The sequence below is a fragment of the Rhinatrema bivittatum genome, chromosome 11, assembly GCF_901001135.1.
Source record: "Rhinatrema bivittatum chromosome 11, aRhiBiv1.1, whole genome shotgun sequence".
Lineage (NCBI taxonomy): Eukaryota > Metazoa > Chordata > Amphibia > Gymnophiona > Rhinatrematidae > Rhinatrema > Rhinatrema bivittatum.
Window position 1 is genome coordinate 41,835,129 of NC_042625.1, and position 576,716 is coordinate 42,411,844.

The 576,716-nt window shown below is 43.3% G+C and overlaps 1 protein-coding gene and 2 long non-coding RNA genes across 4 annotated transcripts; 2 read left to right on the forward strand and 1 right to left on the reverse strand.

Annotated features, from left to right (window-relative positions):
* The first annotated feature begins 496 nt into the window (after window positions 1–496).
* ADGRD1 (adhesion G protein-coupled receptor D1) lies at window positions 497–269,025 on the forward strand. Of its 2 annotated transcripts, XM_029571131.1 has the most exons (26): window positions 497–1,107; window positions 1,200–1,236; window positions 12,696–12,812; window positions 15,970–16,065; window positions 18,890–19,012; window positions 35,141–35,338; window positions 36,011–36,265; window positions 46,120–46,187; window positions 46,843–46,998; window positions 50,867–50,926; window positions 55,229–55,349; window positions 57,397–57,504; window positions 59,005–59,080; window positions 63,953–64,094; window positions 142,382–142,455; window positions 146,175–146,298; window positions 174,693–174,796; window positions 179,325–179,436; window positions 186,648–186,801; window positions 195,945–196,011; window positions 200,743–200,809; window positions 214,432–214,523; window positions 253,365–253,491; window positions 256,007–256,048; window positions 258,227–258,319; window positions 265,712–269,025. In XM_029571131.1, exons 1-26 carry the CDS (start codon window positions 1,042–1,044, stop codon window positions 265,805–265,807), a joined length of 2,775 nt encoding a protein of 924 aa, XP_029426991.1. In that variant the 5' UTR covers window positions 497–1,041; the 3' UTR covers window positions 265,808–269,025. The 2 variants fall into 2 exon arrangements, with proteins under 2 accessions (XP_029426991.1, XP_029426992.1); XM_029571132.1 differs by lacking the exon at window positions 15,970–16,065 and having other exon boundaries at window positions 12,696–12,788.
* Window positions 269,026–299,507: 30,482 nt separating this feature from the next.
* LOC115073498 lies at window positions 299,508–330,141 on the reverse strand. The gene is made up of 4 exons (XR_003852032.1): window positions 330,025–330,141; window positions 329,369–329,458; window positions 324,287–324,509; window positions 299,508–299,588 (listed from the first exon to the last, which is right to left on the reverse strand). It is a non-coding gene; the product is annotated as an uncharacterized LOC115073498 (long non-coding RNA).
* Window positions 330,142–472,055: 141,914 nt separating this feature from the next.
* Window positions 472,056–472,486, forward strand: LOC115073403. Its single transcript, XR_003852005.1, has 3 exons — window positions 472,056–472,102; window positions 472,217–472,260; window positions 472,349–472,486. It is a non-coding gene; the product is annotated as an uncharacterized LOC115073403 (long non-coding RNA).
* The last annotated feature ends 104,230 nt before the right edge of the window (window positions 472,487–576,716 follow it).

Below are 576,716 nucleotides of genomic sequence, written 5' to 3' on the forward strand. Positions count from 1 at the left end.
TCCGTGGCATGCAGACTTCATGAGAGCTTCCACAGGGAAAGAACAATCTTATTCTTGTTATTATTACCTAACAACAGTCGGGTAAACAGACACAGAGAAATATAATGGTTTGCCCAAGGTCAGAGTGAGAGAATTAGTAGTAAGGGGAGGCTAGTATATTCTTTTATTGATGGTTGTTCTACTCTTTCCAGAGTAATCAATCACTTCTCTACCTATGGGCGAACAAAAGTCTTTGCAGCAATGGTTGTTTTTTTTTTTTTCTTTCTTTCTTCATTTTGTTCCTGAGCTGTTAATCTTGACTGCACCCCTGCTGCTGTGTGCTCCCTGGGGGCTGCCTGGCCCCTCCTGGCTATTCCCCTATTGTAATTAAACAGACTTTTAAAAAAACTTTCTGTGGCCCACAGCAGGCTGGTGTTAGGACCCAGGACGGAGACAGCCCTGGTGGGATATAAATAGACTGCTAGAAAGGGGTAAAGTTTGAGCAGAAAACATGACTTCACTCTAACCTCTTCTCCCCGCCCAAAAGTGAGCTGGGATGGATGGAGGTGTAAACTTGAGCCAGACTAGCAAGGCGTTGCAAACACGCTCCTCATAGCCTGCCCAAGGAGCTTCCTTTTATTAATGATTCCCCAAAGAAGAACTGGGTGTAGTAACGGGGAGCTGAAGCGCTACAACGCCGCGAAAGGAAGGGGAAAATTGAGGGGTAGGAGAGGAACGACTCTTTGGCAGCCTCATCTGGGACGTTTCTTCGGGAGGGTCACATTGTGGAACTGCTGAATTTCTCTGCATCGGTTTTCTTTTTTTTTTGTTTTCCAGCCAGCCTAGTCATGGCAACTTGTCTCATGGAAAGGGAGAAGGCAGGTTTCTAAAGGGGAGAGGGTCACTTCTCAAATCTGCTCCAGCCCCTGATGCCCATTTGGAGGGCAGGGAAGAAAGCGCCGAGAAAGAGAACTTGTGGTTGGCTTTATTGTGTTTGTTCTTTCTTATTATTATTATTTTGGATCGAGTTGGTTTTTTTTTTTAACCTGGACCGAGGACACCATGGGGAAATTAGTGGCCGTGTGCTGGGGGATTGCTCTGCTGCAGTTGCTTCCTTGCAGAAACAAGGTAAGGTGGGAGGATGTGCCAGCGCCTGCTTGCATGGATCTGCCTTGTGCGGCCTGAGAGTTTCTGACCTCTGTCCTGTCTTTTTGCTGCAGGTGTGCGGGGACGCGACCTGGTTTCGGGATCACCCAAGTAAGGAGCCCTCTTTGTTTGTTTGTTTGTTTTCCCAGCTGAAACCTCTGCTGCAGGCAGGCAGTGCGCCTGCCAGATGTTTCTGGGCGCTAACGGTTCTGGCCAGGGCCAGTAGTGCTGCCGCTTTCGGAGGCGATGCCGGGCCGTCCCGAGTCACTTGGCAGAGTTGTTAGAGCCTTTTCAGAAGGCGCTGCTCAGCGGGAGGCAGGAGCATCACTCGCCCGCCGGCGGACTACGGGGGCTGGGGGGGGGGGGGGGGGGGGGGAGGTGAAACTACCTGTTGACAGCGATCTTGATCCAGTAACGCTGAGCTGGTTAATGGGGTAAAAAGTTGCAAAGGGCTCCCGATCCGTGCATGTGCAACGCATGGTTTGCTTTCCAGCTGCGTCTTGCAGCAGCTCCCTCCAAAAAGGTTTGAATTATGCTGGGATAGACCCTTTCTTTGCCCCCCCCCCCAGCCCGGGCATCGTTGCTTCTTCCTTGTGTTGTATTTTTAGACAAAGTTTTCGAAGCTCTGTAATTAACACCGGGGGCCACCGGTTTTCCAAACTTGCAGAGGATTTGGCCAAGGCGGGTAACATGAGACCTTATGATTAAGCCAATGCCGTTTGTAGGACAGAAAATTCGGATCTGGACACCATCTGTTTCCCGTGCAAAATCCCTCTGGCCGGGTTTTTGGTTTTTTTTTTTTAGGGGAAACGGAGGGGCTGCATAACTCTTCATTTGCACAGAAACCGTTTAAGCTCAGGTCTCAGGGTGGTGGCCTCGCCGCACCCGGTGCTCTGCCCTTTTACAATGAGAAGAGCCTTACCAAAGGGTGGGAATAAAGACCTTTTATACGTGAGACCTTTTTAGTGCATTCCCGAAATGCTTTTGTGAGCGCTGCTGCTTAACGCAGCCCCCCCCCCCCCCGTGAGAATAGCGGAGAGCGCTGTTGAAGGGTAATGCCTGCCTCCCCGGATCCACCGTCCTCTCACCTCGGCTAAACGGGCTATATCGGGCCACGTGCAGAGGAAAGAGAGGGCTTGGCTGGCGCCTGTCACCTGGGCCCTTAATCCGGGCAGGCCCGAGCACACAGGGTACCCCCAAGTCCGGACCCTGCGGGTTGCCGCTCCCCGGTCTTTCTTTCTGTGCGGATGCAGCGCTGGGCTGGTTGCCGGGCAGGCGGAGCTCCCTACGGCTTCAGGCTGCTCACGGGCTCCAGGCTGAACGCCCAGAGCAAGTCAAGCAGAGACCACATCAGCCCGGTCCCGATGGTTTCACTCGGGCACCAGGAAAGCAATAACAACGACAATTAGTGCCAGCCCCTTACTCTTCACCTCGGCTGAAAGGCTTCCAGGGGAAATGCCCGTCCTGGGCAGGTCAAGTGGCTGCCCGACCTGTAACATGTTGTGACCCCCTGGCCATGAACTAATGGCACTGGTAGGGTGGGCCGTCTGGATATCACAGGGAGCCTAACTTTCAAACCTATAAGGGGGCACCCTGAGATCTGAGATTTAGCCTAGTATTTTATAGACTCTGCAGCAGGTTTCCTGCCACGGTTCATAAAGGTATGGGGGTATGTTTCAGCACTTGTAAATATTTGTCATACAGTGAAAGCGTTTACTTTTGCTACCTAGTTTATAAACATATGTGTGTATATTTTACCTGTGAATAAAAATATGTATGTGTAAAAAAAAACCAACAAACAACTGATTTATATGTGAAGGCAGGTATATTTTAAAGTATGCATTATTATACCATTTTGAAAATACTTGCGTGCGTGCTTTAAATCGCTAGTTTACTGAGCCTCTCTGCCAGTTCATGCAGTCCATCTCCAGTTCTCCTCAGCCCTCTGGCACTTCACCCTGAGCCCCCTCCAGTTCCCCCAGACCTCCCACCCAAAAACTGCAGGCAACAGATAAGTCTGATTTCACTTGCGTCAGTCAAGTAGCAGGTGTAAGAGTAAACGACTAATAAGGGCATTTATCATTTTGCCGTAAGGGCTTAACGCCTGCGTTAGGGCCTCAGGGATGAGAGAGAGAGACTGTCAATCAGGCTAGGTAAAGAGTACAGTGAACACATCTACTTTTTTTTTCAACTCTCAGTGCTCCAAATGAGACCCAATCTTCACAGATGCTGTTTGTACCTGTGATGGTGTCTCTAAAACTGCCCTCCCCAAAGCCTTCCCCACCCCGACCCCTCACCCCAAGTTTTAAGTCCACCCTATTGTAGTGCTATACATGGCAAAGTGACCCCACTTTGCTACATTGAGGCTCACTCTCAGGCTCTCTCATTGCAAAATGCAGTCAAGTTTTTCGGCTGGTACTGTAATATAACTATGCATTGAAGTAAATGGAAAATTTGCCTGACCACACCCCCTTTTCTAATGAGGGCATTAGGCTGGCTATAAATATTATTTATTTATTTATTTATAACTTTTTTAATACCGAAGCTGAGAAATCTAGGCCTGTTTGATGGTTTCTATGTGACTCTCTCTTATAAAATAGCAACTTCTGTGCATACCTCTTCACCCCGGCATGTATCCAGACTTCCCTTTTTTTTCTGTGCTGGTAAATGTGGGTGCAAAACTGAAAATACACGTGTACCTTCAAGGTTTATAAAATAGCATATATGCAATGACATGCTTCTTACATGTTTATATGCTCTTTTTTTCTGTGCACAATCCCTTTAAAATGTTACTCAGGAATACATTTTCAAAGGGGTTTTGCATGTAAAAATAGCATACATGCATGTAAGTAGCATGTACTAGCAGATAGATATGGTTATTTTTTTAAATGTTGAGAGTTCACGTATTTCTCATTCCGTGTGTACATTTACTGGCTTTGACAGCAGGGGTCCAGGGATGTTCTGGGGTGAGGGTCAAGAGGTATGTGTGGAAGTTACTATTTTATAAGATATATATATATAAATTAGAAAACTTAGGGGGGGTCATTCTTTAAAACGTGATAGGCCGATAACGCCCTAAAGCACATGATAACCACCGCAGCACAACGTTCAGATTTAAATGAGGGGAAGGAGCGGGGGTTAGGGCAGGGTTTGGGCAGGGGGAAAACAAATTTTATTGCGGTATTGCTGTGGCCAATAGTGTTTTACATATTATCGCTGGCATTAGCACCTTGGGAAATAACACCACCTTTTGCTGTGGTGCTATGGGGGCGATAGTGTGTGGCGCGGCTGCAGCCTCGGTGGGTAAAAACGCACCTCCGCGATGCGGCTGGCTGCACGCTATTGTCCCCGCCCCTTTTTTTTCCACGCCTCATCATGCCGCTATAATTATAATTATAGCGGCATGATGAATCCAGGGGTTAGTCGTACACTTTTACACCTGCTACTTGGCTCACCCATTGGACTTGTCTGAGGTCTACAGTTTGTGGGAGGGAGGTCTAGGTGAATTGGTGGGGGCTGAGAATGAAGTGCTATGTGCAGCCTCCTTGCATTATTCTTACATTGGCCTGATAAAAGTTTACCACAGCCTGCAAAGGATGTGCATTTCCTTCCTTACTTATGGTTTTGCATTTTCTAATTTTCAAGAAAGAGAAAGTTGCTTCTCCCACTCACTGCAATGGGCAGCTTTCCATTCTCTTGCACCAGAGCACCTTGCAGATAGAATACAAGAGTTCAGAATTTTCAGTCATTTCACGTGATCTGATTGGCCGAATGTTTCTGTTGTGGTTTTGTTTTTTTTTTAATGTACGCAGTATATACCTCAGTTGAAAAGAAGACGTCATTCCATTAAGTTCAACTCTTTCCAGGCTGGTGCAACCTGCATGCTCGCCTTGCTTTTCTCAAATTCATTGATCATTCATTGACAATTTAGAAAGCAGTAGGGGCATATCTGGATGAACATTTAGTTTTGTGCCATAAGGTCACTTTGATTTGGTTTTATATCGTGGTTCTTTTATTTTCCCATATATACTGTATCAGTGGTTTTGCTTTAGCATGTGTTATATTTTTATAGAGTGCTGCCTTTTTCTTTTTTTAACAATGTGTGTACTTTAATGATTTGGGCATGGCATGAGCTACATTTTGTGTGTGTGTGTGCGTGGGTGCCATTTTGGACAGGGAACACAAAATGTTACAACAAATATCGATGTCTTCATGTCATTTTTAAAAACAGATCACAAATAAAAAAGTCCAAAAAATGCTGCAACCGAAAACAGTTTCAAAAAAACAAAAACTTATTGCTAAGCTGAATAAATCATACCATGAATGTAATAAATGGTTGTTATAAACGGACCTTCATACCACCCCAGGTCCCTTTATAACAACCATTTATTGCATTCATGGCATGATTTATTCAGCTTAGCAACACGTTTGTTTTTTTTGTTTTGAAATTTTTCAAAACAGCACATCCCTAGAAAGCAGCTGCGATAAGGGGAGAGGAGCACACGCTGGGTGCAGCAGTCATATTTTAATCATCATTTTTAAAAGCTAGCATGTCATGTTTTATAACTGGACAAACAAATGTTTTTCTGCAATGATTTTCCCACTCTGAGGCCAAACTACCATTCTATCAGCGGTGTGACAGTTTATTCCCTTTTGCAGCAATTAAAACAAAAATTAATTTGTTGGCTGGCAAAGCCAGATTGCGAGAAATGCCTGGTTTTCAGCCGGGTCCCAGAGGCGCTGAGTGGCAAAGAGGTTGTCTAATGCGGCGACTCTTAAAACACACGATACCAGACTTTTTCTGGCCACAGTCCAAGACGCTACCCAGTGAACCACTTCTTCATTAGGCTTGAATCGTGCAATTTGGATTTTATTCTATGAGGATATTTCTAACCTCCCATTTTACTGACATCTAGTGAATAATTAGACGTATATTACAACAAAAGATGTAGATTTCTGCTGCTCATTGGGCCTCATTTTCTAAAGTATCGCAGGCCTTCGATACTTTAGGAAATGAGGGGCGGGGGGCGGGCCTGCGCTAGCCGGCAGCGATCGCACCGTCGCGGTGCGATCGCTGCCGGTTTCGCACCCAATAGCGCCACCATAGGAGGTGTAGCTATTGGGAGCGAAATAGGACGCGAAAAAGTCCTTACCTTTCCGTCGTCCGCGGCGGCTTCGCGGAGTCGGCCCCGGTGACGCCCCAACTTCTCCTCTTCTGGGGCCGTCTCCGCCCCCATTTTGGTATCGCACGCGAAAAGGGACATTTCGCGTGCAAAACGTCCCTTACCGCGTGCGATACGTGTAGAAAATAAGGCCCAAGGTCACCTTGGGCAATTCAGTTCACCCTCCCTTGCCTCAGGTACAAACTCAGGGCCTCATTTACCAAGCATTTTTCCCATAGACACAGAATGGGAGGAAATCAAGCCCTTAGAGTATAAGCCCTTTGGGCGTAGGGAAATACCTGAATGTAATCTGCCTTCAAGTGCCGAAGGAGGGAAAATTAAACATTTTTTTTTTTTTTTACAAAAGCTGTAACTTCTGTTGGTGCACATCATTACAGCGCTAGTTGCTCCAGCTGTACGGTCCAAGGGGGTGACCTTTTATTGACGAAGAAAAACAAATCGGCTGTCATAGATCTGCTGCAGTAAAGAAAATGAATAAACCTATTTAATTGGCCAGCATTTCAAAATCAAGACCTAAAAGAGTTAGGGTCAACCAACCCTAAAGCGCTTCTGAGACCGAGCACACCTCATAATCATTTTATAAGAGGGAATCCGGAATGGAAGTGTGGACTTTGACAGCCGACAACAATGGCCACTCTGCCCATTGTCCCCTTCTGTTGCAATACTGTAGATACCAGCTGCTCGCCAGCTTTCTTTCCTTCCCCACTAATCACAGGCTTTCTCCCATCTAGGGATAGCCTTTCCCTCCCACGCCTGCGTTGGGAGATTTACTGTGAATGTGAGCTTTATTAACACTTCAGTACCAGCGTTTCAGTTTCCAATCTGAAACCTTCTTCTGTGCAATGAGTGAGCGGGGTATCCATGGAAAACAGAACTTTAATAACGAGCTGGTGTAACACACACCTAAATGCCACATACTGCTTGAACGCACATGAAATGTCACCTGCTGCCCATGAGGACAAGAGACTGCAGTTGTAAAATTTCGTTTTCAAAATACATTTTGACCATAGTAAAAATGGAGCTCTAGTTAGCATACACTGTCATAGTATATTTAATGGCACTGGTGCTAAAATCTGAAGGCTTCATTTATCAAGGGCTGTCTCCCATTCTGCACTTGTGCCTTTTCTACTGACCCGATGAAGTAAGGTATAGCTCTTGAAAGTGGGTCACAAATATAATAGGTTGGTCCAGTAGAAAGGTCTCGCCTACAGCTTATTGGTGGTAGACCTTTATTTTTGCATGGCTATGGAAAACAAATGTAGAATTGGTTTGGAGAGCTTGCACATGCCAGAGGCAAGCCTTCAGAGTTTGAATGCATTGGAAAAGCTGTATTTGAGCTATACGGAATACGTTTATTTTGCTATCCAAATCTTGAAGAGATTCATCTCCTGACACTTAGGGAGGAATTTGCAGAGTTCCACACATAAAAATGAGCATAGAAATGCGTAAGTAGCATCTACTCACATGCATGCTATTATATAAATATCAAAGAAGCGCACACATTTTTGCTTTTGTTCACGCATATACGAGTGAAAAAAAGGGAGCGGTCTAGGGGCATTCTGGGGGTGAGGCCAACATTTACATGTGTAAGTTCTATTTTTAAAATCGTGCAATAGATTTGCCAATATACTTGTGTAATTTTACATCTGCTCACTATCTTGCATAAGCAATATTAAACGTGAGTTTAGGTTAAAGAGCCAGGGAGGTCCCTATGACCTGAAGAAGGACTGGGTGAACAGGTGGAGTACGTGGTAAAACTGGTAATGCCAATTAAGTGCACGTGTTTTAAAATGTACAGACTTAAGTGTGTAAATTGGGATTTAAAAGAGTAAGTTCTGCTTTTTATTGTATGTAAAATATATGCATGTATAATTTTTAAAATAGGTAGGAAAAGTATGGGGCTTCAATGCCTTGAACTGCTTGCTTTCAATGAATTGCATGTATTTGCATTCCCAGAGTAAAGCTACGTGTATTTTATAAAATACTATCGTAAATCTACGTGCGGCCGTGTACGCACGTAAGTGCTGCTGCGCTCGGTTGTATGAGTTGTCCTCCCTGTATCTTAGGGATCCTCCTGGGAGTTCTTACAATGCAAACTCCCTCTTTATTTTCACAAAGTATCCCTTAGGGTGAAGAAGGATAAAGCGGGTTCAGACGGTGGCGGTTAAGGCTAACATGATGCCTCTTGGTGCACACTTACTCAAGTAAAGTGCATTTACTCGAGTAAAACAGGGTTTTACTCGAGTAAATGCACTTTACTTGAGTAAGTGGGCTTTTGAAAATTGCTATAATATATGCCATTGAATTGTCCATAGGATTTACTTGTGTAAGTGCACTTTACTCCAGTAAATGGCTTTTGAAAATTGCTACAATAGTAGTTACATTTACATGTGTAACTCCTTTTGAAAATTACCCCCTAAGTGTAAATAGGTGGCATTCTTCAATTGCTGAATCCTTTCTTTTTCCTGTGGTAGCGTCATTGCTGCTCCTCAGCACGGATTCTTTTGTAGCCCGTTTGCTAAGAGCCTCGTGCTGGGCTAGTGCTGCTCGAGTCTGGTGTTTTACCAGGCCTCTTCCATTTGCCATTCCTCTTTGATAGGTTTGAAGGCTTTAGTGCGTGTGGCACAAACTCTTCTTTGATCCATGCAGTGCAATCATTGTGAACTGATTAATGTCTGCAGTACAAAATTTTACAGTCGAGGGACGGCTGAGCCATTTCAAACACATTGATCGTGGCATCACTGAATGCATCAGATAGTGAGAAGTAAACGGGACTAGTTACAAGAACTTAGTTTAGCGATAGTTGATAGGAAACAGAAAAAAAGGTTTTCTTAGGGTGCTAAAATATGTGTTGGGAAGTCTGTGGTTCCTTTCTTGGGTTTTGTATGAGAATCATGTACCAATGTCTTTCTATAACATGATCCTTATTAACTTTGGGCAGCTTTCCTCAGCTGCATCTTGCAATTTCATGTCTTACTCTGGTGCCTGCTCGCTAACATCAATTAAAATTTGATGATGAATCTGCCAGGATGAAATGGAAGCTGTCAGAGGTTCTGCTCCTGCCAACTTGTCTGCATGGATCTCAGCATAATTGTCTGGAACTGAAAAACATGTCAGGGGAATATGACTTCTGAGACGCTTGGCAGAGTACACAAGGGCTCTGGAGGCGAACCTGCTGCTCTCCTTAGAGCAAACATTAGCTCCCAGTCCATTCCGCGCAGCTAGAACAGATCAAAAGCAGCAAGGAACTGTCCTCCTTCCCCTCTGTTTCTAATTCATTCTAGCAGAGAAATATGCATGGGGAGGGAGACCACACGCTATACCCTGGTCTGGCTTAGAGGCAGAGCTGTGCACTGCCAGGCAGAGGGTCCCTGGCTTGATCCCTTCTTCTGCCCGCTGGGTTGAGGATGCTTGCGGAGATAGTGTTTATAGCTGCCAGGAACAGACAGACGGCAAGGTTATGCCTGGAAGGATCCCTGGCCGAGGGCTATCACTACATGGCATGACTAAGTATGTATGGGTGGAGGATGTACAATGGAATTAACATTTACTTACTTAAATTTGGCTCACACCTTTTTTTTGGTAGCTCAGATCGTGTTATATTCTGGTATAGCAAGCAATTCCCTGTCCCCAGAGGGCTTGCAGTTTAAGGGGGTTATTTGCCAAGCTGCATTAAGGTTTCCCTGTGCAGGAAATGTTTTAATGAAGGGATAATGCATGTAATGTGACAAATTTTACTCGTTATCTGAAACAGAAAAATAAGGTGCACCGCAGGTATTAAAATGACCTGATTTGAATGCAAATGCATGCAAAGGAATGAAAATCAGGTCATAAACATGGTAATCAAATGTCGCGGCTCGCAGTGAAGTCTGTAAGCCGTGATATTGGAGGGAAAAGTTAGTTACATCTCAAAAGGTGTAGCATCGGGACACTGACACACAATTTGGTGCTCCCGGGGTGCTCTTTTAAAAGGGCCAGCCTCCCCATGTGGCAGCGTCAAAAAATGCCCGGGGGTGGTTTGTGAAACCCACAAATGCCTACCACCTGCTGAGGAAGCCAAAGCTGTGACATTTAAAAAAAAAGTTAAAATGTTTCATGCTCGCTGCCTCCCCCAGTCCCAAGTGTCCTAAAAGTTGTCATCCCAAACCTCCGTTCCCCCCCCCCCCGAGCATCCCTAAGCAGTTTTATTAAGGTCAAAGCAACCCCCCCCCTGCAATGTTCTCGCCACCTAGCTTGATGGACTCTCTACCTGGGTAACATCAAGCTAGGTGGAGAGAACATTGCACCAATCTCATCTTTGGATGAGATTCCTCTCTCCGAAGGTCATCAGATCTTCACAAGAGACCACTGTTCTGTTTGTATGTCTCACGTTGAATGTCAAAGTGGCCCCTAACCCCCTACACTAATATCTAAACCTCACCTCGAATTACTAGGTGGGCCTCCCATAGGAATACAAATACCTACCTAGGGAGAGTGCATCATGGCTAGTCTCTCTCTCTCTCTCTCTTTCTTTCTTTCTTTCTTTCTTTCTTTCTTTCTTTCTTTCTCTCTCTCTCTCTCTCTCTCTCTCTCTCTCTCTCTCTCTCTCTCTCTCTCTCTCTCTCTCTCTCATCCTTATCATATTTTGATAAAGGCCGAAGTTAGGCAGGCACTGAGTGCTAATTTTCAGCACGGGGTCCCTAACTTAGGAAAAGGCCATAGATGGCTTAATATTAGGTGCCTCATTTTAAGACATGTAAAGTTAGGTGCCTAACTAGGTTCAGACCAAAATGGAGGTGCTCTAGATCAGCTGAAAATAGGGGTGTAACTTAGGAAGTTATATTGAGGAGCTCAGCATTCTTTTAATATCTGGCTCAAAATATTTAGCATAAAATAGAAATCTTGATGCTTTCTAAGTTGTGATACCCTTTATGGGACCAATGTCAGAATTGTCCAGAGATGATCTTAAGGAAGAATGGTAAGTGGTCTCAAAAGATTGTGTATATCTTTGAATAACTCTTAGGGATGTGCCTTCGCTTTAAGTAAGACAGAAAACACTAATAAAATTATTTGTTTCAAAACAAAATGACACAAACATACTCACCCCCTCACCAAAATGTTCATGTTCTTTCATTTTTGCATTTTAGTGTCTGCTGTGATCATTTAGTGCTCGCTAAAACTAATTTGCAAATGCTAAACAGGTTTTGCACATAATAATGAACTAGTGTGTGCTAATTTGACGTAGTGTATTCACTAAAATATGGAAATAAAAAACAAAAAAGGAAAATCCAAACAAAACAAATATTTTGACTGTTTAACTCTAATAATTTCTGTGTTGACCTAATAAAGGGCATTATTGATAAAGGGAGTTTTCCCTTCTGAGCCAGTGGGAAACATATTTAAAGGTGAAATTTAAAAGGCGTGCATGCACCAAAAGTGGGATTTTATAAGGCGCCCAGAGGTGCACACAAGTGCTGATGCGCAGATATTTCACATTGGAGGGAAAAGGGGCGAGGTGTGGGCGGGGCCAAGATTAACTTTATTTCTGCTATGGAGGAAATGTAAGTAAAAAAAATAAATCAAAAGTTACAGGTATCTGTGAGGGGGTTTAAAGGATCTGGGTTAACTGGAGGAGTGCAGACTAAAGAATCAGGGGGGTTTGGAGGATCTAGCTGTAGACTGGGCAAACTTGCCAGTTTTAAAATTCCCTCACTTTCGCTGGGCGCGTACAGGCTTAAAATTGGTTTCACACATACGTGCACCTAGGCTATTTTAGAACCTACGCATGTATGTGCACACATGTTATAAAATGACCGCGTATCTGGGTGCGCGCCGACACACCCGCGTACATGTGCACCCTTTTGAAAGTTACCATCTTATTGATGACCTAAGAATCTACTTTTCTCAGACTACTATTACCGCTGCTACTAAAACTCTGCACTGCATAAAAGGAAGAACAACTAGGAAGCAGACCAACAGTGGGAAGACAAAAATTAGGAAACAAAATAGTTTCTTTTCGGAGGAAGGATGTAGTAACATAGCTAATGATGGCAGAGAAAGACCAAAATGGTCCATCCACTCTGCCCAGGAAGTTTAAAAAAAATGTTATAGGGTAGAAACAGCTGCTGCATACCAGTTACCCCCAAAACATTTGTTAAGAGTAGCAGAAACTGCAGCTTCGTGCAGGTTACCCCCAAGGCTTTTGTTAATACTTACCCTAAAATAAAATCAATCAAGTAAACAACCTTATTTAAAAAAAAATATGTATTTGTATCATTGCTATGGAGTACATTTAGGGAGAAGATAAATTGCACTGAACTTTGTCCTCTGTTGATGATATTTTGACCAGTCAGTGTGAAGACTTCGAAGAGAGTAAACTTTCCTTTCTGTCTTGCATTTTCTTCCCAGGGTTCCAGGTTCTATCTTCAGCCTCTCATTACTGGCCGCTGGAAGTGGTGAACGGGATTCGTGAATTTCGCGACCTATTTCAAGACAGCCCAGGTCATGACAATGAAAGTAATATAAGTATGTGCGTCAGATTGTGCAGCACTCATCGGGCCTCATATTGCAGGGTTTGTGGGAAAGTGAAGGCTTGATCCATTAGGTCTTTAGTGCGTTGAAGCTCTTGCTGCTCTCACAGAAACAATAGGTTTGACAGATGTTAGATATCCAGATTACTTTGTATTTGGGACATTGGTTCATATCATTCTGAGACAAATCCTGGGAGCAACTTCTACTAGAACAAAGATTCAATCGTTTTGCACTCTTCAGTTCATCTTAAAAACCCATCATGCTATATATATATATATATATATATATAGATATAAGCTGGATGCAGGCTCATTTGCATCTAGAGTACCTGCATCTGGTCACATGAATACAAAGCACAAAATGTATCCCTGAAAGAGTCTTCAGTGAGTCCAACATCATCTTTAGAAAATTCACCCTTTGGGGTTCCGATTTAAGTTAAGGGGGCAAGACCCAGCTTGTGACCAGTACCTATTTTTAGTGGTCAAACATCAATGAAAACATTGTTGGAAAGTTTCTGCAGGCTTCCATCTCTAGACTTCAGGTCTCAATTTCCTGTGCAAGTACTTTGCAACTTCCTTTTTCTTGAGTCAATCTGAGGCTGCAGGAGGTGGTGAAGCAGCTCTGCAGGAAGTTTATAAGCTCTGGGGCAGTAGGAGAATGGCCATCCCCAGTAGATCGCCACTGGGTTCTATTTATTTATTTATTGGTCTTGGTAGTTCCAACTTGGTTGGACCCAGCGCTGGGATTCTGGTGCAATGAGACTTCATTCACAGCCACCTAATGGATTGCTGTTTCCACTCCCATTGTCTCTAGTCTGCTCATTGCAGCAACAGGCCTGAGGCTGGGAGCCTTGTGCCAGGGCTCTGTCCAAAACCCAATATCATGGGCTTTACCCATGGCCACTAGGCGTCACTCTTATTGATTACAACTCTCTCTCCAGGGGCTGTGATCGCAGCCTACCCTGATGACCTGGGGTGTGGAAGACCCAACCAGAGATCTTCTGCATGGTAGCCACTGAGCCTCGGGCCAGCTATGGGTTAATTAATTTATTTTTTGAAGGTGAGACAAAGGGCAATGATGACCCTGATCTCTGCTGAAATTAGCTTCAAGCAAACAGTGAGCATGGGTTGCTGTGCAAAACATTTATCAGATGTACTTCATTGTCAGCAAAGGTTATTTTTGCTAGAATATGCATGGCGGGCGGGCATTGCTGCTTCTCAGTCTATTCTCAAAAGCAAATCGCTGGTAAATTAGATCCATCTTTTTATTGTAGACCACAATTACCTGTGTGCAGTTAATGAAAGGAAGTAATGAATTAAATCTGACAGCATTATGATAACATGCAGAATGTACACATGGTATAATTGGACCAGGGAGTGTTAGTGCTGGACCAGGAGCCAGCAGAATTGCCCTTGTTTACACAGATCAGGGTTCAGAATGCCATTTAACAAGCAGTGTAAAAATTTCAGGTTGTGCTCTGACTCCAGTCTCAGTTCCCTTTCTTCTTTAGGGAAGTGTTGCGGACTTGTAAGTCTGTTTATTGTGTAGAAAAGATTTTAATCGTTATATCTGAATTAAAAAAAACAAAACATAAACAAACCCTATGTTTCTACTGCACACTGTGTGATATACCCTGCATAGAATTCTTCATTTTACCATTAAGTTGTGAAATAATGGTAGTCACATTCCTATTATTCCCTGCGGCTTGCTTTGCCCTGGGAGCAACCTTTATTTAGAAGTTACAGAACACTTCACATCCAGTGGATGCCACTGGGCCATATTTATCTGTGGTGTACTGCAAGAACCAATCAGATAACAGTATGCAGTATAATTTGACACGTGCAAACATGACATAGAAATTTGCATAAAGGGAGCTTAAAGAATTTAAAATAATGCAAAAGCTTTTAATATATAGTTTTGAATTGTTACATGGTAAGTGAGGCGTGGTTTCTTTTAAGTCCTTTTTCTTTGTTGTTGTCTAATTTTTGTGTTTTCATGTGTCATGCTCATGCAATTGTTTTCATCACATTTTTCTTGTCATAAATCTTCAAAGCCTCATCTGGCTAATCATTATTTGAATCACTATGTCACTATTGTTTGAGTCTCATGTCTCTCAATGGGTGGTGATGGTGAGAGACAGCGGTCACAAGAAACTGCAGCAGAATCTTTTTTCTAGGCGGGCAGCGTTCCTCTTTCAGCTGTGGATCTGTAGAACCTTCTGGGCCCAGCTGAACTGAGGAACTGAAGCTAGTGTGAGACCTTAGCTAAGCATAACCACAATGTCCCTTGAGAATGAGGGGGAGACACAGGCCAGAAGGGGGAGGCAGAGAGCAGCGCAGTCCAGGGCTCAGCTCACAAAGCTATGAAGCCATGGGGACCCAGTTTTGAACCATATTCTACCATTTCTCTGCACCAGAGTTAGTAATTTGGGCTGTCTAAATCAAGCCTACTTGGGTGCATTTCCTCCACAGTGTCTCATATTTTAATCTCGGCTTCAGGTCACTGAACAGAATTTGCTGTATTGTCTAGTAAAGCACTTTGATTTAAAAAACAAAACAAAACAAAAAAAAAAAAAACAACCCTTATAAAAATGTTAATGTGAACAATAATAATAATGACAGCAATTCACTGGATGTCTTCACCAGAGAACGGCAGCCCACCACAGCCTACGAGCCTGATTTTAACTAGTGTTTCCCATAGACATCAAATGGGGCAAAGCCTTACATAAATCAAGTTCAATGAATTTGTGAATCACAATTTGCTAACAGATCTCTCATATTTTATGCCTGTGGGGAGAAGACCTAGCACCATGGGCCCATGGCACTGTTTTGTTAACTCCCTGGCGGTGAACTTGTTACCAGCTTCCTAGGTTGTGCCATGCGCATGGAGGCGTTGAATAACCAGCGCAATAAATAGCTGCTTAATTATGTGCTCATCACTTATTTTCCCAGTGTACTTGCAGCTCTGTTTGCAGTGTATACACGGTGCACTATTGAGACAGAACACCGAAATATGCATTGCACCCAGATCTCTGTCTTCCATCCATCCTGCTTTGAGAGAGATGATCTATTTTGATGTTCTTCTGTGTTTGTTTTTATCTTGATTCATTGTTTCTGCTTTTTGTTCTTTTTTTTTTTTTTGTTCCATCCAGCTGTAAGAATCCACAACTTCACTGTGCTTCCTTACCATAGCTCTGCCTTTATATATACCAATGATTCTGCCTACTCTAACTCCTCTGCAACCGTAGGTGAGGATTTAGCACATTTTCATCTATCTTTCTGAAGCTCAGGTTTGTTTCCCAGCAGTTGCATGTCAAGGAAACAAGCAGTTTCAGCAGGTCATATGGGCTTTCTGGACAATTACATGATGGTTGGAGGTCTCCGAGTACGAGTGGAGATGGCCTTTGGAGATCACATAAGCATGCCAAGACTATTGGGAAAGGGCACTGGTCTACTCTGTAAATATTATACTTTCTATCTGAGGTATTCATGACATTGATAAGACACATCAGGGCAGGGCATATGTTTCACTTTATTGCTTTTTAGGTGGTAAAGCATTTGACTGGAATCCTGGTACTTTGCAGCTTCTTACAAAGTATGTGTTACATTCCTATTAATACGCAATTGTATTCTTTTCTTGTTACGTATACTTGCAACAAAGCATGCCAAGTGAGGTTTTAATCATATTAATAGTGGATTTAATGAATCTGAGAAATAAAGGCTGGGCAGCACTGAATCAGTACTTCACAATTTGTGCTTTGAAAAATGGTATGTGCTGCTATTTTTGACATTTCTAATAGGACCTCTTGTACCACAGATTTGAAGTTGGAAAACAGCCATACTATCTGTTTCTATTGCTTAGAAACTTACCTGTTTTGTGTACATGTTGTTTGCTTTCAGATATTGTTTTAAAATCTTCTGTAATTATAAAGTGTTCTACCGAATGAACTAGTACAACGTGTACCACAGGTTTGGAGGCTTTGTCTCGCTCAACACAACCAGGATTTTTAATTCATTGTCACCTTTGTTATTCTATAGCAGTTTTCCTTGAAGCCAAAGAGGAGCCAATAAAGGGAGTCTTTAAATACCTTCTCAGTCAACCCCATTTTTTGACTCTATAAAAGAAATTCATAGGGGGGTCAATCCATCCAGTACTTAAGCTATTTCCTGCAAAAAAAATTTCTGTCAACTTCAGCAATATTAATGTCCTATTTTAAAAACATGGCTTAGATGCTCTGCATATCTTAGGAAACTAAAATAAACCCCTTTAATATTGGCCAGTTAATCCTTATTTTCCATCATCTACCAGGTTATATTACTTTGCTTTCATTTTAATTATGTAAATTAAAAAAAAAGTGTTATGTTTACAGTTCTAGTGTGTGTTAAGTTGTGTGTTATGGTGTGCGCATTCTGAGACCTGAATATTGATTTGTAAGTGGAGATATGGCTTTTCAGTGAGAGAGGGGTGTGAGTGAAATGTGTGTAGTAAGCTATGTGCTTGAGATATCACTTCTTGTAGTAGAGTTACCTAGTATTATGAGTAGTCAATGTGGGGGAGTCCTACTTGATAAGTGAGCTCTATGACAGTGCTGTACATATCTTCTGAGACCCCTGAAGGCTTAGAAACATGTAGTCACATGAATATGCGTTTCAGTAGATAAGAGATGGAAATAAAATAGAGTTTGATTGCATTCAGAAAGTGCATGGAGTACAAATGTCTGTGTGTGAAGTATGATAGTGTGAATGAGACAGGAGGAGTAAAGACATGAAGGTGAGGGAAAGCAGGTTTATAATAGGATACAATAGATAATTTGCATTTTGTAGATGAGCTTGTCGATGTTAGGATATACCAAAGTGATTTATAAAAGATGAATATTGCAATCCCTACTGGAAAAAGCAGTACTGGCCCTTTAAAAGCAGTTTTTGCATGGGAAACTTTAGCCATGGTTTAAAATTAGGGAAAGGCTGCATTTTCTCCAGGAATGTAATGTGCCAGCTAGATTTTTTATTATTCTGAATATACAAAGTAATTTACTACTACTATTACTACTACTACTACTGCTACTACTACTCCTCAATCTACATAGCACCTTATAGAAAAACAGTCCCTGTTCAGTAGCGCTTGCAATCTAATCAAGACAAACTTACAGCGAAAAACAAACTTTGGGAATTTCATTTATTAAAGAAATGGTTAAAATTAATAAAGATGTAAGAGGGATAATCCTGGGTTAAAATTTAAAAGAAGCCTCAAAAAATTGGGTTTAGATTGGATTTGAATAAGGTGAGGGAGCATGATGCACCAACTCAGGAAGACATTTCCACACATACAGTCAGCCAGGTGGAGACAGGAGCTGGCAGTAGAAGGCATAGATACGAATGACTTGCCTGATGATAGGAGTTCAGGAGGAGGGTGTAGGGAGAGATGAGAGAGGAGAGATAGTGAGGAGCTGCAGAATGAAAGCTCTTGTTGGCAGGTAAGGGGAGCTTGAACTGCATGCCAAAATGGATTGGGATCCAACATAGTGACTTGAGATGAAGGGTTATATGGGTGCAGCAGCTTTGCTGAGAGGTAAGTTGCGCAACTGAATTTTGGATAAATTGTCATGGATAGAGATGGTTCACCAGGAAATGTGTGAAGAACAGGTTGCAGTAGTCTGAGCAAGAGGTGACAAGAAAGTGGATAAAGATTGTGTCTTCAGAAAGAAAGGAAAAGATGTTTGTGATGTTATAGAGAAATAAACACATTTTGGGCAGTCTTGCGCGCACCGACCCCAGATCTTAACAGATATGCGCGGCTACGCGCATATCTATTGAAATCTGGCATACTTTTGTTTGCGCCTGGTGCGCAAACAAAAGTACGCGTGCGCATAGTTTTATAAAATCTGCCCCCTAATGTCTACACCTTTTAGAGCTAGATAAGAGTTGTATTGCCTTCATGGGTGGTAGAGCTTCCACTTGACCTAGTTTCTGATGGAAGTCTTTCACCTCGTGGCTTTTTCCCCCCACATCTTTACGCATTCTGGTACCTGCTGGGCTGATTTAGATGGTTATGTTTTAATTTCTATTCCTTAGACCTAATAGAAGGCATGGTCAACACGGGAATTTACCTGAAGGGAGGCAATGGAATTTCTTACCTCTACTTTGGAAGGTACAAGAACTCATGTATCAGTAACCCAGCGCTCTGTGGACCTGAAGGTAAGCAACATGACCAGGCGCTACAGGGAGAGAGGGACAGGTGCCACAGGCTAATGCATTTTCTAATTAAGACAGGCTTCTTGGATAAATGGTGGAAGGCAATAGAGCAATCTGTGTCAGAGGTGCAAAGAGAGTGAAAACCAAACCTGGTTTGGGGGAAACAAAGTACCAGTGACAGAGAGTTTGATTCAGCCTTAAATAGCCCTGCATAGAGCTTTCTGGAGTGCACTATGTTACTGGGAGCTTCAGGCCTGCATAGCTGATGTCATTTTTCAGGATGCTCAGGATGTGTACTTTCTTCTTAATTGTTCCTTGTGTGCCTGGGGACTCACAGGATCACAAAGGGTTACAGTCATACTGCTGTGATGCTGTTTAAAAATGGTGTAGACAAGATCCTGGAGGAAAATCCATAAACCATTATCAGCCATACAGATTTTGGAAAGCCACTACTTATCTCTGGTTATGAGCAAGAAGGATTCTTTGTGATCCTGCCAGGTACTTGTGATCTGGATTGACTACTGTCAGAGACAGGATGCTGGGCTTGATGGACCTTTGTTCTGACCCAATATGGTGTTTCTTATGTTCTTATGTTACCAGTAAGTTGGCCCTGGTGTACATTGCAATGAGAGCTTTTTCCATAGCTTCCTTTCTCACAACATTCTCGGTGTACATGCTCGTAATTGTTTCCAGCAAAAATTTATCAGGTGTGCAGCTCCTATCTAATGAATGTGAAAACTGGTTTCAACCTGGTTTTAAGCTACAAAATAGACTACCTTCAACTATTGTGGGATGCCTTCAAAACCTGGTTTGGAACTGATTTCAAATGCATGGCTCAGAAGTTAAGTCAAGACTCTACGATAGGCAAAGTTCGGTTTCACTAAAGTGAAGTTGGAATGAGAGAGCAATTCACCCCTTTGGCAAACAAGAAGTTGGTTTCCTTTGTCTTTATTTAAAAACTAACTTCCGACTGCCACACTGCCAACTGTCAAACATGGTGAGTACCTGTGGTTCTCATGGGCTGCTGATTTTGCATTTCTCAGTTCCTTAGCAGATCCTTCTCTATAGAGCTTCATACCGAGGAATGAATTTTATTTGGCCTGATTTGAATGAGCTGACCGAATGACTAGGGAGGTGTTGTGGCTATCAACCTCTGCCCTATGCGGGTGAACAAGTTTTTATCAGCAAAGTTCCGAACAAATGTTTTGGGATCAATACATATTAGTAAATGAATCATATGTCCAATATTGTTGTATATACCAAAATTATGGAACCCAAAAGTGAAATATAACATATTTCAAGAAAAACAAAAATTTCACTTGGAATATCTAAAGATACTTCCTAATTACTTAAAAAGTATAACAACAATGTTTGATTAACCTTCATATAGACACCTTTGAAGGCATCCATTTGTTTAGATGGCTGATGTTCAAGATAGCTTCAACTGTGTAATCATTGGTCAAATGGGTGCATGTGGAATCACCTAAGAAATGTTCTTTTGTTATGCCTTTTTTTTTTTTATTATACAAGTTAAAAAAAAATCACAGAGGCGAATATCAACACTTATCTAGAAAGTCTTTGTAGTGATCGCTGATGATTACTCAGTGCTTCGGGGGAATGGAGTAGACGCAGCTGAACTCAATTTGTTTTCTTTTTTCTTTTTAAAATTAAGATCATTACAAAGACTTTCCAGATAAGTGTTGCTATTTGCCTCTATGTGCTTTTTTTTTTTACTTGCATAATTAAAAAAATCAAAACAAAGGCATAACAATAGGACAGTTCTCCTGTTTGACCAATGATTACCCTGTTGACGCTATCTTGAACATCTGCCATCGAAAGAAATGGATGTGTTCGAAGGTGTCACGGTGATGGTCAATCAAACATTGCTGTTATACTTTTTAAGTGATTAGGATGCGTCTTTAGATGTTCAAGTGAAACTTTTGTTTTTTTCAATATTTTGGTTTAGCACTTTGCTGGTAAAAATGAATTAATCCGTCTAGCATAGTGATTCCCAAATTCAGTCCTCAAGTTGTTCCACTTTCCCTACCACGTAACTAGGTTTAGTATTCAGGACATTCGCCCATGAATATTCCTGTGATCTTTTTGCAATGCTACTACTTATTAGGGGTTTGCATCGATCAAACCTTTGTTTCATTTTTCACTCCTTTTATATTTATTTTGGGTTTATTAGATTTTCTTTTTTTTATTATTTTTCATTTAGTGCACACTATTTGAGTTGGTATGCACTATGGGCCTGATTTTAAAAAGTATTTACAAGAGTAAAACTGGGTTTTACTCAAGTAAATGCACTTTACTTGAGTAAAAGATTTTTTAAGAGTTTACATTTATGTGCATAACTCCTTTGAAAAGGACCCCCTATAGTAATTTTAAAAGGAGTTACACATGTAAATATAATATACTATCATAGCAATTTAAAAAAGCAATTTACGTGCATAAAGTGCACTTACACATGAATGTCCTATGGAGCATTCAATGGCAATTTTCAAAAGCCCACTTACACGGGTAAAGTGCATTTACATATGTAAAACCCAATTTAAGCTCATAAATGCTTTTTAAAATCAGGTCCTATTTGATTTGTAATAATGTGCACTAACTCAAATAGTGCCCACTAAACAAACAAACAAACAAACAAAACCCCCCCCCCCCCCCCCCCCCCAAAATTTCATGAATTTTTTTTTATCATTTCAGTTTAACAATGAAAGCACATTTCTTCTATTTCTCTACTGCTGGATTCTCACAGTGCTGTACAGATAAGAGATGGTCCCTGCTCAGAGAAGCTTACAATCCAGTCAAGACACTCAGAGAAGACAAATAAAACAGTTCAGGAAATGTATTTACAATATGGTTAAAAAAATCACGAAGGCTATGACCTGGAAGGACCAGGGTTTATTATTTGACCATATTTGTTCGAAACAGAAGGGTTTTCTCTGGGGCCTCACAGTTAGTAATGGAGTCAGTATGAGTACCTAAGAGTTCTGAGTGCCAGATTCCCACTCTAATCATGCTGCCTGTCAAATTTCATTGCTCTCTCTAAATGTTTTACCATAATAGTTACCCAGGTAAAACTGTAGCCTGAAAATTGCTCTCCCACTCTGCAGATAAAAGGACAGCATGGGTACTTATGTCTCTGTCCATGAGGGGGTGGGGGCAGGGGGGGGGGGCGGAGCCAGCAGACCAGGCCCAGGGATCCATTTTGAAATTCCTGTTCATGGTTTATGGCACAGACTTGGCATCTGCTCCTAAATGAGTGCCAGTTCCGAAGTGGACTGAAATACCTGTGGCACTAGCTGATTCCAGGTTTTCAGAGGGAAATTTCCTGGTGAGTTTCCCTTTGAAAATTCGCTGGCAGAGGCTCCTGTTGGTAAGTCAGCATCCGTGTGCTGTGCACCTGTTTTAGAGCAAGCACCATGTACATTTTTAACAATTGCCTCTTAAATTAGCACATACTGAATTTTGCATCATATCCTCTTGCACATTAATTGACTCTGTTATGTCTCCTTTGGAATTATTCCTACATTTCCTTTATTTAATACTTGCCTCGTCTAATATGGCATTCTCTCTTCCTAAAAGTCTTCTGACTTGCATCTGTTTAAGCTCTTCATTGTTGTGCTCGGGGGTGGACCCTTGTCCTGGAGCAGTGGAGAATGGCTTCCTGGTAGGGACCAGGAATCAACTGCCCCAGGGGGTGGAGCACTGGAGGAGGAGACAGAGGCTAGGATGAGCTTCGCCACTGGAAGCCTGAGGTCCCCCCCCCAGGAGGAGCCCCTAGGGATCCAGGCCACTTGGACTTAGGTGGGCCTCACAGGGTCTCCTGGAAGAATGGAAGTCCAGTGTGCCCACAGACAGAAGGGGAGCACAGTCAGGTTGGAGACTGGAGTTCAGATGGAACAAGGAGGACCAGAATAGCATAGGTGATGACAAGGCTAGGAACAGAACCAGAACCTAGAGATGCTGAGGTCAGAAGGCAGACTGGAGTCAAGAGGCAGGTTGAGGAACAGACTGGAGTCAGAAGGCAGGCAAAGGAGCAAGCCAAGGTCAGTACCAGTGAGAGTCCAGAGGTACTACCTGGGGAGATGGACAGACAAACAGGAACATGAGGACACTGGAGTACTAGGAAGCAGGAACAGAAGGATCCTGGAACAAGCTTCAGACACAGTGACAATCTAGCAAGACACTAACCCAAAGCAGTGCTCAATCTTCATCCTGCTGGGCTACATTTCCAGTCATCGGCAGGAACACAGATGACCAGTTGGAACCAATGTCTAGGGCAAGCAGCTGAACAAGGCAGACATGTTCCTGTACCAGTCTAGTTAGATGTTCTTGGAATTCTTGAAGTGGGAGCTCAAACCCACAAGCTTGGAAATGAGTGTTCTTGGATTCAGGGATGTGTGGGCTGGGACCCACAAACTAGGAATCAATTCTTGGAAGTGCCAAGAGTGGGACTTGAACCCACGACCTTTGGATTAAGGTCTCTTCACCACATGCCAAGGCACGGAAGTACAAGCAGGGACTTCCTTATATCCGGGAATCAATCAGGGCGCGCCAGGGAGCTAGGACCCGCCCTTGGTCCTACAAGAGGCCGGGCGGTCCGTGCGCGCGTAGGGATGTGGACAACACAGCTGAGGACGCCGAGCTCCGGCGTGAGGCCTGGTGCGCAATGGAAGGTGGGACGCCGAGGCCTGGAAGCGCTTGCAGCTGCTGCTAGGGAGGCCGACCTGGAACCTGCTGTGGATCTATGGAGGTGAGCAGGCCCGTGCGCGGATGGGGTGCGTAACATTCATAGCATTGTTCATTTCTATTTAGGTTTATTCCCAAACTATCTAGTACAGCAAAGACTGTCCAGAGCTGCTTATAAGAAATCCAAAAATACAGTCTCATATCAATACAGAATCATTTTCCATTTCAAGTAAAATATATACAAAACATAAGCCTAAAACATATCCCCGAGCTCCACCCCTACTCTCCTGGCCTACTTAGGTTCATAAGTGTAGGAAAGGCCAATTGGGAAGAGCTTTCGAAACCATGAAGCACTAATGATCTCCCCAGCAGTGAAATAAAAATCAGAACCATGCCATGGAAGATTTAGATTCGATTGTTTTAACGTCCGACGGAATGAGCTAGAGAAGGTCCTGGCAGGCCTGCTGCTTTCTTATGCCTGCAGGCTGCTGTCTCCCTGCTTCTGCTGGAAATCACTTTCCGTGCTTTCACCAGGAGGTGTGCAGTCTCCCAAGTCCCCTTCGCTGCAGTGCCACTATCCTTGTGGGGCCTGCGGCCTTGGGCGAGCAGACAGCTCCGGGTCCTTGGAAACAAGCTGAGCCATTCCTGGTTTTGCTCTCCATTGCCTCCGTGCACTTACAACCCCCGTTACAAAAATATTCCGGTAACCAAAGCTAGCTGTAAGCAAAGCAATTATTTGATTTATGAAGTCATAATGTTCCACTCTATATGATGCTGAGCTTTTTTACAGCAACATCTGGCAAGGAGTTTTGGCCATTTGCTGACCGTGTTTGTGCTGAATAATGAGATACAAAGAAGAAGAAAAAAAGAGTTTATCACAGTCAATAAAGAGGTTTATGAGGATGGGTTACAGCTGCAGCAAAACTTAATAAGCCATCCTTTCCAGGGGTCACTCTCTGTGGCCTGAGCAATGGCCAGCTCTGCTGTAGAATGAGGTAAGACTGCATGGGTGCAGTGTGAGTGTGCAATATTCTCTTTCTCAGAGGCTGTAATCTTCCAGTTCCGGGCATTATAACGATTATTAATTATACGACTGCAGCTCTGTGACAGGTATCGTTCTGGCCAAGCTCCAGGAGTGTTAGGGAATTCTGTGACTCATAAAGAATTGCACGGTGCTCGGGAGAGTACAGCAGCTGCTAGGAAACGTCTGTAACTTTTGCAGTGTTCTGTGCTGTAAAGAAAGGGTCTTCAACATTCAGAAGGAGTCTGAGACTTTCAGAGAACACGGCAAGTTTTAGGGGATTGCTCAGTCTTAATAAAGCCAGTGACGGGGCTGTGAACTTATAAGGACCCTTTTGAGGCTTTTAGTAGTTATTTCCAGGGCTTAATTCATAGACAGAAAGGAAATGGAGCTGTGGAGAAGGGGAGCAGATGGGTGGGGCCAGGGTCAAGTTTGACCTGAGCAAAGGGGCGGAACCAGGGCCAGGTGTGAACACACACACACGCGTGCGCGCACACACACACACACACACCGGAATCAAAGTCATGTGGCTGTCCTTGTCTTAGGGTAAACGGCCCCAACACACTGTTCTTCTCGTCTTCCTCCTAGGGCCAGGGGAGGCCTGCAACTGCTGTCTCTCTTCGGTTTCCTCAGGGGAGCCAAAAATCATATACACTGCTGGCTCTGCTCCGCTTTCTTGGGTCCCAGAAAAAAAAAGTGGCAGAACGTCATCCTAGGTTGTTCTGCCAGAAATTAAGGCCTCAAGCATGGACACAAATTAGCATACGTTTGAAAGCTGTGAGCACTAGTGTCATTCATCAAGGCCAGGGTCAAAGCTTTGACAATTGGCATTACTGCTCACAACTTTCAAACTTTGCTAATGCAAACTTTTTTTGTGTGTGTTTCTGTTCTTTGCTCTGAGAAGTGAGGTGGGGAGGGGCTGGATTAGGAAGCAGAGTGAATCTTCTCCTCTCTGAGTACTTCAGGCTCATCCTTGCTCGTTTTCTTCCCTGCAGGCTGCTTGGAGAGGAAGGGCTGGAGCAGAACACCCCTGCCGCTATGTCTCTTAAACCTGAAAAGAAGGGCCGGAACTGCCTTCCAACCCGTCCCGTCCCCCCAAATCAAGCCCTGGTTATTGCAGCTTTATAATCAGTGAAATAATAATGGTTCACTCCAGATCGGAGTGAATGTTCAGCAATGGGGTGAACCACAGAGAGTAGAAAGGCACCCAGAGGTTTCAGGGGTAGAAGGTCTCTAGGCTGGGAAGAGGTGGAGATCCATTGCCGTGGGGAGGAGGGGATTTCTCTCAGAGACAGCCGAGGTTGCTAAGAATGATCTCCAAAGTCTTCCCATGACTAGCAGATGTAGGAGACAAGATCTGACCTGGCAAGTCTAAACAGTAAAGTGGCCAACCTGGTACAGTAATGAAAGGAGTCTTCCCTAGAGCTGCAGCAGAGTAAACTGAGTACGTAAGAAGATCATAGCAAAGGCAGGAATTAACTCCACGTGAAAGTGGAAACCCAAGCTTCATACTGAGTCCCCCATGTGAAGTGACTGACTTTTCATCCAGCTGCGTCATGTCAGCTGCAGTGACAGATACTGTTAAGTGAGGAGCCACAGTTGCACCAGCTGTCTCAGTTTGAACTTGGCTCTTTCCTCTCCTGTGTATGAGGAGAAACTGATTTGAATACCACAAGAGATAAATGCACGCTACCAGATTATCCCTATTGAGTTTGCTTTTATTTTGGAGTAAAGACTTTGCTTGCAACCTGGTGGGGTGTATTTCATGTCGAAGCTCGCACCGCGGAGCAGTAGTTTCTCTTACTATAGAAAGAAATTCAGGTACCCGTATCATACCCAGGAGAGCCAGAGGTTTACGTAAATGTCAAGGAACATTCATGGAAAGTGGGCAAAATGTTTTGATGGTGGATAAAAAGACAAATGGAGCCTGTTACAAAGGAACTTGAGGAATTATTTAATCATAAAAATAAAAAATACTGTGCAAGGGCCTTTAAAGCTAGCAGGCCAAGAGCCAGGCCGTGGGTCCCTGGGATGTGCTTATGGGACAGACCTTTGACAGATCAGGCCCATATGTTGTGACTCCGAAAAGGCTGCAACTGATTTAGATCCCACTAGAGGTCTTCATGCTTCTTTCTTAGAGGCCAATATACTGAAGTGCCCTGAATTTCACGCAGACTGTAGTAAATCGCACGCGCACTGTTTCCCCCACCCCCCCCCCCTGGGACTTCTATGCAAATAAGCCTGGTAACAAAATAGCACACGCAGTTTTTCTATGGAACTTATCTCAAAAACTTAACTCATTGAGTAAGAACATAAGAAGTTGCCATGCTGGGTCAGACCGAGGGTCCATCAAGCCCAGCATCCTGTTTCCAACAGTGGCCAATCCAGGCTACAAGTACCTGGCAAGTCCCCAAATATTAAGTAGATCCCATGCTACTAATGTCGGTAATAAGTTATAGTAAAAGTTTTTGCAAAATTACATTTATAAAGCTATTTATGCATTAATGACCTGCTTTGTATAATTTTGCATCACTCTCCTTCCTTAACTATAAATCTAAATAAAATTGTGCACACGTAAAACTCTGTACTCAATTCTGTTATTTGCCGTTTAAGCATGAAAAGTGGTCTTTGTGCAGTTTTGCACTGCTTAGGTCATTGGCTTTCTATGCTTGCAGGAGAAGCAAGGATGCTGCTCTTGCTCCTAGATTCAGCTCAGAGAGGTAGTGGGGTAGGTGAAAAAAGGATATTAGAGAAGTAAGAGAAAGTTTACTATATGCACACTTCAGTACCAGGATTGGATCTCTCATAGAAGGGCAGAATCCTAGCTATGGGCCTGATTTTCAAAAGCATTTACACTCTTAAAATGGGATTTACACATCTAAATGCACTTCATCCATGTAAGTAGGATTTAAAAAATTTACTACAATATATGCCATTGAATTGTCCATAGGATATTAATCTGTAAGTGTACTTTACGCATGTAAATGGATTTTTAAAATTGCTATGATAGTATGTAACATTTTAAAATGTACTTCCTAAGTGTGGCAAACGAACCTCTATTTATAATTACCTATTTTCTCTGCAAAGCAGTGTCTTACTAGCCAATTAGGCATGGAGAATATTTTTTCATACTTGGTTCAGACTTAGTTTAGCACTTCTGATCACCCACTTTCCATCTGTCATCAGCTCAGCCACCGTGCCTTCTGTGATTATTTTCCCGATTAGCATGATTTTTACAAAACACAATTCTTTGTTCTTATTGCTGCGAGAAGCAACATTTCCTGCTACCATTGCTCAGTGCCAGCGTAGTTTATCTTGTAGAGTGTCGTATGAACACTTCTCATGAATAATCTCTGAGCCACTGTTCAGGCCTGACTGCTGCTCAGGCTGACATAGGCCTACTTAGGAAAACATCTGGCTAAGACTGCCTTCTGGGGTACCATCTGGGTTGTCTGCTTCTTGTGACCCAGATCACAAAGGTGGTTAGTGGTGATAGAGCTCTTGTCTCTTCATTTTAGTATTTATCTCTGGCAGTCAAATGAATCTATGAGGCCGAAGTAGTAAGCTGCGAATATCTTCACAAAAATCGGCAAATAGAATGCACTCTTGCATTTGAGAATTTTAGAGTATGCAATTTGCCAGTTTTGCAAGCACTATTGTTTACTTCTAAAGCTGTTCGCGGAACTTATGTAAAATCGCTAATGAGTTGGAAAATCAAGCAAATCAGCTCATTAGTAATTTCGCAATAACTAATTTACATGCAAAAAAAAATACGTGATTGCCAGATTTCCTACAAAACGTAACTGCATCTTGGACTGATAGATGTGGGCTGTTTTCTTACTCCTGTGAGCATCAGATCAGGATCTGGAATACCTCTTGGTAGCTAAGTAGGTAACCGCACCTTCTCCCTTTACCTCTGCATTGTGTGTGTATGTATTTATATGTATGTAACAGCACCTCGGTTCCCAGTGAGCAGACTCCTGTCCCGAACCATTCCCAGCAGGCAAGCAATACTCTGCTGTGTTTAGAATATATTTATTTTTGAAATCCAGATAAGATACGAATACAGACAGAGAATCTGCTCACTAACTACTGCATGTAAAGCAATAAGGGGTAGATTTTAAAAGGTGCACGCATCGGCATGCGCATGTCATAAAATCCGCGGGCCGCACGCACACGTGCGCTGGGTTATATAATCCGCGTGTGCATGTGTGGGCAGCGCGCGCAGGGGTCCTAATTTTAGAAAAGTACAGGCAGCGACGAGATCGGGCCTCTCCCAGTTCCCAACCCCCCTACCCATACTCCCTCCCTCTTCTCTCCTCTCCTCTCCTCTCCTCCCCTTCCCACCCCCTAAACCCTGTCTCTTACCTTTTTTTGCTTTGTTTTGTCGCTTGCTGCTCCGTTGGTGCAGAAGCAACTTGTGCGCGCTGGCCGACTGCTGCTGTGCCGGCATGCGCTTCTCCGGCACAGCGGCAAATGGCCGCTGTATGGGCTACCTCCAGCTCCACCCCTCTCTGCCCTCCTCTCTGCCCCTTTCCTTGGGCCCGGCACTTCTGCGCATAACAGGAGTTGCGTGCGTGGCCAGGAGTTATGCACGTGGAGGGTGCAAGGCCCGTTCACGTGCGTAACCCCCGTTTTTACGTGCGTGGCCATTTAAAAATTTGGCCGTTATTGCCCTTTACTGCCCTTTTCACCATCAGGGATTTTGATCTTCTTTCCCCTCTTCCATCTTGTTCAGTCTCCAAGATGGCAACTACACAAGACTAATTAGTTGCTTAGTTCTCATCAAGTTTCCCACGAATCAAGATAAGTCTTCTCCTTCATCTGCTACAAACGGCGACTGTCTTATGACTTAAACTCACAAACACAGCAACTGTGTTAACTGAACAAACATGAACACACAATTTAAAACTTACTTTCATGTCAGAGTGACCCAATACATCTCAGAGCCAAGACAAATCAGTTTGTACTTTACTGAGCGTGTTTGGCCCACAGCATAATCTAGGCTGGGTATTCCAGCTCTGCATTATAATCTCACTTATTTTTCACTTGACATTGCGGTTAACCCTCTCGGACCTCTGCAAGGATTCCTACTCTCCTCAGGGAGGTGTAGTTAGTTTTTATGCAAAAGAATTGGCAATTTCTCGGCAACTTTTTCACTAGAATATCGCCCTGGGAATCATTTGTATGTTATGCAAATGGCCCAGGACCAGGAGAAAAACATCTTGCAGCATTGGGCCTTCTCTGTGGAGACTTTCTTTATTTAGCGCACTGTATATTTGTCTGTATAAAGCTCCCTGTCTCTATGCATATAGTATCTGTCTTTTTGCCTGGCTATATCTCTTTTTTATATATCTCCAGCTGTCTCTGTCTCTATCGTGTGCTGTTCTTGATATATATGGAATATGTAATCTTCTCAGGACCGTTTGCTGTATAAGCCACAGTTATTGGTATAATTTACTTTAGATTACATTTTGATCGGGGTCAAAACAGATGAGCAGAATTTTGCCCCAGAGGAACTGCTGAGCGTTTAGGTCTGGCCAGAAAATTTTTTTTTCTCACTTTTATGAAAGGAACTGGCTCCAGCAGAATAAAGATTTGTAGAAAGTTTGCCAGCTTCTGTAATCACTAGGGCCTGCTCTTATCCCCCTGTGAGTGTGGCTCAAGAGATCTGTGTTTCAATTTGGATCTCAGCAGGGAAGTCTGTGGAAAAGTATTGGAAATAAAATCATGCCTACAGCTTAATTCTCTTCCCGTGCAGATAAAGAAAGAGAAGCAGGGTTTAAGTCTGCTGGATTTCATGGAGATATGGATCAGGAGGCTCTGTCCATCTAGAGGCTTGCTGAATTCATGGCCTAGCAGGAGCTGGGGGTGGGTTGCAGGCGCGTGAAGGAAATATATTTTTAGAAGAGCAGATCTAGCGTGGGAGGGGCCATGTCCAAGCCTCGGGAGGGAGGTAGCTCCCTTCCTTCCATGCTCCTGATTTTACGCTCTGCGTCTTTTCCCCTCCATCCCTGTCTCTTTCTGGAGAACTATTCTTTATTCTGACCTAGGAGGTCTCCTTCTTCACCTGAGGCATACTTTCTAGAAGCTGAGTCAGATTTGTGGCGTTGTTGAATTATATTTGTTACGGGTGTTATTTTAGGGCTTAGCTATTTTACCTTCAGTCCCAACCACTGGTTTCTTAACTCATGCCGGGACTCTGCATTCCTTCTGTGTACCCAGATGGAATGTACTTTGTATATCTCTTTGGACGATTTCTTACATCAGTAAATCAATTAATGAATATTAGGGTAGGTATTCAAAAACCATTTAAATGGATAACTAAAAGGTTATCCGCCTAAAGGGCTTAGCTGTGATATTTGGCGACTTATCTGGGTACATTCTAGCCGGATATCTCTTAATCCGGCTAGAATTTAGCTAGATATGTCAGGGGCATTTCTGGGCAGGCGGAAGGCATTCTGGAGAGGAGCAGAGTTAGCAGTGAACCTAACCAGCTACCTCTGACCTCGCTGTAGGCAGGTCTGAAGTTAGTTACCTATCCAACTAACTTGTAAAATAGCCGGGTGTATTCAGTGGTGCTGCTGCACTGCTGAATATCCCATTTAAGTTACCTGGATTGGTGCATTTGGTTAACTCAGCAGCTGAATATGGACCCCCATTGTTAAATAAATATCCCTGCCATAGAAATGCCCCAGCCAGGTAAAGGCACAAACCTAGCAATGAAGATGACCATTTTTGCTGGCTTGGGCTTCCCTCCCTGTCTCTGTCGTTTTATTCCCTGCAATGTACATTTTGCTGGAGCTTCAGCACTTTTGATGGTCCATGTAGTGTATCCAAATCTCCAGTGACGTCCAGCATCTCCCCAGGGAAAAAAAAATAACATTGAAATATCCACAGAAGGCAAACCTCTGCAGAGGACTCGAGGCCCATTAATCATTTGAAATTTGAGGGGGTGTGCACAGACAATTTTGTTTCATGTCGTTGTGTTGTTTCATTTTGGATATATGTCTTGTAGATCATTTTTATTTTCCCATCCAGATCATTGGTTTTGTTCGTTTTGTTTTTAGCTTACACTGTTATTTTTTTACAATGTGCACATTTTACTTAATTTTGCATATAGTGCGCACTGAAACACTTTGTTGCATGCTAAAATGACATAAACCACATAAATGTGGTTTATGTTATAAAATTGGGCGTACATGTGTGTGTGTCGCGCGTGCTCCTTTTAAAATCTACCCCATAGTTAGTGTCATCTCGGCATTGAATTTTATGGAGGGAATTTTGAAAAGCACAGACACATCTGTAGTCTTTTTTTTAAAAATCACCCTGGGAGTTGTCCGAGTAAATATATGCACAGAAGCAATTTCACACGCATTTTTATGCGTACTTAAAAGAAGCGTTTCCAGGGGCAGCGTTAACGTTGAGAAAGCATTTACACCTGCACTTTTGACAGACGAAAGCAAGCACGTAAACGTTTGTGTACATATTTACACCTGTCCCGAAGCAGGATGCCGCACAAGGGTTCGTGCGGACCTGGTAATCTTATGCGCATGAGTCTGCTTTGAAAATTCGGGCTGCTATAAATGTAGACTCCCTGAGCAGGGATCCTCTGGGAACCTCACCAGTTTTCCCTATGAATCAAGAACGTTAACGTGTTTGATTCAGAACTTTGTAATGCAGGTTTGCCTTTGGCAGTCGCATAGAGTCCTGAATTCAGGGGCCCATTGCAGTCAGTTTGCCTCTGCCTCCCCAGGAACTCGGATTGCTTCCCCTCAAATGTCAACGTCCCCTACACCCAAACAAACAACCTCTAAGCAAGAAAAAAGCTTCTCAGCCTTTCAGATTCCCTGGGCAGCTGCATTCAGCCCAGATAAATCCAACGTCGGCTGTCATGTTGACTTGCTTACACAAGAGGTACAATATTTAAAACCTGGCATGGGATGTTTTGAGGGCAGCCACCAGTACTCCTATGTTGTGCTGCTTTGCATGTGTGCAGTTCTTATTTATTTAAAAGTTCTTTTATTCCACTTAATTCAATAAAATCAATTCTAGACATATCGCAATAAATAAATAACGTAAAACAATGAAGTTGCAAACCAACATAAAAACATGCATTTAAAACCCATCAATACTCATGGTTCATAAAAATGCAAAAAAAAAAAAAGTCAATATGGACTTGTATATTCATGGCATGGCAGTTCTTCAGTATCTTTGAGGTTTAGCTTTCTTCCTTGCCACAATGAGTGTGTCAGGAAGCATTTCTCTGGCTGATTCTTACAATCTTTTTTTTTTTTTGGACTCTGAAGAGCTGCAGTGCCTGTGTAGCCCTGGGCTTGTCACATGAAATCCCTTGAGGGACTCTGCTTTCTCTGCCTTCTCTGGCAACTGGTTCACACTCTGAGCACCTCTTCCAATAGAGAGCATTCCTCGAATGAGTATAACATAAAGACTTGAAAAAGAAAAATGGCACTGGTTAAAACCAGCATGCCAAAGCAAACTCTCTGCCGCTGGCGGTCACGCAACCCTTTCGTAGGTTGTCTTTGAGAACTATCACGATCTGCGCACTGAAAGGCAGAAAGAAAACAGCAGAAAACCAGCAAACCCGCCCAATTCTGGGCCTTCTCTGGCCAGAAATATCCTTGGGGGGAGGGTCGAATAGGGGTGACTGCTCCGGGCCGTGCACTTTCAGGGCCCCACTCCTCCATGGGAGTCCCAGCTTTCCAGGGCCTTGCTGCAGTTGATTCGCCCTGTGCCCCGAATCCTCCCTATCTCTAGCTTTACCCTCCTCTGTACTTATTTTAGACCTTCTGGGTTGCTTGTAGACAAGGTGATTATAAACATGAATAAACATATAAATAACAATTTGTTATTGCTCGATTTCCTGTTGGTTGAGGAAGACCGACGTGTGTAGTTGCCATACTAATCACAAAAACGCACAATTCTGTATAGCAAGATGCGCAATAATCGGAGGGGGCAAACATAACACTAGCCAACAGTGGTTTCTCTGTTTTTCTTATTTTAATGGATAACTTCTAATTTCATTTTTTTTTTTTTTACTTCTTAAATAACTATCATTTTCTGATTAAGATATCATGTTTTGAGATGACAATTAAAAAAAAAAAAATTCAATCAATAAATAAATAATCCTAAAAAAGGGCTCTCCATCTATAATCGTGTATCTGTTATGTGCCGCCCTCTTTGTGCAGGCAGACTTTTTGTAAATCAAATGTATGCAGGCTGTTTTCCTCCTCTTACCTAGACAGGCTCCCCATCGGGTAAAAAAGTACAAAAAAAGGTACTTGGTGCATCTGCTGTCCTGTTGGCTTCGTTTGAGCCCATTTTACCTGGGTAAATACCCGTTCACTTGGGTGCATGCCTTCGAAAGTTGCCCTTCCCCCAATTGATTGATTAAGATGGACGCACCGAACAAACTCACAGTAATGTTAATTTTGTACTGTTGATAAAATGTCATACCAAACTGATTAGATTACTTAAACATATGGGGGCGGATTTTCAGAGCCCTGCTCGCGTAAATCCGCCCAAAAACGGGCGGATTTATGCGAGCAGGGCCCTGCGCGCCGGGAAGCCTATTTTACATAGGCCTCCCGGCGCGCGCAGAGCCCCGGGACTCGCGTAAGTCCCGGGGTTCTCCGAGGGGGGCGTGTCGGGGGGGCGGGGCCCGGTCGTCGCGGCGTTTCGGGGGCATGTCGGCAGCGTTTTGGGGGCGGGTACGGGGGCGTGGCTACGGCCCGGGGCGGTCCGGGGGCGTGGCCGCGCCCTCCGTACCCGCCCCCAGGTCGCGGCCCGGCGCGCAGGAGGCCCGCTGGCGCGCGGGGATTTACGCCTCCCTCTGGGAGGCGTAAATCCCCCGACAAAGGTAAGGGGGGGGGTTTAGACAGGGCCGGGCGGGTGGGTTAGGTAGGGGAAGGGAGGGGAAGGTGAGGGGAGGGCAAAGGAAAGTTCCCTCCGAGGCCGCTCCGATTTCGGAGCGGCCTTGGAGGGAACGTGGGTAGGCTGTGCGGCTCGGCGCGCGCCGGCTATACGTAATTGATAGCCTTGCGCGCGCCGATCCAGGATTTTAGCAGATACGCGCGGCTCTGCGCGTATCTACTAAAATCCAGCGTACTTTTGTTTGCGCCTGGAGCGCAAACAAAAGTAGGCTATTCGCGCGCCTTTTAAAATCCGCCCCATAGCTTATTGCACTTTATTGTTACCGAACTATGATGGCACATTTTCAAGTTGTAACCTATACCACTCATAGTTGTTATCGTGCCTATATGTAAACCATTGTGATGGTTCTCCAACTTAACGACGGTATAGAAGAGTTTTTAAATAAATAAACAAACAAACAAACAAATAAATAAATAAATTTCATGACTCATTCTCTCTCCCTTGTATGTTTCCATCAGGAGTAACATTTTCCTTCTTCTGGAAGACTCAGGATCAGCAGCAGCCACAGCCACAGCCACAGGCCAAGCATCCACTCGCGTCCGGAGAAAGGGTAATGTCCACTGGCTTTTCCGTCTACTCGATGGAGCATGAGAGCTATGTGGAAATCTACACTCAGGGGAATTCAATGATCTGGAAGGCAAGCATCAGCCCTCCAGGTATGTCTTCCATTTTACTCGGCAAGGGTTTTATTTTTAAGTTTTTACACAAGGACCAGGAAAGAAAAAAGGAAACAGCCTTATATAAATTGAATTGCTTAGAAGCATGTTGGTTACCTATTGCCAATAAATAGAAACTCCACCTGAAAATTCATAAACCACATACAAATACCAAATAGAGACCTCATGCAATTATGACCTCATAACTACGTGTTGCACTGATATTGCGCTACTCACACATATTATTTTAGTCTGCAGTTAGTCCAAAGATGGGTGCTGTGCTTGTTTTATAGTTAAATCATTTTTATATTTTAAATATGCACACAAAAACTGAGTACTTGTCTCAAATAAGAGGTTTATCGCATGTCCCACGCATCAAAAACTAAACACCAGTCAATGATAGGTTAGCAAAATGACTCCGTATCCAAGACCCAGACTATTGCCAATGTCAACCTGATGCTTTGGAAAACACAGGCACTGTTTGCCTGTGGTGCACAGAGCTTTAATGCTTTATAGCATTTTTTCAACCCTTTTAGCATTATGCAAACTGCAGTCATATGTAGCTTTCATGCCATGTGTTTGCCCCACTGAGATTTGATATCTTTTTTCTGGAACCAAAGCAAATGCAAGTAAATATGTTTTCATGTGCAAGTGGCTGCTTTTCCATTGCAGGTCTGCACTGGACCCATGTTTTGTTTACATGGAAATCACTCGAAGGTCTGAAGGTCTACGTCAATGGGACCTTAACCACCAGTGACCCAAGCGGAAAAATGTCTCCTAACTATGGGGACTCCAACTTAAACCTGGTGACGAAAACAGATACTGACCAGTCCGGACGTTATGTGATTAGAGCATTTGATGAGTTTATTTTCTGGGAACGGGCTCTCACACCTAAAGAAATCACACTGTACTTTAAAGCTGCTATTGGTGAGTTGGAAGGATTTTTACTGAGTACATTGCATTCTGCCTTCAAACACAACAGATTTTCTTTTGAATGTATGAAATGATAAATTAAAAAAAAAAATCTATTTGTGAAGCTTGGCAAAGAGGCTTACTACCTGTTTGGGTGCTGAGCTTTTTATCTCCATGCACACAAGTTAAAAATGTTATTTTGTAGACATGTGTCACTTAAAAAAAAAAAAAGGGATTGGAACATGGTGTGAGATTCAATGTAACACAAAGGAGTTCTGTTGGACTCTTAGGTGCACACTTTAAACATTCATTGAAGCTTAAGTGCAAATCACATAAAGTTACCCACCTATGGGCCTCATTTTCCAGAGAGAGAGAGAGAGAGAGAGAGAGAGAGAGAGAGAGAGAGAGAGAGAGAGAGAGAGAGAGAGAGAGAGAGTTCCTATAATGCCTATGCCCTAGACAGGTATTTGACTCCCTATGGGAGGGCCACCTACTAACTCGGGGTGGGGATTAGGTATGAGCGTCGGGGGTTGGGGGCCACTTTCGCATTCCACATGAGACGTACGGAAAGAACAGTGGTCTCTAGTGAAGATTTGCTGGCCGTCGGAGTGAGGAAACTCACTCCAAGAGGAGATTTGGGCAACGTTCTCTCCACCTAGCTTGATGGACACTCTACCTGGGCAACAACAAGCTAGGTGGAGAGAACGTAGCCCAAATCTCTTCTTGGAGTGAGTTTCCTCACTCCGACGGCCAGCAAATCTTCACTAGAGACCACTGTTCTTTCCGTACGTCTCATGTGGAATGCGAAAGTGGCCCCCAACCCCCGACGTTCATACCTAATCCCCACCCCGAGTTAGTAGGTGGCCCTCCCATAGGGAGTCAAATACCTGTCTAGGGCATAGGCATTATAGGCTCTCTCTCTGTCTGTGATACTCCGGGCTGGACACTTTCGCGAAAACATCGTGCACCGCAATAAAACAACCAATGAATCATCATGTGCACAATGTTTTCGCAATTTGCACCTCCAGTTCCATGAATGGCAAAAACATCGCGTGCAGTGGTTTCCCCACTGCACGAAAACTTCCTTATTTGCATAGGACACACCCCCTCATGCGTTACTGCTGCGATATTGGAAAATGAGGCCCTATATTTGGAAAGGCAGACATTTGCCTGCAAGTGCAAAACTCCTCCCTAGTGCTGCCCCACGCTGGGGGTAAGATTCCTTGCATAGCCGCACTGTGCAGATAGCTTCACCCGCTGATAGGGTGGACAGTTCTCAAAGATCCCAGTTACATAATAGAAATGGCTGCAGAAATATCTTTTCAAATTTGTCCTCCCTATGACGGTAGGCTTTCAAAGAGGCGTGCAGGTGCACATGTGCATGCATTTGTCTATCCCTTGCCCAGGGCTGCAACTGTTTTATAACATGCGTGCATGTTCTGAAATCGCCTGACCCACGCGCACATGTACACTGAATTTTAAGTGGGTATGCACCTTTGTGCACAAATGTCGCTTCTACCATGTAAGTAGTGGGATTTTAAGACACCGCTGACGCCACTGCCAGTTTTCCCAGTTCGCCCAGGTAAGGGAATAGGACTTCCAAACCGCCCCCCCCCTGGTTTAATAGCCTTTTTCCTTCCCTGTTTAAAACCCGCTGATCTGCCTAGATTTTTTTATTTTATCATTTACACGTCATCCATAGCAGAAGTACACTCATGCGGCAAGGGACCCCAGCAGGCGCCAATGTGCGTAAGTATTTGCACCCAAATTTCAGGTTAAAGTCCCAGAATACCCGTGGAAGCACCAGGTGAGCTAGGCCTGGGCCTAGGGTGCCGACCACTAGGGAGCGCGAGCGGTGGCAGCAAAGAGGAGTGGGGATTCGAATCTCCACTCCTCTTTGCTGCTGCCGCCGCTGCCACTCGAGAGATAGGAGGCGGGGCTGCGACTGAGGTGGAGGGAGCGGCACAAGGCAGAAGGTGCCTAATCCCCTTGCACCGGCCCTGCGTCCCTGCCCCCTCCCTTTTTTGAAAGCTTTTCATTTGAGCCTGCAGCGGCATTTATACGTGAATCCAGGCAACTTCTAAAAATCTGCTCGGCGCGCACTGGCCAGGCATATTTGTGCATCCCCTAATTGATGCCGTGTTGGGCTTTTAAAATTCACCTTTATGGTTTTAATCGATTTTTGCTGATCCAAGGATTCAGCTCATCTTCTTGGAGAAGAGAATTTTTCTTTTTAATTATTGTTTTTTGCCTTTGAGAATATAATAGTTGTAAGTTCTTTCGGTCCATTAAATCGCTTCGTATTGGACTGCCACTAGCAACTAAGGGCCTCATTTTCTAAAGTATTGCAGGCCTGCGATACTTTAGAAAAATGCAGTAATGAGGGGCGGGGGCGGTCCTGCGCTAGCCGGCAGCGATCGCACCTCTGCGGTGCGATCGCTGCCGGCATTGCGCCCAATAACTCCACCATAGAAGGTGTAGTTTTTGGGCGCGAAATAGGCAGCGAAAAGGCTCCTTACCTTTTCGCTGTCCGCGCCGTCGTCGCAGAGTCGGCCCCGGTGATGTCCCAACTCCTCTTCCAGGGCCGACTCCGCCCCGATGTAGGTAGCGCAGGCGTGCGCTACTTTCGCTAGCTATCGCAGGCTTGCGCTGTTAGCGCAAGCCTGCGATAGCCTTGGAAAATAAGGTCCTAAGTGCCATAATACTAAAAATGTTGAATTAGATCAGGGGTGGCCAACTCCGGTTCTCAGGAGCCACAAGCAATCCCATTTTTCAGGATACCCACAATGAATATACATGAGCTAGATTTGCATGCACTGCCTCCATTGAATGCAAATCTATCGCATACATATTAATTTGGATATCCTGAAAAATGGGACTGTTTGTAGCTCTGGAGGACTGATGTTGGTCACTCCTAAAATGAACCAAAGCTTTTTCTTCAACCAAATGAGCCAAGTTACTTGTGAATTCCAGACCAAGTTGTTTTCTAAAATGCTAATCATGTCATTAATACGTCCTATACACTGGCATGGCTTGTTAAAAAAAAAAAAAAAAAAAAGTCTGTGGCCTTTCTCTGTTAGAAGGTGATGGCCCTCCTAAGCTTGTTCCTATGTCTAGAGGCCTCAAGTCTTTAATTCAGTACTGTGCAGTTTTGCTCTGTCTTTCAAATGAGCTTCTTTGAGATATTTAAAAGACATTACACTAATTTTACAACTTGCCGTAATCTTAGTTATCCCATCACCTTTGCACATTCAAATCTAATTTTTCTGCATTGCACAATACAGGGAAAGATTTACAAATTATCAGGCGAGGAGGAGTCCTACTGGTGTCCAAGACAGGCAGAAAACCTTCCGACATGCCTTGCCTTGGTCAAGACAGAACTTACATTCCCTTCTGCCCCTGCAGATGACATTCCATGAAATTTCTTTAGCCCATCATGGTAGCCATCAACGCGTACATTTTTGGGAGCTTTTGATTAAAAAAAAAAAAAAAAATTCCCATGAATATTTTCCAGAGCCCTGACTCAGGCATTCAACACCCAAAAAGTCATCAATATTTCTGAACTCTTTCTAAAAATTGTCAAGTATGCATTTTTAAGAGCATTTGCCCCTTCTTGCATGTGTTCAAAAGGTTTCTTTTGAATCTGGTGAGCTGTTGCTATCACAACCAACTGCAGTTAATATAGCAGCACAGAACCCAAGGCTGTTATAAATCATGTTCCTGGGTTTATTGGAAGCTCCCAGGAACGTTCCAGCATGTTACTCCCTGCACAAGTTTCATCTCCTCCTTCTCTGCTGCCAGCGCTCTTTTCTTGTCATCTTCTGTACCACTGGAGAAGATAATGGCACAATAGTAAATAACTTGTGGGCCTGCAGATATGCATGAGACATGAGTGACGTCCATGTTCTTAAAATCTGACACATTCTGTGACCTTTTTTATGCATAGTGTTACAGCAGTCCACCAAATCATGCTATCTTTTATTTTGCACATTCTCTTGTCTCCAGGTTGTATTATCGGGCATTTACCATGCAGACAGTACCCATGTATGAGGGGAAAGGCTATCAACAATTACTTGAGCAGGGCTCAAAAATAGCTGAAAATATGTATAATTTGCAGTGCCCCAGGAATTGCCACAGGCTCAGAAGGAGAATGGCCCTCCAAACCACATCGTTGACATCCGCAGACTTCAGTGCCAACACCCTCCTCTTAATTATCTGAATTACAGCATTTTATTTATTGCAAGGCACAAAAACACCCCTTCATCCATCAGTGACTCATCAGATGTGGACTGTTGCCACAGCATAAATATCCGCAGCTGTTTTCTTACTGAAAACAAACACGAGGGAATGTACAAATGTACGCAACGAGCCTGCTTTTAACCAGAACATTCTCAGGTCAGATGAAAACTCCGAAGGGCTCCGTGATGTCTGTTTATCCGTGTCGTGCTAGCTTTTCATATTTATATTCTTTCAGGTGAATTTTCAAAAATTTACCCATGTAAAAGTTATCCAGTACATTCGCCAGAAGTCTCTACTTGCGTATTCCATATTTTATAAAAGTAGAAAACCTGCGTGTATATTTACGTTAGTTGTGCACATATACGTGCGTAAGAAAGGTGCAGTTTAGGGGAATTGTGGGATGGGGCCAGCAATTATGTGAGTAAGCTGCGATTTTAAAAGACACGTGAACATTTGCCAACTGACATATTTTTACACTTGCTATGTATCTGGTGGAAGTAATATTGTTTATTTATCGTGTACTGTTGGCAGGGTGCGAGGTCTGGGTGAACTGGGGGTAGTGCAGGCTATAGAACCAGGAGGGTCTTGATGATCTGGAGAAGGACGGGGCAAACTGGTGGACTAATTGGTAAAACTGGTAATTTCCTTGACGCATGCATGCTTTAAAATTGGCCAACTTATGCGTGTAAATCTTGATATATGGAAGTGAGTCCTACTTTACTTTTGCATGTAAAATATATGTGCATACATTTTTAAAATAGGTAGGAAAAGTATGTGTGTTCACTGCTTTGATATATGTTCTTTCAATGCATTGCATGTATTCGCACGTAAGCCTACGATTTTTTTTTATAACACATGCATATATCATTCTCACGGGTTATAAAATACCATGGTTAAACTACGCATGGCCATATAGATGGGTATATGTCGCGGTGTGCATTTGTTTGAAAGTTATCCTCTTTAGTTCTCACTAGTGTGCACCCACCACAAAAGCAAGCATGTGGTGGTGGTGGCTAATATACAACACTATTGCATGTGCCTGCATGGAAGGCACTTACTTAAGACCTGAATGCGCACTGAAAGGAAATGGGACAGCAGGGTTTCACTGCAAAAGATAGTTTGCTACCTCTTCTCGTTCATTGCGATTCCAGTTTTTGGGGGCTAAATATGTATTTCCAAAATAGGATAACAGGTGCAAGTGAATCTTTTACTGCATCTGGTAGGGGGTGGTTGAATTTGAATTTTCATCGTCTTTTGAAATTAAAATCATCTTTTTATGTAAGAGCAGCACAAGCACGTCCTTTTGTACGTGGACCTTACGTATTGTAAAACCGGTTTTCAAGAATTTTTTCATAAGCATAGAGGGAGGGGGAAACCATCTTGTATGTACAATATGTTGAAGTTGAATAAACCTCTAATTGTTGTGATACCTGGTGACCTGGTCATTGTTGTTCAAATGAATGAGCAGGTGTGAAGTATTATTTATTTTTTCCATTGCCACCTGTATTCCACTCTTTCCAAAAGATCTAATAATACAAACCAAGTGCACACATTCTAAATAGCAAGAAAGCTTATAATAATGCAATCACAAAGACTCTATATTCAATCATCAAAACAAACATTATCTAATTTATATATTCAAAAGGCCTTCCAGGAGGTATAATAAGATTAGGAGAAGATGCTTCCTGACATGGATATTGGGAAACAGTGATCGGAGCACATCACATTTCTTTTTCGTTGATTTAATGTGCTAAAGGTTGCAAAGCAAATAGCCACTGTGCAAATTAAAAGTAAATATTTGCTCTGAAATTGAAAGAAAAAAAAAGAGATAGATGCTTTGGTAGAGTATCGAGCCCAGGTGCTGAAGTGTAGCATGAATATTTTCCTTGGACAGAGGATCTTGCTGTTGAGTTGTCCCCTAGCAGATAAGCTCAACAATGTTGTTCATAACATAGAACAGCAGAAAAATAAATCCTCCGATTGTCTCCCATTAAAAGGAACTAGGGTATTATACATGACTATGGCTGCCCTCCCCAGCAAACAGAGAAAGTTATTATTTATTTATTTCAAGTCTCTTATATTCCACTGACTCACGTTTTATATTCTTAGCAGAACCCAAGCTTAATAAGTGTAAAAACATAACACAGAGGGATACCTGTGCATGGTGGAACATAAAAAAACAACAGACAATGATGTACGGTAAAACGAGCTATCTCGCTAAAAATATTGGGAGCAATTTAACTCTCAAACTGTCCATTGTGGGACAAAGTCTTGCCTGCTTTTTTACCCAGAAGCTCTGCACCAGTTTTCAAAGGGAGCTGATGCCCCTTTGAAATTTCCGCAGGGACAAATTAGGCATGGCTACTTCCAATGGCTTTTTCTGCCAGTATATATATATATATATATATATATATATATATATATATATTTTTTTTTTTTTGCTGGAAAAGTGCATGGGAAGATTTGAAAATCCCATCAACACTCGAGCTTTGCCTTTCTCGACCTGAACGTGCCTCCTCTAAATGGAGTTAAGAGTCTGCGTGATTTGGAACAACGCCTGTGCTTTTAGCCATATTCAGAGAGGATTGTTTTTAGACAGTTTATGCATGTAAATTAATATTTACCAGTATAAAGGGATTTTGATGATTGTCCTCCTCATATCATATAAAACAGGTACTTCCTCTCCTAAAGGCGAATTTTAAAAGTGCTATGTGCGCCGAAGCCAGGAGATTCACGAAGCTGGGCCGGTGCACACCACGCGAATTTTAAAAAGCATACGTGTATGCACCTATCTCCTGGTAGGCACACAAAAATGTTTTGCTAAAAAAGGGACGTAGGGATGGTTTGGGTGGGGCATAAGCATTCCAGGATTTCTCAATGAATCCAACGCATAAGTTCTTACGCGCATAAGAGCACACCAGGGTCCCATACTGCATAACATTACTTCTGCTATAGATGGTGTATAAGTCAGAAAATGAAAAAAAGAGATGAGCGGGGTTTTATGGGTCAGGGCTAACAGGGTAAAAGAGAGTCTAATTAACGGGGGGGGGTTAGGAAGTCTGATCCCTAAACTGGGAACGGACTGGGAAAACTGGATATTGCGTCAGCACACATGTCTACTGAAATCCCCCCTCTTATGCGGTAGAGTCGGCATTTGCGTGCACATGTACGGCCTATTTTATATGTACGGCCTATTTTATATCATGTGCGCATATATGCACGTATGTTATAAAATGGCCATATCCATTGGTGTGAGCCAGCATACATACATATGTTCATATGCACCTGCGCACCAGTATGAGAGTTATCCTCCCATAGCAGAAAATGTTATACCTGGATATGAAATGAACATGCCATGGGATATTACAGCATTTTTGTGATGCAGTTGTAATATTTTGAAGCAACATAAAACATTAAGGGACGGATTTTAAAAGCCCTGCTCGCGTAAATCCGCCCGGATTTACGCGAGCAGGGCCTTGTGCGCCGGCGCGCCTAGTTTCCATAGGCCTGCCGGCGCGCGCAGAGCCCCGGGACTCGCGTAAGTCCCGGGGTTTTTTGTCGGGGGCGTGGCGGGGCCGTGTCGGGGGCGGGGCCGATCGCAGCGTTTTGGGGGCGGGATGCAGCGTTTCGGGGGCGGGCCCGGGGGCATGGTTTCGGCCCGGGGAGGTCCGGGGGCGTGGCCGCGCCCTCCGGAACCGCCCCCGGGTTGCGTCTCGGCGCGCCAGCGGCCCGCTGGTGCGCGTGGATTTAAGTCTCCCTCCGGGAGGCGTAAATCCCTGGACAAAGGTAGGGGGGGGTTTAGATAGGGCCGGGGGGGTGGGTTAGGTAGAGGAAGGGAGGAGAAGGTGAGGGGAGGGTGAAAGAGAGTTCCCTCCGAGGCCGCTCCGATTTCGGAGCGGCCTCGGAGGGAACGGAGGCAGGCTGCGCGGCTTGGCGCGCGCCGGCTGCCCAAAATCGGCAGCCTTGCGCGCGCCGATCCTGGATTTTAGCAGATACGCGCGGCTACACGCGTATCTACTAAATCCAGCGTACTTTGTTTGCGACTGGTGCGCCAACAAAAGTACGCGAACGCGCATTTTTTAAAAATCTACCCCTAAGAGTCTGAAGCATATTAAACTGTCACGTGTGGGTCTGGTGAATGTATAAGCTCGAGCAGCACGGGTTTCGTTCCCTTTTACAGTGCAAGATGTGGAATGTAACACTTTTATGGTGCATAGCAGTCTTCTCAAACTGCATTGTACTTAAAGAGGGAGGTCAAAATATTTCCATTTCATCTGTGGGGACAGGGCTAAATGAATTTTAAAAAATAAAAACCTTCATTCCTTTGCAGGTCTCTGTTGCTGGAGTTTCTACGCAGGGTTTTTTTTTTCTAGATTCTTCTGTGCCGTTGGTCAGGAGTGGTGTCAGTGCCGAAATCAGACCTCAGGGTTTCCAAACTATACGGCTGCTACATGATAATGTCTCCATACCATGATTTACACATTTGCAAAAAAATAAATTAAATTTCCTCTAGAGTATGCTAGCATTTATTCTCATCTTTCAGCCTTTCCCCTTTTGAGATTCTGTATTGATAATCAATGTATAATATGCGCTGGTTAATTAAGCAAGAAAGATTTTTTTTTTTTTAAATCTCAGGATGATTGCAAATTAATAAACAGCTCCCACATTGATTGTAGTGCCTGAGTTAAAATGAGAGATATAACTTTTGAAAAATTTACTGCAAATGATGTCCTCCAAGATACAGCCCTTACCGTTACTGCATTCAAGAATGTTTTTGTTTAATATAAATTAAACATTTTATTGAAAAGTATGCAATGGGACTATGAATTTGTACTATAAGAAAACAGCACGTTATTCTGTTGTGATAGTCAGAGGAGCAAGCTACTGGCTTTCAGTCGAGCAGAAGCCTATATTAGATTGATACCTGATTGGGAAGAAGGACAAAAAGAATAACAGAGAGGAAGAATTTCTGTGGAAAACCGTGTGATTGATTAGACTGTCCTTCCCCGTTTCACTGCTTTTTGTGGGAGCAGGATGCCACATCTGATGCCTCAATTTTTCTGCCCTTCCGATTGGCCAGAACTCTTGGTTTCTGGTGGAGAGGACATGCTTCAATGTAATCTGGGAGCGTTAGAAATGGATTAGGAAACCTAAATTGTCCTGGCTGAAGATGGCTGACCTCGGTCAAAAGAACGTAAGGGCTTCCTCAGGGTGCACTACGTTTTTAGCCAGGCTGCGAGGAGGCATTCCTGGGGGGGGGGGGGGGGGTTTGCACTTACATCAAGGGAGGAAAATGGCCTGCCTGCCACTTTCAAAAGTACATGCCCTATTTTACCCTCCTGGGCCGCCCTCACAAAAGAGGAGCTACAAAGTACGAGGCCGTTTTAAGCACATGTAGTTCATGCTAATGTTCAAAAAGAAATGACCTGAGTACTTGTGCTTTGAAAATTAGCATGAAATACATACAAATGCCCATGCACTTTGCAATTTCTTGGATCATTTGCACCCATAATGTTTCCATAATGACTGGAAAGTTTACCTGATTGTTGTTGACTTTGGCCATCATTTCCCTTTCTGTATTAAGAGTTTTCTTGGCATAAGCTTATTAACTAACCATGATGTTTTCTCAGGTGAACAAGTGACAGTTTCTACGACATCTGAATGGATGAACTCGATAACGACTACTACAAACCCCATGGTAAGAGAGAGAAAATCACACGCTTGGTACTTGAAAAAGTATACAAGGCACAGATGAATAAACAGAAGTTGGCTTGATATTGAGAACATTAGTGAAACTCAGAGGAGAATATTCTAAGGATGTCCCAGGACCTCTGGTAACAGAGACAAAGGTTACTGATGAAGGGAATGGGAAAGGTAGGAGGATGGAATTGGCCTTGGTTTCATATCTAAACAATTAATACAATGAAGACCTACAGTTCAATGATATTTTGAGGTTTGGGAGTTGCCCAATGCCCATGGGAAAGAAAGGGATCGAAGTGGAAGGGGGCCAAAAGCAAATTCTTTACAAATGGGCTTCTATCCTGCATATATTTAAGTGAAAGAGAAATCCATGCTAAGAAGAAGAGAGGATATGTAGGAATTAATGGCTTTTGTTTCAGTTTTTCTGTTTCACAGACAAATGGATTTTACATCCTTATTCTGATGGGATTTTCTTCAAGGTGCACGCTTGCTGGGATACCTCACCCCCAAAATTTCTTATTTAGTGAGATATAAGCTAAAAATGATTATAGATAAAAGCAATCTTTCCAATGTGGTAGGAGATATACGGGCTTGATCATCCAATCGTGGTTATTTTATAATGTCATGTAAAACACTCTGTCGATTTTCTCCAGGTGTCTACAGATGTTTACCATCCCATCATAACCAACCTGACAGAGGACAGAAGGAGTTTCCAGTACCCAGAACACATGCTTGACTTCCTCAAGAATGTCTCACTGAGCTTACCCAACAAATCAATGTTAGAAGACACAGCCTACAACTTAACAGAGGTAATGTAATGTCTTCTGATCTTTGGAATGACCTGAGGTTTATTTATGTCCATGAAATAAATGTGGCCTGAGGTTTGTTTACGAGAAAGGCAGCAGATTCCCTCTCTCCAGGAGATCAGTCAAGTTCCTCATTGGCGTTCCTCGAATGTCAGCTGAGTTTTATCTTCTTTCCCAGGAAGCAATGTCCTCTATCATTTAAAATAAATGAACTCCTGGGTTCCTGCAATACGGTCTCTTAAATTGTGCTGAGGGACTTGACAGTGACTTCCACCATTCAGAAATTAGAAGCCTAAGGCAGCATTGCCAAATGAATCCATTTCATTATGAGATTTCGATTGCATTCTCCTTTTCTAATTTACTTCCCAATGAACATCCTACTTTCTTAATTACAAATCAAGAATGCAGGTCCTAAGACAGTTTGGGATGAAAGTAATAAAATTGTAAGAATGGAACAAGCTGTTGCAGTGTCATTCATGGTTATAGTTGTTTTTTTTTTTTTCTGCATCCAAACTGGTTATGTTGTCCTTAGTTGATTTAAAGTGGGAAATTAAAAAAAGAAAAAATAGAGTTAAAAATATATTTCTGGGCCAGGCCAGTGACTCCATAGCAGTGCTATGTGCTGCCAGACAGAGGAGCTAGGTGTGATTCCTGGGTCTTGAAGAGGCAGTGTTGGAGTGAACAGAGAGCGTCCCATTTCTTGTGCACTAGTGACACCTAGTGCCCACAATTGCAGTGCTCCCAAAGAAGCTCTGATGCATTTGTCCCCTTGCCATGGTCTGTCGCTGCGATGAGGAGACTGCGTGAGTTGAGAGAGGAGTCTGAAATAGGGGAAAGTCCCTGGGGAGTTGTGAGCCCAACAGAAGCCTGCTGCCTTGGCTATCAGTGCTTCGGTTTTCTAAGAAAACATTTCAGTTTTTAGGAATCATGCACTTTAGTACTAATTATGTTGCAGGGTCTCAAAGAATTCTTAGAATTAAAATGCTTGTAAAGTGAGGTTACGAGTCCCCTGCCCGAAGGATGAAGGCTTTCAAATCTATTTTGAAATCAGAGTTGGGCAGCCCTGGACCAATAAAGCTATTTTCCTGTAAAACAGCTGCATAAAAGCTAGACCCCCCCCCCCCCCTCCCTATCTCTACTCATGAAAGAGATTAGGGAACAAGAAAGAACAAAGATGTAAGGTAACATTAATAAAGTAAAAGGTCTGCCCCCATACCTCAAGCACGGCTATAGATTTTAGTGAGGTGCATTCTTTTTTTAATAATGTTAATTAATGCAACGAAAAGCCTTGTTTCGTTTCATTGGAAAAGAAAAGAAAAATTCAGTGAAATTCATTGGGTGTTTATTTTTTGTTCCAGAATACTAATACAGCAAATACCCTCTCCCCCACCCCACCCCACCCCACCCCCACAATATGCAGAAATTGAAAAAAAAAAAAAAAAAAAGCAAAACTCCTTCTGCCGCAGACTTACACCCTGATGTAGCCTCCCCCGTCTGTGGGGTTCCTGTAGTCCAAATGTGGCAGGAGTAATCCCCGGCTGCTCCTGCTTCCTTCACGACCTCCTGACTTAAAAAGCGTGTTGGCTGATGTATGCTGCATGGCCAGAGCCAGCAAGTGCCCTGTTCAGGCCATGTGGACTACTGGAGCCCCCGCAGCTGGGGCGAGCGGTGTTGCTAGGGGTGAAGTCACTGTTTCTATTTATGCACACTGGGTGCTAGAGGGGAGGGGAGATTCATTTCTGCATTGGGGATTGTTTGGTGGGGGGATGGGAATCGGACCCATTTTTGTCTAGTTTTGCTTTTGGTTTGTATTATTTGCTGGGTTTTCTTTTTCCTTTGCTTATTTTGTTTAAAAAAACAAACCAAAACAAAAATAAACATCAAATGAAATGTAATAAAACAAGTGTGCAGTACATCTGGAAATTAAACTGTATATATGTGTCTTTATTATTTATGTGCGTAAGCGTATGTGTACATATATAAATATTACTGTATACACACACATACAGGTGAATTTTTAAAGGAGTTGCCCATGTAAATGTAACATACTATTGTAGCAGTTTTCAAAAGCCATTTATCCATGTTAAAGGGTAGATTTTCAAAGGATTGCGCGCGTAACCCCGAAAACCTGCTCCTGCACATGCCAAGCCTATTTTGCATAGGCTCGGCGGCACGCGCAAGCCCCGGGACACGCGTATGTCCTGGGGCTTTGAAAAAAGGGCGGGAAGGGGGCGTGGCCCCGGTCGGTCCGGGGGCAGGAAGGGGGTGGGAACGAGGCCTCCGGCTCAGCCGCTGTGACGGGGGATGGTTCGTCGGCATCTGGCTGGCGTGCGCAAGATACGCCTGCCAGAGGCAGGTGTAAATAGCAAAAAAAAGGTAGGGGGGATTTTGTTAGGGCTGGGGGGTGGGTTAGATAGGGGAAGGTGGGGGGAGTAGAAGAAAAGTTCCCTCCAAGGTCGCTCCGATTTCGGAGCGGCCTTGGAGGGACCGGGGAAAGCCATCGGGGCTCCCCTAGGGCTCGTCACGCGCAAGGTGCACAAGTGTGCACCCCCTTGCACGCGCCAACCTCGGATTTTATAACATGCTCGCGGCAGCGCACGCATGTTATAAAATCAGGTGTACATTTGTGAGCGCCGGGTAGCGCGCACAAATGTACCCCGCACACGCAGGTTAGAAAATCTGCCCCTAAGTGTACTTAATGCATGTAAAACCTATGGCAATTCAATGGCATGTATTGTAGCATTTTTTGAAAAGTCCACTTACACGGGTACAGTGCATTTACACATGTTTTAAGCATGTAAATGCTTTGGAAAATCAGGCCCTTGATTTTTATTCATATGTATATATTAAAATTAGAAAAAAAACCCATACCTAGTGAGCCACCTTAAACACATCGAATAACCCCAAACATGAAGTACAGAGGTGGCACAAGAGATGGAAGGTGTATTTCCCTTGGTCAAGGAGCAGACAGGATCAGAGCAATACTAATGCAAAAATAAAATAACTGTTAAAAAAAAAAAAAAATGCACACATAGGAAAAGTCTTTTTTAGACATTTACAAATAGTGATTTTGTAGCATATTGTCAGTCTTATTTCAGTACCGTAAGATCACTGACTTTTCTAAAGCTCATCAAGCATAAAATAGGAAGGGAAATAGAAATTGTCTATCATTGAAAACACATATTTGTTTGATACTTTTGGGGTAGATTTTCAAAGGGTTACGCGTGTAACCCCAAAAAACTGCCCCATGCGTGCGCCTATTTTGCATAGGCTTGGCGGCGCACGCAAGCCTCGGGACGTGCGTATGTCCCGGGGCTTAGAAAAAAGGGTGGGAAGGAGGCGTGGGCGTGGCACCGGTCCAGGGGCAGTCCGGGGGTGGGAACGAGGCCTCCGGCACAGCCGCTGTGCTGGGGGATGGTGCGCCGGCAGCTGGCTGGCGCGCGCAAGATATGCCTGCCAGAGGCAGGCGTAAATAGTGAAAAAAAGGTAGGGGGGTTTTAGGTAGGGCTGGGGGGTGGGTTAGATAGGGTAAGGGAGGGGAAGGTGAGGTGTAGTGGAAGGAAAGTTCCCTCCGCGGCCTCAGAAGGAAAGTGGAAAGCCATCGGGGCTCCCCTAGGGCTCGGCGCGCGCAAGGTGCACAAGTTTGCACCCCCTTGCGCGCGCCGATCTCGGATTTTATATCATACACGCGGCAGCGCACGCATGTTATAAAATCGGGTGTACATTTGTGCGCACTGGGTAGCGCGCACAAATGTACCCTGCGCGTGCCGATTCGAAAATCTGCCCCTTTGTTTTTAACTCATTCTTCAATGTTTAAATGAATAAGGAGACTTTTTGTTTTTTCTTTTAACAATACATCATTTATCACCAGGCATTCTTGAAAATCGTGGAAGAAATTCTTTCATTACCCAGCTGGGTGGACGTCTCTCAGGTAAGGCGAGTAGGTTAAGTTTGAAAATGCAAATCCACATATCGTATGTGTCAGAGGATGAGATAAACTGTTACGTCTATTGCAGTTAAATAACATTGAAGCCAATGCTAAGCTAGGACTTGGTGCACATACGCATGTTAAAAAAGGGCGTTCCAAGGAGGGGCCAGCATTTACATTAATAAGTGACTATTTTAAAAGACACCTGCGTAGATTTACTCGTGTACATCTGCTGATTATCTTGTGTAAGTGATATTCCACATGTTTACTGTGTACTGTTGGTCAGGATGGGTGGGAGGTCTGGGTGAACTGTGGGGAGTTCAGGCTGAACCAGGAGGGTCTTGATGACCTGGAGAAAGGACTGGATGAACTGGTGGAGTATTTGGTAAAAACTGGTAATTTCAATTATGCACCCATGGTTTAAAATATGCCGACTTATTACGTAAGTCCTACTTTATTTTCGCATGTAAAATATTCACGCATTCAATGCATTGCAATCTCTGTTCAGTACATTTGAATGTATTTGCGTATAAGTATACAGACATGCGTATGTTGCAGGGAAAAGATAAGTGTATTTTATAATAAACATGTGTCAAAAATCTGCGTTCGGCCATATATAACATATATGCCATTGCGTGCGGTTGTTTGAAAGTTATCCAACGTGCACTTACATGATAAAACCTATTGACAATTAATTGGAATATATTGTAGGAATTTTCAAAAAGGCCTATTTAAACATTTAAAGTGCATCTACACGCATGAAACTGAGTTTAGGGACAGGAGCTTTGATATCGGTGCGCAAGCGCACATGTATGCATATATGCAGGCTCGCGCCACAGGACATGGCCATTTTATAACACACACATCTACGGACACATGATATAAAATAGGATGTACGCACATACATGTGCGCACAAGTTTGTATGGACATGCGCATGTGTGCGCAAATGCCCCTTCTACCGTGTAAGTGGTGGATTTTAATAGACGCTCGCCAACACAATTTCCAGTTTCCCTAGTTCGTTCACAGTTTGCCCAGGTAAGGGATAGGACTTCCTAATCCCCTTAGTTAAATACACTCCCTTTTATCCTGTTAGCATTAACCCTTAAAACCCCGCTGACTAACCTCCACTTTTTTATTTTATTACTTATACGCCATCCCCAGGAGTTATAAAGTTACATGGCAGGGAACCCCGGCTCACACTTGTGCGTGTAAATACTTATGTGCGCATTTCATGTTTCCCTGAATGCGCCTGTCCTGCCAAGACCATGCTCACGCCCTGCTCCTTTTTTTTGCAACTCATTTGTGCGCCTATTTGTGCGCCTACTGGGAGATGCGCGCACACTTGGGCACACGGTGTGTGCCAGCCGGATATACTTGCGTATCTCCCAGTTTTGGCAGGTGCCAGGATTTTTAAAATTCAGCCCAAAGTGCGTAAATCCTTTTGAAAATTACCCCCATAGATTGTGAACCCTCTGGGGATAGGAAAATGCCTACAGTACTTGAATGTGCCTGAAAAATGCAATGTAAATAACTAACAAGAACGATTTTCAGTTTATTTGATACAAATTAATTCTAGTCATCCTGGTAGGTATGTCATGATTAATATCCCATGCAGTTTAGCCTTATCGATTCACATACAGGTGAATTTTCAAAAGGTTGTGCATGGAAAAAATAGCCATATGCGTGTAAATAGTCCGTGTTTGCATACGCTATTTTATAAACCTCAAACGCGCACGCGTAAGTAAGAGTTGGTGTGTAAATATATGCATGTTAAAAAGGGGCGATCTAAGGGCATTCTGCGGCGGGGCCAACATTTATGCAGGTAATTTGCTATTTTATAAGAGACATCCACTTGTAGATTTGGCAACTTACGCATTTATGTTTACACCTGCTCATCACCTGGCATAAGTGATATTAAACCTGATTATTGTGTAGTACTGACTGACCTTATAAGTGATGAAAAGGAGTAGATTTGCACAAAAATACGTACTATTTTATAACCTATGGGGTAGATTTTCAGACCGCGCGAATAGGCGTACTTTTGCTGGCGCATCAGGCGCAAGCAAAAGTACGCGGGATTTTAGTAGATACGCGCGTAGCCGCTAAAATCCTGGATCGGCGCGCGCAAGGCTATCAATTCCGTATAGCCGGCGCGCGCCGAGCTGCGCAGCTTACCCCCGTTCCCTCCGAGGCCGCTCCGAAATCGGAGCGGCCTCGGAGGGAACTTTCTTTTGCCCTCCCCTCACCTTCCCCTCACCTTCCCCTCCCTTCCCCTACCTAACCCACCCGCCCGGCCCTGTCTAAACCCCCCCCTTACCTTTGTCGGGGGATTTACACCTCCCGGAGGGAGATGTAAATCCCCGCGGGCCGCTAGTGCGCCGGGACGTGACCTGGGGGCGGGTCCGGAGGGCACGGCCATGCCCCCGGACCGCCCCGGGCCATAGCCACGCCCCCGGGCCCGCCCCCAGAACGCTCCCGACACGCCCCGAAAACGCCGCGCGGTTCGGGCCCGCCCCCGACACGCCCCCCTCAGAAAACCCCGGGACTTACGCGAGTCCCGGGGCTCTGCGCGCGCCGGTAGGCCTATGTAAAATAGGCTCACCGGCGCGCAGGGCCCTGCTCGCCTAAATCCGCCCGGATTTGGGCGGATTTAGGCGAGCAGGGCTCTTAAAATCCGCCCCTATGTGTGTAGTTTATAAAATACTCTTTGGGGTAGATTTTTAAAAAAAGCGCGTTCGCGTACTTTTGTTTGCGCACCAGGCGCAAACAAAAGTACGCTGGATTTTACAAGATACGCGCGTAGCCGCGCGTATCTTCTAAAATCCTGGATCAGCGCGCGCAAGGCTGCCGATTTTGGGCAGCCAGCGTATGCCGAGCCGCGCAGCCTGTCACCATTCCCTCCGAGGTCGCTCCGAAATCGGAGCGGCCTCAGAGGGAACTTTCTTTCGCCCTCTCCTCACCTTCCCCTCCCTTCCCCTACTTAACCCACCCCCCCGGCCCTATCTAAACCCCCCCCACCTTTATCCACGGATTTACGCCTCCCGGAGGGAGACGTAAATCCACGCACGCCAGCGGGCTGCGGGCGCGCCGAGACTCGACCGCCCCCGAAACGCCGCGTCCCGCCCCCAAAACGCTGCGTTCGGCCCCGCCCCTGACACGCCCCCTTCAGAAAACCCCGGGACCTACACACATCCCGGGGCTCTGTGCGCGCAGGCGGCCTATGCAAAATAGGCGCGCCGGCACGCAAGGCCCTGCTCGCGGCAATCCGGGCGGATTTACGCGAGCAGGGCTTTTAAAATCCGCCCGTTTATGTGCGCATGTCTGCACTTATCTTACATGTGCACACCTCTTTATATGGCTCAGTCTGATACTCTATACATGGACCATTGTAAGGGGACACTTTGATTTGGGGTGAGTTGTTGGGAGGTGGGTTGGGGTTGGGGGGGGGGGGGGTGTTACAGACACATTCAGAGGTATCCATTGTAAAATTAATATCATTAAAGATTTTTTGACCTTATAAATGATGAAAATTCTAAAGAGAGGAGTTCATTTGTACACTGCGGTCTCTGCTAACTACACTGTACAAATCTACTCCTTTTCATCACTTATAAGGTCAAAAATTCTTTAATGATGTCAGTTTTACAATGGATACCTCTGAAAGTGTCTGTAACCCCCAACCCTACCGTTAAATGAAGTAGACTATTTCCTTGTGGTGTTCATGTAGTTTCAAAATGAATGCACACCCCTAATGCATATATCACGGCAGTTTGCAATTTAGATATTAGTTTCCTCCCATATGTAGAGACATAAGGATGTTTTGTGCCCTCGCTGCTCTCATGGGCCCACCTTATGTTTCACTTGCCCATACTTCTTATGTAAAGTCTGTTTCCTCTTATCCTTAATATGACTCTGAATGGGTTCCCTTTCATCTTGGACCCTGCGAGATTACTCCATCTGCACCCTCTTAATCTGTCACTGTCCATATGCATACAAGAAAAAAATTACATATATCAGCAACTGACATCGCTATTTCAGTCTTTGTGTCATTGAAAGCATTTTGCTATAATAGCACTGAAGATGCATAAGGTCTGCCAGTGATGACAGCTGAGCTTTTTTAAAATCATTAAATATGATTGGCTACTGGTGGCCAGAATAACTTAGATATGACATTGTCAGCTCTACTGATCCCATTATGCAACTCCTTTACCAAACCTAACCATAATCAGTGGCCTTAACTCGTCACTGTATATCAAAGTGCTTACTTCTGACTGAATTGCTCCTACTCTTTATTTTGATTTTCCCAGACAGATCCTCTTGTTGGTGGTTTAATCGAAACAGTGGACACAGTCTTGATGCACATAGCATCCAATCTACCAGAAAAGGCAACGTCTGTAAGTGGCATTGAGGGCCAGTCATCTGTGGCCAGTGAGTTTTAATATTACCACTCTCTAATGTACAGTTTGTCTGTAACCACCCACCATTTCTGTAATTCACTTTTAGATTTCAGTTGAGACTCATAAAGCTTATAGAAGTCAATATTCAATGGGTTTGTCTGGGTAACTTTGCAGCTCATTGGCTTTTTGAATATGGATGTTATATATATATATATATATATATATATGTATATATATATATATGTATATATATATATATATGTATGTATATTTGTGTATATGTATTTATTTATTTATTTATTTATTTGATGAGTTTTATATACCGTTATTCGGTAGAGCCATCATAACTGTTTACAAAGTGAACATTTTTCTTAACAGTATTGAAACATAATAGCAGAATAAGCATATATAGAGATAAACAAGACAGGTCAAATAATTATTCTTAGGTTGGATGAGGAGGGAAGCAAGTTTGGTTGGAGATTAGAATTGAGAATTCATTTGATGGTTGATATATATATATATATATATATATAATGTGTATATATGTATATATAATATGTATGTATATATATATATTTTTTTTTTATATATATATATATATATATATATATATATTTATTTATTTATTTTAATTTTTATATACAGAGGTTCTTGTATGAAATACAAATCACTCTGGTTTACATAAAACAGTGAAATGCCCAAAAAAGGGGGGGGGGGAGGGGCTTTACATAGAACAATAGAACAAAGTACAAATTGAATGTAGTATAGTTACAGGGAACATTCGAACTCGGTATAATGGTACAGTTACAGAGAACATTTTGACTCGGTAATGAGAACGCCCAAGAAAGGAGGGGGGCTTTACATTGAACAATATAACAAAGTACAAAATTGAACATCGCATAGTTACAGGGAACATTTGAACTCTGTGTAATAGTAAAGATTGCAAAGAGCATATGAACTCAGGATAATGGTACAGATTACAAAAAACAATTGAGCAAAGTAACTTAAAAAGTTACTTTGCTCAATTAGATATGGTACAATTAGATATGTACCCACTCCACAGGGTACATATCTAATTGTATTTTATAGTTATAACCACTTTGGGCTTCCAGTTTGGATGGGAGAGATGGTAGAGACATTTTTTAAACTAAATAAACATGCATGGACAGCTAAGGTCTAAAAGAATTACAGAATCATGCTGTTATCCAGCAATCCATTCGCCATGCACTTTCCTCCCACAGTCTTCTGCCATGGTCTGTGGATGTTCAAGCACCCCCAGAATTGAGTAAACTCCTTCGCTGTGACCAGGGAGGGGGAATTGGTAATTGCAACCTGAAATCGTTTTGAAATGTTGGGTGCAATAATAGCACTGATTTATGATATGAAGGTAAACAGGATTGATTGTGGTTTTGTTTGGTTGAATGTTTGGGACAAGCAGAGGGGATCTCTAGGGGAGTGGGTAGGGATTGTAGAGCTGAGCAGTTGGTGTGGATGGGCAGACTAGACTGGCCATGTGGTCTTTTTCTGCCATCATGTTTCTATATTTCTGCTGTCCCACCGATATGTATAATACTTGGAAAGCAAGATCTTATGTTTAATCAAATGTCCTGAGTCTAAGACCATTGACTGTTGTCTGCAGGCTTGGGTCGATTGTGTGAACTTAAAGCTGGGTGCAGTGTGCTTGATTAACTGGTTTTATCTTCCTTTTTATTTATTCTGATTTTTCATCTGCCTTTCTGCACATGCTCAAGGTGACTTAAAAAAAAATATGGTCCAACTATTTGTAGACTGTAAATTTTATACCTGATTATTAAACAGTAACCTGAGGGCTTCAAGCATTGCAGGCGTGATTATGTGATTGGAACTGGAATCCGGATATCCTGGGATTTCACCTGTTTTCTGCAGCTAAATTCTGTTTTATAGCAAAGAGACTTTGCCACATTTTCAGCCCCTTTATAAGGAAAATAGAAATGCATTTGAAGCGACCGATGAAAAATGACTTCATCTGTGAGGTTATGGTTAACCTAATAGGAATGATACTGAGTTTTTCATTCTATTTGCTTATGCTTGCACTGCAGATTACTCCATGATCAAAGTGCCTCGGGCAGCAAATTTACCCCATTATCGGTTTCCTTCGCAAGGACAAAGTTATATTTCTGTTCCGGGGGAAGCTTTTCAAAGCAAAAGTAAGTGCAAGCTGCCTTTTGAAAATATTCTTCTCTAGAGCATGTTCTGCACCAGGCCTTCCCAAACCTTTCCTGGGGACCCCACAGCCAGTTGAGTTTTAATATGCATGAGATACATTTGCATATACTGAGCCTCCATTATATGCACATTTATCTCCTGCATATTCATTGTGGATATCCTGAAAATCCAACTGGCTGTGGGGTCTCCAGGACTGGTTTGGGAAGCCCTGATCTACACTGATCCCACATTTGTTGCTCACGAAGTTTTCCTAAGGATCTGTGATCTCTAGATATGTAGATATTTATTTATTTTTGTATTATATAATGCACATCTTTTTTTCAATGAAGTTGCCGAATTACTTTCTGCCACCAATTGTTCAAAGCCCTGAATTCTGTGTGAATTGAGCTCTGGCAGCTTTTCATTACAGTGGAAGGTCGATTATCCAGTTGCCCGATAACCATAGCAGTGTGCGTTTCCAAGATCTAGATTTATTATGACAGAACTTTGCTACCTCAGACTTCCAATGCTCAAGCTTGTGACTGAGAGACGAAAGTCTACAATGGCCAAGATCATAAGACAAGGCAGCCAGAAATAGCATGAGTGTGAGCTGTTTATGCTAACCGTTTGTTCCTTTCTTCATGTGGCATTGTGCTAAAGAGGCTTGCTATGCACACTGGTAGGGGAGCGAAACCCAGCATAACTACCACAGTCTGGATGGAAGCCAGACTATATCCCATTACTCAAAAGCTTTCCTAGCTACTTCAACATTTTCGGTATTTGAATTCAAGTTGTGGACTAGGAGGATAAACAGATGGCTTGAGAAACACTCGGGTATTTTCATGCAGTTCTGCTTATTTCCCCAATTTATAAGCATTTCTGTGAACTGCTTTCTTTATATTGTAATACAAGATGTGCCTAATTTCTCCATATTAATCAAAAAGCCACCTTTGAGCCAACTAATGATCTTTTTTGAAAGTAGTAGATCATCCTTTGTCCTCAGCACCGTGATCCGGAATACAAAACATACATTTAAGGAATCATTTAAACTATATAAAATGTTGTCTCCGATATACTTGTGACACAGAGAGCCACAAGACCAAAGATAATTCAAACACAATTTAATGGCTCCCTTTAAAACCAAGATATTCTTATATTCAATTGCTAGCGCTGTAATTCTGATTTTCTATACCAGACAAGTGATTTATTTAGTTTTGCTCTGCACACCCTATTTACTCTCATTGTGTGTCAAGGTGAAAAAAAGATTATTAGCAAGCAAGACCCTATTTTCATAGCTGATAAATTCAAGATTTGAGTCCTAGTGTTCTCTTTAGCTGGCAGCAGCCTTTTGTTTGCCTTGTGTGAGCAACCAAAAGACTCATTAGAGGCAAGGCATGAAACTTCTCAGGAATGAGGTTTCTTAATTAACATGTCCTCTCCTGGATAGGTGAGAAATGTATGGTCTGCCTGAAGAGTAACAACCTCTCTTAACTCTTTCATAGCTCGGACTACAATTGTGGGATTACTCTATCACACCATGCACATGTACTACAGAAATATCAACCCTAGCAACACCAGGTACGTGTCCTAAAAATGTAGAACGGATTGCTTTCTCCGGCTGCCTCAATTACATAGCAAGCAAATACAGAAGAACATGTTATAGAAAGAGTTCACTGGAGGTTCCTAGGAGTTTAGTTAGTTAATGAAAATATCCAAAATGATTTCAATTTTAGCTAAATCATGTTCTCCTTCTTTCATGTTTGAAATAACACAATGAATCCTAAATGTGGAATAACTTTCAAATGTTTTCATTGCATGGAACATAGCAACTCTAGTGCAGCAAATTCTACAGATCCACCTCTAATCAAGAGCATCACACAGGGCTGGCCTGGTGGCTGAGAGGCGAGTGCAATGCCCTCTGCCAGATGGAAAAACCTGGGTTCAGTTTCCAGGCCCAGGCTTCTGTTTCCCAAGCTGGCGAGTGCAGGGATTGCTGTGCAGGACTGGGGACGAGGGACGGGGGACGGGGAATCTCAGTCCTCTACTCAACGATGACACCTAGTGGCCAGGCAAAGTCCATGTTGGCCCAGCTCTGTGTCTGGCTCCTGGCTGAGGACTGTAGCTGCGATGCCTGGACTGAGTTTGGAAGGGGGGGGGGGGGGGGGGGGGGAGAATGAATGCGTACGAGGCTGTTGAAAAATGACAAGGGATGGGTTGAAGAAATCACAAGCCAAATCCTCAATCCAAAACCGTGCTCATAATCTGGGATAATTGAGGACTTTATTTTATCCCCAGTTTTTAAAAGATTTTTTGAAAAATCAAATTGTGCATTATAATTCAGAAAACCCCCATGCATCGCTAAAAATTTTTTAAATTTTTTTTTTAAATATACCTTTATAATCTTGTCAGAAGCTTTAGTAGAAGTACTGGGCTGATAATATTATTTGTGCTTTCATTTACAAATCTAAATCATTTTTTGTCTGATATGCTTGCTTTTTTTTTATCTTAATACTTCTAGCTGCATATTACATCCTCTTTACTTCCAGCTCAATTTGAAATCAGAGCTGGGATCTAGTGCCATGACTTTTCATTTGCAATAGCGGGGGATTTTTTCTTCTATTTTTTTATCTCCTCCCCCCCCCCCCCCCCAAAAAAAAATAAATTAGTATGGTCATTGCAGTAATGGTTCAGGTCCAGGGGTAAGGGCCATGCACTGAGGATCCTTCTGAAAGCCTGCAATTATGGACCCTCAATGTGACCACTAGGTGTCGCCCTTAAGCAACTCCCTCCACCACAGGGGCTGAGAACACAGTAGCATTCCCAGCCTCAGCTAACCCAAGGAATGGAAGACCCAACTTGGGGATTGGACTGGGAATCTTTTGCCCAGTAGTGCACAGCACTTGCCCCCTGAACCACTGGGCCAGTCCCATTCTTTCTACTTCTGATACAAAATCAGGCCCAGCTTCTACTCCTTGAGCCAGTTGGGAATGGGGAAGTTGCAGAAGCAGCCATAGGTCAACATCTATACCTGGTAGCCAGACTTAGGGTTCACGTTAACTGGGCTTCAGAGGGAAACCCGGTGCGTGGCCCCTGGATAAGGACCGGCACTGCAGCAGCTGGGCCAAGGGGAAAAAGTCTGGGCAGTTGCAAATGAAGGTTTCTGGCACCATGGCCAGAGAGAAGTCGGTACCAGTTGAGCTGAAGGTCCAAAGGAGCAGTACAGAACTTTCAGGACTTAATGCTGCCCTCTGACTTTATAATCCCACGAGATAACTGAAAATTGAGATTGTCATTACAAAATTTTACAGAAGTTCTGACTCCAAGGATCGCCAGACTTGACGTCACTTGAAAGAGAGCATTCTCGGTTACAGGACCACAGTTGTGCAATTCAGTCCCTGATGCCCTTTGTAATACTACTTGTACCAAAATGTTCAAAAAGGCATTGAAAACCTTCTTGTTGTCCAAGGCGTGTAATCCAGTTAATTAGTTGTATTAGTTTCAGGCGTTGAGCATCAGAGAGTGATGTTATGCAGCTCCGCCCAAATTGTTTGTCATAAAACTGCTGTTTTATTCTGTATATTTTAAATCTTTTTCCTTATTTGTAAGCTGCCTTGTGCAAAAATCAATAAGTGCGGGTTGGAAATATTTTAAAATAAAATAATGATAATTATAGGCAATTTGAAATTTCATATTTTAGCCAATTGTATAGAACAATTGAACTTTAAAACTGCCCATAGATTAATGAATGACTATCAGGTGACAGCCCCACTCAGTGGCATGCAATATTTATTTCTGAGATAAACAAAGTGAGTGATTTATATTCATTGGCACTCAGAATGATTTATTAAGGGATGTAGAAAACTATATTGTTAACTTTCTCTGTGGAGATTGCCTAGCTGGCCTTCAGCCTCATGCGTATAGCTATCAGGAATTGGGCAATCACGGCCTCACAGTAGCATTTTCCCAGGCCCATATCGCTAGATGCACAGTCATGGATGAATGTCAACTTTGAACTGGAAACCGGATTAAAAAAAAAAAAAATGACCATGTAGGGTCCTATGATTAAATGCCACTTGAGTGACATCAGTTTACTTGTTTGGACTCTTGTCTTCAGCGAATCAGAGGAATCTACATGGCTAGAGTCAGATCTTCAAAGTTTCTGATTTAAAATCTGATGCTCTCACCACATAGCAGGATGGCAGGCCTGCTTTTCTAGGAACTTTTCCTAGTGTGCAAGTGGATAGAATTTTTTTTTTTTAAAACCAGGATTGTTTTTGTCTGTCCTATGCAATCATAAATTTTCTGCCAACTCAACCACTCTGTCAGACTATCTGAACACATACCACGTATCACTTGTGCTGGCATCGCTTCTATGTAAGGCATAATTTAAGGAACTAACGTGCAGTTTTAAGGTTCCCATCACCCAACAGTTTGGACAGGGCCAGCTTTAGACTGGTGGCAGCCTGTGTGAGCCCTGGGAAGGGCCCCTTCCTCTGCCCATCATGGATACCCTCTTAGAACTCTACAGGTGGCAGAAGACCTTCAGACCCAAGATGGCACCATGGATGGTGGTTGGACTCCCTTCCCCCCCCCCACCCTTTCAAAACCACCGCCACCCATGCCCCTGAAGTGGTGGCCTCCCTGTACGACCACGCAGGTTGCACATCCCAAGAGCTGGCCCTGAATTTGGACAATGCCACTTCTTACTATCCAGGGGGCTGAAGTACTCATTTTAGCTCACGTGTTCAGGTGCGAAGTCCAGTGAGTCCCAAAGTAAGTTAATCGCGCGGGAGTGACCGAAGCACCTACACAACAGGAATGTAAACATTTTCCCTGCTTAAGAAACTCCACTTTCTGTGGCCAACCTTTTGAAGATGACAAGCCCTGGGTGAGAAATCTTGAGTTCTCTACTTTTCTTTGCACCAATGTGTGGGAATGGATGAGCGGGGACGGGGGAGGCATTTGAACCCAGAATGTTCCACTTCCTTCCCCTGACCTTAACCCCCTGGGAACGCCTCTTTTTAACCCAGCTGAACACACCGAGGAAGTCCACGTGGACCTCTAACTAGGCAGAGGAGAGCAACCTTCAGACAGCCCATGGTAAATGGGCTGATAGCTATACGCATGAGGCTGAGAACAAAGAAGAAGCATTAGTTTGTTTCTCTGTGAATCGAGTTTGCACTGTTGGATAGAGGCCGACAGCATGCCGTATTGTCTCCGTTCAGTTCTTGCCACTGGGGCTTTGCCTCTCCTTTTTTTTTTTTTTTGAAGAAAAAATAACCCTTTGGAGAATTTGTTTTTCCAAGAATAGCCACCATCTGCTTTGTCATTCTGGTTTCAGGGCTCTCTAATTTAAAGCTGTCTCTGATGTATGATTTCTCCTCTGTTATTTTCGTTGCAGAGCTCTTTGATACCCTGTGACCTACCTTCTGTAACTGGCTCATTGTAGATTTTGCAAATTGCATTTCATGGTGACCACAATTTACTTTTTGAGAGTTAGCCAAGTTTTCAGAAAGCTCTGATAAGGGTTCAAATAAAAAAATGTAACCTAAAATAAATTACCATCATGTATTTAAATGCCTTTCAATGTTTGACCTTGTAGGTAAAGACTAGAAAAATGTTTGTACTAAAAAATGAAAAAGAAGGAAACCCAGTTTGCAAAGTTTGCATTAAAATCACCCTGTTTGTGGCAGACCTAGTCTGACTGTGAGACTTCGATCTGTCAGGGCTGGCAGGGGTCGGGTGAAGATGGCATACTCCAGCTTCCCACCCCCCCCCCCCCCCCCCACCAGCCATACAGGGCCACCCTGAGGGACTGAATCAGAGAAGACAGCCTTCCAACCCTCTGTGCCAGCGAGGGCTCCCAGGGCCACGTGGCCATGGCATCTGGATTAGGGAGAGCCTATAGAGGCACAGTATGAACGACCAATCTTTTTGAAAATTCGATGCTAGTCTTAGTTTTGCTATTTCCGTAGCAGGTTCTCATATTTTCATAAAAAGGTTCCCCAGATTCCTCCCTGTCTGCTTGAAATATTTTGCATTAAATCCCCATGCGCCAATTGTATTCAAGCTAAGAGCGCACAATACCAACTTCTTGCAAAACGACTTGTGAAACAAGAAAGATATTTTCCCCCCACAAGGTCTGTCAGAGATATGCTTTCTCTCTTTCTGCAAGATAATTATCAGTCTGATCCCTTCACTAATTATTTGAATCAGAGTGGACAGTCAACACAATGATGTCCCCCCCTTCTTTCCCCACCCTGTACTGGGACTGCTCCTTTCAGACCTCTCTATTTTTGCAATCTTTGCAGGTAAACCTGTATCACAAGACATGACCCTGTGAACACCAAACAGGTCAATGTGAAAGGAGCTGCCTGTTTTTCCCAGGCGTAGTAACCGAACCACGACCATTGCCAGTCTAGTCATTCCGTGTCATTTGTGTGTTGGCAGGATTGCTGGAGCTGCTGCTTACAAAGACCACATGATCACGGCCGCCAGTTACATCATCTCCCTGAGGCTGGAGCCACCGCCCACGTTGTCCCAGAACCTGTCTGGGTCACCCTTGATCACCATCCACCTGAAGCATATATTGGTAAGTGAAGTGTCGACGCCATGCTGCTTTACGGGCAAGGGCTGGACCGAAAAGCTTCTTAGAAAGGAAAAAGAACCTTCCTGCTCAGTTCACAGTAGGTGGCTGTTTCCATTCATGCTTTTTGCTGGTGAAAATGAAGAAAACAAATCTTTTGTCTCTGCCCTTATAGTAAGCAGCATAAAGGTTTATTGATTCCAGGAAAAGTAGACTGTGGCCATTGCCTAAACCAGAGTATCAAATCAGACAGCTTGATTATTTGATCCTAACGTTCTTCGCTGTTGGCTGCTGTTTGTTCCCGATGGGAAACGTCCTCTGTTTTCTGATATTCTGATAAAACACAGGGAGCAACGTGCTAATTGTCCTGATGCCTCGCATTTTGGCTTCCTCAGTGGCTATGTTTTTAAATGGATTTGATTGTACAATTAAAAAAAAAAAAAGACCAAGTCTAGTCCTCAGTCTTGCACAAAATAAATTGAATCCTTGCCTATGTATTTCAGTGAGGTGTTAGGTCGCATCCTTCTTTAGACCCATAGAATAATCATGGATAAACAGGGCTGGAAGGGACCTCGGTTTCTCACCATACGCTACAGACTTGTCCCTGAAAACAGTTTCCTGTTCTTCGTGGCTAATGGGAAGCAATGGAGGAGTGAGGCAAGGAGGGAGAGAAGATAAATTGCCAGGGCAGGCGAGGAGGTTTTCGCTGGCCCGGAGCTGGGCTGAATGGTTCAGACTCTTGGAGAAGAATTCCCTTCCAGCCCTTGGGCTATCAAAGTAGACTGTAATCATCAAAGCAATTATCCTAGGGAGGGGGGAAATGAGAGGAAAAAGGAAAGACCTGGCATTAGAACTTGTCCAGCCTAACGTGTGCGTGAACGCCCTTAGAGTGACTTCTTTTGGGCCTGGTTTTCAAAAACATTTACACGAATGCACTTTACCCATGTGAGTGGGCTTTTGAAAATTGCTACAATCTATGCCATTGAATTGTCCATAGGATTTACTCATGTTACTCCTTTGGGAGTTACCTCCTTCGTGTGTACATTAGGTAGTCTCCTGGCTTTAGTTTCCTTTGTTTTATTTTTGTTGTTGTTGATGACATCTTTAAGGCACAGAGGTTCATAGAAAGTCATTGGTCAGCCTTTTGTGTGAACATGTGGACATCTTCACCATGGCCTGAGTAAAAGTTTTGTTTTGGATTTTATTTTCTGTCCTCCCTCCCCCCACCCCCTCGCACCTACTCTTGTACTGCACGTTGTTGCTTTTCTGCCTTATCCATGTTCTCAAACAGCTCCCGACATGATGCCATCCCGTGATGGCGTCTAATGACAAGACAATGCAAATGTGAGGGATAAAAACAGAAGGTGCAGGAGAATCGAAGGAAGACTAGGAAACATGCAAATATGCATTTGTTGTGAACTGATGTTGTTCTGACCTGTAGCCTAATTTTCTATTTAATTGTAGGCAGCATTATTTTTCTTTTGCTCTGCAATCAAATGTGTATTTTAAATCCATTCTTGCCTTTCTGTTGAATCATAAAGGATAAGATTAGCGCAAGTCTTTTACTTCCGTGATTTAAGCCCTGCTCTAGCTAGTCAATTGCTTTTACGAGAAATGACATCAGTACTTTTTATCTGTGTGTTGACGTTGGCTTCCAAACCAAATTCCTTATTACAGATTTCAGTCTGATCTCAGGGTAGGGCTGGAAAGGACAAGATGGTTTGGGTGCGGTTCAGGCTTGATGTTCCCCATGTTCCAGAATTATTCAGAACATGCCAGACAGAGCAGTCATTATAACCGTCATTTTTCATTTCCCAGGGTACGAGATGGGATATTTTAGTGCTCCAGAAACTATGCGAATAGCAAATCCTCATCCCATGCATGCACTGCTCCCTCTACGTGTACCCGAGCGTGGTTATTTCTGATGAAAGCATTTTGTGTTCGGGGCTGCCTTTCAGGGATCACAGCGTTATGGTATTTACGTTCGGGATCTAGTATTTATTTTAAGTGCTATCCTAGCAGCGAGGCAAATTTCCTGTTTCCTGTTCGGTGTCACGACTGTGGTGTGCCTGCCTTTGAAACTTCATGCATCCTGGCTGCCTGCTGGCAATGTTCGGCGCACATTCCAGGCTCGTGCTGTGTTATTTATTTTATTTATTTTTATTTATTTATTTTTAATTTTTATATACCGAAATTCCTGTATAAGATACAAATCAGTCCGGTTTACATAGAACGGCAAATTGCCCTGGTCTTACAAACCCGACCAGGGCTTATTACATGGAACAGTAACAGTGAGTCTCCATAAACTATACAAATAATGTGTTAAACAGTGTGTCAGAATATAACAACTTGATAATAAATACAGATTAATAATAATTAATAATAATTCAAGATAATCAGAGGCTAATGTGTTGCTAATGTTGTGCTATTTCACCGCGTCATGAGCGTGCGAATTAACAGGGGCAAATTTGTGTGGCACTCTGGAGTAACATGCAATGATGACTATTGGTGTTGTTGGCTCCTAGATCAGTTCAGTCCGAGATAAGTGGAAAAAAAAAATACTGGAACCCAGAAACAAGAAATCTCAAGAAAAATGAGATCCTGCCTTTCTGGGGTTGCCAGCAGGCCTGGATTTGTCCATAGGCACACTAGACCTTTGCCTAGGGTGGCAAGAATCCGGGGGCAGCAGACTGGCTGAATATTTGCTGCCTTCCAGCTGTGTTGAATCTCACTCAGCAGCTCTCTGCTTCCTGATCCAGCCCCTCCCCTTCCAGGCAGCTGCAGGGAACAGGCAGGGCCGGTGCAAGAGTGGCGCCCTAGGCGAACCTTCGGTCATGCACATCCCACCTCCAACTTACCTACGGGTGGCAGCTCCGGCACAGCGCTCCCTTCTTTGGGGAGTTCTGGCGTTCCCTCCTGGGCCTCGCGCTGGTGGGATTTTGCAGCCCCCCAAATTTTGGTGCTCACGGCAACTGTCTAGTTTTCCTAATGGAAGCACCGGCCCTGGGAACAGGATGGGAGGGGATGAGCCTGGATCAGACAGAGCAAAGGGGGAGGTTAAGAGAGACTGAGTGGGGGATCACTGGAGGATGAGAAGGGGATCAGCTGGGGGGCATACATCTATGTGAGAGGGGAATGGTGGAGAGAGGCGGTATTTAATTTATGCAAGAGAGGACTGGTGCTGTGTGTGCGCCCCAGACTGGGAGGGATGCAAGGGAGAGCAGGACCAGAGCATGTTAAGGACACCTCCTACCTACTCCTCGTACCCCCTTCTCCCACCTCCCCATTGCAATTCGCATCTTTTCTTTTTTCATTTTAGATTCTATTACCCAGATTCAGGAGCCGCTGATCCTTTCTACCTCTCCCTTCTCACCAGATCCTGGCTTCTCCCATCCCAGATTCCTATCTCCCCCCACTTGATCTTCCCCATCTTTCATCTTTCGTTCTCTCTCCTTCTGCTCACCCCATTCCTGGCCTCCTTATTTATTTTATTTATTTATTTATTTAGAATTTTTCTATACCGACATTCTCGATACAAAATATCAAATCAAATCAGTTTCCATAATAACAAAACAGTCGCCGTTGAGGCGTTACATAAAACAAGTGACTAAACATTAGAACATAAGTATTGCATAGAAATAAAACAAAACAGGCGTTACATAAAACAAGTGTCTAAACACTTGGCATTGCTGGCACAGCCTTACTATGGTTCCAATCATACCTTAGCGACAGAAGCTACAGTGTAAAAATTGGTTGTAACAAATCCAACCCTGTCAAACTATCTCAAGGAGTACCACAGGGATCATCCCTCTCTTCAACACTCTTTAATATATACCTCCTCCCCCTCTGCCATCTCCTCTCTAAACTGGGTATCCAGCACTTTATATATGCTGACGACGTGCAGATACTCATTCCCATTAGTGATTCCATTACAAATGCAATGAAGATTTGGAACGCTGCACTATCTGAGATAAATAAACTACTTTCCGAAAATTTCCTTGCCCTCAACACTAACAAAACAGAACTACTCATTCTTTCTCCTCCTAACAACCCCTCACGCAATCTCTCCCCCACCCCCCCACCCCCCAGCTGCCCTCCTACCCTACAAGTCCGTAACCTTGGAATTATGATAGATAACCAATTTAACCTCAAAAAATTCATTTCGGCCACCATAAAAAGCGGATTCTTCAAACTCCACACCTTGAAGAGAATCAAACCTCTTCTTCATTCCTCTGACTTCCGCACAGTACTGCAAGCTATGATCCTGTCCAAAATTGATTATTGCAACGCTATTCTCCTAGGCTTACCAAAAAGTACTCTACAACCACTACAGTTATTACAAAATGCTGCTGCACGCATCCTTACCAATACTCACCGTCACGAACACATCACTCCCGTCCTCCAATCACTACACTGGCTCCCTGTAACCTCCAGGATAGTATATAAAGTACTCACGCTCATACACAAAGCCATTCATAACCATGACATGCAATGGTTCCCAGAACATCTCCTGCTTCACACTCCGACCAGACCCACAAGAACGCATCACCAGGCCAAACTTCAGACTCCCTCTCCTAAGCTCATGAAACACACCACCTTCAGAGAGCGATCATTCATCTTTACAGGCACTGCCCACTGGAATAAAATGCCTTCCCAACTACGCCAGGAACCTTGCCACAAAAAATTCAAGCACAATCTTAAAACATGGCTGTTCAAACTAGCGTACCCGGACTAACGAATTGACTCCTCCCAAAGATGCGACATGACCCCCCGACTGACTCTTGCCCTTTCTACCTACTCTTCCCCCTCCCACCCACTGTGAATATACTCCCCCTCCCCTCCCTTATTACTTTCCCCTGCTAATTACCCTTATTACATTGATGAACGCCCTTGTAAAAACTAACATGTATATTTGTATATAATTCTCATATCATCTACTCCTGTCCATGTTTACCCCCTCCCTGTTAAAAAAACGTTATTATTGTAAAGCCTGTTGCTCAGTTATGTTACATTGTGAACCGAGGTGATGTTTTGCAAACGTGCCTCGGTATATAAAAAACCCGTAAATAAATAAATAAATAAATTAGAGCAAAAGTAATGCATATAAATAAAACAGGTGTCTGAACATTAGAACAAAAGTATTGCGTGGAGGTAAGTGAATCCTTAACAACGTTGAAAAGAACCAAAAGAGGAGGATAAGTAAGTGGGATGCAATGGGGAGAAACATGAGGTTCGTTAAAGTTAATTAAGATTGAAATTAAGTGGAGAATAAAATTAAAATTGAAAATTTTTGTACATGGAACAGCGACCAGTGTAAATGGGTATAGCATAATCTAGTATATTTGCTAGCGTAACTTTCAAGGTATATGTGCTGTCTTGATATAGCGTCAGTAAATTCTAAGGGGAAATAGGTCCTAGGGGGAAAGAGGATGAATGAAGGTCCCTTAGTGTACTATTATGTCCTTTGACCGGTGTCCGAGTGATATTGAGCTTCTGGGAAGGCTTGTCGGAAGAGCCAAGTTTTCAGTTGTTTCTTAAAGGTTTGAAGGCATGTTTCTTGGCGAAGCTCTGGAGGCAGTGCGTTCCAGAGAGTGGGCCCGGCTGTTGAAATAGCTCGTTTTCTTAATACAGTTTTAATTGGAGGAGCGTAAAGAGTTCCTTTGTAAGCATATCTGATGGGTCTTTGAGATGTGTGCGGGTGAAGTTGCGAGCTTAAGTTGAGGTGAGCAGTGCCGAAAATGTCCTTGTGGATCATTGTCAATGTTTTGAAGGTGATCCTGGATTTTATAGGGAGCCAGTGAAGGCCGCATAGGATTGGTGAGATGTGAGCTCTTTTGTTTGAGTTAGTGAGTAACCTTGCTGCTGCGTTCTGGACCACCTCTCACCTTTCCCCCATTCCTAAGATCTCCCCCCTCTACTGATACTTGAGGTCCTTTTCCTTCACCAAACACATAGGCTGATACGGAAAGAAGCGCAGGAGAGCCGGCGAGCGCCAGCTCTCCTGCAGCCTGCATGCAAACTATGTCACAGGGGCTACCGGTGCCATTGGTCGGCCCCTGTCACATGGTAGGAGCACAAGATGACGCCGGCCGTCCATTGCTCCTACCATGTGACAGGGGCCGACCAATGGCACCAATAGCCCCTGTGACATAGTAAGGTCAAAGGCTATTGGCGCCATTTTGAATCCCAGCAGCCGACGGCGTGAGTGCAGGAAATGGCTCCCGGACCCCCCGCTGGACCACCAGGGAGTTTTGGTAAGTCTTGGGGGGGTTCAGGAGGATGGGGTGTTTGTTTAAATTCGGTCCTTTAGGCGGCCGAATAATTCGGTGAAGATTCGTTGTATTTGTGGGGAATTGTGTTACGTTTCATTTCCCCCCAAATACAACAAATATGGCCCTATACGTTGCGGATTACCAATACTTTGCAAACAAATGCACACCCCTAGTCCCTAGCGCCTCCTTTTTGTCAGAAGCGGCGCCTGTCAGCGGGTTTGACAGCCGTCGCTCAATTTTACCGGCGTCGGTTCTCAAACCCGCTGACAGCCACGGGTTCGGAAAATGGACGCCGGCAAAATTGAGTGTCCGTCTTCCAATCCATGGGCCACGGGCAGATTTTTAAATTTTTTTAAATTTTTGAATTTTTTAAACTTTTGGGGCCTCCGACTTAATATCGCCACACTTCCCGGTCCCTTGTTGACTCAGCTGCTCCCCCTGCCCCAGTGAAATGTGGAGCAAAAAAGGAGCAATGTCAGCCCCTGCGGCCGATGGGACTCCTTTCTTGAAGCCACGAGGCCTGGAAATGGAGGAGCCTGCTGCTGTGGCTAGTTCGGTGGGGGGAAGAGAGAAAAATGAGTGAATGAGCAAGCATATATGTTTGAGATCCTGTGTGTGTGTATGTGTGTGTGTGTGTGAGAGACAGCATGTATGTAAGTGAGTGACTGAAAGCCTGTATGTGTAAGTGTGTGATTGAAAACCTGTTGGTGTGAAAGAGAGTATGTGTGTGTAATTGAGAGCCTGTGTGTGATTGAGATCCTTTGTGTGTGAGAGAGATAACATAAATGTAAGTGTATGATTGATTTCCTGTATGTGTAAGTGAGAGAGAGATCATGTGTATGTATGATTAAGAGCCTGTTTGTATAAGTAAAAGAGAGAGCATATGTGTTTGTGATTGAGAGCCGGTGTGTGAGAGAGAGAGTATGTATGTAAGTGTTTGAATGAAAATCTATGTGTGTGAGAGAAAGAGACAGCATTATTTAAGTGTGTGAGTGTAAGTGTGAAAAGTGTGCATGTGTGTAAATGTGTGATTAAGAGCCTATATAAGTGAGAGAGAAAAAGCTGTGTATATGTGAGTGAGTGAGAGCCAGTGTGAGAGAGAGAGAGGAGAAAGTTGCAAGCAAACAATTCCTCTTCCTGTGAATTCAAAACAATCTCAGGGCACCTGGATATCAAACATTCCCAAGTATGCAGAGCAAAGCATTTTTTTATCCTTATTTTTCATTATTGGGTCTTTGAATCTGCTATTTTGAAATATTTTATTGGTATCTAGAAATTTTTGATATTAGTTTTTATTGGATATTCCATTCATCAGCTATTTTGAAATCTGTTTTTTTTGTTAGTATGGTTTTGCTGCTGTTGATTTTATATTTTTTGATTTGTTTTATGAGGATTGGTGATGTGTCTCTTTTTCCTTTATTGCGGTTTCCAATTCAGTTTTGGTCTACATGTTTCTAGTTATGCTTTATGGTCTCTTTATTCTTTGTTTGGTGAGGGTCTGCACATGTGACTGAGGTGAGGTTTTCTGCTGGTGTGTAGTTTCTCTATAGCAGTCTGGCGTGGTCCTTTTTCCTAATAGGAGGTGTATTGGTGTTTTAAGGCCTGGTGTAATATTTTTAGTGTTGCCTTTTCTTAGGTAAGGTGGTTACTGTTTGAGTGCTGGAAGTTGGTGTAGTTCTGGGAAGGGGAGGTTTACTATTTATGCAATTTCTGTTCAGACAGAGTACTCGTAACTTTCCCTTGTGACATTCTTAACAATAAAAATAATACCGGACCTTTATTTTGTATTTCCACCGTGAATTGTAATGAGCAGTGTGTCACACGTGTGAGCGTGGTCTGTCAGGTGTGCCACGATGGGAAAAAGGTTGAGAACCACTGGTATAATGCGTGTCCATGAAAAAGTTAGGTTGTCCGTTAAAATCCGGAAGAATGTCGCTCTAAAATATTTTCATGGGTCGGCGACCCTGCTTTTTTCTTCGTATGAATCTTAAACTTCTTGGCCCATATAATTATAATGCTACTCATACGTGGGGTCTGTACCAGCTGAGGTTCTGGTCCTGAGCTGCAAAGTTTGGGCTTGGTCTCTGCTTTTTATTAACACCCACAGACGAGTGATCTGACTCTTCCTTTCACTGTGCCTGCTGTCTGTCTGCCTGTGAGTTCAAAGATAAATACCAGTGAAGAGGCAGTCTTTCAGAACCCCAGTCGGGATCTCTCAATAGACTCTTGCATGAAAATGGTTGGAAAACCATTCTGCGCTGAAAATCTGTTACCAGTGAGAGTTAGGACACTGTTTTTGCAGGGGGACCAGGGTAAAATAACATGTAAGCCTCCGAGACTGGAACAGACAGGGAAAGTAAGATGTCCCAAGCCGTGCTTTTTCTGACAGTCCAAAACTACATTCTGCCTAATCATGATTTTTCATTCTGGGATATTCCACACAAGCCATGCCAGCCAGGCACCAAAGGATGTAAAAATGGCGTTCTCTTTCTTACGTTTGGTTTTACATTCTGCGGTGGTTTAAATTAATCTGAACGAAGTGATTAATGCACTGCAAGCCTACATCAACAGTACTGGGAAGGTGAGCTCAGGCCTGGCGCTACCCGTTTTGCCACCCCATGTGAACGATTACTTTGCTGCTGCCTCCAGCATCAGCGGTGATGGCGGTGGTGCAGCTGCCAGTGGCACCTACCAGAATTTGGCTCTCTGCAAATGCTCGGCTTGCACCATCACTCTCTCCCCTCTCCCTTCCCCAGCCCCCCCCCCCCCCCCATCGATCATGCCAGCCTTGGCTGAGCCTATCTATAAGTAAAGTGCCTCTTTTGGGCTCCCCGCTGACTCCTTGAATCAACTTGTTCATCATTTGCTACAGCAAATTTGCTTAACTTCCATCTTTTATCTCCTTTTGAACTCTGAAGTAGCTGCTGAAGGGAACTGCAAACTGTTTTACAGAAGGCTGTGGTCACGTGCATCCTCAGGTTGATGTATGAGGAGAACAACATGATAAAAACACTGGAGGCTGTGCAAGATGCCTCCTCAAAGAGATCCATATGGCAAGGAATGCAGGCAAGACTTTGCAAGGGGAGAGTCAAGGAGAAAAAAATGGCACCTGTCACTGCAGAAGCTAGTCAAAATTTGTAACTGGCTGACAGTCCTTGCAGCAGTCCTCTGTGCTGTGTACATGTAATGAAAGGCTGGGCACCTCCGGTCCTCGAGTGCTGCAAACAGGTCTGCACTCGGGGCTCACTGTTGCAGGGGGAAGGGGGCTAAAATCAAACAAGTCAATTTTAAAAGGAGGGCGCATGCACCTATAAATATGCGTATTGGGCACGTGATCAAAAATACGCTTGATTTTATATTGTGCATGCAAGTACACCCATACCATTTAAAACATCCCTACTGTGCATATGTGTTAGAGCTTTTATGTGTGCATGAGAGACAAAGAAAGAGAGAGCAAGCCTCTTTTAAAGGGCCAGTCTGACACTCTCTATATATAATTCCACTGTAAGAGGGGCATTTTCAACTCAGGGTGGGTTTGGGGAGGTGGTCTACAGACCCTTGCGCCCTAGGCAGGCCGATGTAACTCCGCTTCCCCGAAACCCACCCTGATTGAAAGTGCCTCTATTAAAATGGGATAGATTGCCCCTTTAAAACAGTCTCTCTCTCTCTCTTTCTCCTTGTACTTGCGCAAATAACGTTTCTGATTATTCTCTGCCCTGTACCCGGGTAACAGCATCCACGTATATCAGTAGCACAGATACGTTTTACCTGCGCATCTTCCAAAGTGATCCCAGGGCTGGGTTGGGTCAGGGAAGGCAATTGCATGGATAGTTTTGAATAATCAAAGTTACCCAAATAAGTTTTCCTACAAAAAAAAAGCAAAATACCGGCATATAAAACAGATAGGTAGGTTTTCTTGGGGGGGATGGAGGCAATAATGAAAGCCAAACTACCTACACACTTTAGCATTGATTATTTTGGCAAAAGCTAGCCATGGGGTTTGCCAGAATGCGGGAGGTTTGATTGCTGTCTCCAGCACACTTGCGCACATGCATTTCTGTGGAATTCGAGACCTACCGAGTGTCACTCCTTCGGAATGGATTTCAGTGGAGGATTTAATGCTAGGTTGGCCACCTCAACCAGGTCAACCCAAACGGGTTGATCTAGTCCAGGTTTTTGCCTCGCTACGCACATGGAGATCAAGCCTTGCCTTTCTTAGGGGCATTGAAACTGCAAATCCATGTCCGCAATGGGTCAGCCTGCTCTGGGTGAAATGGCAGCCCCACCGGCCAGCACTTTATGAATTACCATAGCTACAGGCAGGGGTGGCCTTGACGCCTACATGAGGAGTCTATCAAGCTAGGCAATCTATATAACATCTTCTTCCCCCAGCGCTCTTCAAGAAGTTTTGCTATTTTGTTAACTTTGTGAAGAATCTCCGACAGATATAAATCTCAGTTCAATCATCAGCACTTTAGCTATCAGAAAGAGAGGCTGCTGAGATTTGATCAGTCTGGCAGAAATCCTCAATGTACCTGTCTGCAATACTTGTATATACCTCGTTGACCCTTCAGAGAATTGGATGCCAAACGTAAGGCATTCATTTCTGTTGCCATTTCTACAGAAATGTCAGCCTGCCCAAGCTGCAGAGAGCCCTGTAGAAATGCCAACACTTCATTCAAATAACTTTTTTTTTTTTTTTTGCTACTTTTCCAGGTGAAAGTAAAATTAGAATTTAAAGCCACAGTTCTGGTAGATAAGCAAAGTTGTTTTTCAAGGAGATAAGAATAAGGAAGCCACGTTCCACATGCAAATTAATACCAGTGCAATACAGAGCCCACTGTTTCTGGTTCTTCTGTGAGGCGCAGTCATATCCATGGTAGCCAGCAATTCATCAGGAGGCTTATCATCGATTCGTTCAGCCATTTTACAGAATGGTACATTCCTGGCAAGTCTTGTAGTTGTGGTGCTCAATAGACGTTCACTTTCTGTAGTTTTCAGTAATGTCAATCTCTCCCTAAGTTCTCTAGGCTTTGCCACCACTGATGAGTAATATTGCTGCTGCAGTTTTCATTATTTTTTTTAACTGGCTCTCATTATTTATTTATTTATTTATTTATTAATTAAATGGCTGCCAGAGCACATTACTGGAGATTCCTGGTCAGTTTTGCGAGCATGGGCATTTTCTATGCCACTATTAACCCCTGCAGTATCCAGTCAGGAAGTTGCATTCCTGTTGGAGGCTTTCTCCGAGATTATAGTTCGATATTTGTAGTGGTGATAATATATGGCACTTACGTTTCAACTGATAGCTTAACATGATGTGCTATGCAGTGTCACATTAAGCTGAATCAGATGGAAAATATTCTTCTCATGACAACTTTAAGACAGCAAATATTTAACATATCTCAATCTGCTATCAAAGCTGGTTCTTATTGTAGCTTTCGTATGACAGAAAAGTGGTTCTACTCCGATTCATTTAGATCTGTTATAGGTGAAGCAGGATGAGCCTTAAATACTGATTTTTGCCTCAGGAAATGAAATGTAAAACGCAGAGAAGAAAGGAGTAGGATGGCAGGTACGTAATGAGGTTTTTATTTCTTTTTTAATTAATTATTTATTGAATTTTAATATACATTCCAAGAATACACTTGAATTATTTATTTATTTATTTATTTATTAACTTTTATTTACCGACATTCGTGAAGCACATCATGCCGGTTTACAAAGAACTCAGATGAGATACAGTAAAACAATATAGCAATATAACAATATAACATTATAAACAATATAATATAATATTACTAACCAAAAGAATAAAAGACAAAATGAACAAAATAAAAACAGTACAAAAGCATTACAAAAAGAACCAATGGAGCAGAGATTTAAGGGGGAGAAAGAGGAGGGGGAGGGCGAGGGGAGGGAGGGTGGGTAAGGGTTTAGGAGGGGTGTGGGAAAGGGGGGAAGAGGAGAGGGAGGGGAGAGAAGCATAGTTAAAAGGAATTAAAAGGGAGAAAATACATAAGACTTAATACATAAGGCTTAAGAAAGGTATCACTTAAATAAGTAGAGTTGTGGAAGAATCGAAAATTAGTAAAATTAGTAAAAGAATTAGTAAAACTTTGAGACAAATGGGAAAAATAACATAAACAATGGATATGATAATTTTGCAAAAAGAAAAGAAGTATTAGTCGCATCTATCTTAGCCCTCAAACTAAGGAAATCCAAGGAGAACACAACCTCAGGGAAAAAAAAATCAAAATAGATTTCAAAAGGTAAATACCGGTATATATGGGAGACCTAATAATATATAGAGCGGTCTAATCACTGAACAATAAAGGCTCAACCGCCTACAACAGGAGAAGATGTTAATTGTACAGGAGAAAAGAAAATATATGTAGCATTTTGATATTTAATAAGACATTTGCAGGGGAACTTTAACAAAAAGAAAGCACCCAGTTCAAATACCTTGGACCTTAGTAGCAAAAATTGCCTCCTCTTCTTTTGGGTAGATCTGGCAATATCAGGATATACATGAACTTTTAAATTAAGGAAGGTTTCCTGACAATGTCGGAAAAGCATTCTTAGTATCCAGTCTCGATCGGACTTCATAAGACAGGTTTCTATAGGAGTAGCAGGGGTAACCAAATCAGTCTCTGAGGATTCAATAATAGCAATGAGATTCAATCCAGCTTGCTCAGTCGGAGAGAGAATTTGCATATTCCCATTACTTAAGGTGTCTTTTTTAACGGATGGAAGATAATAAACTTTAGTAGCCAATAGTAGTGTTAGCTCGGGAATTTTTAAGACTTCCAGCAAATATTTTTTCCACATCTTTAGGAGAAATAAGAGGATTCTTGGGAAAGTTTATGAAATGTAAATTTCTTCCTCGTAGTTGATTCTCCATTTCTTCCAGTCTGGAGATACACACTTTAATAAGAATCTGTTGCAATAATGTAGCACTTTGGAACTCCATTGCAATATTCTCCAAAGATTTTCTATGGTTAGCAACTTCACTTTTTAATGTGTGCACATGAGACTCTAGAGCATTAACCCAGTTGACCACTGGATTAAGTTTCACTGAAATATTATTTAAGGTCTGGATAGCTTCCCAAATGGATTCAAGAGTAATATTATCAGGTCTTACCAACTCAGAAAAGGAAAATTCTTCTAGTGGCTTAACAGTTTCTACAGTATGGCGCTGAGCCTCTGTTACAGCGTTTCCCCTCTACTGCACCGAGAGTGCCATCCGATACTGAGGCAGTTCCCACGTGTGCAGCTGCCTCAGGATGAGAACCAACATGGCCGACATCATCAGTTGACGTCATGTCACGTTCCTCAGCTGGGATTAGCAGGAGGGGTCCGCTTTCCGGGGAAAAGAATGTTAAATGGCTCAGGGAGAGGGTTGGGTCCTTCTTCTTCCCAGCACGACTCCAGCAAGCCTTCACCTGGATTAAATTTCTTCCACACAAGATGAGCATCCATCGGCCCTACAACGGGAATTGAAAGAGATGTGGCTGAAGCATCCCTTTCTCTAGCCCATCGTTTGCGGCCAGAATGAGGCATTATACAAAATGAAACAAGTACCAGGAAAGAAACAAACTCAATCGTGCACTGCTGGTGCAGCTATCTTGGATCTCTCTTCAACTTCATGAGGTTTTTATTTCATCATTGCTAATTGGATTATTTTAAACATTTTGTTTTGTTTTACATACGATTGGCCGATTTCAAATTTCATGATTTAAAATGTTGCAATCTAAGAGCTGGTTGTGGTTCACAGTCAAGCTGAAAGGAACTGAGAGAGAATGAACGCTACTTACGTTATTATAATGTGTCTCAATTGGTGTATAGATCTCCCAGTTTAGAGTTTTCTTTAGGTCACTTCAGCACCTGCCTTAGGATGGTTGGCACCATTATTATAAGGAATCAATCAAGGCAGGAATGAATAGGCATTGCACCCGCTCCTTTCTTGGACAATTATCGCTTGGAAGGGGTAGGAGGGGGCCAAGGAGGTCTTTGGCCCCAGCAAACTTTATGGAGAGTTGGATGTGCCCAGAAAGGCCCTGGCTGGGCTCGATACAGGTCTCAAGGCTTTCTTGGGGAGCAGGAGAGATGTTGGATGCCTCGGCAAGGCCATTTTTCTTTTAAACAACCAACATGAATAGGGGAACCAACCAAGAAAAATAGCTCCTTCTCCAAGAACTTCTAACCCAAAATAGCCCTCAGATACCTAACCCTTCCTGCACTCATTAAACAGGATGATATCACTACAGCCATCATGCAGGAATGCTGTAGCAAGTGGTGTGCTCCACTCCTTCATTCCTCTACCCCGGGTCTTTGACTAGGATCAACTAATGGAGATCCTATGGGGGTGTCTACATATGGAAAGTGTTCTCAAACATGAATTACCATAAATACTTGGTTAGTTGTTTCGAACATCATATAGACAGTGCATTACCTTGTCTTCAGTAACACAGGGAAGCTGTTGAAGAACTGAAGACAAGTGAACTAGAAAATGAAGCCACGATGGCAGGGTTCCAGAAGGAGCTCTGGTGCATGGCCTGCAGCCCAGGACAGCCACTGCAGTGACTGAACTACATGCGATGAGGAGAAGAAAAATCTCCGGGGTAGTTTTTGAATGTTCTGATAGTAGATAGGAGGAAAGTCCCGGGTCGAGAAATGAAGAAAGGGGACAATGTAAATACTGTACATTTAGCATACACATTAAAAATTGTTTTATTTTTAAAAAGAAAAAAGGGAACCTCTGTCATGCTAAGTACTAAATGATAACTGAAGGCTTCCTTGGCCAAAAGGTTTTCCTGGTGTTAGAAGTCAATATATTTTTTTTATTTACTCAACCACATTAGATTTGTCTTTTTTTAAATTAGAAAATGAATATTTTCTCATGCTACATGTAAACCTTCCAACCCTTGAAAAATAATTATAGATGAGCTGCAAAACATAGACATGGGAACCATTAATGAAATCCAATTTGTAAAACAGTTTTTCTCAGAAAATGTAAAGGGTAAAGGCCCTTTTAGTTCTTTCTGTTACATTTCCGTTTCTATTTACAATATGTTTAAACTCTGCCTTTCCAGTCTCAAAGCAGTTTACAAGTCAAAAAATATAATTTTGAAATTCAAAACATAATTACAATAAAGTATATAAAATGCAACATAAGCATATAACATACAATAGCAATAAAACAACTAATAAATATTCAAATTTCATAGCTGCTACCCATGTTTTGTTATTCTAACTGCAGGCCCCCAGATCAATCTAACCTCCCAAATAGAAGAACTGACAAATGGTATCAAATCTTCAGATTCATCTGGACCCACAAAGGGGTGAACCCCTTTGACTCTCCCCTTCAACAGCGATCCACCAGTGGCGACGCACCACCCGTAGCAGGGCTGCTTTCTGGTTCTCCCAGCTGTGCTGTGACATAATCAGGAGGCAGGGCAAGTCATCGTGAGAAGCAGCAGCAATTCAGGCAATCAAAGAAAATGGAGAATTTGGGGGGGGGGGGGGGGTGTGAACACTTGCTAGCAGCAATGGATGGAAACAATCTTCCTTTTCCTCCTGTGGCCAGATGGAAAGCGAGACTGTCAGGCACCAATCAGCAGCAAAAGCTTTAGGGAGTTAAGAATGTTAGATTTAAAGCTCTCAAAATACAACTACATAGTGTTAAAACATTACGAACGATTGCCACCCAATTATGCAAGATTTATGATTTCTATTTAACTTTGATTATCTTTTATTGTTACTGTATTCCTGGGATAGGTCTGTCATGCCTGGAAGATTTAGGGCCTGAATCAGTAAAATAGTATTCTCCCATTCGCTGCCAATGAGGAGAATCCTGGCTGTAAAGTGCCTCTGCCCTCAGTGCTTCCTTTTTAGGTTATGTTGTACCTGAAATCCCCTCTTCTGTAATGGATTTTCCCCACAGGTTTACAATGGGGTCAAACATAACTAGGAATACAGGGCTATGGGATTCTGTGATCCCAGGGTAAGCTTTATCTTCAGAACTGTAAAGCTCATGCCATATGTGAGAGTCCTGCCCTAGTGTCACGTGAGAGAGAGAAAAGATTCCCTTTGTGTTACCATGTGTGGGAGATGTAAGAATTGCTAAGAATATATTAAAAAGAGCCTTAAATCCCAGAAAATAACACAAATGTAATCAGGGAAAACACAATGCCAATAGTTATATGCAAGAACAGACTTTGGTGAGATGAAATTAATGCTAATTAGTAACCTGTTTCCACATCAGCAAGCTGGATAGTGTGCCCTGCATCGCACGGGCCACTCAAATGTTGAAAACGGCGGCAAGCTCTTGCTCAAAATAATTTGTTAAATTTTTTATGTGTGCAATTTAAAACTAGACTCAAGCCTTTCAAAAACACTAGTCCTGCAACTTTAAATATCAAAGCCCAGCAGTGACCAATGGTTCAAGGTGAGCTTCATCAGGAGCTGTGCATAACTCTATGTAAATCCACCCTTTTTTAAGGCGGACTAATGTCGTTCACATGTGTTTTCCCTGATTACATTTGTGATAGATGTAAGAATCCCATCCCGGTACCATATGTCAGAGATGTCATAATGGAGAGCTATGAAAGTTGTTGCCTAGACAAACCACCCATTTTCTATTAAGCAGTAAGTTTTAAATCTATTGTCAATCAATTTCTCACCAGAATAATTGTCCTTGTACTCGCTAGATGCTACAGACATTTTCCTAACCTTAGGCTGTGAACAGGTTAGGAAAATGGACGCCCGTTTTCCTAATATGACCACTAGTGACTTAAAAAAAAAAAATCTTTTTCTGTTCCTCCGACTTAATATCGCCAAGATATTAAGTCAGAGGAACGAAAAAAAGGAACAGAAAAGCAGTATTTTTTGCTTTTCTGTTAACTTTAGGGGCTCCTCAAGCAATGACGCCTGCTCCGGGGCAGGCATTAATTTTCGAGAGTAAAAATGTGCGCGTTGGGAGCACTTTTTTTTTTTTGGCATCGGGGTAATAGCTAATAGTCTCATCAACCTGAATTTACTTACGATGAGCGCTATTAGCTACATGCTGATTAGGACGCGCATTTTGGACGTGCTAATCCCCTTATTGCATAAAAAGGTTTGGATGCGCATCCAAACCGCGCGTCCAAGCCCGTCTTAAGCAGTGTGCTTGGCCAAGCGCACTATATTGCATCGGCAATAGCGGTAACAGCTATTCAAAATTCAGTGCTATGCATCATAACCTTTCTGCACCCAAAATTTTAATTTTAATGCCGAGTCCATTTTTTTTTTTAAACATTTTTTTGAATTTTGAATTTTTTTGAGTTGTAAATAAAGTACCTTTAAAAGGTTGCGCCAACCAATCGTGCAAAGCTTTTGAAATCTTATAAAATAATTCAAAACACTGTATGGCCACATGGACTAAAAATAAACCCCCAATAATTCAAGATGCTGCACATCTTCATGAAATCAGAAACATAAGCACATAAAAGAAGTGCCATGCTGTGCCAGACCAAGGTCCATCGAGCCCAGGGTCCTGTCTCCTACAGTGGCCAGTCAGGTAACAAATACCCAGCAGAGCCCACAATGCAGATCTAATTCTTGTTACTCATCCCAGTCATAGCCGTTGCTTTCTTTAGCCAACCTGGCTAATATTAATAAGGCATTACAGATGGTTAGTTCTCGTTTCTGATGTATGACTTAGACACAGGGACACAATCCAAACAATCCGGCGTTGGTCCTGTTTGAGTGGACTGCCTGTGCTTGCTTCAGGGGGATGTTCAGTGTCACATGGTAGATGGCAGATATGGATATGGAGAATGAAACCATTCTGATGATATCTTTGTGCTTCGGTTGAAGCAGTCTCGGGTCAAAGCTGGGGAGGTTTGCAAACAACAATACAGGCTAATTGAATACATGCTTCTCGTGGTGGGGATGGGGAAGGAATAAATGAGAGAAAGTAGACCATTTCATTTGCCTGGGCAGATGAATTTTAACAGATGTGTTGGAACTGAGAAGGTACAAAAGCAAGGATTAAAAGCACCTGCGTTGTATCCCACAAAGGGCAAATGTAAAACCAACCCCAGAACCCGGCGTGCGCAAAAACCAGGGGATATACGTGTTGCCGGGCTGTGCACGCACCAAGTGCTTTTTCTCAACAGCCCGGTCATGGGCGTATCTCTCAATATGTACGGAAGTGCCGGCCTTTGTGAAAGGGGTGGGCTGGCCGGGACAGGGGCCATTAAGCCCTGTCCCGGGGAAGCGTGTACCGGCAGCCGGCTGGTGCGCGGAACTTACTTCATCTATTCAGATGAATAGGAGCGGACTGGGAGGGAACTGGGAATGGCCAGATTGCGTCGCCGCGTGTTTTTAAAAAAAAATCCCCCCCTTGCACGCACGAGATGCCACCCGCCGCACATGCATGCGGGTATCGTATTTTATTACATGTGCATGGTGACGTATGCATGTCTCTTAAAATCTACCCTTTAGTTTCCCAGGAACACTGAGTTTCACCTTGGAGCTCTCTCATTCTAAGAAAGTAAATGACTGTTCTGATTATACTAAACCTACGGTAGCTCTGAAGAAACTATGAATAAGTGACTTCCCACACACTGGAACAAGCAGTACACTAGAGTAAGCCATTACTTAGAGCTGATTTTGTGTTTAGTGATCTAAGAAAATGTAATGCAAAAACATATTGAGTTATGCATTTGTGTTGCAGGATCCAAAAGTGTTTGGATGATGGGGGATAAAGAACTGGAGAAGGTACAGAGAAGGGTGACCAAAATGATAAAGGGCATATAACAGCTCTCCTGTGAGGAAAGGCTAAAGAGGTTAGGGCTGTTCATCTTGGAGAAGAGATGGCTGAGGGGGGATATGACAGATGTCATTAAAATCATGAGAGGTTTAGAATGGGTAACTGTGAATCGGTTATTTACTATTTCGGGTAATAGAAGGACTAGGGGGCATTCCATGAAGTTAGCAAGTAGCACATTTAAAATTAATCGAAAAAAAATTATTTTTCACTCAATGCACAATTAAGCTCTGGAATTTGTTGCCAGAAGTTGTGGTTAGGACAGTTAGTGTAGTTGAGTTTAAAAAAGGTTTGGATAAGTTCTGGAGAAGAAGTCTATAAACTGCTATTAATCAAGTTGATTTATGGATTAGCCTCTGCTATTATTATTGGCATAAGTAGCATGGGATCTACTTACTGTTTGGGTACTTGCCAGGGACTTGTAGCCTGGATTGGCCACTGTTGGAAACAGGATGCTGGGATTGATGGACCCTCGGTCTGACCCAGTATGGCAACTTTTTATGTTCTTACTGATGTGCACCATACAGGAGAGAAATTGTGAGAGTGATCACATTTGATGATCCCAAGGGTGCAAAAACAGAGCAACAAGACAATGACCAGAACCAGAGGAAGGCAGAAGTGCATAAGGAGAGGTATTAGCCTAAAAAATATGAGGTGATAATGCCAAACTTTAGTGATATTCATCTGGAGTATTCTGTCCAGTTCTGGAGGCCATATCTCCAAAAAGTTATAGACAGTTTAGTGGGAGGGCGATGCTTGAAACGTATTTTAGACCAGGAAGATTTCAGAGTGGTGATTCAGGCATTTGTTTTTCCCACCCTGGACTATTGCAGTGCCTGCTATATAGACATACCTAAATGCCATTAGAGGGCATTGCAGTTAGTTTTGAATGTGGCTGCTTGTTTGCTTCCGGCAACCCTGGTGTTGAAATCCCTGCATTGGCTCCTTGTCAATCAAAGAATTAAATTGAAAGTATTAGCCTTGGCGTGTCCTGCGATTCATGGGGAGGGGCTGGAATATCCCCTATCCGGACGTTACCAAAGCCAGAGTGCAGGAGACGAGGAGCAGGGCCTTTTCTGGGTTGCCCCTTCCTTGTGGAAAGGTCTCCCTGTGGAGATTCGGCCATTACAGGTTTATAGAGCTTTCCATTTCTTTTCTGAGGCTTTTGGGTGGGTTCATTGTGGGTTATCATTTCTTTTATCCTGTAGGTCTTTTTTTTTTTTTTTATAATCTGCATATTATATAGTGAACCGCCCAGAACAGATGTCTGGTAATTGGGCAGATCAGAAATTACTGAAATAAATAAATAAAGAAGTACTGCGGAGAGTCTGTAGCATAAGCCCTATGAAATGCGATATAAGGACCTAAATATGTATGCATTGGGAGAGAGACGTTCAAAGATATTCAAAGACCTCAGAACTATAATTAGATGCACAAGAGGCTTTTTTTTTTTTCCATCGAAAGAAATCAAGATATGAGAGTTGGGGGGAGAGGGAGGAATGGGCCGAGGAGTGACATAAAGAAATATTTCTCCCCAGAAAGGGTGGTGAGTACATGGAATAACCTCTCGATGGAGGTAGTGGAAGGCCAAGCTGTAACAAAATTCAAGAAAGCCCAGGATATGCACAGAGGATCCTTAGATGGGAGGATGTGAGCGGGGATTGTGCACTAGCGCTGCTTTAGCGCTAGATCCCAAGGTGACCAGCACTGCGGTCACATCACTCAAAACAAGCAGCTAACAAATGGAGAAAACTGAAAGGGCAGTAACTTAATGAGAACAATTTGATTCGGCCTGAAAATGTAGAAAAAATGCTAAATGTATCTGTTTCAGTATATCTGATCGCTCTCCTTGGGTGGTTGGAACATTGCGATTTGCAGTGCAAACAAAGTGATGGCAGGCAGAGAAAACCAAGAAGGTGCTGTTTTTTTGTACACATGCTTGTGGGAGGCGACAAGTGGCTGCAAAGCAATCCAATGCGGATCCAATTTATTCTAACAGTGATTTTAAGTGCGCACTAACTAATGTATTGATTGGAAAGGAGAGGTGCCTTTAACCACATCTGTAGAGCAGCAGGCTTTTTCAGAAAAGCAGATAGCATTTAAAAAAAAAAAAAAAAGATATCGTTAAGCGTGTGACCCCTGCTGTGCATCACAATTAAGCCAAGAAAGATTTGCAATTTGGAAGCTCAGTGCTTTGCTAGAAAAGTTACATTTTTATCCTTAAGTACATGGAAAAACTCATTGAGATCAAGTGAAAACATGGCGTAGTTGCTACTAATACTCTTGCTCCAGGGTTACTTTAAATGGTTTGAAGTCAGTACCGTGATATACAATGTCTGTTAACTGCACAGCAATTTTGCTTCGTGGTTAACAGATATAGCCTGGGGCTGGACTTCCATGTTAGAGAAAATAAAAGAGAAAAATATATTTTGCTTATGTTATGTAAAGGTTTTCATTAAGTGCTTTCAAAATGGCAATAAATGGACACAGAGTGGGTAGAAAGGAGGACCATAAATTATTTCTTATTCTGTGTTTCTATTTTTCTCCTCTTAATTTAAATATGCCACTTTAAATGGCCCTCGGGTCTAGAAAAGAACTTGCAATTGAAAGCAAAACTCAGTGTAATTTTTTTAAGCATGCCATCTGGTAAGAAAAAATCATTCTCTAATGATGTCTGGTCCAAAATAAAAATCAGTGAAACTCATAATGCAATTTTTTCTGAACGTGTAAAGAGTGAGTTCGGCAGGTGTGGCCTGAACATTACTGAAGAGCCTTTTGTAGGCAACACAAAGGTCTAAGTTTTACAAAGGGATTTTTGCAGTCATGTTAATATGTATAGATCAAAATCAGAGAAGCCTGAAGATTTCGAGTGTACTTTTCATTCATTTAGGGTCTTAAGAAAGCTCGAGGAGTGATCAAAGGTTGGCAGCTGGGATTCAATGCCAAGAAGTGCAGTCATGCATCTGGGGTGCGGAAATCCAAAGGACTGGATGGGGGTGAAAGGTTGATATACACGGATCAGGAAAGAGACCTCGGGGAGACTGTGTCTGACGATCTGAAGGTGACAAAGGTGTTACGGTCCCAGGCCGTGCCCCGGTCCCTCCACCTACCTCGGGGACGGCCTATGCCGTTTCGAGGCCTCCTCGGGCCTGCACGGCCTCCAGCACATCTCTCCTTCCCCGGGAGAGACGCCAACGATCCGCTGTGGCTGGCCCTGCCTCCTAGACACGCACGTGCGCGGGGAGGAGTCCCTCTTAAAGGGGCCAGCGCGGGAAACTCAAGCCCTGCCTCGGATGATGTCAGACGCTATCAGGGTATTTAAACCCTGCTTCTGGACATCTTCAGTGCCTTGCAACGAGGTTCACTCAGTCCCCTGAGATACTAGTTGCAGCGTTTGGATCTTGGATCATCTCTTCGTCTTCTGGCTTCTGACCCGGCTTCGTCTTCTAACTTCGTCTTCAGCTTCTGCCCCTGGTTTTGGTTTTGACTTCTGACTTCTGGCTTCCAACCGGCTCCGTCCCACAACTCTGATTCCAGCTTCTGCCCCTTGCTCTGGCTTTGGACCTCTGACTTCTGGCTTCTGACCCGGCTTCGTTCTTGGACTTCGACTTCAGCCTTTTCCACCACCTCAGGTATCCGGTACTTGCTGGCCAAGAGGATTCTCCTAAGTCCCAGTGGCTCGGGCTCTCACAGGCTCCTCCCGGGGGAGCCATGGGCTTCCGAGGGTGAAGATTCTTCCAGCCTCCTGGGCCCCAGCCGTCCTCTTCGTCCATCTCTTCGGCCGCTGCCCAGATCCTTGGTCGCATAGGGTCCCGCCTAAGTCCAAGAGGTCCGGGTTCCTATGGGCTCCTCCTGGGGGGACCTCGGATTTCCTGTGGTGAAGTCTTCTCCGGAGTCTCTTCAGCATCGCCTCCCGGCTGTGACGCTCCCTGTGGGTTCCCACAGGATAACATCCGCAGTCTCAGCCGGCCCAAGGGTCCACGAACATAACAAAAGGAATGTGACACGGCCAAGGCTAGAAGGATGCTGGGCTGCATAGAGAGAGGCATGACCAGAGGAAAAAGGAGGAGTCCAATGCCCTTGTACAGACCCTTGGTGAGCCCTCACCCGGAGTACTGTGTTCAGTTCTGGAGCCCAAATCTCAAAAAGGACAGAGAAGATGGAGGCGATGCAGAGAAGGGCAACCAAAATGGTGTGGGGTCTGCAGTGGAAGACATAAGATGAGAATGAAGGACTTAAATGTGTATATCTTGGAGAGAGGAGAGACAGGGAGAAATGATACAGACTTTTAAATACCTGAAGAGTATTAATGATGTACAAGAACCTTTTCCGATGGAAAGAAAGCTGTAGAACTAGGGGACATAATATGAAGCTCCAAGGGGGTAGACTCAGGAACACCATCAGAAAATATTTCTTTAACAGAAAGGGAGATGGATGCATGGTCTGCCCTCCCAGAAGAGATACTGAAGACAAGAATAGTCATAGAATTCAAAAGGGATAATCACAAAGGATACCTAATGGCTAAGGCATAGAAATGAAGAAAAGGGATAACCCTTGTTAACTGGGGGTAACCTGCATGGAGCAGCAGTTACTGCCCTAAACAACTTGCTGGGCAGACTGGATGGCCCACTTGGGTCTTTTTCTGCCATCATTTACCATTTTATTATGTTACCATGTTATTATTTATAAACTGATAGAAAAACTTCAAAACTATTTGTTCTATCATTGTGCAGCATTTCTCATGCGAAAAACCACATAACCCCCCCAGAATATTGTTTTTTTGTTTCTGTAGTTTTAGCGCACTATCTGGGACATTAGCACGTTGTAAAGAAAAAAAAAGCACATGCTAAAAATGAAACAAAATAACAAAAAACAAAATAGATGAAAAAACCAAAACAACAAAAAACAAAATAGATGAAAAAAACAAAACAAAATAAATTTTAAAAACCCATAAAACAAAACAAAATGACATTTTTTCCCTATGCACAGCCCTATCAGAAGCTACCTTTTGGAGAAACATGGGAAAAACTCATAAAGGGGTTAATTTTCAAAAGACTACAGCGTGTAAAATTGGAAGTATAGTGTACGTGTATATGTGTAAGTAATATTCTGCAACAGCCAGAAGTATGCACATACTAGCAGCATCGCATGAACTGTAAATGTTAAAGGGGCAAGTTGAGGGCCATTCCAGGATGGGCTTAGGAATTTTGCGTACAAGTTAGTATTTTGCAAGTGATATATGCGCACACATTACCGAATTTGTATGCATACTTTTATCCCTGCTAATTGAGTCACACTTGCATCTTGTTTGCAGTTTTTGGGTTGGAGATCTGGGAGGGTAGGGTGAAGAGCTGGAGGGTCTGGGTAAACTGGTGGAGGTGTTGACAAACTGGTATTTAAAGATACACATGCAATTATTTTTACAAGCGGAGTATGCAAATACTTGCCTATATGTACTTAGGAATATAAAATACTTGCTTCCTGCACAAACTTTGGTAAATACACGCACATGTTCCAGTTATTTTATGCGTAAAATATATATGCGTGTTTTCGTAAAACACATATAGAAAATGTGCGGCTCCCTGCATTAAAAAATGCTGCATACTGAAACATTCGTGTACTTTCAGGGCAGAGATGCGTGGTGCTTTATACACTTTGCGGCTTACACCACACTCTGCATAAAGTACAGGCATACATTTGTGCACACTCTCCTATGAAGTAAACTTCAAGACCATCGTGCGCGTATGGACGTGCCGATTTTATAACACAATGGACATATATGCAAACGTGTTTATAAAATCGGCTTCCCATATGTACATGCATGCACGATTTTATATTGATGTGCGCATGTGCATGCGAATGCCGTCTCGAGTGTGTAAGTGGGGGGAATTTTAGTAGATATGCACGACAACGCATTAGGCCCTTTTCCCAGTTCGCCCCAGTAAAGGAGAGGACTTCCTAGACCCCCCTACCTAACTTGCCTCCCTTTTACCCTATTAGCTCAGAGTCTTATAATCCCTGCTGATTAGCTTCATTTTTATTGTTACCCGTCGTCCGTAGGAGTAGTGAATTTACGCAGTAGGGGATCCCTGTGCGCGCTTGTGCGCATAACTGACTTAATGGTGCAGTCCCAGGCCACCAATGCCCTGGGACCAGACCACACCCACGCCCCGCCCCTTTTCACAAAACTTGTTTAATGTGCATCCCGGGAGATAAGCATGTGGCCGCAGCCCTTTTAAAATCTGCACAGCCAGAGTCCGTCTGACTCACGCACGTATCTCCCGGTTTTGCCGCGATCAAGCCTTTGAAAATCGACCGATATGTGCATAGATGCGGACTTATGCCAAATGTTGCATTATTCATTTAGTTTAAAAACATATGCACACCCCTGGTCATTATCAAATATTTTGGAGACTAATTCTTCTCTTACTAGAACACTGGAAACCGCACACGTTAACACCAGAATAATTTTGTGCAATTAACATGTGCTCTCAAGTCTGAAATTCGCAGAACATGCCTAATGTGGCTCTGCCCAGTTAAATCCCCATATTCAGATGCGGAAACGAGAAGAGCTGCAGTGGTGTTCAAATAGACGCTTTCCCAGAATTAACCTCCTTCGTCACTTATAACAGCTGTCCACATTTACAAAGCCACCAGCTACACCACAAGCACATCATATAATTTTTGCAATATGCGACCTTGGTACCTTTCCAGATTACTAGGAATATTTTGCTCCTTGAAGATTTCAGTCCTGGTTCACCAAGGTCTTTTGCTGAATACACGGAATGGGAGAAAAGACAGTGAATTGGGCCATTAGGGGCAGATATTAAAGAAAAAACTGTACTCTTAAATTTAGACTCATAAATTAGGTGCTAATGGAGCAATGCATTAAGCATCGATAAGGCATTATTGTATGATGCTTAGTGTTAGTATTAAAATGTGCAAATGAGATTGTAAATAATGGGAAATTATGCAAATGAGGAACTCCTACAGCAATTCGCGACAAACTATCGCATGTTCCCTGTACGTACGTGGGTTATGTCCCCCTTCCAGCAGATGGAGTCAGAACAAAAACTGAGAGGGCGGTCCCTCATAACTGGTGGACCCTCTGTAAACCTTCAGTATTTCTCTGACTCCAGCAGAAAATTGGACCATTTCTCTTAGCTGATGGAGTGAGCATATAGACAAACTTTTGAGTTGTTTATTTTCTTCTCTCTCTCGTTATCTCTTTAGCAAGGGACTATTGCCTTTTTCAGAGAATATAATATAATGATGCCAGATTTTTAAAAATACTCCTGTTTTTAAATAAAAATGTCCTCCTCTGCTCAGTGACTTTTCTAGTTTCCCATTGTCCTTCATATCTGTTATAATTCGATTAGGTCATCAAACCCTGCTCTATCATGTGCCACCCTTAAGCTGCATTACGAACATATGAAGTGCCATGCTGGATCAGACCAAAGATCTATTGAGCCCAGCATCCTGTCTCCCACAGTAGCCAATCTGGGTCACAAGTACCCAGCAGATCTATTCCTTATGGCTCACTCTGAGGGATAAGCAGTAGCTTTCCCAAGTCTCTTGAATACTTGTTATGAACTGCCCCTCCAAAAAAGTGTTCAAATCCCTTTTATACCAGCTATACTAGTTTCCTTCACCATACACTTCAGCAACAATTTCCACAGCTCAGTTGTACATAGAGTAAAAATACTGAGCAAGAACTGAGGGGCTACAACTTGCATGATCAACTCAAGGGCCACAACAGAGTTATATTCAGAAATCTACTTGTGCGCACTTGCTGACAAAAGATAGAGATAGGATGGAAGTGGTCCAGAGAGAAGCAACCAAAATGATGTGGGGACTGCATCGAAAGACTTACGAGATGAAACTGTAGGACCTAAATACGTATACTCTGGAGGAGAGAGGAGTCAGATGTGATGTGATGCAGACCTTTAAATATCTGAAAGGTATTAATGATGCAGAAGAATTAAATCTTTTCAGATGGAAAGAAAGCTGTAGAACTAGGGACCATGATATGAAAGTCCCAGAACACGGACTTAAGAACAACATCAGGAAATATTTCTTCATGGGAAAGGTGGTGGATGCATGGAATTCCCTCCCGGAAGAGGTGGTAAAGACCAGAATAGTCATGGAATTCAAAAGGGCATGAAGAGGATCTCTAGTGGCTGAAGGATAGGAATGAAGAAACAGGGTAACCCGTGTTATTTATTTGAAAGGTTTTTTTTTTTAATATACCAACATTAGTAGGAGAACATCACATCAGTTCACATATAAAAATAGCAACATCACATCGGTTCACTTAAAAATAGCAACCAGGCTTTACAGAGAACATATAACTACATTAATAACAACGTAAAAAAAACAACAACAAACAAACTATGATACAATAACGGAACTGGGAGAACGAACTTAGGCTTAACTTCTAGAGAATACTAGTGGGGGATAACCAAATATTACAACATCAGGGGTCTCAATATGTATACAGTAAAGCATAGTACAGTGTAGAATCATCATTTCAGTCAAATAGTGGTGAAGGGCAATGAGTGTCATCTGGGAGCAGGCGTGGAGAGAGGTATGCCTGGTTAGAGGCTGTCTAACAAGCGGCATTAGTGGAGAGTATTGCAAGGGCGGAGGAGGGAGTTGGGGGGGGGGGGGTTAGGGAGTCTAGTGGTGCTTTGTGAGAGAGGGACAGTTCAAGTGTAGGCCTGCTTGAATAGCCAGGTCTATAGGTTTTGCTTGAATTTTTTCGGGCAGGGCTCTTGGCGTAGGTGGGAGGGCATGGAGTTCCATATTGTAGGGCCTGCAATTGAGAGAGCATGGCCTTTGGTGGAGGAGAGGTTGGTGAGTTTAGGTGATGGTGTGTGGAGGGTTGCCAAGTATTGGTTTCTGGTGGGTTTTGTAGAAGTGCAAAATAGTAGAGAGTCATTGAACCAGTGCATGTTTCGATTGTGTAGGGATTTATGTATGAGTGTGAGGGACTTGTAGAGGATCCGGGCGGTGATAGGGAGCCAGTGCAATTCTTTGAGAACAGGGGTAATGTGGTCATTTCTGTGGGTGTTGGTGAGAATGTGTGCGGCCGTGTTTTGAAGTATTTGGAGGGGTTGTATGGTATTTTTGGGAAGACCTAGCAGGATGGCATTACAGTAATCGAGTTTTGACAGTATAGTGGATTGCAGAACTGTACGAAAGTCATTAAAGTGTAGTAGAGGTGTCAGTTTTTTTAGAGTAGAGTTTAAAGAAGCCGTTTTTTAGTATGGAGGTGATGAATTTTTTAAGGATGAATTGGTTGTCCAAAGGGACACCCAGGTTGCGTACATGCTGCGAGAATGAAAAATTGGGGGGCGGAGTAGAGAGTGAGAAGGAGTTCGAGTTGATGATTTGGGGCGATAGTAATAGGAGTTCGGTTTTAGAGGTGTTGAGAGCGAGGTTAATGTTGGAGAGGAGGTTGCTGATTTCCTGGAGGGCAGACTCCCAGGTCTTGATGGCACTTGAGAAAGTGTCGGTCACGGGTATGAGGATCTGCAATTCGTCCGCGTATATAAAGTGTGGAAGATTGAGTTCAGAGAGGAGATGGCAGAGGGGGAGTAGGTAAATGTTGAATAAGGTGGAGGACAGTGAGGATCCTTGCGGAACACCTTGTATTAGATTGATAGGTTTGGACTCGTTTCCGATTTTAACTTTGTAATTTCGGTTGCTTAAGTAGGAAGTAAACCGGTGAAGCGGAATTCCAGATATACCAATTTCTTTGAGGCGTTCAAGAAAAATGTCGTGATTAACAGTGTCGAAGGTGGATGAGATGTCAAGGAGGGCCAGGATAAATGATTGCCCTTTGTCAAGGCCTTTCAGGATGTAGTCATTTAGTGAGAGAAGGAGGGTTTCGGTGCTGTGGTGTTTCCGGAATCCGAATTGGGATGTTCATCTAAAAATTCTGTTAATTGCTGATTTACTGTTTTTTCAAGAATTTTTGCTATGAATGGGAGGTTTGAGATGGGGCGGTAGTTAGCAGGGTCGGAAGGGTCTATGGTGGTTTTTTTTAGAATGGGTTTTACAATAGCTTGCTTAAGTGGATTTGGAACCAAGCCAGTTGTAATAGAGCTGTTGACTATTTTGGATATGGGAAGGGCTTTCGTGGGTATGTTATCTAATGGGTGTGATGATGGTCTCATATTCCTGAGTATGGATTCAATTTCTATTGTTGCAGTGGTATGAAAGATATTGAGAGTGACTGTTGGGCCAGTTGCTCGTGTTTTATGGTGCACAGGGGTTGTTGAGAAGCGGGACATAATTTTGGAAATTTTGTCGTGAAAATATGTTGCCAGGTCTTCACATTTGGCCTTGTCATCAGAGTCTAGCGTGGGGAGGGGAGGGGAAACATTTTGGTGAGGGTAGTCACGAATTCATATAGTGCACGGACATTAAATTGGAATTGGTGGATTCTTTGGGCAAAGAAGTCTCGTTTGGTTTTGTTTATGGCTTGTCTGTAGGTGAGAAGAAGGGATATGAATTTACCTTGCTGTGAAGGGGGATGGTTTTTTCCGCCAAGTCTTTTCTTGCTTTCTTAAGTTGTGCTTCATGGCTTTGAGTTCAGGGGTGTACCAGGGTTTCTTTGTGATGTTGAGAGTGTCGATTTCTCTGTATAGTAAGGGGCAAATATTATTGGTGACAGAGAGGTTGAGGTGGTTCCATGAAGACAGGGCAGAGTCAGAGTCTGTCAGGTCTAATTTGTCAAGTTCATTAGAAAGGGCTGTGATCAGGTCATCACTTTTGCACGGTTTCCTGAATTGGAAGGTTTTTTTGGTGGGTGCAGGGGTGTGGAGCAGTTAGTTTTTATGAGAAAATAGTCAGACCAGGGGATGGGAGTACATTTGGGAGGGATAGATTGGATCAGTGAATTAGTAAAGATGAGATCTAGTGAGTGGCCAGCTTTGTTTGTTGGGTCAGTTATTATTTGCCTGAATCCTAGGGCTTTAAATGACTTAAGGAGGGCGTGGCAGGAGGGTGATAAAGGTACTGCATCAACATGGAGATTAAAGTCTCTGAATATAATCGTAGGAGAATCAGTGTTGATATTTTTTGTAATGAATTTGATAAGAGGTGATGGGTTGTTGTTCAGTAGCCCAGGCGGAGAGTATATTAAACAGATTTGGAGGTGGGGGCTTTGAAGAGACCAATTTCGAGTTTGTGTGATGGAGTGATAGTTTGGAGGGATATCTTAAGATGCTTTTTTGTAGCAAGTAGGAGTCCTCCTCCTCTTTTCTTGCTTCTTGGTATAGAGAAAATGTCGTATAAATTGATTGGGAGTTGGTTCAGTAATACTGAGTCAGTATCTTTCAACCATGTCTCGGTTATGGCGCATATGTCGGGGCTATCATCGAGGAGGATATCGTGGAGAATGTGGTTTTTTTTAACGATTGCGCGTTGCAGAGAAGAATAGTAAAGGTAGTGAGGCCTATTAGCTGTGTAAGAGGGGAAAGCATAATGGGGAGAAGGTTTCTGTGGTGAGCATAGTGCAGTTAGGATTGGGGAGCAGGGGAATAGTGCTTGAGTATGGGTATTGGATGCATCAGCATGTTTATGGTTGGAATGTGATGGGTGTTGATAAAATCTAAATGGAGAATAGGGTAGCTGTCTCACTACTTGATGTATGATAGGGAAGTGGAAGTTGTTTGGGAGTGGAGGCTGTTTGGGGATGGAAAAAGGTATAGTCACCAAAATGGCGGGGGAGAATGAGCTTAGTGTGAGGGGTTTTTTTGGAGAGGAAGTATAGGGAATGCGTTGCGAAAAGGGACAATGTGGGGGGGGGGGGGGGGAGTGAGTAAAGGGGTAGAGGAGACTGGATTGTAGTAGCAAGCTTTGAAATAACTTCTAAGTGTTAGGTGTCACATTTCTACCTGGGGGTAACCTGCACGGAATAGCAATTACTACCAGAAACAGAATGCAAGGGGGTAACCTTCACTGTGTGGCAGTGAAGGTTACCCGTAAACAACTACCCGTAAACAACTACTGTAAACAACTGGCTGGGCAGAGTGGATGGCACATTTAGGTCTTTATCTGCCATTATTATGTAAATCTGCTTGTTTTGGTCTTAAAACCAGACCTGTGTGCCTTCAGAGATTAGAGTTGACCACTGCTAGTGTACAGTCAGCTTAGTATATATTTAACTCCCTTTCTTTTGTATTAAATAAGCAATTTTGTCTTCAACATTTTTTTTTATTATTATCAATAAGCTTCCTTTCAAAAAATAAACACAAAAATATAGAATGATACATTATCAACCAAAGAGCAACAACAAACATTGTTTGGATACATTAAGGGGCAGATTTTTAATCTTACACGCGCGGGGTACATTTGTGCGCGCTACTCGGCGCGCACAAATGTACACCTGATTTTATAACATGCGCGCGGCAGTGTGCGCAAGGGGGTGCACTCTTGTGCACCTTGCGCGCGCCGAGCCCTAGGGGGGGCCCGATGGCTTTCCCTGTTCCCTCCGAGGTCGCTCAGAAAGCGGAGTGGCCTCGGAGGGAACGCTCCCCCCACCTTCCCCTCCCTTTCCCTATCTAACCCACCCCCCTGCCCTATCTAAATCCCCCCCCTACCTTTATTGAAAGAGTTACGCCTGCCTCTGAAACAAGTGGCAGGCGTAACGCACACACCGGCCGGCTGCCGGCACGCCAACCCCTGGCACAGCTGCTGTGCCAGTGCCCAGACCGCCCCCGGACCTCCTCTTTTTCAAAGCCCCGGGACATACGCGCTTCCCGGAGCTTGCATGCACCGCCGAGCCTATGCAAAATAGGCTCAGCGCGTGCAGGGGTAGGTTTTAAAAGGGTTACGCGCGTATCCCTTTGAAAATCTACCCCTAATTGTGCAACTAGGAATTGCTATCAAGGAGCATTGATAGAAGACAGTTTCACATTAAGTTGCAGGCACATACATAAGATCAAGGAAAAAGAACCCCAAAACCCAAACTACCCTGTTAAGGTCTGAGTAGGCACCCATTAGAACAAATGCATCAAGTTCATATGTGAGGCTTGCTGAACCTGTTCACGTTTGTTTGGCATTCTTGATCCACCCCTCAGGATCAGGATGCTTTAAAGCTTTTGGAAGTCATAATATTCTATGTATCCAAATTTAGGATTATTCTCAGGTTCTTGGAAGTCAATGTAGGAATAAGAGTGGAAAATAAATGTTACAAGTCAATTATTTCCACCTTCTCATATGCTTTTGGAAGAAAATGCCAGTTGAACTGAGTTAAGAGTAAAGAATTCATTCCAAATGTTTATCTGAGCTTTCTGTATCCTAAGAGAGTTAGAACTTACTGGTTAGATCGAGTCTCTTCTCAAAGCATGGCCAGCAGCAATTGTACTGCAATGGCTAATACGTCTGGTGGCCACACACCTTCTCTATGCTACCACATTTTTTCATACCTCAGATTTCCATTGATTATCATTCATGGCAAATGTGCTTCTGAAGTGTTTAGAGCAGTTTATTATGTAAATATTATTGTATGGCATCCATGTGAGCTTCCCATATCTTGAAGATGCAGCTTTGGGTCTCTTCTTCCCGATCGTTCTAGATGTTCCCAGGGCCTGGATTCTTTTCCTAGGCTGCAGGTGGTCAGCAATGGATACAGAAAAGTAATGCTACTGGCAGATCACGGAGGTCACATTAAGGTCTGTTTACATTTGGAGCGATTTTACAGCAAGAACAGAGAAGGAACAGAAGCAAAGATAGAGAATACTCATGTGTAGAGCAGGAAAAAAAAGGGGTGTAGAACGAAGTAAGGGAAGTAACAAAATGTTAACGCTGTGGCTACCTTGTCTTCCGGAAAAAAGTAAAAGCCAGGCCTTCCCATAGACTCCACAACTTATGTTCTCAAGCACCTGCCCAACAGAAGTCTTTGACTGTGAAATCCATATGTTTTGCCCACTTCCAGGCTACCTCTGACTGGTTCTGAATATCTCTCAGACTGCTGGTGTTTAACTTACAGCTTATTCCCTATACACCCACTTCCTTATTCCTACCTAATGTACCCTACTTTCTATTTACCTCATGTCTATATGTTTCCATTACTTATCTACTCAATACTTTGTTGTTTTATGTAACCCGCCTTGGGCCTACCTTTAGGGAAAGGCGGAATATGAAAAGCTTACAAATTAATAAAACTAAAATTGAGCATGCGTGCACGAGTTGGATATAATGGGTATAGCTGAGATGAGCCTAAGAGACTATGAGAAATGACAGACATAAATATTATGAGAGAAGAGGTTGTTATGATAGGGGAAAGTGATTGCATTCTGTCCAAAGGAGGAAAAAATTACTTTTATAGCTTGACCCCCTCCAGCGAAAGCAAAACTGATCAAAGTAAAAACTGGAAAAAAAAAATTGAAAAAGCAAGGACGGAAAGAGTTACAGGCCTCCTAGGGCATGGTAGGAAGAAAACTGATAAAACCCTTAGAAGATAAGGGAAAAATCGGTTTAAAAAAAATGCCAAAATAGGAAGTAAAACTGAAAATAATAGTAGAAAGAAATGCTTCCAAATAGACCTCCATGAAGGCCATGCACAGCAATAATCTGATTAGTGGTACAACTTGATGGAAAGACACCTGCTGGAAAATTACCTTGGATCTGATTCCGCTGAGCAGCTAAGAGGACTTGGATCTTGTCTATACTTGTTGCAAATAACCAGAGTGGATAAGTTGATTAGCCTAGCCATGCCTGCCTTTTGTGACTGAGATTCGTGTTTGCTTGTTGGCTGCATAAATAGTATGAACGGACTCCAGGATGATTGTCCTAGTGATTACAGAGAGAGCCTTAGCAGAACAATCTTTGTGCTCCAGGTTCTTGGAAAGTAGCTGGACTTGACCATTTCAATCCTTTGCATACATGGCAGATGGATAATGCAGGGTCTTTGCCCAGGGCACTTTACTACAAAGCTTCCACCGAGTTCAAAAGATGTAGTGTTGCTACCAGAGTTTATCTGGGAACTTGAAACAAGAAAAGCCACCATTGTTTTGATTTTCCAGTTCATTATTTGTGGTTTTCAAATCGTTTACTTTGGCTACTCAGAGCTTAGGAGATTGCTTAGCTGTTCACCAAGATTGGGCATCACCTTGTTCACTTCAAAGTGCCACTGAAGGACAATCTCAGAGAGGGGCAGCCATAAAAGCAATAAGGTGAATTTTAAAGCTGGATGCGCACCAGTCCCGATGTGCGAATATCTCTCAATGGGAAAGAATGGGCGGAATGTGGGCGGGGCATGGGTGTTCCGGGGCGGGACCAAGAGATATGCGTGCATGTACATACGTGTCTAGGCGCACATCCAGGTATATTGCAGCGCAAAGGTACTTCTGCTATGGATGACGTATAAGTGTAAATAAATCTATTTCCAAGCATCTATGAAGTAAGGGGTCTGGAATTACTGAGGCGAGTGCAGGCTAAAGAACTAGGGGGGGGGGGGGTCTTGAGAATCTAGTTATAGACTGGACAAACTGGTGAAACTGGTCATGGCATCTGTTATGAAATTCACTCACTTGCATGCCTGAGAGCTAACATTGCGCTGCTGCGTTTGTTCAACCTTAAAATTAGGAGCACACATTCAGGGCCACCGTATCTATTAGGCGAACTAGGAGGTCGCCTATGGCACTGACTCTTAGGGGGCGCTGAAGAGCAGCCATGTGGTGCTGTGAGCGGAGCCTATCGCGCTTGCGGCAAAGAGGAGCAAAGATTGGTCGGGCCTGCTCGCGGTCCTGAGAAGCACGCAATCGGCGGCGCGAACGAGGTAGGAGTCAGGGCTGAGACTGGCGGGGGCAGCGGGATCAGGGGCGGGGTGGCGTGGTGCGGCCTGACTGGGGGGGGGGGTGAGCACAAGGCAGAAGACGCCCTGGGTGTCTGCTATCCTTGCACTTTCCCTGCGCACATTAACACACCAGGGTTATTTTATAACAGGCGCGCATGATATAAAATCGCAGCGCATCTGGCAGGTCGATACAGTAAGGCCGCGGTAGAAACAGTGCGGCAGTGTCAGGCGCACCCTTCCTCCCCGCACGCACAGTTCTCTTCACTTAGTCCCCGATACTCTCTTCTAATTGCATGCAAATGCATGCCGCGGCTTTAAAGCGTTAGGGAAGGGTTATGCCCGCGTAACCCATTTTACTGTATAGGCGCTTAATACAGCGCCTATACAGTAACCTGAGTGCGCTGGTGCCTGTCATTTCAAATGTCATTTGAAATGACAGGCACCAGGAAGTGTAAAAAAAAAAAAAACCAAAAATATGTAAAAACCTGAGTGTTAAAAAAAAAATAATTTTAAATACCTGTCACTTTCATGCGGTCATCCAGGCAGCGGCGTGGGTCCAGGCAGCCGGCGGGCGGCGGCGGGAGCCGGGTGTTCGATCGAGGCCGCGGGCGGGTAGGCGCGTGTTCAATTGGGCAGGCGCGGCAGCGGGATCCGGGGGGCGGGTGGGCGCGTGTTCAAACGAGGTCGGGTCGCACAGGCGCGCATTAATTCAGGCGGAGGGAGCCGGCGGCGAAAGCGGCCTCCGGCAACCCCCACCGGCAGGCACGCATTCACTGCCGGTGGGGGTTGAAAAAGAAAAACTTAAGGTTTTTGAATTTTCCTTGTATTAGGTTGTTATCTGCTCAAGAACTTTTTAACAAATATGTAAAAGAAATTTTGGGAATAACAAAGGAGTTGGTGGTGTCAAAAATGTATTATTTACCTGTAAAAAAAAGAGACGTATCGAACCCTGAAGGAGGGATCGATACTTTAGTACCTATTAGCCCTAACTTGACAGCTTTTCTTGAATCATCTAATGATGATATACAAACAAGAGCCACTTTGTTAGTAATGTTTAGTTTGGAGAGCGAGAAAAATCTGGTTCTCCAAAATTACTTTAGAAATAAAGAAACTATGTTTTGCGGTCAGAGAATCCAAGTATTCCCGGACGTTTCCAAAGATACCCAACTGAGGCGGAAACAGTTTTTGAATCTGAGACAGAGAGTGATATCCCTAGGGGCATCCTTTCATCTTAAATTCCCATGTAAGTGCTTAATTATCTTTCAAAAAAATAAGTTTGTGTTTCTGGAACCACCTCACTTGGAATCCTTTCTGTTAGATAAAGGTGGCTAAGCATGGTAGCTCACTCTCCTAAAAGGTGGGAATAACTGGCAGTATAATAGGCTCTCTCCTAGAATTTCATGTTAGATATGAAAATCTTTCCTTTGAATTTTCCTTTTTGTAACTCCCCGTTAAGTGGGCTGGATATTGTTTGCGCATGATATTTTGATGGTAGAGTGGTTATGGTTATGTTCTTGATGATGTGAATCAATATTTTCTTTTTTCTTTTTTGCATTGTAAAATGATGAAGAAATCTTAATAAAGTATAAATTGAAAAAAAAAAAAAAAAAAAAGAAATGACAGGCACCAGGAAGTGTAAAAAAAAAACAAACCAAAAATATGTAAAAACCTGAGTGTTAAAAAAAAATAAATTTTAAATACCTGTCACTTTCATGCGGTCATCCAGGCAGCGGCGTGGGTCCAGGCAGCCGGCGGGCGGCGGCGGGAGCCGGGTGTTCGATCGAGGCCGCGGGCGGGTAGGCGCGTGTTCAATTGGGCGGGCGCGGCAGCGGGATCCGGGGGGCGGGTGGGCGCGTGTTCAAACGAGGTCGGGTCGCACAGGCGCGCATTAATTCAGGCGGAGGGAGCTGGCGGCGAAAGCGGCCTCCGGCAACCCCCACCGGCAGGCACGCATTCACTGCCGGTGGGGGTTGCCGGAGGCCGCTTTCGCCGCCGGCTCCCTCCGCCTGAATTAATGCGTGCCTGTGCGACCCGGCCGGGTCGCACAGGCACGCATTAATTCAGGCGGAGGGAGCCGGGTGGTCGTGCATTCATCCAGGCAGAGGGAACCGTGGGCCGTTTTCGCCACCGGTTCCCTCTGCCTGGATGAATGGCCGTGCGATTTCAGCGCTGAAGGCAGTCACATGCCGTGGTCACGGCATGTGACTGCCTTCAGCACTGAAATCGCACGGCCATTCCTTCACTGCCGGTGGCCGTGCATTCATCCAGGCAGAGGGAACCGTGGGCCGTTTTCGCCACCGGTTCCCTCTGCCTGGATGAATGGCCGTGCGAAATCGGGAGGAAGGGAGAAGGGACTGCCGTAGCAGGCCCGAGCCTTGCTACTTTTTCGTTTTTTGGTTTTTTTTGCTTCGGGAGAAGGGGACCGGACGGGCTGCAGGAAACCGGACGGGCTGGACCGGAGACCGGACGGGACCAGGGCGGGTAAGCAATGTTTTTTACACTACACTACACTACACTAACTCCTACTAGGGGGAGGCGGTAAACTAACACGTTAAGGCCGCGGCAAAACAGCGGGTTACTGAGGAGATAGTATCAGCGCCCATTACAGTATCGGAGGGGAATAGCTAATTCCTTCATTATACAGCTTTTTCGTTCATTTACATGCTGGGTGCGGAAAGGGTTATGAGTCTATTTTAGGAAGCGCTAAGGATGCGTGAAACTGGAGACTGTATCGCTGGATGGCCTTACTCGTCTGTATTGTGCGCTCCCAGCAGGTTACAGACGGGCAATCTTTAACTGCACGTTACTGTATCGACCTGACAGTGGGGCAGTGTAATGGTTTGCACCGGCTACGGAAATCACACTTGCGGGACAAGAAGAAAACTATGATTTCAGAAGGGCCTGGGGGTCTTTTTAGGTCAAATGGATTTAAGTTTCATTGGGTCGCATAATAATAAGATCCTGAAATAGGACGTTGCTCCTTGAAGAGAAGGGGGACAAGAAACCTGCAATTCGGGATCGTTCATGATCGCAGTCCCGACCACCCAAAATCTCTCTCATGCACATACACACAGGCATCTAACACTCTCTCACACACACATATACCGGGGAGGAGGGGAGGATGTCTCCACCTTCCACTCTGGCTACAGCAGGGAACGGGAAGTCATTTGCTGCCGGTCCAGAAGGGTCTGGGTTGGTGACCTGGCACGATCTGGCAGAAAATCAGTGGTGCACATATGCACACGCCCTCCTTCTTTCTCTCTCCCGCTCTCTGCATCCTCTCCTCTGCACCTGATTCAGAGACTGCTCGGGCCTACACATATTCCCTGCGTTCGGGTTGGGGGTGAGTGGGGAGGGGTAGGGGCTTATACATTGGATGAACCTGAATCCAGGTTGGTGGAGGAGTAACCTAATGGTTAGGAGCAGTGGACCCCGAACCAGGGTTCAAATCCCACTGCCACTGCTTGTGACCTTGGGCAAGTCACTTTACCCTCCATTGCCTCAGGAAACAAACTTACTGCGTCATTCATCAAGCCATGTTAGGGCACTGTCACATGAGATATGCAACATTTTGCATCTCCCTGCCCAGATACCCTCTCTTACTACAAGAATCTTCTCTGCATGCGATTTGCGCACATGAGTAATGCAAACGCACGCAAAGAAGGTCATCACTAGTCAATTTGTTGCAAATATTTTATCATGGCTGACCAAGAAGGTGGTCAGCCATGATAAAATAACACCTCCTTGTTAAGCGTTAGATGTGCAGTGGGAGGCTCAGGCCCCTAACGCGTGTCCCGAGGCTCCTGCCACACATTTAAAGCGGCCATGGGAAAAAAAACAAAAAACCCACGGACAAATGGGGAGGTTGAGCGGGGGTCAGTCCTGACCACCGTTTCAAACCCAGGCTGTCAGTTGAAGCGACCCTGGCTCCCCAAAATAAAAAAAAATAAAAGTTTAAATTATGCGTGCAGCAGTGGCAGCTCCCCCTGATGTCCAAGCTGCCCACTCCCGGTCCCCTGACGTACATTAACATAAACCCCCCGACCTCCGCCCCCCAACCACAAGATCCCCCTCGGCTCCAGCCCGTCCGACAGCAGATCCCTCCGCCTCCTGAGTCCCCTGAAGTGAAAACCCAGGGGGTGGGAGGCCCGGCAGCCCTTTAAGACGATGGCGGTCTCGTGAGGTAGGGGCCGCCATCGTGTTAAAGGGCCGCGCGTCACGTTCTTTTGTGCTGAGGTGTTTGACCACGACAGAAAAGAACGGGCCATTGGAGCACGATGTGTTTTTAGGGGGTCGGGGCCCCACATCGCAGCGACAACCCCTCCCCATGATAGTGGGGGTCCTTTCCTGCGAAAACACATAGCGGCCTGATGAATCTAGGCCTTAGATTGTGAGCCCTCTGTGAAAGGGGAAATTCCTTCAGTACCTGAACGTAATCCGCTTTGAAGGGCCGAAAAGCAGAATATAGATCCAGATAAACCAATAAATAGAATAAATCCCTCATTCGGTTTGGCAGAGCCAGCCTGTGTAATCCCTCTCGGGATTTGCCCCAGAAGCAGCCATTGGCCGGTACTTTCTCAGGTGCTTTCTCCTTCCCCGGGTACTTCAGTTTTCTACCAGGGCAACTGTTTCTAACAACAAATCTCCACACCTGTCAGAGTAAGTCCCCGTGTATCCTTGGTTCTTTCATCTGCAGTCCGCAACTGCTTAATTATGGACATAAAAGTAAATTATAAAGCAAAACGCGTATCATGTGAAATTACAGCCATGCTAAATTGCCAACACCCTTCAGATCTGTTTTCCACAAACGCAAATTGTACACAGTTGGCGATGTCTTCCTATTGATGCGGCGTTTTCCACCTGCCTTTCGTCAGCAGAATTAAAATTTAAATTTTTGTGTGTGTGTGTGTGTGTGTGTGTGTGTGTGCAACTTTTCAGAAGGGGCTGCAGCAGAAGGAAGACCCTCTCCCCCCCCCAAGCCCCCATGGGGTTTCTTGTTTTCAGCGCCTCGGTTTTTGTGTCTAGCCACCACCCCAGCCCGTTCGTAGCTGAAATGCAGATCAGTCATTTCTGCCACAATAATAACAGGTTGCAATGCCAGTACCTTTTTATAGCTGCTAACCCTCCCTGCTCCTGTGGGAATGCATGCTTTCACTGCGGGCAATGTAATGATGACTTTCAGATGTCAATCTGGAGCCTCTCTCCACGCTGCTGGCCAGCATGCATGCATAAATAACCTCAACTTCCCCACACAGTTCAGTGGATCTGGAAATGCTATTGTTTTGTTTTGTTTTTTTTTTTAATTTCACCGAGTTAGATTGCCTTTTACAAATCCAATTACACACGCTTTAAATATTAATCAATGCTTTACATTCCCATGTAGCTGCCCTCTTCTCATTAACTTTAAATTTCAATAATTAACAGGATTCTCTGTTATCACGCTTGCTAGTTATTTTTGGAGAGGCATTATGAACCAAAATTGACTTGTGTGTGTTTGTTTTGTTTTGTTTTTTTAACTGGCTCCGCTGCGGCTTTCGGCTTTATCTTTGCAAGCTATATAAAACTGCCGGTGCTTTTGGCGAGCACTGCGGAGCGGCCCAGCCTCATCCAGTCTGAACGGTGGTAGTGCCAGGCTGTGGCTGGACTGCGTTCATGGGATGCCTTTGATAAACGGGGAATGTGGAGCACTGACAGCTGACCCGCTTCCCTGACACGCTCATCTCCTGGTGTCCTGAATGCAAAAACCAACATAGCTGGAAATTTTAAAGCGATGTGAGTTAAAGAACTTAAATCGGCTGATGATTTATATTTACAGTCTCCTGATAAAGTATTACCATGGATACTCCTGCCTACCATGATAGGGAGTGCTTTCTAAACTCTTCTTGACTTTTTTGCCTGCGTGAAGTTAAGCTTCCTCCACTCATGGGTTTCTTCTCCAAGGACTCGATGCCTCCAGAAATCTTTTGGGCTGCTGCAGGGTGAAGAATGGGAACAACCCAAATGCTAACTGTTGGAAAACAAAAAAAATACAATTCTCATCCTGGCCTGCAAAAATGCTATTTTGAGCATGCAGAAGGAGGAAACCCACTCCATTAGCATTTTCCACTCCACTCTACCCACAGACGCTTGCAGGCACCTGTCCCCCTCAAATATAGATTTGCCTTTTACTCCCCTTTCGCAACTTTCAGACTTCCATACATTTAGTCTGGGTTGGGGCTGGATTTAAACTGCATGTGCTCATACGAAATTGGAGGGGGGTGGAAGGTGGAGAGGTGGTGCCTCTCCCAGGCATCATTAGAACTACAGAGGGGAGGAGGGGGACCAAGCGACCCCCCTCCAACCACCCCTGCTTAAATTATCCCCTCTCAGAGCATCTCATCTCACCTCCCTGCTGCTTGTCCCGTGTAGTAGCCCAGGCCCCGGATCTGCAGCAACTCAAGAGAGAAAATGCAGTGCTGGGCCTCCGGCATGCTGATCGCCCGCTCGCAGCTCCCATGAGAGCCATTTTTTTGCATTTTTTTAGAACATTTTTTCTACACTTGGTGATAGCTGCCCCACAGCAGGAAGAGAGTTACTGAAGGAACCACATGTCTCTTTGAAAAAAAAAAAGATTTTAGATAACATGATCAGACCTATTTCTACATCCGTGCAGCACCTTATTTATAAACTCAATCAAAATCTTGCACAGATAGGGACACATCAACTAAATGGTGAGCCTGTACAAGTAGCTGAAACTTAAGTAAGGAATACAGCAAAGTAATATTGTTACCAGAGTCCGGAGACGGACCCAGCAGTGCAAGTCCTGAGTGTCTCATTACTGGTCCGGGAGGTTCTCAAATTCTCATCTGGCACGCCAATGGAATGCAACGTTGTTGACGTTCTTTTCCTTGGGACCAAAGGTGCAACTTTTTTTTTTTTAAGGGGCAGTTTTTGCACCCATTTAACTTCTAGTCCCTCCTCGGATTTAGGTCAGTTGTGCAGCTCGGGATTTCTTCTATGAGTAATGTGCTTGGCAGAACATAAATCCTTCCACTTGCAGCCAGTTTGGCCATTCTGGGGATGTCAAGAGATCAGCTCATTTTTGTGTTTTTGGTTTTCTGGCTTAGGAGGCCTTGAATGTAAATGTGGGATGCCAAAAGAGAAACGTGGTTTTTTTTTTTTTTGTTTGTTTAGACAGGAGGACAGAGTGGAGGAAAGTGGAAATTTAAACTGAGAAGCTGACAGGAAGGATGCAGCTGACATTGCGGCTGCTGCACTTGCAGACCGAGACGCTGAACCTTGTTTTTCATTTCCCTGTGGAGTGGCGTTTTTCTGCAGTTCTGCACTAATTTGTTTCAGTTTTTTAGCAGAGCGACGGGAGATTGGAAATCTAAACCAAGCCATTTGTTACCCACCAGAAAGCCCAGCTTCATCTTCCTGTCACGCCCCCCACCCAAACAATCCAAATCTAAAATTACAAGCCCGGTGTTCATTTACCCTTCTTTCCCTTGAGGAATGCAAACTAATTCTAACAAATAACGTGAACAGAATTTGGGCACGGTGATGTGCTGTTTGAAAGCTGGTTTGAAACCAGTTTCACCGCTGTTGCAAAGAAAGTGAAACTGTATTTAATCCTTAGCTAGAAAATGTAATGCCCTGCCCTGAAAGATTGGGAAGCACTCTTCCCGCCCCCCACCGCCATCTGAAAGATGTGCAGTCCTCTCACCTTCCCCACATACACACCCTCTCTAGCTGGGATCCTTAAGTTAAATGAAATCTTTTATTTCTGCTGGCTGGGGCTCTCTTCTGATCTTGCTGCACAGAGGAGCAAAGAACAACAGTTCGGTTCTGCAATCCATGATCCAACTCCCAGCTGTGGGTATCTCCTTCAATGTCCTGATTCCGCGCATAGCTCAAGCTTCTGCCTCGAATCAGTTTAAAGGGCTCATGTGGATAAAACTAGATGGTTGCCATATGTAGTCTAGGTAGGTCCTATATGGATAAGTCTTTAGCAGCAGATGAGCACAGTGAAAATAATTGACACTCCTCTCCCTTTTTTAGTGCGTTCCAACATGCGTAAAAAAGAGCTCCAATCAGGGGGATAACGTGCACTGATTGGGTCCAGATTTCGGGGTGTCATGGAGTTTGAGCCCTTGGGCTATAGCGTGGTTGACGCAGCCCTAGCAGGCGACCCCCATTAGGCCCATGCCAACAGCAGGTGAGCACGCTCTACCGGGACGAGGTCTGAGCTTCACCTCTACCAGCCCCATTCCCTACAGGTTGAACCCTTGAGGAACACGATGAGGCAGGAACTGGAACCCGAGCAACACGTACTAGGGATGTGAATCATTTTTTGACAATTTAAAATATCGTCCGATATATTTTAAATCATCAAAAATTGTTAGAGGCGATATTTAATAGGAATTCCCCCAATTTATTGTCAAAATCGTAAATCGGGGGAAGGGGGAGGGCGGGAAAACCAGCACACTAAAACAACCCTAAAACCCACCCCGACCCTTTAAAATAAATCCCCCACCCTCCCGAACCCCCCCTCAAATGCCTTAAATTACCTGGGGTCCAATGGGGGGGTCCCGGTGTGATCTTTTACTCTCGGGCCTCCGACTTGCCAAAAGTCCAGCGGGGGTCCGGGAGCGACCTCCTGCACTCGAATCGTTTTGCCGTACAAAATGGCGCCGGCCATACGCTGTATGGCCGGCGCCATTTTGTTTTTTGTCCCCCGACGTCAGGAGCATAGGAGATCGCTCCCGGACCCCCGCTGGACCCCCAGGGACTTTTGGCCAGCTTGGGGGGGCCTCCTGACCCCCCCAAGCTGGCCAGAAGTCCCTGGCGGTCCAGCGGGGGTCCGGGAGCGATCTCCTACGCTCCTGACGTCGTTTTGCCGTACAAAATGGTGCTGGCCATACGCCGTATGGCCCGCGCCATTTTGTACGGCAAAACGATTCGAGTGCAGGAGGTCGCTCCCGGACCCCCACTGGATTTTTGGCAAGTCTTGTGGGGGTCAGGAGGCCCCCCCAAGCTGGCCAAAAGTCCCTGGGGGTCCAGCGGGGGTCCGGGAGCGATCTCTTACGCTCCTGACCTCGGGGGACAAAAAACAAAATGGCGCCGGTGCTACCTTTGCCCTGTCATATGACAGGGCAAAGGTAGCGCCGGCGCCATTTCTACAACGCACCGGAGGCCCGAGAGTAAAAGATCACACCGGGACCCCCCCTCTGGACCCCAGGTAATTTAAGGCATTTTGGGGGGGTTTCAGGAGGGTGGGGGATTTATTTTAAAGGGTCGGGGTGGGTTTTAGGGATGTTTTAGTGTGCCGGTTTTCCCGCCCTCCCCCGATTTACGATTTTCACAATATTTAAAAAAAACAAAACCGCGACGATCCGATTCCCTCCCCCCCCAGCCGAAATCGATTGTTAAGACGATCGATCACACGATTCACATCTCTAACACGTACTGCAGGAGCCAAAGGAGGATCTGTTGCTGAGGCATATGCAGTGGTGTGGCTGGGGTTTAAATATTCGTGTGATTTTATCAGTGGGCGCCTGCCTACCGAGAGTTTCCCCGCCATGGGGCCTTTATCCTTTGGCACACCAGGTGGAGGGGTCCGGAGGAAGCAGAAACAGGGCGGATAGCAAATCTTCTGTTCCTATTGACAGTTGAAGGGGCCCAAGAAATCCATCTGCACTCTCAGCTCCGGATGTCTGACAAGCAACAATGCTGAAATTCTTTCAGCTCTGCTTACTTGTATGGGACTTTCTCTAACACTGCTTTGAGCAAGGGTGAGTCCCCCCTCCCTCTCATTCTTCTTATCACAGTTCAGCACATCTGCTTGGTACTGTTTGATGTTTGTCTCCCAGGGCCCTGCAACTCCCAATTTCTTCTAGGACCTTGACTAACAATTCTCATGGGATCAGCGCATAAGCATTTTTTTTAGTGTAAACATCTACATAGCCTTTAGTAAAAATAGCTATAGTTCCCAGAGACATCTAGAGAGAGCGCTCTAATAATATAACAGCATCTGCAGCAGGTGTCATAGACAGCTTCCTTCTCTGTGGCCTTTCCTTTACCTGACAGTTGGAGAAGAGACGACTGAGGGGGGATATGATAGAGGTGTTTAAAATCATGAGAGGTCTAGAACGGGTAGATGTGAATCGGTTATTTAGTCTTTCGGATAATAGAAAGACTAGGGGACACTCCATGAAGTTAGCATGGGGCACATTTAAAACTAATCTGAGAAAGTTCTTTTTTACTCAACGCACAATTAAACTCTGGAATTTGTTGCCAGAGGATGTGGTTAGTGCAGTTAGTATAGCTGTGTTTAAAAAAGGATTGGATAAGTTCTTGGAGGAGAAGTCCATTACCTGCTATTAAGTTCACTTAGAGAATAGCCACTGCCATTAGCAATGGTTACATGGAATAGACTTAGTTTTTGGGTAATTGCCAGGTTCTTATGGCCTGGATTGGCCACTGTTGGAAACAGGATGCTGGGCTTGATGGACCCTTGGTCTGACCCAGTATGGCATTTTCTTATGTTCTTATGTTTACTAACTGAAGTTGGCTAATTGTGGCCAGCAATTAGACAAACCCCCATCACTGGTCACAGGAATGTCCCGCAGCCAGTCAAAGGTTACAGGGGGAGTGGCTGGGGAGAAGTTCCACTGTGGTCCCTCCTGATATGCTATTGAAAATAAGCTGGATGCCTTGTTTTATGCTGCACTGTGTATGTTGATCTGTAAGCTGCTTCGAGCTAAGGCATTAGCGGCCTATAAGTGCCAATAAACAAAGAAGTAGATCTTGCTGAGATTCAAGTCGTTTTCCACAGGGTAATGTTGAAACATGCTGGAAAATCCTTGCAGGTTGCTGGGTTTTCCGCGTCCTTCCAGGCCTCTTGGTCTGAATCTTTAAGTGCAGACAGTTCTGGCCAGGCTGCCTTAGGATAAAGGCAGGCGTTTTGCCTGACATACAGAAGGGCAAGGTTCAGGTAGACCATCTGGTTACAAAGCTCATTTTCAAATAGTACAAGGTACCCATGCTAATGGTGCTCACATACTTTTCACCTTTTGAGCATGTCGCACACTACACTTCTGTTTTTTTTTTCGCCCCCCTCCAAACCTAAACACACACCCGGGTACACGTTCTTGCAATTGAGATTAAAGTGGGTGCGCTACGGAAGCCTGTCTGTATTTTTAGCTAGCCTGAGGAGGTCCAAGTTTCAGACAAATCTGTCTAGGCCCGGTAATCTGTCTTAATGTGATTACCCTCCCTGTGCATTTGGTGAGTCAGTCGGCATCGCTACCCTTTTTCTTTGCTGTTATGAGCATGAAGTAGGATCAGGGTTGTGCCACGGCTGCTTCAGCGCTATCCTTGCCATGAAGATGCTTGGGGGCCTTGTAAAGGGAAAGCATTGAAAGCACGAGGTACGGAAAGATGTCAGTTATTCAGTCAGCCATACTGCATGTGCTCGTACAGCACTCAATCTGTTTCGTGTATTAAAGTACCCGTTCCCAAGGCACCTCGTTCATTTGTTTATATCACAGAGCACATCTGTGGAACTAACCCTGGCCCTTGTACAGCATGACTTCATCAAGACGAATGGACGGAGGCCAATCGGGGCTCTCTCATTTATTAACAAGGCTCGGGGACATTGTCTTGCTGTTCCTACAGATCTCCCAAGTAGGACATCGTTGGAGGGTTTGTTCTTCAATGTTCCCCATATTTAATTCAGCCCTATTTTATGGGAATGGATGACTTTTAATTGCACCAGGGCATCCCACACACACGCACACACATACGCCATCAAAACAAATCCAAGCAGATTCTAATAGGAGAAATCAGTATTTAAAGAGACAATTGTTCACCATGTTTAAAGTATCTTTCATTTTTCTGTGCTCTGAAATTAGCCTTTTTTGACCCCTCACATGATAAGAATATGCTTAGTAGAAACACTTATTTTTCCCTTAGAAACACTCCCTTGGGTGTGTTGGATGTCTCCGTTACCATGAAGTATAGAGATAGGAGTGCTTTCATTGAATCTCTTCCCACATAAATATGTGCACAATTATTTTGCCAAAGATTCAGAATAAACATGCAGCATCCCACTAACGAATAACATTGGGAAATCCCTGTCAGTAATACCTAATTTTTCTACCAGACAGATTTCATTAGAATTTTAGAAGTAGGTGTGATATCTTTTAGGTGTGGACCAAGATTTTGAATGTTCGCTATTATAAGTGTATTATCCTGTATAAATGCCTCTAGAACTAGAGCATTCTTCAACTAATGATGAAGCACCCTCTGGGATGAATGCAGCATTTGATTATGCAGCAAGCCAAAAACTGTAGAAACCTCATCTTGAGTCAAATAGAGCCAGCCTGGTGGCTCAGTGACAGTGCTATGCAGTGCTGTACAGAAAACCTGGGTTTGACGCCCAGTTTACGTCTTCTGGTCTCCAGGTTGGCTGGGGATGCCACAGAGGCAGTTTTCACAGCCCCTCAGGATGGGAATCCTCATGCAACGGACACGCCAAGTGGCCCATGATTTTAAGGTTCCAGAAGGAACCCTGAGGTGTGGCCCCCTCCTGGCCACAAGCAATCACTGCAATGACCAAACTAAGTTAATTTTGGAGTGGTGTGACACCGTGAGCAGCCTTAGGCTAACCGGAGAACAGCTTCAGCCTGGATTCTGGCTATTTTCTCAAAAACTTTTTATTAGAGGCAAGAAAACAAAACAGAAGCAGCTCTGCTTAGCCTTATCAGTTCTCAAAACAAAAAAGCAATATAATTCATAGTTCAGCAGTATTGGCCTTTCCTAGGCTTCCTTCTTGTCCCTGGGCCACCTCTTCTCTCCAGGGTCTGGCTCGTTATTCCCCCTCCCTAGGGAACTGCTCCTGGACCAGGATTCCCTGCTGCTATAGGGAATAAGGTAGACAAGGCCAGAACTGGAACCGGTCCTTTAAAGTATTTTGGGGTTTCTCCTGTATACCCCTTCACATAGGGATATAAAATGGGAAAATTCCATGGGAAGTCATAAATGAAAGCTCATGGTGCCAGATTTAAGCTGGAAGCCCAGTGGAGCAACAGGAAGCCTGCTGAATCAAAAAAAAATTGTCTAATGCTAAAGGTTCTTATAAGTCTTTCTCATACTTGTTTTAGGCATAGAAACATTAGGAGTCTCCTTTTCTTGATTGACTTTGAACAGAAAATTTGTTGAAAAGTACCTGTTTACATTTCCCACTGCTGATGTGAAATAAAAATTCATGCCAATCTAAAGTTCTTTTTGGGATGAATCCGTGTCAGAACCTGCACCAGCTCAGAGCTATGAGCCTGAAATGGAAGCGTACACTCAACAAATTTGCCTCAAACTCATAAAGGGTTTGAGTGGTCTGACTCCTACTGCAGTCAGAATTTGATGGAGGTGATGGTGATCTGCTTTGTAGACCTAAATATTGGAGTTAAAGATGCCGGGCCAGCATTTTCATTTTGAGAACCAAGTGGTATCCTAGAGCACCAACCCTTAGCAGCGGCAAAACCACTAGTACGAGCCCCTGGCCGCCAATAAAGCCCTTCCTGACAATGGCCAAAGAAGACAGAAAGTCCCGGAGAAACTGCCAGAGAGCCCATTCTACTGGTGGCCAAAGATGAGAAGAAGAGAGACCCAGCAGGGCCAGCAGCAGAGCACATCTTATTAGTGGCCACACGAGAGAATGAGAGAGGCCCAGTAGAACCACTGACAGAGCCCATCCCGCAGAAAACAGAGAGAAGCCTGTGCCAATAGAGCCCACCCCGCTGGCAACAGAAAAGGAAAAAGGTCTGAAGGCTGTGGGTGGAGCCTATCCCGCTGGCAGGTGAAGAAAAGGAGAGGGATGTAACAGGGCTAACAGCAGAGCCCATCCTGTTGGCATCCAAAGAAGACAGGAAGAGGCCTGGAGTAAGAGATAGAAAGGAGTGTGTGTGAGATAGAGAGAGAGAGAAAGAGGAAGTATGTATGGGTGAGAGAGAGAGAGAGAGAGAGAGCCTATGCGAATAAGTGAAAGAGTGTGCATGTGTGGGTGAGTGAGTGTGTGTGTGTGTGAGAGAGAGAGAGGGAGCTTGTGTTAATGAGTGAGGGGTGTGTGTGTGTATGTGAGAGAGAAAGGGAAACTGTGTGTGTTTGAGTAAGAAAGGGAGGGAATGTGAGTGAGAATATGTGTGACACCACAGCAATGCATGTGAATGTAATATGTACGTTGTAAGAGATATTTTTACCTCAGAAGATTGTACTTTGAATGTCTTTATTCATGTAAAATCAGTTTTGTGTGTGGAGAAGGGGTAGGGGGAGGGCAGGACTGAGGGAAGGGTGCAAGGCTTTGGCTTAGGCACCTAATACCCTGGCCCCGGCCCTGTAAGGATGGAGTTCATCCCTGGGTAACAGAGCTATACATCAGGTCCACTTGACTGTAACCCGTATTTAAAAAGAAGTAACTTAACTTGGGGGCGAGCCAAGAAATCCTGACTGAAGGACATGAATTAATTGTTAGAGAAAGGCATCACTGAAAAGATAAACAAGGAAAGAATGAACAGACTTATCTACGCTCTTCCAATCCCAAAAGGTTTTTTGTTTCCAAATCGTGTAATTGAAATTGGATTAGAAATTCTGTAGGCCAGCAGATGTTTGCATTTCTATCATGACTTTGACCTTTTTTTTTTTTTTTTTTTTTTTAAAGGGAAAGCCTCCCAGATAGCTCCTGACAGTGACAGCTGTGAATCTGACTCTTGGCAGCTCCAAGCTAATGACAGGATACCACATTTTTTCTAGGCTTTTTTTTTTTTTTTTTTTAACTCCTTCCTAAAATTAACAAACTCTTCTAAGTGTCTCCCTATCTGTTCCACATACTGATATGAAAACACCCCAAGAAAAAAAGGAAGCTACTGCAAAGGCCAGAATTAAACATTTCAGCCTCCTGCAAAATGAATTAGCAGAGTCTGTCCGGTGTTAGGTGCATGGTGAGCTGGCACAGCCTCTGCAATGACATCAAACCAGCCCACTCAAAAGCAAACAGAATAGAGTCAATGATATTTGGCTTCATTATCAGTTTCCCTGATAACAGGCCGCACCTTTACAATCTGGAGGAAGAGGAAGCAGCAGGGCACTGATAACATTTCTCCTCCTTCATTGCTTTTGGATGCACCTTCTCCTTGGATGTGTCAATGTTGCTGGTTGTTGACTTCTCCTTATCTGTGCAGTCCCCCTGTGCTGCAGCTGAGGGGGGGGGGGATATGATAGAGGTTTTATAAAATCCTTAGTGGGGTCGAACACATGAACAGGGAATGGTTCTTTACCCTTTCAAACAGTACTAGAACTTGGGGACACTCAGTGAAAGTGGCAGGTAGCAGATAGAGTATTTCTTTTTTCAGTCTGTATTTATTTGATTTAAATTCCGCCTTTCAGACACTTCAGAGCAGATTACATTCAGGCACCGTGGGTATTTTTTTTCCCTGTCCCCAATCTAAGTTTGTATCTGAGGCAATGGAGGTTGACGTGAGTTGCCCAAGATCACAAGGAACGGCAGCACAATTAAGCAGTGAGATTTGTTGGAGGATGTGATCTAGGCATCAAGCATAGCAGGATTTAAAAAAAAAAAAAGGGGGGGGGGGGGGGGGGGGTTTGAACAAATTCTCGAAGGAAAAGTCTGTATAAACCTCCCAGTAAAGGATGGGGACATTTTTCTCCTTCCAATCACAACATTCCCTAAGTCAGGGACAGTCCCAGCAGCTCCTTATTAGCTGCAATAGGATAGATCGTTCATATATTTTACGTGTTATCCCACCTTTCCCAGCTAGTCACAAGATCATATACAATACAATACAATATGGGGGGGGGAGAACCCAACCCACAGCTTATCCCTGGGAGTGAGTAACAAGAAATGGATCCTACTGTTCAGGCACTTCTTCGAGGTCCAGATTGGCCACTGTCGGAGATGGGATGCCGAGCTCAGTGGACATTTGGTCTGAGTCAGCTTGGCATATCTTACGCTCTTATGTGATGTTGCCCTTGAAGTCAGTGAGATCAGTTTCCAAAAACAGGGCTGCCTTTGCTCCCCTCCAAAATATAACGAGCACCAGAGAGATCAGAAGATATAAGGATTTCCTTTTTTTAGGGTTTCCGATAAATCACCAAAATATCTGAGAACAGATTGCTTAGTAAATAAGGTGCCAGGTTTAGCATGACTTTACTGGTTATGCTTGTCCAGAGTGGACAGAGATTAAGTCACTGGGTTATCCCAGTGGGTGAGGGACAAATATATCTGAAGTGCCTGGGGATGTGCCAGAGGGTGACATGAAGGGGCATCTGGCTGAGGGATGTTTTGTTTCTGTCTGAGCTGGTCAGAGCAGGTATTGCATAGACTCCGTTTTACTGAACTTTTTCAATGGGATTGGGATGGAGGGTGGAGGGTGGTCAGATTGTGGGATTGGGTATGTTGTGCTTTATTATGATTTTTTTTTTGTAGGGATTGTATTGTGTATGATCTTGTGACTAGCTGGGAAAGGTGGGATAACACGTAAAATATATGAACGATCTATCCTATTGCAGCTAATAAGGAGCTGCTGGGACTGTCCCTGACTTAGGGAATGTTGTGATTGGAAGGAGAAAAACGTCCCCATCCTTTAGCTGGCTGAAATTTAGGTGTGGGTGTGTGTTTAGCCACAGTAGGAGGAGGCATTCCCGAGGGGGGTGGGGAAGAACACATGGAGATTGCATGAAAAAAAAAATAAAGACACAGGCACGAATGTCTGTGGCCAACTCTTAACGTGAGCATGGGCGCAACGCCCACGGGTAAACCTAGCCACCGAATTTGCACCAGTTTTGGAAGTCTGATCATTGTCCCCCATGTGTTCTTCTTTTCTGATAACTCGCCGCGTCCGCTTTACTGGGTCTTTTATTTCTCTATTCTTTTGCAATACTGGCAGTGCCATACCGGGGAGGAGATACCAGACAGGTCTGGTGTGTGCAGTTCCCTGCCTCGATGTGGCTCACAAATCTTTCAATCGGAGACCCACCCCGGTGTGATTGCGAACAGTGTCACATGAAAAGTCCCTAGTTTTTAGGTGACATGGTTAGAGTTTGCAGTTTCTTTTTCATTCAAATTTTATACTTCTCCAGAATAATTTATGGTAACTTTATTTCCAGTTTTTCGTGTGATGTGACAGAGTGTAATCCACAGACTGAGACCACTCCCACCTCCCACTCTCATCAGAGACACCTTAAAAATATTTTAAAAAGTACAAAAATGGTGTCTATCCTGCCATATCAACTTTTTCTTCTCTGTGGTTTTTCCCTTCCCTCTCTTTCCTCTTACCTTCATGAACAGGTGCACTACTGCGATCCCTAAAGAAAATATATCCCTCCCTAGACTAATACTTTATTTTCCCCTTTGCTCCCCTTGAGCCCTCAGTGGTCTCTGCCATCTTGCTGCTGAGATGATGTGCTGGTGCCAATGGGTTGTTCACTCTAGTGTCCAAAACATTCCCTCACTCTCGGGCTCTCCGCATGCCGGGGTGGCAGGCTAAGCCTGGGCTTGCCAACCGCATCGGATCCAAACATGGATACCCTGTGCCATGGGTCAGAGGACTTCTACCTCGGCCATGGGGTCAGCCCCCACAAGTTTGCATTATTTAGAAACAGCATGCACTATATCTACATCCCAGGATGCCTTCTAAAAACAGTGCATAAGATATTGTAAGCTGGCAATGCATTCAGAATTCTTATCTTGTTGCACTGGTATTGGGGATTTCTGTCTTTGCCGCAGACCTTAACATGCACGTGAAATGCCTCTTTAAAAAAAACAAAAACCAGAACTAAGACATTGCCTCTAACATCTCAGAAAGTGAACTATTCATCATCATGTCTTTGAAAAGAATTGATGAAACTAACTATATTGGAAATCAGGGTCGGTGCTTCCATTAGGCAAACTAGGTGGTTGCCTAGAATGCAAGATTTTGGGGGCGGCAAAATCACATTAGTGTGAGGGCTAGAAGTGTGCTGCACCAGAGCCAATACTGCCAAGGAAGAGTGAAGTCTTGGAGCCACTGCTGTGGCTAAGGAGGGAGCGTTGTGCTGGATCTGCGGCCAATAGATAAATTGGGGGAGGGGGGGAGGGGCGTGAATAACCTAAGGTTTGCCTAGGCCCTGTTGGAAATGCATACCTCAATACCTTCTTCAGCAGACCTTTCAGTGTTTAATCCAGAATAATTTATGGTAACTTTATTTCCAGTTTTTCGTTTGAACTCTTTGGCCAACCTGTTACCGTTTTGTGACTTGGGGAGAGGAAAAAAGATCTGCGTCGTTTCTGTTTGATCTGATGCAACCTTAGCCGTAAGGTACAGGCTGAGATTAGAGAATGACAGAACATGAGGGCTGGAAGCACAATCCCCAGATGGTTAATTCAGCAAGGATCATTAGGCATCCCGCGACAGTTCTGTTTAAGCAATTCATTTAGCTCAGGCTTTGTTCTCTCTGCGTGGATGGGAGCCAATGCTATCCATCTACATGAAGGAGGTGACAGAATTAATCTAGTTAATTGCCATCTCTGCTTCACTCCTTCCTACCTGTTCCGAGACCTTCAAGCAAATTGTGCATGGTCAGTCGTATAAGTGCAACAAGCCTCAGAAAACCTTGATCAGAAGTCAAAAGCGGGCCATTCAACCTTTCCACTTTACAGCCTCTGCACTTTGAAAGGTCATGAAGATACTGTGTCCTGCAACCTCTGTACTTTTCACACCCATTGCATTTGCAAAATGGAGGCAATACTGAGCAGTCATCAAAATCTTTTCTTATTAGGGGAGTGCACATACCTGATAGGTTATTCTGTTCATTAGTATTCCAAGAACTGCTCTAATGAATGAGTCTGTGAGTTTATTATGATAAATTTAAGGAGGTCAGCATTCAAAGCGCGTTCAGCACTATTTAGCTGGATAAGTGGGACTTATATGCGCCTACATTCAGCGGCCGCCACTTAGCCGTTCAAGTCCTTTATGTTCCTAAGATGTATGCACAAAAATAGTGGGCATGCACTGGTTGGTTTGGGAGCAGAGTGAGTTAGACGCCGATAGACGAATAAGAGTACATCTAAGTTTAGATGCTCCATAGAGCAGTTCTAAGCTTAGCCGGATGAACTTATTTGGTGAAGTGCGCACATATACGCGTATATTCAGCAGCTTCGCCATGTCGCTGAATATACATCATGACTTGGATAAGTTACTTAAATGGCCAGCTTGGATAAGTTACTTAAATGGCCAGTTTTTCTGGTATTTTAAAATGTTACATGTAAAGCTTGTTGCTAATTTATTGTTACATTGTAAACCGAGGTGATGTATTCCTATACGTACCGCGGTATAAAAGAATCTATAAATAAATAAATAAATAAAAAATCTACCCCCAGGTGAATACCCAACAATCATCAATGAAGCACTTAATTCAGCAAAGGAAGGTGTTGTGTCCGTCACTGCCCGACGTCTTCGCTCCACCCACCTTACTTCGTTGGCGACTCCCCTCGGGGTTGATGGAAGGCTAGCTGCTGCGGCATCTCCTTGCCGTCCTCCTCCGGCATCCCCGGACCGGCTTGACGCTGCAAGCCACCATGCTGACCAGATCCCTAAGGGCGCGCGCCCGCGGCCCGACTGATATACCAGCGTTGGTGCGATCCTCAGGGGCGTTCCCCTGAGATGACGTCACCAGCTCCAGATATTTAAGGTCTCAGTTTTCGCAAACAAGATGAGTTAGCAAGGGGATTCGTTACCACTGGCGGCTCCGATTCGCTTCTCTGGAGAAATACAGAAGACTCGGGGCTTTTTAAACCAGTGCTGCATGCACTTTACCTTACAACCATCTTTATTTCCTTCTGCTGTCTCCAAGACTACCTACATCCTTTCTTACTTGGATGGTAGGGCCTTGTCTTGGGCATCTACCTTGTAGGAGCACAAGGACCCTATTTTGCAGGACATAGAAGGATATATGGACTTATTTAAATCCATTTTTGATGACCCTGCTCGAAATTCTGTAGCTGGTTTTGCTTTGGTGGATTTGAAGCAAGGCAACAGATCATTGGCTGAATTTGCCATAGAGTTTAAAACTCTTGCAGCAGAACTTTGCTGGGACCCCAAATATCTCAAGACTCTCTTTTGCAGAGGCCTGGATACCCGGTTAAAAGATAAGCTGACTGCTCGTGAAACACCTGACTCGCTGGACGAATTAGTAGCCTTAGCTACTCGGATTGATTATCGGCTCCGGGACAAGGTGAAGGAACTCTAGCCTAGGATGTTATCTGGGTTGAATCAGACTAGCTCTATACCTGTACCTTGAAAGGTTCCAGTGATTTCTGCTGCTGATAAAGATGAACCGATGCAACTTGGTTGTGGACATTTGACTTCTAAAGAGAGAAGATTTCGGAAGAAGCGCGGCCTCTGCATGTACTGCGGTCAGCCGGACCATGATGTCACTACATGCTCCATTCATCTGGATCAGACGGGCCTAAGTCCTGCAGGAGGATTGTTTTTAGGCCTTACAGGCTAGATGGTCTTTATTTTTCAATCGTTTCGATTTTGTGCTTAAATTCCGTCCTGGAGATCGAAACACCAGAGCAGATGCTCTGTCAAGCTCCTTCCATTCGGAGGATGTGCCGGATGAGCCACAGCACATAATAGACCCAAAGAAGATACTCTTGACTACTACCCAGTCCGTATCAGCTGGCAATGCCATCAATTCTCATCCAGATTCATGCACTGGATTGTCACCATCCATACTCAGCGGATTGTCTTCCAAATCTCAAGATTCACCTAGCATCAATGCAGAAGATGATTTAGAGATTAAAATCAAAGAGATACTGGATGTTCGTAAAAGAGTCAAGACTTTTGAATACCTTCTAAGATGGGAAAGGTTTGGCCCCAAAGTAAACACTTGGGAGCCTCAGACCAATATCTTATATAAAGAGATGCTTTGTCGATTCCATCTTGCACATCCTTCAAAATCTAAACCTGGTACCCGAAGAGGAGATTGCCCTTTGAAGGGGGGTACTGTTGTGTCCGTCAGTGCCCGATGTCTTCGCTCCGCCCACCTTACTTCGTTGGCGACTCCCCTCGGGGTTGATGGAAGGCTAGCTGCTGTGGCGTCTCCTTGCCGTCCTCCTCCGGCGTCTCCGGACAGGCTCAACGCTGCAAGCCGCCATGTTGACCAGATGCCTAAGGGCGCGTGCGCGCGGCCCAACTGATGTACCACCGCTGGCGCGATCCTCAGGGGCGTTCCCCTGAGATGACGTCACCAGCTCCAGATATTTAAGGTCTCAGTTTTTGCTAACAAGATGAGTTAGCAAGGGGATTCGTTACCTAGCTTCCTCCTGGTCGCTGCGGATGGGATTCGCTCTCCGCAACCTAGCTACTCTGCCTCCTCGGATTTCACTAGAGGTACCCATTCCTCGGGGGCCTCGCTCTCTCTTTTCCCTTTCAGGTCGCAATCCAGAACCGGTACTCGCTCCTCGAGGGCCCACGTCCTGGACTTGCTCCTGAATACCTCTTCTGCTAAGAAGTCATTGCTGCTTACATCAGTGAGTTTTCCATCTATCTCTCAGAGCGTTCCCTGGAACCAGGTACTCGCTCCTCGAGGGCCTAATGCATACCAGCTCCTGGGCTGCCTTAAGAGACTATTGTGGGAGTGTTACCATCTAGGACTTGTTCCTGAACGCTGCATGCTTTGCCTTCTCACTCTCTTAGTTTCTCTACAGCTCAGCCATACTGGGATCGCTGTTCCAATACCCGAGGGATTACAGCCCAGCTGGGTGCTTCCAGCTCACTACTGCCACCTCTGGTGGTTTACTATATTGTCTAATAAAAGAACTAGTGTGTGTCTGTCTCTACTCTAAGCCTGACCAGTGGTCCCTCTCGGGATTTCCCCCGAGGGCGTGGTCATCTGGCACTGGTCCAAGGATCCACCACAACTATTCATAACAACAGCTTTAACACCAGAGCTTTCTAACAGAAAGAAGGGTACTTCCGCAGACTTTTCCCCTTTTTGAACTGTCACAAATCTTTCTCCTCTGCTGTGCCTGTTCCCACAGAACTCGGGCATTTCACTTCTGCATTACATATTGGGGCCACACAATCTTGGTGCTGCTCAGACATTCAGATTTTAAGTATTCAGACTGGGTTTCTAAACTAATGTCCATGGAAGCTTTCTTAAGACAGGAAGGATGAATCCCCCTCCCCCCTCTAATTCATTCCCAGTGATATGTAAAGCTATTAAGGTGCTTCCTTTTCGCCAGGCATGGCCTGGAATATTCCTGGTTTTTGTCCCACGGCATATAGAATCATTCTGATTCCCTATTAGTATTAACAGTGAGATGCCGCAGATAACCCGTATTAATTTTTTTCAGGGTTAAAAAGCCCTTAAAGCTCTATGTGAATCCTCTAGCAAGGATTGACTGACTGCATCTAATTAAGATTTCTTTTTAAAAAGCAGGAGGCAGGGGGCCCTCAGCTTGATAGAAAGCAAAGCTATGGTAGTATTGTCAATTCAGCTTCAGAAGGTTCCTTTGAAGCTGACATAGCATTCTTACAAGTGTAGGTTCCTTGTAGTTTTTTTCCGATGCGACACTGGTAGGCAGGACAGTTGCACTACACTGCAGGGCGGCCTTGAATTAGGCACTTCTAAGCATTTTTCCATCATTAGTGTTGCCCCCTGAAACGTTTGTAATTACTCAGTTTGCTAACTTTGGCTATGCCTGTAGTTCTTTATCAGATCTCAGTGCCACATTTGACTATAATCCTGTTAAGCTATGAATGTTTGCATATTGTATAGGTGAGATAATATGTAGTATTAACAAAAGCTAGAGTAGAGATGCTTTCCCTCTATAATTAGCGCTCTCTTGATTCTTTTGTATTTTTTCCAGCTGTAGCCTGTTGAATAAATATAGAAAAGGGTGAGATAATATTTACAACTTTGTGAGCTGCAAGTGCTGCAGACAGGCTCAGTAGGGAGCAACATTGGGTAATGAAAAAGTCATTTAGGATAGAGCTTAAAGAATACATGAAGAGAAATGATTATTTTTTAGCTTATCAAGCCACTGTCACATACCCATTTTTTTTTTCTGCTGTGATATTTTGGTGAAACCGTAATGTTACAAAATGGCACCAGACCATTAAGACAGGTCCTTGTCAAAATGGGGCGTGTTCTGCTTCTGACTTCCCTCAGAAAGGCTGACCTATAGCCAAGCCATTTTAGCCAGGCGAGTGGCTTCAAAAATTGTCCTTGGAGCATTTTATCTCCAGGTGTCGCCAGCAATACACCTGACCGGATACCATTAAAATGCTTTCTTGGATGAGAAGCACAATCATGTCCATTCTGGGACATTAAGGGGAGAATGACGACATAAAAAATCTCAAGCCAATGAATGACACAATCCAGGTACATCATTACAGAAGGATCAGGTCATAAAAAAGTCATTTACGGAAGTACACACACAAAAAAATGCAAGCATGCCAAAATCAGTCAACATCACAATACATTTTCTTTTATATTTTATATTGAGCCATACGGTCTCTTTTTTTTCTTTGTTTTTTTTTTTGTTGTTGTTGTTTTTAGCGATGCAGCTGAGTTTACACTTCATATGCATTCTTAATTAGAGATGGGGAAAAACATGCAATTTTTTTTTTTTTTTTTTTTAATAAGGATCCTAAAACATTTACAAAATCCACGTATGCGCTTGTGGTTGGAGTTTAGCCGCTCATGATCCAGAACAGAGGTTTTCAACCCACTCCTCGAGTATCCCCTAGCCAGTTGGATTTTCAGGATATCCACAATGAATATGAATGAGATAGAGCTGCATGCACTGCCTCCCCTGTATGCAAACCTATCTCTTGAATATTCGATATGGATATCCTGAAAACGCAACGAGCGGGGGAACTCGAGGAGAAGGTTAAAACCCCCATAATCTAGCATCATCAAAAGTGAACTGGTGAAATCGCAGAGAAAGCAACAAGGTTCCCCTCAATAAAGTTGATGACATCCTTATTTTTAGATTGTAACTGACTAAACCCTGGCAGCACTTTTTGTGTTATCATGGATGGTGGTGTAATAATTTTGTTTCTCCAGCTCTACTTTTAGCTAATGAGATAAAATACCTTTAAAAAACAAAGCAGAGGAGTTTTTTTGGCCCTCCAAAATAGAGCTCAGAACCACTGCTTTTAATGTGGGGGCATCAGCAAAGGTAAAGGAGATTTTTTTTTCATTGATTTTTTTTTTTTTTTTTTTTAGCTTTCTTTCTTTCATAGAACCTCATATGGCGTTGGCTTGGTTCCACTTAAACGCTGTGCAGAATTTTCAGAGTCAGATGCTCCACACTAACAGCTGGCCCTGAGGATCTCTAGAAAGCTTATAGCACAGTTGAATAATTACTAGGCTTGTCTTCTGTCTCTACATACTGCTCAGAGGCTAAATGACAACTCTGCATTATGTGCTGTGCTACATTAAAGGCTACGGTCCTGTTTGCTGCGGCAGGAATGCACGTGCACGAGGTAATTTTGTGCTAGAGGAAGCCCCACAGCCTGAACCTAGTGTACGCAGTAACCCATAATACCAGTGCGCCACAGAGCTATGCTACAATTTGTGAAACATATATATAGTGTGCTAATTATATTGCCTCAGAGGCATCGCAGTGTGTGCTTTAATGTACCCTTTGAGCTATGTTTTTCAAAGGTCTGTCATTTAGCACTAATGTGCGCAGGATGACTATGGATAAACATAGGAAAGAGCAACCCAGTTCCCCCTCTGCAGATTTATCAAAGAGCCTTCATCAGGTGCTGGTGAGGGGGAACAGGTCATCTCTGCCACAATGGCAAGCAAGGAAGTTCAAATGACATTTTTTTGACAGTTTTTTTTTTTTCAAAGCTCAGTTGCTGATAGTCTTGCTGCTATGATGATTGTGAGGAACAAGCATGCCCTTCTTAAAGACAAAAGCAGAATCTACGAAATAAAGCAAAGCATTGCCAGGTTTAAATAACTATTCTTAAATGTATTATTTGCCTCTGAAAATACTTCCAGAAATAAACCCTTCAAAACTTTCATGGAGGGAAGCATAAGATCAGCAAAATAATTGTTACAAAAGAAACTTCTGGTGTATGAATTAGGAATTGACTTCAGAATCTTAAAATCACAGTCAAGAAAATAGTATTCGAACAACCGAGGTGCTAACTGGACAATTAACTAAATGGGTGCGTCTATCTTACCCTGTTACTACTCCGTTATTCATGAACACTACTAAAATTGCACGGCGCTATACAGGAAGGTGTAAGAAGCAGTCCCTGCATGGTGGAGCTTACAATTTAATCAAGACAGACAGACAAGAGTGTATGGGGAGAGCCAGGGTTTAAGATTTAAATCAGTAAAGTTAAAATAACAAAACTGTGAATGACAGCCACAGGTTCATAATATGTTATCAAATGAGTGGCGAGGATTTCTAATCTCACTGCACTGTTCTTCATTAGATCTTCTTGTAAATGTATTTGAACCAACAGTAATGGGTGCCACAAGGTCCTTCCAACCAGGGGGAGCGGGGAGGGGGGTTAAAACTTCCAAAATTTAGATAAGTGATCTTAATAGCATCAAACACACTCTAGACTCCGGGATCATACTTGACACTTGCAGGGGTATGAAAGGACCTTTCAGGATCTTTTTATTTTATTTATTATTTATTTATTAAAAAATTGTTTCTGTACTGCCTGTTCCAAAAGAGGTCTCGGCGGTTTATAAAATCAACATTAACAAAAAAACCTTGGTTGCATGTTGCCGATGTTCAGGCCAATCTAAATTCCTGCAGATTGGTTGCCCCTGTGTGTCCCAAGAAACATCATGGAAAATCCACATTGCTTTATTCAGATATCCCGGTGGTTTTAATTCCAGCTTAATTTTCTGCCAAGATAGGTTCTAAACCCAATTCATATCTGTCTCGGCCTCCAACAGAACACAGAAAAGAACCGAAGTTCCAAAGTTCACCTTTGGAGAAAGAAGGGCAGACGCTGACTTTGGAAAAATGATATCCGTGTTTGATTTTCTCTTTGGGCTGGATTTATCAAGCTCTTTTCTCATAGACACAGCTAATCAGTCTCTTGGTCCAATTTGAAATCTGGCGAACACATTGCGTTTTTCAAAGTACTTCAGTAGGAGAAACTTCACTCATTTTTCTGAAGCTAGCACTCTGATTTTGAAATTTCTACGAGTTTTCAATATTTTCTTCTTTTCTACTAAAGGTCACTTGGTCACGTCTCAGCACAGAATTTTGCATTTGTAATGATTTAACTTTTTGCTCTATATCACTTGTACATTGGCAATGAGTGAATAGTCTTTTCTCTAGGGGTATGCACAGACATGCTTTTTCTTTTTTTTTTCATCATGTTCATGTTTCTTTTAATTTATTTATTTTTTGATTGATTGGTTTTTAATTTTACTTTATTATTATGTATGTTTGTTGTAAACCGTTTTGATTAATTCTTTGAATTGTAAAGGCGGTATATAAACATTTTTAAATAAAAAAAAATAAATAAAAACAAACATAAAAACCCCCCACCTTAAAATAAAAATAATGTTGGGTCTGCAGCTAAATAACATGAGCCCTATGCAACACCCTCACTCCCTAGAAACCTCTTGTTGAAAATGTCTTCACGGTACAGGAGGTGATCCCCGGTCACCCTTGCTCTGCAGCTCCCGGTAGACCGAGGCTGGCGCCATTGTAAATTTTTACCGTACAAAATGGCACTGACCCGGGCTGTCGCTCACCATTTGGTACAGGAAAAATTTACAGTGGCTGCATGCTCAGTGTGCCTAGTCAGAGTTCTAGAAACTTTGACATAAGTTTTTCACATCGGGGCACTCTCTGATGATGTCACCCATGTGCGAGGACCAATATCCTGCTGTTCTCAAAGAACACCTATTACAGGTAAGCAACTCTGCTTTCCTGAAGGGTTTATAGGGTCTGGGGTAACTGGCGGGGAGTGCAGGCTATTAAACCAGGGGGTTTGGAGGACCTAGCTCTACTCTGGATAAACTGGTGGAAATGGTCTTGATGCAGATGCACATCGGTTATAAATTCCTTGACTTATGTGGCCGAAACCTGATTTGCTCAATTGACCACGCCTACTTGCATAATTAGGCTCACGCATACGTACACCACGGCTATTTTATAACGTGTGCGCGTATGTTATAAAATTGCTGCATCCCTGGGTCGTGCCGACGCACAGGTGTCAATTTGCACCCGCATACCCTTTTGAAAGTTACCATCCCTGCGTGTAAGTCCCAAATTTGGCCCAATTCTGATCCCTGGAGAGTCCATTGCCAGTTCATGTAAAAGTATGTGGGAAATGGAGTTATGAACTACTTTTATATCAGCTGAGCCCCGGGCTACTTTGTAACAGCCAATTACAAGTGCAAAACTGGGTATTATGCACATAAACGGCTCTGAAAATTAGGCCTCCAAATGCATTTTGAAGCAGAATACCTGGGATCGGAACCCTTCTGCATTGGGGGGAATGTGGGTGACAGCAGGGCACGGTTAACTTGCAGTACATTGAAGTTATCTCCTATGAGGGTTCCACACCCACTGCAATATGGCGGACTCTCTCCTCCCCCACCGCCAAAAACATACGAAAAAGGCCTGTAAACTAGAAAGTAGTTCAGATCTGAAACCGGTGGGCACTTGTGGGTGTGTGAGTTTATTATAAAACTGCACCTCCATTCTGGGGTATTACCGAACTCAGTTACAGCTCCTGCCTCTGCTTCTATCGCGTTCGATTTCCTCGCGGCGTACGCCATTGCGTGATTGCGCAAACCTGACATACTTAGCCGTTCTCTTATCTGGAGGGCAAAAGCAATAAATAAAATGCCAATAAGCCTGAAGTGTAAGTAGGGTCAGAACTTCTGAAAAATTCAAGATGACTAATTTATGAAAAGCAAAGGGGATTTTTAGAAGAATCCTGTTAATTCCTAGTGGTGCTTTTTTTTACTTGTTACAACTTTATTTAGCAGGAAAACCTTTGGCTTGTGATTAGTTAGTGACTGCAGGCTGTAATCATACCAGGCTCACGCTGGCAAGGCTGCAGCACTTTGTTTTAATTAAAAACAAGAATACTGGATTTTTTTTTTTAATGGCATTTCTTTTCATATCTCCAGGCTTTAAACACAGCTATATTCGGTGTTTGTGGTTTTTTTTAGGGCTTTTAGTATTTAACTTTTAGGACTCTTAAGAGAAGAATTTTCAAAGACATTGCCCCAGGGTATGATGGCCGCTGCCTGAAATTTGCCCCCGCTCAGTCTGGCAAAAAAAAGCACATGGGGGCTTCCACAGGGCGCGGGCTTGAGGCTGGGCTCAGAAGGAGCGTTCCTAGGGGGGCAGTATTTAGGTCGGGGGGAGTAAATGGCATGCATGCATTTTTATTGCCAGATTTCTGAGCGCAAGTTTTTACCCCTATCCCTACCCTGCTCAACCACCTGCACAAGTAGCGGGTGATTTTACCCTGCACATTTTACACGAATCGATTTTACAAAAAAAAAGCCAGCTTGGTACTTTCCCTTTGAAAAGTTCCTGCGAACTGAGATGGGCTTGAGCCATAATTTTCAAAGTGCATGTGCAGGGGTACAGTCTGCCTTGGAAAGCAGCAGGCCCGCGGGAACCCTTGGGCGGCCCACAGGGGCACATTTGCTTCTACACGGGAACGGGTTTAAATGTTTCGAAAGCACGTGTGCAGATGGCTTCCATGCCTTAACTCTGTCCCCCTCCCCCACCCTGGAAAGCCTCTTTCAAGTACGCCTGAAATTACTGCTTCACATACATTTACACATATCACCCCCGGATACATTTCAACAGGACTACAGCGGCATGTATACGATGTTTTTCATGCATATTTTGCTTTTTTTTTTGCTGGACTTAAAGTAGATATGGTATTTTGAGCCCTGGAGGCTAGGGGGAGAAACTCCCAAAATCCAAAGACCCTAAAAATTAAGCCCATGATATTGATATTCTTGGCCTCTGTTCAAGAGGTTTCCCAGTACTGGTTGAATCCCTGAGGCTCCTGGGGGGTGCTTGCCCAGCTTTCTCATTCACATCTCAGTTCATTCGCCATTCTCTTTCTCTTTAAATGAAAGGAGGCAGGTGGCACCTTGGAGAATAACCAATTTATTGAAGCATGAGCTTTCGAGGACAGAGTCCACCTCGTCAGATGCATGACAAAGTAAGTGAATGCTGTCCTCGAAAGCTCATGTTTCAATTGGTTAGTTTATAAGGTGCTACCTGACTCCTGTAATTTTTGCTACACCAGACTAACACTGGTTAGTCTGGTGTAGCTATCCCTCTGAAGACCTTTGTCTTTAAGTCATATTTCATTATCATTCCTAACAATGGGAAATTTGTATCAGGATGATCTGCTGGCTTCATTTTTTCAGGACAGGATGATCCAGTCCTGGTTTTCTCCCCCCCCCCCCCCCCCCACCTTCCTAAGGCATGCATGGGGATATAGGTCCAGCTTTTCTTAAAGAAATCAGAACCAGAAAGTCCATGCATGTTGTGGGTAAAACCTGAACTAGAACAGCCCATCCTGAGAACATGGCGCCAGCTGGACACACCAACCATGTGCTTTAAATCAGGGCTTCCCAAACCTGTGCTGGGGACTCTACTCAGGTCTTCAGGATATCCACAATGAATATGCACGAGAGAAATTTGCATGCACTGGGTTTCCATGTGCATGCAGATTTGTCCTATGCATATTCATTGAGGATAACCTGACAGGCTGTGGGGAAGCCCTCCACAAATCAACCATAATGAAAAATGAGCGCGCGGAGTGTTTCATTTGCTACATCTTTACCTCTGCCTCTTCAGCCCTCCTGGCAATAAGCAGTATTGTAGGTACGTTTCTTGAAATCTCCAGTAAGCAGTTTGAATGTGCATGCCCTCCATCTCAGAATTAACAGAATATCATCCTTGCATCATGAGACATCTAGTGCCAGTTGCTTTGTGGATCAATCACTTTCAATATTGCTACGAAAATCCCCTCCGCCATGACATAATTTGCCAAGTGTACTTATCGCGACACATTCTGGAATGGGGCTTTGTTGTTTAAATATGAACTGTGGCACCTTGTAGAGCTATTCTAACAACCCAGCTCTTTAATCCCGGCTGTTATTTTAGGGCACTGGCATGAAAGAGGTAAGCATAACATTAAAACCTCTCGGGCTTTGCCTATGTGAAATTGTTGTGTGCTCGATAATCAAACCAAAGAGCCTGGAGGTTTCATAGAGAACCCAGCCAAGTCGTAATTACCCTTGCTGCATTCCTCAAAGCATTAGATCAGTTTCCAGAGGGACCCAATGCAGATTTCAGGAATCACATGGAAAAACTGAGTTACTTCATGATCAGACCGAGTAGTTTTAAGTAAGATGGATGCCTGGGAGAGGAGGGGAGCTTTTGTCTAATATTGCTCAAGTTACTGCATTTGTATTTTAAAAGGCGTTTCTCCAGCAGGGGCTCTCTGACATCCATGTGAGAATGAAGATGTAGCCATGCATGCCAGCCCAGACATGCCTTGTGCTATGGGATTCAAGGAGCTCGTGGCTGTATAGCACTCTGCATGAGGCTAGTTTTCTCTGGGACCTTTGCTTATAACAGGACTTCATGCAATATAAAAACATGACTTTGCTGTTTGCTTGGCCAATGCAAGCTCTTCCAGTGGCTTACATTCCAACACTTGGTCTGTATGTTACCCTTAGAACAGATTTGAATCAGGTCCTTGGTCAATAAGTTTAGTTTAGTTTATTGGTTTTTCTATACCGTCACATCAGCAATGCCATCACAACAGTTTACAATTACATTAAAATAGAGAACTACAATAATATCATAAAAGAGATACCAGCTAAAATGAATAAAAAGAGACATATATAAATTAGCTGCTAAAATATATCATAAAACTGCGACTGTTCCAACTCATTGTAAGCACATTCAAACAACCATGCTTTAAAATTTCTTTTGTCTGCTTGTAATCTCAAATAAGTAGGTAAAGAATTCCATACTTTAGTTCCTGCTATTGATATTACGCGCTCCCTTACGATCTGAAGCAGGCCTTGGTGGATGCAGCCCTCACTGTCTGCAACCAGGCATCACTAAGACTCCCTGCATTACGCACAGTCGGTCACATGCTGTGAACAAACATATCTGTACAGATGTTTGTTACAGCTATTGCTTTGGGGTTTTTTTGTGCTAACACGACAGTAACAGAGGCCATAGCACTGTAATCCTCCTGAGTTTAGGAGACAATCTAGGTTTAAAATGTTTTATTCCTTTGCAGTCATTAAAGCTGAAATAATTCACATGGCACCACTTTCTGTTCTTGTTCAATCTGCTGGCATGAGAAGTATGCTTTTCATACATGACAAAGTCTCCCATGAGAGGCTTCTAAGGAAATTACAAAGTCATGGGATAGGAGGTGATGTCCTTTTGTGGATTGCAAACTGGTTAAGAGACAGGAAACAGAGAGTAGGATTAAATGGTCAGTTTTCTCGGTGGACAGAAGTGGGTAGTGGAGTACCTCAGGAATCTGTACTTGGACCGGTGCCTTTTAATATATTTATAAATGATCTGGAAAGCGGAATGATGAGTGAGGTGATCAAAACTGCAGATGACAAAATTATTCAGAGAGTTAAATCACAAGCAGATTGTGATAAATTGTAAGACTGGAAATTGAGTATTCATATGGCAGATGAAATTTAATGTGGACAAGTGCAAGGTGATGCATATAGGGAAAAACAACCCATGCAGTAGGTTCCATATTAGGAGCTACCACCCAGGAAAGAGATCTAGGCATCATAGTGGATAATACTTTAAAATGATCGGCTCAGTGTGCTGCAGCAGTCAAACAAGCAAGCAGAATGTTAGGAATTATTAGGAAGGGAATGGTAAATAAAATGGAGGATGTTGTAATGCTTCTGTATTGCTCAATGGTTAGACCACACCTTGAATACTGTGTGCAATTCTGGTCGCCGCATCTTAAAAAAGATATTGATGCACTAGAGAAGGTACAGAGAAAGGTGACCAAAATTATAAAGGGGATGGAACAGCTCCCCATGAGGTATATGCATATACCTCTATTGGACGGAAGTCCTCAGGTTCTCCCGATGTACAGATGAGACTGAACATGGGAAATCTGCAGATGGGGCGGGGGGTGTCACTAGATAAACTATGAACACATTCATGGAATGTGAATGCTGAAAAGAACCCCTCTCTGAGGTCTGCATTGTTGTTTTGGCAAAATGTGTAGCACATTGACTTTGCATGCTAATATTGCTCCTTAAACTGAGGGCATGACAGAGATATAAATGGTAGCTCGCTGCTCTGCAGATAAAGCTTTGTCATGAGTCCCCTTTAAGGAGGCATAGAGAGAGAGAACTGCTCTTCCAACTCTCAAGGAATGGAGTCACTGATTGGGCCATGGATGTGCAAAGCCTTAGATCTTCATCGGAATTTCTCGTCAATGTGATGTCATGCTGGGGACTCTCATTTTCCAGGAAGGTTAAGGCAAAAAATGGCAGTGCAGAGCTGCTTATATAAGTCAATTAATTAGAATTTAGAGGAAACGAAGCTATGGAAATGATTAACGGTAACCCACTGCTAAAGACCAAGTGCCATTTCATTGATGGCGGTTCAGTGGCCCTGTTTATTTTTAATGTATTTCAATCCAGTATCTAGTGAACAAGTGTCCACACTGCTAATCCACCAGCAAAACTGGTACCCTACAACTGTGCTTCTCAAGCCAGTCCTCGAGGCACACCTCGCCAGTCAGGTTTTCAGGAAATGCAAAATGGATATGCATGAGAGAGATTTGCATGCAATGGAAGCAGTGACTGAATAGCTGTGCTTCAAGGACTGCCCCTACGTCACAGTAGCAGAAGACAGCGAGAAGCTGAAGAGTGAATGTGCAAGGAGACTAAATGACCCACTCAAACCACAGTGATGTGCTTTCCATTTGTTACCAAGGAGGCTCTCTTCAGCTTTGTTACACATTGCGAGGAGATGCTCTGTTTTCGGGAAATCATTAAGCAAGGTGCCCCCTTCCATCACATAATTACATTAGAATGGTAGGGTTTTATGTTAGTTGGCTTGTACCTGTGTAACTTCGGGAGCTAGGTAGGTAAGAGCTGACAAACTCAAAATTTACCCTCACTAGTCAGGTACAAAGTATGCATGTATTTCACAACAGTAGAAATATAATACTCTTGTAGAAGCCAAAAATCCCCAACAAACGGACAAACGATGATTTGGCTGAAAGAAGAACTCTATATATGTTCTCTAGCAACCGTCATACATGGCCACAGTAAGCTAGGAGGCTTATATATGCAAGCTCGTATGGCTACTGGGCTTGAATAATCATAGGTTGCAGAGAATTTTGAAAGTGCTGACACTGGGTGCTAAACAACTACTGTGCGAGCACTTATCTGATTCCACATGTGCGAGCACTTATCTGATTCCATTCCACTTATCTGATTTCCATTCCACGAGCGTACATAATGACTGCAACTAAAAGGCTCCAACCATAAGCACAATCCTACCTGAAGGATCCCTGAGGAAGGAGTCCAATACTCCGAAACACCGCAGTGTTGGAGCAGCCCTTCAGGAGTATACTGGCCTGTCATTCTGCAGCACAGTCGCCGTGAGGCTGCACTATTCAAGTGCACTGAAACTCCACGAGCGTACATAATGACTGCAACTAAAAGGCTCCAACCATAAGCACAATCCTACCTGAAGGATCCCTGAGGAAGGAGTCCAATACTCCGAAACACCGCAGTGTTGGAGCAGCCCTTCAGGAGTATACACATCAATTTGCTACATGTGGAATCAGTTAAGTGCTCGCACAGTAGTTGTTTAGCACCCAGTGTCAGCACTTTCAAAATTCTCTGCAACCTATGATTATTCAAGCCCAGTAGCCATACGAGCTTGCATATATAAGCCACCTAGCTTACTGTGGCCATGTATGACGGTTGCTAGAGAACATATATAGAGTTCTTCTTTCAGCCAAATCATCGTTTGTCTGTATTTCACAACATGCATACATGTGCATAAAATACAGGTCTTCCTGGAGACATGTTTAGGACATGCGTAATGGACGTGTGCACTTTCAACCCACCTACAGAAATAGCAGCTGCAAATATACACAGGCACTGTGTGCCCAGGTAACTGTGGTGAATTTTCAAGCACGCACTGCCTAGGTATTTTGTAATCTACGCCCGATTTTATAACATGCACTCGCAGCTGCGCACATGTTATAAAATCCGGGGTCGGCGCACACAAGGGAGTGCACACTTGTGCACCTTGCGTGCGCCGAGCCCTAGGGGAGCCCCGATGGCTTTCCCCGTTCCCTCCGAGGCCGCTCTGAAATCGGAGCGGCCTCGGAGGGAACTTTCCTTCCGCCCCCCCACCTTCCTCTCCCTTCCCCTATCTAACCCGACCCAGCCCTATCTAAATCCCTCCCCCCTACCTTTGTCTCTTTATTTACGCCTGCCTCTTAGCAGGCGTAGGTTGTGTGCACCGGCATGACCGCTGTGCCGGAGGCCTCAGTCTCGCCCCCTGCCCGCCCACTCTCCGGCCATTTTTTCAAGCCCCGGGACATATGCGCGTCCTGCGTGCGTTGCCAAGCCTATGCAAAATAGGCTCGGCGCGCGCAGGAGGGTTTTAAAAGGGTTACGTGTGAATATTACATGCGTAACCCTTCTAAAATCCGCCCCTTTATGTTTTGAAAATCTTCCTAAAGTTATGAAGGTAAAAATACCTGTGTACTTCGCAGACAGAGTTGATTTTTGGAAATTGTCCTCACTGCTATCATGTGTAGCCTGGAGAAGTATATGGAACAAAAGAAGGGAAAATCTAACTTAGTAATTGGGCCTCTGGATCTCATTCAAATCTGTCATGAAGTGGATGTGTTATACTCGTAATCCTTTCTATACTGGTTAAGTTCACCACTGTTGCTTTCTTCTACTCGCCGTCTGGTTTCTCCACCCAGTCCCCCTAGAATTGTGAAACTATGAGGACATGGGGAAGTCCTGATGGGCAGACAAACAAGAGATGTCATTTTTTTGAAAAGGTCAAAGGAACCCCTCCCTCCTCTCTCCCCCCCCCCCCCCAGCTTGCAGTTTTCAATATTTCTGCTGCAAATCTACTTTTGACATTGTCGGGGGGGGGGACTGATGATGCATCATTCTAGGTGGCGTGATGCTCTCCCAGATGCAGTCCAGTGGGGGTCATTTCACATCCTGCTTCGCTAAGCCCGCTAGCAGTGACGTTTGAAAAGGATGACAACCTGAAAAACAAGCTGTAACCCTGCACCCGTAAAACGGCACTCAGAGTGGAAAAAAATGGATTTCAGAACTGCCAAACTCCAGATTATGCTAAAGAAGCCTTCTTTATGCCTGGGATTTCCTGTTTTGTGTCTCTGGTAGTAATCCTCTGTGTACTGGGCTAGAATGTTTTTGATTTTGATGAAATCAAAACAACATGAAAACATTTATGCTATTTGTATCATTTATGTCATTTCCCATCATCTGAAATGACCCAATAAAATGAACGGAATATCATTTTGTTGTTGGTTGTGTTAATGCTCGTTTTTCCCAAAATTTAGTTAGTACACATGTTGTAATAAAATTTACTAAAATATACACATTGTAAAATTGTAGTATGAGATAACGTGAACCCCTCCACCCCCCCCCCCCCCACACACACACACAATATTTAGGAAAACAAAAAAATAGAAATATCATAAAACTGAACCGAAATGGCATAACAACACAAAACAATTTTTTTTTCCATGCATGCTCCCATTGATTAGTGGACCAGAAAGTCTCTAGATTCAGAAATTCTTGCATATTTCCTTATCTTCTAGTGTTGCTGCTTCGTAGAATCGTTACAATATTTTACCGATGATTTCTTTTCGAGGGTAGCATTATTAAATGCAGGGCGTGGCCTGTGGACTGAAGGAAGGTGCCCCGTAGCATTGAATGAGGTAGACTTGACTAGGGTTACCAGATGGCTAAACCAAGAGACTTGCGGTCCCCGTTGCACTGAAGTAAACCAGAGTATAAAGAACCTGCATGCAATTAGACAAAACCAGGATGGTCTGTGAATCCGTCTGGGGCCTTGCTTATTAGAATGTTTTATTTTCTTTCACTTCCTAGACAAATGTATGTCACATGCACTTGCATTGTCCTCATCGTTTCCAGGGTTTCTGTGCAGTTATAGAAATAATTTATGTACGTTTCCAGAAGTTATAGGGGGAGGTGATGGAGATTAAGCACAATCAACTTAAATAGCATGGTTAGAATCCATAACTTCAAATGTTTTAAATCTAAGTTACAATATAGGGGTATTGTAGAAAAATGACATTAGCAAAGCTGAATGAAGCATCCAAATTTCAGGCAATTCATACATGATTATGTGACCGAATAATGGGCAGGGAGGGGAAGCAATGTCCCAGGGACCTAGGTTTCCAGGAACCCTTTGGCTATTGAATGCACATTTACAAATGAGTTTTACCAATTGAATTTAGCATTGCTTCATTTTTAATCATGTTATGAATTGATTCAGTATATTCTCGTCTTTTGCTCTGAGCCTCCAGATGTTGCACCCCAGTAGCATATAGCAATGAAGTGCAATATTGAGATGGAAGTGGAAGAGAAGGAGATAGGGCACTCCAGCATGAAATTATCATGGGGTCTTTGTAGCTTTAATTCAACTCTGTATAATCATTGGTTAAGAGTTGAGTGAAGAGAAGGGGATGGTAGACTTGAAACATTTCCAAGGAAATAGCTGTCAAAGAAAGAAGACGCTTGTGCGTATGCAACAATCCCAGTACTGGCAGAGCTTAAGACGGTGAACGTCCATAGCATGCAGCAAGCTCACTCACTCAGAAAGTGTGACTGCTTATTTACTTTCGAAACCCAAATCATCAGCATTGCCTTATGCTGCTCACAAAAGCTTCCTTTGGTGAGAAATAAGAATAAACAGACTGCTCTAGTAGAGCGTTACACAAAATTGAGGATTATTGATGTTGTTAGTGCTGTATGCAATGACTCCAAGATGAACCTTCATGCTCAGTTAAACCTAAGAAACATTTTAATCAGAAGCCAATTTGATTTTCATGGATCAGTGGCTATTTGTGACTTGTACGAGGAAACTATTGAAGATCAATGTGTGTAAATGAGAACTTTCTTTCAGGTTGTAACTGATCTTGCTTTGCTTTTTACTAAGTTTATTACATTTTTGACAGGGAGTAAAAAATGCATTTGAAAAGAAACCCTCAGCATGAAAACTTATGTATTTACCCTTTGATCTCAGGGATAATGGGCTGATAGTCTACTGTACTGGCCTTACTGGTTGGGATAAAGCCTTAAAGGAAAATAAATTCCTTATGGGTAATATAATAACTTTAGTAGATGCAAGAGGTTATGAACATGTTATTCATGCTCCCAGTAAACATATACAGGTAGATTTTTATTCGGCTGTGCATGTAAATTCCGGCCTTTATGTGCGCCGAGACAATTTTCAACAAGGCCCGGCCACGCGTGTAAAGGCCGGTACACGCACAAGTGACGGCCTTCCTGCAAGGGGCGGGCCTGGGAGTGTGTTCTGGTGAAGAGGGGTGGGGCGGGCCAGGACAGCGCCATTGTTCGCTGTCCTGGAGCCTCGCATGCCGGCCAGCTACCGGCACGCGCAACTTACTTCAGGTCGGGCCCAGAAGTAAGTTCTGAAACAAACAAAAATGAATAGGTAAGGTTTAGAGGGTGAAGAGGAGAGGGGAAGGGGAAGGGAGGTTAGGTAGGGGGGTAGGCAAGTTCCCTCCCAGTCCGCTCCTTAATTGGAGGGAACTGGGGAAGGCTGGGATGCGTCGCTGTTCGGAAATTGCATAAGTCCCCCCCTTGCTCACGCCGCACTCACATGCGCGCGCAGATTATAAAATCCGACGCGCATATGCACGTGACCCCCGGATTTTATAACATGCGCGCATCCATGTGCGCACACTTCTTTTAAATCTACCCCATAGGAGGTAATTTTCACAGGAGTTAAGTGTGTAAATTTAACATACTATTGTAGCAATTTTCAAAAGCTCACATCTCGAGTAAAGTGCATTTACATGTGTAAAACAAAATTTTAAGCGTGTAAATTATTTTTAAAATCAGGCCCTTTGGTTTCTGACACTGAGGTTGGACTCCATGTTTCTTCTAGGGTTATAAAGTGGCTTTCTTATATTTTAGGAGAAGTTGATCTAGGCCTTGTCTTACCTCATTGTAGGCACAGACTTATAGGACTAGTTTTTATAGGGAAATAGGGCTATGAGTCCAAGCAGGAAGTCCTGCTTATAAAATGGCTTCACAGGAATTGTTCTGTCAGCGAAAAGCTAGGGGCTGCTTCTTAAACATTTCTTTAGAGCACTGTGTCACTTTGAGATGCATTACAAATAAAGGCTAATGGAATTTGTATTCATAGGCCACTACATATCAGTTCATTACATTATTAGAAAATGGCCATTTTCTATTATTGCCCCCCCCCCCCCCAAAAAAAATGACAACAGATAGTAATACAGCATTGTTATAGTCAGATAACATTTGATAGTATTTCTCACATTTCTGCTGAATGTTGTTCAAAACAGAGCATTGGTTATTATTAGTATGTTATCTCTAATTTAAGTTCATTGCTGCAATTATGTTATGTTATAGTTTCGGATTGCAGAACAACCCAAAGCACTTTATAACAATTAAATAGCACAATACATAATCAATGCATCAAATGCAATATAATAAAAAGAGTAACAATTAAACAATACAATAATCAAATACAATACACTAAATACATGAAAATATTTCTGAGAGCCTAACTCAGTCCTACTCCACTCTCACTAGGGATGGACAAAGCCATGGATTTGACACAATATTTTACTTATAAACTGCATCCTCTCAGGTCCCATTATGGTTGTACAGAGACTTCTCTTGTCATGGCTGCCAGCACTCAAGTGCAATGATAGAAGGGGTTCCTCTCCCCATCCTTTCTGAACTCTGTTCTAGTGGGATGACCAGATGGAACCCAGCTTATTGGGACAGGTTTAGCCAGTTTATTTCTCTCGCTCCACAGAGAGGCAAATCAAGTCATTAGATCCCAGAATTATAATTATTATTATTATTCATTTATATAGAGCTACAAGGTGTATCCAGCACTGCACACACAAACAAGATAAATAAGAGCTTCTGAGAACTTTGTTACCTAGAAAAATGGTTAACGTAAAGAAGGCAAAATGTAGGAAGGATTGAAGTTCACATTTTCAAAGTTGTGGGAAAGCTGTGAGGTTTTAGGTTGGATTTGAATCCGGTAAGAGAAGGAGCACGACGCATGTATGCAGGAAAGCTTTCCAGGCACTTGGGATAACAAGGTGGAAAGCACCGAGTCCAAATCTGGTGATGGATAAAAGCAGCCTGCCTAATGAACAGAGTCCCTGAGGAAATAAGAGAGGAGAAGTAACGAAGGGCTGCAGAGTGAATGCACAAATTATCCCTCCCTAGACAGAGTGAACGGGGTTTTGCTCACTGTTTGGGGTGCTCAAGCACCCACTGTACCCGCACATCTGGCTCCTGTGAGTACAGTAAGTTTGAAGTTCAGTGGAGAAGGATAGGGAGCCAGTGTAGTAATTTGAGACGAGGGGCTAAATGATTGTAGTGGCATCGGAGGTAGGATACTAAGTCATGCAAGTGAATTCTGAGCAGCCTGCAAGGCACAAATTGTTCAGCCTGTGAGGAGCAGGCTGCAATAGTCTAAGCAGAAGGTGAGGAAATAGCAGAGAAGGCATCTGGGAGTACATTCAGAAGGGAAGGGAAGTAAATTCAGAAGGGAAGGGAAGTGCAGTTAGTGTAGCTGGGTTCAAAAAAGGTTTGGATAAGTTCTTGGAGGAGAAGTCCATTAATGGCTATTAATCAATTATACTTAGGGAATAGCCACTGCTATTAATTGCATCAGTAGCATGGGTTCTTCTTAGTGTTTGGGTAATTGCCAGGTTCTTGTGGCCTGGTTTTTGGCCTCTGTTGGAAACAGGATGCTGGGCTTGATGGACCCTTGGTCTGTCCCAGCATGGCAATTTCTTATGTTCTTATGTTCTTAAGAGATGGGTGTTGTAGAGAAAGGAGAGACATTTTGGTGTTAAGACACAAAGCAGGGCTACTCAAGCTATTTCTGCTGGCTGGGATCCATCTGGCAACACTTACATTTTAGCAGGGAGTTTTTTTTAAAAGCTTAATTTAAAGTGAGTTTGGTTTTATTTTAGAGAGGAAATCAATTGCTTGAATTCTAGGTTTTCTCACTTTGACAATTTGCAGTACTATCTGACTTTATTATTACCATCCAAGCAGCTTTCCACAAAAGCTGGACGCATCATGCATTTGTATTATCACAGTAAATAAGAAGATCATGGATAATGCTGGCTTTAGTCAGATGTTTCTAATTAGATTTGAACTGGATTGGTTGTACAGATAGCACCAAGCAGGATTTAATTTGCAGAGTTGTTGGAGGAATGTAAAATTCTGTTAAAGGAGCTTTGTTGACTTTCCTGGCATTCGCTGAAATGACTTTCTAGGACATGATATGAAAACAGAGGAAATAAGACTTTTGCTTGGCAGGAAACCATGTGAAATCCAAAACTTGTTTTAATTTGTTTAACCCCCCACTAAATAACAACAAATGAAACCTGATGGAGGACAACCGGAATCTCAAACTGCCTTAAGGAAATGTAAACTAGTACAGAAGGTCCCCAAATTAAACTGGCTTGCATGTACCAAACCGTTAAATATTTTAATGGGATACTATCTTGGGTTATGCATCCAGAAGTTTGTACAGGGCACATACAGATTCCAGCATCTCTCGGGTGGGAAGGTTCCCCAACTCTGCAGTGCAGGGGCAACTGAGCAAAGTGGCTTTCATCTGCTTTCCCACAGCATCTGTTGCACATTCCTTGCTGGGGGCAGCTCTCAGCAAGACGTCAAGGTGCACGATCCATGGCTGCTTTTCTACCTGCACCACTTTCGAGGGGTTTTCAAAGAGAAGGTGCTAGTTGTGTGTGTTCGTTTTCAAACAAAAAGTAAAATGCAACGAAACAAGGGAAACCAAATTTCATTTTAAATTTGTTTCATTTGCAGAAATAGTACATGCTATTTCCGACACAAAATGAATTAAAATGAAAAAAAAAACCCCTAAAAGAATGACCCCCCCCCGAGAAGCCTCCTTAAAATGACCTAAAATGAAATTAAAATTTAGCAGCTAGCAAACCCTATGTGCGTACATTTGAAAATGCAATTTTGTGCACATAGGGGCAGATTTTTAAAAAGTACGCGCGCGCGCGTACTTTTGTTTGTGCACCCAGCGCAAACAAGAGTACACCGGATTTTAATAGAAATTTAAAATTTTAAAATAGATTTTTAAATCTGGGGTCGGTGCGCGCAAGGCTGCGCAAAATCGGCAGCCTGTGCACGCCAAGCCGCACAGCCTGCCTCCATTCCCTCCGAGGCCACTCCGAAATCAAAGCGGCCTCGGAGGGAACTTTCCTTCTGCCTCCCCCCACCTTCCTCTCCCTTCCCCTACCTAACCCACCCCCCAGCCCTATCTAAATCCCCCCCTACCTTTATTATAAAAGTTACACCTGCGCCGGCTGGCTGCCAGCACACGATTCCCTGGCCCGGGAGCAGTTTCAGAGGTCTCGGCCACGCCTCCCATGCCGGAACCATGCCCATGGCCTCGCCCTCGGAACACTCCCAGATGACGCGCTGGCCGCGACATGCCCCCGACACCCCCCCCCAGGAAAGCCCCGGGACTTACGCACGTCCCGGGGCTTGTGCGCGCCGCTGAGCCTATGCAACATAGGCTCGGTGCACGCAGGGGGTGGAAGGGGCAGCTTTTCGGGGGTTACGCACGTATCTTAAGCGCATACCCCTTTGAAAATCTGCCCCATAGTTAACTCCCTGCCCTTCGGATGGCTTCTTTTTAATTTGGTTAAACGGTTGTGCATTGTGAAAGTACACACATATTTATAGCTGCTACCTGGCATATAAATTTTATTCTGGGGGCTCTAGCTGGCTTACTCGCTAATTGACGAGACTCCTATAAAATAGATGTCAACATAGGCAAATCTGAGTCTCTTTAAGGGTAATACATGCTATAGCCATAAACTGTTTCTCTAGAAGTATTTCCAGATCAAAGATTTCTGGGTTGACCATTGGTTTGACCCAACTTCTACAGGCCATTATAAATGGTTTTATTACAATTAAACTTGGTCACCATCCAGAGAGAGTCAGTTGCAGACAGAGAATGGGAGGAGGAAGGAAAAGGTTAAACCATAGTTTTCTTTCAGCCCAAAATCATTACAGAAAGAAAATGAAGGAAGAAGAGAGAGAGAAAAAAAGAATGGAAGAAAAGTCATCCCTAATAAAGACAGACTTTGTCTGCTCAGTGGCCATACTTACTCAAAAAGACATGATAGACATAGACATGTCCGTATGGACAGTGACTGCACACTTCAGATAAGATTATAAAGCTGAGTACCTTTAACAATATGGGAAGACTTGTAACCTAGAAATGTACCTAAATGATCTTGGGGTGTCGGATCACTATTACGGGATTTGTTAAATGGAAAAATTAGACTTCAATGCTTACCTGTGCTTTTCAATTTACACGATTTACATTCAAATCTGATGCTCCATCTGCCAGTCAGATTGTTTGATTCAGTTTTCATTTTGGACAAGCCAAACTGGGCAGTTCTGCGTTCAGTTTAAATCATATTAAATTGAAATTAGCTGTGGCATGAACAACCTGACTCAAATCACTTTGCCCTCCCTTCTATTTGATTGGGGTTTCCTCTGAATCTGGTGTTAGTGATTACATATATTTTTATACAACTTTATTCTATATTTGTTTTTTATCTTAATTTTCATCCTTATGCAAGGTGTCTATTTTATTATGCCTAGGTTCATTATGATATCCTTGCTTTTGTTATTTAATATGTTGTGAATGTTATCTTTTGTAAACCGCCCTAATCTACTTGAAAGGACGGTATATAAATACTTGTAAATAATAAATAAAATGAACATCTCATGCCTGGGGAATAAAGAAGCTTCTTGAGTAGGAAAAGCTGTTTGTTTCAGCAGATATTTTCGTGACGGGAGTACATAACGCAGTAGGAAACCTGGTGAAGTACATTTTTGGGATGTTCTTAACCAAGAAGGGCAAACAAATGCTTTGAGAACATAAGTGAAGACGATGCTGTCTGAATGCATTCTGTATTTATTTATGGAGTTATAGACACTACTTTTCTGTTTCTTTCAGCATCATAGAAAGTACAGTCAAGCAGCAAATCACAGCAACAGCGTCTTTCTTTATTGTGCATTTTTAGACTTCAGGTAAGTTACATCCCCAACCCTGAAAATACCAAATGATGTGAGAAGATTTGCATTGATCTGATGAACAGATGTGGTTCAGTCGCTGCTGTAATATTAGGTAAAGCACAGCACACTGGATTGAAAGACAAACTCCTCTAGAATTTAAATATTTTTGTGTGGGGAAATTACTATTTCTAGCATCATGCTTGCATACTATTCAGTGTGGTGATAAGCTCAAAGTAATACTAGCCTCATGCCTTACTGCTTAAAAGCAGGGAGGATAACTTTCAATCAACTGCGAGTGACAGCATATATGCATGTATGTGGCTGCGCACAGATTTACTATAGTATTTTATAAAATGCAAGTATATGTGCGTTTTATAAAATATGCATTGCATATATTTACCCTGCAATGTGTGTGTATGTAGTGTTATGCGCGAATGCCTGGAATACACTGCAGCCACATAGATCAATGCATTGAGCGCATGTATTTATTTAATTCATTTATTTGATACATTTATATTTTACCCACCAATTAAAAAATACATGTGCATATATTTTACATGTGAAAATAAAGTAGGACTTACTAAGTCAACTTTTACATGGGTAAATCGGTATATTTTAAAACATGGATGCGTGAGTGAAATTACCAGTTTAACCAATTAGTCCACCAGTTCGCCCAGTCCTTCTGCAGCTCATTGAGACCTTCCTTGTTCTTCAGTCTGAACTCCTCCCCCCCCCATTTCACACAGACCTATCCACCTGGCCAATAGTACACAATAAATACATTTATTATTACGTAAGCCTGAGAATTAGCAGGTATAAACTTATGCAATTGAATATGCAAATGCACGTGCATGTCTTTTAAAATAGCAACTTATATACGTTAGCGTAGGCCCCTTCCCCAGAATACCCCTGTCCTGTCCTTTTTTACAGGCATATATGCGCGCATGAAAGTGGATATATGTGAATATATTGAACATTTATAAAATACTGAATATTCGAGTAGAGGCTACTTATGTGCATACAAGCCGTTAAGCCCGTTAAAACGGGCTACATCCCTCTGTCTCTCACCTCCCCCTCATTCTCTCTCCCCTCACTCTTCACCACCCCCTCCCTCCCTCTCACCCACTCCTCCCTCTCCTCTCACTCAGTCCCTCCCTCCCACTCAGCCTCACTCACTCCCCCCTCTCTCCCTCCCTCTCACTCACACTCAGTCCCACTCACTCTCCCTCAGTCCCACTCCCTCCCCCTCCCCCTCAGTCCCACTCACTCCCTCCCCCTCTCTCCCTCCCTCTCACTCACACTCAGTCCCACTCACTCTCCCTCACACTCAGTCCCACTCACTCTCCCTCAGTCCCACTCCCTCCCCCTCAGTCCCACTCCCTCCCCCTCCCCCTCAGTCTCACTCACTCCCTCCCCCTCTCTCCCTCCCTCTCACTCACACTCAGTCCCACTCACTCTCCCTCAGTCCCCCTCCCACTCCCTCCCCCTCAGTCTCACTCACTCCCTCCCTCTCACTCTCCCTCCCTCTCACTCACACTCAGTCCCACTCACTCTCCCTCAGTCCCACTCCCTCCCCCTCCCCCTCAGTCCCACTCCCTCCCCCTCCCCCTCAGTCTCACTCACTCCCTCCCCCTCTCTCCCTCCCTCCCCCCTCCCCCTCAGTCCCTCCCCCTCCCCCTCAGTCTCACTCACTCCCTCCCCCCCTCTCTCCCTCCCTCTCACTCACACTCAGTCCCACTCCCTCCCCCTCAGTCCCACTCCCTCCCCCCTCCCCCTCAGTCCCACTCCCTCCCCCTCTCCCTCAGTCCCAGTCCCTCTCTCTCAGTCCCACTCCCTCCCTCTCAGTCCCACTCCCTCCCTCTCTCTCCCTCCCTCTCTCTCTCCCCCCCTCACTCAGTCCCCCCTCTCACTCAGTCCCACTCCCTCCCTCCCTCTCAGTCCCACTCCCTCCCTCCCTCTCCTCTCCCTCTCCCCCCCTCACTCAGTCCCCCCCTCTCACTCAGTCCCACTCCCTCCCTCTCACTCAGTCCCACTCCCTCCCTCTCCTCCCCCCCTCTCACTCAGTCCCTCCCTCTCACTCAGTCCCTCCCTCTCTGTCAGTCCCTCCCTCTCTCTCTCCTCCCTCGCCGCCGCCGCCGCCGCCACCCGACGCCGCCGCTGCCATCCGCCGCCGCTGCCACCCGACGACGACGCCGCCGCCGCCGCTACCACCGGACGCCGCCGCCATCCGCCGCTGCCACCCGCCGCCGCTGCCACCCGCCGCCGCCGCTGCCACTGGACGCCGCCATTTTTTTTCTGGCTCAGACCGACGTGCTCGCCCGCACATGCGCGGTAGAGCTGGTCTCTACTGCGCATTTGCGGCACGTCGGTCATCCTTCGTTTATTAGGTAGGATATGCTATTTTTTATGCCATACAATCCGTCTCTCATATTTTGGGGTAGTGAAGCTGCTTTGTAAAATTGCTAAGCAATTAAATTCTTCTCAAGATACAAAATAGATTGGGTGTCCCCTGATGATACTGTCAACTTCTTGGGCTCAGTATTAACTTCCTCTGTTGAACTTAGAAGGGGCTGGAGGTTGCATAGTTGATTTTTCTTGATGTTTTCTCCTTCTAGCGTAATATTGTTTGTGGGTTTGGTGTATGTTTTGTGTATATGTGTTGTTGTAATGTTAGTTAAGAGCAGATTTCTTTGAATGATGAAAATATTTTGTTTAAAAGATTAAAGATGGGTTTTTTTTTTCATTTAATAGAATTTGATTAGAGCTACCTTGTTATGTTTGTTTATAAAGCAATACCATTTTCTTCAGCTGTGGAGATAGGATCTTCTTTTCCCAGTTGTAGGGCCTTGCATGCAGGTCTTGCTTGCTGACCCCAGCCTTTGCTTTTGCGCCTCGCGTTCTCCAGCTCTCCATCCAAAATTCACACGTTTACCAAGTAAGCAGTGATCAGAAATGGTTGCCCAGTTTATAAGGGGACAGAAGCTTGAGACACTCATCTTTCGTACACTACTGAGTGAGCTCGAGCATGGAAGAAAAAAAAAAAAAAGAATGTACATCACATTGATGACGTTGCTTGCTAAACTTCTGACTCTGCAGTGGCTGGGTTCTGGTGACGTAATTTCAGAGCGTTGTGAGGTGAATGCTCGGAGATGGTGCTAGAGTAAGAAATTCCCATGTAGAATCAATGCATTGGGAAATTGTCTGTTTTTTAGTTTGCTTTATTATGGGGGGTATTTTTTGAGGGGAGGGGGATGGGTAATGTCAGACTCGCTCAATCCCAAGTGTGTGATAAAGTATTAAATGCAATCTCAGTAATGTGAACAAAATAAGAGAAAATAAGCATATAAATGGACTATTCATGTAAAGCTCTCATATAGTGCTCAGTCCAACCACTACATAATCATTGACCTAACTCGAAATGACAGATATTGCAAAAAAACCAAAACCAAACAAACCAACAACAAACTAAACTAAAGCAAAAAGTTTGAAGGGAAAAAAGTCTGGAGTGGTCAAAAGAAAGAAAGAACAGTGACTTTTGAGAGTTTCGATCGAAAAGGTTTGCATCAAGGAAAACACTTTATCGGTTGCCTTAGAAGTAATCTTTATCTTCTTTTGTTCTCTGAGGACTTCCGTCAATCCATAAAGTAATGTTTTCTTTATGATAGAAAAGGCCATTTTTTATGTATTTATTTTTTTAATAAAGATTGCTTTCCATTTTTTCCTGTGCTCTCCAGCTCTGGCTCTGCAGTTTGGTCAAATGAAGGCTGTGTGCGCACTGCTGGGAACCTGAACTACTCCGTCTGCCGTTGTAACCACCTGACCAACTTTGCCATTCTGATGCAAGTGGTGCCCGTGGAGGTAAGGCAGAGCTGGGATTCCTGTAGGTCAGGCCACCCTCATCCACCTTCCTGTCACCACTTAAAATGCCTTTCAGTAGCCTCCGGAACCTTGCCTCTGTGAGGGAGAGGATCCATAGACTGCAGGCATCTGGAAAAGTTACAGATTTGCCCGCAGATCTCTGCCAAATCATGGGCAAGAGAAGGATTAAAATGCCCCACATGCATATCATTTATGACCTCAGGCATCGATGAGGTTTGGACTGTGGCATTTATCAGATTTTGGTGCCAAGGTTGGATATGTTCTGTAGAGCTCCCTAATCAAACTTTCCTTCTGAAAACACTGAAGGCTCAATTTAAACCTTTTAATCTTTCATTCAGATAGAAAGCCTCTACCAGCACTAGAAGCCCCTCACACCAGCTAATATACAGGTGGATAAAAGCTTCTGTAAGGAAGTAAATCACTCAGTTGCATTGTGATATTAGTAGCTGTGTTTGAAGATTTCACTGCTTTTTTTATTCCCACTGCTGTGACAGGAATAACAATTTTTAGTATGTATATATAATTCAAACATTATCTGAATGGTTTACTTTCTTATATATCACTTGCCATTTTGTCATGAGGTTCTTTAATATTAGTAAAAGCTTTCTGTCACATCCTTTCTATTTTTAATAAAGCGAGCAGGTCGGGCACCACAGCCTCCCAGATGTCAGTGCAAGATGTTGCTGTGCTCCTGGAACATGACAGATGCTGCCATGGTACTCGGCAGGCACCTAGGAGCAGTTCAGAGTCTGAGGGCAGGTGTAATTCAGCAAGTCTCATTCACCAGAGAAGCTTGCGACTGGCCTTGGGTAAAATAGGGTGGACCATAGACACAAATGCATATTTGCTGAAGGGACAGATAGCCCCTGTTGCTGAATTAGTGCAGTGTGGCACCAGTCCACTCTAGAACGAACAAACCCCCACACACATATCTGCCAGCACTAGCAACTGGGAAAATAAGAGAGAAAAATTGTTCTTTCCAGTGAATATTAAGGGTTCCCATACAGACTGTGTCGTGAATATGTGAGCCTGCAGTTCTTTTGAGCTGTACAATTGTTTACTTATGGCTTGATTTCAGAATGCAACTCACTCCCACCTAGTGATTTGCATATACACTCTTGTGGACTCTTTCTATTTACAATTTATTTTTAATATGGAGAAAGTAGGTTAGCATTGCTGGAGTGCAGAGCAGCACAGGCAGTGGGGAAAGAGAGGGGGGCTCTTTCACCACGGCGTGCTGGACATGGTTATTCAAGGAACAAAGTCTTAGAATCCCATCAAATGAAAATCGGAAGTCTGAAGGGGCGAAGATGCATCGCCTCCTTCTGTCTTTCCATTCTGAAGAGGAGGGGGGAGAGGCTCTACACGACCCGAAAGAGGCCCAGGTTCTCCTGCCGAGCGAAACAGCTGCCATGTTACCTGTGCATTCAAGGAATGCCAGATCTAACACGTGCAAGGACTTTACTTCTGGAAAGCAGTGACGATGTCGAAGGGTGTGCAGGCATGTGGTACTCAGATGTAGGCCTGGCACTGCTCTGGCATGTTAGCGCGGTGATTTATTGGCACGAGGCAGAGCTGAAATTGTGAATCTTTGTCATTCTGCCACTAAGGTCTATATCATGCTTGGCTTGCAGTCCGGCTCGCTCACTGCAATAAATAAATCATCATTTTGTTTTCTTTTTTTGGGGGTCGAAAAGGAACAACTGTCCTTGTAATGGGCAGACATTTGTCGAAATGACAGGGCACGTGGGTAGAGAGATTCAGAATAAATCTTGTTTAGATTGGAAGCCTGATTTAAAGTAAAATCTCTTTTCTAACCGTTACAGTAAGAAGTACATAACTCAGCCCTCGCTGTGCAGGACTTCAGGCCTGTTTTAAACCAGCACTGCTCTCCATCTGTATTTCTGAGAAATAACGTGGCTGGCTAGCACATAGGGCAAACACAAACAGTAAGGTACCACCTTTGCTTTTTGCTTATAAGCTGCTCTGTTACCCGTAGCAAAGTAAACTATTTGAAAAGAGATGCTCCCAACAAACCTTTATATTTGTAGTATAACAGCATAGAGGTGAAAGCACATGGAAGCAGAGAATTAAAAAAAAAAAAAAAAAGGCTTCATTGCTTGTAGGCCCACAGGCAGGCCTGCGAGTGAATTATCAGAGGGGAAGTCCCCCACGGAATTTCCTTCTGAACGTTCGAAGGTTAACCGGCATGAGTTACTTCCATAGCCATGGACTTTGTCTGCTGAATAAAACGTGCGTCGGGATGTCAAAGAAACCCCCGTCTTCCCATGCATTGCTTTCTGGTGTTGCTCCTTTGTGGCACAGATATAAGTACCCCATGCTAAGGAAAAGCTCATATACTTTTACCTACCAAGGGGGGGGGGGGGGGGGGGAGAGGCAGTTTTCAGCGTCTCATTTTATCCGGGTAATTCCTTAGTTACTCAGGTAAAATCATTTGAAAATGTGTCCTCTTACTCCAGTGTTTCCATTGATACGGTGATAACCGCTCCGGTGATAAATCAAGCACCAAGTTGTGTTTTATCAAGGGCCTTCTATTCTGTATCTTTGGGAGCAGCCTTTAGAGAACCAAGCTCAGATGGAGAAACACTGTGGCTACAGGGGGTCCATTTTCAAAGGGTTTAAGCATCTAACTTTGGGAGTTAGGCACAGATACTCGCCCCTTTGGCAACAGACTATGGCTAAAAGCTCAAATTTAGGCTCCTAAAAATTGGATGGGGGCCAAAGGCAGTGCCAGCTTTGGGGAATTAAGTTACTTAACTAATTTTTTTCAGCCATCTTTAATTTAGTGATTCCTAATGCATTCAACACAGATTACAATATCACAAAGTAACATAGTAATAACGGAAGATAAAGGCCAAATGGTCCATCCAGTCAGCCCAGCAATTTGCTTGTGGTAGTAACTGCCACTCTGTGCAGGTTGCCCCCAACCTTCAGTTAAGGGTAATAACTGCCATTCTATACAAGTTACCCTGTGAGTTCTGTTATGGGTAGTAACTGCTGCTCTGTGAAGGCTACCCCATGCCTTCTGTTAAGGATAGTAACTGCCGCTCTATGCAGGTTACCCCCAAGTCTTCTGTTAAGGATAGCAACTGCCACTCTGTGCAGATTACCTCCATATGTTAAATTAAGGGTAGTAACTGCCGATCCATGCAGGTTACCACCATGCAGAAATGATACACCATCCCTTTCTACAAGCCTTTAGAGATTCGCAATATTTGTCCCATGCCCTTTTTAATTCATTAACTGTTCTCGTCTTCATCACCTCTTCTGGGAGGGCATCCACCACAGTGAAGAAATATTTCTTGAGGTTGGTTCTGAGTTGTCCCTCCTGGAGCTTCATATCATGACTTCTAGTTCTATTATTTCCTTTCCAATGCAAAGATTTGAAGTTTGTAAATTGTTAACACCTGTTAGATATCTAGAAACATGATGACAGAAAAAGATCATATGGCCCATCCAGTCTGCCCATCTAAAGGTCTGTATCATATCTCCTCTGCACCTACTCTCCTCAAGGGTATATATATTTAGAACCTTCAGCTTCTTCTTGTATGTCTTCTGAAATAGCACCCACACCATTTTGGTCACCTTCCTCTGGACTGTTTCCATCCTGTCTCTATCCTTTTTGAGATAAAGGCTCCAGGACTGAACACAGTACTCCAGGTGAGGCCTCACCAAGGACCTATACAAGGGAAAGCGCGGTGGTATAGTGAAATTGAAAGATGACAAGAGGCCATGTGTCGAGACAGACGAGGAAATGGCAGAAATATTAAACAAATAATTCAGTTTCGTGTGCACTAAGGAAGACCCTGGAGAAGGACCATTGCTAGTTGACAAGACTATAGAAGGGAATGGGCTATACACAACTCCTTTTACAGAAGAGTATGTATGGGAAGAGCTAGGAAAATTGAATGCGGATAAGTCCATGGGGCCAGATGGAGGTACATCCCAAGATGCTAAGAGAATTCAGAGATGTCCTGGTGGGTCCGGTAAATGACCTGTTCAACAGATCCCTGGAAACAGGAATGGTGCCATGAGATTGGAGAAGAGTGGTTGAAGTCTCACTTCATAAGAGTGTTAGCATAGAGGAGGCTGGAAACCACAGGTTGGTTAGCCTCTCCTCGGTGTTGGGAAAATTAATGGAGACAATGCTTAAAGAAAGGATACTGCACTATGTACAATCCGGTAAGTTGCTGGACCCAAGGCAGCATGGATTCACCAGAGGAAGGTACTGTCAGACAAATCTGATTGATTTTTTTGATTGGTGACTAGAGAATTGGATCGAGGAAGAGTACTTGATGTCATCTACTTGGATTTCAGCAAAGCTTTTGATACCGTCCCGCATAGGAGGCTTGTGAACAAAACGAGAAGCTTGGGAGTGAGCGCCAAGGTGGTGGCATGGATTACAAACTGGTTGACATATAGAAGATAGTGTGTAATGGTAAATGGAACCTACTCTGGAGAGCCGTGTTAAGTGGAGTGCCACAGGGACCGGTTCTGCTCAGTATCTTTGTGAGCAACATTGTGGAAGGGATAGAAGGTAAAGTTTGTCTATTTGCAGATGATACCAAGATCTTCAACAGAGTGGACATGTCTGAAGAAGTAGAGAGAATGAAAGTGATTTAAATAAGCTTAAAGAGTGATCGAAGATTTGGCAGCTGGGATTCAATGCCAAGAAGTGCAGAGTCATGCATCTGGAGTGTGGTAATCCAAAAGAGCTGTATTTGAAAAAAAAAAAAAAAGGCACTTGTCACTGATTTCTGGTGCTAGGCACCTAAGTTGGGAGACTTTTCAGCCTTTAGCTTAGGCAACCTATGTTTTATTTATTTACTTATTTTGCATTTCTAGGTCGACTTTAGGCGCTTAGGCTATGCACTCGTCTATCTTCGAAAAATAATCCAGAAGGCTCTGAAGGGAGTAAAACCTAACCTCCATTAAAGATAAACTAAAATCACAAAGAGTCTTAGTCTTCCAGACATACGATCACATAGGTGTCTGAATGTTTGATCGTCTGCTTGTGCACAGAAGCTGCCTCCCTCAGAAAAGCAGCACTCATTCAATTGGCTGATCCAATTGGGTGAATATGCTGGGGCACCACTTAATAATTTAACGAAGAAACTTTCAAAGTCGATGAGAGAATTCCCCAAAGTCGAAAGTCTGGATGAATAAAGACAAAAATAATCTGATTTATTATTGCTGGATGCTTTTTGAATAAGCAGCTCAGAGGATGATGAGTGGAATATCGAAAATAATTTGACACAGTGCTGCTGTCAAACCCCAACACGAAGAAAGAAGAAGCCTCAGCAGAGGTCTGAGCTATTTTGGTTTGATGTCACTGTCAGAAATTGTTAGAATAATTATCCATAACAGTGGTGTAAAGCCCCAGCAGAAAAACACATCTTTTAATTGGATAAATCAGCATGATCCAAACCACCAGTCAACGTCCCCAGATCCACAACATCCTTGTGCTGTGAAAGTTAAGTGTTTTTATATGTAATCATGCTTCAGTATAGATGAAGACAGATCTGGGAATGACAGTATGTGGCTGCAGTGTATGGGAGGAGGAAGAGTACACACGGTCATGCAAGAATATTCAAGGAGAAACAATGTAGAATTCTTGTTTGTTGCAAATATAAAAAAACAGTCGTTTTCAAAGAATATTTACTTGTTTCACAACTACAGAGTTTTCTCCCTCACATCCATTCATGAAAGCTTTATGCGAGCATCCATTCCATATCATTAAAGTAACATAGTAATATAGCAGTGACAGCAGATAAAGATCAAATGGTTCATCCAGTCTGACCAGCAAGTGGCTTATGGTAACAACTGCCTCATTGTGCAGATTACCCCCATGCGTTCTGTTAATGGTATTATGGGTATTATGGGTCACCCCCATATATTCCATTAAGGGTAGTAACTATTGCTCTGTGCAGGTTACGCGTAGCAACAGTCTAGCCATACAGTAACCTATCAAGGGGTTCTCTATAGACGCCGACCTGAAGTAAAACCATTGATAACTGAAGTCCACTGTACTTCACAGGGCCATTATGTAACAACTTTGAGCATGTTGTGAAGTATAAGGCTTCACACTCACTGGAGCCCCTCAACAGTTTTGAGGAGCATCAATTACCCCAATATTGACAGGGTAAGTGTAACATCAGGACATGTTAGAGACATAAAGTTCCTGGATGGAATAAATGACTCCTTCATGGAGCAATTGGTTCAGGAACCAACGAGAGAGGGAGCTATTTTACATTTAATTCTTAGTGGAATGCAGGATTTGGTGAGAGAGATAGTGATCATAACATTATCAACTTTGAACTAATGACTGGAAGGGGGATAATATGTAAATCTACAGCTCTAACACTAAATTTTTGAAAGGGAAACCTTGATAAAATGAGGAAAATAGGAAAAAACCGAAAGGTGCAGCTGCAAAGGTTAAAAGTGTACAATAGGCGTGGATATTGTTTAAAAATAAAATCTTAAAAGTGTAGTTCAGATATATTCCAAGCAATAAGAAAGGTGAAAGGAAGGCAAAATGATTATGGTTAAAAAGTGAGGTGAAAGGGGCTATTTTAGTAAAAAAAAAAATCCTTCAAAAATTGGAAGGATCCATCTGAAGAAAATAGGAAAAAGCATAAGCATTGTCAAGTTAAGTGTAAAACATTGATAAGACAGGCTAAGAGAGAATTTGAAATGAAGTTGGCCGTAGAGGCAAAAACTAATAATAGAAACTTTCTAAAATATATACGAAGCAAGAAACCTGTGAGGGAGTTGGTTGGACTGTTAGATGACCGAGGGGTTAAAGGGGCTCTTAGGGATGATAAGGCCATTGCAGAAAGACTTAATGAATTCTTTGCTTCTGTGTTTACTAATGAGGATGTTGGGGAGATACCAGTTCCGGAGATGGTTTTCAAGGTTGATGAGTCAGATTAACTGAACCAAATCACTGTGAACCTGGAAGATGAAGTAGGCCAGATTGACAAACTAAAGAGTAGCAAATCACTTGAACCAGATAGTATGCACCCCAGGGTTCTGAAGGAACTCCAAAATTAAATTTCAGATCTATTAGTTAAAATTTGTAACCTATCATTAAAATCATCCATTGTACCTGAAGACTGAAGGGTGGCCAATGTAACCCCAATATTTAAAAAAAGGGCTCCAGGGGTGATCCGGGAAACTATAGACCTGTGAGCCTGACTTCAGTGCCAGGAAAAATAGTGGAAACTATTCTAAAGATCAAAATCACAGAGCATATACAAAGAAATGGTTTAATGGAACACAGTCAGCATGGGTTTATCCAAGGGAAGTCTTCCCTCACAGATCTGTTTCAGTTTTTTAAAGGGGTTAATAAACATGTGGATAAAGGTGAACCGGTAGATCTAGTGTATTTGGATTTTCAGAAGGCGTTTGACAAAGTTCCTCATGAGAAGCTCTAAGAAAACTAAAATGACATGTTTTATTTATATTTGTTATTTAAATTATGTAATTTTGTTCTCTGCCTAGGCCTAACAGTGTTAGGCAGTTTATAAATTTAAATAAATGTAAATGTCCTTTTGTGGATTACAAACTGGTTAAAAGACAGGAAACAGAGAGTAGGATTAAATGGCCAATTTTTTCAGCAGAAAAGGTTAAACAGTGGAGTGCCTTAGGTATCTCTACTTGGACTGGTGCTTTTCAATATTTTTATAAGTGATCTGGAAAGGAATACGACGATCGAGGTAATCAAATTTGCAGTTGATACAAAATTATTCAGAATAGTTAAATCACAAGCGGATTGTGATAAATTGCAGGAGGACCTTGCGAGACTGGAAGATTGGGCATCCAAATGGCAGATGAAATTTAATGTGGACAAGTGCAAGGTGATGCATATAGGGAAAAATAACCCATGCTGTAGTTACGCGATGTTAGATTCCATATTAGGAGCTACCACCCAGGAAAAATATCTAAGCATCAGAGTGGATAATACATTGAAATTGTCGGCTCAGTGTGAATAAAACAGAGAATGTCATAATGACTCTGTATCCCTCCATGGAGAGACTGCACCTTGAGTACTGTGTACAATTCTGGTCACCACATTCAAAAAAGATATATTTGCACTGGAGAAGGTACAGAGAAGGGTGACCAAAATGATAAAGTGGATGGAACAGCTCCTTTATGAGGAAAGGCTAAAGAGGTTAGGGCTGTTCAGCTTGGAAAAGAGACAACTGAGGGGGGATATGATAGAGGTCTTTAAAATTATGAGATATATGTGAATCAATTGTTTACTCTTTCGGATAAAAGAAGGACTAGAGGGCACTCCATGAAGTTAGCACATAGCACATTTAAAACTAATCAGAGAAAATTCTTTTTCACTCAACACGCAATTAAGCTCTGGAATTTGTTGCCAGAGAATGTGGTTAGTGCGATTCCCCAGCCCGAGAGCAGTTTCGGAGGCCTCGGCCACTCCCCCGAAACGCCCCCGGGCCGGAACCACGCCCCCGGCCCCACCCCCGGATGACATGCCACCGCGACCCCCCCCCGACACGCCCCCCAGGAAAGCCCTGGGACTTACGCGAGTCCCGAGGCTTGCGCTTGCTGCTGAGCCTATTCAACATAGGCTCGGTGCGCGCAGGGGGAACTTGGGGCAGGTTTTCAGGGGGTACGCGCGTATCTTATGCGCGTACCCCTTTGAAAATCTGCCCCTTAGGGAATAGCCATTGCTTATTACTGGCATCAGTAGCATGGGATCTACTTAGTGTTCGGGTAATTGCCAGGTACGTGTAGCCTGGATTGGCCACTGTTGGAAACAGGATATTGGGCTTGATGGACCCTTGGTCTGACTCAATATGGCAAGAAATGTTAAAAAATTACACTTATGATGAACTTTCCGCAGTTCAGAGTCAAACGTCCTCCCCCCTTTTTCCTCCCACTCCCCTTTGTCAACCTGAAAATCTAATTGCAGCATGAGGATAAAAAATTACCTTCAGATTTTCAGCCATTTATGTGACTTGGGCCCATGAGAAGAAGAAAAGAAAGAGAGGAAGGATCTTGCAGTCTGTCTTTTAAACCATTCCACTTACATACATCTTTGACAGTGATTCTAGCAGTTCATTATGTTTATCAAAGTCCCATGCACTGTTATAGTCTGTGACCATCCAAATTGCACGTTAGGCATTCCGCACCATGGCTCTAGCTGACACATTTGTCCTCAGAAATCCACAGATCCTTGGTTATTCATTTCCTCTGATGTGAAAGAAGGAAGGAAACAGATGAAATCTTCAGAGTTAGCAGGTTTTCTGTGAAAAGCTCCAATACTAATTTATAGAAACAACATAGGCAAGGGGTTTTAATTCTTTTTTTAAATTGTTTTATGACGTAGCATCACTAGAGGTAATGCGATACAGATTGTTCCAGTGGAAGCTAACTTCTTACAGGGTAGTAAGACACTCACAAAAATACGGTTCAGTTTCCATAATACTTAATGGCTTGAAGTGTTTGTTTGTCTTTTGGTTCTAGCAAAAGGGGAGATGATGGAGATCATGATATTTAATGTACATTGACTTTATGGTACATTTGCTATCAGGGGCTCATGAATCCCTTTTTCAGATGTCTCTGAGGCAGCTACAGAAGCAGCAAAAACTTTACCTAAAGATACTAATTGTTCACATAATTAACATTCTTCATATGTGACTGAGATGGGGGGTTAAGATGTGGTTAAGGAGGATAAAGCAGGGGAAGAACAGAGTAGAAAGAGAGTTGAGGGACGAGAACTTAGTATTAGACAGCAAGAGGCTACAAAGAAGGAAGAGTGGAGGAAGAGCTTAGGGCAGAGAGCTGTGAGCCAGTGATACCAGCAATATTCCTTGTGACCTTGGGCAAGTCACTTCACCCTCCATTGCCTCAGGGACAAACAAGATTTTATTGGTCCAGTTGGATCTACCAGCTTTACCTGAACCTTTTTTCTTCTACTTCATAGATTTCAAAAAGCGAGAAATAAAATGAAATCCAAATCTGGATAGTAACGGTTACCTTGCTTTCTCTCTTGTGCTAATTTTGGTAGTCATCTAGGAGACTCCTTGATTTACCTAAGCATGTGATAAACCACAATTTACTCGTAGCACGCAGTTTTCACTGGCTTGAGCTGCCATATCTGCCGCAGAAGATCCATGGTGGGCCTCTTGCCTCCGGAGCGGGGAGATGTGGAGTGTAGTCCATCTAGAAAACTCTCCCCTTGAAATGTTCAGTTTTGTAGTGCATGAGAGGTGCTAATGAGCTTGATGGCAACGGTTGAGCAGCGACTTTTACATGGGGTTGTTAATGTGAAAGCTGTGAAGCTGAAATTTCTATACAAGGAACGCTGACAGGCTGTGGAAAATTGCTGGTTCTAGCGGCTTTTAATATGTGTTTTTACAACAAAACCCTGCCACTAGACCTGCATCTTGTTCTAATAGACAATTAGAAACATTTGCCTCATCAGCAAGGGAGCAATATTCTATTGACTCTGAATCATTTCTCTGGCCAAAATTAATTGCTCATTCTGCCTTTAATTAGATTCCTATTTATGGGAAATGTAAAACTGTAATAGGTCAGAGCGAACTTGTCATTTTTGGTGAAAAATGTTTGCCTCTAGCTTGCTGTGTTTGGGGCTCTGTCCCTGCTGATTTGAGCAGAACATGTGATGACTGTGTTGCCAGGTGGTACTTGGATCCAAGCATTTGACAGTAGGGAGAGAGGGAGGGAGAGACAGCATGACCTCATGAGGTTAATGCTTTCTTTAGAGAAGAAATATCCAAAGACGTGAATGTGTTTTATCAAATTGCAGCCCTGCATAGTCAATACACAGGTCAAATCGTTGCAAGATTTCTGTTAAGTGGGGGTTTCATAAAAGTTTTATGTCATTACATCTTTAATGAATGATGAAAACTCCAAACCTATTTTCTTACCTTTCCCAGCTAGCAAGCTTGTGCTTTCCAGCAGTCATGGGACTGGCGGCTAGGAGACAGACGAATTAGACAGAGAAAGTGCGCGAGTGAAGTGTTGCCAGCCACTGAATTATGCTGAATGAAGATTTAGTCCAGAGATTACAGAAACCTGACATCCTCCCTTCCCTCCAGACACATGCATACATAATTTGGGATAAGACCATGACAAGAATGAGAGATGTATTTATAGATTTGTTAAATCTTCCTCATGAACTCGCCTACCTTTGTCTTGATGTCTCATAAATTACAGACCTGGAGTAGAGACCAAGGCTTTACGTTCTTCAGTCATGGGTATGTCCCCAAGAGAGATAAAGAAGGCACGAGAACATTATAGGAGTGAAATGGGAGTCATATCAGCCACCTTTGGCCCCATTTTGGAAAGGTGTCAATAAACGGATGACTAACAGCTTGCATTGTGTCCTACACCTTTCCCCCTTATTTCTCCAGATAGAATTTTCCCCTCCCTGCAATGGACTAACTAGGCTGGAAGGGATGCTCATTAAACCGATCAGAATGGGCTAATCATGACCTTTAATCCAATGCAAATGATCTTCCCTGAAACATTGAATCCCTAAACAGAAGTGCTATATAAAACAAACTAACAATAAAAAGACTATGGGAGACAATTGTAAAATATCCGCATTGGTATAAAGTCCTTAGCTACTTTTTACCCACGGGCTCTGCACCAGTTATCAAAAAGAAAGTATGTACATAATTTCACATTAAAACATGCATGAGGACAAAGTACCTGCAAGCACAGGCATTCGCTTTTTTTTTTTGCAGGTATTTATTTTCATGGCAAATAACGCACGTAGATTTGAAAATGCAATCTGAGCATGTTATTTTCCTTCTCACCCGACCTAAGTGCTCCTTCAGAAATGCCTTCTCTAAACGCACTTAAAGGGCACACATTGTGGAACAATTGCATACTTTCGGCCGTATTAGCGGAGGACAATTATTAGACGGCCAGTTCACATGCGTAAATCGTTATTTACTCGCATAAATGGCTTTCGAAATTGCTTGTACAGATCCCGAGTCCTCAGTCGGTTTTACTTCAAGAGCTAATTTAGTTAAAGGAATGTTAGCGACTCACTGTGATTCCTACACGAACTTATGTTGTATTCAAAGTTTTCATTTGTTAAAACAGTGAACTGAATTAAGCAATGTCCAGCATGATATGCTCATGTAAATGATAGCTATCTGTGCGTTAAGATGACTCATGTGAGATATCCCTTATGTCATAAGATCCGCATTCCTTGTGGTTTGGATTAGAATGGCTAAGAAGCTGAGTCTGCCTGGTTGTCCAGACTTTTTGGAATGCATATCATAGGTCATATGACATGTCTCTCAAAAAGCATGCTACATTAACATAAAGCTCAAGGAAAACAGTTAACGGCAGCCACATACCATGTATTTCTTCCCCAAAAGTACTTGTGTATGTTTCAGTACATATGTGCTTGTACATACTTTATCTATCCATTTTATAAAATTACATGTATATATTCTTTTTTTTTTTTTTACTTTATATTTATTACTTTTCAAAATTAACAATATAAGAAGCTTTTGTGACAGCAATCCAAGTGCTAACAAAGCAAAAAAATATAAAGAGGTAACAAAAAATAAAAATAAATTTAAATAGGACTAATTAAAGTCCACAAATAGGAGAAGATCCATAAGTTCCAAGCCAGAACAACTAAATAGGAAAAAATAAACTTAGAAATCTCACAAAAAGGATTGCAGGTTAACTACATCACAGACGGAGCAATCTAGGTTCCATGCGATCAGGTTCAAAGAAAATACACTTAACATTCTCAAACTGCAATAAACATTTACAAGGAAAAACAGATAATACAAAAAGCCCCAAGAGCAATAGCCTCCTGGTACATTGCCAGAAATTTATTTCTACGAGTCTGAGTGGCCCTAGAAGGATCTGGAAAAATCAAAATATTTTCTCCAAAAACAGAACATTTCTATGCCTAAAGTAAAATTTAAGGATGGTATCACAATCTTGAGAAAAGGTAAAAGCAACTAATAATGTCCCTCTAGATGAGATCATAATTTCAGCAGATCTTTCCAGATATGTAGACAAAGCTAGAGTATCAATATGTTCTGACATTTGAGGCTCTTTATTCCGTCCTTCTCTCACTGCCGATGGCAGAGTGAAGAACGTCTTTTGGAACGGATAAGATCTTCAGTAAATACTCCTTAAAGGAGCACATAAACTTAATCGGGAAAAATTTAATACTTGTAGATTTAAATATTTAGAAGCATTCTCCAGATTTTCCAACTTCTGTGTGGACAAATTAGCTTTGATCAACTCAGTTTGTACAGTCTCTTTAGTGTCTGAATGTTTTTCTAAAGCAGTAATCTTTTCTTAAGAAACCTCTAGAGATCTCTGGCTAAATTGCAAACTTGTGTGAATATTTGAAGTAAGTATAGTTAGAGAAGAAATTGAAGATTCTAATGTAACCAGAGGATTCCACAAGGAGTCTACCGTGTCAAAACTATGTCTTAAGCAGATGAGCTTGGTTAGGAGCAATAGTTGAAATTTCACCCCTAACAGGGGGACACACCATACTAGCAGCACCCGCCAGAGACCCTGACTCTATCATCTCCTGCTGCTCTTTTGTTAAGGACGTCCTGTATGACTTTACATCAGTGTGACCCTCTGGGGAAAACACAGAGCAGGACCCTTCAGCCGACACAGACATTGATGCTGCTACTGGTGTCAAAACAAACAATGGTGCACCTCCTTCACTATCCCTGAGAAACAAGAGAGGAGGAACCCCTACACCTCTTGAGAAAGATATTTCAACGTTGGAATGGAAGTTGGCTGGAAAACCTTCATTCAATGATGAACTTCCAAGAGCCATTGAACCTGCATGAGCCAAGGAAGTTAACTATAGTCTGCTGTCGCATAAGGACATCTCTGGGCAAGATTGAAGGAATTGCCCGGGGTCTACCTTTCTTCTTCACCATTGGCAAGACAAATGATACTTAGCAAGAAAATCAGCAGAGAGCTCCCAATGCGTCCTTCCTTCAAAATGCCATCTTGGATTTCTTCACATGTATATATTCTCTGCGAGTACTAATCATAGCATGTGCTTATAAAAATCCTGAGAAGTGGGTATTTTATAAAGAAATGGATGTACTCCGCTTCTGAAAATATTTGTGCGTGTACTTGCAATGCTGAATATTATATAAAATGGGCACGAACAATGTTATTCCTTGATTCACAAGCCTATCGGTGCTTCCAATTGCTCTTCACAAGCTATAAAGTTTTTATAGGCTCAAGGCACAATTTCATTGGTTCATCAAGAAAACGTCTTATCCAAAATGAGTTACAGATCGATTTAAAAAAATGTCAACAAATACTGCACCATGACGCAGGATCATTCATTGAATATGATTACAGAATTATGCTGCTGCTTTTACCATTCCAGCATGCGCATTCAATAGTTATATATTGTATTGTCTCACGTATACATACTCTTTGAGATGTTTAAAAGTTTTGCCTTTCAATTTAGGGGAACGAACCTGTTTTTAATCTCTTAGAAATATGTATGGCCCTTTACTGTGCACTTCTGATGCGTATGGGTGACAGTGTATGCTTCGTTGTATTTTTAGCTCACCCTAATTATAAACCTCAAGTCAGAAGTTCAAATGGCTTGAGGCGAACATAGCATCCTGGGCAATATCAGTCTTACTGCGGCTTCTTTCCCATCATTTATTCTTTATATCCTCATTCATTTTGTCTTAGAAAGATGCTGAGTTAGAAAACCCAGGCTGGGATGGAAATCTCATGATGATCGGAAGTTAGGTTTGCAACACTATATAAGTGAAACACAAACCAACAGAAAAGGTCAGAGGTGGGGGAGTACTGGGCCTCAGGTAGATCCTGATACTTTATTCTTCTTTTGTAATTAGTATCTTTGGAGCCAAAGATGATGATAAAAAAGCTGACACCACAATGTATCTGTATTATACAGGGAGCAGTTGGCCACTTTTGTCCTAGAATACCAAACCATCTGCGCTTTACATTTCTCCTTTTTGACAAGGTTATTCCTTTTTTTTTTTTCTTCTATCTGTGATAATCACCAGTGCCAGCCCAGAAGTAATGGTGTCTGTGGCTGCAAGCATGAAGCCAGCAATGCTGAGCTCTTACTGCGTAGGGCAAAAGACACGAAGCGTCAAGCACAACTGATTATTTTACTCTTTGTGGTTTACTGTCTGTCACCGTGTGTCATCCTACAGCCTGTTTACAAGTTTACAACTGCCAAACTCAGAGTACTGCCGCATCGCTTGATATTCTGACAAAAATTCATGTTCTCTCTTAAAACTCTGAGCACTTTTGCAGCGGGATATGTATTGGGATCTTCAGTTCATGCTGCTAACATGTTCAGGATTTATTGAAACAGCTGACCCTCATGCAGGCATTAATGCATATTAAGTGCCTGCACATTAACATGGTGTTAACATGCATGCATTAATTTTTATGCAGTTTTTTTTAGCATTATTGTACATTTACACTAAGAGACACATTTTCAATAGTCTGCATAAATGCGCGCATAAGTGGGCCCGCTGAGATTTACACTATGTTATAAACTATGTGGTGGTCGGTTTATAAAATACCATATATTTCTGCCCTGAACGTACATGCGCATATTTATATTGCAGGAAAATGCATGCTTTTTTTACCTAGTTTATAAAATTACGTGCATACACTTTGTGCATAAAATAATCAGAACATATGCGCAAAAACCCTGAGTTATACGCGGAGGCATGTGTTTTATAAAGAATGTGCATACTCTGTGCGCGCATGTTATAAAATTGGGGGTCGGCGCGCACAACGGGGTGCACAATTGTGCACCCTGTGTGCGCCGACGCCCGCGGCCTTCACCTGTTCCCTCCCAGGCCTCTCCGATTTCGAAGCGGCCTGGGAGGGAACTTTCTAACCTCCTAACCTCACCTCCCTTCCTCTTCCCCTAACCCTCTCGCCCCCTAGCCATATCCTAACCCCCCCCAAACCTTTATCTTACCTCTTGCGCCTGCCGGCACGCGATCCTCCAACACAGTAGCAAATGGCCCCGCCCCTTTTTTGAAGCCCCGGGACTTAGATGCGACCCAGGGCTTTACGTGCGTCGCCGGGCCTTTGTAAAATAGGCCCGGCGCATGTAACCCCACCTACGCACGTAAATCCAGCCCATATATTTTTAAAATAGGGAAATTAGGCACATTCAGTGGATTGATAAAAAAAAAAAAGTTGTTTCAATGCATTGCATGTATTCACACATAAGTCTACATACGCATGAATGTTGTGGGGTAGAGATTCGCATATTTTATAAAACGTGTGTGTATTATACACATGGGTTATAAAATACTTGCGTAGATCTGCTCTCTATCATATAGGTGCGAATATGCTGGCTGTTTGCAAAATAGCATATATGTGGGTACACGCTACTTACACACACAGATGCTGTTTTTACATGCATAACCCCCATGTAACTCTTTCAAAATCAGGAAATCAGGCCCTAAGAGGGTACCTTTCAAAGCTTTTAATGCACATAAAACATGGGTTTATAGGTGTAAAGGCTTGTTAGAGAATTGCGCAGCGTTTGTGCACAAAAGTGCATGCTTAAACCGATTTCACGCATACTTTCAGTTGTGTAAAAGATCGGCATTCTGGGGGAGGGTGGGATGGAGTTGGAATTTACATGCATACTTTTGATATTAAAAAGTATCAGGGTAATTGTCAGCGGAAAATGTAAACATAAAAGTAACAGCAATTTTCAAAAGCCCATTTACCTATGTTAAGTGCATTTAATGCATTTATTTGGCTAAGTAGCTGCAAATATGGGGATCTTCAGCAGCATAGCCATCCCATGTAAGTTAGCTGGATAAGACTTACATGGTTAACAACAGGGTCATTCATCAAAATGCATTAGGCCATTATCATGGGCGTTAGGGCCGTAATGTCCATGATAATGCCGTAACGCATGTGCTATTATCACATGCGTCGTGCGACGCAAATGTAAAATTTGAAAATTTATTCAAAGGGGAGGAGTTGGGGTGAGGTCTAAAATGAGAGAGAGAGAGAGCCTCTGGGGTGGCATACATAATTGTCATCTATATATACCACTATAGGAGGGTAACCTAGTAACTTGAAGTGAGGTTTTGGTTGTGGTATAGGGTTTGGGGGGCAGTTTTACGTGCACAGTCAGAGGTACGAACAGCACATTGCACATCAGTGAAAATTTGATGTGATTTGGATCGAGGAAAGGTACACAAAGATGAGATTTGTACATTGTACTCTCTCCCTAGCTTGATAGCACCCAGGTAGAGCGTGCATCAATCTAGGGTGAGAGTACATTGTAGAAATCTCATCTTTGTGTACCTTTCCTCGTTCCAAATCACATCAAATTTTCACTGATGTGCACTGTGCTGTTCGTACGTCTGACTGTGCATGTAAAATTGCCCCTCAAATCCTATACCATCATCAAAACCTCACTTCGAGTTACTAGATTACCCTCCTATAGTGGTATTATGAGAGTCTTATAAGGAAGTTCTCTCTCTCTCTCTCTCTCTCCAAAAATTATCAAGGCTGTGTCCCTTTTCCTTATCGTGAGTGTTATTCATGTGAAATTTATAGCTTTTTGATGAATCTAGGCCTTACTTAGCCAGCTATGTCTGAATGTTGACCTTAGACTGCTTCACTATGGCCTTGACTGGAAGGGTCATAGTGGCTCACTGGGGTTGTGCATCACGACCAACGGCATAAATATAACATAGAGCGACCAATGCTAGGCTATTACACTGTAGGGTCGGAAAGAACCTATGAGCGAAGAACTCATTAACTTGATGTGACTGCCTGACGGATACTGTGCCAGCCCTGGATCTGTCTTTTCAAGCCGGCCCTCATGCTCCCTGTGACAGTGCGTCACTGGGGATCCTCTGCAAACCGGTGCCTCTCCGAGTGTCTCCATTCTCCTGAGGGGCGTTCCATATTCCTTTCTTCTCTTCCTTGAGGGGAAGGCCGTGAACTCTTCCAGTTTTGTTTTAAAAACCTGAGAAAGGATCACACAATTTTCAAAGCATTTGTTTGAATGAAATAGTCAGTTGGACTTCTACTGCCCTGGGCTATCACTGTACATTTTAGCTTTAATAGGGCGCATCACTGATAAAAAAAAAACCAACCCAAAACCCAGGCTTGGGAATTCATTAGATTCACCATCCAGAAACTTCTTTTATTTCCTTTTTGGTCGTTGTTTGCTTATTAACTGCATACAGCTGGACAATGGTGCTACGTTTCATGCCAGCAGCCACACAGCACAGTCCTTATCTAACTCACAAAAGGAAGAGCAGCTTTTTCTTCTTCAAAGAATACATTCCTTGGCTGCCGTCTGGTCTGCTTGCCCACAGCCACCCCTCAGATTAATTTTCCCCCCTTTGCGCTGTGCCTTTTTCCAGCTCTGCAGTTCCAGTCATCAGAGGGTCAGACCAAAACCATGGCCCGTTAGGAATGAGCTGTCTGGCTGGCATTAATTTGAAAGAGGTTTCCTAATGATACAAAAAAAAAAAAAGAAAGGCACCAAGTCCTTCCTATGTGTCCAGCCTAGCCTTTCACCAGCTTTCCTCTCCACGACAGTAACGCTGCTTTGGATTAATGTCAGACTGCTATTCATTTTTGCAAATATGATGAAAAAGTCTAATCACATTAGTGATTTTTGGACCAAGCTAGACAGCTCCCAGGGCATTAATCCCCTTTGCTGAAAATCCACTCAGAGGTAGACAGGTGGGTAATTGAACTTTTAAGCAGTACCTCACAAAAGTGAAATAGATACTGCGGATGTTGTGTTGTTTTGTTTTTTTTTAATGCAAATAACTTTAAAGTTAAGGCTTTTAAAACTGTGTTTCAGTTTCCCTGGCTTGACAGAGCAGTATCAGGAATTATAATAGCTATTACTGGGGAGAAGGCTACATGTAGAGGTCCATATTCAAAAGTCATTTAGATGGATAATTTAAAAGTTATCCTTCTAAATGACAAAAAACAGCATATTTAGGGGGTCATTTTTCAAAGCGATCGCATGAGAAAAGTCCCTTTTCGCGTGCGATCACTAAAAAGGGGTGGCGTCAAGACCGGAACAGGAGGAGTCGGGGCGGCACCAGGGCGGACGCCGGGAGGAGATCGCGGGCAGCGAAAAGGTAAGAACCCTTTTCGCTGCCCGCCATCTTTTATGATGGCGCTATTGGGTGCAAAAGCTGGCAGCGATCGCACCGCAGAGGTGCGATCGCTGCCGGCTTTCACAGGCCCGCCCCCCGCTTCGCCCCCCTGTACCGTGCGATTCACAATGCAGCGGTGTCTTAGAAAATCCTTAGGCCTAGATTTTCTAAAAAGTCTGTTTTCGCGAGCGATCGCTTTGAAAAATGACCCCCTATGTGACTTATCTGGCTAAATTCTAGCCGGATATGTCAAGGGGAAGGCGGGAAACATTTCAGGAATATATTCAGAGTTAACCAGATAATTTATCTGGCTAACTCTGGTCATGCTATTGACCTGTCTGAAAGTTAGCTGGATACATTTATTTGTACATTGCTTCGAGTTTACCATAGGAAAGGCAGTTAAGCTTAAAATATAATTAAATAAAAAAATAAATATGCACTAAAACTCATGCTAACATTTTTTTATTGTGCAAGTCTAGAAAAAATGGGGTAATTTTGAAACTTTGCAGAGCTACACGCATAAGTCCTCTTTGAAAATGATTCCACGAAACTGAGTGCACACACTTACACCTGTTAAAACGACTGCACAAATTTCAAAATTCCCCAAGAAAAATATGTATGGAGGGGAAAACCGCTTCCCAACCCCATGCCGAGAAAGGCTCCAAGAAACATACGCATGAACAGGACATATGCGACCACGTTTACCCACATATTCAGGTCGATGCAATAATGGTGCGCGTTAAATGGGCGCTCATGCCGATCCACCTCTCCCGGGCGCCCAATTTAATATTTAAATTTTTAATATTTAAATTGGGTGCTGCGGTAAAAAGGAGGCACCCGGGGAAATTGCACGCCCCTAGTGTCTCCTCAGCTGTGGCTGTCAACCAGTTAAGAAAATGGATGCTCAGTTTTAGAGCAACTGTTTTCCTAACCTGAGCACAGCTACAGGTTAGGGAAATGGAGGCTCGTTAATTGAGAGTCCCTCTTCCTAACCTGACTGCCAGCACCCTTTTTTTAAAAAAGATGCGTAGCCGCACGTATCTTATAAAATCCGGGGTCGGCACGCGCAAGGGGGTGCACATTTGTGCAACCTGCGTGCGCCGAGCCCGGCGCGTGCTGCCTGTTCCCTCCGAGGCTACTCCGAAATCGGAGCAGCCTCGGAGGGAACTTTCCTTCCGCCTCCCCTCACCTTCCCCTCCCTTCCCCTACTTAACCCACCCCCCCGGCCCTATCTAAACCCCCCCCTACCTTTGTTGGCAGATTTACGCCTGCCAAAAGCAGGTGTAAATCTGCGCGCGTCAGCGGGCTGCTGGCGCGCCATCACCCAACCCGGGGGCTGGTCCGGAGGCCTCGACCACGCCCCTGGGCCGGCATCACGCCCCCGACACGCCTCCCGCCCCGCCCCAAAATTTGTGCCGCCCGCCCAACACGCCCCCGACACGCCCCCTTTGCAAAGCCCCAAAACTTACGCGCGTCCTGGGGCTTGCGCGCGCCGCCGAGCCTATGCAAAATAGGCTCGGCGCACGCAGGGGGGGTTTGGGGTAGGTTTTCAGGGGGTACACATGTATCTTACGCGCGTACCCCTCTGAAAATCTACCCCTTTTTGTACTCATCCAAAATTACTGTCTGCTGGGGGCAGGTGTTCATTTTGGCGAGTAAAAATGTGTGCGTCGGGCGCACATTTTTGTTTTCTGCATCAGGGGGAATGGGGAATAGATAATAGCCTCATCAACGTGCATTTACCAGTGATGAGCGCTATTACCTACACAAGTGATTTGATGTGCATTTTAGACGCACTAACCCCCATTTTGCATCAGGGGATATGGACGCGCGTCCGAAACATGCGTTGAGCCATGCGCTGCGGCCAGTACACGGTGTTGCATTGGCCCGATTGAGTGGGCAATTTTGTACAAGGTCATTTCTGCATGCAAAGCATTATTTTACCTGCGTAAATGCTTTTGAAAATGACTCTCCATACGTGAAAACTACCACGCCGCCTTAGAGGGAACGCACTAAATTTTAGAATGTATGTACAAACACTTACCCTCCACTGCATGCACTTGATAGTAGTATGCATGTAAACCCCAAAAACACCGAGCATCTCAGCAGACCTGGTCCCCTTTTTCTGCAGGCTCCTCCTTGTTGCTTCAAAATGGTAGAAAAGATATCGCAGCACAGTGGGCTCGGTTGTCAGTGCTGACAGACGGAGCACCTGGAGCTCAGGAGAGAGAATGGAATATGGAAGGGGGGATTAGCAACGGTTTCTATGTGTGTGCACATGTGGCGTAGGGGCCGTGGATGGTGCACGAGAAAGGAAAGAGTAGTTAGATCTAGCAGAGAGTAGAGGGAGAGGTGTAGGAGCATCGGAAGGAAAGTGGAGGCTTTAGGAAGGAGGGAATGCTGAGCCAGTGCTCAGTAAGGCCAGAGGAGGGACCCCAAATAGCCTTAAATTTGCCCCTTTAGTGCATATAGCATAATTTTTGTGCATGCTAAATGGCCTTAGTGTGCATGCTCACCTTTATTGCACAAGCCTGTTTTTTTTTTTCTGAAGTGCCAAAAAGCGGAATATAAATATAAAAAAAAATTATTTGCATAGGCCTCTTACTATAGACAGCACACAAGGTAGTGTAAATAGCCGAGAAAGAACTTAGGAATGGGACTTTCAGAAAATTTGCTTTAAGAAATTGTCGCTGCCATGTAAAATAAAATTACATCTGCATTTTTGCATTTTTCAGCACATACCTGGGTGAAAATTGACTGAACTCTTAATAAGTGAGTTGTCAAATAGAAACTTGAAAGGCTAGACCAAGCCTATTAATATAGATTGACCACCCTTCCATGTATACTCTGGCCAGTTTTTCAGAGCTAGGACCTAGATCTTGCAATCAGGGTACACCCTGAATAAATAAATGTCTGTTCTTTTTTCCCCCTACATATGCCAAGTAAAATCTTAATTAAAACTTTTAAATAAGTATGGCCTAGTTAAGAAGACCTGGTCAGTGATGGTTAATGCAGAATAATATATGTAAATATGTGTTACACCGGTATTGCCTACAATACAGGAATGCTAATGCATTCTTGTTTGGTGAGACGAGCATGGCAATTTTGTCACAAGTTGGAGGTTCAGCCTCTATTTTAGTAAGGGAACAGACCTGGTAGGGAGATGGGACCGGTATTGCTTTTCATGTTCTTAAAAACAGGAAAGGTTAAATTTTAATAGACTGGGAATGAAGGAAATGGCAGGTTATTCTTTGGTCCTTGGTCCTAGGTCTTTGATCTCATTCTTTTTCTTCCACGACTGTTCAGCTTGTCCTCTATCAACAGCAATAGTTGGCTGCTTTTAATAATACAGAACAGAATAAGGATTAAGGATGAAACTGAAGACCTGTCGGCCATTTTGAGAGCTGCCAGTTAGGTTTGACTCAGTCTGCTTTTTGGAGAATAGCCTGTACAGTTCTTCTCCCTTACTGCACTAAGGGGCATTCTCTCAATGTTTTGATTGACTGCTACTGCCTTAAAAATTTTTTTAGAGGCATGTCCACCACACTGTGCAGGCTACTGGGAGGGATTGCCTTCATGGGGTGCGGAGCAACCATATTGATCACAAAAAAATCTCAATTCTGCAAGTGATTTTTTTTTCCGACCAATGAGTAATTGGGGGGGCATTGTACCTTGATAGGAATAAATTCAAATAATGTTGAAAAATGTTAGTCCAGCCCGTAATGGGGTGTTGAAAGGAAGAACAAGTCATTTCACTCTCCATTGCCTCAGGTACCAACAGATCGTGAGCCCTGGATGTAACTTGCCCTTGAGCTACAATGAAAAGGTGTGAGCTAAATACATTAAATAAATAAAGGTGTCTGTTGCATTTATTACTGGAAGACATGGGGAGTGTGGATTTAATGGGGGGAACCCCAGAAACCGGCCTCCTTCACCGAGTTGGGCTTCAACCCCAGCTTTGAGTGCAGAAGCAGAACCTGTCTGGAACAAGCAAAAGACTTAAAATATGCAAGACAAACCTCCCACATCAAAACGGCCAGGCTGCTCGGAGAGCCATAAATAGGTATGATTTACAGGCTTTCCAGCCCAGCACCAGCTCAGCCTGCCAGTTTGTGCTAATGTGGCTCATTACTAGGGTCCCAGTCCTGATGTAAATTCTTGTTATGTGAGGTACTGCCTTTGCAAAGTGCCGATGAAAAGTTAGACAGAAAACAAATGTTGTGGTTGTTGTGAACCCAAGAAAGCTCCCTCTGTCATGTTCTCTTATCTCGCTGGCTATTTCTATTTGCGATGAGGGGAAATATAGTCTGGGGGAGAGCAGGGTCTCTCATGGGGAAACAGTGCGCCTTGAAGCTTTAAAAATGAAAAGGAAAAAGAAAAGTGAATGCTAAAGAAATCAAACTAATCTCTCAGGCCTAGCCACGTTAGGAAATTACTATCATTTGTAAAACGGTGTCTTTATTCAAACCGGCTCAGTGCCGTCCATGTTAAATTTTCTGAAACCAAAAATTAGCTCCGCCAATGAGAACAGGCTTAATGCCAATGGAGGTTTGCAGTAATGAAATGATTTGGCAGCGATGACCCTAGTGTTTAGCATTTAGACTGAGCTTTTCTTGGCCTGCTAGTTTTTGAGACTATTTTCTAAGCATATCTTAAAAAAAAAAAAACCTTCTCCAAACACTTTTATTGTTTTAAATGCATATTCAAACCAGTTTAATGCAGTTATGGTTAAACTAGTCTAAAACTGGCTTAAATTGCAATGTTTGGATTTTCAGATTTTGCATGTTTGTATATAGGGGTCAATTTTACAAAAAGCAAAGCAGAAAACTTTTCTTAAATTTGGCCACCTATTTGTGCGACTGCAGGTGTCCAGCTAGTTTAGCTGGCAAGCCCCTAAAATCCATGTTGAGCAGCCAAATGGAAAAGCCTGCTCCTGGCGTGTTTGCGGAGCCGCCCGCTTCTCTGACCGCCTAAATCTGTGCGCCTTCCAAATTTGGGCAGAGAAATGGAGCCGGCCGGTGGAGGGTAATTTGTGGTGCACGCGCAAGGGGGAATGTTTAATTTTCAGAGTTGGGTCAGAGGTTTACCCCCAGCTAGCTCGCAAACTTACGGGGTCATTCTTTAAACTGCAATTTGCCGTTATCGCGGACGTTAGCACCTTACTGCACGAGATAAGGCCCCAATGCACGCGATACCAGTCACAGCGGGGGCGGTACAGTTTAAATCAGGGGAAGGGGAGGAGCCTGGGCGGGGTTATGGTCTGGCAGCGCTGCGGGCGATAATGTTTTTCACATTATCGCCGGCAGTACCACGGGAAGTAACAACACCTTTTCCCGTGGCGCTATAGGGGCGTAAGTGTGCGGTCCAGCTGCAGCCATGGTGGACGAAAACCCGCCACCGCGATGCGGCCGGCTGCATACTTTTTCCCCTGCCCCTTTTTTTCCCATGGGGGTGAAAGTATCCCGGGGTTGGCTGGGTAAACCTTTGGAATTTGACCCAATAGAGAATTGTAAAAACAGTGAGCATCATTACGTACGTGTCCAAGAAAAAATGGATCACAGCATAAAAGAATTTCTATACTTGTCAGCCTCATCTAATTCTAGGAAACTGAAATGTGCTTATAGATAATTGAATCTGTTCATAAATGATCTCGCTACCAAAAAAAGTCTTTACTTCTGTAACACCAGGTTATTTATTATTTTATTATTTCACCTGACTGGAGATCTTTGTGGTTTATAAAGCTTGTGTATAATGTTTTCCCCCTAATAACACGCTTGATGAGTGTTGCTCAGCTTAAAAGAGTATTACAGCAGCTGAAAAGCTATACAAATTATGCACGATTCTAGGGAATATAGTGTTAGACTTTTGGTTGGAGGCTTTACTTTTGTTCAGCACAGAAACTAAGAAATTCTCTGTCTTGACTTTGAATCTGCCGCAAAGTTAAAATAGCCTGAAAAAAGAAGTCAAGAAACAAGTGGTAGCTGGCACCCTTTTATGGGACTAATTTAATACATCAGTGATGAGCTTTCGGGAATTATCCTCTCTTCACCAGGTCAGTGGAGAAACAGCTCGGTTAATTAGTACAGAGTCATCTAGGTCTTAGGCATAGGGGATAAGGCAGTAAAACTTTGCAGTTCAAAGGGCCAACAGCTGATAATGGATGAGGAAGCCAATGATCTTAAGTTCTTTTACCTTCCCCTGAGAAGCCCAGTACTGAGGTCATTAAGGGAAACTGCTCAAAGCAAGAGCACTCTCTTAACAACCTCCTTGCAATCGGAGTACTCAGGGGTGGTTCCATAATGAGGCAGGGTGAGGCAGCTGCTTCAGGTGGCAAGATTTTGAGGTGGCAAAACTGCCCCCTGAAATCTTCCTGCCATGGTTGCCTCACCCTTCATTCAGGCAGGAAAACCTGCAGTTGCTGGCGGCGGGGAGACTAGAGAGACCGCCAGCGTCCAAAAGAAGAGAAGAGAGACCGCGGGGGCCGCCTCCGGTGCCCAGGTCGGTGGCGGCCAAAGAAAGGGAAAGGAGACCGCGGTCCACTGCCGGATCCCAGACCGGTGGCAGCGGGGGGGAAGGCAGCAGACCGCCTCCAGTGCTCAGGTTGCCAGCGGCCAAGAAATTAAAAGAAGAGCGAGGGCGCAGACAGCCAAGGGGAAAAAAAAAAAAGAAAGGCTGCTGCTGGAGCTGGTGGTGGCCAACTAACAAGAAAGAGGCCGCGTGCACGTGCTGCCGGCAACAGAACCCAGGCTAGCGGTGGCAGAGAGAGGAAAAAAAGCCGTGGCGGATTGTCAAAAAGAAAAAAAGAGAGACTGCGGGCCGCCACCGGATCACAAGCCAGCAATGGCTGAAGAACAAGAAAAGGTACAATTTGTACGTGTGTGTGTGTGTGTGGCAGCTAGCTTGGTGGGGGGGGGGGGGGGGGGGGGGGGGGTGTGTGGGGATGCAGCTTGTGAGTGTGATTGAGACAGTGTATGTGTGTATATGTGTGTGTGTATGACAAGGTGGGTGTGTGTATGAGAGGGAGGTGGGAGTGTCTGTATGAGTGGGTTTGTGTATGTATGAAAGTGGTGTGTGTATGAGAGGGTGAGCGTATGTACGTATATATGAGGTGGGTGAGGGTGTGTGTATGTATGGGTGAGTGTGTATGTGTGTGGGGGTGTATGTGTGTTTGCGTATGAGAGGATGGATGGATGGTGTGTGTATATGTGTGTGTGTGTGTGTAAGAGAAGGTGGTGAGGTGTGTATGTATGTATAGGTGGGTGGGTAAGGGTGTGTATGTGTGGGTGTGTGGGTGAGAGGATGGGTGGGGTAGGGTGTGTGTGTGTAAGAGAAGGTGGTGGGGTGGGTGTGTATGTATAAGTGGGTGGGTAAGGGTGTGTGTATCTGTGGGTGTGTGGATATATGTGAAGGGGTGGGTGTGTGTGTGTATGAGAAGGTGGTGTGTGTGTGTATGAGAAGGTGGTGTGTGTGTATGAGAGGGTGAGTGGGGTATGTGTGTGTGTGTGTGTGTGTGAGAGAATGGGTGAGGTAGGGTGTGTGTGTGAGGGGGTGGGGTGTGTGTGTGTATGAGAAGGAGGTGGTGTGTGAGTGTGTGTGTATGAGAGGATGGGTGTGTGTGTATGAGAAGGTGGTGTGGTGTGTGTGAGATGTGGGTGGGTAAGGGTGTGTGTGTATGTATAGGTGGTGGGTGAGGGTGTGTGTGGGTTAGGGTGTGTATGTGTATCAGTGGATGGTGTGTGTGTGTATATATGAGGGTGGGGCTGGGGTTGTGTATATATGAGAGGGTGTGTGTGTATGTATGGGTGTGTGTATGTGTCTGGGGGTTGTGTGTATGTATGTATGTGTGGCTGGGTGAGAGTGTGTGTATGTATATATGAGAGAGTGTGTGTGTGTATCATGTGTGTATGGAAGAGGGAGAGAAGTGAATGAGTGTATGCATGTATGGGTGTGTGTGTGTGTATAAATGAGAGGGTGTGTGTGTGTCTGGGGGTTGTGTGTATGTATGTGTGGCTGGGTGAGAGTGTGTGTATGTATATATGAGAGAGTGTGTGTGTGTGTGTGTGTGTATCATGTGTGTATGGAAGAGGGAGAGAAGTGAATGAGTGTATGCATGTATGGGTGTGTATGTGTCTGGGGGTTGTGTGTATGTATGTATGTGTGACTGGGTGAGAGTGTGTGTATGTATATATGAGAGAGAGTGTGTGTGTGTGTGTATCATGTGTGTATGGAAGAGGGAGAGAAGTGAATGAGTGTATGCATGTATGGGTGTGTGTGTGTATATATGAGAGGGTGTGTGTGTGTCTGGGGGTTGTGTGTATGTATGTGTGGGTGGGTGAGAGAGTGTGTGTATATATGAGAGGGTGTGTGTGTGTCTGGGGGTTGTGTGTATGTATGTGTGGGTGGGTGAGAGTGTGTGTATGTATATATGAGAGTGTGTGTGTGTGTATCATGTGTGTATGGAAGAGGGAGAGAAGTGAATGTTTGCATGTATGGGTGTGTGTGGAAAAGGGAGGGGCGGAGTGAGAGGAGGGGGAGCCATCTCATCCCTCGCCTCAGGCAGCAGAATGCCTTGAGCAGCCCCTGGGAGTACTTAAAGGGAAGGAGTTTGGCAATGCACAAGGACAGGAAAACATTTGAAATTAGGATGATCAAACGCTCTGAAGTAAACTCAGAAGGATTTAATAAAGACCTTGGCTTTCTCACCATTTATCAGATATAGGCTCTCTGAGCTGCAGAGCTGCACTGTCTCATCACCTCTGGCATTCTCTGCTTCGCACTTTCACTTATTGAGCTGTAATGACAAACGTATATGCCTAAGACCTAGAGGAGTCTGCACTGTTTAAAGCCAGCAATCCTGCGCTATTTCTTCACTCACCTGATGAGGAGAGGTTAGCTCTTGAAAGCTCGTCACAAATGTATTAAATTAAGTCAATAAAAAGGTGTCACCTGCCACTTGTTTGCTTGACCCCTTAATTCCATGTATCCAAGTGGACTAACATGGAAGCCTCAAGCCTTTGCTGTAAAAAAAAGGAATGGTAGCCTGCATTTTTAGCTGTCCATTTGAAGCAGAAAGAATGTTGTCAGCGCCTTTGTGTATGCACCCGCCTGTACGGGAATTTGTGGTAGGCACTAAAAATATCCAATGTGCCCTTCTTTTCTTTTCATGCACAGCTCAGTGAAGCACACCAGATGGCGCTGTCCTCCATCAGTTATGTAGGCTGCTCCCTGTCCATCTTCTGCTTGACTATTACTCTGGTCACATTCGCCATACTGTCGTAAGTAATTTAACTTTTTTTTACATTTTTTTATTTTTTACCCGCTGAGCAAATACTACCCTGAAGTTTTATAGAAATATGTAATTTTATAGGCACCAGAAAGAGTAGATCAGTTGGGCACAGGGCTGGTGATAGCTTTCTTGCTGCCCTGTGTGAATAATTACGTGCTGACTGCTCCCCCACCATTCATTCATTCATTCATTCATTCATTCATTCATTCATTCTCTGCCCTGGGACCTAAAAGCTGACACCATCTCCCCCCCCCCCCCCCCAACCCCATGTCTGGTGCAAGGGTATTAGGGTGCCTCAGGTGAACCTTATAGCTTTGCACAACGCACCCCCCGCCCCATGCCACACACACAGTTGAGTTATGCATTTATATTTTACATGAAAAATATCACTTACATTATATTTACATGCACTGTTGTGATGCACACCGGAAATCCCTGCAAAAAAGACATCTGGAACCCATATGGTATTAGGCCTGTTGTGATGTGTGTTGGGTGTGGGCTTGACCCTTTGAAAGTCCGAATACACTAATACACTTCCTATTAGGAGACTGCCTCACCTCAGTCACACATGCAGAACATAAACAGATCCTCACCAAATTCAGAATAGAGAAACCATAAAGTAGAAATACAAACGTGCAGAGAAAAACTGAACTGGAAACCGCAAGAAGCCAGACAATCTATGCAGTGCAAAAATGAAAAAACAGAACCATCACCATTCCTCAAACATAAACAATAAAAATAAAGAAATAAAATAAATGCATAATCATAATACTAAAAACATACTAATAATATTATTTTAAAAAAGCTGATGAATAAAAGATCAAATAATTGAAAACTTATATATAGATGTATTTAAATGTCCTATAAAATATTTCAAAACAGCAGACACAGCAAATAACACCCGAAAAATAAAACTAAAAAAGATTTTAAAAATTCATGCTCTCCATACTTGGGAACTTTCATTTCCAGTCACCCCAAGATTGTCAAGGATTAGTGGAAGAGGGATGCACAAACTTTCTCCTCTTTCTTATACACACCCACACATGTGCTCTCTCTCAGACAAACTCGCAGATATCTCCAGCTTTTCTTTGTTTGGAATCTACCAGCAGCATTAGGTCCTGATCTTCATTTCAGCTGCTGACAGGTTGGAATCCACCTGTAGCACCCATTCTCTCTCTCTCTCTCTCTCTCACACACACACACACACACACACACACACACACACACACACACACACACACACACCTCCCATTCATATACATGCACACACTGAAGGCAGACCCCCCTCTCTTTCTTTTGCCACCAACCTCGTTCCTCTGCTGTCTCTGTCACTGCTGCCGCGAGGCTATTTGGGAGGTGCCGAGCGCTGCTACTGGCATTGAAGCCTATTCTGCTGCCTCTTCTGTGCAGGCCCCTCTGTATTAAAAATGTGAGGGGCTTCCTGTTCCTTCATGCTGATCTCGTACATTGTGAGATCGGCATAGAAAAAGTGCTACTCTTGCATATTCCCAAAGATTACATGTGCTAATCACTATAAATTAAAAAATGATTTTTTTTCACCTTTGCTGTCTGATCTTAGTTTTCTAATTGGTTGGTCACAGGCTTTTTTTTCCACCTTCCCTTTCTTGGTCTTTTGCTAATTCATTTTACAGGGTCTCTTTTTTTTCTGGTTTTTCTCTATCCATCTGTCTTCTTCTTTTCTTCCCTCAAACACATACTCAGGCTCTCATTCTCACACGCTGTCTCGCTCTCTTTCACATATACACACACAGGCACAGGCTCTCACACTCACATGCATTCTCACACACACAGTTCTCGCCCTCAAATGCTCTTTCTCATACATACATAAATACACACCGTTTCTCTTTCACATGCTGTCTCACACAAACACAGGCTCTGACTCTCACATGCTGACTCACACAAACACACAGGCTCTCACTCTCACATGCTCTCACACACACACACACACACGGGCTCTCAGATGCTGTTTCTATGAACATATAGGTTCTCATTCCAACACACATTCTCTCAACTCTCTCTCACACACACAATCTCTCAAGTCACATACACACACACACTCTACAGGGCTTCAGCCTCTCTCTCACCTCTTGGCCTTTTCTTCAAGGGTTGCCGCAGGATGGGCTCCGTGGCAGCCCTGATCTTTTTGGGCCGCTGCGAGGTGGGATCCTCAGCAGCCCTGCTACTGGGCCTCCTCTTCTCAGGCCAGCGCAAGGTGGGCTCCACGATGGCCCTGCTACAAACGCCACTGCTCCTCTGCCACATGGTTGATGCTCCTCCTTCTTCCTGCCCGCGCAGCTCTGGCAACGTATTTCTTCCGGGGCCGCACAGGCAGGAAGGAGGAGAGGCACCTGGATGTGAACTTTTCTTTGGGCCATGGTACGATGAACTGCACCACAGCCCCGCAGATCTTCCGGCTGGCACACAGCATCAAAGTAATGCGCCCCCCCCGCTCCCTCTGGTACGAAATTGCTTCCTGCTTTCTCTGCTGCCGGTGGACCTGATCGACCGGCAGCAGAAAAAGAGAAATTCTTCTGTTGTCGGTGTGATCGGGTCTATTGGCAGCAACATGAGCCTCTCCCTGCTCCCGAAGCCGCCCCACCGGGTGGGCCGCCCTGTACCATTGCACGGTTTACACACCCGGTGGCACTGGGCCTGGTTGGGCAGTAGAAAGCTCAAAGGAGGGAGATGACTGGGGAGAGTCTGTGGAAGGTGCAGTGTGGCAGAGGCAGCTAAACTAGCCCCGTGGCCCAAGAGATCCTGATCATAAAAGTTGTTAAAAGGGCTTGATTCACTGCAGCTTTTCTCCCTCTCTCTATGGAAAAAGACCTTGAAGACTCAGACCCAGGGAGAGTCAGTTGCAGACAGCACGTGTATACGCTCCCTTTGGTGTAGACTTTCTCCAAAACTTTTAAAGTTGACTTATGTGCACAAGTGTGCTTTGAAAACTCATGGCATGTGTGTGGACGTACGTGCACAAAGTTACACTTGCTCCTGAGAATCGCAAAGCATGCGCTCAAACGTTTCCCCATTCCCAACTCCCCCCTCCCCCCGGAGAATGCCTACTGTGATTATGGATAAAAGCCTGCAGGAAATCATGTTTTGCTGATTTTCAACGTGCCTTTTACGTGTATAAAAATGGATTTTATGCACAGACTTTGAAAATCAAGCCCTGAATGTCTAAAGCTCATTCCGTTTTTCTCTGCATGCTAACTCCTAATCCATCACAGTCCACTTTGCCTCAAATGTGTGGGTGGATATAATGCCTATTTATCCGCCAGGTTACAAGAGATGTACATGGTTCCATCTACTCTGCACCAAAATCAGTGTTGTTTAAACTCTGCCCCTATTCAGAATATCCTGAATGGAGAAACAAAATGTACTGACCTTGTAGAGAAGGTCACCCTGTCTTTCATCTGCTGGTCCTGGTTGCTTTCAGATTCTCTTGACGTCCTGTCCTTCCTGGCGGGGCAGGGGGGAGAAGGGGGGACAGTCAGAAAACAGTACATGGAGCCCAGGCTCAGGGACTGCCCTGGTAGGAGGCTCTAAAAGCTATGATGTGAACTTTAAATAGATCTTTTTTTTATGTCTCGCCGTTTTAAATATTTTGTCTCTAAAAGAAGCATGGATAGAAGCTGAACTATCACAGAAGAGAGCAAATCATTCACATGCATGACAATGCAGTTTTGTTTTCTTCTTTGATTTATGCAGTTATTCAAAAAGCAATGATGATGTCATCAGTATGCGACAGCTGCTCAGTTGGGAGGGGAAAAGGCCATTGTATCAGTATTTCTAAAGCTAAAATAGGGTTTAACAATGGTAGAGGTTAGTAGGGAACCAGCAATACATTTAGTGGAAAAGGTTGAGATTTCTCCTTTAAGATGCCATCGAGAAAGTGCTTTCTGTCAATCCATGCAAACATAAGACTTTGGAAGACTCTGACCTACCTGTCTTCTGAAAGCAAAGATCCATCATTCTAAACACCATCTGCTCTCACTCTGCCTCGTGCTAAGGTAAAATTGCATTATTTAATTTCCACTAGAGGCCATAGCATTTCTTGAATGTTTGAAGGGGCAGTTTCAGCTAATGGTTATCCCATGGCTGAGAGCGATAGAGAGTGTGGAATCTAGCAGACTCTTCAACTTGAGCTGCATAATGTGACGGTGGGTAATCCTTTCCTAACCATGCTGCCCCTCTGAGTATTTGAGGTTTGTGTAAGGCTTTTTTTTTTTTTTTAATTACTAGAGAGGATACTGGCACTGGGATCAAAACTTTCTTGAATTGTTAATTTAGGGCAGAGCATAAAATGTAGGCAGCTTTGGGGTATTTGTTTGTTCTGAACTTGCCTTCTCACCCAGGTGAACCTGACCTGGGTGACATCACAGTTGCCATCATTGTAGGAAACTACCTTTGCATGCACCATAGGTGCAATCTAACACTGTATTATAAGAAATAAGTACTCAAAGAGATGACCCTTGTGTGTGTTTCTTCTCTGTTAGCTCTGTCAGCACGATTCATAACCAACGCTACCATATTCATGCCAACCTTTCATTTGCCATCCTGGTTGCACAGATTCTGCTCCTCATCAGCTTTCGATTTGAACCCGGAACGGTAAGTGATCCATACAGGCAAACAGAAACTTGCAGCAAGCAATTGTGATCCCTCAACTGAGTTCCAAAGTTGAGTGGAGCAAATCCAAATCCAAGTGCGTAAACCACACAATCCAGGCATGCCAGAGTGGGCAACAGCAGATGGTTGTCCAGCACCCGAGCGGGCTCGAAATGGGGATTTCAACATCCTCGTTAGGGCTTTCCGTGCTTGAATCAGATTAATAAATGGACCCTTTCTTTGACTGTCTCCATTGACAACTTGCATTGTGCAACAAATTTTGTGTTTGTAATCAGGTCCCTGATATATGGTGAAATGTATTGCGCTGGGTCTTAGCCAGTCAATCAGCATCCAGAGATTTGCACAAAGATGATCTTCTTAACCGAGCATGCATTCAAATTCAGAATGATGGAAAACGTTATACGCAGATTCCTTGCTGTGCCGATTGGGTGGAAAAACAATCTTTATTTTCTGATTCAACTGAGTGCCTCACAGCTCAGTCACTCTGTTGCTCAGAAAACCTCGAACCTATGAAACTAGAGAATCAGAAAACAATTTAATCACACATTTATTTAAAATGGCTTTTCTCTCTGGCCTTCTAATGTAGCATAATAGGTACAGCGCAAAAGCTGAGAAACATTATTCAGTGACGGCGGAATCAGATAATGGGATAGAGTGCAGCCTCTGACCTTGGAGTGCCCTATTCAGTAATAGACTCATGCTGTTTCCTTGCACTTGGAGGAAGTAATCTGAGTTAGATTAAAAGCAAAGCTGGAAAAGAAAAGAAAAGCTGAAACTCACAACAAAATATGGCAGAAAGGAGCCAAAATCAATGTTTAATATTACAGTTTATTATTCAGAAATCATTTCTATTCCAGGGCACTTGGCACATGGAGCCTCAAATCAGAACACTGATTATCTAATATCAACAAAGACTATTTTAAAGTCAGATCTGTTTAAAGCATAGCTCAGCCTTGGAAGTGGCAGACTCATTTAGGACAATTATTTGTTTACTGCACAAAAGGTTTTTCAAAATGTCTTATGCAAAGATACAGATTTGGGAACTGGAGAAGTGTTTGCCCATTGGCAAGCAAACCCTGGAGGCAGAAAAGGCTTCAAAGAGATGAAACTTTGAGGAAGGACTGGAAAGGAAAGCAGTGGAGTGGATGGCAAAATTGATTCCATCACAGCAGGGGTGAGAAGAAGGTAGGAAGGGTTGGGTTGGTGGTTACGGAGGAAGAAAAGGTAGCAGCTGGCAGAAGTACAGATACATTGGTCACCTCGGTGGAAGGGACCTGTTTGATCTGGAAAATGCATGCACCGCAACGCCTTTGGATATTCCTTATGTTGGCCTGATAGAAGAAAACCCAACCTGCCAAGGATCCAGTTATCTCCAATTCTGAACTATGCACATTTATATACACTCTAGACCAACGGCGTAAGAAGTCAATGTACTAAGCTGTGCTGAAAATCACAAAGGCAGGGTCGCACATTAAAATCACTAACGGAGCATGTTAAATGGGATAATAAGTTCGATTTGCCCACTTGACGCACATAATTTTGCTTTTTTCGCCAACAGCAAAGCAGCTCATTAGCCATGATCACATGGTTCTCGAGCCCGTTGACAGCTACGGGCTCGGAAACCGGACGCCGGCAAAATTGAGCGTCCGGTTTTCGACCTGACCGCTGCGGGCCGACTTCAATTTTTTTTTTTTTTACTTTTGGAATGTTTCGGGACCTCCAACTTAATATCGCCATGATATTAAGTTGGAGGCTGCACAGAAAAGCAGTTTTTACTGCTTTTCTGTGCACTTTCCCAGTGCCCGAAGAAATTAGCGCCTACCTTTGGGTAGGCGCTAATTTCTGAAAGCAAAATGTGCGGCTTGGCTGCACATTTTGTTTTTTGAATCGTGCGGGAATACCTAATAGGGCCATCAACATGCATTGCATGTTGCAGGCACTATTAGGTTCAGGGATTGGACGCGTGTTTTCGGCCCCTTACTGAATAAGGGGTAAGGAAAAACACGCGTCCAATGGTGGGTTAACAGTGCACTCCGTTGTAGCGCACTGTACTGTATCGGCCCATTAGGAGCAGGCGTAACTTCCTTCGTTTAGCTTGTGCATGTTCAGGGTGACTTTACCCCAACATTTTCATAGTGCTTCTATGTGCACAAAGTCACTTTGAAAAGTAGCAGTAAAGTCTGCACATAGTAGCTACATGCAGACTTCCCTGCTATATACAATGTCATAAAATTAACCTCATAATGCCCAGTGATTAAGCGAAAAGCTATAAAATTTATGGCAATTTTACATATATCACACCGCTAAAGAATCAATATAATATAGTGACATATAAAGTAATTATCTAGAAAATTCTTTATTTTTTGCAAAACATCAAATTGTAAAATCTCATTTGTTTCACAAGATATACATAGAACCAACCCAGGAACAATATATACCCCACATTATACATAAAACAAACATTCACACATCCATCCACACATTAAAAAAATTACAGCATTCCTTTCTTTAACTTCTTTAACTTTTTACAAAACTCCTGACATGTTTTGCTATAAAAGCTTCTTCAGGGGAGCGTACATCCAATTCGTACAATTAATATTCCTGAGTACTTGTACAAAGCATTTTCATGCCACTTCGTCTTCAAAGCATGTAGTTCTTCTAATTAAATATCATATACGTGTATCTTTTCATATTCATCTTTCTACAAAATATAATTCACATTCAAAAAATATTTTATAACATTATTTTTTCCAAAAAAACTAACAATATATATATATATGTATAACAGCAAACCTCAAGTCCTGATCCTGAGATTTCAGGTATATCCACAGAGGAAATGCTATCCTTCAATTTTCATGTATTTCAAATCTGTAATAGTTGAATTTTAACCCACAGAATTAATTCACCACACAAACTACCAAATCATACAATGTACACCATAAACAGTTGGGGGAGAAGTTGAAACTCACCACAAACGCATGAAACAAACCCGCGTCTTTTCCACGTATGTTACGTCAAACTTTCCAGCTGTTCAAATCAATCCACAATGCAACCACCCCAGACCAAATTTAAAGGGTAAGAAAACCAATCAGATATCGCCAATTCAAAAACACGCCACCCAATCAACTTTCTCGTTTAGACCTACCGGAGCCAAAGTTTTTAGAAAAAAGATCCATTGCTGTTCTGCCTGTAACAAGGTCTTAATAATATTTCCTCCTCTCCTGTTACTAATCCTGTTACGAAAAATCGCAAGTCCTCCACTGAATGCTGATACCGCTGCCAGTGCTCCACCAACGGAGCATTGGCCACTACATTCTGAATCTGGCTACAATGTTCTGCAATATGTATTCTAATTTTTCTAGAAGTCTTCCCCACATAAAACAAATCACATGGGTATCGAACAAAATTTTTCTTCCTGATGTCGGATGAACAAAATACTCTACTGATAAAGAGAGTTTACACACCTCGCAATTCATACACGGACTATGTCCTGTCAGAACTGATTCAGGTGCATTTTGCAATACCACATCTGAATGTACCAATATATCTCTCAAATTCTGCGATCTACGAAAGGAAAAAAATCGGAGGGTCATTTAATCCTGAAAAACCTTGTACTAAATGCCAATGTTTCGTAATTTGAATCAAATCTCCAACTCTATTAGAGAAAGGCAGAACACAAACCAATGACGGGGATTCACAAGACTTCCGTGGAGTCAAAAGGAGATCCCAATTAATATATCATGCACTTTTGTAGGCATGACGTACTACTCGATCGGGATATCCTCTTGCAAAAAATCTCTCTGAGGTCTCTAGCATGTTTTTTAAAAGCTCCCATGTCAGAACAAATTCTTCTTTCCTTTTGTAGAGCGTGGAATTTGAGAGATATATTGGTACATTCCAATGTGGTATTGCAAAATGCACCTGATACAGTTTTGACAGGACATAGTCCGAGTATGAATTGTGGAGTGTGGAGTGTGTAAACTCTCTATCAGTAGAGTATTTTGTTCATCCGACATCAGGAAGAAAAATGTTTTTGAAATCAAAGACATGTCATTCAATGTCAGTTGTCTATATTGTTCGATGCCCATGTGATTTGTTTTATGTGGGGAAGACTTCTAGAAAAATTAAAACACGTATTGCAGAACATTGTAGCCGGATTCAGAATGAGGTGGCCAATGCTCCGTTGGTGGAGCACTGGCAGCGGTATCAGCATTTGGTGGAGGACTTGCAATTTTTCGCGGTCCAACAGATTAGAAACAATAGCATTGCTTCCGTGGATATACCTGAAATCTCAGGATTGGGACTTGAAGTTTGCTGTTATATATATATATATATATATATATATATATATATATATATATATATAGTTTGGTTTTTTGGAAAAATGAAGTTATTAATAATGTTTTTTGAATGTGAATTATATTTTGTAGAAAGATGAATATGAAAAGATACATGTATATGATCTTTAATTAGAAGAGCTACATGCTTTGAAGATGAAGTGGCATGCTTTGTTTGAATGACTAAGCGAAGCACGCTGAAAATGAAATAGCATGTTTAGTTTTGCGAAGGTCCACGCAGCTTGGTACATTGGCCTCTGCGGTAATTGTTTCTGTGCATTGCTTGACAATTTCAGATAAAATGAGTATTGGGACATCTGTCTCTTGCTCAGTCATCTTCTAATTTGGATAAAACAGGCCCTCCAATAGCAATAACCCCTACAGTTCTGGCAGGGAAGTATATTAATAATATCCTAGCATTAATTACATAGCTTCATTTTTAGGTTTTGGTATAAAGATGTAAAGTCTTTTGATGCCTGCCAAACAGGGACAAAGAGGACCTGTCTTAGGGCTAATCTTTGGGCAGTGTGCCTTAAATATGTAATGTTAAAACATATATACATTCCTAAAACATCTGCAGCAGATGATGCTAACTTGCCAGGGGTCTTCAAGGATTATCAGAGCTTTTATTAATTGTTTAAGACCTTGGACTGAAACTGTCCTGGCCAGTGCTTTAAGCTAATGAGTTTGGGTTATTTCAGAGATGATTGCTGGCTTGTAATCCCATGGACAGTTGTATAGAAGGATGTAACCTGTACTGTTGGCCCTCATCCTTAAATCCTGGAGAATTACAAGAAAGCAATCTCTCTCTCCAGTGGGATATAAAGGAAGCAAACTTTGACAAGATTTAGTTCATGTGACTTAGTTCTCTTTGCTCTTAACTTTCAAATGGTATCTGGTTTTGATCCCGTAAATTTCTATCAAGCACTGTGAAACTCACCATGTCTCGGAAAACTTTTCCTGCCTGGCCAGGTCTTTCGTGCAATGTTTGAACTTTAAGTCAAAGCAGCTATCATTAGTCTAATGTCGGGGACGTTGGACATTAATTTGTGCCTGGGAGCGCTTCCAAGATAGCTGCAAAGTGGCATTCCCAAAGGGAATATTTAATGAGGAAGGACATGAATAATTAGATGGTTCATAAAGATTATTGGGAATTGAAATAAACCATTGAGTGCCTGCTATGCTGACATGAGGCTGACTATGGAGGGGCCTGGTGTCAGTGGAGTGTGGCCTCAGCTGTGCTGTCTTGTGCGTATCTGATGCCCTCCCCAAGTCCTTTTGTGCCAGGGCTTGTTAGATATGTCTTCATTTATCAATGACTTTACTGTCCTGATAAAGGGAGTAGAACTCTTCTTCTTCCTGTGCACTGTGCAATAAAAGCAACTCAATGTCCAAGTTCAAAGACAGCAACCAAGAAGAAGCTTCTGCTTCAGCTATTTGCAGTACCCATAGTCCTTTCTGAAATTTGTGCAGGGGGGCAGTCTTATTATGAAATCAGAGGTTTGATCTGCATGATGACAGTCACAAGAAGAATGGTCTTTAAGCTTCCTTTTATGAAGACTGTAGGCTACCCTGCCAGATTCAGTGGAGTCTGCACCTCTGGTTTTTCTCGGTACATGATCTCAGCCTGTTCTTCATGGTCTACCCGTTATGTGTTATTACTGTTCTACAAATTAATGACAGCAAAGTTGGGAAAAAGTAGCTCAGAAGTATATTTTTTTAAAGCTATCTATAAATGTATTACACCAGCCAAAAAAAAAGTGTATCACCTAACATTTTGTTGACCTTTATTTCTACAATAACATTGCTGTAATTACTCATACTGCACATTTTAGAAAAGTGTTTCAGCTTACAGGTGGTGTGGTCTTTAAGGGCGAGGTAAATAAGAAGGAGGGCAGAGAGTGAAGGAGGGCAAACATGGAGTGCAGCATCTCCCTCCAAATATAATAACCGATAAAGCAGACCTCATAACATTCGAAAAGGCTGTAATAATTTGGGATGTTTATTTTCGGGGGTTTTTTACATTTAGATTTTGCTTCATGCAATGTTTGTTTTCTTTTCCTTACTGAACTGAAATAAGGATTAAATTAATCCTCCCTCCCTCCAAAGATAAAAACAAAAAGAAACAAACCTCTTTACCTTTCCCCCCCCCACCTCAGGCCACGCATACTCCTTTTGTGGAGGCCTCTGATATAGAAAAGGGCGGAAGCGATCCCCAGTTGCCAGCGCACGGTTGGAAAATGGCACCAGCTAGCCCCGAGAGCGACGCCAGTTCGTTGTGTGGTTGTACAAGATTAGGCCATTCAACAAAATGGTGCCGGCCTCGGGAACTGGCGGTGTTGGAGTAACTGGGGATTGCTTCTGCCCCTATCAGAGACCCCTGAGGGAGGGTTAAGCATGTTCAGGGATGAAGGGGGGGGGGGGGACAGGGTGAGGAGGCCTAGGAGAGAGGGGGACATTTTGTCTGTCCTTTTATTTATTTATTTATTTTTATATTGACTTTCTCAAATGAGATTCAATGAAAAAAATCCCACATTTTGTTTTATTTAAATTAAACCAAACACAAGTGTGTTGTCACATTTTGCATTTTGTTAGCGAGCATGGTTTTTTTCCAGTCTTCTTGTTGGGTGCTCTCCTGTGCTTTAAGCCACCAGAAAGCCTCAGTTTAATTACAGTCTCATCTTGCACAGTGCTTGTTCTTTAAATGATCCTTGATTATGTGACTTATCCTTACTCTTGGAAGTCAGTACTTATGTGTTGTTCTTCTGTCCTTTGAATTATTACCGCGTGCCTAGAAGAAGAAGGTCGCCATCATGGTTTCAAACCCGATTGCTTTTATGTTTTCTCTAAATGCAGGTGCCTTGCAAAATCCTGGCTATTCTCCTTCACTTTTTCTTCCTGAGCGCATTTGCCTGGATGCTGGTGGAAGGACTGCACCTGTACAGCATGGTGATCAAGGTGTTTGGGTCCGAAGAGAGCAAGCACTTATACTACTACGGAATTGGATGGGGTAGGTGCTGCGCTCTTACATCCCCTTCTCCTGTTTCTGTCAAGTTAAATATCCCTGTGCAGGAAGCATTTTATTCATGGCCTCTGTAAATCCCCCCACGAACCCTCCTCCCCTTTCAAAAAAAAGATACAGATAATACAGCATTACCAAGAAACGGATGTTCATGCTGAGTATCTGCAATTCATTATCCGCAAACAAGAATGATTAGGCTTCACACATCAAGTTGTCCATATTAGTTACAGATTCTTAGCTAAGAGAGATTCAGTTTGAAGCCGAGCCTAGTAGTGGATTTTTTGGAGGAGCCCTTGCACTGAGCAGGTGATCCAATTCTGGTTTTCAGATGCCCCCTGGCACTGCATTTTTGGGGCTCTTCGTCTTGGTTTTTAATAGGCTTAGCTGCAGAACGGGGTACAATGGCCCAGGCGGGCAGGGGGTGGCACAGGGTGCCATGGGGAACGTGAAAGGATGTGCTCGGGTCCACCACGTCGTGGAATGCAAACAACCGGGTCACAGACGGCGAGCAACCCAGCAGAAGGAAAAAAAAAAAGACTATCTAAGAAAACTAAGGTCCCTGTTTAAATGCTACCCAGGATCCCCTTCTTCTTTTAATTCAGGGAGGTGCTGTACATAAGGCGCGTCAGACAAAGGGCTAAAAGGGTTTTTGGTAACTGATGTATGGCGAAGTAGTCTCTGTCCTGTAAAAATGAGGGAGTGCCCTGAAGCCCTCCTGATTTACCATGACCCCCCCCCCCCCTTCTAGGTCCCACCTTACAATAAAGAGGATTTCGGACCATACAGTGCCCCTCAGATGATGGCTCAGCCCGATGGCTGGAAGAGCACCCAAAGGGAACGACATCAAGGAATGGAATATAAAATTGTGGGCAGCTCCAAAATAGTTTTATAACGTAGCCTTTACTGAATTTCTTCCTGGTGGGTTCACCTAGAAGCCACCCAAAGCCCAATTGTAAAAATGTTACAGACTGTGGGTGATCCTAACTAGAATGTTTAATACCTGCGATGTCTGTAATGGATTTTAATTTAGATTTTTCTAGGGTGAACCCTTCCTTTTTTATCCATCTTGTATATCATTAGTCTGCTGAGGTGCAGAGCTTTAGGTAAAGAGGTACCGAAGGCAGCTGATAATCATCCATGCATCCCTCCTCAGCTAAATCATAGGGGTACACCACTCTGGGTCTCCTACGACCAGGAAGAGCTGCAATTATTGGGAGGAAAGCAAGATACCTGGGCTAAAATATGCGGCACCTTAACCTTTAATCTTCTGCCTGCCAGAAATAAGCTTTATTTGTTTTCTAGCTCCTACTCTGTTGCTGTTGCTGTAGATGCTCCTGGTTTGGAAAGATAAGGAAGACACATTGTTTCTTTTGTTTAAAAAAAAGGGGGGCACCAATTCTTCAGATCTTCCTGAAGTTTGAATTGCCTGTAGGGGGGTTAGGGTGGACGCCCCCCCCCCCCCAGCTAACTATTTTGACCAGCCCCGCGCTGTTCCCAGGATGCGAGGGTAACTTTAGCCCTTCAGCAGCTGCACCCGTATGCGCTGTACCCACTGTTTGTGCGGGGTGTCGAGCGGGGGCATGACAGCGCGTGCGTACATTTGAAAACTGCGTGCGCCGTTTTACTCCCCACCCCCCACCCCCTTCTTTCTTTTACCCGGTAATAAATATATCACGTGCACTGTGAAATCCACCGGGGGCGGAGGAGACGCAGTTTCCAGCCCGGCCTATTTTACCCGGGCAAACGACTTTGAAAATGGTTCTCATGGCTACTCCAATGCTGCTTCCGAACATCACGTGGTTTTTGTCCTGGGGTTGTTTCAACACAAGCAAAGGGGATGATTAGCTGGCCTTAGGCACGCTGGCTGCTACACGATGGTGCTTAAATCCCATCTTTTGTCAGTCATTTTACGTTTGGTTTTTTTCCCTTAAAATGGTATTGTCCTTCCTGGAGTTCGGCTTTGCAACTTACAGCATAAATGCCTATTATCAGTCAGAGCATTAATAAATTAGAATGGATTTTCCCCCTCCACCTACTCCCATGGAGGCTGTGGAAGAACAGAATCAGTAGGAAATCTGTACGGTCTACGCGCAGACACGCAGGCGGTGTCATGGTCCATGGTTGGCTTTTGGCGTTCCCTTCACCTCTTTAGGTGAGGTTGGGCTTCCAATTTCTTGGAGTCTACATCCAGGTCATGTGTTTTTTGGGGGCCACTTCTGTGACCTCGCTCGCCTTGCTTAAAGTGTTGTCATACCAGGACAAAGGCCAGAACATGCTGGGATGTAACTAACCGGCGCCGAGATTGGTTTGATAGCTCAGCGCAATTCCAAGCAGAAGGTATGAGTTTGAATAAGGAAAGCAGGAGGTGTGGCCTGGGTCTGCGGCTCAACTCTTCTCCTGCTACCGAGTCTGGCTAGGGTTTCCAGGGGACATGCGGTCCTGTTTTGTGATCAGTGATGGCTAAACTTCCCAGGACAGGTAGACCGAATGACCAGAGGTGAGACCATGAGCCGGAGAGTGGTTGGACGTGCCTGAGCTAAACCGTGTGCATAAGACATTGCATTTTGGTAACTGGATTCATAAGACAGATAGTTTTGGGGATAAAAGAAAAAAAGAATTATTATTTTTCCTAGTCATGGATTTTGTCATCTCCAGCACAGACAGAGACCAGTAATGTTCCTGTAATAAAGTGCGCCCTGACCTTGCAAGTAATAGAACACATTTCGGAGACCAGCCTGGAAGGAATGTCAAAGGTTCCAGTCTTTTAATGTAATCAAAATCCTTTGCTGGCGTTTTTCTAATCATATCTGCTCTCATTGTGCCTCTGTTGGAAGTACTCTGAAGCAATCTGCATAGACAAATCTCTGCCTCCTCTTTGCGAATGTCACTTGACTCAGTCTGCTCAGTGCTGCAGAGCCTGTATCAGTAACACTCGCTCCAGAAAAGGTGGCTCTGACGGCTGAGCTGAGACAAGGAGAGGTCCGTATTTATAAGATTTATGCAGGTAAAATCAACTTTTTCATTTGCCTGCATAAATCTGTTGCTTTAAAACTATCCCCCTCCCCCCTGCCCTTGGTCTGGGTTACTCTGCACAAAGGTTTTGTACTGATAAAGTTACTTGGACAAAAGGGAGGCAGGATGGGAGGCATAGTGCAGGCAGACTAAAATATTTAGCTGGGAAGCACCGTATTGCGTGCTGTCTGGCTAAGTTTTGGCGGAAAAGTCAGTCCATACACAATGCAGGCCTGAAGTTATCTGGATATGTTTATCCAGATAACTGGACCAAAATATTCAGCAGAAAACGTAACCAGGTAAGCTGCACTGAACATCTGGACAGAGATATTTAGATAACTTACCCTGCTCAATGGCTTACCAAACGTGAACCTCTGAACCGTGTGAACTGCAATCCAGAATTAGCAGATCAGTGTTTCCCAAACCAGTCCTGAAGACACGCCTATCTGGACTGGTTTTCTGGATAGCCAAAATGAATATGCATGAGATAGATTTACATGTACTGGGTCTTCAATGTATGAAAATACAATACATGCATATTTATTATGAATATCCTGAAAATCAGAATGGATGGGAGCCCTTCCAGGGCAGGGTTCAGATTCTCAGTTCAGTTCTCGTGACCTACCAGCTTGTCTGATTTTCTGGATACCTACAAGTAATATGCATGAAATATATTTGCTGACAATGGAGGCAATGCATGAAAATCTATCTCATGCATAGTCATTTGGCCAGATTTTAGTAGGTACACCCGATTTTATAACATGCGTGCGCAGCCGCGCGCATGTTATAAAATCCGGGGTCGGTGTGCGCAAGGGGGTGTAAACTTGTGCACCTTGTGCGCGCCGAGCCCTAGGGGAGCCCCGATGGCTTTCCCCGTTCCCTCCGAGGCCACTCCGAAATGTCCCTTTTACCAAATGGCCCATTTTACCCTTTTACCAAAGGGTAAAAGGCCATAGCAGAGACTAAAGGCCAAATTTTAAAATGGCCGCGTGCGCAAAAATCGGCACTTACGCACTTAAAAAATTCAGCCCTATGTATGCAAACATATGAAATGAAAGCTTATTGTGGATATCCTGAAAACTGGGCTTGTTTGTGACCTTTGCCGAGAGTCCCTGCCTTAGATCACTACTGGTATATGGCGGCAGAACTGCTCAGGAGTCCATAATGTATTCCAGCGTAGACACATTTGTAGTAAAGAAATGCAAATATGTTGGAAATAGGTGAGTAGAAATAATTTATTCAATCACCTATTCTATGCAGATGCATGCAAAAATTACAGTATGTACAGGGCAAATCTCCATAGCAAAGTCAACTATCCTTCTTGTTAGCCTGATTATCTTTTGTAAAGTAGGTGCTGGTCCAGTATGAACGCTATGCAACTTAGGAGTTTTGCAATGCAGAGTTCTCAGTGTTTTGTGGATGAATACTTCTTGTTGTTTAGGACCTAGAGGCACAATGCAGGCATAGCACTGTGCACTAAGCCAAACCATGATAGCTGGCTGCTGTGAGATAGCATAATCACCAGACCACATATCCATATAGTCTGGGTACTGTATCAAACGTGCTGCCTCTGCAGATTCTGCTGCGGGTGACATTGGGCTGAGTGCTACTCCGACAGCAAGATCTTCTGGCCAACCGAAGATTAGCGTTGGAAATGAAAGAAGCAGCATTCCGCTTTTTCACCTGTAGGTAGCCGATTTTGACCTTGTATTGTACCAGAGGGGAGTTTGTATGAGAAGACGCTGCTGAGCACGCACGATGACTCCTTCATGATATCTGGTGGAAAATCTTGGAAGGGAAGATGAAGAGAAAACCAGGCCTCTGCTCCAGCTCTTCCTGCTTTAGAATCCCAGTGACTCACGTTCTAAAACCAAAAGACCTGCCACTAGCACTTGAGCTCAATGTTGCTGTGACCTGGCTGCTTGCTTTTTGAAATCTTGGCCAGCAACTCTTTCTGAAGAGCTCTGCTGAACTGCATTGTGGGTGGGCCACTGCTGACACGTCCAGAGCACTGACATACGGCAGAGACACTCTTGTTTTCACATTGTTTGGGTTGGTTACCATAGTCCTGATAGCAGCAAGAAGCTAAACCTGTCAGAGAATAGGATCATCCTAATCCTCCACTGATCAAAAGCAGCAAGAGCTTTATTTTATTTTTTTTAACATTTTACCCAGCCGATTCCTCTTGCTTCTGTTGGCTTCCAGGTCAATCAGAATGGGACTCTGTAGGGCTATGGTGCTTCACTCAAAACTACTGGTGGCCACAGCTCCCTCCAGAACTCTGTATGTGTGCACCCTGAGTCTGGCAAGTAGAGGGTCGCTATGGTGCATTTAAATTTGAATTCTTGTGTATATAAATATGTTTTGTCATGGTTTTAAAAGTTAGAATTATGGATAGACCCCTATTTGATTAACAGCAAGAACAATGTTTGGAAGTCTATAACTTTTTCTGTTTTCTGGAGGTTTCTTGAAGTAAAGAATGCCCTCCAGGTTGAGGGTTAATGCCCTGCTCTAGAGGCGACAGACTTGAGACATGTCCCAGACACAGAAATAATACAAGTACACCTGCCGACACAATCGTAGACACACATCTCACAAGTATTCATAGAGTTTCCTACAATCTTTGCCTAGAGTTTTTGTATGTCCCCAAGCCTTCCAGATAGGAAAGAGGAAGTAATGGACTTTCAAACATTATTTTTTTCTTTCAAAATTTGAACACAATTATTGTTGTTGTTTGGATGCACAAACATAGCACGGCTTATCTGAAAGAAACTGTGGATGTGCACACAGACACGCACACACTCACATACATTTTGACACGTACACGTGTATTTATTTAGCCATTTCATATACCGTCATTCCAAATAAAGATCACAATGGTTTACAACATGATGTACATGACGTGCGTATATGTCTATAAACACAACATATGCAAGCGTATATTCCAAGAAAGCTCACATACTACAAGACCTTTGTTGTTGGCGTTATAAAAGGTATCCTAACCTACAGAGACTCCACGGTATACATATAACCACGCATACATAGACAAACTCATACATACACACATATTCAGCAGAAACCAGCAGAAGCCGAAAAAAAATCATAATTGGACAAATGAGGTGCCATGAAACTATAGGCAAGACCTGCTGGGAGATGAGAGAAGGATGCCCTCAGTAGAGTTGTGGTAATGTACCAACATATGCTGTGATGGCAGGAAACAAACAGATCCACGAAATGAATTTAATAGTAATCAGACAGACAGGTTGCAAAATGTTCTGTCTCTCTCTCTCTGTGTATTATCTGTAGTTTGAAAGGTGGAAGACTTACTTTGTGCCCCTGCAGCTGTCAGCAATTCAAAAGCTGATTGACTCTAAAGAAGGCAACCCTGATGCCGTCCTTTAAAAGACAAGTCACCGGGGATGAATTGCTTGGCCAGCTTGCAGAGCCTCTCAGTTCTCGGTCATCAGTTCTAATCCAGCCCTTGCCACTGGAGTGATCGAAGGCCAGGATCCTCTGACAGCTGCTGTGGGCTATGAGAAACAGGTTGGTGGTCCATACCAGTACTAGGCGGACCAGGTTTCTTATCTCGAGTGCCATCACAACTAGCACACAGCTGTGCCTGTGCCATCTTGAAACGAGTGACTATGCAAACTCCTCTCTCCCTGGAAGTGGTCCGTTCGGAATAAGGCAGAGCTGCCACTGCCCATGCTGTCCCTCCTCCATTGCTGCTCAGGTGGGAAATGCAGATTGAGAAAAGCATAGACAGGGGGTCAGAAGGAAAGCCTTCCAAGTTCTCTCAGATCTAATTAATTACATTACACATGTAATTTGAGATATCATGGCTTATACCATATGGTCATGAAAGGGTCCTTCCAGTTGCATATGTCTCTCTCTCTCTCTAGATATATATATCTGTAAAATCCAAACCTCGGAATATTAATGGGACCTGCATGCATATTTTCCACTTGCCACTGCATTAATTCAATCTTCCTGCTGTCTGCATTTCATTGAAACCTCCTGGTATGCTGCTGATTACAGCCAGCCTAAGACTGAGAGGATAGACATGGTTAATGTTTAATATATAAAACCAGTTTTTTTTGCCTCGGACTTTTCAAATAGATCGTGCTGTCCACTGATTCTCTCTAGCTACGTCCATTAGATTCCTGCTTTGACAGCCTTGGATGTTACTTTGTGGAATGACAATGTGGATGAGTCGTTTCCCAGTGGGTGCTGGTTAAATCAAGTTAGCACAGAGTGAGAACACGCTCTGAATTTCTCCTTTCCTGCGGCCTCATTTACATTCAATAAATTAGCTATTCTTGCTATTCAGGTGACTGCACTGCTTCATTTAATCCTTGCCAGTTTTACTGACTAGCTGGGGAGCTCTACTTTTAATTTTCTTCTTCGCTGACGATTAAAATTGATAAACAATCTGGTTAAGCCGAATTCTTCAGTGGGTGTCTGATTTTGGCTTGGTAAGACGGGAAGTCTGGTGCTCCGAGTCTGAATTCTGGCAAGGGAGAAATTACTACATAAGTAGGAGAAAGCAGGCAGAGAGAAAGAAAATCAAACATGTACCCAACTTTGTAGGTTTTAACAATTCATAATTTGTTGCGACAGGTCTAGGCATGCTATATAGATACATAATCGGATACTCTTGGCATCCCATTGCTTTCTTTCCAGTGCAACAATCCTATATATGCTGATTGAGTTAAGCTGAATACACTATCCACTGTTATTCTGTGTATTTATTTTTTGTATTCGTATAGTGTCCTTTATACAGAGTAACTTCCAACAAGTAAGATGCTTCTACAGAGTATCTTACATGACCAACTTAGGACAGATAACTAGTGGCCTGGAAGGCTGAGTGGGTTACTTATTTTACTGGTAGACATCTGAGAAATATAAATATATATTTTTTGTTTGCGGTAGGCTTGTGGCCTCATGAGTTGGCATTATCTCTGCAGCACAGGCAACCTTTCACCTTTAGCGATATCTGTAGAGTGCTATGGGCTGTTCCCCCACTGAAGTCTTTTGGGCTAACCTTGTGACGCCATGAGATGCAGGATCACAGGCTTCATCTGCCCAAACTCCCTCCCCTGCCCATCAGACTTTGTACCCTCCAGTGATGATCTGAACTCCCTTTCCTTAGTTGCATTTGTGTTACTGGAGATTATAAACTTGATGTTGCAGTGGAGGAGGTCTCTGTGCTTCCTGCAGCGTTATAGCTCACTGCCCAACTGGGGATGTTGAGCTGCAAAATATTCAATCCTCTGTCTGCAGATGAAGGACCCGGGCGCTGAGCTGACAACAGTGGGTTCCTCGTGGATGTAGCAGGCAGTTCTTGGCACTTTGTACCCAGGCCTCTTCATCGTGTTGTGCTGTCACTGTAAAGAGGAAGAGACTAAAGCAAAAGAACAAACTCACTGAATATTAGGATTGGGATTGCTGATTTCATGATTACCTAATTTGTTTCTTCTTCTTCTTTTTTTTTTTTTGTTTCATCTAACGCTTTTCTCCTGCTCCATTGGACTTTCAGCATAATTAGATCCAGCCTCTCTTGGGTTACAGCACCATGAAACCACGGGTTTCCCCCCCCCCCCCTATAGTATATCCCCTTCACAGCTTGCTTTCATCCTTCGATTGCAGCGACATTCCTCTGCCAGGGGTGGGGGCATACATTAAGGCTCCTGGGCCCTGAATCTAACTACTAGGAATCGCCCATCACACAATGACTCGTACTCTCTGACCCCCCTCCCCCGCCATCAGAGGCCTCTGCAGCTCTGCCTCTGAGCTATCAGGCCTGCCCCCATTTCTTTCTTGTACTGAGAATGTAACTCATCTCCATTGCAACGACATCTGCAGCTGGTTAATCTGGGTTAAAGGGGCTCTGGGGGAGATTTGGCTTTAAAATGCCTTGCACAAATTTGTAAACACCATCCCTTAACTCCCACCTCTTGCTAACGTTCAGCATATTTGATGGGTGAGGGCAACCGCTCATGACATGCGGAGATTGCTTAATGACACGTTCATTCATTCGACAGACGCGGACATGCAGCGAGCGTGAAAGGAAGATAAGCGACTTTCATTAATGCTGTGTTGCTGTCTGGTTTCTGCAGGGTCGGCTTTGGTGATTTGCGTTGTGTCTGTAACCTCAGCCTCGAGCAGCTATGGGGAAGGTGGAAAGTAAGTAATGAAAGGCGCACGCGGCCTTTTTGTCTTGCCTTGCAGGTAATCCATCAGTAAGGTTTTGGAATCTAGATAGCTAAAGAGATCAAAATGGTGCATATATGAACATTATCTGCATGCCCTAACTCATCTTCTAATTACTATAATCACTATTTCATGTGCATATTGATTTTGATGATGTTAATGTAGGGTTTGCAGTTTCTAAAAATGAATTTTCAAATTTCATGCTTGATTAGAATTTTGGTAGGTACCTTTTTTCCCCCTTTTACTATTTTTGTTACCTGCATTTTCTTTTTTGCTTATCCCACGAGTTTGCTCCAGGAACTCTATCTTCAAGTGGCCATTGTGCTGAATCTAGAGTCTTATTTAATCATTTTACAATTAAAATAACAGGGAGTATTCTTGGATCTTCTTTAAAATATGGTTGCCTCTCATAACTGCTGTACTTCTTGAGACTTAAGATCAAAAGGTTATGGTATTGCTTTAAGGACAACTGTTACTTAGGGGCGACATGACTAGTCCTGGCAATGTGAGGTGCCTCTACAGCAGCACTATCCACTCTAGAAATGTCTGTAGGGCTGTAGTTCCCATAGATTTCCTTTAGGTCATCAGAACTACAATACCACACACGCAATGGGGCAAAACCCAGGACTGCATCAGCATGTTCGGTTGACCCGGGGTGAGCTGGCATTCCCAAATGGCTGGCCCCCTTTGGGGCATAGGCACAGGCACCAGCAGGTAGTTCCAGTCACAAATTGCCCCACTGCTTTCAGCGACATGGTTTCCTCTGACTGAGGTTGCCCTCGAATTGCAGTGACCCCGCACAAGAGCGCTACCTGCCTATGAATGGTTCTCGAGAATGAAAAGTGAAACACACAGTGGCGGCCTCTGTCTGCCTTTCACTGCTTGCACTGTGTCACAAGTTTCCTGTCTAATAGCGCCACCTTGCAACAGATATTACATTGGACACGTTGGAAAGATGTTGTGGAATGTGGAACGCTCCCATCTCAGGAATTGTTCAGAATGGAATGTAGGCTATCAGATGCTCTTGTGAGTAGAATGTAAGCTCTTCCAGTGTCCTTATCCCTGCACTGTTGTCCATTTCTCAAGATGTTCTTGTACGCAGAATGTTCCTCTCTGTGACAGATATTCCTGCATGAGGAATGTTCCCATCTCCGTAGCTAGTATAAGAGAAGTTTGCTCCCGCTTGCCAACCATGTATTTCAAACTTTTCTTGCAGTGAATCAAACTCGTTTCCCCGGTTAAGGATCTGTTTTAGAGTGTGATACACGCTTCCAGGGTTTAGCAGTCTCGTACAGTGAGAGAGGGAGTTCTCACCCTTTCAAGGAACCCCATCTCCCCTTTTCTGTAAGGAAAGCAGATCCGGAGAGTGGTTTTGGAAAGAGTTCTGAACAGATGTGGTGTCGGAAGAAATTCCAATAGAAAAGAGTCAATCTAGAAGACTGTACTCAGAAAAGTTTAGAAGACCATCATGTATTGAGACGCTGATAGCATTCACTTATAGAATGTGCCAAATCAGTACCTTGACTATGTCTGTGAGTTATAATCATAGGTCATAACAAAGTCCATATTTTTTATATGCAAATAAAATGAATTTATCTTGTGAAACAGTTCTTGTATGCACTTTCTTCAATCTAAAATTCAAGCCGCCCGACGCTGTTCCCTCAGATACACTCAGAGATGCTGTCAGAATAGATCGTTGCCTGCGAAGATGTAAGATTACCAAAACACTGGAACAGTGTCGGGCGGCTTGAATTTTGGATTGAAGAAATAGAATTATACATTCACTATTGTGGGTTTGTTTTGATTGGAAAAAATTCCAAGGCAAACCTGTGCCGTGCAGGTGCTTTAGATGTTCACTATCTGAAGCATGTCTTTCTTGTGCGTGTGTGTGCGTATGTGCATGTGTGTGAGTGTGTGTGTGGGGGCGGGGGGGGGGGGGCATTGGTTTTAATATTAAATTCTGAAGAAAGCATTAAAAGTTCCTTATGCTCTGCACAGCTGGGTGTAGAAGAAAGGGAGTCTTAAAACTCTTCTCTAATTTTAAAAGGTAACGGAGTGCTGATCCTGTCCTCTGCTAGCACCCGAACTAGACTGTTTTATGGCCACCTCCTCTGTAGTCCATAGGTCTCCCTCTCCCTCTGTCTCACTCTCTGTTTTATTAATGCGTTCCTTGTTTTCTATTTTCTGTCCCCTATTCTTTTTTTCTCACATTCCTTCTCCCCATCTCCTTTCCTCTCTCCCACCTGCTTGCCAGTTTTCTCTCCCTCCCCAATATTTAAAAAGGGCTCCAGGGCCGATCCAGGAAACTATAGACCAGTGAGCCTGACTTCATTGCTGGGAAAAATAGTGGAAACTCTTCTAAAGATCAAAATCACAGAGCATATAGAAAGACATGGTTTAATGGGACACAGTCAGCAGGGATTTACCCTCACAAATCTGCTTCATTGTTTTGAAAGGATTAATAAATACATGGATAAAGGTGAACCGGTAGATGTAGTGTATTTGGATTTTCAGAAGGCATTTGACAAAGTCCCTCTATGAGAGGCTTCTAAGAAAACTAAAAAGTTATGGGATAGGAGGCGATGTCCTTTCGTGGATTACAAGCAGGTTAAAAGACAGGAAACAGAGTAGGATTAAATGGTCAATTTTCTCAGTAGAAAAGGGTAAACAGTGGAGTGCCTCAGGGATCTGTACTTGGACCGGTGTTTTTCAATATATTTATAAATGATCTGGAAAGGAATACGACGAGTGAAGTGATCAAATTTTCAGATGATACAAAATTATTCAAAGTAGTTAAATCACAAGCAGATTGTGATAAATTGCAGGAGGACCTTGCAAGACTGGAAGATTTGACATCCAAATGGCAGATGAAATTTAATGTGAACAAGTGCAAATTGATGCATATAGGAAAAATAATCCATGCTGTAGTTACACGATGTTAGGTTCCATATCAGGAGTTACCACCCAGGAAAAATATCTAGGTGGCATAGTAGATAATACATTGAAATTGTTAGCTCAGTGTTGCTGCGGCAGTCAAAAAAGCAAACAGAATGTTAGGAATTATTAGGAAGGGAATGGTTAATAAAACCGAAAATGTAATTCCTCTGTATCACTCCATAGTGAGATCGCATCTTGAGTACTGTGTACAATTCTGGTTGCCGCATCTCAAAAAAGATATAGTTGCGATGGAGAAGGTATAGAGAAGGGTGACCAAAATGATAAAGGGAATGGAACAGCTCCACTATGAGAAAAGGCTGAAGAGGTTAGGGCTGTTCATCTTGGAGAAGAGACAGTTAAGGGGGGATATGAAAGAGGTCTTTAAAATCATGAGAGGTCTAGAATGAGTAGATGTGAATCGGTTTTTACACGTTCGGATAATAGGACTAGGGGGCATTCCATGACATTAGGAAGTAGCACATTTAAAACAATTGGAGGCAATTCTTTTTCAATTAACGCACAGTTAAGCTCTGGAATTTGTTGTCAGAGGATGTGGTTAGTGCAGTTAGTGTAGCTGGGTTTAAAAAAGTTTTGGTTAAGTTCTTGGAGGAGAAGTCCATTAACTGCTATTAATCAAGATGACTTAAGGAATAGCCACTACTATTACCGGCATCAGTAGCATGGGATCTTCTTAGTTTTTGGGTACTTGCCAGGTATTTGTAACCTGGATTGGCCACTGTTGGAAATAGGATGCTGGGCTTGATGGACCCTTGGTCTGACCCAGTATGGCAGCTTCTTATGTTTTTATTTTATTCTCTCTTCATCTATTTTTTCTTTCCTTCTGCTTCCTCCACCCCCATGCACTTCTCTTTCCCTTCATGCTTTCTGTCAGCATTTTGGAAGAGATAAGCTGCTTTCTTCTGCCCTGCTGCCACCACTAACCCATTTCTACAACGCTACTAGACTTACGATCTCTGAAAAACAAAACGGAGAGTGTACACCTGCCTCCTGGATACAAACACCTGCATTTTCTCCTTATGTTGACTTCCCATTGCCTTCCGGGTATAATATAAAGTATTAACCATAATTTTCAATCAGTTATATAAAGACTCTACTGCTTGCTTAAGTGCATTGCTTCAGATATATAAGGCTGCAAGACAACTGCGTTCTGCCAATAAAAACTTACTTGAAATTCCAGTACTGAAGGTGGTGAGATTGAATATCACAAGGAGCCGCGCTTTCTCCATTGCTGGACCTAAATTATAGAACTCGCTCCCAGAAGCCTTAAGAATGACTGACTACGGATGTTAAAGAATTTAAAAGGAACCTAAAACCTTTCCTGTTCAAACAGACCTTTAGTACATAATCGCCATGTCAATGGCACTCATAAGACTCTTGTTTAATCCTCTATGGCAAGATGACATCCCAGGTGTTTGCCTCTCTGCAGATTTGATTTTGTTTGACTTGAGCATTTCTTTTATCATGTTTTTATTATATCATTTATGAATGTTTAATTATTTTATTGTGTATGTTAATTTGTAAGCCACATTGTGCAATCTCTGTAGACTGCAGTATATAAGATTTCCTAAATAAATAAAATTGGATCTAATCAAATAAGCAGCATAGCAGGCTTCAGAACTTATCAGGGGCCTCAGGCTGCAGACTCCCTGCTTGCAATGAAAACCCCTCCACAGTTTCAGTAAGCAGCCTTGTGCTTAAACCTTGCTGTGCAATGCTGGATAACGGCTCTCTGTTTCCTTTCTACAGTTGCTGGCTTTCACTGGAGAGGGGCGCTATCTGGGCGTTTGTTGCACCCGCACTTTTTGTCATTCTGGTAAGTTTCACTGATGCTGAAATGTAAGTTCCCTCGAGGCGTGGCATTGTGAGGTCATGTAAGAAGGGCCTGGCAATGCTGCTACAGGAGTGTTCAGCTGCTGCATTGCTCTTAGGGTGATACCTGGTGGTCAGTCGAAAACATGGCTGCCAAAAACCCCTGCATCCCGTGGAAGAGAGAAACTGTCCTGAGAAAGGCTGGGGACTCAGGTGGGTGTCAAAGCACTCATGATTGTCCCTTCAGAAATTTCCAGCTGAATATGCTGTTTGAGCCTTGACATCCCTACAAAAACCAGCAATGAAATTAGCTCTAGAAGAACATGTTTCTGACATCTATGCAAGACGAGGTCACCACAATGGATCATCCCTCGTTGCAGGTTTTAAAAGTTGACTGTGTAGCCTCATGGTGAATTCTGAGTCCTGTTTTTATGGCAGAAGGGATGATGATCAAAGGGAATGTAGGACGGGGATAGTTACCTGCTCACTCAAAGCCTAGTTATTAGCAGAGCTCCCCTCATTACCTATTTTTCATCGCTGAACAGGGCAGCTAGTTCAGATTAGATTTAGTCCCTCTAGGGGTTTTTTGTTAAAGCAGACTTTTTGATGTAATCTAATTAATGCTGTTGTTTAGATCAGTGGACTGACCCTAACAATGGCCATTTTGTTGGGCATCCTACTACTCTGATGGCCTTAGAACCTGATATATTTTAACTAATTTGTAGAAGTCTGTGCAGCTGTAATTGTTTGTTTATTTTATGCATGAATTGTCCTGGTCTTGTATCTTTAGCCAGGGATTCTTCTTTTTGTTTTAATTTGTTTATTCTATATTATATATATATATAAATATATATATATATATATGTATGTATGTATGTATGTTTTGTATCAGCATTTGTTGTGCCTCGCCTAGGTTGCTATTGTAGCTGACTTTGGCCTCTTGCTACAGAAAATGAATCTGGACTTCTCTGCTCTGTCCCAGCAACATCTGAGCCACTCAAGTGAGCACATGGTTTTGGACTTGGCTCACTGACCTGGGACAATGGTGCCTCCAAGCTGGATATTCACTTATAAGTGAATTTTCAAAGGCCTACGTGCTTAAAAACCAGGGTTTACGCATGTGGCCTGGCCATGCATAAACCCCGGTACGCGCACAAGTGCCGGCTGAGGGAAGAGGGGTGGGCCGGGAGGCGTGGTCTGGGATGGGTGGGCCAGGACAGTGCCATTAGCTGCTGTCCTGGGGAAGTGCGCGCTGGCAGCTGGCCAGTGCGCGGAGATTACTGCTGCTCCAGAGCAGCAGTAAGTAATCAAACAAAAAAAAGTAAGTAGTTAGGAAGCGGTTAATGGTCGGGGAGGAGAGAGGAAAGGATAGGAAGGTTAGGTAGTTTTATAGGGAACTGGGGAAGACCTACTTCCATCACTGCACGGATGTGAAATTCTGCCATGCATGTGGGTGTGGATATTATATTTTATAACATGTGCGTGCTGACGCATGCGTATTATAAAACAGTTGCATCCATGTATGTGCTCCGGGAACCGCACATATATGGATGCACACATGGACACACACACGCCGGGAATCGCACGTACCTGGACGTGCATGCGCGGGTCTTAAAATCGACTCCCTTAGGACTTTATTCAATCAAGATGTTTTGCAATAGACATAAAACAGGAAAAAAGTCCATTTTGAACAAAGAGCTTGATGTGTATCTGCTGCAAGTTTGTTTCCAAAAGTCTCAGAGCAGGTGGGAGGGCTGTCTAGATGCACAGGAATCTTCCTGCACACCCCATCCCAGGCAAAACTGAGCCAACCTGTACTAAATGAGTATTGACTTGCATAGACATTTCAATCTGATAAATCCAACCTGGCCGTACAAATCAGGATTTCATTTCAGAATGGGTTGCAGTCAAATCCAGACAAAAAGCTGAGTTGTGGGAGCCCATGTAAGGTAAACTGGGATTGTGCCTTAGTGAGACTGTTCAAATGTGATATAAAACCACATCTAATGTGCACACAGTCATGAGTTTTGTTGGTCTCACTTTGTCCAATCAACAGTTTAAAACTTGTATATATGTAACCCTGGTCACCTTGCTGTATTATAATGAAGCCATCTGCAGTATGCCACGGCCATTAGCAAGTTGTAGTAATGCTGTGGCACTTGCCTTTCTTGTATCACTGATATAGCGTGAATGTAATGAATAAGAAGCTGACGTTTTAGATACTCTGGGAGATGACATTTACAGAAGCTGCTGCATTATTAAGAAGTGCTTCCACATACACAAGGATGTCTTGATACTTTTTTTTTTTTCAAAAATTGTAAAATCCCATTAAGAAAAACAGATGCCCCAGTTCTGGTCCAGTGAGCCATTCTATTGCCATTCCCCTCTGCAGGGGAGCTAAACGGACGTAACATAACAGGGAAGAGAATCTGCGGTCCATTCCCACACCCAGGTTCCGATGCAACCTAGGAAGACTATTTGTGCGGTGTCAGAGCACCCAGGAGATGAGTGTCATAGAAACCTTTTTTCAAAAGTGGTTAGTTCTCGGAGGAAATGTCAGTAAACAGTTACTGGACAAGTCAACTTGGGGAAATCCACCGCTTATCCCTGGGAGAGCGCAAAAAAGGATTTTTGGATCTGCCAAGTGAAGTAACATAGTAAATTTTGGCAGAAAAAGATAGAAATGGTGCATCCTGCTGCCCATCAAGGTTTTTAGGGTTTAAATTGCCACTCTGTGCAGGTTCCCTCGTGCTTTCTGTTTAATGTTGTAGCTGCTGCTCCATGCAAGTCACAATGCTAAACGGCTACTTCCTAACGAACTAGACTGGCCGCTGTCAGAGAGAGGATGCTGGGCTCGAAAAACCCAGTGTGGCCCTTCTTATGCTCAGACCCAGCTCTCTTTAGTGATTACAGTGCTAAATTAGAAAAAGGTAGTGTTGCATTTTAATATTATTACATTTTTCTCGGTTTTCATAGACTCTTGTGTGCATATAACAGGGTTGCACAAGGACACCAGCTTTAGAAAGTTATTTTTGAGAAGGTTATGCTTTTTATCTTGCAAACTATAATTTAAAACATTTAGAGCCGAAGGGGAATGTCTTTGCTTATTTGTTTGCTCTTTTTCACTTCGGTAACCTATTTTTGCCATGTGTCTGTTCTGCTTGTGCTATAAAGCAATCCTTGGCAGCTCTTTCTTTCCGTAAACCTGCTGCGGTAACTCAGAATGCTTTCATTTCTCTCCGCGGTACGCCTGACACACACAGGCTTATTTGGATGGACTGCTCTCCCTGAAATATCTCTGATTACAGGCTGCATTAGACAAGAAGCAAAGGGGATGGAGAATGGAGGTGAAAGAGCAAAAAGAGAGGGAAATGTGCAGGGAAAGAGTTCAGTCATGGTAGCCCGAGATTCAAGGCAACTATATCCTGGTCTCTCTCTACACTTATTTCTTTTTTATAGAAATGCAAGATGCAGAACAGCAAAGAAGGTGAAAATAATAAGGGTGCTTTCCCTTTGAAAAGGTGCTTAAGATACCAATGTTAAAACCACTCGCCTGCCTTGCACCTGCTCCTTTGTGAGGGAAGCCAAGCAGGGTAGGAAGGGGACAAATAGCCCACATGTGCTTTTGAAAATGATGTGCACTGGACGCACGCCGTTTTCCGAAAGGTCTGCCCCCTTTTAATGTGCTGTGAGCCCACCTCCCCCCCACACACACACTACCCGTTCTGAGGAGGGAGAGTTTCAGACAGGTTGGTTTCTCCTGGGCAGTTCGTATTTACCTCCAGACTGTGAATGGCTTTGATAATTACCCCACCTACTAGATAGAAAAGGCCAAAGAAAGTGTGCGCAGGAGCATCATGAAAGGAAAACATTTTGATTCTGTATGTCTGTCTCTTACTAACACACACACACACACGCGCGCGCGCGCTCATTGACTGGGCCTTCCGAAGCATTCGGTATTGCCCTGGATGCTCGTTATATAAATATTGGAGCAGGAAGCTGTTTTCTTTCTCTCAGCCAATCAAACTTCCCCTGGCAAAACTCTGCAGTGCAGAGCACTGAGAAGCTTTTCATAGGCCCTGGAGAAAATCAGATTATTGTAGGTTGCGATACATTTTGTTGGAGTAACAAGGAGCTTGTGTGCCCACATAGGTCCTCCCGTCAGATGCAGGTAAAGCTCTAGAAATGCAGATTTTTACTGACCCTTAGGAACAGAGGCTCGTCCACCATGGGCCTTCCACTTCGGACCCTGGGACGTCAGCAGTTAAGCCAGGTAGGCTGCTGCCATTTAGACAACTTCTGTGTGCAATGTGATGAGTGTAAATGTTCTAGAGGCGACCACTGGTTCACGACTCGGCTGCTGATACATGAATGTATTACAGCAGCTTAATTATCCCTGCACATTTAAATTACAGACAATTCTTGCTTAATCACTTTGATTGCTAAAGAAGCCAGTGCTGTTTGCCAGAATTAAAGAGAAGATTATCCGTGAAAGAAATAAGTTAACAAAGTCTACTGTCCCAGTCATGAGTTCCCAAGACCCTTTTAGAAAACGAGCTAATTTTGCAGTTAAGGTGGACTCGCTGTGCATCAGACATCTAGCTTACAATTATCAGTTCATCAAGCATCTTGTCACGGTTTGTCACCATTTTAATTTTCGTCCATCATAGAAATAGTCTAATCTGGTTCCCCAACCACCTAGTGAAGTTAAAATGACCAGGGCTGTTGGAGAAGTTGCCATTAGGTTAATGGACTAAGTATTATTGTGACTGAATCTTAGTTTTAGTTGGTGGTGCAAGAGATCTCTTTCAGAAATTGTTCAATATTTGAAAGCGGCAGGTCTGTGGAAAGCATGCAGTGAGTTTGCTTTTCTGTCAAGTCTGTTTTGAATATACTCCATTATGCAGCTAAATCATAGTTACACTGTAATTACACAGTATGTGCTGTGCTAGCTAATAGATGCATTGTAGTTACACCATAGCTAACATCATAATTACATAATAGGCAGAAGGTTTTAGTGCTTTACTTTACCATACAGCCTCATTCACAATGATACGTTTGGCCATTTATCATGGGAAAAATGCTGTTTTCTTGCAGTAAATGGCCTAACGTGGGGATAACTCGAGATATTTGAAATATCTCTCATTGTTTGAGCCTCAGCATTGCACGTATTTAAATGAGCACATTAGCATGCAAACACATGCTCTAACAGAGGGTGAAGCCTCAGTAGATGCTGCATCATAAGTGCCTATTGGTTACTTAACCTTTGTCTCGTCATTGAAGAACAGCTGAGAAGGAGATGACATGGACAGTTTTAGTCTAAAAAAATACTCTCAAAATTATTAAATGTTTAAGAAATGCTGATCAAAATGTATGTATTTATATTCATATTTGGACCTTCATAAATGTGGGTATCATGCTGGCTGGGGTTGGGGAACACCCCCTCAGGGGCAGGGCAGGACCGCAGGGCTAGACTGGGGTTTATCTTCTTCTTCATATTCATCCCCCTCCCCCGCAGATTGAGCCCTTGGGTTCTGGGGGCCAGTAGGGCTTGGCTTTGGTGGCAGGATATCATGGTGAAGGAAAGTCTGGCTGGACAAGGCAGGGCAAGCTGGACATTGTGGAAGAGACAGGCTGAAAGATGAGGACTGGATACTGGAGCAGTCGGAGGGTGTTCAGAAAAGCAGTTTTTTCTGCTTTTCTGTACACTTCCCCAGTGCCGGCCGAAATTAACGCCTACCTTTGGGCAGGTGTTAATTTCTGAAAGTAAAATGTGTGACCAACCCCCCTAAAACTAATAGCGCCCGCAACATGCAAATGCATGTTGAGGCCCTATTAGTTATTCCCGCGCGATACAGTAAGTAAAATGTGCAGCCAAGCCGCACATTTTACTTTCAGAAATTAACGCCTGCCCAAAGGCTGGCGTTGATTTCGGCCGGCACCGGGGAAGTGTACAGAAAAGCAGAAAAAAACTGCTTTTCTGTACACCCTCCGACTTAATATCATAGCGATATTAAGTTGGAAGCCCCAAAAGTAAAAAAAAAGTAAAAATTAAAAAAAATAAAAAATCAGCCCACGGGTTGGAAGATGGATGCTCAATTATGCCAGTGTCCATAGGGGTAGAGCTAGCGCTTCGAAAACGCACGTCCAAACCCAGGCTAACAGTGCGCTCCACTGGAGAAACAGGGCATGGTGAGGCTGCATGGCAGGCAAAACCAAGATAGCGGTCTGTGCTCTCACAAAACAAACTTTGAGCTGCAAACTTCTCTTCCCATATGAACATAAGAACTTGCCATACTGGATTTGACCAAGGGTCCATCAAGCCCAGCATCCTGTTTCCAACAGTGGCCAATCCAGGCTAGAAGTACCTGGCAAGTACCCTCTTTTCACCATTTTTTTAAAATAATCATCAGTCCATTTAATCCATAGCTAATCAATATTGTCTCCTTTTTTAAATTTTTCTTTCTTATGCAAGTAAACATTTTTAAAAGGCACAAATTCCCCAGCTTAGATTTTATGATGACAATTACCTCGTAATTTTTATAACATTCCCAACATGGGGCAATCAGTAGTATGGACAGTTTTCTGACATTTTCTGAGATGTCAGTAAAATCTGTAACTGGAGCTCCAGTTTGTGTCATAGAGGCCAATGTATTTATGAAAAATGCTCAACACCCCCCTTCCCGTTTTCAGGATTTACCACATTAATCTCCCATCCATAATGGATCCTATAGGAGCCCTTCAGATCCTTGCGTCTCTTCGAACGGATCCCCCTGAATACGGTCTCCCTGTGTGCAGTACTCGTGCAGCGCTCCAGGAACGGTTTCCTCGCAATGTACGGTAAATATGTGCAGCAGGAAATACAGAACGGAGAGCTCCTATCTCAATGGGCTTGAGGTGACATTAATAGATTCAAATGATGGCCAGGGCTCTCTCTTTGCTACTTGAAATGGACAAAACACTGAGCAATACGGAACAATTTACTTCTATGGCCTCGCTCCCGCAGTGCTTTCTTCTAGCGCACGCAGGATGACAGTCATTCTCCCTTTTGGAAATGCACAGAAGGTCTGCATTTCTCGTTGTTGCTTTCAGACCATGTTGCTGTTCAGTTCAGTTCTTTCAGGTAATGAGTTTGTGGGACAAATGTTTGAATCTCAGCAGTATCTTTTAACTCTTTTTGTGTGAGCTCAAAAGCTTTTGTCGCCTTGTTTCCTATTTTTAGAGTTGATCTTTTATCTTTGGGGGCTGTTAGTTTGGTTTAAACCATCTAAGTGTGATTAAAGTGTTCATGAGTGAACAACCAATGCTTCTCTCATAGACACCTTTCAACTGGAAATCTGTGTGCAGTTACGGAACAGGAGCAATTCACAATATTTAGAGTTCAGGCCATATCGTACTGTGCATTTTTCCTATACGGGGAGGGGCAATTTTTCCAGGTTGTTTCTGCGGGTGAAACAGTTTTTTGCCTGTGTAAAGCAGGGGCATTGGAAACTTGCCCCTCTCAATCCAATGCTGGTCACCGTGTGGGCACTTTCTTATACACTTGGCAAAAAAAAAGGGGTTGGCTAAGTCAAGGAAGGAAAATGAAATGCAGGGATTTTATTTTCAGAGCTCACCGAGGGACGTTTTGAAAGCTATTTACCCGGGTAAAATATCTGACTGAAATTTGGTCTCCTCCAGGATGGATAAAAGTGCACGCATATTTTTGACCACGTTGAAACGAGGCAGTCCTATGGGCATGTGTAGGACAGGGCAGTATAACAGTCCGCGTGCATTTGATTTTCAGACGTACCCGTGGCACTCGGCCACCTGCACAGATAGCCGTACGGTGCACCGTAGGTGGCCGCTTTCAGCACCCACACTTTGCCCTCGCTAATTTCCAAAAAGCAGCAAGGCGGGCGATTGGAAAATGTGCGTGACGTCCCCCCGTTCTGCTGCCCTGCGGTTTGCGACTAGGCAGGATGTAGGAAAACTTCCCCCACTACAATCAGACTATCTCACGTGACGGGGGGGGGGGGGGGAGAACTGAAAGGTTTTTACATGGGTGAGGGCACGTTTTCCCGCACACATAAATGCTATTTTGAAAATTGCTCCTCCCCCTTCCGAATACGGGTAAAAGCAGCACCCGCACTTTCTTCGGGCAGAACGAAAGGTTCAGAGTTAGAGAGGGAGGGTGAAAGTTTGCATGGGGGATTTAATTTCCCAGCTGTGATGCATGTACCCCTGAACACAAGAGCACAGCGCACGAAGGGCCACGCTAGGTCGGACCCAGGGTCCGTCGAGCCCAGCATCCTGTCCCCCAACCGTGGCCAGTCCGGTTCATTTGGATCCATCCCTGTTCCTCGTTCCCAGCTGTGGGAGGTGGCCATCCCAGGGCATTGCCTCGTTAGTAGGTGTTCACGGGCCCCCTCCACCAGAAACCCTTTGGATCTTTCTTCCTGCTTTCATGCAGGCCCAAAGTACTCGGGGCACATTTGTGTGCGGTGGTCGCATTTTGAAAGAGGAAACTCTGCGAAGAGATTCGCCTTAGAGGGAAAAGAATGCGCTGGCCGTGCCGTGAGTGCAGACTACCCGCGGGACTGCGAGATCCCTGCGGCGCCGCATTGCTGCCGTCTGTGTGCCTTGCATGCTGCATATACTTGTGAATGCTTTACCAAAGCTGTGCACGGAGCGAACCGAAGCAGAATTTGGACACCTGAAGCACCGTGAAAAATGTCAGGGTGTCTGTATTTCCAATCCAGCCCAAATAAACCCAATTAAACCCGAGCTTCCTATTATACTAATGCTCTAACCTGCAAAGCACAGAAGCTATTCCAGCTTCATTCTGGCTTGATATTAAAATGCATCTAACTGCATAGCTCAACAGTGAGTCCCCAGTATCTGACAGAAGTAGTCCATCAACAGTTTGGAGAAGGAAGAAGCGTATCTCATGGAACGCTCATTATATTTTAGCCCGCAAATGCCATAAACTTTCAGTATCATTGCAAATATATGAGATCGTTAAATACAAATACACATTCCAGTGCCTTGCTTATTCTCCTGCTCAGATGAGGAAAATAAACATTTAGAAAAGAAATTGCACTGATTTATTTTTTTTTTTAATCTGCCGTGCCAGTTTTGCTTCTGGATTGCTCGTGTCATGCTGCTCAGTCTGAAATAGGCTTCCCCGCAGATTTGTCTCTTTGTTGGCGTATGGTCATATTGAGTTAAACGAGGGACTGAAAGAAATGCCTTGGTCTCTGGATAAGTAAATTCCTTTTTGATAACTGATGAGTGCCTCCCCCTGCCCTCCCTTTTTTCTTGTGTTGCATCTCTCAACTTTATTCAAGGTAATAAGGTCGGCATGAATCTGCTTGGGTAGTCGTCAACCAGCATTGTGCATGGGGAGAATATTATTTGTACTGTAGCCTTTGTATGTCCTTGTAACCCATTCCTTTAGGGCTGCCAACTGGCTCCATTTACACTGGTCAGACTGGTCCTGTCCCCTTTTTTTTTTTTTTTACCATAAGAAATGCAGGCCTACATGTCCCAGCATGCAGTGGTGTAAAAAAAAACCAACAAAACAGGCCTGGTTCAGTCTGCTTAGCAGGAGCCAGTGGCAACCCCACATTTCATTCAGGGGCTTTTTCTTTAAATGTATTTTTAAAATGTCTATTATTTATTTATTTATTTAAACATGTTTATATACCGCCTTTACAATTCAAAAAGAATTAATCAAAACGGTTCACAGCAAACATACATAATAATAAGATAAATAAAAGAAAATAAAAAATCATAAAATAACAATACAAAACTAAAAAGACAGTCATGCCCTGCAAAATTAAACATAAACTAAATTGGGTCTGTATTATAGCTTACCTTCATTGGCAAGAAATAGCTCTTGCTTTATAGGAAATAAATGACAAGGAAATAAGAATGGCATTTGTTGCTTGTTTTATGGTATTTTCCATTCAAAATGGCACATAAAAAAAGTTGTTTCACATTTTTAACATGTGCTAAGCAATTTTATTAGTAATAATAATAGTAATGAGGTCGATATTCAAAAGCCAATTAGACAGATAACTGAAAAGTTAACCGTCTGAATGGCTAAACCGGCATATTTTAAACATTCTCCATCTAAATTCTAGCTGGGTAAGACCGGGGACGTTCTGGGGAGTTGGCCGGTTAACTTAAGCGGCTAACTCTGGTCGAGCCGCTGACCTGTCCCAAAGTTAGCCCCATAAACACATGCGATAGTCTTCAGCGGCATGACCGCGCCACTGAATGTACCCTGCCAGTATCCAGCTAACCAGCCAAGCCGCTCAGCAGCTGAATGCTACCCCCCAGCAAGCTTATTTGTCGGGAGCGGCAGAACTGGAAGACAGAAATGAAACGAAACAAAAGAGATTTCCATTAATGCTCCAGATACTTACTTTTTTTTATTTCTAAGTGGTGATATAAAATCAAACATTTGGTGTCATTTAAGGGCACAGCAAACCGGGAAAATGTAAAGGGCTGGAGAAGCACAGGGAGCACAGGGTGTCCTGCTTGAGGTTTGCGGCAGTTCCACGATTCTCTGAGAATCCATTGGGGGAGGGGGGGGTGTCTCTCTTTCATGTGCTGCGATGTGGGGCTGGTTAGGGACAACGTTCTGGCCCCCCCAAGGGAAAGGGCTTCTTAATATCAGCGAGATCTCCAAACCCAGGAAGATGTTATCCATTCCAGCTTTTCCTGGTCCCCCCAATGGCTTTGTTATTTCTTGAGAGGGTAAAGGCGGTGGGGGGAGGGGGGGAGGGGAGCGAGGTCGTGGAGCGGGACCTGCATCCTCATTCTTGCAGGCTGCATCCTGCCTCTTCTGCTAGTCCTTCTCCTCTCCCTCCCTGCATGCAGTGCATATTACACAGTAGCTGCTTTTTAATCCATCTTTGAAACCTGAGCTCCAGAGGATCCTACCTTCTTCTCTTTTTTTTTTTTTTTTGTATTAAATGGAGTTATTTTGACAACAAGAGTTCCTTTTCATCAGCCCTTGCTTTGAATTCTAAAGCGTGCAGTCTCCTTTTCTTCACCTGCGGCTCCTGGGAGGATGGAAGCCGTCTTTGTTCCTTCCTCTGCCAAATGTAGGTCTTTTCAAGATTTCTGTCCTTTCTGGGGGGGGAAGTTCTGCCTTCCCTTTCCCACCCCCCACCCCCCTGCACACGCACAATAGATATTTCTGCTGAGACTGACAGCAAAAAAGGGGCACATCTTTCAGGAAATGGCAGGTCGGCCTTCAGTTCTCCTTGACTTTCATTCTTCGGTGATCTCATGCCAAAGTTTATAACAGATTCTGCTAAGGCAAACTTCAGCATTTGTGAGCAATATCTTTAATGGTTCGGTGTCTTTTTTTTTTTTGTCTTCCTGAAAATGCTGGCTGTGATCTAAAAGAGGATGATCTGCACCCAGCCAGAAGGGGCAGGCTGTGACTCTGTTTTCAAAATGAAGGCGCAAGCAAATACCCACTCCTGAGTAATCCTCAGTGACTACTGAGTACGGAAAATGTAGTTAGTACAAGGGTTTCACCTGAGAATAGATGGAAACCTGAGTTTATATCCCTGGAGGTTTGAAAAGCCAGTGGCATTATAGAAAGCTTTCACTTTGTCCCCTACTTGCTCACTAGGATGTCCATATTCAGACACAGTCTGGATAGCAAAATTAGCCGGATAACTTTCAATATTGCAGCCTCGCTGTTGAATATAGCTGGCTGTCTTAAAGTTAGTTGGCTAGCTATAGCTGGCAAACATTAGGTCAACTCTTTGGCCCGATCAGATTTAGCCAGCTAAGTCACCCGGCTAACTCTGAATAACAGAACATAAATTAGCCTGCTAACTCAAGTTCTCCCAGTTACGCCCCTGAAACTCCCCTAACTTAACCATGCAAATTCTACCCATCTAACTTATTAGCTGGCTAGAATTTAGCCAGATGTGTGCCCACATATTCATTTAGTTGGCTAACTTCTGAGTTAGCCGGCTAAATGCTTTTGAATATGGACCTCCGCAGGTCTAACGTACTAGGAGAACAATTTGTAAAGGGACAAATAGGAAGTTCTCCAGGTAGATTGCCCTGATGGGAAAGTGTTCCATTCAAAGTGACTAAAAAGTTCATCCGAGGCTCACAAAATGCATACCTTTCACTGCTATAATAGGGGCGAGTTTAGGTTAGGGGAGTAAAGTACATAGGTGGAGCTGAATTTTCAAATTCACACGCCTAGTTTTCCCTTTTCGCCCGTCCACAAAAAAAGTTGGTGCAAAGTACATGGAGACTCTTGTGGCCTCATATCTCTGTAAGAAGAATTGAAAATTGCCTGTAGGGTTCATGGGTATAAAAAGTACCCACTGACTGTACCCCAGTTGCTTTGCTACACTCTGGCAGCAAAAGGAAATTCTCCATTAATATAAGATAAGAGACCACAGGACCATTGAGCCCGGCATTCTATCTATCAGGCAGTGGCCAAACTGGTTTTATAGCAAGAACCAGGCAATAGGGAAGCTCGTTTCTTGTTGCTCACTTCCCAGAAGTAAGGAATGGCAATTCCCAAGTTTGCTTGACTAATATCTGTCAATGGATCTGTTCTCCAGAATCTTTTTTGAAACTTAGCTATACTATTAACCTTGATCACATCTTCTAGCAACCAATTCCATAACTTAATTACGCATTGACTGAAAGAAACTCTTTCTTAAATGTGTTCTAAATCTGCCACAAGTTAATTTTCATGGAGTGTTGTCTAGTACTAGTATTATTTTAAAGGCTAAATAATTTATCCCTATTAATCTGCTCTTCACCTCTTATAATTTAATAAACCTTCATCAGCTCCAATTAGGATAATTTTCTTCCATGCTCTTATAAGCTCTTCTATTTGAAGACATTCTTAAAATTTTACTCAGTTGAACTGTGACTATAAGGTAGGGATGTGCATTCGTTGCTCCATTCATGTCATGGTACACACATATCTCATGAATGGATAGTAGATGTGCAAAACAGATGGTGCACGTGAAAGCAGTCAGCATTAGATGTTCGTGCATACCATCTGTTTTGCGTACCTACTATCCATTCGTGAGATATGCGTGTATACCAAAATGAATGAAACGAATGGAGCAATGAATGCACAACCCTAATACTTTTTTCCCCCCACCTGGCAGTTTCTTACTTCTTCTTTCAACCTGTAGCCCAATTTGAATCTATCTTAACTGACCTTTTATTCACAGCTTACCTAGATGTTTTCACATCATCTCTGTTTTCTCCTCCTCCTCTCTCATCTCACCCAGCAGTTGCAATGGTTCCTCTAGCTGAGAGGCAAGGATTGCACTTCCCTCTGAACCTGCTATAAGTGTGATCTTAATCAGGCCAGTAGGAGTCCCTGTTATAGACAGCTTAGACTACCTCCCTTCCAGATGCTGTGAACATTGCCTCTGGCTGGCCCACGCAGCAGCAGACTGGTCCGGATACTGAAATTGAGTTTCCCAAGCAGCAGTACTGTAGCTCAGTCATTGGGTTGGCCCCTAAACCAGTTCATTTTAAAAGCAGAGCATTCTAAGTGTTTGTATTTCTAATTTAATCCTGCTTTTACTGACTGAAATTCTCTTCTTTTTTCTGTTTGTGTTACTTTTTTAGGTTAACATTGGTATTCTTGTAGCAGTAACCAGAATCATCTCAAGAATAAGTGCTGATAATTATAAGGTTCATGGCGACGCTAATGCCTTCAAGTAAGTCTCTTACACTCATGTTGAGAAGCATCATAACAAACCCTGAGGATGGGACACAGAAAACTGGGATACATAGATTCTTTGCAGTGAACCCAGAAGAATTATATGCATAATAACATTCCCTTATTATTGGCAGGAATATGCATTATTACATTTGCTACAGAAGAGTAACCAGGAATAAGTATATGAGAGTGCACGCTACTGACATTTCATCAACCGAATAGTAGTTTGCTGTCCTGGCCAGTTAAGCGCCTACTTTTTTGCAAACTAGGTAGAGGCATTCCTGGTGGGCCGGGGGGAGAGAGGGGGGGCCAGTTGGGGCAGAGCTGGAACTTACCTGCAGCCTTTATGATTTTCAAAAGTATGCAGAAAAGTTAATCTGCACAAGTTACGCCCTCTGAGCGGGAGGTGTAACTCTGTGCCAGTTAATCTGCGCAGTACCGGGCAAATTACCCTTGGAGCTTCCAAAGCAAACTTAGGTGCATAAGTTTACTTTGACAATTCATAAGTGAAGTCTGTATGGACAAAACTCACCCGGTTATAAATTACTCTGCAGGAGGGAAATATTTAAAAGCCATATCTTCAGGTAAAGAAAAGTTTCCATCCTTTAGGCAGGTAAAAATTGACTGGCAGGGACGAGCAATGCGCACACTTTTAACCCATGGGAAAAGTAGACTGGTTTTGGGGAGAGAGGCAACAGTGCTTGTAGGTTTGCATTTTCAAAACCACACATGTTTTTTGGGAAGTAATATCCTCAAAAAAGGCACCTGCCAAACCTCAGTGGGTACTTTTTTTTTTTCTTCTTCTTTTGGCAACTTCCAAAAAGAAAGTTCCCATGCCTGCTGTCCTTCAAGAACTGGTGCAAAGTGCATGAGCTGAAGTGTCTGTGGACTTTGCAAGCACACATGTTGATTTGAACATTGCCCTCTAAGCTGATGTGTTATGGACGGATAGAAACCCTTTTAAAGGCTGCTTACTTACCCTATTGCTTAGATGTCCAGCAGTTTTCAGATATTGTTGCTGTTGGCACAATAAAATGCAATGTAATTATTGTATATCTTTTCTTGACTGAATAGGAAAAACAGTAAATGTGTCGGCACCACAATCTATGGTCTCAGTATTCCTTAATGTATTCACATTGGTGGAAACTGAAAAGAATAGTGATGGCAACGGGACCAGTTGTCCGTGACCTTCAGAAATGTACATGAGTTATATCAATAGACAGCTGGCCATTTGGGTCAGTGGCACTTTTATGTCCTGTCGTGCTTATGGAAATCAAGATATCCCAATGAAACCACTGTAGTGTGATAACAACAGAAGGGAGCAACGACACAGAACAATGGAAGTCAGAGTTAAGGTAATAAATTCATTGGGTTCCGTAGAGCCTCTTGGGAAAGTTACTGTCAGCGAGAAGGAGGTGTTAGATCAACAAGTTTCATCATTTCTAGAGAACTTCCACGCCTGCGGGCGGACAGAGTCAATGGAAGCACGAGGTGGACTAGGCAGCCGTCTAGGACACCACTGGTCTGGGGGGCGGTGAGGGCATGACTTCTCCTTTTTTCTGCCCATGCGGCCCGGAAGAGGAAGTGGTGGGTCTGCGCAGACGGGAAGAGCGCATCCCCTGGGCCATTGTAGGAGAAGGCAGCATTGGCCCCCAAGTTCGCGTGGTGTCTGAGAAGCAGCAGCAACAGTTCTCCCGCCTCCGCCTCCACCTCCACACAGACGCATTCCCCGGGCTGTCACAGGAAGAGGCATCAAGCCCTGGAGGAAAAGTGCTCCCCCCCCCCCCCCCCCCCGCAGGAAACAGAGCAGCATCAGCCGCCGCGGCCTCAAGAAAAATGAAGAGCCCCTCTGCCGTGGGGGCTGAACGAGGAGGCTGCCGCTGTACTTCTGCTGGGGAGGGGGAGGAAGTGAATGAGTGAGAGCATGTGTGTGTGTGACTGTGTGGGTGAAAGAGCGTGACTGTCTGTGAGAGCATATCTGTGTGTGTGTGTATGTGAGAGCATGTGTTTGTACATGTGTGTGTGTCTGTTGCTGTGTATGAGAGCATGTCTCTGTGTGTGTGAGAGCATGTTCTATGATTGAACATGAGCGTATGAGAGGGAGAGATTGTGAGGAACAACCTCTCACCTCTCCCCTGCTAATCCACAACAATCTCAGGGCATCTGGAAATCAAAAGGTTCCAGGTATGAACAACCAGGGATTTTTTATCCTTTTTAAGTTTTAGGTATTGGATGGTGTTTGAAATATTTTATTGGTCTTCGGAAAATGAATGAGTTTTCTATTATTCGATGTTGCTCTATTTGCCAGCTGTTTTGAAATATTCTTTTTATTAGTTTGGTTTTACTTCTATTGAAGATTTATATTTACTGATTTTGATGTTTTCTGAGGAATTGTAATATTTCTGTTTTTCCATTGTTGCACTGCACAATAGTCTGGCCTGTTGCGGTTAACAGTTCAGTTTTTGTCTGCATGTTTGTATTAATACTTTATGGTTACTTTACTCTGCATTTTTGTGAGGGTCTATTTGTATTTTGTGTGTGTGACTGAGCTGACGTATTCTGCTAGTGTGGAGGTTCTGTGTAGGGATCTGTAACAGTTTGGATTTTTCTATTTTCCTAACAGTAGGTGTATTAGTGTTTTAGGGTCTGGTGTAATGATCACAGTGTTTCCTTTTCATAAGTAGGGTTGTTAGTGTTTGAGTGCTGGCAGTTATTGCAGTTTTGATATGGAGATTTACTATATTGAAATTGTAATCCAGTATACATGCGGCTTTCTGAGGGCCAAGCTCATACCCAACGCACATTACAATAGACCTAATACCAGTTGCAAGGGTCTTTTTTACTTTTTTGCAGGGTGTTACAGCACTCCATACAAGTATAATATACAGGTTGTAAGTGATATTTTTACCTCACAAGACAGAGGTTAAATGTTCTTGTTCATGTAAATCTCTTATTATAAATGCATAATTTTTAATTCTGTGTAGAGAGGGTGTGACCGGGAGGGAGGGGGGGGGGCGGGAGCCTGTAAGTTTTGCCTAGGGCACCTAATGCCCTTGCACCAGCCCTGCGTGCGGGCTCCCCCAACCCTTCCCCCGACCACCACCGTCCAGGAGGATATAGAAGGCTCCCAGCAACACCTTGATTTAATAAAGAGCCTGCTGGGGAGTCAGCAGGGCATGATTGGAACTCGCCTCTTTTGTTGCATGAGATAATGATCTTGAGCTTTTCCTGGCAGCAAACACCCATTGACCCCCAAGGTGTCAGAGTTCTCAGCTAATGAAGTGAAACCATCAAAGGACTTGTGTGGCAATGAAAATTCTGAGTCTTGGCATAAAGTTAAGCTCCTTTTTTTTTTTTTTTTTCTTTTTCTGACTCCATAACCCTGTTTTCTTGCCCCTGATGTAATCAGACTTCCACACTGAAAGCAATAAAACCCTGCAGCCTTATTATTGTTTTTAAGCTGTGAGCTTACCTGTATCAGAACGTATGATAGCTAATCAGATGGATAGATCCACTTTGATCAGCGGTCTCAAGGAAGTAGCACCAGGGGCCACGCTGCGGCCCCATTGGCAGAGCAACAGAGAAGGCCCCTGACTCTGCTCGGCATCTGATTACCAACTGGACAAATGCTGTTAGCGTAACAGGTGTTTCCAAAGTAATGCTTCGCATTAGAAAGTGAAGTTAAAAGTATTTTGAGGGCTTTATGCACTAGAACTCGTGCTAAAAAAAAAAAAAAAAAGCTTTAGCGTGCCCACTGCCAAAAAGGTACCGAGCCTGCTGAAATATCACTCAGTGGGCTATGCACTGCATTTTAGCAGGCAGGTTATAAAAAAAAAAGTAACTACAGGAGTCTGTGCACACCATTAGCAGGTATGGTACCCTATAAAGCTGCAGCTTCCGGGCACTAATAGCGTCTGCAAGCTAAATAGCAGGTACACGGCTAAACTGAGCACACGCGGTCCTCTTTTGCTTATGGCTCTGCCATCCCCTAGCTGAAAACCTGCGGAAAAGTAAGCCCGGCGCATGTCAGCACGCAGGAAGCAAACTATAAAGTTGCACAGAATGTTTACAAGCTGGAAAGCAAAAAAGTAAATGAGATGATTTTCTTAAAGGAAATTTAACATTTCCTCAGGCTGTGTGCATATTGTAAGACAACAGCAGAACTATGCAGTGAAGCTGAATGATTTTGGGGGTTTTTTTATGAGATTTTTCTTATCCGGTTCAGTAGGCAGAGAGGGAGCCATTCTGTTGACTGTGTAGAAGCTTACATTTCATCCAATTTCCATGGATGTCTGTAGCATTAAGCAAAATTTTACTTTCTTTTAATCTCCTAGTCACGCCCATGTTTGCTGCGTCTAACTACCCAAAGGAAGCAGCAGGCTATAGCGAAATGTTATTTCAAAAGGCTTTTGCCGAACAGTAGCAGGGGCATTGTCGATGAACAAAATCGATGAAAGTTCTGTCAGTTAGATTTGAAAATTAAAATCTGATACAGACCCCTGAAGTATGAAAACAGCCGTCATGATGAGAACGTGTCATTATGTTTTCATGGAGCTCCATATTCAGAAGCATTTAGACAGATAGAACTTATCCAGCTAAATTAATATTTGAGCACTTAGTCAGCTATATTTTAGCTGGCTAATAAGTTAGCTGGCTGAGCTAGGGGCATTCCTGGGGTGTAATTGGGAGGAGCTGAGTTAGTCGGCTAAGTTAGTTGGGCCTAAAATTAGCCAAATAAACTTTAAGATAACCAGCTCTATTCAATAGTGCTGCTGCACTATTCAATATACCTCCAAAGTTAGCCGGATAAGTTTATATGGCTAACTTTGTTATCCAGGCAGTGACTACATGTGGACCCCATGCTGTTTTGTTACACTGGCTGTAAAGAAATGAAATGTGCATTTTTTGACATACAGTTGCATGAAACCCTCACTCGAGGGTTATAATTATGGGATCATTATAATACCTTGGAAGATCCTATTGATATCATACAATGGATCCCTGATGGTACACATGCTTTCCTTGTAATGTTCACAAGTGAATAGCAAAAGTTTTCACATGTGTAAGATGGCAAATTAATCACAGGGAAGAGGAACAAACTAGGAGAGCACAGGATTAAGATACCCAAGAAATCCTAGATCCATGTGTCTAGGACTCATCTTTGCCACTGACTTGCTTGGGGCCGATGTAATAAGCCGCACTGAGCCTACCGTGGGTCTCTACTCACATTTTTAGTATGGGATTTCTGGCACTAACGTTGACCTGATATAAAAAGGGCTTTAGAGCGGAAAAACCAGTGCTAAATGCCTGCAGTAGGCTCAGCATGCCTGATGCAAATTGCAGGGTAAAAGCCTTCATTAGCTATTGTGCTGCAATGCAAAGAAATTACCACAAAGAAATTACCGCAGGAAATGTAATGCTTGCTCAGAGGCTTTAGACTTCCTGCGGGCTGGCTGGCCCTCCTCAGCATGCCAAACCCCATCCCTCTCACAAACATGAAGTCTGGCAGTCCGAGTCAGGGTCTGGACCTGGGGGCTCACCTTTGAGCAGGTCTATCTGGCTCATGAACAGGTCCAGGATCGGGCCACCTCTCAGCTCTCTCCTGCTCCCCTTAGGAAATAAAGGACCATGCAAATCCCCAGCCTCCAAAATCCCCCTTCCCACCTGGGAACCCTGGCAGAGGACCTCCTCCATCAGGGCTGTTCCTGAGTGGCCCTTTCACTGAACAGGCCAATGAAAGGACCGATCCACTCTCAGAGTTCTGTAGTGACAGCCTTCTGAAAGGGGATTGGTCCTTTCACTGATATGTGACAGCGGAGGGACCAATTGGCAGACATGGAATATTAATTTATTCACCCCATCATTGACTGGGCAAGTCACTCTGTAAAGAAATGGCTCAGCTGGGCCTGGAATGAGCATCCTTCTGGTCTGAGGGCAGGAGCTCTAGCAAACAGCAAACAGCAGGCTCTTGCTTTGGTTCTGCTGTAGCAACTCTGGTACATTTTCTCAGCTGCAGCCTCTGGAGAGGATTCATTACAACTTTCTCCCTCCGTGCCTTTGGGATCTGCATGAAAACAAGATGTAGGGCTTGCTTTACTACACTTTTTTCCCCCCTCATGGACACAAAACGAGAGAAAATCTTCTGTAAATCAGGCCCTTATTCTTGCTTTTCAGATCATCAAGTAATTAAGGAAGAAATGTGTAAGTTTGCTGGTGTCAGGTAAAGCTTCTTTATTTAGCAGACCTATTGTATTCTTACACTTCCCTTCTTACTTCTGCCCCACCTTTTCAATCCCATTGCACTGTGTCTATGAATAAAAGTCTAGGGGACTGAGCCGGCCTTGTGCAAGTACCTTGCCCGTGGATCAGCCAAGTCAGGGCCTGTGAGCGTTAAGGCACTTTCACCGACTGGTATTGCTGTCTTGAGCCCGGCCCTTAGTAAGAAAAATCTCAGACTTCGAACACAAAAAAACCCCCGACGATGTTCAGCTTTTTATCATTGCGCCTTCTAATGAACTCTTCTCCCTCTCTGTCGCGCTCTCTCTCGCACACACACATTTATCCTAAAGATAGAGTCTCATTAACTTGGTCTCAATAAACTACCGACCCTTATTGGATACTTTCTCACTGTCTTCTCTGCGATGGCCCATTGACTTGGAAAAATCAGTACCATTTGTATAAAATGTAGACTTCATAAGTTAGTCAACCGGAAATGATAGCTATCCCCGGCCGCCATGAAAAAAAGCAATTACAGCATAATTAGAAAGTTTCTGTAGCTGTTGTACTTTGCTCTTTGTTTCCGTTTATTCATTCTCTTTACGCTGTAAAACTTCATATTCAGTTGGTGAAAAGATGAATGCTTCTGTTACATTCCAGTCAAAGAACGCCACCCTTCGTTTTTTTTTTTTAATTTATACTTTATTGAGATTTTCAAACAAAATTATAATGCAAACAAAATCAAGGAACAAATTTTGCATGTCAGGAAATCATACAATCGTACCTTTAACAATTTTTAATTTACATCAGAATTCCTAGTCCACATCATGGGAGGACAATTATCTAATTATAACTAAGGAAAACTGTAATTTTAACTTACTTATATCTGGGTACATATTTTTTGCAGCATTACCTCAAACCATTTCTTTATCCACCAGAAAGGATTCCAGGTGGGTGGGGTCCTGGAAAACAAACTTGTTCTTTTGAAAAGCTACCAAACACTTGCAGGGAAATTTCACCCTTCGTTCTTTATTTAGCTGGCCCAACTTAGCAAGCTCTGAGCTGCACCACCAGAGAAGCAGGAATCCCGAATATGATTTTTCTTTGTTTTAATGTGGCGCCTGTTTTTTTTGGTTTTTTTTTTAAGTACACCTTTTAATTTGTAGCATTTTTTTCAACATATCTAGCCCAAAATTTAGCGCTGTCCATCCGTAGCGCTAAATTTCGAATGCATAAAAAGTGAGCTCTTTTTAGAAGTGGAAACCCTCACACAGCCAGCAAGCGGGAAAGTTACTCAGATAAAGTTATCCAGAGAAATGTTCCGCTGTATACACCCAAATAAAGTTATCCGGGTAACTTTAAGACAGGCATTTTTCTGACAGACATAACTGCCCAGACAGGGTGAAATTGCACCCTGGGAGTGGCCCTCATTTCATCTGGGTAAATCAAGAGACAGGGGAGCATATCCAAATCTAAGGTTTTGTCCAGTTAAACCAGACAAAAATCTTTGATTATCAACTTCACTGTGACTGCAATGGAGCCTTCTCTTCTTAGGATAGTAACGGGAACAGAGATTTTACCTATAACTTTGATCTACATAGGGATGCAACAACTTGGGTTTATAAATTGCACATTTAGGTGTTTATTTTCCAGCTAATTAGGGGTACTTATGGTTACCAAAAATCAGTGATTTTGAGGTGCAGGTACTGTTGTTGGATATCTTTTCCAGTTGAATCAAATTTATTATTTATTTATTTATTTATTTAATTTTATATACCGGCAACCGTTTGCACATCGTGCCGGTTTACAGATAACTTAAAACAAGGATATATATAGGCAAAGCCTTTACAAGGAACATTGTGTAACCTAGAACATAGTAACAGATCAATAACTAAATAAATAGGGGAGGGAGGGGAGGGGGTGGTTGAGACAAAGGGGGGGGCAGGAGGGGTGAAGACGGAAACGTGAGGAGAAAATATGTACAGGGAAACAATGAACAAGTGGTATGTACATAGGTTGTGTGCAATATTTGAAAATGCGCAAGGGCAACAGTGAAAGGGGTAAGAAGATATGTACGGGTGCTAATCAGAGATAGATTATTGTGTGCATGATAAGTGAGGGGTTTGTGGTTGTCTTGAGGGGATGGGGGTAGGTCCTGTGGTAGGGGTGTTAGTACTAGTACTAGATGGAGGTTGGGTTAAGGTGTTTATAGGTGGTGAAGGTGATTGGGGGTATGCTTGGAGGAAGAGCCAGGTTTTGAGTTTCTTTTTAAAGGTGGGTGTGGAGGTTTCGGTGCGAAGGTCAAGTGGCATGGAGTTCCACAGGGAAGGGCCTGCGAGGGAAAGGGCCCTATTGGTGGTGGAGATGAGTCTTGTGGATTTTATAGATGGGGGGATAAGAGTTCCACGAAGGGAGGAGCGTGTAGGTCTTGTGGAGGTACGAGGGAGGAAGGGTGGGCTTAACCAGTTGTAGTGTTCATTAGTAATACTTTTGTGGATGAGGGTAAGGTTCTTGTATAGGATGCGTGAATGGATGGGCAGCCAATGGAGGTTGATGAGGGTGGGGGTAATGTGGTCTTTCTTCTTGACATTAGAGAGGATGCGTGCAGTAGCGTTTTGAAGGAGTTGGAGAGGTCTGAGGTGGGTGGCAGGGAGTCCAAGTAAGAGTGCGTTACAGTAATCGATTTTTGAAAAAATTAGTGATTGGAGTACTGTGCGGAAGTCATGGAAGTAGAGGAGGGGTTTGAGTTTTTTGAGGGTTTGGAGTTTGAAATAGCAACTGCTAACGATAGATTTGATATATGGTTTGAAGGTAAGTTGGTTGTCAAGTATAACACCCAAGTTTCTTGTGTCGGAGATAAAGTTAGGAGTCTGAAGCGTGGAGGGACAGGGTATGGGTGCATGTTTGGAGGAGATGAGGAGGAGTTCAGTTTTCTGAGGGTTGAGGGCTAAGTGCATGTCGGTGAGAAGTTGGTTAATGGAAGTGAGAATGGTGTCCCATCTATGTAGAGCAGTGAGTACAGTATCTGTGAAAGGAATGAGTATTTGCACATCATCTGCATAGATGAAGTGTGTAATACCAAGGTTAGAAAGGAGGTTTGTGAGGGGGAGCATGTAAATGTTGAATAGCGTGGAAGAGAGGGAGGATCCTTGGGGGACGCCACAGTCGAGATTAACAGGGGGGGATGTGAAATTATCAATGAGGACTGTGTAGGTGCGGTTTTGGAGGAAGGACTTTATCCAGGAGAGGGCAGTACCTGAGATTCCTATACTGGTGAGAGTGTTGATAAGGATGTTATGATTTACAGTATCGAAGGCGGCGGAAATATCTAGCATGGCAATGAGATAGGATTTACCGGCATCCATTCCTTTGATGATGGTGTCTGTGAGGGAAAGGAGTAGGGATTCGGTACTGAGGTGTTTACGAAAGCCATGTTGTGTAGGTGGGAGTATGTTGGATTGTTCTATGTGGTCAGAGAGGCGGGAATTAACTAGTTTCTCAATGATTTTGGAGAGGAAAGGGAGATTGGAGATGGGACGGAGGTTGGATAGGTTGGAAGGATCAAGGGAGGGTTTTTTTAGGATAGGTTTGACCACAGCTTGTTTCAGGGAGTTGGGTACCAGGCCGTGTTCCAGGGAGCAATTCACGATTTTGGAGAGTGAGGTGGCTATTGTTTTAGGAATAGCGAGTAGTAGTTTAGTAGGGATAGTGTCTGAGGGGTGGGAGGAGGGTCTCATCTTTTTTAAAATGTTTTCTATTTCTAGTGTTGAGGAGGGTTCAAAAGAAGTGAGGATGTTAGGTGTGTGTAGGATGGAGGGGGTTATACTGTTAGTGTTGGGGGAATTTTTGGGGTTGGGGGTAAACTTGGCGGTGATGTTAGCTATTTTGTTCTTAAAGAATAGGGCAATATCATTGCATCGGGTCTGTGTGGAGGGGACTTGGGGTGCAGACATATTAGGTTTGGTAAGATTTGAGACTAGGGTGAACAGTGCTTTTGGGTTGAATTGGAGGTGGTGAATTTTCTTGGCATAGTATTCCTTTTTTGTAGTTTGAATGGCGTTTCTATATGCGTGCATGAGTTGGTAATAAATGGTTTTTGTGGCAGTGGTGGGGTGTTTGCGCCAGTGTCTTTCTGCTGTTCTAAGCTGGATTTTTTGGGTTTTGAGTGTCTGGGTGTACCAGGGTTTTTTAGATGATTTGGTTTGGGTGATTGTTTTTTGAATGGATGGACATAGGTTGTTGGCGATTTTCAGGGTAGTTTCTGTCCAGGTGGATATAGCACTGTCTGCTGACTCTTGGTCAATATGGTTTGTGATGTTGGAGCAAGCCGTGGCCAGGGTATCTATAGGGCAGGTTTTACGGAATTGGAAGGATTTAGGCTGGGTAGGGGGGGAGGTGGGAGGGGTTTGTAGAGAGAGAATTGTGTTGATGATGGAGTGATCGGACCAGGGGACAGGAAGGCATGTAGGGGAGTGGATGATGTTTATGAGTGAATTGGTGAAAATGAGGTCAAGGGTATGACCAGCTTTGTGGGTTGGAGAGTGGATGAGTTGTGTAAGGCCCATTGCGTCTAAGGTTGTGATGAAGGCTTCGCATGTAGGGGATTGTGGGATGGTGTCGACATGCAGGTTAAAGTCGCCAAGGAGTATCGTGGGGATGTCGGGGGAGAGGGAGATGGTGAGGAATTCAATGAGGGGGGAGGGGTCTTTTTCTAGTAGACCAGGAGGGGTATATATGAGGCATATTTGTAGGGATTGCGATTTGAACAGGCCTACTTCATATTGGTTGGGAATATTGCAGGTTTGTGAGGAGAGCTTGAATTCTTTTTTAGCTACATTTGTGCAGCTGAGGATTCATTAGCATGGAAAAGGAGCAAAAACAAAGCAGAGGATCCGGGATAGACAAAGGAAGGGTGAGAGAGCACTAGGGGAAATGGTGCTTTTCTGATGTATATCTAATAAACCCCTGTTTTGTTTTATTTTATTTGGGTTTAAAACTTAAAATCAGAAGCCCTAAGCATGTGCATTTGGATAATACTAGGACAAGCATTTATACCTGTAATTCTAAATATGATAGAATCTGATTAGCAAGTTGCACTACATTGTCACTGAAAGAAAACAAAAGGAGAATGTTTTTCTCCAGAGAAAGGCTGATTAATTCAAAGAAGAACTGTCCAATGAAGGTGCTGGAATCCCAAGAAAGAATCGGAGAAGTACAGAGAATCCTTAGTGATGAGAAACTGAGGGTAACGGAGAGATCAAGTGGATGTATAGTATTGCATTAGGACGGGCATCCGACCTGAGCCTTGCCATCATCAGCCAGTGTGTGCTCCGTTCCTTTGTTGGAATACATCAGTAATTGTATGTCCTCTGCTCCTTTATGCCCTGTGACCAACTCTGTAAGCAAAAACCTGCTTCGGGGATAATTGTAGTGATTGCCACAGGAGCTAGGGCAAGACCTTTCATGTGAAGGGTCAGAATCTGGTGACCCTTTCAGTTTTGCCTAGATTCAAAACCCTGTTACCTAGAGGAATGATTTTCATCGTCATTTCCATGGGTAACACGGTGCTTATACTCGCAGAAACGGCTCGTTTACCACCCGATACGGAGGTAAACGTCTGCATGTGTGTCCTGTTCATGTGTAAGTCTGCCTGGACGGATCGGAGGGCCTTTTCTGGGGGTGGAGTTGGGGGAAGGGCTTTGGACTTTACGCACCTACGTTTGCATTTTCAAAAACAGGTGCATGAATGTCCTCGAAAATGTCCCACATGGAAATTAGCAGGTGGAAATGTGTGCAGGTAATTTTGAGGGGATAATTCCAAGCGAACATACGTGCGGAAGCTCGCTCTGAAAAGTGGTGAAATTTATGCACACGTTTGGCGACTTTCTGCTGCGGGCTGTTATAAAGTTACTCCTTTCAGACCACAGTAGATAGGGACATGGGAGATTTAGGATGAATTCTTGCTAAATAAATAAATAAATACTTCTTTTATAACATTTTTGTTTATTGGCTTGTGTGTGAGCCTTGGGTAAGAACTTTTCCAGTGATGACCACTGCATTTTTCAGAATGTATACTTTTGGTGAGAAAGGCTTAGCTTGAGGCCTCATCAGGGAATAGCTTCCCATGAGCTACAGGGCTGCTCTATAGGGAATAGCGTCAGAGAGTTAATAGCTAGCAGGGAACATACATAGCCAGTTCTGACTTCAAGATGTCCATATCGGGAAAGCCTTTTTTTTTTTTTTTTTAAATTTATTGCTTTTATTGGCATGTAATAAAACAACTGTACACCATGTAATAAATGCAATACAACCAGTATTGAACAGTTACTGCTATTGTGTCGTATAGCTGAGAGCCATTTTACTCAAACCTATCCCCTTGTAATCCCCCCCCCCATAGAGTTAGCTAGCATGGACCATAAAGACACATGGTAAGCAATACATCTGCTATCAGACATCAAAGAATACAGAGGCTTGATTAGTGAAAACCACCGTGGCTGTACAACGGCCCTACAGTGATATGAAGTCCCATTGGAATCCGCTATCCCGGAGCAGCCACAGAAGCACCAGGCTGCTCCTGACCTGCAAGCGGCCAAAATATTTCCCTATTGAGCCGTAGAATTTCGGAGCCAGTGTTCATACCGGCCCCAGACCTTATGAAAGTTCTGAGTCGATTTATTTCGAAATGCTGTAATCCTCCCCAGAGTGTGCGTATGGAGGACCAATGCTTGAACCGTTGTTAACGTTGGGACGCTGGAATCCTTCCACAGCGCGCTATAGCACATCTGGTCGCGGTAACCACAAATTTAATAAAATAGTTTTGAAATTTTGATCTGTCTTGGAGTTCATCATTCAGTAGCGCTTGTGCAGGTGTAAGCTGTATGCTCCCGTTCAAAATCGTGGATATCCAGGCCGATATCAATTTCCAAAGTTGTTGTAATTTAGGGCATTGCCACCAAAGATGGAAAAAAGTACCTCGTTCCTGGCAAAGTTTCCAGCATAACCCCTGTGTGTGTGGCGCATATCGTTGAATGAGACTGGGTGTGATATACCATCTATAGTATAATTTGTATCCATTTTCAATATGCTGAGTGGATATAAGTCCCTTCCTTAAACGTTGAAAAATCCTCAACCAATCCTCCTTCGTCCAGGCACATTGTAAATCTGATTGCCACGCTTGTATATGGGACGCATACAGATCAAAGTCATCGCTTAATAAGCCATATATATTAGAGATATGTTTGTTAACCAAGTGTGCGCGGCTACACATACTCTCAAAAGCTGAAATACCCTTTGCAAGGTCAGCTCCAATCCGATTTCTAAGAAAAAAGTGTCTAACTTGGAGATAGCGAAAGAGATCTGCATGCCCCAGCTGAAATTGGCGGCTAAGAGTATCAAATGTTAGCAGACCCCCAGGGGACCAAATATGTCGCCATTGTGAAATACCCTTTTCAAGCCAGGGCTTGAACGCCAACGTATTGCCTGCAGGTCGAAACTCCCTGTGATGAAATAAATGTGTGCTGTGGAAGAAGCCTTGGGAGCCCAATAGGGTTTTCTTCCATCGGTCCCATACAGTCAGGGTAGCTTGTACAGTCTCGGGTAAAGGCAATCTGAGACACCTGGAAGCCTGGGCCTGCCATAACACTGCTGTAATAGGAAAAGTGCCTATCATGGCCTGCTCCAAGTGCACCCATGGTTTGCTCTGTTTGATGTCATGCCACTCTATGGCCGCTTTCAGATGGGCCGCCCCATGGTAACGGGCCAGATTGAGCACTCCTACCCCTCCTCTATATCCAGGCAAAAACAACGTCTTCAGAGCAATCCTGGGCCTTTTCCCTTTCCATAAATATTTGTTTAGTCTCTTTTGCCATTTATCCAATATCTTTACCGGGATGACAATGGGTAACGTCTGCAGTAAATACATAATCCGGGGCATGATGTTCATCTTTAGTACTGCTAATCTCCCCAGCCAAGAAATGTGGTATCTATCCCACTCTTCTAGGTCTTTATATATTTTCCCCATGAGCGGTGTATAGTTTAATTGAAAGAGATCATTCTCTGCGCCCAGATAGACCCCCAAATATTTTAACTTGCGATTGGCCCACTTAAAGGGAAACTCCCTTGCAATGCGTTCAAGCAGATCTGGTGGGACATTGACATTTAACAATTCTGACTTTTCCCAGTTGATCGAAAACCCCGATACACTGCTAAAGGCAGCTAATTCTCCAGAAACTGCCCGCAAGGATTTAAGGGGGTCAGTAATAGTAAACAGAATGTCATCTGTGAAAAGAGACATTTTGGAAGAGAAGTCTCCAACGCGCACCCCAGAAATTAAGGGATTGTTCCTAATGCGGTGAGTGAAGGGTTCGAGAAAGAGCGCAAACAGCAGCGTGGATAGTGGACACCCCTGCCGGGTACCCCTCCCAACTGAAAACGAAGAGGAGTACCCCCCATTAATTTTTAGACAAGCGGAGGGTGCTTCATATAATTTTTGGATCCATGTAATAAACTTGTCTCCCAAATTAAATAAGCGCAAGGTATGGAACAGAAAAGGCCAATGCACATAATCGAAAGCCTTTTCGGCATCTATGGCTAACAGAAGCAGGGGAATATGTTGCGAGCGGGCCCATCCCATGATATCAACTGTTTTGCGGACGTTATCCGACGCCATGCGGCCCGGGATAAAGCCCGATTGGTCGGGATGAATCAATCCAGGCAGGGGAACATTAAGCCTGTGGGCTAAGATTTTGGCTAGAATTTTCATGTCTAAGTTAATTAAGGATATGGGGCGATAAGAGCCACATACTGTTGGGTCCCGGCCAGGTTTCGCCAGCAGTGTCACCCCTGCCATATTATCGTCCGGGGAGATCGAAGCCTTCCCCTGCAGAGAGTTATATAATGAAACCAGCGGAGGCACAAGCAACACCATAAATTTCTTATAAAAGGAGGCGGTATAGCCATCGAGCCCTGGGGACTTGCCAATTTTCAGGGATTTAATGGCCTAAGTCACTTCCGCAGCGGTGATATCCCTAGTCAGAAATAATTGGGCCTCAGGGGTGACCTGCGGTAAGGTAGCATGTTGAAAGTAGGCTTCCAGCTCAGCTTGGTTTATGTTGGTCTGAGGCGCATAAAGGTCCGTATAGTAACGGAGAAAGCGCTGCCTAATATCAGCATTGGAGGTTAACATCATTCCACTTTCGGCCTTTAATTTAACAATGTTAGTCTGGGCCTGACGGACCTTTAATTTGCGGGCCAACTGTCTACCCGCCTTATTACCTCCTTCATAGTATTGCTGCTGACTACAGGTTAACTTGTGTGCGATTTGGGCCGCTTCCAGGTCCGCCAGATGCTTACGTAACTTGTCTATTTGTATTAATATATCGGCCGCTCCAGTAGCGGAGTGCACCCGCCCCAGCTGCTGCAAGCGCATTAAAGTAGCGAGCTTATCTTGCTGTTTACACCTCTTTACTGAGGCCCCCCTGGCAATAAGCTTCCCTCTCACCACCGCCTTCAGACAATCCCACAGGGTAGTAGGCGACGTATCCGGGGTGTCATTAAACTGTAAATACTCCTGAATGTCCCCGTACAACTGAGTACAAAATTCCTCATCTTCAAGGAGGCTATCATTGAGTCTCCAATATTTGCGTCCCTTATCATACCCAGAAAAGTGAAAGTCCATAAACACGGGTCCATGATCAGACCACGTAATAGGGCCCAGGGATGGATCTAGAACCTGATTACAGCAACCCTTATCTACCAATAGGTAGTCAATGCGAGAGTAGGATTTATGTACCCTCGAAAAGAAGGTATAAGTCCTGGATTTGGGGTGCCAAACCCGCCAGACATCTACCAGGCCATGGTGTCGCAGAAATCGGCGGAATGCCTGCCGGTCCGGCCGTCTAGTGGAAGAGGTAGTGTGGGAATTATCTAGGCGAGGGTCCATCGTCAAATTAAAGTCCCCCCCCAGAATTATATGGCCCTCGGCCCATAAATCTATAAGCTGAGAGAGACCTTCCAGGTAGGCGCTCTGCCCTGCGTTAGGTGCGTAGGAACTAATCAGGGTGTACTTCTCCCCTCCTACAGAGATAACCAGTAATAAGTACCTGCCCTCCGGGTCCGACCTGCATAACAATTCTTCATATATCAGATCTTTGTGCATAAGTATTCCCACTCCTAAATATTTATGGGCCAGCGGCCTTGCAGCCCAATATTGTCTAGGGAAACTAGGGTGTTTAAGTAAGCGCTCGTATCTCCTCTTTAAGTGAGTTTCTTGCACAAAGGCTATCATGGTATGATGGAAATTCAAATCATCAAAGAGGGATTGCCGCTTTAAGGGCGTATTCAGTCCCTTCACATTGAGGGACATAATGTTAAAAGTTGTCATGGGAATGAATTATAAAGAGCTAATATCCCCATGGGCCGCACCTGCGGCCCCAGCCACTGTATTAATCTGGCTTGTCTGCACACCCCTGTTTTCCATGTGTCCCTCATGTGATAAAATCGGTAATAGCTGCTATCCTCTAGTTTCCCCGCCCGCTTTCCCACCTCCCCCACAGCTTGTTCCCTGTCCCAGGGCCACGCTGTCTGGTTAAGGGAGGAGTCAATCATCCCAGCAGTAGTCTTCCCTCAGTAACATCAAACATGCTTAATATAACAGTATTTGACAACAGAGCATCTCTAACATATTAGCTGTCTATCACAAACCCTTGTGCCACAACCTTAGAACAAGAAGGAACCATAGTTAAACTAAACTTGATAGATAACTGTGATGTAAGCTACAAAAGCAGGAACCTGAGCCACGGGCCCAAGAGCAATGACTCAGCCTGGGCATTTCAACGCATGCAAGTCTTGTGATAGCAAGAAGCCCCTGTAGTGACTCCATATCGCTCACCGAGCCGAGGCTCAGCGTTGTGGAAGTGAATCCGGTTGGCGCCGCAGCCTTTTATCGCCTCTGGTCACCCGTTGCCATCTCGGTGGCCCCTCCTGCCGAACGGGTGGTTTTGGGAGAACAGGTAAGCCCGAGATCTCTGGGTAACCTGCATCCCGCAGAATGTTGGAGGCCTCTGCCGGCGTTTTCGCCCTGTATGCTTCGCCTTTCAAGGTAAAATTAAGCCCAAAGGGAAACAACCACCTGTATCGAATATTTTCTTTTCGGAGGAGGTCAGTGACTGGCTTAAAATCCCTCCGTTTCTTTATTGTTGTAGGGGAGAGGTCCATGAATATCATGATCTCATGTCCCTGCCACTTCCAGCTGGTTTGCTGCCGTGCTATGTTAGCGATTCTGTCCTTAACAGCATACTCATGATAGCACGCTATTATGTCCTTAGGCAAATTATTAACCCGGGGGCCAAAAACTCTGTGGGCTCTTGCTATTTTTACCTCCTCCTCTGGCTCTGAAGAAGTGGTTCCTGCGCCTGAGGTCAAAAGCATGGCGCTGATCTGCGCCACTGTGGCTATACAGTCTGCATATTCCGGGCCCTCCGGGACGCCTCTGAAGCGGAGATTCTGCCGCCTGGATCTGTTTTCTAAATCTTCCATTTTGTCGTGCAGGCGTTCCATTTCGTCCTGCATAGTAGTAATTTTATCTTGCTGCTCCTTGAGGTCCGCACTATTTGCTTCTGCTCTGGTTTCTACCTCAAATATCCGGCGGCCATTTTCAGCAATATCCTCCTTGAGCTCCTCTATGGAGGACATGATGACCGCGGTTTTCGCCGCTATTTCAGATTTTATTTCTTCGACCCAGCCCTTCATCTCCGCTTTCGTGGGAATCACGTTTTCATCAATAGGGTCGCCCGCGGCCATCGCCCCAAGATCCGCTGTCTCGTTTCCTGCCCCCTCCATGTTGTCGCCTGGGGCCTCACCTTCCAGCGGCAATTTGCTATACGAGTACTTTTTTAAATCCACCGTTTTCCGCCGGTGAGACATCTGCCGGCTAACCCGAAGATCTTAGGAGTGGTTGGGCAACAAATCGCCGGTCAGGACGCCCGATGTCAGTGGCTTTAGCTGATGTCGAGGGAGAGACTCGGATTTAGTCCGCCATCTGCTGGGATGACGTCACATCCTCCTTCCATATCGGGAAAGCCTTTTTGGCCCTCTGTAAGTGCACTGTTTGACATGTTACCTACTCAGAGCAACGTTTAACTGGGTTAGCTAATTGGTTTAGAATAGGGACTAGAAACTTCTAAAATAATCTCTGCAATAGTATGACAGGAGGCCTCTGTTGTCTCTTCAGTAAAGATATGCCGCAGATACAAACGACCATGCTGGAGGATTAGCCTTTGCATTATTGAATTCTTGTTCCATTGAATTATGTACATAAGAACATGCCAATTTCGGTCAGACCAAGGGTCCATCAAGCCCAGCATCCTGTTTCCAACAGTGGCCAATCCAGACCATAAGAACCTGGCAAGTACCCATAAGCTAAATCTATCCCATGCTACTGTTGCTAGTAATAGCAGTGGCTGTTTTCTAAGTCAACTTAATTAATAGCAGGTAATGGACTTCTCCTCCAAGAACTTATCCAATCCTTTTAATAATTATCCAGTGAAAATGCCCTCATTGCCTTTGCCTTTTACTACCTGTGGCACTTGGTCTCCACTTTAAAAAGATGTTTTTTTTCCCTGTCCTCTGCCTGTATTAAAAGGTCTCCTGAAAAATGTGTTTGCTTGGTTAACCCTATTAAGTCAGTTATAAGTAGGTTATGCAACATTATCTGTTAAAAGGTTGCTGCTGGTGTTTTTTCATTTATCAGTATTTTGGGTGGAATTGGAAAATAGCAAGCAGAAATTGCATTTTCAGCTCTATCCATCTTATTTTTCATGAAAAACATGACTTGCTCATGATGCAGGTGCTTTGCACCCACGGTAAGTGGGCATTTTCTCTTTGAAAATTGCTACTAGGTCGGCAAGTAAAATGTACCCTCAGAGTTTGAAAATTTCCCTCATACAGTAAAGACTGGACTGGTATTATATTTTTCCCCCTCACAGCTGGTATTTTCACTCATATTCACTTCCATGTTTAGGTTAAGTGCCTCTGACTAAGGTGGGAAATTGCAGCAGCCCCCTCCTGCCCTCCCTTCAAAGATACTTCCATTGCTGCTCCCCAGCTTGTCACTCGTTGTCACCGTTAGAATGATTTTCTAAGGACGCTGAGCATCTGACCTAGCCACGTCGGTTTTAAGCAACAAAGGTTTGATGAAGTTTCAGCTGAGTCGGGGGTCCTACATTTTAGGCTCAAAGTTTGTCTTGGGCCTGCTACTCACTCGCTTTGCTAAAGGCTGTGTAAGTTAGGAGCCCAACTCTGGAAATCCGCCCAGAGTGCCTGCCCTGGCCCTTCCTAGATGTAGGGAAACCTTTAAAAATAGAAGCCTAAATTTAGGAGCTCAGCCCTAGCCAGTTCTCAAACTTAGGTGGCCAGAATTAGGTGCTTAAACTCTTTGAAAATTGATCTCTATAGCGCTCTATACAGTAAAACGGGTTGCACGGGCCTAACGCTTCACGGACGCTTCTTAGACGCAGCTTGCATTTGCAAGCTATTTACATACAGGATCGAGCGGTAGGTGAGCTGCACTGTGCGTGCGGCAACCGCGGGTGCGCCGAGCACTAACACAGCTCTTCCTGCCGCTCGTTACTGGATTGACCTGTATGAGAGCAGCCCCCAAGGGCTGTAAGTGCTTCTCTCTGTTCCAGTTATTCTAATGAGCTGGGGAACCCGAGCTTGGAACCAAAGCAGCAAAGTGCATTAGCCAGGAAGCTATTGGACTGGGGCCAGTCCCTGGGCAGTTGCATTAGTGTTGTTTTACATAGTGTCCAACACTGGAAATTTCATTAGCGCAGCATTAATGGCAAGGAATTGACTCATTGCCCCATTTTAAGTAGAATGAAGGATTGGCATCACAGGGAACTTTCTGAATAAAGAACATGCAGAGCTATCAATGAGGGATACCAAAGTGCCAGTGCCGGGTGATAGTTAGGATTACTTCTGGGAAGTGGCTTTATGTAACCAATCATTTTTGTCTGTTGAGTTCTAATTATGAATGTTACTTCTGTAAACCGTTGTGATCTATACATGGAACGACGGTATATAAAATGTCTAAATAAATAAGTGGTATAAAATAAAATAAGGGCCAGTGCAGAGTCCAGATGCTGGGCCTCGTCTTGCTCCACTTGAAGAGTCTAAAGGGTGGAGTTTTACAAGGTTTAATCAGCTAAGTTCAGGAGTTAGCTGGTTAACATTTTGCTTTTTAAAAAGTCACCCCCCCCCCCCCCATGGACCGGCGAAATTTCACCACTGAAATTCACAAGGTGGCCAAATTGGTGGAACAAGGGGCAGCTGCAGGGGGTGTTCCTGGCAGGGCGTGGGCTTATGACTTAGTCAGTGCAGATTTCCAGGGCTAACCAGATACATTTATGCAGGCAACCCCCAGCTACAAAAATAGGAGTCCTAAATCATTTCGAGCAGCTACATTTAGGGACATTTTTGGCTAAAATGCTAGCCGGTTAGGTTTGGCTGAAAATCGGCTGAAGATAACTGGCCAAAATTAGCCGGCTATCTTAAGCACTTGGTGCATCTCTGAAAACATCTCTCAGGTGATCGGCCTGAAGCCCAAGTCACAAACCTTCTTATTGCTTTTTGGAAACAGGATGTAACGCACGAGAATCTGCATGTTGTTGGGTGAATAAGAAGTCCATCCTTACTTATGTTCCTGCTGGCCTCTGGCTTATCTCTTTCTCTTTTCATGAGCTCATTAAAGGTTGTCTGCGTTTGGGTCTGGGGTTGGGAGGCGAAGCAAAAGCCGACGCTTCGTGGTGACTCACTGTCGTAAAAATTCAGGGTGCAGGCAGAGTTGCTCCCATCTTCCCAGACAGACGGATGACTCCCCCTCCCTGTGTGGTGGCTTGAAGCCTTTTTTTTTTTTTGCTCCCATAGGAGTGATCCACCCAAACCAGTGACAGAATCTCTCACATTCCAAACTGATTCAGTCTTGCATGGGATTAGTTTAAGAGGAAACTCCTCTTTCATCCCAGCAATATGTTAAGCAAAGTGCAGTAATTCCCCAAGTCGGGGGGGGATTGGAGTAAGATGCATTAACATCCATCGACAATTCATTAGCACATGGAAATTCACCAAACTATTGCAAACAGTCGTTCTTCATCCCCCAGACCACAGGCAGACTGTGCGACAGGATTAAAATTAGGGGGAGCTCGGTCTTGTCTGCCTGGGTGAACCAGGGCCCAAGAATGTCGGCAGCTGCAGTTCTTCATGACCTCCTTAGGTCATTACACCCAGGACCTAGTCCTCGCAGACTATAGGCCTGCATGTTCAACGGGGACTTTATATATGGACGTCTGCTCAGTTGAGGTGCTCCGTTGGGGGAGGGGGCATTTTCATTTAAGCAGATCTAGGCACCTAACTCTAAGTAAGGCACCTAGATATTTTGAATGTCGGCCTCTTCTTCTCTTCTCCATGTTGCAAAAAACCTGCCCAATAATTGACCAAAATCTGAATTCTCATCCACTGTGGTTCTGGTAAGATTTCTAGTGGTGCGCATGGAAAAAAATTGTTTCATTTTTCTGGCTTTTTTTTTTAATTTAATTTGTTTTTCGCTTCATTTGATGTTTATTTTTGTTCATTTCATTTATTAGAAACTAAATAAACTCCAAAGTGGAAAGAAAGAAAGAAAAAAAAAAAAAAAGGAAACAATAAACAACCCCCCCCCCCCCCCCCCCCCCCACACACACACACAATGCCAATGTCATTTAAAAGTTGAATGGCCCCCACTGCCCCTGGATGCCTCTTACCCCTTCCGAAGGCAAAATGGGCTGGGAGGAATCCTCAGTCTCTCCCTCTCCACTGGATCCTGTTTTCAAAATTATGCTGAGCTCAGGGCTGGCGGTCAACATTTTGGAAAGGGAACCCAGTATGGAAGTAGCGACTGCAGATTGCTCCTGCCCCATTTCGACTTCTGAGACCCCATGGATGGGCTAAGAGGTGACTGAGTGGGGAAAGTGGGGGCATTAAGTAAGGTCCAGGGGAGGTTTCAATTTTTACATGTTGGCAATATTAGGGGGAGGATTTTTTGTTTCCAGAGTAAAAGAAATCACCCCCTCTCAAATTTTAGCTTGTTTTTTTCATTTTGACTTCTTATGGAACGAGATTTTTTTGTTACATTTTTCATTCCATTAGAAATGGACACAAGACCAATCCCAGACTTTGACCTTCCTGCTGCATCCTCCTTTAACCTGTATTCCCTGCATTTTCATGCCGCACACTGTAAATTTCAAGGCCATGTCTGTCTTTGCTTAGAGAAGGGCCACGTTTAAGGATATACGGGATTAAAAGATTGGATGAAAGCCCCATAGTGCTTTTTGCATAAGGTTTTGCTTGCTCAGATTTTTTTTCCTGGGGAATTTTTGACGTTTCAGAAATTGCAGGGGACAGGAGGGTAATTTCCAAACAGCCTGCAGGAGTGAAGAAGTCTGCGCATGCATTGCAGGGGGAGACTTTCCCTGATTATTTTTAAAGCAAACTTTATGCCTGTAAGCATGCTTTGAAAATCCTTGGATGCTAGACCGGGTTTCACGCGTGCGTTCACTCACATAAAGTTACACTTCCTCTTCGCAGGGTGTAACTTCTGCCTGTACGGTTCCCTGCTTCCTTTTTAAAATAGAAAAGGGACGCACATATGTGCCGACTCTGCCCCAGTGCCGCCCCCCTCAGAATGCCTTTCCTTATTGTGAGAAAAGACCCTTGTACGCACACGGAGCTTCAGGCTACTTCAGTGCAGCCATTTGTGCACAAATGGCTTTGAAGATTCAGCCCTGTGGACCTGGACAAAAGGTGCACAATTTGAAAATTTCCCGAGCAAATAAATTTGCAGGGATTTAAATTTTACCCCATTTTTCTTGTCCAGTCCTCAAATCTAGAAAAGTGTTTTGCCTGGATAGAGTTTCTCTTTAAATAAAGGGACAAAATAATAAGCCACCAACAAAAACGCAGACGGCACAATGCCAAGGATTAGCAGCCAGCTCCTGTGGTGCAGTACCATCCGCCTGGGAAAAGAACTGAACACAATGTGAATAAGTGCATCGGCAGAATGCAATTGTGGGCCTGAATATCGAGGGCTTTTCCTGTAGGCAAAGGATGGTAGAAAGAAAACCCTTCACAAATTAGGCCAGTAACGTTTCTTTGTAGCACTGGGACTTCACGCAGGGCAAGGCCTAAAATTGTTTGCCGTTTAACATGCCTAATTGACGTGCCTTAAGTTTAAATGTTGAAAGGCTATTATGTGCTTGTGTTTGGGAGTCCTTGGCCCAGTATTCTTTCACTCGGTGGAGAAATGGAATTGAGTGTTCATCATTTATAATGGAGTGGAGCGTTGAATATTGAGATTCTGCGGAATACAATACAGATTCAGGTTTGGAGTGTTTTTCATTGCACCAGACCTAGCCTGGTATGTCAGCTTTTACTCAGAATAACAAGGCAAGAATTTAAGTTATGAGGTCACATTAAGTAAACACTTACTCAAATAAACTCCTTGCAAAGCACTGAGGGACTTTCACATAAATCAGTGCATTTGACTGTCAGACCTTTAGTACCTCCTGGGTCGATTTGCTTTCGCTTTTCACAGTCAGTCCTGTACGCCATTTGTTTTCTCTGAAAAGTAACTGCTTGCTACAGCAAAGCTTTAAGAATTGACCAGGAAGGCCCTAATTTTAGTGAAAAAAGATATACTAGAATGTTTTTAGGGGATTGTTGGATAATAAATAATAGAAAATGGAGATTAATTATACGATAAACAGGTTCTTAATGAGCTATTTAATGACATTCAATAGATAATCAGGAACACATATCAAGTAAATCAATTAGTATACAAAACATAAATATGTAGGGAGGGAAATATTCCCAGCTGTTTCCTCAGATAAAATGGAGCTATACCCATGGAAAGGAGCTTTTACAAAATTGCCTGCCCAATATGCTGGCAAAAGTATAAATGTAGTGTTTGAGTATGTACACTTTTATCTGGACTGAGCAGGTGCATTCTTGGAGGTGAGGTAGGGGAGTGGATTTGAACTTACATGTATATTTCTGTATTTTCAGCAGTTTGCACTTATTTTTCCCCAGAAAGACTATAGAGCCAATATTCAGCCACTATCTGGCTGCACAAGTTAGCCTGATAAATTTATCTGGCTAACTTGGCTGAAATATTCAGTGGCACAGGCACGTCAATGAATATTAGGGATGTGCATTCATTTTAAACAAAATAGACAATGACAACGAAATTGTCTATTTTGTCATTTTGGGAGCACCACAAAACAAAAGAAAAAATAATGAAATTTCATAAAAAGTAGTATTTTGAGTTAGTGCGCACTAATGGGACTTAGTGTGCACTAACTGAAAATGTTACCAATGTTACCAGTAAGTAACAGTAAAATGTTACCAGTAATGTTCCTTAGTGATGATCGAGATGATTAGATGATCGAGGGGTTAAAGGGGCACTTAGAGAAGATAAGGCCATCGCCGAAAGATTAAATGATTTCTTTGCTTCGGTGTTTACTGAAGAGGATGTTGGAGAGGTACCCGTAATGGAGAAGGTTTTCATGGGTAATGATTCAGATGGACTGAATCAAATCACGGTGAACCTAGAAGATGAGGTAGGCCTGATTGACAAACTGAAGAGTAGTAAATCACCTGGACCGGATGGTATACACCCCAGAGTTCTGAAAGAACTAAAAAATGAAATTTCAGACCTATTAGTAAAAATTTGTAACTTATCATTAAAATCATCCATTGTACCTGAAGGCTGGAGGATAGCAAATGTAACCCCAATATTTAAAAAGGGCTCCAGGGGCGATCCGGGAAACTACATACCGGTTAGCCTGACTTCAGTGCCAGGAAAAATAGTGGAAAGTGTTCTAAACATCAAAATCACAGAACATATAGAAAGACATGGTTTAATGGAACAAAGTCAGCATGGCTTTACCCAGGGCAAGTCTTGCCTCACAAATCTGCTTCACTTTTTTGAAGGAGTTAATAAACATGTTGATAAAGGTGAACTGGTAGATATAGTATACTTGGATTTTCAGAAGGCGTTTGACAAAGTTCCTCATGAGAGGCTTCTAGGAAAAGTAAAAAGTCATGGGATAGGTGGCGATGTCCTTTCGTGGATTGCAAACTGGCTAAAAGACAGGAAACAGAGAGTAGGATTAAATGGGCAATTTTCTCAGTGGAAGGGAGTGGACAGTGGAGTGCCTCAGGGATCTGTATTGGGACCCTTACTGTTCAATATATTTATAAATGATCTGGAAAGAAATACGACGAGTGAGATAATCAAATTTGCAGATGACACAAAATTGTTCAGAGTAGTTAAATCACAAGCAGATTGTGATAAATTGCAGGAAGACCTTGTGAGACTGGAAAATTGGGCATCCAAATGGCAGATGAAATTTAATGTGGATAAGTGCAAGGTGATGCATATAGGGAAAAATAACCCATGCTATAATTACACAATATTGGGTTCCATATTAGGTGCTACAACCCAAGAAAGAGATCTAGGTGTCATAGTGGATAACACATTGAAATCGTCGGTGTAGTGTGCTGCGGCAGTCAAAAAAGCAAACAGAATGTTGGGAATTATTAGAAAAGGAATGATGAATAAAACGGAAAATGTCATAATGCCTCTGTATCGCTCCATGGTGAGACCGCACCTTGAATACCGTGTACAATTCTGGTCGCCGCATCTCAAAAAAGATATAATTGCGATGGAGAAGGTACAGAGAAGGGCTACCAAAATGATAAGGGGAATGGAACAACTCCCCTATGAGGAAAGACTAAAGAGGTTAGGACTTTTCAGCTTGGAGAAGAGACGACTGAGGGGGGATATGATAGAGGTATTTAAAATCATGAGAGGTCTAGAACGGGTAGATGTGAATCTGTTATTTACTCTTTCGGATAGTAGAAAGACTAGGGGGCACTCCATGAAGTTATCATGGGGCACATTTAAAACTAATCGGAGAAAGTTCTTTTTTACTCAACGCACAATTAAACTCTGGAATTTGTTGCCAGAGAATGTGGTTCGTGCAGTTAGTATAGCTGTGTTTAAAAAAGGATTGGATAAGTTCTTGGAGGAGAAGTCCATTACCTGCTATTAAGTTCACTTAGAGAATAGCCACTGCCATTAGCAATGGTTACATGGAATAGACTTAGTTTTTGGGTACTTGCCAGGTTCTTATGGCCTGGATTGGCCACTGTTGGAAACAGGATGCTGGGCTTGATGGACCCTTGGTCTGACCCAGTATGGCATTTTCTTATGTTCTTATGTTCTTATGACAACTGGAGGAGCAGTTTGTTAGCTAGAGATATGGTTCTGCATTCCCATTGGCTGTCTCCTTGGTTACTTGTTTGAGTTGCCAAGGTTGCAAGGTGGAGTTTGTAGGAGGATGGCCAGGGCCTGTTCCTGCTCATAGCCAGATCAGTCCAGACAAGTGGGTTTTTGCATCCCTAACAGCAGATGGAGGCAGAGAACAAAACCTTTGAAGCACTGCTACATATCTGAGGGTGCCACCTGCAGTCCCTCAGTATTTCTCTGTCTCCAGCAGATGGCAGAGGTGCAAATCTGCAGTGTGAGTGAAAAAAAAAAGATTAGTGAGATGAGAACGTTTTGGATTCGGAGCTCCCTGAGGTGTTAAGCTCCTTTGTGGACCATCCCTCAGGTGGAGCTGGGTGACCAGGGGGTTAAGAACCTCTGGCTGGTTTAGCCCATTGGTGTATAGAGGTCCTGACAGCCAGAGAACTGGCTCCCTCGTGACCTCTGAAGTCTTTGTCTATGGCCTGTTGTTCCCTGAAGGGAAGTACCCATATTTGTTCCTATTTGTATTAAGTTTTGTTTGGAAAAAAAAAGTAGTGAGTTTTTTTATTGACAAAGCAGGAACTTCAGTCACGCTCGATGGTCAGGGCACCGTTGACTGTGGTGCGGTCAGCGCCAGCAGGATCATGAGAATGAGTGCCTTGCGCTGTTCTTACTTCACTCCCAGGGACCCGGGAGGGCTGAAGGTTATTTTCCCACGCGCGGTTGGGTTCGGCCAGGGCACTGCGCAGCGGTCATAAGTGTGTTTTCCCGTGTGCCACTTCTGTAGTTCTCAGTGATGTGGTGCTGTGCGCACAGCAAGTGACGGCATGTGTGGCTTGTCTTGGTACCTGTGTGCAGGGCTCGGCAGTCCTCTTCCTGTGCGACCACATGTGTAATGGTGCCCAAGCTGCTTGTAGCTACCTGCAAAGTATGTGGTATGTGGTCGTCTCACTGCTATACACGGTCCCTGTGCTCGGGCTGTGCCTCTGGAGCAGAGGGGACTTCAGCAGAGGCAGCCATAAGAAAAAGGGCACTCCGGTCTTTGGTGCCTGCGATTGTAGGATCAGAAGGGTCCCAGAACGCTGAAGGTTCTGTGAGGGTTTGCAGGCGGGGACCGACGGATCCCAGGGGGTCTGGGGAGCCTCCTCACGCTCTTTCGCCGGTGGGGCAGAGCTCTGCGGAAGGTCAGGAGGGGGGAGCAGAGTCGGATGAAAGCCTGCTGGGTCAGGGGCCTGAAAATCCGGAAGATTTTTCTCTGGAGTTTGTGCTTCTCCTGCATAAGGCCTTTCTGACGAGGAAAGGCACTGGGGGGAAAACGTTCCTGGAAGGAGCAGCCGCGTCGTGCTTCCAAAAAGCCTAAGAGGCCTTCTGGTGTGGCTAATGGCCAGAATGAAAGGCATGAGTGCCACTGGAAGACGGCAGAGGAAAACAGAGCTCGTAGTGGGAAGAAGTGTGAAAGACACCCCACTGAATCTGCCTTTTTAGGGATCTGGCAGAATTAGGGCAGCGAGAAGGGTGAATTCTTCTACGTCGCTCCTGCTTGGAGATGGGGGATGTTACTCGTCTTTTGGCTTGCTTACTACGCTGTTTCACCATTCTTGCTGTAAATCTTTTGCTTCGTGTGCACAAAACCCCACACTTTGAAAATCATCTGGGGTGGGGAGGCTGGGGGAGGGGGGGGGGTTCTGTGAGGAAAAGCATGCACGAAATTCGAATTTTCACGAACATTTCCCTGCATTCACAAGAGGTATTATGGAGGTGGGAGGGAGGTTGGGTGGAGTTGCGACAGTAAAAAAGATTTATGCGTGCCTGCTTTGAGCAGGGTGGAGCTGTCTGCGCACAAGCCAACCTGCAAATTTTAGGTGTCGAAATCCGCTTTGAAAATTCAGGCTAAAAATTTCAGCGGCCAAGTATGTGCAGATTTTATCCCCTATGCAGGCTACTGGGAAAACTCCTCTCCTTGGGAAGCTGCTTCTTGATAGCCTACAACCTCATTTATAGAGGGTTTTCCTATAGACAGCAAATGAGAAAAAGGTGAACAAAGGGTGCAATCTACCTCATGCTGGGAAAGTTTTCTGAAGCTCTGGGTTTCATCTATTATTCAATTTGTTTATTATTTCATCTTTTCCTGTCACCTTAGCAGTACTGCCCCGGGCAGCTTACAATGCATCCTGGAGATGGTCGCTGTAATGTTTCTCTACAAATTCCCTGCACAGCGTTGTTGATGTGGATAAATCAAATTGCTTGGCTCTAAAGGCCTACATCCTAAATCTAAGCACAGAGAGCTGGGGAGGGCACTTGGTAAAGGGACTTTGGTGGGTAAAGTGGTGCCTTATCTGTAGAAATGGCCCTTGAGAAAACTGCACAACCGAGAATGTGTGTGAAATTACGGACATACACACCGTATGCGTGCGCTTTTACTTGCATGAGGGAGGGGCATTCCAGGGGGTGGAGCCTGAGCAGGTTGTGTGTACTTTTTGATTTGACAAAGTTTTGCACAGACAATCTCTCTGCAAACTATCAGGGTCATCCATCAAAATGCGTTATTGCGTTGATGCCATAACGCATGCGATAATCGCACGAATGCAAATTTTGGGAAGGGGCGGGATTGGGGAGCAGTTTGGTTAGGATTTATGAAAATGAGGGGCAATATTGCACTGTGTGATAGCATAATGCATGCGATTAACTACACCTTTTTTTGGACATTTCTGGGCCTGAGAGAGGGAGACTATCTATAAGAGCTTTAAGTATTTATATCTCTATAGAAGGGGCATCTAAAAGCTCAAGATGAGGTGTTGGTGGTGGTTTAGGGGCCAGTTTTACATGCAGGGTGAGACGTACAAACAGCATAGTACACCTCAGTGAAGATTTTTGGGTTTTTTTTGTAATGTAATGTAATGTTTTATTGGTCATAGACAATGATGACACTTCAGTGAAGATTTGACGTCATTTGGAGTGAGGAAAGTCTCACAAAGATTCAATTTTGTACAATGTTATCTCACCCTAGCTTATTAGTCCATCAAGCTAGGGTAAGAGGACATAGTAGAAATGTCATCTTTGTGAGACTTTCCTCACTTCAAATCTTCACCAGGGTGTACTGTGCTGTTCGAACATCTCACTCTGCATGGAAAACTGGCCTCTAAACCCTAAGCCACCACCTACACCTCACCTCGAGCTATTAGATGCCCCTTCTATAGAGATATAAATACTTGCCTACTAGGAGGACCTTATAGATTCTCTCTCTCTCTCTCTCTCACACATATGCACACATTTATCAACTAACCTATACACAAGGTTATAAAATTCCCTCTCTAAGTGAAATGAAGTAAAAAAAAAAAATACAGAGGGTAATTTTCAACAATGTGCAAACTCAGCATATACACACATGAGGAGGAGCATGTAATGTTATGCCTCTGCTTTTTAAATGGTGCAGCTAGAACCACAGGGTTTAGAAAATACCGTGTGTCACCTCCCTGAAAGCATGTGCTTATGTTTTAGTGCCCACATGTTTTAATCTATACCCCTATTTTATAGAAGTATGCATATATATCTTACACATTAAATAATTGTAACGTGCGGAATAACATTCAGTTAATCATGGAGGCGGGTATTCGACAAAGTGACTGATGTAGGCACATATCTCACTTATGAAAATACTTATTTGTATCTGTACTTCCAAGCAGCAGTTTACCGGGATTGTCACAGGTGGACCCAGACCTTAACCTGTTCACCCACACCCTCCACCAGTTGCTGCTGATCCCCATTCAAAGATAGCAGATAAAAAGAAGAAATCAGATTTAATACCCACAAAGTGATTATCAGATGGACAAGCATGCACACACGTTTCATGATGTGTGCACGTACTCTGTTTATAAATTACTTAAATGGGCACGTACTTCCAAACAGGCCCTGGAACACCCTTGACCCGTCCTCTTTCTCTGCGTCAGTGACAATACATGTACGCCTTTTCTGAAAATTTGCTTACCACGTGCTGCATAAGCGCATCTATGCTGATTTAAATAGTGCATCATGGGGGTAATTTTCAGAGACTTACCTGAGGTTGATGTGCATACCCTGTGGAAGTCTGGGAAAATTACCCCACAATGTGATAATTCCTTATATGCTCTGTGGATTTCCTCTTCAGCGTGAGGAGTGCAAGTGGATTGCTGTTCACCATGTCATTGCCAGCTTGTGTCCACCATTCAGAAGATGTCTATAAACCTCAATGTTCTTCTCTTATAAGAGACTGAACCCTGATCTTCTTTGAAAAAAACATCATTAGGCAGAGGCCAGGATGGTGCTTGTGCCCTGATTTTGTGGAAGGTGCTTTCCGTGGCAACAGTTAATATCTTGAGATAGGAGATAACGGATGTTGTCAGTACCAAAGGAACAAATGCCCTTCACCGTGGTGATTGGGGTGTAGCCTGTTAAATATTGCTGTCAGGTTACCCATAGCAGCTCATCTCTTGAATACCCGGGGCTGGCAGCCACAGTCATAACCACCAGCTTCTGGGGGATTGGTTTTCCATTTTATTTCCCTGCACTGCACGGTCCTAGGATTTGGTATTGAATGCTCCGCTGCATTATACACTGCCAGAGTAACAATCCAGTACTTTAAAATAGCATTGATTAGATACTTATCCACTGCAAATGTGCCTACAATAGGATGAATGTCCTAGAAGTATCCTCTGTATTCATGGCTTTTACCAGGCCCATACAATTAGCTAATTGATAACTTAATGTAGAGATTGTTGTACCCATAGAAGGGATGCAGTATTTTAGTTTATCCCTTGACTCAACCATTACCTAATAACTTCAGGCTGCTACCATATTTGTAGAATCCTAAATAATTAAAAAAAAAAATCTGAATTGTGTAAAACAAGTGTTATTTATTGTAAAAAGTCTTATTGTAATTTAGAGAGATGTTTACTGTATATTTATTGATGTAATTGTACCAATGTTATAATACAATTTGTATACTGAGGATTCGGTGAGAGCAAGGCAGTTCATTCTTAATAGAAATCTCCTAAATTGATTTGGCATAGTAATGGGGGCAAGTGCCGCCAAAGTAGAGAAACAAGCTCAGGAGTGAGGAGTGAGTTTTTGATTATCACAGAGAAGTATTTTTTTTTTCGCATTTACAGACATACCGGTAGGTATGTAAACATGGGCAGAGGTCTGAGCTCATCTAAAGTAATCTTGGGAATAATTTTAAAACTGCCCAGAGGGCTTGCAAATTCATTTTGAAATGGAAACCTGCTGCTTAGCCATCTGGTCAGATTCCTTTGATGACGGTCCTTCACCTCGGCTAAACTGGAAATCCTGGCCAGCACCATAGAAAAGAAAACAGATAAATAAATAATCGGGTGCCAGAATCGCCTACCTTTGAAGGTCGGTTCATGCAGTTATTGATACTGCACAGGGTAACAGCAGTGGTGATATGATACGATCACGTTTGTGCTGTTCATTAAAGGATAATTTTATACAGCCAGCCCATGTAGGGCCAAAGCCAGCGGGTACGAAGGGTGCGCAGATTTCAGCCTGAAAACTCACAGCGGATTTATGTGCACAAGCTCTCGTGGAGAATTCCTGGGTTGTGCACATATACGCAGAAAGGTGCATCCCGAGCAAGTGTAACTTTCTGCGTGCACATTTCCCCGCACACGTTCCAAAAGGAGCCCTGTAAAAGGAGCCCAGTAAATGCTTGCCCTGCCTATCTATGCTCCCCACACATTAATGTTGGGCTGACATTCTTGGTGCTCCTTGTACTTGTCCTGATTCAAGGCTGCTGGATCTTAACGCAGGAATTCTTGAGCACGTTTTGCTGAGGTGCGGTGCATGGATTTTCTGCTCTTCTAAACAATCGAGCTGCTAGTAAGTTATGGCCCCCATTGTGGAAAGCAACACCGTTTGCTTTCTGTGAGCAGTGAAGTTTCTTTTTAATGGCTGCTAGCGTGAGCAACGTTTTTCAGCTTTATGGTCCTGAAGGTTTGTTCTGAGCAACTGAGCAGACGGAAATAAGCCAGAACTCTCCAATAGACTCAGTTCATGCTCCACTTCAGTTTCCAGAGCTATTCTTTTTATTTATTTATTTTTGACCCAGCGGTTTCCTCCTGTGCCTTTGTTCTCCCAGCTCAGTCAGTACCAGAGCTGGGATCTGCCACCATGACCCTTCGTTTTCAGCTACCCAGGGATTTTCCTCTTTACCCCTCCCCCTAATTTTATACCTCCCCTTCTCTCTGCAGCAATAGTCCTGGGCCGGGGTTCATGTATCAGGGCTCCTTTTGGAACCCTGCCATCGTGGGCCCTAGAACCAGCCATTAGGGGGTTCACCGTTAAACGATGACCGGGACCTTCCTCTCTCTCCAAGGGCTGTGACAACTGCATCTGCGGCATCCCCCATCATACAAAAAGGGTTCTTTAGTAACCCCCCTTCCCCAGGCTTTCAATAACGTACAAGCTAAAAGCTTAGCACCTGGCCCTAGGTAGCTGTTATGTTAAATTTTAGGCTTTAACGAGTACGCGCCAAATAGCGCATAGCAGATAACACTCTAGCCTATTTACTGCACACCCACTAAATCTTAATTTGCATCTGACATACTTCATTTACATGTGTGCAAACTGTAATGTCTTATTGGAGCAGTTTTATTTTATTTTATTTATTTGTTTAAAATCACTTGTATCCCGTGCCCTTCAAAGTTTGGGACGGGTAACATAAAAAATCCCTAAAATTCATAATGAAGTTAGTACATACTTATTTGAACAATAACACACACTTATTACAAAGTTCATGATAACTGATCAACTGCTGGAATTGGTTGTTATTAAATCTTGAATGCTTGATTGATAAATGAGTTTTTAGGGCTTTTCTAAATTCCTTTGTGTTACTGATATTGCGGACATGAACTGGTAGGGAGTTCCACAATGTTGGGCCTGTTCTCTAGTGCACTAGAGGCGGGTATGACGTGTTGAAGTAATTGTTGTTGTGTTGATCGTAGAGTTCTGCTGGGGGGGGGGGGGGGGGTATAACTTAAGTGCTGCTTGTGTCCAGGGGGAAGTGATGTTATATATTAGAATATGAATAATGGCAGCCAGTTTATATTGAATTTTCCATGGCTCTGGTAGCCAATGAAGTGAAAACTGGTGTAATATACTGCATTTTGCATGATCTATAAACTGCACACTAAGCTTTAGTGTAATTAGTAAGCTAAATATTCTGGGGTCTTCACAAAAGACAACTATTTCAGTTACTACTTAACTTGCACTGTGTATTCTCATGAATAGTCATTGATATATTGTCAGTTTTATGGCAAAGGTGTTGTGCACTGGCCAAGCTGGAAAAAATGTTAGCCTGCAACCTACGGTGGCCCACCAGCCTGGAGGGAAAGGGGCCAACAGGAGGGGTGAAAGGTTGCACTCTGTTCGTAATCGGGGGGAAGTAGCTGCTGAGTGCCCAGAGAACATTGCTTCAAGAAGCAAGGTAATAAACAAAAAATTCCGAGTGATCTGACCTACTACAACCGTTTTCCTGGTTTTAGCTGAACTTCATGGTGTTTTGTGGACAAGAGGTTTAGGCTCGTGAGCTCTGCTGCGTGCTTCCAGCATCAGATCCCAAATCCATTGAATGATGTCAAAATGAACATGGCAAAAGGAGACGCCGCTAAAGCATATTTGAACTAACAGTGGGTACTGTAATTAAGGTCAAAGTCACCCTAAGTTGCCTTATGCAAATGCTATTGGGAGTGATAGAATTGTAAAGAAACCCAGGAAGGCTGTCGAGCATCAGCCATTGTGGTGCTGGGTTTTCAGCTATCTTCAATGCATATAGAGTGGGGCTTGCCATCCTTGCTGACATTATAAATTCGGACTACAAAAAAATCTTTTGCTTACTTCACCTTCCTTTTTCCTTCACTGGTAAAAATCAATGTGGTCATTTTGGTGGTTGTAGTTTTAATTCAGGCTGATACTTTGGTTACAGAATTTAATACAGATGGACTAGACTGAGCTCTTAATTTGTCTGCAAATGGCTACATAACATTCATCATTGTACAGCACTGGGAATGAGGGTCTGAGTGCACCAGTGATATCATTTTCAGACCATGCAAGCTTAAAGGCGACCGGCATAGAATATCCTTAACATAATCTGGTGTTACAAGCAAGAATCTCCTAAGGAAGAAATTATAAAGCCAAACTGTTGAAAAAATGTAAAAATAACCTCCCTGATTATGAGACTCTGCTACAAGAAAGACAATAATAATCCCTGATGTAGGGCTGCAATAAAACACAAATAATCTCATATGCACCCACGAAAGGCCACTACTTAATCTGCAGTAGAGGCCCACCATTTGGGGGATGCACAATTCTGGCAAAATTGCAATGTAAGTAAGGCCTTACTGATCAGTTATTTCCTTACCAGTGCTCTGTCAATCAGCTGTTTCTGACAAATTTGTGGTTTGACATTCATCCTGCAATTTAGATAAGGCACCTCTATTTCAGAAGGATATTGGCTGTAGGTACACTTCTTCACCTAGACCCTACCTGTCAACAGAGTGAGGGTTTTCCATTGCTTTTCTGATAAGGATATTTCTTTTAAACTCATGCTGGGTAAATGCAAAAAAATAATCTGAATGCAGTATGGAGAATGTAAGAAGGTCTTTTACTCTTCACAGTGACATTTGCTCTTGTAGATGTTGAAGTCCAATTAATTTTATCTTACGGCTTTATTATGACAAAAATCTTGCTTCGCCTGTCTGCTGGCAAGAGTTCTTTGTTTCCCCACCTGGTATTTTCTTCTCTCAAAGGAATACAAGCAAAATTCATGCTGTGGTTTGGGCAGTCAGTTGCATAGATATGGAAGAACAGTGACAATGGCAGAGACCATAGTCTTTTTCCTAGATGTACTTCTTAATAATATTCCTTCCCACAATTGTAACATGTTTTAACAGCATACAGTAACTGCACCACCCATCTGTTGCATGCTGAGGACAACATGATTGCTTGAACAAATGAAAACCAACCTACAAAAACAGGCCACGATATCATTAGAGATGCAGCAGTTTGTACATGATCTTGTAAGGGGTGTTGCATTTTTAGAACAGGTACTCAGCCATTTTCTTGGTCCAGTACACTTGTTGCTATTGGACCAAGAACAATCAGGAGCTAGGCCTACCTAATACTGCGTAACTTGTTTCTGCCCAAAGTCAGGCTCAAGATGCCACCATTACCACTAGGTGCTAGGGTTCCACCATCTCGCTAGAATGCTTCTTTTTCCCTTTGCAGATAATGGGAAAAGTTAAAAGTTACAAGATCACAGTCATTATTTTACAATCTTATACAAAATGATGTCTGTTCTTGCCAATGGGATCTCAGGAATAAAACTTACAGTTTGGAGATGTTTCGAAACAAGAACATTTTTCATGGCAATAATAGGGATGCTCACTTGTTTTCCCTGAATGGGTAAAGTGCAACGAATGAGTTGACTTCCAGTTGAGTCTGATCAGCCACACTAAAAATAGACTCCGAAAAATCTGACAATTCTTTGGATTTTCATGGTTTGCTGGTCGATTTTCAAAGCCTTGCACGCGCCAAAGCCGGGAGATACGCGGGTGTCTCAGACCCGCGTGCACCACGCAGATTTTAAAAGGCCAGTGGCAACACGTGTATCTCCTGTTAGGTACACAAAACTCTTTTGTGTCAAAAAAGGGCAGGGCATGGGCTGGGTCTGTAGCATGAATCCAGCGCCTAAGTATTTATGCGCACAAGCAAGCCCTGGGGGTCCCCTACTGCATAACGTTACTTCTGCTGTGGAAGGCGTGTAAGTGATAAAATAAAAAAACAGAGGCTAGTTAGCGAGATTTAGGGGGTCTGAGCTAACAGGGTCAAAGTAAGGCAAACTAACGGGGGAAGTTAGGAAGCCGATTAACCGGGCAAACTGGGAACAAACTGGGACAATGGGCTGTAACATTGGTGTGCATATCTACTGAAATCCCACCCACTCACGCAGTCCAGGCAGCATTTGTGCGCACATGCGCGCGTCCATATAAACTGGGGGTGCACATGTATGTGCGTTCAGGCTATTTTATAACATGTGCGCAGATGTGTCTGTATGTTTTATAAAATGGCCGCGTCCATTGGCGAGCGCGGCTCTTATAATTTACCTCTTAGTGAATAGTGTTCACTAGTAAATAGTAAGCACGATTTATCGGCACATCCAACCTCCTTGTGGCCTCCCTGTGACCCCACTGGTCCCTGCTTACCCCTTTCATAGGATCTTCTAGATAGAAAGGAGCACCGGTCGCTCTTGTCCCTCGCTGGATCTGGTCATACAATGGCGCCAGCCAGATTTACAACCAGTGCCATGTTATTTTACATCCCTATGCTGTAAAATAATATGGCACTGCTTGCAGGACCAGCTCGCGCCATTGTTTGACCAGATCCAGTGAGCAGGGAGCGCCCGGCGCTCGCACTTGCCCCTTTCCTTCTTGGAGATCCTTGCAGAAAGGGAGCCACAGGGGTGTTCCTTTTTATATATTTATTTCTGTTTTTTCTTTTTGTCAATTTAATGTTTTTATCAGTTTGGCAAACAAACCCAACAGAAATAAACATTAAGGGGTAGATTTTCTAACATATGAGTGTGTGCGCACATGGACATGGCTATTTTATAACACCCACGCTCGCACAAGCGCAGCGGATTTTAACATCCGCGGTCACATGTGTGCGCAGCCCGTGACTTGCGTGCGCAGGGGAGTAAATTTTCCATGTACGCGTGGTGACGCGGTTGGCCTTATTCCCAGTTCCCTCCCAGTCCGCTCCAATTGAAGAGCGGACTGGGAGGGAACTTCCCAACCCCCCTACCTAACCTCCCTCCCTCTTCCCCTATCCTCCCCACTCCCTATCCCTATCCTAGCTAGCCCCCGAATTTTTAATTTACCATTTGCTCCAGTTCCGGAGCTGCAGCAAGTTGCGTGCGCTGGCAGATGATTCCCCAGCACAGCGGCAAATGGCTGCTGTATCGGCCACCTCCAGCCCCACCCCGCCCCCTCCTTGCCTCCCGGACCGCCCCTTTGCCGAGGCCCAGCTCTTGTGCACGGGGGTTTCGCGCGTGGCCGGGCCCCTTCTAAAATACGCGCAGTGCACGCAAGGCCCCGGCCACGCGCGTAACCCCTGGATTTACGCCTGCGAGGAATTAAAAATCAGGCCATTAATGAATTGAAATCCAAAGGGAAAAACAACCACAAAATGAAAGGAAATGAAAATATTTGTGTATGCACATCCCAAGGAAAAGGGACGGTAACTTTCAAACTGGTGCGCGGGTGCACGTGTGCATGTTTGTTGTTCCATTTTATAACATGCACACACGTTATAAAATAGCCTGACCGCGTGCACGTGTACTCAGTTTTAAGTGGACGCATGATTATGCGCACAAATGCCGCTTCTGGTGCATAAGTGTGTGTGTGTGTGTGTGTGTGTGGGGGTGGGGGGTTAAAAGACGTGTGCCAACGCTATTGCCAGTTTTCCCAGTTCATTCCCAGTTAAGGATTAGGACTTCCAAGCCCCCTATTATAATAGCCTCCCTTCCCCCGTTAGCCCCGACCTTTAAAACCCCGCCGATCTGCCTAGATTTTTTTTGTTTTATAGCAGAAGTAAAGTTACACAGCAGGGACCCTGGCGCGCGTAAGTATTTTGTGCAAATTTCATATTAAAATGCCGGAACATCCACACCCTGCCCAGACCACGCCCATGCCCTGCCCCAGTTTGGAAAACTTTTCATATGTACGTGGGTACACGGGACACTTTTAAAATCAGCTCAGTGCGTGCAAGCCCGATATATTCGCGCATCCCCTAGTTTCAGTGCACATCGGGCTTTTAAAATTCACCTTTAAGGGAGCAACTCCTGTGGCTCAGGTAACAGGAAATCTTGATTTAGTATAGAATGGCTGCTCCTTCTCAGGGCTTTCATTCAGTCAGGGATGCTCCTGTCCCTGTAACCTATTCTTAAACATTTATTTATTAGATTTGTATACTGCAATCCCTATCCAGATGGGTTTTTCAGTTCATGATCATTAAACCATCATAGAGAAATACACTGTAACAATAAAACATAAGGAACAACCATCAAAGTTAAAAACAAAACACAACTTTAAACAACCAAAATTAAGGCAAATACACCTGAAGCCCAGCAAGCCAGCCTAAGTTTTCTTTTTAGCTCAGATATTTTTATGGTGATGTTTTCTTCATCTCATGGATGCATCTATTTTTGTTTTTTGTGTGTTCTTGCAGGTTGACAGCAAAAGCGGTTGCTGTATTGCTACCAATTTTGGGAACTTCTTGGATCTTTGGAGTCCTCGCCGTTAATGATCATGCAATAATATTTCAGTACATGTTTGCAATATTTAATTCCTTGCAAGTAAGTACAGCATGAAGTGTGAAGGGGACCTCAGCCTTTTTATTTTTATTTATTCTGCTTTTCAGGCACATCAAAGCAGATTACATTCAGGTACTGAATATTCCTCTGTCCACAGTGGGCTCACATTCTAACCTCAAGATTCATCAAAATGTGATATGATAATTTCAGAGTTACTGCTTCACATAGGTAGTTTATCATGATGTGCATTAAAGTTTTCACAACTTTGCTGCTTGCAAAATACCCAGACAAGCATTTGAGAGAGTGAGACTCTTTATAAGCACTTCATGGTAGCCAACTATTTCTATCAGTATAGGAATGCCAGCTAGTAACCCGAGGTGAGATTTTGGTGTAGGGTTTTGGGATCAGTTTTACATGCAGAGTGAGACATACAAACAGCATGGTACACCTCAGTGAATATTTGATATCATTTGGAGTGAAGAAAGTCAGGCTAAGATGAGATTACTTCAATTTTCTCTCACCCTAGCTTGATTGTACCCTGGTAGAGAGTCCATCAAGCTAGGACGAGAGAACATTGTAGAAATCTCCTCTCTCTCTCTCTCTCTCTTTGCAATATTTATCATGAATTGCATTTTGGCCATATGACACAGCTTAACACCAGGAAAAAAAGGTGTAGTTATTTCCAGTGTTAAAAGCATGTAATAATTCCCCTCATTTTCATTCATCCTACCAAACCCCATCCCTTTGATTAAATTTGCATTTACACTGCCATAAATACTACATGTGTAATCACAGGTATTAACACCATAATGCATTTTGATGAATGAGCCTGTAAGTTCATACCTGAGGCACAAGTAATAGCAGTGAGATTTGAACCCTGGCTTCCTCATTCATACATAGCCTACTGCTCTAAGCACTAGACAGCTACTCCACTCCATTGCTGTAGAATATCTACCCCTTGAGCAATGTGTAAATGTCTTCATTTCAGCTGATTCTAGCTTCTAGAGATCTTGAGAAGCCTAAATGACTGTTGTAATTATCCTTGTAATCAGATACACAGATCTTTCCCATTGTCCCCAGCTGTTTATCATAGTCTTCAGAGAACCTCAGATTTATTTATTTGCTCACTTTTTTTATTCCTTCTTACCTATATATCTCAGAAGAGAGTATACATGAACACATTAAACAAACCACAATGACAAAACAATATTAAAGTATTAATCTTCACCACAACACTGCAATAACAAATAAAAACCATGTAAAACACAAAAGTACATAATAGCCTCCTCTCTGAATAACAATCCTAAAAACACAGATTACCAGTTGAACAGAAGGAGAATCTTCATTAACTGCCTGCGGTAGAACCAATATTCCTTTTCAAGCTTCTAGTCACCAGAGGAAGCTCACTACCACCCACGTGTAATTTGGTCATAGCCAAGGAGTATTGTGTCTATGACACTCAGATGAGCACGTAACTGCTTCAGCTCTGTCAGATATCACATGGAATACTTTTCCAAAGAGGAAATTGTTTGGAATTTTTTTCAGACCAATTCTATATCTGTGAGCATTGTATATCCCCCCTCCCCCGTTTATAAAGTGCAGAACACCGCCGTCAGATTGGGATCATTCACTTTTATTAGTTTCAATATATCTATAGTACAAACAGATGCAGGCATTATCAGCAAGTGTTTTATCATCCTTGTCCTCCTCCAGGAAGAAAATGGAACAATGAATCTCAGCATAAGCTATTCTTATTGGCTTTAGTTGTATTGGCAACGGAAAAGTGCCTTCTACTCACATTATCATCATGTCTGAAGTATAAAACAGTAGCAGCATCTGTACAATCAAATTGCAATTACACTTCATTCTTTAAAAATGTGTTTGAATTTATTGTCTGAGCCCCCTGACACGGGCTCTTTCGGTTTGATAATGATGCTGTTTTTGAGTTACATTTCAGTATAAGCCTACTTAAAGTGCAGCATTTTGCATTTTATTCCCTCTTTATTTTGCATCTGTGGAAATTCAATGACCTACAATAAAAATTCAGTAAAAGCCTTTTCAAAAATGTTTAATAACAAGCAACTTATACTGAAGAGAGATCTAATACCAAAACATAATGCTACTTCTAGCAAACAAGCGGGCTGTCTATCTCAGATTATCCATGGAAGCAGATTAAACATGGAGTGAGGAGGAGTAGCCTAGTGATTAGAGCAGTGGGCTATGAACCAGGAGACCAGGGTTTAAGTCCCTCTGTTGATCCTTGTGATCTTGGGCAAGTCACTTTAACCCTCCATTGCCTGAGGTACAAACTTAGATTGTAAGCCCTCTGGGGATAGGGAAATACCTACAGTTCCTGAATGTAAACTGATGTGATATGTCAGTAAAACATAAAAGGTGCCACCAAAGTGTGTTAGATTGATTGCATGCTTATGTGGTCGTCAATGTCATGACCTTCTGGAATGCACAAGATTACAGTCCAAGTAGAAGTCTGGTCTTCTTTACAGTCAGGAAGTTGAAGACAGTATGCAAGTAATACCTCTCTCTGTTTTTTTTAAAGGGATTTTTCATCTTTCTGTTTCACTGTCTTCTGAATTCAGAGGTATGTATCCTCAACACATAGCAGTGACAATAAATCCTTGTTACATTACACACACACACATATATATCCATCTCACCGATCTTTGGCTGTCCATGGGCAGGGCATATGACAATGACTGGGGGAGGGGGGGGGGAGGAGATCTAACACCTGCTAGCTCTGCGATGAGAAGCAACGACAGCATTGGAAATGAAGCTTCTGTGATAATTTGGGCAAAAGATGTTGGATGGCTGCTTTATATTGTGCCGTTGAAGTTGGGGGCTGCTGATACGCAGCACAGATCTCCATTTACATCTGTCTCTGGCACCTCTTTCCCACGTCCCTAGGCTGACATTTGCTTTCTTCAAGTTCCTTTTCAAGACACCCTTATGCACAGACATACGGACAGCGTAATCTGTCCATCTCAGCTACACAGCTGGGCATGCCAGATCTTCTTCGTACCTAAGTAATGTCAATTTTATTTCATTGATTACAGCAAAAGCTAAGAATTTCCATCTAGTTAGAAAGCACAGGTTGATGCAATAGTATATGTTCCAAAGTTTGTATGTTCATTTCAGTCTGAGTGCGACTGAACTGTATTTTGATGTCACGGTACCACCGAGCATAGACAAAGCCGCCGCACAATTGATTCGTGCCGTATGCAAATGAAGGCAGCCTTGTATTTTTACAAGTTTGACAAATGAGAACATAACATTTCCCAGGCCTGCTGTTTAATTCACAGTAGATTGTAAATCTAGGTCAGGAGTTTCAGGAAATTAGTGCAAAATTAATTTTCTTTTTCCCCGTCAGCCAAACTCCCCTTGCCCTTCATTTCTCCATGCCAGTTATTGATTAGATACGCTTAGGCAATTATAGCCTCTGTAATTTATGAAATTTTCATTAAATTAAGAACTCCAGTGACTTAACTAGGTGTGTCTATCTGTGCTAAGATTTTATGAGGCTTTGGTATCTTTATATCTCAGCTATTTCATGGTGACTGAGAAAGCAGTTGAATAAACAAGATGCCCTACACAGAGCGGGCTCAGAAAAAATTGCCCCATGCCACTGCAGTTTGTGAGACTCTGGAGATCTCACCATTTTAGTGTATTTTTTTCATACATTACTTTACTGTAGTAATTTCTGCCATTCCTGCTTTTTTACGTAAAGACACAAATTTCTATTATATACGTCATGGATTCTCCTTTACATCATTTCTGATGGCCGCCCTCATTTACTGTCAGTAACGGGTGACCCATATTCACACCTCCCCCTCCAGGTTCATTACAAAGCTTTGCCATGTATTGTTCTGATCAGTATTGTTACTGCTTTCTGTTATACTGTAAAATGCTGTACTATTTGCCCCCCCCCCCTCCATCACTGACCTTAGTGTAAATTCAAAACTCGTGCATGACTCATAAGGAAAGAAACCAGAAGACACAGTCGTGAAACTGACATCACAAACTCATTTATTTCATCGTAGGTTTCACAGGATGCCTTACCCAGGGCACCTTTGTGACAGTCTAAAAGCAGTTTGGAGTTAGGGTGGCTAGGACTTTTCATTCCCATAGGATCCAGAGGCGAGATGCAGTTATAGCATTTCAGAAGTATACAGCATGTGGTGCCGCCACTGGGTGGAAGAGGATCTGGCAACCAGGGCTGTGCAGGAAAAAAGAGAAAACAAGACCGAATGCAGTTGTTGTTATTAATAGTCACTTGTGTTTGGGGAAACGTGGCCTGTCCTTGGAGCAGCCGACCCCCCCCCAGCAATAGTCAGTGGAGGATGAGCTGGATTATTCGGCTAGCCACTGCCCCTGTGCTGGATCTGGTGTTTGTAGTGGACTTGGGAGGCATCATACGTTTGTTTCTTCAGTCGCCTGACATGGCTTGAACTAATCGTATTTCAATGAGAAAGATTTTAAAGATCCAAAGCCTCAGGGGGCGGCGAAGCATTACAGAATGTCCCATTTAACTGCATGCATATTTTTTCACCTTACATATATTTACCACGCTTCTGGTGGTTCCTAGAACAAATGAAAAGTAAAGGAGCAATTCAGTTCTACGCTGTCTGCCTTGGCCGTTTTGATTAGTTTTTTTTTTACTGAACTGAACGAGTCCTTTATTCGATAGCGATAAAGTAGTGGTTTACGCCGTGCCGTCCATGGCAACTGTTCTGACTCTCATTTGCCAACTGTTTGTTCTAAGGTGAGAGCAGCCTTCAAGCACAAAACCAAGGTGTGGTCCCTGACAAGCAGCTCTGTTCGCAACATTCATCTGAAGCCTTTCCACTCCGACATTGTAAGTAGTACTGCCGTCGCTGTCATTTCGGAGGCTTATGCTAACACGACGTCCTGCAGAGTGTCCGCTCCAAACCGGGCACAAGACTGCAGGCACTTACAGTATGGGATGGCCCTTTGCCTGGGTAAAGTCACATCTCTCGATAACGCTATGAGAGTGAAGGCTTTGCCAGTGAGAATTCCCAAGGAACAGAAAACACCCTTCTTATCCTCTGGCATCTCAGAGGCAAAGATAACGGATTGGATCGCATTACTCGCCTTTCCAAAAACGAACTCAAGGCCTAGTCACATTCAGGTACTGTAGGGATTTCCCTGTCCCCCAGTCTAAGATGGCAACTTTCAAACGGGTGCGTGGGCGCACGTACGTGAGCGTACGTCGGCCCGTGCCCAGGGACATGGCCATTTTAGAACTTGCGCCACAATTATAAGTGTGCACCCACCTAGCTGCATAAATCGGGTTTCTACTGAGTATGTCAGGCAGTTTTTATAACCAGCACGTGTCCGTGCCATTACCAGTTTCACCAGTTCATCTACCAGTTCACCCGGTCGAGAGTTAGGGCCTCAAAACCCTCCTGGTAGCTCCCCCTAGTTACCTCAGCACCTTTGAACCCCTCAGGAATGGCGTTTTTTTTCACCTTCTCCATAGCAGAAGGAACCTTTCGCAGCACTGGACCTGGGCGTGTGCCAAGGCGCGTAGATATTTATGTGCACATCTCTTGACCCCCCCCCGCTCAGGAACATTCATGCCCTACCCAGACCACACCCCTTTTTGAAATCAAGTGGCTTGTGCTCGCTTTGGGAAATGCGCACACGTACGTGCAGTTTCAAAAATTTGCTGGGCACAGGTAAGCCCAGCTCATGGGCGCCTCCCGCAATTGATGCACACCCCAGGGCTTTTAAGATCCACCTCCAAGCTTGCACCTGAGGTAATGGAGGCCGAAATGATTTGCCCAGCGTCACAAGGAGAGTCAGGGGAAGAAGCAGGATTTGAACCCCTAGTTTGCCTCTTCTCTCATTTCACTGCTGCAATCACTAGGCTGCTCCCTCTCAGCTTCTAGGAACATGGAAAGTCAAAAAAGAGAAACCCAGGCTCTTCAACCTGTCTTCTTGCGTATTGGCAGGTATTTTTCATCCCATACATATTCTAAGGCAGGGGGCAATGTTTTGGTTTCCTTCTTGCTATTACCAATCAGAGCACCAGAGAATCAGCCTTCAGAATGTTCCCTGCTGTCCAGTGTCAGCTGTCTTTCCAAGTAAACCCTGCCATAATTCTCAGAGATTCAGAGTTGATGGGCTGCCATGTTCGTTCTAATAGAGATGAGGCGTCTGTCAGATGTTCCGATATTTTTGGTAGAACTGACAGCGACACAAAACACTCGATCGGTACGGATAATGAAAACTCTACCAGCATAGAAAAGCTCCAGCAGAGGCTTCATGCAGTCAAGCACAAATATTATGTCATGCTGATGTTGTCTGCATTGGTAAAATGCTAAATGCCGGTTGTGAATACTTCTTAGCCTAGGGTGACCTTCTGGTTTTTGAGTGGTAGTGCCCAGCTCGAACATGATCTGGGTCAGAAGGTCACCGAATGAAGCTGGTGAGTGCCGGCACTCCAGGAAAGCAAAGCCTGAGATCTTCAGCGATCCTCAGATTGTTTTAGAGCGCCTGTCAATTATTATATTGATCAGTCATGGGGAGCACAGTGAGTTTCTTCTGTGGTTGGGCTTGCCCTCTGCAGAAAGGAAAGCATTAAGGGCCAGCTGGTTGGAACCTACTTTTGTCCTGATTTATAATTAAAGGAACAGAAATGTTTGAGCCTAAAACGATTGCCTATAATTCCTGCACTTGTGATCTATGCAATGTGCAGGGCTTTCCCCATGAAGAATGCGCACAGTACACAGTTAAAGGTGTGCGCTTGGCGTCACGAAGCCCGCACCTTTATCCACAGGAGGGTGGGGGTAGGGGCACTGGGAGCATATTTCTGGTCAGGAATATTACCCAAACAAAACAGCAGGTATCAAAGTGTGTGGATGATTTTGCCTTTTTAATTTTCAAAGTGAAAGTAAGTGTGTGACAACTTTTACCACGAAAATGAGAGCAAAACTGAATGTTAAAGTCTGTTAGTATTTTAACTTTATTTTAAATTGTATAGGATACATAATTAATCATATATAAATTAAAATAATCAAAAAGACTAAATTGTATGTTTATTTTTATTGGTATCTATTGTGATTTTATGTTTTCTGTGAATACTGTAAACAATGTGACAGTCCTTTCCAAACACCGGTATAGAAAAATGCAACACATAAATAAATAAAAGCCACAATTATGTGGTCATGCTACAAATTACCACAAGAGAGGAATTTTATTCCTTTCCGCTTTGGTGCAAAGTCTGTGGGGACTTTTTATGCACAGCCTTTGCACCAAGTTTCAAAGGGAACGTGCCCACCTAGATTCCCTTTGAAAGATACCTCAGTTATAGACTTAGGGGTAGATTTTAATAAAGTACGCCCGCGCGAACATGAGTACGCTGGATTTTAATAGATACACGTGTAGCTGCGCGTATCCTTTAAAATCCGGGGTCGGCGCGTGCAAGGCTGTGCAAAATCGGCAGCCTGCGCGCGCCGAGCCGCGCAGCCAGCCTCCGTTCCCTCCGAGGCCGCTCCGAAATCGGAGCGAAATCGGAGCGAAATCGGAGCGAAATCGGAGCGGCCTCAGAGGGAACTTTCCTTCCACCCCCCCGCACCTTCCCCTACCTAACCCACCCTCTCAGCCCTATCTAAACCCACCCTACCTTTGTTTAAAGAGTTACGCCTGCCCAAGGCAGGCGTAACTCGCGCATGCCGGCTGCCCGATTCCCCGGCCCGGGGGCAGTTTCGGAGGCCTCGGCCATGCCCCCGAAATGCCCCCGGGCTGGAACCACGCCCACGTCCCCTCCCCCTGAATGACGTGCTGCCATGACACACACCCCGACACGCCCCCGATATGCCCCCCCAGGAAAGCCCCAGGGCTTGCGCGTGCTGCTGAGCCTATTCAACATAGGCTCATTGCGTGCAGGGGGAACTTGGGGCAGGTTTTCGGAGGGTACGCGCGTACCCCTTTGAAAATCTGCCCCTTACTATTTTGTGTGGCAATTATTCTAAGTGTAAAATTAGGCGCATATTTTTGAAAATTCAAAAGTATACGTACATCTGCATTACCCCCACCCCCAGCCACGCCCCTGGGAAACCCTCCACCAACGGGGGGTAAAGTTACACAAATGGCGCCACTCACCTGTGTGTTTACCCACATCCAGGGAAGGTAGTTTTCTAAATATCTATTTCCATGTGTAAAATGGCTTTGAAAATTTCCCTTCCTGTGTCTAATAATTCCGGATCTTTCTCTGTCACCTCTAGAGAAGTGCAGAACAAGTATTTTTACTTTGCTTCATTTTTTGTTTGGGGGGGATTTTTTTTTTTGTAAGTTTACTTCGGTTCTTTTTGGTTGCCGAACTAACGGGCTGATTCTATAAAGCGCGCTGGGCCGATCGCACTGTTTAACACGGGTTTGGCTGTGTGTTTTCGAGGGGCGTCTATTACCGCTTATACTGTAAGGGGTTTAGCGCATCAAAAATGCGCGGCCACACCCCCTGAAAACTAATAGCGCTCATCACATGCAAATGTATGTTGAGGGGGCTATTAGTTAGTCACCCGGCATTCTGTAAGTAAAATGTGCGTTCATGAATTAACACTTGCGATATTAAGTCGGAGGAACCAGAAATTTAAAAAAAAAATGTGCCGGCCAGTCCGGTTAGGAGAACGGATGTCTGATTTTACTGGCGTCCGTTTACCTAACCAATCGTTAACAGCAGGTTCGAAAAACCGCCGCTGGTAAAATTGAGCTTCGGTTTCCTGAACCCGCTGACAGAGCCACCCTCTCCTGTTCCAAGGAAGCGCTAGGGGTGCGTAATCGTCCCTAGTGCCTCCTTTTAGCACAACCCCTCATGTAAATATAGGATCGCACGCCCAGGAGAGGTGGCTGGGCGTGCGTTGGGAGAGCGGGCGCTCAACACGGAGTGCCCGCTCTCCCGTGATCCGTTCTGAATCGGCCTGAACATAAACATTTAAATAAAGCCAAACGAAAAAGGAAACCAAAAAGAGGCCTCCACCACGATTTCCTGGGGCATGTCTGACACCTGTGTCCCCACGCCAGCCTAGGCCTGCCCAGCTGGGGCCTCTCTCGATCCTTCTGATGCCCATCCCCATATCCAAGAAATCAGCCAGGGCTGGCCCCCCCCCCCCCCCCCCCAACCACCACACTCCTTCTCTGGGGGTCTTAGCAGGAAGAAGGAGTAAGAGTATTTCCACTGACTCCTGTCCCACTGTGATTCTTTAAAAATGGTGCCCAGCCCTTTTGCTGCCAAGACAAGTGGGGACCAGGGGGTGGGAAGACAGTGGGAGGGAGCCTAGGGAGGCTTCAGCTGGTCTTGGCTGAGCCCAGCCAGTTAGGCCTGGGTCCCTGCATCTTAGGGGTGGTAGTGGGTTGGAGGGACTCAGAAAGGCTCCGGTTGGCCTCGGTTGCATTGTTTAAATATTCTTGGCAAATAATCAGGCCAATGTTATACCGTGCACTGGCTGCAGCGCATGGCTCAACCCACGATTGGACGCGCGTCCATAACCCCTGATGCAAAACGGGGATTAGCGCATCCAAATGTGTTTCTAATTGCGTGTAGGTAATAGTGCTCATCACATGCAAATGCATCTTGATAAGACTATTATCTATTTCCCCCATGCAAAAAAACAAAAACATTTGCGCTCAAGGGGCCAGATTTTTGAACCTACGCGTGGGCATAGATTTTATATCATGTGCGCGCAGCCGTGCGCATGATATAAAATCTGGGATCGGCGCACACAAGGGGGTGCACACTTGTGCACCCCCTTGTGTGCGCCGAGCCCTAGGGGAGCCCCGATGGTTTTCCCCATTCCCTCCGAGGCCGCTCTGAAATCAGAGTGGCATCAGAGGGAACTTTCCTTTCACCCCCCCCCACCTTCCCCTATCTAACCCGCACCCCAGCCTTACCTAAATCCTCCCCCACCTTTATTATTTAAGTTGCGCCTGCCTCTGGGCAGGCGTAGGTTGCGCGCGCCAGCTGAGTGCCAGCGCGATCCCCCGGCCTAGCAGGCCTCTGGCCACGCCCTGCCCCAGATTGCCCCACCCCTTTTTTCAAGCCCCGGAACTTACACCTGTGCGGGGGCTTGCGCACTTTGCTGAGCCTATGTAAAATAGGCTCGGCGCACGCAGAAGGGGTTTAAAAGGGTTACGTGTGTATATTACACGCGTAATCCTTTTAAAATCCGCCTCAAGGTGCACAATTTAACTTACCAAAATTAACGCCTGCCCACAGCAAGCATTACTTTTGGAAGAGCCCAAAAAGTGTACAGAAATCTGAAAATTCTGCTTTTTTGTACTTCCTGTGACTTAATATCATGGCGACATTAAGTCGGAGGAAGAACAAAATTAGAATGTCCTGAAAAAATTTTTTTTTTTTTTTTTTTTTAAAAGGGTGCCTGCGGTCAGATTAGGAAAAGGAACACTCTAAAATTGAGCGTCCGCTTTCCTAAGTGGCTGACTGCCACCTCTCCCATGCACCCGCTGCCATGGGGAGGTTGCACGCTAGGGGCGTGCAACCTCCCCATGCGCCTCCTTTTTACCTCGGCAGCCTATTTGCATTTTGCACTGGGCACCCTGGAGATGTGGATCTGTGAGCATTAAGGGGGCGGGTGCTTAATCATGAGCGCTCCTTTAAAGTGCACCAATATAGCATCGGTCTGAATGCTTGCTGTTTGCTAATAACGCATACTATTTGCAGAAACAAAAACATCCAAATATTTTTGGGTTATTTGTTGTGACTGTGAACTTGTTTTAGGTAAAATGAATCATCTAAATGAAAATGGGCTGTTTCGGTTTGGATTAGCAATTCGTTTTAAAGAAATGCACATCCCTAATACACTTAATAGTGTACTGTTCTGTGAAAGTCTGGTAATAGGTTACTAGATGGCTGCAGTTCATCATGCACAGGCAGCATGAATCCTGTTTAACATTTTTCTCATTGTCTTCCCAAATGTATAGTTCTAATGTCACCTAGAAAAATCCCCAAATCTTCATGGCCCTGCAACAATGACACAAAATTAAAAAAAAAAAAAATTGCCCCAGCTTTGTCTTGACTTGAGGTCATCTGGTAAATGTAAATGTCTGTCTTTCATCTGTTGATTAACAGTTCTTACCATAAAGAACTAGGGATAATGATTTTCTAAGCCATTAACCTAGTCAAATAGCAATTATTTCGGGTAAAATGACAGCCGGATATTGCCCTCCCCTGTCCAGCTAAAAGTGCATGTGGGCGAGCTTCCATACTGTGTATACTTTTAGCCGGTTAAAAAGAAGAATTTCTGGGGAATGTGTTAGGTTGGGGGCATAAAATAGCACATAAGTGACATTTTAAAATGTATACATTGGAGAAGATTTTATAAATCTGCGCCTGTGCGTACTTTTGTTCACGCACCAGGTGCAAACAAGAGCACGCGGGATTTTAATAGATATGCGCATAGCCGCATGTATCCATTAAAATCCGGGGTTGGTGCGCGCAAGGCTGCCCAAAATCGGCAGCCTGCACACGCCGAGCCGCGCAGCCCCTCTCCGTTCCCTCTGAGGCCGCTCCGAAATCGGAGCAGCCCTGGAGGGAACTTTCCTTCTGCCTCCCCCCACCTTCCCTTCCCCTACCTAACCCACCCCCCCAGCCCTATCTAACCCCCCACCTCATGTTGTACAAGTTACGCCTGCCAGAAGCAGGCATAACTTGCACGCGCCGGGCTGGCCGCCGGCGCGCAATTCCCAGGCCCGGGAGCCGTTTCGGAGGCCTCGGCCACACCCTCGAAACGCCCCCAGGCCGGAACCACGCCCGTGGCCCGCCCCCAAATGATGCGCCGCCGCGACACACCCCCCCGACATGCCCCCCCCCCCCAGGAAAGCCCCAGGACTTACATGCGTCCCGGGGCTTGTGCGCGCCTCCGAGCCTACTCAACATAGGCTCAGCGCGTGCAGGGGGTACTTCGGCCAGGTTTTCGGGGGGTATGTGAGTATCTTACATGCATACCCCTTTGAAAATCTGGCCCATTCTATTTAACACCCTATCAGCCACTCAACTAAATTTCAGGGACAAAGGCAAGTGGTTGTTTTTAGCTTGCAAACTTTAACACTTGCTAATTTTGAAAGGGAAACAATACATGCCATTTCCCTCTGATAATCAGGGGCAAAGAAAGTGGGATAAACTGCCTGTGTGCCCTGTAAATAATGCAGGCTACTAAAATGCCTCCCCCCCCCCCCCATTTCACATTCTTATTGTTTTGCCTTTCAGATGAATGGAAACAAACTAGGAACAAACCCAACAAAGATGAACACTTGGGACAAGAGCACCAACTCAGCCAACAAGATTGACTTGTCAGCAGTCTGACATTAGGGCCCACCTCGTCCTCATTGTGAGCGATTACGAGACTGCCTTCCCTGTGTCCACCGGTTCATCCTCACACTGTCAATATCAGAAAAAGCTGCGTGCCGAATCGGCGCCTGTGGTTAATGGGAAATGGACATCTTACATGTTACGCAGCAGCGGAGGGAGAGTCCGCATCTGCCGAAGCATCAGAAACTCCTTGCCCACCCCTGGCAGAAAGCCCAGCTCTTTCCATACCAGGTCTTCACCGGCGGAGGCTTTCTTTGTAATCGATGATGGCGAAAACATTTGAGCTTATGAAATATGGCTGCTGAAACACTCCCAGACGGAAGAGGTGGTGCACCTGAAGACAGGGAGCGACCTCTGCTTCACAGACCTGTGCTGCCTTCTCCATACCGGCTGATCTTCCCTTTTCTGTATACTCCGTTCACATTTAATATTCCACTTAGCAAGGCACATATAGAACACGCCTAGACATAAGGTACAGAAGAGGAAATGTATTTGACAGCTGTGGGAAAAATCAGTTTCAACCCTTCATCCCAAATCGAGTAAAACTAGTTTAAAAATAAAGAAAGAAACCAGTCCAGGCATTTTTGTAGCGCTGTGAAAGGGTAGCTGGAAGCCTATTTTTCTTTCTGTTTCTTTGAAACAACCAATATGGATGTCCCAAAGAGAAATATCCTTATCTTCAAAGTCAACATTTTTAACATTTAAAAGAATCAGTTGGCATGATAAGGTTCTACGATTACAAATTTTCCATTATACCTAGCAGCTTATTTTAACAAAAACATGGAGGTTTTATCGCCTCTTAAAATGACACCCAACCGGTTTATCAAACCTGTGCATCTGAAATCAGCACGAGCTCATAAACTGTAGCTTTCGTAGAAAAAAAAGATATCCTGGCGCTGTATCTTATCCCTTAAGCTGGCATGAGAAGGATACTGTGACAAAAATAAAAAAATACCAAACCAAACTGTGACAGATTGAAGGTGAGGTTTTCTATGATCTTCTACAGGGACCTTTCTTTCATCAGATAAGCTTTGTCTGCATTTAGCATAATTATGGTTAGGTGAATCTTCCTTTTAATGGAGCAAAGACACTTTTACATTTGGTTTATGGGTTACAGTTTGTCACTGATCACTAGGTTGTTTTCTTTTTTTTTTTTTTTTAACATGTCATCTTAAAGGATTTATGCTTCCTATACTAACTTGATAAATTGCACTTATCACAGATTTTACACTTCTAATTGGTTTTTGGCTTGGAGATGAATTTAGATGCAATATCTCGGTGCATTTTTCTAATGGATGTTGCTGTTTAGACAGCTTTTTCGTTTTCTCTTTTCCGACAACGAACCACAAAACAAAGTGTCAGGACCACAGCTTTTTGGCCCAATGGACCATGCAGATCCGGGTAGGTCCTTAGCTCTCTAAGACTGAACCTTTGTCATAGTCCTAATAAAAGTAGTGTGCAGTTCTAAAAAAAACAAAACAGACATTAGAAGCCCCAACATGAGCAGGATGCATTTTAGGAGTAAATCAGTAATGCTGTGTTGAAGTTCAAAGTGTTTGTCGGGTTTCTATGGATAAATATTTAAATACATTGTGGAAAATAAAAGAGAACATCCTTGTATATATTTATAGATAAAGTTTTAAAATGTGACCATGGAGACGAATTGTAACCCTTTCTAAGCTGATTTTGCATCTGTGAGCCATGTTGTGTTTTATAGTGGTTCAACAAAGCAAAATGTTTTTTTTCTTTTTAAATGTATTTCTAGGATCTCATTGTTTTCTGTAGGATTAGTCACTTGTTACTTTGCAAAAATGTTCCTGTGTTAAATGCAATATCCGAAGCTACCAATATATTTGAAACCAAAACTCTGAACTACAGCATTATCTTATTACCAGGGGCAAAATATCTATTGCCCAGGTCTACTTCCTCTCCCATAATGCACCAGGGCATTCTGTTTGTTGCTATGGCACGTCAAAGTTAGTGGTTACATTTCGGCATTGCAAATTTTGTGATTAAAATCTTGCATTAAAACACTATTAAATTCCATAAAAGTATCTACTTAGAAATGCAGTTGTGCATGAATTCTACAATTTTACTGTAAAGCAACAGTTCAACAGAGAAAAGTTTGATTTAAGAAAATGCATGTAAAAGTTTACAGATTGACTTAAAAAAACAAAACGTAACAACTTTATGCAAACTGTATAGGGACCAGGTTGCTCAGTGGATTAATAGGGCCCTTTTTCTTGAAGTCATTGGCTCAAATCCAGCTCAGGTTGATGGTGCTGACCAATAGTTCATTACTGCCTGTGAAAGCCATTATGCTGCAGTGGCATATACAACATGAGTTGGTTGGTTCAGTTGTATTTCCAGGGGCTGGACATTCTCATTGCTGAACTTCCCTTCTTGGTAGGCATTAATGGATAAGCCATAAAAAACGGAATTAACATGAAGAATGAAGTGTCTTCTTGTACCATGCAAATGGTCCCCTTGGTTGAAGCCCACTGCGAAGCCTGCACTGGCTGTGCTGGTCTTGTTCTGTGGATACTGGATAGACGTCAGAGCCCGGAGTTGTTAATTCTGTAGCTTTCATCAGTATTAAATTCATTTAAAACATTGAAAATTGGGGGCTTAGATACCCTTTAAAACACCAATCAAAGTGATGAGGGTGCATGCACTCTCAAGATCTCCCAGGCTACCTCTTCAGTTGTTGGAGTAAGCTAATTGGTTACAGCAATGGGCTGAGAACCAGGAAAACCAGAGTTTAGAACCAGCTTTTCCCTCTGGCACTTCTAGTGATCTTGGGTGAATAATTTTGCCTCCCATTGCCTTAGGTGCCTACATAGACTATAAGCTCTTTGAGGCAGCGTCTTAGTGTCTCTGAATGCTCTTAGCCTCCAAGAGCATTATTTAGAACAGTGGGCTATGTAGACATAAGGGTCAATAAACAAAGTGTAGGGTGATACCTTTTTATTGGTCTAACTTAATACATCTATGACTAGCTTTCAAGTTTGGGCTTCTCTTCATCAGGCAAGCGAAGAAACTGGACAGTTACACTGGCTTTAAATATTACAGAGTTATCAAGGTCTTTGGCTGCCTGCAGATAAGAACATAAGAACATAAGAAAATGCCATACTGGGTCAGACCAAGGGTCCATCAAGCCCAGCATCCTGTTTCCAACAGTGGCCAATCCAGGCCATAAGAACCTGGCAAGTACCCAAAAACTAAGTCTATTCCATGTAACCATTGCTAATGGCAGTGGCTATTCTCTAAGTGAACTTAATAGCAGGTAATGGACTTCTCCTCCAAGAACTTATCCAATCCTTTTTTAAACACAGCTATACTAACTGCACCAACCACATTCTCTGGCAACAAATTCCAGAGTTTAATTGTGCGTTGAGTAAAAAAGAACTTTCTCCGATTAGTTTTAAATGTGCCCCATGCTAACTTCATGGAGTGTCCCCTAGTCTTTCTACTATCCGAAAGAGTAAATAACCGATTCACATCTACCCGTTCTAGACCTCTCATGATTTTAAACACCTCTATCATATTCCCTCTCAGTCGTCTCTTCTCCAAGCTGAAAAGTCCTAACCTCTTTAGTCTTTCCTCATAGGGGAGTTGTGCCATTCCCCTTATCATTTTGGTAGCCCTTCTCTGTACCTTCTCCATCGCAATTATATCTTTTTTGAGATGCGGCGACCAGAATTGTACACAGTATTCAAGGTGCGGTCTCACCATAGAGCGATACAGAGGCATTATGACATTTTCCGTTTTATTCATCATTCCTTTTCTAATAATTCCCAACATTCTGTTTGCTTTTTTGACTGCCGCAGCACACTGAACCGACGATTTCAATGTGTTATCCACTATGACACCTAGATCTCTTTCTTGGGTTGTAGCACCTAATATGGAACCCAACATCGTGTAATTATAGCATGGATTATTTTTCCCTATATGCATCACCTTGCACTTATCCACATTAAATTTCATCTGCCATTTGGATGCCCAATTTTCCAGTCTCACAAGGTCTTCCTGCAATTTATCACAATCTGCTTGTGATTTAACTACTCTGAACAATTTTGTGTCATCTGCAAATTTGATTATCTCACTCGTCGTATTTCTTTCCAGATCATTTATAAATATATTGAACAGTAAGGGTCCCAATACAGATCCCTGAGGCACTCCACTGTCCACTCCCTTCCACTGAGAAAATTGCCCATTTAATCCTACTCTCTGTTTCCTGTCTTTTAGCCAGTTTGCAATCCATGAAAGGACATCGCCACCTATCCCATGACTTTTTACTTTTCCTAGAAGCCTCTCATGAGGAACTTTGTCAAACGCCTTCTGAAAATCCAAGTATACTATATCTACCGGTTCACCTTTATCCACATGTTTATTAACTCCTTCAAAAAAGTGAAGCAGATTTGTGAGGCAAGACTTGCCCTGGGTAAAGCCATGCTGACTTTGTTCCATTAAAACATGTCTTTCTATATGTTCTGTGATTTTGATGTTTAGAACACTTTCCACTATTTTTCCTGGCACTGAAGTCAGGCTAACCGGTCTGTAGTTTCCCGGATCACCCCTGGAGCCCTTTTTAAATATTGGGGTTACATTTGCTATCCTCCAGTCTTCAGGTACAATGGATGATTTTAATGATAAGTTACAAATTTTTACTAATAGGTCTGAAATTTCATTTTTTAGTTCCTTCAGAACTCTGGGGTGTGTACCATCCGGTCCAGGTGATTTACTACTCTTCAGTTTGTCAATCAGGCCTACCACATCTTCTAGGTTCACCGTGATTTGATTCAGTCCATCTGAATCATTACCCATGAAAACCTTCTCCATTACGGGTACCTCCCCAACATCCTCTTCAGTAAACACCGAAGCAAAGAAATCATTTAATCTTTCCGTGATGGCCTTATCTTCTCTAAGTGCCCCTTTAACCCCTCGATCATCTAACGGTCCAACTGACTCCCTCACAGGCTTTCTGCTTCGGATATATTTAAAAAAGTTTTTACTGTGAGTTTTTGCCTCTACAGCCAACTTCTTTTCAAATTCTCTCTTAGCCTGTCTTATCAATGTCTTACATTTAGCTTGCCAATGTTTATGCTTTATCCTATTTTCTTCTGTTGGATCCTTCTTCCAATTTTTGAATGAAGATCTTTTGGCTAAAATAGCTTCTTTCACCTCCCCTTTTAACCATGCCGGTAATCGTTTTGCCTTCTTTCCACCTTTCTTAATGTGTGGAATACATCTGGACTGTGCTTCTAGAATGGTATTTTTTAACAATGACCACGCCTCTTGGACATTTTTTACTTTTGTAGCTGCTCCTTTCAGTTTTTTTCTAACCATTTTTCTCATTTTATCAAAGTTTCCCTTTTGAAAGTTTAGCACGAGAGCCTTGGATTTGCACACTGTTCCTTTTCCAGTCATTAAATCAAATTTGATCATATTATGATCACTATTGCCAAGCGGCCCCACCACCGTTACCTCTCTCACCAAGTCCTGTGCTCCACTGAGAATTAGATCTAAAATTGCTCCCTCTCTCGTCGGTTCCTGAACCATTTGCTCCATAAAGCTATCATTTATTCCATCCAGGAACGTTATCTCTCTAGCGTGACCCGATGATACATTTACCCAGTCTATATTGGGGTAATTGAAGTCTCCCATTATTACTGCACTACCAATTTGGTTAGCTTCCCTAATTTCTCTTAGCATTTCACTGTCCATCTCACCATCTTGACCAGGTGGACGGTAGTATACCCCTATCACTGTAGTCTTCCCTGATACACAAGGGATTTCTACCCATAAAGATTCAATTTTGTATTTAGTCTCATGCAGGATGATTATCCTGTTGGACTCTATGCCATCCCGGACATAAAGCGCCACACCTCCTCCCGACTGCTCCTCTCTGTCATTGCGATATAATTTGTACCCCGGTATAGCACTGTCCCATTGGTTATCCTCTTTCCACCATGTCTCTGAGATGCCAATTAAGTCTATGTCATCATTTACTGCTATACATTCTAATTCTCCCATCTTACTTCTTAGACTTCTGGCATTAGCATACAAACATTTCAAAGTTTGTTTTTTGTTTGTATTTTTATTCTGCTTTTTAATTGATAGGGATAAGTTAGAATTTTTTAGCTCAGGTGAGTTTTTAGTTACAGGCACTTGGACTACTTTTCTAATTATTGGAACCTCACTGTCGGGATGCCCTAATTCTAATGCATCATTAGTATCCTTTAAAGATACATCTCTCCGAACCATGCGCTGCTGAGCGACTGTCGGCTTTCCCCTTTGTTCTAGTTTAAAAGCTGCTCTATCTCCTTTTTAAAGGTTAGCGCCAGCAGTCTGGTTCCACCCTGGTTAAGGTGGAGCCCATCCCTTCGGAAGAGACTCCCCCTTCCCCAAAAGGTTCCCCAGTTCCTAACAAAACTGAATCCCTCTTCCTTGCACCATCGTCTCATCCACGCATTGAGACTCCGGAGCTCTGCCTGCCTCTGGTGACCTGCGCGTGGAACAGGGAGCATTTCAGAGAATGCTACCCTGGAGGTTCTGGATTTAATCTTTCTACCTAAGAGCCTAAATTTGGCTTCCAGAACCTCCCTCCCACATTTTCCTATGTCGTTGGTGCCCACGTGTACCACGACAGCCGGCTCCTCCCCAGCACTGTCTAAAATCCTATCTAGGTGACGCGTGAGGTCCGCCACCTTCGCACCAGGTAGGCATGTTACCAGGCGATCCTCACGCCCACCCGCCACCCAGCTATCTACATTCCTAATAATCGAATCACCAACTATGACGGCCGACCTAACCCTTCCCTCCTGGGCAGTAGGCCTTGGGGAGATATCCTCAGTGCGAAAGGACAATGTATCACCTAGAGAGCAGGTCCTTGCTACTGGATCCTTTCCTGCTACACCTGGTTGGTGCTCTCCCATTATGAGACCTTCTTCCTCCAAGGCAGCACCACGGCTGCCAGTCTGAAGTTGGGACTGGACTACTATGTCCCTGAAGGTCTCATCTATATACCTCTCTGTCTCCCTCAGCTCCTCCAGGTCTGCCACTCTAGCCTCCAGAGATCGGACTCGTTCTCTGAGAGCCAGGAGCTCTTTGCATCGCATGCACATGTACAACTTCTCACCGGTGGGTAAAAAATCATACATGTGACACTCGATGCAAAAGACTGGATGTCATTACAGTTCCATAAAAGGTGGGGTAGAAAGCCAAATAATTTTTTTATATAGCCTATGGGGTCTCGAAAGCTCTTGTACGATATCATCCTTTTTTATTGGTTCTTCCCGAGATATTACAAGCTACTGAGGTGCCAGTTTTTATTGGGACCAATGTGGCTACTAGAACTTTACATTAAAATATTGGAAACATTGCAGAGAAGTGGCACATAATTCTCTTCTGGTTTTTTCTTTCTTTTTTTCCATTTGATTTACTGGAACTGTTTGTATTCTAGTCCTCTATAAAATGGGTATAGAGTATTTTAATATTGGAGTATAGGAATTTTATATTCTTTTGAAGTGTGTAACAGGACCTGATATGCATATTTCATTGTTCATTGAAACAGATAAATCCTTGACCCTGATGTTCCATGTTTTATTTAGCATATTGTATTGTGATGGAAAGGTCATATCTGAATAATGCAGTATGACCTTAAAACACTGTTTTATTGATACTGGCTTGTCCTTCCCTTTTATCTAGTTCAGTGATTAACAAGAACATATACTGAGTTGGTTATGTGTTATTTTAATTGACATTGTATCTTGTAATGTGCGGGAACATTTGTTTCACATTTTTTTTCTCTAAATGCAAATGCATTGAATTTGATTTGCTTGATTGCATCTCATCAAACTTATTATATGCATTGTTTGTAAGTATTAAAAAAAAAAATGAAGAATTTATTTATTGGCTTTTGTGTCCTGTTGGCCTTTGCGCTGATACATTATCAATAGGTCAGCGCCATTCTTTGAAACTCAGAAATCATAATAGGTAAGGAGGATGTGTGCTTTAAAGCAGAGTATGTAGGAAAAGTGTGTGTAGATGCCAGTAATAATGCAGTATGTTGATTAAAAAAAGAAATGTTTGGTTCATAAGTTCATATGGCGATGCTGCTAATTTATTGTCAAGGCTGTTATAGTAAAAAACAAAAGAAGGTGATTGGCTGACCTGAAGGAGTCGGGGATGCTACTGAAGTTATACCTGTAGCTCATTGGGGAAGAAAAGGTAGAGTCAGGTGCTGTTTTCATTGTAACATCAGCAAGTGCAGCACCATCTCCAGTCCTCGAGAGCCAGAAACAGGTCTGGTTTTCAAGATATCCACCATGAATATGCACGAGAGAGATTTCTAGGCTAGACGAATCTGAGACTAGAAACTGATTGTAAAAACTTTAAGTGAGACCAAAAAACCTAGCTTTTCGACAAAGCAAATACAGAACGAATTGAAGATCTTTTATTCTTGTACTTTTATGCCTTTTTAGTCCCTTTTAGTTTCAGTATTAATGCATATTTTACTGATTAAGTCATTGATTTTCTTATTATCCATTTTAATTTCAGTATTAATGTATATTTTAGGGATATAGTTTTTGATTTCCTTATTTTCATTTTAGCCACTATTTATAATTATTGTAATTTTATGCAAAGGCATTTTTATGATTGTATTTGTTATTTTATTCACTTCTATGATTTGTAAACTGTTGCAATGGCTCGACTTAGTGACGGTATAGAAAACATGATAAATAAAAAAAATAAAATAAATAGTATATTAAAATCTATCTCATGCATATTCATTGTGATTATTTTGAAAACCAGACCTATGTGTGGCACTTGAGGACTGGGATTAACCACCCCTGAGTTAGAGCAGTGGTTCCCAACCCATCACCGGAGGCACATCTTATAGTCTCCAGGATATCCATGATGAATATGCATGAAAAACATTTGCATACATTGAGACCCAATGTATTCAAGTCTATCTCTTGCATATTCATTGTAGCTATCCAGAAAACCAGACTGGTTAGATGTGCTTCCAAGACAGGGTTGGGAACTACTGGGCTAGAGACCAGCATGGAAGCACTGGAAGTAACTCCAGGGTAAGCAGTGTATAACCTGTGAGTTGGAACTCACGTATGGCTTTCCAGAGTTCTCAGGAAAGTTCTTCCATCACCAGAAAATTTTAAAACAGCAGTTCGATGGGGTAGGGGTTTAATTTCACATATTTATATTCTACCTTTATAACAGCAGAGATAAACAAGGTGAATTACGGCAGGTAAGACATAACATTCATACCAAAAGCCATAATAAAATATAAACAAAAACCAAATACATATTAAAATCAAATAGAATAATCTGCAAAATATAACCCAACCCAAACAACCATCAACATAAAATAAGCCATAAACCCCATATCAATGCAAGAGACATTAACAAAGCAAAACAAAACAAAACCTACCACATAATCAAAACAGGAAACTAAGCATCAAACAAAACAGAAACAATGCAACTCTAAACCATCCATTCTAGGAAACCTTAATCAAAACCCTCCAACGGCTAAATTAAATTGGCTATAGTACAATAAAACCAACCAAACAATAATATGCAATCACATAAGAAGTGTCTCAGTCTCCACACCATTTGGATTTCAAAGGCTTACTCCATATTTTCAGTAGTCAACATCAAATCTCAGCTCTAATGGCACTCAGTTCCAAAGTTTTGGCTCAGCCACTGAGAAAGTTTTAAGCTCTAGTTCTAGCCAGGTACATCTCTCCCACTGTTGGAAGATTCACTCGGGCTTCTCAACTTGATCTCTGTGCCCTAGCTGGCATGTATCATTCCAGTCTGGACGGTAGATATTGTGGTCCTAATCCTTAAAGAGTTTTGAAAGTCAACGTTAGAATCTTAAAATCTTAAAATTGATCTGATATCTTACTACAATTCTCTCAACAGAGGGGAAACACTTTCCCAATGGGGCCGTTTATAAATTATCCTTACAGCAGTGTTTTGTACTAGGTGCACCTGATATATCACCACCTTAGACATCAAGAGACCATTACTATAGTCAATTTGACTAATAACCAAAACATTTATCACTATCTTAAACAGGCGCAAAAGGAGGAAAGATCGCTACTGATGGACAATCTGCAGCTTCTGAAGAACTCTCTTCACCACGGTCCTAATATGGAATTCAAAATTAAAGGCAAAATCCATAATGACAACCACATTTCTAACTGATGACTGAGACTGACAAAGGCAAAAACCACTTAGGCATGCCAATCCATAGTACCTCCGTTTGGCTGGAGGTAAAACAAGAAGTGTTTAAAAACCACCTCTTCTAAAGCAACTGAATGCCGGTTGTAGCAGTAATGGGTAGGCCCAGGTGAAGCCATCTAAGATTCTCTATTTATAGCCCAAGGCTTCCTCCCCTTTGTGAGGTCTCTGGGAATAGAGGGCTCCAGAATCAGAGCTCACAGGATAAGCTCTGAGAAAGGCAAGTTACATACCACCAGTCCCACTATCCTTAGAAAAGGTATTGTGCAAAGCTGAAAAAGTCTCAAGCAGAGTGTGGTAAAGATAATCCTGATTATAATAGAGGTTCCTGTCTGACTTGCTGAATAAAGCCAAGTAAGCTAGCCTATGCCCCAAGGGGAGGAAGGCTTTCATTTTCTAAATCTTTGTATTTAATTGGCTAGTGCCTACCATTTGCCAAGCAAAAATGAAATGATGACTTGGGGAGCTACTCAACTGTGTTGCTGTTTCCTAGTCTGTTAACCTTCAACCCTGGTTAAATTGCAAGAGTGGCCTTTTACCAGCAGGGAATCAAAATGGGGTTAAACTTTTTAAGACTCCTTAAAATCAGTTAAGTCAAGTGGTGGTGTATACTGTTCCCTTGGCTATGGGAGGTCTGCATGCAGGGTTTCTATGTCAAGACAGTAAGAGAGGATAGGGAGATGACTGGAGTCTGCTCTTGCTGTGCTCAGTCAGAAAGTAGAGATAAATGGGATGATTGAGAAGGTGCTACGAGGAAGGCCTTGCAGAAAGAAGGATTAAAAAGATGTAGGTTAGAGCTATGCAGTCTCATCAGTGATTAGCTGATTCCTCCCCCAATATGGGACAAAGCCGTGAAGTTTACAACTTTGAAAAACATATGAAAAACAAAATGATTAGCTCCATAGAAATGTAAGGGCTGAGGTCCCCAAGCTTTGTTTTTAGGTAAAGATTAGCTTTTACTTGAAATGACCTACAATTTTCTCTTTGCTCATGATCAGAATATCGAATGTGTCAGAATAATAGAAGCCCACATTTCTGTGAATCCCTATTTATATCACACCATCAGGCAGATTGGTAATATGTCAAAGCCACACAGGGGGTTTCAAAATGTAATTCACATGGCCACCATGAGGTTAATACACAGATAAGTGCAAAGAGAGAATGATTTCAAACGTTGAAGACAGGTTTAATTCAGTCTAGCATTATTTCAATATTTAGTTCCCATGGTTATGTACATATACCGATAATAGGCGCTTTAGCTGTGTATCTGGAAATCTAAATGACACTCTGCAGATGAAATAAAATGTTCCTTTGTTATGAGGACTGGATTGCTGTTTCGTTTGAGAGATACAGAAATGCCGCTGCTACAGCCTGATGCTATAAGGTAATAAAGTTGATTCTGTTTATAAACCTGTTTGAAAGTTGAACAATATTTATCCAGACAAAGGGCCTGATTCACCAAGCTTTCCCTCCTCCACAGCAGAGACAGCATGCGAGGAAAGCCTTAATGACACCATTGGCCAGTAAAGAACTCTGGGCTTACTAGAAAACAAATATGGTTACTGCCCAGACCTGTCTACCCAGAATCGTAGTATGTTGGTCTAATTGTGCATTATGGTTATATCATGTAAGGAACAGCATTCATTTTTTAGTTTTGTGTAATGTGATCATGGTGTTGAGTGGAATTTTCACACAGCAAATAATGAAATGGAACATTAGCCCTTGGTCTGATTAGAGGGTATCCACTTCCAGGGCCCCTATCTTATTACATGGAATTTGAATAACTGGCTATTGCGTATGCAGATTTCTTTGCATCGATCCAAAGCGTTCCCCTTAAAATATGATACTTAATAAACTACTGTCAGTCTCAAACTGGTATTTCAGTAGTTATTGATGACTGTATCGTAATCCCCGTATCATTTGGGATTTAGTTTACTGTTCTTTGACTTTGGACAGCATCGTAATTTATAGTAGTGTGGTCTGAGTTACAACACCTTTTCCTCTAAAAATATTTTTATTTCATTTCAGGATGTGGTCTGATGAGTGGATGTGCCTTATCTCGTGGATAGTTAATAGTGTGATTGTCCCTGTTCATGGCATTTTCATTCTTTGCAGTCTCTTGGGTTCTTTGCAGTGGGAGGCCATTTTTCAGCTTGTCAAGGGGTAGCTGCAGTGCTAAATTTGTTCCAGTATCAAGCACCAGTGCAGTCAATGCACAATAATCTATCAGAGAGGTTTCAAACACCAAGAATGAGCTTAGGCTTTATTAAGTGACTCCCCCCACCCCCCACCCACCATGGCAGTTGCTATGGAAGTACAGCCAGAAAATATTCGTTTTTATTTTCATTTCATTTTATGTTATTTGTTTTGTTTTCATTTTAGTGCACACTATGAGTTAGTGCACTCTATGAGTTAGTGCACACTAAAACAAAAACAACGAAGGTACATCCCTAGCAGTTTTGCGTAAGATTTGAAGTGAAATAGTCACCAGCTGTGCCTATTTAGCTGTCGATGCAGCTCCTGTAGCCACTACTCAGAGTTTATTGTGGCTTCCTATGAAATGTTATTGGCCCAATGGCCCCTTAATATTTTCAGTTATCTCAGATGCTAATCAGCAATAGATCAGTTATATGCTTGGCTGATCACAACCCAGGGGATATCAGGTACTGTAGAAAGAGTACCCAAGGGGTATTCTTCCCTTTGAGCCTGTGCCTGAGTGGTCTGAAATGTGGCCCTGTTGGGCAGATGGTAACAATTTAAATTCACGTCAGTTATGAATATTTATACAGCATTAGCATATATATGAAGTACTGTTTAAGCGAACAACAGCACTTGAAGTTACAGTTTAGTTACATTGTTTTACAAAAAAATATAACAAAAAAAGTAATTTGGATACAAAAGGTGTGTTTGGACACTTATCAAGTCATTTTTTGATACATTTTTTAGCTTTTTTTGCACGCTTAACAGATAAATAGAAAGTGGTTGGTGGTGGATGGTTAATGATTAATAAATCTAATTCACATTACCAGTGGGTAATGGGAACACAATAAGATATGAAACTTTCCACTCCACCTTCAAAACTTTTTCTGTTGAATATACACAATTAAATTAAACTTGTATTGAGCTGACGATTGTTCAACCATAATATTCATGAAGATGAACAAGTGAGGTGATATAGTTGAGTTGAGACAATAATTATGGCATGAAACTAGGTAGCTCTGTACTGTTGAAGGTGACAGATTTCCAATGAGATGTGACAAATGAGAACTCTCACAGTCTGATGGAAAAAACCGTCATAGAGTTGATGACATCATAGTTTGTTTTACTCCATTGGCTTTCCAACAATAATGTCACCAATTTGCAAACCTTGGTTCATTTTTTGCAGCCTGTGCTGCATTTCTTGCAATTATTTTTTTAAAATTAATATTAGAAATTTAAAAGCATTTAAAATAATGCAATGTAAAACATCTGAACAGAAGAAAACCACCTGAGAATTCTTCTTTAAACCAAAGTCCTGCTTCTCTTGTGAAAATTAACAACCCTAATAGATCCGATACCAGAGAGTCTAAGATAGCCAGGGGGAGGATAATTTTATAATAACCCAAGTAACTTATGTGCTGCCAAAATGCAGAAGTTACACCAATTTTCAAAGTGAACTTTAGTGCATAAATCCAATTTGCAAATTATACCTAAGAGCATGCTCAAACTCAGCCACACAAAGTTTTACCTGCTTTTTGCAGAGCGTGACTTATGCGGGTTAATTCACATGCAATACTTTTCAAAATTAAAAGCATGCAAGTAAATCCCAACTCTACCCCTTCCTCCACCAGGAGTCTAGTTTTTGTGTGAAATCAGGTTACGTGCATACTTTTATGCATGCAACCCCTGCACAATTTTATAACAAGCCACTTGCAAGCACAAACCCGTGTTTTATGCATGTAACTGGCTTTGAAAAATTCACCCCCTTTAGCAGTAAGATTTGAGCCCCCAGAAGAACCGTGAGGTCAGGGAACAACAGCAGCAGTGCGTTACTAGAATTCCTACCCCAACATACTTCAGTCTAAGAGAAGCAACAGACCTTCTCGTAGCCTGCCACAGCAATCGGAGGGTTTTCCCAGGGCTGCAAAAATGGTATGAAACAGAGAATATGACGGCAGATAAAGACTGTAAGGCTCATCTAGTCTGCCCAATTTGATGCAGGGCTATTGACCCTAGTTGATCTCTGGTGCTCCCCTCACTTCTTTACAATGGAGGATCCTCTGTGCTTATCCCATGTTTTCTTGAATTCTGTTACTGTTTGTTCATTTCCATTGTCCCCACTGGGAGGCCATTCCATATGGTCAGATCTAGAGCCTTGACAGGATCTTCCATGCTACATAATTCCTATATAAACTAAGAATCTACCTTGTTAACAGGACTACAAAATTTGTAATAAAGAGCTCTCCTCCAACATGTCAGTTGAGAGAAATTCTCTTCAACCTTTTATAATCATTGGTCTCATACAAATTTTGTAGTCAACCCCGTAGATTCTTGGTTTATATTGTATAATTGTTCTCTTGGAATAGGTTCATATAGTGGTACATACTTAATTCTTCCAGGAGCTAGATGTGTAAATATTTATTAATTTATGATGTTAACCTTCTTCTGCTTTTCTCTCTCTTGTCCCAGTTCCATTACCCCTGTTCATTGTAACTGCAACTCCTCTGCACTAGATTCAGTTATTGTATTTTTTGCACACCCTGTCTGAATGTGATTTTATCGTGAATGCCGGTATATAAAAAACCTAAATAAATAAATAAAATAAATGTGTGTGGCTTACTGGAATAGAAGCATTACCCCCGTGTTGTCTTCTGAGCTGCCGAAAAGTGACAGAATTCACGTGGTATAGTAGATTGTTGGTCGAAATTGAAGGAGGCCATGCAGAGTCCTCAAATCAAAAAACAAACTGTATAATCAAGGAAAAAATGACCAGGGCAGACTTGCAATAAAAATATGGGGAATTTTAAAGCCAGGAAACAGTGGAAGAGGCACAGACACTCACCTTTGGTCCATTAATCTCTGTGCTGTATAAGGCAGTTAAACATAAAACCTAAAACAAACAAAAAAAACCCCACTCCACAGTTCCCAAGGTCAGATCCAAACAGAAATATCAGGCCATGCATGGCACCTTTTATCAGTGGACTTGAATAAAGCTAAGATTTATGTCCTTATAAATGTCTCTTACGTAGCAAAGTTGATGAGAGATTCTTATTGCCTAGTTAGAGATGATCTTCATTTCATATACGTTAGAAGAGTCAAAGGCTAAATCATAGGATTCAACCCAAGAGGGCCAGGTTTTCAGAAATACAACAATACAGTAAGAACTCTTGTACAGCAAGTCTGAAGGATGTGTGTTTCACAAACCAGACACACAGAGAACCATGAATCAGCCACGGGAGACTAAACTATGCTTTTCTTATCCAGACATCTCCCTCTCCTTATACTGTTCTTCAGACATATCACAATAAACAATCTCCTTGGTCATCAGTAATAACACAGTGTCAGGCAAGTTAAACATAACCAAAGCATAATAAATTTTCCAATTCTGCTTTGGATTAACTTTCTGTAGGAAAGCCATTAGTGTAACCCTGGCAACCTTTACAAGTTGGGATCAGCTCCTTTCACCAAAAATTAATTCAGGATGTATGTTGTTTTTTTCCAATTTGAAATAGAGCATTTTGTAATTTATTTGAAAAGCTTATCTACATAATGTAGAAAAACCAAAAGCATAAGAAGACACAGCAAAATGTAAAGGAGAGGAATTATGCTGTCCGCTGAAAGGCAAATGCAGTTGGGGGCCGCTTATCCAGCTCTGATCGGCTGTACCCTTAATCCTTCAAGGGGAATGGTAAAATTCACTTGAGCTGTATGGAAAATGAATGCCAGGGAAGAGCATGTCAGAAGCTATACCACGTGATATGTAACCTGCACGCTTCTTAAATGCATAATAATTGAAAAGCAGAAAGCAGCAATACTTTACAAGAGAACTTTATTATACCCTTTTCTAAATTTGCACTTCAGACAGAAGCACTGGGAAACATACTTTTGCCTATCGCTCTGTGGGCCAGACAAAGCACAAAATGATCCCTAGCACACGACCGCATACTGGTATCATTCGGCTTCCTTCTTATGTTTGCTTTTAGTCCTTTTTTCCTTTTTCTTTCCCCTTTCCACAGATGTCATCATCGTCTGTGCATCTGAATTAATTACATTAAATCGCATTTAGGTATTAACCACCTTCATAAATCATTCAGTTTAGCTAAAGTGGCGTACAAACGTGCATCCATGTGGCATTAAAAACGGTAACATAAAATACCATAAAACACAAAACAATATACAATCACATCCAAGCAACACAGACCCCTGAACAGCACACACAAATAAGAACCAGACTACACAAATACATGGTACGCATAACCATAGCCAATGAATTCTAAAGCCAGAACTATAGATTTATTGAGTTTTGAAATCCAGATCCATGTAATTTTTTTGTATATCTATAACAGCATCACAAGACCAGGACAAGACTTTGGGCTCGCACTATGAACTTCAAAAAAGGAGGTGACTTTTTTTGTTCCTGCACTGTGCATGACAAAAAGTAAGTGTAAGATGTTATGAAATAAACCGCCGCCAGTGAATACAGTTACACAATTATTCTGTAATGCTGTGCATGGTGAAGTTGGATTATATTCATAATTGCTAAAAACAATATATTCAAGCCTGCTAAAAAATCAGGGAAAGTGCTCCATTACCATAGAGTCAAAAGGGACTACTGCTCATCACATCGTCTTCCAGACAACCTAAAGACAAGCATGGACTATCTTACGATGACCTCACAAATCTCATTTCACTTTGAAAACAAGCTGCCAGACGTAGACAACTAAGACCCGGCCATTTAAAGAAAGAGACTGTCCATCCGTCCCCCTCCCCTTTCTGTACCTATGGGAAAAGCCTTTTATAAATCACTCCCCTAGCACACAAAGTCATTTACGAAGAGCAGCTGTTGAGGACGACAGCGGAAAGATAAAACCCAACAAACTTATACCAGCATGGGAAATGAGACTGGAGACTGCAGCCTGCAGTAGCTCCATTAGCCAACAATAGAAACCTCTAATGCTTTCAGAAGTGGCCTCAGTTGTTTAATTGACTTCATTTTATTCCAGTCCAAATTGCTACAGTATATATGCAAAAGAAATAAAGGTTATTAAATCAACCAGAAACGGGATGTGATAGTTCAGGGAGATTGACCGGCCTTCAGGTTTTGAAGGTCAGAAATTGATTTTGTAGCTAAAAGGGCTTTATTCAAAAGAGGGGTTTTTTTTCTTTTTTTTTCCATAAGTACAGAATAGGGAAAGTCCTTGATTAAGGGCCCTTAATTGGCAGATGCAGCTGGAAATTTATGCTTTAGCTGAGTTTTAGCACAGGCTTTGCAGTTTCTACAAGCAGAGGATGGCTGAGCTTAATCAATTCTATCAAAGGATGGCTCAGTCCTGCACTGAAAACATAGCAACTATGCTTTGAAACAGCCATAGACTGCCACGTTAACATGATTGTATTCTGAACTAAATAAGCTGTATGTTAGCTGTTTGTTTTGGAAGACTTTAACATCATTCTCATATACAATAATCAACCATCTCCGCTAGAAAACAGACAAGTAAAGGCTTTAAATGGAAGCAAATTTAGGCTAGATGTAGGAACAACTTTCCAGCTGTCATGGTCTTAAGCTCCAGCAGGTACTGCAACAGCTCCACCAAGTTTATCCGGCTAACTTTAGACCTGCCGGATATTCAGACATTGCCACTTAGCCATATAAGTCCCTAACATTTTTTGTGATCATGTGCTTGCGAAGCTGTTATCATGTGTACTTGATCAATAAGGGACTGATTTTGAAAAACATTTATACTTTTAAAATTGGGTTTTACACATGCATTATGCACTTTACTCAAATAAGTGGGCTTTTGAAAACTGCTACAATACATGCCATTGTACTTTACGCAAGTAAATGGCTTTTTAAAATTGCTATGATAGTATGTTACATTTACGAGCATAACACCTTTTAAAATTCACCTGTAAGCTCATAGCTAATGAGCTGTTCTGCATACTTTTGCATTGCAGTAACTCGTTGTTTTTGCACTTAAATTAGCAAATGATAAAGTGTGTGCAATAAAAGTGCTGTTAACTTGAAAAAGAAAAGTTGCACCAGTAAAAAAACACAAATAGCATGTGTAATCCCAGTTCACGCATGCTAATAGTGCTTTTGTCGTGAGTACCTACTTTTGCAAGTTACAGCATAGTTTAGCACATTGGTGTTATTTATTTATTTACTCAAAAAAAAAAATATTACGTGCATGTCCAGCAGTTCAAAGCGGATCGCATCGGGTGCATTCATAGTTAAAAATACTAACAAAAAAGACTAAAGAGGCAAAACAGCAAAGATAGAATACTGACAAAGAGCCAAAAACAGTTGCTAAGTGCCAATAGCTAAGAGATGTTAAATCATTATAAGCACTGGCAAGTTAGATGCAAAGTAATGATAAGAAGGCAATTGGAGAATTTGAAAAGAAGCTTGCTATTGAAGCAAAAACTCTTAATAAAAACGTTTTCAGTACATTCGAAATGAAAAGCCTGAGAGGGAGTCACTTGGACCATTAGATGATCAAGAGGTAAAAGGGGCACATAGGGATGACAAAGCCATAGCAGAGAGACTAAATTAATTCTTTGCTTCGGTCTTCACTGAGGAACATGTAAGAGAGATATCCATGCCAGAAAGGATATTAAAAGGTGATGATTCAGCAGAATTAAAACAAATCTCAGTGTACCTGGAAGATGTAATAGGCTAAATTGACAAATTAAAAGCAGCAAATCACTTGCACCAGATGATATACATCCCAGATGCTGAAAGAACTGAAAAATAAAATTGCAGACCAGCTATTAGTAATTTGTTAACTACCATTAAAATCATCTATGGGACCTGAAGCCTGGAGGGTTACCAATGTAATGTCAATTTTTTAAAAAGGCTCAAGGTGTGATCCAGGAAACTACAGACCAGTGAGTCTGATGTCTGTGCAGGAAAAATGATAGAAACTATCATAAAGAATAAAATTGCTGAAAATATAGATAGGCATAGTTTAATGGGAGAAAGGCAACATGGATTTAGCCAAGGGAAGTCTTGCCTCACCAATGTGCTACATTTTTATGAGGGCATAAATAAACCTGTGGATAAAGGTGAGCCAGTTGATATAGTGTATCTGGATTTCCAGAAAGCATTTGACGAAGTCCCTCATGAGCGACTTCTTAAGAAATTAAAAAATCATGGAATGGGGGCAGTGTCCTATTATGGTTTGGGAACTGGTTAAAAGATAGAAAACAGAGAGTAGGACTAAATGGTAAATTTTCCCACTGGAGAAAGGTGAATAGTGGAGTACCAGGCATGTGTTCTAGGTCCACTGCTTTTTAATAAATTTATAAATGACCTGGAAATGGGAACAAGTGAGGTGATCAAATTTGCCAGAGACACAAATTATTCAAAGTTGTTAAATCACAAGAGATTGTGAGAAATTGCAAGAGGACCTTGCAAAACTGGGAGACGGGGCATGCAAATGTCCACATTCAATTTCATTTGTCAAGTTCAAAGTGCCGCACTAAGAGGTGAATTTTAAAAGCCTGACGCGTGCGTTAATTAGGGTAGGCGTGAAGAAGTCGGACTTGTGCGTGCCAAGCAGATTTTAAAAGCCACCGAGATACGCGCGTACCCCCCGCGGCGTGCGCATCTCGAACGTTTTCAAAAAGGAATGGGGAATGTATGGGGCACGGGCATTTCAGGGCAAAAACCTAAGATGTGCGCATCAATACTGACACAGCCCCGGCATGCACGGAGGGCCTGTGCGGTGCAACTTTAATTCTGCTATGGATGTTGTGTAGATTAAAAAAGAAAACAATACCAGGCAGATCTGCAGGGGTTTTAAGGGTTGGGGCTAACTGGGGGGAGTGAAGGCTAGTAAACTAGGGGGAGTTTGGAGGACTCATCTCATAACTGGATGAACTGGGGACAGAGTGGTAAAACTGGGAATCGCATCAGCACACATTCCTTTTAAAATCCTCTGGTTTATGCGATAGAAGCGGCATTTAGGCGCATGCCCACTTAAAAGTGCGTGCACATGTGTGTGTGGCCAGGCTATTTTATAACGTGTGCATATGTTATAAAAGGGCCGTATCCCTGGGCACGGGATAATATATACGCGCAGCCGTGCTGGTTTGAAATGTACTGTCTTAGAGAAGAGTAACCTGAATTATAGCTACACAATGCAAGGTTCAACATTTGGAGTTGCCATTCAGGAAAAGGATCTAGGCGTCATCATTGATAATACGTTGAAATCTTCTGCTCAGTGTGCAGCAGCAGCAGCCAAGAAAGCAAAGAGAATGCTAAGGATTATTAGGAAAGGAGTGGAGAATAAAACAGAGAATATCATAATGCCTCTGTATCGCTCCATGGTGCGACCTCATCTTGAGTATTGTGTTCCGTTCTGGTCATCACATCTCAAAAAGATATAGCAGAATTAGAAAAGGCACAGAGAAGGGTGACCAAAATGATAAAGGGGATGGAACAATTCCCCTATGAGGAAGACTAATGAGGTTAGGAGTCTTCAGCTTGAAGAAAAGATGGCTGAGGGGAGATATGATAGAGGTCTATAAATAATGAGTTGAATGGAACATGTAAACATTAATTAGTTGTTTACTCTTTCAAAGAGTTCAAAGACCAGGGGACATACAATGAAGTTACTAGGTGATACATTTAAAACTAATTAGAGAAAATATTTTGTTTACTCAACACATAATTAAGTTCTGGAATTCATTGCCAGAGGATTTGGTGAAAGCTGTTAGTGTAGGTACATTTAAAAAAAGGTTTGGACAAGTTCCTGGAAGAGAAGTCCATAAACCATTATTAAGGTAGAGCTGCAGAAATCCACTGCTTATTCTTGGGATAAGCAGCTTGGAATCTGTCTAACCCTTGGGATCCTGACCTGGCTTGGCCACTGTTGGAAGCAGGATACTGGGCTTGAGGCTTTGTTCCCTGTAAAGGCTCTGCCTGTTGTTACGGCAACACTGTTTTTTGTTATATGTAAACCGATACGATGTGCAAACGGATGTTGGTATATAAAAATACCAAAACAAACAAACAAACAAACAAATAAATAAATCTTTGGTCTGACCCAGTATGGCAAATCTTATGCACTTAGGTATTTATATCACTCCCAATTAAAAGACTAAGAAGCTGTCTCTACATCAAATGCCTGCAAGAAATAGAAGATTTTTAGTGCTTTCTTAAAAGTAGCAGCACATTCCGTAATCTTCTATGTTCAGGGATGTGCATTCACAGTGAGGGGCTGGCAACAGAAAAATCTTGACCCCAAGCTTCATGCAGGCGCACCATACAAGATGAAGTAATCTTTAAAAGATGAGAATTGATTGAGCGCAGCATGCAGGCTGGCATGTAGAGCTGCAAAAGGGAGCTAATCCTTGGAACCAGGTTATTATACAGCGGTTTATGTACAAGTGTTATAATCTAATACTTGATGTTCTATTCAATGGGCAGCCAATGTAAGGGTTTGAGGACACGGGTAATGTGCCGGCGAATGGATGGTGCCTTTTAAAACCCTTGCCTCAGAGTACTGCATGATCTGAAGAGCTCTCTGCATTGGCAGGAAGGCCGATGAGTAGGGAGTTAATTAGTGCATTCCAGAAGGGTTTACATTTTGCTTTCCTTTTCTTTGGTTTCCTCATTTATTCCTACAGAGCTGGGCTGCATAAGTATTTCTGAGCATGTTTACATGAGACAGGATGGTGTCCGAAGTGCCGGCCAAGTACCATCAGCTTCTGACATCACAGTCAGAGCATGCTCAGTGCACTTCTTCTGCCCAAATCCAGATATTGGAGATATCAGGACAACTAATCCGCATATTTGAAAAGGGATAATGAGACTCAGGTATATTCTAATAAAACTGATAATATATTACACAGTGCAGAGTAGGAGCTCTTCCAGGAACTGGTTTAAGTGGAGTTTGTTTGCTTTTTCCCTGAGATACATGGCGCCTCTGAGCCATGTATTTTCATAGCATTAAGATTTGAATATTTTCATTTGACAATGTTGGCTTTCTGCTGGAAATTCTTCTAAGTCATAAATTTGGGTGGCTTGAGCTCTCTGTGTTCATCTGAATATATGATATATATAGGACTAACAGACAGTACCTGCCTTAACCTTTGATAAATTGGGCGCGTGACCTGACATGAAATATTGCTAGGTAGGCGACTGCAAGCCAACGCAGGACCTATTCTTCTTGGTGTACATGAATGGTTTCTCTTTCAATGCACAAACTTCAGTGTCCTACAACAGCTTTGATTCAGTCCACAGATGGTACCATTCTACCTGCATTAATTGTACAGGTTAAATGAATTAATTTAAAACAATAGACAAGCTAGACAAATGGCATCTCTTCCTTATGCATTCTGGTAGCCACAGATGGCGTTTCTATGTAAAGCAAAATCAATTATAAATTGGCTGTGATCTCTCTGCAGCATAAATGGCAGTCAGAGAGCTCTGGTTAATTGGGAGACCTTTTAGTTACAGCTATTTTTTTTTTTTTTTGCATTGTTTCTTTGCTATTCATAGTCCATGTTCTTTCACATTTCCCATAACCCACTTATAAAAAAAAATGCCCTTTTTTTCATCACAGTCAATTAATTAGTCATCTCTTCCCTTTTTCAGTTCCAGTACACCCTGTAAAGAACATTCATTGTGAAAGTCTGCTTTGTCGTTTCAAATTTACATCAGCTCTTCTCCCATATATGGATAAAAGACCTTTAAGTCATGTAAAAGTCAAACTCCCAGAGCTCTGCAAACTAAATGTAATGCTTTATCCTGAAGCTAGTCAGTGGAGGATTGGATGGCTTGGTGTATTGGGAAAGGGTCAGGAATACAACTTCTCTCCTTCTCCAGTCTGCATCAGGTCTGCATTGGCCAAATCAGAGAAGCCATTTGGCGGCCAACATGAAACACGTTGATCTTAGTCCCATTCCCACTAGAGAGAATCGAGCTCCGTGAAATCACTTCACTGTTATCAGCTGCATCCTAGTCATGATTCTTAGCATAGAAGTCAAAGATGGAATCAGAAAAGGAAGTGACAGGGCCCTCTCACATCATTAATGTGATCCCTTTAAAGCAAGGGTAGAAGGGTCATGGAGAAGGCAACGTTAGGAAACCACGCCATGTATCTCTTCGCTGCTAAATGGAAGGCTTGCATTTCCAGTGCTGTTATTCTGACTTTTTCATGAGCATTAAAACCGAGGACAATATTCAAAGCCCTTTCTATGTGGTAAAGCAGAGTTTTACCCAAGGAAATGGACTTTTTGAGGGTAAAATTATGGAGGTGGCTCATGCACATTTTTATCCACATTCTTTGGAGGCATTCCTACAGGTGGGGTTACAAGCTCCCCTTTGCTGTTTAATCTGTACTAGAAGCCTTTAGCTGATTTATTGAGAAGCTGAGGTTTTCTGTTTTATATTTATGTTGATGATATTCAGTTGTGTATTCCATTAGGTTCAGATTTGGCAGCAGAGGAGTTTTGGATCAGAAAGGAGGTAGGGATAATTTATTCTTGGATGGTTCAGAATATGCTTCTTTTGAATCTGTTAAAAGGCCAAGGTGCTTATGATGGAAAAGCATGTGGAGTTGTCTTGTAAGGATGTGCATTCATTTTAAATAAATCCACATTTCATAATGAAAAAGTCAATTTTCAGTGTGTTATATGACCAGAATGAACCAAATATCAAATTTGCTGAAAATATCCAAAAATGTTTGGATATTTTTGGTTCATTTAAAAATCAAAATAAGCAAGACCTCCCTGCCCCCCTCCCCACTGGAGCTGAAACAGGGCTTCCCTCCCCACTTACCCATTCTGCAGGGGCTTCAATGGAGAAAGAGGGCAGGGGCAATTCCCAGTTGTCCCTGCCCCACTAACTCTGGAATGCAGAATGGCACTGGCCGATCCTGAGCCATACAAACTTATGGCTGCAAACAAAATGGTGCCGGCTGGCCCAGGAACTGTACTGTTTTATGTTTTATGGACGTGTGCTTTCTGGTTATGAAACATTGGTGCCGGTCTAAGTGCTGACCCGTGCCATTGTGCAGCACTGGCCGGCAGGGCAGGAGAAACTGGGAATCGCTTCTGCCCCTTTTAACACTAAAGGCCTGGTGGAAGGGGTAGATGAAGGCTGGGAGGTCCCAGCTCACTTACTGTAAAGTGCGCTCAACTGAGCACAGTTTTTAACCCGGTTTGGAGGCGCGTCCACAACCCCTTGTACGATAAAGGGTTTAACGAGTCCACAACGCGTTTCCAAAACCCCCTGAAACTAATAGTGCTCATCACATGCAAATGCATGTTGATAAGGCTATTAGCCATTCACCCGAGATAAAGGGAAAAAAAATGTGTGACCGATCTGCAATATTAAGTAGGAGGAACCAAAGGAAAAAAAAAAAGATTAAAAAAAAAAAAAAAAAAAAAAGAAGGTGTCGGTGGGTCAGGTTAGGAATACGGATGCCCGGAGTGCTAAAAGGAGGTGCTAGGGGTGTACAATTGTCCTTAGCACCTCCTTTTAGCGCGACCCCCTCATTTGCATTCTGTATCGTACGCCCAGGAGAGGGGGCTGAGTGTGCATTCAAACAGCGGGCGCAGAAAAAGGACGCGCTTTTTTAGCGCATCCGTACTGTATCGGCCTGTTACAGTGGTGGCAGTGGTGGGGGCAGGGGCCCAGGGAGGCCCCATGTCAGATAACGTTTTCCTTAGATTAACATTTTATTTTCGTTTGTCAAATGAACCAAATCGAAATAAACATTGCATAAACCATAACCCAAATTAACAAACCCCCCCCCCCCCCAAATGAAAAAAATGAACTGAAACAAAAATTTGCTGTGGACATCTCCAGTTAGATGGAAAAACGTTACCCTGAAAGTGAGAAGTAAACAGCTTGGGATTGGGTGTGCTGTTTGATGAGAAGTTTCAATGACCTTGCAAGGGGTTATATTAAGTTTTAAGAGCAGAGAGTAGATTGCACCCACTCTTGTTGAGGTCAGCTCTGGAATCAGTGGTCAATGTGAGGGCTACGCCTTGTATTGACTTCTGTAACAGTGTGGTATTACGTCTTACCTTGTAATTATGTTATAAAGTTCAACGAGTACAAAATTGAGCTGTACAGGTGATTGTGGGATTTGGGGAAAACCGCTTACATTTCACTGACACTACATAAAAAAAAACCCCTGCTGGTACTGTTTAGGATTCAGTTTAAAATAATTGTGCTGGTGTTTAGAGCTTTGGTTTCATGCACATGGGTGGTGAGACACGCTCCCCCTCACTCCCCAAGATCAAGCTCAGAGGGACTGCTGTTGCTTCACGCAAAGAAGCCCCCTGCAACACTGACCAATGTCTGGGGCAGAGCAGAATTTGGGTGTGCAGCTGAGATGGCAGGACTAGGGAGGAAATTATTAAAGGGTGAGGCAGGTAGGGGGAAGGGAGAATCAGACAGCAAAGGAACGTGTCAGAGGGGGAGGGGAAAAGGAAGTAGGCGGGTGACGTAGGGAACGCAGGGAGGGGCAAAAGGGAGCTGTCGTAGTACAGCCCAGAATTTAAAGCACCACCGTGCTGGAAAACCCCTCTTTTTGCTGCAGCTTGCCTCCTAACGGCAGTTGGTCCCCATTTCATCCAGAGTCACATCGCGGCGAGCGGTTGCCGTTTCATTCTGGAGACGCATCGTGAGCTGGATTGCTCAAAAGAGTATTTTCTCTGCAGGTTTGACATATCAATGGAGATGGCACCCCGAAAATCGAACAGGGCAAAGAGCCCTGGGAAAGGCAAAGAAAAAGCAGGAAAAAAGCAAGGTCCCTCCAAAATGATTAGGCAAGCATCCAAGCGTAGCTACACAGACAGGCCACGATGAAATGCTCACTCTGCATCGAAGAATCAGCAGGAACTAGACAACTTAATGGCCAAGCTGCGGCAACAAGAGCATGGGACAGAGTGGCTGAGGCAGCGCACGTCTAGGAGTGATGAGAAATCACAGAAGAAGGACCCCAAAGCAACAGTTAGGTCTGCCAACAAAAAGATTAACGTCGACTAGCACGAGCCCAATGAGGACAAAGTCAACAAGGGTGCTGGGAATCCGCAGCTGGAGCTGGGTAAGTTGACTATAGACACAACCTCACTTGTCTTCTCCTTCGAGTCAGGGTCTGACACCAGCGACAGTGACGAGGCTCTAGCCACAGTAATGTAGAAAGCCTTAAAAAACTTCAAAAAAAGGAGGCCTCCAACAGGGTTATATCACCTGCCAGAGTATGGGGCCACAAAAGCCAATGCAGCACCTCTGGGCAGCTTGAAACTTTGGTTTCACTCGGTAATCTTGCAGCGTAATCCATAAAGGATAGAATGAGACATGAAGATGAACTCTGCAGGGTCAGCACACTAGCTAGAGGTGTATCAAGAAAAGCGAAAAGAAAAATATGGAAGAGAGAATTCATTGATATTTCCCCACTCCTTATTCCAGATCAGAAGGAAGGCCACAATAGAAACAAAGAGAAATATTCTTCAGTAGAGAGCAAAGACAAAAAACCTGAAGGTCTCCAAAATACTCAATAATTGGGTTTCTGCTTTTCACATCTTAATGAGTGTGATAGTGGAAAGAGAGCCAGAACAAATGCCTTACCTAATATGATACCTAGATTCCATCATGAGAGCAAACAAACAATATGGAGGTTGGGCCTGGTTCAACCATGATATAAAATTCCATAAAGCTATGGCAGAGGACAGCTCAGTATCCTGGCATCAAAGAGTTGTCGACCTATGGCTAGATGAAATGACGATGCAGAAACTTTTAGTTATGAGCAGTCCTCCAGCAATTTCTCACCCAGCGACAGAAACACAGGGGCAGCTTTCAGGAGGCGTGATCCTTGCAGACAGTATAACGCTGGGCACTGCATATGGGCACGTTGCAGATTTAGACACGCATGTGCCAACTGCGGTGGGTCATACCCGGTGGCTCACTGCTATGCTCCCAAGGACAGGCAACAACCACCACCATTTCAATGAAATGGTGAAGGACCTGGTTCCATCCCAGTGAAAATTAAGGCAATGGCGCCATGATTGGAGCTTTGCCCTTGCACAGTTCAAGCTGAAGAGATCACCAGAGGATTCACCTCAGGTTATCCCATCCCATGTTCGAAAGATCCCCCCGTTGCCACATTACAATGTTCACAATGCCTTAACTTTAAAACAATACGAGGAGGTTGCCTGGGAAAAAATAAAACTAGATCTGGGCAGAATAGACGGCCTCTTCAGTGAGTCTCCCTTCCATAAATTAGTTATATCTTCCCTGGGAGTGATTCCAAAAAAAGAACCAGGAAAATTCAGATTAATTCACAACATGTCTTACCCTGCAGGCAGATCAGTTAATGACATGATTGACCCGCAACAATGTGCAGTTCAATACGCCTCGAAAGACAAGGCCATAAAGATCCTACCAGGTCATGACAGCCAGGTGTTCCCAATGAAAGCAGATATTGAATCAGCCTTCAGGCTACTGCCAGTCCATCCCACATCCTTCCACCTTTTAGGTTTCAAATTTAGGAGAGAATACTATTTTGACAAATGCATCCTGATGGGCTGCCCTAAATCCTGTGCATACTTTGAAAATTTCAGCTCCTTTGTACACTGGGTGGTAGAGCAGGCATCAGGTTCCAAATGCCTAGTCCACTGTCTAGACGATTTCCTGTTTATAGGCAGGGGTGCGCAAGAGTGCAGATCCCTACTGGCAACTTTTCAAACAATTGCCGAGAGAAATTTGGAATTCCCCTAATCCAGGGCAAAACGGAAGGCCCGCCTCAAAAAATAGTTTTCCTAGGTACTGAGCTGGACTCACAAGCGAGGGTATCCAGGCTCCCAATGGAGAAAGCAGACAAGTTAAAGGAGACATTGTTGCGAATGGCTCACGCAAAAAAGGCCAAGTTAGAACAATTCCAGTCCCTAATTGGCCTCCTTACTTTGCCTGCAGAGTTATTCCCATGGGCAGGGCATTCTTATGGAGAATGGCATTGGCAGCTTCTGGAGTTACACAAAACTTCCACCACATACGCGTCACCAAATCCATTAGACAGGATCTTAAGGTAATGGTTAGAATTTGTGCAAAATTACAATGGGATGTCGATTTGGTCAGCAGGACCCCCCCCCCCCCACCCCAAGGTTCAATAGTGACCTAGAGTTTTTCACTGATGCTTCCGGGGAGGTGGGCTTCGGTGTGTTCTTCTGAGGAGCCTGGTGTGTAGAGAAATAGCCCTGCTGAATAGGGATGTGAATCGTTTTTTGACGATTTAAAATATCGTCCGATATTTTTTAAATCGTCAAAAATCGTTAAAGAGTGCGATACAATAGAAATTCCCCTGATTTATCATGAAAAATCGTTAATCGGGTTTGTGTCCACTAACAGGAGTTATTTGGGGGGGGGGGGGTGGGAAAACCGGCACACCAAAACAACCCCTAAATCCACCCCGACCCTTTGAAACTAATCCCTTACCTTCCCCTACCCTCCCAAACCCCCCCCCCCAAAAAAAAACGTTTTAAAATCACCTGGTGGTCCAGTGGAAGCCCTGGGACCGATCGCTCGCTCTCGGGCCGTCGGCTGCCACTAATAAAAATGGCGCCGATGGCCCGATAAAAAAACCCCCCACCCCGACCCTTTAAAACTGACCCCTTAGCCTCCCCCACCCTCCCGACCCCCCCAAAAACATTTTAAAATTACCTGGTGGTCCAGTGGGGGTGCCGGGAGCGATCTCCCACTCTCGGGTCGTTGGCTGTCACTAATAAAAATGGCGCCGATGGCCCTTTGCCCTTACCATGTGACAGGGTATCCATGCCATTGGCCAGCCCCTGTCACATGGTAGAAGCACTGGATGGCCATGGCCCGCGCCATTTTTAAAGATGGCGCCGGCCATCCAGTGCTGCTAGCATGTGACAGGGGCCGGCCAATGGCATGGATACCCTGTCACATGGTAAGGGCAAAGGGCCATCGGCACCATTTTTATTAGCGCAGCCGACGGCCCGAGAGCGGGAGATTGCTCCCCGTACCCCCACTGGACCACCAGGTAATTTTAAAACGTTTTTGGGGGGGGGGGGTCGGGAAGGTGGGGGAGGCTAAGGGGTCAGTTTTAAAGGGTCAGGGTGGGTTTTTTGTTTATCGGATTGGGCGCAGCCGATAAAAAACCAATCGGGCCAGACGATAAAAATTATAAGATTTGAATCGGTACCAGAACCGAACCGATTCCGGTTCTGATTCACATCTCTACTGCTGAATGGCATGAGAACATGGTTACCAGGGACATTACATTTTTAGAGCTTTTCCCCATTGTAGTTGCCTTACACGTTTGGGGCGTTCAGCTGCGCAATACAAGTGTAATATTTAGATGTGACAACATGTCAGTAATGGAAGCCATTATCAGGCTACTCCATTTTCCCCCTGGTATTTTTTTGGGGGGGAAAAGACCAGCAAAAAACATGTCAATCTCACCCAGGATTTAATTTAGATCTTTCTGGAGTGAGTCACAGGGAATTAACTAACATTTCATTCTTTATACTTTTCCGTGCATCATGTGACGAGCCACATGAATCCACACAAATTTTAACGCTGTATGTTGGGCCTTTCTGCAAGGATGCCTGAACAGCAGACGACCCACTAATCTGGTGTAACCTCACCCTGCTATGCCTTGCCTATTCTGCACGGGTGGGGCCATGAAAGAATGTGTTTCTCTTCAGGGCTGGATCCACTCACCGGCTGGTTCTTTCACAGTCTCTCTTACTTCCAGGGCCGAATCCTTTATAGGTTGGGGGGATGGAGATTTGCTTCCAGGAGTGTCCTTTTTACACGTTTCTTTTCCTTTGCTTGGGAGAGGGTGCTTATCCTCATGGTGGGTGCAGTGAGTGCTGCTTACTTTCACCTTTGCAGCACACATGGGACTTTGGGGTATCCCAAATGTCACGCACTCAGTGATATGGGAAAGCACCCTGGATCTTCACTGGAGCCGGCAAGAGAATCTGCCTGAGCTCACAGTGCCAAAAATCTCCTGCCAGAAATGGTTTCTACTTTCTAGTTCCAGGCAGAAGTGAGTCGACCCTAATGCTCCTATATAAAATCTTGGCAAGTTTTTTTACAGTTACTTCTGGGTTAACATTCCAATAGTACTCCCTACCCTCTGCTAACAATTCAAAAATGTATTCATCTTTGAAAGGGTTGTGCACATTAAAAGAATTTTATGTTATCTGCCACTTAAGAGAAGGTTCAAGGGTAGAATGATGTACTTGTCCGGAGGAGTTACAGAGGGATGGTTGCTCTAGGGCCAGCAGACAGATTAGCTCAGCTAATGAGGCATGATATCTGCCTCTGTCAGAAGATCTGCCATTCAAGCTACAGCAGGCTTGTCAAGGTAATGGATATCATTTTAGATTGCTTTTGTTTTCTTGTAAAATGAGCTGCTTTATGGTCGGGGATTAGGGGGGCCGACATCTAGAAATTAATATGGCTACTCGAGCTCACTCCGATTTAAGTAAACGGTGAGCTTTAAAAACCTATCCTAATTGTTATCTTTACCATACTTGGACCAAAGAATAATGATTGAAGCTTCCTCTGATTGTTCTCTAGGGTGTCTTGTGTGACTGCTTGGCTTTGTGAAATTAGAAAATGAAGTAAATGCGAACCACTGCCTTCTGCCCGCTACTGTGCAGAATGAAGATGCTCCAAATCCATGAAAGGGAGCCTCAGGAGTTCTGTAGACGGAGTGGGCACCAAGAATTTCAGGTCCTGTGTGAATGGAGTAGAGTCAAGCCAACAGCACATTATTTGCCCCTTTTCTGCTGGGGTGTCCTCTGGAGCCAGGGTTATCCTTCATTGTGATAAATACATTATATTCTTTGTAGTTCCTGAGCGTCACAGGTCCCCTCTTCATGTAACTGGTACACAGGAGGAGTGTATGGGTCAGTCTGAAGTGGTCACTCAGTGGGTGACTGTGGTTGTGGGTAAAAGGTTTTCAGAACATAAAATGATTGCAGACACTTCCAGAAGCTGGGTTTACATAACTGGTCTGACTTTCATTTACAGATGAAAATATTTAGTAGCTGTTCAAACAGACACAGTCGGGGCAAGTGAAACTGGGGATTAATCCTGTCCTGTGAAGAAATGTTTGGTAAGAGGGTCTGGGGGGTGAGGAGAAGGAATGGGAAAGGGCCCAGGTGTGTTATTCGTTTTTGGTGGTGACCCTCCACAAATATTTTTGTTTTGTTTATAATTTTGTTTTCATTTTTTTAAATTGTTTTTGTTTTAAAGAAACTATAAGAAACAAAAAAAACCAAAGGGCCGGATTTTAAGACCTACGCCAGGCATAGATTTGTGCTCGCAACCTGGCGCGCACAAATCTACGCCCAATTTTATAACATGCGCGCATGTTATAAAATCCGGGGTCAGCGCGCGCAAGGGGGTGCACACTTGTGAACCTTGCACGCGCCGAGCCCTAGGGGAGGCCTGATGGCTTTCCTCGTTCCCTCCGAGAATGCTCTGAAATCAGAGTGGCCTCGGAGGGAACTTTCCTTTCGTCCCCCGCCACCTTACCCTCCCTTCCCCTATCTAACCCACCCCCAAGCCCTACCTAAATCCCCCCACCTTTATTTTTTTATTTACGTCTGCCTCCAGGCAGGCGTAGGTTGTGCACGCTTGCCGAGTGCTAGCGTGCGATCCCCCGGGATGGCCACTGTGCCGGAGGCCTCGATCCCGCCCCGCCCCCCCGCCCACTCCCCGCCCCTTTTTTCAAGCCCCGGGACATACGTGCGTCCCGGGGCTTGCGTGCATCGCCGGGCCTATGCAAAATAGGCTCGGTGCGCGCAGGAGGGGTTTAAAAGGGTTACGCGCGTAACCCTTTTAAAATCCGCCCCAAAATGAAAAACAAAATAAATATAAAATGTCTGTCCATAGTCCTAGGATATACTGATGAGTAACATTTAGAATGCCTAAATGTGTTGCTAAAACCTTTCTTCCTACTGAGATGATGTACATTTATTTTAAACCTTGGCATTACTGTTGATTGTAGGTGTATATGCAACTTTGTGAGAATAATTTAAGTGTACATATTTATTAATTTTATTTCTAATTCATATAAGTGTTTCTGAATTAGTTATTAGTGATTTCCCTCTAGTTTCCTCCTTACTAGTTCAATCCTTACCAATCACTTTCTTAATTGTAAACTGCTACTACTGACTTCTGATTGAATGCTGCCATCCATATATGTTGTACCCTGCCTTGAGTGAATTTTGTATTCAAAAATGTGTAAATACCATATGGTACAGGTGCTGCATTCAGATAGGAAACTTCAAAAGCCTTTCAAAAACTCTTCTGCATTGCATACTGACTGCAGAGCATAAAAAAGTGGCTGTTTCTGAGTTAATAAACTATATGATAGATAGATATGTAAAAATTATCTTAATTCATAAACTATATAGCTTTTCAAAACCAGTACAATTAGTGACTTCTGTTTAACTAGCAACAGCTATGCCCTTGTGAGTCTTGGTTTTCCCAAGATGGATAATATTCTTTTGCACTCCTGTTGTACAAAATATCCAAATACTCTTTCAGGTGTTTACAGGGGCTCAGGTGGAGAATTCCCCACTCTGAATCGTACTTCTCCATAAAACATCATATCCTTCTGCTGATCAAGACGCAGCAACCAAAACTTGTTTGCAGTTCCAATTCTTCTCTTCTTCCCTTTCAACCTTAATCGACAAAAGTAGTTAATAAATACTGTAAGTGCTGACAACCCAGTTAAAATATGTAATTCTCCATCTACAGCAAGTGAATTTCTCTGATATCTAATGCAGCTCCACCATGCTTCCATTCACTTTTTATTATTGCATTGACCACCTCTACATACAGTATTTTCCCATATCAATCATATGGGAAATTTTCCTAAGTCTTATCAAAGTCATCACCTATTTCTAAAGTCCACATAGTTTATTGTTGAGGATATTAGAAATGATCCTCAACCCCCCCTCCCTGAAGGTAAATATTGATTTCCACAGAGCTGTGAACTCAAAGTACTTGCAATCCAAATAAACCGTTTAATCAAGATAAGCTCCAGCCACAATGAAAAGGTCTTAACATTTGCAAAGCTCCTAAATCCTTTATCATTAGCTAATGATTCAAGGAGCTGGACCTTCATTGGGACGACAGACATATCCCTAGGCTATTGGCTGTTGCAAATGGTCAGTGCTTGGGAATGAGTTTCATGAAGCTTACGGTTCAGTCGCATGTCTCCAGGAAGATCAGCATATTGTAAGAAAATAGCCAGGAGTTAACCAAATCCTTTCAGTCAGACTGGAACTCAGTAGTAATCTGTAGTCAAAACATGTATGAAACATGAATGCAGTTATCTGAAGTGAGAAAGACGGAGTAGGTAGCCCTTGCAATATAAATCCACCATCACAGGCATGCAATAAGGCGCATTTTGTGCACGGAACCTTACTGCCGATGCAGCAAGACGTTTCACACGCATAAAGAGTGTACATTTCAAACCGGCACGTGGGCGCACATACGTGTGCATGTTATAAAAGAGCCTGGCCGCGCACATGTGCGCCGAATTTTAAGTGGGCATGAAAATCCCACCTTTACTGTGTAAGTCGGGGGATTTTAAAAGGGATGCGAGCCCACATCATTCCCAGTTTACCAATTCGTCCACCAGTTCACCCAGTTAACAGCCGGGTCCTCCAAACCCCCCTCTGGTTACCCCAGTTACCCCAGACCCTTTAACCCCTTCTGAAATGGCTCAATTCTTTTATTTCATAACTTACACGCCATCCATAGCAGGAGTAAAGTTACATGGCGGGGACCTTGGTGTATGTTGGGCGTGTTAAGAATTTATGTGCGTATCTCTTGGCCAGGCTCCAGCATGCCCATGCCCTGCCCCGTTTTGGAAACTTTAGGGATGCGTGCGCCGCGGCATTTACACGCGTATATGGGCGCTTTAAAAAATAAAGTTGGCGCGCACAGGCCTGACGTCTTCGTGCATCCCCTAATTTCAGTACGCACTTCACATTAAAATGTGTGTGTAAAGGTATGCCTCGCCTCCTGCTTAGTGCCCTTGAGTAGAAATCTCTTGCAAATGAAGGCATTAAACATTACCATCCCCAATGCAGAGTAGGTTTACCAACTTTCAACCGGCTAATTTCCGAACATTTGGAGAGACGGTTAATAGTCTGCTGATAGAAGTTATGCGCATGCAGAGAGGTGGCCTGGTTTAGCTTGGGTTTTCCTGGCACTGGAAAATTGGACTCCTGATCAGAGAGGCAGTGAAGTTTCCAGCGCTGCTGTGCTGCCTGTTAGCAAATGATTCAGGAAGCAGTAAAGAAGCGCTGGATATTGAGAGTCCAGGGCTCTGCTCTGGTGAATGATATCTGGGGGGTTTTGGGGGGTTCCGTTAGGGTCCCCCTCGGCACAGGCGGTTCCGGCTTTTCCAGCAAGACTGGTTTCTGTAGCAAAAGCTGGGACCTCCCAGGCACCCAGAGATGCTCTGAGCCATCCCGGCCCCCACCTGTTTCTCCTCTCCCCTCTTCCACCCAAGAGTAGAAGGCTTCCTGGCTGCATTACAGCTGACAACAGCTCCAGTCTGCATGAAGTGACAGAGCCGTCTCTGCAGGGCCCTCAGCAACCCCTTCACCCAGGGCAGGACCCGGCCTGAATGGAACCAAAGAGCTGGGGCCCATGGTGGATGGCAAGCACAGGTCCTTCTTCCATTCAGCAGCCCCCCCTAAATTTAAAACGTGCATTCAGTCTGTGCTGCCTGAGCTCACATTTTAAGCTCGTCAGCCAGGGGCAAAACTGAAACAACAAGGTTTGTCTGAGTAACTCCTGAAGTTAGCTGGACAAAACCTTTGAATATGATCTTCTGTATAACTTTTTCTGAACCAGAGTGAGAAAAGCAACAATGCTCAGAATAGATAAATAAAATGCGCAGTAATTCTTTCTAATTAATCATTTGAAAATGTGCAGTTTTGTGACACATCTGGTTTTGTAAGGATTACTTCTTCATTCCATTTTGATTGTCTGCCAAATGCTTTTAGCCTTTCATAGAACGCATAGTTGAAAGGATATTTTGTTAGGAAAGATGTTAGAGAAGAGGCAAAAAACAATACCACCTCTTCCTGTGTGTATTCTCCCTATGTTTACAAAGCTGCTTGTCTAAAATTGAAAAATATTTAGATTTGTTCAAAAGCTTTAGTTCCAACTCCAGAAGGATTTAAAAGGGATGTTTGATACCAAACTGAAAAAAAAACCCATGCAACAGATCAACCAGAAAATGTCATTCTGGCATCCGTGACCGAGAAAAAAAAATTAATAATGATTGTGGGAAATATGCGCTTGCCAGCAAGCCATTTCATCAGGGTTAAATACTAACTTCCCTTCTCCCTGACATTTGCCTGAATAAAAGCATCACTTGTGCTTAAGCCCCTCTGCCTAGGAGAGGATACCTGACTTCATGTATTTCTCTGGCCTATAATTAATCCTGTTAGCCTGAAAGAAGGGCTGGGTGTTCCCTAGTCAGAGGCAGGACAAAGTCAGGAGGTACAGATTTCAGCAGCCAATGATATGATCCGTGCACACCCCCTGAGCCAAAGCCAATGGTGTAATGACTCTTCTGTTGCTATGGGAAAGTAGCCAATCATGTAATGACACATCATCTGCCTTTGTATGAATGTACAATAAAAGGAAGAGGCTCGGGAGGACAAACCCTCTCTTTGCCCTCTTTGCCTTCCCTCCTCCTGCCTGCGATGAAAGCTCTTCATTACTGCTATATCTGGTGACCCCGACGTGATGATAAACTCCATGCTTATTTCGGCTGGTCATAGCCTAGATACGTATCGTTCAACAGATTTGCAATCGTAAGTATATTAAAGTACTTTTTAGTATATTTAAGTATTTCTCAGCAAGTTTGTTCCCCACACGCGTAAGAATGGGTAATGATTTGACTGTACAGCAGCGGCTACATGCCAGAAAACTGCAGCAAATCATCAATAATCATTATTTCATCACCAGAAGAAAAATAGCGCAAGTCAGCCTGGGGGACTTAGAAAAATTAATAAGTGAAATAGCTTGCCGTTGCCCTTGGTATTCTATGGAGTCTGGAACTCTAAATACCCAGAATTGGATTTCAATCGGCAATTATCTTCATACGGCTCCCAGAGCTCCCATAAAGCTAAGATTAATCTGGCAAAAATGTACAGAAGCCATTGAACACCATGTGCTTTTAGAAGCAGGCAGACATACCCTTCCCCCATCTTCTCAGTCTTCCTCAGAGACAGCAAATTCTTTGTATCCTCAGCTCCTCATACCTACACCCAAAGCACAAGCAATTCACACCTTCCCCATTTCTTCAGAAAAGCAACCCTTGAGAACAATAGAGCCACCACCTGGCCTGGGTGGGGCGATTAGCATTGAATTTCAGCAGAAACTGCAGAAAGAAAACCTTACAGAAACAGAATTATTAGAAGGACTTCAAGCCTTCCCCATCTCAGAAAAGAACCATGAACAAAGGGGGACAGAAAATGAAATAGAACATCTGGGGACACACACTCACATGGCTCCTGTGGCTTCCTCTGCATCCACCTCAGAGAAAATGCCCCAGGAAATAGAAAACACTGAGGTCAGAAAAACTAGCCTTCCTCCATCTTGCCTGCAAGCCCTTCCCCCACCAACCACCATGGGATTTCACCTAGAACATGGAAATCTCACAAGAGAGGAATTATTGAAAGGGATTCAAGCCCTTCCCATTACAGAAAGAAACAAAGAACTAGGTGTGGCAGCAATAGAGTTGAGTGCCATGTGCAGTGACTATGCCCCCAGGTCTTCAAAGAAATCAGCGTGTAAGAGCTTGGGCCTGTGTTACAAGCAAAGAAAATATCATTATGAAAAAAAGGATTTAATTAGACTCCTGCGTTACAAGCAAAGAAAATATCACTATGAAAAAAAATAAATAAAAATGGTTTCTCTTTACAAACAGTACAAATTTGGAAAAAATGGTTTCTATTCCTATTTGAATTGTTACAAAAAATCTGCATACTTTGAGAATATTTTCCCCCACAAAGTGTATGCAGAGCTTATGTTACAAACTGTACTGAAATTTGAATAATATTCTGTGTAAATTAAATGTGAAAATTTCCCTTTTGCAAAGTTTATTTGGCTCACATTTAAAATGACTCAATTTCTCTGAGATTTAAGTTTATAGTTTGAATTGCCAGCGCACAGTTTCTTATTGCAATTTTCCTATAGGAGAAAGATAGTATCTGTCTGCAAGGAATCAGTCCTTGCCAAGCCATTGTCTGTGGTCGATGTTATCTAATTTGTTAAACAATGCTATCTTTAAGTTTCTATTGACTGAAGGATTAACTCCTTGGGTGTAGTTCTTTTCTTTTGAGAAACACTGCTCCTCCCCCCCTTTTTCTGTAACTCTTGCTAGCCACTCATGGGGGAGGGAGGGAGAACTTTTGAAAAGAAAAAAACTGGACTTAGTCCTGCAATTTCTCTCTCTACTTTCTATATGTCTTTAATCTTTTAATACTTTCAAACTTTAGCGTGCAGCAGACAGAGCTGAACAAACAGCGTGTTTAATTTCCTTTTCTAATAATTATAAGAAGAAATTCTATTCTGATACTCCACATTGAATTTAAGCTCAGAGTATTATTGATTGCAACCTGGAACAATAGTTGCAATCTATAAAGTAATGATGGGGTCTCCACTAGGAGGCGCTATGTTATTCTACAAGTTATATTATATTATTGTTTTAATAATTCTGTTGTATAATAGTTTTTATTTTTCAGGCCTACAGACCTTCTGTATTAAGGACACTTCAGTTTTATTTTCTTTTTCACAAATTTATACAGAATTCTGAACCTTATAATTTTTACTGACAGAGGTTGCTACATCTAAAGCAATCCCTCCCAAGCCTTTTCTTGCAAATCCAAATTGATTTTATTAAATTGAATGATAGAATTGATTCTCCAAGGTTAAAAAAAAGTAAGAATTTCACTTTTATCCTTACCTTAGTAATTTTTTGCTGTATGCCAGTTTTTAATATTTTCCAGATTGACGCTGCCATGAGGAGATGTGAAGTTGGACACTTTGCAGTTTATTTTAACATTTTTCTAACACCTTTTGACTTTTGAATTTTGTTTTTGATAACTTTTTGATAAGATTTTTAGCTCATTATGTGTTATCTGTTGTCTGTCTTGATGCCAAGAAGACTATGAATGAATATTTGATGAATGAATATGAATGTGTCAGTTTTGTGTAAATTAATATTTGCAAGATGAATGAATATCTGTCAGTCTTGTGTAACATATGTTTAATGTAATGTCTAATATACTTGTCATTTGATTCAGCTTACAGCAAATGACTTTTCCTTTAAACAATTAATTTACATTTATTGCTATTTTACTGAATGAAAATTGATCACTGCATAAAAAATTCTTGATAATGGGCCTACCCTATGTTCTGAAAACTAAAAATGGCTCTGCTTACTGCAGCCATTCCTTTGCATTAATTTTGTTAATTGAATATTAAATACTTATTTGGCATCCCCTACAACACCACAGGGCAAGCCATTGTGGAGAGAGCAAATCATACCCTTAAGAGCTCTGGACCAAACAAAAAGAAAAAAGGGGGATTGCCCCTGGATTTTCCCCTAAACAGGATTGGCTGAACAAAGTATTGTTTTAAATCACTTAAAATAAATTTAAGACCACAGCCATGAGTAATCATTATGGGACTAGGGTTAGTCACCCACAGCCATCAGTTTTGTATAGAATATTTAATGTCTGGTACGGTCCCGTTCCCTTAAAATGGGGAACGAGGATATGTTTCTCTGCTTGCTTCCACAGGTCCAATCAAGCCGTGGAACGATGGAAAGGTGTCCAGGTCTACAGGACCCGACCCCAACTTCTCCCTGAGCCTCCACAGCCCTCAGAAGGACAGAGTCCGGACTCCTTGCAAAAAAGCAGCACCACATGACCTGGGGACAGATCAAGGCCCTATCCAACCAATCTGCACAACTCTTAGAACAGCAAGGCCTTGAGAAAACTCCAGAGAACTTATTAGCCGCTTTTTCTTGCCTGAATGCCAACTCATTAACAATTGTGTTCTGCATCCTCCTCCTTTGCCTTATTTCTCCAGCTATGGCGATTTCAGAACAAGGACTCTGACAGGACAACATGTACATCCTCGATGCACAGAACTTTTCACACCTGTTGAATCGAACAGACTGTTGGATCTGCACACACATGCCAACCCAAGCCTGCGGAGAATGACTGATGCATGCTGTACCATTTAACCTTACAGTATGGACTAATTATCCTTTACAGAGAGGTTTTCATTAACTCTCCAGTTAATAATACCATACTACACATTGGTAGCTGTATTCAAGAGACTGCCGCTCTTTGTTGGGACTATGATACAGGGGATGGAAAGGGAATTCAGGTGGGAAATATCCATATTGTAACTGAACTTTTGTATTAATCACTGAACACTTGCATAGTTATACCACATATATGTATGCAATTGGCAGATTTCAGGATGTGCAGTGGGAAACCCAAGCAAGTACAGAAAGTATAGAGGGGATGAAGGATTTACCTTTTGTAGTTATATAGCCCAAATGATAACCAATGACATGTCCACTAATCTGTTAGGAAACATATGGATGTTATGTGGGCGTAGAGCATATATGTACATTTCCCCAAGATGGAAAGACAGATGCACTTTAGGCTACATCCTCCCCTCACACTATGCAGTCAAAAATTTACCCAAAGCAAGGCTCCGTAACAAAAGGGAGGCGATAAATAATCCCATAGAAAAGTATACAGAAACTCAGATAGCTAGAAGCCTGTTTCCCCCAATGGGAACAGCTATGAATTACAGAGACTTACACATCCTAGCTAACGGGACGACTGCCATATTTAATCAGACAGTCCATGCATTAAAACTACTCACAACAGAAGTCTCTCAGATTAGAGAAGTAACATTACAGAACAGCTATACCTTAGAAGCTATTTTAGCCTTAAAGGATGGTGTTTGTGCATTAATTGGATCTCATTGCTGTGTGTACATATCAGTTTATAAAGCAAACCTCACACATACCACAGAGCAGATAGAAACCATGGTTGCTGATGCACCATTTTCAGGCAGAATACCTACTTCTCCATGGGACTGGCTATGGTCCTGACTCCCTGATATTTCTGGTCTCAAAAGGGGTGATTTCTATTATAATGACCATAATTGTCTTAATTATTTGCCTGTGATGCTGTATTCAGTGCATACCCAACCCTCATATCCATATTGAAACCTTGCTCTCAGCCCGGATACAAAGATGTCTTGTAAGATGCCTAATAGGGAATCCGGAGCCCTGCAGAGTTGGCACACCACCTGCACCAGCTCTGGGTGATATGGAGATTCAGAAGCTCATCGACAGCTGGCACACCACGTCGAATTATAGCTTTCTTCTCTCCATAATCCCTCTTCCCCTATTTCCAGCCCATACCAAGACATAACAGATTTCAGTAAGGGTCTAAAGCTTTACTGAGCTGCCCTAAACAAAAACAAAAAGGGTGAGATGTGGGAAATATGCGCTTGCCAGCAAGCCATTTCATCAGGGTTAAATACTAACTTCCCTTCTCCCTGACATTTGCCTGAATAAAAGCATCACTTGTGCTTAAGCCCCTCTGCCTAGGAGAGGATACCTGACTTCATGTATTTCTCTGGCCTATAATTAATCCTGTTAGCCTGAAAGAAGGGCTGGGTGTTCCCTAGTCAGAGGCAGGACAAAGTCAGGAGGTACAGATTTCAGCAGCCAATGATATGATCCGTGCACACCCCCTGAGCCAAAGCCAATGGTGTAATGACTCTTCTGTTGCTATGGGAAAGTAGCCAATCATGTAATGACACATCATCTGCCTTTGTATGAATGTACAATAAAAGGAAGAGGCTCGGGAGGACAAACCCTCTCTTTGCCCTCTTTGCCTTCCCTCCTCCTGCCTGCGATGAAAGCTCTTCATTACTGCTATAAATGATGGTGCTGCAAGAGCAGAGAAAGTCAAACCTAATAACAATTAACTCCTTCAAGAGAAAATTGGGAGGTCTCTGTTCCTTTTGCCCTGTTCTTTCCTAGGTCAAAGCAGATCCCTGTTGGCGTAGCTTTTGACATATAGGGGCCTACGTACTAAGCATTTTTTTCCATAGAAGCAAAATAGAAAAACCCCTTCAGTACAAGAGGCCGATAATTTGGGCTGGAGAGTGTTTGATAACGTCTTCCCTCAACGTCCCCATTTTCCACACATAACAGTCCCTTGCTATAAATGGCAAATGTATTACTGTGCCTGCTGTAGGCCAGGAGAATGCAGTAAGGCCCTAGTCCAGTCTTGCTCATGTAAGTCTCCCATAAAGAGAGGAGCAATACCAGCCCTCTCAGATGTTTTGGACCTGTTTCAGTTCTTAGACATTTTTTTATCAGCAACAGGAAAGCACTTTTGTTGATCAGTACACTATTTACTGACTAATATTTGTCAGGAAATGTTCCCTCTGTGAGGTAAGGATATGCTGTCATTTGAAAACAACATGGAAACAAAATTAGTTGCTTCATTTTTGCTTCATTTCAATACAAAACGACACAAAAACAAATTTTGGTTTTGTGTCATTTTTTTCAAGTCAGTGCATGCTAAATCATTTTAATACACACGGAAAGGAAAAATGAAATTAAAAAAAAATTATAAAAAAAAAAAAAGAAATAACACAGAAGGCAAAAAAGAACATTTTTATAATGCTTCTTTCTCTTACAACAAAGGCATAAACTAGGAAAGAATCTTTAATCTTTAAAATCTTATGTACCGCCTTACCAGGAAAACCATTCAAGGTGACATACAGTCATACCAGAGCCTTGCCTTCAGTTCAACATACTGAAGCAGGGCCCTAGGGAAAGGGGAGTGGATGGTCTGGTGGTGCAGGGCGTGGCTTTGAAAGAAACATAGCCTGAGCTGCCAGAGATGACATTTTTTTGTTTAATAATTTATATACCACCAATCAGTAATAAACTATAGAAGAGGTTCACATAACAACATATATAATCATACATATAAAACAAGATACAAAATACACAATAATATTTAAATCAAATAAAATAATTTAAAACAATCCATCTAAACCAAACACACAAAAACCAACAAATTAAATTAAAACAAAACATTCAATGCATGCTTTAAAATCACTGTCCATATATCGTTTTTACACCTACTTAGAAAAGTCTTAACCTGTTTATGGAACTTTAACAGATTTAACTCAGCTCTGGCTTGCTCAGGGAACACATTCCAAATTGCAGGCACCACCTGTGAAAAAGCCCTAGTTGCTTCAATCTTAACTTTGAAGATAAGGCAGATGTCAGAAAACAAGCATGGGAAGACCTTAATGTTCATCCTGGCTGACACCACTTAAGCTTCTCCCATAGATACTGCGGACTATTACCCCTCATAGTCCAAAATGAAAACGTTAATAATGTAAACTTGGCTCGATCCACAATAAGAAGTCAATGAAGAATTTGGAGCAGAGGGGTAGCTCTTTCAATATTAATTTTAATATTAATTAGGCTGCCATATTTTGTAATGTAGCCCCTAGGCGAGATGGATCCTTTTACTTGCACCCAGGGGCACATAGAAAGAAATAAGGGATTAATCCTTTATGTACAACTCCTTTTCCACCTAACAGATATCTTACTTTCGGAGCCCCAGGCTCCTAATTGTGGGGATGAACAATAGTTCTTACACCCTGCTTCTTTGCAGTTTAAGCCCCTTTCCATCCTTGATTCACAGCAATAATAATTAACACAGCCTCTGCATCCATTAAACACACAGGAGAAGAAAGGAAAATTGGTTCTTACCTGCTAATTTTTGTTCCTGTAGTACTGCAGATCAGTCCAGACTCCTGGGTTTTGCCTCCCTTCCAGCAAATGGAGACAGAGAAAGTTTTGCTGACACTGGCATATAACCTGGTGTGCCATCTGCAGTCCCTCAAACCTGACCTGTACCCAAGCCAAGATACCACTGAACATAAACAAACACATCCCCACATAACACGTCCACCTGAACGAGCAGTAGGATGTAGAACCCCATACTGGGAATGATCCTTTCTAACACGAACAAGAGAAGAAAACCAAATTAAACCTGTGTCATTCTTCAGTCTATTTACAATATCAGATCAAGCAGACTCTCCAATCCTTTTCACCACAACTGGGCAGGATACTGGACTGATCTGTGTATTATAGGAGTGAAAATTAGCAGATAAGAACCAATTTTCCTTTCCCTGTACATATTATGTACCCAGATCAATCCAGTCTCCTCGGATGTTCCCAAGCTTCCCTAAACAGGGTGGGACTGCGAGAGTCCCACTTGAAGCACACTTTCCCCAAAGCCCATGGCATCTGGAGCCTGGCGAAAGTGTGCAATGACTTCCAAGTAGCTTCCCTACAAATCTCTTGTGGCAACACTTGCTGATATTCGGCCCAGGAGGCCACCTGCGATCGAATAGAATGAGCTCTCAATCCCTTAGTAACAATGCGACCCTGATATAAGTACACCAAGCCTATCGCTTCCTTCAGTCATCGTGCTATGGTGGATTTTGAAGCCTTATGTTCTTTCTTTGCGCCACTGTATAACACAAAAAGATGATCCGATAGCCAAAAACTATTAGCGATCACATCCAAAAGCCTCAACTCTCTCACGAGAGGTGCAGCTGCATCCAAAGTTGGAAAAGCTGGTAGTTTCACCAACTGATTCAAATGTAAAGACAATACTACCTTCGGGAAAAAAGACAGAAACCATACGCAAAGTGACTCTATCATCCGTAATCCTAAGAAAAGGATCCCTGCATGAAAGAGCCTTTAGCTCTGAAATTCTCCTAGTGGAACAAATTGCCACCAAGAAAACAACCTTTAAGGTAAGATCCTTCATTGTTACTCTTTGGATTGGTTCAAATGGAGCCGTACACAATTCCCTGAGAACCAAGTTAAGACTCCACGGGGGGCACACCTTCCATACTGGAGAAAACGCACATTTGGATGTGTAGTCAAATCTGTTCCCTGGACATTGCCTCTAAGACAGCCCAATGCTACCACCTGGACTCTGAGAGAGTTAAAGGCCAAACCTTTCACCAAACCCTGTTGCAAAAAGGTCAAAATGTGTGCGACTGGTGCTCGAGTATGATCAACTCCCTGCTCTATGCACCATGCCTCAAACACTCTCCACACCCTCACATAGGCTAGGTAGTCGAAGTCTTTCTAGCTTGCAACATTCTCAGGATATTCTTTGGACCTTAGATGCTTCCTTTAAAAAACCAAGCTGCAAGATGGAAGTGAGGCATCTGATCTGAAAATATGGGACCTTGACGCAGGAGGATGGAAGATGAACTAGACGCAATGGCCCGTCCACTGTGAGATTGATCAAATCTGAAAACCAGGGCTGCCAAGGCCACTCTGGTGCCACTAGAATCACCTCTCCTGGATGAATCTCTATTTGCCTCAAAACTTTGCCCACCAGCAGCCATGGTGGAAAAACGTACAGCAGAACCCCTTGTGGCCATGGGAGTACTAAGGCGTCAACTCCTTCCACTCCACATTCCCTTCTGTGACTGAAGAAGTATGGAGCCTTGGCATTGCTTTGAGTTGTCATCAGGTCTAAGGAGGGGACGCCCCATTTGCGACAAATAAGCCACATCGCTTCCCCCGACAACTCCCACTCCCTGGGATCCAGCCGACAATGACTGAGAAAGTCTGCTTGAACATTGTCTATCCCAGCTATGTGAGAGGCCACCAACAACTCCAGATTTTGTTCTGCCCAGCAAATGAATTCCTGGACCTCCTGAGCTATTGTCCGACTCTTGGTATCCCCGTCGATTGATGTAAGCCACCGTTGTCGCATTGTCCGATAAAATTCTTATTGTCCATCCTTGTAAGAGAGGATGAAAGGCACTCAACACAAAGTGCATTGCTCTCTTCTCTAAGTGACTGAAGGACCATGATACCTCCTCCGGCGACCAATGGCTCTGCGCTGACTGATTCCGATACTCAGCCCCCCCCCCAACCGAATAGGCTGGCATCTAATTTAGAACTTCCAAGGGTACACGCTGAATCAAGGGGTCTTGACCAAGCCACTATGAGAGACTTGATCTGGTTACTTCCATAAGAGACAATGGTAGATGAAACTGTTCTGTTAATGGATCCCACCGGGAAAGCAACACACTCTGCAGTGGCCTCATATGAGGAATCACATATGGAACCAATTCCAAAATGGAAGCCATGGAGCCAAGAACCTGCAAGTAATTCCACACCCTGGGAATCACAGTCTCCAAAAAGACACAAACCTGCCTCTGAGGCTTGTCAATCTGTTCCATGATAAAAAAAACTCTCCCAATCTTGGTGTCGAAACGCGCCCCCAGGAACTCCAAACCCTGAGAAGGGGTTACCTGACTCTTTGACAGATTCATAACCCAACCCAGGGACTGTAAACACTCCAGTACCACTGCCACCGCATGCCTGCAACTATCCTCTGACTTTGCCCAGATAAGCCAATCATCCAGAAACGGGTGAACTAAGATGCCCTCCTTCCTGCGAGCAACTGCCACCACAACCATCATCGAAGGGCAGGGCACAAAATTGAAAATGTGTCCCAAGAATCATGAACCTCAAAACCTTTCACGATCCGGTCAGATTGCTATGTGCAAGTAAGCCTTGGTCAAATCCAGAGAGGCCAAAAACTCTCCCTTGTGCACAGCTGCAATCACCAAAATTAGGGTTTCCATCCAAAAACAAGGAACTTTAAGAGCTACGTTCACCTTTTTCAGATCCAGGATCAGGCGGAAGGTCCCTCCTTTCTTTGGGACCACAAAAATAAATGGAGTACCTTCCTGTTCCCCGCTCCCCCATGGGTACAGGAACAATGGCTCCCAGCATCTGTAAATGGTTGATGGTATCCCGAACCACCTGCCTTTTGTTTGCATATGCGAAAGGAGACACCAGGAACAAATCCTTTAGCGGGTGAGCAAACTAAAGCATAGCCTTGTTTTATCACACATTGGTCCGACGTGATCTTGGCCCACTCCTCGAAGAAAAGAGTCAACTGACCCCCTATGCCCGGCACCGAGGAGTGGGCATGCTTCACCTTATTGGGTGGACTTAGATCCTGATGCTCCATGGCTCGAACCATCTTTGGCTGGCTTTCAGCCTCAAAAGGACTCGTCTCTGGCCCTTCCTGAAGCCCGATTCTGCCAAAACTGCCAATTCACCCTAAAGCGAGGACATGCAGAGAAGGAACCTTTGCCGCATTTCAGCTTGTCCTCTGGCAAATTATGCCCTTTGTTCTCACCCAGAAGCTTCACAAGCTCCTCTAAGTCCTTTCCAAAAGCATTTTGCCTTTAAAGCGTAACGCCCCTAGATGAGATTTAGACCAAACGTCCACCATCCAGTTCCGCAACCAAAGGATTCGTCTGGCTGAGTCCACAGACATCATCGTCCTGGAGGATTTTCTGATGAAGTCACTTGGCCTCTGATGCTGACATTGCTTTATCAGACTGTAACTGCTGAACCCAGTGTAGACCAGCCCAAAGCATAAAACTGCTGCACACCGCAGCCTGAATGCCCAGGGCAAATATCTTTTTGAGATGGACCTCTAATTTCCTGTCTTGAATATCCTTAAGTGCAGTCAAACCAGCTACCAGAATAGTTGTCTTCTTCAAAACAGCCGATACTGAGGCATCCACCTTTGGCAGCCACAACAATTCCAACGTGGCCTCCGGCAATGGATATAACTTGTCCATAGCTCTGCTATCCTTCAGAGCAGTGTCTGGAGTCTCCCACTCCTGAAACACAAGCTTCTTTACTGACTTATGGAAAGGGAAGGCCTTCGCTAGACTTCTTAAGCCTTCTATGACCGGGTCCACCTCTTCATGATCAGAATCTTCCCGTGGTTCCTTGATCCCCAGCTCCTTCAGGACATACGGAATCAAGGGACACAGTTCTTCCCTGTGGAAAAGACGAACCATCTTAAGATCTTCCCCATCCACAGCTGGGGCTTGTCCCCACCCCTCATCTGGGCTCTGATGGTTTGGAGAAGAATCCAGTATCGGAGGGGGGGGGGGGGTCCTCCGCCAAAGGCTCTCCAACCACTGATTATCTCGAGGGCTCGCTTGCGTCTTCTGCATGCTTATGCTGACTCAGGACCCACCAAACCCTGGTCGCCCCACTCACTCGCACTGTTTTGGGAAGCTTGGAAGGACACGGATCCTGTGGTCCCTTGTGCCTGGAAAAGTGGCGTCCCACAACCTTCCTGGCAAGTTATGCCTTGTGGAGCAGAAGCACAAAGTCCGGAGAAAATCCTGCTTGATCCTCAGGATCCTCCTCAGACAGAAGTTCCCAAGCCCCCCGGGCCTCCATGGGTCTCCTATCGGTCAGAGACAGCTGTGGGGGAAGGGCTTCCTCTCCCTCTGCAGCCTCAGTTGTTGCTGCAACCAAAGCCAAAATGGCCGCCGTTCCTGCGTGCACCGAGAAGAAACTGGCTCCTGCATTGGCCTCGCCCGCGATCCCCGCGGTGGCCCGATGCTTCCCCGATGCTCTCTTCAGTGTTCCTGATCTGCTCTCTCCCCCCAAGAGGCAGTGGGAAGCAATGCTGTTCTGAAAGAGCCATGCGCCAAAGGGAAGCAATCAATGAACAAACCCCACCTTTAAAACCCACTCCCCAACATCTCTCTAATAAAATATGATCTTCTATCAAATCAAACACACCAGATGAATGTAGCAAAACTAAAAACCAGACTGGCCAGTGTCTAAAATATGTAAGACATCATCAGAGAAAGACACTTAAACTGATTCAGTATTATCACCAGGACAGAACCCTGACTGAATATCTGCTAATTTCCCAGCAGATTCCAAAATATTTGACAACTGATTAGTCACTACCTTTTCTATAAGCTTAGCCAGGAAAGGCAGATTTGATATAGGTCTATAACTTTCACATTGCCCTGGATCACATTTTTGTTTTAATACTGGCTTTATCACAGATGTTTTTAGAATAGTTGATAGCTAGCCTTGTACCAATTAACTTTTTACGATCCTACAAAACCAAATTAAACATTCACCCATCACTGCCTTAACTAGCCAAGGATCTAAAAGGCTACCGGCAGAATCCAAAATTACCTTAAGCCTCACACTATTTACTAAAGTAAAATTTCTAATCACTTGGAGGCCAATATTCAGCTGCTAAGTGGCTTGGCTAGTTAGCTGGATAAACATATCCCGCTAACTAGCAGGGTATATTCAGCTGTGCCGCTGAATATACCCAGCCATCTTAAAGTTAGCCACATATGTTTATGTGGCTAACTTTAGGAAAGCCCTACAGCGTGACCAGAGTTAGCCGCATAAGTGGCTAACTCCAAATATCAAAGTTAGCTGCATAATCTATGGAGCTAACTCCGCTCCTCCCCGGAATGCCCCCCATTGATGGCTTATAATATCACCAGTTAGGCATTTAGATGGAAAGCTTTTCAGTTATCCGTCTAAATGGCTTTTGAAGATCGACCTCATGAACTTTATCCACGTCTCCAACCAATCTTTCCTTGCTAACTGCCCTCTCGAGATCATCTTCTAAATTTAACAATACACCAGAGGAATTTTGAGTATTAGTAGATTGCCTCTCAAAAAAGGAAGCGAATGAGGTACAATCAGACATTGAAGCACAATCCACAGATCTAACCTTACGCCCTCGTGTGACAACAAAATTATTACTGCTCCTCACTTGGCGACGGAGGCGAGCGGGTGGCACTCTCTGCTGTTTCAGTTCAGCTTCTTGTTTTCTTGCTACAGCACCGTACTGTAGCTACAGTATAATCCAAATTTCATCACAGAAAGGGTAATGGCTAAAGACACCAGCGCTTGTCTGAACAAAATTTGCTCGTAACAGGTTGGTTATAGCTATCTCTATTAGGGATATGCATTCGTTTCAGATAAAATGGGAAATGTCACGTCAATTTGTTTTTAGAATGAAACAACAAAAACATGAATGCAATTTAATTTGTTTTCCTTCATTTTATTTAGAAGAAAATAAAGCCGCCAGTCTGCTGCTGCTGCAAATAATAAAAAAAAATCCACTCTCGGTTCTTCCCCCATTGCTTCCCTCCCCCCCCCCCCTCCACCGGACCCTCTTACCAAAAAACGTTTCATAAGTCAAGAGTGATTCGCGGTTGTTCCTGCCCCGACACTGCTGCTACTGGAAATGCTGCTGGTAGACTGAGGCCAGTGATACAAAATGGCACCAGCCTGGGTCTGAGCCTGGCCAATACCATTTCGTATGCATAAATGAACATTGACGCCGGCCTCAGTCTGCTCGCGCCATTTTCAATAGGCAGTGGTGAGGAGGAGTGACCAGGGGTGGCTCCTGACCCGTGAAGACATTTCTAGCAAGAGGATCCAAAGGAAGGAGGGGGAACCATGGTGTTTTGTTTTGCTGATTTTGCTTTATAGCAAACTCCCCATTATTATTTTTTTTTTATTTCATTGGTTTGTTTTTTTGTTTCAAAGAAATGAAACATACAACAAACCAAATTTTTAAAAATTAAATACAAATAAAAACAAATGTCTGTGCACCTCCCCTATTGTCTGCACCCCCCTAATGTCTGCACCCTTATGAGGCATTCACATTCACGGAGCCTGGTAATTGGTTTTGAACAAGAAATGTGAATAAAGCATCAATTGTTCCACAAAGGACAGCAAAGACTGCATTTCAGCCTTTTCTTTTCTTTCCATACAGCTCATCATCTAATACAGCCTGCTCCCATGGTTATTTGGTAGTCAGAGATCGAGAAGAATACGCAGAGTCCGCATGAGCTGAAACATTACAGCAGGGCATGGAAAAAAACCCATAAACAAATTATTAAACATTACCAGGTAATCAATTCATATGACATAGGAACCTGTGGAATAATTTCAAGTTATTGAAAAAAATGCAAAATCACACTAGCAGACAGTGTAAAAAGACTGCCAGTGATCTTCTGTCAGCTGAATATGAATCATTCGTAAAGCTGCAAAGTTTCTGCAATTTATATTCTGGGCTCATATATTTATAGCACTGCAATAAGGTCAAAAGCTCTAGAAAACAATACAAGATAGAGACCTAAAACAAAAATGATAGAAACAGATATTGTGATGCCAAAAAGAAATGTCCTAAAATTTGGGATTCCAAATTTTAAAGTAATTCTTTTTTATAAATCCTTCTTGGATTGGAATGTCTTCAGCCCAAATGGAGAAATTGGCCTCCTAATGGTAGTCACGTGGATTCGTATCCTGGCAATGCATAGGCAGGTTGGCAAAACTATTTTTTGTGTCTGTATTTTCACCCCATTCATGGTTTGCAATAAGACTTTACTGAAACCGTGCAGTTCTCCATTAGGCCAACGGGACAACAAAGCTGGTCCAGGAGAATCCCCAAGCAGGACTGGCATTCAGGGTACGTGTGTGTTCTCTCTCTAGTCACTGGGCTAATCTGTGTTTTTTAGTTATGCCGAAAACCAGATCTGCTGGAGGTTCTCCAGGACCGAATTTGGAAGTCATTGCCGAAAGTCATTTTTATGACTTCATATCTCCCAAGGTAAATCGCGCACCTTCATAGTACAAATACCCAATTTTTTGTCACGTTTTATGAGTTACTGGCAAACCTTGTGAAATATTTATTTGGCAGTTCTGCTTGTTTATTGGCTGCTGTAGTCGGCCTGAAAGCAGCAGTCCCACATTTTTGTCCATTTTGCTCAAACTTAAGGACATTGCTTTGCATTGTGCCTTATTGTAGGAAAGGTAGAATATCAAATAAATACTAACAAATACATAAATAACCAGGGCCTATTTGGCACTGTTAATGCAGTATGCGTTCCTACGGTAAAGTAATAGCTTGTCAGTGTTATCAGTACAATGTATTCCCCTGGACAAATGATCACTTGTATGCTCATTTATGTGTAACCCTTCCGCTCTCCAGTGCTATCAGGTGGGCTCGCCAGGGTCCCCATCCACAGGGAGGAAACACGTTTCAAGGCCTTACTGACAGATATGCTGCAGTTCAAAACTGCACTTCCCAAAATAGGACAGCACACCAGGCGTGTTGCCCCCAAGGCGTTTCTATACTTTAAACTTAAAGCAGAGGATCACAAACTTCAAACAAGAGAAGAGTCTTTGTACACTCCATCCAAAGCAAGAGACGAAAATCTTCAATACAAATCACTTCTTAGATCTGTTCCCAGTGTCAGCCCTGGAGGATAAGAGTTTTAGACTGACGAAGAGTAAACAGACAGAGCTCTTCTACTGGCACTGAGTATTTTCCACCTCCTTCCAATCCAAATTTCAAATCAAAAGGAGAATTTCCTGGATATCCCTGGACATTCGTGGGTCAGTATCTTGATCCCAGAGGAGCACTTCTTCTAGCTGTTCCAGCTGAAAATTGGAAATATCCAGGCTTTGTGTGAGTGAGTGTGTGGGGAGGGGGGGGGGCAAATCTCTCTCCATCCCTCCTCTTCACTGCTGCTGACCTTTCTCAAACACCCCTCACCCCCCCACACCCAGAAATCTTTTTCTCTCTCTACCTCTCAGCCTATCCCCACTGGTCTCTCTCCCTCCCCCAACACTTCCTTCCCCTCAGCCCATCCCCAGGGCTTGTTTGCCTCTACTTAACATTTCTATAGTGCTGCATGACACACACAGTGCTGTACAAACACACAAAAAGACAGTCTGGGCAGACCGCTGCGAATGGGCCACTTTTTGTTTTTTTCCAGATTGACCACCACCCAGGACTGGATTTAAGATTTTGGCACTCATAGGCAGGACCACAGAACAGGAATGGGGACCCCCGCTCAGAGAGTACCCTTTTGAAGCAGTGCTAGCAAACAGCACTTGCTTTAGCAAGTGGGGAGTGGGCTCCTCTTCAGCCCAGCTATTTGGTGCCTCCAAAGTTTGGCGCCCTAGGCAGTTGTCTACGTTACCTATGCATAAATCTGGGTCTGCTACCTCCCTCCCTCCCCCACTCTAGATTTCTCCGCCCCCCCTCCTCTCCCCCCTAATCTGATGCATAACAGCCACATGCCAAACACAATTCTACTTTTTCTCAGGCTATGCAGGCCAATGCAAGTACACCTCTACCTTTTTCAGGCCTATATGGGCCCATGCAAATGCGGCAAAAGATGTCTTCCTCCTTGTGGCTTGCATGAGTAGCCATGAACACATTGTCAATGGAGTACTGCACTACGGGAAAGGCCAGTGTAAGGATATTAGTCATGCTAGGACAGTGGTTCCTAAACCTGTCCTGGGGGACCTCCAACCAGTCAGGTTTTCAGGAATTATACAATTAGAGCCTGGTTTTAAAAAGCATTTGTATGTGTAAAACTGGGTTTTACATGTTTAAATGCACTTTACTCGAATAAGTGGGCTTTTGAAAATTGCTGCAATTTATGCCATTGAATTGGCCATAGGATTTACATGCATAAGTGCACTTTACTCAAGTATATGGCTTTTGAAAATTGCTATGACAATACGTTACATTTACGCACGTCATGTCTTTGAAAATTACTCCTTTAATGTACATGAGATAGAATTTCATGTACTGCCTCCACTGCATTCAAATTTATCTCATGCATATTCATTGTAGATATCCTGAAAATCTGGCTGGCTGGGGGACCCCAAGACAGGTTAGGGAACCACTGCCTTACAGCCCGCTCCCTATCACATTTTCAGGAGCAAAGGCCTTCCCCAAGATTTTGATAATTAAACTCAACAATGATTATGAACCCACCATCAATCATCCCAGAACAAACCTGTAAAAACATATCATGAGGGGCTTGCATTCATTTTTAAACAAAATTAAAAATGTAATGAAAAACTTGCATTTCATTTTTTGTTTAAAAATGAAACAAACAACCCACGCCCTAAAATTTTGGAAGTTTTTTTGGTTACTTTTGATTAAGAAAGCCAATGAAAAATACGTTTTCCCCAGACCACGCTTAATCCTTCCATGGGGGTCTGCGATGTAGAAAGGGGCAGAAGCGATCCACAGACACTCCTGTCCTACCAGGCCGGTCCTGAAGTCAATGTCATTTTGTTGTATGGCCAAAAGCTGCACAGCCATACAACAAATGTTTATACATAATAGAAAGTATGGGGAGGCCAACGATGTGATGGACTTTGGCCAAGATAAGAGAGGACGGTTGGGAGATCATATAGAAGTCCCAAGGGGGACGTCGGTGTTGAGTTGCATTTGGGAAATTTATATATCTACCAAAAATGGATGAATCTCCGCTGGACAGACTGGATAGGCCATTTTGGTCTTTATCTGCTGTCATTTACTATGTTGCAAGTTGGACTGCTACAAGTCCCAACATAGAACCTAGTTGGTTGCAGAATACCTCGTCTGGATCACACAAACAGAAAGCAGACCTTCACCAAATACAGAAGAAGTGACCACAAATTATAAAAAGAAACATGCAGACGTAAAACTGAATTCTTCTTTGCTCTGCATTCCACTCCACTCTTACCACGTCCCCTATTCCTGTTCCCTGGGGGGAAGGGGAGAAAGAGGATGAACAAGAGGAGGGAGGGACTGGGTAAAGTAACAGAGTGGACTGCAGTGTTTATTCCAGACTGACCACTCTCCTTCTATCCCTGAATATCAACCCTCTCATCCCTTGAGATAATCTGTAAAAATAACTGCATTTAGCCAATTCCCAGAATAGAGCCTTTTCCATTTCAAGTCCTGCTCTTCCTGCGGATCTTCAGCCTACCACAGATTGTCTTTTAGGAAAAAGGTTAAAGTCTTTCTTGGGATTTCAAAGCATCAGCCTTATTTAGAATTATAGCTACCTGCTGTATATATTTAGCTGCTACACAGATATGAGAGGATTCTTCCCTTTTCATTCAATTGGTTTTTAGAGACCAGAGGTTTCCCTGTTTTATTTCTGTGTTACCTTTATTTCATTTAGGCTATGATGTTTTTGTCTGTTTTGTTGATATGGACTTTTGTTTTTTTATCTTGTAATTTTATATGTTATGTTTGTTATTTGATTATGTTAAAAGTTGTTTTTAGTTTTTTGTTATAATTTGTTTTACCTATGTGAGTCAAAACAAATTCGATAAATCAGAAAAGAAAAGCAAGCTAAGAAACACCACGCAGCTTCTAAACTTCTCATGCAGATATTTAAAAGTTTGCCATTATCATCAGCCCTTTGGGAGAAAAAAAGAAAGCATTCCCCTAGCTAGCCTTATTCCAGCCACCATGCCACATTCCTCCTTTCAGCACTAATGAATACATGAGGGACAGTGCCAAGAAACCACACAGTCCAAGGTGAAATCAAGGCCTCCTTAATGCACAGAGGTATTCCTCATGCACGCAGTACCTATCACACATAGCAAGGAAGGTTTCTTTACTGACCCAGATCTTACACTTTAGAAATGCTACTGCATGCCTATAAAAGAACAGAAAGGGAAGCCAGCATCCCTGCTGGAACAGAGAGATGATATTATTGACATTGCTTTTATTTATTTATGGCCTAAAACGAGCTGATTCAGTGTACAGTTTTCCAAGCTCATCCCTCTGAAGGGGCAGGGTAAATAATTCCTGATTTGCTGCTCTAGAAGTCTGAGTGAATATAACACACTGGAAGGTACAGAGAGGTACTAGAGAAGGCGTGCAATGTAGAATTTAGGCTCTGATGCGAGCTGGATTGGAAAGGGGGAAGAAGATGAAAAACAGAAGTACGATAGGGAAATGCTCACATTGATAATTAGGAGTGCACGTTTGTCTCAGGTTACTGACCTGCTTTCTATGCCATGTACGCCACCTACTGGAAGTGCTCCTAATAAGGTTGTCCAGTCCACGTAGGGGGTAATTTTCAGATGGTGTAATGTCCGAGGATACTTTTTAACCCATGATCTGTACATGCTTACTTTCACTTTGAAAATTATCCCGGCATAACTATGTGGGGAAAATCATACCTTCTTTTTGGTGTGCATGGTTTTGCCCAGAATTTACATGTACACTTTTTAAAATCCAAAAGTATGCACCTAAATCCCAATCCTACCTGAATCCTGCCTGGACCCCACCCCCCCGGAGCGCTTCTCCCCTGTGTGCTTAAAAGGACGCACCTGCAGTGTGCATGCGCATTATAGTATATGTGTACATGGCTTAGTTTATAGCCATAGGGGCGGATTTTCAGAGCCCTGCTCGCCTAAATCCACCCAAAACCGGGCGGATTTAGGCGAGCAGGGCCCTGCGCGCCGGTAAGCCTATTTTACATAGGCCTACCGGCGCGCGCAGAGCCCCGGGACTCGCGTAAGTCCCGGGGTTTTCGGAAGGGGCGTGTCGGGGGCGGGCCCGAACCGCGTGGCGTTTTCGGGGCGTGTCGGGAGCGTTCCGAGGGCGGGCCCGGGGGTGTGGCTACGGCCTGGGGCGGCCCGGGGGCGTGGCCGCGCCCTCCGGACCCGCCCCCAGGTTGCATCCCGGCGTGCAGGAGGCCCGCTGAGGCGCGGGGAGAGGCGTAAATCCCCCGACAAAGGTAAGGGGGGGGCTTAGACAGGGCTGGGTGGGTGGGTTAGGTAGGGGAAGGGAGGGGAAGGCAAAAGGAAGTTCCCTCCGAGGCCGCTCCGATTTCGGAGCGGCCTTGGAGGGAACGGGGGTAGGCTGCGCGGCTCGGCGCGCGCCGGCTATACAAAATCGATAGCCTTGCGCGCGCCGATCCAGGTTTTTAGCAGATACGCGCGGCTCCGTGCGTATCTACTAAAATCCAGCGTACTTTTGTTTGCGCCTGGAGCGCAAACAAAAGTAGGCCTATTCGCGGAGTCTGAAAATCCGCCCCATAGTGCTTTACCACCATATTAAGCTAGTTAAGCTCTGGAATTAATTGCCAGAGGATGTGGGTACAGCAAATAGTGTAACGGGGTTTAAAAAAGGTTTGGATAAATTCCTAGAGGAAAAATCCATAAACTGCTATCAACCTAATAAACGAAGGTTGACCGACGTGCTGCAAATGCGCAGTAGAGAGCAGCTCTACCGCGCATGCGAGCACGTCGGTCACAGTGTGCCTTTTAAAAATAAAAATGGTGCTGTAGGAGCGGCGGCGGCGGCCCGAAGACCCGGAGCGGCGGGAGAGGCAGCGGCGGCCCGAAGAGCGGCGGCGGCGGCACCGGCCCGAAGACCCGGGCTGGAGCGGCGGCCCGAAGACCCCGGAGCGGTGGCCCGAAGACCCGGAGCGGCGGCGGCATGCGCGCGAGGGAGGGACAGACTTCCGTCCGTCTGTCCCTCCCTCGCGCGCATGCCGCCGCCGCTCCGGGTCTTCGCGCGAAAGAGGGACAGACTTCCGTCCGTCTGTCCCTCCCTCGCCGCTTCAAGGCCTCGGAGGGAACGGGGAAAGCCATCGCGCGCTGACCCCGGATTTTATAACATGCGTGCGCATGGCTGCGCGCATGTTATAAAATCGGGCGTAGATTTGTGAGCGCCGGGTTGCGCACAAATCTACATCCACGCGTACCTATTACAATCCGTCCCTTAATGTATTCCAGAAAACCTCTAGTAGTCACACAATCATAGCTATGCTTGCATATCTTATGTTCTTACATGATGGTGGTAAAGCTAGTGCCATTTTTCAAGGGGAGTCAATGGAGCAGGACCAAGTGGGGATTGCTCCTGCTCCCTTTTCTCTGCAGACCTCTGTGGAAGGGATAAGTGGGGGCTGGGGAGATTTTGGTTCTTGTTTATTTGTGGCCGAAGGGGGTGGAGGGCTCAGGGAGGTCCTGGCATTTTTACAGGGATTGGGAGGGAGCAGAAGGGCCTGGGAATACCCAAGGAGATCCCGTTTTTGGGATATATATATATTTTTTTTTAAATTTAATATTTAGTTTAGTTTGGTTTGTCTGCTAAACCAAAATAAACATTAAAGGGTGAATTTTAAAAGTCCTATGCACGGCAAATTCGGGAGATACATGTGTGACTGGGACATGGTTGGGCCACATGGATTTTAAGAGGCCCGCAGCCACACGTGTATCTCCCAGTAAGTGCATTGGAAAGGATATCACAAAGAGGGGCGGGCCGTGGGCGGGGCGTGGACGGGCTGGGACAGCGCCATTAAGTCCAAGTCACGCACAAGCGCGCGGCAGGAACCGACGACTGTGTAAGTTGCTGCTGCTATGGACTGCGGGTAAGTAGTAAAATAAAAAATTTAGGGTAGTCAGCAGGATTTTAGAGGTCAGGGCTAGTAGGAAAAAGGGAGGGGAGGGAACAGGGAAACAGGCCTTAATGCGTCACCATGCACATCTACTAAAATCCCCCCATTTATGTGCGCAAGATGGCATTTGCGTGCACATGCGCTCATCATAAAATTGGCGCGTCCTTATGCGTGCGCCCACGCGCGACTCTCAAAATCTTCCTTTAAATGAATTCTGAATGAAAACCCCCATCAAAAGAAGAACAAACCAAAATGAAAATGTATGTTGTGTGCATATCCCTAATTCTGGATGCCTGCCATTAAAAAAAAAAAAAAAAATGGACTCGTCTGTAAGATTCCCCCCAACTCCTAATCCCCCACCCACCATGTAAAAAATAAAAACTGCATAGAGCGCCTCATCCCAGGCCCTCTATCCACCTCCCCCACCAAATCTTCAAAGAAAGTGACTCCCCCAATTCCCTGTGAAAATCTGAGGCCAGCTGGGACCATGGGCACTTTGCATCTGCTTTACAGCAAGTGCTGAGTAGGCAGGGAAATGTACGCTTGGGGATTTCCTCGTGTGCATCCCTGTGCCTTCCCTAACCTTGCCCCCTCCCCCAGGCCCTCCCCTTTCCAGAGCAGGAAAAATTAGCAGGTGTACTTTTACCCACATTTAAGGGGCCAGTTATCCATTGGCCCCACCTGATAACATTAATCCCTTTTTATATGGACAGATTCATTAAAAAAAAAAATCATCCACCGTATGGCTGTAGAAAGAGAGGATTACTCACCCCGAAGGCTGTGATGTCATAGCTGAGCACGACTAAATGTGAGGAGGGCACACATGGCATGGATTTATCATCGGCACAGGCGGGCAACGGGGATGAACCACCGGCCACCAGGCTGTTCAGACCTCCGACCCCCGTGCAAGAGAAAAGAACGAGCAATCTGCGTCAATGCCCTGTGGCTTCAAGGTTTCTCCTTGCAAATAAAGCAGTGTCCATTTCAATTCATCTGCAACGTATTTAAAAAAAAAAAAAGAACCTTCAAATGATTCTTTGTGCCTCGGGAACAAATAACAATTCTTCATCCTTAGGCGTTCCCTCTCCTGCAGCAATATAAATTACACCGGCACTAAACTGCTAGATTATATTAAGTTTAATGCACAATGCCGAAGTAAATTACTTAAGTTAATCAAGCAAACAGAAGAATCCTTTAAATTACAAAAATATTTTAAAATTACTGAAGGCATAACCACATAAACGTAGGCACAAAATGACTCTGGTCAATTGTTGCTAGGTAATACTGTGTCTCCCCTGGCTGCTTTGCAGAGCTTCATTAGAAGGAAGGAGGAAAATATTTAGAAAGGGATATTGTGCTGCTCAAGTACGACACAAATCATACATGGAGAATAAATAACACCCTGTACTGGAACTAATCATTTCCATTTTAGATTTATTAAATCTGCACAAAAATCTATTAGAACTCAGGCGCTAAGCCCTCAGGGGAGGATTTCTCTCAGAATTTCTTCAAGCTGAATGCTGTATTTTTAGACTTGTAGATCTACTTCAACAAAACATTTGGGAATGACCTCAAAAGGGCCTTTACATAATCATTTAAGTATATGCAACCAGGGGATGAAGAAACCCTTTCCTAAAAAAAATACTATTTAGGGGCAGGCATACAGCAGAAGTATTAATTTAATTGCTCACAGCCTACACATCTTTTACATAACTTTGTAATTTTCCAAGCAAATCTATTCCCAGCTATCTTATGCACCATTTCTGCTTACCAGCATCTAGGTGCAAACATACTTGCACGGAATTCTAGAAGCCATATGTGTCCTGCAGGAAAAACGAATTCCTGGCAACCTTTTATTGCAATAACGTAAGAATAATCCATTGTAACCACATCAATGTCCTCTTCAACCATGGTGGCTCCTAGGTCAATGATTTTTGACTACAGCCATTCACACACATTGGGGTAGATTTTAAAAGGGTTACGCGCATAAGTATGCGCGTAACCCTTTAAACCTCCCCTGCACGTGCCGAGCCCCAGGACGCGCATAAGTCCCGGGGCTTTCCGGGGGGGGGGGGGGGGAGGGGGATCCGGGGGGCGTGTCGGGGGCATGGTGCCGGCCCGAGGTGTTTCGGGGGCATGGCCAAGGCCTCTGAAACAGGTGCCGGGCTGGGGAATCGCTCGCCAGCAACCCACTGGCGCGCGTGAGCTACGCCTGCTTCTGGCAGGCATAACTTTTAAAACACAGGTGGGGGGGTTTAGATAGGGCCGGGCGAGGTGGGTTAGGGAGGGGAAGGTGCGGGGGGGGGGGGGGGGGGGGAGGGAATGGGCAGCGCGCGCAGGGCTCGGCGTGTGCAAGTTGCACAAAAGTGCACCCCCTTGCGCTAGCCGACCCCGGATTTTATAAGATACGCGCATCTACGCGCGTATCTTATAAAATCCGGCGTACTTTTGCGGGAACAAAAGTATGTGCGGGCGCACTTTTAGAAAATCTACCCCATTATTTTCCAAATTGTTTTCCTCTATCTGTCTAAGGCCTGGATTTTCTAAAATCGCCTTCTGGTGCAGACTCTGCCCTCCGAGGCCACCCCAAAATCCTGCCCCCCGGCACTAACTAATTCCTCCCCCACCTTTATTTCAAAAGTTACACCTGCCTAAACTTGCGCGTGCCATGTTCCGGTCCGGGGGCAGGTCCGGAGGCCGCGTCCACACCCCCGGAACGCCCCTGGGTCGGAACCATGCCCGTGGCCCCACCCCAGGAATGCCCTCGATGATGCGCCGGCTGCAACACGCCCCCCCCGACATGCCCCCCCAGGAAAGCCCCAGGACTTTCGGGCGTTCCGGGGCTTGCACGCACCACCGAGCCTATGCAATATAGACTTGGTGCGCGCAGGGGGTGGAAGGGGCAACTTTTCGGGGGTTACGTGCGTATCCCTTTGAAAATCTGCCCCTTACTCTAAACTTGACAGCAGCGGAAAGTAGAGATGTGCTGTCACAAACACACTTTCAGACAAAGTCAAACTACAGACAGGAGTCTCACAGGGATCAGCCCTGTCTGCAACACTCTTTAATATTTACTTACTTCCAATATGCCACCTACTAGCAGGACTTGGAAACATACATTATGTATATGCAGATGATATACAACTACTGTTACCCATCGTAAACACCATTGAAGAAACAATGAAACTAGCCAATATGTATCTTGAAATAATCAAACAGCTCCTAAACCAAATGGAACTGGTAATAAACATTGACAAAACTGAATTCTTACACCTTGAATGAAAAAACATACACCCTATACAACTTACAATCGCAATAAAAAATAATCAAGCCGTGGAGTTAGCAATAAAAGTACGGAATCTAGGGGTAACAATTGACCTTGAGCTAAACAAGTTTTGCTACCCTTGTTAATTGTAACTGTACCTTCGGTCACCTCAGTTCTAGTTTGATGTATTTAATGCACTCCCGTTTCATGTAAACCAGCAAGATATGTTCTCATGATTGCCGGTATATAAAAACCTTAAATAAATAAAATAAATAAAAAACATGAAACAACACATCTCACAGAAATTAAAAGAAGGCTATGCAAAACTAAAGACCCTGAGAAGACTGAAACCCCTGCTAACGCTAAACAATTTTTGCACAGTTCTATAGGCAATGATATTCGCAAGCATAGACTATTGTAACTCCCTGCTATTAGGGCTACCTCAAACTACGATTAGACCACTGCAAATATTGCAAAATTCCGCTGCTAGAATTTTGACAGGCAAAAAAAAAAGTGACCACATTACAGGAACACTTGCTGAACTACACTGGCTTCCAAATGAACAAAGAATACAATATAAGGCATTGTGTATAATCCATAAACTAATCCACGATGAAAAAGCCGACTGGCTTAACACAGCACTGCGCGTACATGTTCTGCACAGAAACCTGAGATCTGCTAATAAGGCTCTACTAACTGTCCCCTCTGTTAAATCAGCATGCCTCTCGCAGGTAAGGGAAAGAGCACTGTCGCTGGTTGGTCCTGCGCTATGGAACACCATGCCACTTGAAATAAGGCTGCAGAGAAATTTGAAAATATTCAAAACTAACCTGAAACCTGGCTCTTTAAACAAGCATTTTATAAAGATAAAGAGAAGGAGAAAAACAGTTGATAGATATGGACTCACCAAGCAAGCAGTTGTTTTTAACCTACAAATGCATATTAATGTTAGATTTGAACCGCTTAACAGTTTCCTAACCAACATATAGGCTTAACTTAAAACACATAGGGGTAGATTTTATAAATCTACACCTGCGTGTACTTTTGTTCGTGCACCTGGTGCTCCTGCCACCGCCGCCTGGATAAACGGGCGCCCACCCGCCCGCCGGCTCCCGCCGCCGCCTCGATGACTGCACGCCTGGGGGTTTCGGAAAGTGACAGGAAAGTGACAGGTATTTATACATATATATAAAACAACTTATGCTGCAATGTTAATATGGAGGTCGTCCATGGTTTTTTACACTTTACTCCCTTTGGTTTTACCCCCATTTTTTACACTTTATTCCCGTTTTAATTTTCGAACACCACACTAACACCAAGTAGAGGGTAGGCGGTAAACTAACAGGTTAAGGACGCGGCAAAATAGCGGGTTACAAAGGAGATAATCTGAGCGCGCATCACAGTATCGGAGGGGAATAGCTAATTCCTTCATTAAACAGCTAATTCGTTCATTTACATATCATATACATGCTGGGTGCGGAAAGGGTTATGCGTCTGTTTTAAGATGTCATTTGAAATGACATTTGAAATGACAGGTACCAGCGCACCCAGGATACTGTATAGGCGCTGTATTAGCGCCTATACAGTAAAATGGATTGCCTACAGTAAAATGGATTGCCTACAGTAAAATGGCTTGCCTAATGCTTCGCAGACGCGGCATGCATTTGCATGCAATTTGAAGAGAGTATCGAGCGGTAGGTGAAGAGAACTGTGCGTGCGGGGAACGAGGGTGCGCCTGGCACTGCCGCACTCTTTCTAACGTGGCATAACTGTATCGACCTGTTTGTTGTCACAAGAGCCCAGAAAAACAGCACGGCTTTGTGGCTTCTAATTGTTCAGAGTTGCAAAAGCCTTCTCTTCCTCAGCTATACCTCCCTTTCCATCTACACATCTGAAAGTATGCTTTTGAGAGCCTGCCTACAGTTTTTCCTGAAACAACTGGCTTTTCTTGTGATGCTGCTGTTTACCTCTTCCTTTCCCACACTTGTTCACAATCACCTGATGAGTGTCAGTGTGAGAACCCAGGAGTCCACTAAAGGCCTAGCATTTGAATACATCCTTAGCCAGAGTTGGCAGACTCAGGCTAATCAATCCTATTACAGCATGTGTCAAAACACAGAAACAAAATGAACCAAACCAAAGAAAAAGAAAAAAAATAATTAAATGAAACAAAAAATCTGAACAAAATGAACGATTTTTCCATGCACTATTCTACAGGAAAGTGAGTGAGAATTGCAGATTTGGAGATATTTGATCTGTGCTATATTTTTCTTATTCTGCATAGCTCTTGGATGATCTGGCTGTGTCTCACAGAGATTTATGCCTATACATAACCTTTTTGTACACCTTTATATTTTCAGGATGAAATTACAACTTAATGGCAAGCATCAGTCTATCACTAATATGTTTCAAGGTTCAAAAAACTCTTCATGAGACCAAAAAAGCTTTTTGTGCTTTATTGAGATTACACCCTAAAGGGATAGCACATAATTTTTCAGCATCTCCTGCAACTTTAGAACAATTTATGGTTTCTCAAGGTGATATTTAACATAGCAGTGTAACATTTAAAAGAATGCATATTGCTTACTGCATAATGGGAGCTGAAATGAGATGCACAGGACAAATACAGCAATGATAAGAAACCGAGCAGAATGTGGATTAAAACCACTGGGATAATCTAAAAACAAGAAAAAAGAAAATCCCTCAGCAACACAAGATTTCTGCGAGATTGCATTACTAAAACACCTTCATTAAATTTCTATTGATACTACCAATAAAATAGGGAATTTAAATGTATTTTATAGTTTGTTCTGTGTTGGCGATAATACCCTTAATGTAATGAAAGTTGAAATATTTTTCACGTAAGATGTAGCTACAGGATGAAATATTGAATGCATCAATTATTAGAACAATATACATAAAACAAACCTAATTTAATGGAAATTACACCTACAGTCTACGAAGTTATTAGTAAAAGCACAAGGAGAAACAAAAGGCAAGCAAAATAGGTCATATTTATTCTGCTTATGATCAATAAAAGAGCACTCCTAATGAAATCATAAAATATTCTCTGCGGTATTGCATTGATTCATGTATTTTTATTAGTATAGTAATTTTAAATACTATTAGGATAAATCATAAATAGTCATTCTACACATCAGATGATATGGGAAGTTTAAAATTATGTACGGCCCCATTAATTCGTTTTGCAGCACAAACAGCTCTATTGAAAAGTAACTTTACCTAACTTTTCCTCAAAGGAGATTGGAAGACCATTTCACAGTCCCGTGGCCAGGGTGTCTGGAGGAGAGCTTCACAGGGAAAGCAGAAATGTATTTTTTTTTGCCCCCAATGGACCATTCACCTCAGATGTCTTGCAAGCTGAAAAAGCAAAAAATGTATTTCAAAACTCATTTGGCAGAGAGTCAGATGAGGCCTGTGCTGGAATTTTACCCGCCTTCTCTGCTCCTCTGACATCTTTGCCTGCTGGTTGGGAATAGTGGAGTGCGACAGTCTTACCATGCTGAGCACATGCTTTTGAAAATAAAATTGCTGCACACCATTAGGGAGCTACGACTCACAGCACCCCGGTGGCCTACCTACAGCACTTCCTTGAGGGACTGATTCTAGAAAAGCCAGTTAATACAAATGTGCTGATGCTTTCTAATGAAAACTCTTAAATTGTTCGGTAGGCATTAAGGCACTTGCTTTTAAGTGCCATCAAGTTGGTATTGACTCATGGTGACCCTCTGGACTCACTCCCACCAAGATTACCTATCACCCACTGTGTCCCAAAGTTACTGCAGAGATGGATTAATGGCTTCCTTGTCGCATTCATCCACCTTGTTTTCTGTCGCTTACTTTTTCTCTCTCCCTCTGCGTTACCCAGAATGACCATCTTCTCTATTACATCCCAAGTTCAAAGAATGTTGATTTCTCCTTTAGCTTCAGGGCTACAAGGGAACAAATAGGCTTTATTTGGTCCAGGAACGACTGATTGGTTGTTCTTGCTGTTTTAGATTTGTGGTGGCTAAATACTGCACTGGTATACAACACTGTGGGCCTTACTTTCAAAAGTGTAGGAAAGCATTACTGGGAACAGACATACACACTCAGTCTAATGCATTATTAATATTATTGTTAATAATTACAATAAATAGGGTCCCCCATCTTTTAGAAAGCAGAATTATGAATACATTTGTGACAATGTAGTAAAATAATGTGAGAGCTGGAACTCAAAGCAGGACAAAAGGTAAAGATTCTTAAAAAATAATAGATTTTTCTTTTCAAATCTTGCTGTTACTTACGATTTGAGTCTGACTTTATGATTTTTTATTTAAATATTTTTATATACCATTTATAAAGGAAAAAAACATTGGAATTCATTCCAACTTAGGCCACTGGTAGGCCACTCCTGGCCTCAAGAACTGCAAACAAGTCTGGTTTTTGGGCTAGGAAAGACTTTTTGTGGGTGAACGACACAAACAAGTACATTTTAAAAGGTGCGTGCGTGCACCCATAAACATGCATGTTGGGCACAGGAGAAAAAACACGCTCAATTTTATATCGTGCGTGCAAGTACATGTGAACCATTTAAAATATCCCTACCACGTGTCTGTGTTGAAGCCTTTACACGCGTACTCACGCAAGTGGCAGAGAGACCGAGGGAGAGAAAGAGAGTGAGAGAGACTCTATAGTCTCTTGCGCCCTAAGCAGACCAATGTACACCCCCACCCCGAGTGGGAGATATATAGTGTGTCAGATCGTCTCTTTAAAAGAGGTGCGCTCTCTCTCTCTCTCCCCCCACAGTGTTCAGGACCTCTCTGGCCCCAAATCTCCAGATTAGCGCCTCATCAGCACCAGTAGTGAAGTTACGCAGGTAACATTATGCACGAAAGTCTTGATCCTACCCCTTTTCTGCCTCACATACGTATGTTCACACGTACTTCCTGGCTTCTTAAAATTCGTGTTGCTCGCACGTGACCACATACGCGTGTATGGGGCCATTTTTGCACAAGCAATGCTTTAAAAATCTTCCTGAAAGAGTGGTACATAACAATCAAAAAGGTAATAAATGAATAATTATTTATAGAGAAATAAATATTAAAAAAACACGCAAGATAAAATATTAAACATTTAGCCCTAGATTCATCCAAATGCTATAAATATAGTGGAAATAGCACCTGTGTTAAAAAGGGGTGTGGTTAGGCTAATTTCCCTGCTCCTGCATTGCATAGGTAATTTCTGCAACGTGTTACATTTATTGCACCTGCACTATTTTTCACATTGTACACTGAGTAATCCACTGCAAGTTACTGACTGAAAGCTTTTCTTGCAAATGGTGGTTTGGGCTGTGAGAGAGTGAGAGAGAAAGGGAGAGAGTGAGAGAGAGCCTCTGTAGAGGCTAATGTGTAAGTTTACTATTTATACCACTGTAAGAGGGGGCATTAGTAATTCAGAGTGAGTTTTGGGGGGGTGGGGTAGGTTTTGAGGGCAGTTTTATATACACAGTCAGAGGTACGAACAGCAAAGTTGACATCAGTAAAGACTTTATGTCATTTGGAGTGATAAAACATAAAAGAAGAGTAGATTTGTACAATGTACTCTCTCCCTAGCTTGATTGCATGAAAACCCAAATTTCTGTGCGTTACTCTATCGCATTTGACATTAAGAGCTGCTCATTACCATTAACTCCGCCCAAACTCCTGCCACTTGCATAGCAAATGTGAAATTTGCATAGTAACTGATGCACATTGCGCTATTTAACACATGAGTTAGGGCCTTAACGCTAGCAGTAAGGCCCTAATAATAAATGACCATCTTAGATGGTAATTTTAAAATAAGTGCACGGTGCCCATATATACTTGTATAAGAATGCGTGGGAAGATGTGCTACAATTTTATATCCTGTGCGCACGTACAAAGGCCTGGTGCGGGTGTTTATGTTCCCTATTTTAAGCGTATGCGAACACAGCAGGGAAATATTGGCTTTAAGATGTGCAAGTGAGAGAATGTTTTCATGCGCAAATCCAGGACATAGCCAGTTTAACCAGTTCATCCCCCAGTTTGCCCAGTCTATAACCCTCCTGTTCTTCAGCCTGCACTCCCTCCAGTTAACTCAGACCCCTAGGGCAGTTCACATATGGCTAGAAATAGTTTTCTTTAGACTCACACCTTATCCTTAGCAGAAGTAACTTTGCACTGAAATGTACCTGGACGCGTGCCCATAGGCGTAGGTACGTGTGTGCATATATCTCGCACCCGCCTCAGAATGCCAATTCCCTGCCCACATTCTGCCACTTTTTTTCCCCCAGTGACATTGGTTCTCGTGCACATGCGTGGCAGGTTTGTTAAATCAGGCGGACATGACCATGTGCTAGATGCATGCCCATTTCATGGTTTTGGCACAGTAAGTCGGCCCAGTAAGCTTATGGTAGTATCTGCTGTGCCCGACAAGTCACCCTCAGACTTATCAGTTTCCCAGACCCATGGCCCTTGTTATTTGCTGTCTGAATCCAATTCCCCGTTACCTCTTCCCGTTGAAGCAGAGAGCAATGTTGGAGTTGCATCAAAGTATCAGGCTTGTGGTTAAAGGTAGTAACAGTCGCATCAGCAACCTCCCCCCATGCTTATTTGTTTTCCCAGAGCGTAAAATTCAGTTCACATCATTAAAGATTTTTTGACCTTATAAGTGATGAAAATTCTAAAAAGAGGAGTCGATTTGTACACTGCAGTCTCTGCTACATACATTGTACAAGTCAACTCCTTTTCATCACTTATAAGGTCAAAAATTCTTTAATGATATCAATTTTACACTGGATACCTCTGAATGTGTCTATGACACCACCCCCCCTAACCCCAACCCACCTCCCAAAAACTCACCCCAAATCAAAGTGTCCCCTTACAATGGTCCATGTATAGACTAAGCCTTATAAAAAGGTTCTTACTCTTTCTCTCTCTCCCTCCCTCCCCCAACATTCAGACTCCTGCACTAACAGTGAGCTGTAGCAAAGTGCCAGGCATTAGATATGTGCTTACAGCTGTAGACGCGCACGCATGAAGAGTATTTTATAACCTTCGCACAGAGGTTATAAAATAGCCCATATTTTTGTGCACAGCGAGGTAAGCGCATTTATGGGCGCACACGTGGCCCTTTTAAAATCTACCTGCAAGTTAACCACATTATTCTTTTCTTCATTTCCATCCTCTAGCCTTTAGGGATCCACAGTGTTTATCCCATGCCCCTTTGAAATCTTTCACTGTTATCATCTTCACCACCTCCTCCTCCGAAAGGGCATTCCAGGCATCCACCAAAATGTAAAATTAACCCAGTGATGGATCCAATGCACCCTGCATGGCCATGCTTTGACAAAGTGTCTTTTATCTTGCCAGTTTTTGAATATTTACTTTTATATAATTAATTATCCATTTAATCCATTTTTGTTGTTTTGTATACCACTCTTGTTGCTTTCTTGTTTTTTTTGGGCTATTCACACAGAATATTCATCAGAGGTATTTATTTGCATGCATCTGGTCTAAAAGCCTGGCTAATTTGCCTACTTTTGGTTTAATGAGGTCTAGGCCTATTTGCATCTCTCAAGGACTGACTTGCCAGGGAAGGCATCTCTGTGGATAAAACTGGTCTTTGCCTGAGTAAATGACCAGTTAGAAAATTGCCAGTCCAAGACTGCAGGTAAAGATACGTGGGTACAGCCTGCAAGTGCATGGGTTTATCCGCAGTGAGAAGAAGCTTTCTCTGGGTTGGGAAAGGGTTTGCACTTCCATGTCTATTTTTTTTTTTAATTTGCAAAGGTGTGCATGTAAATTTTCCTGACAAAAAAAAATTCCCTTTGAAAACTGGTGCATCAAGCAATATGGGGTATATTTTAAGGGCTCAACGTGCACCAAAGCTGGGAGATACACGCGCCTGTCTGGCTGGTACTCGCCGTGTGGATTTTTAACATCGTGCGAGTACGCACGTATCTCCTGGTACACTCACAAAACTTTTGGAGGGAAAAGGGGGCGGGGCATGGGTGTTCCCTGATTTTAGCGTTAAGACAGCACAAAATTATTTATGCGCACAAGTGTGCACTGAGGTCCCCTATCTGCATATCTTTACTTCTGCTAAGGATGACGTGTAACTGGTATAATTAAAAAATATGAAGCAGGTTAGCGAGGATTGAGGGGTTGGGGCTAAAAGGGTAAAAGAGGCAGGGTAATTAGGGGGCTTAGGATGTCCTAGCCTTTACCTGCGCAAACTGGGAAGGGACTGGGGAAACTGGTAGTTGCATCAGTGCACGTATGTAATAAAATCCCCCCACTAGCGCGGTAGAGCCGGCATTTGCACGGATATGCTGGCACCCATATAAAATTGTGCGTACGTGTACGCACATACTGCTGATTTTATATCAAGCGCATATAAACCGCGGTGATGTATCTTTTTACGTACTGCGGTATATAAAAACCTCTAAATAAATAAATAAATAAATAAATATATTCGTGCGAGCCAGCACAGGTGCGTACATATAAGCCCGTGCGGCTGTTTGAAAGTTACCGTTTATGTGCTTAGCATTGAACATCCCTGAGCATACAAATGCAGTATATACAATTGCCATTACATGAAACAAAAATCTAGAGAAAAATATAAAAACGTGCAGGGAATATGGAATTTAAAATGTTACAAAATTACTCCCATGGTGCAGCAGTGCACTCTTACAGCAAAATGAATGATCTCCCAACTTTGAGATCTGTGCCAGATAATCCCGCTGCCCTCCAAGGCCCTGCTGAATCTATGTGGCTGGACAGGTTTGGCAAGAAGTTGAAATTCTTCTGGTGATGCCATCAGAATTCGGTTGGTGCTAACCAAATCCCAAACTTTAGGAAAACAATGACTTTGAACTAAACAGCTATTTTCTCTTTCTAAGGTTGGTTAGTGCTATCTATTTTAGACCTAATCATTTGTAGAGAGCCTTGCATCTGAATGAACTTTATGAGCTGTATTATATCACATTAATATAATGAACCAAAGGGTTGCCTAGTTGAAGGATTGCAGACTCCGTGCTTCCTCGGCATCCATTTTTCTACATTCAGACAAACCAGTATATTTGTTTCCTTTTCTGAGGGGGGACTGGGAGGTGGCAATGCAGCTTTAATACTATTTTCAAAATTTAATTCTGCTTTTACGACCCTAGCGGGGATAAGCAAATGGCACTCTAATGAAAAACAATGGGGTCTATTTACTAAAGTGGATTAGCTCCTTAATGGGGCACACTAGTGTTTAAAGCGCATAAGTCAGCAGTAACGCACATAAGATATCGTTAGGACGCTTGCATTACGGGTTAATACGAAAAGTTATGATAATGAGGAAATGAGATGAAAAATAATGCAAATGGACTCATTAAATATTACTGCTGGGAAAAATAATGTGCATTATTTAAGAAAAGTATCTGTGCTGCAGATTTAATGCCAGAAATTAACTGTATATTCAGAGCTGCAGTTAGCGGTCTTTTTGGCAGTGAAGTTGCATACTGCTGCAACATTTACTTGTGCTAATGTGTCAACATGCCAATGCAATATGCTAATTCTTCTTATATTATGAAATATTTTTGAGAACCTCTTTGGCCAGCAATCCAGAGCAGTTATTATTGGATGAAATGTAATCTTATTTTTATTGATAATGTAATCATTTGAATTGTGTTTTTTTTTATGGCCTCCCAGTATTCTTTCCATATATATTTAATCTTGTGTGCATGCAAGTGTTTTTAATTTTGTTATTTTCCTTTTTTAATCCTACTGTCAGAAAAAGGACCTGGGCAGGCAAGTTCCACGAGCACTTTACTGGCGGAAATTGGCCTTCTCTGATAATTTGCCTCACTCCGGCCAAAAGTGCCTGCGGTCTTCCAAAGCAGGCATCCGTTTAGCCGGGCTGTGAGGAGGTGTCGTCAGGAGAAAGTGGGTCGATTGTTTTTCAAATCCTTCGCACGTTACCTCTTGTTAAAATGCCATCCTCACAGAAAAATAAATGCAGAGTTAACCGGTGCTCTTTAGTTATGGATAATTTTCAAAGGGATGGTATGCATGGACTTTGCACCTAAGCGGTTAGGAGTGGGGGTCGGGTTAAAATTGCCCACCAAAAATAATCACAGCTATCTTAACTTGACCAACTAGTTAAGTGGAAGGCAATTTTGAAAGGGCGTTAGCTAGGGTTGACAACTGCCCCATGGAGAGTGCCTAGAGTTAGGTGTTCTCAAAAGTATAACGGTTGGTGGAGAAAACTACGTGTATGTATCGAATATTCAAATATATGTCTGGAGTTTTCCCTGCCTAACTGCATCTGGCTAGTTTCTCTTTCCTTGATAATTTGCTACAGTTAGAAAGATACACAAGTACCTAAGTACTTTACCACTAGACAGCTTGGTGAAAATTATCCCCATTATCCTTACTGTAGGTGCAACTAGCAGACTGGTTAGGCCAAGTTGTCTTTACTATTTTGCTTGTGTTATGTTGTCTTGTTCTGTGTGATAGTGTTTTATTTATTATTATGTTTCATTGTTTTTACGGTATGATTATTAGGGTTTTTATGTGTTAATGTTTTAGGCTGTAATTATTAAGATGATGTTTTAACATGTTCATGTTCTGATTTGAATGATTTAGTTCATTTTTTTTGGATTAAGATATAAGCCGCTTTGTGCATGATTTTTATGTAAACACAGGTTATAAAGAAAATAAAGAAACAAAGGGAAAAAAAAATAGAGACAGCATGTTTTAGTAGTCAGCTTTAGCCATATTTACCCCGCAAATTCCAGTATCTTTTCCTGACATCAATGTTGTTAGAAGCTGCACAGTTAATTTACACATAAGCCCTATATTCAGCTGCTGCAAGCTTTACTCCGGCTGTCACGCAGATGAACTGATGTACGCAGGGGCAGCTCATTTATTTCAAGAGCTGCAGAACTGTCTGGGATAAAAGAAATCAGGGAAAAGGAGACAAGCAGGCTTGTGATGGTGCTTGTTTTCGCAGGTGAAAAAACCCCGGAAAGCTTGTACATAATGGTAATTTGGGCTGCTCCTTGGGTAAGAAGAGAAACAAGGACTGCCGTCCGGCTATTAAGAGAGCCGAGCTGTGAAGCTTTTCCCCAATGGACAGGTAATTGTAGGCCACTTGAAGAAGGAATTAAAGGGAGTCAGGAGATGAAGATGGGGAGGGGAGTGGGGCTGAGAGGAAATATCAGGAAATCCATCTTTATGTGGAGAGTGATGGATACAGCTGATGGAAGTCAATGCATTGACAGATGAACGACTAGATATCAGGAAATCCGTCTTTACATAGAGAGTGATGGATACAGCTGATGGAAGTCAATACATTGACAGATGCATGACTAGATATAGGGAGTCAATTTTCAAAGCAGCGCACGCCATGTGCGCGCTGTTCCTGCTTGTCGTGATACAGTAAAATACACAGAAAGCAGCATCCCCAAGATCTGACATTTAATACTAATTTATTCACTCCTTCACTTACTGCTGATTGGTCCTTTCACTGTCACATGTCAGTGAAAAGGACCAATCCCCTTTCAGAAGGCCGTCCTGAAAGGCAATTGGACCTTTCACAGACATGTGTCAGTGAAAAGGACAAATCAGGAACAGCTTTGCCGGGGGGGGGGAGGGTGGCTCTGGTCAGGCTGTTGTGGCTGCACAGCCACTCTCCAGGGTGGGTGCCCGATGCAGAGCGCTAGGGAATCACAAATTATCCATTTCGCATCCCTTTTAGCACAGCAGCTCATTTGCCTATTGCATAGATTGTCCAGGAGAAGTGGATGTGCGCACGTTCAAAAAATGTGCGCCCAGCTTGGTCGCCCATTTTTTATGCGATGATATTGCAGCGGCCTGCTAATGTATATAGGGGCAAAATTTCAGTAGGTCTCTTGTACATGGGCAGTTTTCAGCTCACACAAGCCCTTTCTGAAGAGGGTGCAGTGGGGGGCAGTCCTCTCCAAAATGTATGCTCTCTTCTCCCTGCCACAATCAGTGTCTATTCTGGGCATCTCTGTGATGCAATGGTCAGCCTCATAGTCAGTTGACTGACTGCTTTCTGTCAGATAGGATCCCACCCAGTTGACGCTGGCTTCCCTTGAGTCGTCCATTTCTAGGCCTAGCCTGACCATAGTTCTGCCACCCCTCCACACCCCTGTGATAAGTAAACTCAATGGTAATGTCCCTCTCCACCAGCCAACCATCCCTCACAACCAAGCTGTCCTGTCACACCCTCTACCCAGTCAACCAACCATTCCCTCCACTAGCACCCCAGACAGTCCCCTGCTGCTTCCATCCTGTAGCCAGTCTATTGCCCCCTTTCTCACTTTGCTTTAATAGTTAGTCATTGTCACTGTAGCTCCAGAGCAGTTGTTGTTGCCTTTCTAGCACTGTGAAGCTCTCAGTAAGTTTGAGCTGTACATTCCTGGAAGAGAATAGCTGTTTTATAAGTGATGTGGCAGCAGCAGCCAGCAAGGAATGAGATTCAGGGAATGGATCTAGTAGGTAGCCATATCCTGTTTAGGTGTCAGTGCCCTATGAGATTATCTTGCTATTAACTTGAGTTTACTGAGATCACAGGTAAAAGAACAATTTCAATTACCATGTTCTACCTCTACTGAATCCTCTTTCTCAATAAAACTGGAAAACGATAAACATCATTTTCTTACAAAAAGGCATTATGGGATCAGAATTAGATTAGCAAAACAAATTCTATACAAGAATTACTTTGGAGGGTTAGATCATGGCATTTGTCACAAACCGGATCTCTTATCCAGAGGGCCGGCTGCCGTTTCTTGGGTATGCATATAGTTTTGTGTGTTCACCAAAGGCTTTTGTAATGAACATTTTTAAATTCAAGCTTTATTTCCTGCTAAAGAACTTATATCAGGAATTAAATTGCTTTATTATTTATAGACTTCCAGACATGAAAAATGGTTGAGTAAAGACTAAGGAGTTTAGCAACATTCAATATGGCAAATAGAAGAAAAGAAAGCTGGAAGGGAAGAAGATTGATTTTCCAAACATTAACCTGATGAGGCTCATGGGAAAATAAGAAAAATCAATACTGCGGAAGGCTTAAGGTAAGAAAGATGACTTTTTTATTTTTTTTGCCATGAGAATTAAAACAAGTTACTTGAATAGAGTCTTTGAGAGGAGGCTACTTGTAGAGAGAAAAGATGCAATCAATTCAACTACACAGGGCTTCCAATTTCACACTGGCAGTGGTTATTATTGTTTTGTTTTTTTATAAAATGTAGAAATCATGGACTAGAACTCTTCCAAAGTATTGTGAGTAATGAAACAGGAAGAGAATTGTTGGAGTGAAAAAATCCCTACATTACTGCGGGTTCACTGTTTTAAAGCATCACACTGCCTTCCCTAAACAAACGCATGGCTCTGCTTACGGAACGAAGGCAAAGTTTCAGATGACAGAAGTAAGCCATTGCCAGGCTAATGACTTTATGCAGTGGATTGGTGATCTCTACAGGTTTGCCAATGACTTACAGTGAGGTCAACTATTTATTTAAAATCATCTGCATACTCTTGTTCCGGCAAAACTCATCAAAGTGTTGAACAGTAATGCAGGGCAAACCGCGGCGTCGATCGGCTTAAAACCGATAACAGACTTCCAAAAGCTAACAATCAAAAACCATTTCCAAAAACAAGTGCAAATGTATAGTATGTGATATCCATGTTATAAGGCTGCCCCTTGCCGACCCCATAGTTCCCATCAATTAACCCACGGATTCAGAAGCATGACCCTTCAGGAGCAACAAATCACTGCAAAAACTGAGAACCCTCCACCATCAGCTCCATCGTAACTGCTAGCTCCCTTCCAGTATCATCTTCTAGGGACAGAGAAAATCTCCTCTTTAAAGACGCCATTTTGAAATATGAAACTGGCTAAGCAGGAACGACTGAGAGTGGACCTCTTGGATGGGAAAGATGTCGGTGGGGGTGGGAGGATTGGGAAAGGTCCAGGAGAAGGTACTTGAATTTGCTTCCAATAAATTAAATCAACCAAAAGAAACCACAAAAGAAAAAAAATACCAAGAGAAACAGAACAAAACCTTTTAAATGCACACTCCTGCTCCTATTAACCAAACCAGTCAATGGGTCACATTGCAAACAACTATGACTAGAGACTAGTGGCACCTTATAGACTGTCCTCAAATGGTCATGCCTCAATAAATTGGTTAGTCTATAAGGTGCCATCTGCCTCATGTCATTTTTGCTAAACTAGACTGACATGGCTATTCCTCTGAAGATCTGAATTGCTGGACTCTAAATCGTGCTGCTACCAAGGCTTACAGATTTGACTTTGAGTATCTGACTTGCAAATACTTGCAGGGATGGATTTAGGATGTTGTCACTCCTAGGTGCTGACACCTGCCTTCCCCCTACCTGGACAAGGGACATTAGAGCAGAAGGTGTGCCTTCTTTGCGCTGCTCTCTCTGCTGCAGGCTCACCTCCTCCCCTCATGTTCCGAGGAGCGGGGCAGAATTTTGTTTTGTTCCTTGCTGTCTGCTCTTGCCTCACCCCCCTCCTCCAGTTTCCTGTGCAGACCAAGAAGGGGAGGGGCTGGAACAGGGAATAGAGCAGATTTTCTTTGTTCTAACTCTTTCAGCCTCATCCCCTCCTCTCCAGTTCTCTGTACTGGGAGTGGAGGGGCTGGGCTGTTCTCTGCTTAGAGAGATTCAGCACAGCTGGGGGAGGAGGTAATCTTCAGCTGGTCTGCTGTCCCCCAGATTTTTGCCACCTTAAGCACAGGCTTGGAAATCCATCCAAAGGAACAAACCAAAAATGGCAATGTCTGGAAATTTTCAAAAGTTTTTGGATATTGTTGGTATATTTACCTCCCTCAATAAATGCCTCCCCAGACCACTTGGCTTCCCGCTGCTGCTTCTCGGGGTATCTCTGAGCCCCTCCAATCCCCCTCCCATATCCAAGAAATCCACTGGGGCTGGGGACCTCCTCAGCCTCCACTTATCCCTTCCATGAGGGACCTGGACTAAGAAAGGGACAGGAGCAATATTTCCTCACTTCTGCGCTGCCAATGTCCTTTAAAAACATGTGAGTTAATCCCCACTGCCCCCCCCCCCCCTTAAAATGTAATTAAAATTCCCTGGTGCCCTAATGTCTTCCGCACCCTGACCCCTCAACCTCCTAGCAGGCCTTAAATTTAAAATCCAGTTCCCTTAGGCAATCCCAGCCCTTCCACTTACCCACAAAATCTATCACATTCCTAATTTTGGGTCAACCACTTCATGCCCCTGCCCGCTAGCTTATTCCATTGACTGGATGGGTTCTTCCAAGCCAGGAACAATTCTCACTCACTCCTGTCCTGCTGACGTGTGGTTTCAAAATGGCACTGGCTCACCATAGGAACTCATTTGTATTCGCTGCTTCCTGGGGTTTTTGGTGAAAACGGGCTTGTGAAGACTCTCAGGTTAACGGGCTGCTTGTCATTGTAGCAGCTTACTTATGTTGCATTTGAATAAATGTTTGCATATAATGGGACTGTGCATGAAAGTTTCTTACTGCAAAGTTGATTTCTGCAAAAAGTTTTAAACAAAAGGGGTTTTCTTGAAAAATTTTGTGCAAAACACCCATACCTTAGAATTTCTGCGCGTTGGTGGGCATTTTGCAAATGTTTTCAGGCAAAAAGCCTTTTTTGAGAAAATTGTTAACAGTTTAGTAAATAGCACATAGTAGTGTACAGCAATTCTACCCCTTAGATTAATGCAGTGACCCGATTTTACAAACCATCACATTCGTTGCAGTCTGAAATCGGAGGCCTCATGGGCATTTCTTCTCCAAAGCTGGCACAGCTTGAAGCTACTCGTGATCGTGCTTTTTCTGTTGCAGACCCTGTGTTTTGGAACTCCTTACCTGAGCAGATTCGATCTCTGACATCTATTAAACTTTTTTAAAAGGCCTTAAAATTTCTTTTACTTAAACATGCTTTTGACATGCAGTCCCCAGACTAAGCTGAACACCTAGCTATGGCTAATGATGCATTGTGTTGTCTTCCATTTGTCTAACTCATGTTTACACTATGCATGTACACTTTTGTGCTCCGTCACGAACATTTTCAATGTGTGCGGAATATAAATTTCTTTTAAAAACATACAATAAATAAGCAAATTATGGAAGTATAAACAATGTCATTGGTTTCATATCATACCAGTAATTGCTTCCAGTGCACTGCACTGTTATACAGAAAGCATTTTCTTTTTCAAATTAAACATATTAAAACATTATGAAATTTTAATTTAAGTTTTAACTATGACTGGCACAATTTACTTGAAGGCAATGTACCAAAGAGTAAATATTATAGATGTTTCTAGATTTTATGGTATAATTTTTTAATGCTGGCATTGAGATTCTATTAATGAACTATTTATTCTTAAAGTTAATTTTTCAGCTGGGTCTAACCCTTTTTTTTTTTTTACACATAGTTGATGGTTATTTAATATTCAAATGACATTTCCTAGCAAATAACATTTTGCATGGAGCTCCAGGAAAACAATACACCCTTCAGGCTTTTTGATGCTGGTGTAGTGCATGAAGTCCTGCCATGGACTGCTGAGGGGACTGGCTTGTAGAATAAGGCTGTCACTAGATAAATGCAATCCCCCCAGGAATGAACCCCAGAAGAGTTGCTCTGAAGTGATGCTGTCAAAGGTGATGTAGGAAGCAAATGTACTGGCTACATGCACTCTCTAGGTGGGCAGCTTGGTGTGGTAAGTAAATGAGTCTGTTGCTAGGCTTAACGTAAGATCTGTCACCTGCCAACAATTCACAAAGCAGTCACACTACTTCTGCCAGGCTGGAAGTTATTACAGTAGTGCTACAGCATAATACATCAGCGACAGAAACTATTTATATTATCTGAATTCAAATAAGATGCTATCATTTTCCAGAAATGACAGAATGGAAAAGAACACCGAGGGAAACGACATCTAATATTGCTTTGACTAAATCCATTTGTATCGCACAGTTAGATTACATAGTTACTTCACTTGATTGTTTTGATACTCCTCTTGGTCTTATTTTACAGATTCAATTTCCTGGGAAAATATTAATTAGCATTCTGGGCAGCGTAACTCATGGATAAGCTCTCGAGCTTGCTCAGAAGGTTACCATACTATTTTGGTCAGTGTGAAAAGCAACATATGACGACATGCCCTGGTAAATGCTAACTCCAGAATGAATTTGGGTTTTCTGAGCATGGCCGGCCACTTATTGCCTTCCATCTTCAGAAAAAGAAAATGGCATCTAGTCAATGGAGAACACTATGGGGCAGATTTGCAAAGGGTTACGCGCGTAACATGCCCCTGCACGTGCACCAGGATGCGTGTATGTCCCAGGGCTTGCAAAAAGGGGCAGGTCGTGGGCGGTCTGGGGGCAGGGCGGGGCGTGGCAAGGCCGGAGCCTCCAGTCACAGCGGCCATTTGCCGTTGTGCCTGGGATCGCAGGCCAGCCATCAGCCGGCATGTGTAAGCTATGCCTGCCAGTAGGCAGGCGCAACTTCTCCGACAAACGTAAGGGGGGGGTTTCAGGTAGGCCTGGGGGGTGGAAGGAAAGTTCCCTCCTAGGCCGCTCCGATTCAGAGCGGCCTCAGAGAGAACGGAGGAAGGCTGCATGGCTTGGCGCGCACAAGGTGCACAATTGTGCAGCCCCTTGCGCGCTTCGACCCCGGATTTTATAACATGCGCGCTGCTGCGTGCGCATGTTATAAAATAGGGTGTAGATTTGTTTGTGCTGGGTTGCGCGAACAAATCTACGCCCGTGCGCAGGTTTTAAGATCTGCCCCTATGAGCCCATGGTGCAAAGGATACAGACAGTGAGAGAAACAGCCAGACATTGTAGATTGCAGCGGGAAGGTGAAAGAAGCATGCGAAACTATCTACCTCACACTTTTGTGGCTTTCCTGACAGGACTATCTCATAGTAAAAAAGTAACTGATGTTACATCCAGTCTGCCCAGCAAGTTTATTTTATATTTATTTTTTTAGGGTAGTAAAAAACCTGCTCCATGCAATTTCTCTTTTAGTTATTTTGTATTCTGCTTTTTCAGGCATTTCAGAGTGAATTGCATTCAGGTACTGTAAGGTATTTCCCTGTCCCCAGAGGATTTACGATCGATGGAGTGAATTTTAAAACTGTTGCTTGCACTAAAAGGCCCATAGATGCACTTGAGCATCGCGTATTTTAAAAGCCGCGAGTTATGTGTGCGCATGTGCGAGTTAAAAAAACAAAACAAAGGGGTCGGAGTTGGTGTGTCAGGTGCGTAAATCCGGTGGCTGCATCGTGCGGCGGGCCGTTAGCCGCGCATGTTTACTTCTGCACCTGATGATTAGTAAGTTTGCATAAATCTCTGTTTAGGTAATACAACGACTCGGTGACGGCTCTGGGGACAGTGCAGGCTGAAGAGCCAAAAGGGTCTGCATGACCTCGAGGCAGACTGGGCAAACTGGCGGACTAATTAGTAAAACTGGGAAAGTCCTGCACGTGAGCACGTTTTAAAATCTGTTTACCTGCGCACATTAAAGCCGACAAAGTCCTAAGGAAGATACGCAAAATATGTTTGCTTGAGTAATAGCTTAAAATTAGGAGCACACCTATGTGCAATAGGTGTATTTTAAATCATACGCACGCAAGATTTAAAATTCCAGCATGTGGGCGCTTGTTTTAAAGTTACCGTCTGCGTTTTGTACCTAAGGCAATGGAGGTTAAAATGACTTGCCCAAGGTCACAAGGAGCATCAGGGGGTTTTGAACGCTGCTTTCCCTGGCTCATAGCCCATTGCTCTAACCACCAGGTTACCCCCTCCACTCCAGGTCACTCCCCCTTAATACAGGTTACCTCTTTTCTTCATTTTCATCCTTCAGCCACCGGGGATCCTCTGTGTTTATTCCACACTCTTTTGAACTCCATAACCGCTCTTGTTATTTGGACTCTCTTGACCAAAATTACTTACTACAAGACTCAATCTCTTTTTTCTGGGGTCTATTTACTGAGGTGTGGCACATAGAAATATGCTTTAGCTGTTGTGGCTCCCATGATTTTCTTCCTAATAATGCATGTTACCGTGTGCTGCGCATTAAGGGGCGGATTTTAAATGCCCTGCGCGCGTAAATCGGAGTGGCCTTGGAGGGAACAGGCAGCGGCCTCGGAGGGAACAGGCAGCGCGCACTGGGCTCGGCGCGCGCAGGTTGCACAAATGTGCACCCCCTTGCGCCTCTGGAGCACAAGTAGTTTCCGCGCGCCTGCCGGCTGCTGGGGTGCGCTTACCCGGCATAGCGGTTAATGGCCGCTGTCCCAGCTGACCTCCATCCCACCCTGCCCCTCTCAGACCACACCCCCTGGCTCGCCCTTTTCTCAGGGCCCTGCACTTCTGCGAGTAACGGGGGCTATGCGCGTGGCCAGGCCTGTTCTAAAATGCACGCTGCGAGCACAAAGCCCAGCCATACTCGTTTGCAATACAGATTAGAACCAAAATAGCAGGAGAAATCAAACATTTTTTACAAATGCAGCCATTTGAAAATTAACTTGAGTGTGTATGACGTCACTTGTAACATCAAAGCTGACATGGATCATTAGTGTTCAGCACTCAAAGATAACATGTGACACTGTTTTAGTGCAGCTGCTCCCAGAGGTGCAGAGGATTTGTAGGGGACCACTGTTTAATTTCATTTACAGAAATGTAGAAATACAGCAGTCCTCCTGTACTTGGAAGAAGACCTACATCGCTGTAACTTTTTCTGTATCTCGATCCCTTGTTTCCCATTGACTTCCATTTAAAACCCTGGAGATGCGTTCCTATGTACTTTTAGGTATCTCTATAACACTCCTGTACAATAAAAAAATACCTCCCAAGGAATATAAATTTATGGAGGGGACTATTTTCACTTATTTTATCAGTCACTTTTGACTCTCTTTGCTATTTTTCATGCCCTTTGAACATTTTTTCTTCTTCTAACAAAATTCTGCTGGAGCGAGTTTCCATTCTGTAAATCAAAAGCAGACCACCCAATAGTAGATTGCGATATTGTGAAATTCCATTAAATGAGGTGGCGTACAGGGAGGGATTGCAGCAGCACATTAGCAGTAACATTGCTAATTAATGCCAGGCGGGTATCCCTGCCTGCTGGCAGGTACACGAGCGGCTCCCGTTTTCTGTTAATGCAGCCGGGTAAATCCAGTTGCTGGCTTCATGTTTGCAATACAGATTAGAACCAAAATAGCAGGAGAAATCAAACATCGGTCAAAATCAATTTTAGGAAATATGTCTTGGAGATATGGAGTAAAGACTGATTGCATTCCATGATGAAACAGATACTTGAAGGATGGAAGATCCAGTATTTGGGATGCATCGTTAAATCATTGCTTAATAACCAATGGTGCTACTGTTTCAGTACAAAATCATTTTGAGGTTTACCTTGCTGAGTAGTTCAGCTGCCCCCTCCCCTCCCGCCACACGTTAAATTTCCCTGGAGGTACTCCTAGATGAAGTTTACTGAGCTATGAGAACATTGCATTATTACCTGCTAGTAGTATTTGCTTCCAGCGATCAACCAGAATGGGGATTAGCATATTTCCCATGTTTCAGGGACATAAATCACAATATCTGATTAACACAAAGCCGGTATTTGCAAAGAAAAAAAGAGTAGCAGAGAAAACTCATATTGCTTAACTTAATTTGCAGAGAATGCAGCTTTCTGCCAGGGCAGGCTACTTTTATACCTGAACCATGCGTTAGCTAAAAGGATAATTTTTAAAGAACTCCACGTGGCCCCATATATGTACGTATATGGGCATGCGGAGATCTACTACGATATTTTATAATCTGCACATATCAATCAGTGCAGATTATAAAATACGCGTATAGCCGCTCCAACATATGTATGCGTGAATATTTTTCGATGCATATGCACTTATATTTTACACGTGAAAAAATATAACATATACATGGAAAACCCCGATTTACATGTGGAAGCAGGTATATTTTAAAATATGCATGCTTACCTGAAATCACCAGTTTGCCGACACCTCTGCTAGGTCATCCGCTCCATCTCCAGTTCGCCAAGTCCCTCCTAGTACTCCCCGTTCACCCAGACCTCCCATCTAAAAATGGCAGATGAGTCTGATATCAATTGCACTAGTTAATTAGCAGGTGTACAATTGTGCATAAGTTGTCTATTGTGTTCATGAAACTGAAAATACACATGTACTTTTGATGCTTATAAAACAGCATGTACTTGAATACAAGCTACTGTCAGGGTCAGCGGGATTCAAGCTGGAGGACTTGGTGACAGAGCCTCAGAGTCCCTAAAGCACACAGATCCCCTGGTAAATAGCAAGGCAAGAAATGATATGAAGACCCCCAACAGGTAGCAATATAAAAGGAAGCCCAGCTGGCCACACCTTTGCTGGTCCAAAGGACAAACGCTGAGTTCATTCCACGTATCCTGTTGCCTGGCCTTATTCCTATGTTCCTGATTTCTGCATTCCTGGTTCCTGTTCCCTGCTCCAGCTTCTGGCTCCTGATCTGGTCCTGCCCTGACCTTCTGCTCTGGTCTTGTCGTGGTTCGCTGGTGTTCTCTGGACCTGCTAAGCGCCTGAAAAGACCATGGTGACCGCCTGAATCCAAGGGCTCAACCCGTGGAGAATGGTGGTTGCTTTAGGCGAAGACTCCTGTTCCAGAATGCCCACCCTGTCCTAAGGTTCGTCCATCCGCCATTATACCCACGTTCCAGACCCAACGTGGAGTGAGCGGTGACAGCTACTGGTGTTCATATATGCTAATTCCACGCACGTAACTCCTTTGAAAATGAACTCATAAGGGGATGAAAAGAGAGGAAAATCTTGGGAAAGGAGATTACTAATTGTCCTTGCTAAGGGCCAGCATTGTTTACAAAATCTCATTACTGGAGGCTTTGTCTGTAAAAACTACTTCATAAAATGATAATAGTTCATAATAGTTTGTTATTAAACTGACAGTAATGCAGTAATATAATAAGGTAGTAAGTTATGTCAGTATGTCTAACATGTGTACAGTGCAGCTGTTGCACATTTAGCCAGTCCTAAAATATATTTGTTGGATCATATGTGGGCACCTGCAGCTCCTTAGCAGTCTGCACCACAGTGCATTATTTGCCACCAGAGGGGCTTCAGAAACACTCATCCTGCCAGCAGCGATTTACAGGACCGGGACGTGATTTGCTCATGTTCATGTCCAGAGTCATCGGCTGGCTGAAGAAATTTGACATTCTCCTGACTCTCGGTCCATGCATGCATCCCACACTGAGCAAATCAATAAAAAGTTTCAGCCTGCCCTTCAGGTCTGCCACTGCTGTGCCTGGAGCTGTCCGTTGATTGCCCCATGCCAGATTGCTTCCACCTTCACAGCAGGAATCCATAGTTTGTTTGTTTTTTTGGGGGGGGGGGGGGGGGTTTCGTAGCAGTCAGCGTGCTACGATACTGTGCCAAGGTGCACAAACTTTGGGTTTAATTTTCAGCATAAAGATTAAACATCTTGATTAGGCAATTTTCATTAGTGTTTCTCGTTAAGAACAATAGAGAGGCTCATCAAGGGGAGAGATTCTTAATGATTCCATCACCTAAGCTTTATTAGTCATCAAGCTCATCACGTGCCCTTGAAACGGAAGACACAGAAGAGGTAATGAAAAATTTCAAGAACTGTATCAGATCAGAAGTACGGGGCTATCTTCACCCAAAAAGAGCAGGCCTGCTGCATTTCTGTTCTGTTCAGGATTTTAAGCATTTGCGTGCTGAATACTGCTTAATGTTTCTACATGGGGTGAATTTTCTAAGCAGCTGACATGTATGAAACATGGTTTTAGTGTGTAAATATCTAGTTATAAAGTTTAGGGAATTGCATGACACACCCAAACCAAAAATAGTCTTGCCTAAAAATACCCCAAATTTTTTTTTTAGTATTTTTGGTTCATTTTAAAAATTAAAAAAAATTAAGTAACCTCCCTGGCCCCCAATGCCATTTTCTAGAATTGCCTAGGACCTCCCCCAGACCCTTCTGATTCCCCTCCACTCCTGACCAATAAGTCAGGGACTGGGCCTACCCAGCTGCAATGAAGCAAGCCCAGCTAGGGTCTCCCCTGGCCTCTCCAAACTGTTCTCCCCCCCCCCCAGAAATGAGCCGGGGCTAGGGACCCACTTACCTCTTCCATGGGGTTCTGCAAGAAAAAAGGGCCAGCAGTGATCCCCTCTCGCTCCTGACCTGCTGTGCTCTATACACATGGCACAGGTCAGCCCTGAGACCGGTGCCAAATTGACATTAAAATGGGGCCAATCTCAGGGCCGGCCAGCGCCATTTTTAAAGGGATCACTTCTGCCCCTTTCTTCTTACAAGACCCCTATGTAAGGGGTATATAGGGTCCCAGGATGTCCCCGGCCCTGGTTCATTTCCAGGAGAGTGGAGGAAGGATTGAGGGACACCGCTGGATAGGCACGGGTCATGGCTTATTGGTGGGGGTCGGGTGGGGTCAGAGGGGCCCTGGGAAGGCCCAGTTTTGTTTTGTTTGGGGTTTGTTTGTTTTTTTTTTAACATTTGTCTTGGTTTGACAAACAAAATGAACCAAAATAAATATTAAAACAAACCGAAAAAAAAATGAATATCCTTCCATGAAATGAAAAACAGTCTTAAACAAAATACTTTTGGCTGCACATTATTAATAAAATTGCCAGGGGGTGTGTGTGCATGTAAAAGTATGCAGGTAAGCTTTATGGGCCAGATATTGGAACCTATGCGCGGGCATAGATTTGTACGCACTACGCGGCAGGACCAGGAAGAGAGGTTTCCTCGTTTTTATTTTCTGACAGGTCCCACCTTTCAAGAGGCAGACAAAAATGCAAACAGAGAGAAAGAGAAAGTAGATATTGGATACACCGAGTGAGACAAAGGACGCGAAAGGGAGTTAAATGAAGTGGGATGTCAGAGAGGAGAAACCCATTCCTTTATCACCTTGCTGTTTGATTTCTGAGTTCTGAAAAAGTTTAAAAAAAACAAAAACCTACAGCTACCAGAATCCCTTAAAACGAAAGCTGGGAAAAAAAAAAAGAAATCCCCACCTGAAACTGGCCCAAAGCCACGCAGATGGGTTGTTACGTCTCTAACAGTAGTGGAATGACCGTGTCGGGCTTCCGAGAAGTTGGGGTAACCCGGAAGGAGGCAGTGCATTAACAGTTATGATATGCTTGGACAGGGCCGGCGCTAGCTCAGCTCCCTTCAGCGATACACCCCCCCATGGAACCCATGACTGGTGCAAGGATATTAGGGCAGTCTTGCACTACGCCTCCCGCCCCATTCCACACACACAGTTAAGAGTTACAGATTTATATTTTACATTAAAAATATCAAAGTACAGTATTCTGCAGTAAAAATATCACTTACATTGAGGTAGATCTTAAATAAGTACGCGCGCGTGTACTTTTGTTCGTGCAACCGGCTCAAACAAAAATACGCCGGATTTTATAAGATACGCGCGTAGCCGCACGTATCTTATAAAATCCGGGGTCGGCACGCGCAAGGCTGCGCAAAATCAGCAGCCTGCGTGCGCCGAGCCGCGCAGCCTGCCTCCGTTCCCTCCGAAATCGGAGCGGCCTCGGAGGGAACTTTCCTTCTGCGTCCCCCCACCTTCCCCTCCCTTCCCCTATCTAACCCACCCCCCAGCCCTACCTAAATCCCCCCCCACCTTTGTTGTGCAAGTTCCGCCTGCTGAAAGCAGGCGTAACTTGCGCGCGCAGCCTCGGCATCCCCTGGCACAGGCCGCGGTGCCGGGGGACTCGGGACCGCCCTCCCAGCCCGCCCCCGAACCGTCGCCACGTCCCCGGACCCGCCCCGGACCGCCCCCGGACACGTCCTGGACACACCCCCTCCCGCCCCTTTTACGAAGCCCCAGGACTTACGCGCGTCTCATGGCTTTGCACACAGGGCTTTTAAAATCTAGCCTATTATATTTACATGCACTGCTATGATGCCAACCGGAAATCCCTGCAAAAAAGACATTTGGAACCCATATGGTATTAGACCTATTGTGATGTGTGTTGGGTGTGGGCTTGACCCTCTGAAAACTCAAATACACTAATACACTTCCTATTAGGAGAATGCGTCACTTCAGTCACACATGCAGAACATAAACGGACCCTCACCAAATACAGAATAGAGCAACCATAAAGTAGAAATACAATCACGCAGAGAAAAACTGAACTGGAAACCACAAGAAGTCAGACCCTCTATGAGTGCAACAATGAAAAAACAGAACCATCACCATTACTCAAACATCAAACAATAAAATAAATAAATACATAATCATAATATTAAAAACATACTAATAATATTATTAAAAAAAAAAGCTGATGAATAAAAGATCAAATAATTAAAACCTCATAAACAAGTTTTTTTAAGTGTCCAAACACCAATAAAATATTTCAAAATAGCAGACTCATCAAATAACACCTGAAAATTAAAGCTAAAAAGGATTTTAAAAATTCATGCTCTCCATACCTGGGGACTTTTGATTTCCAGTCACCCTGAGATTGTCAAGGATTAGTGGGAATGGGATGCACAAACTTTCTCCTCTCTTTCTTATATACACATGCAAGCTCATATACATGAACGCTCCTTCTCAGTTAAACCCACAGGTGATGATTCAGATGGACTGAATCAAATCACGGTGAACCTAGAAGATGTGGTAGGCCTGATTGACAAACTGAAGAGTAGTAAATCACCTGGACCGGATGGTATACACCCCAGAGTTCTGAAGGAACTAAAAATTGAAATTTCAGACCTATTAGTAAAAATTTGTAACTTATCATTAAAATCATCCATTGTACCTGAAGACTGGAGGATAGCAAATGTAACCCCAATATTTAAAAAGGGCTCCAGGGGCGATCCGGGAAACTACAGACCGGTTAGCCTGACTTCAGTGCCAGGAAAAATAGTGGAAAGTGTTCTAAACATCAAAATCACAGAACATATAGAAAGACATGGTTTAATGGAACAAAGTCAGCATGGCTTTACCCAGGGCAAGTCTTGCCTCACAAATCTGCTTCACTTTTTTGAAGGAGTTAATAAACATGTGGATAAAGGTGAACCGGTAGATATAGTATACTTGGATTTTCAGAAGGCGTTTGACAAAGTTCCTCATGAGAGGCTTCTAGGAAAAGTAAAAAGTCATGGGATAGGTGGTGATGTCCTTTCGTGGATTGCAAACTGGCTAAAAGACAGGAAACAGAGAGTAGGATTAAATGGGCAATTTTCTCAGTGGAAGGGAGTGGACAGTGGAGTGCCTCAGGGATCTGTATTGGGACCCTTACTGTTCAATATATTTATAAATGATCTGGAAAGAAATACGACGAGTGAGATAATCAAATTTGCAGATGACACAAAATTGTTCAGAGTAGTTAAATCACAAGCAGATTGTGATAAATTGCAGGAAGACCTTGTGAGACTGGAAAATTGGGCATCCAAATGGCAGATGAAATTTAATGTGGATAAGTGCAAGGTGATGCATATAGGGAAAAATAACCCATGCTATAATTACAGAATGTTGGGTTCCATATTAGGTGCTACAACCCAAGAAAGAGATCTAGGTGTCATAGTGGATAACACATTGAAATCGTCAGTTCAGTGTGCTGCGGCAGTCAAAAAAGCAAACAGAATGTTGGGAATTATTAGAAAGGGAATGGTGAATAAAACGGAAAATGTCATAATGCCTCTGTATCGCTCCATGGTGAGACCGCACCTTGAATACTGTGTACAATTCTGGTCGCCGCATCTCAAAAAGATATAATTGCGATGGAGAAGGTACAGAGAAGGGCTACCAAAATGATAAGGGGAATGGAACAACTCCCCTATGAGGAAAGACTAAAGAGGTTAGGACTTTTCAGCTTGGAGAAGAGACGACTGAGGGGGGATATGATAGAGGTGTTTAAAATCATGAGAGGTCTAGAACGGGTAGATGTGAATCGGTTATTTACTCTTTCGGATAGTAGAAAGACTAGGGGGCACTCCATGAAGTTAGCATGGGGCACATTTAAAACTAATCGGAGAAAGTTCTTTTTTACTCAACGCACAATTAAACTCTGGAATTTGTTGCCAGAGAATGTGGTTCGTGCAGTTAGTATAGCTGTGTTTAAAAAAGGATTGGATAAGTTCTTGGAGGAGAAGTCCATTACCTGCTATTAAGTTCACTTAGAGAATAGCCACTGCCATTAGCAATGGTAACATAGAATAGACTTAGTTTTTGGGTACTTGCCAGGTTCTTATGGCCTGGATTGGCCACTGTTGGAAACAGGATGCTGGGCTTGATGGACCCTTGGTCTGACCCAGTATGGCATTTTCTTATGTTCTTATGTTCTTATGTCTCTAGCTCTTCTTTGTTTGGGATCTACCATCAGCGTCATGCCCTAATCTTCATTTCAGCTGCTGGCATGTTGGAATCCACCTGCAGCAACCATTCTCTCTCTCTCTCACATACACACACACTCACACACACAAAACCCAGGCAGCTCCCATTCTCTCTCTCTCTCGCACACCCTAGACAAGCTCCCATTTACACCCATACATACCAGGCAGGCAACCATTCACATACATCCAAATCCCAGGCAGGCTGCCATTCACATCCACCCAAATCCCAGGCAGGCTCCCATTCTCATACCCACACACTCTCTGCCCATCCCAGAAAGGCTCCCATGCCCATCCCAGAAAGGCTCCCACGCACACACACACTCGCACACCTCCACCCATCCCAGGCAGGCTCCCAGTCACACACACCCCCATCCCAGGCAGGCTCCCAGTTACACACACACACAAACACATATGCATACCAGGCAGGCTCCCATTCACACACCCATTCCAGGCAGCCTCCCATTCACACTCATATACACACACACACACACACATCACAGCAGCCTCCCATTCACACACACACACATACATCACAGGCAGCCTCCCATTCGCTCACCACACATGCAGACCAGGCATGTGTGGTGAGCGACCAGGCAGTCAGGATCCATGGGTTATTCCTTCTCCGCTGCAGCTACAGGTCTGTACCTTCTTCTTTGTGGAGAGCAGTCATTCAGCAGCTCCTCTTCATGTGCTGGCCCCAAGGTAATTCAACATTCATGGTGCTAGTTCTTCCTGTATTCTCATCTCGTGCATCACGAGATAAGAACACAAGAAGTGGTAGCAAGTCAAGAGTTGAATACCGTGGGGCCAGCACATGAGGAGGAGTTGCCAGAAGGGCTTCCTCTTCTGCTGTGGTCTCCTGTTTCTTCCGCTACTGGTGGGATCGGGCCCATTGGTGGCTTCCACTTCTTCCGCCGTCAGTGGAATCGGGTCCTTTGGTGGGAACCTGGGCCTCCTGCTTATTCTGCTGCTGGTGGTGGACCCGATCCCACTGGCAGCACCACGGGCCTTCACGTCTTCTGCCGCCAGTGAGATCAGGTCTACCAGCAGCAACATGGGCCTCTCCCTGCTCCTGACACCTCCCCACCGGGTGTACTGCCCTGTGCAATTGCACAGTTTGCACACCCAGCTGCGCCAGGCCTGCTTAGGACTGATATGGAGGGTGGTGGTAGGAAAAGAATCAAATAAAACACATGGGGTGAGTTGGAAGGGGGGAAATGGTGTTGAGTTGCATATGGGTGTGGTATGCTTATCTAGCCAAAGAGGCAGAATGCCAACTGGTCAGACTGGATCGGCCAATTCAGTCTTTTTCCGCCATTACTTACTGTTCTTCTTTGGAATCAGATGGCAGCTGTGAGGCATTCTGGGAAATGTAGTTCTAATGTTTTCACAAGGGCTTCAAAATCTCAGAATCTCTTGGTTGCCACAGGATAACAATTGCCCCAGGGGACAGGCAGCCATCTGCTTCTTCACTCCCTCTGCCAGTGAACAGGGCACTGCTGCCTCCTGCCCGGAGAGATGGGAACAGAAACACCTCCCAGTCCTCCCCAGCCCTTGCATCTCATATAAACCAATCTCTGCAGGCCTCCCTGCTCAGCAGCTGACCACAGATTCACCCATTTCAGGGCTCGTTTCATCCATTACCAGTGGCAAGCATTATTTTTCACCATGGAGTTCTCATTCTAAACCTTCAAACCCAGTTACAGCATCCATCCGTCACCACTCCCACCATCCTTTAAATGCTGGCAATTGAAATGATTCTGTTAGGAATTACCGCTAATGGAAACCTAAATGTTAAATGAATGAAACAATACATTGTACACTGCAAAAGCAGATTTTAGTGACAGGTGCTAATGTTTCCTTGCTGCCTGTGGCTGGGCCATTTATACTGGCTGTGCTCGATACAGGAGACAAGGAGGAAAAGCATCACCAGGCTGGATAGCTGCACTTCTGATCGGTGGTTTTCACACGACGGGCTGCACGGGCAATGCCTGGGCAGAGTCGGGAAGCTGTAGATCAGGTGAGGTTCCCTGCCTACTGCTTCAGATAAACAAAAGAAATCTGTCACTGAAACAGAGAAGGAAAATAGTGCTTCTGAGCACTTTTTAGGTGGTGCAGTGACCAGGACCACAAAGGCCAACAGCGCTACAGAAATGACGAGTAAGATTTTGAGCCCTGCCTCCACTGCTCGCTGCGTGACCAGCAACAGGTCTCTTTACCTTCCAGCACTCAAACCTTGCAAGCCAGTGCTCTGAGCATCACCGTGCACCACCCGGTAACATGGACGAGATAGTGGGGACGAGGACGGTATCAGAGTCCAAGAAAAGATGGGACAAGCAGGGAGGATCTGTGAGGGAGAGGCGGAAGCTGAGCAGGAGATGTGGATGGGCCCTATGGTCTTCATCTGTTTCTAAACGTAGAATCATGACGGCAGAAAAAGACCATATGGCCTAACTAGTCTGACCAGCCACAAAGCTGCTCATTTCTACAGTCTCTACCACTCTCTCAGAGACCCCCTGAGCTTGTCCCAGGTTTCCTTGAATTCTGATACAATCCACCACCTCCCTCTGGAAGGCCGTTCCATGCAGTCACCACCCTCTCCGTAAAGAAATATTTCCTGAGATTACTCCTGTGGAATTATTCCTTGGAGGTATTGAAATGGCTCTATCATATGTCCCCACCCCATCTTTTCTCTAGGGTAGATCTTTACGTTTCTATGTTTAAACAGGAATTAATTTTGGGGGGGGGGGGGGGGGTATAGCCTAGAACACAGTTCCAGCATTTCTTAAGAGGCAGAGAAGCAGGGTTATTCTGCTCCAGCCCTTCCCCTCCAGGCAACCTGCAGGGAAGAGAAGAGGAGGGGGATAGGCCTGGAGCTCACAGAGAAGAGAGCAGCCACTCTGCTCCCTAATCCAGCCCCTCCCCTCCACCTCCATTCCTGTATTGCAGGGAACAGAAGGGGAAGGGGCTGATACTGAAGCAGTCAGTGCAGAGCAAAGAACCAACATAAAAAAAGGGTTTGAATTAGTACAAGTTTGCAAGTTGTAAGCAGTGCTGCCAATTGTCAAGGCTTCAACCCCTGGCCTTGATGAATGGTCTTACTGCTCACAACTTGCAAATTTGTATCCATTACCCAGGGCTTAATTTCTGGCAGAGTAACCCAGAACTGTGTTCTGCCACTTTTTTTCTGGGACCCAATAAATAGGAGCAAAGCTGGCAGTGTAAATCAGTTCTGGCTCCCTTGAGGAAACAGAACAGAGCCAGTAGCTGCAAGGGATTATTTAGGGGGCCTCCAGCCCTTGGAGGAAGCAGAGAAGAACAGGAGCTATTTACCCTGAGACAAGGGCAGTCACAGTATGTGTGTGTGTGAGAGAGTTCACACCTGCTCCTGGTCCCACCCCTTTGCACAGGTCACACCTGACCTGGCCTCATCCATCTCCCCCCCCCCCCCCCCCAAAGCCCTGTGTTTAATACACTAGTCAGAGAGCTAGGAATGAGGAACAGTGAAGGTACGACTGCAAGAATTAGAATGAAAATATGAAAAAATAATATTATTCAAATAGTGAATAATGCACCAGTCTCATGCCTTAGTAGAATTATGGCTTACAAGACAATTACTCATTCTCCAGGCAGAAGTCTTGCTTTGTTTTAGTTATTTAACATACTGTATGTAGCACATGGTTCTTCTACAATTATTTACTGGTAAGTAGCCTAACAATTACTGCACAGAAGAGTAAAACATGACAGCTCTTGTTTCAAATCCCACCTCTAGCACTCGGTGCACAACCTTCAAATGCCGCATGTGAAACCTAGGCTCACAGTTGAAAAACGTGCTCTTTCCAGAACGGACCGGACCTTCTAGCTATGTGACTTATCTTCTACAGGGCTGACTGTGCTGTGTAAATAATACCCATTAAAAAAAAATAGCTTATATGGGTTCATCTGTGAGAAGAAAGAACATCCCACATTTATGCATTCATACCCTTTCAAACAGAAAATTTACATGCTACAATTATTTTTTTTATAGATGAAAATTACTTCGTGCGAATAGGGAATTGAGTTGGGAGCTGACTACTGGCAACGAAACCAGACCACACATGCCTCAGAAGGCTACCAAAGCTAGATAAGCACCCTGCCTCCACTTTTTGGGTGAAAGCTTTTCCTAGCACTCCATACTTCGTCTTCCATGCCCTGCCATATGTTGATGTGCCTCTCATAGAGGCAAGCAGGAACTGTGTTTGCCCACAGAATGGTACAGCCATCTGCTGGGTCTCTGTGCGAGCCCTAACTATAGCTTTGATGATTCATGGGGATTTGTTTTTTTTTTGTTTGTTTAAATTGCAAGGAATTAACAGAAAAATGCAGCAAATGTACTGCCAACGCTTGGAGATTGGTGTAGCCTGTCAAGGACCTTGCTCAATTAGGTTGTGTTTCTCCAAAAGGTTTCATTATTGCACTTAAAGCCTATTCCAAAACAACCTAACATATGTCAAAGTCCTCTTGAGTTATAATCTTTAAAACAGCCTTGTATTCTTAGGATCAAGGAGATGAACATCAGGCTGGATCTTTTGCTATCTAAAGTTTGGTCTCTCTGGTGGCAAATTCACTGTAGTATCGTAGGCATACCGAGAACAAAGGCATTTTTCAGCTCTACCATTAACTTGTTCTAGAGAGTAATCTTATAGCTGTTTATAGCAAACTCCCGTTTTTTAAAAATTGGTATTTTTCTCTCCTTAAAAATTGCTCTTTTTTTTAATAACTAAAACAAGACTTCTCTCCCTGAGGACAATCAAATAGATTAGTGCCCGGTCATTCCAGTGGAGACTTTTCTTTTTGGAAAAAACTGTGGAACACCATGCCAACAGAGCTGAGGACGCAAAAAGAATTTAAAACTTTCAGAAAAGATCTAAAAACATGGCTTTTTACACAAATATTTGAGAGTGAAGTAATTAAATATTCTAAGGAGAAAGAGAATATGCAGATCTTATTCTTTTTGACATACATTTTAGCTTTTATTAGTCTGATTGTATTTTATATTTTTTATGCGTTAAATATGTAATAATTGAAGGTGTTGTTACCTACTGCTGTTGTGAACCGCCGTGATTGAATCTAACAGAATGACGGTATAGAAATGAACAAAATAAATAAACAAATAAATAAATATTGTCCATCCATTCAAGTCACACGCGTGACTGAAAAACTCTGCTGATTCATGACAGCTGCCAGTTATTCTGGTGAGAGATGTGCATTGCACCACCCTATATGGCTCTGTCCACCGCATCAGGAAATAACTGCTGAGGACCTGCAAAACCATAACTGCTGAGGACCTGCAAAACCAGAACCAGGTGGGATCCTACACTCATCCCACCTGGTTTCCATCTTCCAGGGCAGCTGTGGGTCCTCCAAAATTATTTCTGGTCTGACCAAGGATCTCTGTGCAGTCATTCAATATCTGTGTAGTCTTGTGGATCACCCAGGCTGCAGCTGCGGTGCGGTTCTTTAAAACTAGGACCTGCATTGTTGAGACACATCCTCTGACTAAACTGGGAGGGAGAGCTTCATTATCAAGCTTCTGATAGGAGTATTGCCTGACTCGGTGACTAGGAACACACTAAATAATAAATAACAAATAAATTGCTGGCGTGAACAACTCTGTGTAGCATACACTATTTCAGTCCGCCCCTAAATCAGTCTGCAGTCTAACATGCAAGAATGAAAGTCAGTTTCCGTCCCACAGCACTGCGGATGTCACATTTAAATTTCTTCATGCGAAGACTTGCCCTTGATGCAGGACTTACCTGGATCTTCTATCTCGGCTATTCTTCACCGCCATCTTTTCCATTTGCTTTCGTTCTTAAAATAAAAAGAAATCAACAGTGATGGATGCATCACTCCTTTCTCATTCAATTCTCACATAGCTCTGATGTGTTGGCTGTTTCCCAGTTCCAATCTAAATGTAAAAAAGTCTCCTCTGGCACCATCACTGTCTGCCTGTGGAAATCACAAGTGAAACTGACTCAACTGCGGCCTTGAATGCATTCCAAATCGTTCAATGTTCCTTTTTTCTGCCTGGGCTGGGAAAGAGAATTCTACATAGTTCATAGCTGGCTTTGCACTCTTGCATTGTATTATATGCCCAAGCAAATCCTCAAAGGAAAATACAAGAGGGCGAGACTGCCCGTCCCGAGCTCCTTGACTTGATGCAATGACGTAAAAAGAGATTCCTGACTCATGGAACTCCGAGATTTGTCATCACCTCAATAACACAGCAAAGGGAATCATGTTGGCACAGCCACTATTCTTGCAAACAGCCAAACACTCGCAGCAAGATACTGGTATTGTGATGTCTCAACAATGGCTTTGGGTCGGCACAATTGGAAGGCACTTTTACTTCCAAAAATCTCTCAATTGTCGTGAGTGAAAGCAATAGACTGTCAAAACATGTTCCTTTCCCTTTACAAATTGAAAGTCTGACTATTATTTCCTTCCAAGAATAGTAAAATACTCCTAAACTTGCATGCATGCTATTTTTGACTTTCAAAAATTAAGGTTTATCAGAAGTCCTGGGTTATCTTTCCTGAACTGAAATATAAAAGCTATCATGCTGCTCTCTGTATCACAAGTTTTAAACTAAATCACTGTCGATCAATATTTTATTTAATTTACATTGCAAATTTATATTCTGCCTTCCATGGGTGAAGGACATTCCAAAGCAGATTACAACAACAACAACAAAAACAGTGCACATGCAATAATAACAAAGAAAACATCTGACATCAGTTGAGAAGGAGGGAGAAAGCACAGAAGTTATTGCGGTCCATATTCAGCTGCAGAGTGGCTGGTTAAGTTAGCCAGATATACCTATCCGGCTATCTTAACTGGAATACCGCTGAATATACCCGGCTTTCTTAAAGTTAGCTGGAGAAGTATATCTGGCTAACTATAAAACAACCAGAGTTAGCCGCACAGCTTGAGGAAAGGTTAAAGAGGTTAGGGCTGTTCAGCTTGGAGGGGGGATATGATAGAGGTCTTTAAAATCATGAGAGGTCTAGAACAGGTAAATGTGAATCGATTATTTATTCTTTCGAATAATAGAAAGACAACGCACAATTAAACTCTGGAATTTTTTTGCCAGAGGATATGGATGGTGCAGTTAGTGTAGCTTTAGTTTTTAAAAGGATTGGATAAGTTCTTGGAGGAGAAGTCCATTACCTGCTATTAATTAAGTTGGCTTAGAAAATAGCCACTGCTATTACTAGCAACGGTAACAGGGAATAGACTTAGTGTTTGGGTACTTGCCAGGTTCTTATGGCCTGGTTTGGCCTCTATTGGAAACAGGATGCTGGGCTTGATGGACCCTTAGTCTGACCCAGTATGGCAATTTCTTTTGTTTTTATGTTCTTAGGGGTAGATTTTCCACTTTGCATGCGCACGTCCATGTGTGCACACACGTACATGCCGATTTTCTAACATGCGTGCATCAGCGTGCACACAGTAGAAAATCCATGGGCCGCGCGCACATGCGTGAAGGTTTTTATAATCTGCACTCATATGTGTGAGCGGCACGCGCAGGGGGGGATTTTTGCAATTTCCATGCAGCGATGCATTCTGGCCTCCCCCAGTTCCCTCCCACTCTGCTCCAATTAAGGAGCAGACTGGGAGGGAACTTCCCTACCCCCCATACTCCCTCCCTCTTCCTCTCTCCTCCCCACCCCCCAAAAACCACACCTTTTGTATTTTTATTTTTATTAGCTCCCAAGCTGAAGTAAGTTGCGTGCGCCGTCTGGCTGCCGGTGAGCGAATCTTCGGGACAGTGAACAATGGTGATGTCCCGGCCTGCCCCCGCCCCTCCCCACCCAGAATACGCCCCCTGGCCCGCCCCTTCGAAGAGGCCTGGCACTTATACGCATACCGACCTTTACGTGTGTGGCCGGGCCTCTTTGAAAATTCACCTGGCACGCTCAAGGCCCAGCCACACACTTAAGGGCCAGGATTTACGTGCGCGAGTCATTTAAAATCTGCCTTTAACTTCTAATTTTTTGGTGTAAAATGCATCAAGACCTTCTCTGACATCATTTAAAGTCTGATTTTTTTTGCTAAATCAAAACCTCATGTATTTGCATGGTTTAAAAGGTTGAAAGAGTTTTGAATAAAGGTTCATTACATCCATGTAGAAGAAGGGCATGAGGTTGTAGGCAAATACAAGACCCAACAGTTTTATAATAAACTGAAGAACAAAAACCAATTCTGGAGGCCATATCAGTAAAATGATACAGATAGTAGCGGGACAGACCAGAATAGGGTTTACCAAAATCATGCAGAGTCTGCCCTGTAAACTCAATAAAATGACACTAAAGGGCTTAAATATACATACCCTACAAAAACAGGGGTATATGATGGAGGCAGTCAAAGGTAACCATAAGGGGTCATGATGTGAGGCTGAAAGGGGTAGATTGAGAAGTCAAATAATGAAATATTGGTTCACAGAAGGGGTAGTAGACATATGAAAGCATGGGTGATGAGCAGGGATGTTAAGGTAAAGATAAAATTCAAGAACGGCCTGTGGTATTACAACAGGAAGGGAAAATGGGAAAACCAGTTGGACTTTGTGGTCTCTATCTTATGACACATTCTCTTTTTCTAAAATCTATGTTGTATGGGTAACATGACATAAAATTACATAATATATTTTCTCTACTGTTTTTCTTTTCACGTTATAAGCAAAGACCTACTGAAAATAAGATGTTAGCAGGAATCCATGTTACCGTGGTAACACAGTCACGCATATGTCATAACTATTAGTAATAACATAATTGTGGGCCAGATGTTAACCAATAATTGCTCTGTAATCAAATACTGAAAGAAATGTTCATGAAATATCCTGGATGCAGCTAACATGCTTAATATTGCTGGACAGACTAGATAGGTCATGTGTGTCTTTTTCTGCTGTCATTTACTATGTCACTTATTGCAAGTCGTCTAATGTGCAATACTAGTACAGTAACACAGTAGATAACAGCAGAAAAATATCAACTGGCCCATCTTGTCTTTCCAGTTATTCCTATCCACACTGCAAGGACACATCCCAATTTTTAACCATAGAGCTTGACTGCTTGTAAAATATTGCTCCATATCCAGAACTGTTTTGTTTTTTTTAATTTTCCTCCTCTGCACTCTACTATTGCAAAGCAAACAAGCAAACAAAATCCTCAATTTAGTTCGCACCCAGCAGCCCTCCCTTCCTGTGTCTACCCTCAAGGCTTTGTAATAATCTAAACAGCTAGCAGTACAAGTGTGGCCCTTGAATGAACATCCAGCCTCCTAGGTCCCCTGCGTAGCCTGCCCAGACACACCTGGCTAGGTGAGTGTCGGTGTTGTGTTAGGCTGTCTAGTTATCACTGTATTTGCAACCTGCCAGACCCAATTGCTAGTTTAATTCTATCATCGCATCCTAATCTAAATGTCTAGCAATACTAGTCTGGCTAGCTTTTAAAAATTTTAAGGTAAATATTCAGCAGTGCCACTGAATATACCTGGAGTGAGGTTAACCAGCTAACTCCGCTCCTCTCCGGAGCGCCTACCTCCTGCCCCAGGAATGCCTCCGACTTATTTGACTAGAATTTAGCCGGATAAGCCTTTTAAATATGCAGCTACGCCATTTAGACAGATAACTTTCCCGTTATCCATCTAAATGGCTTTTGAATATGTATCCCCCAATTTTTATTTTTTTGCAGGGGGAGTTACTGTGGTATTTTTAGTACAATGTTCATGTTTTATGCATTCATAAAAGACAAAACACTTCAGGGCTGCAGATAATATTAGGCTATTAAGCACCAGTCCTAGTAACTATAAAGACATTAATATGCTTCAGTAATTAGGCACTACTTGATATTAAAGTACAAGAGGACTCGTATAAAATTACAGATTTTAACTACCAAGGCGCACCATGATTATATAATGTAATATAATATAATAAATTCCACTTACAATATATTGCAAATTGGTGCTAAAATATACCTTCTAATTAAGTGAAGAAAGTTGAAAAGTTCAGTTTAGGAAGAGTGCTCTATATCACCTTCAGAAAAGCCTAGAGGCAGGAAATTCAATTAGTCTCACCCAGTCCTGGTTTCACCTCAGCACCTGCAGTGTCTTCTTGGATGAATGACATAAGGAGAAAGCAGAACTGGATCAGCCTGTCCTAGCGACATGGTGGAAGATGCTTACCCTAAAATCCATGGTCTGGAAAAAAAAAATAAGGAAATAAGGATCTGTGATAAAATAATTCTAAAAGGTTTGCTTTCTTTTCGAGAAATCTGATAAACTGGAGGCCTGGGTGTTAAGCCATAGAAATGCTCCCATCCTGAAATGGGGGGGCCACAGATCTGCGAATTTCTAAAATCCAGAAATTAAATAAAGAAGCTTTTAGTTGATCATAGTAACCTCCCATTTCTGGCTAGGACTTTGCACGTTAGCGAAAGAACTGTCTTAGTTTCTCCAGTGAGTGAGAATATTAATTACCTGTGGATGCCTTTTAGGTGTTTTTAAATGAAGTATAGTAAGAAGACCTTGTAGAGAGATCGTGTGGATCCATCTTTCTGTAACCTCCTATCACAGGCAAAATGACGTTGGTGTGATCTGTCAGTGTGGTGTGGTGATTGCAATTGCCGAGTTTCCCACTGGTCAGGCAGATACTACCAGGACTGCAAGATCGCCATTCCCACAGCTGTACAGCTGTAAAGATATCCTGCCCTACTAGGAGGGAGGATATCTTTAGGTACTTACTCCATCAGTAGCTGAGGCTTACACAGAATTGGGAGGAGATGGTAAGCATTAAACCAGATAATTGTTAAGAGGTGTAAAGTATGGGCTTGCTCCTTCCGTTTTTCTACTGTTCCTTGCTGCCTACTCTTTAAGCACCCTCCTATCAGTTGTCTCATTATACTGGGGAGTTACACTTTTACAATTAACAGAAGCTATTCAGGAGAGTGTATTGCATTTTTAGTATTTTATTCTCTCTCTATCTATATATATCACCAACTCTCGGTATATATAAAAATATACATAAGAATGCAAAACACATACATAATATCCATAAAATTAACAAACTAACAGAGACAGGCAAGACATGACATCACCCACTCAGACCCAAATCTTCTGCATTTAAAGCATGAGATGACCATTGCTTATATATATTTATATCTATATATAGATATATATCTAAAAACATCTGGATTCTTGCTCATTCTTTCATTAAGCATGTTTTATTTCTAATAACATGAGGGTTATTATGTTAATCCGATGCTCTGCTTCCTCTGTTCTTTCATTGGATATTCAGATGATTCTAATCTTCTCTGCCCTCCGTCAGATTCATCTTTCATTTGGGATTAAATTCGCTTGTTGCTGCTGCAGCGTCAAAATATTTGATTGAAAATTAATTTTTCAGGACCAGATGCATTGCTGATGAATCAGCAAACTAACCTGTGTCCCCTACCCTAATGTCCTTTTATTTTTGGCAGATTTTGAGCCCCCAACATTTTTAAAAAGAAATTTTAAGAACAGAGTTGCCTCGGTTGAGTACTGGAAAATCTAGCTGGTGCTGAAAGAGTTAAGTGTTTCCTGGCCTGGCACTATTCATGGATTCTTCTGTATTTTACCACTGCAGGCACTGAAAGTTGTATTGGCTTTCTATTTTTTAGAATAAGGTTATTTTTGCATTCAAATCCGATGCCTAGAAATACGTTCTGCGCTTTTCTTTCCAGCTTAACAAGGTTAAACAGGCAGCAGTCTTTGGGTTGGATTTACTAAACTTTTGTCCCATGGACAAGGGAGAGTCATTTTCAGAGGCATTTCCATGGGTAAAATGGTGCTTTTGCTGCAGAAGTAGCCTGGTATGACCCTGCCTGACCGACATGTGGGTAAACTTTTGTGCATGCGTCGTATTTCGTGCCAATGTTTGCCTGCAGCGAGCGGAGATGTTCCTGGGCAGTGAAATTAGAGGGGTTAGTACTTGCATGCAACACTTTTGAATTTTGAAAAGAGTGCACAAAAAATTTTAACATACACAGTAGCCAATGTAACCTATGTGGGGTAAATTTGGTGGTATAATTTTGAAAGTGGATTCACATGCGTAAGTTGACTTTGAAAACTGATGTGTAAATTATGAGCAATAGTTGCCGGCTAACTTATGAGGTCTGTTACAGAATTGCTCCCAGAATGGCAACAAAGCCTTAGTAAAACAGGCACTTAGAAGATGATATAGGTTAGCAGCCTTGCTGCGTTGATATTTTCTATGCATGCAAATTAGCCCCACAGAAATCTTCCAGGTGAACTTGAGCTCCGGTTCCGGCTGAAAATCGGCACATGCAGAAGTTTTTTGCACACCAGTTTTCCCCAGATTAAATATGAATGAGCTGCTTTGCATGATTTTGCATCGCAGCATCTCAGTAGTAATAAATTTAAATAAACTTTTGTGCGTGAAAGTTTATTACCTGCGAGGCGGTGAAGTTGCTCTCTTTTTTTTGTAATTTCAACATTTTTCATGTTTTCAACCACAAAGCTTCACTTGCAGTACTTCCCCTTGGAAAATAGAGCCTTAAAATAGGAAAATAAATCCAAGAATGACTGTATATTGCAATAGGCAAGCTACAAAAATATATAAAGAAAAAAGAAAATTATTGAGGAGGTTTTTTTTATATATATATATTAACTGACCCTAAGAACAACTTTTTCTCTCTCTCTCTCTCTCTCTATATATATATGTGTGTGTGTGTGTGTGTCTAGAGACATAGAGATCCCCTTGGTATTTCCACTTCATTGCCCTAGTCTAAGATATGGGGTTAGGGGTTAGGAGAGGAGCGAACCATTTTGAATCAGGAATGGAGAACCCGATCTGCTCAAAGGCAGACAGAGAGGGAGTTTGATGTGGCAATTTTAGTTGGACATAGGAGAAGCATTGTAATTTTCATTGACTCTGCCTCTGGTAGGTCAGGCCTTACAACCTGGTGTCACCAGGATAGGAAGGGGGTAGTATACCTTCTCAGTTCACAACCTGGCTGGCGAGGTCGTCTTAGCACTTTTTAGAGATGTGCATTCGTTTTGAACGAATGTGCAATCCACAACTTATAGGTCCCTATTCGTTACATTCGTGGGTCCTCGAAACGCATGGTGAACCCCCACAAATGCAACATATCATTAGTTTCATTCTTTTTGTTCGCGCCGCAGTGTTTTAGAGGCCGTTTGAAATAGAAGGCCATGTGAGAGTAGGGGCGGATTGGCCTATTGGGGGATCGGGCTTCCCCCAGTGGGTCAGAGTAGCTGATCACGTGGCCTCCTCTGCTCCATGCCATTGAGGGCGCCGGGCCGAAGAAATGAAGAGACCAGGCCGGCGGGGCCGAAGAAAAGAAGATGGCCGCTGCCAGCCGCCACCGCTGGAAAAATGAAGATGGCCGCTGCCGGAGAAATGAAGACTGGCGCAGTCAGCCACCGACGGAGAGCAGGCTGGCGGGGCCGAAGAAAACAAGATCGGCGCAGCCAGCCGCCACCCGAGACCAGGCCGAAGATAAGAAGATGGCTGCTGCTAGCCGCCGCCGGTGAAATGAAGACCAGTGCAGCCACCTGCTGCCAGAGACGAGCTGTTCAGCTGGGGGCCTTTGTGTGTATATGTATTTGAGATTGGAAGGGTGCTTCTGTGTGTGTGTGTGTGTGTGTGTATGTGAGAAAGGAATGGAGCTTCTGTGTGTGTTTATGTAAGAAAGGAATGGTGCTTCATGTATGTGAGATAGGGAGGGTGCTTCTGTATTAACTTTAATGGGAAAATGGAAAACAAATAAAACGAATCAAACGAATTGGTTTTTCCCTATGAAACGAATGCAACAAATTTGGGTCCTGGTGAAACGAATAAGAATCGAAACAAATTTTTTCCTTCTGCACATCCATAGCACTTTTGCAGTTTGTTTGAGAAATTCTGAATTTTATTTGTGTTTCTTTTCTGGATTCCCTGATCCTTGCTCAAGGAGGAACAGTTCTCCTGTCTCTGCGAAGGACTAGGATGAGAGAAGTTTTTTTGTTTCATCCCACACACAGTAGAAGGATGGAGTGACTGTTCTACTGATTGAGCATTTTTGTGGTGATCTTTGACTTTTGTTTCAGGAGAAAGTTTGTGGTCACCCTTATTGGCCAAGAGTGGGGAGAAAAGAGTTTATTGTCCCTGCTGCCTGGACCTCTCCTTCTGAAAGATCTGGAGAGGAGAAATGAAAGGAAGAGCTATTGTTTCATCTGGAGACCCCCACTGGAGTCTCTAACCCAGGGAAAGATAAGATTGGAAGTTTTGGAGAAAATGAAGCACATCTGGACCTCAGGTATTGTCTGGGAAAGGATTTCACTTCATGTAAGAGACCTTTGGCCCACCTGGGAGGCTTATCATTCCATTCCATGCCCTGGACGGTGAGATAATATCAGGACCCTAATACCTAATGACACTTTCACAGATAAAGGAGTAGTTTCAGAATAACTCAGGACTTGGATATGATCAGAATCAAATATGTATGGTGCCAGTTTAATTACTTGGAATATTAGCAGTAAAGTTTAATTTTAGAATACCCAGCAGAATGTTCTGACTGTTTTGACACTTACACCCATCCACAGCACACACCTTGTGATGTAGCCCCTACAACAAGTGTCATTCCTTGCACCTTTGGTCCTGGAGGTCTATCTTCCATACCCTGGGGCTGTTTGGATTTTGCAAGAACCTAGCCCTGTGACCCCTCTGCTGTTTCGGGTAATACTAAAAGAGGGGTTACACACATACACACACACCAAAATGACAAAAAAAAGCACTTGGAAAAAAATAAAGCAAATTAAACCTGACATGGAGCACTGAAACCGAAAACTCACCAGGTTAGGAAAACGTTAAGATTTATAGACATCACTAAATCAGAGACGCTGAATTGGCACTTCTCAGAGCTTAAACTGTCAAAATAGTTTTTTTCATCATTTTCAGTCTGACATTGCAGTGGCTTGTATATCTCCCTTTGATGCCTTGGGATGTACTGGGCCCAGTACTGAGATGAGCATATTTATTTGCACACTAAGGAATTCTTGAAAGATGATTGAAGTATGCAAACACAGTCACTTTTTAAAACAAATTATAGTCTCTTGAACTGTCATTTGAACAATTAGGAAGAAATGTGGATAGACAAAGTGGGTGATATATTTTGAAGTATTTCTGCAAGTGATGAGAAAACCTTGGCTAAGTGCATATGAGGAGCACCTCCTAGCCCTCCCTGGTTTTCAGGATATCCATAATGAATATTTTTTTTTTTAGATTTTTTTTTTATATTCCACTTTTTTCAGCACTTTGAAGTGGATTACATTCAGGTACACAAGATAGGTCTGCATGCAATGGAGGTAATGAATACATATTTCTCTCAAACATATTAATTGTGGATATCCCGAAAACCAGACTGGTTAGGGGCTGCTGCAGGACTGACTTGAGAAACATTGCCCTAAATGGAGAGTTAATGAGAGGCGATGGACGAGGGAGTCACAGGGAAGAGATGAGAGCTGGAGTTCTCCTTCCTAACAGGGAGAAATCTTTGGTTTCTGAGGAGAAACTGTTGTGGGAATGGACCCTTGGATCGAGGTGGAGTTGGCACAACCTGCAAGGAGGAGCCCTGCAGGTCCCCAGCGTCGCCTAGCAGAGCTGACTGTGGCAGAGGCCCAACTGGAGCTTTGCCTCTACCAGCCCTCAGGTGCTGGGGCCGGCAGGACTTAGATGTGGGCCTCTGCAGATGAGATGAAGATCTGTCGAGGTGGTCACGTCACAGACCAAGGGTCTGGGGCAGGCAGTGTCAGTCAGGCAGTGGTCAGTGGCAGACGGAGTTCAATCAGAATTGAGAATCGAGCTGAAGTCAAAACCAGAGATCCAGCTGAGGCGACACGGGATGGAGAAGCAGGTACGAAAGCAGGGAACAGCACAGGTGGACAGAAGAAGATACTGAAAACTGAAGACTTGAAGACGAGGAACTGACGACTGACCATGGGGATGAAGTCAAGGAACTTAGGAGCACAGACCAGGAACTGCCAAGACGAAAGACTGGGAACACAGGAACGAAGATCAGGAACACACTGAGGCAACTTGCTCTACCAGGAGGTAGTCGACCTATTGCCAAGACATGGATGGCTGGGAGCTGGGCCCTTTTAAGGGCTGAAGGCAGTTGTGCAGAAGTGGGCATTTCAGGGGATTTCCTGCTACAGGCCCTTTAAAACTCTGACAGGCGCACGTGCACATGTCTAGGAGGAGGGTTGAGTGCAGCTGGCAACATCCTGCCGCAGGCTGCGTTGGGCCTGCAGAAGCGCAGCGGTTGGCCACGTTACTGTTTGGGGTGGTCTGCCACAACATCAGGGCTGGAAGTAAGCAAGGCAATCCGTGGCCTTGCCCCACAGACCGCTGAACACAACAGAAACAAAGGAGGGAATCTTCTCAATTTTGGATAATAGTTCAATAAAGGATCTTCCTCCAGCTATTTCCTGAAGGACAGTGAGGAGAGAGAGAGTGTGGCCGACCTGAGCTCTCCCCTTTCCCAGTGCCCATCCAGTCTAAAGAGGAGCACAAGAGGAGGGTCTTGCCCGCAGCCTGTGGCGAGAGAGCCAGACTGAGAGGAAGAATCTACCAGCATTGCAGTGGCTTGGAAGGAGACGTGGCGGAGGAAATCCCCAGGGGAGTGAACAGAGAGGGAGGTCACCTGTTGGGGATTAGTGGGAGGCGCAGAGATCCCGAGCAACGCTCCCTGCACGCGTCTTGGGCAGAGTGGCACGTGTAGCGTGATGCCATGCTTTACTCCATGGAGGGGGTTGAAGATAGCATATGATCAACAGCAGGGCCGAATTTAAATGTAAGATGTTATGAAATATGAATAAGACATTTTAATGCATTACAGACAAACAAAGCAAAAACCCATAAGCGAGGCTTCACTTAAGTCACATGAATTTTGGGGGTTTATTTAAGACTGGTTAAAGTCTTCCAAGTGGAGTGAAGTGCGATGAAGCATTGGTCTTAAACTTCAGCACACACCAAGGACTTAGGTCTGTATTTGGCAATTGATTATAACTGGTGGAAAGAGCATTGGGATAATACTTACCGGTAAATGGTTTGCTCATGTTCCAGTTAGGATGCCAACATGGTCAAACGTTTTTTTTTTTCTAAAATGTGCTGCGGCAGATTTGGTGCTTCTGGAATATTTGTAGACAATCTCTTTTTCATCCACTTTTACTTTCAAAAGAAGTACAGGGTTTCCCAGCAGCTCGGCTCTACCGGGGCAGCGTACCAGCATACAGGACAAATCGCATGGCTGCAGCATGCCCCGCCCTTAGGAAGCGAGCAGCAAACTCCCCCCCCCCCCCCCCCCCGCGCATGCAGGAAACCGCGGTCTACAAAGGTTCAGGTTGGAGCTATTCCATGACCACTTTTGCCCTTTCACCAACCTTTCTGAATGTTATTAACTTGACTAAAAGCATCACCACTGGAAAAATTGCACCCTGTGGGCAAAGAGGCACAGAATGTGACGGCAGATAAGGTCCATAAGGCCCCCTCTAGTCTGCCCAATTTCATTCTTGGCACAGGCTCATAGCGCCCCCCCCCCCCCCCGGATGATCTCTGACTTTCCCCTCCCGGGCGTTCTTCAATTCTGTTACTGCTTCTGCCTCCTCCACTTCTGCTCCATGCATCCACCCCCCTTTCTGTGAAGAAATCTATCTTTATGAGCTCCACCCCCTGCCGGTCACCTACCAAAACACAGCCAAGGCTCATCAAACTTTCTGCTTTGCTTTTTTACTGCTTTTTAATCTAAGCACTGTGAACATTACTATGAAAGTCACAGAGGAGATCTCAAAGTTTCAAAAAATATATTTACTTGTTATATTTTCTAAGCCAATAATTTTCCATTTACAGCTCAAAGCACTTTTTAATAAACCCTAACATCCCTTCACAACAGCATTACAACCCACAAAACATACAAATACACTTCCTAAAATTAAACGAATCTTACATACCATTTCCAAAATGTCATTAAACATTTTCAGAGAGAAAATGAGCGTATATGATATCAAAGTTCAAGTGTCATAAATCAACATTTACAGCATCATAAAACAATTATTTTTTTTTTATTAGCATTAAGTAACTATTAACCGTTAATTTGCCTGTCATAGCTTCGCTATGTCTATTAGCAAGTAAATCAGCATGCTTGAATGTCTGCTAATGAACTTACAATTATTGTGAATTGCTGAGAAATGTGATTGGAATGACAGCTCAGGAGTTCATTTCTTTATACTCAGATTAAAACAGTCATCCTAAACTTAGTCTTCCATGTCATTTCCAAAATGTCTTTAAACGTTTTCGGATAGACACTGGTATTTTACTGATTGTAAAACGCTTTGAAAGCTACTTGGCAGTGAGGCATAAGATAAAAATAAATGTATTATTTCGAGGACTCTGCTTGGCAGGTGACAGTGCATTCCTGAATTGTAAGGGCAATGCCAGATTCAGGAGAAGGAGGCACAGGGAGAAGTCTTAGGCCTCCAAGCCCCAGTAAAGCCGTCTCAAGCTGTTTTTAATCCTGATAGCTGCCAGGGATTCAGAGAGATTCTGTTCTAATCACTCATCTTGATAATGTGGAGGGGCTTTCTTCTCTATCCCCATGTCCACCCCACCTCAGTCTCTGACTATTGCCATAAAATATGTACCAACAAGGCTGAACCTGGGAAATATCTCAAAACTCATAGAGAATGATATAGAAATGACGACAGAAAAGGATGACATAGTCCATCCAGCCTGCCCAGCAAGCCTGTGCCGTGTAGGTTACCCCATGCTTATATGTTTCCCAGACCATAAAAGTCAGGGCCCTGGCTGATTGCTGTTTGATATCAGTTCCTCATTACCACCACCCCTCCCCGTGCTTATCTGTTTCCCATGCTAGCTCTTGTTGATTGCTGTTCAATGCAGTTCCCTGTTATGCTTTGCTGTTGAATAAGACAGCAATGTTTGAGTTGCATCAAAGTATCAGTCTTATTGGTTAAGACTAGTAACCACCTCATCAGCAAGTTACCCCCATACTTGTTTCCCCAGACCGAAATGTTGGGGCCCTCAGTTGCTGAACGAATCCAATTCCCCTTTTCCTCCTGCCATTCAAGCAGAGAGCAATGATGGAGTTGTATCAACAGTATCAAGACTTATTGGTTAAGGGTAGTAACTGCCACACCATCAAGTTCCTCTATGCACTCTTTTCTTCATTTCCATCCTTTAGCCTTTAGGGTTCCACAGTATTTATCCCATGCCCTTCTGAATTCTTTCACTGTTTTGGTTTTCACCACATCCTCTGGAAGGGCATTGCAGGCATCCACTACCCTCTCCATGAAGAAATATTTTCTGATGTTGGTTCTGAGGCATCCTCCTTGGAGTTTAATTTCGTGTCCCCTAGGTTCTACTGATTTCTTTCTAACTTAGAAAGTGTCTCTTTGAAATGTAATAAGAAGCAAATGGCTAGGTCTGCAATAGCCTACTAGACGAGGAGGTACAGACCATCTTCATGCATACTTTGGGCATGCTTGTGTCAGATATGGAGGGCAGTGATAGGAAAAGAGCTGAGAGCTCAGGTAAAGGAAAAGGAGGAAGGGGATTTGATGTTGCATTACATAAGGGAATTTATATTCACATTTTCCCATAGTGGACTGATATCAATTGGGCAAGCTGAATGGTTCATGTTGGTCTTTATCTACTATTGATAAATCACCCAACCATCAAAGCTAACTCCCAGCGCAATAATGTAATTTAACTCAAATGCTAAAGCTCACTGGCTTCTCAGTTTTAACTACTATTCTTTTATTTCTCAAAAATGTTTAAAATATTTTAAAACTTTAAAAAAAAAAACCAGTCTTCCAATTTTACAAATGTTTTTTAAATTGTGTCTCATCTTTACTACAGGCATCACTGACTCTAAAAAAAAAGAGAAAATCTCAGAAAGCACCCACCCTTACATGGACAGTTACTCTTTTTATCTTCATAGTGCTTATGGTGTACATACTTTTACTGCCATCATTGGAAAAAAGCCTTTTTATTTGAAAGTCTCTTTTTATCTTTTCTTTTATTATCATCCCACATAGTCTCTTTAAAAAGCCTTTATGTTAAAAAAAGGTAACTGTGATGGAGTGTACCAACAACTCCCTCATTCTACCTTAAGGAGCCCGGTTCAAGGTTTTAACTCAGTTCTCCTCAAGACAGAATGCTGCAAGGGATTCTGGGTGAAGGGAGGTTCTCTTTACCCTACCATTCCTAGAAAGGCTTAGAGAGGCCCCAGAGAGCTTGTAGGACCTCAAGATACATCCAGACGGTGAACGTTTACCAGTTAGTTGTGTCTGACACAAGGTGAGCTATTATTTTGATTCTTGTATCTTTGAAGCACTATAATAAATATCTGCACCATAACTAAGTTGGTCCAGTCTTATTGTATTCCTGAACTATTCTTGCGGACGCAGCAGGCCTAAATATGCTACAGTAACACAGTTCCTTTTTTTTTTTAAACACTGATGACCAATTCACTTGGTATCAAATATCACTCAGTTAAATGAGAAAATACTTATCTGTGCATTGCCCTTGCTGGCATGGCCATGTTTTGCTCTTCACGCTATAGGAATGCTGACATAGATATTATGATCCAATGTGAAGTGCACCCTGATGCAGCTTTTTGGTGAAGAATTAAAAGAATAGTAGTTAAAATTGAGAAACCAGTGAGCTTTAGTACTCAAGCTCTTTATCTACTGTCATTTACTATGGTATCAATTTACAAAAAATGCTTGAGCCCTAAATTTAGGACCAAACTTAAAATCCTAAATTTAGGCCTACAGTTCAAAGGAGTTGCACATGTAAATGTAACATACTATTGTAGCAATTTTATAAAGCCATTTATGCACGTAAAGTGCACTTACAAGTGAATTTTATTTATTTTATTATTTATTTATTAGCTTTTTTATACCAGTGTTCGTAAGGTACATCACGCCGGTTCACATTATAACAAAAGTAGTGAAATTACATAATAACAGGGAAAAGGGATGGAGGCAACATAGTGAAGCACAGAAGAACAGCTCAAATGCAACAACAAAACGTATCAAGAATATAACGAAATGTAAGTAACACGACTTCAGCGAAGCGACTGAAGGAGCAACAAATTGAAAGTTATGACTAAGGTGAAAGATGCTGTATCAGACTAAATAACATTTCAAGAGATATAACTGTAATGAGGAAAAAAGTATTCCAGGAAGAGGGGCTGGTTCGAGCATTTCAAGAATTATAGCTGTAGTGAGCAGCAATGAGTACCAGGGACTGAGCAGGGTCAAGCAGGGGAATGGGATCGGCAGGGATGGGCTTCTTGAGGGTAGAGAAGTGGGCAGCATAGAGGCATAAGTGAGGGTAAGATGAGAGACTGGTCAGGAAAGGCTTGCCGAAAGAGCCATGTCTTAAGTTTCTTTTTGAATTTAATTGAGCAGGTTTCCAAACGGAGAGTCGTGGGCAAAGTGTTCCATTGTGTTGGGCCAGCAATAGATAAGGCGCGGTTTCTGGTAGAGGAGAGGTGTGCCATTTTTAGAGAAGGCACTTGCAATGTGCCTTTATGGACAGTTCTTGTGGGTCGGTTATGATGAACAGCGCTAAAGGGTGTGTCGAGCCAATGGGAATTATGAGAGTGAATACATTTGTGTATAGTGGTAAGAATTTTGTAAGTTTTTCTATAGGGTATGGGGAGCCAATGAAGGTCCTTAAGGATAGGGGTGATATGGTCTGATTTCCGAGCATTACAGATGATTCTGGCGGAAGCATTTTGCAAAATTTGAAAAGGTTTGATTGTGGAGTAAAAGAGTCCTAGGAGGAGAGAGTTACAGTAGTCAAGCTTTGAGAGCAGGGACGCCTGGATCACAGTACGGAAGTCTTGGGTGTGTAGTAGTGGCTTGAGTTTTTTTAGGGTATTAAGTTGGAGAATTCAATGGCACCTGTTGTAGCAATTTTCTAAAGCCCACTTACACAGGTAAAGTGTATTTATAAGTGTAAAACTCAATTTTAAGCATGTAAATGCTTTTTAAAATCAGGCCCTAAATTAGGTGCCTGATCCTGAAAATAAGTACCAAGTGCCTAACTTTCCCCTGGATTCATCATTCTGCTATAAGTATAGTGGAATGATGAGCTGCAGCCAGAAAAGGGGCAGCCGGCCGCATCGCGGTGGTGCATTTTTACCTGCCGCAGTTGCAGCCGCACTGAACACACTATCGCCTGCAGTGCTACAGTCTCCTACTTTGCCTCAACCCCGCCCAAACTCCTCCCCTTTCCCTAATTTGAATGTTGACATCGCACATGATAATAGCCCATTGTGATTTGATGAATGACCCTGTTTATTTGAACCTAAATTTACTTTAGGAGTACAATGAGGCTCTTAAATTGAGGTGCTTGTTCCTAGGCAGTTTCGAAAGAGGCAGATTTAGGTGAGCTAGGCCCCGAAACCCTTTCAAAATGGATCCCATGTTACTGCCTTACCTGTTTACTGATTATATTTCACTATTTATGCTGGCGATGCTGCCAGATGGTAGAGTTTGCAATACACCTTGCAGAATGTGCGTGCTTGGATCACCACGGTTGCATTACATCTTTTCAGGCGTTGAAAGGCATTCTTATCCATGTTGGATTTTTAATTACAAGCTTTAAGAGGGTATAGAAAAAGAGTCCTGGCAGAGCTGTGTAATAAAATAATTGCAGGGGAAAAAAAAAAAAAAAAAAAGCTAAGAAACTGAAGGTTTTCTAAATTTAAAAAATAAATCTTGGCAATGCCATGCAGAATGAGTAAGGGAAACCAAACCTGGTGTTGCTGTTCCTGTCCACAGGAAGGTTAAACATCAGTGCTGTGATTAGACTCCTGCTGGAGCCTCTGGCAGGTAAGGAGAATACAATGCAGAGCAGAAAATCCTGATGACTTTCACTGCTGCTGAACAGACAAGAGGATTTTGGAGCCTTCTGAAAACAAATGGAATAAAATGCAATCGGAGCCTCTAATAGACAACCTCCTTTCAATGACCTTAGTTACAGGACAGTTTTTTCACCTTACTAAAGACACACCCAACGTCCTTTAAACCGAGGTTCATTCCTATTATGTTGTGAGCATAGCAAACCCATTTGGAAGATACTACCCTCAAGAGAGACACAAGACTAGAGAACAAACAGCTAATTACAGCATTATGAACACTTGGAAGAAACTGAGCATTGTGTCTAGTTGTGAGCATGCCCTCCCCTTGCAGATAATTAACTGCTGCCTGTAGGTGATGAGGTGCTGATCCCTGACAGTGGATTGTATATTAAATTGTCAGACTGATAGATCCTAGAATCACAGGTTCAAGGGCGATATATTAAAATCCATTACTTATTGAAAAATATAAATAAGCGCTAGCAGAATCGACAGATGTCCTGTATACTTGATGTGAATCCTAATTATGGCATTGAAAGCCCTGGGATATTGGCTGTGCAACCCAAGCAAATGGAATGTGCGCTCCCTTAAACTGTTTTCTTGGCATCATCCTATCACTAATTACTCTGCACACGCCATCCCTTCTTTGCAGCTAAAAGCAACCTGAAGTTTGAATGTACGCATCTCTGGAAACCATCTTTGCCTCTGTGGCCCCTGCCTTTGCATTACGGTGTAAACTATCTTCATGGTTAACTAAACTCAGGAATACTGTCTTGGATTAACTCATGGGCTGCTCCCATAAAGCTGACAAAACCAGATTGAATCAGCAAATCATAAAGCCAGCATCTCATAAATACGCAGCTTTCCATCATGCCTACCAATTTCAATACTGTAAAATACTCGTAGAGAAAATAAGACACCTAATAGTGCTATAAACTATGAAAGCGTGTTGTAACTACAAGGCAGGGAAATGCTAACAGCCACTTAGGACTTCTCTATTTCAGCCTCATCTCCTGTTCCTCTAAATTCTGAGCAAACAAATTCTGATTCTTGACAGTCCATTAGCGAAGACCGGGACATTATTAGCTTACGAGGATGGAATAAGGCAGCGAAGAGTAACAGCTCTGAGGGCATTCTTACCCTCGTCATCGCCGTCACCTGCTCTGGGATCTGCCTCTGGAGGCTGTGCCTGCGGTGTCATTGGACATGAGGGACAGGCTTGATTCACTGAGGCTGCTCTCCCATTCTAAGGGGGAGCGGGAGGCAGAGGGGTCAGGGGAAGAGAATCACTCCAGAAGAGGCAATCAAACAATCTTACGGGCTTTTGAGTTAAGTATCAACGGTTTTGATGGTCGAATGATTATTGAGTGGGTTGGATGCAGTGAATGCGCTTCTTTTTTTTTTTTTTCCAGTCAAAAAAAAAAAAAAAGTTAAACTAGACAATGAAATATCTTTTTGAGCGCCTATACTAGCAAGTAACCTCGGGCCTTGAGAGACGCTGCCTCCAAAATTAACGAAAGAACCCAGAAAAGACCTGAAATAGCAACATTTGTCGCAGGTTTCTTGAGTGGAAGGAGGCAAACGACTGAAAAGGGCTTATTAAATCTCAGCACATACAGGTAAGATTTTTGAGGGTGATTTTCGAGCGCTTTAATCCGGGTAAAACGAGGTGACTGAAAGCTTTCGCTGCTTAAGTGCAGCCAAACGTATGTGCGGGGTCCATAGGGCGGGCGCTTTCATCCACATTAAGAAGTACCGTCCCCATGGGCGCGTTTACGTGGCGGGAGAGAAATGGTGCGCGCACATTCACTTTTCAAAAGATGCACCCAGGAGTCTCTGCTCAGCAGGACAGCAAGCGGGAAGTCGCCCGGAGTAACTTTAGTCTGGATACTCAGTGGAACTTTCCTCGGTGAGTCCGCTGCTGAATATATTCGGCTGAAGTTAACCTGAAGAAGCTCAAGACAGCATTTTGTCACCCCCCCCCCCCATCATCCCTCCCAGATAAGCTGAATTGGGCGGCGCTCAATGTCAGTGCTAAACAAGCTCCGCCCCCAGATCCCCCTCCCCCTCCCAACCCTCTGTCCTTTTATCCAGCTGCATTTTACCTGAGTAACGTTGCCCTGGTTAACATTTTGCTGGTGGGTGGGGTGGGAAACCTCAGGGTGATAAACGCTTTTCAGCAGCGACCTCTAACTGTTTTGCCATCCATACCAATAGCGAGTATGGGGACTTTGCACTTGCTGATCATCAAACTCAAAGACACAGGTAGCTCATCTGTGAAAAATTCCTTCAAGTCTGGGCAGTAAAAGTGCTGTTTGAAAGTCGCCCCCTTTATGGGCGGTGCATATCAGGCAGACATATCCCAAAAGGGCCCTTGCTGCGGGTAAATCACTGTTTTACCTGCGGAGGTCCCTTCAAAAATGACCCTCCCTGGGTAGCACGGCCCAAATTAAAGGCAATATAAAGAGATGGAGTTAGGAAACTCACTCGGGTGAAGCCTTCGCGTACCTTCTATGTGCAGACTTGACCCTGGATTTTCAAAGCCAACTCATGCGCGGAGGTTCACTTTGAAAATCTGCACACGCATTATAAAATGGCCTGGGTGCGCGTACCTGTGCGCCCAGTTTTTAAGTTTGTGCACGCCCAGCAGCGCGAGTCGGTGTACGGACGTGCAACTGCCTGGATTTTATAACAGACGCGCGCCCGGCCGAGGACCAGTTTCACCAGTCTACAGCTAGGTCCTCCAAACTCCCCTGGCTCTTTAGCCTGCATCCTCCCCCCCTGCCCAGTTACCCCAGACCCCCTTAAACCCCGCATAGATGCCTGGAAATAGTTTTATTTAAGACTTACATCTCCTCCAGAGCATATGCGGCTCTGGACCTGGGCGCGTGCTCAGGCACGAAGGTACTTGTGCGCCCATCTCTTTAGCCCCGCCCCAGAACACCCATGCCCCGCCCGCACCATGCCCCTTTTTTGGCCGATAAGAGATATTTGCGCATCGGCACTTGTGCCCGCATCTGCCTGCCTTATAAAATTGTGCGGACAGGCCAGATGTGCACCCATCTCCTGATTTCTGCGCGCATCCAGCTTTTAAAATTCACCTTTAACTGCTGTCTTTCTGGGGTAAAAAGCTACCGGTACTAATGGGCGAGATGTCCGTTGTTTTTTGTTTGAAGAACCACAAGGCAAATGAGCAGCGTGTGAAAAAAAAAAGGTGCCGTACTCAGTACTGGCGACGAGTACCCCCTGAGAAAAAGCCCTGCTTTGGAAAATCCAAAAGCGTGCGTGTAAGTGTAGACTCTGCCCCCAGAAGGTTTCTGCTCACTTCTAACCGTGTTAGTTTATGTGCACAAAGACCTGGGCTATTTTCTAACGGTGAGTGGCCTTGAAAACCCATCCCGTACTGCTAAAGAATTACAGCTTTAGAAAAATTGCAGATTTTCTGGGGCTTCCTCTCTATTTTTGTTTTTTTTGGGTTACTGAAATTTGAGAGAATCAAGGAGGACAGGGATCCTCAAATTAGGCCCATAGGATTATCCAGTCACCTCATCCCTTGTGATCAACCTTTTTTTTTTTCAAGATGATAATGGAAAAAGTAATTGCAGTTTGGATTAGGCAAATGCAATGATTGTACACGGAAAGTCAGTACAACGCCACTGTCCACATAGACAAATTGTGTCAAAAAACTAAGCAACAGAATAGAACAAAACAGCTTCTATAGGTCACGTAGACATTTTCTGCATTTCTTACCCCTTACATATGGTATGTGTTCTCACGTCATATACAGGTTGGCATAAGGCCCCTGTATTCTTATGTTACTGATAGCTGTGCTGTCAATAATTATTTTCCAGAGTTCATAAAAAGAGGGCAGGATACTGACCCTCCACCCCTCCAGTGTTCTGTGAGCTTAAGACGCACTTTTAATATTACGCTGCACACCCTCGCAGATTAAATATAATCATATATTGTTTCACAACCCAGGGATCGGCAATTAATACCTCGGCGCCTGCTAGACCGTAGCCGAGCAGATTGCTTTGTTCTCCTAATATCCCAAGTAAATAAGACAGCATGATTACAGAATCAATCTCTCCGCTCTTGGTCTTCCCATACTCCTAAACAATCATTTGACTTTAAAAGTATCATTCCATTCAGTGGAGGGCTCTTTCTTCCTAATTTGAAAGGCAGTCCCATGGCAGAATGATCTCATTATAAGAGCCTTAGAATACCGTGAAATATATGGAAGTCAATAAGGCCGCATTTAATAGAAAATGACTTGCTTCTGGGAGTTAAATGATGACATGCTTCTGAGCTATAGACCACGATGAGAGATAAAGACTGGAAGGGCTGTGCTCTCTTCCTGCTGTAATATCGCAGCCCCTATTTGGTCTCTGTCTCTGCCCCTTCATCGCTACTCAGCCTTCTCCTAGGACAAAGTGACTTCCGTCGCTTCAAGGTGGCTACTTCAAATCCCAGCCCAGGCCAAAAGTTATTATTTTCTGCAAGGCAGCTGTGCAAATGAGATGACAGTTTGAGTTCAGTTCACAGTAGACAGTTGCCCATATAAGAGTCCTCCCTAGCTGATAGCCGCAGCAGGGACAGGGAAGCTAAACGTCCCACACTTTCATTCTCCAGATACGGTTCTTCTGGAACAGAACTGAGGTGCACTAATAGAGTACGGTGGAGGGGTTTATATGCTGCTGCCCGTGCTGTACCTGTCTTGAGTTGGGGCAGTATGTATTAGTGAGGTGTATTCATTGCTCCATTCATTTCATTGGTTTCAGTGGTACACGCGTAGCTCACAAATGGATGGCAGGAGCGCAAAACGGATAGTATGCGTGTACGTCCGTTGCTGACTACATACACGCACACCATCCATTTTGTGCCCTTGAAGGTCGATTTTAAAAGCCCTATGCATACCAAAGGCAGGAGTCACACACGTGTCTCGGGCCGGTGCGTGCCACACTGATTTTAAAAAGCGCGTTAGTACGCCTGTATCTCCCGGTGCGCACATAAATCAAAAAGGTTAAAAAGGGGCGGGGCATGATCTTGGTCTGGGCAGAGCATGGGCGGGACATTTCATTCTGGGAAGTTGCCTTGAAAAGTGCACGTATTTATGCACACAAGTGCACGCCGGGGTCCCCTATCACGCAATTTTACATCTCCTATGGACATGCCGATTTTAATACTTACATGCTGTAAGTATTAAAATAAAATAAACTAGGCAAGTCAGCGGGGTTTTAAGAGTTGGGTTAAAAAGTAAAAGGGAGGCTACATAACAGGAGGGTTTAGGACGTCTAATCCGTTAACTGGGGAGCTGGGAACAAACTGGGAAAAAGAGCTATTGCGTTGGCACGCATTGTTTTAAAAATCCCCCCCACTTATGCAGCAGAGCCGGCATTTGTGCACACATCACACGTCCATATAAAATTGTGTGCACATGTACGTGAATACAACTGATTTTATACCAAGCCCATATAAGCACATATGTTATAAAATGACTGCACCCATTCGCGTAAGCCGGCATACACGCATGCATGTAGGCCTGCATGGTTGTTAAAAAGTTACAATCTTACTATCCATTTGTGAGATACTGCCAAAACGAATGAAACGAATGGAGCAACGAATGCATATCCCTAGACTGTACGTGTGTGTGAATATGGTAACATAATACACGGTGGGAACTTGCAGTTGTACTGTTTATGCTATTCTATGCATTTATTTCTTTTGCAATAATTGACTTGCTAAACTGTGTACAGAGCTGTCACATACTGTTGAGAAATACCCTTTACACTTGAATGGAAAGTTACATCGATGCTCATTTCCCCATCAAACACAGCCGTCCTGGTTTGACATAAATGTGTTAGCGATGTGCCCTTTGCAACCAGAATGAGGACCCTGATGTTTTCATTTGTGATTTACAGCATCAATTAAGAAGAATGGTTCCAGAAATTAATGGGCCCGATCAGAATAACTGGCTGAGGCATCAGGTCCAGCAAGGGCCCCAGCCCCAGAGCTGCCCTCAGCAAGAAAAAGGGAAGGGTCTGTGACATGGCAGCTGAAGAAACAGATTCGCAGAGCTGGAAAAAAGAGCAAAACTCTTCCTTAATTTGGTACAAAGCTGCCTTTATAACAGTAATACACAGGAAGAGGGTAGAAGCCTGTACCTTGTCACTTGCAGAGCCCCAAAGGACAGCGCTCCTGAGGCTTCTCATGGGTTATATAATGCATTATTGCATTTTAGCACCCATTTAAAAATGGATTTATAGGAATAAACTCATTACAAAGGACCCCGCTACAGATAGCAAGATTGTATGACACTATACCGTTAGAATGTTAGCTTATATGACTGCACAGGAAAAGCCATCGCTGTCAGAACGTTGCTGGTTTCTATATTTTCATGGTGATTCAGAGAGGGACTTCTGCTCGTAAAACAGCGCATTCCCAGCAGAAATGGCCCTTTTGAAAATCACACACCCAAAAACATGCATTGAATTCCATGCAGCCATACCCCGTGTGTGTGTAATTTTACGCATATAGGGGTAGATTTTAAAAGGGTGTGCGCGCTACCCGGCGCGCGCACGTGTACACCCGATTTTATAACTTGCGTGCGCAGGTGCGTGCAAGTTATAAAATCAGGGGTTGGTGCACGCAAGGGGGCGCACAATTGTGCACCTTGCGCACGCCGAGCCACGCTGCCTTCCCCCGTTCCCTTCCCTACCTCCCCCACCCTTTCCCCACTACCTTTTCCTTTTTTTCCAATTCTATTTCCAAACTTACTTCAGCCCTGGGGTTGAAGTAAGTTGCGCGCGCTGGCCCACTGCCGGCGCGCGATCCTAAGCACAGCAGCAAATGGCCGCTGTGCCTGGAGCCTCTGACCCAACCCAACCCCCGCCCTGCCCCACCCCTTTAGTAAAGCTCTGGGACTTACACGCGTCCCAGGGCTTTACACGCGTCACCCAGCGCACGTAACCTTTTTTAAATCCGGCCCTTAGTGGAGAGATGCTTTTTGCAGAAGGAGCCTGGGCAGGATTTGGCTCTCTGCACATATTTTTTGTGTTTTGAAAAGTGTGGTGAAAGCTTCCCATGCAGATCGGTGGGTGTAACTTGTGTGGGGGTGTTTAACCGGGATAATTTTTAAGACGATCTTTAAACACGGGACGTGGGCTTTGAAAGCCGGGTGCTGTTTGTGCCTGCAAATCTGTGCCAGCAGTCATAAAATGATCCGCCTCAGAGGGCAATTTTCAAAAGTGCCCGCACCGATGCAAAAACCTGCAGGAACGTCTACCAGCAGGCTCTGCACCGAGTTTCAGGGGGAAGATGGGCATCCTAATCCTCTCCCTTGGATGACTGTCCCGGGCAAAAAGGGACTTGAAGACGTTTCACACTTGTTTTTATTATTGGAAATAATGGGCGAAAATCTAAAATGTAAAATCTATGTGCTTTATTTCCCTCCCCATCTAAATACCTCCCCCCCCCCCGGGAATGTTCCTCCTACTGCAGCTAAAAGCAAGTTCATTGTTCATCCCAATGCCTAATTTTAACCAGGCAAGGGGGGGGGGGGGGATTTTCAGACAACCAAATTAGCTGGGGAAATTGGCATTTATTCAAGAACAGGGATTTTGAAAATTGCTCTTTCTTTACACACATTTTTATATTTAGAATGGTCCTTCTCTGTCCCCTACATCAAATCATATAAGTTTTCAGACTTTCTGCAATGAATATGCATGAGTTATATTTGCATACATCAACCTCATGCTGAGACGCAATCCATGCAAATAAAGCTCTTGCATATCTATTACAGATGATCTGAGAACCAGACCATTTGAGAAGCAGTGATTTAAAAATAAAAACAACCCACAAATAGCCAAAAAGAAAGAAACAATCTCCAAGGTAATACTAATTTAAGAAGTTTATTTTCTAATAAAACTCCATCTCATTGCCTGTATGGTCTGGCAAATAATGCTTGCATGCATACCGAGAGAGACAGAATGAGCACTTGTGAGCTGTAGCACCAGCTTTCAAGGCCTCAGCCCTAATTTTTCTGCCACTAGATATTACTGTTTCAACTTAAAACATTAAAATAGAACTGAAGGATTATTTATCAGACGATCAATGGCGACTTTGAACCCACAGAAGGTACATTATGGCTTCAAGTTCTAAAACGTGTTTACCTGGTGCAGGTTTTGAAGAAGCAGAGATAGCAAGGTGTTCAATAAACCCCCCAAGACGAACCAGACCCCTGCAATTAAATAAGCCACTAGGTGGCAGTATTTCTCTACAGGAGTGTGATTGAACTTGTTGCAGTAAATAAGAAACAGACCCTATTACATTTACATAGCAGAGATCTGGCCATTGTAATTTTCTGCTGCCCAGATTTGTTGCTGCGGCTTCTACAGATTTCAGCTTCCAGAATCATGACCGAGGGCTGAACTTTCCCACCACGCCTCTCCAAGGATGAAAAAGGAACTTCCCTCCCAGTGAGGGAGCTGGGACTTATTCCACACTCAGTGATAAGAAACTGTGATAAGAAGGCGCCACTCCTGATTCTCCAAAGATATTGGTGATTTAAAAGGAAAAGTTAGACTGACAGAGCTGTGCTGGAGGGAATAATTAATTATCCCTTTGAAGATCATACAGGACTGGCATTGATGCTTGTGAATTTTTTGCATAATTTTATTTCTTCTTTTAATAGTCCCCAGGAATTGTTTTAGGTTACTAACATTTTTCTGAATCCTTGCGGCCAAAAACAAACCAATGTGAATGAAATTGATTGCGAATCTATTGCAAAGTATTCTTGTGGTTATGACCAATTAGGGATGTGCAGCATATTCGGTATTCGTATTCATGGGGAGCCAAATCCATTGCATCTGTTCTCGGGGGTACCCCGATCCGTTCATTAGTTACGTATGTATTCGTTTCCCAAAAAAAACCCCACCCCAACCCTTTACATTTAATTAACTACAACCCCCACCCTCCTGACCCCCCAAAGACTTACCTAAAGTCCCTGGTGGTCCAGCGGAGGTCCTGGCGCGATCTCCTGCACTCGGGCTGTCGGCTGCCGGTATTCAAAATGGCGCCGATAGCCTTTGCCCTCACTATGTCACAGGAGCTACCGGTGCCATTGGTCGGCCCCTGTCACATGGTAGGAGCACAAGATGGTGCCGGCCGACCATTGCTCCTACTTTGTCATTTTGGAAAATTGTGCGTACAAATTGCAATTTTTGTGCATAATTTTATGAAATAAAAATGCTCTGAATTTTTCTGAATTCTAAAAATTTTTCTGAATTTTTGGAATGAGTCACATTTTGATTTATAACAAACTAAAAATCAACTCATTCATTGTGTTTTTTCCCCACTTGGGCAAAACGAATGCACATCCCTCTTTGATGGTACATATCTCTGGTGTGAGGTATTAGTACCAGATCTTATCAATCCTAAGGGACTTCCATTAGCTCCCTGTAAGAGTGTAGTTCAAGATTTTGTTACTCACCTTGAAGGGTGTTAAGTTGGGGTCCTGCAGATACTGGAACTCAGTCTTGATGGAATATAGACCCATGCAAGTATACATCTACAGAAGCTCTGTGTTCCTTCAGTGAGAGATCTTCATTGTGCTGAATCCTGTATTAGGAGTGCCTCTCTGCATGGGTTCCATTTTATAATTGTAGACAATCTTTTTGCATTTTAGAAAAATGGTCAAAATTATTTTTTCATCAGGGTTTTAATGGGGATTGCGGATACTGTTGTTTTGGTTACTGTTTTTAGTGGTTTTATCCTGACACCTACTTAACTCTGGCAATACTGGTGATTTATTACATTTTTATTGTTGTAATGTTATGGGACAATCATGGGATGGCCACACTCACTCCAGACACCACCAATCTGCTCCGATAAAGCCTGGATGTAGCACTGCAAGAACGCCATCATCACTCAGGCCTCTGAGTGATGATGGCCTAAGGTGCATGTGCATGCATGCACACCAGGTCTTGCAGTAGGAAACAGCTCTCGGCACCTCCTGATGATGTCAGCTCCCTCTCTGCATTTAAACCCGGTCTGTTCCCTGGATCCTTGCCTCAGCAACAGGTCCTGCTGCCTAGCAGTGCGTGTTGCTAATTTTGTGCCCATCTTGCTGTTCCTATGCTTCATTGTGTTCCTGCTATTGACTATCCTGGTTTGTGTCTTGATCTGTCCTCTGTTCCTCGCCTGGTCCCCACTTTGCTTTGGTTCATGTTATCTTGTCTTGTCTCTCAGTGTCTCGTCTCTGTCCATTCTGACTGTCTTGGCTTGACTTCTCTTTCCCCTGTTTGGATTCTGGCTCACTCTCTGCCCTGACCCTTGGCTTGGACCCAGACCTTGTCTTCTCGCTTTCTACCCTGATCTTTGACCTGGACCCAGACATCATTTTCTCGCTGCCTGTCTCAACCCTTGGACTGAACCCATATACTCTCTGCTCGCTGCTGGCTTTGACCATTACCTCTACCTGGACTCTCTCTGACTGCTCCTTGAGGGACATTCTCCTAAGTCTTGCCGGCCTCTGGAACTCAATGGGAATCAGGACTGGTATAGGTGAAGCTCCAGCTGTCTGCCACCTGTTGGCATGGGTCTAGTGGGTTCGCCTACTAAGCTGCGTCAACCACATCCCAGCCCAAGGGATGACAGCCGTGATAGTTGTACTCCACTTTCAGCAAGCTATTTCAGAGTAGCAAACTATAAAATGCGCTAAAATAAATAAAATACATTTGTTGCAGTATTCAGTGAGTTTTGCAATGACTTAACCCAGCAATGCAGAACGCCACGTTCAGGAAGTACATGGGATGAATGATGAGGGCAGAAGACAGACTGTGTTCCACCTTTATGTTTGAGCACATTTCAAGTTTAAACCAGGGTTGAAGTGATTAAATCGAAGAAGGTTGCATGTTTCTCAAATCTTTCTGTGGTAGTTGGCGTGGTATATAACTCAGACAATGTGTGCGTGTCACAGAGTTAGTAGAAACTGAAATTCAACTACAATGCAACTAACCCAAAACGGGGGTTGAATTAGCACAAATCTGAAACTTGTAAGCAGTAGCACCAGTTGTCAAGGCTTCAACCCTGCCAGCTAAGAAATCATTTGAACTGAAATATATTATTTGAAAAAACATTATTTTTGAAAACCTGCTCTGAAGTATTGGAAGAGATATAGAGAGAGCACCAAGTTATGAATGCTAAAAGTTCCTGGGATAAAATTTCTAATCCCTTCTCCAATATTCACTTTTTATGTGATCCACAGCAAGTCCTTTCCTCTCCCTCTGCCGCAATTCTAATTCTCGCTTTCAAACTCTCTGTGTGATCCTGACCATTAGGGGTGCACATTTGTTTTACCTGAATGAGCAGAATACAACAAATGAGATGATTTTTGGTTCGTTATAAATGGAACAAACTGAACCGAAACTTGACTCATCTCAAAAGTCAGATAATTTTTATTTTGGCAAATCGTGCATACAAATTGCAAACTACATGCAATTTGCAGAAATGAATGACTCAAAATATCTGAAGGAAAAAAACCAAAATTAAATTTAGAAAAAAAATGTCTTAAACGAAAGAATTGAACTAAACAAAAAAGCAGCTGCACATGGGTACTGAGCATATTCTTTCTCTTTCTCTGCTTCTATTTTACCCAGCTGTACTTGGCTAATGATAATAACCTGGATCCTTTACCCTCATCCCTTGGCAGCCTTGTAGCAGAATGCAGAACACTGTTGAGCCACTTACCTCAGAGGTGGCTGCATGTCTGTTTCTGCACTACAATCTTGTGAAGTACCAGTTTCTTTCTACAGGCGCAGTATTCCTATGGGAGTTGTATACTAGCTATTATTAGACCTGCTATGATGTATTGTCAGAATTTCTCATATTCTAAATGTTGGTGGCACAGAGGGGATCCTCATGTACTGATAACAGAAATCTTACATGCTTTCTTTAAATGTCATATCTACAAAATGAACCAGAGCTCTTAAAAGAATATTATGGATTGTAGAAGGGGTAAATCCAGCATTCACTTCTGAAAATCCAGAGCAATTCTCAACTACCCTCATCCCTCCCTCCCGCAATGACATTGCTTGTGTCTGAGTGGGACCACCTTCGAAGAATGAGAGGATGTCACACACAGAGAGGTGCAGAATGATCTCTTACACCATAGTAATAGCAGCAGTGTCACAACTTTGTTTAATGCTGTCACTGATGGCTGAGTGTGCACAAACTGGAAGCATCTGGGGTGAGATGAAGAGATTTATCATTCTGCTGTCACCTCAGGGCCCGCTGGCCAGCCTACGATTTATAGCCCTAGGCTTACAGTTCAGTAGCTGTTTTTCCCAAAGTCCCGGTCTATCCCTGCAGCCTTCTTTCACATCAGACTGTCTATTTCCCCTGTAACATCTTCCTCACCATACAGGGAGGTCCCGAGCGTGGAGCCTTCCATTCCTTATGCCTTACTGATCTTGCAAGGGGGCAATGAAAGGGGGAACCTTCCAGTGCATTTTCTGTTCCCTGGTATGCTCGACTCAGCTTCCTTTGTCTTTGTTATTCACTCGAGGGGAAGATTAACCTGCTGATACCCAGGAAGATATGTACCATCCCCACTACAGAACAAATCACATCTTGCTAGAGCGCCCTTGACTGGAGTAAAGGCTGGCGGATGACAGGCAGTAGGGAAAAGTTGAAATCTCAGGAATTCTAAGTATTCCAGGCTGCCTCCTTGCTTGCTTCATTATACTCAATTTGATTGTAATTAGACTGAACAAGACTACATGGAAACTTAAATGGATAATTGGAACTAATTAGATGAAAAAGGGAGTTTGTTCAACATGGCATAATGAAAGTGGTTATTTGTGACAACTGAAACTAACAAGAGTTTTCTACTTCTTAATTATATTTTATGTAAGAGCTCTGGGCCAGATTTAACAGCACGGTAGCCATTGGCAGAGGCCCGGGGGCAGAAGGAGTTTGCCCTTGGAAATCAGAAAGCTGCAGGAGCAGTCCCGGTTTCTTGGTGCCTTCAGAATTTGGCACCTTAGACATGCGCCTGTGCTGCCTGAGCCTGAATCCAGCCCTGCAAAGCTTACATATGAATGGGACATATTCTTAAATCAGGGTAAATGTGTATATAGAACTGTTGTTTAGTACAGATGCAATTTTGATTTGATTTATGACCAGCCTCCCACCACAGGAACAGTCAGAATAAAACCTATTTTTCAGGCAGTAACTAGTAAGCAAACTGAATTACTTTTAAAGAATAACCTGTCCTTTATAATACAATTGGCCGAGCCTGTTGGTTTCAGGGTCTTAAACTATTTCAGTCCCTACATTCAGAAATGCTTTAGCCTCCTGCTATTTGTTCATCATCTCGTCATCCTATTGGACAGTCCTTGCCTTCATCTGACGACACCACCACAGAGGTAAGATGGGTAGAGATATGTTCAGCTGATCATCTTGTGAATTTTCTTTTCAATGACCCAACAAAGCTCCTATCAGGTTTTCATTTCCTGCACCTTGCTACTAAATCCACTTTTGGACAAGTGTGTGGGCCACTGTACAGTCAACCACTGCCAATGGGATTATTGTGATAACCCCCTTTGTTGTTGTGGATTGGTTCAAATGATGTCCCATGTCTTCAACGACTGCCCACCGACCAATTGATGCTAAGAAACGTTTTCTGCTTGATGTGAGCTGGCAGCACTGCACAGCACTTCTGATGGTGCTTCAGCATGGCTCGGCCTAGATGACGGCACATGCAGCGTGGTCTTAACATAGCTCACAGGTCAGTAGCACAGCAGGAGGTGCAATACAATATGAATGAGAGTTATCAATATTGATGTCATCACAAATTACCATAACAGTGCTAATACTTCAGGGGATATCCACAATGAAATATGCATGACATACATTTACATGTACCGCGCCTCCCATGTAGGCTAATTTTTCTCCCCCCTCAGCACCTCTTTTTTTTATGCATGGAATTAATTAAGTTAGATAACACATTTTCAGGTGGCAGAAAATTGTGTTTGGATTTTAGATTAATTCTTTGCCTCTCCAAATCCAAGTTCGAGTTGAATTACAAATCACATACACCAGGTATTTTCCAGGCCCACTGGGTTTACAATCTAAGGGAGTCAGTTACTGAGATTACCGCACAGAAAATGCATGGGCACTCCCACAACCACTAGAAACCAGGGAACTGTGTTTTGGGGGGAACCGGGGGGTTGGGCTAGGGTGGAAAGGTTTGAGGGGAATTTTTATTATTCAAGGGGATGGGGATTGGGACTAAGGGTGGGGCAGAGCTGGGCCTGCACTTTTTAAAACTTTATAAAACAATTTTTAAACTCCTCTGGCTGCCTCAAGGGGCACTGGGGGCAGGGGGTGGCAGAGGAGGTCTCACGATTTGCCCAACATCACAAGCAGCGTCATGTTGAGATTTGAACCCTGGTTTCCATTTAAGTGCTATACAGTAAACTTATTCATGTTTACTGTATCCACCACTCCTCTTCACGGAGAGGGTGGTGGATGCCTGGAATGCCCTTCCGGAGGATGTGGTGAAGACCAGAACTGTGAAGGACTTCAAAGGGGCGTGGGATAAACACTGTGGATCCATAAAGTCAAGAGGCCGCCAATGAAGAGTGGGTGACTCGCCAGAATGATGGCTACTGCCTGGAGTCAATACCCTTATTAAATAAACATACACAGGCTTACGGTGACTCCAACATCGCTCTAAGCTTCAACAGCAAGAGGAAATGTGGAAAAAAGGATTCACACTCACAAAGAGGGGAGTAGCTGGCTTGTTACGGCGGTTACTACCCCAAATCAAATAAGCCTGATACTTCACTTTCAATGCATATACAGCAAAGTTCTCTGATTCAACGGCAGGGGAGAAGAAAAACTGATACTTCACACATCCAGCAGAGCTCTCTGCTTCAACGGCAGGGGAGAAGAAAAGAGGGTTCGCACTCACAAAGAGGGGAGTAGCTGGCTTGTTACGGCGGTTACTACCCCAAACCAAATGTGCCTGATACTTCACTTTCGATGCATATCCAGCATGGCTCTCTGCTTCAACAGCATGGGAGAAGACTGATACTTCACGCATATCCAGCATAGCTCTCTGCTTCAACGGCAGGGGAGAAAAAAAGAAAACTGATACTTCACGCATATCCAGCATAGCTCCCTGCTTCAACGGCAGGGGAGAAGAAAAACAACCAATAAGGGCTGTATAACATAGTCTGGGTAAAACAAATAAGCATGGGTGTAGCTTGCTTATTGGCAGGGGAGAAGAAAAACAACCGATAAGGGCTGTACAACATAGTCTGGGTAAAACAAATAAGCATGGGTGTAGCTTGCTTATTGCGGCGGCTACTACCCCTAACTAATCAAGCTAGATATTTCACTTGGATGCAGCTCCATCACTGCTCGCTATATTAATGGTGGGGGTGGAAGGGAAATAGAACCAAGAGCTAAGAGAAACAGATAAGTATGAGAGAAAAAATGTGTGAAGCTTGCTGGGCAGACTGGATGGGCCATTTGGTCTTCTTCTGCCGTCATTTCTATGTTTCTATGTTTCTATGTAACTCCTCATTTAATGCCCCTAAGTCCCACGAAAGCTTTTGAGATTCACCCCACTATGACAAAAACTGATGGACTTTAGTTGGAAAGACATTAGCTGCTCAGGTTCACCTCTAGCTGTGGAGAAAGGCTAGCACATTCCCACTCACTTGAGAGAGAAATGAATGCATTGTAACAGACTTTCCGCTTTATCTGCTATGTCCCTGAAACCCCAAATATACTCACTTTTGAGACTGGCCTCTCATAAACGGGGGATATTGAAGTGACTGAAGTATGTGTTACCGATGAGTAATTTCCGTACTGTCATTCAAGCTTTTGTAATAACATCTTTGGATTATTACAGTTCTGTGCATGTAGGATTGGTAGTGCAGTGTATGAGTTCATGCTTTAGATCTGACCACATTATCCCAATGTTCAGACAGTTGCATTGGTTGACTGTGTACTATTAGCTTTTGTTCAAGAATACTTCTTTTGGTTTGCAAAGTGATTCGTGATGGAAAAACTTGGTATCTGCAATATGTTTTACATCCCCATCCCCCTCACCATGCATTACCCTCTCAGGATCAGCGGTTATTAGCTGTTCCATCTGCTAAAGATGCAATATTAACTTCTACAAGGTTTTCATTGATTGGATCTGCTTCTTCGAGCACCCTTCCTTTGCAATGACATATTATTACAGATGTGAAGGAGTTTCGCACACAACTAAAGCATCATCTTTTCCTCCAGGCCTTTGATTAAACATATTTGGCTATTTGTTTTAATGTATGTTTTTACATGTTATGAAGAACTGTTTCTGATACTTGTTCTTCACTTAGCATGACTATGGTTGTGATAAGCGTATTACAGATAGTTTTAAATAAATGTCCTAGTACTTACAGCACCTGAATGTTAGCCGCTTTGAAGTGCCAAAAAGCAGAATATAAAAATCTAAATAAATAAATAGCTCCCGAGTGCATCCTAAAAAATGGACGACTTCCAATAAGTGCAGGGTTCAGTCTGTCTGTCTGTCTGTCGATGACAGGCCTAGTTCCAGCTGTGGATGGTACCATATGCAAGTACTCTGACTGATAAATAAGGTGCTTCTGGGCATCTCAAATACCTCCTGGACCATAACATTTGTCTCTACCCAGAGTCCTTAACGTGAGCTCTGAACTGTATTCAGTGGGTTGTTAGGTTTCCTCACCTTCACCAAGAAACATTCAAGGCTGCTGTTGTATTGTCATCCAGAATAGGTGAGGAGGGGCAAAAGATATAAATAATACAGATATATTCAGGAACTCGAGATCTGCCCATGTTGCTTATGCATACACCTGGTGGCAAACATTCAAAAAAAAAAGTGAGTGCCTAAATTTAGGAATTCTATTCTCAGCCAAACTTTGGGCATAATTTTAAAATGAGCGCACAGGTACCAGCGAACATGTGCTGGAATTTTAAATCGAGCGCGCATTTACGTGCGTACGATTTCAAATACGCCTAGCGTGCATATGTGTGCTCCTTATTTTAAGCTGTTACTTGAGCAAACGTACTTCACATATCTTCCTTATGAAATTGACTGCTTTAATGCACAAAAGTAAGCGGATTTTAAAACATGCTCACACGAAGGACAATCCCAGTTTTACCAATTAGTCCACCAGTTTGCCCAGTCTATCTCGAGGTCATGTAGGTCCATTGTGGTTCTTCACCCTGCATTCTCTCCAGTTGACCCAGACCCCTCACCCTGTCATGTTAGGCCTAAAACGCGATTTCTGTAGACTTGCAACTCATATGAAACAGAAGTAATTTTATGTGGCTAACAAGCCGGCGCGCGCCTCAGCCTCCGGCTTTAAAATACGGAGTTACGTGCATAACCGCTGGTCCCGCCCCGGAATGCCCAGACGCTGCTCCTTTTCCACCCCTTTTCCGTTACTCGCGCATGCGTATATTCTCGCACAACTTCTAGCGTTTAAAATACATCTCGCTCATGCGCAGCCCACATAGTTGCGTATATGGTCTTTTTAGTGCGAGCAATGCTTTTAAAATTTGGCCCTTAAGTTTTCAGCTGAAAATTCACATAAACTTAGGCACTTACAACTTAGGATCCAAAACTTAGGCCTGACATTCATTTGTCTAGTCTTAAGAACCTAAATTAGATGCCTAGTGCTGAAAATCAGTGCTGAGAGCCTAACTTTTCCCCCCCACTTTACAGACTCCTAAATAAGGAACCCAGCCTTAGTAAATGTCTAAAAGAGCCAATTCAGGAGGCCCATTCCCAAAGTTAGACAGCTAAACCCTTTTGGAAACTGACCTCACAGAGCTGCAGCAGACCCAAAACAAATAGCTCTCAGCTGGTAGCCACAGCTGACATTTACATGCCAGACCGCGTGCACAAAAGCTTCTGCCCTTCTAGATCTTACCTACAATATTGTAAGAGGCAGTGCCTATAGCTCCTTCGTGGTACCGCTGGTTGGGCTTTCAACGGGGCCAGGAAATCTTTAAAACTGTCCAGCGAAAGCATGTTCAGAGGGAAGCGAAAGCTCCATGGTCTTCTCCAGGATAAATCTCTCTGCTTGATCTCTTTCATTAAACAGCTTCAGAAGGAATCCAGATATTTAATGAGGGTTCATTAAACATTTTACGGTTATGAGCCAGTTCACCCAAAGGCTTTACCAAAGTCAGACCAAGCTACCGCTGATTATAATTAAGAGAGCTCATTTTCTGAGTCTGCTATACTTTTGCTGCTATTAAGGAAGATATAAAGAACGAGGAAGACATAACGGAGAGATATAGAAGCTGCATGGCTGAGTGAGTTTTTAATTAACATGAGATTCAGGTTTTCTTAATGTTAATGTTATTAAATACATATTATAAGGATTAGGAGTAACAGTCATTAAATCTTACCTGCAGCACTGGTTCTCTCATTGTTAAAGGTAGAACAAACAATTGCTTCCAAATTAACAGGGTCATTTTTCAAATAGCGTTTTTGCATGCGTTAAGCACCTTTAACGCATGCGATAGCACCATAACAATGTATGGTGCGATGTAAATTAGAAAAAGAGGTGGAGTTAGGGTTCACTGTTGAGAAAGAGAGAGACTGACTAGCCATAACACCCTCACACTAGATAGGTATTTATATCTCTATGGGAGGCCCACCTAGTAACTCAAGGTGAGGTTTAGGTATTAGTGTAGGGGGTTAGGGGCCACTTTGACATTCAAAGTGAGATGTACGAACAGAACAGTGCTCTCTTGTGAAGATTTGATGACCTTCGGAGTGAGGAAACTCATTCAAAGTTGAGATTTGTGCAATGTTCTCTCAACCTAGCTTTATGGACGCTCTACCTGGGTAACATCAAGCTAGGCTGAGAGAACATTGCACAAATCTCATCTTTGAGTGAGTTTCCTCACTCCGAAGGTCATCAATGAATGTCAAAGTGGCCCCTAACCCTTACACTAATACCTAAACCTCACCTCGAGTTACTAGGTGGGCCTCCCATAGAGATATAAATACCTATCTAGTGTGAGGGCATTATGGCTAGTCAGTCTCTCTCTCTCTCTCTCTCTCAAGCGATATTTAGTGCATTTTGTTAAAATCCAGGCCTAAGTTGTATAAATAGGTCTCAGGAAATGCTATATTCTTAGGAGTGTGCACAGAACATTTTTCATTTTGGTTTATTGTGTTTCCCCTTGTATTTAGTGTGCATTTATTTTATTTTATTGATAATAAAATAAACAACAACAAAAAAGCAAAATTACAAAAGAAACAAAAAAGCAAAATATAAAAAATGGTGGACCTGGGCAAAGTTTGAAAAAGCAACAATGGCCTGTCCCCACCCTACCCTGTGAATCTCCTGCACCACTTCTTACCTCATCTGCAGGTCTTTCATGGGCCCAGAAGTGATGCCCAGTCAATCGTACCCCAACCGTCCTGGTTTTCAGATTGGCCATCAGTTGAATTGAGGCCGGCGCCATTATGTTATACAGGTAGGAGTGATTGAGGATCGCTCCTGCCAAAGGAAGACCTGCAGATGGGGGTGGCATGGGGGATCCAGAGGCACTCAGGGTGACTGGAGGCTGAATTTTATTTTTTTAACAGCGCTTCTAATGTTTTTTTTTTTTTTTAATGAAATTTCATTTTTGTCTCATTTCATTTTAAAAACAAATGAAAACAAAATGGGACATTTGGTATACAAATCCAACAAGCATAATAAAAACTAATATTGATTACTCAAACTGTTTGAAGAACACAGAGGCCCAAAAGAGGATTGCCCCTTGTGACATGAGCTAGCAACAGCAATGAGGAATAAACACAGAGGTGGGAATACAAGCTGTTGCCAAACCTACTGTAATATTTTTCTCTGCTCCTGCATGTCAAGAAATTAAAGGAAAATGCTAAAGAAATGTTAGAAACTAAAATCCAAGTTAGGAAAAGCATAGACATTTATATCACTGTCAAAATGATTTCTTCTCTGGAAGAGTTTCAATGCAAATAACCAATAGGCTTAGAGAAAAAGGTATTAAGCATTTTGCTACTAGTACTAGTGATATACTTACTGAAATCTATGAGAACAAGATCAATATGATGCAAAAGAAAGCAGTTCTATACCTAAAATCAAGGAGGCATGCGTGTGTGTATATTGCCGCGCATAGATTTAGAATAGTATTTTATAATCCACGCCTATCATAAGAACATCCGAACATGCCATACTGGGTCAGACCAAGGGTCCATCAAGCCCAGCATCCTGTTTCCAACAGTGGCCAATCCAGGCCATAAGAACCTGGCAAGTACCCAAAACTTAAGTCTATTCCATGCTACTGTTGCTAATAATAGCAGTGGCTATTCTCTAAGTGAACTTAATTAATAGCAGGTAATGGACTTCTCCTCCAAGAACTTATCCAATTCTTTTTTAAACACAGCTATACTAACTGCACTAACCACATCCTCTGGCACCAAATTCCAGAGTTTAACTCTTCAGTTTGTCAATCAGGCCTACCACATCTTCTAGGTTCACTGTGATTTGATTCAGTCCATCTGAATCATTACCCATGAAAACCTTCTCCATTACGGGTACCTCCCCAACATCCTCTTCAGTAAACACTGAAGCAAAGAAATCCTCCTTGGCATTGAGGCCGCACATTCACCAAGTTGCTAGAATAGCATTTTATAAGTTGAAGCCTTTGAGGCGGCTTCAATTTTTATTTGCCAAGATCTTTTTCAGAAATGTTCGCCAATCCTTAGTACTAGGAAGGCCCAGATTATTGCAACAGCTTGTGAGTGGGTTTGCCTAACAACTTACTACTACAAGCTTTGCAGCTGGGGCTAATGGGACTAAGTGATCGTATCGCCCATGTCCTGGCTTTGCACTGGCTCCCCATTAAGAGGAAGGCAAGGTTGTTGACTCTTACCCACAAGCTGTTGTATGGCGAATCTACTTGTTCTCTAGCTAGCAAGCTGCATTGGCATGCTCCAGCACGACCATTGCGTTCAGCTGGTACACAATTATTAGTAAATCTCAAGAGTATAAGCTTCAGGAAACTCGAGCAAGGGCCTACTCTTTTGCTGCCCCATTTCTTTGGAGCAACCAATGTGTGCGAGCAAAGTGACATTAAGATGTTTATGAAGTGTTTTTTGAAGATACTTTTACATTATGTGCACCTGTAACTTTGCAACATATTTTAATGGGTATAATGTTTGCATTTACTTCATGATTTCATGCATGTTCTTATTATTATCCGCACTGGACAATTTTATTGGAAAAGGCGGACTATAAGATTTTCCAAATAAATAAATAATTAGCGGGTGTCAAATTACACGCCCAAGCTGCCACATCTAGGCACATAAACATCTTTTAAAATAGCAACCTGCACGTGTAAATGTTTGCCCTGCCCTGGAACACCCCTAGATCACTCACCTTTTCACATGTGCATATGTGCATACGAAAGCAAAACATACACGTGTATGTATGATTGATGTTTATAAAATAGCATGTACACCAGTAGATGCTACATACATGCACAGCTCTCTGAAATTCACTCCTAAGTCTCTGCCACTGTCCTTAATGAGCAGATCAAAGTTAATAAACATGCTGGCTCACCCTGGATGCCAATTATCTTACCTGATAAATGTTTCAAAATTAGGCTCACATATTTGCAGATTATCTGACATGATACATGTCCAAGAGTCGGTCACAAAATGCTTAATCTGTCATGCACTTTTCTTTCTTTCCTTCTTTCTGTGTATGAGTGAGAAAGAAATGAAAATCAACAAAAAATTATTAAACAAACTGGCATGTGGTCAAGGAAGTTTGGCTATTCAGTGGGAGAGCTAAAGTTCAAGAAAGATGCTACAAAAATAGAGCAAGAGAAGTTGGGCCCACACCATTAGAAGCTAATCCTTCCTAGCAAGGAAATGACTGACTTAGACAATGTCCTCTGGAAAAAGGCAGTGGAGGGTCAAGATAGATCTTTACAGCTATCTGATTTGCTGCCTATTAAATATATTGATATTTTTATGGAGAACGGTCTCCATTACGAGCAACACAAAGCACAGCACTGAAATAATTGACTTGGGCGGGACCTACATGAAGGACGTAATTTTAAGACATTCTATGCTTTAGGCAGTAATCAATCAGAAAGACATTTATTGTTCTTTCAATATTTGCAAACTAAAACAATGATGCGTGATCAATATAAAACATTAGATACAGGAAAGTACCACAAATAGCTAAAAAGAGGTTAGCACTGGAGGGCAACCAATTAAGTAAATTAAACTCAAATGGGAAAAAAGGCCTTAGGGCAAAAGAAATGAATGGACAATAAGAAACGTTTCATTAAATGTCAGACATAGACAGTCACAGATACACCAACGTGTGCATGCTAGCCAGGGGCAACAAGTTAGCTGGGTACGAATGATATACAATTTGTATTTATTATTTATTTCCCAACATTTGATATTGCCCTTTATCCAGATCGGACTCAGAGCAGATTAGAATAAATTAGAGTAGTTTAACAAGTCAGTATCGGAGCAGTCGCTCACACACAACCAACAGTACAGAATTATTTTGAATTTAACGTAGTATAGGACAAATTATGACAGACAGTACCACAACTAATATAAATGAACTAGAATAACTTAACTAATACAACTTAACAGAAACAGACATAAGAACATAAGAACATGCCATACTGGGTCAGACCAAGGGTCCATCAAGCCCAGCATCCTGTTTCCAACAGTGGCCAATCCAGGCCATAAGAACCTGGCAAGTACCCAAAAACTAAGTCTATTCCATGTTACCATTGCTAGTAATAGTGGTGGTTATTATCTAAATCAACTTAATTAATAGCAGGTAATGGACTTCTCCTCCAAGAACTTATCCAATCCTTTTTTAAACACAGCTATACTAACTGCACTAACCACATCCTCTGGCAACAAATTCCAGAGTTTAATTGTGCGTTGAGTGAAAAAGAACTTTCTCCGATTAGTTTTAAATGTGCCACATGCTAACTTCATGGAGTGCCCTCTAGTCTTTCTATTATCCGAAAGATTAAAAAAACGATTCACATTAACCCGTTCTAGACCTCTCATGATTTTAAACACTTCTATCATATCCCCCCCTCAGCCGTCTCTTCTCCAAGCTGAAAAGTCCTAACCTCTTTAGTCTTTCCTCATAGGGGAGCTGTTCCATTCCCTTTATCATTTTGGTCGCCCTTCTCTGTACCTTCTCCATCGCAATTATATCTTTTTTGAGATGCGGCGACCAGAATTGTATACAATATTCAAGGTGCGGTCTCACCATGGAGCAATACAGAGGCATTATGACATTTTCCATTTTATTCACCATTTCCTTTCTAATAATTCCCAACATTCTGTTTGCTTTCTTGACTGCCGCAGCACACTGAACCGAAGATTTCAATGTGTTATCCACTATGACGCCTAGATCTCTTTCTTGGGTAGTAGCACCTAATATGGAACCTAACATTGTGTAACTATAACATGGGTTATTTTTCCCTATATGCATCACTTTGCACTTGTCCACATTAAATTTCATCTGCCATTTGTATGCCCAATTTTCCAGCCTCACAAGGTCTTCCTGCAATTTATCACAATCTGCTTGTGATTTAACTACTCTGAACAATTTTGAATCATCTGCAAATTTGATTACCTCACTTGTCGTATTTCTTTCCAGATCATTTATAAATATATTGAAAAGTAAGGGTCCCAATACAGATCCCTGAGGCACTCCACTGCCCACTCCCTTCCACTGAGAAAATTGTCCATTTAATCCTATTTCTGCCGATGGTGAGGGGCCAGCACATAGTTAAGTAGCACTGTCTTGCATCCATCGATGTTAGACGGCTTAGCCCCGTTTACCTCACCTTGTTCACGGCTCCTCCCGCATCCCTAGGGAAAATGTCTACTGCCGCGTCTGCAAGCCGCCCTCTCCGGCATCCCTGGAATGGCTATGGTGCTGCCTCCCGCCATGTTCCTCCCAAGGGTCTACTAGGATGTGTGCACGTGCCCGCTACCCACGTCTTTATTCCAGCATTGGTGCGAACCTTGGGGGCATCCCCCTCTAGTGACGTCATGCCATCTGGGTATATAGCTTGTACTTTGTTGCTAGTTAATTGAGTTAGCAAAGGATTGGTTTCGGCCAGTCTTAGCTACTCTGCCGCTTCCGTGCTGCCACTGGAAGCTCTCTCTCTGCCCTTCAGGGTATTGACTAACCTGGGTACCCGCTCCTCAGGGGCCCTCTGCTTTATTTCAGGTACCTTACAGGGATCAGGTACTCGCTCCTTGAGGGCCTGCTCTCCCTGCCTCGGTGCCGGTACCATCTACTTCAGCCTGGTGGAATCGCCTACCTACAGCTGCCAACTAGAGAGTAATCTAACTCTCAGTCTGTCTCATCTACAGCATTGCCTTGCTGGGAAACCTATACCAGAATTGCCCAATACCAATGGGGTGAGAAGAGTAGGGATGTGAATCGTGTCCTCGATCGTCTTAACGATCGATTTCGGCTGGGAGGGGGAGGGAATCGTATTGTTGCCGTTTGGGGGGGTAAAATATCGTGAAAAATCGTTAAAAATCGTTAAAAATCGAAAAATCGAAAAACCGGCACATTAAAACCCCCTAAAACCCACCCCCGACCCTTTAAATTAAATCCCCCACCCCCAAATAACTTAAATAACCTGCGGGTCCAGCGGCGGTCCGGAACGGCAGCGGTCCGGAACGGGCTCCTGCTCCTGAATCTTGTCGTCTTCAGCCGGCGCCATTTTCCAAAATGGCGCCGAAAAATGGCGGCGGCCATAGACGAAAAAGATTGGACGGCAGGAGGTCCTTCCGGACCCCCGCTGGACTTTTGGCAAGTCTCGTGGGGGTCAGGAGGCCCCCCACAAGCTGGCCAAAAGTTCCTGGAGGTCCAGCGGGGGTCAGGGAGCGATTTCCCGCCGCGAATCGTTTTCGTACGGAAAATGGCGCCGGCCATACGTGTATGGCCGGCGCCATACGTGTATGGCCGGCGCCATTTTCCGTACACAGAAAGAAGGAAAGAAAGAAAAGTGCATGACAGATTAAGCATTTTGTGACCGACTCTTGGACATGTATCATGTCAGATAATCTGCAAATATGTGAGCCTAATTTTGAAACATTTATCAGGTAAGATAATTGGCATCCAGGGTGAGCCAGCATGTTTATTAACTTTGATCTGCTCATTAAGGACCGCTGCCGTTCCGGACCGCCGCTGGACCCGCAGGTTATTTAAGTTATTGGGGGGGGGGGGGGGGTTCGGGAAGGTGGGGGATTTAATTTAAAGGGTCGGGGGTGGGTTTTAGGGGGTTTTAGTGTGCCGGCTCACGATTCTAACGATTTATAACGATAAATCGTTAGAATCTGTATTGTATTGTGTTCCATAACGGTTTAAGACGATATTAAAATTATCGGACGATAATTTTAATCGTCCTAAAACGATTCACATCCCTAGAGAAGAGTTCCCTCTGCCGAGGGTCCTGAGACTGCTACATCCAGACTATCTCACTACTGCCACCTCCGGTGGTATACATCAGCTGTACAATAAAAGATCTAATTCTGTGTTTGTGCATCCTGAGTCTAGCCCAGTACTGTGGCTCTCCAAGGGGCCCCTCCCCATGGGCGTGGTCATCTGCTACAGTACCCAAGAATCCACCCAAACACCGCTAAACCCTAACACTCTGCAGACTGATCGCAGTATCTGTGAGGGGCCCAGAAATACCATTCTGTACCAGTACCTCACAGCTTTAGTTATCCTCATGGTCAGTTCATTGGCGGCAGGATTAGATCGTTTGTCAAGCAAGCTGGGAGATGGCCTGGTCAAACGGCCATGCCTTTGCTTTCTTTCTGAAAGTTAGGTAGCATGGTTCCAGTTGGATGGGAAGTGGAACCATGTTCCAGAGTTTGGGAGCAGAACAGCAGTGCTGGAAAATTTCACTTGATAAATATTAATGCCTGTCTATGAATACCACCATTGTTTGTGGGGTGAGTTATAACTATGAATGTCATTTTGTAAACCACTGTGATCTATACATGGAAGAACAGTATATAAAATGTCGAGATAAATAAATAAATAGACAGCCCATCATGTTCGTGCATGTTTACCCAGACAGAGCGGAGATGTTCCTAGAGGTGGAGTTGGGCTTTGCTCTTACATACATTCTTTCTAGGATCTAGCATTACGAGTGTAAGTTTTCAGGAAACATTTCTGCCAAATAAGAGGTATAACTTGTGCACATAGATTTTCTGGAATAAATATGAGCGCATAGTAAAACTATGCATAAAAATAGCTTTGCAAATACAATTTCATAAAAGCTTTAATTACATCTCAATAAGCTGTAGTTAAAGTTTTTTCAAAACCTTCTGTTTTGCGCTATTTTGCTACGGGGCTTATTTGCATGTAAGTCCCCACAGAAAAGTAGTGAGCATGAAAGCCTAAATAGTGCATGCAATTTGTTTTCCTTTAGCACGTTGTCTACTAAACCTATGCTGGTGTCCTGCTTACAGAAAATTATTTTTCTTTGAATTATGCAGCTTTACTTTTCTGGAAGCCATGGCTACAGAGGAAGCAGCCTGGCCCTTGACCTTTTAGTAACTTCAGCACTTCAGCTTTTCTTATTTGCTTTTAAGAAATGATTGCTTTTTCCAGGACATATTATGCAGCAGAGGAGGTTGTATAACAGGACTCCAGTTATCATTTCCATATCTGAAAATCCACTGCATTGCATGCATTGTGATAGTAAAATTACTGGGTGTGTTGTTGCAGTCTATTCAATCTTCCTTGATATTCAATGAATCTAAATGGTATTTGCCTTCATCTTTGTCAATACAGAAATATCTCCATTCCAAGTTTTCATGACTTACCATACTGTATATTTTATTGAACACTTCCATTTTAGTAGGTTTTTAACATGTGCCACTCTACTATTCAGAATCAACAACGTGTAATTCATCCCAGCCAATAATTCAGCACGATATGTAAAAACCAGCCCATCTGAGTGGTAGAAACAGTGGATGGACTTCTAAGAGAAGCATGTGGCTGTAATTAGTTCACATGATAGTACTTCTCAGCAAGCAGTGAGGGTTGTAAATCTGTCATCAGATAGTTTGCATAATCTAAGGTGTAAGAAATTAATAAATCTTAGGATCAAGAAGATGGCAAATCACACTTCTCAGCAAGAGAGGATTTATCTGAGGAGAGCAGCTTGAATTGCAGAAAACTCTTCAGGTGGTAAAGTGATTGAGTAGGTGACTAGAAGTGAGCAGGATTTTTGAAACTCAAAGGTTCTAGTCACAGCTCTGCCTAACTCCCTGACCTAGAACAAATTACTTTGTCTCCCCACTTTTTAGAAACCAAACTGGGTAATAATAATGGCATTAAAGCTTTGGCTTCAGAGATCTTCATGTAGGTAAGTGCACAGAGAATGTGCATGGACACACAGACACTATTATATCTTATCGTCTGCTATAAAAGAGAAGATAGAATGAATATGGAGTGATATGTTATGAAAATGACTAACTTAGGCTGCCAGAAGATGAATGAACCAGATGCTCACAAATCTTCATTCAGTAGAAACACAAACTAGGTGGAGAGATTTTCAAGAAGAGGAAGACAGGCTGCAAGAATTAGGGTCAGTGAAAAATAATATTAAGAGAGATCCAGCCATATAGTTGAGTAGCAATACCACCTTTATTAGGCCAGCAGAATGTTTAAAGGTTCAAGTCTTTGGGATTATTAAACTCCCTTCCTCAAGCAAGGACAGACTAGGCATGATTTTGGAAAATGAAAAACATTTCTGGCTTCATGAAAAGATAGGTCAGGTAAAGGCTTAGGAGTCAATATCTCCCCGAAGAGCCCACAGTATGATCCCTCTAAAATAAAAACACATTAAGACCTCATTCTGGCTTTTACTGTGTATTTCAAATTGATATCACGTTAGAGATAGCTGCAAATATTTGCATATGCATTAAAAAAATTGCAAATGTATTTTACTTTTGTACTGATTCTGCAGAAGCCAAACATCTGACATTGGAGCTGTTAGAGACTGCAACAACATAAGAGTTATCTGAGCCATTTATTGCATCCTGCTGTACTGTGATCAGATGGACATGGGAAAGACAGATCAGCCGATACCATTGCAGCATATGTGATATAAACCAGATGCTGAAATCAAAGGCTCAAACACCTGTCCAGCTTTATAGATACACAAAAGAACAGACCAACCTCCACCTCTCGCCCCCAAAATACAAACTTTCAGTTGTTTAAAAGCACAACCAATGATTAAGGGAATGAAGAACGATACACAGTAGAAATCACACTTAACTTTCTAGCCATGCCCTTGCAACTAGTATTCAAATGCTACCTTTGGTCTCATAAATGAGTTTTTCCAGCTCCTGACTCCAAACTCCTGGGGTTGGAAAATTAAGCAGCGGCAGTGCTGGAAATATTGGCAAACAACAGCAGCTGCTCAGCAGTGCATGAAGTGGTCCAGTACATGGTGACGGTGTCCTCAGATCATGGCTAACGCTACCAAATGCAGGGAAGAAACAAAAAAACCCTGATATTTATTTATTCTCTGAGTAAGGCAGTTGTATTTCTACTGTGTGTTTGTAGAGCTTAGTCAGTATTTATTGATCTAAAGCTTAGTCCTAAGTTGCACCTTTTCATATGCTGCTATTGAAATTTCTCGTACAATTTCTATTTGTAAAGCTGCAAATGATCTTTGCCGATATGTTGCTATTCTAATGTTCTGTAAACTACTTGGGTTGAGTTTCATATTCAGAAAGGTAGGTAATAAAATCCAAATAAGAATTCAGAGGAATGTCATTGAAAACACTAATGACATTCGTTGTTTGGTTTCACGTTGTTTCCAGTCAGAAATTTACCCCTTTCTGTGTCATTTCGTGTCTGCATTTCTAGTCCCTGCTAAAAGGATTTAGAACGTGCCAGAACATGGAAGTGAATTGGAAAAAGAATAGGGAAAGAAAAATGAAACAAACGTTTTCCCCAGGCACACCCCTCCTCATTCAAGAAATAAGAAAATTAAACACTTTCTTCAAGGTAAACCCGAGACCCAGCAGAATCTTCTGGCCACCCAAGGTAGTTCCAAGGCAGAGAAGATTGGACCTGCAACCACTTCGTTCTATGCTGCCAGAGGAGCTGTTCAGGACAGTTCTGCAGGCACTAGTCATTGGACCGACGGTCTGCCGTAATGGTATATATATGTTGGATTGCCTAAATCTTTAATGCAAGTTCTCCAGTTGGTCCAGCATGCTGCTGTAAGGATGCTGAGAAGATTGAAAAAATGCAATCGCATTTAGCAGTGCCTTACAGGAATTACATTGGATATCCATGGCCTGCTGGCTCTCATAAACAAGTCGCTTGACACACGTTACCTGTGTTCACTAAGAAATACCTTACAGTGGTACTGCCCTTTTAGGGCATTATGATCCAGAGGAACAAAGTTACTCAAAGTTACTCCAGCACACACGCATGCAAGCTTTTTCCTATAGTGCCCCAGTTATGTGGAACTCTTTGCCAGCATGGCTCCGAGAAGAAGGGGAAATCAAATTGTTTAGAAAAAAGGCGAAGGCAACTCTGTTTAATGAGGCATATGCATAACTGTTGAAGGATGTTTTATTATTATTATTTTATTACATAAGGTTTCAATTATATATGTAAGATATGATTCTGATTTAATTAGGTTAAGATTGTAATCCGCACTGAACACGCAATGCTAGGAAGAGGAGGAATATAAGATTTTATAAATAAATAAATATAGCTGAAGGCTCTGATTAAGGTGATAGTCTTGTATATGCTTGCAATAAAATTGCAGTAGAATGCAAAGTTTAAATAATCAAAACCTGCAGATAAAACTGGATTCTGTTGATGGGACCTTGGCCGAGGAAACAAAGCAACACTATTACTGCTAAAATCAGAAATGAGAATGTAGTGGCCTTGCGGCTTATTCAGGAGGGACACAAGTTGTAATTCAGGAATCATAAAGAGTCAGACATAGTATCCTAGCAAAGTTCAATGAATGTGTTAGGGGATGGATCTTTTGTAATTATACAGCAAACTATTCAATAAACCTTTGAAATAATTCTACGCAATATTTTGACCTTGCTGATTGAAAACCAGATTTCACACAATCCACAGTACGCCCTTTTTTCTATGAATTGCAGGCTACTCATTATGGTAGATTTGAGGTCAAAACATAGGTAACTAGGACAGGCCTATTCCAGGCAGAAAATCCACCTGCATTATAGTTCTGGGGAGGTGTGGCTTTCACAATATATAAAACTGACTTTCCATATTTTAGCTGTGAGTGTCCAAGTTTTGGTTTCCTAAGGGACACATTCAAGCCGTTTCACAGCTGCTACGCATCCACATGTCTTTGCTATATTAGATAAGAGCCAAAATGGTCAATTCTGATAGGCTGGTTTGGCTCATTTCAACAAATAAAGCTGAGATGTACGCTTACTTAATGACCACACAAAGAGTTTGAATCAAACCCCTCAGTACAGATAAAGTGTGTTGTGTTTCTTTTACCGGCTATTACTAATGCTAATGGCAGGAACTCTCTCCATGTGAGATCCATTTACAGAGATAATTAATTACCATAACCAACTTGTTCATCACTTGTAATCAGGATGGTAAATTCTGCCCAGAGACAGATTTAAATGCGAACTTCTGTCTTAATTAATTTTACGTGCAGAATATTGCTTATTTAACTTGAGAATGGCTATTGGGTGGGGAAAAGGGAGAAAGAAGTTAATAGGAGTTTGGAACCTCACTTGGAGGCTGACGCAAAACAGTGCAGCTCAGCCTCGCGCACAGCTTGATGTGCGTTTGGACGCGCATTTTGGATGCGCTAGAATAACTCCCGATGCAAAATGGGATTAGCATGCCCAAAACGCATGTCCAAACAAGTGTGTAGCTAATAGCGCTCATCACATGTAAATTCCATGTAGATGAGGCTATTAGCTATTACCCTGTGATGCAAGGAGGCAGTAAGTGAAGGAGTGAATAAATTAATATTAAGTGTCGGGCACTTAATATTATTATATTCAATCCTTCAATTACTGCTGGTTAGTCAATTCACTGTCACATGTCAGTGAAAGGACCAATCCCCTTTCAGAAGGCTGCCCTGAAAGAGGATTTGTCCTTTCCCTGACATGTGTCAGTGAAGAGGACCAATCGGGAACAGCCCTGCCAGGGGAAGGTCTCCGGCAGGCATTCCTGGTCTGGCCAGGGGATTTGGAGTCTGGCTATGGCTGTTTTACAAAATGGACCCCATAATCTGTCATTTCAGTTACAGGACCCCCGGGTCCAACCCGGACTGCTTGGCCCATTGGTCCAGACCTTGGGGGGGGGGGGGGGGCAGGTTTGGTCAGGTCAGCCACTGGTGCTGGTCTGGGTGCCTGATGCTGTTGTGGATGCACCGCCACCTCTCCTGAGCGCCGGATGTTTTTGACCGCTAGGGTCGCACAATTTGTCCCTAGCTCATCCTTTTTACCGCACCAGTTCATTCAGATATTACCTGGGGCACCCAGGAGAGATGGCTGTGCGGGCATTAGGAAAACGGGCGATCATCGGCCCCTTGGTGTTAGAAGTAGCTATTCCAGGAATAAAATATTGTGTCCCTTTAAGAAAAGTAAGTACCTTGTAGTTCTATCCATGCATTACTACACAGGAAGGATAACGTTCAAACACCTGCATGCGGTGGCATACTCGCATGTATGTGGCCGCACTTAGATTTACTATAGTATTTTATAACGCATACGTATCATATAACACATGTGTATTTCTATCCCACATGATGTTAACTTTTAAACAGGTGCAACAGCGCACATGTGCACGCATTTGTCAGCCCGGGCCCAGGGATGTGCCCATTTTATAACATATGTGTGTATATTCGCGCATATTATAAAATAGCCTGAAAGGCACGCTAATGTGTGCACAATTTTAAGTAGACACGTGCCTTTGTGTGCAAATGTCACTTCTATCATGTAAGTGGGGGGATTTTAAAAGACACCCGTACCGATGCCATTACCAGTTTTACCAGTTCACCCAGACAAGAAATGTGTTGCGTTCGTGCATGCTTTTCGCCCTCGCTCCACCCTCTCTACCTCTCTGGCGACTCCCTCTGGGTCTGATGGATGGCTTGCTGCTGCGGCATCTCCATGTCGCTTCTTTCTGGCATCCCCGGATCGGCCTGATGCTGCAGATCTGCCATGTTCCTGATGACATAGGGTGCGCGCGCTCCGAAGTTTGTACCTTGGGGACCTCCCCCGTAGTGACGTCATCCACTTCCAACATAAAAGGTCTTTGCTTACGCTTATGAATCGAGTTAGCAAGGATTTGTCCAAGCTACTCTGCCTTCTCGAACTTACCAGGGGTACCCGCTCCTCGGGGGCCCCGCTCTCTCCTCTTGTTTTCAGATTGCTAAGACGGGATCCGGTACTCACTCCTCGAGGGCCTACGTCCCTGAACGCTCAGAAGACTCCCTATTGCCTGGAAGCGATCGCAGAGATGAACATTGTGAGTTTCTATTCCAGTTACATATAGGAACTGGTACTCGCTCCTCGAGGGCCCATGTTCCTAGAACTCTGAAGATTCTCTTCTGTCTAAGACGCTATCACAGGTACAGAGATCGTGAGTTATTACAGATTGCAGATAGGAACCGGTACTCGCTCCTCGAGGGCCTATGTTCCTAAAACCCTCCGAAGACTCTCTTCTATTTCAGAAGTTATTTCCTATACAGATATTGTGAGTTCTTATTTCAGTTTGTATATAGGAACCAGTACTCGCCTAAGGCTCCTGTTCCTGAATATACTAACTATTCTCTATTGCCTAGAAACCATTACAGAGATAGATAACTGTGAGTCACCATCGCTCTCTCAGAGCTGTCCCTGGAACCAGGTATTCGCTCCTCGAGGGCCTAACTCTCTCCAGCTACTGAGCCTTCTTGTTAATCTATGTGAGTGTATCATCTACTTCTGGTTATTTATCCAGCATACCCTGACTATGAGTCTCTCTCTACAGCTCAGCAAACCTGGAGATAGCAGTTCCAGGATCTGAGGGACTTCAGCCCTGCCGGGCACATCAGCTCACTACTGCCACCTCTGGTGGTTCTACTACCTGTCTAATAAAGAACTATCTGTGTCTGTCTCCATACTCCAGCCTAGTCGGTGGTCCCTCTCATGATATCCCCTTGAGGGCGCTGTCATCTGCCATTGGCCCAAGGATTCACCATTTCACATTGCTAACCCCTCCCCTCTGGGGGAGCAACTATAACAGATTGCTAACTCCGCCCTCCTGGCGGGGTGAAAGATATCAAAATACGACTTCCAACCCCCCCCCCCAGTTTAATAGCCTCCCTTCTTGCCTGTTAGCCATGACCCTTAAAACCCCGTTTTAGTTTTTTGTTTTTACAACTTATACGCCATCAATAGCAGAAGTAAAGTTACATGGTGTGGGACCCCAGCACGCACCTGTAAGTGTAAGTATTTACGTGCAAATTTCAAGGCGAAATCCAGGAACACCCATGCTCCAGCAGACCACGCCCACACCAACATTTTGAAAATTCACCTTAAATTGAAAGGGGTGAATTTTCAAAGGAGTTATGCTGTGTTAAAATAGCATATACACACATGAGTAGTTTGCACTCGCAGATATGCTATTTTGTAAACATCAAACATTTTCTGTTTCGTACGCACATTTACACGTGCAGATAAGGGCAGTCTGGGGCATTCTTGGATGGAGCTAAGAGTTACACAAGTAAGTTGCTATTGTAACTTGAGTACATGAGTACATTTAGCATCTTATTCACACAATTTTATTCCTGCTAATTATCTTCTGCTATTGATATCGGACTCATCTGTTATGTGCTATTGATTGGGTGGGAGATATCTGGGTGAATTGGGAAGAGTTCAGCGTGAAAAACTATGAGGGACTCGATGACCTGGGGAAGGACTGGATAAACTGATGGAGGTATAAGGAAACTGGTGATTTCAATTATGCGTGCATGTTTTAAAATATACCAATTTCCAGTATAAATTGGGGTTTACTCTAGCAAGTTTTTTTGTTTTTTGCTTGTAATATATTTTTATTTATTTATTTAACACTTTTTATATACCGGCATTCGTAGGACACATCATGTCGGTTCACAATTAACTGAGAAAGGAAATTACAATGAACGAGGATAGAGAGAGTCAACGATATTACAATGAACTAGGAACAAGGATAGAGAGAGTCAACGAGCAGGGATACAACTTTGTAAAACGAACTGGATGAAGATTATCCATGTTAGGAATAGGTATGCATCAGGATGTTAAGGATGCATGTACACTTAAGAACTTAACATATGAACTTATTTACAATATTAATATTAAATGCAGGGGCAGGGAGAAGGGGAGAGGGGGAGCGAGGAGGGGAAAGGAGAGGAGGGGGTAGGGGTATAGGAGAACGTTAAGGCAATGGCTCTATATACACAGGTGTTTATAAAATAGTAGGGAAAAGTGCGTGTTTTTCAAATCATTGCAGGTATTCACATGTAACCAGACACAGGTGTATTTTATAATCTGTGCACACCGAAACATGCAAATTACAAAATACTGTAGTAGATCACTGCACAGCCAAATAAATGAATGTACAGGGTCACACCGTTCTTTGATAGTTATACTCAAAGTGCAGAGATTTGTTTATCTTAAGGAAGGCTTGGTATGGTAGAGAGAGAGTGCTATAATGCAGTGGTTCTCAACATAAGAACATAGATAGAACATAAGAACATGCCATACTGGATCAGCCCAAGGGTCCATCAAGCTCAGCATCCTGTTTCCAACAGTGGCCATTCCAAGTCAAAAGTACCTGGCAAGTACCCAAATATTAAATTCCAAGCTATTCTTTATTGATTAATAGCAGTTTGTGGACTTCTCCTCTAGAAATTTATTCAAACCTTTTTTAAACCCAGTTACACTAACTGCTGTAACCACATTCTCTTGCAATGAATTCCAGAGCTTAACTATGCATTGAGTGAAAAAGAATTTTCTCTGATTTATTTTAAATGAGCTACTTGATAACTTCATGGAGTGGCCCCTAGTCCTTCTATTATCTGAGAGAGTAAATTAACCTGTTCCTTTCATGATTTTGTACAGCTCTATCATATCCTCCCTCAGCTGTCTCTGCTCCAAGTTGAACAGCCCTAACCCCTTTAGCCTTTCCTTATAGGGGAGCGGTTCTATGCCTCTTATCATTTTGATCGCCCTTCTCTGCACTTTCTCAAGTGAAACTATCTTTTTTGAGATGTGGTGACCAGAATTGCACACAGTTTTCAAGGTGTGGCCTCATTATGAGTGATAAAGAGGCATTATGACATCCATCATTTTATTTGCTATTCCCTTCCTAAGAATTCCTAACATTCTGTTTGGTTTTTTGATGTATTATTCACTTTGATGCCTAGATCTTTTGCCTGGGTGGTAATTCCTAAGATAGAACCTAACATTGTATAACTACAGCTAGGGTTATTCTTCCCTATATGCATCACTTTGCACTTGTCCATATTATTAAATTTCATCTGCCATTTGGAAGTCCAATCTTCCAGTCTCACAAGGTCTTCCTGCAATTTATCACAATCCACTTGAGATTTAAGTACTCTGCATAATTTTGTGTCATCCACAAATTTGATCACCTCACTCATCGTACCTTTTTCCAGGTCATTTATAAATATATTAAAAAGCACCGGCCCAAGTACAGATTCCTGAGGCACTCCACTGTTAACCTTTTTCCACTATGAAAACTGACCATTTAATCCTACTCTGCTTCCTGTCTTTTAACCAGTTTGCAATCTCCAAAAGGATTCACCTTTTTCCACATGCTTATTCACACCTTCAAAAAAAGGTATTTATGGGGCAAGACTTCCCTTGGATAAATCCATGCTGGCTGTTTTCCATTAAACCATGTCTATCTAAATGTTTTGTGATTTTATTCTTTATAACAGTTTCCATGATTTTTCCTGGCACTGAAGTCAGCCTCACCGGTCTCTAGTTTCCTGAATCACCCCTGAAGCCCTTTTTAAATATCTGGGTTACATTGGCCATTTCCAGTCTTCAGGTACAACGGATGATTTTAATGATAGGTCTGAAATTTAGTTTTTGAGTTCTTTCAGAACCCTAGGGTGTATACCATCTAGTCCAGGTGATTTATTACTCTTCAGTTTGTCAGTCTGGCCTACTTTATCTTCCAAGTTCACCGTGATGGTCCTTGAGCTCCCCCATAGGCCAGGGGTGGCCAACTCCAGTCCTCGAAAGCTGAAAACAGGCCAGGTTTTCAGGATATCCACAATGAATATGCATGAGATAGATGTGTATACAATGGAGGCAATGCATGCAAATCTAACTCATACATATTCATTGAGGATATCTTTAAAATCAGGCCTGTTTGTGGTTTTCGAGGAGCAGAGTTGGCCACCCCTGCCACAAGTAGTCTGGTGTTCAGGATATCCACAATGAACCTGCATGAAATAGATTTGCAGGCACTTCCCCCATAGTATGCAAATCTATTTCATGAATATTCATTCTGAATATCTGGAAAGCCTGACTAGCCAGGGGATATGCAGGAACTAGGTTGAGAGCCACTGATACAACAAATGACTTGCAGGAATTAACTTGCTGGCCATGTCTTTGTGGTAACCATGAGGTCCATAATATAGTTACCTGTCTAGGGGGGTCATTTTCCAAGGTGTTGGGGCGGAGCATATGTAAAAAGCGAAACAGCCACAGTGTTAGCACGGCTCATAGCTACAACACTTTCATTTGCGTTACAAGCCAGTAAAGAGGTATGAGAGAGAGAGAGACAGGTATTTGCTGGCCGTCGGAGTGAGGAAACTCACTCCAAGAAGAGATTTGGGCAATGTTCTCTCAACCTAGCTTGATGGACACTCTACCTGGGCAACAACAAGCTAGGTTGAGAGAACGTTGCCCAATCTCTTCTTGGAGTGAGTTTCCTCACTCCGACGGCCAGCAAATCTTCACTAGAGACCACTGTTCTTTCCGTACGTCTCATGTTGAATGTGAAAGTGGCCCCCAACCCCCTACGCTCATACCTACTCCCCACCTCGAGTTACTAGGTGGCCCTCCCATAGGGATACAAATACCTGTCTAGGGCATAGGTACTATAGGCAAGGCGCTCTCTCTCTCTCTCTCTCTCTCTCTCTCTCTCTCTCTCTATGCATCTCTTCGTCTCTCTCTCTCTCGATCTCTCCTCTACTCTCTCTCTCTCTCTCTCTCTCTCTCTGCCATTTCCACAAATGGCAAAAACATTGTGTCATGAAAAATGCCTTATTTGCATGGGACATGCCCCCTCATGTGTTACCACTGTGATATTGGAAAATGAGGCAGCTAATTCCAATATTCAGAGTTAGCCGCTTAATATATGCAGCTAACTCTGGTTGGGCTGTATGGCTAACCATGTTTATCCGGCTAACTAGCTGAGCCACACAGCAGCTGAAAATGGACCCACATATAACCAAGAGTTGTTCTGAAAGGTGCTGCTTATAAGAAAGCCTATGTAATTGAATGAACTTGTATTTTAATTGCAGGGAAGGTATTGGCACTGCGAGGAGTGACAAACAGGCATGGAAAATAGAGATGTGCTTTTGTTGAAAATGAAACAGGAGAAAAATTCCAAGCCTCTTTCTGTCTCTTCCTCGCCCCTCTAAATCCTTCTAGCCTCCCTCTCCCCTCCATTGGCTCAAAATGAGCAGGAGCGATCCCCAATTGCTTCTGCACTGCTGCTGTTATTTTTTTCAAAATAGCACCCACGGCCCAATGCCAGCGCCATTTCGTTGTATGAACGATACAGCAAAATGGCACCAGTCTCAGTTCACTGGCACCATTTAAAAAAATAGGAGTGGTGGGGAAGGCGTGACTGAGGATTGCTTCTTTTCCTTTGGAGAGAACCCTGGGAGTTTAAAAAACATATTTTTGTTGGCAGGGGAGTGGGTGGAACTCCAGACCCAATGCTATTATTTTCTTTCTTTTTTTCTTTCTTTTTCTTTCATTTTAAACAAAACAAATAAAAAATGAAACAAAAACACCGCCCAAACCAATAAAACATATCAAGACATAAAACGGTGCAGTACACACCCCTGATGAAAAATATCTTTCTTTTCTTGCTTGTTCTAATGCCACAGACCCATTAGCAGGTGATGATGACATGGGGGATGATCTTCAGGATGGAGGCTAAAAAGGGTGAAAAAAGAAAAAGCAACCCTTCTTTCACAAGCTGTAGAAGGAATTAAGCCCAGGAGATGTGAATGAAAGGAAATGGCATGACAGCTGCGGTCAGCATGACTGCTGTAAGGGAGGCATATATTTAACAAGGTCTTACATACTGGGCGAAATGACATCATTGGAAGGAGTTAGAAAGTAGTCTTATTTCAAAAGGTAATTTCACCTTGGATTCCTACAGCAAACTATTCAAAGCAGAAACAGGACGCTCTGTTAGGGCAGTGATGTGCCTGTTTAAGGGAGAGAGAGTTGCACCTGATTTCGTTTTTAGTAAACCCAGGACTGAAGGTAAAGCACATCTCGGTCCTGCTTCGACTATACATCCGCCCATCTCGCACACCAGCTTCTGTTTTCCCGGTCACAGAGTACACTAGTTAACACTCTGAAAATGTTAGCCTTCTTGTAGGCCAAATGGAAAAAGATTGAAAAAGGCAGAAGCCATTAAAACTGCTGACACCACTGTCCTCCATGCCCCAGTAATCCATCACATGTTCCGGGTTTCAGTACGTTTGCTGGTGCAGACAGAATATAAATGTTGTAATGTGAGTTAAACTACATTAGCAGATATTTAGCAGAAGGGACATGCGGGCCGCCTGTCTGGAATATAAACGGGATCCTCTTCGGGGGATCACCCAGCCACGTCTCTCTTAATGCAAAAATCTATGCGGGAGAAAGAGGGACCCCTGCCACGGCTGCTGTTTTGACATCTGCCTTTGCAAACTGAAAAATAAAAATGAACCCTGAGGTAGATGGCTATTCACGTGTTTCAGGTAACAACTGAATGCAAAATTCTTCTCCCGCTGCAGTACTGCACTGGCAGAAAAACAAAAAAATGCACATCCCTTCCACAGTCGGGCTGGAAATGTGGGGTTTTGCTTGGTATTCTCTGATACCTTTTGTTACTTAACCAGCATTAGCTCCCTGGCTTTACTGAATTCCTAAACATTTTTTTTCTGTTTCAGCTGATTTTGCTGACTGGATTACAAGGATCCTCTGAGACGGGCGCAGCAGTGCCAAGACATGGCCACAGTGTAGGGTTAGTGCGCCTGATGGTGCTTTGTTGTTTCTCTTCTGTTAGTGTTCTTACAAAAAGAAAACCTTTCTGTAATAAAATAAACAAGGATTGTGAGATAAAATCTCGGGTAAATGATTACGTAATGTGCATTTATTTATGCAGAATAACGTTAGTTTGTTCACATAATTTATGTGATACCACATGTGCAGATCAATGATATTTCCTGTTTTATTTCGTTTCAGTTTGAAAACAAAACATAAAAAAACAAAATGTTTCTTTTTTTTTTTTTTTGTATTGTATTCAAATGGCTACGGATGCCACTGCTACCAAGGTGCCCCCCACAGCAGCCCCCACTCTGAACTCCACTGGACACCCCAACCACTTATCTGAGGATCTAAGAGGCAGGAGTGATCCTCAATCGTTCCTGCCCCGCTCTACAACAAAATAGCACCAGCCTCAGGGCCTGCCTGTGCCGTTTTGAAACCCAGTGGGAGAGGAATGACTGAGGATCACTCCTGCCTCTTAGACCCATAGGATGGGGTAGGTGGTTGGGATGGGTCCAGATGAGAACAGAGTGGGGGTGTTGTGGGGGGCTTTAGTTGTAGAAGCATCTTAGGTCTGTGGATAGTGTAAGTGGTTTGGGAGGGTGTGGGCGATTGAGGGGGGTACAGCGGGGAGCTTTGGTGGTAGCAGTGGCAGAGAAGAACGGGGTAAGGCAGACAGCAACTTTTTATTTGATTTTGTTGTTAATGACAAATGAAATGAAAATAAAATGAAGGAAAATAACTAAACAAACAAAAAAAAAAAGAATCAACAAAATGTTCAGTGCATATTGCTAAAAATTACTGCATATTGGGCAGACAATTTTCTAACAAGCTGCTGTGTTATCCCAGGAAATGCCTTTGAAAATTGCCCTGTGGGAGCTCAGAGAAATAAATGCCAGCTAGAGAAATGAACTTGATTACACAAAACATACTCATGTTCCCAATAATTGAACCATAGTGTTTTCAGAGATGAAATAAAACCATGTCAGTAATAGGATGTGCACACTTTTTTTACATTTAATTTTGTTTTTTGCTTTGTTTTTTTTATATTTTGTTTTTTTCTTGTTTTGTTTCTTTTCATTTATTTGAAATGAAAATTTTTTTTTTAAAAATCAAAAAAACAAAAGAAAGTCAAGTCATCCACACTGCAAAAAAACAAAACAAAACAACACACACATACATTGCTCCAGGGTCCTCTCTTGATTTCTCCCCACCCCCCCAGATTTGCTTACCCCTTGTCTTCATTCGCTCCTGCTCTACCACTGTTACAATTGTAAATATTGCTGGCAGATTAAGGCCGGCACCATTATCAATTTCTTTTGTACCAAAAAAAAAAATGGTGCTGGCCATTTTTTTTTCTTTCTGGACATGCATTATAAATTTAGATTGTGCATTAACAACTGGAGTGGTTTGGATACATGGAAGGAAGAGAAGAAAGATACAACATCAGGAAGGCTCTGGAAAATACAGGTGAAGAGAAAAGGGCCAAGATGGAAGACCCAGCACATCGAGCCCCATGACTCAAGCCAGCGAGCCATGCTTGATCATGGAACCTGGCAGAGGGTGGCACACGAGGGGGAAACACAGGTAGGAGGAGAAGAAGAAGACGACTGTGTTTTAACACTTTCCAGACAAGCAGCAAGTCCTGGGCAGGTGTCCTTGGCTATAACTTTCCTATACTGAGTGTTTTATAAATTGTGATAGTTGCACCCCCATAGGCAGAGTGAGACCTGGAAAGAGCATCACTTTTCATATGACGTAAGTATAGCTCTTGCTATTGTTCTACAACCGGTGCAGGTATCTTTTCCAGGAGTTTCTTGCCTAAAACCTGTATACTTGCTCACAAGAGTCACATTTCTTAAAAGAGAGGATGAAATTGGTCTTCCCATTAAGTTCCACTGTTTTGTGGGTATCGATCCAACATCACATCTAATGACAGAACTCGTAAGTGAATTAGACAAATATCCTCACATGGCTATCAATTTAATTTCCCCTGGTCAAATGAGCCTCTTTTGTAAAGTGGAGCCATTTTAAAGAAGATTAATTGTTTTGTGACACTGGTGTCCATTTCAATTACTGCTTTATTCTCCAGGGGGGGGGGACACTGTGCAGTCTACCTGACTTTTGCATATATGTGTCTTGGAGGATGTAAGTTTGGGAGGAAGGAAAAGTTATTAATGGTCTGGGTCTAAAAGCAGCACTGAGCCATGCCTTATACATCTAGATTTAATTTATGGTGCCTAAATGCTGTCCAGTTTTATGTCCAACAGAATATCTTCACAATGACCCCTACACACACTGGAACATGTACGAGAAGCAGCAAGTTAGAAAATATTTAAATAGTAAATAAGCAGAGACAGGCCTGCATGGAGGAGGGATTGCAGCACGAACGTCGAGCCGGTCACAGCTAGGCTGCCAACTTTAATGTGGCTTAGGCTGGAAGTGCTGCTATCTGCTGGCCATGTGTGGGCTTAGGTATGCAGAGATAATGGTTTAAACTCGTTTCTAGCTCTACAGCACTTTATTAAAAATAAAATGACCTTCAAAGCTGGCTAAAGAAGTGCTGTGCTGCTGGGTACCTTCTAGAGGTGTGAATCGTGTGATCGATAGTCTTAACGATCGATTTTGGCTGGGGGGGGAGGGAAATCTTATCGTCGTGTTTTGTTTTTTTTTTAAATCGTTAAAAATCGTAAATCGGGGGAGGGCGGGAAAACCAGCACACCAAAAAAACCCTAAAACCCACCCCGAACCTTTAAAACAAATCCCCCACCCTCCCGAACCCTCCCAAAATGTTTTAAATTACCTGGGGTCCAGTGGGGGGGTCCAGCGACCCGCCCATATGACATAGTGAGGGCAAAGGTAGCGCCGGCGCCATTTTGAAGATTGGCAACACAGCCCGCATGCAGGAGGTCGCTCCCGGACCCCTGCTGGACTTTTGGCAAGTCTTGTGGGGGTCAGGAGGCCCCCCCCAAGCTGGCCAAAAGTACCTGGGGGTCCAGCGGGGGTCCGGGGGCGATCTCCTGCACGCGTGACGTCGGGAGCCAGGAACCAAAATGGCGCCGGCGCTACCTTTGCCCTGTCACATGATAAGAGCAAAGGGCCACCGGCGCGATTTCTCAATGCAGCCGTGGCCAGAGAGAGAGGGAGATCACGTTGGGACCCCCCCCCCACTGGACCCCAGGTAATTTAAAACATTTTGGGGGGGTTCGGGAGGGTGGGGGGATTTGTTTTAAAGGTTCGGGGTGGGTTTTAGGGTTTTTTTGGTGTGCCGGTTTTCTCGCGCCCTATTTAACGATACAATACAAATGCCCCTGACGATAAATCGGGGGCATTTGTATTGTATCGTGCCCTCTAACGATTTTGGACGATTTTAAAATTATCTGACGATAATTTAATCGTTCAAAAACGATTCACAACTACCTTCAGCAGAACGGCCAAAGACATATTGAGAGCATTAACTGATGGGGGTTTAACTGCACTTTAGAAAGTCACCTGAACACAACGTGCAATCAAATTCAACAGATCTGACTACAAGCTGACTACAAAGAAAGTGATGAGTTCACATTAGGAAGTTAAAAAACAAAACAAAACAAAACAACAGAGATAGTGGCCCTGTTCCACTTACAGCTCAAACACTAATTTACAACAAATAGGTCAGGAACCCCCAGCACCTTCTCCCGAAAGGTGCACCAACTCCAATAATAATCCTTCCAGAGAAGGGTTTTTCATAGGAGAGGTTTGGGTACAGCATGGGGGGGGGGGGGGGGAAGCAGTGCCTCTCCCTTCCCCAAATGCTAGAATCTGGCTCCCTCTGCACACCCTCCCCCACCAATATCCCTACTCTATGTGTCTCCCCCCCCCCTCCCCCCAACAAATCTGTCAAACTATGCTTATGGGTTTTGTTTGCATCAAGAAGCAATTGGTGTGCCTGGTTAACAATACCTTTCAAGAGAGAGTTGGCCTTCACCGACTTGATGAAGGGAGCAGAGATCTCAAAAGCTTTTCAGAGATGTATTGATTTAGTCCCCTTGTTTGCTGACCCTTATTTTTACATGCTCAAGTGGACTAACATGGCAGCCACAAGGCTTTACTGAAGGGAAGTTTGGGTACACTGGAATACGTTGTTTCAAATCATGGCCTACGTTGTAATGAAATGAACTTAGTGGTACTGTATACTCATTGGACAGACAATACAGCGACTCCCATTAGCACAAGTAACGAAGTAATTTGCCTAGAACTGCACAAAAAGGCTGTAGCAGGGCAGGGGCATGAACTCAGGTAGGTACTGATTGCTACTCTAGCTCCTAGCTTCAGCTAATAATCTATAATGTACAGAAGAGGGAGATAGGTGGCCCAGTCATACAACACAACCTGACATTTTGCCGTATGTTTGAAAGAGACTCTGAAAAGCTTAAGGTAGTTTCTGGGTCATGGTGAAGAGACAAACGATAACACAAGCCCGCTGGGATCCAATCTGCCTTCTCTTTTCCAGAATGCTATCGGGTTTCTTTTTCTGACTGAAACCCAGCGTTAGAAACAGCATTTTTTTATGCATCTAAAATATACATTGCACATGCCTCAGGTTGCATATGTGTGCTAGATGATTCAATTACTGGTAAAGAGACAATTTACTACGTACCCTCTCCCAAGGCCAGGACGCAGCTAATATACAGTGCTTGCAGTGACTCAAGCAGGGTGTTTGATGAAACTTGTTTTTGCTTTAATGCCATGTTAATTGAATGTGCTTCTAGATAACACAAGCCAGTGCCTCTGTTTGGGGAATTTCCTAGGGAAGCAAGTTCCCCCCCGTGCATACTAATAGCCTTTTCCTGTTTAATAATCAGCTTGGCTGTATTATATCTCCGTTTTGTCCTGTGCCCCCAAGTGGGAACTTTGAGAAGGCTGCTGGCGAGAAAAGCAGCAAACTGAGCTCTCTCTATCTGCCTCGCTCCTGACTGCATGAAGAGGGAAAGTCACTTTGACTATTTCGGTCTCTCTCGCTCAGACTTATTACTTAAAGTTCCAAAGGCCAGCTGCTTCCCAGCCTTAACTAAAACGTCTTCCTTCAGCCTTCTGTCCCATTGGGTTTTGATTCTGACATTTATGGTAACTCCTTAACGCTCACTGCAAAAATGGTGCCCTGGACAAGGGTTGCTATTGGCACCTACCCCTCTGCAAACCCCCCCCCCCCCCCCCCCTCCATAGTACTTACTCTGTCTGGCTGATTGTGCAGCTCCTGTGGCCGCTCCCATGTTGGGACAGGCTGGAGTACACGGGCATGTCTGGAGGATAGAGTGAGGGTGCAAGGGTAGTATAAGAAAGGGATCCATGTGATGCACAGCTGGGCTCTCTGGCCTTCGTCCTCCCATGCAACCATTTCAATCATCTCCTGGCACCCCATCACTCCTTTTCTTGTCTGTCCTTTGCAAAGGTCCTGGGTAACTTACGTGAACACTGTAGGATTTTCCATATAAAGAAAGCAGTCAATCCCAGGTATGTTGCACTGAGTCAGCTGAATGTGATCATATTTGCCAATACATGTCTCAAATTAATTTACTCATCAACTACAAAGAGTCCTAAATCAGGAACGCTTAGGCATACCTCTGCTTTAGGGGAAAATCTCGTGCTTCAATAAATGCAATCTCACGTCCCAAATGCAATTTCACGTCAGTGCTGGCCGCATTTGCTTCTGACTGCAGACAGCTGCTTCAATCCGTGGCAGAACAAAAACTTCAAAAACAAGCTTACCTCGACTAGTTTTATAGACGTTCAGCATTTTTAATGCTGTCCCTAATTGATTCCACCCATCTTGTTTTTATTGTGAATGTTTTATTGTAACCCGCGGCAATAAGTTCTTTTAAATAAATAAATAGATCTGCCTGGGTATTAAGTACCAGGAAATGACCTCCTCATTGGTCAATATTGCTTGCTTAGAAAATAAACCTAATGGGACATGGGTTATTTCCAAAAATGGAAAAGTAGGAATCAGCAAATTATAATACTGATTTATGAAAAATTAGATAGGCAATATATAAAGTGCCAATGATATGCTATAGAATCCTGACATGGATTTGCGCACATAAATTAGAATCATCCTCCTTAAAAATACCTCAAAAGTTCATCTTCTTTATTAATGCACACTCTTCAAAATATCAATAGTCCAAAAAAAAATGAAAAAAACTAATATCAATTGTTTATACAAAAATGAATATTCTTGCTCGAAAATGGAATTACTGTGAATGTAGTGGTAATCTCAAGAAAAAGCTGTGAATACATGACCCGGTTGTTGAAATAGCATCAAGATGGTGTTCATTTTGGTTTATTAAAGGTCATCATTTCGAAGACCCAAGAATGATCTAAGTAGAAGAAGAAGAAGAAAATTTGATCACATTATTCTTTGGCTTTATAAAGTTAGTTTCACAAAAGTGATAAAGGCCCCGTAATTATCATTCACGTATGAACATGGAGCAACACCTTCCCAGCTCCAATGTTCTACTCATTGGTGAAGCTGAATTCAGAGTTCACTCAGCCCATTTATATTCACGGCCCCGCTGACTGTAAAAATTCCTTGACATTCCAGAAACTCTTAACTCCTGATGTGATCCATAAAGTACCACCGCTTTTCATAACTCATTTCTACTAATCGATGGAACAAGGAAAGGAATCATGGGATCAGCTGATCATCATAGAAGACACGTTTATTTAGCACTGATAAAATTTGCCTTTTGTTGACTTGAGAAAGGCACTGCAGGCTGTGGGAAGGACATTTCTCAAGGAAGTTTAGATATATTCTTCTGGCCTGAGGGGATAAGCCAGAGGGGTTTAAGAACGCATACCATTCACCCACCACCCAACGCTGAACATAGCTGCTGTTTTGAATGCTTTGTAATGTATTGCTCTTCTTGTCTCAAAATATGTAGTTAGGCATTCTCCCCGCCCCCTGTCTCAAACATGGCTTCTCTCTAATCACATTGCGGCTACTAGGAGCCCATTCAAATCACAGGCGTAGCATTAAAATGTCAAGTGTTTAACTGATGTGTGGAATGAATGGGTTTTTGCAGGGCCATGGGAAGGGTGAGTAGCAGCTCTGAAGAAGCCTTTAAAATCAATGCCACAAAAGAACCTCTTCAGATTCAGAAGAGGATTAGGAATATGTCAGAGCAAATTTCAGCATTATTATTCTGTCACCGTTTATAAAAAAAATGTAACAAAAAACCCCATAGAAACATATTGGAAAGTATTTCAATTTACCCTCTTGTGAAGAAAATCTATTAAGGTTTTAAAGATGACATAATAGAGTATTTTTCAAAAGTGAGCAAAGGAATTGGCTGAATTGTGTACTTATCTTAGCCTATTGCACAATGCATAATTTTTTTATGCATGTAATTTCTAAATTCAGATACATAGACTAACAAATTGTGCACTTAGCAGTAAACAAAGGCATATATGAGTAACTCCTTGCACATTTGTTCTGCTTACCATTGAAAACAGAACTCAAGGCACTGGTGGCCATAGGGATGATGTGGCCCTGAGCCACATCATCCCTATTCATCTGAAGCCCCTTAGAGGCTTAATTTAGGTGACCTATAAACAAGTCAGGCAGTTTTTATTTCAATTTTCCCTATGTATGAAACCCTCCTCCCCTAAGGACACCATTGCACAAAATGAGAGATGCAGGAACATATATGATAGGAAGGCAAAGGTAGTGCATGCATTGTTAAGGTGTTGAGCACATCTGGAAAGTCTGGGAGCAGCGGGGCTGCCAAGTGATCCAAGCTCTGAAGGAAACTTCTGCTTTTTAAAATTACATCCCTGTGCATTATGGTATTTGTAATCCGGTTTCTTCCGTTAAAAATCAGCATGCAACTACATCAGGAAGTGATTCCATAATGCCAGGACTGTCTCCCTCCTGCAATGAAGTCACTTGGCAGTTGTAAGGTGCCATGCCTTAATTTTAAGGGAGGATCTGGCCATGGAAGAGCCAAGATATTACATGGTAGTGGTTCGGTGCCTCCTAGTGCTATCATTCAGCAGCCTGCAGAGGTGCCAGCAGTAAAGCCTCCTGCAGATTAAGGGTTAGCATTCATTCAAAAGCGGTAGAAGATGGGATGGAGGGAGTGAGAGGAGGCCCAGACTATGGGAAGGTTGCCTTGAATGGAGGTCCAGGTCTGCTGGGGGGGGGGGGGGGGGGGGGGGGGGGGGGGGGAGGGAAATACTGATTGCAGGGTCCTGAAAGGGGTGGCTTATAAATGGTTTATAAAGGGGATGTTGGAATGTCAGGGCTTGATGTTGGTTGTAGGGGAAGAAATACCTTGCTTATTGGCTCTTTAACTCTGGCCCAGGGAATATTTACACATAGCATGCATATTAAATACTTAATATCAATTCTAAGCCAGATATTACATTTTAGGCCTTAACAGGCAAGCACAACATAACACACAGAGGATAGCACATCATCCTATTTCACAAGTGCTCGGTAATGTATATAATTTGAATATTACATTTATGCATGTGGATGCATGCTAATTTTAGCACATAGTCAATGTGTGTGGAAGAGGCAGTTTAGCATGTATATAGGGAGAATCATCTTCAAAGGAACTTCTCAGAGTTTCCTGTGCAGATAGTGACTTTTACAAAATTTCCAGCCCAGAATGTGAGTTAACAATATGAGTGCATGACATGTTCCCACATTAGGTTTTAAAGCATTTCCTTGGAGCGGATTTAGGGAGGGGTTTGGATTTTAAAAAGTAGGCATCTAAATTTTGAGGGAAATTTGAGTGGATGTTATAGCAGGTGTAGTCTATGCGGTTAGATTTGGTGGGACAATTTTCAAGGTGGACTTTTGCTCATATTTGCTGGCTAACTTCTGCGTGCTATTACAAAATTACTCTTTAAACTGTTGGCGCATAGCATGCTATTGTTTGTGCATAATAATTGGCCTTGGCATGCACACTAGTGCGCAGATCCCTATATATCTTGGGTTTTTTTCAGTTCCTGCTTCAAACTGATCACCTAAAACTGTAAGGGCTGGTAGAGCAGAGAAAGAGCGAAAGCACCAGGCCCAGTGGCACCTGAAATACTGACTAGGAACAATATATGGTAAGTAACCTCTAACAACAACAGCAGATTACCACCTAAAAACCATTAAGAGATATTGTCAATGCAATGATCTTATAAAAAGAATAAAGCGCAATGCATAATGCAAAGCTATTCATAACATTTTTTGCTAATTAGAAGGCATGATCTCAAGCTATGGGTCAGCGCAATACTCTTTAAACCGTTCAAGTTCTGAATTTCTCCAAGCTCGCTGTTAATTGGCTTTGGGAAAATGGGAATATCCTGGAGCCCATGGACCAAAATATTGAGATCGCAAGACCCTATCATGTAGGTCAAAATGTCTCAGCTTAGATTCCTAAAATGGGACTCACAGTCTATACCCGATGAATTAACCTAAGAAAGTTTTTATCTGCTTCAGAGGGTCTCATAGAGCTTAAAAATGTGTGTATATGTGTGTGTGTGTGTGGGGGGGGGGGGGTGCAGGGGCAAGTGAGGGGGTGTGGAGGGTGGTACATTTCTCATTTTGGGCAGACTTATGTGACTATTTGGGATTGGCCACTTTTTTTCTGCGAAATGTTTCACCTTAGGACTGAAAGCACAGTTTGTTCAGCAGAAAGTGGAAGTCTGGCAAAAGGTTTTGCAAGAAAAGCAAAAGCCCGTTGGAATCATAATGTCTAGAAGAAATGGGCAAAAAAAGTCTGGAAAATGCTTGTAAAATGAGCAAGCAACATCAGTTGATCACTGATACTATGCTATGAGCTTCTGATGAGAAATAATTATTAAGAGATGCACATGAAAACGTTTTGGGCTTTGTTTCACGCTCAGGACCTTTTCTTTTTTTTTTTCCATTTTGTGGGCATTTTTTTTTCAGTTTTGCTTTTTTTGTATGGGTTACTTGTTTTCAGGAAGTGCACATCCCTGATTCTCTGTCATTATTGTTTCGGCACACATTGCGGTTCTATCCAGTGGGCCCTGCGGACACTAAAACAGCAGGCAAACGACTTGAAGATGGAGGGGAGAGATCCAGGACTGATGGGGGATGTAAAAACATGCCCACCAGGTAATGTAAGGGAATCATTGATGGCTGTAGAACAAAACTCATTAAAACAGGAAACAAAATTTTAAATCTCAGAATGAGGCAAATGGATCTTGGATGGAAGGAAAGAATTGAATTTCCTTTCAAATGATATTGCCTTCTCCTTCATTTTTCTGGTATGATTGATAAATACGTTTGGTTTGGAACGGGAGGTCTTACATATTTTTATCCCAGCAGCTAAAACATTTTGACAAATGAAGGCTCAAATGTGCCTTCAATTCAAGCAGTCAAATGCTGTAATTAATTTACGAGGCATGGTGCTTACAGCCACCAGATGGTTGTGCCTTGGGAAAATAACCCAGATGTGCACGTTTCCCCTGTGACTTATTGCCTAAACCAAATGGTCAGCAAATCGCCATCTAAGCATTTGAATGGTGCACAGCAGTTTTCTTGTGGCATTTTGGAAAAATAATTTGTTGTACTTCAGTCCTGTGCATTTCCCTTCAGAAATATTACCTGAGATATAAAACTTGGTAAAAGTTAAGGCAGGGTAAATTATTGCACTTCAAAGCTAGGGTATTCCTGACAGTTGTGGATAACATAAAAAAAAAGCTTCTTGGTAGTCTCGGATGAATAAGCTCTGCTTTATTCTTCCAGAGGAGAAATACATTCAGGAGAGTACACAGTAACAAGTGAAATAAAAAGCCATTGACTCCAATACAAAATACACGTTTATCAGAAAGCAAAAAGCACAGAAACGTAAAATATGACAGCATGCAATAAAACACTTATTGCAATTCCACAGACTCAGCGTTATTTCCTAGGGATGTACCCTGAGGCCAGGGGCATTTTGTTGTACAGCCATACACTGTACAGCCATACAACAAAATGTTGCTGGCCTCAGGGCCAGCTGGCACCATTTTCAAAGCAGGACCTGGTGGGGCAGGAGTGAGTGAGGTTCGCTACTGCCCTATTTCCATTGCTTGTGCAAGATTGGGTTGGACTGGGGAAGACCTAGGGTGAAGAGGTTAATTTTTTAAAATCTCAGTATTGCTTTAGATTTTGGCAATGGGGGAAGGGGAACTTTTCTTTTTGTTTTTTTATTTCCATTTTTTCTCTTTGCTGTTTATTTGGTTCCAATAAACAAAACAAACTGAAACAAACATCAAAAGAAACAAAAAACAAATGAAAAATAACGAAACAAACCAATGAAAAAAAAACCCCAAAATATTTTTGGTGCACATTCTGTTAAAAATCTGTGAACAGGAAGATGCTTATCGTTACCGGAAGCTATTTTTGTCCTCTATTGTTTTTTCTTTTCAGGACTGGTATTTTTCTCCCTCAAGCCTCTGTGAGAAAAGAAATGCAAAATAAAACACCAGAATCTGAAAAAAAAGCATGTAACGCCAGAAATCCAAGTTTTAAAGTTGTTATGCAAGGCTTTGATGCGCTCTTATAATACATCACCAGCGAGATAAAGCTTAGAAGATGTGTAAGTACCATCTATCAGTAAGGCACCATTTACTCTAATGGTAGTGTGTGTCACCAGCTTGTTATTCAGGATGGATTAGCTTTTTTGAAAAAAATATTATTTTTAAATGAGGAATGCAAATTAAGTTTTGGATGGGTAAGCATGGTTACAAAAGAGGCTTCACAAGCCCTGCACTACCCTTTTGAAATATGCATAGTTTCAGAGAGTGGGATAGCTTGGCCGACAATACTGCAGGATTCGCTAATAGCATATTGAGCTGAACAGAGCTTGACATCTTTGATTCAGTAAGTTTTATCAGGATGCTCAAAGCCTATAATAAGAAGACACTTAGATTGTATGGAGAACTATATTGTTGAAATATCATTATGCTATTCTGCAATATCACTTTAGATCTTCTAAAATTGCAGTTAGGTCATCACATTGCAAATTGCGATAGCCTTCCCCTTTCCATAATCAGGGCGCAGTTTATTGGATCTCAAATACAGAACTGTGATCATATGAACCCAGGGGGAAAAAAAAGGAATAAATGACAGAGTTTAAAACTCAACAACTTTTGTGTTTATTTTCCTTTCATCGATAAAGTTAGCTCTCAAAACACACACGACATTTCTTTATTTAGACTCCAGGAGGCCAGGATTTGTACTTTCTGTTCAGTTCATTGGTCTCTAATAAGCACAGGCGCTGCTCAGCTCAGACAAACATCTGCTGAAAAGCGGTAGGGAATCGATAATGTGCAGTGGGAAATGGCGTTGGAAGTGTGTCGGAACTGCCAGAATCTGAGCAGGCCGCGTAACCTGCATCAGAAGCTCACGGTCAGCATTTTTTTTTTTTTGAGTTTTATTTTGTTCTCAAATAAAGAATTTCTTTCTGGTAAGTACAAGAAAAAAAAATAAATTGTACAAGCAAGGCTTGGGAGTGAAGAATAAAAGGAATTTAGGATGAAAAATGAAAACAAATATGACAGAGAAAAAGTGCTATGCATTTCCCCTGGGTCCTGCACTGCTTATTCCTACCACACGCTCTACTCGGCCGACTTGCTGCCCTGCCAGACTATTGGTAACTCAATTCCCTAGGGGTGTGCATGGAACAACTTTTGTTTCATTTTGTTTTCTATTTCTTTGTTTTTGTGTGTGTGTGTGGGGGGGGGGGGGGGGGCATGTTTCATGTTGTTTAATTTTCATTTCATTTATCATAATAGCACGCCCAAATCAATTTACCTGATAAACTGACGGAAACAAAACAAAACGACATTGTATTATTTTGTGTGTTGTTTTGGATGGGCAATGACACGAAATGAAACAACATCGTAAATGACATCTTAAAATGGCAGACACCTCCCTACAATTATACAGTGCCAAAGCATTCAGGCCCTCAGGAGCACCTCCAACGTCAATCATTTGTTGCAATATTTCTAAAGAAATTGAATGCCATATCACAGCCACCATCATTTTTGATAAACATGTTTCAATGTCTTTCCTTTGCGTCCTTCTCAGGGTAATTAACACTTATTAACACGTTATTGGTATTGTTGTCCTGGCCACCATGCAAGCTCATAAATATTCCAGTGTTTAATTGCTTCAGATGAAATTGCTAATGATTTTTCTCTTCTGGCAGAGGGCTGGCATCTTCTACACAACTGCATTGTGCGGGGTGCTTCCGGTTGTTTGCACGAGAAGGAAATTAGCCTTGATGTGAAATAGGATAGATGTCATATCACAGTGAGGCCATGAACGTGGGAAGAGAGGTCCTTTTATTCTAATTCAAGTGAACCTTTTCAAGTCTACCAAAAAAAAAAAAAAAGCCTTTCCACATCTGCCTTTGTAACTGAAAAAAACTATCATTCAGCAGCACTCTGAATAGAAAACCAGTTTTTTTTTTACCATTTAATTTCCCTTGTTCTATTATACTGTAACCTATTTTCTTCCTTCGTAATTTCATAGGCTCTGTACCTTGTTCTGAGGTTGTCTCATCACGTGCCCAGCTGAGCACCACCAGCTTCTTGTTTTCTACAAATGAAACATGCATCTGAATAACCCTGCCAGAGGAGCAATCACAGATCGCAGGAGGATGAGGAAACACAATGAACCAGAGAAGGAAAGGACAGCTGATTAATCAAACGGACTTAACCTGCAGTGAACCGGCCCTTTGGCCACAGACGATGACTGGAAACACAGACTTGGTCCTTCAATGATAACTCTAGTCTCCATGATGAAGAGGGTGAGATGTTCTCTCGGGCAAGCGACCTACAGGTTTCCCGTGCCCCTGAACCAGTTGAAGCATGCCAGGGTGTAGGCATCTGTAGCAGTGGCTCACCAGCTATGAGGAGGTTCCATTGTTATTGTAGAACTTTCCTGCCAATTACGCTGACTGCTCAGCACTTGATAGTAACCCGGTTTGGCAAGGGGAGAATCAAGCCATGGCTGGGAGGGGGGCGGGATGACAATATGGTCCCAATTTATTTTCAGTGAATTTGGGGAGGGAGATGAAATGTGTAAACATGTGTATGTATTTTTCAGCTCCTGGGGAGGTGGGAGTTGTTTCTGGAGTTAAGTGTCTCAATAAAAGGGGCCACCATCCCATTGGCTAATGGAATCTACGCCCCTCTCTGCAGGGTTCCTGCTCTCTAACCTGACATAATTTAAATTACCCGGAATGTTTTATGAGCTTCATTAAACTGAGAAACAAATAAGCTCCTTAATGAAAAGCTGCCTCCCTGTCGTGTGTTTATTAATATTACACCAGTAATGACGAAACATGGGCCACATTTTCAAAGAGCTACATTGGGGGGAGGGGCAGGGGGAGCTTGGCCAACAGGGGAGTTTAAAATTTATAAAGGGGTGGAAACTGGGCTGGAAGTCCCATGGTCAAGCTTTTTTTTTTAAAGCATGAGTACCACTTTACCGGAGATCTTTTGAAGCTTTCTAGTTAAGCGGCAGTTATCCAGCCAAACAAGGCCAGATAACTTTAAAACCTGCTCTGGGTCCGGTCTAAAGTTATCCAGCCAATTAGCTGGTTATAGTTAAAAATCAGCTAAGTTAGACAGATAACATTACCCCATCCCAGAATACCCCTGAAATGACTTCTTTTTATCTAGCTAAATTTTAGCCAGATAATGACTTATCCATCCAAAATGCAACTGGATAAGTGACTCATTATTCAAAAAATTGCTATTTAGCCAGATAACCTGTGAGTTAGCCAGTTAAATGCCTTTAAATATTGACCTCTAGGCGTACAGGACCTGAATCTTGCAAATTCTGTAGATTTTATTTCAAATTGTTTTTTTTTATAATAATGCAGTCCTCTAACAGAATGCTGGTGGAACGCTATATAGAGGTTATTTATTATTCATTAACAGTAACTCACAAAGACCAGCAGATTTTACGAAGCTCCTGTCTTTCTTCCTCTTTGTAACTGTCTCTTTCTCCTTCTTTTGATAATGTGATTCAGCACGGTGCACAATCCCCCTGATTGTGCGCGTAGAACTGACTGGTGTCATACGGTGACATGCTTACTACTTCTGAATGGAGTGGGCCTGGAAACTTAAAAGCCTTTTGTGATGGTAATTGAATAGCTTATTTGTACACAAGGAAATTACATTAGCAATAAACTGTCCTACCATGCTCACAGCATGCTAAGATGCTTGCAAGGAGGATAAAAGGCAAGGAAAGAATTAAATACTGGTGACAAGCTGCAGCATTCAAACAACAGGAATGTCCCCAGCAGCTCGTCAACTTCGCTGCCGTGGCACAATGCTGACCTTCCCCTTTCCTCTGTTTCATAATACAAGAATTTTGTCTTGGGCATGTAGTTGGGTCAGGAAAACTATATCTCCATTCATAACCTCCTGTCTCTTGGGATGAGCTGGCATGTTGCCTTACTAGTGCTTCATTGAATGCCAAATGATCTGCAGACATTTCAGACCTGATGACCCACAAAAGCAAAAGGCAAATGATCTGAAATCAACACCATCTACTTTCGGTGTATTGCTGCTGCTGCTTCTGCCACTGCTAAAGTGATAATTCTCACTTCAAGAGCCCCCCCATCCTTTTCGTTTTCTCTTTCAGGATGTGTTGGACATGAATTTCATTTTCTTTTTGGTCATTTCATGCTGACATTGCCTCCCACCCCCCACCAGTAATGCCATTCGTACATCAGACAAAATAGAATATGCATAGTCCCGAAAAGTCTGAGTTACTATTTCTGAGTAGGCTCCAGCGACAGATAGCACGGCAGCACCCCAGGTGGCAGAGCCTGAAAAGGGTGACCTTTGCAAAACTGTGACCACTTAGGAAGCCTCCAATGATGAAATAGAAACAGCAGAAGAAGAGTCGTGATGTTATTGTAATTTGTTCCAATATGGCCGACTGAATTATGCATGGGAAGGGGATAGGAAGGCATCGCTATCTCCGTGTATTTCTCTGTCATGAAGAGATTGATTGATGGACTAGACACACGCGAGCCAGAAACTTCCCACTCTGAACTTCCTCTGTTCTTTTTGTAGTGAAGCTCCAGGTGTTTTGCCGCGTTGTCATGGGAACACTTACTATTCATCCTGAGATTCTGCAGAGGTCAGGGCACATCGGAGAGGAGTTTAAAAGAGGGAGCATGGAGAAATGAGGCCTGCGCACTGCATCCCTGGGACTGGTTCTGTGGCTTAGCAGTCAAATTGGCTCAGTCTAACGTGCGCATTCAGCCATTGCTCAGGACTCAGAATGATCCTTCAGGGAACTGTCATTACTATAGATCATGGGAGAGCCTCAGGGGCACCACGCAATTTTGGACTCCTATGGAGAGAAGTCAGCAGTGACCACTATGCCCCTCTGCATGATAAAGCCTTCTGCCAGCAAGAGGGGACCAGCAAGCAATGCTCCTTCCCCGTTGCTGTGTTGCCGCCTCCTTTGCTGGCTACCCACTGAAGTTGTAACTGTGTTGAGCCAGCGGATTTTGCGGAAACTACAAGGCCCCGCGTGCTTCTGATTTCAGTGGGCAGCCGGCAGAGAAAGCAGCCTTAGCGACAGGTAACGAGCACTGCTTGCCTATTCCTCTTGTTGGATGGAGATGATCCCAAATGGGGGAAGGGATGATAGTGATGCCAGGGGAGGGAACGGAAGTGGGGTTGCCAGGGGATGGTGGAGGGAAACAAAGCGAAGGTGGTGATGCAGGAGGTAGGGGAGGGAGGGAAGGAAAGGGGAAGTGTGGGCGAGGGAATGTTGCGATGCCAGGAGGTGGGGAAGGAGGAGGTAAGGGATGGGATGGGATGTGGTGACGCCAAGAGGTGCAAAGGGAGGAAAGGTGAATATGCCAGAAAGGGGCAGCAAATGGAAGGTGAGGTTGCCAGGGGTGGGTGGGCGGGAGGGGGAGAAAGGAAAAGTTATCATTTGCTGTGACAAGATGAACCCGGTGCTGGGTGTGCTGCGGCAAACAAAAGACTGGGAACCACTGCTGAGGACTGCCTGATAATGGCAATTTGTGAAAAAGCCATCTGGAGATTTGTGTGCTCTTGCATTGACTTTTTCCATCAAAGGAAATTTTGAGAAATGACTTCATAAATCCATACCGGCAGTATATATAAAGACTTGCTGTCAGAGGCGATTAATAAAGCACAGGGATTAAGCCATTCCATGAGATGGCATGGTATTCCATTAAAAAATACGTTTTTTCTTTCACTCTGTTAGCCTCACAGTTTGAATCTCAATGCCAGTCTGGGCTGAGCAGCTCTCGTTTTGGGAGTCGACTGCAGTACTAACAAAGGTTTCTTGGGGAATTTGTATTCTCTCTCTCGTACTTTGTGTGTTTCATATACTCCTTCCTTCCCCCCACAGCAGAAACTGGTACTAAACCTCTGCAGTGCCAGCACGCTGTGACACTTTCCACCATGCAACGCTTCCAGGGATGCCATCAGTTTCACTCAATCCTCTCACCCATTAACGAACACCCCCTTTCTCCCCCACCCCCAAAAAGAAATCAAACAAACTCTAGCTTTGATGGGTATAAATGGAACAAAATAGAACATCACCTTGATTTCTCTCATTGGAACTGCTGAAGGAGGTTATTTCTCGTCTTCTCCATCTTGCAAAAGCCAAACTAAGGGAATCCTCCCCTTCAAGCCCCACCTTCCCTACCCTGGGGTCAGAGCTCTCTGGAATAAATCTGTCTGAACTTTAAAGATCTTTGTCAGCCCAATTGGAAAGTACTTCTGGCACAGAACTAGTATCTGAAGATGTCATGATGTTTACAATAGGGACACGCATTATCTGCTGCAGTGATGCTTTCTTGTGGTTGGTGAGAGCATCTGGAAGTTCCCTAAGCATATGATAATGTTATTAGTGTCCTTATAACTCATGTTATCTTAGCTAACATTAGCTATATAAACTCCATTATAGTTGTTACTACTAATAGCAATAATGAACGACAGAATGTGATTTATAGCAATAATTCCAGAGATGTGCACAGGAGACATTTTTTTTCCAGTTTGTTTTTTCATTTTGGATTTTTTTTAATTCAGGATTTGTTTTGTTTAATCCTTATTTCAGTTTGTCTTGTTTGCTAAGCCAACCATTCAAATGTCTGAATTGGTACAAGAGAATAAGTTATTAGATGAATGTCAGTTGGATATAGCACAGATACAGTTTTGGTAGCAACACAAGATTTTGTTTGTAGGAATTTGGATAAGGGGGAGATGGTTGGTTTGGTGCAGCTGGATCCATCAAGTGCTTTTGACTTGGTAGACCATATGTTGGAGTCATTTTTTGTTATTTTTGCTGAGGATGTATATAGAGGGTAGGCCGTATGGATTCGGAGTTTTCACCCAGACACAGACTAGTTTGAAGGCCACAGGCCAACCTCTGAGTAAATTCCTATTTACTATCTTGCACTGTGAAATGTTTACGAACAGGCAAGAGTCTGTTTATTTAGTTATTCCACTAGGTCTATGATGAGAAAGCCTGAGAGAGAAAGTGAAGGCCACCCAGCTATGCCTGAAATTTGATAAGACAGAGGGAGGGAACACCACTGTTTTCCACAAGCATTTATAGAATATAAGGAAAGACAGTGAGAGAGAGAGAGAGAGAGAGAGAGCTCTGGATGTGATGGTACAGGCTGATCCTTTGGAAATGTAAGCTTTTTATATCTATGTAGAAATTGTTAGTAACTACCATTACTTCTTCTGTGTAATCTGATTTTATTTGTTCTATCCTGCTATTGCTCAAGTAAACATACCTTCCTAAATACCTGGAACCGTGATGTACTGTAATTGTGTGTGTTTATATGGGATAAGCCCCTCGGGTAGCCCCAGTGTAAACCTCAGTGAGATTAGCACCCCCCCCAGGTCAGAGCCCCTGGGCAGGATGCCAGTGTGCACGGTCTGAACCCGTAACACCATAGAATTTTAGTCCAAAGATGTGAGGAACTAGGTTTTAGTGGGAAATTTTAGACTGGATCTCCTTCTTTTTGGGGGATAGGAGGTTGGAAGTATGGGTAAAGGGGGAGAAATATGCTCTGTATTGTCTGGAGATTATGGCTTCCCACAGGGATCCACGTTATTGCCATTATTATTCAATATTTTCATGCAGCCGTTGGGACAGATAATGTGACACTGGGGGTTCAGGGGATTCATTTATGCAGACGATGTCCAATTACTGTGTCCCCTTGGAAGAAATCCAGAGTTGTTGCCGGTTAAGGTACATGAAGGGCTGAAGATTTTAAGGGATTGGTTAATAGGGAATAAATTAGTATTAAATGAGGGTAAAACTAAGTGGATGATTTTCACAGCGACAGAATTAGAAAACCCCCTAGTGGTGAAGATGGGGAAAACTAAATGTTGGAATATTTCAAATGTCCATAATTTAGGGGTTCAATTGGATGGTAGACTGTGCCCAGATTTCTTTGATGGTATGAAGAATTTTTATGAAATTAAAGCAACTGGAGAATTAAAAGCTGGTTGAGTTTTGGGGCTTTTTGGATTGGTATCCAGGCATTGGTATGCCCCATATTTGATTACTGTAATGGTTTGTTGATGGGGGTGACAGTGAAAACTATGAAATAGCTACAAGTGATTCAAAATAAGCCAACGAGATTGTTGTTTGGCTATCCCAGAAGGATCAGTGCAAAACCTTTGTTAACGGAATTGCCCTGGCTGCCTATTGAGGCAAGAATAAAGTTTAAGAACATGATTTTAATGTTTAAAGTGAATCATAACGAGGGAGCAGAATATCTGTCGAGTCTGGTACAAAGATATATTCCAAGATGGAATTTACGTTTGGCAAACGGCCCTTTTCTTGTAGTTCCAGGGGTTAAAGCGATAAAAAGAGAAGGTAGGAAGATGTTTTCAATTTGTGGGCCAGCAATTTTGAATTCAGCACCACTGGAAATCAGGTTGGAAAGGAATTATTTAAAATATTTTTCATTCAGAAAAATGTAAAGGCATGGCCACATTAAACTGAAAAAGTAAAATGATTTTAATGGATGAGGAGTTTTAAAATTGAGGTTTTATTTTTGTTTTATATGATTGATTGTATATGGTTTTATTATTTTGTAAACCGCTCTGACCAGTTCTTCTGTTGGGCAGTATAGAAAAGCTGAGAAACAAACAAATAAATAAATTAATTAAAAAATTGATAAAAAAAGAACCAGGAAATAGAACCTCATTGGGCCCTCTGCACCCCCCTCACAGCTGAAATGGGGTCTTTCCCAGACCCCCAACCTCCCCTCCTGCCACTGGGGCCCTGGCTTGCATTTACCCATTTCAAGGGGTTTTGCATGTTGATTCCAAGTTGAATAATGTTGCTGGCCAGCCCCGTGGCCAGTGCTAATGGTGCCAGCCTCATTAGAGAACTCGGAGTTGTCAGGGCAGGAGCAACTGGGGTACATGGGGGCTGGGGAGGCACAATCTCAGCTCTGGGTAGGGCTGGTGGGGTGAGGAGGTCCAGGGAGGCCCTATTTCATTATTTATTTTTTTTTAGATAAACCAAAAATATCCAAAAGCTTTTGGATATTCTCTGCTGAGTCAATTTCTGGTTTGTTCCATTCTTAATGAACTAAAAAATGGATTTTTTTTTTCATTATGATACGTGCATTCATTTTAAACAAATGCACATCCCTGAATAATAAAACCACGTTTATCGAGGCAAAAATGAGTAAAAAGCAAACATCTAACAGAAGCTCAAGCAAGAAGAGAATGGCGCAAATCCCTGTTAAAGTACCTGCAAACGTTGCCAGCACGTATCACAGGACCCCTTGGTCGCACCACACAAGAAAGGTAATCAACATAATGGGAGCCTACTCATGCTTCTCTCCTCCAGTGTGTCCAATGTTTCTCAATCCCTGCGCCGTTGACCAGCGGCCGTCCCCAGCTGCATTTTCACCGGTCCCCGGAATGACAGTTACTGAGGGGAAAGCAGGCCCGCGCTTTGGCCACCCTCTGCAGACACCCGGGGATCGGCTCTTACCTGTTCACCCGCAGCCATGAGTGCGACATTCTCTACTGCCCTAAACCTCCGGGTCAAAATGTCCTGGTAGTAGCTTCTGGATAGTGGGACAGACTGCCGGTTAGGGATGTGCAGAAGGAAAAAAATTGTTTCATTTTCGTTTCCGTTTCGTTGGGACCCAAATTCGTTTTATTAGTTTCATAGGAGGAAAAAAACAATTCATTAGTTTCATTCGTTTTGCCATTAAAGTCAATGGGGGAAGTATTTGCAGCCTATTTTTGGCTGCAGAATTGGGGTTTTCTTATCAATTCTGATGAAACTTCTGGGGAGCAATCATCAGAACGAGAAAAGAGCTCCAAGGTTCTTAGACTGTGGCAAAGTGGCACCAAAGTGGCATGAATAGCCTAAGGCACTGTAAAGGGGCAAAGGGATACCAGGAGTGGCAAGAGTGCTTTATCAGAGGTGCAAAGCAGCAGCGAGAGTGTAAAAAACACACCACAGCTTCAAAAGAGAGCACCGATAACAGTTGCATGAACCCTCGAAGGCAGCACAACAGGCAAAGTGGCAAGCAAGTGGCATCAACATCCTACAGCACAATGAAGGGGGAACATAGCAAGCAGAATGGGTGAAAGAAAAAACCACAAGGTGCCGATAAAGGGACGAAGCAGCAGAAAGACTAGCACCAACACACTGAGGAACCATGATAGTGGCAAGAACACCACAAGGCGTAGAGTGAGTCATCTGGTGTATGGCAGCAAGGCAGAGTGGCAGAAAGTTGATAGGGGCTAGACAGGCTGGCAGAGCTGAGGTAGTCAGGTCGCTGTGGTGTTGATAGGGGAAAGACAAGGAGGCAAGACAAGACGAGACTCAGCATGCGGCCCGACTGTCAACTGGGGCATACTGTCCACCCGACCCATCTTGAAACACGGACCAAGGAGTCTAACACACGTGCTAGGACCTGAAACATGCCTGGGTCGGGTGGGGTGGAGCGTTGCTGCTGTGCACAGGGCCGGTGCAAGGGTATTAGGCACCCTAGGCAAACCTTACAGCCTGGCGCCCTACCCCCACCTCCCCATACACAATTTTAAATTATGCATTTAACACATATTTTACATAAAAAGTGACATTCTGAGGTAAAATTAATATATACGTTATTGTGATAATTTCATGCACTGTTGTGATGCCAACAAGAAAACTTTGCATCTTGGAATTCATATGGCATCATACCTATTGTGATATATTTTGGCATGGTCCTCCCGTATCAACACAGTACTATCTGCCAACTATCAAAGAATAACAACCCTACATATAAAAAAGAATACCACAAATATTACACCAGAATCTAAAATATCAATACACCTCCTATCAGGAAAACAGAACAGGCCAAGCTACTCATAATAGTAAAATCATACTAATAAAATAATTTCAAAACAGCTGATGAATAGAATATCCAATAATTAAAGACTCATGCAAATTTTGAAAGCTTTACCAAACACCAATAAAATATTTCAAACAGCAGACACATCACATACTACCCAATAATTAAAATGGAAGTCAATCAAGAAAATTGAACTTAAAAAGCCACCTTTACTTACCCTCTCCAGCAGTTCTCCTACTCCTTTCCCTTGCGGGCCACACCAGAAGCAGCAATAGCTGCTGAAGCTGTCCTCACGGTCTTCTTCCTTAGGGACCACAACCAGTCTCTTTTGTTTCTCACACACACACACCAGCCACACCCTCAGGACCAGTTTATGTCTCTTGCACACCAATCATCTCCCCAACCAGTCTCTCTCTCTCTCTCCCACACACACACACCAGTCATATCCCTGATCAGTCTTTCTCACACATACACATGTCACCTCTCTTGCCAGTCTCTCTCAATCACACAATGCTCTCGCTCTCTCTTACTTACACACAGGCTTTCAATCACACACATGTTCTATCTCACTTACAAACAGGCTCAATCACACACATGCCCTCTCTCACAGCCACAAGCCAGCCAAAAACATGCTCCATCTCTCTCTCATACGCACACATTGACACACACAAGCACCCTCCCTGACTCACATATATACCACACACATACAGAAGCACCCTCCCTATCTCACATACATGAAGCACCTTCCCTGTCTCACACCCAGAAGCACCATTCCTTTCTCACATAAACACCACATACACACACACAGAAGCCCCATTCCTTTCTCACATACACACCACATACACACCCACACACAGAAGCACCATTCCTTTCTCACATACACACCACATACACACACACACACAGAAGCACCATTCCTTTCTCACATACACATACACAGAAGCACCTTCCGATCTCAAATACATATACACAAAAGCCCCCAGCTGAACAGCTTGTCTCCGGCGGCGGCTGGCAGCACCGATCTTCTTTCCTTCAGCTCCGCCAGCCTGCTCTCCAGCGGCGGCTGGCTGCGGTCTTCATTTCTCTGGCGGCAGCTGGCAGTGCCGTTCTTCTTTTCTTTGGCCCCGCCGGAGGCCGGTGGAAGCTGGCTGTGCCGGTCTTCATTTCTTTGGACCGGCGCCCTCAAATATGAGCAGGAGCAGAGGACGCCACATTATCAACTAGTCCGGCCCACCAGGGGAAGCCCGATCCCCCGATAGGCCAATCCGCCCCTGGTGGATACTCTCACATGGCCTTCTATTTCAAACAGCCACTAAAACACTGTGAACCAAAAGAATGAAACTAATGATATGTTGCATTCATGGGGGTTCGCCATGCATTTCGCGGACCCACGAATGCAACGAATAGGGACCTATTAGTTGCGGAATGCGCATTTGTTGAAAACAGATGCACATCCCTACTGCCGGTACTCTCTGGCAGTGAATCGCTTGAGCAGGCTGGCAGACTAAACAAGAAAACTGGGCTCAGCCGAGCCCCAGACTGTCCCCACTTCTGCTCTGTAAATACATTTAGAATAGGTTTTTGGCTACGCAGCGATGAAAGCTTCTGGAAACACTAAGCCCCCTAAAAGAGCAGCATCCAGCCCTACTGCTTCCGATGTTAATATTTTTAGCCTCTGGATACACTATCCTCTAGAATGAGGAGACCTGATATTTTTCCCTTCCCTGCTCTGGGTGCAAGAAGCAAAGCTTCTTTGTCATAATTCTTGTGATTAAAACATTAGGGGGTGGATACGTTGAGACTGGAGGAGACTCTTGAAGGGAAGGAGCGTGTACACCGCCCCCTCTCCCAACACACACGCTTTAGCCATGGAGGGGACCCCCTTGCTCTTCGGCCAAAGAAGAGAAATCCTCCTCCCCCACTCTTCAAGAGTCTCCCTCAGCTCTACCAGCCCAGCCAGCCAGTCCTTGTCAGTTAGGAGGTCAGTCAGCTGATCCCTGGCATCAGAAAGGTTGAGAAACACTGATGTAGTATCTAATATTATTCAATGCAGCTACACTGGTGAGACAGGCCAGACATCAAAGGCAAGAGTCAATTCACACAGACACAAGATTGAACCCCACAGAGGAGACCAAGGTGGCACCTCTATGCGGGAGCACTTTGCAGGAGCAGACCCCTGAATCAATGACCCTGTGATCAGGATAGTAAAAGGGAAATTCTGAGCAATCCAGAAGTGTAAGACTTTTGAAGTCAAAATGATCAGACACTGGAACTGACAAGGAAGGATTTTAACTTGCTAGGAATCATAAATTTCCACTGTCTGTCACCGTCTGATCACTGTAACACATCACTCCCTTCCCCCCCCCCCCCCCCAATTCCCACTACCATTTATGACTTGCTTGTATTTTCTGGGAATGCCATCTTTTGCTCATTCTATTCAGACCTAAGGAAGGGAGTATCAGTCCCTGAAAGCTAGTCAAAAAATCTGTTGTTAGTTCAATAATAAGATATCATCTTATATTATTGTTTTGTTTATTTTTTTTCTGTGCTTTCAAAGCCCCACCAATGCATTCACTTGCTGTTGTAATAAAGGTGGGACATTATAAAGTAGCATTATCAACCATTTTCATGGCTAACTTTCATCCATCTTCTTAAAAAAACCCAAAAAACCTAAAATCTGGTAGCAACCACTTTTCTCTTAACAGTGTATATTCATGGTGAGGGGCTGAGATGGAGGAATGAAGGTGGTAAGTGCTTTGATTAAGCCCATACATTAGATGCTGGTGATGTGCTTCCAATACATGTCTCCATGTTTCACACCTCTGTGAACTAATATTCTGCACTGCTAAACTGAATTAGCCAAGAGTTCCTTGGTTCATACCCCCTGATAGTTCATCTGATGGGTGAATTACTTCGCTTCACTGCCTGTGTATCATTAAGTGCGAGCGATTTCATATGTGTTTCTATGGAGATCTGTATCATCACCAAATTGTCTTATTATACTTGACCTTCCAGTCACTGTGTGACAAGCCTGTTGGAGAAACAGAATGACTTTACCCTTGTTTCCCCGATGTGAAGGGCACTGCGAGTGATCAGATTGATTCTTGTCCTCATCTACGGCAACATTACAGCTCTAACGGCTTCCATATGAAGGGATAAGCAAGTACGTGTTTAACGTGTCTTACAAATATGGAGCAGGTAGGCGCCATATTAAAGAGAACTGTTTAGACCCCCCCAGTTAAGCTCCGTACTATGTAATAACAGTCACAGAAAAGGTGATTATATTTAGACTAATTGTAAACCAGGTCTAACTTTCAGTGGGGGGCTGCAGTGATAATTGGTAATGATATCACTTCATATATTTTTGGCAAGAGCACATAAAAAAAAAGTTGATTCTGTTTCAGTGGCCAGCTGTTTGAATAGGGGCGTGTGCCGAACATTTGTTTTGGTGTTGTTTCATTTTAAGAACATAAGAAGGGCTCTGCTGGGTCAGACCGAGGTTCCATCCGGCCCAGCATCCTATCTTTGACAGTGGCCAGTCCAGTTCACAAGTACCCACAAAAGGGATAGTGCTGGCTTTCCCTAGTCTGCCTGCCTACTAACTGTTTAGGGAATTTTCCTTCAGGGAGTTATCTTTTATTTCTCTTTTTGTTGTTGTTGGCTTCATTTCATTGCTAATAAAAAGTAATGGTAATGGAATTCAAAAGGGTGCAGGACAAACACAGAGGATCCCTAGTGGCAAGACATGGGGTAACCTCTGTTACACCTAAAGTTAACATTTCAGAATGGGAGTGCCTGCACAGAGCAACATGGGGGGGGGGGGGGGGGGGGGAGGGGTGTAACCTGCAAGGAGCGACAGTTACTACCCTTAACAGAAGGCACTACCTCTCCTCTCTCATCTCTCTCTACCTCCCTCCTCATGCACTTGTTGGATAAGTCACTCCTATCCGTGCCCTTCTCCACTACTGCCGATTCCTGACTCCGTGCTTTCCACCTGACCGCGCCCTGTGATTGGAACAGTCTTCCTGAAACTGATGCATCATGCTCCCTCTCTTGCCATTTTTAAATCCCATCTAAAAACCCACCTTTCTGAAACCGCTTTTAAATCTTTGCCTGATTGTCTGCTTTTAGTCTTAACTAACTTTCTTTTCTTTTAACCGAGTCTTTTCGTATGTTTGTACAGCGCTGTGTATGTCGTGTAGCACTACAGAAATGTTAAGTAATATGTACCGTAATAATAGTAATAGTAGCATGGAAGGGTAACTTGCATGGAGCGGCAGTCACTACCTTTAACAGAAGGCATGGGGGGGGGGGGGGAGGGGAATCTGCAAGGAGCGGCAGTTACTACCCTTAACAGAAGGCATGAGAGGGGTAACTTGCACGGAGCGGCAGTTACTACTTTTAACAGAGGGCACAGGGTAACCTGTATAGAGCACCAGGTTACCCTGTGAAAGCTGTTAGTGTATCTGTGTTTAAAAAAGGTTAGAACAAGTTCCTGGAGGAAAAGTCCATTAATCATTATTAAGGGAGAGTTGCAGAAATCCACTGCTTATTCTTGGGATAAGCAGCTTGGAATCTCTCCATCCTTTGGGATCCTGCCAGGTACCTGTGACCTGGGTTGGCCACTGTTGGAAACAGGATGCTGGGCGTGATGGACCTTTGGTCTGACCCAGTATGGCAATTCTTGTGTTCTTAAGGCACAGGGTAACCTCCACAGAGCTGTGGTTACTACCCTTAATAGAAGGCACAGGGGTAACCTGCACGGAGCAGGCATGGGAAAGGTAAGTATAGAAAGTATCCAAGGTAATGAGCCATGTAGGGGTAGTGGTAGGGTCATATAAGGTGTGTGTGTGGGGAGGGGGCGGAACCTGGGGGAGGGGCTTTAAAAGAAAGAGTAAAGAGCCAGCAATCCCTTTTAGCTCCCGTAGGCCGGAATATGGAGGCATGGGAAGGGATGAGAGGTTCACCCGCAGATGTTATTTATTTATTCCATTTTATTTACAATATTTCTAAGCCACAGTCCTGGCCCTGCCAAGCTACCCAAAGCGGTATACAGTATCAAATAAAAATACCCATTCTAAATGGTGTGGAAACAAAATCAACCACAACAAAATACAGACAGGATAAAAACATAAAAACTAAAAGCATCTTATGACTCAGTATAAACAGAAACCTACAAATACCAATAAACAAGCCTACAAAAAGCCCAAACAAAAACCAAAGCCAAATGGCCAGGAAGAAAGGATGTGGGCCAGTTCAATTTCAAGCCAACAAGATCTGTTTAGAAGGATACCAAAGTCAAATAGGTGAAATGCAGCTGTCATATTTAGTAGAACAAGCAGCACCTGCTACCTCTCCCCTTCTGAAGAGCAGGGATAACTTTGTGGGAGTTAATCTGTGAGCATACTTACTTACTGAGTCAATTACCCATGAATTTTCCAAGTCAAGTTAAGAAAAGGTATGCACAGACTTTACCCAACCAGGGACGTTTATAAAATCACCCTCAAGTCGAACTGTATAGAATATGCCAACAATAAAATGTGCGTTCGTAAAAACGTTATGGTGTCAGTAAAAATCTGAAAGACTGACAGTAAGAAATATTTTAATGAATTGCCTTAAAACTGCAACAGTGTTTCCTTAAATAAAAGTGTATCTAACAGACATATGCATTTGTCTGCCATTAGATTATTTTAAATATGTGATAAGTCCTTCAGCAGAGAAGTGATTATAGTCTTGTGAAACTAAGGGATCCAGATCTTGAAATAGAGTCAGAATAGAAAGTTCTTTACCCCATGCTAGAATATTCAATTCTATTTTCTTATGTTATGTTCAACTGTGAGAGTATTGTTTGACTCAGGGGTCCCCAAACCTGTCCTGGAGGGCCACCAGCCAGACCACTGGTTTAACCTATTAGTTTGGAAAATCATAGCTCCGACTTCATGGACTAACTCCAGTCCTTAAGAGCCACACAGGCCTGGTTTTCAGGATATCCACAATGAATATGCATAAGATAGATTTGCATACAAGAGGGCAATGCATGCAAATCTATCTCATGCATATTCATGATGGATATCCTGAACACCAGGCCTGTTTGTGGCTCTTGAGGACTGGAATTAGTCACCCATGCACTAAAAGGCTTATCCATTTCTGGACCATATTTGCTGATGCTTTTCTCCCATTCTCTAGCGATAGGAAAAAAAATGCTCAGTTCAACTGGCTAACACATCTGAGGTCCTTCATAGTTGTGGTGACCTATTAGAAGCTGATATCAAATTGACTCATTAACAGGTTTGGGTTGACTGATAAAACTTGCTAGCAGAGACAAAATGAGGGTTTTTTGTGATAAATTAACATGTAAATTCTCTGGAAGAATCCGTAAGACATAAATGAGGTGTTTCGGTCCCATTAAATAACAGTTTGAATATAATCTATTAATGCCTGTCAAAGAATGTACATAGCCCCTCGTTCTAGCTTTTTTTCGGGTTTCGCATCTCACGGCATACCAATCCTGTCATGCGGGGGGGGGGGGGGGGGGGCGATACAGCTTCCCACTGGCAAAGGTGGACACTCCTGGGCAATCTGGACTCCCCTGCAATGCCTAGGAACAGACAGCATTCATGGCCATGATTTGAAATCAGAATTTTTCAGATTATGCCTACCTTCAGCAGTTACTTGTTTTCACCAAAGAGCCACATATGTTCTAGCAATATTTTTGAGACATCTTTATAAACCTCCTTTTGGAGTACATAAAACAAGACCGAGCCTGATGTCTGTTTGAGAGCTAAGCACCAGTCACTCGTAGGTTCACAAAAAAATCAAACGGTTGAGCAGATGGTGTAGTGTGCCTGGCGCAAAGGCAAGAGTAGTATTTATCAAGATGGATAGAGAAAACTTCACAAAACATTTCTTTCCCCTCTGTAACCCTTCTGATTGCATCCAACCTCGTCCATGGACTGACAGATGCCTCTTTTGAACCCACACCTTTGGATAAAGGAGGGTTTCACATAAATAGTATTTTCAAAACTTTTATTTCTGGGGTTTCCAGCAGTCAGAGCAAAGCAAATATTAAAATTTACTGAATAAATTAGGGTTCCCAGCACTGATACTGCAGCAACATAGTATTTATTTACTTATTTATTTAGACACTTTATATACCATTATTCCATATCAAGATCACAACGGTTTATAAAAATAACAGTCATAATTTTAAAATGAAAATTAACACAAAACAAATGAAATCATCCAATACAAATTAAGCCGCATACTGAAAACATAAAATACAAATTATACTGCATACTAAAACATAAGATAGATGATACAGAAAATAATATAACAACTAATATCTTATAATCAGTACATTGTAATCATGCTTAATTATGTTTGTCCTACATGCTTTCAGTCCAACAATTTCTCATCATTTTTAATACTGACATTCTCTCTCTCTCTCATTACAGTTTTATTCTTCAGGTTTCGAATTAAAATCTCTCGTTATTCTTGAGACTGTAGTTCTCTTACACTCTATTGATTTTAAGTAAAATTATATGCATTTTTAAACAGTCGTGTTTTTAGCTCACATTTAAATCTCTTTCTATCTGGTATCAAGTGTAGTATCTCGGGTAGTGAATTCCAAAGCTTTGGACCAGCTACAGAAAACACATGGTCTCTTACTTGGGTTCAATGGGCACTACGTATTGTTGGGACAATCCGGAGATCTTTATTTTGTGATCTTAGTTCTCGTTGAGATGTGTATCGATGTATTGTCACCCCAATCAGATAAAGACCAAATGATCCATCCAGTCTGCCCAGCAACATTCTTACCATCAACAGTTACAACAAAGCACTCTTTCTCCAAATCTCAGTTCAGAAGAGATTCAATACTCACATCTATTCACTAAATTTTTGTTGATCTTAGGCCCATCAGAACAATTCACTCACATTGGATTTCCACAAGGCTGCTATGGCCCATATTCCTCCTGGGTTGCCATCAGACACCACCTCAGGAGCCCAGCAACAGTTCATTGGTCTCCCTTGCCTGGCATTGCTGGACTGTGCAGACCACCTACCCTCCAAGGAACTGAGAGAGCTCCCCCACCCCAAAAGGAAATAAAGCCAAATACAAGAGAAAAGACATTTTCAGTCCCTGAATGCCATCTCATATTGAGCCAAATAACACGCTCCCTAGAGGATTTCCCTCACACCATTACTTAAAGGAATATACCAAATCCCCTTAATAAACTTTTGCCATGATGACTTATCACCCTAACCCCCAGTAGAGGTTAAATGATTTAGGGGCCCCATCACAAATGAAGTCTCCCTCCTGTTACACTGCGTCTCAAGAGCATTTTTTCTCTTTGCTTACAGGGCTCTTAGGCAATCAACCCTTTATTTCCTAAGCTGTTGCTATTCAGCTGGTTTCTAAGCATACAGTATCAGATATCATTAAATCAACATTTCAACCTGCCAATTACAAGTTAAAACCTTCAATAACATTTCTCTCTCTTTTATGTATACAATTTTTTTTATCGCTACACAAGCATTAGAAATATGCATTACATATTGACCGAAAAATAACCTTTACTAAATATACAGTGTTGGCAAGTCCTCAGTAGCTAAGGCAATTACTCATAAACACAACTCTTACCGTTGTTGTGGATCTATCCATAAAGGCGCTTGGTATTTGTATTGATCCTGCAGAAAACAATAAAAAATTACTATAAACACCCTGCCTACCTAATCAAGACATAAGGAAAGAAAAGTCAATCTTTTGCCAATAACATTTTAAGTGAAATTAGTATACTATTTTATAACCCAGCACAGATGAAGAGGATATTCCATCATGGTGGGATGGAAATAAAACTCAAGAGCATAAAAACATAAGAAATTGCCATACTGTGTCAGACCAAGGGTATATGAAGCCCAGTATCCTGTTTCCAACACATAACCCCCCTCAGCTGACTCTTCTCCAGGCTGAACAGCCCTAACCTCTTTAGCCTTTCCTCATAGGGGAGCTGTTCCAACCCTGGTATCATTTTGGTTGCCCTTCTCTGTACCTTCTCCATCGTAACTATATCTTTTTTTAGATGCGGCAACCAGAATTGTACTCAGTACTCAAGGTGTGGTCTCACCATGGAGCGATATAGAGGCATTATGACATTTTCCGTTCTATTAACCATTCCCTTCCTAATAATTCCTAACATTCTGTTTGCTTTTTTGACTGCTGCAGCACACTGAGCCGATGATTTTAAAGTATTATCCACTATGATGCCTAGATCTTTTTCCTGGGTGGTAGCTCCTAATATGGAACCTAACATTGTGTAACTACAGCATGGGTTATTTTTCCCTATATGCATCACCTTGCACTTGTCCACATTAAATTTCATCTGCCATTTGGATGCCCAATCTTCCAGTCTTGCAAGGTCCGCCTGTAATGTATCACAATCTGCTTGTGATTTAACTACTCTGAATAATTTTGTATCATCTGCAAATTTGATTACCTCACTCATCGTATTCCTTTCCAGATCATTTATAAATATATTGAAAAGCACTGGTCCAAGTACAGATGCCTGAGATACTCCACACTGTTTACCCTGTTCCACTGAGAAAATTGACCATTTAATCCTACTCTCTGTTTTCTGTCTTTTAGCCAGTTTGTAATCCACGAAAGGACATCGCCACCTATACCATGACTTTTTACTTTTCCTAGAAGCCTCTCATGAGGAACTTTATCAAACGCCTTCTGAAAATCCAAATATACTACATCCATTGGCTCACCTTTATCCACGTTTATTAACCCCTTCAAAAAAATGAAGCAGATTTGTGAGGCAAGACTTGCCTTGGGTAAATCCATTCTGGCTGTCTTCCATTAAACCATGTCTTTCTATATGCTCTGTTATTTTGATCTTTAGAATAGTTTCCACTATTTTTCCTGGCACTGAAGTCAGGCTCACTGGTCTATAGTTTCTGGATCAGCCCTGGAGCCCTTTTTAAATATTGGGGTTACATTGGCCACCCTCCAGTCTTCAGGTACAATGGATGATTTTAATGATAGGTTACAAATTTTAACTAATAGATATGAAATTTCATTTTTTAGTTCCTTCAGAACCCTGGGGTGCATACCATCTGGTCCAAGTGATTTGCTACTCTTTAGCTTGTCAATCTGGCCTACTACATCTTCCAGGTTCACAGTGATTTGGTTCAGTTCGTCTGACTCATCACCGTTGAAAATCATCTGCAGAACCGGTATCTCCCCAACATCCTCATTAGTAAGCACAGAAGCAAATAATTAATTTAGTCTTTCTGCAATTGCCTTACTTCCCTAAGAGCCTCTTTAACCCCTCGGTCAGCAAACAGTCCAACCGACTCCCTCACAGGTTTCTTGCTTCAGATTTATTTTTAAAAGTGTTTGCCTCTATGGCCAACTTCTTCAAATTCTCTCTTAGCCTGCCTTAACAATGTTTTACACTTAACTTGACAATGCTTATGCTTTTTCCTATTTTCATTAGATGGATCCTTCTTCCAATTTTTGAAGGATTTTTTTGGGCTAAAATAGCCTCTTTCATCTCACCTTTTAACCATGCCAGTAATCGTTTTGCCTTCCTCCCACCTTTCTTAATGCATGGAATACATCTGGACTGGGCTTCTAAGACTGTATTTTTAAACAATGCCCACGCCTGTTGTATATTTTTAACCTTTGCAGCTGCAGTTTTTTTCTTTCTTCCTCATTTTATCAAAGTTTCCTTTTTGAAAATTTAGTTTTAGAGCTGTAGATTTACATATTGTCCCCCTTCCAGTCATTAGTTCAAATTTGATCATGTTATGATCACTATTGCCAAGTAGCCCCACTACCGTTACCTCTCTCACCAAATCCTGCATTCCACTAAGAATTAAATCTAAAATAGCTCTCTCTCTCTCGTTGGTTCCTGAACCAATTGCTCCATGAAGCAGTCATTTATTCCATCCAGGAATTTTATGTCTCTAGCATGTCCTTATATTACATTTACCCAGTCATCATTGAGGTAATTGAAATCTCCCATTTTTACTGCACTGCCAAATTGGTTAGCTTCTCTGATCTCTCTTAGCATTTCATCATCTGTCTAATCATTTTGGCCAGGTGGACGATAGTATACTCCTGTTACTATACTCTTTCCCAACTCACATAGGATTTCTACCCATATAGATTCTACTGATCATTCAGTCTCTTATAGGATCTTTATCCTGTTGGACTCTATACCCTCCCCCACCAAGTTGATCCTCCCTATCATTGCGGTATAATTTGTACCCTAATATAGCACTGTCCCATTGGTTATCCTCCTTCCACCAGGTCTCTGAGATGTCAATTATGTCTATCTCATCTTTCAGTGCTATACATTCTAATTCTCCCATCTTACTTCTTAGATTTCGGGCATTGGCATACAGACATTTCAAAGTGCGTTTTTTGTTTGTATTAACAACCAGCTTTTCAGTTGATATGAATAATTTGGAATTCGTTAGCTCAGATGATTCTTTACTTATAGGCATATGGGCTGCTTTTGCTTTTATTGGAACCTCTCTGTTGGGATGCCCTAACTTTCCTGTTTCATTAGTATCATTCAAAGATACATTCCTCTGAGCCATGCACTGCTGACTGAGTGACTGTCAGCTTTCCCCCTTATTCTAGTTTAAAAGCTGATCTCCTTTTTGAAAGTTAGTGCCAGCAGCCTGGTTCCATTCTGGTTAAGGTGGAGTCCGTCCTTTCAGAAAAGTCTCCCCGTTCCCCAAAAGGTTTTCCAGTTCCTTAGAAAACTGAATCCCACTTCCCTGCACCATCGTCTCATCCATGCATTGAGACTCTGGTGCTCTGCCTGCCTCTGGGGACCTGCACGTGGAACAGGGAGCATTTCAGAGAATGCTACCCTGGAGGTTCTGGATTTCAACTTTCTACCTTAAATCCTAAATTTGGCTTCCAGAACCTCCCTCCCACATTTTCCTATGTCATTAGTGCCCACATGAACCACAACAACCGGCTCTTCCCCAGCATTGTCTATAATCCTCGAGTCCGCTGGATAACTGGCCTTAGAGCCAGGAGGAGAATCCGCTGGTTCTTCCTGGCCTGTTCTCTAACCAACTGTGTCTGTGGGCTTCCAAAATGTTATTTATTCAGCCCTGTCTCTTGATCATCAGAGAGTAGAGAAACCTTGAAGATGCCATGTGCGGATTTCTAATGGGAAGCACAAAAGCCTACAGTATTCAAAATTCTCATGCAACATAGCCCGGCTGCATTTGGCAGATGGAATTTGGGATGGTCTATTGTTTCTTCTAATTAACATAGAACTTATCTATGATTGCCTTATCCAACTGGTTTTGCACCAAAGAGAACTCTGCACAAGGTTTAACATTGAATGGTAAAATTCCTATGCCATACATCAAATCTGGCACACAAAACGTTTTTTCTATAAATCCTGAATGTTACCATACTCTGTACATGGTGCATTTTGGCCCTGGGCTGTGAGTAGGCAGAAAACTTTGGGTAATTTAATAGCCCAATATTTTTTTAAGTAGCACTTCAAAGTTCGGAGCCACTGAAGTGTCCAGCCTCCTTTGCATAAACTACATGACTTCATGCCTTGCTGGCTGCGATGAGGAATGTGCAGATATTGGTTTCCCACAGTGAAGGGAAAATCAGGTTGAGTGATAAAATGTTGGCCATTAGTCCTCCCAGTCCGCTCTTTAATTGGAGCGGACTGAGAGGGAACTGGAAAAAAGGCCGATTGTGTCGTCGCATGAAATTTGAAAATTCCCCCCACCCCCCACCTGCGTGAGTTGCAGTCCACCTGCACATGCACATACAATGTTAAAATCTGGCGCACATGGGTGCGTGGACATCAGATTTTATAACATGCACGCACCAGGAACTGTGTGCACATAGTCGCGCGCGCAATTTTGAAAATCGATCCCCGACTGAATATTGGTTTGGAAACCCAAACTGGAAGTATGTTTAAATATCCTCTGGTATCCAAAAATAAGAGCAAACTTTATTGAGCCTTTAATAAAAAGTTTCCCATTCTACGGCTTTGCTGAGTCCCAAGCCAGATAAGGACTAAATATAGCTGAGTAAGCTACGTAGACTGATAACTATTACCTTGTCTGTCTAAATGGCTTTTGAATATGGACTTCGAGAAATATAAGAGGAAAATCAGTAAGCACATTAAGCAAAATCTAGCATGGCCTCGCTTCATTGAACTCAGCAGTGCGATGACATTCATGAATACACCACACACAACCAAACACTCAACACAGTGAAAAATTCACATTATTACTTAGTAGAAAGATTCCTGATACCAAAAGTTTTGGATTCCCATTGACAATCCCATTAAAAAACAGAAATGAGTCAGAAATTGTGTTGCAAAAGCCAAGACAAATGCCAGTTTCCCATGAAGCTGGCCAAAGCCATGAAAGGCCAGATTACATCCTGCAGTTCTCATGGCTAGCACCACTGACATCGATGGGACTAGCCGTGGTCCCTGGGTGCACTCATTCTGGAGGTCCCAAGTGCTCAGGATCAGATTAACCTCAGTTGGAATCTGGGGCTTCTGAGATTTAAGGCCTCCCCATGTCCCCGCCCCCCCCCATCCCTGGTTCCTCTTTCCTGGCCAGCAGGAGAAGAATACAGATCAGCCCTTCATACCTGTGCCTGGTCTTCTCTGGCGCCAAACACCAGTCTTGTGGGCTCCACCATGCAGTATCGGCAGGTATTGCAATATCTGTGGGGGATCGTGCAGTTCAAACTGCACCTGAAGGAGGCCTGACATGGTATGAAATGCCACCTGCCTTTTGCTGCCTCTGGGAGGTGAGGAGAGAGGGGCCGAAGAGGACCAAGGATCCAATAAGCAGGCATAGACTATATATTTTCCATGGTCCCCCACCTGAATTTGAGACCCTGGGCTGCAACCCAGGTTAATGTTTTCCCTGCATTTGTCAGAATGGTGACTAGAACCATGGCAGCCAATGTGGGTCAAGGAATCTCGACCTGACATATACCCACCCTGAAACTATACTGCTGGCAAGCATAACATCTGTGTGTTCTGTATAAAGCTTGAACTGTGACAATTTTATTTTAGCTTCTCGGATCTGAAACATTTGGATTACTGCAGTGAAATAAATGTTTAAGCATTGTAAGAGCTGATCCTCTTCTGAAATATATTAAAAACTAACTAATTCCTCTCTTGTGATTGTAAACATTCCTATAAGTGCAAATTTGCCAAGAGAAGCTGATGTTAATTCTGCTTGGTACCCTGACATACTGCCTTGTGTGTCTCTGCACTGGAGATTGTTCTGAAGGCAAATGATTTTAATTAGAAAAAGCCACATTAAAGGCAACGTTATTCTGTTTTATAGTGCCACGAAGACCTAGCTATGGCACATATGAGGACTGCAAGAAAAAAATATGAAGGCTACAGAGAGCATCAGTAAGAGCGCATTCCTGCAGCACAACAGCTTTTCATTCTCCTTAACAAGCTGTAGCAACCACAACACAGCTGTGCAAACCGAAAGCTGAGGTTACCAGATGGCCATGGGTCACCAGGGACATGCTGCGCCAAGCCCCGGTTTCAACACTCCCATTCTGATGCATTCTGGGATCCGTAGTTCTGATTTCCGTAAGAAAGGAGAGACTGTACGTCCCCCACAGGTAATGTTGCAGGACCTGCCTGTCCTGATGACTCGAGGCCATCTGCTCTCGTTACTAATGAATCTGGGGCACTGGCATGCAAACCAGTAATGTGCCTGCTCTGTTTCTCTAGCTAGCGCAGCTAGAGAGAACAATCTTGCAAAATTAATTGGGAAACCGAAGGAGCCAAGGAATCATCCTGGTTGGATTCCTTGGTATTAGCACTATCGCGTGGCAGGATGGCTTCAAGATTATAAAGAAATTAAATTAGGTGGTATGTGTTCCATCTACTTTTCTATTGCTACAATAATATAATGCCTGCCATAGGAGATAGATTTATAATGTGCTGTTTTGTATTATCTTTGTGCTTGTTGTCAGAAGACCGATACCTTAGAATGTTAATACCCAGAATCAGTGGTGAAGGACCATCAATGTAATAGACTGCAAAATATGGCATCATCCAACTTTTCAGCATGCTGTTCTGATTGTATGTTCCACCAAGACACTGAATCAAGCTGCTGAACAATGGAAATGTTAACACAGTTTCCTGATATCTTTCTCAGGATATAGATGAGGCACACAAGTTTAGAAACCAAACCATACCCTTGTGAAAGATTGTTAGCAAAAGGGAAGCCAGCATGGCTTGACTCTCGTATTCCTGCTGACAGAGCTGATCAATGGAAATGGTGCTTGTTGTCGCATGAGTTGCCACTGCTGGTGAATCCTAGCCCTGGCACTTCCAGCTGTCAGCATGAACGTGGTGGCTATTTCCTGTGCTGCAAATCTCCCCTGCTGGAAAGGACCATGATGAGATCTGATCAGAATATAGCTGGGAATGGTGGCTACTGTTCACCTTCTTTATTATTCTCCATTTTTCTCTCTCCCCGCACTCCTCTGGCCTCAGGGCCGGATTTAAAATTATGGCATCCATAGGCAGAGGACTCGGGATAAGGGAAATTTTCCCCTGGAAATCAGTGGGGGGAGCCCCAGTTTTCATGCGCCCAAGGCATGGGCCTATTTTACCTATGCCTAAAACCGGCCCTGAAATCCACCGAGGTTAACGATCGGCTTTGCCTTATACTTGGCAGGCATTGCTGTCATTCTCCTGAACAGAAAAAGTTTTACTGCATTGCAGCTCCTGCATAGCATCAGAAAAACTTCCATGCTCATGTTTATCATCCCGTATCACTACTCTTGGTACATCTAAAAGAGCTGAAAAAAAGTTTTAAAATGAATAGCATTGTCTAAGATTTAATTAAATCTAAAATTGAGGTCTAAAGAGCATGGTAATTACTTCTGATCATCTGTTTCCAAAAAGACTGAGGCGTTGGATCAGGGAGATAAGAGCTTATCTGACAATTAACCTCTGACACCGAAACGTGGTAAAAGCCGGTGCCAAGGGGAAAGTTCTTACGTGGGACTTCCGAGGACATTCATGCCACTTTGACTTTATAATAGAAATTCATTGGTCATGCATTTCAGGATTCTTCCTGGAACATCCTTTAGCAGAGCTGCCGCACGCACCACTAGATGACAGATTCCAGAGGTTCTGTGTATGCTCAGAATGGTGCACGACTGCTTGGGATAATCCGATCTGCGAAAGCACTCAGAAGCAACTTGAAGAAAGGCAAAGAGTGCAATGTGGTGCTTAAGAAGCTCTTCTTTCCCTTAGGGATATGCAGGGGACAGATTTTCATTCCAGTTTTTTTTTATTTTTGTTTTGGGGGTATTTTGGAGGAAATTCAGTTCATAGGGAGGGTATCTTTTAAACCGGTGCGCACATTCGTCGGCCCGCACGCAGGGACACGGGCATTTTATAACATATGCGCGTAGATGCGTGTATGTTATAAAATAGCCTGACTGGGCACACGTGTGCGCACAAATACCACTTTTACCATGTGAGTGAGGGGATTTTAAAAGACACGCATGCTGATACCATTGGCCATTTTTCCAGTTCATTCCAAGTTCACCCAGTTAAGGGATAGACCTTCCAAACCCCCCCTAGTTTAATATCCTTCTTTCCCCCATTAGCCCCGACCTTTAAAACCCCGCTGAGCTGTCTAAATTATTTGTTTTACTACTTACACGTCTTCCATAGCATAAGAACATAAGAAATTGCCATGCTGGATCAGACCAAGGGTCCATCAAGCCCAGCATTCTGTTTCCAACAGAGGCCAAACCAGGCCACAAGAACCTGGCAATTACCCAAACACCAAGAAGATCCCTTGCTACTGATGCCAGTAATAGCAGAGGCCATTCCCTAAGTAAACTTGATTAATAGCTGTTAATGAACTTCTCCTCCAAGAACTTATGCAAACCTTTTTAGAATCCAGCTACACTAACTGCACTAACAACATCCTCTGGCAACAAATTCCAGAGTTTTATTGTGCATTGAGTGAAAAATAATTTTCTCCGATTAATCTTAAATGTGCTACTTGCTAACTTCATGGAATGCCCCCTAGTCCTTCTATTATTCGAAAGTGTAAATAACCGAGTCACATCTACTCGTTCAAGACCTCTCATGATCTTAAAGACCTTCCCCCACAGAAGTCTCGACTCCTGGAAGAGAAAAGAACTGAGAGGATCAGAGTCTTGAAGAATGTAATTTAATCTTTGATTTATATTCCACTCTTTGTTACTTCAGATATTTTTTCTTTTTTCTGGAAGGGGAGAACCATCCCAGTTATGGAACCCAATTCCATCCTGGAAGCCTTACATTTCATATCTCTGGAGGGGAGGACATCCTAGAGCCTACATACTGAGGGACATTTAAACAGATCAAGATGAATTTGTTTATATTGAAAATGGATGTAACAGTGAAGAAATGTGTTTGGTACCATTTCCAAGTAGCTGTTAGGGTTTAGACTGCGGAGTTAGCAATCTGTTGAGTGTTGCATATAGGGAAAAAATAACCCTTGCTGTAGTTACACGATGTTAGGTTCCATATTAGGAGCTACTACCCAGGAAAAAGATCTAGGCATCATAGTGGATAATACTTTAAAATCGTCGGCTCAGTGTGTTGCAGCAGTCAGAAAAGCAAATAGAATGTTAGGAATTATTAGGAAGGGAATGGTTAATAAAACGGAAATTGTCATAATGCCTCTATATCGCTCCAAGGTGAGACCGCACCTTGAATATTGTGTACAATTTTGGTCACTGCATCTCAAAAAAGATATAGTTGCAATGGAGAAGGTACAGAGAAGGGCAACCAAAATGATAAAGGGGATGGAACAGCTCCCCTATGAGGAAAGGCTGAAGAGGCTGGACTGTTCAGCTTGGAGAAGAGACGGCTGAGGGGGGATATGATAGAGGTCTTTAAGATCATGAGAGGTCTTGAACGAGTAGATGTGAATCGGTTATTTACTCTTTCGAATAAGAGAAGGACTAGGGGGCATTCCATGAAGTTAGCAAGTAGCACATGAAGACTAATCAGAGAAAATTCTTTTTCACTCAACGCACAATAAAGCTTTGGAATTTGTTGCCAGAGGATGTGGTTAGTGCAGTTAGTGTAGCTAGGTTCAAAAAAGGATTGGTTAAATTCTTGGAGAAGTCCATTAATGGCTATTAATCAAGTTTAATTATTTATTTATTTATTTATTTATTTAAGAACTTTTCTGTACTGGTATTTGTGGGTACATCATATTGGTTTACAGATAACTTAACGTATTACAGAGAACAAGGGTAGGGGAAACAAGGGAACGATAGAGGAACCAAAGAACAAGGGAGGTGAGGAGGGGTAAAATGGAATAATAGGAGAAACTAATATGAACGAGGAAGCTAGAGGAAGGTAACACGGGAAAAAGGGTACTAAAATACACAGGGGAAGAGGATTCAGACAAAAAGTGGCATAACTAATAAATAACGGCTAGATGGTACAGGGGTAACAAGGCATAGGAAATACTGAAAAACGGGGCAAAAATATACTTAGGGAATAGCCACTGCTATTAATTGCATCAGTAGCATGGGATCTTCTTAGTGTTTGGGTAATTGCCAGGTTCTTGTGGCCTGGTTTGGCCTCTGTTGGAAACAGGATGCTGGGCTTGATGGACCCTTGGTCTGACCCAGCAAGGCAATTTCTTATGTTCTTATCTGCTGGGAAGGTAGCATTCTGTTAGGAATCTGCTCCTGTGGTAAGAGGAGTTAGTGGTAGGAGGTGTTGCCGAATGGCCGGCGCCATTTTGCGCAAAATGGCGCCGGCCGTACGGCAACACGAATCGACTGCAGGAGGTCGTTCCGGACCCCCGCTGGACTTTTGGCAAGTCTTGTGGGGGTCAGGAGGCCCCCCCAAGCTGGCCAAAAGTCCCTGGGGGTCCAGCGGGGGTCCGGGAGCGATCTCCTACCGCGAATCATTTTTCCGTACGGAAAAACGATTCGACTGCAGGAGGTCGTTCCGGACCCCCGCTGGACTTTTGGCAAGTCTTGTGGGGGTCAGGAGGCCCCCCCAAGCTGGCCAAAAGTCCCTGGGGGTCCAGCGGGGGTCCGGGAGCGATCTCCTACGCTCCTGACGTCGGGGGACAAAAAAACAAAATGGCGCCGGCCTGTCATATGACAGGTCAAAGGTAGCGCCGGCACCATTTTGTTTCTACAACGCACGGAGGTCCGAGGTCCGAGAGTAAAAGATCACAACGGGACCCTTCCTCTGGACCCCAGGTAATTTAAGGCATTTTGGGGGGGTTCGGGAGGGTGGGGGATTTATTTTAAAGGGTCGGGGTGGGTTTTAGGGTGCCGGTTTTCCCGCCCTCCCCCCCCACTGGACCCCGGGTAATTTAAGGCATTTTTGGGGGGTTCGGGAGGGTGGGGGATTTATTTTAAAGGGTCGGGGTGGGTTTTAGGGATGTTTTAGTGTGCCGGTTTTCGATTTACACGATTTACACGATATTTAAAAAACCCAAACTGCGACGATCCGATTCCCTCCCCCTCCCAGCCGAAATTGATCGTTAAGATGATCGATCACACGATTCACATCTCTAGACACAGATAATTCTTTTCTTAGGCAGGTTAGTAGAACCACCAGAGGTGGCAGTAATGAGCTGGTATCCCCGGCAGGGCTGAAGTCCCTCAGGTACTGGAACAGCCATCCCAGGGTTGCTGAGCTGTAGAGAAACTGTAGATAGTGAGTAGACAGGGTATGCTGTGTTCATAGCCAGAACTGGATGACAGATCTCACATAAGGTCTTTAGGAAGCTCAGTAGCTGGAAAGGGTTAGGCCCTCGAGGAGCGAGTACCTGGCTCCAGGGAAAGCTCTGAGAGCACGATGGTAACTCACAAATGTCTGTATCTGCGATAGCTTCCAGGCAGTAGAGAATCTTCAGAGTGTTCAGGAACATGGGCCCTCGAGGAGCGAGTACCGGTTCCTATTGGCAATCTGAAATAGAGAAAAGAGAGCGAGGCCCCCGAGGAGCGGGTACCCCTGGTAAGTCTGAGGAGGCAGAGTAGCTTGGACAAATCCTTGCCAGCTCAATTCGTTAGCAAATACTGAGACCTTTTATATTGGAAGCGGATGATGTCAGTTCAGGGGAACGCCCCCGAGGTTCACGCCCTTGCTGGTACATCATTCGGAGCGCACGCGCGCCCTACGTCATCAGGAACATGGCGGGTCCACAGCATCGTGCCGCTCCGGGGATGCCGGAGGAAGACGGCAAGAAGATGCCGTGGCAGCAAACCGTCCACCAGGCCCGGAGGGAGTCGCCATAGTGGTAAGGAGGGCAGAGTGAGGGCATCGAGCAGCGATGGACACAACAGTAGCACAGTAAACTTTTCATCTGGAACACTCACCCTGAGTATCCCATCTGATATATTACATCCGTCAGACTTACTGAGCTTGCAGTAAAGCGCTCTGGAGGTATTCTCCCTCCACCAACTCTCATCAGAAAATGTACCTCAGGGTTAGCAGGATTTTGTCTGGATTTAGCCCGGGGACTGAGTGCAACCTGCAGCTTCTTAGCACCCCTTAGAAGAAGAGCTGCAGAAAATAAAATAAATAAGAGATCTACTGGGACCAGCAAAACATTGTTACTGATAACAATGAAATGAATTTTCGAAGCCCAGTACTAAAACAAGAGAGAAATAATTTGTCATCTTGAATCAATGTGTTAAGCATTTGCTGGTTCCTAATGACAGGAGAAGGTGGGACACCTGGAGCTGTTGCCTGCACCTTTCAGGAAACACTGGCACCTCAGAGAAGCAGAATGTTATTTGCACTTCTCAGACAAGATCTCTGATGGATTACATGAGGGATAAACATGAAATGACTGCAGCTTTCTGCAATTCGCCAGGCTCCTCTGGGTTGCTGGCTTGCCTGAGCACTGCATGTGGGGAGGGAAGTGATTTCATCTTTTGTCTGTGTTAATAACCTAGTCTCATATTCTCTTTCTTCTGTCTCTTTCAAACCTCAAACCCATCTGGCTTTTGTTTTAGCCCTGGCAGATATTTTCACAGGCAGGGATTGTATGTGCCTCCATAATATTTGGCGATTCCACCTTTCCTAGCCACGTCTCTCCTGACCTGGGCATAACAGAGGAAGCGCTGTTCTCTTCTTTGCTTTAGATTGGTGCAGGTCAATTTATCGAAACGAAAGATTTGGCTGCAGTCAGATTTCTGTCTTTAACCTATGACCCTTGTGGTCCAAAGTAGAGCAAAGTGCTTCAGGCGTCTGTGTATCCTATCCTTTCATTATTATTTATTGTGACTTTTCAATACCCTGACTGCAGTACAGAAATCCAAGAACTCTGCGAGCAGGATTGAGTCAGCACTCAAAAGCCCTTATCCTAGAGAGGGTTGAAACTAAGAAAGACAACTATTTAATTGAAATCTGCAAATGTGCAAGCCCTGAACTTCGAGTACAAAATATACTGTCTCTGCAAAATGAGCCACGAGGTCAAGTTTTTAAGTCAAGAAAGACCTGGGGCATGAAGCAAACTGATGGAAATTAATTTCGGGAACAAAGCTGAGCACCTTCTATTTTTCTAAATGACAAATGTCCATGTACTTTCTCCTGAATGTGAGATTCAAGACAAGCCAGGAAATACTGATGGAGTTGCTCTGAATCATTCAAAAACACAGTTTGTACGCTTATCTGTGCCTTCCTCTTAACAGAGGAAATTAAATCTCTTATCCTCACTTGTTTCCTCCTATTTTTTTTTTCTTCGAATGATGAAGTATATATGAGGATGCTAGAAGTGATTAATAAGGTGCTAATATTTCAGCTAGATTTGAATACCTAGCAGGTGTGGGTCATTAGTGAAATGACGGTACTCTCTGCTTGGCCTCTGTGAGCATTTGTCTACCTCTGTAAACGTAAGGTACGATGTTATTTGGTACAGTTAAAATTATAGACCTCGCCAAAGACCTCTACAAAGTACTGTCTGGTAGGCTCTTTACTGGTATGCTGGGAGCTTGAGATCAAGCACTAATTCCCAATTTTTTCCTCTTCAGGATCCACTGATGAGAGTGTTCAATCATAAGAAACACCACAAAAGCCATATTACTCTAAATCCAAACCTTTTAACAACATTTTGTATAGTTCTTTATTGCAACCACTGGAAATTACCTTAGATGGGAAGGTTCTTGAATCATCTTTACTACACTACACTCTGTCTGTCTCGAGTTTGTAGGTTTCCCATGACCCATGTTTAGGTTCTTGTTCATAGACTGGGAAGTACTCCAGTGAATACAGAATGTCTTGTGTATTGTACTACAGTAAAAAGTTAAGAGCATCTTGTGTAATTCACTGTTGTCATCAGGACCCACCTGAAGCCCCATTGCTTTTCATGAATCTGCTCACTGATTATCACCCACAGGTTTCAAGAGACTCAGCCGTATTCAGCCTTTGAAATCAGCTGCAGGATTTGATCAGTCTGCACCATAGATGCCATCTCTATAGGTGATGTGCATGATTGAGTAACCCCAATATTTATTTTATATTTCTGTTCCGCTGATCCACCAATCTCAGCAGATTACAGTCAACATACACAGTAAAGCATAAGAAAACCTTACATAAACACAAAACATAAACATGCCAAAACAACTAAAAAGCAACATTGCTGTACATCTCTTGGAAAAAAAATAGCTTGACAAGATCTGACAGCTGCCTGCCTCATCACCTTTTCAGTCTCTCTTTTCTGTTGCCATGGGTCCAGGAGATTGACGACATGGTACAAGAGGCAGATGAGAGAGCTGCCTGATATTGGGCAATGCTCAAGCACCCACCGCCCCCATGCAGCTGACACTGATAGTCAATACAATGAAATACTGTGATTAGCAGCTGCATGTTGTAATTGGAGGCCAGACGTCTAGTTGGCTCCTGATGCTCTGCTCTGGCCACCATCGAAAACAGGATGCTAGGCTCGCTGGACCTTGGTCTGAGTCAGCACGTATAGAAATGTTTACTGTTCTGGAGGCTGGGATGATTATGGTTTCTTTTCCTTTACAGACCTACGGATTCCTTCTTCGATACATACATCCACTGTGCAGCAGCGTGGGAAGAGGGCCGTGAGAATGCAGTCCACCATAGCTTAAACCTTTCAGGACTTACTAGGCTAGCTAACAAGGTCTGTTCACGTTGAACAACTACCTGGTTTTCTTCTTCTTCTACTGCCATAGGCAGCTTACACGTGTGCGATTATCGGCCATTTGTAGTCATCCTACCTCCAGATGAAAAGGATGAGGGGGAGAAAGTCCTTTTTTCTTCAGTCAGCACCACAGAACCTTTTGGCTCCAAGATATTAGTAACTGTAAAGAGCAGGAATTATAATGGCCATACCTAACTTTTATCCCTTTTATTTAGTCTGCTTATTTGCCACTACTTCTCTAGTGCTAAGGATCCTAGTTTCTGGAACTTGCTTCCCCTTACTTTGAAGGAAATTAGTGATCACCCCGTTTTGCCAATCATTAAAAATGTAGTTGTTCACCTAATGTGAATGATAGGCAGAGTACTGACGTTATTCATTGTACTTGGGTTAATCTGATTATCAGGAATTTTGGATCAGCCAATTATGTTATTTCTCACTGGAGGATTTTGATGATTTCTTGCAGGTTGGGACGTGTTTTTGGACTGTTGTGTTTGTTTCTATTGAATCTTTTATAATATGGAGGGAAGTAATTAGTTGTGGTTTTTATTGGGTCTTTTAGAAGAATTTAGAACATGATGAGTATCTTTCTGTTATAAAATTAATTTATAATATTAATTATAATATTAATTTATGGTCTGACCCATACCGGGTCAAAGGTCTGACCTATACAAAGGAGCAGGTAAGTTAAAAAATAAAAATAATAGGCTAGTTAGGGTAGGTTTAGGGGTCGGAGAGGAGACAGGAAGAGGTAGGAAGGGTAGGGTTAGGGATAGGAAAGTTCCCTCCTTATTTGGAGCGGACTGGGAGGGAACTGGGGAGGCTCGATTACATCGCTGCGCATATTTTTCTAAATCCCCCCCTCCCCCCCCCCCCCGCATGCAGAGCAGGCCACCTGCCTGCACATGCGCGTGCGGACATGAAAATCTGGTGCACAAGTGCACATGGGACTGGTATTTTATAACATACTGGGTCAGACCAAGGGTCCATCAAGCCCAGCATCCTGTTTCCAACAGTGACCAATCCAGGCCATAAGAACCTGGCAAGTACCCAAAAACTAAGTCTATTCCATGCTACTGTTGCTAGTAATAGCAGTGGCTATTTTCTAAGTCAACTTAATTAATAGCAGGTAATGGACTTCTCCTCCAAGAATTTATCCAATCCTTTTTTAAACCCAGCTACACTAACTGCACTAACCACATCCTCTGGCAACAAATTCCAGAGTTTAATTGTGCGTTGAGTGAAAAAGAACTTTCTCTGATTATATTTTTCTATTGTAAATGCAGTACTCTGCTTTTTTCCTGGTGCTCTTGAAAAGGCAGAATATAAGTTTTTATCAATTAAATTAAAACTAGTGCGGCTGTTACTTGAAAATCCCACCACCTAGGCCCCTGAGGTCTTGCTGCACAGCACCCAACCACCAACAAACCGCCAACATTAATTCAATAATTTCTTCTCCAATGTACTTGCACATCGTTTGGAATCGGCACTAAATTACATTACTCCAGTAGGTTGGGTAGGGTTAGCTCATAAATTGACATTTCATTGCTAAATCTCTGTCACATATGTCTCCAGTCTTTCCTTAGCAAAATCTAATAAGAAAAAGTCGCTGTGTCTTAGGGCTTCCAAGCACAGCTCAAATTTTCAAAGTGGACCTACTCATGCAAGGGCTAAAGTCTGCAAATATTTTCTACTTGCAGACCTTAGCCCTACGTGCACTGTTATGAAGTCAGGCTCATAATTTTTAAAATAAAACAGTAGGCATGTAAGTTCCAACTCTGCACAGCCCTCGCTCCTTGCTCCTCGGAACCCCTTCCCCAATTCATATAAAAGTGTACGCAATGACAGGTTGCGTGCATACTGTTACTCATACGCACACTGAGCCCCAGGCCATTCTATAACGGCTATTTACATGCATAAAACTGTATTTTATGCACGTGATTGGAAAATCAGGTCCCAAAGGTCCAAGAGTTCTGTGTTTATATTAGGCCCTCATTAATATCTGCTGAGCACAAACAGCACAGTGTGAGTTGGAACTTTCGGTCATAATTAACTTACATCAATAGTAATCTTGCTGCAGCGAGCAATGAAGATACGATCCGTCTAAGACATCAAGCCAAGCGACTGAAAAGGAGATGGATTCCAAGAGGAACATGCACATCAACTAAAAGGCACTTAATAGTCAATTCTTTCTAAAGTGTTCTTCATGTACAATTCAGTTCTGTACTTGCCACTTAAATTGGAAAAAAATTGTTTGAGCCATCAAAGGCAGTTCTTATGTCCTTAATCAAGAATCTCTTTTTTTTCTTCCCAGTTAAAGGGGATGCAAAATTTCGAGAAGCCGCATGCTTGCTTGTCTGCTTCAGAGAAGACAAATTCTCCCAGGAGAGCCAGAACAAAATGAAGCTGCAGTTGTACAATGTTTTTAAATATATATATATTTTACATGAATGCCTTGTTAAGCCGTGAGAAATGAGATGCAGGCATGTCAGTAAATGTAGGGCTGTGCAGCATCAAAAAAAATGAATCTCACGTGTTTCTGCCAAAGGTTGTTTACATGGGGATTAAAACATAGATTACAAATTTCATCTGAGTAACTTGTTTTATGTTTATGCATTAATTATAGGCAAAGTAAGTAACTTGCCAGTTTACACAGGGCCGGATTTTAAGAGTTACGCGCAGGCGTAGATTTGTGCGCGCAACGAGGCGCGCACAAACCTACGCCCAATTTTATAACATGCGCGGGCAGCCGCATGCATGTTATAAAATCCGGGGTCGGCGCGCGCAAGGGGGTGCACACTTGTGCACCTTGCGCGCGCCGAGCCCTAGGGGAGCCCCGATGGCTTTCCCCGTTCCCCTCCGAGGTCACTTCGAAATCGGAGCGGCCTCGGAGGGAACTTTCCTTCGGCCCCCCCTCCCTTCCCCTCCCTTCCTGTACCTAACCCGCCCCCCAGCCCTATCTAAACCCCCCCCCCCCCCCCAATACCTTTGTTAAATACTTTGCGCCTGCCTCTGGACAGGTGTAGGTTGCACGCGCTGGCTGAGTGCCGGTGTGCGATCCCCCGGCACAGCCGCTGTGCCGGAGGACTCGGTCCTGCCCCCACCCACTCCCCGCCCAGGGACATACACGCATCCCGGGGCTTGCGCGCATCGCCGTGCCTATGCAAAATAGGTTTGGCGCGCGCAGGAGCGGGTTTTCACGATTACGCGCGTAACCCTTTTAAAATCCACCCCACAGTATCAATTACATTTTATATGGAATCTAGCAATCACTTTTAGGCATGCTTGCATGCCTGTCTTTAAAACATGTTGACCTTTCATATGTCTTGTTACTTGCATTTTGAAGCAACAGCATCTTAGAATCCATTCTGGGAAACGACAGCAGTTTTGAGGGCTATTCTTGCATATCTATTGATTGTCTACTTTTTTTTATTGTATATTTATTGATTATATGTTATTATGCATTTTCTGTGTTGCACCCAGCCAAGACCTTATTCATGGATTGGCAGAATATAAATGCTCTTTAAATAAATAAATAAATAAATAAATAAATACCCTGCACGTTATTCGCTGTTATTCGTATACAAATAAATGGCCTGAGAACATAAGCCAAAAATATTTATATAGGAAATAAATCAGTGGAAGTTTGCTGTGGTAAGCCTACCAATTTGCGATATTGCCTGGGGCCAGGGACCCATCTTTAAAGCCAATCATTTCGACCCACATATTGAATGCTGCTCCTGGATGATGCCTTTTAGAAAGAGAAAGGTAGATTTAAAAAAATACACGCGCATGTCCATGTGCGCGTGGTTCCCGGCACGCGCGCACGGACGCGGCTATTTTATAACATGTACACCACACATCTCTGTAAACAAAACTTTCCAAATTTTCATGCATAATATCCATTAAAGAGAGGTTGGCTCCTTGCCCCCTCCTCTGTATATAGTATTTATTCTATTTTATTGCACTTTATATATTTATTGCTCCGCTCACCCCTTCTTTATTTTCCTACTCCAAGTTAAGGCTTCCTTGTTATAATGTAACTGTATGCTCTGTATCTCTTGTTGATTGGTTAATTGTATATTCTACTTAGTTCATTGTAAACCGAATTGATTTGATTTATCAAGAAAGTCGGTATATAAAAGCCTTAAGAAATAAATAAATAAAATAAAATGTGCACGTCGGCGCGCGCATGTTATAAAATACCGGTCCCATGGGCACTTGCGCACCAGATTTTCATGTCCCCGCGCGCATGTTCAGGTAGGTGGCCTGCTCTGCGTGCGGGGGGGGGGGGGGGAGGATTTTAGAAAAAATATGCGCAGCGACGTAATCGGGCCTCCCCCAGTTCCCTCCCAGTCTGCTCCAAATAAGGGAGGGAACTTTCCTAGCCCTAACCCTACCCTTCCTACCTCTTCCTGTCTCCTCTCCGACCCCTAAACCTACCCTAACTAACCTATTATTTTTATTTTTTAACTTACATGCTCCTTTGAGCAGTAATACTTTCCACGCGCCGGCTGGCTGCCGGTGCGCGCTTCCTCGGGACAGCAGCTAATGGCATTGTCCAAGCCCGCCCCCCCGTCCCCGCCCAGACTACGCCCCACTCCTTCTGCAGGGGCCCGGTACTTCTGCGCATAACATGGGTTATGCACGTGGGCGGGCCTGTTCTAAAATGCGCGCGTGGCCCTTTTAAAATCAGACTTTATTGCCTTGTATTTCCTGTGCTGTCCTTACAAGATACAATAGATATGATTGTGAAACACTAGCACTAGTTTCCTATTGTAGCTTTAAACATGCATACTCTTCCAATCTGTAGTAATCCAGAAGACGTGGAAAGAAGCCATAAGAGGAGCTAACACTGGCCCAGCATGATCCAAAGTGAGCTTTCCCTAGGCACTTCAGTTATTAAAAATAAAAGGTAGACATGGACATAATGGCGGTAACTTTCAAATGAACGCACAGGCAAACTTTGGTGCTTGTGCGTCGCCCAGATATGTGGCCATTTTACAGCTTATGCACGTATTTACACGCATGTTATAAAACTGCCTGACCGCGTGCATATGTGTGCAGTTTTTAGTGGGCGCGTGCCCGTGTGTGTAAATCCCGCTTCCACTGCGCAAGTCGGGGAATTTGAAAAGGGGCGCGCGTCCTCGCCATTGCCACTTTCACTAGTTCATCCACCGGTTCACCCAGTTATTAAGCTTTCTCAATGGGAGGTAATGCAGCCTCAGAAATTAACAAAACGTCCTTTAAATAGGAGATAAAAAGCTCAGATGGAGAAATCATGGAGATCCGAGGAAAACTGAGTACTCTCAGGCTCCAAGACCTGAGAGAATTCTCAATATTTTCAATCCTACGAGGAGATGAAGAAAGATCTTTAATCATGTTAGTCTGAACATCATAAATTTTCTCCAAAGAGGTTTCACCCTCAGACAGCTTCTTTTCACATGTTGAGTTTCGCTGTTCATGAGTTTGAAAATTAGAATGTAAATCCATAGTTAATACAACAAGTGAAGACATCGACTTTTCAATGGACATCCTAACAGCCCAAAGACTTTCCAAAGTTACTGGAGCAGGCTTCACAGAGGGGAGTCTTAGGGCGAAGCTCAGAAACCAGAGCCGAAGAATGAAGTAAAGGAGCCGTAAGACTAACGGCCGATGCCCCCGCAGACACAGCAGAGAAAATAGCAGCTGTCACAGCATTTCCAGATGGCTCCCGAAGGTCAAAACCAACTCCTGCCAAGCATTCTCCTGCCTGAGGAGAAGGATGAAATGCCCCCCCCCCCCCCCCCCCCATGGCCCAGTGCAGGTGAAATCACCGAGGAGGCAGGGGGGAGGTGATGGAGGGTGGAGGCAGGAGGCAGGGGGGAGGCAATGGAGGGTGAAGTGACTTGGCCAAGATCACAAGGAATGGCAATAAAATTTGAACACTACCCAAAGGTCCCCCCCCCCCCCCCCGCCACCTCCTAGGTCTAGAAATAGGGCTCCTCCATTCCCTATTACCTGCCTCCCACCCTTCTCCAGGATCTGCCCCCTGGGGGTGTGAGAGGTTGGTGAATGGTGGAGTGTGTGTGTGTGACACTCTCTCTCTCTTAGGGCTGGTACAAGGGTATTAGACGCCCTACACAAACCTTACAGCCTTTCATTCCCCCTCCCCTCCCCACAATACTAAAACTTATGCATTCTTTTCCATTTTAAAATGAATTAATTTCCTCAACCTAAAAATGCAGATTGCATATGGGAAATATACATTCAAAGTACAATCTTCTGAAATAAAAATATCACAACAACATATACATTCTATAGGCATACACTGCAAAAAAACATACTTTCAATAATAATAGTTTAATAGACTTAATAAAATACCTTTCTCATAGTAATCAGGGCAGTTTACTGGATCCCATATGGTATCAGGCCTATGGTAAAGTGCACTGGGTGTGGACTTGGCCCACAGAAAGCCAGGAATAAACTGAAGTACAATTCCAATATAGTTAGCCTTCCATATCATATTTGCCAGCACTCAACACTGCAAATATTACATCAGGCCCTAAACCCCAATACACCTCCTATTAAGAAAACAGATTAAAGTCAGGTTGTTGTAAATCCCTACACAGAAACTACATGCTAGAGGAATACCTAAAGCTTCAGTCACACAAGCAGAATACAGATAAACTCTCACCAAATACAGAATAAAGAAATCATAAAATATAAATTGAACCGTGCAGACAAAAACTGAACTGGAAATCACAAGAAGCCAAACTCTGTAAGCAATGCAAACACAATAAAAAAATATAAAACATTAAACATACCAATAAAAAGACTGTCAAATCTGCTGATAAATTCAGCCAATTAAAAATACGTATAAAAATGTTTAAACTATTGCCAAACACTAATAAAAGATTTCAAAACAGCAGATACATCACATCCAATAATTAAAACTAACAAGGAAAAAAAAATATCTCCCACTCTCCATACCTGAGAACTTCAGATTTCAAGTCCGCCTGAGAGTGTTGTAGATTGGAGGAGGGTGAACAAACTTTAACTTCCCTCACACACATATATACAGGTACTCTCACACATAATGCACACACATACACATATACACATACAAAACCCCTCTCATATACACACACACATACTCCACAGCCACTACCCTCTCATATGCACACACACACAAACCACCCCCACCACCTTCTCATACACACACAAACCACCCCACCACCCTCTCATACACACACACGACCACCTCAACCACCCTCTCATTCACTCACACATACCACACTCCCACCACCCTCTCATAAATACACACACCACCCCCACCACCCTCTCATTCACACATACACACACACCACCCCCACCACTCTCTCATACACACACACCACACCCCCCACCCTCTCATATAGACACTTCCACATCACACCCCCACCACTCTTTCAATCATACACACACGACCCCACCACCTCTCAAACACACATATACACACACCACACCACCATCCTCTCATATATACAAACACCACCACCACCACCCTCTCATACACACCCCCACCACCCTCAAACACACATATACACACACCACACCACCATCCTCAGAGACAAACACCACCATCACCACCCTCTCATACACACCCCCACCACCTCCACCACCTTCTCATACACACCCCCCCCACCACCTCCACTACCCTCTCATATACACACACACAAACCACCCCCTCCACCCTCTCATACTCACACACACCACCTCCACCACCCTCTCATATACACACATACACACACACTACCCACACCATCCTCTCATACATACAAACACCACCCCACCACCCTCTCATACACACACACACAAACCACCCCATTATCCTCTCATATATACACACCACCTCCACCACCCTCTCATATACACACACAAACCACCCCCACCACCCTCTCATACACACATACACCACCTCCACCACCCTCTCATTCACACATATACACACCCCCCCCCACTCTCTCATACACGCACACACCACCCCCCACCACCCTCTCATACATACACACACACACACACCACACCCCCACCACTCTCTCATACATACACACACCACCCCACCACCACAGTGGTTTATCTGTATTTTGCTTGTGAGAGCGTGGAGGATAAAGAGACAGAGGGGTCTGTATGATCTCGAGATTGACTAGGCAAACTGTGGAATCACTGGTAAAAGTGGGAATGTCGCTCATGCGAGCATGTTTTAAAATCCATTTATATATGCGCGTTAAAGCCGGCGAAGTTCTAATTAAGATACATGAAATATGTTTGCTTGAGTAATGGCTTAAAATTAGGAGCATACTTAAGCACATTTTTAAAATCATTTGCATGCAGCTACGCACATGATTTAAAATTCCAGCATATTTCCACTTGTGTGTCTATATGCACATGTATGGGCACCCATGTGCTTGTTTTAAAATTGGCCTTTAAGTGTGCAAACTATTTATATACATTTTCAAAATGAAACATACGAGCATAATTTTATCTCCTGACCTCCCCCTGTCCCTGGAATGCCCACACCGCTAAATATAGGCACATTGTGAAAGTATGCGGCAATTTTTAGCCGCTCAGCAGAGGCAGCAATTCTCAAAGGAGGGCTCTGACCAGCTAACTCAGTCGTTAATTGACTAGATTCTTTTGAAAAATGGTCCTCCCCAAAAGCAATTTTCAAAGGGGATATTGCTGCCTAATCATGGAGCTAGACGGCTAGGTCCCTTGTTTGAGAATTGCCCCACACAGATGACTAAATACAGCTGCCCTAAGAGACTAATGCAACCAAGGGGCTTTTCCCAACTCTTTGGCCAATTTTCAAATGTGCACAGGTAGACGCAGAGTCCAAGGCTACTTTTATCTGCACGTGTTGCAGCAGTCCTTAAAGGGTAGGCCCCTACATCATTTTTCAGGAAGAAGTAACTGCTGAGATCTGCACCCGCTTTTCCTGCAAATAATCTTTCCCCTGTGAAACTACACTCACTGTTGCATTCCCTACCGTGTCCCCACCTCCCCCAAGAATGCCTCCACAACGTGGTTGGGACATGGGTGCGGAAGACATTCAGTTTTTCGTCTAATTCAGTCTTCCTGGCACTTCACTGTTAAGACAGAAACTGAAGAAAATGATTATATTGCCAACATGTTGACAATATAATATTTTTTGGGTTCATACACTTTTCTTTTCTTTAAATTTTTCCAGTGCTATCCCATTTGGGTTTGGATTGTTTCTCTATACGATTCTATTGATTTCATTACTCACACATCATTTTCTTCAGTACAAGTACCTTTGTAAGTTGCTGGACAAGTTTCTTTCAAGTATTCATTTTTCGCCTGCACCTTACTGATTTTGTAAAGTATCAGCCTTTTTTCGTTCACCAATCAGTGTTCTCCAATATGGCTGCTGCTTCAACGTCACTGCCCATATCTGGAGTGTCTATCAAAAGCAGTATTCCCCACACTCGCATCATTTCCAAAATGGCCGCCTTGTGTCATCATTTTCCATATATGGAGAGTCCAGCATCATATAGTAGTTTCCATCCCAAAATGGCTACCGCTTCGACGTCATTGCCCTTTTATGGAGCATAAGCACTGCACAGTATTCCCCATTCCAAAATGGCCTCTTTGTCGACGTCACTACCCTTTTATGGAGTTTAGTCACTATTAGCAGCTTCTGCTTTTTCGTCATTTCCGGTCGGCACAATTCTATTCGAAGGATTTGCCTTTAAAACCGGAGTTTTTTCTCAGCATCGCGCCTGTCACTAAGCAGTACAGTCGCCATCAGGCTGCATCAGTCTAATGTGCACGTAAGTACTCAATTTTTCACGGAGCAATTTTTCACGAAGCAACTTGGTCCCTTGTCTCTTGCTGGCATATATTCCTAGTAATTCCGGACTTTGAACTGTTTCTTGTACTTTTAGCTATGTTTCATGAGCGTCTTGAGTGACTGCAACCAACAGGCTTCGTAAGTCTTTTCTAACCAGCCTGATATTATACCATTGTCATTGTTAGCCTCGCAGGCATTATCAAGAACTGTTTTTGTTTCCACACAGAACGATTAATGTAATTCTACCTGGAGGGTCCCTGAGGAAGGAGTCCAATACTCCGAAACACCGCAGTGTTGGAGCTGTCCTTCAGGAGCATATACACCATTTCGTCATCTGTGGAACCAGATAAGTGCTCACACAGTAGTCTGCTTTGCGCACAGTGTCAGCATTCTTAATTTCTCAGCAACCTATGATTAATCAAGCCCAGTAGCTATACGAGCTTGCACATATAAGCCACTAGCTCACTGTGGCCAAATATGACGGTTGCTTGGGAATACATATAGAGTTCTTTTCCTATAACCAAATCTTATTTTCTTGTTTGTTGTGGATTTTTGGTTATTCTTGAGTCTTTTGGTACTACTATTGTCCTGGAAAACTCAGCATCCAAGAACGTCCAGAGCCCTGTGATCATGGCTGGGGCTGCCGAAGCAAGAGTCCTAAGCCTCTTTGCCTTCTTAAGGGCCGATTCTACCACCACTGACTGATGAGGGAGCTGACGGCGCTCAAATTCCATGGTGGGTTGGACCAGATAGACTGCATCCGTCTTCCAGTTCATGGGAAGGATGAAGATAGAGTGTTCCTAGAGTCAGACCAGTTCCTTAAAGATGTCATGGACTGGAACAGCCACCACCTCCTTAGAAGCATCCAGAAACTGCAGGATTTCCAGCATCTTGTGGCGAGAATCCTGTTCTGTCAAGAGCTGGAATTGCACTGACTCTGCCATGGCTTTAACAAAACCAGCGAAAGAAAGAACCTCTGAAAGAGATTTTCTCCTTTCCTCCGGTGGAGAGGGTTCCATGGCAAGTCCACTGATTCCTCGGTGGAGGAAAAGGACACCTCACTCTCCCAGGGGTCATAGAGGACTTCCCCTTTGCTGTGAACGCCCGGAGAAATGGGGTATGGACCACCCACATGGGCCATAAGCCTCGAGCCAGCGGTCCGCAAAGGCATCAGAGGAACCGACAACGGAACCAAGGACACCAGTGGGATCCAGGCCCGTGAGGGTGCCAACAGATCACGGAGACTCCAGAAGAGCTAGAGGTTGCTGGGGTATCGTGCTCAATGGAGGCGCAGTCGACCCTGAAGGTCCTTCCATGTCTGAGGAATCGCTCAGCGGAATGGGAACAAATGGCGGCAGCAGCGATGCTCCCTTAGGCCATGAAGGGGCTTGGGGCACTGGAGCTGGCTGCGTCGGTAAGACACTGAACAGTAGGTCTAGCTGCTCCAACAGAGGCGCAAGCACCAATGGAGTTGGCTCTGGTGGTGGTCCCGGAGGCTCAATGTCCTGCAGGGCACGGCCGATCGCCAACCTCACACACCTTTCTAATTCCTTCTCAAAAGCTGCCAAGGATAGGATAGCAGGAGGCGGAGGAGGCAATGGAATCAGATTAAACCCAGTGGCAGGGGTTGGAACCGAACCTTCCACTGGCATCGATGGTGACTGTCGAACGTCCTCGGAAGGACCGGAGAGAATCCCACCTCCAGACAAGACCGCTTAGGGAGAGGCACTGAGGAGGTCTATGCCTTTCCATGGTCAGACTTCAATGAGGATGAGCGGGTCGGTGTTTCCATCTGTGCTCATCACGGTCCATACCTGGGACCACCGGCAACATTGAGGAACCCGACCAAGAGGACGAGATCGCGCTCGATCCCCCGCTCCCATCTCAGGATCAAGGAGTGGTAACAGAGGGGAGACCAAGGGGGTCAATGTCGAGACTCCTTTCCCTTGCAGGGTAGAAGTCCTGGACGCTGACGATGTATCCAGTTTTTTTGACCTGAATAGCTTTTACATTTTGTCTAGTCATGCCTGACAGCCATTAGGAGTCATCTCAGTGCAAAGATCGCAACTACGGACGTCGTGTAATGTCCCCCAGGCAAAGGACACAGACTTCGTGGGGGTCTGTGATGGACATAGTTTGGGGGCACTGGGGGCACTGGCGAAAGCTAGATGATGTCATCTCACTCTGACCTCGGTTATACCTGAGTTTAACCATAGAAATCCTTTTCCAAACCTTTCTCTTAATCAAATATAAGAAACCTCACACACATGACATCAATTGCCAAAAGGACTCAATTTATAAAGAGAAAGCAGCATGAATGATTGTTATCAGTCTGTCTATTTGTTACCTGCTTTATGGAAGATTCTCTTCAGGAAATTATACCCAAAAAGAAGAGTTAAAAATCCAACATTTAGAGTTATATTTCATTCTAAAAAGAATAGAAGAGCAGATAGCAGTGAACAACCGTGCATGGAATGTCTCCTTATTGATTAAAACATCTAAGACAATTAAAAATAGATTTTTAATCAATGCAGCTCTGCCACGTGTGCCTGTACTATCAAGATGAAATAGGAAAGGCTTGAAACAAAGATTTAATAATTAAATTCACATAAAGTAACCCATAAACAAGGAGGTGGAGCTGGCTCTGAGCACCAATTAGTGATGCCAGATATGATGAAAGGGACAAAGTGAAGTAGAAAAGCTTGTGAGCATGGATAGATAACGCTGGAGTCTTCAGAGCTCCGACCACCTGCGGCGCAAATTCTTTAGGATGCGATGCAAGAGACGTGAGACTGGGGACTAACCAGCTCCACCATGGCTAGAAGCTCCAATATTACACAGTATGCAATACCAACGTGCAGGCATGGTGAATTTTACAGTACATAGCCCCTTGCCAAAATGAGCACAAGAACTAAAAGGAGAGTTTGGCATGTATTGTGCATGTAACAAAGACAGAAATAGCCACAGCTGCCTCTGTGTATTAGGGTTTAAGCTATATTCTTGATGACTTGTAGCTCATGGAGAAGGTGTTATTGTAGCAAGAGTGTGTGCTTGCATCAGTGGGAGAGTTATAATGGCTTTTCTCCTGTCTACACAATGAAAAATATTGGTGGAGCATTTATAACAGGGTACAGGGACGTTAACTTTTAAAAGTTGCACGGGTGCACATGTATGTACGTTTGCCGGCTCGCACCCAGGGCCATGGCCATTTTATAACATATGTGCATATATGTGCGCTAGGTATAATATGTGAATATATGCATACATGTGCGCATAATTTTAAATACCCACAATAAAGGAGAACCTTATATAATATATAACACAATTAATTTTAAAACACACATTTATTAAGAAAGACACATCTTAATGTAACCCCACTAAATACACAACAATACACATTAAAAACATCAAACATGAATATCATATGAGCAGAAAATATTTTCAAATATAATATGATCATCAACAATGTAAATCTTCACATATTAAAATGCTTCAAACATTAAAGTGCTTCAAACAATGCAGATTCTCGTAGTTTTCAACTTTGCTGCCGTAATGAAATTCACTTGTGAACTCCCCGACACAATTCCCAACAAAACTCCCGACGAAGATCTCCGTTTCACCTGACAAGCAGGCTTCCTCAGGGGAAACTTCTAATATCCCTGCAATGATTAAACAAAATCATTACATTTACCTCATCCCACATATAACCAACGCCTACATCACTATAACTATAAATGCTTACCATATGCGTCCAACCAAGGAACACACACAAATTCTTATCCAAATCACAAATTTCTCCGAATATCTTTAATATCAATTTCATCAAAGCTTTATATCAGTTCTTCAATTATTGGTCACGAAACTGTAAACCACAAACATATATTTAATCATCAAAATTTAAAGAAAATGAAAGACAGCACACTACCTGAACAAACGCTACCCAAACGTACCTTCAAAAAAACGGAAGTGACATCATCACTTCCTTTCTGCAAAAATCTCCATTCTGCACAACTGATGAAATGCCTACTCTATATATGTCCTCAACCACCTAATCAACCAATTAAGAATCACTCATCAACAATGATCGAGTACTGCACCTACTGGGGGAACCCACACAATCAACCAATCACAGTAAATCCATTCCAAACCACTCTGAATAATAAACTACCAAATTCCAACAAAAAATTTCCATCTAACCAATTATTTAAAAAATCATTTAAAGAAAGCCCCCCATTCAATAGGACCATTGAGTCCATGTGGACTCACGGTGTCCCAGTTGAAAATATACCGTTGTTCAACCCGTCTTAGAATAGCTGATAAATCACCCCCAAACTGGAGTTTAATCTTTTTAATAACGAAGAATTTTAATTCTTCAATCAAATGACTTTTGTCCGTCCAGTGTTTAACTAATGGGGCATTCTCCACACATGACCTAATCCTACTCCTGTGTTCCCCAATACGTAATTTAATAGCTCTAGCAGTTTGCCCAATATAAATGAGCCGACATGGACAAATAATTGCATAAATCACACCATTAGAAGTGCAAGTAAACCTTTCAGGAATCACATAAGGTTGGCTCAAATTCGAATGATAAAACACTTTCAAAGATAACACATGCTCACAAACGGAACATGAACCACAAACAAATTGACCCCTTTCAGATTCTGCTCCACTGTCCTGACTCCCACTAAACTTTAAATTGTCCCATAAGTTCTTCCGTTTTTTTCAAAGAGAAAATAGGTTCATCAACAAAGATATTCAATGGGGATAATACTTGCCAATATCTTTTAACAATATCTTTGATTTGAAAAGCTTTCTTAGAATAAGGAATGGTGCACACCATTCGCGAAAGAGGTTCCTTCTGCAAATTAATCAACAAGTTATCCCTGTTAGAAAACAGGGCACGTTTGTATGCCTTTTTTAAAACCGAATTGGAATAACCACGGTTCTGAAATCTGGTATTTAATGTTGGGGAACCAATATTTGATTATTTTCCCTCAGTTATTGTATACCTTGGTGGTTTCCGGAATAGAGGGTCATGGAAGACATGCATACATATTCTGAACAGGCTGCCAATGAGATTTTGGCTGGTTATCATTTATTTGATAATACTTCTACAGAAACCTCTAGTGGTAACTGGGAAAATTATGTTAGAAATAGAAAAAAAGCCATCCGAATGGAATTGCACGCTGCCACTCTAGCTGAATACTGCCACATAAAACGTATACCCCGTGGGTTACGTCTTAACAAGGAACCTTCTATGTTTAATGAAGACGAGACATTTATTTTAAAATGGAATTCCATTTTGAACAAATGTTCGCATGACCTGATGCTCTTACTTGTGGAAACCACCAAAACCAAGATTGAGGGACTTAAAATTGAAATTGATGATGAACTTACTAAAGTGTTTGAATGTTGCCCTAAAGATACAGTAGAAAACCAGTTAGGGGATTTACAGGTCCAATTAGATGAGTTGCGAAAAGAGATCAAATTATTTAAGATCAATAAATTCAGACGTGATGAAAGGGACTACACGGGTGGCTATGTCTACCCGTGGATGAACGTGAATAGAAAGAAGGGTTTTAAAAAACGAGGGGATTTTTCATCCTCTGATGATTCAGGGGATGATGTAGGTCAAAATACAGTGAAAAATAAATTAGACTCTCGGCATGTTCATTTTAAGGACACTGCAACTGATAACAGAGAGGAGCATTCTTCCTCGTCTTTTTTAGGTGCTCGGACCCAAGGCAGCAAAAATTCAAAAACATTTCGTACACAAAAAAATACTCGTTCGCAGACCAATTACAATTTGCGCCATTGAGATTAAATCCATGCAGGGAAGAGAGGGATACTGTTGAGAAATTTAAAATGGGCAGTGAAGCCGTTGTGAATTTATCCTCTAAACATCTTTCTATATCTATGATTAATGTATTGGATAAAGGGTTTTCTTTCGTTCCATTCTCGAGATATGATCCCTTCCAGACTCGTATTGAACTTCAAAAATTTTTTCGTAGATTGCATATTAGAGAGTTCTTTGGACCGAGTGATTATATCCCTGATAAAAATGTTTTGTTTAAACCTTCGGGATGGTCTCCACCTACACCACCTAGTACTTTGATTCAAGCATTTGAAACTTTGGTTTTGAATGATTTAGAGAATTTGGAGAAAACTAGGGAAATTCCAGAGTATAATCTATCTAAAAATGAATGGTTAGCTTTGAAAGAATTACAGAATGATAGTTCCATTAAAATTGTTTCAGCAGATAAAGGAGGCGGAATTGTGGTGTTAGATGAAGTGGATTATGACAGTGAGGTGCTTAGACAGTTAGAAGATACTGAATATTATCTAGTTTTGGATACTGACCCTACCTGTGAGATTCATTTGCGGATTAACAACATTTTACAGGCTGCTTTTAAAGATAAAATCATTTCCGGTAAAGAGTTTAATTATCTGACTGTAGTTTGTCCGTGTATTCCACATTTTTTTATCTTACCAAAAATTCATAAGTCGCTTGTGTCCCCGCCGGGTCGGCCCATAGTGTCTGGCATAGGTTCTATTTTTGAGCCATTGTCAAAATACTTGGATAAGATCTTGCAACCCCAGGCACTCCTTATTCCTTCTTATATAAAAGATTCCATTCATTTTCTCAACCAATTAAAGGCATTACCTAAGGTTGAATCGGATTGGCTTTTGGCTACAGCAGATATTACTGCCCTTTATACTAACGTTCCACAGTCCGCTGCCCTTGATATTATTAAAGAACTGCTTGGGGCTATGGATTTTTCAGAGAAGAAATTACAATTTTTAATGACTATAGCAGAAATTACACTGTTCAATAGTTATTTTACATATAAGTCTCGATTTTTTCTGCAAGTCAAAGGAATCCCCATGGGTTCTCCCATTGCGCCCACTTTAGCATGCCTTTATGTGGCAGCATTTGAACAACGGGTGGTTTATTCTTCCAATTGGTATACACAGGTTCTTTGGTGGGGTAGGTACATAGATGATGTTTTTTTGATTTGGAGGGGAGAAGTTGAAGACCTGAAACAATTTTTCCAAGTTATTAATTGTGGTGATCCAAATTTGAAATTTTCAGTAACTATGGATAAACATGTTGTGTCTTTTTTAGATATGAAGGTATTTTTTCAAAATTTTCAGATTATGACTACTGTATACAGGAAACCAACTGACAAAAATACACTCTTGCATTCTCGTAGCTTTCATCCGCTGCAATTGAAGAATAATATACCAGTGGGACAGTTCCTTAGATACAGGCGTTTATGTACCTCCATTGATGAATTTAAGATACAATCTGAAACATTAAATACCAGATTTCAGAACCGTGGTTATTCCAATTCGGTTTTAAAAAAGGCATACAAACGTGCCCTGTTTTCTAACAGGGATAACTTGTTGATTAATTTGCAGAAGGAACCTCTTTCGCGAATGGTGTGCACCATTCCTTATTCTAAGAAAGCTTTTCAAATCAAAGACATTGTTAAAAGATATTGGCAAGTATTATCCCCATTGAATATCTTTGTTGATGAACCTATTTTCTCTTTGAAAAAACGGAAGAACTTATGGGACAATTTAAAGTTTAGTGGGAGTCAGGACAGTGGAGCAGAATCTGAAAGGGGTCAATTTGTTTGTGGTTCATGTTCCGTTTGTGAGCATGTGTTATCTTTGAAAGTGTTTTATCATTCGAATTTGAGCCAACCTTATGTGATTCCTGAAAGGTTTACTTGCACTTCTAATGGTGTGATTTATGCAATTATTTGTCCATGTCGGCTCATTTATATTGGGCAAACTGCTAGAGCTATTAAATTACGTATTGGGGAACACAGGAGTAGGATTAGGTCATGTGTGGAGAATGCCCCATTAGTTAAACACTGGACGGACAAAAGTCATTTGATTGAAGAATTAAAATTCTTCGTTATTAAAAAGATTAAACTCCAGTTTGGGGGTGATTTATCAGCTATTCTAAGACGGGTTGAACAACGGTATATTTTCAACTGGGACACCGTGAGTCCACATGGACTCAACGGTCCTATTGAATGGGGGGCTTTCTTTAAATGATTTTTTAAATAATTGGTTAGATGGAAATTTTTTGTTGGAATTTGGTAGTTTATTATTCAGAGTGGTTTGGAATGGATTTACTGTGATTGGTTGATTGTGTGGGTTCCCCCAGTAGGTGCAGTACTCGATCATTGTTGATGAGTGATTCTTAATTGGTTGATTAGGTGGTTGAGGACATATATAGAGTAGGCATTTCATCAGTTGTGCAGAATGGAGATTTTTGCAGAAAGGAAGTGATGATGTCACTTCCGTTTTTTTGAAGGTACGTTTGGGTAGCTTTTGTTCAGGTAGTGTGCTGTCTTTCATTTTCTTTAAATTTTGATGATTAAATATATGTTTGTGGTTTACAGTTTCGTGACCAATAATTGAAGAACTGATATAAAGCTTTGATGAAATTGATATTAAAGATATTCGGAGAAATTTGTGATTTGGATAAGAATTTGTGTGTGTTCCTTGGTTGGACGCATATGGTAAGCATTTATAGTTATAGTGATGTAGGCGTTGGTTATATGTGGGATGAGGTAAATGTAATGATTTTGTTTAATCATTGCAGGGATATTAGAAGTTTCCCCTGAGGAAGCCTGCTTGTCAGGTGAAACGGAGATCTTCGTCGGGAGTTTTGTTGGGAATTGTGTCGGGGAGTTCACAAGTGAATTTCATTACGGCAGCAAAGTTGAAAACTACGAGAATCTGCATTGTTTGAAGCACTTTAATGTTTGAAGCATTTTAATATGTGAAGATTTACATTGTTGATGATCATATTATATTTGAAAATATTTTCTGCTCATATGATATTCATGTTTGATGTTTTTAATGTGTATTGTTGTGTATTTAGTGGGGTTACATTAAGATGTGTCTTTCTTAATAAATGTGTGTTTTAAAATTAATTGTGTTATATATTATATAAGGTTCTCCTTTATTGTGGGTAATTGCGTGTATTGGGGAACCAATATTTGATTATTTTCCCTCAGTTATTGTATACCTTCATAATTTTAAATAGGCACGCACCTATGCATGCAAATGCCGCTTCTACCCTGTAAGTGGGGGGGATTTTAGCTTACACACGCACTAATGCAATTATCAGTTTTCCCAGTTTATTCCCAGTTCACCCCACTAGTTAAATAGGCTCCCTTTTACCCTGTTAACCCCAACCTTTAAAACCCCACTCACCTTTTTACTATTTTTTTATTTTCTGACTTGCACGCCATCCATAGAAGAAGGAAAGTTACGCAGCAGGGGACCCCAGCACGTGTTTGTGCCAGCCCAACTTGTGTGCATATCTCCCAGTTTTGGCACACATACCGGACTTTTAAAATTCATCTTTAACCAATTAGCACTCATGTTAGATCATGGCAATGAGTACAATTAGCGTCACGCAATCTCATACCAGTCAATGGATACATTCAAGCCCTCTGGTGCTTTTGTTCGCAGCGTAAAGATCCAGAATTGATCTCTCACATTTAATTTATAATTTCTGTCTCCTCTCCAGGCATTATTACAATATTTTATGCTAAATGTCACTTCCATTTAAGAAACCAAGGATCCTGTAGAGAGAAGACATCACTTCCCCTGACACAGAAAAATATTCTCAAAATGCTGGTCAGCATCGGGCATGGGTATCGACAATGTCTACTGAAGTGGAATCATTGGAATTGTTATTTTAACTGCATTGTAAAAAACGCTAACATAAAAATGTTGACATTTATGAGGCCTATGATTATAAATATTTCCCATGAGAAATTTTCTGATGGAGAATATATATGATGGCCTCCAACAATTAAAGTATGGTATTTTGAGATCCTATTAGGTGCTAGATTGTGTGTTTGGATTAAACTTATTCTACCTAGAGTGGTTACCACTTTGCTGGATATATCATTAGGCATCTTCATATGTCTGACTTCAAAAGTGTCACAGATATTGCTTTCTTACTATCTGCTTCATAATATAAGAGGTAGGCATAACTTTCCAGGCTACATTCATAAAGATGTGTATGGGATTAGTTATTAGAGATGTGATTCGGCCGAACCTTTTGGTTCGGCCTTTGTTATCAGCTCGCCGCGGGAAATTTCATTTTCTTGTGGTTCGGGCCGATTTTTTTCGGCCGCTCCAAATTTCAGGGTTAGTGCGCACTGACGGGGTTAGTGCACCTTAACTCCCGATAGTGCGTGCTAACATTCGGCCACCCCGAAAAATGAATTTTCCCTGAAATTTTGGGAAAATCCGCTTCATTTTTCGGTGTGGCCGAACCAGGACGAATTAGGCAATTTCGTTGAGATTTCCTAATTCGTCCTGGACGAATGCACATCCCTATTAGTTGTTATGATCTTCTTGCCCATCTGTAATTAAACATTTTTTAAAAATTAATAAGTAAAGCATAAAAACATCCCTCAGCCTAATGGCTGAATCTTGGTACCAAAATATCAGACATAAGGCATGAATAAACATTGCCACTATTTTGGACAGGGAGCCCCTGTGTTTAAAGACACAATCTGAATTGGATCAAAGGTGCCCCCAGACATCTCCATTTACCTTCAAATGCCACCCATCTCTGCTTTATTTATAGCTCTCTCTATACTGAATTTAGCATTAGAGTTCAGTCAAGCATTGCAGAACTTTGTAATCTTGCAAACTTTGTTCTTCCCAGGATTTATCTTTGCATTTTATGTCTTTGAAAAATGTCAGTTCATTATAGCTGGCTTAATCATCTTCTGAAGGTGTGGAGCTTTAACACTGGCCCGATAAACAATATGAACAGGACCTTTGAAAACTCTGCCTGGCTTTTAGAAAGTGACAGATCATTCTTGAAGCTCCACTTTGCATTTCCAACTTCAGAATTCAGAAGTGTGTGATCGTGCGTCTGGACTCTAATTCCTTTCTATACTGCATTCTTCATTGCAGGAAAGAAGGATATTTTGAAAAGATAAAAGGGATGATTTTCTGGATTAATTGCAATTCAAAAATACATTTCTAGCAGCAGTGTTTGATTAAAGCCAAACTGGGTTGCACTGGGCCAGACCGGTTACTTTCCACTTGGTGGTTAATGCCATTCTTTATTCTAATATCATCATCATTTAGTAACACAGTAACAAAGTAGCACAGTAACAGAGGTGCCTACTCACAAAAATGCATTAACACATGTTGTTAGTACATAGGCCTTATTGAGATTAATGGGTTTTATTTACCAACAATGGACAATTATGGGAACAAGCAATGATTCCCACCGGCCTGGAGACATAAATTAGTCTGACTCCAGCCTTTCTTAAAATACTTATTTTTATTATAGCTTCACAATCACACAATAGTAGACAGTCTTTCCTTCAGAACAGTGTACTTAATTACTCATAGTTCAGCTTTGTCTCAGCTCAGTGTCTGGACAGCAATATTCTATAGGAGCTGCCTTCCTCCTGTAGACTGGGCCTGGTCTGGTTATCCCCAATTGGATCCCAGCTCTTATTCCCCAGTCTGTGGTTATGCTTTCTGAGCCCCACCTGTCCTGCAGGATCCCAACCATAGAGCATACTCTCCTTAATTAATTTAAGGTAGAGCCTAGTCCTGAACAGGTATATAGGGGAACACTAGGGGCACTGCCTCACATACCCCTCCCCTCAGCTTGGACTCGTTGGACCAAGCATCCCTCATGGATCCCATCCAGGAGAGTCCAAGACATCCCATTCCCCTTTCTCTGGCCTCCCTCCAGCTACACTTGGGAACAGGGACCTAGTGCATGCTCACCCCTATTCTCTTAGGGGTACTCTTGACAGTGTCACCACCACCACCCAGTGTGCCATTAACGCAGTACACATTCCCAGTCCTTTAAGTCCTTTGCTTGCTCCGAGTTTGAATTCTATCCCAATGGAGCTTTATGGACCCCAACTGAGGAACCACCAGTGCTGGTTCCTCTATAACGAGCTGTGCCAGCTTCCCGGCATCTGATATCTCTGATGTAGAGCCCCCTCCTTGGCTCCTTTGTATCCTCAGTTACTGGAGTCTCCACAGTACCATCCTCTGGGTTCTCTGTGGACTCTTCCTCCAGGTTCTCCACAGTGCCTTTCTGGGCTCTCTGAGGTTTCCTCTTCTGTACACTCTGCAGCACCTCCCCCTGGTTCTCTGCAGTTTCCTCATCTGTAAACTCTGCAGCACCTCCCTCTGGGCTCTCTGCAGTTTCCACCTCTGTCCACCCATTCACACTGGCTGTTGGCTCCAACACAGCCTCACTCACTGGGGTCTCCACAGTGCCATCCTCTGGGCTCTCCATGGCATCTCTCACTTGCCTTTCCATGCCCTCTCTCTGGGTTTCTCACTGGATTTGTCTCTGGACTCCCAGTAGTGTTTGGGCACCCTACAGCTTCTTCCTTGGGATCTCCTGTAGTGCTGACTTCCAACTTCTCAATACTGACTCTTCCTGGGCAGTCTGTGTTGCCTTCTCCAGGACTCTTTATTACCCCTATCTCAGGGTTCTTCACTGCTCCCTTCTCAGGGTTTCTCTTGGGAAGAGTTTCTAGATTCCTGGCAGTGTTTGGTCACCCTACAGGGTTTTCCTCAGGACCCTCAGAGTTTTCCTCAGGACCTCAGTGGAGCTGTTGGGCCTCCATTGAGTTCTCTGCAGTTGCTTCCTCAGCTCCCTTCCATCTATGTTCCTCTCTAAACAGGAATCAATAAGAGCCTGGCCTGCTTCCAAGTTCTTTTTTCTCTTCACTATGGCAAGCCGGCACTTTATGAGGCTCTCCTGTATCTTCCTGTGCTGTTCCAAAAGCCTCTGGAATAACGCTTGCCAACTTTCTTCACTCGTGCTTTCAGACAGCTGAATTCTGGTGCAGCAGTACCCTGGCTGTCTCATTCCAGATTTTCTCGTGGCTGTACACTTTCCCTCCAGAGTGGGTTGCTTGCTGGAATAGGGCCCCACCCTGATTCCATTCACTGCTTTCAAAGCACGCTCTGGCAGCTTTTCCAGGGCCACATCCTGTTCAGCACAGCCCTGCTGCACCAGTATTCCCTCCTCTTTTTATTTTTCAAGGCAGAAAAAGTAAAAAAAACCCAAGCCTGCATAGCTAGAAATAACTAAATCACTTTTAATCCTTATCTATCTCCAGCCGGGTTTCTACCATTAGCCAGTACAAATGTACCACTTCCTGATTGTCCCTGCAACCAGGCCCACTCACAGTTTCCTCTCTACCTGAAACTTTTAAACTTTGGGGTTTTTTTTTCTTCAGTGCAGCTTCTGAGTCACACCCTTTCACAAACCACTGTGCTCTGTGCACCCCTGCACTCTATACTTTGTTTTAAAGCCACAGGCCCCCTGTGTTCTGTAATTAGCTTAGAACCATAGGTCTTCTTCACAACTCTTTCTGTACTCCAAACACTTTCTTGGAAGCTGGGGGGGGGGGGGGGGGGCGGTTTCTATGCAGAGCTTTAGAAAAAATCCAATGCATGACACTATATGTGGGAACGAGCATCTTTTCCCATAGGCCTGGAAGCATAAACTAGTTTGACTCTAGTCTTTCTTAAAATACTTATCTTTATTACAGCTTCACAATTAAACAACAGTAGACTGTCTTCCCTTCAGAACCGTGAACTTAATTACTCAGTTCAGCTTTTTCTCAGTTCAGTGTTTATCATATTCTACAGGAGCTGCCTTCCTCCTGGAGACCTCGGCCTGGTCTTGTCATCCCTACCTAGATACCAGATCTTATTCTCCAGTCTCTGGTTATGCCCTCTGAGCCATACCTGCCCCACAAGATCCCTCCCAAAAGAATTTAAAGTAAACCAGGCATCTAGCCTGGTCCCGTACATGTACATAGGAGAACACTAGGGGCACTACCTCACAGCAACAATGTGTGTTAACTTTCTTTAGTGTGTATTAGTGCATTTTTGTAAATAGGACCCATATTAATATAGTTACTGATGAAAGAAAAAGACCATATTTTCCCTTCCGATCTGCGCAGTTCAGATTCTTCCAATAGGGGTAGATCAGCATACAAATTTTCATTCTACCCTACCTTACCCAACGGCACTTGTTCTGGCTTCATTATAGATCACCATCACTCAATCTTTTCCTAGGTCTGCCTGGATCTCTTTTCCCTGTAGGTCGATATTGGGAAATATGCAGGAAATCAATACAATGGAAAGAGGTGAGGGCAAAATCTGTTTCAGATTATAGCATTGAGTTATTTGTCCAAAGGTGGTTTTTGTATATAACCTTTTGAAATCACCTGGCCCCTTTTTCAAATGTGTAGCACAATATGCAAAAAAATTCCAGCCAATAATATTGTAATTGTCTGCCAACAAAGAAAACCAATTTGAAGAAACACAACAGCCAGTCTCTTTTTCCTCTAAGGAAAGATGTATGCAATTAATTTTTCTACATATGTCATTGCATTGTTTTATCCATATTCCTGGCAAGCAACCTATAATCTTGTTAAGAATATTCTTGCTACACAATCTATTCAACCTACTTTTGCATGCCTTTCATCAAGGCACCTTTTATGGAACAGCCTGCTTGTCTACGATATATTTGCAAATACCCTTTGTATGAAAAAATGGAATTCAGCAGAAATAAAAAAAACAATCCCTTGTAACTATTCCCACTTATTGCCCCAATGGGTTTTTATTTAGCACACTGAGAGTGGACCCTACTCAATAGATTTAGAACAGACAAAGGACCATGTACTGCCAATCTTCACCACTGTGATGACACTCAGACAAGGTCACTTCTTGTGGAGGACTGTCTTCTTGCCAAACTTAAGGGTAATCTAACAAAATTGAATTCAGCATGCAAGGAGGCTGTTGCTTGGCTTTGTGGCTTCGTATTCACTAAGGGGCGGATTTTCAGAGCCCTGCTCGCCTAAATCCGCCCAAAACTGGGCGGATTTAGGCGAGCAGGGCCCTGCGCGCCGGTAAGCCTATTTTACATAGGGTTTTCGGAGGGGGCGTGTCGGGGGCGGGCCCGAACCGCGCAGCGTTTTCGGGGCGTGTCGGGAGCGTTCCGGGGGCGGGCCCAGGGGCGTGGCTACGGCCCGGGGCGGCCCGGGGGCGTGGCCGCGCCCTCCGGACCCGCCCCCAGGTCGCGTCCCGGCGCGCAGGAGGCCCGCTGACGCGCGGGGATTTACGCCTCCCAGAGGGAGGCGTAAATCCCCCGACAAAGGTAAGGGGGGGGCTTAGACAGGGCCGGGTGGGTGGGTTAGGTAGGGGAAGGGAGGGGAAGGTGAGGGGAGGGCAAAAGGAAGTTCCCTCCGAGGCCGCTCCGATTTCGGAGCGGCCTCGGAGGGAACGGGGGTAGGCTGCGCGGCTCGGTGCGCGCCGGCTATACAAAATCGATAGCCTTGCGCGCGCCGATCCAGGTTTTTAGCAGATACGCGCGGCTCCGCGCGTATCTACTAAAATCCAGCGTACTTTTGTTTGCGCCTGGAGCGCAAACAAAAGTAGGCCTATTCGCGGAGTATGAAAATCCGCCCCTCAATCAGTGGTTCTCAATCTTTTTTCTGTCAGGACACACTGACAGATTGTTCTCACATGCGTGACACACTGAACACATGACCATCATAGGGCTAAATGTAAAAGTACAGTTTGCATCCACAGGAATCCCCCTGACCCACAATTATGGATGTAAAACAGAATTATGACAATCCGCGTACAACTCACCTTACAAAAAAGATATTCTGGTTCTAGTGTCATCTCAGTAACAGCAACACCAACTCCTACTACCAAGCTCAATAGTCCTACTTATGAAAAGACAGCAGTTTATCACCAAGGCATGACCTCTTGAGAAAATACAACAAATAAGACTGATACAAACGCTTACATGCTAGTAAAATACCTCACCCCGATCACATACACAGAATCAACCTAACATACTCCCAGGATCTGCAGTAATGCACAAAAACTAATCCACACACAGTTACACTTGTATTATGGAATGCACTCAAACAGTAACAACCCTACCTATGAAAAGTCAACACTACAAATATTAAATCAGGCCCTAAACACCAATATACCTCCTATTAGTAAAACAGAACTAGCCAAGCAGCTATAGATCCCAATGCAGAAATAATTGTATAACTATACTAATAAGCAGAATAAATGTTTCTCAACAAATATGAACAGAATAATATCTAACAATTAAAAACTCATAAAAATTATTTAAAATTCTCCAAACACCAATAAAATATTTCAAAACAGCAGACACAACCCATAATATTCAGTAATTAAAATGGCAGTCAATGAAGAAAATAAACTTAAAAAGCCACCTTTACTAACCCCCTCCAGCAGCTCTCCTACTCCTTGTGTGGAGCAAGAATAAAAGCACTGCCACACACTCTCTATGATATCATTTATTTGCATGACGTCATGGTTCAAAGCTTACAGTTCTATACATATATACAAAGTCACATATCTGTCCATGGATATTCAGGTTTCCTCACCCCTCATACATCAGCCTGTCTGTGCGAGAGGTCTGGTCAATTGATTAGGCGAAGAAGGGGAACCTGCAGCACTTCTTACGTCTACGAAGGCGCTCCAAAAGACTCCTGTCTCACCGTTCCACCCCTCTGCTTTTATACAGTCAGGAAAGTTGCTGATCACTACGTTTTCCCTTGTGTCGTTGCCAACAGTTGCCAACAGTCGATAACAGTTGCTATCCCTGTGTTGTCGCCTACAGTTGCTACCCCTGTGTTGTCGCCAACAGTTGCTACCACAAAACCTGACTTATCTCTCCCTTGGGCATAGGCTGGTTGATCAGGCCAGCGTGTCCCCAGCATGAGCAGCCAAAGTATTTGTTGCACAATCAGTTATTGGCAGCAACATTTTCCTTACACTCCTCTTCCATGCAGGCCAGTAACACACACCAGAAGCAGTAGTGGCTGAAGCTCTGTACTCATGGTCCTCTTCCTTAGGACCCACAACCAGTCTCTCTGTCTCTCACACACACATATACCAGTCACATCCCCATGACCAGTTTCTGTCTTTCACCCACCAATCATCTCCCGACCAGTCTTTCTCTTACATACACACCAGTCACCTTCCCGATCAGTCTCTCTCTCTCATACACACACACACACACACACACACACACAGGCTTCCCACTTCCATGTTGTATCTTACATTTACAGGCTTCTCACTCCCATGCTGTGTCTCACACACACCCAGGTTCTTACTCCTATGTTAGCTCTCGCCACATGCACAGGCTTCTCATTCCCATAATCACGTTCTCTCTCACATACACATACCAGTCACAGCCCCATGACCAGTTTCTGTCTTTCACACACCAGTCACCTTCCCGATCAGTCTCTTCTCTCATGCACACACACACATAGGCTTCCCACTTCCATGTTCTATCTTACATATACAGGCTTCTCACTCCCATGCTGTGTCTCACACACACCCAGGTTCTTACTCCTATGTTAGCTCTCGCCACATGCACAGGGTTCTCATTCCCATAATCACTTTCTCTCTCACAAACACACATACCAGTCACACTCGCATATCAGTTTCTGTCTCTCACACACCAATCATCTCCTGACCAATCTTTCTCTTACACACACACCAGTCACCTTCCCAAACAGTCTCTCTCTCTTTCATGCACACACACACACACACACACACAGGCTTCACACTTTCATGTTCTATCTTACATATACAAGCTTCTTATTCCCATGCTGTGTCTCACAGACACCCAGGTTTCTCACTCCTATGCTAACTCTTGCTACATGCACAGGCTTCTCAATCCCATAATCACTTTCTTTCTCTCTCACACACACATACCAGTCACATTCGTATACCAGTTTCTGTCTCTCACACACCAATCATCTCCTGACCAATCTTTCTCTTACACACACACACACACACACACACACACACACCAGTCACCTTCCCAAACAGTCTCTCTCTCTCATGCACACACACACAGGCTTCCCATTCCCATGTTCTATCTTACATATACAGGCTTCTCACTCCCATGCTGTGTCTCACACACACTCAGGTTTCTCACTCCTATGCTAGCTCTCTCCACATGAACAGGCTTCTCATTCCCATAATCACTTTCTCTCTCACACACACTCACTCCAGTCATCTCCCTGACCAGTCACTTCCATTGTCTCTCCTATATACACACATCACCTCTCTGACCAGTTTCTCTCAATCACACACACGCTCTCTCTCACACACTTACATAGATGATCTCAATCAAATGCTCTCACTTACACACAGGCTCTCAGTCACAGTTACACATGCACACTCTCAATCACACATACATTCTTTCACTTACAGACAGGCTGGCTGCCTCTCTCTCTCATTTCCTGCCCCCAAACCCCCTCCCCCCTGAGCACAAATGGTAGCTGCATCAGCCTCCTCCTCTATCCCCTGCAGGCCAAGAAAGAAGAACCTCATCGGCCATGGGAGGCTAATTGTCCTGTCTCCTGTGCCGATTTCTGGCTGCTTCTGATTTTGCTTCGGGCCCACGCTACTGCTCGGGTCCGATGCTGCCGCTGCTGCTTTCTCGTGCAGCATGGCTCTTTCTTCTTCCCGTGCACCCCCACTGCACATCACTTCCTGTTCTGGGCTGGGGGGGGAGGGCAGGTGCAGAAAGAAGAAAAGGCCCATTCGCAGTTGCCTGCCTCCACTAACACTGCTACTGTCCCCATCCGGGCTTGAATGCCAATGGCAGCAGTGCAAGACTGTCCCTCTCATTTGGCGAAGGAAGAGGAGGGAAGAGCAGCGGGAGACCGGTAGCACGCGACACACCTGCTGCTGCTTGGCGACACACTGGTGTGAGCCATCCAGTGCTCCTACCATGTGACGGGGCTGGCCAATGGCACAGATACCCTGTCACATGGTAAGGGCAAAGGGCCATCGGCGCCATTTTTATTAGTGGCAGCCGATGGCCCGAGAGCGGGAGATTGCTCCCGGGACCCCCACTGGACCACCAGGTAATTTTAAAATGTTTTGGGGGGGGGGGTCGGGAGGGTGGGGGAAGCTAAGGGAGCTGTTTTAAAGGGTCAGGGTGGGTTTTTTGTTTATCGGCTCGGGTGCAGCCAATAAAAAAAACCCGATTGGGCCACGTGAAAAAAAATTCACGATGTGAATCGGAACCGGAATCGGAACCGATTCCGATTCACATCTCTAATAAAGACAACCACACTTTGCACCTTACTATTAGGAAGCTAAACTCTTATTTCTCCTATTAGTGTAGATGCTTATTTCCTTCTTTTGCATTTTGTAACATAGTAGTTAATATTTGCCATATAGTATATTTAGTTTTATTGATCAAAATGTTAATTGTATTTTTATTCTAACTTTATTTTATTCTTTTATTCTTTTATTTTTATATATTTTATTTAATTGAATTTTTATTTTATTTTTACTTTTATTACTGTAAACCGCTTTGGTCAATTTTGTATTGGTAAAACGGTATATAAATATGTTAAATAAATAAATAAATAAATGCATGCATTATAAATGGTAGTGAATGCATTTTAAATATTCTCTGGTCACATTTTCTAAGATATCCTCTCATAAACAGTGAGCAATCATAAGTCATCCCTTAATGTAAGGGAATGTTGATCTTCAAAAAATATTCCAGCACTGAAACATTCCATTAAAGTAGTATATTTCTAAGTCAATAAAATCTGCTTCATCAGCATTGATAGATTTTGACATGTTTTCCCCCAGTGCTTTTAAGTAAGACCCATTTCATTAGCCTTAGGACAGACGCATGCGTAAGCAGACACTTACTGTTCATATGTATGGGGGTCACAATTGTGCTGGAATTGTTCTAAGTGTTTCCTATTTCTTATGTACACTGATACATTCTGACATTCGTTCAAGTTCCCCACCGTGTTTTCTGTTCTCAACAATGGACAGTAAGTGGGGTCATACACTGCCTCTTTCACCAGTGTATTTGACTCAAGTGAAGCTTCATTTATAGGAGAAATTGTTTATGTCATGTTCCCACCTCTAACAACAGTCTTTTCTATACTGTATTTAGTAAATGATGGCTTTCTTTGTGCTTACTAATATAATATATGACAGCACTGTAGCTCTTAGCTAAGTCAAGCCCTTAAGAAAGATAGTGTGAATTCAATGGAAAAAATATTTACCTTCCAGCACTTTATATGGGAAAGCAACATATTCTCTGTTTAATGGGTGCAATGGCCTGACCAGTTGTTCATGTTTATAGGATTTAATATACTAAATTCTAGTTAACACACGCATTCTCAATTTAAAAAAAAAATGCAAACATGAGTTAAGAAATCCTTGGTTATACAAAAATAGATACAGTGCCTGACTAAAGTAACAGTTCAAGGTGAGACTCACCTCATTTGGGACAAAGATTCAGCTTCTCTAGGGGGTCTTCTTATAATTAAAAGCATTTTGCAAATTAAAGGACATCTTTCTCTCATACGCATTTTAAGATGAAAAATGCTTTTTTCAAATCCATGTACAATCTGGATAAATTAACACTATGGGGGTCTATGCAAAAAAGCTTAGTATGCATACAAAATCATGTGCAATGCACTAAACCTGTGGCATGCACACTATATACCCAATTACATCCTGAGGCCCAGATTTACGAGCATAGGAGGCCTTATGCACGCCAGGCCTATTTTAGAAAGGTCCAGCCACGCGCGTATGTCCCAGGGCTTCGGAAAAAAAAAGGGGGGGGGGCGGGGTCGGAGGCTCCCGGCACAGCGGCCATTTGCTGCTGTGCCGGGGGATCACATGCCGGCAGGCTGCCGGTGCACGCAGAAGGTAAGATAAAGGTTGGGGGGGGGGGGTTAGAATAGGGTTAGGGGGCAGGGGGTATAGGGGAAGAGGTAGGAAGGTTAGATTAGGGGGTTGGGAAGTTCCCTCCCAGGCCGCTCTGAAACCTGCGCGCATATGTTATAAAATCGCACGTCCATGTGTGCGCGCCGGGTAGCGCACCCGTAAGTATTAAAATCCACCTCTTAGTGTATAAACACTAAAAATAGCATGCGCATGCCAAATGTTACCCTTCCTGAAGGGCCAGCATACTAACACTTAGCATGGGTGAGGGGCAGAGGTTGTACTCTCAGGATCTCCCTCTTTCCCTCCTCCCATTCCCAATCATGACTACCCTATCTGAAGAAGATCAGCCCCCACCACCCAATGCCAAAATGAAAGGGACCAATAAGTTCCTAGAGGTTAAATCCATAAACTGCTATTACGGTAATTTATAAGCAATAGTAGCTTGTGATCTATTTAATGTTTGGGTACTTGTCAGGTACTTGTATCGTGGATTGGCCACTGTTGGAAACAGGATGCTGGGCTTGATGGACCCTTGGTCTGACCCAGTATGGCAACTTCTTATGTTCTTATGAGGGCATCGTCGCCCTTTCAGCTGATCTGCAGTGGTTTGGCCTGTGTGTATGACAGCACTCTGCTGCTGACTAAACCCTATATGGTTGTATGGAAGCTTGAGCTGCACGGAACCCATACTGCTGCACAGTTCTCATGACAACTGTTGAGACGCGCAGGAGTACCAGCACTACACAGCCCAAAGTGACTGAGAGTATACTACCTCCACTGTATGCAAATCTATCTCATGCATATTCATTGCGGATATCCTGAAAACCTGACTGGGTAGGTGTACCCTGAGGACTGGGTTGAGAACCTCTGCTTTAGAAGCTTTCCTTGGATTGACAATTTTATTGTTCTCCTGTATTAAAATGTGTTCTGAATGTATAAACTGTCCATAACTAAGTCCTGGTCACAGCAAGGAAAGTGGATGGGATGTTGGAGATGGAATCATAAATCCTAGGGCATACAAACTTTCCACAGAACAGTTTTGCTTGGCCTCTTGATGGCACAGTTAGCCTGCCCAGCGCTGGCTGGAGATCCTCGAGATATTCCATGTCATGTGTCATGAGTGACTGCAGCTCCAGGTGAGCTAATAGTCCACAGATATTCAATGTTAGTGCATCTGTGCACAAGCAGAGATAGGCATATTCCAAAATCTTGACTCTGGGATGATGATCTGCAAAGTTCCTGACTAGTGATCCTGGATTCAATTGAGTCTGAATGATCAACCCTGTCATTCACAAATTAGCAATCTGTTATTCATGTACTGTGGTTCAGGATTTCCAAATCATTTCAGAAGTCTCTGTGGGACCAATTTCTTGAGCAGTAGGCACTTTGGACTTATTTAAAGGAGAGATGTGGAGGGCAAAAGGCAGGAGACAACATTACAAATCTTCCTGAATTGCATTTCAGCCGTACAGGAAATGCCAAGCTAAATCTGTGGTCTGTAGATAGTGATGTACAAACGTCCCAACCAATGATCCATGCTTCATTGTGCTTTTAACAGTCCTACCCAGTAATTTGCAAAGCATTATTGAGGGGGAGTTCTTATTAATGTGGAATGAATTGGCTCATTTCTCTTCATTAGGTAAGCTGCTTAAAGGTCTACAGTTTATGAAGCCAAATGATGCTTTCCATCACTCCAATGTCCAATCCACCTGATACTCTCTAATGTCTTTGCTAGAGTCTTGATGAACACCATTCCTTTCCTCTGTCTGACCTGTAGGATAATAAATCAACTGGGAAATCCATATTCTCGTTGACATTTCTTCTAGCATTAAGGGAAATACCCACCCACTTAGCAAATGTCACAGGGAACTTTACAATGACACTACACTGTCCTCTTGCCAGAGTAAAACAAACTAGAACAGTTGACCATGAACTGTGTTAAAAGCACATTACACATTCTAGTAATGAACCGAAACATAACAACATAGAAAAGCTTTTATGATTGCAAGAACACAATTGGCAAATGTTCAGCTATCCTAGGTTATATTGCATTTGAATGAACACAGCAGCTTCTATTCTTCTTCCCTATATAGCAGTTGAAAAACATGCATTACATTTATCTCCTGTTATGTTTTTCTTAAATGCAATAGAAAGCTTCATTCCCCTGAATCTTCAGCTCTGCCAAAGCCATGAGCAAAACATTCAGAGGCATTTAATTACCACCGGGATGGTACTATGTAAAATGAGGGTGAATCAACTGCACCATCCATATGCCGGCTGGAGTTCCTGTTTTCTGATTGGGCAAATGGCTCCCGCACTTATTGTCTGCTATGTCAGAAACTAATTAGGGCATTCTCCCCTGCTGATTCTTTTCCACAGGGAGGCTTCCAATTTTACTGGAGCAGGGCTGCCTGCATGATTGTAGATATTTCTCAGAGGCCTGCTACCAGGCAATGAGCACATGCTTGCTGAGGGTTGGTGGAAAACGACAACTAGGGCGATGTAGGCACAGTGTGAGCAATTATTGATCGGATAAAAGCAAAGAATCCTTATTAGTTGAACTCTTCATTCTGTCTCTTCAAAGCCAGTTTCTGTTGAATGGAAAGTTTGCACACACAAGCCACACAAGCACACACTCACACACATATATATATATATATTTAGAGACAAACAGAAAATGATGTTATTTCTATAGTAAGTGCTAGATTGTTGGGCAATATATATTAATATAAAAAGTGTGGGTGTGTATCTTTCTAATTAGCTACAGTATGTATATCTATATCTCTATAAATATATAGATATAGGGACTAAGGATATGCATTCTTTTGAAATAAGAGTGGAATCTGAAACAAAAAAAAAGCCCATTTTTGGTTCAGTTCATTTTGTTTCAAACTAAATAGTAGAGTCTCCAAAAAGAACAAAAACCTTTGGGGTTTTCATGTTGGCAAGAGCCCCCTGTACAGCTTTTTGAAGCTAAAAAGGGTAGGAGGGATCCCCCAGTCATCCTTCCCCACTTGATCCAGTTCTCAGGGCTTTGCCAGGACCAAATTATTTTACAGCCATAAAACAACTTGGCGCCATCTGGCCCCTGGCAACTGTTGCTATTTTCTTTTTTAATTGTAGCCAGCAGGGCAGGAGCAAATGAGGATCCTTCCTTGCCCCTTTCAGCCAAAAAGAGCCATGGAAGAGGAAAAAGGGTGTTGGGGGGGGGGGGGGGAGGCCAGGGAGGGGCTGCGGACTTGCATTTCTTTTTGCGGGGGTTTTTTTGTTTTGTTTTTTTTAAATTTAACGTTTATTTTATTTTAGCAAACGAATGGCACCAAAAGAAACATTAAGAGCCCAATTTTATAACTGAGAGGTGAATCTTAAGATCCGCGTGCGGGCGCACACGTGCATGCGTTTGCCGGCGCGTGCACTTGATTTTATAACATATGCATCAATCAATTGTTTATACTCTTTATTTATTGCCTTCTTAGGCCTTTCTTTCCAGCTGTCTACGCTTCCAAGTTTTACTATCTTTGTTGATTGTAACTTTGCTCTTCCTGTTCAAACGATTGTTTTTGGTTACAGTTCCCCAATTCGATGTAAACCGATCTGCTATGGTCATTTAACCATGAAGGTCGGTATAGAAAAAGTGTTAAATACGCGTATATGCGCTTATACACACGCGTATTATATAATCGGCTATGTGCGTGTACACGTGTGCACAATTTTATATTGACAAGTAAAATATCTTATCTACTCCTGCAATGTGAATAGAATAACTAACCACCAGGCACCAGTTCCTAGATATTCATTTATTCACTGCTCTCTCTTCAGAACTGGTCAGTTCTCTGACAGCTGCGTTCTGAACAGGGTTGGTCCATTTACTGCTGCTACTTTTTTTTTTTGTGCTTACCCAGTATATGCTGAATATGAACTGTTAGGTTTAAAGTTACCCAGGTGAACATGTCCAGATTAATCTAGACCTGCTTTCCACCATAAATAGATTTACTTAGCTAAACGTAGCCAATCATGGTGGAGAGAAGGTCTAACGTTATATTGGTGCTACCCAATTAGAGTAGCATCAATATTCAGTGCTCCCTGGCTAACTTTTAGCTCCACACCCTCCACCAGAATGAACATGTACTGCCTCTTTTTTCTAAATCCGGAAGGGACTTGGCCGACTAAAACTTACCCATATGGCGGACAGGAAATTCTAAACTTAGAGTACGTACAGCTAAGTCCTGAACTTAGCCTGACAAACTCACTAATATCAAAGAACATGCTGTGAAACATACATGCAGTCATCTTAAAATTACAGAAACCATCCATGACTGCTTTTTCATGGTAAAACCTTTCCAGAACAATTGCATTCATATTTTGCTGTGATGAAACCCAAGGGAAGCTCTCTGGAGACAGCTCGTGACTCATTTCCATCATCCATCATCCATTCATTTCCATCATAAGAACATAAGAAAATGCCATACTGGGTCAGACCAAGGGTCCATCAAGCCCAGCATCCTGTTTCCAACAGTGGCCAATCCAGGCCATAAGAACCTGGCAAGTACCCAAAAACTAAGTCTATTCCATGTTACCATTGCTAATGGCAGTGGCTATTCTCTAAGTGAACTTAATAGCAGGTAATGGACTTCTCCTCCAAGAACTTATCCAATCCTTTTTTAAACACATCCAGGGTTCATCATCCATCATCCACTCATTTCCATCATCCACTAATAACAATCAAAAGAGCAAGGCCAGTATGCTGTCGATCTTTTTCAGATGAAAACATACTTTGGTGAGTAAATGGTGCACTTAGTTTCGCTGGTGTTTTTGGAAATCACACAACTGTTTGTAAAGCTGAATTAGTCTGCACACGGGCCTGTTCACCTCGCTAGCTCCTCTGCAGGTCATGGGTCGGCATCCCCAGCGGCAGCCGCGAGCACCTCCAGGCCTCCGCGTCCCGCAGTGGTGGTCGCCGGGCCTTCCACTGTGCACCAGACCTCATGCCGGAGGTCGGCATCCTCAGTGGCACTGGCCACTCCCATATGCACACGCGGACCGCCCAGCCTCTTGTAGGGCCAGGGGCAGGTCCTAGCTCTGTGGCGCGCCCTGATTGAACGTACGATATAAGGAAGACCCTGCCTGCACTTCCTTCCCTTGGCAATCGGGTCGGCACTGTAAGTGTACTAGTTTGCCTCTATGTTCATAGTCTTGTTCCAGCCTTGTTCCAGTGTCCTACTGTTCCAGCATCTTTTGTTCCAGCCTTGTCCAGCATCCTTCTGTTCCAGCATCTGTCTGTCCTGTCTACCCAGGTAGTACCCTTGGACTGTCACTCTGGTACTGACCTCGGCCTGCTCCTTGACCATTCTGCTCGCTGCCTGGATCCTGACCTCTACCTGCCTTGTGACCTCGTCTGACCTCTGGAACCTGACCCCTGCTTCATTGACTACTCCTTGGACTGATCCTCGGATTCTGACCCCGGCTGCCACTGACCACGTCTCCTGATTCTGCCTTTGTCCCTTGCCTTGTCATTGCCTACACTGTACTGGCCTTCCTTGGTTCTCCAGACCTACAGCCTAGTGACCAACCATGCTTCCTTGCTGCTCATGGGCACGCCTCTCTACTACCTCTCTGGAAGACTCTGCGAGGCCCATCTAAGTCCAAGCAGCCCGGGTCCCTACGGGCTCCAACCAGGGGGACCGCAGGCTTCCAGTGGTGAAGCTCATCCTAGCCTCTGTCTCCTCCTGTGCTCCACCCCCTGGGGGCAGATGCTTCCTGGTCCCTACCAGGGAGCCATTCTACACTGCTCCAGGACAAGGGTCTACCTCCAAGCGCAACAAAAGAGCTCAAAAGAGTTTATAAAGATAGAATAAACAATAACCCCACTATATATCTCTATATTCTGGGTCCGACTGTAAAACTGTTTTGCTTTTTATTGTTTCGGAATTCTTTTTTCAATATGCAGTTCATTTGGGAGTGAATTTTCAAAAGCATATATATGCGTAAATGCCACTTTACAATCATTTGTAGGTTTTTTGGATACTACCCTTGGAGTTGTAAGAATAAAAATATGCATGGAAGCAATTTCATATGCGTATTTGAAAGAGGCTGTTATTGTTAAGTGGTGTTTGGGTGGATTCTCGGGTACTGTGGCAGATGACCACGCTCATGGGGAGGAGCCCCGTGATGCACCACAGTACTGGGCTAAACGCAGGATGCACAAACACAGAATTAGTTCTTTATTAGACAGCTTGAAGTATACTACTAGGGGTGGCAGTAGTGAGGTAGTCTGGATGTAGCAGTCTCAGGACCCTCGGCAGAGGGGACCCTTCTCACCCCGTTGGTAAGGGGAATTCCGGTGTAGGTCTTCCAGTCAGGCAGTACTGAGGATGAGATAGACTGAGATTACTCACTAGATGGTTGCTGTAGGTATGCGATTCCACCAGGTTGAAGAAGGTGGTACAGGCACAGAGGCAGGGAGAGCAGGCCCTCGAGGAGCAAGTACCTGATCCCTGTAAGGCACTTGAAATAAAGCAAAGGGCCCCCGAGGAGCGGGTACCCAGGTTAGCAATTACCCCGAAGGGTAGCGAGAGAGCTTCCAGCGGCCGAGACCAAGTCCTTGCTAACTCAATGAGCTAGCAACATAGTACAGGCTATATACCCAGATGGCGTGACGTCAGTAGAAGAGAACGCCCCCGAGGTTCGCGCCATTGCTGGAATAAAGACATGGGTGGCGTGCACGCGCACCCTAGTAGGCCCTTGGGAGGAGCATGGTGGGAGGCAGCACCATAGCCGTTCTGAGGACACCGGAGAGGTCGGCTTGTAGACGCGGTGGCAGCCATTTTCCCTAGGGATGTAGGAGAAGCCGTGAACAAGGTGAGGCAAACGGGTGAAGCCGTCTAGCACTGACGGACGCAACAGAGGCATTCCCCGGGGACAGAGTTAGGGTGGGGAAATCATTTAGGCGTGTACTTTCTGTTATCAAAATTATGCACGTATGAACATTTAGACCTGCTCCTATGCAGGCATAATTGTGTGCAAGTATACCACACAAGGGTTCATACGTACCCATGGACCAAGCGCTATATGGTTGATTTTAAAATCCCTATGCATTCCAAAGCCAGGAGATATGTGTGTGGAGACTCTGCTGAAAGAAAGGATAATGAACTATCTACAATCGGGTGGGTTGCAGGAACCAAGGCAGCATGGATTCACCAGGGAAGGTCCTGTCAGACAAATCTGATTGATTTGTTTAATTGGGTGACTAAAGAATTGGATCAAGGAAGAGTGCTGGATGTGATCTACTTGGATTTCTGCATTGGAAGCTTGTGAATAAAATGAGAAGCTTGGGAGTGAGCGCCAAGGTGGTGGCATGGATTATAAACTGCTTGATGGATAGAAAACAGCATGTAATGGTAAGTGGAACATACTCTGAAGCGAGAACAGTGTTAAGTGGAGTGCCGCAGGGATTGGTGTTGGGACCAGTTCTGTTCAACGTCTTCATGAACAACATTGTGGAAGGGATAGAAGGTAAAGTTTGTCTATTTGCGGATGATAGTAAGATCTGCAACAAAATGGACATGCTGGAAGGTGTAGAGAGATTGAGACATTATTATTATTATTATTTAATGGCTTTTATATACCGACGAACGTTGGGAACATCTCATCGGTTTACAGAGAACACAAAATTTAGCAACAGGCTTTACAATTAACGCATGATTATATGAAGAACAGTTAAACCAATAGTGATTACATATAATAGCTTCGTTTTTACAAGTAATATATGATTAAAGACATGATTTATATATTAAATATATTAAAGACATGATTTAAGGAAGCTTGAACAGTGGTCGAAGATATGGCAGCTGGGATTCAATGCCAAGAAGTGCAGAGTCATGAATCTGGAGTGCGGTAATGCAAAAGAGTTGTATGTGATGGGGAGTGAATTGTTGTTGTGCGTGGAGCAAGAAAGGGACCTTGGGGTGTTAGTGTCTAGCGATCTGAAGATGGCGAAGCAATGTGACAAGGCGAGAGCTAAAGCCAGAAGAATGCTGGGCTGCATACAGTGTTTATCCCATGCCCCTTTGAAATCTTGTACTGTTTTTGTCTTCACCACCTCCTCCAGAAGGGCATTCCAGGCATCCACCACCCTCTCCATGAAGAAATATTTCCTGACATTGGATCTGAGTCTTCCTCCTGGAGTTTCATTTCGTGACCCCTAGTTGTAAGAAAAGCTGTAAGAAAAGCGAGATGATTATCCCCTTTTACATGTCCTTGATGAGGCCTCACTTGGAGTACTGTTTCAGTTCTGGAGATCTCAAAAGGGACAGAGACAGGATGGAGGCGGTCCAGAGAAGGGCCACCAAAATGGTGGGGTTCTCCATCAAATGACTTATGAAGAGAGGTTGAAAGAGCTAAATATTTACACCCTGGAGGAGAGGAGGTACAGGAGAGATATGATACAGACCTTCAGATACTTGAAAGGTTTTAATGATGCACGATCAACAATAAACATTTTCCGCTGGAAAGAAACCAATAGAACTAGGGGTTATGAAATGAAACTCCAGGAGGAAGTCTCAGATCCAACGTCAGGAAATATTTCTTCATGGAGAGGGTGATGGATGCCTGGAATGCCCTTCTGGAGGAGGTGGTGAAGACAAAAACAGTACAAGATTTCAAAGGGGCATGGGTTAAACACTGTGGATCCCTAAAGGCAAGGGGGAGGGGAATGAAGTAAGAGGCATGGGGGTAACTTGCTGGTTTGGCGGATACTACCCTTAACAAATAAGCCTTCATACTTGATGCAACTCCATCATTGCTTGATGCTTCAACGGCAGAGGGAAAAGAGGAATTGGATTCAGACAACAACCAACAAGGACATTGAACTGTACAGTCTGGGAAAACAAATAAACATGGGGGTAACTTGCTTGATGCGACGGTTACTACCCTTAACCGAAAAACCTGATACTACACTTCTGATGCAACTCCAACATTGCTATCTGCTTCAATAGCAGGGGGTGAAAGGAAATTGGACTCAAACAGTAACCAACAAGAGCCCTGATCCTGGCAGTCTGAGTAACTGATAAGTATGGGAAACTGATAACTATGGGAGCTTGCTGGGCAGACTGGATGGGCCATTAGATCCTTTTCTGCCCTCACTTCTATGTTTCTATGAAGCTTTTAACTGAATATGTTGCAAATGAATGCTGTCTTGTTTTATTTTGTTTTTTAGCAGTTATGTTTGTAACTTTTCTTCCTGCACTGAACTCTATGTAGGAAGAAGTGGGTTACAAGCTTTTAAAGTAAATAAAAATAAATACAAGGTGAATTTTAAAAGCCCTAGGTGCGCCAAAGCTTGGAGATATGCATGTGTCTTGGGCTAGCACACACAGCGCAGATTTTAAGAAGTACCTAAATATGTGTGTATCTCCTGGTACACGCACAAATCAAAAAGTAAAAACGGGCGGGTTGTGTGCATGGACTGGGCGGAGCATGGGCATTCTGGGAAGGTCACCTGAAATGTGCGCATAAGAATTTACACGCCAAGTACACGCTGGGGTCTCCCACTGCATAATTTTACTTCTGCTAAGGACGGCATGTATGTTTTAAAATAAAAAACATCAGGGCTAGTCAGCAGGGTTTGAAGGGTCAGAGCTAATAGAGTAAAAGGGAGGCTAACTAGCTAAGGGAGTTAGGAAGTCCTTTCCTGTACTGGGGTGAACTGGGAATGAACTGGGGAGACAGGGATTTGTATCAGCATGCGTGCCTAGCAAAATCCTCTGAATCACGCGGTAGAAGCGGCATTTGCACACACATGCGTGCATCCATATAAAATTGCGTGCACATGTAAGTGCGTACTGCCGATTTTATAACCTTCGCACATATACACGTGTATGCTATAAAATGGCCACTTCCACTGGCGTGAGTCGGCATACGTGCGCACATGTATGTCCATGTGGCTGTTTAAAAGTTACCGTCCCCATACTCAAACATGAAAATATATATCATAAAACAAAACAATGGAAAAAAGAGCTCTAAAAACCCAACATGGCCATCTTCAGACAAGTTATGCCTATATCAGGTGTTTGACACCTGTACATATTAAAAATGAAACATTTATTTTTTTAATCAATATACCAATATAAATCTATACATTAATTACTTACATACGATAAAAAAAAAAAAAGTCCTGAGGAGGGCCCTGGGATGTTTTATTTTTCTTGCACAAAGACTGGTGGCCAGTATTTTTTTTTTAACTAAACAAATGAAGATGAAGAAAACTTTGTTTTTCATTTCTTTTCTTTTCAAAATGAATTGAAAGGAAGTGGGAAATTTTGTTCAAATTTCCCTTTCAATTCAAACAAATGCCATCTTCCTATTATTTTACCCAGAAGATGTAAAGTCATAACAGCACATAAAAAGCTTCTCCTACTCAGCTCTTTAGATCTTTGGGTTTTGTCATTTTTTTTCTCTTTTGTCAGGGGAGGACGCTATTTGAGCCTCCTATTTTTTTGTATTGCTGCCTTGGGATCTGATAATTGGTAATATTTCATGTACTGTTTTCTCCAGTACAACATTTTATTGCCATTTTCTTACCTAAAAACATAACAAGCCTTTCAGATCCTAGCTAATATATATATATATAAAAAACAGATGATCTGGTAAGCAGGGGACAATTTGCTATGAAAGCTAATCATTTAGGGGATAATTTTATAATAGGCACGAAATATGCATGTAATTTACATTATTTTTGAAAGCTGACAATGCATAATTCCATTTTGAAAACTATCCTACCAAATTTACCCACACACAATTCCACCTGCCATTATGTGCACAGAAAATGTTTGAGGACAATTTACATGTGTATAGTACGTTTGAAAACGCAAAAGTATGCATGCAAGTCCAAACTCCTCCCCACCTCTGCTCAGTCTGGGTACACTTGCAGGCAAATAGGGCGTACCTGCTTACTTGCAAATTGGCAGAACAATTTTGTAAAAAGAAAACATTTCTGCGGGTAAAAAACCTGTTTTACCCGCAGAGATGGCTTTGAAAATTGTATTTATTTAAGGGTGAATTTTCAAAACATTACGTGCATAACAATTAGCATAAATACATTTAAGAAGCCTCTACTAGTGTATTTTGTATTTTATAAAAGTAAAAAATTCGAGTGTATTTTCACTTTCACGGACAGGCATATGTGTGTAACAAAGGAGCGGTCTAAAGGAAAACATTTATGTACAGGGAAGGTAATTTTCAAAAGAGTTACACGTGTAAATGTAACATACTATCATAGCAATTTTCAAAAACTATTTACTCATGTAAATGTATAATTCAAAGGCATATATTGCAGCAATTTTCAAAAGCCCACTTACATAGGTAAAGTACATTTACACATGTAAACCCTTTTGAAAATTATTCTTAAGTTGCTATTTTAAAAGGCTTTTACACATGTAGATTTCCCATCATATTCATGTAATTGTACACCTGCTAGTTATCTGATGTAATTGATATTAAACATGTTTATTGTGTAGTACTGATTGGGTGGGAGGTTTAGATACTGAGGGGAGTTCAGGCTGAAGAACCAGGAGAGTCACACTGACATGGAGAAGGACTGGGTGAACTGGTAATTTTCTTGATGCATCCATGTTTTAAAATAACCTGCTTTATGCAAGTAACTCCTACTTTATTTTTGTGCATAAAACATACATGTGTATATTTTTAAAATAGGTAGGAAAAGTACTCATGGTCAATGCATTGATATATGTTTTTTCAATGCATTGCATGTATTCACATGTAAGCCTACACATAGGCGTATGTTGTAGGGTAGAGATATATGTATTTTGTAAAATGCGTGCATATCAGATGCATGAGTTATAAAATACTAGCGTAGATCTCCTCACGGCCATATACTCCGCCACATGCATTTCTTTGAAAGTTATTCTTTTAGATATTATTTATTCAGATTTAATGCATCCCTGTTCATTGGTAGCTCAAGGTCAGGAAGCGACTTGCCCAAGGTCAAATGAAGCATGAGTGGGATTTGAGCTTGGGCAAGCTCAAATCCCACTCATGCTATTCCTCTACTGCCCTCCACTAAGCCCTCCACTAAGCTATTCCTCTACTGCCCTCTATATGCAGCATTGTGGGAAATAATGCACATTAATCTAAATAGTCATTGTATTACGCATTATGGGAAATTATTTGCACCAAAGATACATCATAGTAAAAAATGTACCATGTAATTCTTATGTTAATGGTGCATTATGAGAGACAGTGGTCTCAAAATTCTGCCTCATGAGGCATTAAGGGGCAGATTTTAAAAGGTACGTGCACGGCACGCACAAATGTACACCCGATTTTATAACATGTGCGTGCAGCCGTGTACATGTTATAAAATCAGGGGTCGGCGTGCGCAAAGGTGTGCACTAATGCACCTAGTGCACGCCGAGCCCTCGGGGAGACCAGCTGGCTTTCCCCATTCCCCCCCCACTTTCCCCTCCCTTCCCCTACCTGTCCCGCCCCCCCCCCCCCAGCTCGAAACCCCCCGTACTTTTATCTCAAAAGTTTCGCCTGCCAGAGGCAGGTGTAACTTGCACGCGCGATCCCCTGGCACAGCCACTGTGCCAGAGTCCTCGGCCACACCTCCCGTGTTGCCCCCGGACCGCCATACCACGCCCCCAGACCGTCCGTCCCGCCCCCGTCCTGCCCATTCAAAAAAGCCCCGGGACTTACACACGTCCCGGGGTTTTATGCGCATCACCGGGCTTTTTGAAAATAGGCCCGGCGTGCATAGGGCTTTTAAAATCTGACGCTATATATTTGAAAGAATCCATCTTTCCATATATCATTCTTGCCCACTGGCCAATATTCTGTTCTCTGCTGGGCAGGTGCCTTGAACTTCTGGCATTATGGAATATCCTTTCCCGAAAGACAAGGAGACGCTGAGGCTTCAGTTCAAACAAAATGCTACTTTCGCTAGCATTTATATTTCATTTCACCCCATTCACAATAATTCTAAACCCTTCAGCAACTAAGGTCTGCTGTCTCTGTTTGAAGTAATACACTTTCTGCTAGTCACCTTCTGCTGCCTCTATTGCTCCACAATGCTCTCCAGATGCGAAAAATGCCTTCTTGCAGTCCTACATCTGACGAAGGGATCTGAATGATCTCAAGCTCATGTATGCATCTTGTAGAGGTGTGCATGGTAAAAAAATGTTTCATATATTTTATTTTCCATATATTTCATTTTGCCTTGTAAAGGATAACATTTCATGTCATGCATTTTGCTTTAAATGAGCATTAATTTCTTCTCATGTGCACTATTTTTTACCAGCCTGCACAAAAGCCATTTAGCACACTCTAAAATATTTTAGCACTCTCTAAGTATTTTTAGCACACACTAAAAGTAAGCAACATAAACACTATTTTGTTCATTTTTTTGGCTCATTTCAGTTGGAAAACACAAAACGATACAACGAATATCACTGATGTTTTCTTGTCATTTTAAACAATGGCACAACTGCTACTGTTTTGTTAATCCTTTAAAAGTTATTATAGCGAATTCAGACCCAGGCTAAAGAAAGCAAATGGAAAATATAAATACCTCTTTTGTTTTGAAAATGTGAAAACAGAAATCATGTGCCCAATTAGCCATGTCCTACCTCTTACTACTAATCGCTCCCATCCTGTACTTCCTCGATTATTTTCTAAATATCTGTGCTGTTATTTTGTGAAGCACTTTATAAGAAAGGGTGCACAATAAGATGAACTTTAAAAGCCCTACGTGTGCCAAAGCCAGGAGATACGTGTGTCTCGGACCAGCACGTGCCGCACAGATTTTAAGAAGCGCCCGAATATGTGTGTATCTCCCGAAACTTGCATAAATCAAAACTTTAAAAAAGGGGCGGGGTGTGGGCAGGGTCTGGGCGGAGCATGGGCAGGACATGGGCATTCCGGGAAGGTCACTTGAAAAGTGCGCGCCTGGGTCTCCTACCGCGTAACTTTATTTCTGTTATGGATGGGCGTGTAAGTTTTAAAATTAAAAATCAGGGCTAGTGTGCAGGGTTTGAAGGATCGAGGCTATTAAGGTAAAAGGGAGGCTATCTAGTTAGGGGTTCAGGAAGTCAGAAGCCTTTACTTGGGCAAACTGGAAATGGACTGGGGAAACTAGTAATTGCGTCGGCACACATATCTAATAAAATCCCCCTAATTACATGGTAAAGCCAACATTTGCATGCGTCCATACAAAATTGTGTGCACATGTATGTGCGTAAAGCTGATTTTATATCAGATGTGCATATATGTGTGTATGTTATAAAATAGCCATGTCCATTCTTGCAAGCTGTCATACATACATACATGTATGCCAGCATGGCTGTTTAAAAGTTACCATGCCCATGTTTTAGAAGGAACAAGGTTCTAAATGATGCCTTCTGCAATTTTGTGTCTGGCAAACGTGGGGCTGTTTAAAAGCTTTGGAATAAGTACATTTTTTCTGGAAAAAAACATGTGTTAGCAATATTTTTGAGCCTCACAAAGGCTATCCATGCAATAACTATGACTAGCGGTGATGATGCACAACATCATGCCGGCACTACATACAGGCTCTTTTGTACTGTTATGACAACAGGTATTATTTTATTTGTGGTGATTTAAAATAGGCGTCTTTCAGCATCTACCGTTGCCACTCACTGCATGATGCTCCATGGAAAGAAAACGGAAAGCACTCATAGTCTACCACATCCCGACAGATGTCTGTTCTATAGAAGTCTGCTCCGTGCATGTTTTTGGCAGCTGTTGAACGTGATGGAAGGAAAAGCGGTATCAGCAAAGTCTCTTATCTACCGCATTCAGCTGAAGAAACAGTGGATGAAAAACATCTAAACCTTAAAGTGTGGGCGCTCAGAAAAAACATATGTGATACAAATAAGAGCAACAAAACATCAGGAACGAATGAATTGGATCCTGGTGAAGTAGCTACATGAATTAAATGGAAACCTGTTTGGTGATATCAAGTGACAACTTCACAGTGTATCACGCTGTAACATGACTTTATTCATAGCGTTTCCTCAAGGAATGTGCGAGCAATACTCTCGTGCCCTGTATTGCAATATGCTCCATAACAATCTTGGCAATAATTACCGGATATCATTCCTGTACTTTTATATTTGTAGTATTTATTCTTTCCCATCTCACCAGCAGTAACTGTAGGAAGCTGAGGTTCATCCACCTTTACAAGTTCAGGGTTCCGTGGACAGTCTCACAACACATAAATAAAGTGATTTGTACTGATGTCAATGTTCCATCAGGAAACAAAATGTCCATTAAATACTGTATGTGATATGATGCAAAAGAAATGCTCAGAACATATATTCTGACAGCAGATAAGAACCTTATGGTCTATTTAGGTTTTCCAGTTTGCAGGCCTTGCTTCCCGCTGGCGGTCTTCAGGCGCGGCAGAGACGCTGCCGTCGCCCCTCCCGGCATGTCCAGCTCCCTAGGCGCGCGCGCCTCTTCAGGCTATTTAAAGGGCCCGCGATGCTTTAAGCGGCTGGCCCTTTTCCGATGATGTCACTGGGTCCCGGTATATAGGGCCGGGCCCAGTCAATGCTCGTTGCCTTTGCAACAGGTCTCTATGCTCCTCATTGCCTCCTGGTGATTCTTCGTGTTTCTGATTGCCTCCTCCGTTTCTGTGTTCCTGATTCCTTGTCCTTCCTTGGATTGACTCCTTGGACCTGACCTCTGCTATGCCCAACCATGCTATGGATATTCTCCTCGTCCAGACCTCTGCTATGTCCGACCACACTATGGATCTTCTCCTTGTCCAGACCTCTGCTACGCCCGACCACACTACTGATCTTCTCCTCGTCCAGACCTCTGCTACGTCTGACCACGCTACTGATCTTCTCCTCGTCCAGACCTTTGCTACGTCTGACCACGCTGTTGATCTTCTCCTCATCCAGACCTTTGCTATGTCCGACCACGTTACTGATCTTCTCCTAGCCCAGACCTCTGCCTTGCCTCGCCACTTTTCCTGGATTGCCACCTGCCCTGACTTCAGCTTACTATATGACGTCTCTTCAGTTCACATCGTGGACTTGGCCTATTCAGGCGTTGGCCTGTTCTTACTCAGGTGCCCCCTGTCTGACCATGGTACTATTGGTACCCAGGTCTCCGGGACCCCGCCTCATCCAGTACAGACTCTCCAGTTTTGCAGTTGCTGCCTCTGGGCTGACCTCTTTATCCTGCCATTGATGACGACATATGGAGGCCCACCTAAGCCCAGCTGGCCCCAGTACCCAAAGGCTCAACCAGCGGGGATGAGGGCAGGTATTGGTGAAGCGCCAGTCGGCCTCAGTCCATCAGCCCACTCCGCCTGCTGATGGTGAGGACCTGTAGGATCCTCCTACGGGTAGCGTCAACCTCATCTTGGCCCAAAGATCCACTTCCAGTGCAAGACTACCAAGGACACCAACATTTTGAAGGTGTCAAACCCAGGGGCAGAAGACTGCTCCCAATTGCTTTAAGGCTGTGTGCCAGTGTTGCTTCAAAGGGGTCCCCCACCCTTTCTTTTCAATCTTCAGAAGGGACTAGCTCATTCCTTGCTCTTCAATTTTTGGTGGGGAGGGAAGCCCCTCCTCTACCCTGCTCTCTTCTGGCCCTGCCTTAGACACCAAGATCTAAAATCCAGCCCTGCCAATTGCTTCCTTTATCATTGCCATAGATACCAGTTTATTTCTGCCTTTCCCTTTGCATCTTCACAACTACATAGCTCTGTGCTTATCCCATTGCCTTCTTGAATTCCATTACATTTCACCTCTGCCATCTTCTTGGGAATTTGTTCCATGCATCTACCACCCTATCTGTGAAGAAATATTTTCTAGGGCACCACCATGTGGAGGACCTTCCACCTGCCCAGGTTGTCTGGGGCTGGGAGGCTTTGCAAAGGCAATGCTCACAGCCCTGTGGACCGGAGAGGGAATCCCAGTCATCATGTAACAGCAGCACTTGATTTAAGGCCAATAACTGCAGGGTTTCAGAAGGGTAACTTTCAAAGATCCCTACATGGCTCTGTATATGGACCCACAGAGAATTACTATAGTATTTCATAATCTGTGTCAATCTGGTCCATCCCCAAATATACGCATGTATATTTCAGGGAATATTTGCGATGCATTGATAGCGTGTACATTCTCTGCCTAGTTTATAAACATATATACAATATTTTGCACATGAATAAAATATCTTATTCACATACAAATCTGAGTTATACACAGAAGTAAGCATATTTTAAAATGTGTGCTTATTTGGAATCCCCAGTTTGCAGATACCTCCACCAGTTCATCCAGTCCGCTCCACTTCATCAATACTTTCCTAGTGCTTCACCCAGACCTCCCACCCATAAAGAGCAGACAATAGACGAGTCTGATATCAATTGTGCTAGTTAATTAGCAGGTGTAAAATTGCATAAATAAGTTTCCTAATGTATTCATGTAAATCTCTTATAAAATAGAGGCTTATGTGGTCCCACCTCAGAATGCCCATAGACCACCCCTTTTCTTGTGCACGTAAAGGGGCGGATTTTCAGAGCCCTGCTCGCGTAAATCCGCCCAAAACCGGGCGGATTTACGCGAGCAGGGCCCTGCGCGCCGGGAAGCCTATTTTACATAGGCCTCCCGGCGCGCGCAGAGCCCCGGGACTCGCGTACGTCCCGGGGTTCTCGGAGGGGGGCGTGTCGGGGGGCGGGGCCGGAGCGCGCGGCGTTGCGGGGGCGTGTCGGCAGCGTTTTGGGGGCGGGTACGGGGCGTGGCTACGGCCCGGGGGCGTGGCCGCGCCCTCCGTACCCGCCCCCAGGTCGCGGCCTGGCGCGCAGCAGGCCCGCTGGCGCGCGGGGATTTACGTCTCCCTCCGGGAGGCGTAAATCCCCCGACAAAGGTAAGGGGGGGGTGTAGACAGGGCCGGGTGGGTGGGTTAGGTAGGGGAAGGGAGGGTAAGGTGAGGGGAGGGCAAAGGAAAGTTCCCTCCGAGGCCGCTCCGATTTTGGAGCGGCCTTGGAGGGAACGGGGGGAGGCAGCGCGGCTCGGCGCGCGCAGGCTATACAAAATCGATAGCCTTGCGCGTGCCGATCCAGGATTTTAGTGGATACGCGCGGCTCCGCGCGTATCTACTAAAATCCAGCGTACTTTTGCTTGAGTCTGATGCGCAAGCAAAAGTAGGCTGATCGCGCTTCTTTTAAAATCTACCCCACAATGTGTGCATGAAACTGAAAAATACGCACACATTTTTTATGTTTATAAAATAGCAGGTATGCAAATATAAGCTACTCATGCCCATATATGCTAATTTTACACATGTAACTCCTTTGAAAATTAACTCAGCAGATTGTAAGAGAGCAACTTTCAAACCTATGCATGTTACTACATGTGCCTAGTGTTTTATAAACTGCGTAGTAGGAGCTGAGCAATTTATAAAACCCTGGGTATTTATGCTCCACAAGTATGCACGTAGGTTTCCACTGCATTGAAAGCACTTGCTTTTCCAATTTTATAAACATAAGCATGTATATTTTAAGTGCGTAAAAAAAGAGAAAATGTACACAGAAAATCAGGTATTTTATAACATGTGCATGCATAAATACTTTCTTGCATGTGTACTTGGAATCACCAGTTCACCGATACCTCTTCCATGTCACCCAATCTGTCTCCAGCTCACCCAGACCCTCTAGCACTTCACCCTGAGCCCCTACCAGTTCACCCGGGCCTCCCACCCAAAAACTGCAGACAATGGACGAGTCTGATATCAACTGTGCTGGTTAATTAGCAGGGGTAAAACTGCGCAACTACATTTGATCATTTGTATGTGAACCTCTTTTATAAAATAGCAACTTCCGTGTGGACCTCTTGACTTCACCCCAGAATGCCTCTTTTTTTCTGCCGGCAAATTTGGACGCGAAACAAAAAAATAGTACATATGCAAATACAGGCTTCTTATGAGTATATATGTTAATTTGCCATGTGCAGCCCCTCTGAAAATTTACTCTGGGGACAGGGAAATACCTGTACCTACAGTATGTGAGGTAAAATAAATAAAATCTGATATTACAATATAGTAGTGAAGGATGCTCGGCATTCTTCTTAGTACAATGTTCTCCCCTCTGGGAATTCAGTCTGATGCTTCTGTCACAGGGCTGAGACAGAGTTTGTAACCCGGCCTCCTTGTCATCGTTTTCCACTCTGGCCAGTCATGGTGAGGGGCAGGCTGAAGGTGATCATTTTCACCAGAGCGAGGTGGTGTAGCGCTGGATCATGATGATCGTTTTTGCCATGGTCAAGTCAAGGTGGCCTATCTCGAACAACAAAGTAAGAGCAATCATCATGGCCCCAGACATGGAAAAGCTCAGTTTAAGCTAAGAAAAATATTGCTGAAGAAAAGCAAAATACCAACCATACAAAACTTGCATCTGTAAAGAGAGTATCCGTGCATAATTTGCCTGACTGTAGTTATACAGAATAAAGCATGCACGCATATTGGGCACATTGTAACAGACACAAGAAGGGCTTGAAACAGCACAAGTTTGAAATTTGTGAGCAGTAGCACTAAATCCCAAAATACATGAAAGACAAAAGAAGCAGGCACATCCCTAAAGGGTTGAAAACGAATAAGGCACGTTTCATATGGTTTATTCATTTTCAACCTATCAAAGGTGTGCTTTTTATGGCCATATATCCTATTTTTTTGCCCCTGAATTGTCTTCTGATGAATGGTTAATGAAATCGTGCAAATCTGCAGCTGGTCGTTGAATGGTGATAGTATATTTATTTCCTAGGTACAGTCCCAGGACCCTGTGGCAAACAGTGTAGTGAGGGACATTGGTCTCGGCAGCAGATCAGATGGGGGAGAGTCCCAGACCAGGCAGAATCAGGGAAACCAATGTGAAAGAGAGATGCTCAAAGTCAAATGGAAGCCAACGACTGGAATCGTTGGGCGCTAACTTGAACTTCAGTCCACATCTGCACAGAGCCTGCTAGCACTTTATTCCTGCGTTTGAAATCGCATATTGGTTTGCTTTGCTGAAAGCAGAAGCATGCACTATCCCAAACAGCTTGCGAAGTAGGATGATTTACCATAAATCCACTGAGGTACGGCTCCACCTCGCTGATTCTGGCAGCAGGAACACAATTCTGAAGCTGTTGGCAGATGCGTACAGTTCTTGAGCTGGTCTGGCACTATATCTTCCTTTTGTTCATATGCAGCAAGAGATAGCAAGGCAGTGAATCATTTACAGCTCGTGCTATATCATTCAAGGTGCTCATTTTCGAGCAGAGGATCACTCTCCCTACCAGTTCATCAGAAATTCCACACAATGCCAGAGACTGCTGGGCAGATCCTCAAAAAAATATTCAGTTTAGCCTTCTCGAGTCTTCCTACCTTTTATGGCCATGCCACTTTCTAGCTGTTTCTTATCCAAAGCCAGAATATCAGCTATCATGATCCCCGTGCCTACCCCACACGATGAGACTTGGTAGTGGAAGGAGGGCTTCTGGAGAAAAGTAGTTCTAAATTTTACTGTAGCTATATAATTTGTGATTTTTTTTTTTTCACAGTGCAATGCAAATCATTTCAAGAGAAGGAATAGTGGAAAACTGCACAGGTGTGAGAATTAATAATCCGCCATGCGCTACACACACCTCGCAGAAGCCTTCCGTCTCTGGCCAAGAGAAATCTTTATTCCAATAAAGTTTGCCAATGGGCAAATCAATTAGCAATAAGGAGTTGTATGCTTCCAGACGTCAAAAGCTCAACACTGAAAAGAAGAGGGATTATGCCAGATCCTAATGACTGGAACAATAAGCTGACAGCAGTTAGAAACCATTTGCTTCAAAGTATCACCCTGCCATCTTCTTTGCAAGTTAACTAGAGAGCTGCTGCATAAATCAGTGGTGCTCAAACCAGTTCTTGGTCTCCCCACACCCCAGTCAGTCAGTCAAGGTTTCAGGCTATCCCTAATGATATGCATAAGATATATCTGCTTACATTTGAGGCGGTGCATTTAGATATATCTCATGCATATTAATTGGGGCTATCCTGAAAATATGCTAGGGGGATCCAAGGCCTGGCATGATCTGCTCAGTGGGGTAGATTTTATAATTTTGCGCGAGCGCGAACAAAAGTACGCTGGATTTTATAAGATACGCGTGTAGCCACGCGTATCTTATAAAATCCGGGGTCGGCGCGCACAAGTGGGTACACATTTGTGGAACCTGCATGCGCCGAGCCCGGCGCGCGCTGCCTGTTCCCTCCGAGGCTGCTCCGAAATTGGAGCAGCCTCGGAGGGAACTTTCTTTCCACCCCCCGCACCTTCCCCTCCCTAACCCACCCCCCCGGCCCTATCTAACCCCCCCCTACCTTTTGTTGGCAGATTTACGCCTGCTGAAAGCAAACGTAAATCTGCGCGCGCCAGCGGGCTGCTGGCGCGCCATCACCCAACCCGAGGGCTGGTCCGGAGGCCTCGACCATGCCCCTGGGCCAGCGCCACGCCCCCGGTCCCACCCCGAACCGCCCCTGACACTCCCTGGACACGCCCCCTCCCCGCCCCTTTTACGAAGCCCCAGGACTTATGCACGTCCCGGGGCTGTGCGCGCGCCGGCAGCCTATGCAAAATAGGTGCGCCAGCGCGCGAGGGCCCTGCACGCATAAATCCGGCCGGATTTACGCGTGCAGGGCATTTAAAATCCGGCCCAGTATCTATTAGCATTCTCCTGAAATACGTGCACTATTTTATGGCACAGAGGAGGTCTTTTCTACCATTATTTGGCTTAGCTTGCACCTATCTAAATACTGGAATCTCACATTTAAACCCAAATCAACTTTTCCCCAAAAAAACTGAACTGAACAAGTGATGTTAGAAATTAAGAAAGCTAAGTAGTAATCTCTGATAGAATATTTCTTTAACTGATATAGTTTTGATTTGCGAGCACTTAAATTAATGTAAGACATGTCATTCTGCTCTGCAAGCCAGGATCCAGGGCTTGGATTGAGCTGTTTCCTGCACCCAGCCCTCCATTGGACCCCCTCCTCCTCCTCCACCTCGTGGCTGTTGACCCCTCCCCCAGCTGGAAGACTGCCCTGCTTCTAACGAATGTGCTTTTAAATCTCCGTACAGGTACTTGCCTTTCTTTTCTTCTCTGCTCTGCAAGCCAGGATCCAGGGCTTGGATTGAGCTGTTTCCTGCACCCAGCCCTCCATTGGACCCCCTCCTCCTCCTCCACCTCGTGGCTGTTGACCCCCCCCCCAGCTGGAAGACTGCCCTGCTTCTAACGAATGTGCTTTTAAATCTCCGTACAGGTACTTGCCTTTCTTTTCTTCTCTGCTCTGCAAGCCAGGATCCAGGGCTTGGATTGAGCTGTTTCCTGCACCCAGCCCTCCATTGGACCCCCTCCTCCTCCTCCACCTCGTGGCTGTTGACCCCTCCCCCAGCTGGAAGACTGCCCTGCTTCTAACGAATGTGCTTTTAAATCTCCGTACAGGTACTTGCCTTTCTTTTCTTCTCTGCTCTGCAAGCCAGGATCCAGGGCTTGGATTGAGCTGTTTCCTGCACCCAGCCCTCCATTGGACCCCCTCCTCCTCCTCCACCTCGTGGCTGTTGACCCCTCCCCCAGCTGGAAGACTGCCCTGCTTCTAACGAATGTGCTTTTAAATCTCCGTACAGGTACTTGCCTTTCTTTTCTTCTCTGCAAGCCAGGATCCAGGGCTTGGATTGAGCTGTTTCCTGCACCCAGCCCTCCATTGGACCCCCTCCTCCTCCTCCACCTCGTGGCTGTTGACCCCTCCCCCAGCTGGAAGACTGCCCTGCTTCTAACGAATGTGCTTTTAAATCTCCGTACAGGTACTTGCCTTTCTTTTCTTCTCTGCTCTGCAAGCCAGGATCCAGGGCTTGGATTGAGCTGTTTCCTGCACCCAGCCCTCCATTGGACCCCCTCCTCCTCCTCCACCTCGTGGCTGTTGACCCCTCCCCCAGCTGGAAGACTGCCCTGCTTCTAACGAATGTGCTTTTAAATCTCCGTACAGGTACTTGCCTTTCTTTTCTTCTCTGCTCTGCAAGCCAGGATCCAGGGCTTGGATTGAGCTGTTTCCTGCACCCAGCCCTCCATTGGACCCCCTCCTCCTCCTCCACCTCGTGGCTGTTGACCCCTCCCCCAGCTGGAAGACTGCCCTGCTTCTAACGAATGTGCTTTTAAATCTCCGTACAGGTACTTGCCTTTCTTTTCTTCTCTGCTCTGCAAGCCAGGATCCAGGGCTTGGATTGAGCTGTTTCCTGCACCCAGCCCTCCATTGGACCCCCTCCTCCTCCTCCACCTCGTGGCTGTTGACCCCTCCCCCAGCTGGAAGACTGCCCTGCTTCTAACGAATGTGCTTTTAAATCTCCGTACAGGTACTTGCCTTTCTTTTCTTCTCTGCTCTGCAAGCCAGGATCCAGGGCTTGGATTGAGCTGTTTCCTGCACCCAGCCCTCCATTGGACCCCCTCCTCCTCCTCCACCTCGTGGCTGTTGACCCCTCCCCCAGCTGGAAGACTGCCCTGCTTCTAACGACTCCGCTTTTAAATCTCTGTGCTGGATGCTAAGACCCATATTGATGACATCACTTTTGAGCGACACAAAAAAGAGTCATCTATAAAAATCTAACCTTGTCAAGTGTCACGCGCCTAGCGTCACGCGCCGAAGGAGCGCGACAAAGGGGCCTGCCCCTTTGAGCGCCCCTTCGAGCAGCCCCTGCAGACAGCCCAGAAGGACATAGATGTGGCTCCCTGCACCCTCGGACATCTCTAAGCAGTACCACCGCACGGCTTCCTCGGAATGAACAGTGAAACCCCCGGACGACCAGCCCAAGCAACACCAGGCTAAACAAAAAGTCCCTTCCCATAGTGAGGGATCCTTCCTCTAAATGTTTGATGGTTTCCACCAACTTCTCACATGACTATGATAATAGCTGGTTCATCCATTACCCTCCTAACAGCAAGTAACCTAATTGGTTATATTGAAACCAATGTGAACCCTCATAAGTAAGCCAGCATCCATCCTGCTTCACGTTCTTCCAGCTCTCTCCCAACAAGCACCATACTGCACCCAGCCAGTGTCATCTCAGCAAGCTCTCAACAAGCATCCATCCTGCAAGCATTCAACAAGTGCTCAGCAAACAAACAAACATCCTGCAAGCATTCAGCTAACAACCATCCTGCAAGCATTCAGCTAACAACCATCCTGCAAGCATTCAGCTAACAACCATCCTGCAAGCATTCAGCTAACAACCATCCTGCAAGCATTCAGCAAGCAACCATCCTGCAAGCATTCAGCAAGCAACCATACTGCAAGCATTCAGCAAGCAACCATCCTGCAAGCATTCAGCAAGCAACCATCCTGCAAGCATTCAGCAAGCAACCATACTACAAGCATTCAGCAAGCAACCATACTACAAGCATTCAGCAAGCAACCATACTACAAGCATTCAGCAAGCAACCATACTACAAGCATTCAGCTAACAACCATCCTGCAAGCATTCAGCTAACAACCATCCTGCAAGCATTCAGCTAACAACCATCCTGCAAGCATTCAGCAAGCAACCATACTGCAAGCATTCAGCAAGCAACCATCCTGCAAGCATTCAGCAAGCAACCATCCTGCAAGCATTCAGCAAGCAACCATCCTGAACAAGCAACCATCCTGAGCAAACAACACTCAAGCAACAGCAAAACAACTACCTCTCAGCACTCTACATTAAAACAAAAGACTCACAAAGACTGCCTTCGCCCCTCGGTCCATCAACAGCACTAACGCAGCACCACTACAACACAAGCACTACACGCTAAAATGTTCCCCACCTTCCCAATACCTATTTTACAACACAGCCTGTCAGCAATAGGAAAACCGAACAGATCATTCATACTACAACACAAACGACAGGCGCTACACCGAAACCTTAAATCATTCACCCCAATTTTGATAACACCCATCACCCAACTCTTAGGCCTCACTGTATTCTCACTTTCACTATTCAATGCACAATCTCTGTCCAAGAAATCTCTAATCCTCAACGACTATCTCCTTGATACCAAACCAGATATATGTGCTATAACAGAAACATGGCTCAAACCCACGGACACAGCAATTATAAACCAACTTCCCACATCAAACTACGACATCTTCTCCATCCCCCGACTGAAAAAAAGAGGAGGAGGACTCCTATTTGCATCAAAAAAAGACCTCGGGTTCATCCAGCACCCATACAACTCAGACTCTAAACTAGAAATGGGTCTCTTCACCTCGGAACAACTACAAATCCTACTCGTCTACGCCCCTCCGGGCCTCCTTGAGACAGACCCCTCCCCCTTAGTAGAGGAAATCACAACCCTCATCAAACTGGACGCTCCAGCAATTATCCTAGGAGATTTTAATCTGCATGTGGACAATCCTACCCCATCATCCAGCTGTGAATCCTTTCTCTCTGCCCTGGGTTTCAAACAACTAGTTACCAAACCCACACACAAAGCAGGCCACACGCTGGATCTTATCTTTATTAACCCAGGCATCAAACATTCTTCACGCCTCAAAAGCAAGAAGGTCCCTTGGTCTGATCACTCACTTATCTCAACCGCATTCTCATTGAACAAACCCTCCACCTCCAAAGGGCCCTCACCATCTTTCCCATACAGAAGATCCTGCTCTACAGAAGACCTCAGCTCCCACCTAGCCTCTCAACTTCCATCCATTGATCTCTCAAACCCGAACACAGCTCTCCGCTCTTGGAAAGCCATCACAGATTCCATAGCCGACAAGCTATGTCCGCTAGCAACCAAAAAATCACTCCCAAACGCCTCCAAAAGACAACCATGGTTCACGGAAGAACTAAGAAAGCTAAAACAAAATCTAAGACAGAAAGAGAGCGACTGGCGCAAATCCCCAAGCACCAATACACGATCCATCTACAAAGCCACCCTCCATCAATACAAGTCAACTACCTCTAAATCCAAAAGGGACTACTATGCATCCAAGATTCACCACTTAATCTTCGACGCAAAAGCCCTCTTCGCCTATGTCTCCAATCTCACCCAAATCATCCCACAGGAGATTCCCAACGACCTAGCACAACCCAAAGCTGAAGAACTTGCTCTTCATTTTCACAACAAAGTCAACAGCCTTCTAACTCATCTGCCTTCTAATCCCACCGACCCTGCTCTTTACCAGTCTCTTCAACAATCATCCCTCAACAACAATGGTCTGGAAACACTTGAACCCATCTCTATCTTAGAGATACAAACTCTTATAAGAAGAATGAAACCTTCCTCCCATCCTTTGGATACTATCCCCACCAAACTGCTCCTGGCCATCCCTGACTCCATCGCTAAAACCTTGTCGGACATCATAAACTGCTCACTCTCCCAAGGACTATATCCTGACGACCTCAAATTGGCCTCCATCAAACCTCTACTCAAGAAACCCAACTTGGATCCTAAAGACCCCAACAACTTCCGTCCTATCGCCAATCTCCCATTCATAGCCAAGATTCTAGAAAAAGTTGTCAATACTCAACTCTCCGAATACATAGAAGAAAACAAAATCCTATTCCAATCACAATACGGATTTCGCAAGTCACTGAACACAGAATCCCTCCTCATCTCCATGTCTGACTTCATATTAATGGGCCTTGACAAAGGCCAATCCTTCCTCTTAATTCTACTGGACCTATCAGCCGCCTTTGATACGGTCAATCATTCCATTCTCACTTCCATTCTGGCTTCTATAGGTATCTCAGGCACAGCTCTCTCATGGTTTAAATCTTTTCTCTCCAACAGAGGCTTCAAGGTTAAGATACAGAACAAAGAATCTTCACGAATGGACGCATCCATAGGTGTCCCCCAGGGCTCCTCACTGTCACCTACACTCTTTAACATTTATCTTTTACCTATCTGCCAACTCCTCTCCAACCTTAACCTCAAACATTTCCTCTACGCCGACGACATCCAGATCGTGATACCCATTAAAGAATCTTACACAAAAACATTGGTTCACTGGGAAAACTGTCTCTTCGAAATTAAACATCTCCTGGCTAACCTAAACCTAGTTTTAAACTCCTCTAAAACAGAACTGCTTCTCATCTCCCCAGATAATAATGCCATCTCTAATCCTCCAACTATCCCAACTACTACACAGGTGAGAGATCTAGGAGTATTAATTGATAACCGGATGAACCTTAAAGCTTACATCAACAGAACCACCAAGGACTGTTTCCACAAACTCCAAGTTCTGAAAAGAATTAGACCACTCTTCCACACTCAGGACTTCAGAACCATTCTACAAGCTATCATTTTTTCTAAGATCGATTACTGTAACTCTATCCTTCTGGGCCTACCTTCCTCCTATACTAGACCCCTCCAGATGTTACAAAACGCTGCGGCAAGATTACTGACAAACTCCAGGAGGAGGGACCATATATCTCCAATCCTAAAAGATCTCCACTGGTTGCCTGTTCACTTTAGAATCCTCTACAAATCTCTTTCCATAATATACAAAACCATCCATCAACACACCCCACTCGACTTACAAGTCCCATTCCAAATTTATAACTCCTCCAGACCAACAAGAGACACACTCAGAGGATCTCTTCAAGTGCCCCCAGCCAAAACTACCAAACACATTACCTTGAGAGATCGGGCCTTTTCAACAGCCGGCCCCCTTCTATGGAACTCCATCCCACCGGACCTTAGACAGGAGCCCAGCCTCCCAACCTTCAGGAAGAGACTTAAGACCTGGCTGTTTAAAAAAGCTTTCCCGGACACCGATTAATTCTATTCAGCCAGATTCTACCACTTCCACATGTAAAAATGTTATTACTAATGTAAATACCTATACCTAATGTTATTCTCTTTCTTTTCTTCTCTCCTCCCAGTTCTATTACCTTGTTATTTGTAACTGCTTCCTTCTACACAAATAGGTTATTGAATTGTTTACTGTACACCCCTGTTATATGTAAACCGGCATGATGTGTTTGCAACATGAATGCCGGTATATAAAAAAAAAATTTTAAATAAATAAATAAATAAATAAATGATAGCAAAATTCCCATTGGGCTCTGCGATATTTAACATCTTCTGAATATTCATCCTCCAGCATGGAAGATTATATTAATGAAGTTTCAGGAGATATCCCCGGTGGGACGCTACATGAAATCTTAACTTTAGCAGCTCTACTTCCGGGCTAGGACTTTGCTTGATGCTGGGACCCTGGAAATCAGAGGGATGCGGAGAGAGGTCTTGCAATGGATCAGTGAGTCTCCAATCTGCGCGTCCAAGACTCTTCCCATGACTTCTTCAGGTGAGACCATGAAACACAAGCCTGTGGAAGGAAATGCCACCGAAATGTATGGGTCTGCATGAAAAAAAAAAAAGTTTAATTTCGTTATCCATTTTGTTTTGCATTTTTTTGTTGTTTTTTTTTGTTTCGTCCAATTTTGGGGTTGTTTTAACCTGCAGAGAACCATATCAGATTGGAAATGACACAAAAATAAATGCTGTTGTTGTTATCATGTTATTTGCAAATGACAGCATAACCCTTCAGAAATGGAGCAGCATCAATTCATGATACATGAGTTAGCTAGAAATTAAGGATGTGTATTCATTTGAAACAAATGCTCCTTTTTTTGGAATGGAAAAAGCAGATTTTCAGTTCATTCTGAATGGAACAAACTAACCGGGTCATTCATCAAATTGCATTAGTGCCCGATTGCTCGTTAAATGGCTCTAACACGTGCAATAAATAGCGCAATGCACCTTCAAATCAACTCCTCTTGTACCTTTCATTGATTGAAATGATAGACATTCTTCAGTGATATCAAATCTGCAGTGAATTCCTCTGTGTATGTAACACCCCCCCCCCTCCCAAACCACCCTGATCTGAGTGTGCCCATCTACAGTGCTCTCTTTCTCTCTCCCCCCAGTGACAAATAATGCGTGGTGCGATAAGTCTACAATTTGCCTAACCCCATGCCCATTTTTTATCGCGGGCACTATTTCTGCTACAGTTATAACATTTTGATGAATCTATGAGTAAATTATCAGTGCATCTGAAAAGAACAAAAGGTTTCATTTGCATTCGTTTTCAGAAGATTGCACGTACAGTTTGTAATTGCACGCACAAAAAGGCATCCTGTGCAGGGATATCAGAAGTGGTAAAAACACACTGTGCCAGTTTGGAGGTGGCAAGATATAAAAATGCTTACACAAATAAAAAAAAATTATTTGTGTGCTCAACTTTAGATGTGCACGATGAAAAGTGCGTTTTGTGTGTACATCTCTGAAACTGTGCAACAAAACTTCCAAACATGAAACCAATGATAGGAAATGAAAATAAAAATATCCCAAATGAAACCCCGCACCAAAACAAACCAAAATGGAAACCTTTGGCCTACACATCCTTACTGGAAACGAAAAACTAGAATTCTCTTTAAAGTAGTTAAATAAATGCTAGAACCCTCCTGAAATGGGCCTGAAGTGGTCAATCCAGTTATTTTCTTCTAAAAAGTCATGATATACTTACTGAAGAAGGAATAGTTTGATGTTAATTAGTAATTATTGACATAGCACTTGTGTCCAATGTAATTACTAAGGGAATATACAGATTAGAAGAGGTAAGAGTTATTTTTTCTCTAATTAAGTTTAGCCTACAGGGTAACTTCATTAAGCGCTGTATTATTGTGCAGCGTAGCTTGGAATTCAACCATCGAATCTGCATCTCTACCCCTGACCAAATTAAAATTGGCTTAAAGAAAATCAACAACTCCATCTTGCACTGATGAAGGAGTAACTCGCTGCTATCTTGGGGTGAAACACGTGCCTTATGACTGAGGAATCGCACTTTCTGCAACACACAATGCTTCTTGCAGGCTTTCCTTTTTTTTTTAGAACGGGGTCACTCTAGCTTCTGAGATTCCAGAGATGAAGAGCCCAGGACAGCATAGATGTACACATTCTTAAAGCTTTAGCGCCTGGGCTGGCCCAGCTGTGCCTCTGCAGAGAACTGATGGAAATAAGAGTCCTTATAAAATTACTGTATAGATGAACTATTAAGAGGGCGAGAGAAAATAAGAATGCATAACCTGGAGAATACTGTGCTGGCTGAACCTTATAAATCATGCATGGAGGGTTAACATGGCTTGACAATTAGCGTGAGACAAATTGACCCCAAAAGTTCAACCATACTTCTTTGCCCTCTCTTTCCCCCTGCCTCCACCTTGTGTCCTGTTTGCTTGGAGGCAGCTGCGAGTCCCTGCTGCAAAGTGAAAATCCCTACTACAAGCTGGCCAAGTTTCCGACTGTCATTGTCAGAACAAAGAGCTTCTCTCTCTCTTACCATCTGTCTTTAGGAGGCGAAGATTAATATGCAAGCAGCGCAATAAATTTACTGCTGTTGGAAGCAGCTCTCCCAGAAGAAAATGGCATTAAAATTGAATATACATACTGTCAGGTTATAAAAGAGAGGAGAGCGGTTACTTATCATACATGTCTGTGTCAATATATGCGCATATTTTAAAAGAGGAAATACTATAGTAGGGCATTGCATCACTTCTCTATCCTTTTTTACCATGGATAGGTCAATCCGTGACAGTGGGATAATAACCGATAAACCAGAAATGGAGGGTTGAAAAAGGGGGTGCACATTTGTGCACCTTGCACGCGCCGAGCCCTGCGCGAGCTGCCCGTTCCCTCCGAGGCCGCTCCGAAATCGGAGCGAACTTTCCATTCAACCCCCCACACCTTCCCCTCCCTTCCCCTACCTAACCCCCCCCCCCCGGCCCTATCTAAACCCCCTCCCTACCTTTATCTTAAAAGTTACTACTGCCTCTGGGCAGTAGTAACTTACGCGCGCTGGCGCAGCAGGCCCCAACACAGGCTGCTGTGTCAGGGCACTTGGCCCCGCCCCTGATATGCCCCCAAGCCAGAAACACGCCCCCGTACACGCCCCGAAAACACCGTGTCACTCCCGACATGCCCCCCCCCCCCCCCCGACACGCGTCCCGGGGCTTGTGTGCGCCGCCGAGCCTATGCAAAATAGGCTCGGCGCACGCAGGGGGGTTTTAAAAGTGTCACGCGCGTACCTTATGCGCGTAACCCTTTTAAAATCCGGCCCATTGTGTAACTACACCAAGGTTTATTTTTCCCTGTATGCATCACTTTGCACTTGTCCACATTCATTTTCATCTGCCATTTGGAAGCCCAATTTTCCAATTTCGCAAGATCATCACAATCCACTTGAGATTTAACTACTCTGCATAATTTTGTGTCATCCGCAAATTTGATCACTTCACTCGTTGTACCCCTTTCCTGATCATTTATAAATATATTAAAAAACATGGTCCAAGTACAAATCCCTGAGGCACTCCACTGTTTACCTTTTTCCACTGTGAAAACCGACCATTTAATCCTACTCTCTGTTTCCTGTCTTTTAACCAGCTTGCAGTCCACAAAAGGACATCGCCTCCTATTCCATGACTTTTTAGTTTTCTTAGAAGTCTTTCATGCGGGATTTTGTTGAACGCCTTCTGAAAATCCAAGTACAACACATCTACTGGTTCACCTTTGTCCACATGTTTATTCACCACCTTCAGAAAAATGTAAGAGATTTGTGAGGCAAGACTTCCCTTGGGTAAATCCATGCTGGCTGTTTTCCATTAAACCATGGTCTGGATTTATCAAAATACACTAAATATTGCATGCGATAGAAAAAGGGGTGTGAAGGGCTCAGTTACTGCAAATTGCAATAACTTTTTTGCACTTTGAGATAAGTGCCAGACTAGGGGGACCATGTTTACTGTGTGTGTGAGAGTGAGAGAGAGAGACTAGAAAGGTATTTATATCTCTATGGGAGGCCCACCTAGTAACTCAAGGTGAGGTTTAGGTATTAGTGTAGGGGGTTAGGGGCCACTTTGACATTCAAAGTGAGATGTACGAACAGAACAGTGGTCTCTTGTGAAGATTTGATGACCTTCGGAGTGAGGAAACTCACTCAAAGATGAGATTTGTGCAATGTTCTCTCAACCTAGCTTGTTGTTTGCATGCGGAAATGCCTTAACACATGTGAAAACGCCATAACGCTATTTGATAAATGACCCTGCATGTCTATCTAAATGTTTTGTGATTTTATTCTTTATAACAGTTTCCATGACTTTTCCCGACACTGAAGTCAGGCTCACCGGTCTATAGTTTCCCAGATCACCCCTGGATCCCTTTTTAAATATAGGGATCCACTGACCAGCTAAATTCTCCCCCAATTCACAAAGCACACAGGTTTAGCCAGAGGGAATATGGGCAGCTCTGGAAACATTCTCAGGACAGAATTTGGATTTAGTTGATCAGCACAGATTGTAAATACTAACCAGTTAAATTTATCCTGACAATTCTACTCGTGCAAATAACTGAATCTAGCAGGTCAAAGCTCGGGTGAATTTGCAGCTAAAGGTAACGAGATAAAATTGACCAGAGATTTTTGCAACTCTGCGACTTACTGGAAGGAAATTAATCCCTTAGTATACAAGGCCCTTCATATTTTTCAGTTCTGAATTAACTAACTGATCCCACCTTTTTCTCCTGTGGCAGGATGGAATGGTGCCACAGGAATTTATGGGATTTTTCTGGTATAAAACGGGTTCTTTTTGCTGTAATTTTTGTTTTTTCATACATTGTCTGCCATCCTCTGTCCTCAAAATCATAGAACCTATAACACGCAAACCCTGGCTACATCCTCAGCCATTTGATAATGACTGGTGTGTAGGATCCCGTGCAATATTATGAATGTCAGATTAATGTATTTGACAGTTTGGGTCTTCTTTAACCTAAATCTATGCTTATAAGGGAAATTACTTCAAATGGTCTTAGGAGCTATTTTTTTCTTTTTTTTCATGTCTTCCCCCATTTTAATACTTAATGAAAGTCTCATAAGACTCACAGCACTGGAGTTATAAAGCCGTTTCTGTGTATAAATCCATGCCAGAAAACAGTCCAGGGCTCAGTGCAAATAAACATTTAACACGTAACCCAGTTTTCTGTGCACTTTTTTTTTTTTCTGAGCTAGGAAGAAGCATTCCAGGGGATGCAGTCGGAGTGGAGTTGGAACTCACCTGCGTACTTTTTCATTTAAAAAAAAAAAAAAAATCTGCATGCAAGAGGACCCGCACAAGGAGCAGGAGTAACTTTGTGGGAGTTACTTTTTGTGTGTATCAGGTAAATTACTCACAGACTTTTGAAGTGAACTTAAATGATGGCAGAAAAAGACCAAAATGGCCCATTCAGTCTGCCCAGCAAATTTTTTAAAGTTGTAATGGCCGCTCATCGACACCTACCCCCGTGCCTTCAGTTTAAGGTTTTAATTGAAACTTATGTGCATGAATTTGCTTTGGAAATTTCAGGTAAAATCTGCACATAAAAGTTATGCACAGATTTTACCTGACCATGTGCAGTTAGAAATTCATAAAAACCTAAGAACATGCCATACTGGGTCAGACCAAGGGTCCATCAAGCCCAGCATCCTGTCACCAACAGAGGCCAATCCAGGCCATAAGAACCTGGCAAGTACCCAAACACTAAGTCTATCCCATGTTACTGTTGCTAGTATTCACCCACCCTCAGTGTAAAGCAGAAGGAATTTAAATGCCAGAAACAGAAAGATTAGTATTTTCTTGGGGGTATTTGCCATCTTTGGGTTATAATGTAGATGCAGCCTTTATGACGACTAATCTACTACTGAACAACAAACTGGAGAGGCTTGGAAATGTCATCGGGATGAGAAAGTTATGTTTTGTGAATTTTCCTAGGCCCTACAGACAATATTTAAACAATGAGGCCAACATTCAAATGAAGCTGAGCACCTAAATTGTCTTCTGTACAGTTTATATGTAATTATAACTGCTGAGAACACTGGGTTGGGTGACATATAAGTAAATGTGTTGCAAGAGATTTGCAGCATCACTGGAAGTCCAAATGTGCTGAGTCTCTAAATGGGAGCTGTTCATATTGGAATTAGCTCTCATCATCTTTGTAGGATAATGAAGAAAGGGGCTGCTATGCTTTTGAAAGGTCATGTTTGTAATAATGCGAGATGATGAGTCCGCGCTCTGGGTCCACTGGAGGACCCTCATTGGCTTAGGGTGTAAGGCAGGGGTCCCTGTTCAACTCAATTGGTCCAGGTCCACGTCCCAGAAGCAGCAGATGTGTAGAAGAATAAAATATGCACATAGGCAGGGGTCTGTATATATAAAGAATATTTTATCTAAGAAAATGAGCTTCTGCAAGCCTGTATATTACAGAGGAGCAATGCAAGAGAATGAATAGAAGGTGAATTAGTAGAGGGAGGGAGAGAGAGAGAAAGTCGGGGAGGGATTTGTATAAGTGTGAAGAACAATGAATGTCCCTGGTGGTCTGTTGAGGTACTCCTATTCTTTCACAAATTAGCTATCCTTAAATAAAGGCCTGTAATTCATATTGGCATTTTCCTCTGTTTCAACAGCCTGCCTGTCTGTGCTGCAGGAGAAGACATTCCACAAATGCGACTTTCGTACAGTCCTTCAGTCCCTAATCCTAACAAAGATTGACTACTGTAACTCTCTCCTCCTTGGCCTCCCCAAAGCAACCATCCTCCCTCTACAAATGCTGCAATACGCAGCAGCACGCATACTTACCAACACCCGCAGATCTGAACACATCACACCTGTCCTCAAGGAACTACATTGGCTACCCATTGCTGAACGGATAAAATACAAAACACTAACCATTATCCAGAAAACACTATTTACAGAAAATATGCACTGGCTCAATAACATCCTGTCCTTCCACAAACCGATCAGACCACCCAGATCGCAACATGCTGCCACGTTACACATGCCTTCTCATAAAGCCACACTCCTTACCTCTACCAAGGAGCGTGCCCTGTCCATAGCTGGCCCCACAACCCGGAATGATATGCCCCCTGACTTACGCCAGGAATCATGCCCCAAAATATTTAAGCAAAAACTTAAGACATGGCTCTTCTTACAAGCCTTTCCCTGAATTTTACCCAATTTTGCACAACGAAGTACAGTAATCGCCAACTATTGTGGATGCCTTTCTTTACACTTATAATTATCTCTTGCCATGATCCCTTCCTTTCCCCTGCTCAACTATCTCTTCTAGCCAATTTTGACTTTTTGGAATCCTCTCAGCTAATTGACTTTTTGTTTTAACTTGTTTAACTTGCTTAAATTCATTTAACTACTTGTATGTTTAATAGCCTTGATCACCATTACTATCATACCCTTATAGAGTGCTACAATTATTAGTTATTTAATATCTTTGACTACCTTAATTACTGGTCTGTTTTCATATTTCCTTGTATCTCCTATAATTGTACTTATAATGTGCCATTGCTATCTTTCTTGTTAAATGTAAACCAATGTGATGTTTTTCACTAAATGGATGTCGGTACAGAAAAATCTACAAATAAAATAAATAAATAAATTCCTCTGCTATTCCCAGGACACCTTTTAGCACATAGGTGTGAGCAAAAGTATCAGAATGTCTCAGCAGCTGGCTGGTGTCAATGAGACTGAGCTGCTTTTGAACCAGTGGCCTGCTGGGGTAAAAAGCAGGAATTCTGTCTCTGAGCAGCTTGGCGGCCCTGTGGAAAAGAAGTGGAGCGGGCTAAGCCTGTTCTTCTAAGCCCTGACCTGCAACCCATACTCTGAAGATCTGGATTGGTCTTCTGAGTCTTAAAAGGGGTTGCTGGGAACACCACAGTGACCCTGGCAATTTGAGGGTTAAGGTCCTAGCCATGAGGACCCAGACGAGAGATTCGTGAGCCTTGTGACCCTAAGGTCTTGTGTTAACCACATAATCGGATCTGAGTTTGCCTTCTGAATCAGCTTAAATTGATACTGAACCTGAATTCCCTTGTTATTCCTGAAGAGAAGGGACCTGTAACCTGATACCTAACCCTATAAAAGTAAGCCAGGACATACTTACTTTCTGTTACACTGAAATTAAGCCCCACTGTGGAATCCTGGAGTGACGTGATTTACTTGCAGGTGACCCCAGTCACCTGACACTGACATGCCAGGAGCACTATCCAGGAAGTCATCGGGCCTGGTCAGGCCAAGCAGACTTTCTGAATTGTACTGTGGGTGCGGCCGCAATGTGTTACATCATTTTTGCTGAAACCTTCCCCCCTGCCCCCCCCCAAAAAAAATGACACGAAATAGAAAGAAGACACGAAACACCCCCTAATAAAAAGGTTTATCACAAAGAAGATGCCAGTTTGCATCAAAGTAGCTTCCATCACCCAAGGCCTGGCCATTGTCACAAGGCTTCAGCTTTACCGAGTGAGGCTGAAATGAGAGGAAATTCTCTTGACATATTTGCCATAACCTTTGGAGGATCCTATTGCATCACAACCTTTCAGGACTGAATTTTCTTCCCCCAATGGACCATGCCATGTCGGCCGTCTATGTAGAGCATAGATCACAATGCTGAGTCCCATCAGCGCTCTGTCCTGGCTTGCACACGCGTGGTGTGTTCTCCTTTCCAAGACTGCAGTTCATGCTCCTGTTTTCTGGAGATGGTGCTTGTTGTCATTAAATGGCAGCTAAGAATATGAACTTCCCTTACAGATGGAAACAATGAAATCCATCATCACTAAACAGCAGCTCAGAAGTGGGCAATTTAAGAAGAACAGAGAAGCAAACCCTAATTATGGAAATACCAAAATAGCACCAAACGTGATAAAGAACAGACAAAATTCTGAGAGAGGAGTACCAGGACGTAAAAAATACTTGCACTGTTGCAGAACAGAAGCAGCAGGACTGCCGCCTACTCTGGACCAGAAGTGATACAAGGCTGCATCTTGATGAACAAGACCAACTGCAAGCGAGGTACCAGCAAGAATAAAAACTGCTCCAAACAAAGAAGCCACAGCAGGCATGTTACGCTTGCCGCCCATGGCAGCCCTGTGGTGCAGCCCTCTCACCTTTCTACACAAGCTTCAGGCTCCGGCTCCTCGTCGCTGGCAGCGGTGGACTGCCAGTCTCGACCTCGGACTTCCACCAGCACCTCCGGCCCTGCTCCACTTCCTGGGACCTCCAGCCAGGATGCCTCCATCCGTCGGGTCTCTCCGCGGGGTTCGTTGAGAGACGTTGCTGGCAGTGCCGCGCCTCACCAGTGAAACCTTTGAAGGGCCCGTGGCAGGAGCTTGGCCGTGGACCCGGATGTTGACGTCAGTTCCCTCAACACATAAAAGCTCAGGCAGCGCTCCTCAGCGTTGCCTTTGCAACAGGTCGCCTTGGTCTCCTGTTCCGGTTTCAGAGATCTAGTTGCCTTGCGCTTGTCTTGTTCCTGTGATTCCTGGTTCCTGTTCCTTGTGTTCGTCTCGTCTGTCTACTGGATCGACTACCTGGTTCTGACCTTTGCTACGCCTGACCTCGCCTGCCTTCTCCAAGCCTGACCTCTGCTACTTCTGACCACGCCTGCCTTCTCTGTGCCTTGACCATTGCTACGTCTGACCATGCCTGCCTTCTCCATGCCTTACCATTTCTACGCCTGACCACGCCTGCCTTTTCCATAGCTTGACCATCGCTACATCTGACCATGCCTGCCTTCTCCATGCCTTGACCATCGCTACATCTGACCATGCCTGCCTTCTCCATGCCTTAACCATCGCTACGTCTGACCACGCCTGCCTTCTCCATGCCTTGACCATTGCTACGAATGACTTCGCCTGAGACTTTCTTGAGTCCAGAGTTCCACGTTGCTTGCTATACCTTCCAAGTGCCACCAGCTTCCATTCAAGCTTGACAGTGACGCCTCTGTCCCTATCCTCTGGACACGGACTATTAAGGCTTCGGCCTTCCTTTGCTCAGGCACCTTCAGTTCCTTCTTGTCCCTTGATGCTTGAGTTCCTGTTACACATCCCGTCCGGGATAGGACCACGCCACCTGCTGGCTGCTATCTCTGTGCTGAACCATCTCCTACCTATACTTAACCTTAAGGCCCGCCTAAGACCTGCTGGCCCCGGCACCGGAAGGCTTAACCCGAGGGGAACGTGGGCTGGTATATGTGAAGCTTCAGTGGCCTCCAGCCCACTCCTCCTGCTGACGGTGGGGACTGTTGCGTCAACCCCACCTCAGCCCAAGGATCCACCTCATACGCAACAAGGCATGCTTTGAAAATGCAGAGGGAATCATTTACTGAGCTGTGGCAGGGCTTTACTGCACGGTAAATACTTTATTGTGGGGACAATGCGTGGAATTTCACATTCCCTAAAGGACCTAGCGCTAGGTGGGTGTTAAAATGAGCTGATTTTCATGAAAGTGCACGCAAATGCATGCAAATCACCTTATAAATAGGGAAATGATATGCAAATTAAACAAGATGGCTGGCCTTAAAATTTGCAAGCCACGCCTTAAGATGTGTAGCTGACTTTCTCTGAGAGCATCAATACACTCTGGATCTTTCTTGAAGGGCCAATACGGCCTGCAGATTTCCTCCATCCTCCTTCCAATGAGTAAAAGCCCCCTGGGGTTCTATTAAGACCCCTATCCTATCCTCTCCACCGCACCTGGAACTGGCCAAACTGTGAAAATGAGAAAAAAAAACATATAAAGGTACTGAACTAGCCATGCCCTCCAAGCCTGCCTTCTCCCTCTTTGTATGACGTTGCCCCCTCATTCCGTATATCTCCATTCCCCCCTCCCTTTACCCCTGGCCTTTCCCTCAGTACTTACTGGAATTTGCAGGCCAATTAGGCCCTTTAAAAGATAACAGCCCTGCCAGGTAAGGCTGCCATGGCATGAGGGCTACTTCACTCTGGTATTTTTCCTGGCAGTATTTTACCAGTGGGAAATCTTCCACAGGATTTACTTAGCGTCGGTATCTAGTACTGCAGATTAGTGACTCTTGTGGTAATACCGCAACACAGCAAATAGTGTCCCAAAGAAAGATATACAAGGGGAAAGCTGGAAAATTCTGCACGGCTTCAGAATGTGGCACCACAGCAAAACAGAATGACTAGGGTTAGGCATTCAGCGAACCAGCAAATGGTCAATCTCATAATATGCTCACCTTGGAGAATAAAATAATACAAAGAAAGGAGAGAGATCAGAACAACCTATGGAGGAAGAGACTGAGATACAAAATAGGAATGTTTATTGTTTTTTTATTTACCTTCATTTAAGGGTGAGTAAAGGGGTTTTTTTTGGGGGGGGGGTCATTTCATTTTGATTTTCTTTCTTTGGTGTGAGTTTTTGTTTTGTTTCTATATTTTTTTAACTTCCATTTTATTTTATGTTTTAAAAAAATGAGCATTTCTTTCAGGTATTCCCCCCCCCCCGCTGCAAAAATCACAATTCTAAAAAATAAAATAAAGACTTGCTGGACCTTTTACCCATTACCCACCCATCTCCTCTCCCGTCCAGCTTACCCAAAATCTGAAGCATCTTTTTGAGGCAGGAGCGATTCCCAGGTGCTCTTACCCCGCCACAGCTTTATTCAAAATGGTGCCAGCAGTAGGGATGTGAATCAGGCTTCAGACGATTGAAAATATCGTCGATATTTTCAAAATCGGCAGAAATCGGCAAAACGATAGGAAAACCCCACGATATTGTTCGTGGGGGTTCTCTTATCGTTTTGGGGGAGGGCGGGAAAAATGGCCCACAAAAATAACCCCTAAACCCACCCCAACCCTTTAAAACTAATCCCTTAGCTTCCCCCACCCTCCCTCCGCGCCATTTTTAAAGATGGCGCCGGCCATCCAGTGCTCCCTCCATGTGACAGGGACCGGCCAATGGCACGGATACCCTGTCACATGGTAAGGGCAAACGCCATCGGCGCCATTTTTATTAGTGGCAGCCGACGGCCCGAGAGCAGGAGATCGCTCCCGGGACCCCCACTGGACCACCAGGTACCTGTAAAATGTTTTTGAGGGGGTCGGGAGGGTGGGGGAAGCTAAGGGATTAGTTTTAAAGGGTCGGGTGGGTTTTTTGTTTATCGGCTCGGGCGCAGCCGATAAACAAAACCGCGATCGGGCCAGACGAAAAAAAAAAACACAATGTGAATTGGAACCGGAATCCGAACTGATTCCGGTTCCGATTCACATCTCTAGCCAGCAGGCCCTAAGAGCGCCCCTATTTAGTTAATCAGAGGTATATCTCTACCTCCCTACTGAAGTACCTCAGTATGGCCTCAGGGCCCGCTGGCACCATTTTGAATAGAGTTCTGGTGGGGTAAGAGCACCTGGGAATTGCTCCTGTCCTGGGAAGATGCTTACATTGCAGGTAAGATGGGGGGGATCTGGATCAGTAGGGAGTAAGAGGAAAAGAGCTGGTGGGATTGTTTTATATTTTAGAGTCACAATTTTTTGCATCAGAGAGGGAGAGCCCACGGCTGTTTGCTGTTACGTCTTTTTATTTAAATAAAACAATTTAATAAACCAAATGAAATTGTGTTTGTTTTTCTTTCATTTCATTTCAGACCAAATGAAATAAAACAGGAACTTCCTTTGAAATTTACAGGTTCATTTTAAAGGAAAGCACATCCTTACTTTCCTTTGTACTTGTATCTCCCAGACCTGATCTGAAGCATCACAGGATCTGGATTTCTACCAAATGTAGCTTTCTCTAGCATACTGCATTGCATGCATTCTCTTCCGCCACATCAGCTGACTGTGGGGGTGGGAAGGGGAATAAGAGCTTATAAACAGCTAAGGACAACATTATGATTTAGGATTGTGACCCTAAACCCTGCCAATTGTCCTGGCATTTCTTGCCAGGTGGGCTTTAGTGGCTCAACATTCTAGATCACATGAAAATGATCTGCCACAATTTGGAAACAAATAGTAAACGTTAATGATACCAATGGGAACTTTTTTATTACTTGCTTGATATTTCTGAATCGAGGATGATGATGATCCACTATAGCCCATCTGATGGGAAACATCAGATGATGGGCAGGGTTTGGGGATCATGATCCTAAATCATGAGCATTTTAATCATCCCTGCCTGGGTGTTAATGATTATAAAATTCCAAGTGGCTTATTCCATCTATAATAGTTTTCTGGCTTCAGGCACTAGAGGTCTGACAGTCCACTGCAGTTAATTGCCATTCTCTCTCAATTCAAGTGGTAAAATTATTGCTTTTAGAGCTGTCTACTACTCTATTCTTGCCTGGCTCACATAACACACTTGGTGCATTTTATGATATAAGGGAACAGGGGACTACTAGTTAGGGGTATGCATGAAAAAATATATTATTTCATTTCATTTTCATTTATTTCATTTTGGTTTTCCATCTGTATCTTTTCTTCCATCCATTTCATTCATTTTGTTGTTAGCTCACCTTATATTTTTGCAGAGCACCCACGTTTGGCAGAATCTCTAAACAGCACACACTAAATTGATATGAACGACACCAACAATATTTCATTTTTTTTTTTCTTTGCGTCGTTTCAATAGGAAATGACACAAAACGAAACGGGTAATATGAATGGTGTTCTCAAGTTGTTTTAAAATGGCAGCACAAGCTTACAACTGGTAATTAGTATCTATCATCATCTCTTCTGTATCATTAAGCACAACACCAGAGACTGTATTAAAGAGCAGAGTTATAGTAGTGGTCCTGCAGAAAACTGGAGACTTTGTAGGTTATGAAGCCTTCCATTGGGCCAACAAGAAGAAAGATGCTATAGTACCAAGAAATATAAGTTTAAGGTTTTTCACATTCTCCATCAGTGTACAGTTTTGTTGGAATATACTTTCATTCAACCAGGATTTTTTTTTATTCTTTCTTTTTTAACTGCATAAAATAATGACGCTAAGCCACCAGCATACTCTGACACAGTCTTTCTTATTTTCTAAGGTGGACCAATGGCAGGGCTGAAGCTGAAAGTTAATTGAGATGGCAGTTGGGTCTCTCAGTAGAGATGTCTCAGCTTATGACATCCCTCCTTGATGATGGCTTGTCTGCTGCTGCTTCCTGCTGGCATGGTTGAGAGGAGGGGTGAGAATGAAATGGGCTTGGAATAGGCAGGCACAGTGGTGGGTCCTGCATAAATCACAGACAGGCCAAGTCAGCTGGGGATATCTGCAATTTTGTTCTCTTTCTCCATGAGTAAAAGGCCGTGTTGATGGATTAGATGATTAAAATGAAATAAATAGCTAGCAGAAAAATGTAGGCTGAAGATCTTAAGCCATTTATTTTCTAAAAGGCTTTCTCCTATCAGATGTTTAGGTTTGTCAAGTGGAAGTGAGGAGTAGTTTTAATATCTCTGGCTTCTAATTCTATGCATATTACTGTGGTAACTTGGGTGATAGTGGCTTCGGAAATAGGAGGAAAAAGGAGTCACACTCTGGCTATTTCCTTTATGTGCAATTTATTTACAGTGCAAAGCAAATCCAAACAAAAATGCAGCTCACCTTAAGTTCAGATAGAACACACATCAAACATAGCAGGTTTTAGCATAGGCTGACTTCTTTACTGCCTGTCTAACCCTTCTAGACCCTGAGTTCTTATACACTGATGAGGAACTCCTCCGTTCATCCAGGATTCCTTGTGGGTCTTGATCTTAAAAGAAAACCTGGCAAGACAGCTGTGCCCAGTCCCTTAAGGTAGTCTGAGGGAGTTTCCTATAGACTCCCTCACATAACCTCCCCCTTAGTTCTCCCTTATTCGGGTGAGTACCTGCCTGTACCAGGGACACCTCTTGGGACAGGAAATCCGCATTGGTGTTTTCCCTTCCTGCCCTATGTTGTATTTTGTACATAAGAACATGCCATACTGGGTCAGACCAAAGGTCCATCAAGCCCAGCATCCTGTTTCCAACAGTGGCCAATCCAGGCCATAAGAACCTGGCAAGTACCCAAAAACTAAGTCTATTCCATGTTACCGTTGCTAGTAATAGCAGTGGCTATTTTCTAAGTCAACTTAATTAATAGCAGGTAATGGACTTTTCCTTCAAGAACCTATCCAATCCTTTTTTAAACACAGCCATACTAACTGCACTAACCACATCCTCTGGCAACAAATTCCAGAGTCCAATTGTGCGTTGAGTAAAAAAGAACTTTCTCCGATTAGTTTTAAATGTGCCCCATGCTAATTTCATGGAGTGCCCCCTAGTCTTTCTATTATCCGAAAGAGTAAATAACCGATTCACATGTACTCGTTCTAGACCTCTCATGATTTTAAACACCTCTATCATATCCCCCCTCAGCCGTCTCTTCTCCAACTGAACAGCCCTAACCTCTTTAGTCTTTCCTCATAGGGGAGCTGTTCCATTCCCCTTATCATTTTGGTCGAAGAACTGGTTGAAGAACTGTAGGGCCAGGAATCATTTAATCTCTCTCACATTGGACTCCTTATTTTTATTTATCCAAAAGAGCACTTGGTTTTTAATGAGCATGAACTGCCACCCCAGCAAGTAGTAGCACAAGGCCTCTAAGGCCCACTTGGCTGCCAAGGCCTCCTTTTTGACTTTTGAATAATGCCTTTCCTGTGGCATCAGCTTCTGGCTAATCTATGCCACAGGATGTTATTGGCCATCCTTCTCTTGGACTAAGACTGCTCTCAAGCCTACTTCTGAGGCATCAGTCTGCCACTGTAAAGGGTTTGGTGGACTTATCAGGACCGGTTTGGAGCATAATGCCTCTTTAGAGCCCAAAAGGCCTTCTCTGCCTTAGCTGATCACTGGACCGTCTCCAGTGCTTTCTTCACCAACAGCTTTGTGAGAGGCTCTGCCTTCTCTGAATAACTGGGGATAAATCTTCTATAGTACCCCATGATACCTAGGAATGCTCTCACTTTCGCTTTTGTTTGTGGGTCTGGCACCCGGGTGATCGCCTCGATCTTCTGGGTTTGAGGATGATCCTTGCCCTTCCCCAGGGTGTAGCCAAGATATTGGACTTCTTCACACCTCTAGGAAGCAGGGTTGGCCAAGAGACTGGTTAGCATGGCCTGGAGTTGGCTTAGGTGTGTCTTCCAATCTGGGCTGTATACCATGATGTCATCCAAATAAGCGGCTGCGTGCCTTTGATGAAGGTGGAGCAGGCAGTCGCCAAGCACTGAAACATTGTGGGGGTGCCATGCAGTCCAAAAGGGAGGATGGTGAACTAGAAAAGTCCCCTGGGCATCGAGAACACAGTCTTCTCCTTTGCTGCTGGTGTGAGAGGCACCTGCCAATAGCCTTTTGTAAGATCCAAGCTAGAGATGAACTGGGGTGATCCCAGATGCTCAATTAGCACATCCACTTGCAACATCGGGTATGTGTCAAGTTTTGAGACCTCACTGACCTTTTTAAGTCAATGCAGAACCTTTTGCTGCCATCTGGCTTTGGCACCAACACTATGGTTAAGGACCAGTCGGTGTTAGACTCCTCTATAACTCTGAGCTGGAGCATCTCCTTCAATTCGGATTCAATAACACTGCATCAGGAATCTGATAGGGTCATTGACGCAGAACAACTCCAGGAGGCATAATGATGTCATGCTGCACCAGGTGTGCACGATCTGGTAGGTTCAAGAAGATCTCCTTGTTTTGCTTCACCAGCTTCTTTAAGTCAGTGCAGTGGAAGCTGCTCTCTGAAAGTAATTTGGGTTTGGTCCACTTCAGGTCTGACCTCTAGACCAAACTCTTCTTCTTGTACTACTCCACACAGCTGTGGAACCCTCTTCTTCAGAAGATTTATGTAGTATATCTGAGTTTTCTTTTGTTTATCTGGCTGGGCTATTTTGTAATCCATGAGCCTTGCTTTCTCCAAAATTTCATATGGTCCTTGCCAATGGGCTAATAGCTTACTTTCCAAAGAAAGGAGGAATACAAGGAAACGGTCCCCTGGCTAGAATACTCTTTGGACCGTGTGGTGATTATAAGCTTAGGCTTGGGCAGCCTGAACCTTCTCTAAACATAGATGGCTGCCTCTCCAGCCTTTTTTAGGCTATCCTTCACTCAGGGAACTTAGTCCAGGGTTTCCTTCATCTTTCCAAGTTTCCAAAGCTATGTCCAAAATTCCTCTCAGCATCCACCCATACAGTAGATCAAAAGGGGAAAACCCCATCGAACTCTGGGGCACTTCGCAGATTGCGAACAGCACATAGGGCAGCAAAGAGTCCCAATTCTTGCCACCATCATCCACAAGTTTCAATATTTGCTTGAGCATTTGGTTGAAGCACTCAACAAGGTCATTGGGGTGTGGGTGATATACCGAGGGGCGCAGAGTCTTTACCTTAACCCATTATATCCCAGTGTCCTATTTAGAGGATAGCTTCTTAAAAAGTTTAGGACATAATGGGTTAAGAAAGGTGCAGAGTTGTTTCATTACCTTGGTCAAGAACGGGATCCCCTGGTCTGTCAAGAATTCCTTGGGCAGCCCAAGTCATGAAAAAACTTCCATTAGTTAAACAGTGATGACAAGAACAATTGCACAGTGATAGTATGGAAAATTTACAGTCTGATAGGCTGATACCACCAATGTTTTAAATTAGCCTTCATCTCTGGAATAAACCATTGTGCATGCAGTCTCATCTAGGAGGTTTAAGGTTTAAGGGTAGATGTGATGTTTAAGGGTAGATGTGAATCGGTTATTTACTCTTTCGGATAATAGAAAGACTAGGGGGCACTCCATGAAGTTAGCATGTGGCACATTTAAAACTAATCGGAGAAAGTTCTTTTTTACTCAACGTACAATTAAACTCTGGAATTTGTTGCCAGAGGATGTGATTAGTGCAGTTAGTATAGCTGTGTTTAAAAAAGGATTGGATAAGTTCTTGGAGGAGAAGTCCATTATCTGCTATTAATTAAGTTGACTTAGAAAATAGCCACGCTATTACTAGCTACGGTAACATGGAATAGACTTAGTTTTTGGGTACTTGCCAGGTTCTTATGGCCTGGATTGGCCGCTGTTGGAAACAGGATGCTGGGCTTGATGGACCCTTGGTCTGACCCAGTATGGCATGTTCTTTTGTTCCCTCATGCTGTTTGATAATTCCAAGTGGAAACACATGCCTAATAGGTTGCAGTTATCCTGAAAACCCTTCCCATGTGGTACCATACCTGGAGATTTGAGCTAGACTCACTCTTACTTCTGGGTGTGAATGCCAGGGAATGGATCTCCCCATTAGCATCTGCTGAGTATTTTAAGTAACCCGGATTGGGCACTTGTTGGAGACAAGATACTGGGTTTGCTGGACCATTGGTCTGAACCAGCATGGCCCTTCTTAGGCAGATATGGACACAAAACATTGTCAGGCCACAGATATCAGAGCAGTAGAAACTGGGGGTCAGGGTGCTTGCTTTTTATTTTTTTCAAAAGGAGCACCCACAATCCTTGGCATATCTCATACCCAGTAATACTGCACCTGCCAAAGAGCAGCTAAGAATTCGTTTCTGCGATAATTATTTATAAAAGTGCTGGACAGCCTCACTAGCATACATCATGCTATCTCAACAGCTCCTTAGTTAATTAAACTCTCTCAATGCTCTGGCCTGTAACGCGAAGCTGTGTCAGTCCTACTTGTTATTAATGAGGTGATTGAGCAGCTCGATGCTCTCACTGCACCTGTGCAGAAAAACATTCAGCCGCATGCAGGGGTTAAAGGTGACAGCACCCTGGTGTTGGATGCTTTTTATCTGGCTTGGGCTCTTCGCCACCCCCCCCCCCCCCCCCGCCCCCGCCTGGTCCAAGCACACAGTGCTCTCCTGTAACTGAACAGAAAAGCACTTCGTTGGCTGCAACCTTCGAGATAATATATGCAGGGTGCCCCGGTCCTACCTAAAAGGTGAACTGACTGGGTGGAGGAAAGCAGAAGGAAGTCCAGGCAGAGTGACGAGCATATCTTCACAGAGTGAAAGACGGCAAGAAGTCATGATATCCTCTGAAAGCATGTAAGTAGGAGGGTATTAAATACGTAAGCGGTTCCTATAGCCTTTAATATAGCAAATCCACTACATTAGACAAACAGGGGCTAAAAAGCTTTCCTGCTTTACAAAAAAAAAAACCAGTCAAATGAAATTCAGGATTTGAGCCTTAAGACTATGAAGATGATCCTGCTGCTATAACTAAGGGCCTGAGGTAGTAACATTTTTCCTGTCGACACATAAGGCCTGATTCACTAACCTTTTTTCCCCACTGACAGAGAAAGGGAGAAAAACCTTAGGGAATAATTTTCAAAAGGATTTATATGTGCAAATGTAGCATACTATCGTACCAATTTTCAAAAGCCATTTACTCAAGTAAATTCTATGGACAATTCAATGGTATATATTGTAGCAATTTTCAAAAGCCCACTTACATGGGTAAAGTGCATTTACACCCAGTTTTAAGCATGTAAATGCTTTTGGAAAATCAAGCCCAGTGTGAACCAGGCCCAAAAGGGAAAAAAAAAATCTTTAGTACATAGGATGCTTATTATGAATCTTTCTTGTACACTACCTTATAATAGAGATAGAGCTAAAGAAAAAAAGGTTTTCAATGGTTTTAAATGGACAATTTTCTCAGTGGAAGGGAGTAGGCAGTAGAGTGCCTCAGGGTTCTGTATTGGGACCCATACTTTTCAATATATTTATAAATGATCTGGAAAGAAACACGACAAGTGAGGTAATCAAATTTGCATATGATACAAAATTGTTCAGAGTAGTTAAATCACTAGCAGATTGTGATGAATTGCAGGAACACCTTCTGAGACTGGAAAACTGGGCATCAAAATGGCAGATGAAATTTAATGTGGATAAGTGCAAGGTGATGCATATAGGGAAAAATAACCCATGCTATAGTTACATAATGTTAGGTTCCATATTAGGAGCTACCATCCAAGAAAGAGATCTAGGTGTCATAGTGGATAACACATTGAAATCATCGGTTCAGTGTGCTGCGGCAGTCAAGAAAGCAAACAGAATGTTGGGAATTATTAGAAAGGGAATGGTGAATAAAATGGAAAATGTCATAATGCCTCTGTATCGCTCCATGGTGAGACCGCACCTTGAATACTGTGTACAATTCTGGTCGCTGCATCTCAAAAAAGATATAGTTGCAATGGAGAAGGTACAGAGAAGGGCTACCAAAATGATAAAGGGGATGGAACAGCTTCGATATGAGGAAAGACTAAAGAGGTTAGGACTTTTCAACTTGGAGAAGAGACGACTGAGGGGGGATATGATAGAGGTGTTTAAAATCATGAGAGGTCTAGAAAAGGTAAATGTGAATCTGTTATTTACTCTTTCAGATAATAGAAAGACTAGGGGGCACCCATGAAGTTAGCATGTGGCACATTTAAAACTAATCGGAGAAAGTTCTTTTTCACTCAACGCACAATTAAACTCTGGAATTTGTTGCCAGAAGATGTGGTTAGTGCAGTTACTATAGCTGGGTTTAAAAAAGGATTGGATAAGTTCTTGGAGGAGAAGTAAATAGGAGGACTTAGTAAATAGCCACTGCCATTAGCAATGGTTACATGGAATAGACTTAGTTTTTGGGTACTTGCCAGGTTCTTATGGCCTGGATTGGTCACTGTTGGAAACAGGATGCTGGGCTTGATGGACCCTTGGTCTGACCCAGTATGGCATGTTCTTATGTTCTTAGGTAATCCAGTGGGTAGTTAAAACAAACTAATTAAGATCAACCTTTTTTGTTCCCAATATCATTGTTGAGGAAATTATGGTGTTTAAAGCATTGGAAAGCTCTTTCTCATTCAGCAAATCCCCATCCCCCAGCCCTGGGAGCTTGCTGCTACAAGTAAAGCATGAATACAGCACAAACGAGTGAAGACTGGAACCCGGAAAGCAGATGTGTAATATCAAGGATGAAAAGAACGTGTGCGTCTGTAATAAAAAAAATGCATGTCTTTTATTCCAGGGACGTGTCAAAAGGTAAGAGGAACAATAACATTAGAACATACAGAGAAAGGTGCCCCAGCAGTAAGACTGGAAAAGGGGGCAATAGACTAATAAAATAGGTAAGTTAATTCCTTGAAGATGATGAATTTATCTGGTACCGCTAAATTAATAAAGGCGCATGAGGAACTAGTTAGGCACAGCTGAGCCCATACTGGAGAAGAGGAGACAACCGAGTGATACAAAAGGAAATCGATGCATAAGAACACAGTAATGATGGCAGGAAAAGACCAAATGGCCCATCCAATCTGCCTAGCAAACATCTTATGGTAGTAACTGTCACTCTGCGCAGGATATCTCCAAGCCTTATGTTAAGGGTAGTAGTATTTACAATCAAAATCAAGCAACTGTCAAAGCCATAACAAAAATACTGCTAGAAAGTTTGTTATAGAGCGAGCAGCCTTCCTGATAATTCAGACAGTGCTGCTGCTTGAATTTGCTTTGTTTCTGGACTTGGCTATAGAAGCAGTCGTGTCCTTTTCCCCTAAAGTCTACATAACATTACCCTGGGCCATAAAAGTCAGGGCCCAGCGTTGGTCGACATCTGAATCTCAATTTAACTTCCCTCTCCCCCCCCCCCCCCCCCCCATCAAAGCGGAGAGCGATGCTGCAGTTGCGTCAAAATCATGTAAGGTAATTGGTTAAGGGAAGTAATCCCCATGCCTTCTGTTAGGGATAGTAGCTGCCGCTCCATGCTGGTTACCCCCCATGCATCCTTTTCTTAATTTCCAACTCTAGCCTTTAGAGATCCACAGTGGATATCCCATGCCTTTTTTAATATGTTTACTGTTTTCATCTTCATCATCTCTTCAGGAAGGGCACTGCAGGCATTCACCAACCTCGCCATGAAAAAATATTTTCTGACATTGGTATTGCTTCTAAGTCCCCCCCGAAGTTTCATATCGAGGCCCTAGTTCTACTGTTTGCTTTCCTATGAAAAAGATTTGAGGAGCATGCATCTTTAAAATATTTCAGGTATCTGAAGGTCTGCATCAAATCTCCCCTGTACCTCCTCTCTTCCAGAGTATACATATTCTGATCCTTCAGCCTCATAAGTCTTCTGATACAGACCTCACACCATTTTGGTTGCCCTTCTCTGGACTGCCTCCTTCATGTCTATCTTTTTTTAGATATGTTCTCCAGAACAGAACCCAGGTCTCATCAAGGACCTGTACAAGGGCATTATCACCTCCTTTATCTTACTAGTTATTCCTCTCTCTATGCAGCCCAGTATTCTGGCTGCATAGCTATTGTATTCTGGCTGGCTTTAGCTATTGCTTTGGCACATTGCTTTGCACCTTTAGAACACCAGACACTATCACTCCAAGGTCCTTCTCCCAAGCTGTGTAAAATTAGTTCTACACCTCCTATTGGATTATCGCACCCCAGATGCATGAATCTACACTTCTTGCCATTGAATCCCAGCTGCCAAGTCTTCGACCACTCTTCAAGCTTTCCTAAAATGCTTTTCATTCTCTCTGTTCCTTCAGGTATGTCCACTCTGTCGCAGATCTTAGTATCATCTGTAAATAGATGAATTTTACCTTCCGCAATGTCGCTCACAAAGATATTGAACAGAACTGGTCCCAAAACCAATCCCTGTGGCACTTAATTTAACATGGTTCTCTCTTCAGAGTATGTTCCATTTACCATTACATGCTGTCTTCTATCAGTCAAACACTTATGTAATCCACTCCACCAATTTAGTGCAGAGTCTCAAGCTTCTCATAGAGAACCTTCTATGCAGGACCGTACCAAAAAGCTTTCCTGAAATCCAAGTAAATCAAATCGAGCATTCTTCCTTGATCCAATTCTATAGTCACCCAATTAAAAAATCAATCAAATTCCTGCTGGACCTTCCCCTGGTAAATCCATGCTGCCTCGGGTCCAACAACCCACCAGACTGTAGATAATTCACAATCCTTTCCTTTAGCAGTGTCGCCATTAATTTTCCCATCACCAAGATGAGGCTAACCAGCCTGTAGTTTTCAGCCTCCTCTCTGCTACCATTCTTGTGAAGCGGGACCATCACCACTTTTCTTCAGTCACATGGTACTACTCCCTTTTCCAGAGTTCTACTGAACAGGTCCTTTCAGCAGACCAATCAGCACATAGAAATTACTGCAGAAAAAGACCATATGGCCCATCTGGTCGTCCCATCTGTCCAACCAATCCAACATTATAACTCCCATCATTTCCTTAGAGATCCCCTGTATTTATTCCATGCTTTCTTGAATTCAGATACTATTTTTGTCTTCATCACTTCCACTGGGAGGCCATTCCACACATACACCTTCTTTGTAAATAAATATTTCCTAAGATTACTCCTGAGTCTACCCCCTTTCAAGTTCATTTAATGACCCCCTCACTCTAGAGTCTTCTTTTCATTGAAAAAGACTCACCTCCTGTGCATGGAAACATTTGAGATATTTGAATGTTTCTATTATATCTCCCCTATCTCGCCTTTCCTCTAGGGTATACATGTTTACATCTTTAAGTCTATCCTCATGTGCTTTAGAATGAAGACCACTAACCAGTTTAGTAGCTATTCTCTGGACCATCTCCATTCTGATTATATCCTTTTGAAGATGCTGTCACCAGAATTGCACACAGTATTCCAAGTAAGGTCTCACCAGGGACCTATACAGGGGCAATATCACCTCCCTTTTCCTGCTGACCATTCCTCTCCTTATGCAGCCAAGCACCTTTCTGGCTTTTACCATCACTTTATCCACTTGTTTGGCCATGTTAAGATCATCAGATACAATTACCCCCAGATCCCACTCTTCCTTTGGGCTTCTTTCTGAGCTTCCTCAGTATCCTGGGATGTACCTCATCCAGCCCCATGACCTTGTTCATTTTCATTTTTCCCCGATCTTCCCATACATTCTCTTCTGTAAACAGAGTTTCATCTATCACAGCCTCATCTTCAGTCTCCTCATCCAGCAACAGTCCTTCTCCAGGGTTTTCTTTAGTGAATACCGAACTTAAGCATTTGTTTAATATTTCTGTCATTTCTTCATTTCTCTCCACACATTGCTCCTTGTCATCTTTCAATCTCACTATATCACATTGAGCCTCCTTTTTTTTCTGATATATCAGAAAAATATTGTATCATCTCGCTTTGCCTCTTTGGCAATCTTTTCTTCCACTTGACCTTTTGCTTTCCTGATTTCTTTCTTTATCTCCCTCAGTTTTACCAGGTATTCTTCCCTGTATTTCTCTTTTTGGGATCCTTTATACTTCTTAAACACTGTTCTTTATTATTTTAGCTACATCCTTTGAGAACCAGATCAGTTTCTTTTTCCTCTTACTTTTGTTTATTTTTCTAACATATAGATTTATTGCCTTTGTAATAGTTCCTTTTAAAATGGGTGCTGCTCCACCTCACCCATTTTTTCTCAGTCTTCTAGTTCTTCCTACAAAATGTCCCAATTTGACAATGTCCGTATTTTTGAAATCCAAAACTCAGGTCTTTGTGTGACTTTTCTGTATCCTATTTGTGATATCGAACCACACCGTCTGATGATCAGGTGAGCCCCTGACCAAACATTAGCAACATTATCATCAAGAGTGAGTGCCAAATCAAGTATCACACCCTCCCTCATGGATTCCATTAGCATTTGTTTGAGCAGAGCCCCTTGAAAGGCATCCACCTTCTTTCTACTTCAAGTAGATTCCGCAGAAGGGATACTCCAATCTACATCCAGCAGATTAAAATCTCTGAACAATACTTCCCCCTTCTTTCACACCTTTTGGATGTCTTTGATCAGATCTCTGTCCAGTAATCATGTCTGAATCAGAGGCCTATAGACCAAACCCATGTAACGGAAGCACAATGCAATAACAATAGAGATGATCTTGCATTTGAGGAAGACAGGACAGTGCAATTGACTGAAGGCCTTTGATGTAGAGGAGAAAGCATGGTGGCTGCACTGGTATCCTCTTCCAATGTTGTGATGCAGCTCTATATTAGGCAGTCAGTTCTGGCTCTAGTTAGCTTTTCACACAGATTTATTAAGTCAACTAAAACCTCCACCTAGCATTCACTATTTCTGTCATTACTACTCCACGGGGAACTTCTAACAGTGCAAGCAGTTAAAAGTTCCCATGATGCAGATGTTTATATACATCAAAACACAGTCTGTGTTAGGTTGTGGGTTGTGTTGAAGGCATATTAGTACATAAAGGATTTGACTGAAAGTTCTGCTAGATGTTGAAAGTGACAAGGATAGCCCTGTGAAGGCTTCTATCGCGCCTTAGTCAAACTGTTCTGGATCAGTTCTGGCAACACAATGATCAGGTTGAGGCTGGCCAGCAGAAGCCCCGATGCCCCTGTCTGAGGAAGACAATCTTAGACCAGGGATCACTTACTTGTAATGTTGGTTGCTGGAATGCTCTCTTGAAAATCTAGCAGAGCGCAATCATTATGCTCTGGGCCATATGTTATATGGAGAACGAGAAGAAAAATGATTGTGTTAACACAGTGACTCTATTAGAATTTTCAACGTTTTTTATTTTTTGCTCGGATCCTCGTAAGTGCTTAGCACATTGGCCTAAATTATCCTTCAGTTCCATGTATGAGCCCTCTCACATTATTTTAATTTCTGACCTGGAGACATTTTCTTTCCAGGTTGCCTCCTGCTTTCCCCATGATATGATAAATCTCTCAACCTTTTGGTTTCATGGGATCATTTGAGTATCACATTATTTCTCAGAACCTTTTTTCAGGCGTTTCTGAGTGGCTGATTTTAATGTGAATCATAAAATTAACTTTAAATTCAATATATATTCAGACTAAGCATTACAGATCTGTTGCTAAGTGAATCTGTAAGTGTATTTGCCAGTAATGAGATAGAGAAACTTAGGTTAAACAAAAGATTTCAAGGCAAAAATACACAATCTAAAGACACTTTAGATTATTTATTACCTTAATATAAGAGGTTCTAAATTATTTATTAGTATAATTTTGCCCAGAATGTAAGCATCCATATTTAATAATGTAGCTTTTATTAATGTTAATTTCAATAAATTGTTTTTCTGTTCATATTAAGCAACTAGTTCCTGCTGGAGAAAGAGTTTGAGAAAAAATAGAGAAAAGAGTGTGAAAATGATGTCTTTAGTATTGCAGATGCAAAGACATATGTTATCAAGAAGGGTAATAACCACACTGCCCGCATTTCTGAAAACCCAGTGGGTAATTTTTACATACAGGATTTCTCCACAATAATGAAAAGCAAAATTACACCCCCTGGAAAAATAGCTACATAAATAGGGGCAGATTTTAAAACCTCCGCGCGGGCGCAGATTTGTTCGCACAAACCGGCGCTAACAAATCTACGCCCGATTTTATAACATGCGCGCGCAGCCACGTGCATGTTATAAAATCCAGGGTCGGCGCGCGCAAGGGGGTGCACAATTGTGCAACTTGCGAGCGCCGAGCGGCACAGGCTGCCTCCATTCCCCGCACCTTCCCCTCCCTTCCCCGCCCCCCAGCCCTACCTAGAACCCCCCTTACCTTTGTTGAAGAAGTTACGCACGCCGGCCAATGGCTGGCCCGCGATGTGGGCTAAGCGGCAAATGGCTGCTGTGCCTGAAGGCTCAGGCCATGCCACGCCCTACCCCTCGGACCATCCCAGACTGCCCACTCCCCGCCCCTTTTTGCAAGCCCTGGGACATACGCGCGTCCCGGGGCTTGCTCGGCACACACAGGGTTTTTTTTTAAGGGCTCTGCATGTAACTTACGCGTGTAACCTTTTTTAAATCCGCCCCATAGGTTCCTCTCCCCCCCTACTATACCCCATCTTGGAAGCACCTCCATACATATGAGTATTGCTAACATATGCAAATACTTTTACCCGCAGGGAGGGTGGGCAGTAAGCAACATGTCCATTTATGTGGGGTAAAGTGTTAATTAGATTATCTTAGCGAGTTTTACTCATGGAAATGGCTTTCATTGTTGCCTTTCCTCAATCAATTTTCAAAAGCTATTTACTTGGCTGCAAGGGCATTTTGAAAATTGCCCCCTCTGTAGGTGGGTAAAAGAATGCGTTATGCCACAATGCATGTAACTCTTATCTGTATTGCATGGAAGCATTCCCAAAGGTGGAACTGGGGTGTGCTATGCAAAAAAGATATTTAGCTTCGCAATGTAAAATGTAAACACATTGTTTTTCAGGGAAAAGTGGCCGCAGAAGAAGCAGGTGCAACTCTCTGCCAGTACTTTTTCCTCAGGGGCAATTTTCAAAGGGTAAGTACCTGTGGACTATGCACCTACCCACATGCTTTTGAAAATTGGTCCTTAAAAGCATAGAATTAAAAATAAAACAAAACACAACTTTATACAAACACTGAATGCATCCTTACAGAAGAAAGTCACAGACTCAAATGTTGTAAATATGAATAAGGGGGTTTGAACTTACAAAAGCCCTTGATGTCATAGATAATTATCTTATTTACCACATCAAAATATGAACGTTTTCTCAGTAACCCAACAGAGGTTCGTTTTGTTGAATTCTGGTGAATGGCTAAAATCTAACTACCTGCCCAGTGATGCCGTTGCAGGTTCTCCAGAGGATGGGAAATTGCTTGTGCCATTGCTTTGTTTGGCATCTGGCTGCCATGGCCCCCTCTCTCCTTCTTATAAAGATGACGCCTCCCACTCCTAATAGTTCCTGACCTTTAGAAAAGAAGTTTGTGGGGGCATGAAGGCATTCTGGCTGGTTCTGAGTAGCTCAGATTTCCAACTGAAATATGCAAAATGAGTTAAATTTAAATTCCGATCACTGAGGCTTTTGAAGAGGCCTTAATTACTATTTTGCAGTTCAGTTAGCATTAGCAATACTGCATGAAAAGATGTGTCTATGTGCAGCAGTGTCAAAACTCTTAACAATAAGCAATTTTTCACATACTCGTTGCATGGCACCCTAAAACTAATGGTTCTTGAGGGAAGCTGTAGAGCAATGGGGCTGCATTATATTGACCTGCATAATACCAGATTGCTCCAAAAATGGAGTATGAATTTAGAAGCATTACATAATATTCTTTGATACAGTTTACTGTTAATCTGCTTAGCTGTACAGGAAGCCATTGACTTAAGGCATTTTGAGTTACGATTCAGAGTTACAATGTTTCTAAACTGACACATTATCCACATTATTCGACTTTAAGACCCCCAAGCATCTCCCAATAAGCATGCACTGGTTTGCCAATGACCACGAAGCCTAGCGAGGCGAAGTAAGTAGGAGAAATACCATGGATTTCCTCTCCTCAAAACAGTGTTAATGCAATGTCTTGTAGTCATGCTTTGGCACTTTCCTCTTCAGAAAAAAAAAGAGTATTGCTTTAAAATGTGTGCATGCTTTTTACAGTACTATATATTACTAAATTCTGGGTCATTCTGGTGAAAATAGAATATTAGGCCTTGGTGTTGGAACCAATACCCTATTTATATCATTGCTCTTATGGGACAATTGGTTTTGACTTACACTAGTTTGACTTAAGACATGGTTTTCAGGTACCAACTGAATCTTAAATCTGAACACTTCCTGTATATGGAAAACCTTGTCATTTCTTGTTCTGAAGCATGAATTGAGCAAGCATCCCTTACCCTGCATTGCTTCCCCTAATGGTAAGCTGGTCTCCGTTGTGAAGCTTCTTTATCATCAATGGCTCCTCCAACTAGGTTTCGTCTTCTAGTGAATACAGATTTTACAACTTTGTTAAACCAGGAAGATCCCTATTGACTCTTGAGCAAAGTTTAAAGCCAGAGATGAAGGTCTGCAGTATTGCAGCAGACAGGTTGGGGAAAGAAAAACTAGATGAGCCCTGCATCTTTATCTGCTGTAATATTTTACATTTCTAGTTGAAAACTCAGATTATACATCTTACATTATGGATAATTCATCTTACATTATACATCTTACATTATGGGTAATTCAGCTTCTGTCCTAAGCCTGTGACTTCTGTCCTTTTCTGAATATATGCTCCTTCTTCTTGAGTCTTATCCTCTGCAAGATGCTCTCAGTACTCATCTCTATTTAAGAACACAAGAACATAATTCTTGCCATACTGGGTCAGAACAAAGGTTTCCAACAGTGGCCAATCCAGGTCACAAGTACCTGGCAGGATTCCAAGAGGTAGATAGATTCCAAACTGCTTATCCCAAGAATAAGCAGTGGATTTCTGCAACTCTATCTTAATATTTATTTAAAATCATTTTTATACTGCACAATCCAATGATCAAGGTGGTTTACAATAAAACATTCATAATTACGAATAATAAGCATTATATATATAACAACAAACCAAACTTGATAGACATAAAGCTTTCTATTACCCTCCTTAACTATACCATGTATCAATTCCCTTACAGTGTCTTTGGCCTATTCAATGATATCTATTAGCATATGGTACAATAATCTTTCATTTTGCAAGTCATTTATTAATCAAAGGCTTAGCACTTTCTTAAAAACTTTAATACTGTCCAGGTTCTGCAGCTGTTTGGGCATCTCTCCCACTTTTCTTTTTCTCTACCCCGAATCCTTTTCTGTCCTCCTCCTGTCTACAAAAGGGCATCCTGCCATCCCTTCTTCCGCCATTTGCAATCAGTTCTGGTAGATGTCAGTGTGGGTCTTCCTCCTTAGTGAGCATGGGGAGTGAATGCCACCCATGAGATAAGATATTGATGATGATCATTATTCATTACTTTTATATTACTTATGCATTATCTGAAATATACAGTATTTTGAATATATTTTTAAACTGTATTTGTATGAAATGTATTTTCTGAATTTCTGTAAGCTGCTTTGGGCAATCAGTAAGGATTAATAAGGCAGGTTATAAGTGTAAATGTAATATAAACTACCCCAGTGCATCAGGAGGACTGGGGTAGTTTATATAATAAGCAGAAACTGCCCAGCACTTTGGAAATTCACTAGAAGTAAGTTTTTTTGGCTGCTCTTATGGAATAAAGGTCAACAAACAATCTGCTGGTGATACCAAGTTATTGAACCAACTTAATGCATTTCTCTTGTTTGTCCGATAAAAAGGTCTTACCGGCAGCTTGTTTGTTGACCTTTATTTGTACGTATCTACATAGACTAGCACAGCAAACACATTACTTGGCTCCACTAAAATATGTTGTTAGGAAAGATGACTTCAGAAAATGTTTATTACATCAGTAAATTCACTCTAACAGGGCTCTACTGTATTATCTGATCCGAGAGGGAATGTTCCAGAATGACAAACAGCCGATTCTCTCAGCAATGCTCGTAAAAGACAAATGAAAGGAAGCAAAAGGAGATATTGAAAGTACAGAAAGTGTAAAACATTTTTTCTTCTTATGGTCTGTCACTGCCATTTGCTAGTCCAAGTCTTCTGTAGCTTCTTCAGGGTAAAATCCTTCCATGAAGACTAAAGCAGGGGCTAATATACAAGATTGGAAATCAAATGGCTTTGTAGAATCAACATAGCACAACAAACTATTGAAAGAAAAATCAGACAAATTCTTTTAAAAGCCTTTAGGGACCAAGACTAACAAACTACATATAAACAGGGTATTTTATTATTATCAGCAGCAGCAGCAGCTTTTATTTATAGACCACTTTATCGCTAAAGTCAACACGCAAGGCAGTTTAAAAAATGCAAAGATACAAATATACAATCAGCAACACTTTCAATAGCAAAATAAAGTGTTAAAGCTACATAATATCCACAGACGGTAGAATAAACAAAAATTAAACAGACATAACTTATCAATTAATTAAAAACATCAATATGACTTCAGTATAATTAGCAATGGGCATTACATAAACCTATAAATTAAGATGAAACCCATGCAGGAGAAATCCTCTGCATCGGCTGATACCAACAAAGCTGAGAAAAGGTTACTAAAATAAGAAAAATAGGTGAACACATACCACAACTAAAAGCTTGAGGAAAAAGGCATGTCTTTACATTTCTCCTAAAAGGAATGAGATCCGGTGTCAGGCAAACTTCCTTTGAAGCTTATTCCACAGGGAGGGCCCAATGCAAGCGAACGTCTGCTGAGTGCAGGCAAGTAATATGTCTGCCAGCTTCTTAAACATGTGGAACCATCGACTCAAAAGATCTTAAAAAGCAATAAAAGAACTTTAAAAAGACATGATACTTTAGGAGTAGCTAGTGCAGCTGAAATAAAATTGGAGTGAGTCTAGTAAACTGCCTCAAGCATGCTAATACTTGGCCAGCAGAATTTTGTACCAATTGGACCTTCCTTAAAATTTTATTTGGAAGACCTAAGATGAGCAAATTGCAGTAATCAAGACAAGAGAGTAGAAAAGCATAGATTGTTGAAAAAGCAGCTTTAACCAAAAATGGCTGCAGATGATGAATTCTAGCTAATTGGAAAAAAGCCGATTCAGATACTGCTTTCACATAGTGCTCCATGGATGATGATGAATCTAAGATCATATCCAGACTCCTAGCCTGAGACCTATTTTCAAGGGCAAGCCATCGAGAATCACTGTCATATCAAACTCAGCCGGAGCCTTGCTAGGGAAGTGCACAGGAAAAAAATGTGTTTTTCATTTTGCTTTTTTGATTTAGGGGTGGGGAGTTTTATTCTGGTTTTGGTTTGGTTCCATTTGTTTGCTGAAACAAAATAAACATTCAACACGCCCCATCCTCAAAAGGAAACAAACAGCTCACAACTGGTGCCATTTTGAATCAGGAACCAGTTGGGAAGGAGGGTTTGCTCCTTCCTCTTTCTAAATTAGAGATTCTCATGGAAGGGGTAAGTGTGGTTTTGGGGGGGGGGGAGAGGAGGGGGAGAGGAAAGAATTCTGTGTCTGTTAGTTATATTTTTCATTGACTTCCTCAAATGAAAGTCAACGAAAAATAAGAATTTCAGGGTTTCCTTTGTTATGTTTTTAAAGAAAACAAAAAGGAACACATCCCTACTTCTTAAACCACCCACAACACCTCAGGCTTGATAGGACTAATTTTAAGCTTAAAGTGCTTTATCATTGAAACATGACCTGCTAGACAAAGGTGCAAGTGATGGTTGCTGGCAGTCTCAGGGCTACCTCCCAATTCTACCCAAAGCTGGATATCATCAGCAAAAAAAACCCCAAAACTTGATGTGACTTTCCCACATTATTTTTCCCAATGATTGCAGATACTCATTAAAAAAAAGAGGGGAGACAAGACCGAACCTTGTGGTTTGCCATAGTCCAAGATCTATTTGGAGCCTACAACCCCTACACAACTTCTTGAGATCTGCCTGACACCCAGATCAAACACTTGTTCAGCAAGTGATCTATTATATCAAAGGCTATCACAAGATTAAGAAGCATCGAGATGGAGGCAGAACTGGCATAGATCATCTTTTAGAGCCGACAATACAGTTTCAATTCTGCATCATTTGCAAAACCCTGACTGGTGAGTCTAAGCCATCGCTAGCATCCAAAAGTTCCTCCAACTGAATCAGCACAACATTTTCCAATAATCCTATCCAATAAGGGAAGATTTGAAACTAGTCAGATAATTGCAACTTAAGCTGAATTGGGAAAACATCTGCATTTAAGGAGGTACTAATTAAACAATTTAGGTGGACCTAAGAGGCCATCTTAGCTACACCAAACAACCAAGAGGGCTAAAGGTCCATACTACATGAAGACAACTGCATTGAAGAGATTATCCTTTTGAAGGAGGACAGTAGAAGGATGTAAAACGACTATCAGCTTCCCTAACCACTGTGGAAGAAAGTGCAATCAGTCTACCATTGTCCAAGTCTGGACAGGCACTTGGCACAGTATTATTATTATTTGTTCATTATGTCCTGGAATTAAGCTAGAAACAATATGAAGTCAAGCCTTGAATAATTCCTCCATTAAATAGCACAAACTCTTATCCAATAACTGGACCAAATACAATTCAATCAACCTTAAATTGACAATCATCAATACCTGCTGAACTTTTATCATAACACTGTCGTATTTATGCATTTGGTTATTTATGTTCCGTTCCATAGTGAGGTATTGCCACAGTTTCTCACATATTCTTATTTACTCACTATGCTACTCTATTACATTAATAGACTGAAATGTTAATATTGCTCTGTGCAATCTCTCCCCTTTTCCAGCTCCAAGTTGATTTCCCTGATTTATTGTAACTTTCTCAATTCCTATATCTGATTCACGATATTTAAAGTTCAAGGTTCTTTTTGAGAACATTGTTTTACGTTATGTTATGTTTTACACACTTTGTTAATTGTAAACCGGGTTGATGTGATGCCTGTCATGAAACTCGGTATAACAAAAACAATAAATAAATAAATAAATAAATAAGTAAGTCAAATGTCAAATTCTAAAGCAGGAACTTACTTAAAGTACTATCCAGCTATCAAGACTAGAAAGATTTTTGCTAATTCACAAGGTTTTGTTCACACATACAGTAACTTTTAAATTGGCCTGCGGGTGCACACGGATGCACATTCGTCGGCCTGCACCCAGAGACATGGTCATTTTATAACATAAGCGTGTATATGCGCACATATTATAAAATAGCCTGAACTCACACGTGTGCATGCAATCTTAAGTGGACACATGCCTATGCTGCAAATGACCCTTCTATCGCGTAAGTGGGGGGATTTTAAAAGACACACCACTACTAGTTTTCCCAGTTCACTCCCAGGTAAGGGATAGGACTTCCAAACCCCCCTAGTTTAATAGCCCCACTTCTCCCCTGTTAGCCCCAACTCTTATAGCCCTGCTGATCTGTCTATTTATTTTATTACTTACCCATCCTCCATAGCAGAAGTAAAGTTACATAGCAGGGGTCCCCAGTGGGCACTTGTGCGCATTATGTGCTAATTTCAATTTGAAATCCAGGAGCACCCATGCCCTTGCCCAGACCACACCCATCCCCTGCTCCTTTTTCCAACTTTTCATTTGGGCGCGTAATGAGAGATACACGCGTAACTGGGCAGCTTTTACAATCTGCTTGGCGCTTGTTGGCCCAACATATTCCCGTACCTCCCGGTTTGGGCGCGCACTGGCCTTTTAAAATTCACCTGATACTGAACAAACTCAAAGTTTCATTTCAAATTGGGGTAGATTTTCAAAGGGTTACGCGTAACCCCCCGAAAACCTACCCCTGCGCACGCCGAGCCTATTTTGCATAGGCTCGGCTGCGCGCGCAGGCCCCGGGACGCACGTATGTCCCAGGGCTTTGAAAAAGGGGCGGGAAGGGGGCGGGGCCCCGAGTCCTCTGGTACAGCAGCCGGCTGGCGCCCGCAAGATACACCCGCAAGACGCAGGCGTAAAAAATAAATTAAGGTGGGGGGGACTTAGGTAGGGCTGGGGTGTGGGTTAGATAGGGGAAGGTGGGGGGGACCGAAAGCCATCGGGGCTCCCCTAGGGCTCGGCGCACACAAGGGGGTGCACAAGTGTGCACCCCCTTGTGCGCGCCGACCCTGGATTTTATAACGTGCCGGCGGCAGCGCGCGCATGTTATAAATTCGGGTGTACATTTGTGCGCGCCGGGTAGCGTGCACAAATGTACCCCCTGCGCGTAACATTTAAAATCTGGCCCTTTGTGTTTTAAAGAAAAATGGTGTCAGCTCTGCACTAATACAGATGGCAGATCAGACCAGGGGTCCCACCTAACCCACAGGATCTTCACCTAATTTGCAGAGGCCCCATCTAATCTGTAGGATCTTTAGTCATTGAAAGTGTTGTGTAGGAAGGAGAGAGGAAAAACTGGCACCAAAGCTTCAGACACTATGGGGTAGATTTTAAAAGAAGCGCGATCAGCCTACTTTTGCTTGCGCATCAGACTCAAGCAAAAGTACGCTGGATTTTAGTAGATACGCGCGGAGCCGCGCGTATCCACTAAAATCCTGGATCGGCGCGCGCAAGGCTATCGATTTTGTATAGCCTGCGCGCGCCGAGCCGCGCTGCCTCCCCCCGTTCCCTCCAAGGCCGCTCCGAAATCGGAGCGGCCTTGGAGGGAACTTTCCTTTGCCCTCCCCTCACCTTCCCCTCCCTTCCCCTACCTAACCCACCCGCCCGGCCCTGTCTACACCCCCCCCCTTACCTTTGTCGGGGGATTTACGCCTCCCGGAGGGAGACGTAAATCCCCGCGCGCCAGCGGGCCTGCTGCGCGCCGGGCCGCGACCTGGGGGCGGGTACGGAGGGCGCGGCCACGCCCCCGGGCCGTAGCCACGCCCCGTACCCGCCCCCAAAACGCTGCCGACACGCCCCCGGAACGCCGCGACGACCGGGCCCGCCCCCCCCCCCGACACGCCCCCGACACGCCCCCTCCGAGAACCCCGGGACTTACGCGAGTCCCGGGGCTCTGCGCGCGCCGGGAGGCCTATGTAAAATAGGCTTCCCGGCGCGCAGGGCCCTGCTCGCCTAAATCCGCCCGGTTTTGGGCGGATTTAGGCGAGCAGGGCTCTGAAAATCTACCCCTATGATTATAGATAAACTATTCTATCAAAACACTGATAATTTGCTCTTTAGATACAAAGCAGAATAAATCCCTTAATAAATCTGACCTTTCGTATATTATAGTCTGATGTTAGGACAGATTAACAGCGACAACTTTCTCCTCATAATTTCCACCTGCTGTAGGGTTGGTGCTTTTTATTTAAGAACATGACAGATATGCTTAAAGGAGAGGGAATAAACTAAAGCATAAATATATGAAGAACTATTTTACTGTCCTAAACTGTAAACATGACAAGCAGAGGAGCACGAAATATATGTGCACTCACTGTCTTCTGCTGTGCATCAAAATAAGTCTGGGATCAGCTGGCACTCAGCCAACTGATCAAGGATTCTGCATGAGCAGGACTGCAGACTTCCCTGGGATGTGCATTTCTGGGAAATGCACTTTGTAGGTGTCCACAGTGTTGGTTAAAGAACAGTTTAATTACTGAGTGAGTCTTCATCGCATATTCACAAAGGGGTGCGCACACATTTTTTTTTTTGCATTTCGTTTTGTGTTTCATTTTTTTGTCTCAATTGTTTGAAATGAAAGACAAACAAAAAGCAAAATCAAAAAATAAGAAAAAAAAAGAAATGTCAGGTTGCCCCTGCTGCAAAAACCAAAAACAAAACAATAAAAACACTAGGCCCTCCCTCAATCCCCCCAGCCTCCCCGGATTTTCTTTCCCCAAGTCTGTTCACTCCTTCTGCCTCACCGGTGTTACAATTGCAGCCAGGTCAGTGCCATTAGTGGGTTAAGCCAGTACTCTGGGCAATCAGTTGGGAAAGAGGTAGACCACCTCCAAATTCTGGATACTTGCAGCCAGCCATGGTCCCCTTATGACAGGTGTTGCCAAACAAACCTGGTTTACAAATATTCACGCACTGGTACGTGTGCGAGTATGTGGCTGGTTTATAAAATCAGGTGGCCACGAATAAGTGATACGGGAGCATTCATGTCCCACTTTGGCGTGCATATCACTTTTAAAATTCACCTTTTAGTGTGGAAATGGCATAGCATTCACATGCATAGCATTGTACCCCTTTCCTCACTTAATCTGGGTGACCACATGACAGTTGGGACTTTAATAAAAATATCCCTTTAGAAATAGGCTGGAACATTAAGAACATTTTTTGACCTAATGTGGAACTTCATTCACATCAGTTCCTGGATTTAAAAAGATGAAAACCGGATATGGGGAAAGAAAGTGGAAATCATCATGGTATTCATGCATTTTATTTTTTCTTAAAATTTGTGTGCTAGGTCTCCTTGTGGTTCCCTGGGGAACTGCTACACTGACAAGCATCGAATAGCCTTACAGAGAGAAGGATCTGATTGGTTCATGGGACTTGTGCATGATATTATTGAATGAAAAAAAACAAACCCCGATCCCCAGTATGAACCAACTGCATTACATATGTGTGAGGGTGGCTGTAGGCATGTTTGTGATATCACTGCTGCTTTCCAATATGGCCGAGCTATCCAAAGGCGAGAGAAATGCTTCACGCAAAGGACTTGAAAGAAAATCCTTGGAACATCCATAAGGAGTTATGGCGGCCGCTGCCAGAATGTGGGGGGCAATAATGAACACACCTGCAGGACTGCAAACTCCTTTTCAAAGAGAAACTCCCTGCCCCCTCACCTGATCTGCCTCCGTCCATTTTTTTTTTTGGGCGGATAAAAGTATGAGGGTTATGAATGCTCATGTACATTTACCCGCAGAGTGGGAAGGGGAGGGCAGGGGCAATTTTACACAGGTAAACCCAAGTTGTGTCCATGTAAATCACTTCAATTATTGCCCCCCCCCCCCAAAAAAAATGCATATTTATTGAGCGACCATCCTCAACTACTATCACGAGCAGTCCTGATGTGACTGAGATAGGAACACCAATAACAATCATAGTGATCAAAGAGCAACCCAAGAATTTGCCTTTTTCTAGGACAGTGATATAAAGTTTGAACTATATTTTAGCAACTGTGTCACTAATTTGTACATTGCACCCTGAAGTGTGAGGAATACTCAAGGCAGACATGTGCTAGCTTCTAGCTGGCTCAGGACTGGTTTTATCCCTTTCATGCACGGCCATGTGATTCTGATTTCCGAAAAGCAAGACTGCATCTCCATACTTGCAGTGAGGTAGAACTAAGACTAGGATCAACCACGGGTGACTGCACAAATATTGTACTTCACAAACAACAGAACGAGCCCGAGAGTGGACTCAGCCCTATGTATTCTTCATTCAATGGAATAAAATGAGAGAAAACAATTGATCAGAATACAGTTCACAAGTTCAGCTTTGAGCAGTTCCAATGCCAAATCAAAACTTGCTAGAGAGTACGGTCTGCTTTACAGATTCTTGACTCTGAAGCTATTTCGGCTCTGGTCTATAGGCACTTCCCAATAATTGATCTTCAGCTACATAGCACAGGGATCGTTTTCCACAGCTAATTCTTTTTTGATCTGTGAAGGAAAGGTTCAAAGTCCCGAAGATGTACCGAAGCAGACAATCTTACAAAGGTGCCTGCCGAAGCCTCTGGCAATACTCAGTGCTCCATTCTATTGTCTGAAGTCCCTAGAGCAGTGAACAGTAATCTTACACAGGAGAATTTCTAAATTAAACTTTAGTTGCTTTGAAAGTCAATTGTCAATACATCGATATGCCCGCTCAGTACTCGCTCTGAGTTAGTGCAGATGAACAATGAATTTTTGTAGCCCACAGGACTTTGTGTTTACTGGAAAAGTCAATCCAGTTCAAAGATAGGTTACCAGAGGTGCATCTTATAGCAACCTGAGTGCAAAGAAGGTTTTTATAGATCCTTTTTTCAATATTCTTGGACAGGGATGGTATAGAGTATATACAATATAACTGAAAGAGTGAGGAATGTTTGATTTATAAAGGTGTCGCTGGCTGTGCAAGGTAACCACTCTAGGAACAGCGACTCCATTCACACATAGGCCACAGCCTGCCACGGGTAAGCTCATGTTCTCAATGGATAGTACTTCACATATGTTTTAGCTCTGGACTGCCCATTTTTAATGCTGTTTTTAGCACATTTCAAATATTTGAAAAGCAGTATCAGTTTTGATATGGGTATCTGGCCATCTGTCTGTCCCAGCAGTTGACCAGAATGGTGAAATGCACCTATTTATTTGTTTGTATCTTTGTTGTGCATTTACCTCAATGCCAGTTACACTGAGGTATTTATTCCTGTCCCAAGAGGGTATATTTACTAAGTACCATTAGGCCGTTACCATTCAGTAAGCAGCATTTACCGCATGGTATTTTAAATTCCGCCATAATTTTACCCTCATTATCTCAAACGCTTTGCAAATACAGTGATGGTCCAGGGCTAGGGGCCGTGCACCGGGGCTCCTTCTGGAACCCTGCAATCTGGCCACTATGTGTTGCCCTTAGACCATGACCATGACTCCCTCTTTCCCAGGGAAGCTGTCTGCATAGCATTCCCAGCCCCGGACGATCCTGAGGAGCAGAAGATCTGGCCCGGGGATCTTCCACATGACAGAGCACAACCCTTATGAACTGAGCCATCGTGCGGGCCACAAGACTTACATTTATACAGGTTTGCAGCAAGAGGACTGAGCTCTAAGCAAAAGAAGACTGTGCATGCTCAGTTTAGCACATATTTGTTAATTTATGTAAGCATCTACACACTATTTAGTGATCATGTGGATATAAGTAGAGTCCCTCTATTTATGGAGTTCATGCGGGTGGTAATGAGACTAATTTTTAGCACGTGTGCTAAAAGATTTACTGAATGACAAGTGACATTTTAGCATGCATGTAAAACTCTTTAGTGCATGTATACTAAAAAAAAAAAATATTTAATGTGAATTGTAGTGCATAGGCCCCCTTGTGATTCTGGGTTAAATAGTACATCAGACCCAATCAGAGCTGCACGCTCTCTTCTGAACCCCAAATTCTCAACAATATATTAACGGACAGCCATGTTGCCAAGGGTGCCAAACAAAGACACTGTCTGAGATATTAAAGAGCTCGTGGTGTACAATGTCATCTCCTCTGCACTATATCTGCAACTTGTATTATTATGCACCAACTCCGTTCTCATTCATCCTTGGTTTACCTCAACACTGAAGAAATGTCTGAGTGGGCCTGAGCCAGCTAGCTCCTGCCACATAGAAAGGGCAGCAGACATGCATAATAAACTTCAATTTAAATTACATTTTTTTTTTGTGCAGGCTCTTCTCATCTCCCCAGTGTTCATTCCTAACACGCCTACTTCTTAATTGAGTAAGCAAGAAAAAATGCCAAGGGTACCCTGTGTTTAATGTTACAACAGCAGTAAGTCTTTTCCATCTGCCTCACGAAATTTAGAATTAGAATCTCTGCCAGCATCATGACACAACTTAAATTAGGTATGCTACCTTTTAATAACTGGCCTTGGTGCAGGAAAAAAAGAACTTGAAAAATCTCATTTGCTTGAAAACTAATGTATCATCATGAAGTATGGTGAAACGTTTTCAGTGACTTGTTTAAAAACAAAGCCTGAGTTATAGCATACGAAATTGACTGTGAATGCCAACGTACCAGAGATGGACTTTTTCAATTTTTCTTGGCTGTATTTGTTTTAGAAACTTTCTGTTTATCTATATACAGGGGCTGACTGTGTGCTCAGGGCGACACCAGGATAGCACATGTGCAAAATGCACCCATGGTAGGTAGTGTTTGTCAGAGAGCCACAGTAGGGCGGGTTAAAGGCTACTTGTGATAGCTGGGCCTGCTTCACAGAAGGCACCTTCCTTCTTCATCTCCGTTCCTCGTTGGAAAGGCTACAGTTGAACAGAAGGAAGGCAAAGACCTTTGCTACATAAAGCATTTATCCGACGATTTCTAAGTTTCATTTCATGGCACAGCTGACATTATTATTTTAAAGTGGAAATTGCAGGCCTGAAGGTATAGATGTCTGCCTGATGAAGTAAAGCAGGTCTCTCCCCATCTCATGGTCACAGTCCAGTTCTTCTATAGGGGCAGCCCTTATGTAGTACAGTGGATTTTCATTTATCAGGCTGACATCTCTCTCAGGCTGGCAGACTCTTCTGACTTCATATTTTAGTCTATAGTTTCTGGCCTGCAATATTCACAGAATCCAGTCCTGGCCTGGTGTTATCCTATGCATGAATAGAATTGTAGCTATGCCTTTCTTAGGGAGACCATGCATCCCAAGGGGGTAAACTCAAGACTAGATAGGCCTGACCAACAGAAATGCAGTTGCTTGGTGCTCGTAGTTTATCCTGTTCTGTGTCAGTAGCCACGCTCTTGAAAGTAAGACTCTATATGTTACATACTAAATAACTGCAGAAAAAGATCATTTGGCCCATTCAGTCTGCCCGGTTATCCTGTTCACACTGCTAAGGATGCATCCCAGTAGAGCAGTGCATTCGTTTTCAAATGACATTTAAAAATGCAAGGAAACACTCTGTTTCATTAAACGTCATTTGAAAATGATACAAAAAAGAAAAACCCAACAAAATTATCAAGTTTTCACTTTGTAATGCAGCCTTGGGTCCCCAGGCCAGTATCCCGCAGGCACTACCAAACACACTCCCACAGCACCGCCAAAATAATACAATTATTTAAAAAAAATTCTGGGCCTTCCCCTATCCCCCTTCTGATGCAACTTACCCTATCCATGGGGATCCAGAGCAATCCTAAGTCACTCCTGTCCTGCCAGGCCCTGATGTGAAAATGGTGCAGGCAAACAACATTTCAAATTGGGACCCGGTGGGTCAGCAGAGACTGGGGATCACTCCTCTATCATCGGGACTACTGGAATCTCACGGCGGGGCCTTTTATGGGGTGAGGGCGAAAAAGGGTGGCTGAACTGGGTCCTGCGTTCTAGGGGTCTCTCCCAGTTCCCTCCAATTAAGGAGCGGACTGGGAGGGAACTTCCCACCCCCCCCTACCCATATTTTCTCCCTCTTCCCTTCTCCTCCTCATCCCCTAAACCCTGTCTCGTACCTTTTTTTACATGTGTTTTGTTGCTTACTGCTCCGTTGGAGTGGAAGCAACTTGCACGCGTCGGCCACTGTACCGGCTGCCTCCCGCCCCCCGGACCGCCCCTTTCTCTGGGCTCGGCACTTCAGCACGTAATGCGGGTTACGCATGTGGCAAGGGAATGCGCGCGGCGTGCGCAAGGCTTGGCCACGCGCGTATCCCCCTGTTTTTTACGCGCGCAGCATTTTAAAAATCTATCTGGTAATGTCCTGTAACTTTGGAGGGGTCCCTCTTCCATCTGGATCCCTGCTGCAGCCGATGGGGGCCCAGTATGTGCATCCCCCTAAGCTCAGCCCTGTCGCATGGAGAGGGGACACAACAGTGGTGAACAAGAAGGAAATCTGACTCCTCCTTTCCTTTTTTTTTGTTTTTTTTTTAATTCTCTTTGGCATTTATTTTGGTTTCAGTAAATGAAACAAACTGAAATAAACATGAAAGGAAAAGAAAAATGAATTAAAATATGAAACAGAAAAAATACACAAACAATATTTACACGTATACCCCTACATCCCAGCTGCCAGCAGGAGTGTGACCACCTGCAAGATTTCTCCTTATCCAGGACGGCCTCTCGTCTTCCTGTTTTGTACTCCAGCATCTTGCGTAGAAGAGCATACAAGACCCCCCCACTTTGTTCTCTGGTTGAGTTTTTTTTTTTTTTTTTTATTCCAATGAGCTTACTTTGACATATGCAAATTCAACCTTATGTTAAATGGAAAGTTTTGGGGGGGTTTTTTGTTTCGGTATTTAACGTCACTTAAAAAATTTTTTTTCTTGTCATGGATCACATGGGTGTAGCTATTCCTGAGTTGGATGGTTGATTATTTCATACGCCCCACTACTGGCGACCACGTTGTTTTTGTATATATACTGCATTGTTGGGCTTTGTTGTACGATCCTTACTGTTCTCTAACTTGGCCTTTTGGTAAATCAATAAAAACCGTTTGCCATTAAACAAGACGATGTTAGTCTTGTATCCAAATAAAAACAGCTGGAAAGGCAACACTGTAGCAGATTTATTGCAGGCGCCAGTGACAGCAATAAGGAAACTGTGGGGGCGGGGGGGGGGGGTCTCACGGGATCTCAGCAGTTACCATACAACCAGAGTCCCAGTCTACGCTAGGGTTTCGGTGGAAGGAATTCATCAGAGCCTAAGACATGCCGAACTGGGATAGACAGATGATCTTTCAAGCCCAGGATCCCAGTCTCCAACAGTGGCCGGTCCAGTGTCTCTTGGAAGTACCCAGCAGATTCTCAATGGGAAGCTCCCTTCCCCCTTTGTGCACCCCAAAAGGAAGCCAATGAGCAGGCCTGGAAGAGCGAGATAAGGAAAATGTACAACGTTAGGCTATGCATCACTTGTCCTTTGAATGCCAAGGGCACACAGGAATTAATAGAAAGATTTTAAGAAACAAAACCTACTGTCTGTAGGAAGTTAAACTGCTCAGCGGTTTGAGATAAAAGGCACTCAGCCAGGACGAAATAATATTTTGATAGAAAAAAGAAAAATACATGTTAGCTTGGTCCCCAGATTTCAGCAGGTTTTCCTGCCTGGTGAAATATGGCATTGCATTAATAGAAGAATAAAAGCAAACCGAAAGAGAAAATGTTCTTTGTTCACACGGGAACGTGTATATTTCCTCAGTAATCAAAAACTGTTCTTTTCAATCAAATCATGCTAAACATAAAAGCCTGATCTGAGGAAAAAAAACGATGCATCCCTGGTACTGTAACCCAAAAACTTCTAAATTTATCAGAAAACAATGTTTGTTACATACAGCATACGCAGTCCTAAATACGCTCTAGTAATGGGTTGCTGTTGCCTTAGTAGGTAATGACTCTAAAGCTTCAGAATGCCATTTAATTGGAAAACTATAATTTATGAGTCATTGTAGCTTAGCAGTGCTCATGAAAAATTCTCTGACAAAAGACAGCTTCTCTCCTCCAACTACGATCTTTTTGCTATTAGCACTGAATGAGCAACCTGATGATTATATCAGAGAAAAAATGCAGACCTTAAAAGCCTCCTCTGACAGGCTGCCAGAAATGAAAGACGATTTGGCGCCTAGATACTGTTATCGATGCAGTTTGCGCCTCTGCAGTAAATCAGCACCTTTTCAGTGTTATCGGTGCAGTGTGCACCTCTGCAGTATCTCTGCACCTTCTCAGTGTTAGCAGTGCAGTGTATACTTCTGTAGTAAATCAGCATCTTTTCAGCATTATCAGTGCAGTGTGCACCTCTGCAGTAACTCTGCACTTTCTCAGTGTTAGCAGTGCAGTGTCTGCCTCTGCAGTAACTCTGCACCTTCTCAGTGTTAGCAGTGCAGTGCGCCTCCGCAGTATCTCTGCACCTTCTCTGTGTTATCAATGCAGTGTATACTTCTGCAGTAAATCAGCACCTTTTCAGCATTATCAGTGCAGTGTGCACCTCTGCAGTAACTCTGCACTTTCTCAGTGTTAGCAGTGCAGTGTCTGCCTCTGCAGTAACTCTGCACCTTCTCAATGTTAGCAGTACAGTGCGCCTCCGCAGTATCTCTGCACCTTCTCTGTGATATCGGTGCAGTGTACACTTCTGCAGTAAATCAGCACCTTTTCAGCATTATCAGTGCAGTGTGCACCTCTGCAGTAACTCTGCACTTTCTCAGTGTTAGCAGTGCAGTGTCTGCCTCTGCAGTAACTCTGCACCTTCTCAGTGTTAGCAGTACAGTGCACCTCCGCAGTATCTCTGCACCTTCTCAGTGTTAGCAGTACAGTGCGCCTCCGCAGTATCTCTGCACCTTCTCAGTGTTAGCAGTGCAGTGCGCCTCCGCAGTATCTCTGCACCTTCTCTGTGATATCGGTGCAGTGTACACTTCTGCAGTAAATCAGCACCTTTTCAGCATTATCAGTGCAGTGTGCACCTCTGCAGTAACTGTGCACCTTCTCAGTGTTAGCAGTACAGTGCGCCTCCGCAGTATCTCTGCATCTTCTCAGTGTTAGCAGTACAGTGCGCCTCCGCAGTATCTCTGCACCTCCGCAGTGTTAGCAGTGCAGTGCGCCTCCGCAGTATCTCTGCACCTTCTCTGTGATATTGGTGCAGTGTACACTTCTGTAGTAAATCAGCACCTTCTCAGTGTTAGCAGCGTAGTGTCTGCCTCTGCAGTAACTCTGCACCTTCTCAGTGTTATCTGTACAGTGTGCGCTTCTGCAGTAAATCAGCACCTTCTCAGTATTAGCGGTACAATGTTCATGCCTTTCATAAATTTGCACCTTTTCTTTTTAGTTTTATCGGTGAAGTGTGCAAAAAAGGTTGCTGTTGCTTTCAAAGTTTACTTTGCTATATCAGAACTGTGTTACTTTAAGCTTGGAGCTTCCAAGGAAAACACAGATGAGAAAATATTGTTTTCTGTTGTGGTTTGTGCAGCTGCTGTTTCATGATATAGTCGATGGATAGGGAATTTGCCCAGTTTTGAACTTTCACCAATATTACAGATTTTCTTTTTGCGTAATTTTCTGATATTTGCCAAAGTTTAGACTGATTTGTGTCTGTGAGGAGGACAGTGCGAGCAGGGCAGTTCCCCAGCAGTCACAGTAGTCAAAATATTTGAATAAAAATAATTAGTTGAATTTAAAAATTGCCATGCTGCCTTTCAAAAAATAAAACCGAGCAGTGTCCATCAAAACAACCTACAAGGATATGCATTCATTTGAAATGAAACAGAAAAACATTTCCCATGTCGTTTCAATTAATTTTTAAACAAAACAAAAGAAAATCAAAAATGTTATTTATTTTTGTTTGTTTTCTTTTGAAAATTAAATTCAGTCCAGTTGGAAAAGAAATAAAAAAACACACTCCTGGCCATCTCCCTGACTACCCTCCAGTTTCTTCTACCCTGTTGCTAGGCTGGAAGCTCCTGCAGTAGAAACCATGCCGAGGGCCCGATGTAATAAAATGTGAGCTAAATTTTAGCTCAAATTATTACACACACACACACACACACACAGGGCCCAGTGTAATAGGATATGCTCAGTAGAGTGTGCGGTTTTACCCGCAGTGGTGTGTACATTTTTTCTGCACAAACTGTACTCCAGATACAGCAAGGAGTTTTGCGGTCAAAAACTGGGCATGCTGGTTAGCACCCTTGCATGGAGATTCTATGTTAATAAAGGCATTAGCTATTACCTCTCCAGTACAGCGAGGTGCGCTGGCTTCACTCATGTTTTGTTACAGCTGAGAATTTTACTCCTGTTCAGAGGCACAATAAAGTTCCCAGTGCTAGTGTTGTGGGCAGGAGGCAGCATTAGAGTACCAAACTGTAATCAGGATTTACACACAGAAAACCTGCTTTGCCAGGGAAAGCATGTTTTCTGCACAACAATACGTTTTCTCTCCTGGAAGCGTTTTTATGCACATACAGCAGGATTTTATAAGCCCTATGCGCGCAAATTCCAGCCTTTACACGCGTGGCCGGGCCTTGCACACGCCAGGCGAATTTTCGAAGAGGTCCAGCCACGCCATTAGCCGCTGTCCCGGGAAAGCGCGCTGGCCAACTGCTCGCGCACGCAAGTTGCTTCTGCTCCAACGAAGCAGTAAGCAATAAAACAAAACAAAAAAAAGAAAGGTAGGCGAAAGGATTTAGGGGCTGGGGAGGAGGAGAGTGGGGAAGAGGGAGGGAGTTTGGGTAGAGAGGTAGAGAAGTTCCCTCCCAGTCTGCTCCTTAATTGGAGCAGACTCAGAGGAAACTCATAGAAGCCCGATTGCGTCACCGTACGTAATCTTACAAAATTGGGGCCCCCCCTGCCCGCGCCGCCCATACATGCGTGCGCGGATTATAAAATAAGGTGCACATGTGCGCGCAGCCATGAGATTTTATAACATGCGCGTGCCAGAGCATGTTATAAAATCAGCTCATCCGTGTGTGCGCGTTGGGAAGTGCACGCACTTTTTCAAATCTACCCCATATTTTAAGCACACAAAGCAAGCATAAACCATGTTTTGTCTGCATACATCTGTCTTAGAGACTCCCCACTGCCACCCGATTTAAAATGTGCATGTAGCTTGTGCTGAACACACATTTAAACTTGAGCTTCTGCACACAGTTTTGTGTTTGCACAAATTTTTAAATCCTGATGAATTACCATACCATTTCCTTCCTATATCAGGAGTTAATTATTTTTTTTAGCACCTGTGTTAAGAAACTGTGTGCTGAATTTCTGCACAGAGTCTTAACACAGGGCATTCAACATCGGCAGCACAGTGAAAACTGAGTTAATGTCTGATGCAATATGCAAATGCATAAGGAGTTTTAAAACTCGAAAAAGGGCACAGAAGACATCGTAATCATGCATAAAATATAATTTATGCACATAAAACATGTTTCTGCATAGAAAGCATATTTTATGCACAACAATATTGTCTTCAGTCATAACTAGATTATGAATGAATTTTAAAAGCCCTACATGTGCCAAAGCTGGGAGATATCCACAGCAGTCGGACTGGTGCGTGCCACGTAGATTTAAAAAGTGCACATGTACACACATATCTCCCAATATGCGCCTATTTTTTGCTGAAAAAGGAGAGGGGCATGAGCCTGGTCTGGGAGGAGCATTGTCATTCCTATATTTTTCAGTGATCCGGGTAACTATAGACCAGTGAGCCTAACTTCAGTGCTGGGAAAAATAGTGGAAACTATTCTCAGGATCAAAATCGTAGAGCATAGAGAAAGACATGGTTTATCGGAACACAGTCAACACGGATTTACCGAAGGGAAGGCTTGCCTAACAAATCTGCTTCATTTTTTTGAAGGGGTTAATAAACATGTGGATAAAGGTAAACCGGAAGATGTAGTGTATTTGGATTTTCAGAAGGCGTTTGACAAAGTCCCTCATGAGAGGCTTCTACGAAAACTAAAAAGTCATGGGATAGGAGGCAATGTCCTTTCGTGGATTACAAACTGGTTAAAAGACAGGAAACAGAGTAGGACTAAATGGTCAATTTTCTCAGTGGAAAAGGGTAAACAGTGGAGTGCCTCAGGGATCTGTACTTGGACCGCTGCTTTTCAATATATATATAAATGATCTGGAAAGGAATACGACGAGTGACGTTATCAAATTTGCAGATGATACAAAATTATTCAGAGTAATTAAATCATAAGCAGACTGTGATACATTACAGGAGGACCTTGCAAGACTGGAAGATTGGGCATCCAAATGGCAGATGAAATTTAATGTGGACAAGTGCAAAGTGTTGCATATAGGGAAAAATAACTCTTGCTATAGTTACACGATGTTAGGTTCCATATTAGGAGCTACCACCCAGGAAAAACATCTAGGCATCATAGTGGCTAATACTTTAAAATCATTGGCTCAGTGTGCTGCAGCAGTCAAAAAAGCAAACAGAATGTTAGGAATTATTAGGAAGGGAATGGTTAATAAAACGGAAAAGGTCATAATGCCTCTATATCGCTCCATGGTGAGACCACACCTTGAATACTGTGTACAATTCTGGTCGCCACATCTCAAAAAAGATATAGTTGCGATGGAGAAGGTACAGAGAAGGGCAACCAAAATGATAAAGGGAATTGAACAGCTCCCCTATGAGGAAAGGCTGAAAAGGTTAGGGCTGTTCAGCTTGGAGAAGAGACGGCTGAGGGGGGATATGATAGAGGTCTTTAAGATCATGAGAGGTTTTGAACGAGTAGATGTGACTCGGTTATTTACACTTTCGAATAATAGAAAGACTAGGGGGCATTCCATGAAGTTAGCAAGTAGCACATTTAAGACTAATAGGATAAAGTTCTTTTTCACTCAACGCACAATTAAACTCTGGAATTTGTTGCCAGGGGATGTGGTTATGGTTAATGGAGTTAGTGTAGCTGGGTTTAAAAAAGGATTGGATAAGTTCTTGGAGGAGAAGTCCATTACCTGCTATTAATTAAGTTGTCTTAGAAAATAGCCACTGCTATTATAATAGCAACAGTAACATGGGATAGACTTAGTTTTTGGGTACTTGCCAGGTTCTTATGGCCTGGATTGGCCACCGTTGGAAACAGGATGCTGGGCTTGATGGACCCTTGGTCTGACCCAATATGGCATGTTCTTATGTTCGGAAAGGTCACACCATTGAGCGATACAGAGGCATTATGATATTCTCTGTTTTATTCTCCATTCCTTTCCTAATAATTCCCAGCATTCTATTTGCTTTATTGGCTGCTGCTGCACACTGAGTACAGGATTTCAACATATTATCCACGATGATGCTTAGATCCTTTTCCTGAGTGGTGACTCTTAATGTGAAACCTTGCATTTTGTAGCTATAATTTGGGTTACTCTTCCCTAAGTACATTATTGTACTTAGGGAAGAGTATTTTGTCCACATTAAATTTCATTTTCCATTTGCATACCTAGTCTCCTAGTTTTGCAACTTCCTCTTGCAATTTCTCACAATCCTCTTGTGATTTAACAACTTTGAATAATTTTGTGTCATCAGCAAGTTTGTTTAGCTCACTTGTTATTCCCATTTACAAGTCATTTATAAATATGTTAAAAAGCAGTGGTCCCAGAATAGATCCCTGGGGCACCCCAATGTTCATCTTTCTCCAATGGGAAAATTTACCATTTAACTCTAATCTGAGTGTTCTGTCTTTTAACCAGTTGGCAATCCATAATAGAACACTATCCCCTATATCCCATGACTTTTTAATTTCCTAAGAAGTCTCTCAAGAGGGACTTTGTCAAATGATTTCTGGAAATCCAGATACACTATATCAACTGGCTCACCTTTATCCACATGTTTATTTTCACCTTCAAACAAAATGTAGCAAATTTGTGAGGCAAGACTTCCCTTGGCTAAATCCATGTTGGCTTTGTCTCATTAAACTATGCCTATCTAAACATAAAGCAATTTTGTTCTTTATGATAGTTTCTACCATTTTGCCTGGCACATACGTCAGACTCACTGTTCTGTAGTTTCCTGGATCAGCCCATAATCACTTTTTAAAAATTGGAATCACATTGACAACCCTCCAATCTTCAGGTACCATAGATGATGTTACTGATAGTTTACAAATTTCCACAGCAGGGCCACAATTTCATTTCTCAGTTCATTCAGCACTCTGGGATATACCATCTGGTCCAGGTCATTTGCTACTCTTTATTTTGTCAATTTTCCCTAGTACATCTTCAAGGTTCACTGAGATTTATTTCAGTTCCTCTGAATCATCATGTATGAATATAATTTTTGGCATAGGTATATCTCTTACAACTTCCTCAGTGAATGCTGAAGCAAAGAATTCATTTAGTCTCTCTGCTATGGCTTTGTCACCCCTAAGTGCCCCTTTTACCCCTTCATCGTCTAATAGTTTAACTGACTCCCTCACAAACTTTTTACCTCAAATGTACCTGTAAAGGTTTTTATTTTGCTTTTTTGTTTCCATGGCAAGCTTCTTTTCAAATTCTCTCTTTGCCTTCCTTATCAATGCTTTGCATCTGCCTTGCCAGTGCTTATGCTGTTTCCTGTTTTCTTCATTCAGATTTCAGCTTCTTGCATCATGGGGAGTTGCTTAGCATGAGGATCTGAAAGGGCCCTCACTGATTAATCATGTAATCCTGACACCTCTTGAATTATTGGGCTTTTCTCCTCAGAGCTAGAGCAGCTAATGATTTAACTGCTCATTTGGATTGTTTGTTTGTGTTATTAGTAGGGACACTGATAGATGATGCATGCCGGGAAATAGCCCTGAAATGTACCAGCTACAAATCTACAAATATATGGAGTTTCCATTCCCTGCTGCTACAATGAGCACTTATGTCATTTCCTCTGTTTTAATTATGGCAGGGGTGTTGAATTTTTTCCCCTTCTCTATTTCGGTTTTCAGCATCATAATGAAGCAGCAGCACAAAAGATTTCCTTTATCCACTCTCTTTACAGAATAGAGTAGAATAGCCAATGATTCCATGGCTAATCCAATCCTGCTTTTATCCCTACTGAAAGCATAGATTTATAGTTCTAATTTCTTTAAGAAAAGCTGGACCTGCTCAGTCTGCCCCCCATAACATGGAATTTTTGACAACCCTAGGATGGGCACAATCCAAAGCATGGCTAGCCATGCTTTGGATTGTGCCCACCCTAGGGTTGTCAAAAATTCCATGTTCTTATATCTTGGAAGAAAGAAGGGTGAAAACAGAAACATTCAAGATGACAGCAGATAAAGACCACATGCTCCATCCGATCTGCCCATCCACATCTCCTGCTCAATTTATAGTCCCTTCCTCTCTCCCGCAGAGCTCCCTTGTGTATCTCCCATGTTTTCTTGCATTTTAACCCGGTTCTTGTCCCCTCCTCTTCCTCAGGGAGGCTGCTGTTCCATACATCTACTACCCTCCCTGCAAAGAAATATTTCCTTAAATTAACTCCTGAGTCTTCCCCCCTTTCACCCTCATCCCATAACCCCTCCATTGAAAGAGGCCCACTTCCTGTATTTAAATGTCTCTATTGTATCTCCCTTTTCTCTCCTTTCCTTAGGATGTACATGTTTAGAACTTTAAGTCTTTCCCCATATGCTTTAGAATGAAGACCACTGATCATTTTAGTAGCTGCCATCTGGAGCATCTCTACTGCAAATGTGGTCTCATCAGAGACTTATACAGAAGCAATATTACCTCGTTTTTCCTGCTGGCAATTCATAGTAACATAGAACATAGTAATGACGGCAGATAAAGACCAGATGTTCCGTCCAATCTGCCCAGCAAGTTTCTTATATTAAGTATCCTGCTGGGCAGGTCCTGTGCAGGTTCCCTCCATGCGTTCTATTAAGAGTAATAACCGCTGTGCTGTGCAGGTTATCCCCATGCTTTCTGTTAAGGGTAGTAATTGTTGCTCTGTGCAGGTTACCCCAATACCCTCTGTTAAGGGTAGTAATTTCCGTGCCATGCAGGTTACCCCCACACATTCTGTTAAAAGTAGTAACTGTACCCAGCCTCCTTCTAGCTTTGTAGTCATCTTGTCTACCTATTTAGCCACCATAAGATCATCAGATACAATCACCCCCCCCAGATCCCATTCTTGTTTGTGCACATAACTATACCCCGCCATACTGTACCGCTCCCACAGGTTTTTGCAATCCAAATGCATGACCTGCATATTTTATACTAAATCTTAGTTTATGTTCTCTTTGAAAATTATCCCAATGAAAGTACCCACATAAGTTACACCTGCGCTCCGGAGTGTGTAAATTTCCCATGTACAGATACCTACATACTTTTTAAAATAAAAAAATATGCGCGTGTGGCTGAAAACTCTGCCCCAACTCTATCCCTTGGAATGTCTTTGCACAGTCCAGGTAAACTTATGCCAAGAAAACAACATACGCATTTCTCCATGTAAAACAGTGTCTAACATGCAGAGTTGCATTTGGAAATTACCCCCTACATTATTATTCATCTTTTCTGATTCCCTGGCACTAGGAAAAGTCAAGAGTGTTTAATGCTCTGACAAACCCATTACAAGATGAGTTCTACATTCATGATAGTCTAGCAAATGACATTTTATAATGAAAAGAACTTAGTGCTTTTCAAAATGTAAAAAAAAAAAAAAGTCTATCACATTCAAAATGACAATTAAAGCTTCATCTAGTAATTAACAGTGGCTTCCTCTTCACCTCTACCAATCTGCTCATTTAGGGGCACAGGTGCATTGTTTGGCAGAGCTGTGTTGATTCTGACAAAGGCAAGCAACATTATGTTTTTCACACTTCCGAATGTTTCAGAAATCCGTGCTGTAAATGGCAGGACGGCCACGCTATTGCACCGATTATTGCAAGAGCCGCGTTAAGAGAAATCCAGGTGGAAAAAAAGCTGTATCTGGCACTGCCAGATGAAATGATTTGTCTCTCAGTGTATTTGATCAGCAAGATGCTCCCTCCCCCAACGTACTGTGGACAAGCAGTAAGCAAGCACTGTTGTGCTCACTAAATAATGGACGGTAACCAATATTGACTTTGGAAATGTTCATGCTCAGAATGAGTGCTTTCCTCAGGGGCATTTACCACTCACTGCTTTGGAACTGTTGTCGCTGTTTTCCGGTTCGTCGTCTTGTTTCTTTCTCTCTGAACATATCACTGATTTCAGCTCGCCCTCTGCTTCCCCTCCTTCTCCATCACTTTGGTGCTGGCCTTAGGACCATCCATGTTATTTTTAAAAGCAGGGTAGGAACACATGGGGGATCGCTCTAGGACCCTCATGAAAGGAGCAAATGGAGGCCGGGGAGTTCCCTGGCCCTGGAAAATGTTTCAGGATGGGGGGAGGGAGGGAGGGAGGGGTTGCAATGGTCCGCAGAGGGCTTAGCTGGGCTAGGCTCAGGCTAGTTTGATAGCTCCAGGCCCCACAGCTTTCTTTGGGAGGCAGGAGGGGAATCAGAAAGGCCCGGGGAGGTCCTGAAACCCCAGGAATCAGCAGTGAGGACCAGTAGGGGCCAACATGGCTGAAATCCTTTTTTTTTTTTTTTTTTTCATCAGAACATAAATACCCGAAACTTTTCAGGTATTTTCAGGTATTTTGGTTGAATTTTCAAAGTTGTGCTTCAGTTTAGATACACAACTTTGAGAGTTAGGGCCCTAAATTGGCACATTTGACAATTTATTAGGACTGAGCATCTAAATGTAGATGGGTAAAATGTGGGTGGCTCTAAGGGCAGAGTTAGGGCGGGAAACAAAATGAGGAGCTTAGCACTGATTTTCAGCACCAGGCCGCAAACTTAGTTGCTAAATCTAGGCCAAGGAATAGCAGGGCCTAACCTTAGGGCCCTAAACTAATGTGAATTTTCAGTTGAAAACTTAGACTCCTAAGTCTGGCTGGAATAGATTCTTTAACTTAGGAGTCTAAATGTAGGATCTCAAGAAATATATAATTGCGATGGAGAAGGTACAGAGAAGGGCGACAAAAATGATAAAGGGGATGGAACAGCTCCCCTATGTTAAGCTCAGGCTTGTGAACCCTTGGGCCGACGGGAGGATGGTATACCTTGCGGAAGATCCGTAGGTTCTCTCGTCGGGTGGCGAGGCAGAGCAGAAGACGGGACCAGCTGACCCTCGGCACTGGAGACTGAGGCGACTGCGGAGGCGGATGAAGAGATGAGAAGAGGACCTGTGTCTTCGCCACTGGAAGTCTGCGATCCACAAAGGAGGAGCCCGTAGGGACCCAGACCGCTGGGACTCAGGTGGACTGTTGCGAGGTCAAGGTATCAGTGCAAGGGCTGACTGGAGCTTCGCCCTGGAAGCCCGCGGTCCCCCCGGGAGGAGCCCGTAGGGACCCGGACCTCTGGGACTTAGGTGGGCCCTTGGAGACGGTAGTCCGGAAGAAGTCCAAGGTCAAGTGCCAGAGGGTCGTCGCTTACCAGTCCGAAGTCACACACCGAGGGATCACCACTTGCCAGTCCGAAGTCACACATCAGAGAATCACCGTAAGCCAATCCGAAGTTAGGAAACAGGAACACCAAGACGTAACAGGAACAAGGATCCAAAGCACAAGGAACTCACCGAAGCAAGCAGACTAGACAGCACTGGAGAACGTTGCCAAGTCAGGGAACGAGCAGAGGAAGCCTCCCTTTATACTTCCCCTGCTTAGGCTGATCAGGAACAGGTGAAGCTGGTTAAACGGATCAGGTCCCTTTAATTCTGTAAAGGAGGCGCGGCCTTGCGCCTAAAGATGGTGGCGGCCATCTTTTATTTCCCCCGCGGAGGAGAAACGCTGCTGGACGCCGTGAGGGGGAAGCAGGGACGGCTCCCCCTGCAGCGAGTAGCACCGAGGCCCATGCGGGAGCAACGGGCCTGAAGTCAGGGCCCTCCCCTGGGGCTCCCGCGGTGGTGGACCGCCGCGGGCAAGATAGAGGACCGAGGTCGTGGACTGCCACGGCCGCGGAACACAACACCCTATGAGGAAAGACTAAAGAGGTTATGGCTGTTCAGCTTGGAGAAGAGACGTCTGAGGGGGCATATGATAGAGGTAAATGTGAGTTGGTTATTTACTCTTTTGGATAATAGAAGGACTAGGGGGCACTCCATGAAGTTAGCAGGTAGCACAATTACAACTAATTGGAGAAAATTCTTTTTCACTCAGCTCTGGAATTTGTTGCCAGGGGATGTGGTTAGTGCAGTTAGTGTAGCTGAGTTTAAAAAAGGTTTGGATAAGTTCTTGGAGTCCATTACATGCTATTAATCAAGTTGACTTAGAAAATAGCCTCTGCTATTATTGGCATCAGTAGCGTGGGATATACTTAGTTTTGGGGTACTTGCAGCCTGGATTGGCCACTGTTGGAAACAGGATGCTGGGCTTGCTGGACCTTTGGTCTGACCTAGTATGGCAATTTCTTATGTTCTTATGCTAGCTGAGCTCTATGGATCCTAACATCGGCCTAACTTAAGTTCCTAAATACAGGAACCAGGCATATTTTGGAATACCAGCCTCAATGTAAGAAAAGATATCTCATGTACTGTATATTTGTGGTGGGAACTCCTGAGAACTAGACCAGAGGACCAATTTGGGAAGCAGTGCCTTGCACAGTCACATGGGTGAGAAATCAGCTAGGACTGCCCTCTCTGCTAGAGGTGCATAACTCCTGTCCACCAGGACCACAAACTGGTCTGGCTTACATGCCTTCCCCCAGGAATATTCAGGAGACATGGTTTCATGTTCCATTGGCTGGCAGATTCTTTGCTTGTTCATCCACGTGTTGATTATTTCCACACAATGCCATTTAGAAAAGCTACAGCATGTGCCCCCATTGCCCCAGATCTCTTGGGATTTGTAGTGGGCAGGGATGGAAGAGAGGTTCCTTTGTATGTACCTGGAACCCAAATCTGGACCAAGAATCAACCACACAACGGGGACTACATTTTGCACAAAATAAATGCCCAAGTTACTGTGGGAGAGGTACAAAGACAATCCAGAAATGAGGGCAGTGGATGGAACAGTGGGGTTATGTGATGGCAGGCTGATATTTTGAAGAGCATTATTAGCATTGCTGCTCTAAGTTTAGAATTTTTGCTTTTGTGATAACAGGGCAGTCCTCTGCTTTTGGAACATCCGTACGTTTGATGATTAGCAGCTGGTATTGTAGAAGTGAAGACAATTTCATACTCTGCTACTTAGTCCAGCAGTGAAGTGAAGACTATGGAGTCACCTAGGGGCCGGGGGACAGCACACAACCAGTCTCTGTTAATGCAGTCAGACTCGCACCACTGCCATCAGGTACTCTAAGTGCAGCAGATTAGACAGGCATGACAGCCATTGGTATGGAGGTGTCAGCTGCTGTGATACAATACAGAACAATCAGCAACCCACCCCAGGAAAGAGTTTTGAT

Excerpts from the sequence above, each read along its gene's own strand:
- ADGRD1 (XM_029571131.1), top strand. The coding sequence starts at position 1,042 with ATGGGGAAATTAGTGGCCGTGTGCTGGGGGATTGCTCTGCTGCAGTTG. Across the intron at positions 46,999-50,866 it reads CAGCCTACAACTTAACAGAG|GCATTCTTGAAAATCGTGGA; the intron begins GTAATGTAATGT and ends ATTTATCACCAG. Across the intron at positions 146,299-174,692 it reads TGCAAGTGGTGCCCGTGGAG|CTCAGTGAAGCACACCAGAT; the intron begins GTAAGGCAGAGC and ends TTTCATGCACAG.